This window comes from Saccopteryx leptura, chromosome 5, assembly GCF_036850995.1.
Source record: "Saccopteryx leptura isolate mSacLep1 chromosome 5, mSacLep1_pri_phased_curated, whole genome shotgun sequence".
NCBI lineage: Eukaryota > Metazoa > Chordata > Mammalia > Chiroptera > Emballonuridae > Saccopteryx > Saccopteryx leptura.
In genome coordinates, this window is record NC_089507.1 from 29,994,557 (window position 1) to 30,506,464 (window position 511,908).

General features: G+C 42.7%; 2 protein-coding genes, 1 long non-coding RNA gene and 1 other non-coding gene across 41 annotated transcripts in view; 2 read left to right on the forward strand and 2 right to left on the reverse strand.

The window, feature by feature from the left end:
• The first annotated feature begins 13,458 nt into the window (after window positions 1-13,458).
• Window positions 13,459-347,267, forward strand: LIMCH1 (LIM and calponin homology domains 1). 38 transcript variants are annotated; one of them, XM_066385047.1, is made up of 35 exons: window positions 13,459-13,874; window positions 142,205-142,275; window positions 168,826-168,895; window positions 241,635-241,741; window positions 246,536-246,566; window positions 248,548-248,658; window positions 255,712-255,907; window positions 261,411-261,663; window positions 262,657-262,923; window positions 271,804-272,106; window positions 274,449-274,691; window positions 275,230-275,559; window positions 276,883-277,010; window positions 277,119-277,212; window positions 277,649-277,909; window positions 282,508-282,543; window positions 287,322-287,448; window positions 289,900-290,057; window positions 290,272-290,680; window positions 293,835-294,053; window positions 309,732-309,819; window positions 311,166-311,344; window positions 315,210-315,315; window positions 319,442-319,516; window positions 320,218-320,258; window positions 324,869-324,952; window positions 328,294-328,386; window positions 329,262-329,366; window positions 331,027-331,154; window positions 332,739-332,860; window positions 333,131-333,254; window positions 335,675-335,761; window positions 337,702-337,810; window positions 339,310-339,412; window positions 344,485-347,267. In XM_066385047.1, the coding sequence occupies exons 1-35, from the start codon at window positions 13,779-13,781 to the stop codon at window positions 344,508-344,510; spliced, it is 4,980 nt and encodes a 1,659-aa protein (XP_066241144.1). In that variant the 5' UTR covers window positions 13,459-13,778; the 3' UTR covers window positions 344,511-347,267. The 38 variants fall into 38 exon arrangements, with proteins under 38 accessions (XP_066241144.1, XP_066241128.1, XP_066241127.1 ...); XM_066385031.1 differs by having other exon boundaries at window positions 13,690-13,874; window positions 335,675-335,752; XM_066385030.1 differs by having other exon boundaries at window positions 13,690-13,874; window positions 324,872-324,952.
• A 37,138-nt stretch (window positions 347,268-384,405) lies between these two features.
• On the reverse strand, window positions 384,406-387,259 carry PHOX2B (paired like homeobox 2B). Its single transcript, XM_066385200.1, has 3 exons — window positions 386,937-387,259; window positions 385,939-386,126; window positions 384,406-384,976 (listed from the first exon to the last, which is right to left on the reverse strand). The coding sequence occupies exons 1-3, from the start codon at window positions 387,175-387,177 to the stop codon at window positions 384,461-384,463; spliced, it is 945 nt and encodes a 314-aa protein (XP_066241297.1). The 5' UTR covers window positions 387,178-387,259; the 3' UTR covers window positions 384,406-384,460.
• A 43,227-nt stretch (window positions 387,260-430,486) lies between these two features.
• Window positions 430,487-430,562, forward strand: TRNAA-CGC (transfer RNA alanine (anticodon CGC)). The gene has a single exon. It is a non-coding gene; the product is annotated as a tRNA-Ala (tRNA).
• Window positions 430,563-503,192: 72,630 nt separating this feature from the next.
• LOC136406036 (uncharacterized) overlaps window positions 503,193-511,908 on the reverse strand; it is a 10,852-nt gene continuing 2,136 nt past the window's right edge. Inside the window, exons 2-3 of the long non-coding RNA XR_010751612.1 lie at window positions 507,644-507,788; window positions 503,193-504,721 (exon numbers count right to left, since the gene is read on the reverse strand). This is a non-coding gene — a long non-coding RNA (uncharacterized lncRNA). The remainder of the gene's footprint in view (window positions 504,722-507,643; window positions 507,789-511,908) is intronic.

Sequence of the window (511,908 nt, forward strand, 5' to 3'; positions counted from 1 at the left end):
GTTCACTTCTGCTTCAGTTCTATATATTATCACAGTTCTACTTCCCTCTCAGATAACACATACTGTGCTGTCATCACATATTTATTTGTTTGTGGGCATTGCAGGCAATAAAGCCTGCTGAAACAATTATCCTTCTCATTGAAATTCTATATCTCTTGAAGGTAAGGGCTGTGTCATGGACCCCCCCATTCTGAACATATTTTATTATCAATTTAGAAATATAAAAATAGACAGTTTAAACCCTTGGTGAATATACTTAACTAGAATGAGGATAAATAAGCAGTCGTTGTTTAATGTTCAGGCTCTAGAATGAGACATAATTGAGTGAAGCGGAAGTTTGTTATTTACTAGCTCAATAACTTTGGGTGAGTAACTAATTCTGTTAAGACTCAGTTTTTGGCCCTGGCTGGTTGGCTCAGTGGTAGAGCGTCGGCCTGGTGTGCAGGAGTCCCGGGTTCGATTCCTGGCCAAGGCACACAGGAGAAGCGCCCATCTGCTTCTCCACCCCTCCCCTTCTCCTTCCTCTCTGTCTCTCTCTTCCCCTCCCGCAGCCAAGGCTCCATTGGAGCAAAGTTGGCCCAGGGCACTGAGGATGGCTCTGTGGCCTCTGCCTCAGGCGCTAGAATGGCTCTGGTTGCAACAGAGCAATGCCCCAGATGGGCAGAGCATCGCCCCCTGGTGAGCATGCCGGGTAGATCCTGGTCGGGCGCATGAGGGAGTCTGTCTGACTGCCTCCCCGTTTCCAACTTCAGAAAAATACAAAAAAAAAAAGACTCAGTTTTCTCATCTATAAAATTGGGAGCATGGTTGTGACTGGACATAGAGTTGCTGTAATGGACAGTGCCTGCTACTTGAAAGCAAACAACAAATTCTGGTGGTTATTAAATCTTCTTTGGTGCAGAACAGAAAGGCTGACATGCTTACAGTCTTCTACTTTGATGATACTTGATGGGCAGCTTTGCAGATTTAAATCAAGTAATTTATGCCACAGAATGAGCGCTAAAGAAGCAAACAAAAGTGATTATTTATTTTGCTACTCTATATGTTAGGCAGGTAAAAATTCTGTATTCCGTCAGCTAGTACATGACTGAGTTTTCGAGTTTATGTTTTATCCTTTAGGAAGTTGGCAGACCGTGAATTGAAGGTAGAAATTGTGAATGTAAATGTCCTCCTAGAGGCCGAGCAGCTACTGCTAATGAATGAAGCAGGCAAATGGGAGGGGTCAGGAGTGGCAGGGACCAGGCAAATGGGAGAGCCACACCCCTCCTGGGGTGGGGGTGGGGGGCTCTGCTACTGAGCTCCGGATTTGACAATGCGGGATGTAGAGCCAGCCACATCTTCCAAGGTTTCAAGAGAAGTTGGAAATCTAAAAGGTTTTTCTTTTTTTTCCCATGGAGTTATCTAATTTGTAGAAGTTGGCAACTAATTGGAGCATTGTTTTAAAACACTGTACAGGCCAAGAACCATGTCTACAGGTCAGAGCTGATTCACGGGTCACCAGCTTGTGACTTTTGATTCATGATATCATTAACATTTTCAAGAAGCACATAGAAACGTGGTCAATTTCAGAGTTTAAAGGGATGATAGAAACATAACACACACTTTGTCTAGTGCAACGTGAACTTTTAATATCCCATATAGCCAATTTGCATTAAACATCGGTTACTTTTTAAAAAAAGCTCACAGAGTGTATCTGAACCCCTTTCATCCTTCGGCAAGTTTGGCGCTGAGGTTCGGTTAGATCTGTTTTCAATCCTGACCTCCTGTGGACACAGTCCAGGGAGTTCCTAAGTAAACCTCATTCTCCTAACAGGCCTCGGCCTGGTATCATCTGGAGGAAGCCCTGTAGCTCAACAGGCAGATGGCAGTAAGAAATTAACTTGAACTTCAGCAAGGCTGAGGTTTCCATGGGAACAAAGGAAGCAGCCATACTGCCTGGCATTTGAACTGAATGGGAAACAGGCTTCCCATCAGCATAGTTTTAGAAATGACCGCACTACTCCACTACTCTCCTGTATGTATTTAATTTTCTCTCCGAAAGTTCTTTGACATTAGTTAATAACAGGATAATAAGTAATACTGAGGTACAGCTTACATAGGCAAAAGTGTATCTTTCGGAAATTAGAAAGAGTTAGCATCTAATAGTTGAAACTTGAAGATCATTAATAAGCTTTAGCGGTCTCCATCACAAAAACTATGTTCGTTACTAAGTCAACCCACAAAATGCAGAATTTATTGTTTTAATCTTCTTTTGCTATAAAGAACGGTCATTCAAATAAATTTGATTTTTCTGTCAATGTGTTCCTTTTTAAGGAATAAAATATATCATTATTATGAATTTTGTCTGAATTTCCAGGCACTCAACATGTGAGGGGTAAGCAACTCTGGAGAGTATGACACTTTTCCGAATTAATGATCAAAGAGACTTCATCTCACTGTGTCTGTCTCTTATCCAGAGGCCTATTAACGGGGCAGCTAAGCTTCATGCCCCTTCACTTGCACTGGCCTCTTACAAGGCCCCAGGGCAAGGCTTCAGAATGTTCACATAGCATATGTTTTTGTAACGTTTTAACTGCGGTGGTTAAGACTGTTGTGTCTTTCTGCTCAGAGTTCCCCCCATCACAATTCCCTCTGGTTGAGAAATGATGAAATAGCTACAGTTATCTTTGGGGTCTGGGTAAGGGGAAGAAGAGTTGAAGATTTGTTAAGTATGGATTTAATGGCATATATTTATATATTTATGTGGGTCACAGTTTTGTGAATGAATACATTACATTACTGCCAGTTGTTCTGTCATAGGAATAACTTCTAGTAATATCCCTACTGCCCACTCTGCTGATTTACTCAGTATCATGACATAGAGGTGCTGGATCAGAGGCTGCATTGAGATATGGCCATGGCTTCTGGTGTCTGGCATCCTGGGATGTGGGTGTGGGGGAGAAACAAGATTGAAGTAGAGCCAGGTGCTATTTTCATGGAAAATTCTTACCATCATCAGATATGTAAAATTATAAATGGAGAATAAGGTTCTCAATGAGTTCTAGTCAACTTAGAAGTTCTAGCCTACCAGAAATAGTCTGTATAATGTAGTGAATATAATTATAAACATATTGTGTAATTTATGGGTATGGTGTGATATAGAATTTATCAAAATTCCTATGATGAATCTTCCAGCTGAGTTAACATGAAATACTGATGATAAATGTAACATAAAACTCAACATATAACTACCACAGGAATGTTGATGACAAAATGGTTAATGAGAACTGTCAATTCAGAGTATTTAAAATAGGTTATTATTACAGTAACTGTGAAACTTGAAAGGCCTGAAATCTTATAACTCATATAAAAAACATGATAGAGGATTTCCGATATTTGATAACAATCTTAAAAAATTCTATCACGTTATTAACAATGAACTGTGCAGCTGAAAGAGACTTTTGAACTATCAATAACAAAAATCAAGTTTTTAATACTATCATATGCTAGTAACTCTTACCATTGCTAGTGATAAAACAGTCCTCTCCCAAAAAAGCTTTTGTTGGTCCAAGTTACTAATGTTACTTGGAGTTTTTATTAACACAATATATATATATAAGGTTTGAATTAATCCTTTTTTTTATTTTTTATTTTTCCGAAGTGAGAAGCGTGGGTGTATTTTTCCAAAGTGAGAAGGTAGGGTGCGTGGGGTAGCAGACAGACTCCTGCATGCACCCGACTGGGATTCACCCGGTATGCCCACCAGGGGGCGATGCTCTGCCCATCTAGGGTGTTGCCCTGTTTCAACGGAGCCATTCCAGCACTTGAGGCAGAGGCCATGGAGCCATCCTCAGCACCGGGACCAACTTTTGCTCGAATGGAGCCTTGACTGAGAAAAGGGAAGAGAGAGATAAAGAGAAAGGAGAGGAGAAAGGTGGAGAAGCCGATAGGCGCTTCTCCTGTGTGCCCTGGCTGGGAATCGAACTCGAGACTTGCACATGCCAGACCAATGCACTACCATGAGCCAACTGGCCAGAGCCTAGTCCATTTTTATTACTTATCATTTAATAAGTTGAATTTTACATGCAAGTTATGTTTGATGCACTTGTTTTTTTTTGAGAGTAAATTCATAATGGTTCAGAATCACATTTTAAAAAATAATTTTTATTTATTCATTTTAGATATGGGGGAGAGAGAGAGAGGTAGAGAGAGAAGGGGGAGGAGCAGGAAGCATTAACTCCCATATGTGCTTTCACAAGGCAAGCCCACGGTTTTGAACCAGCAACCTCAGTGTTCCAGGTTGACGTTTCATTCACTGCGCAACCACAGTTCACGCTAACAGTAGCTTCTAAATAAGCAATGATAGTGCAGTGATGGTAAAAATGAAGCAACAGAATTTGAGTTACTTCAATGCCATTACTCTTAATGCAAATCAACCTCTAACTTTGCAGAGTTTACTTTTTGGAAGCAGTTTTGCATATCCTTTCCTCTCATTTTAAAGAATAAAGTAATGTAACTAAAAATATTAATCCATTATTTTTGTCCTTTTGTGTCATCATTGATATTGTGATTTTTATTATTTTATTTTTCCTGAGTCTATACAGTTTAACAACAACAAAAAAATTTTAGTGAGAAAACAAGAACCAAACCAAACCAGATGTCAATTTACCATGGTAAAGGTAATCTCTCTCTCTCTCTTTCTCACATTTTTATTTATTTATTTATTTATTTATTTATTTATTTATTTATTTATTTATTTATTTTTAGAGAGGAGAGAGAGAGACAGAGAGAGAGAAGGGGGGAGGAGCTGGAAGCATCAACTCCCATATGTGCCCCGACCAGGCAAGCCCAGGGTTTCGAACCGGCAACCTCAGTATTTCCAGGTCGATGCTTTATCCACTGCGCCACCACAGGTCAGGCTCTCTCTCTCATTTTTTCTCACTAGAATGATACGAAATGTTGTCGTAGAAAGAGGTCATCAAAGAGGATGCAGCCCCTCAAAGATAGGAAAAAGTATTATAGAGATCTGTCAGGCAGTTAATTCACAAAAATAATTTTGTTATTTTTCTGAGTTTTGTAAAGGTTATGGTGTTTGATCACTTGTTAAAGTTTGTACTTTCTTTTATTTCTTTTATCATTCTAAATAAATAACTCATTTTCAAACCCAACTTTGTATTTGTAATTTGTAAAAAGCTTCGGGCCCAGGAAAACCCAGGTCTGCCCTTGTTCTCATTCCTCTGATAATGGCAAAGTCAGTTTGTTTGTTTTTTGCAAATTCAGACTTTTTAAAGGTAGAATTTACAGAGGGTAAAATGCAGGAATCTGAAATGGACAGCTCATTGAATATTTATATATATATTGTATAACTATATAACGGTATAACCACCAGCCATGAATATGCAAAACCTTTCCATCACCCCATACAAAAAATTTAAATTTTCTATTATACTCAGTTTTAAGAAGTTAATGCATCTACAAAACAAGAATATTTTGCTAATAAAAAGTAATACACAAGGAACATAAACTCTTAGAGCTAAAACTATATTCACTCAAATTTAAAATGTAATAGAATGACTAGAAAATAAGGATAAGGAAGTTGCTTAGGAGCATTGAGCAGTAAGACAAAAAGATGGAAAATATGAGAGAAAAAGGAGACAGTGACGACTGCCAACAGGAATAACTCCAACAAACAATGGTCCTAGAAGAAAGAAAATGGAAGGGAGGAAACTTTGAAAGAAAAGAGAACTTTTAGACTTAAAGAATGACATACTCTTCAGATTTTAGGGAGTTACTCAGTACCCAAAATATCAATAGTTCAGCAGTGTTATCTCAGTATAATTTTTACATGCATTTCTCTTAGGAAATATTCTTAAATTTTTGTAAAATAAATACAATTTAAAAATTAAAAGGATTAAAAATAAATATGTTAGGAGTGACTTGTGCTGTAGATTGGCTCAAACTATTTGTTCTAGATCAGGGGTCCCCAAACTTTTTTCACAGGGAGCCAGTTCACTGTCCCTCAGACCGTTGGAGAGCCGGACTATAAAAAAAAAAAACTATGAACAAATCCCTATGCACACTGCACATATCTTATTTTAAAGTAAAAAAACAAAACAGGAACAAATACAATATTTAAAATAAAGAACAAGTAAATTTAAATCAACAAACTGACCAGTATTTCAATGGGAACTATGCTCCTCTCACTGACCACCAATGAAAGAGGTGCCCCTTCTGGAAGTGCAGCGGGGGCCGGATAAATGACCTCAGGGGGCCGCATGTGGCCCACGGGCCGTAGTTTGGGGACCCCTGTTCTAGATTATATTTGGCCATTGTTATTCATTTATTATCCATTCTGTACTTACTTGGTGACAGGCTATAGTAGTGCCAGTCTCTAAGGAAAGGACTAGTTTCTACATCAAATCACAGTAGAGTACTATAGAGTTATAAAGAGACACCTTTCTCTGTTTTTCATTGTCATTAAATAATGTCTCTTAAAAATAAAAATAATACTTTATCTTGGGCTCATTATATTTTCTGAATCTAATAATTTATATATTTCATTAATTATTAGCAATTCTAGCCAGTATCTTTTGAAATAATACCTTTCTTCATTTTCTCCAATAATTTCTAAGAATTGTTTTGAGTTACATACATAGTCTCTTAACCCCTTTAATATTTTTTTCCTTATTTTTCCTATTACTTCATTTCATAGCATTTCCAAATATCTATCTTCCAGTTCACAAATTCTCTCTTCATATGTGTCTAACCTGTTCTTTAAACCATCTTTAAAATTTTGAATTTATAACTACACATTTCTAATTGTTTGTTGCACATTCTTTCATATCTCTGTCATTTTTATTGTATCTTATTTTCTTGTTTTGATTCATTATCTGATAATGTATTTGACTTTTTAAAATTTATTTTATAACTCTTATCTGGTAGCTTTGTTAAATGAATTTCTAGGGAGCCTAATATGGTTCTTTATTGTGTCCTTTGAATTTTGTTTAGATTGTATGGGTTTTGCATGCATTTTGTGCTTTTGGATTGTAAGCTCATCTTTAGCAGGGTTTGTTTATAGGAGTCCTATCCTTTGAGGTTTAGATGGAGGGCACATCTTCCAAAGGGATTTTATATTTGCTTCTTCTAGGTGCCCAAGAGGTTCTAGACCAATTTTTAAGTTAATTTTTAAGCTTGGGGGACCCCTGAATTATGTGTATGTTGTCTATAAAGAGGATTAAGCTTTTGTCTATATTCTCAAAGAATGTTCACCTATACCCTCCAACCTAGAGCTGAGGTCAGTACAATGAAACTTCCTTATTGTACTTATCTCCTTCTGTAGTGGTGGTAGGATATTTTTTGGTTCATACTTTATGGGAGTAGTGTGTGTGTATGTGTGTGAGCATGTGCATTGCTGCTGAGTTTCAGTTCTCCATATGGCATAGGCCCAGGGCTTTGACTTCTAGTACTAAAACCCTATCTCTAAGTTTCTGAGTCTAGCAGCCACTGTTCATTATGTCTCTCTCCATAGGGAAGTCAAGAGTCAATTCATGAGCTTACTGATCTAGTTTTATGTTTCCTTTCCAATTTCCTTCTGAGGAATTTATGTTAATTTCTTTTGAACTTAGATATGCATATGAAAAATATTTTTCATACTTTTCGTGGCATTTATAGGAGTTTTAGAGCAGGAAAGTTGTTCAATTTGTCATAGTTTGGGGAATTATAATTGTTATTCACATTATTTTTAAATGGCTTTTAGAATCAAAGTAATGCTGAATTCAAAGAATTTTTCAAAATCCTTCCTAAAGATTCTTCTACCTACTTGTTTTATTGAGAATCATGATGTTAATGAAACATAGAAGAGGTGACTAACTTTGACTTGGTTGCTAAGGAAGTCACCAGAAAGGTGACATTTCAGTAAGACTTTGGAGAACGAGAAATTTAGTATATTCATCTACCACCAAGTATTACATACACACAATGAAATTTAAAGTTATTCTCTGTCCCATTGATTTACCTAAATTTGTATATTAATAGATAGAAGTATTTTAATGCACAATGTTATCAAAGTTATCTATAACCCCTTATTTCTAAGTGATAGGCACTTAGATAAAACAGGTGCTTAATCAATAAAACTGAGATGCAGAGAGATTAAATAATATTTTCACTCATGTAACATAATGAGGGACAGAGCTGGATTCGAACTTAAGTGTGGCAATCATGAAACGAGCCCATCAGGGAGCTTAACTGACCAAGGGCCCCAAAGTTTATTGCATGTTTGCATTGAGCTGCACTTTCCTGGTGGCTCCCAGCCAGTTACTAAATACAGCAGGGATACTAAGACAAGCTCCTTCTTGTGAGACCTGGGACTCCTCTGAAGGCCTCTGGCTCACGCGCCTCCCCATGGCCTTGCTGAACCTTCCTGGGACTGAAGGGCAGTGACAATGCTTCTACCTGACCTTCCTTCCCTCTCTTCGCTACAGGACAGACTTGCACTGAGTTCTGACTGCTTTCCCAGCGTACTCTGTCTCGGTCTGCATTTTCTCTCTTACATAATCATTTCCCTAATGAAATCCTTGCATATTTAAAATCCCATCTTTCTCAGAAGACCCAGACTATTACACTAAGTTTGATCTCAAAACCCATGCTTTTACAAAAAAAAAAAAAGTGAATTAAGTATCTAAATATAAGAATGACCAACTATAGAACTATTAGAAGAAAACACAGGCATAAATCTTCATGACCTTGGAGTAGGCAATGCTTTCTGAGATGTGACACCAAAAGCATAAGCAACAAAAGAAAAAATATATACATTTGACTTCATCAAAATTAAAAGTTTGTGTTTCCAAGGACAGCATCAAGAAAGTGAAAAGTTCTCTGGCCTGTGGTGGCGCAGTAAAGCATTGACCTGGAATGCTGAGGTCGCCAGTTTGAAACCACAGGCTTGCCTGGTCAAGGCACATATGAGAAGTAACTACTGTGAGTTGATGCTTCACGCTCCTCCCTCCCTTTCTCCTTTCCTCTCTAAAATCAATAAATAAAATCTTAAATAAATACATAAATAAAATAAAAGAGAAAAATAAAGAAAGTGAAAAGTCAATACACAGAACGGGAGAAAATACTTGCAAATCATATATCTGATAAGAGATTCCTAGTTAGACTATAAAAAGAACTTTCATAATTCAATGATAAGAAGAGAAATGACTCAATTAAAAATGGACAAAGGATCTGAATAGACCTTCCTCCCAAGAAGATGTACAAATAACCAATGTGTACACACACACAAAAAATGCTCAACACCACTAGTCATCAGGGAAATGAAAATTAAAGCCACAATGAGATGCCACTCGGATAGCTATAATAAAAAAGTCAGACAATTACAAGGGTTAGCAAGAATGTGAAGAAATGAGAACCCTTATATACTGCTGGTGGGAATGTAAAAATGGTGCAGACACTTTGAAAAGCATTCTGGTAGTTTACTAAAAGGTTAAATGTAGAGTTATCATATGACCCAGCAATTGTACTTCTTGGCATACTTCCAAGAGTAATAAAAGTATATGTCCACACAAAAACATATACGTGAGTGTTTATGGAAGCATTGTTCACAATAACCAAAACATTGAAACAACACAAATGTCTATCAACTGATGAATAAATAGTAGTATATTCATATAATGGTATATATATATATTTGTCCATAAAAAGGAATGAAGTACTAATACATGCTATATTACGGATGGGAACATTATGCTCCATAAAAGAAGCCACACGCAAAGGACAACATATTGTATGATTTCATCTAAATGCAATGCCCAGAATAGGAAATTTATGGAGCTAGAAAGTAGATTAGTGGTTGCCAGGGCTCAGGGCCGTGGGAGGCTTAGGGGATGACTGCTAACATATACGGGATTTCTTTTGGGAGAGGTGAAAATGTTCCAAATTTATTGTGGTGATGGCTATACAACTCTAGAAATATACTAAAAAGCACTGAATTATACCTTTAAATGAGTAAATTGTATGGTATGTGAATATCTCAATAAATCTATTACAAAAAAATTCATGTTCTTTGAATATATTCAATCTCCCATTTGGAATATATCACACAGTACCTTGTTTTATGGTTCTTTTTTTCCAAAATTGTGCTTTATCCTCCCCAAATAGTGACATGCCCTGACAGGGGGGAATGAATTGAAGCCACAACATTTATCCATTGAGCCACCTCACCAGGGCCAGATTTGTTTTCTTTTCTTTTCTTTTTTTTTTTTTGCATTTTTCTGAAGCTGGAAACAGGGAGAGACAGTCAGACAGACTCCCGCATGCGCCCGACCGGGATCCACCCGGCATGCCCACCAGGGGGCGAGGCTCTGCCCACCAGGGGGCGATGCTCTGCCCATCCTGGGCGTCGCCATGTTGCGACCAGAGCCACTCTAGCGCCTGAGGCAGAGGCCACAGAGCCATCCCCAGCGCCGGGGCCATCTCTGCTCCAATGGAGCCTTGGCTGTGGGAGGGGAAGAGAGAGACAGAGAGGAAGGCGCGGCGGAGGGGTGGAGAAGCAAATGGGCGCTTCTCCTGTGTGCCCTGGCCAGGAATCGAACCGGGGTCCTCCGCACGCTAGGCTGACGCTCTACCGCTAAGCCAACCGGCCAGCGCCAGATTTGTTTTCTTTATTATAGCTTTCAAAGTTTCTCCAATGAACATATAATACATTTATATTTGAAGACTACATTATACAGAAGTGAAAATATCATTCCACAAACAGATTATTACCTCCTAAAGGGAAAGGTCTGTGTCCCTTCATGAATTTTTCTGATTCTAGTAAAACTCTCTTACACATAGTAGGTTCTTAACAAAAATGTGTAAATATATATTGATAATGGCTTAGGGTTGAATTTGCTTATGGTTCTAAGTCTTTGGTAACCTACATGGATTTGTTATTGGTAACAGAGTTCAGAAAAAGCAGATGTTTCTTTGTGATTATAAACCTTAAAAGACATAACCATTTTCACTGAAAGAAAAAAAATTTAGTTTGAATGCCAATTTCGATAGCAGATATTTTAGAGATATCATAGATTTAGCCTTCATACTCATTTTCAAATGGATTCCGATATGTCTTTTAGGTCACCTGGCTTCTCTTCCTAGTTATTCACGAAGTGGAACCTGTGTTGGTGTGGCATCTTTGTTTTTTATTACTTTTTAAGACCTTATTCATTTTAGAGAGAAGAGAGAGAGAGAGAGAGAGAGAGAGAGAAGTTGGAGGAGGAGCAGGAAGTATCAACTCTTAAATGGGCCTTGACCAGGCAAGCCCAGGGTTTCGAACCGGCGACCTCAGCATTTCAGATCAATGCTTTATCCACTGCGCCATCACAGGTCAGGCTGGTGTGGCATCTAGTGCTAGTATGCTGGAATCATTTTGTGAATTCTTTACTTTGCCATGTTTCTTCTTGCAGACAAGGTCATCTGACTATAGTTTATTAGCCCCTTTTCACCACTAGCCTTCTTTACTCTTCTTTGTAACTTCTCCCCTGTCCCCTCTTTCCTGGAAGGCAGGGCAGAAGAGATGGTCATCCGGCCTGCAGTGAGCACTAAGTATTGGCCAGGCCCAGCTCTTGTCCTTTCACATTCAGAAATACTGGTTCCTCCTCACAATGATAATGCTGAAATGTTGCCATGTCAACCTCATCTGAGAGGAGGAAACTGAGGCACAAGACATAAGTGGCAGAGTCTGGACCCTGACTGTCCAGGCAGCTGGATGTGAGGATAACAGCAAACCCGGCGCCGGGCTGTCTGGGCTCGGATCGGGCTTCACTCCTCCCCAGCTGCATGACACCCCTCTCTGTCTCCTGGTTTCCTCACGGGGATGGTAATAGTCTATCTTACAGGATTGGAATACGGAATGAGTTAGTCAATTATTTGTAATGCACTTAGAATAGTGCCTGGCACTATGCAAGTGCCATATAAGTGTTTTAAAAGTAAATAAACTGAAGGCTGTCTGACTCCAAAGCCGGTAATGGTGGAATTTCAGGTCTGCTTTTTGTTCCATACCCCCTAGTAAAGCAGCAGAATTAGACAAAGGCTAAACTCGGATTCTGAACAGGGAACAAAGACTTAGCTGCAGAGGCACCCATGGACTTCCTGTCCTGTCCTACCCATCTTGCCAGCAGTCATTCTAAGACGTGAATCCATTTGCTTTAAGTTAGCTAAGAGAATTGAGCTATTACATGCCCAGCGCTGGGCTCATCAGTGGATGCTGTGCAACAAATCCTCCCTGCTGTCTGGCCTAACTCTCCCCACCCCCACCTTACTGGGGGCCTTGCCTGCTTCTCCCTTGCTATCATTCCCACCAAGTTCTTTCCTTTCCAAGCTCCAGTCTGTGGGGTCCTTGATTTCCACCAAGCTCATTCCTACCTGAAGGCCTTTGCACCCATCTGGAAATGTTTTCCCAGATTGTTGCATGATTAACATCGCTCCCATTCGCGTCACCTTATCTCATCATCTTGTCAGAAAAACCTTCCTAGATCTTCAGTTGGGCTCTCATGCAAAACAGAAGGCATGCTCAAATAGGGGCAGCCGAGAGGGGTTTATTAAGAGACACTTAGGAGAAGTGGGCAGGGTGGGGGAGCCTTTACCACTAGCAGGCCTGAGGAAGTGGGGTGTGACAAGAGGAGACAGGCAACCCAAAGAGGCCCTGAACAGAGTTGAATGCAGCTTTCAGCTGAATGTGGCGGCCAACCCCATGACTTGTGAAGTAAAGGGCAACGAGGTAAATACCCTACTTGCCTCTCCTTTACCTCCCTCCCAATGGAACCTGGACACACAGGTCAGTTTCCCAGGTGGAGCGTGGAGAGAGAATGAAAGTTAGCCAACACTCTCTCTTTCAAGTTCATAGTTTATCTTCTCTTTCATCTTCTTAATATATATCACTTTCCACAATTACCTTTTCTTTTACATGTTGATTGTCTGTCGTCCCCTCCCCCCACTTCCCTCTAGAATTATCTTGAAGGCTAGGACTTCGAGTTGTTTTTTCCTTTCTTTCTTCATCTCTGGGTCCTCTGCAACTACCTCGGGGCACAATACACATGGGCTGAATGGATGAACAAACTGGGACATAGGTAGCTTGCCTAGAGAAAAAAAGGCTTATAAGGGTCCTCTGACAAAAAGATCAGGTGCCTGCACACTCCCTGGTGCCGGGTCACGGAGCTGCCCCTCTTGTCCCCACTTCTGCAGCAGGAGGGCTAGCAGGTGCCTCAGGGCCACTACCCGCGCGACCTCCTGCCTCGCTGCTGCAGCGCCAGCTCCCCGGGGACGTGTGCGCCCCGCTCGGCGCGCGTTTCTCAGGTGCGGCCCGTCCCGCTCGCCCCTCGGCAGGCGGCCCAGCGCGGGGATGTAAGGGGCGGCTCGCCGAGTCCCTCTCTTGGTCGTGTTGTGGGTACAGGGAGCCACCCAGCGCTCCCCGTTGGGTATTTGTAGTCAGTAGCTGACACCCCCCGCCGGGTCCCCGGGGGCGGAGCGGCCGGAGAAGGTGGGAGCAGAGGGAGCCCCGGCGCCTGTGCGCTCGCTCCCGCCGGGACTCGCGGTGTGGAGCCCGGGCGGCGCTGGGAGCAGCTGCCGCCGCGTCCTCCGGCAGCCAGCGCGGCTCTCCGCGGGGACCTGCGCCGGCGGGGGCGGGGCGCGCAGGGGCGGGGAGCGCGGGCGGGCGGGCGGGAAGGGGCGGGGAGCGCGCTCCTGCGGCGGCGGCGGCGGCGGCGGCGGCGGCCGTTCTCATCCCGGCGGCCCAGCGCGCGAGTGGACGCGGGGCTTCGCAAATGGCTTGTCCCGCTCTCGGTCTGGAAGCTCTTCAGCCCCTGCAGCCTGAGCCGCCCTCCGAGCCCGCCTTCTCTGAAGCGCAGAAGTGGATCGAGGTAGGTGCCCGCGGCTGGTGGGAGGCCTGGCAGGGGCTCTCGGAGCCACAGACCCCCCCCCCCATTCACATATACATTCCGACCCCCCCCACATACACATATACATTCCGACCCCCCCCACATACACATATACATTCCGACCCCCCCATACACATATACATTCCGCCCCCCCATACACATATACATTCCGACCCCCCCCACATACACATATACATTCCGACCCCCCCATACACATATACATTCCGCCCCCCCCACATACACATATACATCCCGCCCCCCCCCGCCCCCCCCGCCGGACGACAGGTCCAGTCTCGCCTCCGCCCCGCGCTTCCTTTTGCCGGCTGCTCGGGTCGCCCGCTAGGGCCTCGGGCGAGCTGCGATCCCCTGGCGCGTTGGCACCAGAGGCTTGGGCGAGAATGGGCGCGAATGGGGGACACTGCAGTCTAGCTGTGCGTGTGGGGGGCAGGAAGCGGTTCCCTGCGCCTCCATCCCTTCTGCCCGCCAGTCAGCCTTCTCGCCTCGCAAATCTCGGCTCCCGCCGCTTCCAGGCGCTGCCAAGGGAAGCGCAATGCGAGCAGAAGCGCCGCAAAGGCGCAGGAAGCGCGAGACTCCAGAGTCCTTGGGGACGTCGCATTTCGGGGGTCCTGCCCTAGGTCCTACTTTCTGCCTTTTGACCCCTCTCTGCGCCCTACTGGGGCGAAATTGGCGGTGTCTCCACGGAAGCGCATACCCCGGAGCCTCTGGCTGTGTTCCTGGCACCGGGTCAGGTGGGAGGCTGGCATAGCACACTGGGCCCGAGAACCTGCAAGACCCACCTGAGAGCGCGCCATCCGCATAGACGTTGCCCTGCTATTGGCAGCCCCCGCTCCGGCGCAGAGGGGGCGGGCTCCCAGGTGCCGAGTACCGGGTCCCGTTGGCATATTTCGCATCTTAAATGACTCGGTGGCAGGCCAGGGAAATCACTGGAGCTCTCGGCTCAGTTCAGGAAGCGCTCGCTGGGTGATCCTGATTCTTGATGTTTATCTGTAGATGCAGCTTGGTGGCCCTGCGCTCCCGAAATGACGTGTCTGGGGGGTGGGGATCGGGACACTTGGAGGGCGCGAGGGGGTAAAGGTGACCCCCAGTGATCCGTACAATGAGCCTGTTTCTCTGGGCAGCCTTTCTTGAAGCTTAGCAGAAGGCGAATTTGACCTTTTGCCCAGTGACAGGCAACCCTCCTTGAATGGTAGTCCAAAGGAAGAAATGTACCACTAAGTCATGACCCAGCAATGGCGAAGCCTGTTAGTGCTCAGACTGTCACTTAGTGACAGCCCCCTGTGGCACCGCGGACCTCTAGATGCTGCTGAGGTAACAGAGCTACCATGGTACGGATTTAAATCTGCTGATCTGCCTGCGTAAACCACGTTCACTTAATGCTGCTTTAGTGCTCCACCAAAGGCCCGCACTTCACAGGGTTAACCCGCTCCATGCAAGCAAGAATGTTAGGCAGAGTTTAGAAGCATCTATTTAAAAATAGGGTTAAATAAACAGAAGAATAAATCCCAGGCTTTATTACTAAAAGCCCAGTCATGTCCCTCATAATCTGAGATCTCATGACCAAATGAGAAAAAGACCTTGGTTTTTTATTTTTGATATGTGGCTGGAATGGCTTGGGGTGTGACAGGTGTTCTCTCTGTGCTGCATGCTTGGGCTCACAACACACAGGACACGTTTGTAGTCACTGGCTTAGTGAAGAGTTGGAACACTGTATTTTTCATGTTCTTGAACTTGAACATTTTCAGGAGAGATTTGGATGTGGATGGTGGTGAGGAGAGAATATAAGAGCAGAGCCACCTTACAGTTCTTGAAGGCCAGTGGTTCAGTCCCAATGTCCTTAATTATGAGTGACATTGACGCACTCTGCTTTAAAAAAATGTACAATGGTATAAGTAACATACAGGAGGGTGCCCAAATCTTAAAGCCCCTCTCCATGAATTTTGACATGTCTGTACTGCTCTAGCCCAAACTTAGATCAAGATCTAAAACACCCCCTTCAGCCCAGAAGGTCACAGTCTGTTTTGAAGCGCTGGTATATTTCAAGTTAAATGTTATGCAGTACTGAATTTCAGCTTTTGTCTCGGTTCTGAGGATTAAAAAGGGAAAAAAAAGAAGGGCTTCCTTAAGAAAGTAGAGTCCCCTCAGGCCCTAGAGACAGTCTGGCATCATTCTTGATACTTTACAATTGGAGAATGTGAAGGCCAGAATGGGGCGTGTGTGGCTTTAGGAAAGGGGCCGTAACGCTCTGCTCTGCGTGTGCATTATTGAAGCGGCCTATCTCCTTTCAATTGAGGAGTTTTGTTTCACGGAAAGGAGAGCTTCCCCTCCCAGGCTGTATGAAAAGGTATTTGCTCCAGAGAGATAGAGACCTCCCCCCTTCCTTCCCGGAGGTTCCTCTTGAAATGTAAATGCTGTGTCTGCAAACCCGGGGGAACCCAGGAGCAGTAACAGATGGTTCTGCGGCCAGTTGCTGGGTGAACAAAGATTCCTGGGCTAACATAGCAATAATGTAGTACTTAGTGCGAGCTGCATTCCCGGGGGAATTGTTATCGCGAGACAATTGCATCTCTTTTAGGGGCCCCATTGTCTTCGGCAACATCCTCATTGGCAGGGCTTTGTTTTTCACTTTTGTTCAGTTGGTGATTAAATTTCCCACAGGCTTTTTTTTTTCTTCTCTCTTTTGAGTAGTCGAGAATTTCACCATTTCAGAAAAATGTTCCCTTGGGTGCAGCAGGTTAATAAACAAACTTTGCCACTTGTCTTTCTTCCTCGGTCCTTAGTCTTCCTTGAGTCACGGGTTGGCGAGAGAACTCAAGGAGTAGGCTGGGGAGATAACTTGTTAGTGAGGAATTTCTCGGCCTGCAGCCCTGGCTATTTGAGGGCTGTTACTGGGCAGGAAACAGTGGCCTGGGAACCTTGCTTGCACCTCACCCCCAACCCCCTCCCAGCTTCTGCCTTAGCTGGCAAAGGTGAAAGCCCTAACGAGGTCACAGACCATGTGGGAACAGTTCACTAACGCTTCCAGTGACTTTTTATAGCCGTAAGAGCAGGCTGCATGTCTTAGTGTGAGTTTGGGGAGACTCCGAAAGGAAACAGCAAACTTCAAGTATTAACCCTGACTACCAGCAGGCAGGTAGGGGCCTGATTCCCTCATTCCTCTTCTGGAAGGCCTTCCTGGGCGGATGGGCAGTGAGCACAGCACAGTGGTTGGGAGGTCAGACTCGGCTGGACAGCCTGGGTTTGAATGCTGGGTCTGTTGCCTTCTAGCTGTGTGACCTTGGGCAGCCTGTTTCCTCTTCTCTTAGTTCTAAATATTTTCTTTGAAAGCTAGCTCTAGTTGTTAACGACAACAGAAACAACAAAGAAATATTGTTAAAAGCATCTGTTAAAACAGCAGTACTAATAATAGCTTACCTACCTCATAGGAATGACATGAGGGTTAAATATATTAATACTGTATTTAAAATGCTTGGATAATACCTAGTACTTAGGAAGTGCTGTATAAGTAATGGCATTACTTAATACCATTAATATTACTAATATTTCTCTCTCTACTGTCATTATTATTGCTAGTACTACCACCATCACCACTACTGCAATTGTTAATACTGCTATTACTGCTGTTGTTGTTAATAATGACCAGAGCTAGTTTTGAAAGAAAACTTTGAGAACCATAAGTTTCTAGTGTAAAGAATATATTTAATTACTTACTGGTCTCGTACTATTATCTTTACCTTATTAACTCTGGATACCTGGACTAGAAGTTAAGTAGATGCTATGTGTTACGTTAACTTGCATGAAAAGAGAATTAGAGATCAAGGGAAAACCTGTAATATTTACTCTTAAAAAGATCCTGATAGTCTATTAAGGCTTAGAAAATGGTGCCTTGCTATTATGTTGAATATTTAAGTTTAATGCATAGCCTTTGTTATCAGACTTCAAGCAGAATGCTCACGGCTTCTCCTCTTCCAGACAATCCAATATTAAGTCATTACACATGGAGTGACTGAGTATTTATCTCAAATGTAACAGTGTTTTGTTTACTGAAGTCTCAACTTCTGCAGGAAAAAGAATATTTCCCCTATTTTTATTCCTTTCTCTTTCCTCCCTTCGTGTTTTTCTTCCCTTTTCCCCTGATGGTATTTATTGAGTTACAGGAATTTGTGAGCAGGTAGGTGATTCTAATTGTCTTGGTCCCCCACCCAACCCACAATAATATTTCTCTCTAATCTGTAGTTCTCTGCGATGCCAAACACTTAGAAACAGATGTCTCTTTAGCTTGGTTTCAGTTGTGATTTGGACCAGGTTGCCAAGTCTTTAGGGAGGGTTTGCAAATTTCAACCCAAGTCAGTCTTAGTTCTCAACTTGAGAAGTTTCTGGACTCCTTTAACTTTAATCATAGCATTCTTGTGGAGCTTGGTGATGAAGATAATCTTATTTGTGACCTAATCCATATTTCACATGAGTGGGAACTAGTTGCAGTTCATCATTTTGGGTCATTTCCTCTGCCCAGATAGAATTGTTTTCTTACTCAACTGGGACCTGATTTTGAAGATTAAAAGCATCAGAATACCTTAGCTCTCTAAGATGAAAAAATTTTGTATGTATTGTTTGGCAGTAAGGGAGAATTTATGAGAAGCCTTTGAGAGGATCTAGCATTTAGTGGCCAGCAACATATGACATGTGCACTGTAATGATGAGTGAACATATGCTGTAAGTTATGTAGTCATTCTAATTCTCCATCTCTGTAGGAACTTGATGACTCATGTCTTTATACTACAACAGAAATATAACTTTGCATATGGTTCTCCAGCTCTGCGTGGAGAGCCAAGGAAGAGGAGGAAAAACGTTTTCTGTCTAGATCAAGAAAGGAGTAGAGGTTTGAATAGACATGTAAATTAGAACAGACAGCATCTTTCTCACAATGACATTTAAATAGTCTGGCTTTTTTGTATACAAGGGCTGCTATGACACAATGCTGTCACGTGGTAGGAGAACAGTGAGGTCCCACAGATTTGGGGAAAAGGGGAAGTGGAATGGGAGGTGGAGCTGGCACTTCTTGCTCCACCATCTCCCTGGAAATCGAGTGTGCATCAAGTGAGCTCCAAATGGCTTTACTGAGCTCTGGCCACCAGGAAGGGTGGTGTAAGCAACTGCTTCTCTTGGCCCCTTGCTCTTGTGGATAGATGACAATGGAGCCTTGATGCGGACATCTGACTGAGTCCGTGGGTGGCAGTCAGTGAGGGGTGGGGCCAGGCAGCTCCTGGAAATTGTCCTGGTAGCTTCTCTTTTTGCTTTGGACCATTCTTAAACTTATAAGTGTCATAGTTAGGGGTAACAAGATAATGACAATGATGGTAATGAAGTTAAGGATCATGGGTAAAATCTGATATATTTTTTTAAAAATTAAATTTATTGGGGTGACATTGGTTATTAAGATTATATAGGCTGCAAGTGAAAAGTTGATATGTATTGAGTGCTTACTATGTGTCAGGCACTGGGCTAAAAAGTCTATGTATGCATTGATCCCTTATAAGTAAGTACTATTATTTATTCCCATATACAGGTGAGAGAATTGAGGCTCTCAGCAATTGAGTGTCTTGCCCAAGGTCATATATAAGTGACAGAACTAGGACTTTAATTCAAAGCATCCTTTCTTAAATTCTACAAATAGATGTATCCAGATATCCAAAATTTATAGTTAAGGAAACGGTTTTTAGGAGTTAGGAGACTGTCCAGGATCATCTCATCAGGAAGTACTTTTTTTTTTTTTCACAGAGACAGAGAAAGAGTCAGAGAGAGGGACAGATAGGGACAGACAGACAGGAAGGGAGAGAGATGAGAAGCATCAGCTCTTCGATATAGCACCTCAGTTGTTCATTGATTGCTTTTTCATATGTGCCTTGACCAGGAGGGCTACAGCAGAGTGAATGACCCCTTGCTCCAGACAGCGACCTTGGGCTCAAGCCAGTGACTTTGAGCTTTAAACCAGCGACCTTTGGGCTCAGCCAGCGGCCATGGGGTCATGTCTATGATCCCATGCTCAAGCCAGTGACCCTGCGCTCAAGCTGGAGAGCCTGAGCTAAAGCCATATGAGCTCGCTCTCAAGCCAGCGACCTTGGGGTTTTGAACTTGGGTCCTCTGCTTCCCAGTCTGACACTCTATCCACTGCGCCACCTCCTAGTCAGGCAAGAAGTACTTGTTAAGAGTTAGAATTTGAACCCAAGCCAACTTTGCAGTCCTTGTTAAATGATCCCTCACATTGCTTCCCATATTTAGGACCATTGCAAACATTTCTGTAAGGGCTGAGCTCGATCCTGTCACTGCGCAGAAGTGCCCCCCTGGCCCCATATATGGAGGAAGGGTATGGATTTCAGAAGCTATAGTTCCCTAGACTATTTCCCATAGTTCATCTCTTTCAGCTGCAAGACAGAGGGCTCTCCTCACTTGGACAGACCAACTCAGGTTACATGGAGTGGGGAGCAGGAAACCAAGTAGGTAGTGCTCCCCAGCCCCTCAGGCACGAGGAATCAGGTTCCTCCGCTTTGCCTGCTGCCTTCAGACTGCACATTGTTCAGGTGGAACTGGGCATTGGGGTTGTCTGTAGAATCTGGTTTCTGGTCCCTGTTGTTATTGCCACCGCCCTCAATCACTCCATTGAAAAAAAATATTTTTTCTGAGAGAGAGCTAGAGAGAGACAGGAAGGGAAAGCAATGAGAAGCATCAACTTGTAGTTGCATCACTTTAGTTGTTCATTGATTACTTTTTATCCATCCCTTGATGGAGGTTGGGAGGAGGCTAAAGTCAAACCAGTGACCCCTTGCTTAAGCCAGTGACCTTTGGGCTCAAGCCAGCAACTCTGCACTCAAGCTGGCAACCTCGAGGTTTGGAACCTGGGCCCTCAGTGTCCCAGGTTGATGCTCTGTCCACTGTGCCACCAGTCAAGATCCATTAAAGTTTTATGAGGGAAAATGGCCAGTAGGTAAGTAATTAGTTTATTTTTTTTTTTAAGTTTGCTGATTCCTTATCATATGATTTCATTAGAGAAAAGATATTCTAGAATATTTTGTTTATGGTATTAGGGACCATGGCTCTCTTGTTATATATAGTTTTATCTCCAAAGCCTGTTCAATACGGGGATGAAAAAAATGCATGGTCTCTGTGATTTTAACATGTTCTAAAGGAGAAGGTGCACTAGTCTATATTTTACATTCCCCAGAGAGTTTGAGTAAAGACCTAATCCTAGTGTGGTCTGTTTTGTTCTGCAAATACGGGTGTGAAGGGATATCTCTTCTCCGTGCTGATGTATTTAAGCATTGTTGGCACATCTGTCTGAGGCCTTTAGCACAGCTCCTTCACCTCTACCTGAGAGTTCTCCCATCTGGACAAGATCTCACCTGGGAACAGTTCTGCTGTTGAGTTCAGCCAAGAGGCAGGTTCTTTCAAGAGAGGAGATGGGCAGGCTCTCCTGCGGGTCTCCAAGGCCCGTCCCGAAGAGCTGAAGGGTCTGAACAAAGCAGCTCTGTGACTTCTGGGAATCTTGGCATGTGGTCGGCAGCCCTATCACCTACATTCCAGTCTAAGCCTAATCGTTTTGGCCTTCATTTCCATGACTGAGGACTGACTCACTTAACACTGGTTGGTTGGCTTTTGGCTAAACTGTTCTCATTGGAACTAGATTTTCTTTTTAAGCCCAGTTCACTGTTCTGTGATTTAGAAAAATGTACAATATAATTTTATAATATTTCCCCTCATTTGTTCCTCAGGATGTGTGTGTGTGTTTACATTTAAAGCGAAAGAAAGGTATCAGATACGATCGTTTTTTTGGCGGGAGGTTAGGGTAGGAAAAAGGATGACTTCAGTGCGATTACACGAGAGAGGAAAAGATAGTAGAATGTTGTTTTTAAGTGACTGAGAAATATAAAAATAGTCTAAACTAGAGGGTTACTAAATGATACGGGGGAAAAAAGTAGTCCTTTAAAAATAAAAGGAATGACAGAATAACGGAAAGACTTCTGCCGCGACCTGAGGAGATGTTATATCTCTCCCTGCAAGGAAGGATGATGTCATGGAGTTCAGTTCTGCTGTGGTAAAATTCCATGTTTCCAGTAGTGAAAACAACACTCCCAAAGAGATGTCCTCATGCAGCTAACTCTGAAGGGATGGCCAGTGGATCTCAGGAAATTATCTTTGGCATAAGGGTGAAAAAATGAGGTGATGTAGTCATGTAATATGTACCTAAGGAATGTCTTGGTTGATACCTTTTCCACTAAATTTATTCTGTCAGCAAAACTGTATCCTTATATTGTCACTGGGATCATAAGAATTAAATATTGGTTAGGTTGAAAAAGCTCCCAACTTCCACAACTCTGCATTTTGGGGCAGCTATTGTAGAATGCAGCTTGGCCTACTGGTCAACTTTAGAAATTAGTAAGTACCCCACCCATCTATCTTTAAATAGCCCATTAGGGAAGGCATGTAAGAATAGTCCTTCACTTTTTTCTCTAATAAAGGTCAAAGGCAGAAGGGCTTGTGACTTTTTAATTTCCATGACCCAATACTATTATTAAAAAAAATCCTCAGCCTTATAGTTTACCAAGTGGATGCACCAAGTGAGGAATTAAAATTCCATTTGTTGTGGTGAGTACACAGCTTTCTTCTCCTCCCCAAGAAACATTAAAAAGAAATGACATTCAAACAATTATTTTATTCTAATGGGTAACTGAATGAAGGCCAGGAGGCTTAGTCAAATGGTTTGAAATATGAAAGTGAGTATGTGGGACGCTTGGCTAGCGCTCGTTTGTTAGTTCACTTCAGTGGAATCACTAAAAATAAGCATTCATGGTATATATAAGCCTTAATATGTGAAAGTCTCTTAAACAAAATTTTAAAATTCATTTCCTGAAAAGGGTTTACTAAGGTCCAGCAGAAAGGGGCGGGGGAGGTGTAAGAGAAAAGTATTTCTGGGAGGCAAGGACTTAGAGTGAAAATAATATACAGAACTGCTCACAAAAATTCGGGGATATTTTACTGCTTCATATTCATTTTTTGAAATATCCCCTCATTTTTGTGAGCAATATATTTAAGCTAGGACCCTACAAGGGTGCTGAGCAGGGGAATAAGGTTGATGTTAGTTTCCTGAGGTAGGGCTTTCCTGTGCGTGCAACGCATACTTTTATGTGTGGTTATGCTTTGAAAAAAAAAAGTGGAAATGCTCTTGAAAGTTCTCTGAATGTGTGGAAGGTGGGTGTGTGGGAAAGTAGGGAGCGGGGAAGGGAGCTGAGTCAGAAGTTCGTGAATGTTCTTTCTGGCCACTCAGAATAGGATTGGCAGCATGATGATCCACTGCATCTCTTAGGACCAAGGCTCAGATATATCAAAAATTCTTCTAAGAGAAATGGCAGAGAGGATGTGGTATTCGTATCTGAGCCTGGACCCTGGAGTTAAAATTCTTATACAAAATAGGGCTATAGAGGCTGTACACCATTCTGAGGTAAGAAGGAGCTATAAAAAACCTTCCTTCCTGCCTTTCAGTGAGTGAGAAGAACAATTTCGTGTGAGACTTTGGGTGGACCCACAGATGTCCTCTGATTGGGGAATTTGTAAAATAAGGGGCTTTATAAAGTAATAGCCACTTGGGAACCCCATCAGCTGTAACTTCTAGAGGTCTGTGATTTAGATTTCTTTCAACTCTCAACCCCATCATCTCTAGACCCCACTTCCTCATGGTCCAATGTGGCTGCTAGAGAGTCATCGTCACATCACCTTTCCAGGACGCAGAGTGGAGGAATGGAAAATGAAGTGTGCATCCTTCCTTTATAAGATGCCTTCTACAAAATTCTAGCAGACCCTTCTGCTTTCATTTTATTGCCCAGAATTTCGGTAACACGGGCACTCCTGAATGCAGGAGAGGCTACAATGCTCCCAGTAATCGTCTGGCTTCTGCTTCTCAGGAGTCAGGAGTCAAGGTACAGACACCCTGGGGTGCCCCTTCTCTACTCCAGGACAGACCCTTTCAAGACAGAGCGTCAGGATGACTGCCTCTGAGGCGGACTCCCTGATTCCTAGCTAGTCCCATTAATTCTTTCTCTGCGCATACCTGCCATTGAGTACTAACCTCGGTTAGAAAAGTCCTATTTCACTGTGATGAATGTACAGGTGTGTGAGATCCTCCTCCTTCGATAAACCCCAGAGCTCTGTGGCCAAGGACTGGGTCTTAGTCAGGGTTCCATTTCTGCTTAGATTATTCCCTCTGCTCCCTGGGAGGGCCCCATAGCCACACTACCCACTGTCCAAGAGATTTCTCAGGGAGCCTGTGCCCAGCTATAATTGCTTGATTGGCACTTGGACTCTGCTGTGGCAGAGAAAATAGACTCTGTTGCTGCTCTGACAGGAAGCAAAGTGTTTCTTTTTTTTTTTTTTTTTTTTTTTTTAAAAGACTGATTAAAAAAAGCAGTTTATCCAATAGTTGCCTGGAGACAGTCAGTGATTGGACACTTGGAAAGTGATTCCACTGTTGGCTCTTAGGTTGGTGGTATCAGTTGAAGGAATTATTTAGGAGGCTAGCCTTCCCCTCAGGCTGGCTTGCTGTGGGGCTCCCTGCACTTGGAGTTCCTGTCTGCAGGGTCAGAGAGCCAACACCTGTGCTTTTTATTTATTTATTTATTTTTTGTATTTTTCTGAAGCTGGAAACGGGGAAAGACAGTCAGACAGACTCCCGCATGCGCCCGACGGGGATCCACCCAGCACGCCCACCAGGGGGCAATGCTCTGCCCCTCCAGGGCGTCGCTCTGCCTCGACCAGAGCCACTCTAGCGCCTGGGGCAGAGGCCAAGGAGCCATCCCCAGCGCCCAGGACATCTTTTGCTCCAATGGAGCCTTGGCTGCGGGAGGGGAAGAGAGAGACAAAGAGGAAGGAGGGGGGGGGTGGAGAAGCAAATGGGCGCTTCTCCTATGTGCCCTGGCCGGGAATCGAACCCTGGTCCCCCACACGCCAGGCCGACGCTCTACCGCTGAGCCAACCGGCCAGGGCCACCTGTGCTTTTTAAATAGAGTCCCCCGCCTTCTGCCCTAGGTGATTCACCTTCTCTCTCTCTCCTCACCTCAAAGCAGGCAGTCAGCCTTCTCTTTCTTACCTGTTCTAGGAGTTCAGCTAATGCCCATTTCTTTTTTTTCTTTTTTTCTTTTTTGTATTTTTCTGAAGCTGGAAACGGGGAGAGACAGTCAGACAGACTCCCGCATGCGCCCAACCGGGATCCACCCGGCACGCCCACCAGGGGCGACGCTCTGCCCACCAGGGGGCGATGCTCTGCCCCTCCCGGGGGTCGCTCTGCCATGACCAGAGCCACTCTAGCGCCTGGGGCAGAGGCCAAGGAGCCATCCCCAGCGCCCGATGCCCATTTCTTAATATGAATGAAAGCACAGAACTTCCGATTACAGGGTATCTTAAAACAGAAAGCACTGAGGAAAGTTTTATTACAGTGGTTACTTAGATGAGTTCTTACTAGTTTTTTTAAAAAAGAAAATACCCCACCCAGACTAATGACTAGTAGCTGGTATTAACAAATGATCATGGCTATGACCATTGTCATGACCCCATGGAAACACTGAGAAATAGCATACTCCCTATCTTTCTCAGAGGAAATAAAAAAAGGAGCTCATGGAGCTGAATGTTGTCATCAACCAACAGATGGGGGTGCCGCCTGTTTCCTCAGGAACTTTGCAAGATGTCATAAAGGAGAGGTGGTGACAAGTGGAAGCCTGATTCATCATGTTGCAAAAGTTGACGGAGTGTGATAATGTAAAGCAATAAAGTAGCTAGTTCAGTGCCAAATAAAAATAATATTAGTTAACATAACACACTTTTAGAGCACTTTTCGTGTATCAGTGCTAGTCTAGGTGCTTGAGTTAATGACATAATATATATATGTGTGTATATATATATTACAATATATATGCACACATATGGAAATATATTTATAAACATATAATGAGATGACATATATCATGCAGTGATCTATATCTAGATCTGTATCTGTATCTACATCTATATCTATCTATCTATATCATCTACATCTATATCTATCTATATCATCTATTATCTATATCTTTATCTGTCACCTAGCATAGTGCTGGGCACATAAGGAACTTCTCAGATAAGCCCCATTTTATGCCCATTTTACAGATGGAAACACTAGAGCACAGAAATGTTAACTAACTTGTCTGAAGTTACGTAGCCGATAAGTGGCAGAGCTGGGATTTGAACCTGGGCAGTCTTGATCCAGAGTTTGAACTTGGGCTGGTGACTGCTATGCTCTAGAAGTAAAAACAAAACTTCTAAAAATATCACGATCCCAACCTAACTATCTAACCCAGTGGATGAGCTGCCCCCTTTCTCTCCCTCCTCTTTTCCTTAACAGCTGTTTACTGAGCACCCTTTTTGTGCATGGTGCTGTTGGCTGCCAGGAAATAGTTCACCTCTATGGTTCCTGACCACATACTCTGAAACTGGAGCCCTTTCAATGTTTTTTAAAAGATAAGTTTTGGCAGGAGAGTGGTTAGGACTATGATGAAAAGCCATTATAGGATAATGACCATAGCCAAGGTGTAGAACTACTTTTATTCCCTTTCTTTTTTTTTTTTTAATAATTTTATTTTTTTTAATGAGGCAACATCAATAAATCAGGATACATATATTCAAAGATCAACAAGTCCAGGTTATCTTGTCGTTCAATTATGTTGCATACCCATCACCCAAAGTCAGATTGTCCTCTGTCACCTTCTATCAAGTTTTCTTTGTGCCCCTCCCCCTCCCCTTTTCCCACTCCCTTTACCCCCTCCCCCCGTAACCACCACACTCTTATCAATGTCTCTTAGTTTCACTTTTATGTCCCACCTACGTATGGAATAATGCAGTTCCTGTTTTTTTCTGAATTCCTGTATTCCCTTTCTTTTCACCATCTCTTTCTCCTTAATTGAGACCTCGTTCCTTCTCTGTGTTCAAACAGTCCTGGATACTGAGATCAAGAACTGAAATTATTATTAACAAGGGGAAGAAAAGCGAGTGTGATTAGTGTGTCTCCCTGCCAGGCATTGTGACAGGTGCTCTATATTTGTCATCCATTTAGTCCTTGTGTCACAGACATCTGTTGCCCACTGTTCCAGTTCAAGCCTCTCTACTTTGCTTATTCCAATAAGTTTCACTCCTGTTAAGACTGGTGGGCAGGCAGGTCAGGCTTCTCACCTGACATGGCTTCCAGGACCTCGAGTGGTGCCCCTCACAGTGGTCCCTGTCTTGGATTTCCCATGTGGCACCTTCGCAGCTCCACTCTTACTTGGCACAGGTACCTGTGGTTCTGAGCAAATACAGCTGGCTCTGCTATAACTGATTTTTCTATGGTGTGAATGATCACATATGCAACTGGGAAATAGGGAATGATGCTAGGTAAGGCACAAGTTGCACTGGTTGAGGTGAGATTTTTCTTTGCACCTTAATGTTTTGCATCACCTCACTTCAAAGGGTCTATAATGTCTAATCACTCTGTTGTACACCTCAAACTAATATACTATTGTATGTCAACTATAATTGAAAAAAAAAATACATTTTTCATCACCAAATAGCCAAGGTTGAGAGCAAAGTAGGCTGGTATTAGTGAACCAGGGAGGCATCCTCCTTGCTCTTGCTCTGGGTTCCGTTTGACTTCGTGCTTATTACAAGTTCTCATTATCCCAGCTCTCCCCGCATTTCTTTCTCCCCAGAATGCAGCAGCTTCCGTCTTTCCTTGCATGCTTTCCACCTTGCCCCCTTTTCGCCGTCACCTTTTTCGTAAAATTATCCTATTTATTCTGTAATAAGAAAGAGAGAAGGTCTTTTTATTTTGTGCTAGCGATTTTCAGGGCTTTTACTGTTTTTGTTGGTGTTCTGGTTACAAACTCGAATGGGAGTTGAGCTCTCTGCCCCAACTCTATATTTCCCTTCAGCCCTGTTATTTTTTTAGTGTGTGACTTTGAAAAATATGAGATTTTTGCTTATTTGTCCTACTTTGAATAATTATTCATTCCTTTTCAGGAATGTGCATTTTTTAAAAAACTTATTTATTGATCTTAGAGAGAGAGGAAGGGAGAGAAAAAGAGAAAGAGAGAGAAACTATTCTGATCTATTTCTGTATGTGCCTTGACCGGGGATCGAACTGGCAACCTTTGAACATCAGAATGATACTCTAACTAACTTCACTATCCAGTTAGGGCTGCATATTGTTTTATAGTAAATATATTTGGATATTCATATTTTGTGTAGACTTACTACCTCTCATTCATACACTCATACACAGATACATAAAACAATAGCTTAAAGCAGGGGTCCCCAAACTACGGCCCGCGGGCTGCATGCGGCCCCCTGAGGCCATTTATCCGGCCCCCGCTGCACTTCCAGAAGGAGCACTTCTTTCATTGGTGGTCAGTGAGAGGAGCATAGTTCTTATTGAAATACTGGTCAGTTTGTTGATTTAAATTTACTTGTTCTTTATTTTAAATATTGTATTTGTTCCCGTTTTGTTTTTTTACTTTAAAATAAGATATGTGCAGTGTGCATAGGGATTTGTTCATAGTTTTTTTTATAGTTCGGCCCTCCAACAGTCTGAGGGACAGTGAACTGGCCCCCTGTGTAAAAAGTTTGGGGACCCCTGACTTAAAGATTCCCGACACCGGAGTCTGGGATCTTGGGTCGTAAGGGAAGTTTTTGAGGATCTTTGCATTTCTTTTCTACTGCCAGAAGACCTTGGACTGCAGCTCTGGAAGAAGCCCCTAGTGCCTTTGGAAAGGTGGTAGAATGTTGTGGTTTTTTCCCTGAGACATTTTTCTTTGGAATTTTCTGTCTTGGTCGTACTTAAAGGAGCAGTCTTCTCCCAAAGGAAACTACAGGAGTTATTTGTTGTGGGTGAGAACCCCTTAGGAGGTGAGTTGGACAAGATGAAGCTGAGACAGAGGCTAAGTGGTTTGCCTGAGGGTCACTGTCTTCTAGGCCGTTGGTCTTCGTGTGGCCTTCCTGCACCAGTGTATGTGCATCGGCAGTTTGTCTCAGTTTGAGACATTCTTCATTCATTCGTCATGTTTACATTGAGCACATGCTTGGAACTCAGCAGCATATGAGACAAATGTGGCTCCCGCCCTGGTGAGGTTGCATTTCACCAAAAAGCACAGACCCCGGACACGTAATTCTGCAAGTGATGCCTGTTCAGAAAGACAGGAGCAGGTTGTGTGAAATATGGAGGGGCCAGAACCTCGCTTGGTCTAGGGGCCTTGGGCAGGCCTCTCTGAGAAAGCGTTGTTTAAGCTGAGATCCAAAGGATGAGCTGGAACTGGCCAGACCAAAAGGAACAGGAAATTGAGTTTTAGGTGGAGGCTACTGGCTGTGTAAAAACTCTGCAGAGAGTCGGAGGAGCCCTGTAAGGTGGGAGCTTTGGGAGTCGGGCGAGGCAGGTGCAGAAGGAAGCTGGACTGCGTAGTGGAGGGCTGCTCAGGCCTGATGCAGAAGGTAGCGGTCTGGCACTGCCTGGCCCCACCTTGGGCCATGGTGGACCCTCTCTCTCGGAGAGTGACCAGATTTTTCTCTAAGCTCCCTTAAATCACCATAGTTTAGGACAAAAATTTACGAGGGTTTATAGCTTCTCTGGCTCTGTTCTAAACATTTAACTTCTCAAGCATCCTGTGAGCTAGGTACAAACTCTTATTACCGGTATTCCTATTCTGCTGAGAGATAAGTAAATGGCCAGAGTTACATAGTCATTAGATGTTGTGGCTAATCTTTAAATACAGGCAGTCTGGCTGCCTTTACCTGTGTGGTAAGCACCAAGCTATGGGGTGTCCGTGAAGGGTAGTGGTGACGGGAACCAACAGTGAGGAGCTGGGGGGTGGGGCGTAGTGTAAGGGTGCTGAAGATCACTGTTAGCTTTTAGCACGTTTTCCGTGTTGTAAAGAAACACCCCCCTCAGTGAACCTCTTCGCCCAGTATACAGCTTGATAGTTGCTACCACCTAGAAGGGAAAGAGATCTTCTCCAAAGGAGGCTCCAGGATCTCTCCAACCCCGTATTCTAAGTGCTGGGAACTTGGGTTCTCAAGGGGCCTGACTGACCTTTGGGTTGCTCTGATGTGATAAGCCACTGACTTAACTTCCATGAAAAGTTGTAAGTTGTATGATGTATTAAAAAAATTCTTTTTTTATTCATTTGGCTTTAGGTGAGTGTGTGTGTGTAATAATGTTTTCATTCAGAATTTTTTTTGTGTGTGTGTTTTAGTATTTGATGATTTTTACCCACAGGGGAAGAAAAGACAGCTTATTGGCTCGTTGACAGTCGGAGGTAGATCCCCGCTTCAGACAAGGCTGAGTCAGCAGCTCAATGATACCAGTGAGGATCACTGGGTATTCCCAGCCTTTCACTTGTGGCTTTGTGCCAGATCTTAGGCAATGTGTCCACACCTGTCCTGCTCCACCCCAGAAAGTCCTGGCTTTCCCCCTTGATGGCTATCTGGGCAAGAGCAATTTTGGTCTTCTCATTCTCTTTACATTCTCTGGGCAGAGAAAGGGAACTCGTCTGTCATTCGTGATCCACGGGAGAAGAGACAGGTTGATTAGCTTAAGCCAGTGAGGTCCACCTGGTCCACCTGTAACAGAGGTCCTGGCTGCTACCCAGTCGAGATTGGGAATTCCCTAAAGGGGAAATGGATGCTGAGGAGGCCACCAACATATGTTACCAATTTTTAATTAAAATGTGATAATACATAGGAACACATACAGGGGTGGTAAGACTACAGAGAAAGGCAAGGAAATAAAATAAAAACTCAAAACATTAGTTACTTCTTAGAGTTGAACAGGGAATTGTATCTGAGATTGGTTTAAAAAGGCATTAATAGATTGTTGTATTCCTGTTATTGTAAGGCTAGAAAAGGGTCAGTTTTAGTGGTATCAATGAATGTTAAGTGTCCAACCCTGTACCTAATTGGTTCTACTGGTTTTGGAAGTTCTCTTGGTTTCTAGGTATAAAAATTGTAATTGAATGAATTAAATTGACTTTGAAGTGTTAATTTAAAAGTAATGTAACTTGTACATCTCAATAGCAAAATATCAAACAATCCAATTAAAGAATGGGCAGAAGAACTGAATAGATATTTTTCCAAAGAAGACACAGAAGCCTTGGCCAGTGGTCAGTTGGTCAGCGTATCATCCCGACATGCCAAGATCGTGACTTTGACCCCTGGTCAGGGCTCATGGAAGAATTAACCAATTACAGCACGAATGAGTGAAACAACAAATTGATGTTTCTCTCTCTCTCATCCTGGTCTCTCGTCCTTCCTCCCTTTCAAAATAAATAAATAAATGACATAAAAATGGCTAACAGGTACATGAAAATGTGTTCAACACCACTAATAAACAGGGAAAAACAAATCAAAACCACAACAATATATCACCTAACACTGTTAGAATGGCTATCACCAAAAAGACAAGAGACAAGTGCTGGTGAGGATGTGGAGAAAAGGGAACCCTTGTGCACTGTCAGTGGGAATGTAAATTGGTGTAGCCGCTATGGAAATAGCATGGTAGTTCCTTAAAAAATTAAAAATAGAACTATCATATGATCCAGGATCCCCACTTCTTCTTGGTATAAAACCAAAGAAAAAGGGATACAGGATCTCTCAAAGAGGTATCTGCACTCCCAGGTTCATTGCAGGACTATTCACAATAGTCAAGACGTAAAAACAACTTAAGCATCTGTCAACGAATGAATGGATAAAGAAAATGTGATGTATGTATGTATACATACACACACACACACACCAATATACACATACATGCATACAATGGAATATTATTCAGTCATGGGAAGGAAAGGAAGTCTGCTCTTTGCAACAACATGGGTGGATCTTGAGGGTAGTATGCAAAGTGGAGTAAGCCAGACAAAGTAAGACAAGTGTTGTATGGTATCACTTATATGAGGAATCTTAAAAAAAAAAGTCAAACTTATAGAAACAGAGAATAGAAAAATGGTTGCTTGGGAGTGAGGTGGGGGAAAATAGGGAGAAGTTGGTAAGAGCGTACAAACCTTTAGTTATAAGATGAATAAAGTCTGAGGAGCTAATGTAAAGCAGGGTGACTGTAATTGATAACACTGTAGTGTGTAGTTGAAATCTGCTGAGAGAGCAGAACTTAAACTGAAATGTCTCTGCTCCACCAAAACAAACAAATAAACAAACAAGAAACAAAAAAGAAGTGAGGTGATGGGTGGATGTGTTAGTTAACAAGATGGAAGGAATCCTTCCACAATATATACATATATCAAAACACCACAGTGTACACTTCTACATATCCTATAGTTTTGTCAGTTATACCTCAATAAAGCTGGAGAAATGACAAAAAGTTCCACCTGAGCATTTCAACTCTCCTCTCTTCCCAATATATGGACCTCTTTTTACTGGATTATTAAATAGCAGCTCTTAAAAAATGTTAGAGATGAAAGTGTTCAGTACCAGAATCTGACTTGGTTGCCCGTTGCATTTCATATTCCTCAGGTAGGGAGGTGTTGTTTTGGAGCCCGAAGCCTAGAAATAGCACAGCCATGCAGTTGTTGTTCGCTGGCTGCTCTGGGGCCAGAGAATGCTCGGCTCTGTGCCTGCATGCTCCCCAGGCATGCAGGGCCCTTCTAAAAGTGGATACCGCGGCTGTCGCCCACTGATCCTCCGGCTGAGTGACCCAGATTGGCACAGCGCAGCTGGTCCTGCACGGAGCCTGTACGGGAAAGAGGAGGGTAAAAATAAAAAGTGGTGGATAGCTTAGGTGGAGTCAGGGTACTTGAAAGCTCCCTGGTTCTTTGCTAGTCCTTGGTCAGATCGCCCCCCCCCCTTTTTTTGAAGAAAACAGTGGTGGTTAGAACAATGGTTTTCTAGGTTTCTTAGACTTGGTAAAATAGTTTCACACAGCACAGCAAAACAAAGTTGTGGGGTGCTTTTTTATATGGGGAAATTATGATTTTTTTGGAATGTTTAGACCTTTTTGCCCTTAATATGAGTTTCTTAAAACATCTCTTTTATGCACCACTCTCTGAAATAAGACAATTTCTTTCTCTTTTTCTTCAACCAGTAATAGAATGAAATGAGCTTGTCGTTATAGTTCTTTTGTAAAATATACTTTTCTTTGTTATCTCAAAAAAAAAAAAAAAAGTACCAGTGTTCAAGTATGATGTTAATTATCCAATGAGAGTACATTTTCAGTCTCGCTGTTTTGGGAGATTTTAACACTTGTATTTTAAGAGATTTGCAGATTTTTGAAGCTCTGGTCCATATTAATGGAAACTTTGAGATTTTGTTGTTGGCACTTGACCAAGACATTTTTTGTGTGTGCAAATGCAGATTCTATGTCACATTTTCCTCAGTTACTGATAGCTTTGAACTCTGTGAAAATTTTTTCCCCCTGAATGCTTTGTGGCTTCTAATGTAAGCATTTCTCTGTGATCTGTAGACCGAAAATTAAATCCCCAAATGGACTTTGTCTTGCAATAGTAATTTGAAAAATCAATAAATATTAACATTTCAAATATATGGGAATGTGAGTATAACATATTTTTAAAAAATAAAATGATCTCAAAATACCTAGTAGAGACATATTTATGAAAAAAATTTTCTGCAATGTTTATATCATCATGCTGTTCTGATAAAAGTTCTAAGAATTTTCTTACATTTTCATTTATTGAGTTATAAATACCTACTAAAAGATTGTTAATGACTGTGGGTTTCTTTTGAAGGTACCTATTGAAACTCTGAATTATGTATTTTAAGAGGATGAATTGTGTGAATTATATCTTTTTTTTTTTTTTTAAATGAGAGGAGGGGAGATAGACTACTGCATTCACCTGACCGGGATCCATCTGGTAACCCCCATCTGGGGCCAATGCTCAAAACAACTGAGTTATTTTTAGTGCCTAAGGCTGACGTGCTCTGACCAACTGAGCTATACTCAGTGCCTGGGCAGATGCTGGAACCAATCCATCCACTGACTATGGGAAGGAAAAAGAGAGAGAAAGAGGAGAAGGAGGGGGAGAGAAGCAGATGGTTGCTTCTCTTGTGTGCCCTGACTGGGAATTGAACCTGGGACATCCCTAGTCTGGGCTGATGCTCTATCCATTGAGCCAACTGGCCAGGGCCATGAATTATATCTTAACAACAAAAAAAAGTAAAAAAGTATGTTAATAGCTCTTAATGTTCTAAGCACTGTTCTCAGCCCTACAGACATCTAAACAAACACATGTGGTTAAGACTTCTAGGTATGTATTAGTCAGCTCTTGGTACAATAGTGCAGTGTAACAAACCATTCCAAAAATGCAGTGGCAGGTAGCTGCTATAGTATTTTTTTCCCCCTTGCTCATGGACTCAAGGATCAGTGGTTCTGCTTCAAGCTCTGGGTTGGCTGCAGTTAGCTCAAGGCTGTGGGTTGGGATCAGGTCTGCTTCATATGTCTTTTGTTCTCCATGGACCAGAGGCTACCTGGGATGTTGTATTCATAGCAAATGGAAGACAGGAGAACCAGCCCAGCCAGATCATGCAACAGATTTTAGATATCTAAATTGCATCACATCTGTCACATTCCAAAGCAAGTAATGTGGCCACGTCTCAAGTCGGGGGGACAAGAAGGACATTCTGCCTATGGTGGGATGGGCAGGGAATGAACAGTTTTCGAACAATATTTCAGTCTGTCACAAAGTGTTAGGAAACAAGTCTGCGCAGAGTTCCTGGGAGCCACAAAGGAAGAAATGAACATACCTTTTTGGGTAGGGATCGGCATCTTTGAGGAGATGGATATTGGGTTGAGTCTTGAAAAATGAGTAAGTATTGACATTTGGATGGGGAAGGGAAGGGTGAGGAGAGGTGAGAACAAGGACGTGAGAAGGGCCTTCTAGATCGCGAGGGCAGCTTGAGCAGAGGTAGGGAGGTTTGCAGGGGAGGGTACGTTCAGGGAGCAGCAGGGCTGGAGCACAGCCTTTGGAGAGAGCTGCTGGGAGACAAGGCTGGGTTGTATCAGTGAAGGTCTGGCGCCTTAGGGAGTTTGGTGCCGGAACTAAAAGGGCTGGGCTCCAGAGTCAGACAGCTTGATTCAAACTTGACTCTGCCATTTACTAGCTCTGTGACCGTGGGGAACTTAGTCTCTCTGTGCTTTAAGTATCTGTAAAATGGTAAGGGTATTTTCAGTATCTACCTCAGGAATTGTGTTTAGGATTAAAAAGTTAATACTCATCACTAAGTATAGCCCACACTCAAGAGGAGGGGAATTAGGCTTCATTTTTCAAAAAGAGGATCATCAAAGAATTGGCTAGAATTTAAAACCACCATAAGTGGCTGCAGAATCGACATGTACTTTTAACTGTATCTGCTCATGCATCATGCTTTATATGTAAAGGATTCAATAGAAGATATTCTGATATATAATCACTTGTCCTAAATGAGTCTATTTGCATAAATGGTGAGTTTAAGATGTTCTTTCTAGGTATGTTTTTCAAAAGGGATCTACTCTTTTAACTTAACGATTGTAAAAAACAACAACAACAACAACAACAAACAATATAGGATTAAAGAGCCACCAGATCTCAGTTGACACAGTCATCCCTGGTAATATGCACCATTTATCCTTGAACCCATCTTATTCAGAATTTTGCTCAATTCTGGAGCCTTTTGTTTGGGCTTTTCTCAAATTTCATTTTATATTTTTTGGTGACGTCTTCCATTGTAAAGCTTTTATGGCTCTTACCACTGTTTTTTCCCCATAGAATCCTGTTACTCTTTCACCACCGAATTTTCTATCTTCTATTTTAATTACCGTACTTGGTTGTAAGTCTGTCTCTTCCTTATTATGAACTGCTAGTTTACTTATTAACCTCCTGCTTTGTGTTTGGCTTTGTGGTAGATGCTTGAGATATAACCATGAATTAGAGGGATATGTTTTCTTAAGCTTCTGGTCCAGTGGAGTAGCACATAGATAAACAGGCAATCACAGTACACACTGTGAGGAGGGAGGTCAAGAAGGGTATAGGAACATACAAGAGGGACACAATCTGGAATGGAGGGTGCCTTTTGCTTGGAGGAAGAAAATGGCAAAGAGGTAAGATATGGTGTGGGTGGAGCGAAAGCCAGGGAACTGTGGGGTTTATGGTGCTGGGTTGAGAGGAAACATCACCTTGGAGAGAAAGAAAAAGTTCAGCAGAGCTTGACTATGAAGGGCCTTGTAAATTATGATCAATGCTGTTTTGGGAAAAATCACTCTGATTGATTCTTAATCATGGCTAGACATCCTGTGTCCCATTCTAAACCTACCAGATCACTGTGGCCAGAGTGAGTGTGGCCCATAAATGAATATGTGTATCTGTATATGTGTATATGTATGTGAATGTGTATATGTGTATATGTATGTGTATGTGTATGTGTATATGTATATGTATATGTATACATTTGAAGCTTCATGGCTAACTCTGGTGTCTGGCCAGGGTTGAGAGCTGTGTGTAGGCTTTCATTGGAGAGGAAGGGCTAGAGGGAAAAGGCAAGATTAGAGTCAGAGAAACCAGGGGGGCACAGAGAAATCTAGATGGGCAATAATGGTGGCTTAAATTAGAGCAGTTCAAATGGAATCAGGGAAAATGTGTAGACTAAGAGAATCAATAGCATTAGGATCAGTAGAATTTAAGGTTGATTGGCTGTAGGGGGGGATGGATGAATGTGATTCAGGGATGACCCCAGGTTTCTGGCATGACCACTGTGTGGTATAGGTAGTGCTCTTCACTGATCAATGAAATGTCAGAAGAGGAGAAGGTTTCATGAGGAAAGCAAGGCTTCTAGTTTTAGTTTGAGATACTCCATGGAACTTTCACATAGAATTGTCCATTAGGTAACTGGTTATAAGAGTCTGGAGTTCAGGAGAAATACCAGCCAGGAGAGAAAGAATGTGGATCATCACTGTGTGCCAGACCCTTGAGCCTATGCTTGTGGCTGATACTGACCAGGGAGTATGCAAGAAGTAAAAGAGAACTGGGAAGAGCTACAGCCTTCCCAGTTCTCTTTTAAGGGATAAGAAGAAGAGGAATCCACTGAGCAACTGAGGTAGACAAGTCAGAAGTATTGGTGGGTAACTGAGAGGGTGGAGTCTCCGAAGCTAATGGAAGACAAGTTTTCAAGAAGGAAAGGGGGAACACATAATAAATTGAAAAGTTATTGCTGAGCTCACTGCTAAAGCCTGCTGTAGATCTTGGCTGGAGCCTGTTCAGTGGAGTGGTGAGGTGAGAGCCATACTGCAGGGGTGTGAGCAGTGAGTTGGGGGTGAGAAAGTGTAGGCAGTGAAAGGTCTTTCGCTTTCTCGGTCATCGTGGAGTTCTCAACACTCAAATTTGAAAACAGTAAATGTGTGGGTAATGAATGGGAGAGCAATGGGGTAAGGTTAATATAAAGTTTTTAGCCTGGCTGACATAGTAATGGCCTTTGCCTCAGGAAGAACAGTCTACATTTGGTGTTGGGTTTTAGGTGTAGAACAGAGAAGACGCAGGTGGGGTTTCAATATGTTGGGTTTGATGCTCTTTTTCTGATCGTTTCATAAGTAGAAGCATTATTTTCAAAATCCATTCTAAATACAACTAGGGATTACTTGCAGTTGATCAAAACTGGGTTTCTCCTCAACTTAATAAGCTTAGGAAAGTGATAGAACTTAAATAATAATAATAAAAATATCAGAAATCTAGGAATTAAAAAAAGGAATAAAAATTCTTTCTGGGTATAAATAAACTAGAACTGATGGCAGGGAAAAACACGTCCTCTTTGGATGAACAAGTTGAATGACTTTTGTTATGGTATTTTCAAATGGCACAGTTGATTTTTCAGTGTATCAAACTTCTCTTTGCTCTTGAAATGGGGAGAATTCAGTTGTCCTCTGAAGCGGTGGGTAATTGTGATCTGGCTCTGTTCCACTTGGGCGAGCTTTGCTTCCTTAATGAATGCACTTCCTTCATCTGTTAGTGATAAGCCGGCAAGTGAAGAATTCTTATCTGCATAGATGGGTTGAACATCTGTTTCTGTTCCACTGTGTTTCAGTTTAGACTTTGCTAAGAAAGTAATGCAAATAAGTAAGCCCCCTTTACATTAAGGCCTTTTTGGATTAGGAATATTTGTTATCTGAACACCCCTATGGAGGGAAGATCAATCATTCAAAATTCTTTTACTGATATTTTTAGTGTTGCAGAAATTATTGTCATGCAACCAAGTATTTAAAACTGTAATTTTTGTGGATGATGACTGCCAGGTTTATCCAATGGGTGTTAGGATAAATGTGTTAGAGTGCTAGAATACATTTTTGTTCTGCATATAAGAAATACTCCAGAAAAGAGAGCAAAAAAATTACCATGGAAACTGAGTGGAACGCCCTTATTTGTTTTTTGGAAAGGAAAGTTCTAAAACTGGGTAACGAGGTATAAAAGAGCAATGCAGACTGTGTAGTTGGCTTCCAGGAAGTGAGCTCAAAAAAGAACAGATTTGGTGCCCTGTGTGGATCAGTGTTAGTTAGGATCTCAGTTGCCTTTTCTTGTGAGGAAGAGCTATAAAAAGGTCCAGCAACTAGCCTGATGAATTTTTCTTTGTAATGCAACTCTTTTTTGGAGTCACCAGCAAGCATCAGGGGCAAGGATGAATGGAGCACTGCAAAGGTCGACGGGGGAAGGTCCTTAAGATATCATTAAACAATTTTTGGGATCTTGAACACTGAAATAGTGCTACCAGGGTGAGTTTGATTAGAGTGATTTTGAGAGGGGGAGATAAATGTTAAAGAAGTAATTGTAATCGAAGAATTGACATATTGCTTGTAAGAACTGAAATGCAGAATTATACCCAGCACCTACCAGACTGGTAGGCAAAAAACAATTATCAATATAACATCAATTGTAACACCAAGTTGGTCATCGAGAACTCAGGATCTGACTTCCAGAAAAAGATGTTACACTAAGACGGCTGACCCCTCTTGGAGAAGCACCATTAGTCCTCCAGGGGCTTCAGAATACATGTTCAGCAGAAGAGGGATGAGACGCTCAGGCAGAGAGCTCAACTCACGAGGTTGGAATTCTAGATTCATCATTCATAGGAAAGTTTGAGAAAGTGACTTTACTTCTCCAAACTTCAGTGTGTTTCTTAATTAAATGGTTCTGATAATAGCAATTTTCTCATAGAGTTGTTCTGAAGAATTAATGAGTAGCATATAAAGAGCATTAAAAGAAATGTCTGACACATAGTAAGCACCCATTGTTAGCTCTGATTATTCAAGAATCTATGAGTAGTGCTTTTTTGGCTGTGACATTTTCTGAATTGGATACGTTTATAAAATGGCCAGCCAAGCAATTACTTTTTGTTGTTTGGCAATTGCTTTTTGATGAGTTAAAATGGGATGAATATAAATGGGGAGGGAAGATATGGAAATCTAATTTTTAATCATGTGGAACACTGGGAGAGAACTGACACGAAACTTTCTGATTGTAAGCATTCAGGAAAAGTGTGGCTGTTTCGCTAAGACGTGTCAGAGGGACAGCCATCCGTTCAGGGATGGGATTTCTGATGTGCCTCAGACTTAGGCCTGGGTTTTCTGATGGGCACTGTAGGAACATGAATTGCATACCCTTTAAAGAAAGCTAAATGGCTATTGTAGCTCTGTGCTGTTGTGGGTGCTGCAGCGTTTGGTCCAGCTCTTCTTTCCCCCAGATTCTGGCGAGTGAGGAAGAATGGACTCTCAGAAGGTACAAAAAGAAGAAAACAGTATTTTACTTCTGAGACAAATTGTTATACAGCAGTGGTAGTCAACCTGGTCCCTACCGCCCACTAGTGGGCATTCCAGCTTTCATGGTGGGCGGTAGCGGAGCAACCAAAGTATAAATAAAAAGATAGATTTAACTATAGTAAGTTGTTTTATAAAGATTTGTTCTGCCAAACTTAGCGAACATCCGACATAAAGTACTTGGTAAGTAATTATTATTATATGCTTTAACTTGCTGTAACTCTGCTTTATAAATTTTATAAAGTAAAGTTACTTCCCTACTTTATAAATCACCATTACTGTGGAACCAGTGGGCGGTTACAAAATTTTACTACTAACAGAGATACAGAAGTGGGCGGTCGGTATAAAAAGGTTGACTACCCCTGTTATACAGGATCACAATTAAATAAATAGTCATGCATGTTGAATTTGTCCAAAAAGTTAAACAAAACTCATCTTTATTTGTCTTATTACAAATAGATAAAAATACAGAAAATCAAAGACTACATATAAGTACAAGGAAGAAAAAATGTTCATAATTCCTTTCACATGGAAATCTGTTTACCTAACCATTTTCTAGGTACATGTACATATTTTTATTTAAAAAGGGCTCATATAATTTCTATTTTAAAGTATATTATAAACACATTTTCTTTACAATAAATATACATCTATATCATTGAGCAATCCATTAAAAACATTAAAAAATAGATTAATAAAAATTATTTAATCATTGCTTTATTATCAACACATGGACTGTTTTCAATTTTTTACTTACATATTGTTAAATAACCAGGACTGGTCACTTGTCAGTCATGAATAACAATGAAGCTTCTTCATTGTAAAGGGTCATTTATTTATTTACTTATTTTTTTTTAGTGAAAGGAAGGGAGGCAGAGACAGACTCCTGCATATGCCCCGACTGGGATCCACCCGGCAAGCCCACTTGGGAACAATGCTCTACCCATCTGGGGCCCTTGCTCCATTGCAACCAGAGTCATATTTTAGCACCTGAGGCAGAAGCCATAGAGCCATCCTCAGCACCTGGGGCCAACTTGCTCTAATAGAACATGGCTGCAGGAGGGAAGGAGGAGAGAGAGAGAAAGAGGGAGAGGGAGAGAGAGAGAGAGAGAGAGAGAGAGAGAGAGAAAGAGGGAAAGGGAGAGAGAGAGAGAAAGAAGCGAGGGGGAGGGGTGGAGAAGCAGATGGTCACTTCTCCTGTGTGCCCTGGCTGGGAATCAAACCTGGGACATCCACATGCTGGGCTGACGCTCTACTGCTGAGCCAACCAACCAGGGCCAAGGGTCCTTTATTTTAACAAAGCAAAAGAAGTAGCTGCCCTCTGCAGGCCATTTCTTGATGAAGGCGTGCTTCCTTCTGCTTTTGAGAGGAAATCCACATTGGTTTTGAGAAGGATGTATATATATATATTTTTATTTTTTTTATTTTTATTTTTTGTATTTTTCCGAAGCTGGAAATGGGGAGAGACAGTCAGACAGACTCCCGCATGCGCCCGGCCGGGATCCACCCGGCACGCCCATCAGGGGCGATGCTCTGCCCACCAGGGGGCGATGCTCTGCCCCTCTGGGGCGTCGCTCTGCCACGACCAGAGCCACTCTAGCGCCTGGGGCAGAGGCCAAGGAGCCATCCCCAGCGCCTGGGCCATCTCCGCTCCAATGGAGCCCTGGCTGCGGGAGGGGAAGAGAGAGACAGAGAGGAAGGGGGGGGGGGTGGAGAAGCAAATGGGCGCTTCTCCTATGTGCCCTGGCCGGGAATCGAACCCAGGTCCCCCGCACGCCAGGCCGACGCTCTACCACTGAGCCAACTGGCCAGGGCCGAGAAGAATGTATATTAATGTTCATTGAGGACCTAAGTGATGGACAAAATCAGAGAAGATAATTACCTCGGAAATCTACTCTAGGAACCTATTTCACAACTTTCGCCAACAAAAACTTATATGCTCAGTTTCTTAGCTATAAAAAACTTAGCTATAGACCTAGAAATTCTACTCCTATGTATCTATAGAATAGAATTGAGAACAAATATTCACACAGAAACTTGGGCATGAAGGTTCACAGCAGCATGATTCATGATAGCCCCAAAGTGGAAACAGCCCTAGTGTCTGTGAATTGGGAAGTGGATAGACAAAGGTGGTATATCCACAGAATGGAATACTATACTGTTGAGAAATAAGAAGTGAACTGCTGATACATGTGACCACATGGATGAACCTCAAAAACATGCTAAGCAGAAAAAAAAAAACCACGCAGAAGACTATATTCTGTATTATGTCATTTATGTGACATGCCTGGCAAAGGCAGATCTATAGAGACAGAAAACACGTCAATGGTTGTCTGGGGCTGGAGTGGGGAGTGGGGATTAACTGCAGGTGAGCACATGGAAGCTTTCTGGGGTGATGGAAATGTTCTAAAACTTGTTTGTAGTGATGGTTGCACACCTCTATAAATGTTCTAAAATATACCGAAGTAGGTATTTACAATGGGTACATTTTATAGTATGTAAATTATGCATCCATAAAGCTGTTAAAAAAAACCCTTGATGCTTAATACTTGATAATCATTACTTTAAAAAGGAAACTGAGTTTATCAGGATCTTTGGGGGGGAGAAGCTCAGTCTAGCCCCAGCCCCGCTCTAAATGATCTTCCTAGGTTGTTGTCACGGCCAGCCGGGTGGAAACCACCACTCTGTGGCTTTAGATCCTGAACTATTAAAACAATACAGAGACATGCAGTCCGTAGGGCCTGAGTTCACCTTCCCCTCTGAGCTACGCTCCCTAGATGTCTGGTCCCATGTTTAGACCCCCGTGGTTTTTCCTGCAGCCTTACTTCTCAAACCTAAATAGGTTTGGTGCATCTTTGCATTCATCGTAAGGAATTGACTCACATCGAAGCAGCCACATCATTGATTGTTTTTTTAACTTGAAAGAAAGAAAAGAAAGGTTAGCCACAGAGCAAACAACATTCCTGTTGCCCCTACCTTCTGGGTGTCCTCTTTCTGTGACCCTTCCACCAACTAGTGACCATATGTCTCTCCCTCCACCGTTCTCCTGCCCCCTGACCTCTCTCAGAGGGGGCAGGTCCTCAGGCTGGGCAGCCTCTGCCTCCCTGGAATTCTGAGGAATACAGTTTTTCTGCATTTTGTTGACTAGTTGTTTCTTGTTCCTTATGTTTATGTGTGTCCTGCTCAGTTCGGCTGAGGCCATCACATAGCTCCACAAGGTGTGTGATGTGTGGGAGGGTCTGCCATGTTCCAAGCGGACGTCACTGTGCCACGGGTACACGATGGTATTAAGGTGCTTACACTTGGGAGTCTGACCGGGGTTGCCAGATTTAGCAAACAAAAATACAAGGTGCCCAGTTAAAGTTGAGTTTTGAATGAATAAGAAAATTTGTCACATCCACATGTCCCTTTATCTGAAATTCAACTCTAACTTTATATTCTGTATTTTATTGGGCAATGCTCAAGTTTCCGTCAGACCTGGCTTCACTCAGTTTCTCTGCTTGACTAGTTTGGAATTCTGCAGCTCACTTCACGTTTCTGAACCTTGGTTTTTCTTTCTGAAAATGAGGGTAAATATTAGTGTGAGCTCCCCTCCTCAATGGACACTAAGCTCATGGGGGATAGTGGTTAGCCTTAGGTGCTGAGTTTAGAACTTCTATTTCTATCTTATTGTCTGGAATACAATCAAGTAGCCACCATTAGCTCCAAGGGTGGCTGGGATATGGTCTTTATTCTGGGCAACCATGTGTCTCAGCTACAAATTGAGGATTCTGTTATGAGAAGAACTTGGGAAGAATCAGCAGTCTTGGCCACATACTTTGTTTTCTCTTTGTAATCTATTAAACAAATGCTGTCAATTATACACAATTAATAGAACAAAAAGGCATTACCAAGCTACAACAATCAAGAAATTGTTTGGATCGTTGCCAAGTTACAGAACAGGGGACTATTTGGGGATTCAGCTCATTTGCTGGTTCATCCTGACATCCTGGGAAACATTTTAATGCTCAGATGCTCTACTTTTTCCCATTTGTGTGGTCATATTATATCAAAAAGAAAAAAAATTGACAGAAATAATTGTATCATCTGGCTGAATATTGATCTTGTTTTTGGCATTTCACCTACATGTTTTAGAGACCTCATCTTCTCTGGTGACTGAGTACATGCAAATGGAGGTGCATTTTGCAGCCATTAGGTTCGAAAGTCAGCATGTAAAGCAAACATCATATGTAGTTAAAAGTACTCCTGACCTGTGGTGATGCGGTGGGTAAAGCGTCAACCTGTATTGCTGAGGTCACTGGTTTGAACCCTTAGGCTTGCCTGGTCAAGGCACATACAAGAAGCAACTACTATGAGTTGATGCTTCCCGCTCCCCCTTCCTTTCTCTCCTCTCTCTAAAATCAGTAAAGAAAAAATAAAAGTACTCCCAAGTGTGTGCTGACATACTGACTCACTTCCTATGAATATGATATCAAAAGGGAACAACAGTAGCTTTTCAGTGGAGGAATCTGACAGCACCAACTTTACCAAGTATTCAAGGTTAGTGCCACCAATAGCAATAATAACAAACAAATAATTAATAGTAATAATCATTAGTAATGATAATAGTTGACCTCATTTGCCCTCTTATACAATGCAATGAGAAGGATGCTTTATCTCCATGTGATTCGTCTCCGAAGTCCATACCCCACATTAGTCATGATAATACATCAGAAAAACCCAAATTGAGGGACAGTATCAGACCAAGGACTTTTCAAAAGTTTCAAGATCATGAAAATCAAGGGAAGATGTCCCTGATTGGAATAGACTAAGGGGTCCTGATGAATAAACACACTAAGGACATGAAAAACTGGCAACTATTAATAAACTCTGTAGTTTAGTTAAAAATATTGTACCAATGTTAATTTCTTAATTTTGATAAATTCACCTTAGATAAGCTATTAACATTAGGAAAAGCATATGGAACTCTTTTTTTTTTTAATTCTCCTTGAACCGAATTTTTTTTTTTAAAAAGGACTTCTGAAATTCTTTTGAGAATATCCCCTGTTGTGAATGAGAACCATGTGGTACCTTGAAAGATTTGCATGTCTGTTTTTCTTCCAGTATTGGAGCAGATTATTGTTTTAACAATAGGTAGTTAACATGTTTTTCCCCCTTGTACTGAAGACAAGACAGTGAACAAAACAGTAAAAAAAAAGTCTGCCCTCATACAGCTTACATTGTAGTAGAGGGAGATAAATAAGAGGAATAACTAAAATGTATAGTACCCTATGCTCAGTAGTTTTAAGTGCTATGGGGGGGGGGAGATGAAGCAGAGAAAGAAGAAATAAAGTATTGGAGGACTGGTAAAAGTTTAGATTGAAGGCTCAAAGGATACCTCATTGAGAGGGTGACTTTAATGTCAAGACATAAAGTGAGGAAGTGAGCCAGGTAGACCATATAGACATTTTGGGGAAAAGCCTCCCAGACAGAGCAAATAACATGTGCAAAGGTCCTGAGGTATCATATGCTTGGTATATTTGAAGAACAGCAAATTATTGCTTGTTTTGGCCTTAGAGTAACTAGTTTTCATTTGGGGGTCATACCATAGAAAACTTTAGCTCCTGAAATTCCACTGAGCTTGGTGAGCTGCGCTAGTATGGAAGGCATATGGAAACCCAGCCTGACTGAGGAGGCAGTCTACCTCAGATCTTATCCAGTGCCATATACTTATCCAGTAAAATGTCGGTACTGTTCAGAGTGTTATTTTTCGCTTTCATTTTTGGTCAGGCACATATGGTTTATATTGAATTTGTTCAAGGCAAGTTGGATGTGACGCCATAGTACATTCATAATCAAGATGTTGAGTATTGCCAGAAGAGTATGACTTTCTCTTTGATGGCTGCCAGTCTTCTCTGGCTTTCCTCACTTAGTGCCTGCTCCCCTACCGGCTTGAGAGAGAAGTGGCCAGGAGTGTGCTCCGTCTTGATCCACTTTGGTAGAGGACGGACACGCGGCAGCCACTGCGGGCAGTAAATGGTGCTGATTCTGCGGTGCTCTCCATGAAGGTCACTCTCATTGGCAATCAAGTACACATCCATAGATCCTGTGGGATTGTTGAAACTGGTTTTGATGTGCACTTTGACAAAGGACTTCTTTATTATAGGGTCCTAAAAAGTAGCCTCTTTAGATACGCCTGGTGAGAAAAGCTGGACCAGTTACACAAATGTGTGTTCTGGTCACTCTCCATTGTGAGCTAGTTAGTCCTCTGAGGGAGGCTGAATGGCTGAACACTCTGCTGAAAATAAAAGAAAATGAGAGTTTTTCCCTATAGAAGAGAAACCCATTGTTTCATTTGGAGCTTTACTGCCTTATAACAAATACCATGGCTGTAAAGCCGTAAAACAAAAAGAAAAACCACTTTTATCTTGACCTTGTCAACCTGTAAAAAAAAAAAAAAAAAGGATACTTTTCTTAGTTAGCTAGAATTATATGTGTGAATATAAACTGTAAAATTGGAAAGACTGGAAGATGCTTGTCCAGAAAGAAATAACTTTTCTTTTGTTCAAAATGTATTTTTATAATCTGGCTCAGACTTTTTCATTTTTAGGAGATGCATTAAATGGTACCCTTTCAATTGGATTATCTCAGCAACCATTTTTACTATGTCATTAGGAAGAATAACAACGGCTTTGGAATAGCATAAAATGTCCTTGAGTCTGAAATATATGGGCTTAAATAGAAACTTGATATCTGAGGGCAGCTTTTTATCCTTGCTTTTGGGGCTGAATTCTTTGTCTGTGTAAACTTAGTTCATGTCATTTTAACGTAACTACATAAAGAATTTTCCTCCTATTTCCGAAGTGTACTATGCCAAAATGGGTTCTGTTTTTTGTATTATTGACAGTTTGCGACGGAGTCCTCTGGGCACTGAGAGGATGGTGGAGCCCCTTGTTGTGGCGGGTTAAAGGAATGAACACTTTCAATAGGACCCTGATTGTGGCAGGCTGATAGAATCAGAAGTGGGATTCTTAGGTTACACTTAAACCCTCCCAGTGAAAAAGGACTTTTTATTATACTACGAAATGAGAATGAAATATTCATTGGCTTGGAACCTGTTAAATTCTTAAGTTTCATATAGGAGGTACAGAATAAAGACCTATTGTAGACTAACCCTAATCTGAAAATCTCTGTCATACTCCCTGCAAGCTGGGAAAGCCGTGCAGCTGTACTCTGGATCTTGGTATTTAAAGTCTTTGGATTTCCTGTGATTGGAAGTGAACATGCCAAGGAAATTACTGGTCTTCTTGATCTGTGATTGTAGGGGCTTCTGTGACCTCTAATTCAAGATTTTCTGTTATGAGTCACCTTTAGGTTGCCCTGGAAATCACATGTGTCTGAGAGCACCTAAATAGCGTTCTCTTGGTTTTGTAATTGGGAGGTATGTGGGGTAGGGCAGAAGATTTTGTGGCTGCAGGAATCAGAGTGCTTGAAGACCACGCAGTAGGTCGTGTCATCGATAGGTAGTCCTCAGAGTGAGGGCACTGCCTGGATTCATGTCAGAAAGGAGACTAAGGACCCAGCATGAGTTCTCCTTAAAATCTGTGCAGACTAAACTCTTAAACCTGAGTTAACCGCCTTGTTTCCTTTTCCGGACAAAAGGACAATACATACTGCTGAATGAAACTAAATTGCAGATGCATTTAAAGATTGTATTACAGGGCTGTCAGCATAAGACAAGTAGTACGACGAAGGCATTCTCTAGTACCTTTGCCATTTTAAACTACACTGTGTCCGTGAAGTCATGGTGCACTTTTGACCGGTCACAGGAAAGCAACAAAAGACGATAGAAATGTGAAATCTGCACCAAATAAAAGGAAAACCCTCCCAGTTTCTGTAGGATGAGTATACAGTGGAGCAGCCCATGGTCATGCCAGTTGAGATGTGGACAGTACAGAGGAAAGTTCAGTGTGTTCTGTGGCTTGCTAAATTCGAATCCGTGACCAAAGTGCAACGTGAATATCAGCATGTTTATAATGAAGCGCCACCACATAGGAATAACATTCCTTGGTGGGATAAGCAGTTGAAGGAAACCAGCAGTTTGGTGGAGAAACCCCGTTCTGGTAGGCCAGTAGTCAGTGACGAGTTTGTAGACGCTATACGGGATAGCTACCTAAGGAGCCCTAAAAAAAATCTGTGCATGAACCCACATCAAACTGCTCTGAATAGGTATGAAACTGGGAGAGTTTTCCTTTTATTTGGTGCAGATTTCACATTTCTATCGTCTTTTGTTGCTTTCCTGTGACCGGTCAAAAGTGCACCATGACTTTATAGACACACTGTAGTTAAAAAAAAAAAAAGAGAGAGAGAGAGAAAGGGAAGAGAAAAGTTTTGCCTATGTTATATGTTTTTTGGGCATCAAACTAGCAAGATAATTTGATTTGACTCCTTATAACTTACCTTGAAGAAAAATAATTGGGTATACTATTTTATACATTAAAAAAATGAATTTTCTGCATCAGCTGGATTAATAGAAGTGCATATACACAGTAGTGGTATAATTTCTTTTACTTCTGACTTTAAGAAAGAAAGGAAGCCTGACCAGGCAGTGGCACAGTGGATAGAGTGTCGGACTGGGATGTGAAGGACCCAGGTTCGAGACCCCAAGGTTGCCAGCTTGAGCACATCTGGTTTGAGCAAAGCTCACCAGCTTGGACCCAAGGTCGCTGGCTTGAGCAAGGGGTTACTTGGTCTGCTGTAGCCCCACGGTCAAGGCACATATGAGAAAACAATCAGTGAACAACTAAAGTGCCACAGTGAAAAATTGATGCTTCTCATCTCTCTCCCTTCCTGTCTGTCTGTCCCTATCTATCCCTCTCTCTGACTCTCTCTCTGTCTGTGTCAAAAAAAAAAAAAAAGAAAGAAAGAAAGGAAGGAAAATATACTTATTTTATTAAAATACTTCTTGGTGGCTAGGTCTCAGTTTCCCTGCTCTTAAACCTGGGTATACTTGTATTAAAGTCTTGAGTATATTTCTTTTCTTGTTATGGTTCCACCTTATTCCCATTTACCCATTCAGCAAATATTTGTTGAGCACCTATTATGTGTCAGGAACTTTTCCAGCTCCTGGGATCCGATGAAGACAGAGAGAGAGAGAGAGAGAGAGAGAGAGAGAAGGTAAATAGATATGTCAGAGATAAGTGCTATGGAGAAAAAGAAAGAAAGCAAGGCAGTCAAGATAGGGAATATTTAGAATGAAAAAATGCTGTGTATATAAAGTGGTCTCACTGGGAAGGTGGCATCTGAGCAGAGACCTGCTAGGAACCAGGGAGAAAGCCACAGCAACACCTGGGCAAAGAGCCCCTGGTGACGGGGATGAGACGGAAGCCAGAGTGGCGGGAGGGGCGTGTGGAGGGAGAGCAGGGAGAGCAGGGAGAGGAGGAAGTGGAGGAAGAGGAGGGGGTGGAGGGGCTGGAGGAAGCAGTAATAGGAGACCACCTCAGAGGGCTCATGGACCCAGATCTGTGGGATCTTACAGGCCAAGGTATGATTTTGCGGGGTTTTTTTGTGAGTTGTATTTTAATATGATCATTGGTACATCTGCCCATCTCTTTTGTCTTCTTTGTATACCATTCCCAGTTGTTCCACCATCTAGACTTGTCAAGGTTTAAAAAAAAACAAAACAAAAGCAACCTGAAGAATAATGTGTTCAGTGCAATCAATTGAGCTGGGGTAGTGAACACACAATTCAATATACAGATGATGTGCTGTAGAATTGTGCAATGGAAACCTGTATAATTTTATTAACCAATATCACCCCAATAAATTCGATAAAAATAAAAAAAAAAGAAATACAGGTATCTATGTCTGTTGAAACATTCTTCTTTATATGTCATTGGCTTGGAAAGCAACATTTGCTACTGACCTATTTAAATATGCTGAGCTTGTGCCCTGCCAGTCCAACAACATGTATTTAACTCTGTGGGGACAGAAGGTTGATATATTGTTTGTTTCATGATTGAATTGTGTGGGGTTTTGTTTTGTTTTGTTTTATTTCTGGTTTTGATGTTCACCTGCATCAGGACATTTTTAGAAAGTAAGCTCTGGGAAGACAGGTATGATTTTGGTAAAATGGTTGTTGTGGTCGACTCTCTGACATGTAGTTCTCTCCATGATGGTCACAACGGTTGACTGTCTTATGTCTAGTCCCTCCTGTACTTCTTACCAGTCATGGCTTTTCTGGGCTCCTTGACAGGTATTGGTTAAGGAATGGGCTGGGGGCTCAGTCATGGTCCTGGCCAAAGTTGGAGGGACTTCTATGAAGGGTTTCCTTGCCTCTGAGAAGAACAGGAAAGGTGCCCTTCTTCACCAATCTTTGCTGTGTCTGTACGTGATGCCTGGAACCACTGCAGCGAATGCTCCCGGCCAGAGAGAAAAGTCAGCACTTTCTCAGCTATGGAGTCATCCGGCTCCAGAGCTTCCCCTGTTGAGCTTTTTATGGTGTGAGATAGAATATATTCTTATTTCAGGCAGGTTTTTTATTTGTTTGTTTCATTTATAGCTGAAAGCATCATAAGGGATAAAGATTCGTTAATTTCCTCCATGAAGACCTTCTCAGAATATGTTATATGGATTTACGGTACATTTAGTGTTTTCCAGTAATATTCAGCTTCCTGGACCTTTAAGTTACTGAAATAATTTAGCATATTAAAATGGGAACATGGTTACTCTAAATTGCCTTTGTGTAATAATATCTGGGGTCTTATATACATGAAAGGACTGTGACAAGTGTGTCTCAAGAGCTGAAAGGACCCTTCAGACAATATTAATATATTCTAATGATCAGTACCCTGCTCTTGAACAATATCAGAAATGACAATAGTAACAAAGAAAGATAAATTTTAGGATAAAACCCATGTCTATGTGCCAGATTCACTGGGAGCTGTTCTTGCATAAACCCAGATACTTTAAGAACTTAAAAGAAATCACCCAAGAACTTTGGATTCATTTCTTTTGTCCCATTTATTATATTTACGAAGAATAGTCATAAGCACAGGTGATACTGGCAAATTAAGACATCAATATGCAAGGGTTTTAAGGTGGCAGCAACTGAAGTCTCATCAATGTCTGTACTTTTCCATCATCCAACTGAATTTAGTGGATTGACAACATTACCACTTATTTGGAACTAATATCGTTGGTGTTTTGTCCTAACTCGCATACCTCCTTTAGTAGTTATAAAGGCTTGGAGTGGAACCTGACTTCTCAAAAGGGGAGTGAGCAGGTAAAATGAAAAACTTTGGCCGAGACCCTGGGAAAATGCTAACAGTGAGTGTCTTTTCTGCATCAGAACTGAAATCTGAGAGGTTCAGAGGTTCTGCACAAGGGAGCTTTGTGCACATTTCTCGGATTGCTGAGTCTGGAGGGAGCTACCTGACGGGCCTCTGATAATCAATCCCAAAGGACACACTGTTCTCTTTCAAAACGTTCTAGGGAAGGGTGGACAACGGAGTGTGAAGTAAGGATTCTCTTCCCAAGTGCCCCATCCTGAGCGTGGCACCGCTGCGGGGTACCGACAGGCGTGAAGTTACCTGTCTCTCGTGCCTTCCCCTCACCTGAGGGTAACAACAGCAAACAACTCCAGATGCCTCGCAGGAAGATGGTTCCTTTTTTATTGTGGCAAAGTCTAGGAACTGCTTGTGTTATGGTGTCCAGAATATAAGAGGGAAATTCTATGAAAAGATTTCAGCTAATGCACATTTACAGGGTGTTCATGGCCCTCCTACTGTGTAATATTAACTTAAGCTTTGCGGAGAGAAGTTAAAATTTGCCTTTGGTCTCCCGACCTGCTTAAAGGGGAAAGAAGAAACATGAGGCATTATTCTAAAGCAGGGGTCCCCAAACTACGGCCCAGCGGGCCGCATGCGGCCCCCTGAGGCCATTTATCCGGCCCCCACCGCACTTCCTGAAGGGGCACCTCTTTCATTGGTGGTCAGTGAGAGGAGCATAGTTCCCATTGAAATACTGGTCAGTTTGTTGATTTAAATTTACTTGTTCTTTATTTTAAATATTGCATTTGTTCCCGTTTTGTTTTTTTACTTTAAAATAAGATATGTGCAGTGTGCATAGGGATTTGTTCATAGTTTTTTTTATAGCCCGGCCCTCCAAAGGTCTGAGGACCCCTGTTCTAAAGTAAGGAGGTTGATTTTCATGGGAGGCTTAGTACAAAGTTTGGGGACCCCTGTTCTAATGTAAGGAGGTTGATTTTCATGGGAGGCTTAGTACAAACCAATCTCATTACTTTGTCTCATTGTTTATTCTGCAAATTATGCTGTTTTACCCGTTACAGACTTCTTTCTTCATTTGCTTGTTTCTTATAGTAAGATTGCTCAGGGGGACAAATAACAGGGGAAAAAAAACCCATTAAAAGAAAGAATGAAGAGGGTAGAGAAAAAGGGATGGGATTTAGACAGAGAAGAAATAACATGATCTGCCTGAAGGATGCTGGAGAGTGAGGAGATGTAAGAAGTGGAGATGGGCTCAATTAACATAAATAAATGTGTTCAATTAAAATAAGTAAATAGTTGATAGAAGCAAGGCTCTCTGATACAATATCTTCATGTAGTTGGTCAAGTATGGTAGAACCTAGACATACCTCTCAAGAAGAGAGGTAATTATAAAAGAATACTGGCCAGTGGTTAATCAGTGCTTACCATGTGTGTGCCCGTACTACTGGGAAGCAAGACTTCGTGCATGTTGTTCAGCTAATTTTACTCTTAATTATCCAAAGAGGGAAGTATGATTTTCATTTCCATTTTTTTTGAGAGGAGAATTGAAGATCAGAAAGATTAACTTTCTTAAAGTCTCAGTTAATAAATAATAAAACCAAGATTTAGACCAGGGCTGTGCCACTAATGGCTACCCTATATTGCCTTTGAATATTTGAGAAAATAAAACGATATACAACTGAAATAATTTTGTATTTTTTTTGAAACAGTCGCAATAGAAACTATAATAGCATTTTCATGTTTCAAAGTCTTTAGAGGTCAGTTTCTAGGAAAGAAAGCTGAAGTCCAAGGAGAGCATCTGAAACTCCTAAGCTGGTCATGTGAAACCTTGGAAGAATCTCCATCCTTGTATCCCAGCTTTCCAGAGAAGATAAAATGCATATTCTACGCTGTCAATCCCCTCCACCCACTCTCAGCTTATTGTTCATGATGAATGTCGGGGTAGATAGCTATTTTAAATTGGACCCTGTCATGAGTAATACTTGAAGAATTATATGTACTTGGCAGTTTATACGGAATGCAAAGCTGGGCTTTAGGAAATTATTCTATCTTGCACTAGCTTTCTTGTTAAGTGTAGGGTGAGAAGAACCGAGTGCTAATGTAGTTTATTTAGGAAGCATAGTATACTGACAGTAACAAAAATTATTACACTATAATGCCAAAGGCTCTAGAACAGGGGTTGGGGAACTTTTTGGCTGAGAGAGCCGTGAATGCCACATATTTTAAAATGTAATTCTGTGAGAGCCATACAACAACCCGTGTACGTTACACATTATCCAATAAAAATTTGGTGTTGTCCCGGAGGACAGCTGTGATTGGCTCCAGCCACCTGCAACCATGAACATGAGCGGTAGGAAATGAATGGATTGTAACACATGAGAATGTTTTATATATATATATATATATATTCATTTTTCTGAAGCTGGAAACAGGGAGAGACAGTCAGACAGACTCCCGCATGCGCCCGACCGGGATCCACCCGGCACGCCCACCAGGGGCGAAGCTCTGCCCACCAGGGGCGAAGCTCTGCCCACCAGGGGGCGATGCTCTGCCCATCCTGGGCATCGCCATGTTGCGACCAGAGCCACTCTAGCGCCTGAGGCAGAGGCCACAGAGCCATCCCCAGCGCCCGGGCCATCTTTGCTCCAATGGAGCCTTGGCTGCGGGAGGGGAAGAGAGAGACAGAGAGGAAGGCGTGGCAGAGGGGTGGAGAAGCAGATGGGCGCTTCTCCTGTGTGCCCTGGCCGGGAATCGAACCCGGGTCCTCCGCACGCTAGGCCGACGCTCTACCGCTGAGCCAACCGGCCAGGGCCTGAATGTTTTATATTTTTAACGTTATTATTTTTTTTTTATTAAAGATTTGTCTGCGAGCCAGATGCAGCCATCAAAAGAGCCACATTTGGCTTGCGAGCCATAGATTCCCGACCCCTGCTCTAGAATATAGTTTAAACATTATTTGGTGTTGTGTAGCTAGATTGTAAAATAGATAGCAGTATAAAACAAATTGGGGTACTGAAAATTGATCCTAGAATGCCACTTCTGAGACATTATTTTGGTGAGAAGGTGAGAGGTTAGACACAAATCACACTTTACACTGTGACATTTGCAATAGAAATTTCAGAGCAAAATATTAATATGTTTAGGTGTTCTTTGAGCCCACATTTTGTTTTATTGAAAAAAAGACCTATCCCACTGTTGAAGTGAAATGAGTAGGAATTAGATAAGGATGAAATACTTTACACTGATGATTTTACATAATTATCATGACCTATATATATATTTCAAGTCCAAAAAATAAATAAGCCTAGTGAATCAGGCCTAGAAAAGTAAGACTGAATGCTGTAAAAATGCCTCAACTCCTTATTAGATGTTTTATTACTGAGTTTTCTCCTGGGGTGAGGGTGGGAGATGGAATTTCCTACTTGATTTATAACATGAAATTTAAGATGTAAAGAACTGTGTGGTTTTTCTATTTTAAAGGACCCACCAGAGTTTTTTGATTGGTTCCTCTCCAGTGGTAACCCTGTAATATCCACCTAGCTCCTGCCTTGATTGTAGGTAGTTTTCAATACAATAACATTTCAGTTGATCTACTTGTATGTTGAATTCCCATGATATGCTTCATTAATGTCATTCATTCCATGTCCTTGTCAACTGCTGAGAACAAATTTAGACTGGTGATGAATTCTGTTAGATGAAAAGATGGAATGGTTTGGTACCGAAAATTGATCCTAGAATGCCAATTCTGAGACGTATTTTGGTGAGAATAAGTCTTTTTTCTCTCTCCCTTTTCCTCGCCTCCCCTCCCTAAATACTTTAAAGGAATATTATAAAAATGAGTTGACTTGCCCTGGCCAGTGGATGGAGTGTAGTCCTAGACCTCTGAGGTCCCTGGTTCGAGTCCTGGGTCTCCAGCTAGATCCTCAGGTTGCTGCTTTTAGCCCCCATCAGGGCATGTATGAAAAGCAATCAATGGGTGCACAACTATGTGGAACAAGTTGATGCTTCTCCCCCATCAGGGCATGTATGAAAAGCAATCAATGGGTGCACAACTGTGTGGAACGAGTTGATGCTTCTCCCCCATCAGGGCATGTATGAAAAGCAATCAATGGGTGCACAACTATGTGGAATGAGTTGATGCTTCTCTCTCTCTTTCTGTCTCTCCCCCCTTTCCTCTTGCTCAAAAAAAAAAAAATTAACTTTAAATATTTGAGATTTAATGCATTGGGCAACTAAGGAATGTTTGATATGAGATACAGGTTCAGGGAAATGGGAATAGCTTTTAGGTGTTAATAGTGTGTACCTGAGCCAGGATAGGCTAGATTATGCTTCAGAAACAAATAACCCCAGGATCTCAGTGGTTGGCACAATGGAAGTTTCTTCTCATTCATTCTATATATCCAATATGGGTTGGTATCCAGACTGAAAGAGGCTTGCTCTATGCTATCTCCTACCTCGATCACCCTTATAATGGGAAGGGAAAGTAACTTTCTGCTAGTAAGTGAGTCACTGGCCAAAGCAAGTCCTACAGGATGCCTAATTGCAGAGCGGCCATATAACAGCTGTCAGACCACGTGTCTGAACAGGAAAGCCAGAAACCAAAGACAGGTAGTACTGCTCCCTACCTTTCCCTGGGAAAGAGCGATATCAGTAAAGGTTAAGGCGGTGACATGCGAACCACTTAGTGTGGTGCTGCCCGTCTCAGAGAATCTTCTTTTCAAGAAGCTGTGAACAGAATTTAATAAACCAATATTGCATATGGAGGCCATGGTCAAATAAGTGATCCCAGGGTGTGTTTGTCTATTCATTCTTTTCTTCATTCCTTTGTTCTTTTGAGCCCTTCAATAAATATTTATTGAACTATCATGTATCAGGTACATAATGTAAGCCTTGACTTATTTATTTTTTTGATTTTCATTTCACTTGTATAATCTTTGGTGTTTGTTTCTTTAACACATTTTTTTACCATCTTGTCAATCTCTTGTTTGTGTGTCTATTTTGAGTTGATTATTTTTTAACTTTCTTGGGGTATGAATCTGATCTGTTTTCTTTATCAGACTCTCCAGATGTATTCTTACTAAATATTTGAAAACCAGGGAATAAACCATAGTATACTGGTTGTATTTTTTCTCAATATTTCTATGAAGCAGTTTCAATAAAAAAAACAACAAACAGTTCATTTATTAACATTTTAATTAGCAAATTTAAAATTTTACCTATCATACATTAGTATAATTTCCCCCTTGCTATTCTAGTTGTAAAGTCAAATGACTCTATTACACGTCGTGCAGGTGACTACGAACGTCTGAATTATGAGTTTAAAATTATTCTAGGAGAAGGATATCATTTAGACAGCAAAACACGGTGAGTTCCTTGAATACAGCTAGGAGAAATTTTTTCAGTAATCCCTGCCCCCTTGGCTCATCATTGCTTTGTCTTTTACGCGTCCATTGTGCAGCTTGGCTTGTAGTGTGGTCCTCTAAGTTTGTCTTCCTCAGAACTAGCTGAGCACAGGAAGTAGCTTGCTTACCTTTGTAGCCTAGCACGCCTCAAGCCTCACATGATACCTTGTACATAACAGCTGTTCAAGAAAGCTTGCTACAGTGATTCGGTTTTTATTGTCTGTCGTGATTGAACTCTTGAAGCAGTACAATGCTAAAAATGAAACCATAATCATTTAATACAGAAAGCGCCTGTGGAACGAAGTCTGAGGAGAGAGGGAACAGGAGAGACTGCATTGGCGGTTCTCTGTATGGAATGTTCTAGCCTGTTCCAGTTGTCTTGACGTGTATCAAGGCAGCAATTTGTTTCACTTTGCCTGCATAAAATGAATGTTTCTGAAATTAAAAAAAAAAAAAAAAAGAAGAACTTTCTGACATAATCAGCCTCCATCAATCACTTGTACTTTTCTTCTTAGTAACTTGAGTGTCTTCCTTTCAGGAGTGTGGCTGAAGCAGATTCTCCTGGGACCAAATCCAGTGTTTCTGCCTTGAAGAAACATAATTAACTGACATGCTAAGAGCTACTGTATCGTCCTGTTCTCCGTCTGGGCAAAGAATATGACTTGATTTATAGTTTCAGGTCTACTTTGAGACATTGGGTGTGTGTTATGGTAGCTTTTTTACTTGATTACTTTCATTTTGATCCAGTAAGCTATCTGGAACTGCTGGTGATGCTATCAGGAGCCTGACTTCTACACCTCTGTACTTGGAAGGCCGACGCACAGGAATATTTCATAATGAGTGGGAAGCGTAGGCTCGTGCGCACAAGGAGGAGGTAACTGGGGATGATAGCTATCAATAATTGGTTTCCCTCCTACTCAGGGGTTTAGATATTATTGAGAAAAAATTATTGAAATGTCAAGGATTTTGTTTTGTGACTTAGGTTCTCTGAAGCCTTGCTCTAAAAGAGTCCCACAATGGATTACCGTGTAACAAGCTAAAGACACTGACAAGATTTTTGTCATAAAATATATTTCAACAAAGTACTGTATAATTATGCTTTCTTTTGGTATATATGGTAATTATTCAACTGAACTGAGGCAGCATATATATTTATTATAAATAATCAACAACAAGAATATGATTTCATGTTTCAATGAAAAGATTTTCCCGAAGTTACCATGCTTCAGAAAATAGGATTAAGAGCTGGTGACATTTGTTCACAACTCTTGGGCATTTTTTTTTTTAAAAGAGAGAGAGATAGAGAGAGGCAGATAGAGGGGAAGGGAGAGAGAGAGGGAGAGAGAGAGAGGAGAGAGGGAGGAATAGCCTTGGGTCTTCCAACCTGGGTCCTCAGCATCGCTGGTTGGCACTCCATCCACTGCGCCATCACCAGTCAGGCAGCGTCACTTTCATTTTAGTCAAAGCCGCCATTTATCCCTCCACTCCCCTTTAAAAAATACTTAGATTAATTTTGGGGCTTAAGTTGTTAGTAGTTACTATATTATATCACTGCATAAGTCACTTAGCCTGTTAGCCTCAATTTCTTCAACAATAAAATATGTAGAAACATGTCTCAGCAAATAGCCAGAACAGGTAAGTGAGAGACTCCTTACGTGAGGTGAGGGAGTGAGAAGCATCAACTGGTAGTTGCTTCACCTTAGTTGTTTATTGATTTCTTTTTGAACATGCCTTGACCAGGTGGCTTAAGTAGAGCCAGAGACCTTTGGGCTCAAGCCAAAGACCCCTGTGCTCAAGCCAGTGACCTTGGGATTTAGAACCGGGGACCTCAGTGTTCCAGGTTGACGCTGCATCTGCTGTGCCACCACTACTGATCAGGGTCTGTCTCTCATCGGCTGTGATCTTGAGCTGGCCACATGGTGTCTTTGGGCCTTTGCAACAAGTTTAGTAATTGAAGGAAGATTATATTTTGCTCATCATTATATTGAGAATTAATAATGCATGTGAAAGAGGCTAACACCAATATGTGTATATATATATGCATGTGTGTGTGTGTGTATATATATATAAAATTTCATTTTGTAATTTATCAAGTGCTGCTCAGGGCTAGGCAGTTTTCTCACACTTTCCATGTACTGTATTAACTGATTTCATCCTCACAGCAGCATATTGGGTTGGTGTTATTTTTCTGGCTTTTCAGATGAGGAAACTCGGGCATTGGCCAGAAATAAAACATGCCCATAGTCAGCCAGCCGGTGAGCAGTGCAGTGGGTTGTGAACCCAGGTGGTGCAAGAGGAGCCAGCATGCTAGGTGCTTTCAGCACAAGATCTTTCATTTGAGTTGCTACTGTGGATATCAATGTTGGTTAGGTGCTATAGTGAAGATACCAGAGTTACTGAGTCATTTTCATTTCATTTTATTTTAATTATTTAATTTAATTTATTTCTTTTTTAGCAAGAGAGAGAGAGAGACAGACAGACAGATAGACAGACAGAGACAGAAAGGGAGAGAGATGAGACGAATCAGCTCGTAGTTTTGTCACTTGATTTGTTCATTGATTGTCTTCTCATATGTGGCTTGACAGGGAGCCCAAGCCAAGCCTGTGACCCCTTGCTCATGCCAGTGACCTTGGGCTCAGGCCAGAGACCATAGGGTCAGGTCTATTTTCTCACGTTCAAGGCGAGGACCCCGTGCTCAAGCTGACGAGCCTGCACTTAAGCTGGCAACCTTGGGTCTTCCAACCTGGGTCCTCAGCATCGCTGGTTGGCACTCTGTCCACTGCGCCATCACCAGTCAGGCAGCGTCACTTTCATTTTAGTCAAAGCCGCCATTTACCCCTCCACCCCCCTTTAAAAAAATATTTAGATTAATTTTGGGGCTTAAATTGTTAGTATTTACTATATTATATCACTGCATAAGTCACTTAGCCTGTTAGCCTCAATTTCTTCAACAATAAAATATGTAGAAACGTGTCTCAGCAGATAGCCAGAACAGGTAAGTGAGTCTCCGTACGAAACAGTAAACTGTAAGACATCATAAAAACGAAGGGTGCTACTGTAATATTTGATGTACTGGCTGTGAGCAAAGTCACCTTTACTTCTCTCATGACAGCAAACAAGGAATACTTACATTGGTTAACACTTGTTAAACATCCATGATGTCCTGACACACCTGTGATGCTTTTAATTTTCTTTTGAGTCTCATCTTACATGGGGATTAAGTTTTAAACTTAAAGTCAGTATAGAAGGTGAAAAATATACGTAGTAAAAATTATCTTTAAAAGACTTGAATATCCACCCTTCCTCAGGTGGGCTTCAGAATGTGAACTCCAGAGTCTTTCCTGCTTTTGTTCCCTGCTGAGCCTTGGGCCCTAAAAGAGTGGCCAGTACATATAGTTGAGTGAATTAATAGCCGTTTTGCACGGAAGGCTAATTGTGTAAAAAGGCGACTCCTTTTATTGCTGGCATGCCACTCAGTGCAGTAACAGGCTCATCCCCAGAAATCCTCCTGGGAACCCCCTTTGTGGAATCTGTATATTTGCATTTTTCTAATTTAACACAAATGTAACACAACTCCACTGTATGTATTTTTGTGCTTACAACAAGCTTCACAACACCTCTTACTATCCCATTTCTGAAATGAGGAAACTGAGATTCAAAAGAGTCAAGAAATTCGTTCAGATTCTCACAGCCAGAGCCTCCTTGCTGGCACTCAAAATATGCATGTTCTCATGTTCAAAATGTTGGCTTTTCCTGTCTTCCTCCTTCTGCTAACGGTATGGTGTCTACTTGTCCTGAGCAAAAGTAACGAGGGAAGGAGCGATAAGAACTGCGTAGGGTTGTATCCTGTGTGATTCTGTGGAATCAGAAAGGGTAGTCAAATCTACAGGTATTTATTGTTTCTGTCTGAAATCACATCTTCATTTTGTTTAGCCCTTTCTTAAACTTCTGTGATGGTTTGAACTTTAGGGAGTTCAACTGAACTGTTACTGAGGGTAAGCTTCCCAGATGGGACAATTACTGGTCCCAACAACGATTGCCATGGAATTCTCTAGTACTTAAATTGGTCCTGATGTTTCTGGTAAATTCCAAAGATGATCAACAAATTTGGTCTTGGAATTAAGGCACTTTAGCTGCAGGAACCAATGACCCAGAATAATTTGTTGGCATCTCTATTCTGATTAAAAGTATTTTATGACATGTACTAGCCCTGACTTGGCCAGCACATGGGTTTTGTGTAGCTCACTGTGGGAGAGTGTGCTTGCTTCATTTTGAGGACATTTTATTACATAAGCTTGGAAAACTGCCTTGAAATTCTACGATACAACTTCTCACTCCTGAAGTGAGGCCAGGACGTGGCTTGTATTTTCATGCCAAATTAAAAAATTTTTGTTTGTAAGCAATTGTAGTTGACTCATTATTACTCATAAACACCTGATTTTGAGTCAGCTCATTAGGAAATATTCAGCAAACAACATTCCTTGGGGCTCCTCTGGGCATAGAGTGTCAGAGGCTTAAGATAGTAGGCTGTTTTCATTATGACATTTAACATTTAAATGATTATACCATTTAGGCAAAGGAGGATTTAACTGCAGGCACACCGGGCGCGCGTTTTGGGCCCCGACTTCTGACGGGCCCCACAAAGCCCCAACTTTACACTTTTTTCTAATATAAAGGGCCCAATATTTTCCTCTGTGCCCAGGGCCTCAACCGACCTTAATCCACCTCTGCATTTAGGTAAGTCAAAAAAGGTATCTAGGCCTGATCTGTGGTGGTGTACTGGATAAAACATCAACCTGGAATGCTGAGGTCACCGGTTCAAAACCCTGGGCTTGCCTGGCCAAGGTACAGATGGGAGTTGATGCTTCCTGCTCCTCCCCTGCTTCTCTCTCTCTCTCATCTCTCCTCTCTCTCTAAAAATGAATAATTAAAATCTAAAAAAAAAGGTATCTAGTGATAACTAGTGATAGCTTGATATTGGGTAACTATTTACTAATTTGATTAATTTTTAAAAAATCTGGACATCTTTACTATCATTAAAAAGCTATTATTTATATCTAAATGGGGAAGGGTGATGATTTGATTGCTGTAAGCTGGACGGATCTTTATTCTGAAATTGTGTTGAAATTAACTTATGGGCGGTTCTTATAAATGATGTCACAATACAGTAACACTGTATTAATTTTTTAGAAGTCCATTCTTGGCTCTTTTACTCCCATAATATTGCCAGATTTTACAGCTGCAATGTAATTTGAAACAATGTGAAAATGAATGGTCCTGTTTATCAAGCAAAAGGGCTAATGATAAGTTAGTTTTTGGGTTACAAGTTGATTGAGTTGAGTAATAGCTGACTTTATTCACTCTTCTCTGATCCTTTTAATTAAAGCCTTTCCCTCAATGCAATCATTCTGATTTAAATTCTTTAAAAACAAAAGAGAAAAAAATCCTATTAGTTACTTTTTTATCCTTTATGTGCCTCAGAATAGCTAGGAAAGAGTATTGTGTTAGGAATTCCTGAAAATGGGGTGGTGAAAGAGCTTTATATCTTATGCTACCAAACCCTTTTATGTAAACAGGGAGTAAGAGGGTGGGGGGGGTGATCCGATTCTGAATGAAATCACAGGAAAAAAAATGTTAAGACTGGTTTTAGTGGATTAGCTAAGAAACATTTTCATTGTATTGCCTTCCAGAAACAAGGGAGGAGGTGATTCAAGGCCCAGGTGATACCTGCATAAGTTCCCAGGAGGCTGTGTGTATGATTCCTGGGGCCCTCCCTAGAATGCAGCTTCCATATTTGATTCTGCCTTCTTGTCTTGGTTATTCTGTCCTCACATTCTTCAGTATGGCTTCTTTTGGCTCAGTGAAGATTCGCAGTCACCTCTGTTTACTTCTGCTCTTCCACTGGGGCCTGTGTTACTGGTGCTGGAGGAAAGAAAGGATGATCTCTTCCTGTTCCCATTGCTGTTGTTTTTGTCATTGGTCTTTCTTTGCCTGCCCCTGAAGAATCTGCCCTCAAACCGCTTTACCTCCCGGCCTGGATGTGATAGCTCTGCTTGGGTGTGCTTAAATACAATGTGGTGGAAACAGGAGTCCTTGAAGCCCCTCCAAAACAGCACCTTCCCCCATGTTGTCCCCGCAGTAGTCCCTTCCCTCATCCTTGGGACTAGGTGAGAAGAATTTGGGCCCCAGACATTTTGGGATTAAGTCATGTGCTTCTGTTTCTGCCACCACGGGTTTATTAGCCCATCTGTTAGTCAGCTCATCCCTGGGCTGGTGATTAGTTCTTCTGATTTTTTTTTTATATTTGCTGCAAAACTCAAAGGAATTATTGTTACCTTTCTGTTGGATCACAGATACTTAAAACAACAACAAGAAGAAAAAACCCACCCACCATTGATTTTTCTTTGCTCCGTAGGAACTTTCTTATAGCCAAGGTACCTTAACCTGACTTGTGCCCTGCACAACTGTGACTGTCTGGTGAAATCTATGGACCCTCTTTCAGAATAATGTTTTAAATGTATCAAATAGTGTTACAAGGAAAGCCAATTATATTGATTAAGCTATGAAAATATTAAATTTATGATGTAGTAATATATGTTTTTCTTTTTAAAAAAAGCTAATTAAATGAGAAGTTTCAGTGGTGGGTCCAAGAGCTACCATAGTTTTAAAGTACTGGTGACAGTAAAAGATGTTTTTGATTTCTACAGTTGTAATGGGACAGAAAATCTCTGACTTCTTTTGGTGACGAAGTCACAGATTCTGCTAATACTACTATGGTTTATCAGTTGGAAGAAATGTTGAATTTCAGTTAGGTTTAATGAAATAAAACGTAATTTTTTTTTGTTTTCAAGTTCACGGATACCCTCAATGTGATTGGTAGAATCTCTCCTGTCTGTGTGTGATGCCCACTTGACCTTTTGCTTTAACTTACTCCCTGTACCACAGCCGCTGTCTTGTCGGGACAATGATATCACCTTCTCTTTCCATCTGTTTTCCTGGTCCTTTCTCCTCCCTGTCCCGACCCTGTCCTGATCCTGGAGCCAGACAAATTAACCCCATTCTTTAGTCTTATCTATTATGTTTGTAGATGGCTATATAGCCCAAGAAATTCTCTGCCACCTTTGGGTTCTTTCTTTTCCTTTCTGTTCGACTCCATTTAAGACTCAGTCTTCTCAAACTCAAGCACTGAGAAATAACCTACATTGGTAAAGTATTTTTAAGTCTGTATTTTCTCCTAGATGTCTTACTTGGTCTTAAAAGGGAAAAAAAGATGTACGTTGTTATCCCTTCCATCCATCCATCCATCCATCCATCCATCCATCCATCCATCCATCTATCCATCCATCCATTCATCCATCTATCCATCCATCCATCATCCATCCACCCATCATCCATCCACCCATCATCCAACCAGTATTAATTGATCATAGTCAACTGTGTGCCATGTTCAGATAGAGGCACTTGGACATGGTGGAGAATGCTGTGTGACAGTGCAGCATGGACACCCAGTTTAATCTTAGGGATCAAGGAGGGCCAGCGGCTGAGAGATTGAAAATAAGATCTGAGTAATCTGGTACAAGAGGGTTGGGCGAGGAAATGGAGGGAATGTTCCAGGTAGAAAAATAGTGGGTATTTTTCTACACAGGAGAAAGGAAACTGTTCTTCAAAGTTAAATGACTTGTCAAAGCCACAAAGCCTGGAACCTGGGCATCCTGATCTCTCTATTCTGTGCCATCCCAGGGTTACAATGACCTCATCTTCTCTATTGTTCTGCTTCTATGGACTATTTTAGTTCATAGCTGCATGGAATTAGCTAATATGATGTATCTGTTTTTTATCTTTTCCTTTCAAAATGGATATTTATTGAGGAAACTTTTAGGTATGTGCATTTTTAAAAAAACTCAAAGTTAAAGTTTTCTGAACTCAGTTGGCACCCAGGGACGTGTTAACAATACATAATAATTATAATGATAATATTAAGTCATAATAGTTAACATTTATTGTGCCTTTCCTATGTACCAGGCACTCTTCGATGGACTTTATACAGACTCATTCACTTAATCCTCAGAGTACCCCTCTGAGCACTAAAGTACACAGGGGTTGAGTGGCTTGAGTTTACAGTTGTATCTAGGGCATTGTCAGGCTGGGATCTGAACCCAGGTAGTCTGGTTCCAGAGTCTTTTTAAAAAAATTACCAAGTTTTATACTTGGGATGATAGGGAGATAAGAACTTGCACAACACCATTTGTTTGCATGGCATTCTTAACTCATTAGGGTCAAAATTATCACAACTTATCAGCCCAGAATTACTTTGTAGCTATTTTGCATTTGCTCAGTGAATTGCCTTGAAAGTTTGTGAGACCCTCAAACCTCAATTTTTCCTCTCTCCCTGGTTTGGCTACAGTGCAATTCATAGGCTGGCTGACACGGTCACCACCCACTCCTGTGGTCCAGCACCTGCCAGCGACCTCAGCTCCCGGAGAAAGGGAGGGTGGCCTTGATACAGGGTAAAATGCTTGAAAAATCAAACAAGCACACACACAAACAAATACATTAAAAACTAAATTGCAGGGAATATCCCTGTTAAAAAATGAACCCCATTAGCTGAGGTTATTAGCTATGTCCAGTTTAAATTATTTTTTAAACAGTAGTTTTCCTCTACTTTGAGGCTGTGAGCCACAGCTCTCCCCCCTCACCAGCGATTCATTAGGTACAAAGTGAAGGTTTCATATGGAGCTTAGTTTTCCTCCTGCTCCGTGTAGCCAAATACTTTTAATTGTGTCCAAGAAAGAGTCCAGTTGAAAATTAGAGGCTATTAATAAGTGAAATATAATCACGTACTGAAGATATCCAACAGCTGTTGTTCTAGGTGCTGAATTGCCTATCTCAACCCATATTTTTCCTTCACTTTTCGGATTTGAGGACTTTTAGATAATCCCAGGATTATAGAGGTTGTTTAAGGACACTAAGTGATTTGAGGTTTATAGTCATAGGGGGAAATAGAGGTAAAATGAGAAATGCTAAAATATTAAAATGTAGGTCAGCATTTAAAAAAAGAATATGGTAAGTGGGTCAGTTCTATATGGATGTATGTATATGAGAAAGACACATGTATTGGAAAAAGGGAAACTTTTCTGAATTATAGTCTGACAGTGTCATATATTAGAAGAGTGCTCTATAGGTGGAAAAAGAAGCCTTGGAGAGGGTGGGTGAGTTGACCAAGAGACTAGACAGGAGTGAGGAAAAAGCCAGGATTGAAACACATCCTTCTGAGGTAAAGTACACTTGGCCTTTGCCTTCTTGCAAAGAGATGGCAAGAAGGTTCTGCAATGTCAAGAGAAAAAAATTGTAAGAGAAGGTGCCATTGCAGGGGCCATTGCGGGTTGATTCTCGGTTAAAAAAAAAGTTCCATATAAAACTGAGATGACCAGCTTTGTAACCCTAATAAGTTACTAGATCTGGGGCCTCAAGTTTGGAGCTCCTCATTCCTACCCTGAAAGGTGTGTTTAGGATGAACTTACCTAACACCTCTGAGATGAATTAAAATCATGTACATGATAGCCTGACCAGGTGGTGGCGCAGTGGATAGAGTGTTGGACTGGGATGCAGAGGACCCAGGTTTGAAACGCCAAGGTCACCGACTTGAGTGCGGGCTCATCTGGTTTGAGCACAGCTCACTAGCTTGAACCCAAGGTCGCTGACTTGAGCAAGGGGTCACTCAGTCTGCTGAAGGCCCCCAGTCAAGGTACATATGAGAAAGCAATCCATGAACAACTAAGGTGCCGCAATGAAGAATTTATGCTTCTCACCTCTCTCCCTTCTTGCCTATCTGTTCCTATCTGTCCCTCTCTCTGTCTCTCTCTCTCTCTCTCTCTCACACACACACACACACACACGCAAAATCATGTACGTGATAGTATCTGGTACTTGATAAATGTGAAACTCCCTTCTTCCTTTACATACTAATTTGTAAGGTGTCTAAATTTTTCTGATTACATTTGTTTTCTGATGAATTCTTTTTATGAGTTCTCTGTGTCTTATGAACCTTATGAAGAACCATTTTATTTTATGTAGCATCAGCACGTAGACTTAATAAGTAAAAACCAATCAAAAACCAAAACAGAACTTTTGCATGTTGGAAGATGACTTTCAAGAGGTTATTATTTGGCCAAATGGTTTGAAGTCCTGTGGAGTTATAAACATGCTCTCTACAATTTAACTTTTAATAAGACAGCAAAAATGATGAGATAAATATCAATAAACTCATTTCAGGGACCATCTGAAAAATACCTGACCAGTTCTTATAACTGCCAAGGTCATTAAAATCAAGGAAAGTCAGAAACTGTCACAGCCAAGAAGAGCCTACTGAGACTTGACAACTAAATGTAATGTTCTTTGCTGGTTGGGATGCTGGGACAGAAAACAAAACAAAACAAAACAAAGATCCAGGAGATGAAAAATCAGGGCATTTGAATACAGTATTGATTTTAGTTAATAACATATCAATATTAATCCTTTAATTGTGACAAATGTAGTAAAACAAATGTGGTAATTGTAACAAATGTATAATGGGGAACTGGTTATGGAGAATATATAAAGTCTACTATCTCCTCAGTTGTTCTGTAAATCTAAAACTGTTCTAAAATAAAAAGGTTAGTTTTTAAAAGTATACACACACACACACACACACACACACACACACACACACACACACTCAGACAAAGAAAACAGCAAAGATATAATGTAAACACCAAGAGAAATGAGACGTTAATGTCTTAGACCATTTATACTTGTGGCTGTGAATATTTATGTAGCATGGCCGTAATTTGTGTTGTGGAGTGGTTAATATCCAGATCAGTTCCACATAATGGAAAGCTGACCTCACATAGGATGAGGATAAATGGGTTAAAAAAAAAAAAGACTAGCAGAGGTTGCTGTGGTTTATAAAAAGGAAGTGGTTGGGGGAAGAGATTGATGACTGAGGATTAATAGATCAGCGAGAGCTGGTGCAGGGTTTTGAGGCAGCCCTTGAGGGCAAGGGCTGGTGGGGCCATGCCTCCCTCCTTCTTGGTAGAATGGGAAATATCATTAGAGGGTAATAAATATATTTAGTTTAAACTTTAGGTCTTTATGTATATATGAAGAAAGATTAGATTACAGATTTATTATAACTCCTTCCCCAAAATATCTGGGAATAAATAAAAAGAAACTGAATAATCCTCTATAATTCATATTAACAGGAGAGGGGAGGCAGGAAGAGGGTGTGTGTGTGGATAATATGGAACAATGAATAATATAAAAACCACCGATGGCTGACAGACTCCCACAGTACCTTCTCCTCTACCTCCAGCCTGACCTTGGCTGACCACCCTGGGTGCAGCTGAGTGCTGGGCCTGAGGAGAGGAGCTGGGAGGAAGAGACGGCTCACACACTACTGACTGTGGATGATCTTACATTTTAAGAAAACATTACTCCAGCTTTCCCCCCCCCCCTTGAAAACTCTTTTCCTCTCAGCTTCCCACACTCAGTGAAATATACTTACACCCTCTAATGCCTGACTTGATCCTCACTGTAATGATTAGAGTCAGATGTTTAGACACACTAGGCTAATGTGCTTTGACTTGGCCACAGCCGAGACTATAAATCCATATGACAGATACTGGTCGATTGCCATTTTTGTTATGAACATAAATTATGTGGGACCTAGAGCCCGATGTAAAAGTATTCATTATGTCGCTGTGTCAACTAGTCATCACGGAAGCCTTTGTCTGATGTTGGTCCTGATTGTCTAATTTCAGGCGTATGAAGCACAATAAAGGGTGCCAATTCCAAATTCAGATGTCAGCCAACCATGATGATAAGGTTTAATAAATGTGATCTTTAAAGGAACTTTAATTTTACAAGTGGTTCTCAATATATAAAGAATAACCTTGCTCAGTGCTTTTAAAGCGTGTTGTTTACCGACTGCATTCACAGTAGTCAAAAAAAGGCAAATGTCATTGATGAAATGAAAGTGAACTTAATAGAGTGATCAGGAACAGGGGATTTGGGATGAAAGCTTAGTTTGAGTCTTGGTCCTGCCACGTATTAGTTGTTTAATCTCTTTGAGTCTCACTTTCTCCCCCTACATAGTGGGGAAAGCATCATACCTGACTCAGAGAGATGTTGTGATCATTAATCGAGATGATGCATCTAAAGGCTTTAGTCTAGCACAAGGGTAGTCAACCTTTTTATACCTACCGTCCACTTCTGTATCTCTGTTAGTAGTAAAATTTTCTAACTGCCCACCGGTTCCACAGTAATGGTGATTTATAAAGTAGGGAAGTAACTTTACTTTATAAAATTTATAAAGCAGAGTTACAGCAAGTTAAAGCATATAATAATAATTACTTACCAAGTACTTTATGTTGGATTTTCGCTAAGTTTAGCAGAATAAATCTTCATAAAACAACTTACTATAGTTAAATCTATCTTTTTATTTATACTTTGGTTGCTCCGCTACCGCCCACCATGAAAGCTGGAACACCCACTAGTGGGCGGTAGGGACCAGGTTGACTACCACTGGTCTAGCATATAGTGAGTGCTCAAGAAACTCTAGCTGCAATTAATAATAATAATAAACATAAATAATTAAGTTACCACCATTAACGTCTTGAATGTATAGTACCTTCATGAAAATACAGAAGGATTAATGTCTATTACTGTCAGTGATGTTGTAGAACATCCGGATTTTGTCTCTGAGTGCTCTTTAAAGCCATGAGGAGAATGTCCATTGTGTGGCTTAAAGGATTTTTATTGGATGGTAAGCCAATATATATTTTTTAAACATCCAGTTGATGCGAAATATTTTTAAAGTCTTTCATCCCCTCCTTTGCCCCCTTCCCTCCTTGAAGAGAAATTTGGTGGCAGTAATGTGTACATGTTTTTTTATTTTTGCTGGCATAAGTGATCTAAATTCTTTGAGTTTATGAGATAGCATGCTGCAGGAGAGAAAGAGCAGGCCTGGGAGCTGGAAGTCTGGAAGCCGCCTTGCCCAGGCGCCCATCTGCAGCTCTGGAGGACAGAGTTGGGAAACAGCAGCAGCGCTTTGAGGCTTCCATGGGTCCGTTTGGTCCTTGTTCCATGTCTGGGATTGCAGCTTGTGTATGTGCCTGCTGCTATGCTTGAAACACCATATAGTTATTAAAAAAAATTAGTAACTGCCTACCCACCAGACTGTGAGTTTTTTTGAGGGTATTATAAATTTTTACATTCCCATTGCTCAGCCATGGAGCTTGGCACTAAATACGGACTCAGAGAAGATTTGTCAAATGATCGCTTAGCCAAATCAAGGCATGACTTCTGGCTTACTTGGTGGGTGGTCTTGAGCAATTGACTCACTTTTTTTAAACCCACGGTATCCTTGTCTCTTGAGCATTACACCTGATTTGTCTCTTTCAAATCACTGACGTGAGCTCAAACGAACAAATGCTCTATGTGACTTTCATAATGTTGGAAAAGAGAAGATAATAAAAAATTCTAGTCATTGTATTGAAACCTAAGCTATAGTCTACGTTGTGGTCTGGTTTATAATAGTGAGACCGGGACCAACCTGAAGCTGCTATCACTGGGGCATTTTACTAAGTAGGATGCTGCATATACACTCAGCATGCCGCGGGGCAGCTGACAGTGCTGTTCATTGGATTCTTTAGTTTGTGCTGGGTCCTGCTCTAAGGATTTAATGAATACTGTCTCATTTAATCCCTATAGTGTTCCTAGCAAAGCTGGATGCTGTTATTCTCAATTTACAGACGAAGTAGAACTATATGACTAATATACAAAGAGGTACTACAGAACATTCTGGACATGGTTAAGAAGCAAGTTGAAGCAAGTTGAAAAGCAGTATGTGGAGTGTGTATACATTTATTAAGCAGAGCAGAAACAGCCCTCATAGGTCAGCCACCAAAGAATCAATAGTGTTTGCCACTGGGGACAAAATTTATGGAGACGCTTTTGCGGTCTCTGGGTACTTTTCTATATAGTTAAAAAAATATTTTTTACAAGCATGTACATTTTATAGTTAATAAAACAAAGCAACAAAGGATAGTTCTAAACAAAAAGAACTTTTGTTTTCTTATTCAACACAAAAGACACTCAAGATTTCTTCTCTTTTTCTCCCCTGCCTCCCACCATTACCCTGTTTCCCAGGTCTCAGCAAGCCCCTTGCTGTTGATTCTCATCGGCCATATTTGTGAGGGAGAGCGGAGTGTGAGCTCGTAAATACTACAGGATGAAATCTCAGCGGCTGGGGAGAAGACTGTAGCTTTCTAGCCAGCACATACCTCTTTCTATTAGGGAACAAACTCTCGAACTTTCAAAAATTTAGTCTACCAAACGATGCTATCCTAGACTGTATGGAAGTTGTAGAACTTAACTGAATGTGTCTTCTCTATTCACCAGTTCTGAGAAGGTGCTCAGCGTGGGTGAGCCTCTGTTTGGGCTGCTGGTGTGGGGGATCCTCTGGTCACTCACGTACTGATGTATACTGTAATAAAGTCCAGACTTGCTTTGGGAGTTGGCCACTATTTGTTCACGTGCTGGTGATGTCACGGGGCTTCCAAGAGCCACACTGAGGCCACACGGCTGTGGCCTCCTGCCATCTGGTTAGTGAGCCTTCGAGGCATGGCACCTGTACCTTGTTGCCTGTGGTAATTCCATTTTTTATTGTGGCCTCTGTTACCATAGAACTTTCTCACACTTACTGACCCAGATGTTTGCTGAATTCCAGGGCTGGTGTGTGTGGTCAGGCAACCAAATTCCAATTTTAGAATGCTGCTTATGACCATGAAACACTGTTAACTTAGACTTTTAAAGGGCTGACAGGGTGAGTGTGTGTGTATGTGTATTGGAGAAGAGACAGTAGTGAAGACCAATCAACAAGCAATTTCCAACCGGAGAACAAATGTACATTTTGATTTACAGAGGTTTTGAGCGTCAGCAGTGACAGAACAAAAGTATTTGAAAGGTTGACTCACCCTGGAATTTGAAGTTATCCACATTTTACAAAGGACTGCACCAACAGGTTTTTTTTTTTTTCCAGAGAGATAAGTAATGCTTATTTACCTCTGAATTTCCAGTTACTTCACAACTTTCCTCAGTAATGTCTCAGAATTTGACATCATTAGTAAGTCATCAACTTTTCTCTAATGCCTAATATTCTGACATTTATAGAGGGATCGCGCTCTCCCCTTCTCTTCCTGCCTCTTTCCTATACTTAAGTGCCCATTCTTTGATAGGTGTTGTAATTGGCATTGAGGTGATAATCTTGGACCAGGATGGACAAGTTCTCTTGCTCTTAGAAGTGGCCATTCTACTAGGGACAGACAATAAATAAATGTTTCAGATGATATTAAGCACTATGAATAAAAATAAAGAAGATAATATGGTAGAGAGGGAGGCTGGGAAGTAGAGTCGGGATAGGCTTGTTGTTTCAGATTGGATGACATGGGGAAACTTCTCTGTGGGGCTGACCTTTCAAGGGAGACCTGAAGGATGAGGATTTATGGGAGAGCCCACTGGGCAGACCTGGGGACCTCGGCTTTCCCATGTGTAACAGGTGGCAGGTGGGGCAGGGTGATGGCCCCTGCCTCACAGGGTGGTTGGGATTAACTGTGGTAACATGCAAGAATATTCAGAATGTGCTGCCCCACACCACTTTGCATGCTTCTTGGTTGAAGTAGTTAGTCGTCATACCATTTATATCAAAATCTGTTGTCAGCAGAACCAGAATAAAGTCTACTAAAGCCATGCTTTGAATTTAGGGTGTAGGACCAAACAAGATGATGCACAATCTGGTCTGGCCTCTTGAGATTACCAGAGGGGTTCATTGTGTTCCATTATTTGCCAACTTTATTTCAAGAGTTGGCTAGCACTTAGTTTTTTGATAGATGAGTTGGACATAGGAGTTCACAATATGAACCACGCCTTAGGTTTACTTACTCAGTTTCTCCTCCCCAAGGAAGTGAGTTGCAGGAAGCCCCAAAGGCAGGGCCAGCACGCTAGCCTCTGGAGGCTCCTGAGATATGCTCAAATCTTGGCAGGCCCTCTACTGAAATCCCCACGTTCTGCTGTGCAGAGCGTGGAAGAGATGGCTTTGGCTTGGGAAGATTTGACGGCAGGTGTTACCGTGCGGCTGCCAAGTGCTAGCTGATAGAGAGTCCTCATTGCAAGAATGCCAGAGAAAGCACATTTTATTGTACATGGGCCAATTTGAATTTATTCTTACTAGTTCATAATTTTTGTAGACTTTATTTCAAAAGCTACATTCAAATTTACTGAAACAACATACTAATAACTAGTGTTCACAACATACTAAGAACTAGCATATGTACCCTCGCCTGGATCTTTGGGCTTTATCACTGCCATGGTGGCAGTTAGGGTTAGCCCAAGGACTGTATACCCAGATGGTGTGGCAGCTGTCAGTAAGGGCTGTTGATGCTGTGAGGCTCGACTTCCAGGGGCTGAATCTGGGTTCTACCGCTAGCCGTGAGGACCTGGTTGACTTATTTAACTGCTCTATGACTTGGTTCCTCACTGTAAAGGGAGGACCAGAGTACCCACCTCAGTGGAGTGTTGCGATGATTATGTAAGCCCCTTAGAGTTGTGCCTGGGTGTGAACCAAGGCTTCACATGGGGGGAGACGGAGACACTTGACTGGCTCGAGTGAGCAGATTTGCAGAGCTGGGACCCAACGTGAGTCTCTTGATTCTCAGTCTAGTCTGCTTCCTACTTTTTCTTGTGTTGAATAGTTATTGCTTATGATTTTAAAACATAAACTCAGAACGCAATACATTAAGGCATTTAAGATTAAAGCAGTAAAATAGCACACTATTAGTAGTAGTGGTGCCGGTCACTCCGCTGTACACACAGGGAAATGGAGGCACCCACTCGTTCTTTTGAAATGACTGTTGGTGTTGCTTCTGTTGACATTTTCACTATGCCACCGGTCTTTTCATGTCTTGTTCTTAATTTTATATTGAGTGGGAAAAACATCAGGTTGAAAAGAATATTTCTCATATTACAGTCAAACGAACTTCCTCGTGAGGTGAAATTATGAAAGAATGCGATGAAAAAGATGAACCATCAATAGAAACGTACATATCAGAATGAACATTTTCCCTTCTAAAAGGAAGGCGTAGACTTTTCTCAGATATGCTGTCTTCCTCAACTATATCTAAGATTTCTCTCTGAAAAGTGCTTGAGCAATCAGCATTACCTAATTTTAAATATATATTTAAGTTTAATATTACTTGTTTTTAAATAAAAAATGATCTGAGGACACATTTAATTAAAGAAAAAGTGAAAATCGATTGGGGGTTAAAAAGCTGAAGGTGTGGTAAGATTGTGAGTCTCCTGTGTGGTCCCAGGGGATAGAAGGATTTTCGAGAACACATGCTGTTCTGTCACCATGGCAGCCTCTGCAAGGAGTGACTTCCCTCCTAGAGGACTATTCTGAAAGCTAGTGTTCATGGGTGTGCTTAACAAACATCATCAGAAACTCTCCCTTTGATATGAAGAAGTAACAAAGGATCAGCAAATGTATCAACAGCAAATATATCAAGAAAAGTAACCACTTTTCGCTTAAAGGGAATTTGTTTGGGTTTGGCTCCAGCCATTAACAAATGGAAATATTGGAATTCCATGAAGTATGGGAGAGAGTTTGGATGTGTGCACCAATGTGATTTAGATAAATGGTAAAATGAATTTTGCAAAGGAGAAAAAAAAGAAAAAGAAAAAAGAAAAAGAAAGAAAGAAAAAGAAAGGAAGAGAAAAGAAAAAAACCCAAACAAACAAACAAAAAAGAAATCAAACCAAACCAAAACTGATTTGCATTACATACAAGTCTGTCTAGGGATAAGAATGCATCCTGCAGAGCTCTGATGGCGTATTGGCTTGGGAGTGGGCTGGGAGGCCAGGTGGTCTGTTGGGAGAGCAGAGGAATGGGTAAGTTGTGGGCTTCTAGAGAATTTCCTGAAAGAGGGAGGAAGTAGAGTTAGCCAAAAGGGAGCTGTTCTGAGAATGCCCCAGACCAACTTGATGTGCTTACCCAGTTGGCTTGAGGTGGACACATAGAGACAGGAAGACAGGCGGCATCTGCTTGGACTTCCAGATGGGAATAGAGGTCAGGCACTTCCCTGCTTCAGTAAAAACCTATACATAGCCACCCATCTTCATTAGCCGTTCAGGACGGAAGCTGTCACTTAATTCACCTGAGCCAGGACACTGTGGACCTACCAAGTGTCTTGGAATGTAATGATTGTACTTTCTCCTAAAACTTTTATACAGTATTAGACAAAAGTCAGATGTTTGTTTTATAGCTGACTTAATCCAGGATTTCCATTTGTAGCTGTGACACTGGTTAACTTTCATGACAGCTTATTTTGCTTATATTTAAAAAATTGAATCCAAGGCAGTAATTTTTGCGAACGTCAAATATGTGAATGCATGGTCGTGTTCAGGAAATTTCAGCATCAGGAGATGATTTTAACTTGGTTTGTGATGAGAATAACTTGCTGTTTCAAGGTTGACATCATCATAAAGAATACAAGCCAGGAAAATGTTGCACAAACATCTAAACTGAAAAGGCCCTTCCAGGTACCTGTTCTACTGGGGGAAGAGAGTTCTTCCATCCAGGAAAATAAATGAGGAGCATCATCCTTTCTCATTTGGACTGCAGCCTGTGCTGGGAAGTGGGAAGGAGAAAGAACTCCGTGACCTGGAGTTAGCGCTCCATCTCTCTAAGCTTTAATTTCCTCATATCTAAAATGAGGTTAATAATAATATCTATTTTATTGGATTTTTTTATGAGAATAAAATAAAACATGTTTAGTACCTGGCATATGTGTATAGTAAATATCTTTTTTTAAAAAAAGGAATGTGGCCTGACCAGGTGGTGGCGCAGCAGATGGAGCATTGGCCTGGGACACTGAGGACCCAAGTTCGAAACCCTGAGATCACCAGCTTGAGCGTGGGATCATAGACATGATGCCATGGTCGCTGGCTTGAATCCCAAGGTTGCTGGCTTGAGCCCAAGGTCACTGGCTTGAGCAAGGGGTCACTTGCTCTGCTGTAGCCCCTGAGTCAAGGCATATATGAGAAAGCAATCAATGAACAACTAAGGTGCTGCAACGAAGGAGTGATGCTTCTCATCTCTCTCCCTTCCTGTCTTTCTGTCTCTGTCTGCTCCCCACCCCCACTATAAAAAAAGTATTGTCAACTGCTGTTCTCATTTCTCATAGTCCAGTGAGGTAGGGACAGTCACCCTCTTTTCCTCTGGGGTGGTGACAAATTAGAGTTCAACTCCTGTTCTCATGGCCACATGTTTATGGAATGGTGGGGCTGAGATTCAAACCAAATGCCTTTTGACTGCAGAAGTTCATAGTCTTCCTGCTGCACTTACTTTTTCTGATGAGTAACCTGTGTGCAGCATCACTTGGCAAGTAGTAGTGTCAATTCCATTAGCTTTTACCGAATGAGTATCATGCTCTGTGTCCACTGTTAGCTTGTGTTAGCTGAGCAGGCTTACACAGGGTATTTCACCTTTCTCTCCTTCAGTTTCCTCATCTGTAAAATGGGAGTAAGACTGGTATCTATATATGAGATTGTGTGAGCTGAGCCTTAAATAGTAAGAAAATGTAAGTGCTTAACACCATGCCTGGCACATAGTATATACTCAGGGAATGCTGGTTATTATCAATTTTCTTCTTGACATTGTTGTCATTATTGGTTTAGTGTGGGCTTATGGTGGTGTTTTCAGTTTCAGCTTCCAGTACTAAATTTGATTTCTGCTTTGGTGGAGGGAGCAAACCCCCCCTTTTCTGCTACCAGCCACCGGAGTTGCAAAGTGAGTGCTTGTGAAGAGCAGGCCACCACGTTCACTTATATCATATAGGTTGTGTGCACTGTATTAACTGTTTAAAGTCCAGGAAATCCTGAAATATGGAATATGTCTGGCCCCAAGAGTTTCAAACAAGGCTCAATGGTCTGATGTCTGGTAAGATTACTTTAAGCAGCCAATAAGAATATTTGAAGCAGGACTCAGGATATGGTTTTGGACACAATTGTTAAATTCAGGACAAAATGAAAACAGTTGTTGAGCAGTGAGTGATAAGGTTTACTAAGACTCTGCATCTCACTCACTTTCACTCAAGTTCTGACACATTTTTAAAAGGCCCCACTATATGCCGGACACGGTGTTAGACACATAGGTCCAAAGTTCTTGCCTTCTCGAAGCTTAGAGCCTGGGAATGAGTGTGTGTGTGTGTGTGAGAGTCTTATAAACAGGTACATTTCAGTATGTCCTGGTGATTGTTGTGATCATCCCAAGCTGGACATTGTGGTTGAAGGCTGAGAATTTAGTTTTAAGCTGATGTTAAGGTGTCGGGTTTGGTGGAGAGAAGGTGCCGGTGGGCTGGGGAAAACGGGGAAGTCGCACAGGGATGTTTCAGTTTGGCAGGAGCAGTCAGCCGTGACTCCCCGTGAGCGATGCTCTGAGCCTCAGAATACTTAAGGCAGCTTCTGCCAATAGCACTGTTCTCTCTTTCGCTTCCTCTCTCCTTCCCTCCCTCCTGTGCTGCTCCCTTTCCTTCATGCCTTTCCCTTCCTGTGAACACAGAACTCTGTTAACAATGTAAGCAACGATGCTGGTATTGATTTCTGATCTTGTTTTACATAGAAGGTAAAAATAAAATTGAGGCCTTGGCCGGTTGGCTCAGTGGTAGAGCGTCGGCCTGGCGTGCGGGGGACCCGGGTTCGATTCCCGGCCAGGGCACATAGGAGAAGCGCCCATTTGCTTCTCCACCCCCCCTCCCTTCTCTGTCTCTCTCTTCCCCTCCCGCAGCCGAGGCTCCATTGGAGCAAAGATGGCCCGGGCGCTGGGGATGGCTCCTTGGCCTCTGCCCCAGGGGCTAGAGTGGCTCTGGTTGCGGCAGAGCGACGCCCCGGAGGGGCAGAGCATCGCCCCCTGGTGGGCAGAGCGTCGCCCCTGGTGGGCGTGCCGGGTGGATCCCGGTCCGGCGCATGCGGGAGTCTGTCTGACTGTCTCTCCCCGTTTCCAGCTTCAGAAAAATAAAAAAAAAAAAAAAAAAAAAAAAAAAAAAATTGAGGCCTTTTTGAAATAAACACACCAATACCTAGCCCAGTTTCAGGCATATAGCGAGCGCTTTAAAAATGTTGATTACATAGAAAGAACCTAGGCAAAAATAGAAACTGTTTCATACAATCTGATTGGCATCTTAAAATTGTCTTAATACATATAGATCCACCAACACTTATCTGAAGCTCTGGAAGCCAAATATGTTTCATATTTCAGAATTTTCCAGATTTTAAGAAATTAATATGGTGCATATAACACATATAATATCTCCACAGCTGCACCCTATATTCAAATACATTAATTTTTTTTAATGAAACTTATGAATGTCTACAAAGACTAAATAAAAACAATACATGGCTTCAGAGAAGTATAGGTCTGGTGTCACTAATTTGAATTTTTTACCAAACTTACATACTTTGGGTTTTCAGAACTTTGAGGATTCTGAAATTGTGCATCAGGAATTATGGACCACAGTAGCTCTTTGCAGCCACTTCCTGCTTATGATGCTGCTAGCTGCTGTCCGGTCTGCCTTTAAAAAATTGGATTCCTTTGCCTGACCAAGCGGTGGCGCAGTGGATAGAGCATTGGACTGGGATGCGGAAGACCCAGGTTCAAGACTCCGAGGTTGCCAGCTTGAGCGCGGGCTCATCTGGTTTGAGCAAAGCTCACCAGCTTGGACCCAAGGTTGCTGGCTTGAGCAAGGGGTTACTTGGTCTGCTGAAGGCCCATGGTCAAGGCACATATAAGAAAGCAAAGAGTCTTAATGAAAAACTGATGATTGATGCTTCTCATCTCTCTCCATTCCTGTCTGTCTGTCCCTATCTATCCCTCTCTCTGACTCTCTCTCTGTCTCTGTAAAAAAAAAAAAAAAAAAAAAAGAAAGAAAAGCAATCAATGAATAACTGAAGTGCTGCAACAAAGAATTGATGCTTCTCATCTCTCTCCCTTCCTGTCTGTCTGTCCCTCTCTGTCTTAAAAAAAAATTGGATTCCTTTAAGTCACACAGAGTGGCTATCGATATCATTTGTTTTCGGTTTCCTGCAGGAAGTCTGTATTTCTTTTATGCTGCACCGTCAAACAGAAAATCAGAGAAAAATTTGTCTTTGGTCATCTTTCTGGGTGTCTGTTAGATCTTGATTAGGTCTGTCTTTCAATTATAAAAATATGCTTTTCAGCCACCAAGTTTCTCAGTCACTCTCCTGGTCCTTCTGTTATCAGTGCTCAAAGAAGTTGACATTGTTCATTGCTTTTAACAACCTGGATTTGGCTTGGTATAAATGGTTTCTTAAATAGAGAAGAGCTTGACTGTTTTTCTTCTGAAGATTTAAAAAGATTTTGAACATGAAACAGATTGGAAAGAGTAATTAACTTGTTTTAGTACAGAGTGATAAGGACTTTTAATGGCTTTGTGTCTGTACAGGGTTGTGATCCCACGAATGGTTCCAGCCTCACCTGCTTCTGCCTTATTCCTCTTTCCACGGGCGCAGTTTCACCCTCCCTTTGCAGTGCTCTCAGGGGATCTCGTTCCTGCCACCCCATCTCTGTTTCTGTTACCTGCTACTTTTTAACCAATTATATCGACATTTACATATTCCCTTCCACAGACCTGGTGTCTGTGGGCCTCGGCTTGAACAATTAGTTATCAATCTCTAAAAACAGTTGCCTAACAAACCTGTTGCCTCTTACTTGCTGCTCTTCATGTCAGAGGCTTTTCTGGGATCCTGCTCTCATCCGCAGACACTTCAACTTCTAATTTCACGGCTGTTTCGGAGAAGTGCATCTAGAAAGAGGCATCCTGTTCGCCTTGGGTGAGTCAATGAATGAATGAATGATCCTTGGTCTCTCCTGACTCCATCTGATAATCAGAGAAAGTGGCCAGACCTACGTTATTTACATGTGAGCATTTCCTGAAAAGTTTGGAGCGGGACATGTTTTGAAACTGACATCTTGAGATGATTTGAATTTTTGGAGAATTTCCATTGCTTGTTCTTCCTGCTCTTTTCCTTTTTCCACCATGAACTGTCCAGGGTTTTCCTGGACACTATTCATTTCTTCCCACTCAAAAGAAGGCCGTATCATTTGTGTTTTAAGTACCATATGAAGTTTGTCTTCAAAGTAAAGCTTCCTTTGCCAAGCTCACATATGATGGATTTTGTTTTCCTTCTGCCTGGGGGTCAAGAGAGTGGGCAGTTTTGTATTTATCAGTTCCCATGGCCACTTCCTCCCTCCTACCCCAGTGCCCTCTCCTGGTCTTGTGCAAGCAATCAGTTGGTCCGGCGCAGTGACCTCCACTGGGTCAGACACAATTCTCGAAGCCTTTTGTGCACTCGCTTCCTTAAATAAGTGGAAGGTAAGATGTTTGAAAGTAGGGCAGCTGTGGGCTGCTCCAAAAAACATCAGTGTTGGTTTGTTTGTTTTTTCTGGATTTTAACAAAGGAGCTTTTGCCAGAAGACCTTTGCACTCCTGCTCATACGCCTCCCCCAAATTACAAAAATACGTTAACAAAAATAAAACAGAAGCCAGACTTAGGGTTATCTTACCCAAACAGGACTCCTTCCTTTTGACTGAACAAACAAACGAGTATCGCAGTTACGTGTCAATCCACCGTTCCTGATGAATTCGGGGCACGGGTGGCTTTATCTTGAACTCCCACCACATTGTCTAGTCCTTGAGGCTTAGGACTGCATTCTCACCTTGTTTACCCACCCAATGGTGATCCATTTGGGAATAGGAAAAAGAATAGTTGACTGGTTTTAAATTTTTTCTCTCTCTCTCTCTCTTCATGTGTTCAGCAATTAGGAAAAATAAAGTTCTCCAGGATTTGTACTAGGGAATAATATAAGCAGTTTTCCTTGGGTGGTCTTACATGTATTCTTTCTTTCCCTTCTCAAGCATTTGGTTCCATTTCCGTTTTTGACCTTTTCCCAAGAAGGTGGGCTCCACCGCCCCATGCTTCCGGTCTGCTTTCGAAGCTGCGTGTGAGAGAGAGGGCCTTGTTGTTTGGAATGTCTCTCCTTGGGAAGGGAGAACGAGGCGTGCCTAGACAATAGCAGCAATGTAAGTAGCAGGTGCAAATACTCCAGATGAGTTCCAGCAATGGGAGAGAGAGGGAACTTCAGTGGCTGCGCTGAATTCTTTCTGCTTAACTTGATAGCATATTTTTGAGACTATACTCTGTCTGTGCTCTAAATATTCCTAGTCTCCAACGCTGCATTTTTTTCTTCCTTCCAGTGCTTTGACCCCTGGGTTACTTGGATAGAAATTTACTGTGTTTAATCATTGGGTACTTGTGTCTGAGGAACAAACCTGTTGTTCTGACCTAAGATACATGAACAGACTGTTCTCTACAGATTTTAGTATCTTTGAGAGGTGTTGATGACAACGGACCATTTGGCAGCATGATGCTTTATTCAAACAAACATTCAACTTGGTTCCTATTAATGTTTGTATCAGGCTGTGGGAAGCACAGTTTTCTCAGATTTGAACCTGTAAAGAACTAAGAAAAAAGAACAATGAATTCAGGGGGAATGGTCACTCCACCTATAATCTTTAAATTTTCCTTTCTTCATTTCTCTTCATTTAAGTTTCATTCAGAATTTTTTTTTTAATCAGTTAGGCTGTGCTAAGCTATGCTGCAGTAACAAACAACACTCAAACCTCAGTTGCATAAAAGAACAAGTTTTCATGATTGTTTATGTTACCTATCCATGTATATACCTCACTTGGGGATGCAGGTTGGTGGAATCTTCCCCATCCGGAATATTGCCAGTTACCATAGTGAAGGGAAGGATACATAATGAATTATGTATGGCATTTTGTGGGATTTGGCTTAAAAGTAGTGTTACTTCCATTCATATATGGTTGGCCAGTAAGCAAAGGCATACGAAGGCAAGTCAAATGGCCATGCCTACCTTCAGGTGGACAGAAAGTGTAACCTTATAATTGTTCATGAATGGAGGAGAATCAGAAATTTTTGGTGAGCAGCACTAAATGCCTACCATAGACCTTACATAAGCCACACACTGTAATAAGTGCTAGGGATGCAAAAATGAGTGGAGGGTGTCCTAGCCCTAGAGAAACTACATTCTGGGAAACAATTTTATAGAAGAATTTCAAAAATATAATGATGAAGCTAAAATGATTTAAAAATAATCTCTGTATTAAAAGCGATTCAGAATGTCTTCTTTTATCTTCCCGTTTTACCAGTTTTTATATTTTCTAAAAGTTAAACAAAATAGCCATGAAATAATCTTCAAAACTTTAAATCTGGTTAAGAAAAATTGGTTTCCTTAATTTTATATAATTTGGGATCCTCCTTTGAGTTATTATGAAACACACAGTTTTTGTGGTTTTGCCATGCGTTAATAGTCTAAAAATTAAATGTGCCTAAGGAGAATAACTTCTTTATTATATGCTGGCTGAAAATTCAGACAAAATTCCATTGAAAGCCAATTGGTTTTTAATTTTTTTTTCTATGTGTCCTTCAGTGCTGAAATTGGAAATAAACCAGCATTATGGCTTCATAACTCAAAAGTGTAGCAATTCTGCACAATAGACAAGCAAATTTGTCATTTAAAATATCAGACATCTGTCTCAAGTTGGTGCTGACCTTCTAAACTGCAACTGAATGTCCAGATTGTTATTTCTCCATCCTCGTCAGAGACATTTTCAATGCTGGGTTCATAGCCCCGTGCTTCTTGTCTGCTTCCTAGTGGGTTATGGGTTGTTTCCTAGAGTCTAGACATGAAATGAAAAGTGATTATGTATTCCATTTCCTGTTCGTCTCTGCAAAATTCAGAGGAAGGTCTCAAAGTTTTTTGAGACATACCTCCTCCTCCTGCTTGGTAGGAAGAGCAGCCATTTGGGTTCTATAGACCCGAGTTGAAATCTTGTCTGCCCTCTTGCTACCTGTAGAACTTTGGGCAAGCTGCTTAATCTCTTTAAGTCTCAGTTTCCTTCTCAGTAAAATGAGGAAATAAGAACTATTTCAAAGGGTTGAGAGTGAAGAATATGGTTTATATGAAATGCTGACAACGTCTGACATGTAATAAGTACCCAATAAATATTCCCTATTGACACAGTGCTTACTGGTTTTCAAAGGATTTCATTGCATTTTATCTCATGGGAATAAATCAAGGAGGTGAAAGGCATCTACCTGAATTGGTTTTCCATTAACTTGCCAAAAAAAAAAAAAGACTGAATTCGCTTGAATTCACAGTCACAGTTGACCTAACAAATGTCTTATTTAATTATGATGTGTGTCTGTTTTCTCCTCTGTTCCCATTCCTCTTCACTCAGCAAGTTAGATTCCATATAGACCGAGTCCATTTAATGACCTTGCTTTACTTACAAATCTTTCCCTCTTGCTCTTTGAGTTTTAGGTGATTACTTTAGTGAGCAATGATTAAGGGCTGCAGGGATTGATGCCAATACTATAGGAAAAGAAAACAAAAACTTTCGAGTTTTTTTTTTTTTTTGTATGTAACAGAGACAGAGAGATAGAGAGAGGGACAGATAGGGACAGACAGACAGGAAGGGAGAGAGATGAGAAACATTAATTCTTCGTTGCAGCACCTTAGTTGTTCATGGATTATTTTCTCATATGTGCCTTGACTAGGGGGCTACAGCAGAGCGAGTGACCCCTTGCTCAAGCAAGCGACCTTGGGCACAAGCTGGTGAGCCTTGCTCAAACCAGATGAGCCCAGGCTCAAGCTGGTGACCTCGGGGTTCGAACCTGGGTCCTCTGTGTCCCAGGTCGACGCTCTATCTACTGCACCACCGCCTGGTCAGGCTTACGTGGTTTTAATAACAATAGCTAACATTAATTGCATCTGTGCCTGGCTTGTAATTAAAATTTCTTTTTTTCATCTGAAATCATATTTAATGCTTCTTCAACTCTGTAAGGTAGTTATGAGTACTCTTTGTATATTACAGATGAGGAAATTCAGTGTAGAAAGTTAAGTCATTTGTCTGAGGCAACATAGTTAGTAAATACTAGCAAGTGCTCCTTCTGGAATTTGAATCCAGCATGGTTTAACTTCTAAATAGCTTGTTTTTCCTTACTGAGCTCTGTTGTACAGAGAAGTTTGGGTTCCAAACAGGGAGGTTATATTCCTGGCTGACGAATGCTGTGTGAACACTGCTTGCGTAGATGGACTGTGGCAACTAAAAATAACAGGGTGTACTGTTACCCTTTCGTACAGTCAAAACTTGCTCCTCTGAGGGGCTTTCAGGTATAAGCCCGGAGTTGCCCTTGATCCCTGACGGGGAGTTTGCAGCCCCTGGGAGCCTGTCCTTTGTGAACCTCTCCCTGTGTAACTGGGTTTGGCATATGGGCCCCTCCTCAGCATCCATAATGGAAGGGTTGGTAATGAGAAGAAGACAGGGTAAAAATGGAAACTGGAAAAACAAAGGGGCTGCACCTTCCTGTCTCAATGGCTCCCTCATTTTTCTCGCCCCTGACAGCTTTCTAATAAACAAGTTGGCCCAGTAAGTAAAAGCCTGGGGTCCTGTGTCGTTCGGAATGGTATCGCTGGTGCCTGGCTTTACTGTTAATGTTCCATTTGAAAACATTTCCTAAGGTAAACGTTAAGAACTAGGTGACAGCTATCAGTTGAACTTTTTACTTTGAATGATGTGGCTGACTTTGGTAATGGTCCTTCATGACTTAAAACCTGGTTGCTAAAATACAGGACATTTGGCAGATCTGAAAAAGATCAAAGTCATATTTTAATTTTTTTTTTTTTTTTAAGTAGACAGTGGAGGCTGGTACATAATTTTCTAATCTAGTTTCATGGTCCTTTTGATTAGCCCCAAATAAAATGGAACCAGACAGTGTCTCTCAAAGGGTTAATACCCTGGAATCTCACACTTAACAATTGACATTATGTCCTCTGCATTCCTGAGGAATTTTCTCACTGATGTCAAAGGACTTTGGTTTGTTATGCAAGACAGTGGTCCAGTGACTTTGCATATCACGTTCTCTTAATCAGGAGGGAAATCCCTGCATGCTAATTGGGGAAGAAAAAAAAGCAGTGTAAGTGGTTCTTTGGCTACAGATGAATTAAATGAGTGCATTTAATTATAAAAAATAAAGCACAACAAAACTCTTGCAAATGGGCATTCTGTTGAAATGGCTGCTTACCATTTTTTTTTTTTCATTTTGTGTAAGTCTTATTATGGTATCACTGTTGATCACATTTTTTAGGAAATGCTTTTATATATTTATGTAGTTTATTTTTCTATTTTCTGACTGCTTTAGTTATCAATTATTGGGTAAGAAATCACTCCAGACTTCATGGCTTCATGGCTTAAAATAACAATAATTTATTACTTATTAAGGTTCTCTGAGTTGATTCTCAGCTGGATATTTCTGTTCCACGTGGTGTTAGCACATCATTGTATTCAACTGGTGTCAAGGCTGGCCTGGCTCGTCCAAGAAGGCGTCTCCCCTATGTCTGTACCTCAGTGCCTCTTGTCGCGGTCTCTCTACCTGACTAGCTTAGGTCTCCCTTATAGTGTAGTGGTCTCCCTGTCCTTGAATTTCATCAGGTAGCCGGCTTCCAGGAGAGAGAAAGTGGATGCTGCCTGTCCCCTTAAGGCTAAGTATGCAAATCCAGAAGATTATTCCCACCATGTCCTATTGGTCAAAGGAAGTTACAACACCAAGTCCAGATTCAATGGGAGGGGAAATAGTTCCCATCTTTTGATGGATGGAGAGGCATGTGCCTAAAGGGAAGGAAGGAATTAATGGCCATAGATAGGCAGAGAGGAGGACTGGGGGCAGAGTGCCGTGTCCGTGTCCGGGTGATAGAAATGTCAAAGGCAGAGGCCCGTTTTGCCCCATTTCCTGTTTAGGGTTCTGAGTAGAGTGCTACATGGAATGGCTTCATGCAGATCTGGAAAGAGTGCACAGGAACAGAAGACCAGGTGGAGAGAGGCCTCAGGCGCATTCCCAGTGCTCTCAGCGCCCGTGTGGTTGCAGAAGGAGCCAGAGGTTCCTGAATCCCTTCAAAGAAGGACTCGAAAGGTTACCCGGTTAAGAGGCAGTGGGGTTAGGCCAGGAACTGGGTGAGACCCAGAGCTGGTGGTGGCTCTAACAGATGCCCGCCAGGGGCAACCGAAGGCCCTGACCACCCGCTCTGGAGGTCAGCAGCGGACGCCCACAGAGGTATCCATGGCTGGAGGTCTAGCCAGTCTCATTTCCATAATCCCCAGGCCAGGCAACAGCCCAGACCAGTCACTTTGCTGCAGAAGACAGCCAGGATCCGGAGGGCGCCATTTGATCTGCATTCTTCATCGTCCATGTCACCGTAATAATGGAGACATAACCCCTCTCTCTGGCACCTCATTATTACCTTGCAGCTAAGCAGAAGAGGATGAAAAATCTGAGCAACTGATCATGATGCCTAAAAAAATCTTTACCTAAAGGAACTATTTCATTAATTATGTTGGACTAACTATTTGCCAGATGGGCCCCCCAATGTGTTCATGTCCTAATCCTCAGAACCTCTGAATATGTTATCTTCTATGGCCAGAGAGACTTTGCAGATGTGATTAAATTAATAATCTTGAGTTGGGGGAGAGTAACCTGAATTATCCAAGTGGGCCCAGTGTCATCACAGGGTCCTTATAAGAGGAAGATAGGATACCAGAAATTAAAAAAGGAGATGAGATGACAGAACCAGATGTTGGAGTGATGGAGTAATACACTTCGAAGATGGAGGGAGGGTCGTCAGCTGAGGCCTGCAGGTGGGCTCTATAAGCTGGAAAAAGCAAGGATATTCCTAGGATGCTCGGAGAAAGAATGCAGCCCTGACAACCCCTTGATATTAGACTTCTAACCTTCAGAACTGGAAAAAAATCACTTAGTATTGTTGTAAACCACTAAAATTAAGGTGGAGGTGTTTTTCTAGCAGCAATAGGAAACTAACTCACCTCTCCCACCCTCAGACAAAGTCACAAAGGAACATTGAAACTGTAATTTCTTTGTTCATGTGCCTGCAAAATAAAGCTTTATTCTTTTCCCCCAATTAATATTCTAGTAACATATCATTTCTGCCTATTTGATAAGTAAGAACATTGAGGGGTAGGGAGTGAAGTTCAGTAAATTTGTCCAGAATGAGCAGTTAATGATTAAATCAGGATTAAAACTCGTTTCTTTCGGAGCCACAGAAAAGCTCTCTGATCATGCAAGAACATGATCTTGTACGAAGATATGTCAAGTAGAATGTATCAAATAGAAATGTAGTGCAGCATAAGCTTTCAGGGTCTCCAGATCCAAATCCTATCTTAAAGGTCCTATATTGTAGCAATTTACTGTCACGATGCTTCCAAGAAATAATATGAAAACAGTTGCCACTACAAATAATCTATCCACTCATACTTGCTTTTGAAGACTAACCAACTGCTTAAGAAAGATCCGGTTTACTGTATTTACTCTACTCTTAATGGTATGGGCAGTCTTCAGTTTACTTACAAGGTCAGTTATTCTAATTTCCCTTGATGGAAGGGACAAGAAAATCTCTTCAAACTTTTCTTTTCTACTGAAGATATACAGTCTGATTTCTAAATTAGGCTGCCAAGAACCCTCGATTCATCTTTAGAGGTGACGTTGGTGGGGGTGGCTTGAGCCTCTTGTTTCCGCCCCTCGATCTGGCTACCTGGACACCAGGCTTGCTCGCTGTTCGCATCTGCACCTGTGTGGTACCACCAAACAGCTCACTTCTCTTTGAGCTTTTCTGACTTAGGAAGGCGGTCAGTGGCCCCCATAGGCGGATTGGGTTGTAGGCTTACTCAGGGCCTGCCCATCAGTCTGGGTCATTCAGAAATACTACCCATATGTTGGGGATAGCTTGTGTTAAGAATAATCTTTGAGAGCCAGTTAAGACGGGGAGAGATTTTTTCCTAACATTGTCATTGTGCTATTTGCAGCACGAGTCCCAACAAAACAGCTTTTCCATTTTATCTTCGGGATGATGGAGGCAGCATGGAAAGTAATTAAAACAATGGCGCCAGGGCGAACTGTGTGCGAGATGCTGTCAGAACTGGAAATGGAATTCAGACGTTTCTGAATTTCTGGGCATGAGCTTCGGTCCTTTTCAAGGAACTTTCATATGTGTTTTAGCACTTTGTTTGAGGAGGAGGGGAAATTTAGATTTGGTCAGTATCCAGGTAGATATTGGAAGTGTGGAGCTGGTAGGAAAAAACCCATGGAGGAGATATAAAGTGGAAAATTAGGGTAAAACTTCATGGTGTCTGTCTGTCTTCGACACTTCCAATTTGAAAAGTGAGCTCTTTAGTCTTAAAGATGAAATCCGTGTCTAGAGTCCCGCAGGTAACATGTCAAACACTGTCATGGGGCTTAGAGACTTTTCTTTAGGCTCTTTGTTATTTCTGAATATGAACCTAACTCAAAAATTTGTTCTTACGAAGGATTTTCAGAAGGGCTATAGTAGTGGTGAGCATGCTTTAGGGTAAAAGTAAATCCATTTCTCACTTAAAAACAAAACAAAAACAAAACCCTAGTTTGTGCCCATGAAAAATATCTTTGCATGTCTAGACAGTCGTGCTGATCAGTTGCTTTTCTTAAGGAAGCGATACAGAAAAAGTATTATTCTCCCCAGAAACCTGGTAAGGTCCTATGTGACCCGAGTGACCTCTCACTCAAATAGTGTAACAGGAGCCAGAAGTGTGTAAGGGGCCTGGGCTTGATGACTGATGGTAGAAATCAATCCTGGCATTGTGGAACTTTCCTGTTTTTCACCAGCAGCCTCTCAAGGACTTTTGCTGATTGTCCTACTGATTGAGGGTGAAAAAATCGCAGAACCCATGTGAGTAGTGTCACAGATATATCGTAAAGTTTCCATGCAGATGACATTTATAACAAATAGATAGGAAACTCTGTAATGTCTTTAACTTAAATAGAGGAAGGAAGAATTAAAGCGTATTTTTACAGGCAAAAATTGCATAAAAGGGTCAAAAGGGAACATTTACTTGCTATCTGCTTTCACCAGATATTGTTTTGGGGTATTGGGCTTCACCATAACAAGAAAAAGTTTTTCTTTTTCATGTACAAAGTAGCTAGAATGGCCTTATACACACTAGTTAGAAGTTATCTGTGTGTTTCCCTTTATTTTCCAAGTAAGTGATATTTTTTCCTCTTCTCTCCTGGACATTTTCTTCAGTGTTGATGACTATAAGTCATTAAAGCCATCCCGGAAAGCTGTTTTTAGGTCTCCAGCTGTTGTTGGATGGAGTCGAGAAATTTTTGCTTTCGCAATGGCTCAGAGTGAATTGTCACATGCGGTTAAGTCTGAACCCTGCAGTGACCACAGGATTATCATACCCACAGCAGTTCATTGTGCATGGAGTTTGTTGCCAAAGTATTTTCTACCTGGGGTATGAGAAAATGCTAGGACACTCACTATATTATTGTAAGATAGCCCATGCCAAAACAGCTATTGGTTTGTTCACACAGCTGTGGGACAAACCACATCTGAAATATTCAAGCGTGTGAGTGACTCCTGTATTAGACATTTTGAAATTGTTGCTGTTTCACGACCTGGGGAGAAAGTGGCTCATTTCACAGAGACACAGCCTCCTATATCCAGATCCGCTCCGATAAAATGATTGAGATTCAGAGTGGTTGAGTGGCTCGCTCAGGTCCCATAAATCAGGGGAGTGGCGGAGGGAGAGGACTCATTTTGGGATCTGTCTGACTCCACTGCCTGCACTCTTTACTGCAGGGCTTCTCATACTGTTGTGGTGAATGACAGATTTTTTGTTTTAAGTTTTCAATCTACTGTAACACTCCACATGTTGTATTACTCATTGTAACACTGGGTGTACACAGTTAGTACACAACTTGCATTACCCGCAACCCACCCTGGCCAGTCGGCCAACACCTGAACAGAGGAGTCCCCTGGTCATGTGCTGGATGTGGTGGCAATGTCAAACTGCTATGTACATTTCTTTTCTTTTCTTCTCTTTTTTTTCCTCGTTTTGTTTGAAGCTGGCAACGGGGAGAGACAGCCAGACAGACTCCTGCATGCGCCCGACCGGGATCCACCCGGCACGCCCACCAGGGGCGACGCTCTGCCCACCAGGGGGCGACGCTCTGCCCACCAGGGGGCGATGCTCTGCCCCTCCGGGGCGTCGCTCTGCCGTGACCAGAGCCACTCTAGCGCCTGGGGCAGAGGCCAAGGAGTCATCCCCAGCGCCCGGGCCATCTTTGCTCCAATGGAGCCTTGGCTGCGGGAGGGGAAGAGAGAGACAGAGAGGAAGGAAGGGGGGGGTGGAGAAGCAAATGGGCGCTTCTCCTATGTGCCCTGGCCGGGAATCGAACCCGGGTCCCCTGTATGCCAGGCCGACGCTCTACCGCTGAGCCAACCGGCCAGGGCCTGTTATGTACATTTCTAAATGCTTATGTTCAATCCCTGTAATTGATGATGTCACAGACTGGAAATGATCAAGTCACAGATCACTCTGTGAGCAGTGTTGCTTTGGCATAAGGGTGAGCGGGCACGGCAGCAGGGACAGGCCAGACTGACAGACGAGAAGCATCGGGAGTGAAGCTGAAAGTGTGGGAGGGAAGTCAGCCCTTCAGCAGGCAGCTGGTCTGGCTACCCTCCTTTTCCTGCAGGTCCAGCTCTCAAGCCAGATGGGAAAACACTGCAACCTCCTCTGCAGGAGAAACACCAAGTGACTTTATCTAGGACAAAATTTATATGTGGGGGCAAGGTGGGGCAGTTCAAAAGAGGAGGGCACCCGGACACTGTTTCCTTGGTTGTTGTTCCCAGAGTCCTGTGCGACTTGTTTAGCTCCTGTATTGAGCATCCCCTGTGTACCAGGCACCTTGGTAGATGTTTCATAATTAAGGTAGTATTTTTTTAAGGTAGTATTTTTTAAAAAATTACTATTATTGAGAGGTAAGGAGGCAGAGAGACAGACTTTTGCATGTACCCTAACAGGGATCCAGCTGGCAAGCCCCCTACTGGGCAATGCTCTGCCCATCTGGGGTCACTGTTCCGTTGCTTGGCAGCTAAGCTATTTTAGCACCTGAGGTGAGGCCCTGGAGCCATCCTTAGTTCCCCGGGGTCAACTCACTCAATCAAGCCATGGCTGTGGGAGGGGGAGAGAGAGAGAGAGGAGAGGTAGAGAGAGGTAGAGAGAGAGAGAGAGAATGGGAGGTGAAGGGGTGGAGAAGCAGATGGTCACTTCTCCTGTGCGCCCTGACTGAAAATTGAACCCGGGACTTCTACATGCCAGGCCGATGCTCTACCACTGAGCAAACTAAGGTAGTATTTCTACACTTTGTACTTTACTGCTGCTGGAGGAAGGGAAAAAGTAAGAAGTTGCTTTAAAAAATATAATTAAATAAACTGTAGTATTAATTTTATTATTATTATTATTTTTTAAATTTTATTATTAATTGGTCCTCTATAAATAAGTTTTAAGAAAATGTTTGATACTTAATAAGGTGACCAATCGTCCTCCTTTTGGGAGGACAGTCCTTCTTTTGTAAGTTCCTTTTTTGACATTGATAAATCAGGGTACATATGTTCCGAGAAAACATCTCCAGATTATTTTGACCTTTGATTATGCTGCATACCCCTCACTCAAAGTCAAATCGTCCTCTGTCACCTTCTATCTGGTTTTCTTTGTGCCCCTACCCTCCCCCCACAAAAAGTGTCCTCCTACATGTCCTCCTTTTTGATATTGGAAGACTAATCTGTAAATATCCGTATTCGATCGATGCAGAGTCGATCCATTGCGTGTGATGTGATGTGTTTGTATTTGACATGACGATTCATCAAGGATCAGTACAGTGCAGTGAGACACGATTATGAGATGCATGTGCTCCTCACGGGAGACCTTGAGAGAGCGCATGATACACCGGGTGCGCAAAGGGCTTTGTGTACTTCTTACTGAAACATGACACTGCACATACAACATTGTAGACACCCGATTATTTCTTTCTCAGTGAATATTCAATCATTGGTAAGCACAATTCACGTTTTATTAATCATTATCTATTTAATAATTTCCAAATTTGTATAATTTTATTTACAAGTATTTTCCTGAAATTCGAGTTTTAAAATGGAAATCTAACCTCACGCCATATCTATTAATAACTCATTTTGATTAAGTAGTTGCATAAACAGACGTTTTTTAATTAGAAAATGCTAAATACACCTGAATATCACTCCAAATTAGTGGTTTTGTTTGATATTTAGTTTTACTAAATGAGTACTTTTTTCTTACAATTTTTATTAAAAATTAATAGGCATGTAAGATAATTACAATATAAAATATTACAAATGTTTTTATTATGCATTTATCATATTATAGTGTATTATTGTTGCAATGAATAAAATGTTTCTTTTATTTACGATATTGTTTTCTTCAATTTATTTTTGTCCTTTTCATTGTAAAAAAATTGGTCACCTTATATCCTTTATAGGTGGTTAAAATGGTCTTTGTAGTAGTAACTATATTTTTAAGGGTATTACTCAGAAAACTAACATCTAATTAGGACAATGTTTATATGGGAAACATCACATCTTGCTGAAATATATTTTACTTCAACACTTTCCTCGAGAATAAAACCTGTCAGACAGAAGTGTGAAAGCTGCCTGTACTTAGCAGAATAATATATGTAAGCCAGTACTGGTGAAATGATGATGCATTAAGGTGCCATTTGATTTTTTTTGGCCCAAGACATTATAAACAGTCTTCTAAAATTTTAATGTCTACAAAATAAAAAAAAAAAAAATATATATATATATGTATATATATATATATATATATATATATATATATATATTACCATTTATCTTTGGCAATATGGGCAGATCTAATTCTATGGTGACTAAGTAAAAAAAATTAATGAAGTTCTTAAAAGCCTTTATAATGATACTGAATATGAAGTGGTAGACCAGTACATTTAGTCTTGAGTCTTTGACTTTCATTGTTAACAGATGCTTTGCCTGAATATGAGCTTTCACTTCTATCTCAAGGTTAGAAGGTCTGTTTCACTTGGTGCTGCATGTGTTGGTATCAATGACTTCAATCCCTCTTCCCACCATCCTTTGCCTTGGAAAGTCAAAGATGACCTAGATTGCTAGGAATTCTTGATTCAGCGATGTCTTGAATTGAAATTAATTTACTAGGAGAAACTATGGAAATACATATTTGAATTATAGAAATCAATGAAAATGAGCTTTGCTTCTGTTTTAATGAAAAATAAAAATTGAACAGCTTCTTTATGAATAAAATCCAGTAGTAATATCTTAAGTAAAGATCTAATTAATATATATATATATATATTAAAATATTGGTATTTGTTTTGAGTCCTTGACTCATTTCTCTCTCTTGCTCTCTCTGTTTTTGAGCTTCTATAGAGAAAGACTTAAAAACTTAGGGTGTGTTGTCTCTCAAATTCATTACTTTTTTTCATTTAGATAAAGGCATTATTGTGCCTTGGTTTTAATGAGGGAAAATGAAGGTGGGGGTGGAATGTGTATTAAATATTTGGAAATTTTCTTCCTTCCTACCCCCAACATCTAAAATGTGCATGGGATTTGGAAAATAAATTAGAAATAGAATCTTTCATAGATATTTTAAAAATGCATTTCTAAATGTTCAATAATTCTTATTTTTGAATAGTGCTATTTTATTTAGGAGCTTTGGTTGCTAAGTTGTACATGATAATCTCTAGTCTTCTTTTCTTTGGGTTTTATTTTGACTTCCTAAAGAATGAACCGTTTTTTATAAAAAAAAATTAACATAACATCCAGTTTGCTAATGTAAACTCATTTGTTAGTATAAACTAATAATACTATAACCTAGAAAGATATTAATTTTACATTTTTTTGAGAGAACCTCTGCTAAAGAAATAGAAAGAAATTGGAATCAGAAGTAGTTTTGCTTCATTGTCTCTCTGCCCCTAAACTCTTGGGTTAGTGGAAACCTGGAGACCATACCTGAAACAAGAGATGTGATTCCTTCTCAAAGACAGTCATTTCAAAGTAAAAGAGGACAGGTGGGTCAGAAACAGAACAGCATTTTACAAAAGACATGAGCTTGACCACTTAAGGTCAGAGTCTATGCTCACTATTATACATGTGCTTAGCCTATTCCCCGGCACATATGTGGCTCTCAGTGTTATTTTTGAAGTGAATGAGTGAAGGAAGAGACTGGGTAGATAGATAACTGACCACTGAACAAACGGACTTCAGTGAGAGTTGGGAACCTCACTTGTGTGGGTTGAAATCACCTGTATTTTCCGAACAAACTTCGTAACTTTGTCCTCATTATGATTGACTATGTTGATGAGGGAAGAGACTCGAACACCCAGAAGTCCAAATATAGCTTCTCACAAAAGCACTCAGGTTAAAATGATGCAATATGGAAATAACAGCAGATTGAGTTTTAATCATATAAGCAGCACATGTCTCTCCTTTTCCTCCTTCCTCTTTTTACATCACATGCAATGACGTTATTAGACATCAGTAGTTTAACCAGGGTAAACAGTAATTGCTGGAAAAGTACGGTTTTGAATGTGAAGAAAGGAATAGTTCAATAAATGAGAGGGGGAAACATGAACGTATTGTGTTTGGTGATTCTTTTTGAGGAACTGTTTGCTTAGCAATTCAGGAAGTGACTTAAATTTTGCCTGCCAATGTTTGATGCTAGATTTGTATCAAAGGAAGGGTCATATCGTTTTTCATGTGTGTTTAGTTAGAGATTTGTTTAAATGGAAACATAAGCTAGCAAGCCACAGTCTCACTTTAGAGGGATGAGTTTCCTCATGAAAGCTCTGTGTCTTGTGCTCCAACGTGAGAGAGGAAAAAAATCATATTGGATGTCTTTTTCTTTATGCTCTGGAGAGGATATCAAATGTGACCAACATAGTGAGTTCAGACCACCTGTGAGACTCCAAATTGCTTTTCCTGAGTCTATGTTGAATTAAATAACAGCATTTGATTATAGTATTTAAAGCAAATCAAGGAGAATGCAGACGAATCAGTGGATAAACACATTTAATAGTAGTATGGACCTTGCTCATATTGCAAATGGATTATTATCCAATGAAACCACGCTGCTTTCATGTTGTAAAACTTTCCAGATTTCAGGAAGCCCAGGGCAGCTGTGTTTTTCAAAACCTCATCTGTGATCCAAAAGCACCATTTCCTAGGAGAAATAAAGATCTGTTAATGTACGGAAAGTAATGCGCTTAAAGTATTTGTAAGCAGTGGCTAACCTCTTTTCTGAAAACGTCAGAAATACACCTGGTGGAGGAAAGCTCTCCTGCCAGATAAAATGGAATGTTTTTTATTAACCAGGGGAGCAGTTTGGATGAGAGAGATGTGCAGAGCAGGTGCTGCTGGGCCTCTAATTCCAGTGTGCAAAGGATGTGAGGAGATTTGTCTGGCCTCAAGGGTCGAGAACTATTAATATAAGCAATTCAGCAATTTCCTTCTATATCGCTTGCTTTGTCTTGAAGGATGTGCTTACAAAAAACTCATTGGCTCAAGGCAATGCAAGCTGACTAGACTAACTAAAACTGTGATTAATAGAAAAGGCTCCATCTGCCCAAGAAAACCCTAGGATCATAGATAGTGCAGGTATTTCCATCTGGAAAGCAATTGTCCGTGGACAGAAGGGAGTTGAAATGTATAAGAGATGGCTCAAAGACTGAAGAGCTCTTGCAGTTTGTGTGAGTCTGAGTCTGAACTTAGAGATGACACTCATTTAGTTTAAGTTCTGGCAGATTTTCTTTGTACAAAATTCTATGTGATACTCCTAAGGAGCCACAGTGTGACTTTTTAGAAACACACACACACACACACACACACACACACACACACACACACACACACTTTCCTCTCTGTTGTTCAGGGCACAGCATGAGTTTACCTTTGGAATTTCACTGAGAAGTGGTAAGGATGACATGCAGTTATAGTTTTGGGGGAAATCTATGTTAATGCATGTGCTTGACCTTCAAGCTGTCACTGGTCGGGAGACTATTTGGTTGGTGTCATTCCAGTTCATAGCTTGTGCTTGTGGTGCTCTCTTCATTGCCCAACACAATGGTGTCTTTGCTTGGCAATCTCTATCTCTCATTAGGGCAGCCAGCATATCACAACAGCCCTTCCCTCCTCAAATAGCCCTGGGAACAGAGGAGCTAGCACAACTGGAAACCTTGCCAAGCACAACAGCACAAGACTCCATCTGCGCCGAGGAGGGGCGACTCTAGAAACCTCAGTGCCCTCAAGCTGGCCATCAGAGCAATGGGATTTTCAATCTTGCTCAACACTGGGGACCTGAGTATCTCTTAGGATAATCTTCCCTTTCTTTGGTGGTTAAGGATCTCGTCCTCATAAAAGAAATCTTCTGTGGACTATATTTTGCCTAAATCTGCCCATTCTCAGTCTCTGATGTGATGACCAGACCACTAGACTGAGGTTAAAGTGCTGGGTGACTTATTGGTGATGTTGCCAACTTCTTCTGGCTCCGAGGCTCTTGCTCAATAACCGCTGTGTGCTTTTGTAGGTACAGATTAAGAGACTCTTCACTGTCTTTCCAGTCTATTAACTTGTAAGGACCTCAGGCCTCTGATTAATGATCAGTGGATTGCCTATGAGAGGTGGACTCATGCCATCCCGTGCTCTCCGGGACAGTTTAGCTAGAAACCGACAGCAGTCATGTGACAGAGAACCCTGGGTAACCATAACGCAGCAAGGATTGGAGGCACCTGTGGAATTTTTGTCCTTAAGTTTTTTTGGCAATAAAAATTGTTGTTGAGGCACTCTTAAGGTTTTCAAGAAAAACAGAAGTGGATTGCTACAATTAGTTCCTTCAATTAGGTATTCAAGGAGCGCCTAAAAGTATGTCGGGGGTGGGGGGTGGGGAGGTGGGGTGGGGTGGAGGTTTCCTTATCTGTTTGCCTGCTGGCCTGTATCTTTCCAGCCTACTTTTTCAAATGGAGTTTAATTAGCTTAAAACAGGGAATTAGTTTTGCACCAAGGGCTTGAGATAAGAGTTTCTGTGCATTCTGGAGATGGGTAGCTATGACCCTTTTTGATATCTTGCTTTGTCGTCTGTGGGTCTTGGCAGTACCTTTCTCTTCCGGGACATGTTCCCAGAACGGTTTGGTGAAACAAATGCCATCTTTGGAGGACTTTGGCTCCTTGCGGCTGAGATAAATATATATCAACTGAGAGTGGGTTTTATTCCCCTCTCTGAGTGAATTCACAGGGAATTGCAATTGTGGAAAGAAAAGTTCAAAAATAATAGAATGAAGTTTCCCTAAAGTATTATGGTTTGAAGCCTCGGTATGTTGAGTAATTGTTCTAAAATAGGTCTTTGTTTTCCAAGGTTTTGAGGGTTGCCGCCAGTCCGCTTTCCAAACCGAAGATGAAGGGAACAATTCTAAACTGCAGGTTCAATGGGAACATTTCAGGCAAAAAGTCTCCGTTCTGTTTGTCAGGACTTGTTTGAAGCGCAGATGGGACCTATGAAATTTGGATGGGAAGGAGTCGGTGCTGCTGCTGGGGCATAGAGGATTTAGACTAGCATTCCTATTCCTGTTGCATTTTTGAAACCTCTGAGTCTATTAATGCCCATAAAAGTCTATATTAAAGTAGACGAAAGACCAGATTCTTAATCAATAGAGAAGGGAAGTCTACCCGAGAAGACTCACAAATACAGCTAGTTAATGGAACCGTAAGTTTTAGAAGGCAGTATTTAGAGGACAGCATGGGAATAGCTGGAAAGAAGTGAGTTTTGAATGCTGATTGCTTTATTTTTACACTAGCGAGTGAGTTAATGTGCACACATCCTCTTTCTGGAATGGTGAACAAATGGAGAGATGTGCTGAGTAAGTATTGGAAGACAACACGAGCCCTGGGGCAATTAGCTGGAATTTAAAGGAATAAACCATGCGTTTGTGATTAAACTAGTAAAAGCCTATATATAAATTTGATTGGTTACACTTTATATAAAGACAAGTGATAAAATCCCTAATGTTTTCCTTGATCTTGCAAAGTTTCTTTTAAGAATGGAAAGTGACTTTAGAAATTGAATTAGCCTGAGAGGAAAAGGAAGAATGACTTCAGGGGCTGTGTGTTTCTGAGTTCAAGATTCTGGTGTGGATCAGTGCCATGGATGCATCCGAGACAGATTTGAAGGTTAAGTTAGTTCACTGTATTTCTAGAGTAGCAAGTATTGTGAGAGAAGGTTACATGGCCTTTGCAATTTGGGCCAATGTCCTGATTTCTGCATCTTGAACAGGATCACCATTTGTGTCTATGTCTGGAAGAAAAGTGAGATGATTCTTAGGCAGCAAAATACTGTTTTTTATTATTATTGCAGTGATGTCAATCCAAACTGGATGACTATGATCCATGGAATCTTCAAGGAAAACCAAATATTCTTTTTTAATAAAGTAATGGAGTTGGGATTTGCACATCTGTTCTTAAAAATCTGTTTTTTATAATATGGAACATATGTTCATCGCTACATCTCTTATTAAACTGAGGGAAAATTCTTGTCGAGTGGATTAATTCTAGATCCTGGGAATGTGGCAAATGGAGAAGAGCATATTGAAACAAATGCCTTTTTGTCTCACCTCTGACCCTCACACTGATTTTCAAACTGCTGGCTGTGACCCTTCTGTGGATAATGAAATGAAGTAGGTTGTGACTAGTATTTAAAACAAATGAAATGCAATAGGAAATATCAGAGTACACTGAGGAGTATAGTAAAAAGTAAGTACTGTTCCGTGAACTCTTATCTGTGTGGTGTGCGTATGTACACACAGGTATATGCAGTCATGACATAAGATAGCCTTTTTCCTGTGTTCTTAGGGCTTCAGTTTTGGGGGCTGCTTTAAGATTGGCTAGACCAGAAAATCTCACACTGATTGGAGAGGTCAGGCTGACTGGTGCAGGCGTAGGTGATGTCTGATTCAAAGGGTGGAAGATTACACCACAACTTTTTTTTTTTCTTTTAAGATTTTATTTCTTGATTTTACAGAGAGAGGAATGGGAGGAGCTGTAAGTATCAACTCATGGAAGCTTCACTTTAGCTGTTCATTGATTGCTTGTTGTACATGCCTTGACCAGGCAAGCCCGGGGTTTCGAACCGGTGACCTCAGCATTCCAGGTTGACTGTTCATTCACTGTGCCACCACAGGCCAGGTAACACCACAGCTTCCTAAGCTACATTCTTATTCTGAAGCTGCATTATACCTGCAAGCTCAGCGGCCTGTGCTGTCGCTCCCACACAGACAAAGAAGTTCTGCCATTTATCATAGTGTTCCTTGCTGATCCCTGCGTCTGTGGCCACTGACCCAGGAACTAGATGCAATGTTTGAAATATATAGAGAAGCAAACTTCATTAATTTTTAAAAGATGTTTTTGGTAACAGTTTTATTGGGAAATAATTTATATACCATACCATATCATTCCATACAATTCACCTATTTGAACTATGCAAACTATGCTGTGTTAGCACATTCAGAGTGTGCAGCCATCACCACCATCAAGTTGAGAACGTTCGCATCACTCCAAAAAGGAAATCCCATGCCTTGTAGCCACTGTCCTCATCCTTTATTTCTTGGGTTGATGGAGCTGCTCCACAGGAACCGGGAGGGAAGAGATTGATTTCTATATTTAGGCTAATACAGTGGTCTCCAAACTTTTTTTTTTTTTTACAGGGACAGAGAGAGAGTCAGAGAGAGGGATAGCTAGGGACAGACAGACAGAAACAGAGAGAGATGAGAAGCATCAATCATCAGTTTTTCATTGCGACACCTTAGTTGTTCATTGATTGCTTTCTCATATGTGCCTTGACCGTGAGCCTTCAACAGACTGAGTAACCCCTTGCTCAAGCCAGCAACCTTGGGTCCAAGCTGGTGAGCTTTGCTCAAACCGGATGAGCCCATGCTCAAGCTGGCGACCTCAGGGTCTCGAACCTGGGTCCTCTGCATCCCAGTTTGACGCTCTGTTCACTGTGCCACTGCCTGGTTAGGCCACCAAACTTTTAAAAATCACCTATTCAGTGAAAAAGTTTTTGAGTATGTACTTCCAACTTATGTATATAAAAATACATTTGTGTGTTTGTCACTATGATAATATGTTATTATATTACCAAGCACTAACGAGTTGTGCATGAAGCAGAGAAGCTGCTATCCGCACCCCCAGCAGCCCAGGGGATCATTGGAGTGTCCCCGCCACCGTCCGTGCCCTTGGTTTGGCATGCCCGCCCAGTGTGGTAGTCAGCGGACCCGAGCCTCTCGTTCTGCCTTCCAGCACCCTCCAACCTGGTTGTCACAAACTCCAGGCAGCTTTTCTAGATGCTGAGTTTCTTTTCATGATGTTGTTCCCTCTGCCTTGAATGCTCTTCCTCCCTTTGCCCTTCCAGAGAACTCTTTCCAGTTCATAAAGAATCTGCCCCGTTTACCTCCTCTACTGGCCTGCCTTAATCTCCTAAGCAGGTACGGGTTCCTCCCTCTACCTTCCCTTAGCAGCCTGGACCTATTTATTACTAGATGAATTTATGTGTCTGGGTCCCATGCCAGACTACAAGGATTAGAATTGTAGATTGCTTACTTTTTTCCCTACTATTTCTGAAGAATATCTGTTCTTGTACATCAGGGGTAGTCAACCTTTTTATACCTACCGCCCACTTTTGTATCTCTGTTAGTAGTAAAATTTTCTAACCGCCCACTGGTTCCACAGTAATGGTGATTTATAAAGTAGGGAAGTAACTTTACTTTATAAAATTTATAAAGCAGAGGTACAGCAAGTTAAAGCATATAATAATAATTACTTACCAAGTACTTTATGTCGGATTTTTGCTAAGTTTGGCAGAATAAATCTTTATAAAACAACTTACTATAGTTAAATCTGTCTTTCTATTTATACTTTGGTTGCTCAGCTACTGCCCACCAGGAAAGCTGGAGCGCCCACTAGTGGGCGGGAGGGACCAGGTTGACTACCACTGGTATACACGAATCTTCGCACCTTTCCACTTGTCTTAGATTTCTAGAATGTTGATGTTATTTATTTATTTTTTGGTCATACTTAAAATCCAGAATAATAGGTTGGGATTGAATTGTGGACTGATTTGAATATCAGCTTGATGATGTCACTTTGCTGGGGCTGCTACCCCAAAGTATTGCCAACTGAGTGGCTTTAACACCAGGAGTTTATTGTCATACAGGTCTAGAGGCAAGAAGTCTGAAATCAGGGTGTTGTCCTGGTTGGTTCCATTGGAGGATGTTGAAGTCCTCAAATCTCTGATCTGTTCTGGGATTCTCTCTTGGGCTGTTTTCATGGCATTCTTCTCTGTGTGCCCAAATTTCTCCCTTTCGTAAGGACACCCGTTGTATTGGGTAAGGATCCCACCCTACAGTTTGACCTCATCTTAACTAATGATATCTGTAATGAACTTATTTCTGAAAAGGGTCCCACCCTGTGGTTCTACGGGTTGGGACTTCAACACAGGAATTTTGGGAGTCACAATTCAACTCATAACATTGACTGATACAAAATTGAATTGGTTTTTTTTTTAAGAGAAATAGATATATTTATAATGTTGAATTTTTCTAATCAGAAATAAGATATATTTTTTAATTTAAAAACCATTTATACCTATTTTTATTAAATTCTATAGATTTATTACATCTGAGACACTTGGAAATTATAATATTTGGAAAATATCATCAGAATAGGAATATTGGGTAAACTGTGTTAGGGAAATTTAGAAGGCATGAGAATGGAGTGGGGTACCTAGCATATAGTTAGCACTCCTTAAATGTTTGTGTAGTAAATTTCTTTACTAACTAGAAGCAGAAAATTTAATTTTGCCATGTAAAATTTGTGACAGATATTACTGTATAATTTGAGAATACTTATATATTTGAATTAGTCTAAAACTGTCTTTTTATCGGGATAGACTGAATTTTAGACATGGTAAGTTCATTTTGTGTGTATAACTTACCAGAGAGGAAATCTAGAAACTGAAATACTATTATGAGAAGAATGTTTGCATAAAATCAACTCATTACTACGAAGTTCTCCTTGTCCTCCTATTATAGGCCTCAGAAATATAGATGATTGGAAATTATTTACATTATATGAGAAAAAAGAAGAAACACTCTGAAAGGGATAATTACTTTAAAGCCCACCTCCTGTTGAACTTATTATATTTCCAATTCCCGGGTGATTTTCCTTCTCCTGGGTCCTCCCCTCCCCACCTGAGTGCTGGTTCTGGCATAGCTGAGGATCAACCTGTTGTGTCAACACTCAACATTTCGTCTGAACTCCTATAGATGAAAGCAGAAATATTTTAAGTTTTGAAAGCATAGGAAGACTTTGCAATTCAAAGATCTGCAGTTCTTGGTTTCAAAGAGCTGCCTTGAAGTTCTTCCCTCTGTCATCTGACCGAGCTCAGTTAAAACTTCTGCCTTCGGGGTAGCGCTCTGTATTCAGTTGTTGCATCAGCCTCAGCTGGGTTAAGGCCTGTTTCTGAAGGCGCTGTCACTTGCCACTCTGCTTCCTCATCAGCCCTAGGACAAGCTTTCTGGATGAACTCCTTTCTTCTCAGGATCAAACAGCCAAGTGGGGCTTTGAGATTCCTCTAGGCTCAAGCTCTAGTCCACAGAAGTCTCCCCCTCTCCGCCTTTCAAAGAACCGAAGAAAAGGCAAAAGCACGCTTTTGCTACTATGGCAACTATTGCCTGCCATGTCATAGCTCCCCTTTGAAGTGGTTTCCCTAGTTGTGCGGGTTAATTTGTATAGTTATGAAATAGCTGGGCTAAATGCTTGTCACTGTTCTGATCCTCATTGGAGGGCTCGCCTTTGCTGCTTTTATTGCAGCTGGGTGGTGCGTGGATTTCTCCACTGCAGATGCCTAGACTGTTTCCCTGGCCAGTGCCTCCTAGAGCATGTCATTGTCCCTAGACCTGCATGTCCCTCTCTGTGAGGTGGTGTGCCAGCTTGTCACGCACTGTCAGTTGAAAGTATCTTTTGCAGATTTGTGGGTGCTGAATTGGCTGTGGGTTTAAAATAGGGTGGTCTCTTCAGGAGTGCGGACTTCACGGTGCATCATAGCTCACTTTGGGCCATTGTGAGAGTGAAAATATTTTACTCCTCCTGACAATGGTTGACCAACAAACAGCTCTCAAGACTGCTTAATTTCTACCATTTATTTTTTTTTTTAGCAAAGATGAAGATGTCCAGAAGATCATGGGAAAACACAGAATTGTGTGCAGGCAATGAAGGGGAGTGTACAAATGACTTCCAATGACATGATTAGGAATGTGAGGTCACTTCTTTTGGGCGGCTGTTGAAGAAACAATCCTAAAGTCTTTGTGGTCACATGATTCCTGCATCCCTTTTATAACTTGCATACCAAGTAGATATCTCACTCCGCTATCATTGCCCGCAGGGTCTGGAAAGTCCCTCATTTTTAGGGGTCCCGTTCCATCTTTGGCAGCCTTTTACTTAGACATCTCTTTCTTATTGAGACTGCTTTTCTGAGGTCTGTCATTGTGTCAGCTTACTACTGGGTTTTCCAACCATTTAAATTCCCAGGGCGGTATGCAAACAATTGTATTTGTTGTGCATCTGGAAGAGATAATAGAAAAGAATTATGTGCAAACAGTGCCACGAGGCAAGCATCTAAGTCAGGGGTCCCCAAACTTTTTACACAGGGGGCCAGCCAGTTCACTGTCCCTCAGACCGTTGGAGGGCCGGACTATAAAAATAAAACTATGAACAAATACCTATGCACACTGCACATATCTTATTTCAAAGTAAAAAACAAAACGGGAACAAATACAATGTTTAAAATAAAGAACATGTAAATTTAAATCAACAAACTGACCAGTATTTCAATGGGAACTATGCTCCTCTCACTGACCACCAATGAAAGAGGTGCCCCTTCCGGAAGTGCTGCGAGGGCTGGATAAATGGCCTCAGGGGACCGCATGTGACCCACGGGCCATAGTTTGGGGACCCCTGATCTAAGTGATGCTCAGATAGAATGTTGACTTGTGAACTCACTCAACAGACTTTTGAGGACTTGATACCTTGTGGGACATAGTGCTGGATACTGAGGCCTGGAGGTAATTGGTATAATTGGTATTGCCCGGGCTTCAAGAATTTTTAGTATGTCCAGGGAAGGAATATATATAATACAGGATGGGGCAAAATAAGTTTGCAGTTGTTCGTATGGAAAAGAATACAATAATCAATAAATAATTATATAAGAATAAACTGTGCTTTGCATACAACTGTAAACCTACTTTTGCCCCACCCTGTGTATATGTGAAGCCTCCTCTATAACCCTCCCTAAGTCCGTCCTCTTTCCATAGTTAGAAGCAACAACTAGCTTGAGTTTGGTTTTTATCATTCCCAATGCTTGTATATTTTTACCACGTATGTATGTATCTATTGTAAAAGCTATATGTAATATTATTTTGCCTGTTTTTTGAACTTTATGGAAGTAGTAATAATACACTGATCATATGACTCTGTAGCTTTCTCTGTCTTTGAGATATATCCACATAATTCTAATTTATAATTTTGGCTACTGAATTTTATTGTATGAAAATTCCATTCCTTAGGCATGCCATCTGCCAATGAATACTTGGGGTGTTTCTGTTTTTTGTTGTAGCAAACCTTGATGGATTGAACAGTTTTGCATGTGTCCCTGTGCAAGAGTTTCTCTAAGTCTAGTACTTGTGGAGTCATATGACTTGTGTGACCTTCAGCCTTTTTCAAGTTTGACCAGTTAGTTGCTCTTCAGAGTGATTGTGCCACACTCTCCCACCAGTGTTGTGTCTGAGTTGCATTTCCCTACATGCTCACTACCACTGGGTTATGTTGTCTTTGATACTTGCCTTTATGATATTCTCATAGCTCCTTAAAACTTTTTTTTCTTCTAATTACACTTCTTTAATGTTTTTGTCAAATTATGGTCTTAAAGAGGCAGGGACAGTGCCTGCTTATTCACCGTTCCACCCATCAGGAATACTTAAATCCAACTTGTTCATCCTTCTTCTGTTCCACAGGCTAATTTAAGATGTTTTCCACAAAGCCTTCCTTCGTCCTTCAGAATGAGATGGCTCTTCCTTCTTTAGGGATGAGCCTGAAGCACAGTATTTGTACCTGTAACACTTGTTTGTTCCTCTTTCACGTTTACTGTTGTCTGCCATGTCTCATACCTACATGTGAACTTTTCTGTTGCCCCTAATAAACTAACTACTTCTTAAGGACAGAAGGTCTTACTCATCTTTGTAGGATCCACAGCAGCTGTACCTTATGTGTTTTCAGTGCTTTGTAAATATTTGTGCAAATACTTGAACACCTGATATGTTCTGGGAAATCACTCACACCCTTCTTACCTAGTGATATTCAATGGGGTTGCTGATGAAAGATATGCACTTATTGTAGGCTGTTGATCGGTGGCCAGAAGGTGCTCTAGAAGGACTGTGGATACTAGAGGGCTTTTCACCCCACACCTGCCCCATGACTGGAATGACCAGTTCTTCATCTCTGTCTGTAGGACAGGGAGAAATGTTATCTCTTTAATTTACTTTGAACATTAGTTAAATTGGAAGTCTTATGAATATTAATATATATATATATATATACATATATATTTCCTTCTGTAAGATCTCTGTTTACATCCTTTGTTCTTTTCCCTTCTGGAATATTTCTCTTATTGTTTGTATAACCCTCTGCCACATGAATGATTTTAACGCTCATTCATGTTGCCAATTTTTTTCGTATATAAAGCTTGTTTCTTAGAATGAATTTCCTGTCTGAGCGCCTCCACTCATGCTGTTTTTCTGGGGGGGGGGACCCTTCTTCTCTTTTTCTCTTTCTCTTCCACTCCCTCCCTCTTGCCCCACCCCCCTAACACTCTTAACCTGGCCAACTTCTACTCATCCTTCATAGCTAAGTTTAAATATCACTCACTACTTTGGAGGGGTCTATCTAATCCTGCCCCCCACTTTGTGTAAGTCGTTCCCCCTCGTTACTGTCCTCCATAACTGCCTTCATGCTCCCTTACGGCCCTCCCCACCATTCACAATTACGTGCGAGCTTCATGCCTTTATCCACCACTGCTCTGTAGACCTTGCTTCAAGGGCTGGGTTAGAGTCTGTATGGTAAATAAGGCAGTGGGTGAATTAAACAGCCAAGTACTTCTCTTTGATCACTATTTTATTAAATCACACTAAAATTTAATTTCTCTTTCATTCATTGGGAAGGAGGATGTTTAAAGTCTTTCATTCTGAAAATAATTTGTTTTCTAAATGGAAATTAATAAAAAAAATGGAGCCTTTTCAAATGGGTGGGTGATTGAAAGAGAGAGAGAGAGAGAGAGAGAGAGAGAGAGAGAGCGCATCTGGGAGGAAAACAGCTGCACATTTGGGAGTAGGCGCAGCCAGCTGTTCGCCCTGTGCCGAGGGATACCACAGCCCTCCAGGTTGGTTTTCCCACATGGTGCCTGAGAAATCTATAGCATCCAAACAGCCCTCGGAGCATGCGTCTCAAGGTGGTGTCTCTCGGGCAGCGCACACTTTACAGCTGTTTCTAGAAGACAAGGCAGAGAAGTCAGCTATGCAGGGCACATCCACATTCCCAGCAGGCTGTTTTCTAGAGAGCCCTTGTGAATCTGCTCTGATTATTAGGCTGTTTTCACACACGGTAGGTGAGTTTTAAGGGCCATTTCATGCTCATGGTGTGAAAATGAGAGATGGAAATCCTGACCCTCTCTGAGTCTGCGTCAAATGTTGTGATAGCACAGATACGTGTTTCCTAGGGTTTTACAGCTGCGTGTGTGCACGTGCATGAGTGTGTACATGTGTGTGTGTATGCACACACATGTCTGTGGTCAAATTTATTGCAAACCTGCTTCTGGGACTGGTTAGTTGGATTATTGACATGAATGCTATAGATATAGCCCTAAAATATACTGTATTTCTCTGCGGGTTTGACTGTTGTAAATATTTATGTGTAGTTTCCTTTCTAGAATACAATTTTTCCAGATTAGCAGGAAAACAATAGCTGACTATTTTGAAAGATGAAGAAAGGGGAGGCTGCTATCAATTATACTGTTTAAAAGTATGGCTTTAGATAAAAGGATGACATTGTTATTTACTGTATCATACAATATCATGAGCAAATTCTGGTTGAGCACATCTGGGTGTGTTCCCCTTGACCCTAAGAAAAGAGGGGTGAGCCAGGAGTGGTGAGGTTGGAACCCGTCCGCGGGCAGAGTGGGTGGGGCTGCGCTGCAGGAGCAGAGAGGCCCTGCTGGCATTGGTCCTTACAACCGAGCACGGGTACTTGGGGAGGACACTGCTTCAGTCCAGCTGTGTGCAAGGTCACAGCACATGACCTTGAGTTGTTTCTTCCAATCAGCTTCTCAGAATGTGTCTCAAACTCTCAGCTATTTCCGGGCGGTTGGCAACATCTATTTAGGGTTTTTGTTTGTTTGGGTGTTTGTTTTAAGATTTATTTCAGGCCCTGGCAAGTTAGCTCTGTTGGTTAAGAACATTGTCCCAAAACAACCAGGGTGCAGGTTCGATCCCCGGTCAGGGCATACATGGGAAGCATTGAAAAAATGCATGGCTGAGTGGAAGAACAGATGCTTCCCTTTCCCCTCTCTCTCCCTTTCTATCTCTTTCTAAAAATCAATAAAAATTAAGCTCTGGCCAGATAATTTGATTGATTGGAGTGTTGTTCCGGAGTGCAAAGGTTGCCAGTTCAATTCCCCGGTCAGGGCACCTACAGGAGCAGCTTGATGTTCCTGTCTCACTCTCTCCCTGCCTCTCTCTCAAAAAATAATTATTTCGTACAATGCCCCAAATGATTTTTTTTTTCTTAAACAGCCATACTGCCTGACCAGGTAGTGGTTCAGTGGATAGACTGCAACCTGGGACCCAGGTTCAAAACCCCGAGATTGCTGGCTTGAGTGCAGGCTCATCCAGCTTGAGTGTGGGCTCACCAGCTTGAGCGCAGGGTCGCTGGCTTGAGCATGGGCTCCTAGACATGACCCCATGGTTACTAGCTTGAGTGCAAAGGTCGCTGGCTTGAAACTCAAGGTTGCTGGTTTGAGCTGGTCACTGGCTTGAGCAAGGGGTCACTGGCTCAGCGGGAGCCCCCGGGCCAGGGCACATATGAGAAAGCAATCAGTGAACAACTGAAGTGCCACACCTATGAGCTGATGCTTCTCATCTCTCTCCCTTCCTGTATGTCTGTCTCAGTCTACCCCCCCCCCCCAAATCAAACAAACAAAACCAACAAACAAAACCAGCCATACTGTAAACCTGCTGATGAGGACATTGTGTTTGGGTGCTTTGACTCAGCACACAGATACATTTAATGCTCTGAGTTTGGCTTCAGACAAGCTATGCAATAGCAGTGCCATCTGACTTGACCCTAAAACATAGAAATTTCTTGTTCCTTTAGATTTACTAGTACAATTATTTTTCCAGTTAGTGAGTTTGTATTTTAATATCCCTTTATTTCTAAATGTTTTTTTAGCTACTAGATAACAGACACCTGCTTTTTTTTTTTTTTTTTGCTTGTATGTGTTCTTATAACATCAATGGAACAGCTAGATCAATATCTTTTATTATGATAGTGATTTTGTCCATGAGAATATTTGGTCTATGGGAATTTATAAAATTTATGACTTAATAGCAATATAACCTTCATCAGCCATTATTTTGAAACATGGCTAGGTTTATATTTCTCACACAGGTTATTATTAACCTTTGTTTTAGGTTCCACATCATATCGTTAACAAAATTCTTTTCAATTACAGTTTACATTTGATTTAAGTTTGTATTAGTTTCAGGTGTGCAGCATAGTGGTTAGACAATCATATACTTTACAAAGTGTCCCCCTGATATTTCCAGTACCCACCTGACACCAGCGATAGTTATTACAATATTATCGACTTATTCCCTATGCTGTATTTTACAACCCCATGGCTGGTTTGTAATGACCCATCTGTACTTCTCACCACTTCACCTCTTTCCCCCAGCCCCCTAACCTTCTCGCCTCTAGCAACCATCAGTCTGTTCACTGTATCTATGAGTCTGTTTCTGTTTTGTTTGTTCATATATATTGTTCTTTAGATTCTGCATATCAGTGAAATCATATGTGTTTTGGAAACAGTAGGCAATTAATAAATATTTATTGTGCTGAAATGAAATCAGATCTTGAGTAGGTCTTGAGAAGCATCTGAATGACAGGACAGGAGTGGGAAAACCCAGACCCTGTATGTGAGGGGACAGCATGTAGTCAGTCGGGGGCTGGGTTGGGAGGTCATAGGGCCACGACTGAAGCCGGACTGCTGAGAGTCTTTTTGAAGATCATCAGGCTGAGGAAGTTGAACTTTCCATGAGACAATGGGCAGTCATCAACAGTTTGCGACTAGTGTACTGGGGTGGAAGGAGTTGGCATGAACTTGCGTGAACTTCTGAGGCCTGCTGAGTCACGTCGTTGCTGTTTAACCTGCATAAGTTACTCTCTAAGCTCCATTCTCAGTTATACAATGGGGAGAAAAATACTGGCCCTGTATGGTGTGTAAGCAGCGATGAGCTATGATATGTGAAACTTCCAGTATAATGCTTAGCATGTGCAAGCACTTTGTAAATGATGCTTTTGATGTACTTTTATATCGTATGCTTGTTTTGATGGTCAAGATGATGACTATGGCTTGCATCATGGCAGCAATTTTCAGGATGAGTTAGAGTTACAGAGGAAACCCCAGTCAGGATGGAGTATCAGTTAGTTTTCAGTAAGGGAAACAAAAGCTGTGTTAGGTATTTCAGTAGAGGGAATTGGTTATGTGGATGCTTGAAGGGCGAGGAGGCCAAATGGGACAGTGAGGCAACCCAGAGATGAGCAGTGGCAAGCAGCTACCGCCACTCCTAGAGCCGGAGGGATACAGGGAGAAGAGAGTGTTGCCTGAGCCCAGCCACGAGGGCTGCTCAGGGGGGACTGTCAGTGTGAAGGGGAAGTGTTCACTCCTGGAGATGCTGCCTCAGACGCCCTGTCTTTTCCGCTCTGCCTGCCCCTGTCTTCACTCCAGCTCTCACTGATGGAACTTGCCTGGAAGGCAGTAGTCAAGAGAGCCTGGATGTGGGAAGTCACCTGTGGGCTCCTGGGATATAAGGCTGATAGGGGCTGTGGGCAGGAGGGGCGGGGTCAGAGCAAACAGAAGACAGGCACCAATGGAATTATACTTGGTTTTCTCTCCACCATCCGATATGGTAGCCACTGGCTCTTCTACGCTGAAATTTAAAATCAGTTTTTCAGTGACACTGGCTGGATTTCAACTGCTTAGTGGTCACATGAACATTTCTATCATTGCAGAAAGTTCTGGGGGACGGCCCTGGTCTATATACTGTCATGAAGGATGTATTAAGGTTGTGTAAATGGAAAGATACATTCAGATAAGAGAGGCAGCAAAGAAGATGAACAAATCTTATAACATTATGGGGATGGGGGAATAAAAAGAAGAGAGGTACTGACGTGTGTTTCTGTGGCAGATTCACTGGAGGGCAGTTTTAGAAATAATAGGGAAACCAGGAGAAGAATCTGCTTTGGGAGGGGAGATATGAAGCTTGTTTTGGGCCACAGTGGATTTGAAGATCCCGCAAAGCTGTGTGTGTGTGTGAAGTGATCTAGGTGGTTGCATCTTTGGATCTGCTAGAGATTGGGATAAAACGTAAATTTGAAAGTTGCTCCCATGGAAGTGATAGTTGAACTTTCGGAAGAGAGCCCGCATTGAGCATCTGTGACTTTGTGGAAGGGTACAGAGGCAGACAATGTAGGCCCTGTGACCCATGCCTTGGCAGATTAGGAGATGGTGATTCCACCTGAAATTGTCAATCCTGCAGCCCAGATCCAGAGGAAGGCCATCAAAGCCAAAACAGAAATGACGTTAGGGAAATAGGGCGATTGGAGACCTTGGTGGAAATGAAAAGTCCATCCAGTAGGTGTGAGGTCGTGTCGAGAGTGATAGTGGAAAGGCAGATGCCACCATTAGGAAATCCGAGTTCAAGGTCATCCACGGATGCTGCAGGGCAGGGGGCAGTGAAGCTTGAGGTGAAGGAGACAAGGAATGGAGGAGCCTGTCACTTGCACAAAGGAGATGTGAAGAACTAGGTCCCTTTAGAAGTTGAAATTGCTGTGGATTCATCCATTAAATACACCTTTTTGAGCATTTACTGTGTCTCTAGCACTGTGAGAGGCACTGGGCATAGCATAGTAAAGATACAGCACCTCCGTTTCAAGGGATGCATAGTCTAAACTAGACCAGAAGTCCTGGCTGGTTAGCTCAGTGGTAGAGCGTCAGCCTGGCATGTGGAAGTCCTAGGTTCGATTCCCGGCCAGAGCACACAGGAGAAGTGCCCATCTGCTTCTCCACCCTTTCCTCTCTTCTTTTTCTCTATCTCTCTCTTCCCCTCCCACAGCCAAGGCTTCATTGGAGCAAAGTTGGCCCAGGCGCTGAGGATGGCTCCATGGCCTCTGCCTCAGGTGCTAGAATGGCTCCAGTTGCAACAGAGCATCACCCTCTAGTGGGCTTGCTGGGTGGATCCCGGTCGGGCTCATGTGGGAGTCTATCTCTTTGCTTCTCCATTTCTCATTTCAGAAAAATACAAAAATAAAATAAAATAAAATAAAATAAAATAAACTAGACCAGGAATCTTCTGGGGATGGGGAGGTCTTGTTTGTGGGTGCTGGTCTCATCCTTAGAGAGTCTGTGCAATGTGGGGAAAGTGGGGTGTGGGCCGGGACAGTAGAACAGAGAGATGAGGTTGGTCCTGAGGGGAGGACTGTCACCAGCCTGGGCCTGAGCCACAGAGGCAGTTAAGAAGGAGGTAAAAGAGAGACAGGAGGCAGCTTCTTGACCCTGTGAGGGCAGGAGGAATGCCCAAGAGGCAGGGTTTGCTTCTGGAGGAGTTCATAGAAAACTAGCCAGACCTAAAATCCTGTGCATCATTTTCCTACCCTTACCTTTGAGCTAATATTTAATCAAGTTAAATACTTCAAGCTACAGGGTGGGTGTAAGGTGACTTGATCGTGGCATTCAAAAAATGAGACGGTTGTCACCGTCGATGGGCCATGAAGCGGTAGCTGTGACTAGCGAGCTTGGTGCTCCTCTCGAAGTCGCTGCCGCAGCTGGTGCCCCATGAGCCCAGCTTGGCTGCCCCCCCCGACCCCGCCGTGTAGTCCAGCTCAGCTCCGTCTTCGGAACGAGCAGCCTGCTTTGCTCACAGGTGCCCTGCCCACCAGCCCTCTCCTGGTGCATTGGTGTGCTGTTCTAAGTGGCTGAGAAGGTGTGTCCTTCTGGCTTTTCCTTCTGTAGATAAGTTTTTTTTATTTCAGTTTGTGTATTTACTGGTGTCTAGAGCCAGAGTGACCTGCGTGGTGATGAGGAAATGCCGGCTCAGACAAACTTCCTGCTGTCCTCAGTTCCCCTAGGGCCTGTGTGCGGCGGGCGTTGCACGTCGGCTGTTTGAAAACTGCTTTTTCTTTTTTGTCTTTTTGGGGTTTTTTTTTTCAAAGAAACAAGTCATTTCTTGTCCCCAATTTATCTCTTTTTGTTTAATGACCAGGATGCAATAATCTGGTCTGACTTTAGTTTTGTGCAGATAGTAATAGCAAATATTCATGATATCATGGTGACCCTATGCCAGGCTGTCTTCTAAACACGAGTACTGTTGAATCCTCACGAATTCATTGAATCTTCACAAAAAAGACATTCTGAGGTAGACACTATTGTTATCTCCAACAAATCAGGAAACTGAGGCAAAGAATGTGTTTAAGTACAACAGCTGGAAAGGGGAGAGCAGGGCTTCAGCACCTGGCGGTCTGGCTCCAGAACCCACGCTCTTGGCCTCAGGGCCTCGGTCTCTCTCCCCCAGGCCTAGCAATGCTCAGTGCAGTTTATTTGGGCTTATTTCTTTGGCTGCTTAAAACGACAAGAGAGATTTTTGCCTCACTTTTTGCACAGTTTTTTTTATTGCCTTTTGCTTAAAAAAAAAAAAAAGACAAATAAAAGGCATAAAAGAAACTTACGGATGATTTTGGAAAAGCTGAGGGTCTGTGTTCCCATTTCATTGTCTCAGTACCTGATCTTTGCTGCAGATCACAAGAGTGAGAAAGTTCAGTGTGAGTTGATAGGTAGACTCCTTTAGGCTGTGGCAGACTGAGCACAAACATAGCGGAAAGAGGAGGCAGACCTTACTGGGGTTGCTCTCAGGGTCAGTGCCTGACTACTGTCAGGTTCTTGAAAGCCTGGCTAAGAGATGTCTTATGGGCTGGGAGGCCCTGAACATAATGTAGAATTTTATTTTTCTTTTGAGGACTTAGAATTTTGAAAGCCATCAGCAAAACATTAACTCAAGTGGCATTTCCCTCTCACATTGTCCCTTTGTTTTTCATGGAAATGATTACCTTAGTTTAAAAGCATAAAGGGGAAGAGTCCTCAGACGTAAAGAAGATCCTAATGAAATGAACATGTGCAGACCACGGCTCTTTGACGGGGCCTGGGCCGTGATGGATTGTTCTGCAGGACTGTCTAAATCAGTAGCATGTTTTTGGACAGTTTGCAGAAGACCAGCCTATTTAGCATTTTGGCCAGCATGCTAAGGGGGCTGCTGCTTCAGGTCTATGCAATTCTCTTTGTATGATAAATAATTATAAAGGGAACTGTTGACTGGAGCATCTGGCTGGTGGAAAGACTGACTTGAAAGCATGCTGAACTTTGGGTGTATGCAGCCCCAACATCTGGTATGGGGACTCGAAGGATTTGGGAGGGGGTGGTATGTTTGGCATCTGTGTAGTAAGTTCTAGAATGTTCTTTTCAAGTTGTTTGTGCTGGTCTCAGTTGACTTATATCCTGTAGGAACTAAAAAGGCGGCTGCAAAAAGGATTAATTAGGTTCCATTTCTCTGGGGAGAAAAAAAACCCCATCTTTATTGGCAACTTACAGTTTGAGGTGAGAGTTTTCATTGGTTATATAACTTCTCATGGCTTTGACTTCCTTCATGAGTGGATTATAATCCAGGAGAGGGTTTCAAGCAGAAAGAAAAAGAATGTTCTAACATCATAAAGGTAAAAAAAGATAGCAGAAGAGAGAAAAAGGATCCCATAGGAATCATGAAAACATTTGGCATAGAAAAGCAGAAATAATTCAAACATAAACTGAAAAAAAAAAAAATTCTTTGAATCACATAGAAAAACATAAGTAAGTCATCAGTTGTTGCTGGATGCGTCTTGAAGTTCTGAACTTTTGTACATAACATAAACTAAAAAGAATACAAGTTTTATACCAGTGACCCAAAACCACAATGTAATTTACTTTTATTAACATTAGAGTAAATACCAGTGTTTGCTGGCTTGTGGCTTGGATATGAAACATAAAAGAGAAAAAGTGTGTTTGGCTTTTTTTCCCCCCAAAAAACTAATACAGCTGGCAAAGGCAACATTTTACCTCACTAGTAATTGCCCGGAAATTTAAAATAGACCTCTTACTTTTTCAGAGTTTATATTGAAATTCCATCTTTACATGAAGTCAGTGAACATAGGTTTAATAGTACATTCTGATCTCTGCTGCGTAGTTTGTATTATGTGAAAGGCCGGAGGGATTTCGAGCACCAACGTGGCATAACTTAATCCTCCAGGGGTGAGGCTGCTTGGAGAGGATCCAGGATCTTGAACCTCCCACATATTGAGCCAACACTGAACCAACTGAATGCTGTCTGTGCTGCTACAATCACCTACCCACTGGATGGTCTCAAAGGGGCTTACACATACAGAATACAAGTGGAGCAAAATCCAGACTATTTTCTTCTTCTTCTTTCTTTTTTACACAGAAGTTCTTTTCCAAAATCCCAAAGGCACCTTGAAGAGCTTAGGCAGCTTGACCCAAGTGTCAACTGTTTAAGATCAAGAACACAGTTGACTTCCTAGAGGTTACTAACTTTTTCTTTTGACGATAAGCCTACCTTTATGTTATCAGCCACAGCCTAGAGTAGAGACTATATTACAGGTATCCCCACTTTCTAAAAGTTCGTGTTAGGCTGTTTTTATAAGAAAGACCTACATTAGTGCCTATTTTTGCTAACCGGAACAAATCCAAAGAGGATGTTTTCTTTTACAAAAAAAAAAAAAAGGCAAAAAGGGGAAAATAGCATTCGGCGTGTTTTGCACGAGCTGTCACAGAGGCAGCAGCACCCCGCCAAGCTCCTGCCTCTGGAACTGTTCCGCTCAGCATCTCAGCAGCCAGCAGCCAGAGCTGTGAACTGTGTCTGTGAGCATCTGGGCTTGGTTATCTTGTGCATCCTTTGGCAAGACGTGTCCTAAGGTAATTGATTCTTCGCTTTATACCATTTCAGTACGAAAGGTTTCATAGGAACTATATCTGTTTTTAGGGCTCAGACAGAGCAAGAGAAAACAAGAGAGGCTTCATTTTTTTCTTTGCCAGTAAATCTTTGACAAATGTCTACGGCCTAGGTCCTGGGCATTTGGAATTGGTAGAAATCTACCATTATTGGTTAATTGTGGCATCGTTTCCAGCTAGGGGTCTACAACAAAAGCACTCCAATGCTGTTCAGCATCCACTCCCTACTCTCCCTTCTCCCAGCCCTTTCTCTTCTTAATGGGAATCTTTCTGAACACTAATTTGATCTGTTAACCTTTCCCCCAACTCTGTAATAGGGGTCCATGCTTCTCATTGTTCCTGGGCTCAGTTGACATTTCTTCAAGTGCCCTGCAAGATTTTTGTGCTGGTTCCTTGTTCAACACGCATCTCAGCCCAGGTGTTGGCTCTGCTCACCTTGCTCTCTGAACTCCTTCTAGAGTATTCTTCCCCACCCTCACTCTTGCCTGGTACCCTCCCCTCAGGCAGTGCCCATTCTATTTCCTCTTCCTGGAAGGCTCATCCCTCTCTCTCTCCTTCCTTAGCTCCTCCTCATTCTCCCAATCTCAGAAGCCATTTTCTTGAGGAAGTCAAGTCTCCTCCTCTTAAGCTCTCCTAACACCACGTGTTTCTCCTTTCTGGAACTTGTAGCCGTTGTAATTTTGCATGTGTGTGATTTACCAGACTGTCTCCTCCCCTCCGTGTGCCCCGTCAGCGCATTCTCATACCGATCCCAGTGGCCCTTGCGCAGGAGCTACACACAGACCCCCGCCGAACCAGGGAACACGCTGCAGGGCAGCGCCGCTCCCGGGTCACAGCGGGCAGCGGCATATCCATCCATGTGCAGACTTTAGGAATTTACAATGGTGGCACCCCTCAACTCCTTGTGTTTCCTGGGATCCTGACCTACAGTTTGGTGCACGTTTTGTATATTCAGAACCTCAAACTTCCAAACTTTTCTCCTGGACTACTACATTCGTGGCACCTAGAACTAAGCCGAGCAGGCTACTCCCGACTTAGAGGAGGGAATTCTCCAGGAGGGATTTCCGCTATCTTCCCCCTGCTCATTTCCGTGTTTTCTTTCTCAGCAGGCTCCCCAGGCTTTCTTACCCCAGAGCCACCCTTGGTGTCTTCCCCTTTGGAACTCTGAAATCTGTGAGTCAGTCCCTTGGGGTGCTTCCCACCTGCCCCCACATTTGTTCCCATCTGAGAAATTGGCCTGATGGATTTCTGAACTGATGGTGTTCTTGGTAGTGATTTCCAAGTGGCCTGCACACCACTGAGGTCCAAAATGTCCTTGGCCAAAGGGCCCTTCTCAAAGGCTTGCCTTTCCTCAACCTTTGGAATCAAGGCCTTGAGTTAGAACCAGCTTCCTACTGATGTGCCCTCCTATGATCTCTTCTCCAGCCCGGGCCATAATTCCTTTTCTTCCAGTGCTTGGCGTGTTTTCCTCCATCAGCTTTCTCCTTTCTAAAGGACACAAAGTTACTACCCAATTCTCAGGGTGCTCTGTTCCCATCTACATGTAACATGTGGAACTGGCCCAACATCCTTTCCTCCCTTTTAATTTTCTTCCTCCCAGTTTCTGTTATTAACTCCAAAACGAGTGTTTTACATTGACCTTTTTCCTCTCTGTATTTGAGACTTTCCTTCTAAAGCCCATGTGGTAGTTTTCTCTCCACTTCAAATATCTGAAGTTTATTGTTCCTTGTAGAGAAGAGATCAGCAAATTATGGGCCACTTCTTGATTTTATAAATAAAGTTTTATTGGAACACAACCACACCTATTCTCTTATGTTTGTTTAAGGCAGAGTTGAGTAGTTGTGACAGAGTTACTATGGCTTACAAAGTCTAAAAGATGAACTTTCCTGCACCTTGCAGAAAACCTTTGCTTTAGATCAGTGGTTTTCCACCCCTCTGCTCATCAGATATACCTGAGAAGCTTTAAAAAATCCCCCAAAATGTCAATGGCTAGGTCCTGTCCTGGAACAATTAAATTAGAGTCTCTGGCTGGGGCAGTATTTCCAGTGATTGTGGAGTACAATCAGATTGAAAAGCACTGCTAATAGGTTTCCCTTTCTTCTTTCTTGATTACTTGATGAACTCGGCTTCCAGGGCCTCCCAAATTTATGATCCTTATCAGGCTTAGAAACAGTTGGGTTGCTTAGCCTTAGCTCAGACCAGAATGGGTCCGGTGAACCCCACGCTGAACTTCATATTGAAAGGCACCAGGCTGCACACTGAAGGTCACCGCAAATCCCCAAGGAGCTAATTTCTTCAGAGGCAAACAATTCAGTCCTCTTTTCTTTTTAGTCTTCTGCATAGCTTTCTGGTTTGTCACTGTACTCTTTTCCTTGTCATTTTGGACTCTTTGGCTGCTTATTATATAGTTTGTATGTCATTTTTTTAGGTTGTTTGGTATATTTTTTCGGACTATGCCTTCTTTTACTATTATATTCATCATCATCATCTTCATTTATTGTTTTTAATTGCAGTAAAATACACAGAACACAAAATGTACCAATTTGACCCTTTGAAGTATACTGTTCTGTGGCATTAAGTACATTTATATTGTTGGGCAACCATCTCAGCCATTTGTCTCCGGGACTCTTTTCATCTTGCAAGACTGAAACTCTGTCCCCACAAAACAGTTAAGTCCCCATTGGCCTTTCCTTCAACCCCTGGCAATCACCATTCCATGCCTGTCTCTGAATCTGACTACTCTAGGCTTCTCATATAAGTGGAATTGTACAGTATTTGTCCTTGTGTGGTTGGTTTATTTTACTTAGCATTATGTTCTCAGTGTTCATCCATGTTGTATCATGAGACAGGATTTCCTTCTTTATTAAGGTTAAATAATATTTCATGGTATAGATATAATAACTTCTTACTTTTGTGACAGAGACAGAGAAAGAGACAGAGAGAGGGACAGATAGGGACAGACAGGAAGGGAGAGAGATGAGAAGCATCAGTTTTTCGTTGTGGCCTTTAGTTGTTCAATGATTGCTGTCTTATATGTGTCTTGATGGGGGAGGGGAGCTACAGCAGAATGAGTGACCCCTTGCTCAAGCCAGCAACCTTGGGCTTCAGGCCAGTGACCTTTGGGCTCAAGCCAGCAACCATGGGATCATGTCTATGATCCCACACTCAAGCTAGTGAACCTGCGCTCAAGCTGGTGAGCCCACATTCAAGCCGGTGATCTCAGGGTTTTGAACCTGGGTCCTCTGTGTCCCAGTTCGACACTCTATCCACTGTGCCACCACCTGGTCAGGCTATAATAACTTTTGTTTATTTATTTCTCTTTTGATGGACACTGGGTTGCTTCCATCTTTTGACTATTGTGAATAATACTGTTATGATCATAAGTATATAAATATCTCTTGGAGTCTATTAAATTCTTTTTTAACTTGATATACCTGATCCTATCTATAGGGAATTTGGATCTGGCACATGGTCCTTATTATTTTTGTAAGAGATGATGTTCTTCAAAGGTCAATTGTCAATAAGCATTTTACATTTTACAGCTCTACATACAAATAGAATATCAACAGCATGTTCATAGGTACCACTGAACTCAGGGGCCAGATAACGTTTAGCTGTGTCCATCATGGGATAGTCAGAAGCCTTGACGCATGCTGGGCACCATTCATACAGTGTCACAAATCCTACTCCAAAGGTGGTGCTTACCTGGTGTTATCCAGCATTTTGATAATCTCCATTTTTTTCATTTCCTTTTCATGTGGTAAAAGGGACAGCTTATTAGGAGCCTGGTAGTTCAACAGCAAACCTCTAGGCCAAAGCTTGCGTGTTTGCTTTAAGTTTTACAGGTCAACAATCATTTGGGCACAATTATAAAACCTAAAACACTTTGAGAAGTGGAAGCTCATTTTTAATTCTAGGCTTAAATTTGGAAGGGAGGTTCTCCCTCCCTCCCTCCCTTCCTTCCTCCCTCCCTCCCTCCCTCCCTCTATTCCTTCTTTTTGTAATTCATTTATAAGCAAAACTCTGACCTGATTTGAAATGACTTCAGGCTATTCATTATTTTTATTTTTTTTTCTTTCAATGTGACCTTTCAGATATTTTATTACAAAAATATTGTGTTTGATTACAGGAAATATTACATATTAAATAATACAAACACTTTATTACCATTCTAAAGTCTTAAGAAATTATAAATTGAAGAATTTTGGGTAAGGCATTATAAGTTGTCTCTTTTTCTCTCAATCAGATAAGATCAAAGTTGGCAGTGGCACTCCAGCTAACTTTTTGAGTTCTGTTTACTTTTGTACACTGTTATTTGGCCAGTGGAGCACGGAGGCAGCAGCTCAGATTTCTAACTCTGGGTTTTTGTCTGTTGGGAATGTGCTTGAAGCTAGCTTGTAGAGAGACTCTTCATTTTAAGAAGCTGTGAAGCTGTCTTTGCCTGGAAAACCCAGGTAAGCTATTTATCTTAGTGATTTTCAAACCCTTCTTCCCAAAAGACTCAGCAAAGGATTTGTCATCATGGCTCCATTTAAATACAGTCCAATGGGCAGCTTTCACCATAACATTGGTAAGAATGTCATGGGTCATCTAATGAATCCATTGGGCTGAAGACCATGAAACCTCTTAGGAGGTTAAAATTAGTAAGCTGTACCTCTTGGTTGCTGGATATTGATAATTTTAAATCCCCTTCCTCCCAAGAACAACGACTGACCTGAAGCCAACCACATTTCACTGACTTCACTCATGCCCCTCTGTTAATCTTGCTTCTTCATCAGGGGGACCTAGGGTCCTTTATATGACTCTAGAATGTACAAGTGTGGTCACAACTCAAAACTCATACCATGCTGGTCTATCTTCTGCCTCCTCGAAGTCAGTATAGATTTCCCAAGTCTTTGAAGTGTTTCTCTGGAATGTTCCACTCATCAATGACTCCCATGTACTTGTCAAAATGAGAGATGGTGACTGTAAATGTGGGCTGTGGGCCATGCTCACTATACTAGGCATTTTTTATAGTGTCCAAGGCATAGCTGGCTGTACATATTTCAGAAAAACATCCCTTTTAGTCTTAACACCCTTTTTCAGAATAACATCATCGCTAGTTTTGCAAAACTTGCAAAAACTCTTCTGGCTTTGAGTTTCTATTGCCTTCCAGATTTTGAGTTTCTCAGAGAAACTGTGATCATCTTTAAGTACAAGCCCCAGGATTTTGTGCTCATGGGTAACAATTGCAAAGCTGTAGATGTTCTTGAAGGAGAGCCAAAGAAGAAGATGAAGGAGGAACGGACCATCAAATAGCAGCTCCCACTTATTCACCATCCATTTATCGGTTCACTTCCTCCCTTCATGTTTTTCTTTCTTAAACCTCCAACATCATTCTCCTTTTCTCATTCTCAACTGATGGCTTCTAAAATACAATCTACTAACCTCCCACCATCAAGCCTAGCATCTACCATACATCTATATCCGTTTACTCTTTCTTCCTTCCTTTACAATAAATGATCTCTCTCTAAGGCCAGATCTCACCCTTGTGATCTGTATCCCCTTACATATTTAAAGATTTATTCAAAAAAATAAAAACTGCTCCCTCAGTTGTCACCCTCTCTTTTCTGCAACACTGATGTTGCTTTTCCTAGTGGGTCATTCCTTAGGCATGTGCTCCTTTAAACTACACACCTTCGTATCTACTCATTCAAAGAGTTTCCTTCCCTTAGCCATGTCAGTGTACTTGTATCCTCACCATTTTATAGAAGTTACTCATGTCAAGGTCACCTGTGTCCTTCATTGCTCAATTCCAACAGATAATTCATAGTTCTCATCATATATAACCTCTCAACATTACTGGGTCAGTAACCACTCCATCCCTCTTCAAATATTTTTTTCTTCCTTGGCTTCCATAACATCCTCATCTTATAACTGGCCTGCTAACTCATTAACTTTTCCTTCTTGTTCTTTTTTGCTGTAGTCACCTCTTTTCCCTGACTTTTAATTGTTGGCTGGCTACGGGTTCAGTCTTTATCTTGCACACTCCATGAGTGATTATATCTTGTGGTCCACATCCAAATATAGATCTTTAGCTCTGTCCTTTCCTTTGAGCTCTAGTATATCTGTTTCCCTGGGATATCCTCTCAACCTTAGTAGGAACAAAATTTGGCTCTTGATTTTTTCCCCCAAGTTGCTTCTCTTCAAGTCTTTCCTATCTTAATAGCTATATTACCACGTACGCTGTTGTTCAAGGTCAAAACATACCAACATTCCTGACTCTTCTTCTCTACTAATATCTCACAATTTGTTAGTCTATCAGCAAACCATTTAGCTTCTTTTTAAATTTGTATAACAATTTAAAAACACTTTTAATGAATTTATTGGGGTGACATTAGTTAATAAAATTATACAGGTTTCAGGTGCACAGTTCTACAGTACATCACTTGTGTGTTTGGCACCACGAGTCAAGTCTTCCTCCATTTAGCTTCTGCCTTCAAAATAAACCTAGGACCTGACCACTTCTAATCATCCCCTCACCTACCACCCTAGTTCAAGTTATCCTCTTTCTCACTTAGACTATGCGGTTGTGTCCTTAATGGTCTTCTTGTCCCCAGTCTTTCCCACCTGCTCCCCCTACCCCAGGTCAATTCTTCACAATAGCCAGAATAATATTTTAAAATGTTAATTAAATCACATCATTTCTTGGCTCAAAACTCTCTTTTCAGTGGCTTTCAACAGGACTGAGAATAAGTTCTAAGGTCCTGATTTTTGCCTCTAAAGCTATTCGCTGGGTCTCTGCCCTCATCTCGTCATCCTGCCACTCTTATTGGCTCCATTTCAGCTAGACTTGCCATTTCCTTTAATAGACATTCTATCCTCACACCCACCTGTGGACCTTGAACTTGGCGATTCTCTACCTGGAAGGCTTTTCCCAAAGAAATAAGCATCGCTCTCTGCCTTCTTCATTGAGATCTGATTATGTGTCACCTCCGTGGACAAGCGTTTTCAATCGAACGTATCTCAAGTAGCAATCTATTCTTTGCCACTTTTAATCCCTTTGCTTTGCTCTATTTTTCTTCATAGCTCTCATCACTACATTATATTATACAGGGTGGGACAAAGGTAGGTTTGCAGTTATTCATGGAAAATAATTAATAAATAATACAAGAATAAATTATGTTTTGTGTACTCACAACTGTAAACCTACTTTTGCCCTACCCTGTATTATGTGTTATATTGTTTATTATCTGTCTTGACTACTAAATGGTGTCACAAATTCAGGGACCACATCCTTGGTGTTTAGGACATTATCAGGCACAAAATATGTGCTCTGTAAATAATAGTTGAATGAATGAATCTACTCAGGGACACAGGGACAAAACATACAAATATTAACGACAATTCAAGGTAAATTACATGAACAATTTTCATGTGCTTCCATATACATAATCTCATTTAATTCCTACCTGTGATCGGTGCTATCATTCTCCCTGTTTTACAGGTAAGGAAAGAATGACATAGCTGGTTAGTGGTGGAGTGAGGATTTAAGTCCAGATCTGTCTGTTTCATATATAAAGGACAGTAAGTGCTTTGGGAATTGGAGAGAAATTTGGCTTACTAAGGGATATAAGGGCTAGAGGGTGCTTTGCGAAACTCTTAAGGGTATTTGTATCTTGAGATTTGAACATGGGATTAGGCATTCCAGACACGGTAAGTGGCATGAGCAAATACACAGAGGGATGGGTATATGTGGACAGTTCACATACGGAGACGACTCATGTAGCGGATTTCCTTGATCAGCGGTCTGAGGAGTTAGGGCTCAAGCTCAGTGCAGTAGGAAACATTGTAAGATGTTGGAAATCGCGTCTACCGTAGGCAAAGGGGTATTCTGAAGATCACCTAGCTTGGTCAGCAGCGTGAAGAGGGGAGAAGGGAGGTCAGAAGAAGAGGAGACAGGAACAAGGGCCTGAGTTGGAAGAATTTTCCCAGAAGGAAAGAGAGGCATTCCTTGCTTAGGAAAAAAAGAATGCTCAGATTAGGGAATATGATGGTAACTCCCAAGATTTTGGAGAGTGATCCTTTTTAAGTGTCTGAGGATGTCAAACTTTTCAAAGCGAGGCATTCTTTTGAGAATATACATAAAAGACTAACCAAGCCTGAGGGTTGGGGATTTGAGTTGTTACCACATATTTTGGAAGAGTCATTATGTGAAAATAACAGAAATGATAGAACAGCCACAGTTTGATTTTAACTCAGATTAAGAAACACGTGACGCACACTGTGAGCTCCTATCATACATCTAACCTCTTAATGAAAAAGTATTTTTCATTTTTAATTAATTTGTGTTTTAGAATGTGCTGGTCACATTGTGGTAAAGTCAAACAGCTATTCATTGTGACTTGAGGCAAGGTGAAACTTTATTTTAGAAGCTGACTCACTTTGGACTAGTTTTCAATAAATGTTCTAGGATGGTGGAAATATCTTGGTGGAACAATGCTTAATATTTCAAAGCGAGCTCTTGAAAATCTATTTCTGTTTCTTAGTAATAGGATCTCTGAGTTTCCAGAATTATTTCCAAACTGGTTCACTGGTTCCTGGAGGCCCTGCTATATTACAGGTCTGGGGGACTGGCGAGGATTTTGATGTAATTGCTTTTGCACCTGGCATTTGATGAAAATTGTTTTGGGAATTACTTAGTCATATAGGTAAGAAATATCTAGTGTTTATCCTCACAGAGATTGTATAGAACAGCCAAATGGCTTGATTTGACTCTATCTATGGCTCAGAGAAACTTCATTGTTAAAATTCCTGACTGTTGTGTTCCTCAGTTAAATTGCAAATTTAAAGCAAAGATGTGCGCTTTGTGTCTGTATCTCGAAGCAGCCCGGTGTGATCTATTTCTAGGACATTGATTCTGGCCTGTGCCTGTGGTCTTGGAGCTCCCTTTAGCTTTACACACCTCCCCCCTCTCTCCCCACCAGTCAGGGCTCGCCCCACCTGTCCAGAAGGCCTCTTTAGTATCCCGCTCTCCCTTGACTTGTTTCACGTCTCCGAACACTCATAGACAAGTAAGTGCGCTTGTCATTTGTAGTTCTTTAGCTCCACCACAAACAGGATGCCTTATGTGGTTTGTTTTTTCAAATTTCTTTATGGTTTAAAACATTCTGCACAGGGAATGCAGACCTGTGGGCACAATGTGTTCCATAACTCCCCCCCCCCCTTTTTTTGATTTGTTGTTGTTTAAATATTAGCTCTTCTGACTTTAAAATTGTGGCAGCTTATTAACATTATTGAAATTACCAGGTGATCCAATATGGTGAAGGCCAAACAACGGTGTGTGAGGGCCTGGTTAGTTCCCCCAGGCTGTCAGTTAACCAGCTCTGCAGAGACCAGGGTTTTCAATCGCATGTTCCACTGGTCCCACCCACCAGAGACTTGTCTGAAGAAGAGGTCTTGGTTAGATACATTTGGAAACACTATTTTATTCCGTACTGTAGGATCTCAGTGCACACTGGCATATTATTGGCTCTGAGTAGCTCAGAGTTGAAAAAGAAAACAAAACAAAACACATGCACCATATATTTAAAAAAGAAAACACAAAAACCACAGAATTCCCCAAACTAACTTTACCATGGATCCTTTTTTTCCATGGAATGAGGTTTCAATGGGACACTTTGGGAATTGCTTCTGAATTTCTGCCCTTGGGCAGGGCAAAGAGTAAATGTGAAGGGTAATTCCTATGAAATACTAATATAGTCCCCTAAAGACATAATGGGAAGAAGTTTGTGTTTGTATTTTCATTCCTCCCAATGCCATAAAATGGCGACTGAATAAATTTGAGCATGAGTGACTCTTTGAAGGACCTGTCAATGCCAAGAGTGGGAAGAGGACACGGGTGGGGTATTTACTGCATGTTCTTTGAGGTCTTGGATCTGCTCCTTTGTCTTTCCTTGGGCTTGTCATTGTGTGCAATGGCATATCCCGGTCCCATCACCACCATGTTACATAATGGATGAGGCTGAAGAGACTGAGGCAGCAGGTGTCCTAGCAATTAAAAAAAAAAAAAAAAAAGAACAGAGCTGTTGATTGTTGCAAACGGGATTAGCCCTCCCACCCTTCCTTTTGCAAACAACAGCTCTCTGTGTCAATCAGTGGTAAAATAGCAACTGGTCCGCTTTGCTAGTTCTGTGTACTTATTACCTCCTGAGCTGTGCAGTCAACACGCTTGTTTGGATAGTTTGTGTCCTTATGTTGGAAATGGGCTATGTTCTTCTCTTGTCATCTAAAAGGTTGTTAAAGCCTGGTTAATTGCCTACAAACTTACTTATTTGAAAATTATATGGCAGCACACTAGAATGAATTGGGGACAATTATTAGCTTCACTATATATTATTATTTGCTTTCCTCTAAGGGGAGGAGGAAGAAATATGTTTTCAAATCCAGGACTAGAAAGGGTACAAGCTTTCAAGAACCTGAGCGTACTCCTCAGCTAGGAAATATTTACTTTAAGAGGACAAAAGTAAAACTTTTAGATTTGATTTTAAAAGCTTGAGAAAAGCTTTAGGCCAGTGTTTTTAACAGCCAGTCCACGGACCAGTCTGCCAGAAATTTAGTGCCGGTCCACGAAAGAGTTAACTACCTTGGTGCAATATGAAGAGTATTAACCCACTGATCTTCGTTTTATTTACTTATGCTCAGGGTGATTTCTGGCTTAGTGGCCCCCAAGTGTTGAAAACCACTTATTATTATTTCTCCACACCTGGAAAATGGGAAAAGCTACCTGAAAGCATAAAGCATAACAGGTTTATATCATCATAGTAGCTGTGTGTCTTTCTGTAAGAGGTTAACTGTTTATGAGCAAGAGCACATGAAAGTTTAGAAGCACTTAAATGTTTAGTTATGTGCTTTGTCTTCAATGATTATTTGATGAGTTCTCAATGTCATGGATATTTGGAAATTGTAAAACACTTGAAACACTGCCTTTAAACTGTTAGCCTCATACTGTCCAGTGAGTTCGCACTTAACATTGTTGGTAGATTCTGTGGCTATAAGCAAACCAACATGTGGTGAAACCAATTTTACTATAGGCTAATTGATATAAACAAGAGTTAAGTACCTATGCATCTCATCCGTGTTATAACGAAAGGACGTTGACCGACACCATATTATTCGCAGACTTGATATATATGTAATACAGATCGCCAGTCAGCAGTGGCATTGTGCAGCCAGCTCATGCGGCTCATTTTGTGTTTAGTGACATCGCCTGTGGTGGGAGTTTTTACAACGGAAGACTGGCAAATGATACATGTCATGGCTCCCCTCCCCCCTTCAGTGAGAACCAGCTGTTAAGCGTTTAGCAGAACCTTTGGTTCTAGGCCCTCTCTCAAAATGACTTGATTATAAGGGGTTCCCAAAATATAACCAGGGACCTGTTAGATACAGGGGTCCCCACACTTTTTACACAGGGGGCCAGTTCACTGTTCCTCAGACTGTTGGAGGGCCACCACATACAGTGCTCCTCTCACTGACCACCAATGGGGGGGAGGCGGATAAATGGCCTCAGGGGGCCGCATGCGGCCCACGGGCTGTAGTTTGGGGACGCCTGTTAGAACATAGCACCTGTTCTAACAATACCACAGTTACCTTTGAAAACTCTTTTTGTTTCTTCCTCCCCTCTATCTTTTTGCTAATAAAGTTTTTCAAGAAGATATATGGGTAGAAGGTCCCATTGTTGTTTTTTAGTTTTTTGGTTTAACATATCTCTCACCTATTAGGTGTATAAAGACTAGCTTTCCTGTTTTTATTTTTTTTTAAATTTCTCTGTTGTCCGTGGTTACACTGCTCTTTGTAGCACCCCAGGCCAGGACTCCTCCCTCGCTGAGTGCACACTGTGCAGGAAGAGGTAAGGGAGCCGAGTACAAGCCTGAGCGGCATTCCCGCCAGTCCAAGCCAAGATGGCGGCTGCTTCCTCTGTGGGGAGGGGCGGCCACCGCCCTGCGGCCTCAGGGAGGCCCAGAGATGAATGGTATTTCGGGTGCGCTGGGATTACCACCCATTGTCTTCATCACAAACTAGCCAAAAGAAGAGATTTCCTGCCAGAACACATTATTTGTGAGTTTAAAGAACCAGAGAAGATAGGTAGGGAAATATTTATTTTGTTGCAGAAATGCCCAGTGGCCTTAATGAGGCTCCTTGTCCCCTTCACTCCCATTCAAGGGTGCTGTTTCTCATTCCACACAGGGTCCAGTGGTACACAGGGTCATTTTAATTTGGATTCTTTGGCTATTCAAGATGATATTTTTAAAAGAGATAACAATCCAGCGACATCACCGAGATTGTTATTATATCACTCTGTGGTATTGAGGGAATTGCTAGTAAGTGTACAGACACTTTGACATATTTCTGGATTTGGGGGTTTATCTTCTATTCCACAGTTGAAGGAAAAAGCGCGCTGAGGAAAGAAGGTGGCACGGGCCGTGGCAGTCAGATCTTTGTTTACAGTTCAGCTGATCGTAGGGGGAGATCAGCAGGGACACAGATCTAGTTGGGCCACCTGGCACCCTGGCCGAAAACACGGGTCAGGAGCCAGACTGTCCAGCTTTGAGTCCTGGCTCTGCCACCTGCTAGCTATCTGAAATTGGGCAGATTACTTAACGGTCTGTATTTCAGTTTATCAGGATAACAGGGATAATAATAGCACTTATATCGGGGCCTCTGATAACCCACTGAGCACCTTTGCATGGACTCAGAAAGAGACCCCCGGATGGGTGTGATGGGCGTGGGTACCGAGAGTGGCTTCATGTAAATGAGGAAACGGGGACTGTCCCTTTAGAAGAGTTTGTGCTTAGGCTGGCTTTTAGCCACAACTCAGCTCCTCAGCTGGGGGCCCTGGTCTAGGGCACAATCTGTGTAACCAGCTGCGGTGGCTCAGCCACCACACTGGGGAGCTGAGGCGTGAACGAGTCCATGAAGGTTCAGTGAAAAATGCTGTCCTCCTCTCCTCAAAATGTCAAGGTGGGAGGCTAGAAGGAAGAGGATGCAGAGCCTGTCGAGCTGTCTGGAGCTGGCTTAGACTTGGAGAAGTGAAGGGATTCGCTGGAAGCCCTTGCTTATTAGCAGACCCGTGACTAGAAACCTAGTTATCTTGACTTCTGGCCTGTTACCAATCCTGACAAGGTGTCGCTGGATAGCTGTGTGATTCAAACAAAAGAACCGTTGATAAAAGACTGTGGCCATTCCCAATCCCAAGTGCCTGCCTAGAGCCACGCACATGGCAAACTCTCCGAAGATGGTATGTCTTTTATGTTCCAAAGCCAAATAATACACTGTGCCCAATAGTCAAATGTTTGTTTTAAAATATACTAGGCAGTAGGCATGTGTGGATCCCAGCCACCATTTTAATACTGGGCCTTTGGAATTTTATTAGATAGGAGGTATTTCTATTACCTGTGAATGTAAAACCTTTTAGAAGTGGTGTTTTCTCATTACAAAGTCTTTTCTGAGTGAAACAAATGGAAATGGCTCTAGTTACTAATGACAGGAAGAAAGTGAAGCTGAGCCACTGTGGAGGTTGGCCCTCCCTTTAAAATCTGTTTAACTGTAAAATGTAACTCCATTACAGAACACCAAACCAAACAAATACGTAGCTTAGTTTATTATTTAAGGTGAACAGTCTGGGAATCATTGGATCAAGAAGTAGATCCAGTTCAAGCTGTGGAACTTTGCTGCCCCAGAAGCCCGTCCTGGGCCCAAACGTCATTCCTTCCTTCCTTCTCCAAGTCACCTTCCTCAGTTGATGTGGGTCACTTCCTTGCTTTCCTTTCGTAGTGTGTTGCCCAAGTTGTATCAACTTTTTAGAGAATAAGCTGTTTAAAATGTGGTCGTCCTATCTTTTTAATGAGCATTTCACCATGGTTTATTTTCATGTGGTAACCTAATAACTTGTTTGGGTGAACTGTAGTAGTTTTCTGACTTGACTTGGATGCCTTTTGGAATGCCAAGTGCTGGCAAAGTATGACAGTTTTGTGGTTATTTTGGATTCTTAGCTAAAAATTATTCAGTTATTAGAATATCAAATGGTGAAATTGATCAGTTCTTCAGACAGTTCTACAGCTGTCACTGGACTGTGTGTATTTGGCAGAACCTCTGGTTCCAGTTCTTTGCCCAAAATTAGGAAGCCAAGGGCCTTGACCTCTCCTTCCTTCCCATCCTCCGTGCTAACGTCATGCTGACCTGATGGCGGGCAAGTGCCACTTGCCTCTGAGCGTTGAGAGAATGGGTTGAATATAAATGAAATGACCGATAGTGAACTGGTAAGTGACTGTCATCAGTGAAAACAGATATGACCAGATGCTCCTAGAAATAAATGAGAAATTGGACAGGTTCACTGGACTGCTGAATGGCTTCTAGCCCTAGCAGCCCAGACAACATTTTATGATGAATATTTTGAAACATTAAAAGAAAAGAAGGAAGGAAGGAAGGAAGGGAGGGAGGGAGGGAGGAAGGAAGGAAGGAAGGAAAGAAAGAATTGAATCAAGGTAACCCATATACCTACCACCTAGTTTCAATAATTCTTAACATTTTCTACATTTACTTCTTATACACACACATTCACACATGCCTGTAGTATTTTTGCAGCTATTTTAGAATAAATTACAGCCACCAGATCTCTTTCCCTCTAAATACTTTTGTGTGTATCTCCAAAGTATAAGAACATTGTCCTGCATAACCGCCATGTCCTTGTCACTGTTAATAATGTGAAGGTCTAATAGTAACCAGTGTGTATTCAGAATCTGTAATTGTGCCCAAAATGTCATCTGGAAGGGTTCTTTTAAACTAAGATGTTATGAAGGAGCACCCAGTGCAATTGATTGTTGTGTCTCTTAAGTCTCTTATTTTAGAATAGCAACCCTCCCCTTTTGTCATGACATTGGCATTTTGAAGGCCAATTTTCTTATAAAATGTGTTGTATTCCGAATATGCACAATTGTCTTCTCACGGTCTCTTTTAACCTAGACAGTGTGTAGGAGGTTGTCACATTAGCCTCCCTGCGTGACTTCTTACTGAGCACTCCCAGACCCAGATCCGTCAGGTCAGCGGCAAACCTGCCTCGACCATACCACACCCCCTTTCTCTTGAACGAAAATCGCAACCATGAGTCTTGGGAATAAAGTAGTAGGCCTTCCAGTCAGTAGTAAATGTCCTACTAGGTGTTACCACTCATTGGTAGAGATGTTCCAACCTCTACCAATCTCAGAAAACAGGCTCCTACAGCCATCCTTTAAAGGCCAGGGAGCAGGCTCAGAGAAATGAAGCCATTTGTCACATGACTTCTTAGTGTCACCCCTGAAATTTGGATCCAGATGTCCCTAATATCAAGGTTTTCTACCTCGCTGAGCTGAGGACTAGATGACAGTTCCGTCCCCCAATTTGCCAAAATGAGCCCAGAACCGAAGCGTTCATGGAGCTATGTGATACTGAGGCGGAACTAACACCACAGCTGATACATGTCTCTGCTCCTTGGAATGGAGAAAACACACACGGGGCCCAGAGCTGGGCTGCCGGAGCATCTTCTTTCTGGGGTCCTCTTTCTCTGTGCTCTCGAGTCAGTCGCTAATACTTTAGGATGTGTGGAAGCTCACCTTGAGTGCTGCCCCACGGCTTTTGCCGCCTGTGTTGTCTTGTCATAAGGCAAGAACAGCGTGAGGACGTGCAACTGCAGTGACGGCCACACCCACTCCCCCATTCCTGGACTGACCCACTTTCTGCATCTGGAGTCTACAATGACTGGATCAGAGATTTCATGCTCCCAGGGTGCTTTGAGCATTGCCTGTATTCTTAATTAGATTTTTTTTTTTTTTTTTAGTGGAGTCTATCAATCTGTGGCTATAAACAGAGCCTTCTGGTTTTCTGATGACTCGATGAAAATATAAATGGATTCTGCAGATTGCATTCTATTATCCTCACAATTCAGCACTCAGAGCGAGTGCTGGAGAGGATCATGGTCTGATAACATTGATTAAGTAACCCAGGCCGGGACTTCTGTGCTGTTTCTTTGCCAAGCTGCACTCAATAGCTATCAGGAGGCACTGTTGTTAAAGAGAGGGTAGCAGTGCCACAGAGGGAGTGCCCTGAGGAGGCCTGGCATGGGCAGACCGAGACCCGGTTCCATTGTTTCTTGCTGTGTGACCTTGAGCGAGTCACTCAATTCACAGGCCGTTATTTTTCTCATCTGTAAAATGAAGAGGTTGTAAATGTGCTTAGCGTTATTCTGGTGCAGTGAGAAGGGACGCGAGATTGAGCCAGAGGAAATTGCAGGGAAAAGGACAGATCTCGGGTACAGTTTGGAGGGAGGAGCATTGCTTTTTGGTGGTTTGAACGTATCTCTGTGTCACTGAGGATGGAGATGGTGGTGCCATTCATTGATAATGGGGAAGACCAGCGAGGCGGAAGGACAGGTTGGATCAAGAACTGACATCATGAATTTTGTTTTGATCCTTAAGTGTGAAATATGCGTTAGGTAGCCAAGTGGCCATGTTGAGTAAGACAGTCGATATTTGATAACCGCACTTCAGGGAAAAGGGTCAGAGCCAGAGAGAAAAATGTGTGAGTTATCGTGTGCAAGATATTTACGAGCAAGAGATCTAAGTTCATAAAAATGTCTGAGTTATCACATATGAGATATTTCAGGGCATGGAATTTCCTAGGGAAGGAAAGTGTGTGGTTGGAGAGAGAACCAAAGGAAAGGAAAGAAAGGAGAAAAAGAACCAGGTTTTCTGTGGGGAAATGAATGAGGTGTAAGTACCTGAGGCAGCAGAGAGAGGAGTCTGTAGTGAATGAGGCAGGAGGAAAGCCAGGGGCATCTGGTGGTGGGAGGACCGGGAGAGGCAAGGCATTGAAAAGGGGGAGTGGTCGGCTACCCTGCTGCTGGGACCTTGGTTCAGGTCCGAGGAGAAAATGTCTTTGAGGCCAGACAGGATGGCGGTCCTGGAATGTGAGAGGAGAGCCAGTAAAGCATGACATGATTAAACCAGGAGGAAAGGCCTGCGGAGAATGTTTGAGAAAGAGGAATCAAGAATGAAATCTATGACAATTCTAGCACCATTGCCAATACTGACAGTGACATTTACTGGGCTGTGACTGCGGGTCAGGGGCTGTGGGAAGGGCTGGACCTGCACTGGTTCATTTACGGTTCCTGTCGACCTTTGGCGTAGACACAGTTAGCATTTTGTCAGTAGGGAAGCTGAGGGTCGGCAGAAGTGTATTAATCTGTTTAGGGTTTAGCTTATGCTGGCGGAGCTCAGGGTAAAAATCACGGGTCTCAACTCTTTTTTTTTTTTTTTTCTTTTTTTTCATTTTTCTGAAGCTAGAAACAGGGAGAGACAGTCAGACAGACTCCCGCATGCGCCCGACCGGGATCCACCCGGCACGCCCACCAGGGGGCGATGCTCTGCCCACCAGGGGGCGATGCTCTGCCCATCCTGGGCGTCGCCATATTGCGACCAGAGCCACTCTAGCGCCTGAGGCGGAGGCCACAGAGCCATGCCCAGCGCCCGGGCCATCTTTGCTCCAATGGAGCCTTGGCTGCGGGAGGGGAAGAGAGAGACAGAGAGGAAAGCGCGGCGGAGGGGTGGAGAAGCAAATGGGCGCTTCTCCTGTGTGCCCTGGCCGGGAATCGAACCCGGGTCCTCCGCACGCTAGGCCGACGCTCTACCGCTGAGCCAACCGGCCAGGGCTCAACTCTTAACCCTGTAAGAGTTTTCAGTGAGTGAAGAGGGCAGTCTGCCGGGGGCGAGGCTGTGAGGAGAAGGGTGGAGGGGACAGGGGACTCGGGGCGGCTGGACTGTGAACGAAAGGAGAGAACCGAGATGGTGGTGAAAGAGGCTGGACTGAATTAGAGTGTTTAGGGGAAAAGGGACCTCATCATGCTACCGGCAAAGATGCTGTGAACTGAGGGTTAAGTTGACATAAAGGCGACACCCAGGGATGGGAAGGAACGGGACTGGAGCCTTGATAGAGGAAAGAGAAAGTGCACTCTCCCCCTTGGCGCTGGCAGGAAAAGATGAAAAGATGGGTGTAGGTGCTGTGTATAGAGCGATGTGGGCAGGGCTGGGGGAGGGGTGTCCTCACGGAGCGTCTGGCCAGATGGCCTCCATCTCATTGCGATCCCAACAGTCAAGTCATTGGCTGTGGGAAAGTCCAGGAGGGAATAATTGTGAGCACCAAGCAGAAGTCATTCTGGGACTGTCTCTTTAGGAATAGGGAGTTAGTGGGAAATGGGGAGAATGATTAGAATACTCACTCTCTTACCCCACCTTTGGGGGTTACCTCTTGTTTCAGGATCAAGTCCAAGCCGTGCTGCTGACACAGGTTCTCACGGTCTGGGCCATGCCTGTCCTGGCACCTCGTTTCCTGCCATCCGCCTTCCCCCTCTGCCTGCTCCCCCCTGTGCTCAGCCCTAAGAGCTCTTCCTCTTTCCTCAAAGAAACCTTTGTACAGGCCTTTGGGTCTGTCTGGAGAACCCTACTTTCTCTCCTTCCTTCGGGGAATCCCTTCTCATTCTTCAGAACCAACTCAAATGTCAGCGCCTCAAGGCTTCCCTTGACTATCTTGGACAGAGGGCGTTCATTTTTGTACTGAGATGTTTCACAAAATCACGCTTAGGAACACAAGCTCTGTAGTCACACTGCCCGGGGTTAAGTCCAGGCTCTGCTATTTCCTGGTTTTATGTTCTTGCACTAGTTACTTAACCTCTTTGTGTCTGGGTTGCCTTGATGCCAAAATGGAGGTAGTATTCCTGGCCAGATAGCTCAGTTGGTTAGAGTGTCGTCCCTATATGCCAAGGTGGCAGGTTCGATTCCTGGTCAGGGCACATGCAAAATCAACCCATGGGCCCTGGCCGGTTGGCTCAGCGGTAGAGCGTCGGCCTGGCGTGCGGGGGACCCGGCTTCGATTCCCGGCCAGGGCGTGGGAGAGGTGCCCATTTGCTTCTCCACCCCCCCTCCTTCCTCTCTGTCTCTCTCTTCCCCTCCCGCAGCCGAGGCTCCATTGGAGCAAAGATGGCCCGGGCGCTGGGGATGGCTCCTTGGCCTCTGCCCCAGGCGCTGGAGTGGCTCTGGTTGCGGCAGAGTGACACCCTGGAGGGGCAGAGCATCGCCCCCTGGTGGGCAGAGCGTCGCCCCTGGTGGGCGTGCCAGGTGGATCCGGGTCGGGCGCATGCGGGAGTCTGTCTGACTGTCTCTCCCCGTTTCCAGCTTCAGAAAAATACAAAAAAAAAAAATAAATAAATAAATAAAGAATCAACCCATGAGTGCGTAATTAAGTAGAATAACAAATCAGTGTTACTCTCCTCACTCTCCCCCACCTCCTCTCTCTTAAAAAAAAATTAATCAATAGAAAATAATTCAATAATATTTTTTTAGAATGGAGATAATAATCAGACCCATCTTATTGGGTTGTTATGAGGATTAAATAAATAAATTAATAAGTGGCAAGCATTTAGAAGAGAGAGAGGGCAGATGGTAATTGGTATATGAGTGTAAACTGTTATGATTCAACTCTCTCTTCATTCATGCGGTTTGTGTTCATTGCTTCCTCCACGATCCTTAGACCTCTGTCCATATTGCTCTATGTCACCTACTGTATTGTAATGTTTTATCCTTCCGCTTGGATTATGGATTCTTCCTGGGTAGGCTCCAGATCTTGTTATTTTAGTCTTACACCAATGACACTCCCTGACATGAAATAGGTATTTAGTCGATGATGGATTGTTTGATTGCTAATTTTGGTTCAGATGAGTATGATTTATAATTGTTTACAAATAGTTTCAATAGAATCTTGATTTGATTTTTCTAGCAGCCCCATCAAGGAGACAGAAACAGCAGTAAATTTATTCTCAATAAGTGTGAAAAATAAGAGCAATTCTATTCTGCTTTATTTTACAATTTAGGTATAAAATATGCGTAAACGTTCTTCTTGTTAAGTAAGGCACGTGATCAGAAAATAAATGAGCATAACGAGCCACAAATAACTGAGGTGTGATGTTCATTTACTGTTTAGAGGAGGAATTCACAACCTTCTGAAAAAGGTTTTGTACAGTAATTGAGGGAAAATATTTATGTATTCAAGTAACAAATCTACCAAGTTTTATACTTTTTCAATTGCTTGAACCCAGAAACAAGTATTTTGTCAGCCAATAGAATGTTCTCTTAAGATCATTTTAATAAGGTTTCTAAAAAATTTAGTTAAAATCTTCAGTCTGTAGTTTATCCATCAAATTGCTTTAAAAAATGAAACTGATGCTTAATGAACATATTTCTGAAATACAGTTTGTTTAAATGGTAATAATGAGGCCGGGAGACTGATTCTTGGCAGTCTTTGCCTATTCATGGCAATTATGTGACACCAATGGTAATAAAGTAATTAGTGAAGTATAGCATTATGATATACAATGTGTTACGTTATAAACACATCATAAAAATGTTACCATAAGTCGTGTGGTTTTCTTTATTAGATCTTTTTTGTTACTCCTTCATATTTCAGTTATTGGAATAGTTTAGAGCAGTGCTATTAACATCAACAAACTCAAGAAGGTAATTACCTTTTAGTTCTATGGGAAGAAAATAAAAATACAGATGATTTCACTTATTAATGTCTTGCATAAAATAGTGCGATAACACATCACGATGTCTTATTTCTGCTTTTGGTTTAATTGCTAAAGTATATGAAACCTTTTCTTTTCCTTTAAACCCATCAGGGTTTTGGTAAATCATCCAATCAGTGAATGTTTTAATCTGACACATGTCTCTCCAACAAATATTTTGGCTACTAATGAAAGTAAGTTAACCTTAAACCATAAAGCAGGGGGAAAAATCCAATATTGGGCTTTCCTGAAAGGCACATAGGACATAGTTGGTGACATAACTGCCACTGTAAGTACTTCTTAGGATCCATTTTCTTGAATGGGGAGATGTGTGCAAGTTCATTATGTCTACCCTTAAATTGTTTTTTGTTTCTTTCTTTTTCAGATCTTTATTTATTCATTTTTAGAGATAGAGAGGGAGAGAGAGAGAGGAAAGAGATAGAGAGAACAGAGGGAGGAGCAGGAAGCATCAACTCCCATTTGTTCCTCAACCAGGCAAGCCCAGGGTTTCGAACCAGAGACCTCAGCATTCCAGGTCGATGCTTTATCCACTGCACCACCACAGGTCAGGCTATGTCTACCCTTAAAATCATGGTGTTAATAGTTTCGTCCATGCACTCCAATTGGTTTTTTGGTGCATTGCTGTTATTGGGGGTTTTTCTTGTTTGTTTTTATGTTGAATACCTTTAGGGAACCGTAGGGGCTTTGGCTTTTCCTATGAGTGAGATAGGAAGGCACTGGGGGTTTTGAGTGGGGTAGTGGCGAGATCTCACTTTACCAGATTACCCCCGCTGCAGCTGAGAATAGACAGAAGGGAGGCAAGGTGGCAGCAGTGAGGCCAGTTAAGAGACCCTTCTATAGGTGTAAGATGATGAACTGATGTGCTAGAGTGGAGGCAATGAAAAGTGGTTGGCTTCTGGCTAAATTCGGGAGGGAGAATAACAGGGTTTGTTGGTGAGTCCACTTGGGTGTGAAAGATCAGGGTCACGTGTGACTAAACTGAACATTTGCAAGGATGGGTTGTAAGGGTTAATTGATCAGATGGGGAAGGATCAGCAAAGTATGGAGAGCAAAATTTGGGGAAATGACAAAGTGCGCCTGACATTTCATGCTGCTCCCCTCTGCTAGCCCCCACATGCTCCTGACCTGGGCTCTCTCCCCTCCCCACTCCTGGTCCCGGCACCCATCTCAGGCTATCTTTAAGAGCTCTGCTAACCTTCCCACCCTGCTCTGTGTCCTTGGAGAGCGATTCCAAGGTGACGGCTTGGCCAGTGTCTTGTCTGAAAGGTTCCTGAGAATCCGTGGTTATTTGGGATCCAGGTGGGAAGGTCAGTGAAGAGTGTGGGCAGTCACTCTTCACTTCTCCTGCTCATGAACTTGGATAATGGTGGTTGATCCTTGGTAGCTATTTTTTCTTTTTTTCATAGCAATGGATTATTATACTGTCACAAAGAGAACAGTAATTGGCAGTCTTTATAGTTAGATAGATAATGTGTGATATTGTAAACACATCATAAAGGTGTTGCTGAGACGGGTTGTTGAGACAGAGCATCTGAAATCCCAATTCCAATGGAAGGTCCTCCCTTTCCGCTGCATCACCGCTGGCTTAGTTTAATGTGCTAGGTCTGGCCTTTGTGAAACTTACTCCACATAGGAGTTACATGGTAATCTTTTACAAATGCTGGTTCTGGTTCAGTAGGTCTTAGAGAGGGTGGGACAAATGAGAGTATGATTTTTAACATTAATTTTAGATGAAGGTGCTGCTGCTGGTGGTCTATAAGGACCAAACTTTTTAGTGGCATGGTCCTTGTTGACTTTCTGGATTCAGACTACATCTTGGAGGATTTTGATTAGCATGATTACACTGGATTATTAAATCTGCTCTACTTGAAATTTTTTAAGTAGACACCTTAGTTCAGAGTGGCTATGTATCACATGCAAGATAATTTTAAGTAGCACATGGGCCTTTTAAGGTGTCTATGGACCGCCAATATTTTCTTATAATCTTAGTAGCTATGTTACCTTCTATTTATGGTAAGAGTTTAGATGTCTGCTTTCCCCAGCCTGTGAGTTTTCTGCATGCAGTAGCCATGTCTCAGTTGAATTTCTATCTCTAGGCCATGTTCATCATCATTGACCAGTAAATGGAGAAGTTAGCTAGTGATTCTTTAACAAATGTAGCTAAACTATCTTGGGTTCTCAATGTCAGCACCATTTGCACTAGAAAGAACATAATACTTATAACAAAAATGTAAGAACCTGGGGGAAAATGTTTTCAGACCCTTCTAATTACTTCCTGGTGAATGGAGGTTAGTTTTATAGAAAATATTAGTGATGTTTTGAGACTGTACATAGGACTGATAGAATCAGGAAATAAAAGACTAAGGTGTTTATATAGTCTGTATTTAAAATATTATCTTTTTAAAGGGCATCTTTCTTAATTTCTTTATTTTGGGGGAAAAGCTAGGTATTTGAAAACAGTAAAGAACTACTTTTTATCCATTTTCTCACCTTCCCTAAAATAAGAATAGCAGGATTTAAAAATTTTTTTTAATTAATTAATTTATTTATTTTTTACAGAGAGAGAGAGAGAGAGAGAGTCAGAGAGAGGGATAGATAGGGACAGAGTCAGGAATGGAGAGAGATGAGAAGCATCAATCATTAGTTTTTTATTGTGACACCTTAGTTCAGAGGTCCCCAAACTTTTTACACAGGGGGCCAGTTCACTGTCCCTCAGACTGTTGGAGGGCCGTACTATAAAAAAAACTATGAACAAATCCCTATGCACACTGCACATATCTTATTTTAAAGTAAAAAAACAAAACAGGAACAAATACAATATTTAAAATAAAGAACAAGTAAATTTAAATTAACAAACTGACCAGTATTTCAATGGGAACTATGCTCCTCTCACTGACCACCAATGAAAGAGGTGCCCCTTCCAGAAGTGCGGCGGGGGCCGGATAAATGGCCTCAGGGGGCCGCATGCGGCCCGCGGGCCGTAGTTTGGGGACCCCTGCCTTAGTTGTTCATTGATTGCTTTCTCATATGTGCCTTGACCGTGGGGCTACAGCAGACCGAGTAACCCCTTGCTCAAGCCAGTGACCTTGGGTCCAAGCTGGTGAGCCTTGCTCAAACTATATGAGCCCGCGCTCAAGCTGGCAACCTCGGGGTCTCGAACCTGGGTCCTTCACATCCCGGTTCAACACTCTATCCACTGCGCCACTGCCTGGTCAGGCATAACAGAATATTAACAAAAGAATTTTCTCCCTCCCTCCCTCCCTCCCTCTGCCCCTTCTTTTTTCAGGTAGTACCTTATATTGGCTCGTGAATTGTGGGAGTGGTAATGAGGATGTTTTATAATAACTGGAGCTGTGGTTTGCAATGAAGAGTTGGGACCACTTAGTTTCCTTAGACTGCTCTTTAAAAAACAAATACATACACAAACAAAAAAACTCTGTTTCATTTTCCTGATGATTAAAGTAATACGTATTAATTATAGAAATTTTAGGAGAATAGGGAAAATTTAAGTAAATAAAAATCACATCTGATTTCCATTATGAAGATGTAACATGTTGACCTATTTCCTCCATGTGTGCATGCGTCTGTGTGTGCATGTGTGTCTGGTAATATCTTTGCCTGGCTTTTGAAGAAGGGTAATCTTGGCTTAATAGAATGAATTGATGAGTATTCTTTCCTCTTCAATTGTCTGTAAGACTTTGTGTATAATTGCATTGTTTCTTCCTTAATATTGGTTTAATTTACCTTCTGGGCCTGGCATTTTTGGGGGGGGAGGGGAGGGAAGGTTATCCATTTCTTTATGGAGTGAACTTTGATTGTTTATATCAAGGAATTTATTCCATTCATCTAAGTTGGTGAATTTTATTGCCACAAATTTATTTATACTATTTCTTTGATATTCTTTTAATGCCTGCAGAGTATGAAATGATGTTATCTCTGTCATTCCTGATGTTGATAATTGTCTTTCTTTTCTTTGCCTTAAAACCAAAGATGATCAATTCTATTAGCTAAAGGTTTATCAACCAGGCTGAAAGTTTATCATTTTTTTTTTTTTTTTTTGCTCTCAAAGAAATAGCTTTGGATATCATTGATTTTTCTCTATTGCTTTTTGGTTTCCTTTTTTAAAATAAAGACTTTATTTACTCATTTTAGAGAGAGGAGAGAGAGAAAGGGGGAAGGAATGGGAAGCGTCAATTCGTAGTTGCTTCCCATATGTGCCTTGAGTAGGCAAGCCCTGGGTTTCAAGCCAGTGCTCTCAGCACCCCAGGTCAATGCTTTATGCACTGTGCCACCACAGATCAGGCACTTCTGGTTTTCTATTTGATTGATTTCAACTCTGATATAAAGTAATTTATTTCTTTTTTTAATGCTTAATTTGGGCTTATTTTGCTTAAGGTGGAAGCAGAATTCATGTATTTGAGCTCTTCTTTTCTGATATTGATGTTTTAAGTTACATATTTTCCCCAAATACTATTTTAACATCCTTCCTTACATTTATATAGTGCCCTATTCTTTCACTGCAAAATACATTCTAATTTATTTTGCTTCCTTCTTTAGTCAATGAGTTGTTTAGAATTGTGTTACTTAGTTTTAAATTATTTGTGGATTACTTCAGAGATATTTCTGTTGTTAATTTCTGATTTAATTCTATTGCAGTCAGTTTGATAGCATACTTTTCTTATGAATTGAATTTTTTTAAGTTTGTGAAGACTTGTTTTCTAACCCAGAATTTGATCTGTTTTAATAAATGTTTATTGTGAACTTAAGAAGAAAAGTATATATTGTGTTTTAGGTTGGAGTATTCCAGACATGTCAATTAAGTCAACTTGGTTGATAGTGTTTTGTGTTAGTCAACTCTTCTTTATCCTTATTGATTTCCTGTCTACTTATTCTATCAGTTTTCAAAGAGAGATATTAAGTCTCTGATTCTAGTTGTGAAATTTCTATTTCTTTTTGCAGGTTCATCTATTTTGGCTAATGTATTTTGAAGCTCTTTTTTTATTATTATTAGGTGCAAAAATGTTTAGGATCATCGAGTCTTTTTTTTTAATTTTTTTTTATTTTTCTGAAGTTGGAAATGTGGAGGCAGTCAGACAGACTCCCACATGTGCCTGACGGGGATCCACCTGGCATGTCCACCAGGGGCAATGCTCTGCCCATCTGGGGCGTTGCTCTGCTGCAATCAGAGCCACTCTAGCACCTGAGGCAGAGGCCATAGAGCCATCCTCAGTGCCTGGGCCAACTTTGCTCCAATGGAGCCTTGGCTGCAGGAGGGGAAGAGAGAGACAGAGAGGAAGGAGAGGGGGAGGGGTGGAGAAGCAGATGGGCGCTTCTCCTGTGTGCCCTGGCCAGGAATCGAACCCAGGACTCCTGCACACCAGGCCGACACTGTAGCACTGAGCCAACCGGCCAGGGCACATCGAGTCTTTTTGATGAGCTAAACCTCTTCTTATTATGAAATTACTTTCTCTGGCCCTGGATTATTCTTTGTTCTAAAAGTTACTTTGTCTGAAATTAATGTAACTATTTTAGTTTTCTTTTCTTTAGTGTTAGCACCATGTGTCTTATTCTATTCTTCTATTTTTAACCTATTTTTATGTTTATATTTAAAATGCATTTTTCATAGGCATCAAATAGTTGGATCTTGCTTCTTTATCCAACCTGACAGTCTGTGTCCTTTAATTGGGGATGTTTGGGCCATTTATATTTAATGCACTTATTGATATGGTTAGATTTAAGTCCTACAGTATTGCTGTTTGCTTTCTATTTATTCTATCCTGTATTTCATTTGCCTTATTTTCCTCTTTATTGTTAAAGTATTTCTATGATTTCTTTTGATCTCTTTTCTTGACTTATTAACTATAACTTGTTATTTTGCCACTTTAGAGGTTGCTTTAGAATTTATAGTATGTGTATTTCCATGGTATGTCATAGATGATAAAGAAAATATATTGAGTGAACAAATGAATGCCCTAGTGCCTAGGCCACAGGGCTGCTCAGAGCCAGGGGTGTCAGGGGTGGCCCACAAACCGGTGCTGTCACGGCTCATTCTGTCCCAGCTTTATTTCCCTCTTTACACCGTGTGATTATGGGTATTAGCTTTAATCTTTCTGTCTTAATGCTAATCTCTCAAGGATAGGACTCTGTGTCTTCCCTTACAGCCCCCTTAACATTTTAACAAATAGATACTGTATCTGTAGGTGGTACTTTCTGCAGACTTTTTTGAAAGGGTATGTATTGGATCCTCAGGCTGAGAGAGGCATGGCCTTGACGTCACGGCCAAACCCAAAAGTCACATCTTTGCAGGAAGAACAGATAACTTAAAGGTAGTTGATAGGGAAAACACCTTCAAAGAAATGCTCTAAATTTAAGACTAGCTGATCTAAGCAAAAGTACCCATGGAAAGGAAACTCAGACCTAACAGATTTTCCCATTCTTAGAATGCTGCCCGTTATTTCAAGGCTCTTAAATGTATACGTGATCACTGTGCTTCCTGATTAAAGAAGAAATATTTATGCTCTTTTTTTTTCTCTCTCTCTCTTTTTACTTCTTTTCTAGCAAGTAACCGGCAGGAGCTTTGGTGATAAAGATTTTCGGACGGGGTTAGAAAATGGAATCGTCCTCTGCGAGTAAGTATATATACCCTGTGGCCAGTTGGTTTCCATTCAAGATTTATCAGTGCCGTTCAGTTTGTAGTTCAAACCTCCTGTGTTTTATTTTGAATTTAATCAGTTTGAATCTGAAATTTAAGGAAAATCACTGGGCTGAACGGTAGAAATGTATAGGTGAGGGGGTCGGTGTTCAGTGGGGAGCGATGGGCACCAGGGCAGTTTCAGACGAGTAGGAGAAGGAGGTCTGGTAGCTGCGACTCAGCTCCAACCCACTTCCACGGTGTGAGGATTCGGGCCCAGGGAATGGGAAGGCGGTGGGCCAAACTGCAGTAAAAGTAGCAGCTTTTCTCCCTTCATCCCCCCACCCCCCACCCCCTGCCCCAAAGCAGCCTGTGCCAAGCGCAGACAGTGCCTCTGTTTACTCACAGTGGCTTAAAGCGGGCCAGGTAATGCTCCTCACTGGACCTGCTTCTCCGAACTAGTTTGAATATATTTAATTTGAGCTGTCGGCAAAATTCAAATATGAACAACAATGGCAGTGTGCACCGTGTATGTTTTGAACCAGGGAGAGTGGTGCTGGGTCTTGGCTTCAAGAGCTTTGCTGTGAAGTAGTTCTGGACCCAAAATCAGCTAGAACCTTCCTCCTTACAGGTGGAGAGACACAGGCTTCAGATCAAGATTTCACAGTTTGAAGTTATTTAATAGGTTCTGTCATTTTGTACTGATTTTTTTTGTTGTTTTGTTTTATTGAGGTGAAATGTGTCTACCGGAACTGCGCAGCTCTGAAACTTAGAATCTAACGAGTGTTAAAAGCGGTGTACGTACATGTCACCAACATCCCGGTCACGATAGGGAACAGAAAGTGTCCTCGTGTCCTTGCCCGGTCAGACTCAGCCACCTACAGAAAGCATTGTCCTGATTTCTATCACCAGAGGTGTTTTTTAATTTATCTTGAACTTGAATGTACACGGAATCCCATAGAACACACTCTGATTTTAGTGATTGATGTTCAGAATATTGTTTGGGACCCCGCCTCCCATGTAGCTGAAAGAGTGTGGGTTTTGGAGCCTGCGAACTAGAGACTCAGGTCTTCACCCTGGGAGTAAGTTAACCTCCTCCAGATCTCTTTTTGGCCCCCTTCTCTAAAACGGTCATAAAACCGTTATCACTATGGCTTATTCCGTAGGTGATTTTTATTAATTCCAGCAGGGCCACGTGGACAAGGTGTCCTAAACACCGCATTGGTGTACGGATGCTGATCATCATGCAACGCTTTCAGCACGTCTCATGTCGGCATCTTCTTTCCTGCTCTCGTTGCCTTCTTCCTTCGAAGCTAGCCGTCTCGATGCCTTCCTTCCTATGAAGTCCTCCTATACTTAACGTCCCTCGCCAGATCTTTTCCCTTTATTAGATCTGAGTCAGAGCTCATCTCGTAGGTGAACCGTGACTGGTTCAGTGTCCTCCCAGAGACAAGCCCAGACAGACTCTTAACACTTCCCTTGTATTCCAGCACCTGCTTCTCCAGCGCTTCTGGGCTTCGCCCTCTCCTGGTGGTAACAGACTCACCGGAATTTTATCTACCTTATGTCTGCAATGCTCTCTTAATCTGTTCAGGTCGGTTTTTTGTTTACCTAACATTTGCTCCAGAGATTCCTGTAAGCATCCACCTCTCCACTGCATCCCCGTGAATAAAGCTCTCCAGGGGCAGCCTCACCTGCCTGACTCGGGTTGAGAGGCTCTCCTGAAGGCAAGGCCCTGCACCTGGAGACGTGGCACACGCAGGACTGGTTCCCTGCCTGGCTGAAGATGTTGAGTTAGGTGCTCGGCTCTCCCATGTGTGCAATGCCACTCTCCTCTGGCCTTTTACACACACATCAGTGAATGTTAGGGTTGTCTAAGGGTGGAGAGGTAGAATCTGAGTCCAGGCTAGGGTTAGGAAACAGTGTGGTTAGACAACACAGAGGTGCAAATTATAGCTGGGGCCTCTTTAAATAAATAAAGGGCTTGGAATGCTGGCAGCCTGGAGATGAAACCGACGGAACTGGCCAGCGCAGGACACAGACAGATGTTCCTGCCTGTGTAGGCAGGATGAAACCCAAGATAACTGCGTTATTGTCTAAATCCTCTAAATATGGAGGGTTTGAAGGCGTCTGAGGGCCAGCGTCAGGCCCAGTGGTCAGCCCGGGCCCAGAGTTTGCTGAGGAGGAATGAGCTGCGTGGGTAGCCTGAGGCAAACAAAGCGGGCAGCGGGATCCCAGCCAGAACCTGGGGAGAGAGCGGGCGCAGCAGCCGGAGACACCAGATGAAAACACATGTTTCAGTGCAGGACCCACAGAACGATGAGGAACAGAAACATGGCTCCAGAGCTGTATGCATGAAGTTTGGGAATAACAGAGAAAGAAGAGTCCCCCCTCCTTTTTTTTTTTTTTTTTGGTCAGGAACAGAGGCATGGCTAGGTTTGAGCTAAATACATTGCAGACTGAGATTAGCAGGTGCATTTTTTGAGACTTGTACCCAGAGACCAATCTGGTCAGGAGGGGGACACGCACTGTTCCAGGTGTGGGGTTGGTTGATGGCAGGAAACTCAGCTTGTGGGGGGTCTCGGGAACGTGGGGCTCCAACAATGGATCCATGCTGGTTTTAAACACCTGTCTTTGGAGAGTCAAGTACACTTGAAACCTATATAATTTTGTTAACCAATGTCACCCTGATAAATTCAGTAATAACAAGAAAAGAATGCTTCAGGCCATGCCATTCTGTAGAACCAGAGAAAGTTTTGTGGATACTGGTAACGACCACTCACGTAGCAGCATTTAAACTATAGGACCCCAGCTGAAAAATACGTGACTGGCCTCAGTGAATTCTCGCTTTTGTGCCACAAACTCTCATCCCTTTGTCTGAGCTGGATTGGATCAGCTCTAAATGCTGGTTGCTACTTTAGAGGGACACCGTGCTCTTTGTCTGCTCAAAAATGTCCCGAGTTTTGATGAGCCTGGAAAAAATTCAGTCCTTGTCAAACTAAAAGGCGTCTTCTGGGGCCTGGTTTGCTTCTTACCAGCCAGGTTGTAACTTACCTGTGGTCTGTAAGGATCCTCACGCTCATTTGACAGTGGAAGTAGCTGAGGGGCAGAGGGGTGCGTAACTCGGCTGAAGCTACACACAGATCAGAAGGATTTTCTTAGCTTCTGCTCTTCCCCACGGACCCTTAATGGGGGAGGAAAACAAGAGGTTGGGAGCCGCAGTGGAATGGAACTGGTGCCAGAAACCGTAGCGCGTGGGGCAAAGGGCAGGGCCGAGGATGACCGCCGGGTCTCACTGGGTTGGTGGTATTGGAAGAACGTCCGCATCAAGGGCCTGGTCGTCCTGCCTAAGATTAGAAGGCGCGTCCAGTAAGCGTGAGGGCACAAGAGGACAGGAGGCCGTGGTCAGCGGAGGACGTGGGTGCCAGTTGTCTCAGATGGGGCCGTCAAAACCAGAAGGAGACACATGAGAGCAGTGGACCCGTACTAAAAACTACGGTGACAGGACGGGGACGAGACCAGCGCCTACGGGCAGCGCAGACCACGGAAAGCCACAAGCCTCCAATCACCCGGGCGCTCTTTTCCTTCGCCTGCGGCGCGTGATGCCCGTGGCTTTGCGGATGCACCCCCATGTCTACACAAGAATACTTATGCATAAATGTATAACTTACAGTAACAGCAAGTGGAAAAGAGAGTGCATATGCCAAATAGAATTTTAATGGATGTGTTTTTGCTACCACCATCTGTCTCTTCCTCTGTCGCCTTTCCCAAGAGCCTGTCGCTGATGCTCACATTAAGTGAGCCCTCTGCTGAGCGATCAAGGTCTGGGGTCAAAGTGTGACAAAGCTGCAAGCCTGGGACTATTGTCATGCTGTTGGGGATGTTAATTGAATACCGTATTGTGTCCTTGAGGACTTCAGGGTCCACAGGAAGGCTGCTGGGAGCCCTTCCCTAAGAAGCCCTTGCCCAGACAGGGCCGCGAGTCACGGATAACGGTTAGGCTGTTTTGAAATAATTCCAGAAAGGAAGGTTTCTGACTTGTTTTCCTGACTGTGACTTTATTATTTTTATGGAATTTATGGAATTTCATCTGTATCAGGGGTTGGCAAATCATGACCCTTGCTCTGTTTTTGTACCGGCCTTCCTTCTTGTGAAGAATGGCATTTAAAAAAAAAATTTTAATGGGTTATAAATAAAGCAAGAGTTTGTATGTGGCTCACACAGGCTGTTTCCTCTTTAGTCCTTTATAGAAAAAGTGTCCCAGCCCATAAATTCATTTTTAATGTAAATTGTTTATCCTCATAAAGTTAAGTAATTGAGTCTGGGCAGTGCAAAAACACTATCTGGGTAAATCAAATAACATTTTACAAAAGGGTTTTCTCAGGAGTTTCTTTATAATTCCCTCTTACCTGTCTCGAGATTTTATTTTGAAAATTATGTTGAAACTTATATTGAAACTTATAAGAAAGTTGCAAGAATAATGTAAGGATTACCCACATACCCTGTCACTAAATACAGTTATTTTCATTTTGTCATACTTGCCTTATGTTTGTTATATATAACAAAAGCCAGTGCACATCCTCTAAGGAGAGAACGGAGTGGAAAGTGGATGAGTTTGGGAACCCTTAGGCCGAATCCTGTGTAAATGTCTTAGTAGGCCAAATCAGAAAATACAACTTCATATGGTTCAACCTAGTGGACAGTGCAGGCTCTGGATTCGCCTCTTCTGTGTTCTGAGGCAGGTTAGCTAACCTCCTTGAATACCAGTTTTTTCATCTATAAAAATAGATATAAATGTACCGAATTCATAGAGGCGTTCTGAGGCTTAAATGAATTAGCAACATGTATAAAACCCTCTGTTTAGTGCTTGGAACCTAACAGACACTTAGATGTTAACTTTTCCCCTTTGTCTATGAAATGGGGAAATTACTGCCTCATTAGGTTCCCGAAAGGCTCCAGAGAGAGAGAAACACGATAGAGTGCTCAGCAGTGTCTGGCTCTTGGTTGGCACTCTGGGTCACTAGCTATTCTCGTTATTATTGTTGGAAATAGGCCCAAAGTCAATTATGAACACGACGTAGTCAACGGAGCCCTGTGTCACTGTGCACCCCCCAGCTCTCTCCGAGGGCTGCCCGCGAGCCGCAGGATGCACGCATCGGGGTCTTACTTTCTAGCTTCTCTTGCCTAGACTGTGATCAGAAACTGGGCAAGAAGAAAGTTTGAGTCCCATGCAGACTTGATCATCTGTATGTAATGAGCTTTGGCTGGCAGAGCTGGAGGCCTAGAGTGATTGTTTTGAAAACAGTAACCTTGACCTCTGTGGTGATGTCATTTCCCCCTGTTCCCTCCAGGCTGTTGTGGTTTCTTTCTTTGAGTGGCTGTTCCAGAACCCTCTGGGCAGAATCAATGGGTCCCTGTCTGGCTTCTGAGTACCTCTCCTGCTAGCACTTAACTTCATCTCTTCGTCCCCTGTCCCTTCTTGTACTGGACCAGAAATGTCCTAAAGACCCCTTCTATTTCTCTTTGACTTTCCCTCGCTGGACACTGGCTTAGCACATACTACGTCTGTTACAAATACTTACTAAATAAGTTGAGACCAGTAGTAAGATTTCTGCCTAGGCTACCTAATCATCAGTGACCTTAACTTGCTTCCAGTCTTAGCTGTCATCCTCAATATTATCCTCTATCTCTGTCCCCTCTCCTCTTCTCTTTTGCCTCCCTCTCCCCTGTCTCTCTTCTTGTCTCTCTCTCTCTCTCTCACACACACACAATTTAATATAACGAATGGACCCATCTCTGAAGATGGAAGTATCTGCTTTATTTATGTGTAAGATTCCCCATGACAGCGCCATCTTCTTTGGAGTCATAGAGGTGAATTTATGGGCTTGTTCTGCAGACACATTTTCATGGAATACAAAGTCTGAGTATGTTAGTCTGAAAATAAGTGACCAATAAAGCATGCCTTAGTGGATTTTTGTCTCAGTTCTTATGTTGCTGAAATGATTTCCTGAAGATAAGAAATCTGCTGGCAAACACTTGTTTATATCATCGCTGATGAATGAGCTGCTTATTCTAAGAAGGAGGGTTTGTCTTGGATTCTTGTCCTGATTTCAGCATGAGATGTAGTGTGCCACAGATATGTATAAGTTTCTAGGATAGGTTGGGAGTTGATGGTGTAGCTTTGCACGGAGACATTTTGTCATACGGAAGATTTGTTAGATACCGACCGTGTTCTGCATAGCCCCAGATTAGGCACCGAGGGCATGAAAAGGAAACACGGGCTTGATCCCTGATCTTCCGGAGTTTTAGAATGTGTTCAGGAATTGAACACACACACAGAACAGTTCAGCCTGTGGATGAGTCAATGCAAAAGTGACCGAGATTTAATTGCTAAGGTTTACTAAGTTAAACAAAGGGAGATTTTTATAGTTTGGGAGACAGTTATTGGGGAGATGTGACATGAAATGTATTTTACATTAGATGAGAATAGGTTGAGGGAGAGAGAAGGGCATCCTGTAGGAAGAAAGGTGGGAGGTGGTATGCTGTGTTTAGAAAATTTAAGCAAGATCTGCTGGACTGGGGGGAGGGCTTCTCATCCTTCCACAAACCTTTTGAAAAACCCCCTTAGAAGTGTAGTAAGTTACTAGACTGATGAGTACACCGCAACAACATCATGTACCAGTGGTGCCCCGATCAGATCTGGGACTGGAAGCCTTACTCCATGTGGGTTGTAAACCTCAGGTTCCCTTGTAGAAATGAGATTGAGGCGGAGACATGCATGAAGAGTAGAGATTAGCAGAGAAAGAGGGAAGGAGGATGGAAGTAGGGAGGAGGCGTGTTCTAGACTGAAAAAAATAACATGTTTGAAATCTCCAAGACAGAAAAAGTGCTATGTAATGAAGGAATTGCAAGATTTGTTTGGTGAAAATATAGAAGTGGGGAAGACAATGATATGGGATGAGGGTGGGTGGAAAGGAAAAGTAAACAAGGACAAGATTGCTCAGGGCCTTGTAAGCCATAGGGTGATCTTCAAGGTGATGGAAATGAGAAGAATTTTGAAGAACTCAATAGGACTTGGTAGGATATAGGGTATAGATGAAAAGAAAGACTAAAAACTAACATCATAGTTTCAATAGTTGATGACAAGCTTGGCTGGGTCCTTGATGCAAGCTGAAAAGGGTCCTCTGTTGGGAGAGGCCATGATTTCCTTTTGGGCAGGTTGAGTTTGGGATACAGACAGGCATGAGGGCCTGGAACCTACGGGGGAGGGGGAATGGAGAATGGATTTAACGTATTCAAGTTGGATTTGCCAGCCATTGCTGGCAAATGTGAGATAAGGTCAAGCTTTGAGATATGAAAGATGGCAGCATGAAAGAACAGCGATATAATCCAATACAAAATGGACAAAGGACCTAAATGGACACTCCTCCAAAGAAGAATACAGGTGGCCAATGGACATGTGAAAAGATACTTAACGTCACTAATTATCAGAGGGCTACAAATTAAAACCACATTGAGATATCAATTTACATCTGTCAGAATGGCTGTCAATAAATCCACAGACAAGTGCTGGCAATGATATGGAGAAAAGGGAACCCTCCTGCACTGCTGGTGGGAATGCAGACTGGTGCAGCCACTGTGGAAAACAGTATGGAGATTCCTCAAAAAATTGAAAATGGAACTGCCTTGTGATCTAGAGATTCTACTTCTGGGAATATGTCCAAAGAAGCCTGAAACACTAATTCGAAAGAATATATGCACCCCTTATCTTCATTGCAGTTTTATTTAAAACAGGCAAGATTTGGAAACAGCCCCAGTGCCCATCAGTAGATGAGTTGATAAAAAGCTTTGGTACATTTACACAAAGTAATACTCCTCAACCATAAACAAAGAAAGAAATCTTACCTTTTGAAACAGCATGGATGGACATGGAGAATATTATGCTAAGTAAAATAAGCCAAGTACCGTATGATTTCACTCATAAGTGGAACCTTTTTTTATTATTATTATTCAGTGAGAGGAGGAGGGGCAGAAACAGACTCCCACATGCACCCTGACAGGGATCTACCCACCAAGCCCACTAGGAGGCGATGCTTTACCTATGGGGCATTTCTCCATTGCTCAGCAACCGACTTCTTAGTGCCTGAGGCAGAGGCCATGGAGCCATCCTCAGCGTCTGGGGCCAACTTGCTCCAGTCGAGCCATGGCTGCGGCGAGGTGGGGAGGGGGCACAGAGAGAAACGAGAGGGGTGGAGAAGTAGTTGAGCGCTTCTCCTATGTGCCCTGACTGGGAATTTAACCCAGGACTTCCACACGTTGGGCTGATGTTCTACCACTGAGCCATCCAGCCAGGGCCAAATGTGAAATCTAACAAATAAAAGAAACTTAACACACAAAATAGAAACAGACTCATAGATACAGAGAACAGACTGACAGCTGTCAGAAGAGAGGGTGTTAGGGGACTAGGTGAAAAAGTGAAGGGAGTAAGGACAAAAACCCCTCATAGACAGACCCTGGCCGGTTGGCTCAGTGGTAGAGCGTCGGCCTGGCGTGCAAGGGGTCCCGGGTTCAATTCCCGGCCAGGGCACACAGGAGAGGCGCCCATCTGCTTCTCCGCCCCTCCCCCTCTCCTTCCTCTCTGTCTCTCTCTTCCCCTCCCGCAGCCAAGGCTCCATTGGAGCAAAGATGGCCCGGGCGCTGGGGATGGCTCCTTGGCCTCTGCCCCAGGCGCTAGAGTGGCTCTGGTCGCGGCAGAGCGACCCCCCGGAGGGGCAGAGCGTCGCCCCCTGGTGGGCAGAGCGTCGCCCCCTGGTGGGTGTGCCGGGTGGATCCCAGTCGGGCGCATGCGGGAGTCTGTCTGACTGTCTCTCCCCGTTTCCAGCTTCGGAAAAATACAAAAAAACAAAACAAAAACCCCTCATAGACAGACAACAGTATGGTGATTACAGGAGGGAAACAGGTGGGGAGAGATGGAGTTGGGTACAGGGAGGATAAATGGTGATGGAAGGAGACTTGACTTGGGGTAGTGAACACACAATACAATATACAGATGATGCATGATAGAATTGTATACCCGAAACCATTTTTTTTTTATTAACCAATGTCATTCCAATAAATTCAATTAAAAATAAAAGTAAATAAAATAAAAATAATAAAAAAGAACAGCAGAACAATGTCTTAGTTTGAGGAAGTCTCAACCACAGGTCGGAGGTCAAAGGAAAGCTCAGGAAGGCTAATCAGGGAGAGAGGGAAGACACCAGGAAGGGTGGTGTCATGGAAACCGAGCAAGCTACGTCGAGTTCTGAGCAGCTTGAGGTCACCCGTGTTTCATAGCCCCGGCAGATGGCGATTGAGCAAGGCCTCAGAAAAGGCCCATCTCGCTGGTGGAGGAAGGCACTGGGGACCTTAATAGCTATCTCTGGTAACTGCCACTCAACCATCATGATTCCACCTACTTCTTTTAGGTCTGGCTCATGCTTTTGCCTCATTTCAACTGGCTGTTGTGCGGAGGCCTTATCTAACATAAACTACACATGCAATATTTTCCTTCACTATTGAAAAAGAAATGAGCCGATGGCTCATAGCTTGTCACTCAAGTGAGACTCTTTTGAGAGTGAAAGGGGGTATTAACCAGCTGAGCTGCTGGGACGCTGCTGGCTAGCTGGGATGTATGGTCACCACAGTTGTTTGTGACTGCGACTCCAGACTGATGCCTTTGAATCACCATTGCTTTGTTCGGTCTCCACAAACCCAGCCCTTGTTTAGTTCTCTCTGCAGCCCTGTGGCGTGAGAAACCTGGATCAGATCTTTCCACCCCACCTTTGCAGATGACTAGGTGGAGACCCAGGGCGGTCGATCCCAGTGTGCCCAGAGCTCCTTGTTAAGAACTCTTTCTCTAACCCAGATGCTCACTCAAACCTCAGCAACCTTGGGTCCTTTAGCCCTTACTGATTTTGGCCTTAGCCAGCTGCTAAGAATTTTTTTTTTAAATAATTTAATTTTTTTAATGGGGCGACATCAATAAATCAGGATACATATATTCAAAGATAACATGTCCAGGTTATTTTGTCGTTCAATTATGTTGCATACCCATCACCCAAAGTCAGATTGTCCTCTGTCACCTTCTATCTAGTTTTCTTTGTGCCCCTCCCCCTCCCCCTTTCCCTCTCCCTCTCCCACCTCCCCCCATAACCACCACACTCTTATCAATGTCTCTTAGTCTCACTTTTATGTCCCACCTATGTATGGAATAATGCAGTTCCCGGTTTTTTCTGATTTACTTATTTCACTTCGTATAATGTCAGCTGCTAAGAATTTGATAGGCCTTCTATGTAGGATTCTCCCTTGTCTTTCTGCCAAATCACAATTGGCCTCTCTGACTTGGCCTGTCTCCAGCTGTTTGGCACCAAGACTCATTAAGCTTTGAAGTTCAAGTGAGGACATTTCAACCCACTCTTTTTTTTTTTTTTAAAGCGATCTCCAGTGAAAAGCTGCTTTTTGTTTGAAGATGGGTCTGGCTTAGGTGGGAACTTAGGCAAGAACTGAGGGTCCCCGGCAGCCTTCTGTTAGGAAAGATGAACACAGATGAGGAACATGCAGGTGAATTGATGGGACTCACGATGAGCAGAATGGACCCCCGGAGATACCTTTTCCCCCCAGATTCTCACCAAATAAACAGCCCTTGGTTTCTTCAAAAGAAGGACTCTTCGTACAGGGTGTGTGGGTTACTGTTCCCATTCAAACTGTGCTTGAGCATCAATTACAAGAGACGACACAAGACTCTTGTGTGCATTTAACACTGTACATTTGAAATGTTCTCCACTTCATCTATCTTTGCAGGTATTTTATCTATCTAAAAGTATACACTTTTTGTTACAACTTTTTTTTCTCTTATCACATAGTTTTCCATGACCTAGACCAAGCAGAACAATTATAGAGTGTGTTTTGATGCTTCCAAAAAAATGTGTTTGAAATTTATTTTAGCATAATTTTCATTCAGAAATCACTTCCCTCTAAATGTACAATAAAACCACATCCTTCAAAATAGGTGATTTCCTTCTCTCTATCGATCTGTGCCTTAATAAAACAGTAAATTTCTACTCATTTAAATTACAGGGCTAGTCTCTTTCCTCCTGAATAAATTTATCACACATTTATTAGAATAACTGATTGACTTTAAATATGTATAGCAACAGCTTTAAATATGGGCTGCTTGGGTGGTAGAGGAAAAACTGGCCTATCCTATTGCCTTCCTGCGGAGTTCATGAGGGATTAGGGTTTGCTTGCAAAGAGAGGATTTGGTAGCTCCTTAATTGTAGTCCCCTTAATAATCCATTTTTTTTTTATTGTGTCTCCTGGGCTGTGAGGCTGGGTGGGCTGACTTCCCACAATTAAGTGCACAAAATTCCTGCCTCGTGTGTTCCGTTCTAAGTGTTTCCTTTGGTTACCCACAGGAGAAGACCTTTTCTTAAATATCCCATCGAGGGCCAGGTCTATAAATGATTTCTTTTTCAAGTTAACTATGCAGAAATAGACTACTCTGGATATATTAGGGGGAAGAAGAATGAGTGAATGTAAAGACCAGGGGTCCCCAAACTTTTTACACAGGGGGCCCGTTCACTGTCCCTCAGACCGTTGGAAGGCTGGACTATAAAAAAACTATAGGCCCTGGCCGGTTGGCTCAGCGGTAGAGCGTCGGCCTAGCGTGCGGAGGACCCGGGTTCGATTCCCGGCCAGGGCACACAGGAGAAGCGCCCATTTGCTTCTCCACCCCTCCGCCGCGCTTTCCTCTCTGTCTCTCTCTTCCCCTCCCGCAGCCAAGGCTCCATTGGAGCAAAGATGGCCCGGGCGCTGGGGATGGCTCCTTGGCCTCTGCCTCAGGCGCTAGAGTGGCTCTGGTCGCAATATGGCGACGCCCAGGATGGGCAGAGCATCGCCCCCTGGTGGGCAGAGCATCGCCCCTGGTGGGCGTGCCGGGTGGATCCCGGTCGGGCGCATGCGGGAGTCTGTCTGACTGTCTCTCCCCGTTTCCAGCTTCAGAAATGAAAAAAAAAAAAAAAAAAAAAAAAAAAAAAAAAAAAACTATAAAAAAATCCCTATGCACACTGCACATATCTTACTTTAAAGTAAAAAACCAAAACGGTAACAAATACAATATTTAAAATAAAGAACAAGTAAATTTAAATCAACAAACTGACCAGTATTTCAATGGGAACTATGGGCCTGCTTTTGGCTAATGAGATGGTCAATATGCTCCTCTCACTGACCACCAATGAAAGAGGTGCCCCTTCTGGAAGTGCAGCGGGGCCGGATGAATGGCCTCAGGGGGCCGCATGCGGCCCTGGGCTGTAGTTTGGGGACCCCTGGTAAAGACAAATAGACAGTTGGGACTTTGTGGCTGAGTGCTTAGCTCCCTGCCTGCCTGCCCTGAGGCCACTGTAGACTCTGCCATGAGGCTAACAACTCCCAACTGTGGCTTTCTTGTTCCAGTACCCTTCTTCCTAGACAGGACATGATTGAAGTTTTTTTGCCTAGAACCTGGTGTCCCTCACTGTCTGGGAGCAGTGTTTCTATTTCTCTGGTCACAGAGGGTGATTATTGCTCCTCATATTGTCTTTCTGTTGCCCCACTTTCGAGCCTGATACTGCATTTCCTTCCAGCCATTTGGGTGCTCACTTCCCTGTCCATTTCCATCTTTCTGAATTCTCAGCCCATGCACTGGGCATCTTTTTCTTCCACTAAGGTGCCCTGTGCCTGCAGCCTGAATTCGGTGCTTCTTTCCTCCTCCCAGTGCCCATGGCAGTGACAACCATGCATCGTGTGGTGGTGGCGACAACTTTCATTTCAAACACTCACTCTTGTTTCTTATTTGAAAGTATTTTGGCTTTGTCTAGAGCAAGTAATTTGTCTCACACATGGCACTACTCATGAAGTTGTCTGTTTTAACTTTCTATGAGATTATAAATTCCTTGACATAGTGACAGTGACTCATACATTTTTCCATGCCCAATAGTGCTTGTACATGGCAGGAATGTAGTAAATTGGTGGAGAATGGGAGAAGAAAGATTGTTCCAAATTTTAAAATTTTGAAATAATTAACATGTTTATAATGTGTTTATAATCAGCAAATGTGTATTTAGATAATGCTATATTAACTCAAAATGGATTTTAGACCTAAAAGTAAGAGCTAAAACTATACAATTCTTAAAATAAAATACAGGAGTATATTTTTGTGACCTTGGAATAGACAATGGGTTCCTGCATGTAACATCCAAAGTACAAACAACAATAGAAAAAAAATAGATAACTAAGACTATATCAAAATTAAACATTTGTGTCCTGCAGGTGATACCATCTCCCAGCCCACAGAATGGGAGAAAATATGCTATTTGCAAATCATATATCTGAGAAGGAACTTATATCTAGAATACATAAAGAACCCTTATAACTCAGTAATAACAAAAGCAGAAACAATACAATTAAATGGGAAAAGATATCTGAATAGATATTTCTCCAAAGAAGATATAAAAATGGCCAATAAACACATGAAAAGATGTTCAACCTCATTAGTCTTTAGGGAAATGCGAATCAAAACCACGATGAGCTACCGCCTCCCACCCACTGGAATGGCTGTAGGTAGAAAGGAAGACAGTAAGTGTGGCATGGCTCTGGGGAAAGTGGAGCCTTCACTCATCACCGGTGGGAAGGTGAAGTGGTCTAACCACAGAGGCGGGCCTAACGGCAGGCGCACCGGGCGCGTGCCCAGGGCCCCGGCTTCTGAAGGGCCCCACAAAACCCCCACTTTACACTTCTTTCTAATGACAAAGGGCCCAATATTTTCTTCTGTGCCCAGGGCCTTAATCCGCCTCTGTGTAACCACGTTGGTAAACAATTTGGCAGTTCCTCAGAAGGATAAACATTAAATTACTGTATGACCCAGCAATTATATTTCTAGGTACATAGCCAAGAGAAATGAAAACATATGTCCAAACAAAAACTTGTATATAAATGTTCATGAAGCATTATTCCTCATAGTTAAGTGATGGCAATAACCAAATACCCATCAGTTGACGAACTGAAAGATGAAATGTGGTATATTCATATCATGCAATATTATCTGGCCACAAAAAGGAATCAACTACCAATACATGCTACAGTATGGATGAACCAAAACCATTTATGCTGTGGAAGAAACCAGTCACAACACATTGCATAGCCTATGATCCCGTTTATATGATACATTCAGAGTAGGCAAATCTATAGAGACAGAAAGTAGATTTGAGTTGTTTATGGCTCTGTGTGCCAATGGGTGGGGCGGGGAGTTAAAGCTAATGGGTACGGGGTTTCTTTCAGGGAGAAAGAAAATGAAAATCAGTTTGCCATAAGTGAACTCTATGTAAATTATATCTCAAGCGCGCGCACACACATGCTCGCACACTATGATTTTTTAAAAGTTTTACTTCAAGATGTTTAACATACCCTTTAGACAGCTCATTCCAAGTGTCATTTAATGCGTTTCTAGATGTGCTGGTATCACATTGTAATGTGCTGCCAGATGTAAAGGAAATAACAAAACTAGAACTCAAAATCAAAGGCATACTCATTAAAACCAGGAAGTGCAACGTTAGATAAAGAAATGGAGAAAGGAGGCTTTACTGCTTAAATACTGCAGTTTACCTTCACTGACAGCAGTCCTTTTCTGCAACAGACGGAAGGGCTTTGCTTATAGTCTCGTTGCTTCCCTGTGGGAGCTTCGGGCCTCCACAACCCGTTCTCCGGTCCTCTGAATAAGACTGCATTCTGGATTTCTGCTGCACACCAGGAGGTGGAATGATGTGTGCTGCCGACGGGGACGTAGCCACAGTGCCCCCCACCCCTTCTCGTTTGCGTGCCCCGTGCTACAGTGAAGGGAAGAACCCACAGACTTCACTGCCTCCTTTCGGGTCAGCCTGCTCACAGGTGTCCTTTAGAGAGGAATATATGACTCCATCAATTCTCTCCCTGCACTCCACAGACCTCCAGGAACTTAATGAAGGAAGAAACTGGAAGCCAGATCCGTATATGGTGTGGTTGCCTGAACCCACCTTTTTTAGCCTTGGTGCTGAGAAAATAGTTCAGATGTGATTCACAATGACAGCAGTTGCAAAATTGTCAATGAGCATGAAGTCCATTGCGATTTTAAACCTGATGTTTTTGGCTTCCCAATACTTTGCAATTATTGTATGTTTCGTTATCAGTTTACCTACCAAACACAAGTTTAGGCCCTACCAAGGACTGGCCTTTATAGTAGAGCTGGGCTTACGGAGAGGACGAACCCTTTGCCTGGTGGGGAGTTTGGGTAGTTTCAGTGATGTACGATAAACAGGGAAACCAAGTAATGTTGGGACCTAGAGGTGGGAGATACACTCCCACCTAGGAAATGGTTCAGAGAGAAGGTAATATTCAAGCTGGGATTTGAAGGATGAGTAGGAGTTTGCTAGACCACAAAGGGATGTGGAGAGGCTCGTGGGAAAGTCAAGGCAGGCAGAGGGAGCAGCATGTATGTGAAAGTGCTCAGCAGTACGAAGGGGCTTTACACTCTCAAGGCAGGACTGCGGCCAGAGCCTGGGATGAAATGGGGCGACAGGAGATGAGAGATAGGTCAAAGTTTGAGAAAGATCTTGAATAATAGCATGTTTAAAGGTTTCCACAGCATCCAGCAAACAATAGGCAGCTGGCACGGTCTCTATACAGAGCAGCAGTGGGATTAGGTTTATTTTTGAGGAAGTGACATCTGCTGGCAGTGGAGACTTTTGATTACTTTCTGCTGTGCACCAAACGCAAATATTTGAATAAAATTCCATGCCAAGGAGAAGCAGAAATGCTTCCTACGCTTGTCTTGCTATGTCCATCCTTAATTTACTGGGTATATCCTATGTTTCCAAAGTTCTTTTCCAAGTTACTCATTTAGAATTTGGAATTTATTTCCCCATAGAACTAGTGCCCTTCAGAGAGTTTTAGGAAATCCATATCACATCTGAGATAGTGTCAGTCCCACTGTGGAACCCAGTCCCCTGAGGGGGTATGGGCTTAGCTCTGCACCCGCTGTGGGGGTTTGACACCGACATGTGAAATCAACCCAGAATTCTAAGTAGCCACATGAGGAGCTAACCTCCCATTTCTAAGATAGTAAAGGGGCTCTTAGCTCTTAGCCTTTCCCTGTCCTCCCTTTAGGATGGCCGGTTAGGTAGGGAGACAGGAGCCCTGGCAGGAGGTAAAGGAAAGCTGAGCTTTGGCAGGGAATCAGGACCAGAGGCAGAGTGAGCACCGCTGCAATGTGGCTGAGATTTTCCGTGCAGCTTCTACTGCCTCTGCTGCACTGGCACCCTCCCTCCTTCCTCCCCATCCCCAGTTTAGAGACTGCGGCCATGTGGGCCTGCCCTCTAATGGGACTGAAGTATCTATCTCACTCCCTCACTTCTGTCCTGTCAGCTCTCCCAGCCCCCAGCCCAGAGGGAGCCACAGACAGGATGCATGGGAGGAGATGTGAGCCAATAGCTGACACATGGTTTCTACCTGTAGCCAGGGCTGGGGTTGAAACCTTCTTGGAGGGGAAGAGATGATAATAATGGCTGCCATTTAGGAAGTATATACTTTACACAGGCCTCTGCCAAGTGTGTTGCATGCATATCTCACTCTCGTGCCATGACTTGTCGGTTCCCACTTTACAGAGGAGGAAACCGAGGCTCATAGATGTTGAATACAACTTGCCTAGTGAATGGCATTTGGACCCAAGTCTTTCTGTGTCAGGAGGCTCTTGTTACCCTTGGGTTGTTTTTTGTTTGTTTGTTTGTTTGTTTTTATAGAGACAGAGAGAGAGTCAGAGAGAGGGATAGATAGGGACAGACAGACAGGAACGGAGAGAGATGAGAAGCATCAATCATCAGTTTTTCGTTGCGACACCGTAGTTGTTCATTGATTGCTCTCTCATATGTGCCTTGACTGCGGGCCTTCAGCAGACCGAGTAACCCCTTGCTCAAGCCAGCGACCTTGGGTCCAAGCTGGTGGAGCCCACGCTCAAGCTGGCGACTTTGGGTCTCGAATCTGGGTCTTTCCTCATCCCAGTCCGACGCTCTATCCACTGCGCCACCGCCTGGTCAGGCTACTCTTGGGATTTTATGGATCCCAATTCTGGAACTCTTGGCTCTGAGCACTTCTTGCTCATGGGGTATAGAGAGCAAGGGGCTGGTGGCTCACCCCACTCAAGTCTGGGTACAGACACTTCCAGGGCCACATTTCAACAATGTCACTTTCCAAGTTATCTGTCCACCCTTCTGGCAGTAAACTCAGCAATACCGTGTTTTAGCTGTGCCAAAGAAATACTAATTACATTTTTTTTTTCTTTTTTGTATATTTCCAAAGTTAGAAGCTGGGAGGCAGTCAGACAGACTCCTGCATGCATCTGACCGGGATCCACCTGGCATGTCCATCAGGGGGCGATGCTCTGTCTATCTGGGCCATCGCTCTGTTGCAGCCTGAGCCATTCCAGCTCCTGAGGTGTGGAGGTTGTGGGGGGTGGCTACAGCAGATCAAGTGACCCCTTGCTGAAGCCAGCGACCCCATGCTCAAGCTGGTGAGCCCGCGCTCAAGCCTATGACCTCAGGGTCTCGAACATGGGTCCTCTGCATCCCAGTCCGACACTGTATCCACTGCACCACTGCCTGGTCAGGCTAGGCTCCTTCTGATCCAAAAATTCCATAATTTCCAGACAGCAAAAATGGTCATGCAAAGATTGGCCTGTGAAACAGATGAATCAAAAAGGACTCCAAGATATCAGATAACTGCCATAGGCTCCCTTCCATGGTTGTAGATGGTTTCATTAGTGTTAGTTGTTTTGTTTTTTTGTTTGTTTGTTTTTTAGTATAAAAAACGGAGGTGATATGTAAGAAGATTTTTTTTTTTAATTATAAAGAACAGAAGTTAAATGGGTCCATTTGTTCCAACTTTTCGCTCTTCTCTCTCCTGCTGCCTTCCCACCCAGACCAGGCTGTGCCCGGGTGTTGAATTTTGCATTTGGGGACAAGGGTTTTCTGGACAAAGGCCTCCTGGATGGCGGCAGTAGTTAGGGTAGTGCTGGCGTATGTCTCCCTTCCTCTCGGTGGTTTTATACAGTGAGAATGCACTTCTCATTCTCATGTAGCCCGGCTTGGGCAGCAGGGAAGGGTGGAGATTGTCCAAGCAGATGTTCAAGGGGCCCCAGCTACTCGCGACCCCATCCTCAACACATGACTTCTAAAGTCTTTCTTGGTGCTAGGGGGAGAGGAGCAAGAGAATGGGGAATTGCCTGGGAGAGATTTAGGAGCCGTCTGGGTGTGATATATACGACTCTGCCCACACTCCATTGGCCAAAACTGAGTTACCGTATTTTTTGCTCCATAAGAAGCACACTCCCCCCCAAAAAAAAGTGGAGGGAAAAATGCCCGTGCATCTCATGGAGCAAAAAATATGATATTTTATTAAATATTTTAACACACCATTTGGTTCAGAATATTTTTTTTTCTTATTTTCCTGCTTAAAACCCTAGTTGTGTCTTATGGTCAGGTGCATCTTATGGAGCGAAAAATACGGTATCTTGCCAGAGAAAATTGCAAAGGCGGCTGGGAAATATCGCCTAGCTGTGTGTCCCCGAGGGAAAGGAGCCGGGTCTGGTGAGCAGTGTCGGCCACAGGAGCTGTATAAAATAGTAACGGCACTGCTGAGCCCTCGCCTTCCCAGTTAGGCCAAGTTGTTGGAATTTCAAGTCTGCGTCAGGCCTTCTGAAGCTCTTATCCCTTCTCCAGGTACGTTCAAGGCGTGTGGCTTGAACAGACCTTCACTTCACACATTCTGGACCACGCAGAGCACCCCTCAGATACTTGGTGGACATTAATGATGGCAATTTGCGTTCCATCACTGTTTTCGTTCACATGAAATTCCCCTTTTGGTTTAAGTTTCACCTTCCCCCTTATTTTAGTCAATTTTCCTTGACCTCTAAAGGTTTCTTCACTTTCCTGCTTTTGCCAAGGCAACTCTAAAAAGAAAACTTTAACAATGACATCTGTAACAGGTTTATGGTCAAGGTTAAATTGATCTCATACTCAGGTTAAAAAATAGTTGCCATGTTAGATTAAAGGAAAGGGTCTATACCTTCGTCTAGGATACCTAGTCAAACTCAGAAAGTGATCAAGGGAACCACATGGAAAACACTATTGAGGCAAATTAAAAGGGACACAAAGTAGGTAATTTTGTGATCATAGTTTGCCTGTTGCAGCTGTATAAACCAAGCTAAATGAGATGATGATGTAATCTTTTGTTGCAAAAAATAAAATGATTTCCCATGAGACTCAGCATGAATTTCCCAACCCTGTGTTCAAGGTCCAGGTAGGGTCTCTGCTGTCCCACAAACTCGAGAATAATAATTAGACTCGAATTTCTGAATTGAATGACTTGTAGAGTAAGCTGAATTTTGCGATCCTTTAAAATTTTTACCTTTAATGTTTATATTACAGTCCAATAACAAATAAGCTGCTTAATGGTCTAATGCCTATGTCTGGATAGTCTCATACCATATCCTTTGCTGCAGTATACTCGGGGTGGTAACCCTCGGAAAGCTATTATATTGGCTGCTGGAAGAGTCACTGTGAAACAGAACCGCTCTGACCTGGAATAGGCATTTGAGAGTTTTTTTAAAAAATTATAAATAGAAACAAATTTCTTCAGTTTGTATTTTATAGCCAGAGTGACTGGAAGCCTACCACAGTGTTACAGAGTTAGCAAATGCAGCCTGTGGTCTAATTAGAACGTCAGCATCATTCCTGGATGTCTCAGCAGTTGTTTCTTAAAGGAATCTAATTTTAATCTTTTAAGAGTTGTATTCCATAGAATATGTTCAGAACGTGCCTTTAATTCACCTTCTCAAAAAGTCATGATGGCTGTACATTCGGTGGTATGACAATGAACCACACGTGTGCACAGCTCTGGTGTTCCTTTGGGTTTTAAATCTATTTAGTGAGCCTGCCCCATGGGGGAGAGCCCTGGGCTCCGCCTTGTCTCCCCTCATAGCGCCATGCCCAACGTTGGGCCAGAACATTATGCAAGCTCAATAAATATTTGTTGAGCACATGTAGGAACATATGGGACAGGCTTTCTTGAAATAGGTCACAGTGTGTTTTAGATTTAGCATATGAGTTTAGTAGACACCATTTAATTTGTATCATATAAGAAACACATGTATTTTTGCTTACATTCAATGCCATTAACTTTTTTCATAATGAAAGATTATCAAAGATCATATATATATATATATATATATATATATTTTAAACCTATTTCTAGATGTTTCTTACCAGACCTATATTAGGCAAGCTGTACATACAGTTTGTTGACTTGATTCATTTACACAAGATTTTTATCCTAAGGTGCCAGAAAAAGAAAATAAGTAAAACTTATTTTAGTGTTTGGCAGCTGGCCAATGGAAAAATTGAAGCTAAAATAATGTGCGCTTACCTAGCAAAAAGGGGACATGCTCAGTATATTAAATGAGTGTGAATATGCAAGTTTCCATTTACCAAATGCCAGCCACACGTTGTCCCGTTCACTTCTCACCACCATCCTGGACGGAAGATGTGCTTTTTAAACCCTGTTGTATTAGGGATAGCTGTGGCTCTGATCAAGCCAGTTCCCCGTACGGTAGCTCGTAGCTAGTGCATGCTGGGTTTACCTGTCAGAACCTTGACCACTTACTCTGAGGTCACTGCACCTTCCTCTCCACTAAACTGAACAGTAGGAGTTATTTATGATATTTTATTTATCTATGCTTTGTGATATCCATGATTTTTAATAAGCAAAACATTTCTGCATGAGTATAGTTGTATATTTGTATTACTTATTTGCATGCGGTGGTGCTTTAAAATGATAAAATCACAGTGTCTCGATATCTGTCTTTAAAATCTTCATATGTACTTCAGATGTATCAGAGCCTGACCAGGTGGTGGTACAGTATATAGAGCATCTGACTGGGACACAGAGGACCCAGGTTCGAAACCCCAAGGTCACTGGCTTGAGCACGGGCTCATCCGGCTTGAGCGTGGGGTCGCTAGCTTGAGTACATTGTATTTAGGAAATCATCTGAGTACATTATATTTAGGCAATAATCAGCCACCTGACCTGGGTCTGTATGTTGCTTACATGGCAGCTCTCCTGTCATACGTCTCCTCCTTCCACTCACTCTGCTCGGCTACATTGGCCCTGGAACACGCCAAGCCCACCCCTGCCTTCACGCCTTTCTACTAACTGTTCAGTGTGCCTGGGACTCTTGTCCTCAGTCTTTCCTTTGTATCATTTTTTTTTTCCCTCAAATGTTACTTCTCAGAGTAGTCTGCTGACCACCCAGGTAAAGTACCACCTGCATGACCTGTTACTATGCTCGTCTTCCCGTGTTTATGCTATCTGAAAATTCTTCCCATTTATCTACGTGTTTATTTTCTGTTCCTCCCTGTTCTCCCTGTTCACCAAGATGATAAGTTCCAAAGAGCAGGACCTTCCAAAGAGCTTGTCTTGTTCACTGCTGTTTTCCCTGGGCCTAGAATGTGTGCAATACACAGCAGGCACTTGATAAATACCTCCCAGATAAAGAAAATATCAGAGCCTGACCAGGTGGTGGTGGTACAGTATATAGAGCATCAGACTGGGACACAGAGGACCCAGGTTCAAAACCCCAAGGTCACTGGCTTGAGCACGGGCTCATCCGGCTTGAGTGTGAGGTTGCTGGCTTGAGCGTGGGATCATAGACATGACCCCATGGTTGCTGGCTTAAGCCCAAAGGTCACTGGCTTGAAGCTCAAGGTTACTGGCTTAAGCCCAAGGTCGCTGGCTTGAGCAGGGGGTACTCACTCTGCTGTAACCCCCTGCCCCCATCAAGGCACATATGAGAAAGCAATCAATGAACAACTAAGGTGCTGTAACAGACTTGATGCTTCTCATCTCTCTCTCCCTTCCTGTCTGTCTGTCCCTATCTGTCCCTCTCTCTTTCTCTCTGTCTCTGTCACACACAAAAAAATAGAAAATATTAGAAAATAATTCATCCTAACTACCTATCACATTGACATTTTTTATTGTATTTATTTTTGTTTCTAGTTGTGGATATATTTAGTGCAAATGATATGCATTAGTAGAAATGTTTAATTTTTTGGTTGTGTAAGATTATGCCAATCTCCCAGAAATGTCTTTAGACGAGTACAAAGATAATCTTTTCATAGATGGAAAGAGCAAGTTCCCTGTTAATGCCTTCTAGCTGTAGGTTTTGGGGAGCACAGTCTACAGGCGGGAAATTGGTGTGGGGTTCTGCTCAGCGGGCACTGAATGTCCGTCTCGTGTTCTCTGAAACCTCTCATGATGATGTTGTCTATCATCTCTCGGCAAAACTTGGATCCGATGTGTCATCACTTACCCATCTCCCAGCAGACCCCCTCTTCCATGTTCTTTTCATTCCCACCTGGTGTTGATGTTGCCCCATTGTATTTAGAGAGTTGTTTGGGGTTTTTGTTTTTGTTTGAAGTATATATGTGTGTGTGAGGGGGTGGGGGTGTTGATTTGTGTTTTGATTGCATACTAAAGCTGGACTTTCTAAAGCACCAAGTTATGAATTAAACGGCTGTCTTAGCATGCTGCACACCAGCTGTGCACATCTCTGGGCAAGTCCTCACATCTGTGGGGCTTAGTCTTTTCTTCTACAAAAATGGTGGAGCAAATACATGACCTGTCTCTACAGGACAGGGTAGTACATCTCAGAAGATTCATAAATATAAAATACCATCATTCTCATTGCTTTAAAGAGTGTCATCAATAGATATTCATTGAAAATGTTTATATTTGAATTTGCACAGGAAGGCAATAGTGGTTTTTAATAAAATTGCAAGTGAATACCTTTGACTCTTACTTATAGCTGTATTGTTAAACTTCTCACCTGACTCCAAATATTTACAAAAATGCCCTCAGTTTAATGCAAAATACAAGATAAGCAGGTGTTGGGCATTTCTGCAATGTGAATTCAATGTTATCTTTTATCATTGTGTATTGTAAACTGTTCATGAAACTGAGGCAATGTTTATATGAAAAAATACACCTGTCTTGATCTTGAAAATATTCTAAATATTCACAAGTACTTTGGCTTTTTATTTTTTTAATTTATGATTAATTTTTTGACAAATATCATAGATTTTTGTTGCTCTTTTATTTAAGATCTGTTAGTGTAGTTGGATTTTTTTTGTTTGGTTTTACAACTTAATTGACAGGAAAGATTTCTGCCATGTAAGTATAATGCTACAAAAAAATGAGTATAATGAAGTATTTAAGATTGCTTAAAATGAAACCATGTATAAAAGAGATGTGATGGATCCATCATACTAAAATTTTAATACAAGTGTTAGATAAAGATGAGAAAAAGAGCTCCTCTTTAAATGGCAATTTTTCTACCTTGGTTAATTAGCAAAAAGGTTGGGGATAGCTGGTGGCAATGATATTTTATTTCATTAGAAAAATCTAAAATATTAGAGAAAGTGATTGGTCTAAAATCTGTGAATTAAATTAGTATAAATACGCACCAATGTGGAGAAGCATTTATAGAGACCTTAGTCTGCACCAGGCTCTCTGCCAGTTTCTTACATATTTTGTTACATTTAAGCCTCAGCGACACTCATACAGTTGGTGCCATTATACTTCTATGTTACAGTTGAGGAAACTGAAGTTAGTGGTCACTGAAGTAAGAACCTAGTGAGGGATCAGCAGGGTTCTGGATTCAGTCGGTTGGACTCCAGCTGGTCCTCCTCCTCCTGCCGGCTCTGTGAGTCTGTGGTCCACAGCTGTTAAAAGGACATGGGTCCACGTGTACCGGTAAGGAACACCTTCCACGGCAAGTTGTTCCACCTCCAAGACATACCGTATTGTTAAGGAGGAAGACAGGGTGTAGGACAGTGCGTATTACATGCTACGTCTGTCTTTGAAAAATATATAATATGGATCTTTTTACATTTTCTTCTGAAAGTCTTTAAGGTTACTTTCTGGGGCCCTGTAGACCTGGGGTGACTGTAAGACTTATGTTTTACTGAGTGTCTTTTTGCTTCCTTTTAAATTGCCAGTTCTGTACAGTCCAAAATACAATTTTAAAATCCAGGTTTAAAATGACATCATTAGGAACGAGTGAGGTAAGTCGTGTATCTTTACAGCTCTGTACATTTAAAAACTGCTTTGGAGACATCCTATCTGTCTGTTTATTTTAAACCACGAGCCGTGGGACACTAACCCTGTGTAGGACAGCGTGCTGATCGGGAAACTGGGATGCCGGCCGGTGGCACCTCTCCTCAGCTCTGGGAGGTTACTCATTCGTCATCACTTTTCTCAGGCCTCAGTTTCCTAAACTGTAAAATGAGAAGAGTGAACAAGCTGCCTTCCAACTGAAGTTATTATGAATGAGTTAACATAATTCCAAAATAAGTTACAAAGAGCACTTTTTAAAAAAGATTGAATTCTTGGTTAAAACTAAGTGAGCTCATGAAAGAGCTGCATCTTGGCTCTTGGTGGGCAGAGAGGCAGGTGTCCACTCCGGGTGTGACCTGTTGGTGGCAGCCTGTTGGAGCTGCGGTGAAAGTTCCCAAGAACGGGCAGACTCCTTGGTACAGAAACGGAATGCTCTCTATCTGTCCTGACCACATAGGCTGCATTCAAGACTAACTATTACACTATAGCAAAGAATTTTTTGTTATTGATTTGTAGAAATCTTTGCAGATAGCTTCTTCACAATCAACTACAATCTCGGATTGCATGATATATAGACATACCTCTTTTTAGTGTAGTTCATTTCATTGTGCTTCTCGGATGTTGATTTTTTTTTTAAACAAATTGAAGGGAAGACACTCTGCCAGCAAAAAGGAGAAAGATTTTGACTCACTTTATTGCAATACTCACTTTATTATGGTGGTCTGGAACCAAATCCACAATATCTCCAAGGTGTGCTTGTATAATAGAGGTTGGCAAACTTTGTCTATAAAGGGCCAAATAGTAAAATGTGTATGTTTTGTAGACCATATGTTCTCTGTCTTAACTACTCACTGTGCACAAAGCCTCAGTTAGACAACATGTAAAGAACAGCATGGTTGTTTCCCAGTGAAACTTTTATTTTTATTTTTATTTTTTTTTAACAAAAACAGGCATTGGGCCAAATTTGGCCCATGGGTTAGAACAGGGATCGGGAAACTTTTTGGCTGAGAGAGCCATGAACGCCACATATTTTAAAATGTAATTCTATGAGAGTCATACAACAACCCGTGTACTTTACTCATTATCCAATAAAAATTTGATGTTGTCCCGGAGGACAGCTGTGATTGGCTCTAGCCACCCACAACCATGAGCCTGAGTGGTAGGAAATGAATGGATTGTAATACATAAGAATGTTTTATATTTTTAATGTTATTATTTTTTTTATTAAAGATTTGTCTGTGAGCCAGATGCAGCCATCAAAAGAGCCACATCTGGCTCACGAGCCATAGGTTCCGACCCCTGGGTTAGAGCTTGCTTGCTGACTCCTGAATTATAATAATTCCTGCCCTAAGTCTCTCTGTGCATTGTATCCTGAAATAAGTTACCTGATTGCATCTCCTCCGATTCCTGAATGTGAGAATAAGTGCTTTCATTCCACAACCCCTGACCCTCAGTCACCCCTTTATGAGTAACCTAGTTTGCCAATGCGACGTTCCACCACGTCACCCTGATGCCAACCCCGTTTTAGTTTTACAAGTTGCCCTTCCTTTCTTTTCACTCTGAATTGTTATTTTCTGAAGACCAGTAGTTACAGTTTCTTTCTCTCGCATTCCCCTTGTTGTATTACCATTTTTTATGTGATTTCAACCTTCACCCCGAAAATGGTATGCTCACATATCTTTTATACCTAGGGAATTGTGGTCAGCCTTGTTTAAAAATCTACAGGACATGATTGGTTAACACCTCTTGCCAAACATATTCTTCCCTTTTTTAAGGCAAGCTCAGCCACATTTTAACAAGCTGTGTTCCTCAAAGAGCAAGGCTGTCCAGAGGTGGAATTCGTCTTGGCAAATAATTTGGGAAGATAGATGTTGGTGTCTGAACTTAGCACCTCCGTGGAGAGAACCCTGCCTTAGCCAGGAGAATTGGGAACAAACCTTGCCTGTGCAGTAATACCTGGCTCCAATCCTAGACAATTCTCCCCCAGTCTCTATCCAGCCCCCATGTTTGTCCTTTCCCTTGAAGCTTCTCCAGCTTCCATTCTTGCTTTTCTCCCAACATTTCCAAATTCCATACTGTCATCTGCCACGGGCACACTCGATGTTTGAGAAAGCTCTTCACTTGTATGCACCGAGGCACGTAGATTATTGAGATTTACCACATGCTTTAGATTCGCTGCTTTTCCTATGCAGCAATTTAGCTATAGCCCCAGATAAAGGTGATTTGTGTGATCCATCTTGCTTTATGTCTCATTTGACATTCTGCCTTTTCATGACAGGTTGCTGAATGCTATAAAGCCAGGACTTGTTAAAAAGATCAATAGATTGCCTACCCCCATTGCAGGATTGGTGAGTATCCAGAATTGAGATTTATTTTCCAATATTCCTTTGCTGTAACCTAAGGGTCATGACAGTGCCATTTATTACAGTTCTCTCCTGCAATATATATTCCACTCGAATGAGAATGCATTGAAGCCATTAAACTAAGAGGTCACTTAAAAATGAAAGATTGCAGTTATGCCTAAATGTCATCTTAATCTTTGTTTGTATTTTTCCCATGAGCGATAAGGACCTCTATTTTTAAAGAGGTAAATTTGTTTTGGGTTGAGAGGTGGATAATTAGGTTGACCCCAGGGCAGGAATGCGATTGTAATTATAGTTTCTCATTCAGTTTTTCACTGCCTTCCCCTGGAATGCAGGGGAGAAGAGGGAGAGGGAGGGAATTGTATGATTAACAAGGAGCACTTTCATGATAAATTGCCGTTTTCAATCTTGAGAACCTACTTGTGTTTAAGCATCACATTTGTGGACCAACTTTTCTAAAGCCATAGCGGACACTAAGATGATCCTAATGTCATCTGGAGATTTGTTTAAGCAAAGCCCTTGTCCTTCTGAATCAGATAAACTCCTGTGTTCACATCTGGTCGGAAGAAGGATTTTTTTTATCCATGCATTGATGCGTTTCATAATTCTTGGCAGTTAATTTTAATTATTTAATTGACGTTACCATTCTTGGGAAAAAGGGAAAAAAAGCAGAACATTAAGAAGACAAACTCATCTTAGTTCTGGAAGGAACTTGGCACATACATGCACATGTGCATGCACGCACATGCACACACGCGTGTGCACGAAAAGCTGAGGGTGTATGTGCGCTGGTAACAACTCGCTGACTGTTTCCATTTTGACCATCTCCTGTGCATGTGGTTTTGCAGAAAACAATTAGAAAAATGTCAAGAATTTAGGCAGGCTCCTACATAGACCTTGCTGGCTGTTGTTAAAAAGTTTTACATTCATAGCATGATGACTAGTTGAAAATAAATGTTAAAAAAAAAAAACCCAACTGTGTTTGAGAACTGTGAGGATCATGGTAATAAGTATATGGGTTTAATAAGTTGAAGGAAATGGATTTTATGGATTTTTTTTATTGTATGAATTGCTATTTCTGTGAATGTATTTTATTTCCTATACTGGTTAGTAGTGAGTTAATGATTAGTCATTAAAAGTCCTTCCAATTTTGTTTGTCAGAATTATATATCCAAGTAAGTTAATAGATAGATTTGGAAGGAATAAATTTGAGAATTTTGTAAATAATCAATCTGTATATGTAATATATAATTTTAAAACTATTAAATTCTCTTCCAAATCTTAAAGCCATAGTCTTAATGATACTGAAGAAAATTGTGTTTGGTTCCAAAACTGGCATCGCCCTACCCTGGGGCTCTGGGATTTAATGTTACAGGAGCGAGACTTGCAGGATGAAGTCAGGAAGGGGCCCTGGTCAAATCCATGGGAACAGTGCAAGCTGCTCTGAGACCGGAAGCTTAGCAAGAAAAAGTATTGAACCCTTCGTTTAAAATGTGAATCATAAATAATTTTAGTAAAGCTAAGAGTTTGAGCCATGTTCACTGACCTTTATATTATTTCTTATTGTAGATCAAATGTTGGTTTTACATATTGTCACTACTTTGGAGCAAACAAGCGATTTGGTTCAAGATAACCGAGGGGCCTGGGTTGCTTTCCTCCATCTATGTCCTTGACTTTTGTTCTTCCTCCTTCCTTCTTCCTTTGAATTTCCTTTCCACTTCATCCTTTTCACCATTTTTTTCTTTTCCTTGCCCTTTTCCATCGAACTTTTCCCCATTTACCTCCATCCTCCATCACTTATATTTTCCTTACCAATTTGTTATTGTGATGTCATGATTTATAATAAAAATATATATTTGGTCTTTGTTCACTTCTGGCACAGAGCTCTTCAAACCCTTGGCTTTTCTAAGCAGTAAGAGCAATAGGAGCATCTTGTAATGATATTTGGATTTTTTTTATCATTGTTCCTAAAATAGCTTCAGTTCCATAAAGGTTGAAGGTATGTCTTTTTATTCATAGCTAACCGCATTCAACCACACCTGAGTTTATGTTAATGAGGTGACTAATGGAAAACCCACCTTCTCCTAACTGCTGGGGCTGGTTGCCAGGGAAACCAGCCAGGAATTGGAGGGTTGGAACTTTCAACCCTACTCCACCCACAAGCTCCAGAAAGGGGTAGAGATTGAATTCAGTTGCTGCTGGCCAATGACTTAATCAACATGCTTATGTAAGAAAGTCTCCATAATGACCCAAAAGGAAGGGTCAGAGAGCTTCCAGGTTGTAGAGCCTGGGGAGATTGGAGAGAGTGGCACACCCAGAGAGCATGGAAGCTCCATGTCCTTTCCCACATATGTTGCTCTATATACTTTTTTATCTGGCTGTTCATCTGTATTCTTTATAATAAACTACTAAACATAAGTAAATGTTTTCACTGTGAGCCACTCTAGCAAATTAACCAAACCCAACATGGGGGTCACAGGAACCTCTGCTTTATAGTCAGCTGATCAGAGGCACAGGTGTCAACCTGGACTTGTAATTGGCATTTAAAGTGGGACCGAGCCCTTAACCCATGAGACCTGATACTGTCTTCAGGTAAAATAGTGTAAGAATTGAGTTATTTGCTTGATGTTGTTGAAAACATACTCACATAAACACATGCAGTGCTGTACACAATGAAGTTATCTTTAGTCTAAAAAAATCTTTACCTAAGTATAGCTAATCACTGCTCATTACATTGCTCTGTTCTGCCTCTACAAATCTGGTCAAATTCTTTTTCTGTTTTCCAATTACCTTTAGGTCAACATTCCCTCAAAACAGTGCACTAGTTAGGGTCCTGGCAAGAACAAACTTACCACCCGTCTCCTCCCTGGATCCCATTCTGTTCATGTTCTTCCACAGTTCTCTCTTCAAACCTATTGTCTGTTCCTGGTTCTGCACGCATGTTCTTGTCCATCTTCGCAACTTCAACTCTTTCATAGCATTGACTCAAATCATTATTTCTTACCAAGTTTTTTTCTTCTCAACTCCAGACCTCTTGTTCTGTTTATTGGACAGCTTCATCTGAATGTCCTGCCTGCATCTCAAACATAACATATTCAAATTAAACTTAAATGACCACGCCCACCCTACTATTTTCCTATATCAGTAAAGGCATCATAGACATGTAGTTGGCCCAGTTCAGCTATCAGAAATCTGGGCAAACTTTCTCCAATCTGTCTACTTGTCCACATTTTGTTGGCCACTAGAGTAGGCCTTCCTCATCTCTTGGTTTATCATAGTTAACTCACAGTTCCTCAAACATTGTTCCCTCTCATGTGCGATGCCTTTTCTCATGGTACTTCATATGAATATAATACTCTCCCCCTGCTCTTCTTGGCAAGATCTTCTTTATTTATCAAGACCCAATACAAAACCACTTTCTCGATGAAGCCTTTAGTGTTTAAGGTCCGCACGATCTTTTATTATAGAATGGAGTTAGCATTTCCAGGTTGAGGAGAAAATGAGTTAATATATTAGAGAGATAAAAGATAGTCATGTTGAACATGCTATCAGGGAGTAAGATTTTGAATAACTGTTGTTAACAGTTTGAAATAAAAGCGTGTACATGGTTTAGTATTTCTGTTAAGACATTGTAGCTTTGAGCAGTAAACTTGCCATGATCAAACTTGTCAACACGTTTAACGGTTATAAATGGTGTAAGGTGTCCTGGTGATGCACTGACAGGTCACAGCATCACCTGAATAAAATGTTTGCCAAAATATGTAGCCTAAATTCCAGGTCTGAGGAAATAATCAAACATATCTAAATTAAGGAACATACCAGAAAACAGCTGGCCCTCTCTCTTCAATGCCAGTGTCGTTAAAGATTCCTCCCCATCCCCAAAAGTCTAGGAAACTGTTACAGAGATGACTAAGGAGATGAAGAGATACGACATCCGAGTGCCATGTGTGACCCTTGATTGAGAAAGAACAACTGTAATAGACATTATTGGAACAATCAGAGAAACTTGAGTGTGGACTGAACATTAGATGATAATGCTCTCCCAGTGTTGAATTTCCTCCATGTGATAACAATCTTGTCAAAAATAGTTGCTACATTGGGGAATACTCTTGGTGTTGGGAGGTGTACAAGCTGGAGAATTTAGAGATAAAGTGTCATAATATGTCCAATTAATCTTCAGATCATTCAGCAAAAAGAAGTCAGTTCATATAGTGTGTAATTTTATATAAACATACACGTGGACCGAGGGAGAGAGAGAGAAAGGGAGGGAGGGAGGGAAAGGAGAGGGAAATGCAGTAAAACGTTGGATCTAGATAAAGGGTATATAGTTGCCATGATGCTAATCTTGCAGCTTTTTGGTGGGCTTGAGAATTTATAATATGAAAAGTTAGGGATTCAAAAACATTAATTCTCTCATCTTTTTTTTGGGGGGGGGGACCTCGAATAAGCAGTACATTTTAGATAGCAGGGTCTATTCTGGGTTTGTTCATAGCCATGCAGCCTTTTGCGTGAGTGCACTCTTCAGGCGACATTTTCTTCCTCCTGTGTTTGTGTTTTCTCCTGTATTGTGTCAGCAAAGTGAAGACGGAGTTTCCTCAGGAGCATCTACAGGCTCCTAGGTTGGTTTCTGCTATGTCGGGGGGTTGAGAGGCCATGGACCATCTATTAATCAAGAGTCCTCAGTAGCAGGGGCACGGAGATCTCAGAAGCATCGCCAGAGGGTTTTCCATGCCTGGAACCCATGCCTGTGCTTTTTAATGGCCTGGTGTTGAGAAGAATCCATTAAGATGGCCCAGCTGCTTGACTTGAAGATAAATAGAAAAGTGTGTTTTCACATAGAAATCCCAAATTATAAACACATGTAGATTTTACAAAGGCATGAATAGGTGTATTTTAGCCCCTGAGTTGAGCTGTGGTTACAAAGAATTCAGGGGTGAAGGTGTTAAAACAAAGTAGTTGAAAATCATTTCCTGGCCAGAATGCAGAGACCGTGGATCCAGGTCTGCGTTTCTTCTGTAACGATTGCTGACATATGAAGCTGCGTGGTGACTGCCTGCAGATGCTTGCATTCTTTTTTAGGTGTTAGTGATACTGTTAGCTGTTGCCAGAGACAAAGACCTCAAATTTAGGTTTTGGCATACCAAAGACTTTAAAAAATGCTGCCCTTTCTGCATGTTCGTTAGTATTGCACAATCAAGCCACATCCTGAAACTCAATTTAATGGCCATCAGAGAGCATGCTAAATTCTGTTTCATTCCAGAAATGTTTGACTTTGTGCAAGAAACACAAACGTCTGAAATCCTTGCTTCCAATAGAAACTTTAAAATTAAGCTTTTTTTTTTTTGCCCAGATTTTAATTGTGATAGCCACTGTGTGTGTGTGTGTGCGTGCATGTGCGTGTGTGTGCGTGTGTGCGCACACTGTAGTAGAGTATAATTAGAAATAGATGATGTTTGGGGATTCTGCCCTTGGGGACTGAACCTTCCTCGAGCTATCATTAAATGTTGGCTTGATCTTGCAGGGTAATGCATGGGCCTGAAAGTGATCTGAGAAAAGGAGGGTTTACAGCTGGAAGGGCACCTTAGATAAATGCATTTTATGGATGAGAACACGTGGGTCCATAAATGGGAATTATTCGCCCAAGATCACAGAGACCATAAAAGCCGAGATGGCTCCAAAGCCCCAGCCACCCTTCTCCATGCTTGTGTTACATGCAGGTGTTCCCAGTTGACAATGGAACACGTGTCAATGACAGAATCTTTTACCTCTTGTGAGAAAGAGGGGGACAGAGACTCCCTCTGTTGGTTCATCACTTTTTTTTTTTCTTTTGGCCAATACCTTCAGAACATCTTTCCTAGCTCTGTGAAAGGCCTCCCTCCCGGGAACGACTCTTCTCCCGGTGAATGCTGAGAAGGCGACTGTAGCTGAAGATCAGCAGGAGATGCAGGAATGGCTCTGGTAGAATTATCCTACTACTTAATGACTCTAACCCACTCAAAACTTCTTCTTTAGAAAAAGGATGTATTTTCCTTTCATCAAAAGATAAGAGCCCAGATAGTTTTAGAGATGAGCTTCCTGAGATGGATAAAAAAACGTTAAGTTACTATAAACTCTGCAGATGGTTGGAAGCTTTCGAAAAGCTGTCCACTTTATTTTATGAAACAGATACCAGAACAGTTGATGTGTCCTTGTTTGAGGGAGGTTCGAGGAGGGGAAACGATGAAAAGGCAGTAAAGATTTCCACATTATGAAAAGATAAAATACATTGTTTGGATAAAAGGTAAACATACGAAGCTGTTGAAAACCAAGTAGCAGGAATGAAAAGCCTGTACCCAAACTTAATAACTTTAGGAAGGTGACATCACAGTACATCCGAGTCCCAGGTGTTGTGGGTGTCTACCTGCCAAGGAGTGTTTTCTTGCAAGTCCTCACTGGCGATTAGCCCTTTGTGTCTGACCTCGTCCTTATCAATGTCTTCCTTTACCATTTCTGGAGCATGTACCTTTCCTTCAACAGTTTATCTTATAGTTTCTCTCAGAAAAAGCTAGTCCAGAGTTCTGTTCTCTGCCTCTGTTTCTCTTCTAAAAGTGATTGTTTGAGGCCAGGTGGAAGGCACGGAAGGGAAGCAGGGAGACTAGAGGTGTCCCGTCCTTGGTACCACGATGATGCCCATGGTATATTAAATACCTGCCACATACCAGGGACAGTACTAGATTATCCTTCAGACTCTTTAGAGTTGCCTTGCAATGTTGTTATTACTGTGCCTTTATTATATCTCAGGAAACAAAGGTGCAAAAAAGTAAGTTACCAGCTTCCCAAAAATAAGATACAGAATTGAGATTTGGATCCTGGCTTGGTCAATTCCAGAGTCTGTGCCTTTTCTACTGTTACACTGTCTCCATTAGGCCTTATTATTATTATTATTTTTTTTGTATTTTTCTGAAGCTGGAAACGGGGAGAGACAGTCAGACAGACTCCTGCATGCACCCGACCAGGATCCACCCGGCATGCCCGCCAGGGGCGACGCTCTGCCCACCAGGGGGCGATGCTCTGCCCATCCTGGGTGTCGCTATGCTGCAACCAGAGCCACTCTAGCTCCTGAGGCAGAGGCCACAGAGCCATCCCCAGCGCCCGGGCCATCTTTGCTCCAATGGAGCCTTAGCTGTGGGAGGGGAAGAGAAAGACAGAGAGGAAGGAGAGGGGGAGGGGTGGAGAAGCAGATGGGCGCCTCTCCTGTGTGCCTTGTCCGGGAATCAAACCCGGGACTTCTGCACGCCAGGCCGATGCTCTACCACTGAGCCAACCGGCCAGGGCCACTAGGCCTTATTATATGTCATTGAACCTTAACCTCCTGAATATCTGTTTGAAGGCATCAACCTCTAAGGAGATCTCATATGTCTTTTAGAAGACAACTTCGTTCCCCTCTCCTTTAAGATCTATTAATTTCACCAAATCGAGGGAGTGATTTATTTTAAAAGGCACTATAACGCTAATATTTCTCCTGTCACCTTGATAAAGTTAATTTCCATGTGGCCGCATCTCAGCATCACAGTCAGTGATGCACCAGCTGAGGAAAGATAGTAATAGGAGAACATTAGAAATCTTTACTGAGGTCTTTCCAATGGCATGGAGTGGTTCCATTCATAACATGCAGCAAAACTTCCTAAAAGGCACACCTCTCTCTTCTCCCTCTCTCTTTCTCTCTTTAATCTCTCTCTACTTTCTCTCTATTTTTCTCTTACACACATACATTCACATGTACAACAGTCTCACACTTGTCAGCTTGCCTCAAATATCTCCCCTCCTTCAACTGCCTAAAATCTTCCAGACTCACACTGCCCTAGCTCTTGTCTTTCTTGCTTCTTACCCCTTTCTCTGCCACTACCGACCGTCAGCCTTCTCTGGTGCAAATCATTCCAGCTAGAGTTATCTCCTTTCAGTCCCCCCTTTGCCCACAATTCTGATTCTGAACAACACAGACTTAGGAAGAGGCAGGCACGGAACTGACTCAGAACACTCCCACCAGCATGTTTTTCCTGCCACACTGCTCTGTGTAATAATAGTTCCATGGTCCGATCAGGGGCCTTGCTCTCTTTGGGGGCCAGTGAAAACTGCTAGCCGTGCGATGTTCTGTGTGAAGGAGGTCCGTTTCACTGAGGGGAAGAAATAGACCTGGTGAAGAATCTCAGCAGAAACTGAATTTAATGACACACTTCCCTTTATCCTCCTCCCTGGCACAGTGAGGAAAACCCTGGTTGTGTTCCCACACCACACACAGAAGGAACGCTCAACTTGCTGCTCTTGAGTTTGGTGCCAAAGCTGAGCCAAAGCAGGGATGGTGGTTAGCCTTTTAGTCGGCTGAGACATAGAAGCGCACAGACTGTAGGGACAACAACAAAGCCCGTGAGGTCTTGGGGACACTCACTCCCGCGTTCCGTTGAGTGGTGGAATAGGAACCTAGGGGCTGCTGAATTTATTTGATGCCTCTCGCGCTTTTATGATTTGTGTGCTGGCAGTTGTAACAGTGTTAGTGAGTAGTTTCTAAAGCGCTGATTGTCTCATGTCCATTATCTTCTCAACTAGCTGTACAAGGCTGCCCAGTGCATGTGGGAAACAAGCCAGACACCTCCGAAATGCACGTAAGGCTTCCCTGAGCTAAGGTTACGTTCTCGGTTTATCTCCCACTATGTAGATCACTCTTAGGAATGAGAACTATAGTTAATTTATTACCTAAACCAAAGATTTGGCTACATGATGAATACAAAGATAAAAGCGTGTCAGTCGGTGAGAGCCACTTCCCGCAGTGAGCTGGACGGGCAGAGGGAGTTCTGATGCCCACTGTCACAGGTTGGCTTTCGGGCGTCAGTTGAGGTGCTTGTGTCAGACCAGTAAGTGATTTGCCTTGTACACCATTTTGAATACTTGGGAAGATTCAATAAGAGTTTTTTGTCCTTCTCATATAACCTGTGTTTATTATCTGCCTTCTGATTTCCTTATTTGGTGAGTATATTAGTTATTGAACATTGTGTAACGAATGACCTCAAATCGTAATGTCTTAGAACAACATGTATTATCTTCTAGTTCCTGTGGGTTGAGAATCTGGACATGACTTAGCAGGGTCCCTGCTTCAGGGTCTCTGACCAGACTGCAAGGTATTGGCCAGTGCCATTTCAAGACCTGATTAAGGAAGTATCTGACACGAAGTTTATTCATGTAGATATTGGCAGGATTCAGTTCCTTGCAGGATGTTGGCCAAAGCCACCCTCAGGTCCTGGTCTTGTGGCCTGTTCACACAGAACAGCTCACAGAGTGATGGCTTGCTTCCTCAGACTGAGCAAGCAAGAACCAAGAGAGAGCAAACAAGATGGAAGTCACAGTCTTTTCAAAGCTAATCTCAGTAGTGACACTTCATCTCTTCTGCCATATTCTGTTAATGAAAAGCAAGTCACTAGGTCCAGCCCACACTTTTGGGGCAGAGATTACACAAGGACCCTGAACAGGAGGAAGGGGTCACTGAGGGCTATTTGGAAACTGCCTACCACAGTGAATGGATTAGTTATGCGAATCTATTGAGAAATCAGGGCATAGAATTCTTATTTTTCTGAAAATAGGTCCCTTCTAGTTATAGGATTTTAAAGATAGGACGGGTTTTCTTGGACCACCTCTCTTGCCTAACACTAAGGTCTATTTCCTAGTTTTCTTCTGCACGTCTGCACTAAAAAGAGATGGCATGTTCTCTCTTGCTTTCTGAGTGAAAAATCTACTTATGACTTAAGATACAATTCCTGCCTTTCAGGGATCACCTTCTAGGAGACAAATCTGTAAATACGATCTAATAATGGTAGGCTGTGAAATGTTAATGAAATATATCATAGTATGCAAGAAGGATATTTCTATTTGTGATTAAAACTTTGGAAGATGTGGAATCTGAACCAGGCATAATAAATAGTGAAGACCATTGGAGTTGGGGAAAGAACATTCTAGTATCAAGGTGTGGAAGGAGAAAGGCCACAAGAATCTGGGTCTTGTCTGGAAGTGGCTAGTATTTGCATGTGGCTGCTGCTGGAGCCCAAGAGTCCCTAAGAGACAGCGATGCTGTGGAAAGTGGACCAGGAATACTAAGTGGAGACCAGAAATGCCATCTGGGGGGTGTTTGGACTCATTTTGTATGCAGTAAGAGCCACTAAAAACAAAGGGATCTTGTGTTCCGGATAACCCTGGTGGCCATATGGAAAGCAGATTGTAGGGAGAGCCCAGCAAAAGTCAACTAGCAGACAAGTAGTCCAAATAAGAGATGATGAACACCTAAACCTTGGTTTAAGTGGTGGGACTAGAAATGCAGAGACAGGATTTATGTTTCTGTGTTTTTCATGGAATATAATATGCCATCAATTATATGACACCATTATTTAAAGTATAACTAATGAAAAAAAGCTGCCAGTTAAGTTATGACATCAGCAATGGAAAGATCCATTTTTATTTCAGAAGTAAAAAAAAAAAGTGTATATTTTAATTAAATATGATAAATAATCTTAGGAAGGTGGCACTTACATTTTGGACTTGAGCAACTTGGAGGCTGGTGATGCCGTTAATAAGAATCACGGGAACAGAGGATGAGAAGTGGGCTCCAAGAGCAAAGATGGATTCTCTTTGGACATATTAAGAGATATTCACATACAGATGTCTGGCAGACAATTCGAAATGTTGGTTTGGAACTCAGGGAAAATGTTATAAAAAATTGGAGTAGGTTAATGGATGGATTATTTTGAAGTTAAATCCTAATGTTTATATATATATAAAGACAAATTATTTCTTTTATTTATTTTTTTAATAACCACAAGCTTTGAAGCTCCCGCCCTCACCCCCCAAAAGTTATAGTCTTATCTTTGGAGTGTTTGATCTGCGTTGGCAGAGGTGGGGTGTTGGGCGATGGGAATGGAAGGGTGATGAGAGAAGTTTGAGACCATAGGAGGAGTCATTGACATGTGCACCTAAATATGAAAACCATGACAGATAATGACCTAGAAAGATCTCCATATAATTGACAAATTCATTGAGATATAATATTCAACTCATCCCATACCTCTAGCCTCTCTTACACTCCTTGATACTTCACTGTTAATACTAGGTAAGTGTATTCGTTTGCTAGGGCTGCCATGACAAAGTCTCAAGGATAGCAATGGAGATTTATTTTTTGTCATTCAGGAGGCTAAAAGTCTGAGATCAAGATGTGGACAAGTTTTGTTTCTTCTGAGGCCTTTCTCCTTGGCTTGCAGATGGCCGTCTTCTCCCTGTGTCTTCTCTAGTTCTTTCCTCTTTGTGTATGTGTCTGTTTTGTAATCTCTTCTTTTTAAGGACACTGATTTAACTAAGGACCTCATTGAACAGACTTACCTCTTGAAGACCCTATCTCCAATACAGTCACATTTGTGAGTTACTGGGGGTTCCGACTTCAACACATTAGTTCTGGGGAATGGGGGAGGGGGCACAGTTCAGTGGGTAAGCGGCCAAGCACTTAAATTCTTATTCACATGTGTTATGAATGCCTAGACTTGCTAGCTGAAGTCTAATATCCTCTTCATGTCCCACAAATTATTTTTCCAAGCTTGTTTCCATAATTATTTTGCGTCTCCGCAGAGGTGGAAGGTTATATATAGCAGTGCTGTAAAACTTTTTTTTTCTAGTTTTTTTTTTCCCCTTCCTGTCCGGGAGGGTGGAGGTGAAGGGAAAACATTCTTTGAAGAAAGAAATGACTTGTTCTCCCTTATCTTTCATTGAACAGCATTCAGCAGAGTTTGTGACATTACATCAGTTCCTCACTTTTTTTCCCCCTTAGGAACAGACTTTCAATTAGGAACTGTGAGGAAAAAAATATATAATAGAAGGAAATACATATTTCAGTCTAAGTCTTACTTTTTTATATTTCGTAGTCATAGCTCACCTAAAAAAGAAATTTCTGTGGAACTAATTTTTAGCGTGTGCTCCAAACCCAGGGTTGTAAGGTTTCTGTTGTTTGGCAACAGGAAAAAATTTCACAAAATACCTGAAAGAATTTTATGGAAGAATAAGACTATGCTAAGAGGAACCAGGACTTCTCTTAATATGTGTCATAATCTGAGACTGTTTTTGTGGCAAATTTGTCTTGGCAAGCATTCCAAAAGCACTTGTTAGACACCTATCTTTTAATTAGCTTGCTTCCTGATAGAACAGGGGTCACCAAACTACGGCCTATGGGCCGCATGCGGCCCCCTGAGGCCATTTATCCGACCCCGCCACACTTCCGGAAGGAGCACCTCTTTCATTGGTGGTCAGTGAGAGGAGCATAGTTCCCACTGAAATACTGGTCAGTTTGTTGATTTAAATTTACTTGTTCTTTATTTTAAATATTGTATTTGTTCCCGTTTTGTTTTTTTACTTTAAAATAAGATATGTGCAGTGTGCATAGGGATTTGTTCATAGTTTTTTTAATAGTCCAGCCCTCCAACGGTCTGAGGGACAGTGAACTGGCCCCCTGGGTAAAAAGTTTGGGGACCCCTGTGCTAGAATCTCAAGTTTCTCCTCATCTCAATGGGTGCAGAAAATTAGTTTCCCTCTCTGTCATTCTCTCCACAATATAAAATACTGTACTACTTCTGAGTATTTTGCTTGGTATTTAATTTATCTTTTGTAAAAAAAATAATAATAATTAACTCTGCAATGGATAGCATGTCAGACTGGGATGCGGAGGACCCAGGTTCGAGACCCCCAAGGTCGCCAGCTTGAGTGCGGGCTCATCTGGTTTGAGCAAAGCTCACCAGCTTGGACCCAAGGTTGCTGGCTTGAGCAAGGGGTTACTCAGTCTGCTGTAGCCCCCCAGTCAAGACACATATGAGAAAGCAATCAATGAACAACTAAGGTGTCGCAATGAAAAACTGATGATGCTTCTCATCTCTCTCCGTTCCTGACTGTCTGTCCCTATCTATCCCTCTCTCACTCTCTCTCTGTCTCTGTAAAAAAAAAAAAAAAAAAATTAACTCTAAGGTTTTGATTTGACGTATTTTCTTTCTTTCTCTTTCTTTTTCTTTTTTTTAAAAACAATGATTGATATGATATTATGAGACTAGTATTCACCTCACTGGTCTTCCACCCCAAAACCCATAATGCTAGTGTAACCATGAGGAAAATATCAGACAACCCAAATTGTGGTATAAAATACCTGACCAGTACTCCTCAAAACTGTCAAGGTCATCAGAAACAAGGAAAGTCTGAGAAACAAGGGAAGTCTATATAAATGCCATATCCTGGATGGGATCTTGAAACAGAAGAAGTTCATTAAGGAAAAACTAATGAAATCCAAATAAAACATGGAGTTTAGTTAATGGTAGTATTCAGTATTTGTTCAGCAGTTGTGGTAAATGTACCATAGAGATGTAGAGTGCAAGTTATACCAGAACTCCTGTACTATCTTTGCAATTTTTGGCAAATCTAAACTATTCTGAAATTTAAAATTTACTTATAAAATAGAATGATTGAAGATAAAGACAAAATAGAGCCATAATGTAAGGAAACTCTGACATAGGTGAAGAAACAGAAGTTATTAGTAAATATTAAATGTCAGCCTACCAGTTGATGTATTGGTATCAATAAATGGTAGGATACCAGTGAGTCAGTTGGCATATCAACCTAATAAACTTTTATAAATGATGAATTGGTTGTAAACACTGTGTTTTATGGCATTTGGAAATTCCAACCGGTAAATCCAGCCACAAGGTTTTAGCGTACATATTTCAAGATCCCCATTTTTAGAATCTGCACAAAGAATTATTTCATGTCCTTTAGGGAGGTTTAATAAAAAAAAGCAACAGGTGGGAAATGGGTTTTGCAGTAGCATGAACGGTCATAACCATAAATACTGGTACCTCAAAATTATGCCGGCAGAGAATTGTAAACACATTAATCTCCCAACAGTGCAGAAATTCCATTCTCAGATGTCATCTCAATTTCAGGCACAAAGATTAAATGCCTCCACTTAAATTCAAAACACTGAACAGATATGATGGTTCTTTATTCTCATGAGGAGTCATAGAGGGAATTGACCAGTTTCCTCATCTGTAAAATGGGGTAGATAAACCTCATCTCAGTATTGTGGATTAAATGAGATAATACATGTAAAATGCCTAACATATTATGTTTTCAACCACTTATAGCTGTGCTTTTGGTTTATTTTTTTCATGACTGTTCTGATGGCTTTACAGTTTCAGAACTAGAAGCTATTTAGAGATCAGTTTCTGAGACACCATCTTTTTATCAGAGCCTCAGAAGGCAGGAACTTCCCTAGTGTCATGCTGCTACTTTGTTCGCGTTGGGACTGGAACTCTTGTCCCTCAGGTCCTGCTGGGTGCCCATTCCACATCCAGACTTACCGACAGCACTGAGAGCCCGCCACGCACCGGCAGCTGCCCCAGAGCTCTCCCACAGGATTGCTTTGGGCCATCTCCCCCTCGGGGTTTCCGGTCCCCTTCCTTAGAGGGAGCAGACTTCTCCGCCTCCCTCCCCAATAGGTGTGGCAATCACACTCTCTTCCAGTCTGTTTCCTTTCACTGCATCAGCATTTCTGGCGGCTGCAGCCTGCTCGTGGGCAGAGCAGGGCTTGCTGTGCTCAGGACCGTTTGGGCAAAGGGAATGTAAGGGAATGTTCCCGCTGCTGGGCTGGGGCTGCCCATTGGAGCAAAGAGAGATGTCCCACCCATCTGCCAGCGTGGGTGTGCTGGAGTTTACCGTGGAATACGAGGACAGGTGGGGTAAGTAAAATCCCATTATGAAAATACATGTGTATAGGTGTCCGTCTGGGAAGGAAGGAAGCTATTTAGATTTTAATGGGCGGTTAAAAACAAAAAGTTACTTTTTTTATACACTCATAGTATGGCTAACATAATCTTGAAATTCCTTTCCGATGGAATTCATCTTGTCCCCTGATGTTTCTACCACCTGTTGCTTTTAGTATTCGCTTTCCTATTCTCTAAGAAAAAGCATTGTTTTCTTGGTTTTTGTTTTGCTTTTTTTGGGGTGGGGGGGGGGGAGGGATGATGTCATGGAAGACCCATAGATGCCTTAGTCAAATGAAAGAAGATTTTCAAGAATTTTGCGAATTGTCCCAACAGGGCTCTGCTCCTCAGCGGCAGCTGGACTGTGGGGAAATGCGACTGCGTGTGTCCGAGGGGTGTTCTTCCTGAGTCCTCTCACTCTGCTCTTGTCCCCACGGCCTCCTTTGCTTTCTAAAAACAAACAAACAAAACAAACAAACAAGAAACACCCTCCATTTCTTAAGACTAGGAAGGAAACAATTGAGGAGAATATTGGAGAAGGAATGAGGAGTCGGCGAGGCCGGGTCCAAGAGCTCCCAGCCTCGCCCGCTTAACCTTGTCCTTCCAAGTCAGTATTTACTGCAGGCTGGGGAAGGAAAGGAGGTCACCTCTGGGCAGTTCTCTAATAAAATCCTGTCAGACCTGTCCAAATGCGAAAGGCTTCATGGCACTGGTTATCTAGGGGAAGGAAATTTTCCTTAGTCAAATTTATGAGGCTGGCTTACAAACCAAGCTGCAACAGAGCTCAGCGAATCCCCATGGCAAAGTGATTCATCTTCGCAGAGTCGGAAAATCTATTTTTATCACCTTTATTCAGCCAACCCCTCATTTTCATTCCCTCGCCGAATGACTGCTATTTCCTTCATGGTGCTGAATAAACCAAGTGTCCCGGGAGTCTGCAACTTCCCTTCAGGTGTTCCCAGCGTGCTGACTCAGCAGCCCCCGGAGAAGGGGCTTGCTCTGCACTGCACGGGTGGGTACCGCAGAGAGTGAAGGTCAAGAGCGAGCAGGGGCTGCGCCCTTCAGCAGCCTGCCTTTTATTCAGGAATTCTGCCTGTGGGGACATGCCACGCTGCTCTCCTGACTTCTGTGTAAGGTGTGTCGACCGTGACTGGGTGACCGTGACTCTTGCAGGGTGGGAAGGACATACCCCTGTCCATATGGCTGGCCTTTTTGACTGCTAAGCAGGGCACGGAGAAGTCACCAGTGCACCTCTGCAATCTAATAAGAGGGCAGAGAGGGACTTCCAGACACCATTTTCTGCAGTTCCCTAGTTCCACTGGAGTCTCTGTCTGTGCCATTCCGGCTGCTGCTTGTTCCCCCTGCCTCTGGCTAGTCCAGAAAGAATAAAATATAAAGACAAGAAAGAGAGGCCCTGGCCGGTTGGCTCAGTGGTAGAACGTCGGCCTGGCGTGCGGGGGACCCGGGTTCGATTCCCGGCCAGGGCACATAGGAGAAGCACCCATTTGCTTCTCCACCCCCACCCCCCTCCTTCCTCTCTGTCTCTCTCTTCCCCTCCCGCAGCCAAGGCTCCATTGGAGCAAAGATGGCCCGGGCGCTGGGGATGGCTCCTTGGCCTCTGCCCCAGGCGCTAGAGTGGCTCTGGTCGCGGCAGAGCGATGCCCCGGAGGGGCAGAGCGTTGCCCCTGGTGGGCGTGCCGGGTGGATCCCGGTCGGGTGCATGCGGGAGTCTGTCTGACTGTCTCTCCCCGTTTCCAGCTAAAAAAAAAAAAAAAAAAGACAAGAAAGAGAGCCTATTTCTACTGAATTTCCTCATCTAATAGATGCAGCATGCTTATTGTTTGCTAGATGTGTCAATGGCAACTAAGAAAGCAATAGGACTGTTAAATATATAGGAATCATGTGCATAGCGTCTGATATATAATAAGCACTCAATAAATATTTTATTAAGTGGACAGCCAGGATACGAAACCATTCCTCACAGCCCCCAGTTAATCTTCTAACAGCTGTCCTTCAGGGGGAGAGGTTAGGAGCTGGCGTTGTGGAGTCAGATGGCCTCAGTTCAGATCCTCGATTGGCAGCTTCTTAGCTGTGTGCTCTTTGGAAAGTTACTCAATCATTTGAGGCCTTTATTTCCTCACCTGTAAAATGGGAAAAATACAGTAACTACCGTATGCAGTTTTCATGAAGAGTAATTAGTTAATATAGGTAAAGAGCATAGAATTTTTCCTGTAATGTGCTTCAAAATATAAAAAGGAGAGAAAGGAGGAGTAGGGTTGGTTATTGGGATGAATTTAGGAACCTCTGTGATTTTAAGCTTGTCTTTCAGATTTAATGATTCCCTTGAAACCATGATTCCACTGATTTACAAACCTTCCCTTGTTCAGTAGAGAGAATAATTTGAGAATGAAAGAATAAGATGGAATTTAGGGAGGAAAAGATTACTTTCACTCTCTCAACAAATAGTTATTGAGTTCCTACTCCATTCCAGGTACTAAACTGCACATTGGGTATTTAGTGTTGAAACAAACAGTCATCGTCATAGCCTTCATGGACGCTCCTGTCTAGACTCTGTTGAGCACTGTGAATTCACTGGCTCAGTGAACTGCTCTGCTACTTTTTGTCAGCTAAAAAGGTATGTTGAGTAGACCTAGAAGGATTATGCTTTCAAACTCAGTGCAGAGCAATGAATGAGGGACAAGCAAGTAGGGAAAGAGTTGTGTTTGTGTGGGTGGCGTTCAAAGCCCAATTCATGGTGATATCAAGGTTGTGAAAGTTATGTAGACTTGGGCATTGGATTGACCCATGAGACTGGAGGGAAATCCAAAGCAGGAAACTGTATAATCCACCTCGGAAACATAAAGGAGCATGGGTAAGTAGTAATAAAATGAGAGAACCAAAGCAGTTCTAATGATCTGCTGTAAGAGCCATGAGACCCCAAGACTCCCCAAGCCCAGTGTTGATTGTAGATTGAAGAAGGCTAGGTTTTTTGAGGTCCTCCTCTCTTTTCAGCTCCTGGTACTGCCATGGCAGGTGGGCTTCTGTTTGGTCCTTTTCAGAGCCCAAAGCCTCACATCTCTCGGCAATACAAGGATGTATGTGAGCTACGGATCATCATCAGTTTTGCCTGTCTGCAGAACATCCTTATATTGTGATTTGTCGGCCCTTTTTGGTCTTTGGAGATCTTCAACAGTGATCTGCACCTGCCCTCTCCATTATTTGCTCACCTCTGCCGGATCTGTGTAAGAGTGGCAGTTTTGTCCTTAGATGTTTTCTAGCCCAGGCCCTGTAAAGTCACCAGTGTGAATTGTGGAATGGAATAATTAATAATGTTCTATTCGACTTTCATCCCAGTGGTTGGATGAATTCCTGGGGGCTCTGTTTTCTGTAAGCAGTCATTTCTTCCGCAGCAGCCATCTGTGAAGCAATGGAGTTTACGAAATGACTGGGGCATGTTTTACATGGCTGCATTCAGCTCCTTCTGTTTAATTCCCATGTACGCTTTGGCAGTGACTTCCACTAGCGTTTCTGTGGGTGGTGCTAGAGAATGACTTTGGTAAACAGCCCCCTGGCTGTTGTTGGCCAGGTCCCTGCAAATTCCATAAAGGATACAACTGAAACAGTCCCTGAGGTTCCCTTGCCCTCCCGAGAGCTGACCCCAGGACCACCTTCTGAAAGCCTGAGCTCAGTCGGACTGCGGTCTGAGACTGGCCAGGGGTCTGTTTGCTGGCTTCTGCTCGGCGGCTCTGTGCCGGAGTGGACTTCTGTCTGCATCGAGTTTCCTCTCCTGGGACTTCTACCCGAGCCCGGAATCTGCTGGAGCCTTTTCTGATAGACTCTCATTTCAGCTGCCTCATTTCTGTTTCAATTTTTTCTCCTCCTAGAATAACTAACTAACCAGACTTAGAAGTTCCCAATTTATTGATTTTTAAAAATTTTTATCTAGGCTGCTGCTGCTACATTTTGCTTTTAGGATTATGAACAAGCTTAGGAAATTCTTGGATATAAGTATGTACAAAACTGACCTATTTTCCCTGCTTCTCTCTTCTTCCATTTCTGTAAAACAAGCATTTGTATTGCATGTCGATTGTCACCATTGTCTCTCGAGACCCATCCCATCACGGTGGCTGCATCCTATTACACTGTGAGCAGACCCAGACTAGGCATCGGCTTAGGTCAGAGGGCAGTCTTACTCAGTGCCGGTGTTAACAGTAAGAGAGAACAACTTACTACTGTGTGTTTATATGCATGAACTCTAATTTATTAAAAATAAGGACTAGAAGATTCTAAAATACTACTCACATTATTGCTATAGAATTGAAATTTTCAAAAATGCTTTTTCACTTGATGCTTTTTGATACTGGCCAAATTGAGCACCAAATAGAATGATTAAGGGATCAATTGATTTTCAAGAAATAATGAACTGACCCATCTTTGGTACCATCAGCATATTTTTTTGATAAATAATATGTTGGTTTGATAAAAGATAAAATACATGATTTGTAAAGGAGAAATCTGTGATTTGTGAGGGAGAAAGTAGCGCAGGACTGTGGTAAGAAATGCATTTGTTCATTTTATTGATGGATTCATCATTGTCCCTGAGGTAATATTGTTCTCAAGGCATGGAATGTTTAACGAGGCTGAAGTCTTTATTATAAATATACATACTCTGTACTTTTATGTATTTTAGTGGAAATATATTCACCTGTGTTTATAGATTTAAATATATCATATAAACAAAATATGTAGGCTAGGTTTGAGGTTGGCATTAAGGACATCTTCAAGTTACTGCATAGACTGTGTTTTGTCTCGAAAAGAACTTGTATTTAAGAAAGTTGGATTTTTCATGAAATTTACTCAAGCAGAATAGCAGGCTAGGTTTACTAAATATGAAAATTATACTTTTGGTTTCTTCTGTCCCAAATGAAGTTTTCTTTTTTAGGGGGCAGGAGGCATGATGGGTAGCATACTCTCCAGTAGACTGAAATGTATCCTTATGGTCATTCTGCCTGCATTGTGAGCACGATTAACTGGATGGCATATGAAGGAACATTGTCACCATCTTAACTTTTCTGTCCAGGTCTCAGTTCCCTGGCAGACCTCTGAGCCCCAGAGCAGTGCTCCACTCTGGTGTCCTGACATCTTGGCCAGGTTTCTGATGGGAAAACAAAGGCATTTCTGTGTCATGTGTTTATAAAAAGCATGTGGTATGTGTTTATTTTGCGATAGGTTATTATCACTTGGTAGAAAGATGTTGCTGTGTCTTAAGTGAATGACCACTCATCCCATGGTTTCACAGATACTGGTTGTTTCTTTTTTTTTTTTTGCATGGGTAACAGATTTAGGGGACACATCGTGGAAATATTTAGGACTGTTGTGGAAATATTCCCTCTCTACATGTTTACTTCTGTATTTTTATCTGAAATTCAAGCTTCTCACCTATGGACATTCTTTCCTGCAGCAAATAATGTGGTGAGCTCGGTCTTGTATCTTTGCCTCCCCGTCTATGCCCCTCCAGCCTCCCCAGCTCAAGCCCATGATTATGCCGGCTGCTTTCTGTGTTATGCTTTGGCTTGAAATGGGCCAGCTAAAAGATAAACTGCTATGAAATAAATCTATGACCCCTTTGAGAACAAACAGAGTTGTTGAAAGCATTTAAAAACATAGTGACTCCTGGAAAGACTGTCAACATTCTTGAACCCTTTGACTAAAAGTGAATTTTCTTCCCTGTGTGTGTGTATACTAAAATCTACAAAAAGGAACCTCATAGCAAGGTATCTGAAGCCTTTTATGTTCTTTTTTTTTTTTTCTGAAGCTGGAAACGGGGAGAGACCGACTCCTGCATGCGCCCAACCGGGATCCACCCGGCACGCCCACCAGGGGGCGACGCTCTGCCCCTCCGGGGCGTCGCTCTGCCGAGACCAGAGCCACTCCAGCGCCTGGGGCAGAGGCCAAGGAGCCATCCCCAGCGCCCGGGCCATCTTTGCTCCAGTGGAGCCTCGGCTGCGGGAGGGGAAGAGAGAGACAGAGAGGAAGGAGAGGGGGAGGGGTGGAGAAGCAGATGGGCGCTTCTCCTGTGTGCCCTGACCGGGAATCGAACCTGGGACCTCTGAACGCCAGGCCGACGCTCTACCACTGAGCCAACCGGCCAGGGCACCTTTTATGTTCTTAACCTTGCAAAGTTTTTCTTGGAAGAACTTGAATAAAAGCTGCTCCTGTTGAGGGGAGCCATTGGGCCTGGGAGACTGGGGTGGCGGGGAGAAGCCCGTAGAGGGGACGGGGCGGCGGGGAGAAGCCCGTGGAGGGGACGGGGCGGCGGGGAGAAGCCCGTAGAGGGGACGGGGCGGCGGGGAGAAGCCCGTGGAGGGGACGGGGCGGCGGGGAGAAGCCCGTAGAGTAAGGAGCCCCGGCACTGCTGGGTGCCGAGCACTTACCTGGTTATTCCATTGAGTTCACCCTGTTCCCCAAGGCCAAGCCTTTCTTTTCTCTTTATCTTTCCTCATGTGTCTCCACTGCTTTGGGCCTGGAATGTTGGAGCCTACCCTGGACCACACACATCTCTGCTATGGCCACCAGGTTCATCTCTGGACGTTAGATCAACCCTACTGCCATTAGGATGGTGATGGTTCCTAGGGAGCCTCACTTGTGTGTGCTGGGAGCCGATTAGGACCCTGCGAGCGTTGCTGTCATGGGTTTAGTTAGCCTTCTGGGACTCCCCGACATGCCTAAGTTGCCTCTTGAGTCCTTGAGCTAAACTCTGGTTGCCGTGTAACGAATATGCAGTGGTTGAGTTGGTCCCTTTACCTCTTCTTTCTTTCTTGTTTGCATCTTGAAAACAACTGCTCTGAACTGACAGATGCCTATGGGGACTTTTATTATTATCATAGGACAGATGATTTTACTCCTTCATATAACTGCAGCGTTTCTGCCAGTAGAAGGCGGAACAGATTTTGCTCATTATCCTGGACTGCAGTGTCATGCGAGTTGGAATGCTAAGACCAACTTAGAGATATTTTTAGCAAAATGAAATATTTTGATGCATATCTCTCACCTGAAATTTTTCCCAGATTTGCTATTTCTAGCTTCTTAGCAACTTCACAAAGGGGTATTGTGTTTGAGTCGGAAGAGAAAAATATTTTTATTTCCTGCCCGTGATGTTGAGTGGAATTGATAAAAAGCATCAAGGTTCTTTGAATTCTAGATCCCCCCCCCCCCACACACACAAAATAATACAAACACATTATGTAAGAAAGAACTTGAGTGGTTTTTTTCCTGTTTGTCAGTATGAGGGGAGAGTTACTGTGGAAAGTGAGGAGCAATCATCAGAACAAATGGAAAACAAAGAGCTTTGCTAAGAAAATCATAGCAAAGCGATTGGGCAACGACCATGTTATCTGGCTCTAAACTTACCGTTGACCTTGACTAATGGCTTTGACTTACCATCTCTAGACTAATTCAAAGGCTCCTTTACTCCTGTATATTCTTGAAAAGAAACTGTTGCTCCTTGAGTTGTAGGGTGATGGGGCTACATTGTGTTTTGTTAAATAGCAATAGGTCTCTTATGGTTAATCAGTAAATGGTGATAGTTTCTTATGGTTGACCAGAAAAAATTCATTTAAAAAGTCACGGGTTTGACTTCACGAAAAGTTAAGTAAACACAGGCCTTAGGTACGTAAGCAGTTGGAAGACAAAATAATGTATTCAGCAGAGAATATTTATTTCATTTCATAGTTATTTGACATTTTAATTTTTCTGGCCATAGTTTAAATGGCACAACTGTTATGTTGGTTAAATTTGCCAACATGAAGTATTAACCATGAACTGAGTGTTTTACAAAAAATAAGAAATGATTCTTGCTTGGCTACCTATTTTTTTCATTTACCAAGATTAGACTTTGTCAATATATTCCTTCACTTTTATTAAGCGGGGGAGAGGGGAGGCAGAGAGACAGACTCTCACATGCAACCTGACCAGGATCCACCCAGCAAGTGCTCTGTGGGCAATGCTCTGCCCATCTGGAGCATTGCTCCGTCGTTTGGCAACCAAGCTATTTTAGCTCCTGAGGCGAGGCTGTGGAGCCATCCCTAGTGCCTGGGTCCAATTTGCTTGAACCATCTGAGCCATGGCTGCAGGAGGGGAAGAGACAGAAAGAAAGAAGGGGGGAGGGGTGGAGAAGCAGATGGTTGCTTCTCCTGTGTGTCCTGACTGAGAATTGAACCCAGGACTTCCAATGCCCTACTGCTGAGCCAAGTGGCCAGGGCTGTCAATAGATTTCTAAGCAGACATTTGGTGATATATTGTTTTTAGTGCATAGAAGACTGCCTTCTCTGTACAGTAGAAAGAAGCCCTAGGTCATCATTTTTCTTTTTTTTAAAACCCTGGGAGACATTGTTTATGTTGTTCTAGTACATTTTCTGTTCATAAAATGAAGTCAATGTGTTGATTGTTTTTATTTCCCAACTTTCTTCATTCCTGCTCCTCTCTAACCCCTAATTCAGTTTTTTTTTTTAGCTCCTATGTCTTCTATGCACTTGTAGCACACACTTTTCTTGCCTGATTTACTGTTTCACTCAAGATGGCATTCCAGACACAGAAGGTATTGCTTTTCCTGTGACTTTATGGCACTGAAATAGTAGTGAACTTCAGAGCAATCAGAGCAAAATTGCTCTCCCGGGTCCGCCTCATTCTTCCTCTGGTTCCACTCCATTTTCTGTTAGCCACAGAAATGCCAAGGCTTTCCCCTCCACTCATCTTTAGGAATTTCCTTAGATCTTCACTATATTCATATCTTCCTATCAGCTTGGGTCTTTACTACTGGAAGAGTTGAAAGATTTGTAAATGGAATTTTTCTGTGCACTTTCTCCTTCCTGTTATTCTTGAAGATGTTAAAGACAGAGCTCCAGGTTCATCACCTGGCTTAGCCATTTCCCAGTGAGGCGACCTTGGGCCAGTTATTTAACCTTATGCTTTAGCTTGCTTTCTTATCTTTAAAATGAGGGATAACTATAGTACTGATCTTGTAAGACTGTCGTTGTAAGGATTAGATAAGCTGATGCAGATAAATCAACTAGTATAAATATGTATGCTTGGTGCATGGTATGTGCTTACAAAAAGGGGGCGATGGTAATAGTGCTGATGCAGGTGTTAATGCCACTCACATCCTTCCTGACACCTCTATTTCCTCATTGGTAGAACTGCACCATAATAGAACCTAATTAATTTGTGAGGAATAGAGATATATGGGTCAACTTAGTGTGTTGTCTGGCATCTTATAAGCTCTCAGGAAATGGTAGTGGAGACTTCTGCAATGATGTTGATTCATTGTACTCTTTGATGAAGGCTTCAGCTTTAAGCCATAAACCTATCCATGAGGCCTTGAACTAGTCAAGTCACTTTGAGCAAGCCACTGCTCTTTCTGTTTCTCTTCCTCGTTGTAAGAGAGCGGTATTGAGTTAATGCTCTGAATAGTCTCTTCCTATTTATAGCAATGATCACTCAACTCAATTTTGGAAATAGATGTTAATGAGAAACTCACCCAAAAGAACTTTGCCCTCTACCACTAGAAGACCTACTAGATGAGTCTCTTAGTAAATTTCATCTTATTTAAACAATCACGTTGTCTTATTTATAGAATTAATGATTTCATCAACTGGTCCTATCCAAAAGTGTAACTGATCAATCTATAATTCCCCAAAGCCATTGTTATTTCTCAGTTTTATTTTTAATCTATAAACCCTTGACTGGTTTCACCAAAAATTAGATCCTGATGCCTTCCAGATTTGTACCATATCAAGGAAGAGCATTCAGTCTTGTCTGTCTGCCAATGGCTGCTCTCATATTGTTCCACCCCCCAGATCCGCACCCAGTTTTTTCCCTTCGGAAGACAGAGATGAAAAACTGGTTTCCGTTACAATCTCATCACCCTGAGGCAGGAAGACTCAGTATACAGTGTGGTTTCAGGTCAAGAATAGAAGACTAGAACTCCAAAGAGTTACAGTTCAGGCTCTGTCCCCAGAGCTGAGGGACTTTGAACAGAATACTCACTGTTGCTTTAGTCCTTAGTTTTCCCATCTGTCAAATGAAAGATAGGACAGAATGAATCCTAAGAACTTTCTACCTGTGAAGCCTACGGTCTCTATTTCTTCCCATTTCTCTCATACTGTTAACATTAAGGACCACTTATTTAGTACCTACAATATGGCAGACATTGCTCTGATAAGTTAACATTAGTGCTCATTGTCTGCTAAGCACTTTATATCTATTATTTACTCCCCGCAGTAACACAGCAAGGTAGAAGCAACGTGTGTCCTCCTTTTATAGATGAGGAAACTGAGACACAGCGATGTTAGGTGTATGCTTAAGGTGAATAATGAATTTAGCTGGAATTTGAATCTAGGAGCCTAATGCCATACCCTAGCCCTCTGTAATTTTATTATTTAGTATTCCTAAGCACTTTATTTTTTTCTCTTTTTCTTCCTGTAACAACACTAGGGGATGGAATAGTACCCCCATTTTATAAACGAAGGAACTGAGCACAGGGAGATTAAGCATCTGGCCAGGGTAGCCCAGCTAGTGTGTGATAGTACATAGGTTCCAGTCCACACCTGGCTCTTAACCACCACATTTCATAGCAGGACCTCCCACCGCTCTGACAGGTACCTTTGTGGTTTGTGAAAAGCTAAGTTATGCTACATTTTAAAAGAAGGATGCTTTTGTTTTTCTGGGTTTTTATTTTTTTAAGCATGTGATATAAAGACTTTTAAGTATGTAAAGTTTTTTTAAAGCATGTAATCTAGAGGTCAGATCTACTTGAAGAGTCAGGTACAAATAACTTTGTAATCAACACATTATTTATTTACAAACAATTTTTTTTTTTTTACTTAGTAAGATATTATACTTTGATCTAGCTCCTGGCTAATTTATCTTAGATTCCAGATAATGCTGGCTGGATTAATAAAATCTCACCACGTACCCAGATCGCAAGAGATGACAGGCTTCCCCCTAACCTCCTCGGTACAGCTTTAATTACTTATGTCCTTTATTCTTCACTATGCTGTTTAAAATCTATTTCTTATTTACAGGAAGGTGAGAACAAAAATATAATATAAAATTTAAATGCTTAATTTTTATTGTATTTCTGACGTATGGTAGGTAGGTGCTCAACTAATGCCTGTTGACGGAACCAATAAGGAAAAATAATTTGATATTTTTATCTAATTTTACTCTCCCAGGCAGTAAAAAAAAAAGTGAGTCTTCTACTCTGTAAGTGACCTAGAGTGAACAGCCCAAGGCCATCCCATCTCACCACCTCCGGGGCATCAAGTTGGAATCAATCACATACCACTGGCTAGAAATTCTAAGAGTTGACAGGAAGTGGGCAGAAATTATTACTTTGTTTTTTACTGTTTGCATAAATATTAAGTGCCATGGCAACAACATAAAAAAAACTAATAGCCAGATGAAGAATAGAAACATATGGGCAAGTGGAAGACAGTCTCAAAAATGAGGATATTTGAGAGAAATGCTTCATTTGGCTTTTCTTGATATGAATGTAGTGCCAACATAGTTTATTACGTTCCTGAGAAAAGATAAACATATCAGTGGGGATGGGGGACAATGTGTTGAGCATGGAAAATATATAGCAAAAGGATAAATATACTGCTCACAAAAATTAGGGGATATTTCAAAATGAATATGAAGGCCCTGGCCGGTTGGCTCAGTGGTAGAGCGCTGGCCTGGCGTGCAGAAGTCCCGGGTTCGATTCCCAGCCAGGGCACACAGGAGAAGCACCCATCTGCTTCTCCACCCCTCCCCCTCTCCTTCCTCTCTGTCTCTCTCTTCCCCTCCCGCAGCCAAGGCTCCATTGGAGCAAAGATGGCCCGGGCGCTGGGGATGGTTCCTTGGCCTCTGCCCCAGGCGCTAGAGAGGCTCTGGTTGCAACAGAGCGACGCCCAGGAGGGGCAGAGCATCGCCCCCTGGTGGGCGTGCCGGGTGGATCCCGGTTGGGCACATGCGGGAGTCTGTCTGACTGTCTCTCCCCATTTCCAGCTTCAGAAAAATACAAAAAAAAAAAAAAAAAGAATATGAAGTGGAAAAAAAAGAAGCATTTGTGTTTTTTTTTTAATTAAACAAGAACATCAGAAAAGCAAACAAGTCAAAAGAAAGTGGTTTGATTATGAAAATGAGATGCAAAGCCCAATTTTATTTCATTGGTGAAAATGTATATACAAAAGGCTGAAAGAACTGGAGTATCTGCACGTTCCCCGATCCCCTAATTTTTGTGAGCAGTGTATCTTATTTAATTTTTTTAATTGGAGCACAAACTCGACTCTGAGTTTCCTGGCAGCCACAGCAAAAAGGAAAACATGACTAATTATAAAGTTTTTCACTTTCAAGGGACATGGTTATATTAATTTCTTTTGAGGAACAAGGCTATCTTTAACATTTACATTTAAAAGAAATTTCTTTTATAAGTGTCCATATAGGAGGCTAATACTCTGATTCCAAAAACTCAGAATGCCCTATCATTCTACCTCCATGATAGGAAGATGAAAAGTAAAGTTCTAAAGTCATTGTCAGGTCAGTGTATAATTACATAAGAATATAGATGGCCTGTTGGGGGCGTGGGGGGAGGAAAAGGGAGGAATATGGGAACGTATGTCTTTCATTCCTATAGCACTGTCTATGAAGTTCATTACTTCAACTAAATTTTTATAAACATGGATATTTATAACAACTTTACCTTAATTGTCAAGCTCATTAGAAATCATGCAAAACAGTGCTTGATCCTTGAAATTTCCTGAAGGAGTTGCTTCGGACAAAGTAATTCTCATAAGATCTGCTTTTCTCTTTTTTTCTTTCTTTTTTTTTTTTTTTTTTTTTTTTTTTGTATTTTTCTGAAGCTGGAAACGGGGAGAGACAGTCAGACAGACTCCCGCATGCGCTCGACCGGTATCCACCCCGCAGGCCCACCAGGGGCGACGCTCTGCCCACAAGGGGGCGATGCTCTGCCCCTCCGGGGTGTCACTCTGCCACGACCAGAGCCACTCTAGCGCCTGGGGCAGAGGCCAAGGAGCCATCCCCAGTGCCCGGGCCATCTTTGCTCCAATGGAGCCTCGGCTGCGGGAGGGGAAGAGAGAGACAGAGAGGAAGGAGGGGGGGTGGAGAAGCAAATGGGCGCTTCTCCTGTGTGCCCTGGCCGGGAGTCGAACCCGGGTTCCCCGCACACCAGGCCGACGCTCTACCGCTGAGCCAACCGGCCAGGGCCAGATCTGCTTTTCTTTATGCAGCTGTATCATGAAATTAAAAGTCACTACTAGGAGTCTTCTGAGGCTGTCTGTTTTGCTAGCGTTGAACAGTAAGAGCACTCATTCATTAACAGAAGGGGTCAGCAAACTATGGCCTGTAGGCCAAAACCAACTCATTGTTTTATTTTTTTTCTCATGGCCTGCAAGCTAAGAATGGTTCCCAACTCTTTAAGTTGTTTTAAAAACTTAAAGAAAGAATATTTCAAAACACATGAAATTAAGTGAAAAATCAATCTCAAGATCTATAGATAAAGTTACAGTGGAGGACAGCCGTTCTCACTCATTTATATCACACTTATGGCTACATATGGCCCACTAAGCCTAAACTAAGTACCTTTAAGGAAAAGCTTGCCGACTCCTGTTATGGTGGAGAGAGTACTTTCTGCTTGTTCATGAATTACATGAAGAGTCTGTAAAAACAAGAGCTGTTCTCTCTAAAGGAACTGATCTTTAAAACATGGCATCTCCTAAGCCGGCAACAGGATCCACCCAAGAGAAAGAATGTTCCAGAAGCTAGAATCATGAGCCCAAAGCCAAATATGGTTTTTTTTTTTTTTTTTTTTTTTTGTTTTTTTTTTGTATTTTTCTGAAGCTGGAAACGGGGAGAGACAGTCAGACAGACTCCCGCATGCGCCCGACCGGGATCCACCCAGCACGCCCACCAGGGGCGACGCTCTGCCCACCAGGGGGCGATGCTCTGCCCCTCCGGGACGTCGCTCTGCCGCGACCAGAGCCCCTCTAGCGCCTGGGGCAGAGGCCAAGGAGCCATCCCCAGCGCCCGGGCCATCTTTGCTCCAATGGAGCCTCGGCTGCGGGAGGGGAAGAGAGAGACAGAAAGGAAGGAGAGGGGGAGGGGTGGAGAAGCAGATGGGCGCTTCTCCTGTGTGCCCTGGCCGGGAATTGAACCCGGGACTTCTGCACGCCAGGCCGACGCTCTACCACTGAGCCAACCGGCCAGGGCCAAAGCCAAATATGTTTAAAAATACCATCACCATGCTTTTGAAGCCTTTCTTTTTTTTTTTTTTTTCATTTCTGAAGCTGGAAACGGGGAGAGACAGTCAGACAGACTCCCGCATGCGCCCGACCGGGATCCACCCGGCACGCCCACCAGGGGCGATGCTCTGCCCACCAGGGGGCGATGCTCTGCCCATCCTGGGCGTCGCCATATTGCGACCAGAGCCACTCTAGCGCCTGGGGCAGAGGCCAAGGAGCCATCCCCAGCGCCCGGGCCATCTTTGCTCCAATGGAGCCTTGGCTGCGGGAGGGGAAGAGAGAGACAGAGAGGAAAGCGCGGCGGAGGGGTGGAGAAGCAAATGGGCGCTTCTCCTGTGTGCCCTGGCCGGGAATCGAACCCGGGTCCTCCGCACGCTAGGCCGATGCTCTACCGCTGAGCCAACCGGCCAGGGCTTGAAGCCTTTCTTCACCAGCTCTTGTTACCTGAAAATCAGTGCCTTTTCCTTATTCCTGCTTCTTGTTCTCCTAGGTTGCTTCTCACTAATCTGAAATAATTATAAACATGATTATTTCAGAGTTTTGTGCCACAAAATATTCAATTTATTCTATTCTTCCTCTCCTAGACACTCAGCCTGTTCTTTATTACTTCTATTCCTTCTCTCAGGTGCTTGGAAAAATAGCTTTTCTAAATATTTCCTAAATATCTGGTTAGATTTATATGGCTATCAGACCCAGTTTCAACTATGTATTTACCTTCTTGGATTCAGGGACTGCAGTCCAGCCTTGCCATCTTCCATTCATTTTTTAGTTTAAAAAAATACTTATTGAATGCCTACTATGTGCTAGAGCCTGTGCTATTACCTGCATATGTAAACATGAAAAAACGGAACAGGTAAGGTCCCTGACCCAGGTGGGTTCTTGGGCTCTCTAATATTAAGCCAGGGCAGGCTAGAGTTGGCAGGCAGCCTGGGCCTGGTAAAACTGATGGAGTGGTTGGCTTTGCTGTTTCCAAGCTCAAATTCAGTAAAGCCTATTCATTAAATGGATGGCTCCATTAAAAAAAAATGGATGGCTCCAATCTTTATTATTTTTTTATTTAGTGAGAAGAGAGGAAGCAGAGAAACAGACTGCATGTGCCCTGATGGGGATCCACTGGCAAGCCCACTAGGGGGCAATACTTTGCCCATCTTGGGCCATTGCTTAGTAACCAAGCCATCTTTTTAGTGCCTGAGATGGAGACCATGGGAGCCATCCTTAGAGCCCAAGGCCAGCTTGCTCCAATCAAGCCATGGCTCCAGCAGGGGAAGAGAGAGAGACGAGAGGCGGAGGGGGTGGAGAAGCAGATGGGTGCTTCTCCTGTGTGCCCTGACTAGGAATCGAACCTGAGACATCCACACGCTGGCCAATGCTCTACCACTGATCCAGTTTCCTAAGAGCCAAAACTTTTCTCTTGAAAGCCACTAAGGATTTAAATAAACTACTATTCTCATCTTTAAAAGAATAGAACTTTTTTGCTTCTTCATATATATGATAGAGTTTTCACAATTTCTTTCTGTGTTAGTTACCTGTTATTGCAATTAAATTGTGTAATAAACCGTCACAAAACTGCAGGTGGGTAAATTGTTTATTTCTCATGCATCTGTGAATGTCAGCTTGATGGTTCTGCTGAGGTTGGTGAGGCCCTCTTGAAAATCAAGAGGGTTGCCTGACCTGTGGTGGCGCAGTGGATCACGCGTCGACCTGGAATGCTGAGGTTGCTGGTTCGAAACCCTGGGCTTGCCTGGTCAAGGCACATATGGGAGTTGATGCTTCCTGCTCCTCCCCCCTTTTCTCTCTCTCTCTCTTCTCTCTCTCTCACTCTCTCTCTCTGTCTTCTCTAAAATGAATAAATAAAAATATTAAAAAAAAACAAAGAAAATCAAGAGGGTGACCTAGCTGTCAGCCAAGGTGACAGGGAGGCGATTGAGTGCTGTCACTTGCCTTTCTTGTGCAAATTGACTATCCCAGGCATGTTGTCATGTCATTGATTCCTCCCATTATTCCCTCTGAGATTTAGTTCCTGGAGTGCTGACCATTAGTCAGGATTTCCCTTAAAATGTGTTCATAGACCTGGATAACTCTCTTCCCGGTGTGGTTTGACCAGTTAAAGATGCAAGGGAACTGTTACTTCTTATCCTCTGGACACATGGCTTCTGTTAATTGTTAATTTGGGCTCAGATGGCGTTAGCTTATTTAGCAAATTCATTGCACAGTGGCCCTCCTCTCCTGCTTGGGGAAAACAACACCCCTCAGGTCTTTTTTTCATATATATTGCTGCCACATCTCATCCATCCTGTTAAACAAAATTTTTGTCTTTAATTTCTAGTCCTTGAACTGTGTCAGTTGGGTTTCCTAAAGAATCTTTAAAACATGTATTAAATTAACAAAGTTCATTTATTCATTCAGGATGTATTTATTGTTTGCCTATTTAGGTGCCAGGCACCGGTGAAGGGAACAAGATATTGACATAGTCCTTGGTCGTGTGGAATTTATGATGTAATTGCAGCAGGGTAGGGCAGATGCGAAAGACATATAGCAGTGAGGATTAAAAGGCATCATCAACTTTGTAGCATCTTCTTGCTATGGAAGACTCTCCATTCTATATGAGAACTGCTGTAGTTGATTAAAATTCCAGTCATTGCTCTTTGATTGATATTTTGGTGAGATGTTGACACATCTACTTGAACAAGGCATGAATAGTTAGCGGATGTGGAAACTGTTCACAAATTTCAAAAAAGCAGGTTTCTGTTGAATGTTGTGAACTCGGTTGACATCACGCTGATGGTAATGTTGATTTAGCAAGAGTTTCCTACTGTTTCCATGGGAAGCTCAGACATCTTTCCCTTGTGCAGCTTGAGGGGCATAATGTGTGAGGAATTCCAGGCGAGGGAGCATGTTGTGAATACTTAAGCCTACCTCCGGGAAGTTTTCTGTCGCTTGCCTGCCCCTCGTGTCTGTGCGAGCCAGTGAGAGGCCTCCCTTCGGGTCCGGGTGCCCAGTGAGCAGTACCCTCAGACTCACCCTCGCTCTAACCTTAAGTGAGTACTGTGAGGAACCACTGCTCCCCTTGGACTGACCCAACACTCAAATGCAAAACAAAACTAAGCAAAATTCTTTCAACAAATATCAAGAATCCACTAAATGCTAGAAATGCATCAAGAGGCAAAACAGACAAAACTCCTGCCTTTGATGGGTTTAAATTCTAATAGAAAAACAGATGATGATAATAATACCAACCACTAACAATAATAATAATAAATGGGAAAGCTATAGAGTATGTTAGGTGACCCTAAAGTGTTGAGAGGGATGCTGTAGGTTGTCCTGTAAAATACAATGAGTGAATGGTCAGTGCAGGCCTCTTTGAGAAGGTAATATTTGAGCAAAGATATGAAAATAGTCAGTAGTTAATTATGTGGCTATTGGGATAATATCATAAGGTGCAGAGATAACAGCCAGTATCAAAATTCCTGGTTCCACTTTTATTTTGTAGGTAACTCCGCTGTTGGTCGCCAGTAATATTAGCAACTACCTCATCAGTGCCCATGCTCTGCCAGGCATTGGGCACTTTATATGTATTGTTTGGAATCTGGCTAGGGGTAGGTTATAGTCTCAATCCTCATTTATGGCGAAGGAAACTGAAACTTAGATAAATTAAGTAGAGCCCCATATCTTAAGTATCAGCTCAGATGGGATTAGAATCCATTTGACTTTGAACTTCCTAAGCCTGAGCATTTCCCCTCTGCCCTGTGGTTTCCCTCATGTAGATAACCTTGGTGGGAACAGACTGGGGAACTACCCATTGACTCAAACAATTTCGGGAATTTCCTTGAAAATAAGAGATGAGGAGATAAAATTATATCATCCGCACATTCTGCAAAATGTGCCTTGGGGGCCACTTTTTCCGGGAACCCCCCTTGAATAAGGCAAAGTGCTGTATTGTATTTGCTTTGATCATCTAGCAGGGTTGATAGAGCTCTTTGTATAACCTGTCTACTCTAAAGGCAGCCATCCTCTATGTCAGTGGTCCCCAACCTTTTTTGGGCCATGGACTGGTTTAATGTCAGCAAATATTTTCACGGACCAGCCTTTAGGGTGGGATGGATAAATGTATCACGTGACCGAGACAAGCATCAAGAGTGAGTCTTAGACGGATGTAACAGAGGGAATCTGGTCATTTTTAAAAAATAAAACATCGTTCAGACTTAAATATAAATAAAACGGAAATAATGTAAGTTATTTATTCTTTCTCTGCAGACCGGTACCAAATGGCTCATGGACCGGTACTGGTCCGCGGCCCGGGAGTTGGGGACCACTGCCGTAGGGGATTCTGTTTCACTGTCCTTAATTACCACTGTTGGTAATTTCTGATTAGGGATTGCTTGACAGTCTGGACACATAATAAACACAGAACTTCCTTGTGTTCTAACTGTGCAGACTGTCTCATCGTGGGGGCTGCTGTAAAGTGCTGCTCATTTTTTCCTTAGCAACAAGAGGAGGGCGGAAGAGCCGCCTACATTTACAAGGACTAGGCATCAAGTTGTCATCAGGACCACCAATGTCATGAAGGCAAAAGATAAATATAAAGTTATATTCCAAGCCCTATAAAAAGGGCTTACTAGTATGTATAAAATATAATAATAGTACATGTGAGTTCTATGTACTATTCAGTTTACTTTTAACACATTGCAGAAATACAGCTCCACTCTCTCATCCGTTTAGCATTTATAAGAGCCTGGGAGGGATGATCTGGAAAACACCAGGTCTCTTTTTAAAAGATATCCCAGGAAATTTAAACTGATGCTTTTGGTTTCAGTAAGTAGCCCTAAATCAAGCCAAGATGTTAAATATGTAAAAATCTAAAAATTTATAGCTGCTCTGTGTGTATACACATGCATGCAAAATGGTGGTCAGAATCCTTAATAAGGTGTGATCTGCTGGGCGGAACCAATGCAGTGTTAGTCACCAAGGTGCTAAAAGACTACGGGCAATTTCAAATAATGAGGAAGCCTTGATTTAGTGGAATTTTCTCCAGGCACTGCATGCTTGGAAGTAATCCATAGATAAGCCCATTGGGAGAAGATGGAGTGGCAGATTGAAACCCCCAAGAGAGAATGGAAACTACACTCCCGTGAAAGTGAGACAATCAGTGTGAGGCTTTGTGGGGGCCACCACTGTGAGCTCAGGAGTTGCATAGGAATACTGGAAAGCCGAACTTGGCACCAACACACGCCCCTTTCAGACTCTGTCCATACTGAAATCAACCTTCCCTAAAAATTGATGTTCATCAGATAGGTTTAAGGGTTGCAGATTCTTGGCCTGATTGTGGGGCCCGCAGGTGCCAGCCTGCAGGTGTGAGTTCCGCAAGGACTCCTCCCAAGTTTATTTAGGGTTGCTACATACACAGTGACTAAATAAAAGCCCACCCCACCCCCCACCGCCATGCAGATGTGCTTTTAGGGCACTCACTGACACTTGGGTGATAATCTCAGACCTTTCCACTTTTCTCTCAAGAGTCATAGGCTCCATTGGAGCAGAGTTGGCCCGGGTGCTGAGGATGGCTCTATGGCCTCTGCCTCATGCGCTAGAGTGGCTCTGGTCACAACAGAGTGATGCCCTAGATGGGCAGAGCATCGCTCCCTGGTGGGCGTGCCGGGTGGATCCCAGTCGGGCACATGCAGGAGTCTGTCTGACTGCCTCCCCGTTTCCAACTTCAGAAAAAAAATACAAAAAAAAAAAAAAATAGCATCATAAAAAAAAATAAAAGAACTCTGAAAACCATCTTTCAGAATCATAAAGGCAGGAATGGGACAGATAGTCTTGTCTTAAATCTTGTGGGAAGTCTCTACAGACAGGAGGGGAAGGTGCTGAGCAGAGTATCAGTTAAACCAAACTGGGCAGTGATTTCAGCCGATGCTCCTTCCCAGTTCAAATTCTTCTGTTGGTTCCATTCCCAAGCTGGATACAATGTATATTTTTTTCTACATTCTTTTCCTGAGTCCATTTCCTATCTCTTCTCTCCTGCTTGCCCCACCATCCAGTACCGTTAACCCAATGTGTCCCACCCACCTTCAGAGAGCAGGCTAACCTAAGTCAACCTACGACCCTGCTCAGATCACTTCCAAGTGGGCTCCCAGCACCCGTTCACAGTTCCCTGTGATTGTGTCAACTACCTTCTATATATAAATATTTAGGGAAGGTGTTTGTGTTTCTTCTCCTTGAGACATTACATTCTCTGGAATTTAAGGACCATTTTCTATCGGCCCCTTCAGTGTGGCAAAATCCTAGCTCATGAATAACTGAATTCATGTTATACACGCTGTAAAGAGGAGGCTTCCTGTATATAGTCTCAATGCAAGTGGCGTTTCTTTATTAAAATTACTGGGTTTGTTCGAATTTTGACACCCATTTCAACAAAACATGTCTTTACCATCTAAAATGATGATAAACTTTGATTTGCTAAGTCAGAAATTGAAAGTTGTGAAACACACAGATTCTGTTGGCAGGGTTTTTTTGTATCACCCAAAAAAACCACATCATCTTTCTCGAGGAAGAAGAGTCAGTCTTCTGTTGAGTTTGACTAATTTTGCAGGGGGTTGTGTGGAGGGTGTGAGGGATTATGACAGCGTATGCTGGATTATAGGGTTTTTCATTTATCTTTTGAATATAGTCCTCTAAGAATAGTAGACTTTTTAAATAAAAATAAAAAAACTTGCCGTCATTGCCACTAAAACAAACATAAATTGTAAGTCCAGCTTGAAGTCTTCTTACAGAAGCACCTGCAATTTCCTTCCTCCTTCAGCTGTTCCTTGGAGCCTGTGTCTGTTCTTCCTCCAACCCTATCTCGATGCTACTTTCTTCCAGAATCTTCCTGAGCTCAGCTGCGCTATTGTAGCCCATCCCTCTCGCATTTCCCTGACGTCGCCACCAGCTCCTTCCCTTCAGTTAGAAACTGACTCAGGCCTCTTACTCTTAACTCCCCTCTTCCTGAACCTGGCTGTACCTTCAGCTTCTACCTTCTCCTTCCTCTTCTTCAGGGACAGACTTGTTGCAAAAGTTTTCTACAGTTACAGTGTCCGTTTCGCACTGTATCCTAACGGCTGAATCCTTTCCCGATGCCCACCTGCACCTCTGCCTTCTCTTTGAGTCACTAGGGGTCACCGGCTAGCTACCTTCCACATGACTGAAACCGTTGATCCACCCCTGCTTGACATTACCTTTCCTCTTGAGGTTGCCACTCTACTGCTTCTAGGATGTCTCCTGCCCTCATCCAAGGCAGGCGTTGCCTCGCCTCTGTTCTTTTTGCACCTCTCTCTGCCTACTTTCCCTTAGCAACCCTGTTTCCTCTCTTGATTTCTGAGAACCCCCGGTCCATATGCCGAGGACTCCCAACTACGTACAGTCTATATATTTGCAGTCCAAACCTCCCTCTAGGGCTCTCTGTCCTCATTTCCTATGTTCCTGACAGTGCCTCCATTTCATGTTGTTGAAAATATAACTGGTCTCACAACCTGTTCCTACATCAGCGTATCTATTTCCTTTAATAACTTATTTCCCTAATGGCAACACCATCATTTCAGCCATTGTGCCAACGGCCTTTCCAACATTCACCCTGACATCCAGTCATTCGACGTCTTAGCAATTCTACCTAAATCCTCTCTCTCGCCTCCGACTCTTCCTTTCTGTTTCTTCTGGCCTTTGACAAGGCTCCTGTCACTCAGTGGGGGTTGTGTTACTCCCTGCCCCATCAGTACAACATGAAAGACTTTGAGCGCCTAAACAAGGCTTTCAAGATCACACAGGTCTGACTAGAATTTACCTTTTATATTTAGGAGGACACGATGGAAGGCAACACCCTGTTAATGATGAAAGGCCAGGCTTCTGAGGCATATGGACAAGAACAAAAACTCTGGCCTCCCCTCCCTCAGATCTAGTAGCTTCATCCTCATGTCCTCCCCTCTCTGCTGTCTGTCCTGGGTTTGAGCCCCAAAACATCCCGACTCTTTCCTACCCTGGGATATTTCAGATTCCTGAGAAGACCGACCCAGGTGGCGAGTTGGCTCTGTAGAAGTGGCCAGACCCTTCCTGACCCAGCCGACCTGCATGTGAAGGGAAAAGAATCAGTGCAGCCAGACACACTGAAACCCTTTGTGAATGGCTCTCCCTTCCCGTCTCCCTCGCAGCTTTAGAGCTGCCACGCTTAAATTTAGTCCTGCTTCCTTGCTGTGTTTTTCTTTCTCAGAACTGTGTGGATTTTTCTGTAGGTGTCAGAAAATCTAGATTCCAATTAACTTCACCACTGATTATTTTGTAAATCTTGGTGAGTCGGGGCTTGTTTGTGGATGAGGATGAAAAACTTAAAGTCCTCCGAGCATGGCAAGGCATGAGCAGAATACAGATAAAGTCATTAGAATGTGCAGTCGGTGCGCTTGTGCGTGCGGTTTGGAGAAGAAGGCTGTAAATGAGTGTGGGCCTTTCAAGTCTTGTTTATGGGTGTCAAGGGAAAGTGTGTGTGCTTTATCCTGTGTGACACACTGGACCATAAAGTTCTCTAAATCTCTCTCACACTTACATTCGTATTCTTGGGCATTAAAATATGGAACAAGTATCATTAAAAGAGAGAGAAAAAGGAATATTCTTCAAATTTTACTGACTTGACTAACTGAACCCCACCAGGAATTTGTTCAACCAGAGCCCAGAGGCCCAGCACGACGGGAAAGGTACCCAACAATCCCGTCCTTTCTGCCTCCTAATTACACAGTGAAGAAACAGAAGGATGTCATAAGAACACACACATCAATACACATTGGCTTGAAATGGTATTTATGAATCCTCAGAAATTTCCCCAAAGGCCTCTAAAAAGCCTTCTGTCTGGAGAGAATTTTGATTATAAAACATTTTATTTTTTTTGCTTGTCTCATGCTCTTTTATGGGTAGAATCGTTATTGCTTCTGGGTTTGGGGTTGTGCTTTGCTCCTGTTGGGAGCCGCGGGGCAGCACTGAGAAGTAGCGGTGTGTCCTTTCCCAGGAGCCCTTGCAGCAGGGCGGGGCCGGGCCCCAGAAAGGCAGAATGTGGTCTCTCACTCCTTTTGAAGAAGAGGCTCTGAAACCTCCCCTCCACTTTGCGTGGTGGGTAATAAAACACTTCCTTACTCTTTGGTCAGAACTTACCAAAAACTCTTGGCTTCCCTTTAAACTTTTTCCTACCTTACCACAGGGTGAACGACGGGACGCCTGGGAAGCTTTCCCCCTCCGCCTGTGGGGAGAGTGAGTCAGGCCTCGGAGCTGTTATCTCAGCGCTTGACTCGGCCCCCAGTCACGTTCACAGAGGTCCGAGAGAATGTCCATTAGCAAAGTTTCTATTCAGAAGTGAAAAAAACCCAACAAACAGAAAACCCTATTAAAAACACAAAATAAAAACAAAACTGAAAGGAAAGGGGAAAATGTCAAATCAGCATGGGTCCAATCATCCAGTCCTAAAATAAAGTAATTTAGACTTTAAATAATTTTTGCAATCAGAAATCAAAATCTGTAGCAGAGTTTAAGATGATGACCCTGAGTATCTAGATTGCTCCATATTCTACTATAACCATGATTATTGGTGCGGAAACCTTTAAAATGGGAATATTCAGGCTAGAATCTGGAAGCAAGTATTTTTCTCTGTGGTAGCACTAAGAAGGGTTCGACAAGGATTCCCTTCTAATTAGATAGAAAATGAATACCTGTACCAGGGAGAAAGGATCACTCTCTCTGAGCCACTGGGGGGTTTTCTTGTTTTCCCGCTTACCAGAACTGACAGACATTTGATGGAAAAAATCTTCAAAATGACATGGGCAGTGATATTACTCTACTAGAGTGTTATGAAAGAGTATAATTTCTTAATTCCTGCATTCCTAACCAGATTAAATTGAACAGCACCAATTCTCATGAGGATGGATTCTTTTCCCCCTCTATAAGTGGAACACTGGGAAGGATTGTCTTATAAACTTCAAACAGTATGTTTAAGTTTGGAAGGTTCATCTTCTACCTTTAGTAATTGAAAGTTTGTAGCATAAACTATGGACCTTATAGACATTGAATCAAATCTCAGTGCCGTCACCTGTGACACACTAGTATATACAAGTCAGGTAGCTTGCCAACACTCAGTGTCCTTGATCTGTGAAATGTAGTGGTAGTACATTCAAGAGATTTTTTTTTCTTTTTTCCCAAGTGAGAGGAGGGGAGATAGAGAGATAGACTCCTGCATGTGCCCCAATCAGGATCCACCTGGTAACCTTTGTCTGGAGCCAATGCTCTGCCCAGCTGGGGCCATGCTCACAACTGAGCTATTTTTAGTGCCAGAGACAGAGTCTGTCCCATTCTCAGTGCCCAGGGCCGATGCACTCAAACCAATTGGATTATGGCTGTGGGCAAGGAAGAGAAAAAGGGGGGGGGGGAGAGAGAGAGAGAGAGAGAGAGAGAGAGAGAAGGGGGAGGGGAAGGGTAGAGAAGCAGATGGTTGCTTCTCCTGTGTGCCCTGACTGGGCATTGAACCTGGGACATCCACATGCCAAGCTGATTCTCTACCACTGAGCCAACCAGCCAGATCCTTCAAGGGACTATTGTATAGATAAAAGATGGTGTACACAGAGTAGCCAGCACTGTGTGGGCATATATAGTAAGTACTCACTATCCTGATATCCGTACTCCATGTATGTTCTTCCTTTCCAAAGATATGTCTGGAGCTTAGAGAATCATAGCCCACAAACAGCTTGTAAAGTAAAGGGAGTATCTCCCAAATTCAAGTCACCAGCCCAGATGTCTGCAGATGGGTTCTATTGTTTTTCCTATATACAAGAGGGCAGGGCAGCTTTGGTGGTAGAGTGGTGAGCATAGCCGCCTTCCTGTACAAAAGGGCAGAATTAAATTACTCATTGTGGTTGATACCAAAAAGAGAGATAATTTCTTTTCTCCGCTGTCCTGAATCAGTATAGTTTACTGAGAAATTCTGGGAAACTCAACAGGCCAGTGGCTTGAGAAGCTGCACTGCTTCGGAGAATTGCGCCTCCCTCTCGCCCATCCAGCAAGCATGCGCACACGGAGCAGGGCAGTGCCTTGCTCAGCAGCCTCCGCATTCCTGCCGTGTGCACCGCCCACCGCCAAGTAGGCTTACCAGCTTTCCTCCTACCAGCCAGGTATCATCAGATTTTATCACGTAAGTCCTAGGATATCTGTTTTAGAGATGAAAACAGAAGACCATTACATCCTGCCAATTTCCTCATTCTTGTACCAACAATTGGAAACATTTCTACCAGGGCCCTCTGGCCGAGGCCCTCTGAATCGGCAGGGAACAGTGGGATTCGCCCCAGGCCCTGCGACCCGCGCTAATAAAGCAATAGCTACCAGGCCCAAAGCTCTCCTTATACTTCTTACGTGATCTCAATTACTTCTCAGGACAAGTCCAAGAGGTATAGGCCATGTTATTAGCCCCATTTTGCAGACGAGGAAAGGCGCACGGGGAGTGGAGGTGACCAGCCCAGATGAAGGCGCTGGAATTAGACTGCAGACACTCCCCTCCCCTTTTCTCTCTGCCGCTGGCACTGGGAATAGAACTCAGATCGAGGCTGCTTCCAACTTTCTGCGGAGAGGACTCCTGGTTCCTACATGAGCCTTAGTGCTTGCTCCATCCAAGTCGTGATAATGAGAAAAAAAAAAAAAGGCCTGCGTTTCTGCAATTCAGGAACATTTCTTCAGGAAATAGTACATAACGCGGTTAAGGGTCTGTTAGGTTCTGTGTATGTGGGGGTGAGGGGGGAATCCAAAGATAGAGATGATCTTCACTTTGTCCTCAAAGAAATGAAAGTGCTGTCTTCCTGAAGCGTCACAGTGACTTGGGGATTCATTAGAGTCAGCTCAGCTTGTATCCGTTTTCACTCTAAGCGTCGAGTCTTAGGGATGCTGAAGTACATAAAGGGTAAGTTGTTCCTATTAACAAATAAGAGAATCATATATGAATAGTGAATGTCCCCAACTTAGATCCCCAGTCAGTGACGAAGTGACTGGACAGTGAGCGCTGTGCCGCCTGGAGCCTGTTGGCAATGACTTTGCTTCGGCGCTGTCACCGTTTGGTGCAAAGTGGACACCCACCACCTGAGCCAAGGTTTCCCTGGTTTCTGCATTGTGGTTTGATTACTCTCCATCGTGGGTTGCCATCTTAGGAAAGAAGGTTAGAAGTGATTAACCCCCAGGAGAAATGTAGTTATTTTGTCATCCCCCCCCCCCCCCAAGCTGGTATTTGTCTGGTGTCTGTTTCAGTTGTTCCAAACGGAGTCATGGTTTTCAGAACTTCACTTGTCTCATGGTAAAATATATTACTTAGTTTTTACATCTTTCACTAAAAAAGATTTTCACGGTGCTTTACCAGGTCCACATATCTGTTACCACTAGTGTGCTTGGAGTGGTAAACAGTGAGCTCCCCAGATAAGTAACGTTGAGAGAGGGAGAAGCAGGCACTTTGGTCCTCACTTCTGGGACTGGAGTTACGAGCTGCGTAGTGGGAGCTTGAGACTCAGAGCCTTTCCACCTCTGCGTACGCTGTGCAGACTCTGGGCTAGAGTGCACGTCACATTGCCACTCGTGTCCCCACCTCTCACAGCATCCAAGATAAGGGTGACAAGAACCACATGCAACCAACATTTGAAGAACGTAGATAGCAGGCACACTAAATGCTTGGGAATTTCTTGTTTAATCCTCACAGCTTATCGTATAGATCCTCTCACTCCTGTTTCACAGATAAGGAAACTTGTCTAAGGCCACAAAATTGGTAAGACAGAGCCAGCATTCAATGGGAAGTGTCCTTTCCCATGCCATGCCTAACTTCTGACTACTCCAGTAGGGCTCCATGGTGGAGAGGACACTGAGAGCCTGTCATGTGGAGGGAAGTGATGGCAAGGCCTTGGGTGTGGGGAAGAAAGGACCGAGGGGAGACACGAGGAGCTAGCACAACACTGAAAGACATGGTGTGGCAGACCGCCTGAGCAGGAAGTAGGCAGTTTCATGGAGGCAGGATGAGAGCCAACGAGGAGAAATCATTAGGGACACCCATGTTGAGACGATGTAAGAGAAGAGTTTCCTATCACATGCAGAGTTATCCAGAAACGGGCTGCATGCAGTGCGTCAGAAATCCCTCTCTCCCTCATCACCGAAGCCCTTCAGGCTCGCGCTGGACAGCTCCCTGGTGGGGACTCAACTGTTGTCAATCTTACAGCTCTGGTTCCAACCAGTACAGCTCCCTGGTGGGGACTCAACCGTTGTCAATCTTACAGCTCTGGTTCCAACCAGTACAGCTCCCTGGTGGGGACTCAACCATTGTCAATCTTACAGCTCTTTGGTTCCAACCAGTAATGCTCTTATCAGTGCCCATCAGAATAGTTGCACAAACTTTTCTACCTACTCAGACTTCTCTGTTCTTAAACCTGTTCTTTCTTTCACCAAGTTCAGGCAATTACCAAACTGTCTGCCAAGTGGTTTGTCATGGCACAGTGCAAGAGTATGGTTATGCAGGGAGGCCAAGGAGAGAACGCCAAAAGTGAGAGTGAGACCTGCCTGGGTGTGGACCATGGCTTAGCCACATGCTGTGTGTGCATGGTTACCAAACCTCTCTGTGCTTTGCTTTCCTCATATATTGTGCTATAAATAGGATAATATTAAAATGGAGGCATTTTCAAAATCGAGTGACTACATTTAAAGCCCTACAGCGCCTGGCATGTGTTGGGTGCTGTTAGCTTTATAGACGTGCTATGCTTTTGACTTGCTCTCAGCCAGATAAGTGAAGCATTGGTTCAGTAATAATTATGACAAGCTCAACAGTAGTGGCAACACTGTTGCCACTTATAAAACACTGTATTTATAAGTTACAGGTATGAGCCAGAATTAAATTCCAGAGCCCATACTTTTAACTCTCTATTTGGTGTTGGGTACTAAATTAAGTGCCGTACCTGCATTATTTCATTTATTCCTCAGGAAAACCTGGTAGGTACATTTTATTGTATTTTACAGGAACCCGGGACTTAGAGAAATTATTGCCCAGTGTTACCAGTGAGCAAGAAAGGAATCATTAGAACCCAGGTCTTTTTATGTCTGTCTTTGGACATAGTTCTACTTCTGTGAAGTAGTGAGACATAGCCCTTTTTTAAAACTGCATAATTAAGTGGCATCAGAAATGTTTCACTCCATAGGTAACATTCTTAAAATGTTCAGGTCTGCCATCTACTTAAAGTAGGGCGGTAGAACGACATTGAGAATGATAGTCAATAAGATCCAGTATTATAACAAAATGATAGTGAAATTATAGTCAGCACAAAGCAAGCTTTCCTACCACTTTAAAATAAATCATGAAATCTGAAAATAATTTTTAAAAAAGATTATTAAGACCCAGCCAGGGGCCTGCTAAGGTTATACACTACTTGAGACACCAGAATGACAGGACAAGAAAAATGTCACAGTCCCTTGAAATGGGGTGACATGGAATTTGACCCATACGAACACTGAGTTTGTGGATTCAAAACTGTGGTAACATAATGTTCTACTTTATTTTTGGATCTAAATTTCTTCAAACACCAATGCTAGAAAAAGACTCTAAAATGGATTATTTCTCCTGGCTTTCCTTCAGAAAGACTGAGTAAGGAAAATATGCCGCGAAAATGGGCCAAAACGTTGATGAAATGTCTATGGATGTTGTAAGACATAACCAAATGTAAATTATCTTCTTTGTCAGAAAATAGAGCCAGGCTACAAGTCTAGGTGTTGGCATTTCCTATGAATAGTAATGAATTGTTGAAAGAAGATGCTTGACTTTGAAATTGATTGCAAGGATAAACATTTTAAAAGCATTTCCCCACATTCTGGGTCTTTGAGACATGTTATTTACTTCCCTACTCAGGTTACCTTGCCTGTCTTTGCTCATTGGCAACCTCACTAAATTTTTCTTCTCTTTTTGTCTATTTGTGTTTTATAGTTCCAGTTTTCCATCCTGCTGCCCTTCCAGATATGGTGTAATGAAAATACACACCGAATGTAATAGAGAAATGTTCTGAGTAATTAAAAAAACAATTTTGTGCTTCTTAACATGGGATGCAATAAGGAATTATACATCAGGGAAACTAGAGAAGAATAGACTACGTAAATGTCTGAACCCAAACCCGCATCGGTATAGTTTGATCACTGGTGTTATTTCTCATGATTCACAATGCCCTGTCGCTTATTAGCCCATTTGATACAAGGATTAGACGGATACATATCAAAATGCTTACTTCTTACCGATAAAAACGAGGTTAAAGACCGTGACTGTGGTCTGGCAGTGCGCTGGCTACTGTTTTAGCCCCGATTGAGCAAGACCTACCCAGCCAGCCCGAGGGAGAACTCTCAATGCCGGCCTCCCTGTAGGAGCTGTGCCTGTGAGACGTACAGTGTGGGGTTGGAGAGAAAGCACTTTTCAGGCCAGCAGCTGCAGGAAGAGGATTGGCTGGAAAATGCTAAATCTCTTCTGTACTCAGCACTCAGATAGCTTATGAGCAGGGTGGCAGGAAAAATGCCCGGGAGCATTGCTCTAATGCAGCAGTTCTCAACCTGTGGGTCGCGACCCCGGCGGGGGTCAAACAACCAAAACACAGCGGTCGCCTAAAGCCATCAGAAAATACATTTTTTTTTCTTCATTTTTCTGAAGCTGGAAACGAGGAGAGACAGTCAGACAGACTCCCGCATGCGCCCGACTGGGATCCACCCGGCACACCCACCATGGGGCGACGCTCTGCCCACCAGGGGGCAATGCTCTGCCCATCCTGGGCGTCGCCATGTTGCGACCAGAGCCACTCTAGCGCCTGGGGCAGAGGCCAAGGAGCCATCCCCAGCGCCCGGGCCATCTTTGCTCCAATGGAGCCTTGGCTGCGGGAGGGGAAGAGAGAGACAGAGAGGAAAGCGCGGCGGAGGGGTGGAGAAGCAAATGGGCGCTTCTCCTGTGTGCCCTGGCCGGGAATCGAACCCGGGTCCTCCGCACGCTAGGCCGACGCTCTACCACTGAGCCAACCGGCCAGGGCGGAAAATACATATTTTAACGACCAAAACACAGGGGTCGCCTAAAGCCATCGGAAATACATATTTTATTTAAAAATGTATTGTATAATAAATATGTATTTTCCAATGGCTTTAGGCGACCCCTATGTTTTGGTCGTTGGACCCCCGCCGGGGTCGCGACCCACAGGTTGAGAACCGCTGCTCTAATGAAAACTCCCTCTACCTTTACCTGGAAATATGAAGCAAAGGAATAAGAGGTTCTGCCCTCAGAGATAAATTATGAAATAAGATGCAGCTGAAATCTAAGATGTTTTTTAAAACTCTGGCCGAACACACTAACTGCAGTACATTGTGCGTACTGAGTACTATAATTAATAGATCATACACACCCAGGTTACTGGGGATAGGTTGTCAAGGTAGCAAAGTCCAGAGCCATAGTCAATGCCGGGAACAGTTTCAGAGATAATGGTCCACAATAAGGACTCCAGTTCTGACTGCGCCCCTCTGAAAAAGAACCAGTTAGAGCAAAGTCGTGTTCTTTCTCATCATCAGGAAAGGGTTTATACACAAAAGTCCCTGCACTTTTTCAACTGTTTAGCATTTCTCTCACTGTTGTGACAGAATTTCTCTTTGATGAGGAAAGAAGACTAAAACCAGTCACCCCAGCCTGGCATCGTGGGTGAGAGCACAGTCGGAGGTCACGCAGCATTGATGACATGTTTGCAGAGTGGTAGAACGGCATCGTGTCCCAGAGTGGGACGTTAGGTACAGCTGTCATGGTGTGTCTCAGGAACACACAGCAATACCCCTGACAACATACTCTGTGACCCCCAAAAAACATGAGATGTGCTGCCCCGGCTGGAATACTGAAAGACGGCCACTTGCCCGGCACTCACAATCTGCACCGTTCTGTGCTATCAGCAGTAGTCCTACAGCAAAACTCTTACCTGAGGCATTCTGGTTATAACTCGAACAAAACTTTGTCTCCCAAGAGGTTTAGTAAATGATCTCAACACACATGGCCTCACCTCTGCTTAGTGCTGCAGAGAGTCTATGCTTTCAGCAGGAGCTGTTGAAGCTGAAGTTTGAGGCTACTTTTGTTCCATTCAGACTTCTTTTTCTTAAGTGCTGTGGTTTGCGTCACTGTGGCAGTGGAGTAGATATAAAACCCGAGTTTATTGTAGTGTGTGACTTTACAGTTAGAGGTGTTCATTTTGGAGATAGACTGAATCACAGTTTTGGAACTGAGCACCAAGGCAAGGAAGACATTGCCTTTCAGTACCATTGATCACAGTGGCCATGCTCTGGTTATTTTATGGCATAAAAGTGTCCCGCAGGTGGTTCTGGACAGTCCAGAAGAATTCAAGAGGCATCAATGTTTAGGCAAAAGATAAAACCACAGGATGAGTGTCATTACCCATTAGAACAGGCATCCCCAAACTATGGCCCGCGGGCCGCATGCGGCCCCCCTGAGGCTATTTATCCGGCCCCCACCGCACTTCCGGAAGGGGCACCTCTTTCATTGGTGGTCAGTGAGAGGAGCACTGTATGTGGCGGCCCTCCAACCATCTGAGGGACAGTGAACTGGCCCCCTGTGTAAAAAAGTTTGGGGACCCCTGCATTAGAAGAATGGACTGGGAAGAGTAATCAGCCCTGGGGTGTGTCTTGGGGAAACTGGAACTCAAGAAATAGGGGAGAGTGAGGAACTCAGTAAGAACATTGAGAAAAGCAGGCAAAGGAATATCAGGAGGGGGAACATTATAGCATCACCAGGAAGCAGAATGTCTCACGGAAGACAAGTAGTGGCTGTGTCAAATTAAGGTAAAAAGCAAGCCCATTGTAAGAACGGAAAAGTCAGAACGTTTGTACCTGATGGTGAGAATTGGAGGCAAATTGTGAAGGGGAGTGAACAGGAGGAGAGAAATAAAGACAGTGATTGGGGACAACTCAGGTAGCAAATGGGTATTAACCTGAAGGTGACACATGATCTTTGGAGGACTTTTCTGTAGGGTGAGAATTTTTTTTGTTGTTGTATTTTTGTATTTTTTCTAAAGTGAGAAGCAGGGAGGCAGAGAGACAGATTCCCGCATGTACCCGACCAGGATCCACATGGCATGCCCACCAAGGGGCAATGCTCTGCCCATCTGGGGTGTTGCTCTGCTGCAACCGGAGCCATTCTTGCGCCTGAGGCAGAGGCCATGAAGCCATCCTCAGCACCCAGGACAACTCTGCTCCAATGGAGCCTTGGCTGCGGGAGGGGAAGAGAGAGATGGAGAGGAAGGAGAGGGGGAGGGGTGGAGAAGCAGATGGGCGCTTCTCCTGTGTGCCTTGACCAGGAATTGAACCCGGGACTTCCGCACGCTGGGCTGATGCTCAACCACTGAGCCAGCCAGCCAGGGCTGGGTGGGAACGTTTTTTATTTTGTTTATGGGACAAGAAGAAGACTGGTGAGAAAAAGAAAATGAAGAGATAAGAGAGATGATAAAATAGGAAGAGTGATGTCTTGGGAGAGAGGAATGGATGGCCTTGACAAAGGAGGAGTCTTGTGGCCCAGGGGAAAGGAGGGGAACAGGGATGTATAGATGAGGACTAGAGTGCAGGCCGTGTCATTCATGAAGGCCCCACCTTTCTCAGCGTGGCAGCAGGCAAAGGCGTCTGAAAGCATGTGAGAGCAGTGTGCAGAGAAAGTCTGGGGACAGCAGTGGGAGGTTGGATTAGTTGCTGTAGGGCACAGAAAACGGCTCTGGTCTCAATGGGAGCTCAGCTGTTGGGAGCCAACACGTTCTAATTATCAGGGGGTTAGAAGTTTGTTATGAGGTCCAAGATCTAGTGCAGGGGTCCCCAAACTACGGCCCGCGGGCCACATGCAGCCCCCTGAGGCCATTTATCCGGCCCCCACCGCACTTCCAGAAGGGGCACCTCTTTCATTGGTGGTCAGTGAGAGGAGCACATTGACCATCTCATTAGCCAAAAGCAGGCCCGTAGTTCCCATTGAAATACTGGTCAGTTTGTTGATTTAAATTTACTTGTTCTTTATTTTAAATATTGTATTTGTTCCCGTTTTGTTTTTTTTACTTTAAAATAAGATATGTGCAGTGTGCATAGGGATTTGTTCATAGTTTTTTTTATAGTCCGGCCTTCCAATGGTCTGAGGGACAGTGAACTGGCCCCCTGTGTAAAAAGTTTGGGGACCCCTGATCTAGTGTATTTTGAGGACAAGAGCTAGCTGGATGGACAATGTGTCTGACCATGAAATATGGTGCCGGGTTTTCTAAGATACTAGTACAGATAATGACAAGGTTTACAGTGAGTGGGTCTCTGAAGTGGAGCAAGCTTTATAGGTAGGTGAGTTAGATGGCTGTTGTGTGGCTTGATGTCAAGGATGTTGAAAGCTGTATCACTTCAAAAATTTACCTCTATCCCAAGTAGGTATTTACAGAAGCCTGAGGAGATATAGGGGTGCTTTATATAAGGTCTACCGGAAAGTTCTGTGCGTTTCTATCACAAGTTTCGACATGTAAGCACATGTTTATTTGGTGCATGTGTGCCTCTCTATTTTTATCACTTAATGTATACATACTGACATAGCAAATTAACTAAAACAAAGTTGATTCACGTTAGTCTTATGTGTGAAGCATTAGTGTACCCATGGCTACTGATAAAGTTCATTTATGCCACTGTAATTTTTACGAATTTCAACAAGGAAGAAATGCTACAGAAGCATGTCTGTCACATCCACCATATTCCCTGGACTTAGCACCCTCCGACTATCACTTGTTTTTGCCCTTACAAAATTTTTTGAAGGGCAAAAAATTCAAAAATGAAGAAGATATCAAACAAGCACTGGTTCAATTTTTCGCATCAAAAGATAAAACATTTTTCAAAAATGGGATATACAAATTGCCCGCACACTGGCAAGAAATCATTAATAATAATGGCAATTATATTATTTAACAAAGTTTATTGATGGTAAGAAAAAATTTTATTTTGTTTTATTCCAAAAACGGACAGAACTTTCCAGTAGACCTTATACCTACCTTCATAGTGCATTAGAATAGAACCGAGACTGATAATATTTTACTCTATAATGATTTCTACCTAAGCATGAATGAAAGATGAAAGGGACAGTTCTTAGATAGAGTGATTGGCTGATGGGGAAGAGCAAATAGGCAGCATGACTGGGAGCTTTGACCAGGGAAAAACTTCAGCTGCTGAACTGAAGCCAACTTTGTTAAACTTTTCCAATTGCAGCTCCACTTGCAAATGTAACATAATTAACAACCCCTTCACAGGTGCAAGAAAATGATCTTGCAAATGCTCCACTCAAATTATTATAAATTGTATAGAGAGATACATCACAGTTTTGAGTTTCAGAATCAATGAGAAACAAATATTTGAGAATTAACAATACATTGGATTTAAGTAGATTATCATTGGAGCTGGTTTTGTAGTACTTCTCTCTCAATGCCCCTGATTGCATATTCCATAACGTTTTACAATTCTAGTTTTTTACTTAAGGAAACAAAACATGAGACATTGTAACTCCTGGAAGAAATGTAAGAGTAGAGGTGAATGATATGGAGGTCTGGCAAAAGAAAACAAGGCTTTTAAAATGATCATGGTTAAGAAAAATGACATGAAACAGATTCTTTTAGAAGCAAGAAAAAGAAAACAGAGAAAGGAATAATGCAAGATCAAACTGGAATTAGAGTTTGTGAAGGTATAATCAGAATATGGCCACACGAATTTTATGCTTTGATCTCAGAATTTTGACAGTTAGGACTTTGGCTGAGAGGTGGAGATGGATCTAATTAGTGAATCTGAGGTTGGTTAAGGACTTTCTAGTTAGAAGGCATCAAGAGTGAGAAAACTGAAGAAAGAGACAGAGAAAAACATTTACACTGCAGAAGGCAGGCATTTCCCAGGGCTGTTGTCATTCAGTGACATCATGGAAAGTTTTAGTTTAAAGGTTCTTATTCCCTCAGACCAAGATATGGTCGTCTACCATAATGGAACAAATTCTACATCGGAGGTTATTTAGATAAAAGGAAATCTCTAAGTAACTGGAGCCAGTGTGGGATTTCCAAATCTCCAAACAGATATGTGATCATCAGTCTCTCCTACCGAAAGGATGGCTTTGACTTTCACTATCACATTCCCTGTTTCTACAGCAGTGGTGATACCAAGAAGCAGTGAATGGGTCAGAATGCAGAAGGCAGGAAAGAAATAGATCATGTCTAATTGGCTTGGCTGTAACTAGAGAAGGCCCAAAGCTGAGAAAATCAACAGTATCAACAATCAATTTAAAGAAAAAAAAATTTTTTTAAATATACTGTTTGTTATCTTTTTCTGAGTTTAACTATAATATACCATCACTGCATGAATATTGGCATAAAAATATATGAAGGAGAAAATAAAATCATGCAAACAGTCCACCTAGAGACTCAGTGTTCTGGGGTACAGTCTCCTAGTGTTTTCTTTGGATGTGCACCTGTATACAGATGACATGGTTGGGGTGACACTCCACATCAGTTTTCTACCTTTCATTTCCCTTGTCCTTGATCATGAGCATGTCCCTGTGTTGTAAGTATTCTTTGGAAACACCATTATGGTAGCTGTGTAATCTTTTCCCCATGTGGATATACAATAAATTTTTTAAGTATACTACTGTTGTGGGCATTTGGGCTATCACCATTTTTTAAGCTATTAAAAATAAACTGTGATAAACAGTAGCATACACAAAGCTTTTTTTCTGACCATGTTTGTATTTTAATTTTTTATTGCTTCTTAGAGAGAGAGGGAGAGAAAGAGAGAAATGTCAAATTGTTCCACTTATTCATGCTGTTATCAGTTGATTGTTGTATGTGCTCTGACTGGATATCAAACTTGCAGCTTCAGCATGTTGGAAGAAGGCAGTAACCAACTGAGCTACCAAGCCAGGGCCTCTTCTGACCGTTTTAAAAGAACAATTCCCGTGGTAAAATTACTGGGTCGAAGAAACTCCACATTTTTAAAGTTTTTGAGACCCATTGTCAAGTCTCCCTCAAAAGTGTCATACATATTTTTCATGTATAAAATAGTATGAACACCTGAGGTGGGATATTTGATTACAATGGCTAATAGCTAGTAAGTCATTAGCTCTAAGAACTATTTAAAAATTTTTGAGTCCTGGACCTTTGCTTATAAGCATCCATCTATAATATTTATACTATTAAAAAGATAAATCTTGCATATGCCATCTGTGAGAGGATTTGTACCAAATTATCCAAACAGACCTCTTTTCATAAAGAAGCCCAGGAGCCGGGAACTCCCAAGGATTTGACTGAACTAGCTTTATTCCTTAAGTACACTGATTTTAAGTACTGCATCAGGTAGGATCTATCAAGGATCATTGAGTTAAAATTTAAAACAGCAAAATGTGTTTAGGGTGTATGGGAGGATCCTCCTGGGTTTCACTATTGTTTGTGAGGGTCTACCTTTATATTTCAGGATCCAGACCCGCCGCTGGGAGACTAGTCCGGGCCAGAAGACTACCTGCTTACCCATTGCTACTCTCATTTTCATTGGCTGAATTTAAGCTAGCAAGACTTCCACCGAGGCTGGAGTTTCCTATTATGCTATTTGTTTGGGGCTTTTCTGGGAAGACATCTGTGAGGCTGTGTCAAGATAGCATAGCGGGCAGGGCACTGGGGATTAGCCTTGAACCCCCGCTCTGCCACTTGCTGGCTGAATGACCGTGGGGAAATCATTTCATCGCTCGGAGCCTTAGGTTTAATTTTCTTGTCGGGGCCCACCTGGTAGGGGCTGTTGTGAGAATGAAAAGAATGTCTTTGAAATAGCACAATTTAACTTCTAAATTCTTTTTATCCTACAGATGGACTCCCACTTGTGTGTAGTCTCTCTCTCTCTCTCTCTCTCACACACACACACACACACACACACACACACACACACACGATTGGAGCATATTGGAAACAGCCTAAATTTCCATCAGTAGAAGACTAATGTAATTATGTCAGAGCTAGTAGCCATTGTTAGTACTTTAGGTGTGAAGACACTGATTTTTAAAGGCATTGCAACTGAGAAAGTGCGGTCTTGCCTCTTAGCTGCAGATAACGTCATCAGGTATGGTTTTAATAGGTGTCTGTCTCACCCCAAATTTAATCCTTCAGGAAGTCTTTATTATGTGCTAGCATTATGCTATAGTTTCACATACTCATTACAAGCTCAAAACGTAAAGATTATATCCATTTTGGCATGCAGTCTTTTGGAAATAATTTTCAAATGCCTTTTCATCACGTGGATACGAAATTCTTACAGAAGAACTCAAAGGCACCCTCCCGCATACGTTTGAGAATACTCTGTACTTGGTCTCATAACTTCTTGGCATACGAATTTATATGATAAATATAAAGCTCATATTAGGAATGTCTTGTGAGCAGTAGGAAGATGTTTAAGGTTAAGGCCTGAATATATGAGATCATTAAAACATATTTTGGCAAGTGTGGATTTCATTTTATAGGTGAAGGAGCCTGTGGCTTTCCCTCAGAGCTCGTATACACGAAGCTTGAGGAAGTCTGTCTCGGAGGCAGTGAGCTTCTTGCGGGGTTGAGACGGCCCAGTTTTAGCAGCCGCTGCCAGCTGCTGGCCCTCCCAAGAGATTTCCCTACCACGTGGGGCTTCAGGTCCAGCAGCTGTAAGGGATACGGTAGGTACTACAATAGCTGCCCTTCAGTAGTAAAACCGCCTTTTTGGAACTGTTCCTTCTCTGAGAAGAAAAAAGGCAGGCTTCTGTCTGCCATTTGTTGTCACTTACTGACTTCAAATGAAAAGGAACTTGCCTAGTTGGACAAAAAGAAGAATGTGTAAGCTCCCAACATCAAAGGAGGGCGAGAGATGCACAGTGACACTAATAAGCACTATATTTGCTGAGAGCTTTTTAGTTCACCCTCTGACTGCATAACCTATTCATTTGCAACATTTCTTGTGAGGTTTATGTTTGTTTTTGAAACTTCTATATAGTCTAAATACACTCAACTCTAATTACTCCCAGTCTTGTGTTGCTATATGTGTTTATGATTAAGAATGCTTTAAACTTTCTGAATCTACATTTTTCACATTTTTAATTTTAAAAGTAACATTGTTTCATCTTATTGTGAAAGCAATACTACTTGCTGATTCCAGAAAACAAGGGAAGGGCAACCTTTTTGGATGGCAATCTGGAAATATCTATCAAGTAAAAACCATGCAGATATCCTTCCAAGTATTATGTCCTACAGATGCACTTCTACTTTAGTGAAACAACACAGACATAAAGATTTTGATTGCATCATTCTTTATTCTAGCACATGATTAGAAATAACCTAAGTCCCATCAAAGGGGGACTGGTAAACAGTTGTGGTGATTTATTGTTAGGACGATCATAAGTCCAGGTTTGTCTGGGACAGTCCTGGTTTATGCCTACCGCCCCACTATAACTAGCAATAACACCCCCTTCCCTCTTTCACTGTCTTTATTTGGACACTAAATTGTATGTTTACCCTAATTTTGGCTCACTCATCTCAGGGGAGATAATATAGTCATAAAAAAGAATGATGACACTCTTTATCTATCAATTAATAATAATTTTTTAAAAGCAAGGTGGGTTAGAAAAGGTGCACAAGGATGTAGAATATATGTACATAGATTTGTGTACACACAGTGCTTCTGGAAAAATACACAGGAGCCTGACCAGGCCGTGGCACAGTGGATAGAGCGTCGGACTGGACTGGGATGCGGAGGACCCAGGTTCGAGACCCCGTGGTCGCCAGCTTGAGCGCTGGCTCATGGGCTTTGAGTAAAGCTCACCAGCTTGGATCTGAGGTCGCTGGCTTGAGCCAGGGGTTACTCAGTTGGCTGTAAACCCCCCGCCCCCCCCCACACGCACATATGAGAAAGCAATCAATGAACAACTAAGGTGTCGCAACGAAAAACTGATGATTGATGCTTCTCATCTCTCTCCATTCCTGTCTGTCTGTCCCTATCTATCCCTCTCTCTGACTCTCTCTCTGTCTCTGTAAAAAAAAATTAAGAAAAATACACAGGACACTGGCACTATTAGTTGCCTTGGGAACCTGGGTGACTAGAGGACAGAAGTAGGAGGAAAACATCAGAGAGTAACCTTTTGCATATTTTGTAACCACGTGAATTAAGTGAGCTATCTAAAACACCCAAAAGAATTTTAGAAAGGGAGAAAAAATTATATATCTACACAGAAAAATCACTTAAAAATTATACATCCTAATTCTAACAGTGCTTATTCTGAGTAGTCAGTAGCAAGTCATTTTTTATAGTTATCTTTTAAAATATCTGTATAATTTGGACTTCAGGATTAAACTGTATATGTCCTTAAAATCATTTTAATGCCCAACATAAGTAAATACCAACAGGCATACATACCATGTTAGTTTTCAGCGTAAGTATATGCAACAATTTTATTTAAGCAATCCCCTGTTGTTCAACATTTGTGTTGTTGCCAGTGTTTCGTGTTAAACAATACTGCAGTGGATATTCTTTTACAAAAATCTTTGTAATGATCCATGTTTATGTGTTTAGAACATATTCACAAGGCCCTGGCCGGGTCAGAATGTCGTCCTCATATGCCAAGTTTGTGAGTTCAATCCCCAGTCAGGGAACATACAAAAATCAACCAAATAATGCTTTAAAAAGTGGAACAACAAATCAGTGTTTCTCTCCCTCCCTCTCTCTCTAAAATCAATAAGTTGTGTTTTTTTTTTTAAAAGGTGAATTGCTGAATCTAAGAAATGCAAAATCCTAAGGCTTTTGTCTCTTATTTCTAAACCCTCTCCTGAAAGGTAATGTAGAATCAGATCATGATCTCATAGCTGAATATGAGATCGGCGACTTCTTCACGCCTTCCCAGCACTGCATGTTGTTATCCGTCCTGGCCAATCTGATGCTAAAACTGTTTGTATGCTCTTGTTTTGATTTGAATTTAAGAACTTTTTTTATAGGTTAAAATGTCCCCCACTTGTATTCCTTGTGAATAAAAGTTAACAAAAGACAAATAATTTTTGTTTAGTGGCACAAAAGCCATAAAAGAATGTTCTGGGAAGATGACCCTGTGCTTATTTATTTGTTTACTTATTTTCTGCTTGTCAAGATAGTCAGATTAAAAGCTACTTTTAGGGATATCATATCTAAAATGATTGCTGTGTGCCGTCTCGGTGTTAGGTCATTCACCCCATCCTAGTGCGGTCCTAGAAGAGTCTTCCCGCCACAGAAAGTGACTCGACATGATTATATCACCATTCTGACACTTCCACAGGGGTATTACACAGGCGGGAGAGGTCTTAGAAACGAATTGTAATCTGCCGAATCATTTTAACTAACAATGGAATGCTCTACCGTAAACATGGGGTGGGGTGCTTGCTCGTGTGAAGACGGTTTTCCCTTAATCTGCTTTTCTAATGGCTCTAAGTCAGATGTCTCGACAGAGTCACTGGGTCCATCTGGTGTACAGACGGTCGTTCTTTATCCAGCCGTTATCAGCATCATGTATATAGGTCCAAACATCAAACAAATCAAACCCTTTTGATGTTCTTCTCAATCAGTCTGTAGTTTCAAAAATATTCTCCCTAGTGCTGAGTATAACAGCAAAATTGCTTTAAGTCCTCCTTCTCCTCCCCCCACTGCACACTCACACCAGCGGTGTAAAGGAATTACAACACTTGACTGCTTCAGAGGACACTTGGTCTGGGATGACCATCTTCCTCTAGGATGCTCTCGGGCGTGTGTGACATACAAGAGCATGCATGCAGCAGTGGGTCCGTTTCTCCACCCTGTGTGGTCCAAGGTGCCCTACAAGCCACTGTCTGCACTTGAAGACATTTCTGTTGCCTCCCAGGCTGCAGAAAGCTGCTTCCTAAGGACCGTGCAGTTATTTCAGCAGCTACCTGGAACTTTTGGGGCAGCGGTGCGTGGAAAGGGAGGGCACTCTAGACTCAGTTTTCTCACTAATAACATTGTGAGGCAGGTGAGTGGGACTTGCATGCTACAGATCAGGTAACTGAGATGAGACCCATGCCTCTGAAGGGAGGAGACAAGATTTTTAAATTCCAATTCCCATGCTTCTTTTCACTGTATCATATGAGGTGTCCTGTAGAGCAGTTGTTAAGTGAACACATTTCATGTCAATTTTCAAAGATCATAGTGGATAAAAATAGACAGGTAGATGTTCATGGAACATTTAATGCCATTCGCCTTCCCCCACGTCATGTACTTGACCACATACAAACCTTCAAAAGCTCAGAGGGAGGGAGGACATTTAGCATGGCACACTCTAACTAGGATGCAATGAGAACAGAAAGAGATAGCAAGAAGGGAATTTAAGAAAACCTTATCTACTTCCCAATTATGCAACACACCCATTGATAACCTGAAAAGAAATTAACATTTTTGGGAAAGAAATAGAAAAAAGAACATTTCCTTATTAAAACGTCCAAGCACAGTAAAAGTTGTGCTCATAAGGAATGTTTTATTCTTTATTTAAAAATAAAGAAAAATAGGGCAACTTATTACTCAATTTAAGTAATAAAGAGGAACAAAATAAACCTGAACAATTAGTAAGAGGGAATTCATAAAGATAAAAGCTGAAATTAAAAGGATTAAGAGCATGGATAAATAAATCTAAGGCTCATTCTTTGGAAAGACCAATAAAATAAATAATCCCCTGCAAGCCCAATTAAGTAAAAAAAAAACAACAACACAAGATTGCAAAAAAAATATAAAACAAAGAAAAAGAAGAAAGCTGGCAAAACAGAAACTACAAAATATATTAAAATCATTTTGAGATTTGTGTAAATAAACCTGTAGAAGAGGCTTGAAAACCAATAGGAAAAGATGATTTCTTAGCAAAACATAAATGATCAAGACTGACCCCAGAAGCAGTGGGAACTCTGAAGATACCAATTACTTATTACAGATAGGCTAACAAGGCAATTAAAGAGTCACCTCTGAAAAGGACTCCAGGACCCGACGTTTTAAGAGCAAACCTTAAAAGAACCGATATAACGGTATTGTTTGCACTATTCCATGGGAGTTAAGAGAAACGTACTGAAGACAGGTTGTGTACTAGCTATAACCCTACAGTAGGGGCACACGCAGGATTACGAATTCCTGCATGAGAACTCATGGGATAATAGGCAAGTTAAGTTATGGACTCTACCCATTGAAGAGCACTGAGTATGGGTGTCTGCCACCATGGTTCAGGCAGCGCTGAGGAGCGTGACCCAAAGATGCATGGGAGACTTTATGGGAGGAAATATTAAGCTGTGTTTAGTATATTCTCAGAGGCTAAGTAGGAACTAACATTCATTAACTCACCTAAACATTACTTATAACCTATGAGGATGTTTGGTCAGCGTGTCACGCTGAACTAATGAGGTTTATGCCTTTATATGCTGTGTACATAAACTTGTAGACCAGGAGGCAAAGCCAGGAGGCAGTAAAGAACGGGGTCCCTGGGATCAACCCGCCCAGTTTGATTCCTAGTTCGACTGTTTATTGGCTGTGTGCCCTTGAGGAAGCTGCATGGCCCCTCTGTGCTTCACTTTCTCCTCTGGAAAGTGGGGACAATAAAAGTACCTCCCTAATAGGGTTATTGTGAGGAGTAAGTACGTAAATACACGTAAGCCTCTGAAAATAGAGTCTGGCACAAATAAATACTGATGATGAGGCTATTTACAATTTTCACCATCATCGATTTTTTTAATTGAATTTATTGGGGTGACACTGGTTAATGAAATTATACAGGTTTTAGGTGCCCAATTCTACAACACATCTCTGTTCTTCGTATTGTGTGTTCGCTGCCCCAAGTCAGGTTTTCATCCATCACCATTTATTCCTCTATACCCTCCTCCAACCCCCCCCCCCCCCCCCCGCAATCACCACACTGTTGCACTGTTGTCTGTCATCTTTATCATTATTTTTGAGAGAGTCAAGAAGGACTATGGACTTTGAGTCAGACTGCCATGCCTCCTAGCTTCGTCATGGACACACTGTGCAACCTTGGGGACTTACTGCACTTATTTTCTATTGTGGTAAAATACACATAACATAACATTTACCATTTTAACCGTATTTAAGTATACAAGTCAGTAGCATTAAGTAGTTCTCTTCAGATATTGTGCAACCACATCCCCACCATCCGGCTCCAGAATTTTGTCATCCCAAACTGAAACTCTGTACCCATTAAACAATAATTTGATTTAACTGAGTCCAAACATAATTTTTTCTCCACATCTGTTAAGGTAGGCATCCTTAGAGATAGGTCACTTGAATTAAATGCGTCCAGGGTCTCAGTACTTTTCATCCATTGGTTCCACCCCCATGGATACACCTTCAAAACCCTGAGTGCACAGGAGAGGGTCCTTTGCAGCCACATTGGTGGCCTTGTCCATTCCTATGCTCACCCCCTTCTCTGGTGACTTATTTTTTCAGATACCTGGTTTTGTGAATGTGAACAGCATATGCAACGTGTTAACTCTTTTCAGATGCCAAGAATGTGCTAGGTGTTATTTGTGAGAGATACCTTGCCCATTAGATTTATCATATAAATTATGCCAAACACTAACTTGGAAAGAGGAAGCCAATATCCATGGAAAATTTATTATTTTGAATATACTTTTTAAAAAAATGTCCCTTGAAGATGAAATGTGGTTTTCACTTACGCGTGATGACGAAGGAGAGGTTTCTAGAGTTATTTGAAAGCAGTCTTTTCCCCCACACCTTTTTTGAGTTACATAGAAAAAAATGAGAACTAGTAAAGGCAGCCCCAACTTGGGGTAAGAACCTGATAAGCTTGAAAGAGTGATAGAAGCAGCCGTGATGTTTTTACCAGACATCTTTTATTTTTGCGCTTTGAATTCCTCCTCTGCGTACCACTTCTTCCTTTTCACATACGTTTTAATATCAGCAGAACCTTTTCAGTAAACCTTTCTCCAGCCCCAAATTTCAAATACTGAAATTACTCTAGGCCATGGTACATGTTGGTGAGGGCAAAGGTTGCTCTGGGTTTTCTCCTTTGTGGTATTTCCTTTCTTTCTGGCTTTTCCCCCCTCTCAGTAGGGAGGTTGTGACCTCTCAATATGATAAGGGTAATGGTATTTAGATCTATCGATATGGCTCCTGCTTTGCACACTCGTTTGCCCTTTAAAAGCCTGTTGCTTTTTCTAATGTCATCCACATGTCTGACCTAGACTATGAAGTGCTTTGTTCCTGGGGTCAACCCTAACTAGTAAATCGTTGTCTTAACTTGCAGCCCTGTAAAGCCAAGTGTGAAATGTATTCTTACTGCGAAGCTTGAGAGTTACAGAGATGAACCAAACCCTGGCTGTTTGATTCCTAATAGCCTCGCTTGCCTTGGGGGTTGGCATTGCCAACGTAGGAACTGATCCAAGGATCTCACCAGAGGATGACTTTGTTAGATAATAGGCCACAACTTATGTGTGACAACTCTTTCACTTATTTGTGTATGGCATGAAATGATAAACCATAGTTTAGTTGTTCATCTGACTCAGCCTTTTTTAAACGAAGTTTTGTGAGATATTAGATTGTATGTGATGCAAAAAGTGTCCTGAAGTCCAATAAATTTAGAAAATGCTGAATTAAAATGAAAAGAGTTTCTTAGTAAGGAATTTCTCAGAATTGTTAGTCTAAGCATTATGAACTCCAAGTGGGGGATATTTCAGCAGCATTTTCCAAATTTCATTCTATCCGGGATGCCCAGGGACTTATACTCCAGGACAACGATTCCCAAATCATTGTCACAAAGAACAACTTTTCTTGTTGTGGTAAAATACATATAACATAAAATTTACCATTTTAACCTTTAGATCTACAATTCAGTGGCATTAGTATAGTAACAATGTTGTTGCAATCATCACTGCTGTCCATTTTCAGAACTTTATCATCCCAATCTAAATTGCCATTCTCATTGTGGTTTGAGTTTTCATTTTGTTGTTGTTGTCGTCTGTTTAATTTCTAATCCAATTTGGACTGGTATGTGATCTCATTGCCATTAACTACACAGTTCAAATGATATGCAGTTTGGTCAACATCCAAGACTGTATACTCTATTCAATGAGATGTATCCATTGATCACACATTTGAATGTGGTTAGAATGCAAATTGTTATAAAAGTTTCTAAGTACTCATTTTCAATTCTATATTTATTTCATCATGGACCAATAGCAAACCCACAGCAGTCCACGGAACACAGTTTGACTATCACTGCTGTGAGCAAAGCTGAAATCATACTTTACATGTCAAATATGTATTGTGTAATGAGGTATGATAGATGATTTAAGCAGTTTTATTCTAACACGACTGAAAGTTATTCTTCATTCAATTCCCAAAATGCAATTAGTGAATTATGCTTGAAAACAATCTGGCAATATAGCATAACAAAGCTTATGATGAGTTTGGGGGTTAGCCTGAGTCACTGGGGGAATGGTTCAGTAATTTTTTGGAAGAATAAAGGCTTTGGAATCTAGACAGTTTTCTGATAGGCTCAGATCCCAGTTCTTCTGCGACAGCATTGTGCTAGTGGCCCTCAACTGGGCTTCAATGTCAAGTCTCTGAGAGGAGAAGCAGCTGCTGTGTGTGTGGTCACGAGTCTGGAATCCAGAAAGAGATGAAAACCAAGGTGCTGGAGCCTTTAGGATTGGACGCTCCGTTTCCCTGAATGTCCTGAGGGAAGAAGAACTCCAACTGCTTACTGACGAGGGTTGTGCTTGAGAAAGCTCTTCCAATAGAGTTAATTAAGGCACTTGTGTCTCCTTCATTGGTTGGTCCTTTGGCACCAGGCCTGTTAACTTCAGGGAATTGAGGCAGCACTGCAGCTTAGTGCATCGACTCAGAAGAAAGTCTTTAAAGGAGAACTAGCCTGACCTGTGGTGGCGCAGTGGATAAAGCGTCGACCTGGAAATGCTGAGGTTGCCGGTTCGAAACCCTGGGCTTGCCTGGTCAAGGCACATATGGGAGTTGATGCTTCCAGCTCCTCCCCCTTCTCTCTCTCTGTCTCTCCTCTCTGTCTCTCCCTCTCCTCTCTAAAATGAATAATAATAAAAAAAAACTGAATCTGACCAGTTGTGTTTAGAAAGCTAACAACGGTGGGAGCCATTCCTGTATTCTCCTGGGTAAAAACTTTAAGATTGCACATCTGGCAGATGCACATCTGGTCCACTTCAGTGAAGGTAGCTGGTCAGGGTTGCTGGTTTTGTCCACCCTGGGCCGCCTTCCTAGGGATCTGCATTCTTATTCTTCCGGAAACTCGTCCACGCCCCTGCTCCTCCCGCACCATTGACTAAAGTGATTCATGGTCTCTTACCCCATCCTGTTACTCAGTGTGGGAGGGAACCAGACCCTCGGCAGGCCAATAAGCATCTTGCATTTTCCTGGGATTTTTTTTCAAACTGCTAGTAAAATGAGACCGAGTCAGAGGCGGATTAAGGTCGTTTGAAGTCCTGGGCGCAGAAGAAAATATTGGGCCCCTTAAAAAAAAAAAGAGAGAGACACGGAAAATAAAAATACATGTTAACCATATCTGTAGATAAATAAAAAATATTATGTATTGTTAATGTTAAAAGTGCACATGTGAAACCAAACTTGGCATCATTAGAAAAAAGTGTCAAGTTGGGGTGTTTGCGGTGCCCTTCAGAAGTCGGGGCCCCGGGCGCACGCCCAGTGCGCCCGCCCTTAAGTCCGCCTCTGGACTTAGTCCTCGGAGAACAGCCAGCCTGTGGGTGTGAACTGTGGGATGGGGGGATCCGTGTGCAAGGAACCTGTGTGCAAGGAGAGCAAGTAAGCCAAACGCAGAGCGAGCAGACACGAGGTGCGGCAATGGCAGGTTCCACACACATGAGGCCACGGTCCCAGCCGTTCCAAAGGGTCGGTTGGGTCCCTACCCTCCCTATGGCTGGGACCTACTGAGCTCGATAATCCAAGTCAGGCCTCTTTCCATCTGGGCTTCTCTCACTTGCAAATAAGAGTCCCGGCTCTTACCATGACCCCTCCCTGTCCAAAGCACATGGCAGATTGCCTTTCCTACAGTAACTATGCGAGAAATAGCTTTGAAAAAATTTGAAAAAGTTAAAACCAAAGTTAATATAGCATAACTGCTGGCTGTTTGATCTTTAACAGAGTCACATTTTGCTCCCATGAAAAAAAATGTTAACAGATTGTTTTCAAAGGTCCTAAAATATCTGACTTTAAAATCTTTTTTTTTTTTTTAAGTAATTAGACAGAGAACTTGGGGTGGATGAAGTGAGAGGAGTTCAGTCTTGGGGGCTCGTGGCCTCTGTCTGTTGATGGAGAGAAGGTGAGAGCGTGGCAGAGGGGTAGAGAGCGCGGACGGGCGGGGCTTGTGTGGACCTGGGCGAGGACTGGGAGGCGGCTGCCCGGGACGCCCAGGAGGATGACCCGGTGGATCCCCGGGGCCCGCTGAGGTGGCAGCTCATGAATCTGTAGCAGCTCCAGACCGCACCGCAGCACCATTATTTCCAGTAGCACCAGGGGCAGAAAACCAGGGATTTAGGGTGATCAGTAACGAATACTCCTCTCTTCCTCTCTCTCAGTTGAGACATAAACACACGACTCAGATAGAGATCAACATGTCGGCTTTATGTCTCATGAAAGAAAAAGGACATCATGGGTTTAAAGCTGCAGCCAAGTGGGTTTGCTAATCCTCACTCCTATATTAAACTAATTTATCCACCCATTCCTAGCACAGCTGGTCAACCACAGGCCTCCCCCACAGAGAGAGGCCCCTTACCACATGGCAAAGACGGGACACGTGTCCTACAGATGGTGTCTCCACAGAGAGGAAACCAAAATCGCTGAGCTGAGCATGTCCCCTTCCTTGTCCCACAGCCACCTTGTGGGGGAACAGTCAGGGGCCAGCACTGTTCCCCTCCATGGAGAAACATGAGGAATGAGCATAACTGGTTGGCTGAGTAAGCCACCAGGCTCATTTCCAAGGCTGACCATCCCATCTGTGCTATTTCCTTGTCCTAGTCCTTGTTCCCTCATAGAAAGACAGAGAGGTGAGGACATTGAAGGTGTAGGCAGTGAGCAGTTGAACGGTCACACTGACCTGCTCTGGGTCATGGGGGGAAAGTAGGCAACGAGGGGAGAGGGAATGGTCTGAGGGAAAAGGGCCAAGTCTGGAATACAAGAGCAGGTGTCATGGAGGAGGAGTACTGGGAACCCTGGACGGAGAGGGGCTGAGTCCAACGAGTAGGATGTCAGAGTTCAAGGTCTCCAGGGCAGGTCTGGGTGAAGATTACGGTCCTGAAGCAGAGTAAGGAAAACCATTGGAAGTGAGGAAGGCAAAGAACTGCAAAGCCAGGTGGTTGAATAGGTGGGCCATGGAGAATTTAAAGCCACCTAGAATGCTGACTACATTAAGTGGTGACCCTGGTGCCAGAACCCTTTGTGGATTGTGACAGAAATAATGAGTAGGACAGAAGGTTATTATGTGAGGAACTGATGGCTCAAACTTCAAATGCAAGGGAGCCCTTTGACATGCAGGGCCTCACCCACAGCTTTCCTGAAAGGGACAATCAGCCAACCCTCCTTGGACCTGCTATTCCTTGTCTCGACTTTCTTTTCTGCTAAATCCTCCAGAGTGTCTCTATGTGTTTTCTCCATCATCTTTATTCTACACTGACTTCTTAGTTTCCTGCAATCTGGTATTTACCCTGTCATTCCACTAAAATTCTTCCAAAAGCCAGTAATATCTTTCTAATCAGAAAGCCCATTTATTGATGACTTAACAGTTTTCATCCTAATAGACTCAAGCATCACAGTGGAGAACACTGTTCTACTCTAAACACTTTACATATGTGTGTGTGTGTTTGTGTCTCTGTATGTTTTAAATAAAAGTAGGGGAGATAAAGAGACAGATTCCTGCATGCACCCTGACTGGGATCCACCTGGCAACCCCCATCTAGGGCCAATGCTCTGCCCATCTGGGGCTGCTGGCAACCGAGCTGTTTTTAGTGCCTGAGGCAGAGGCTCCATAGAGCTATCCTCAGCACCCAGGGCCAATGCAGCTCCAATCAGTTGAGACATGGCTGCAGGAGGGGAGGGGAGGGGAGAGGAGGGGAGGGGAGGGGAGGGGAGGGGAGGAGAGGAGAGGAGAGGAGAGGAGAGGAGAGGAGAGGAGAGGAGAGGAGAGGAGAGGAGAGAGAAGAGGAGAGGAGAGGGAAGAAGCAGATGGTCACCTTTCCTGTGTGCCTTGAACCCGGGACTTTTACACGCCAATTCAATGCTCTACTGCGAGCCAGCTAGCCAGCAGTTAAGTAAGTTTTTATACTGAACTCTACAACAGCCCTATGGTATTATAAATATTTCCATTTTTAAACTCATTCATTTATTTATTCCATGCATATTGATTGTTTTCTTATTATATGAGAGATTGTTCTAAGTACATATATGTAAAGAAAAAAAAAGAGCAGTGCACAGGCCCTGTCACGTTCCTGCCTGGCTGTGAGAGGGTCACGAGGAGCTGTGTGTGGCTGCGTGGAGAGAGGGAGTCACGGAGATGCGGTTGGAGAGGCAGTGGGCAGCACATCTCATAGGGCCTCGTAGGCATTGTAAGGACTTGGGCTCTTAGAAGAGAAAACTGAGGCAGAAGCCAGGTAGGCAACTTGTCCACGGTTGTTCAGCCAGCCAGCGGAAGAACTGGGGCCCCAGATGTGATGCTGTGGCATCTGGCACTGCCCACGTGGTGCTCCCTCCACGGGGCTCTCCCCTGGCTTGCCTGGCGGGCTTGCATGGTTTTTCTCTTGCACTCATTCGCTTCAGGCACAAGGGGCTCCCCCTCCACTAACCGTCCTTAAATGTCAGTGTTCTCCTGGGTTAGTCTCTCCCGTTCTGTTCGAACTCTCCTGGCAACATCGTGCTCTCCCCTAGATCTGCTGTGTGCACGTCCTGGTGAAGTTGGAACTTTTATATTCCGTTGGGGCCTAATTTCCGAGCTCCAGACCCCAATATAGGCACCCAATAAGCTATGGCTCTTTAAATATGGATTGTTTCAAACTTATTATCTCCATTTCTCAAAAAATCTCTACTTCCTCCATTCCTTTAAATAGGTCTCAATGGCTAAAAAACCCTCAGCATCACCCCAAACCCCCTCCTTCCCCTCGTCCTCGACTCCCAAACCCACTCCACTGCCAAGACAAGAGGGACCCACACTCCCTCTCCCTTCTCTCTGCTTTGCTGCTCCGGGGGAAATTCAGGCTTTCCACGGCTCTCCCTGGGCTCTTGTAATCATCTCTTGAACAGATCCTCTCTGCCTTTTTGGGTCTCTTTCAAACACCTGACACATTCCCCTAAAATAACAGTCAGATTCCGGGACTCTTTTCATCCTCATCAACTGGTTCTGATTCTCCGCTGCCTAGAGAACGGCCCAAATCCTCGGCAGGGCCCTCACAACCCTCCGCAAGCCAGCCTCTCGTGGTTTTCTTCACCTCCCCAGCCTTCCGTCCCCTCTCTGCAACGGCTATGCTTCTGTTCCGTTCCCATCCATAAAAATTCTTCTTCTGCAAGCAGCCACCCAGCTGCCACCCTCTGGGTGCAACCCCCCCCCCCCCCCCGGAATTCCTCCAGCCAGGACCGGCCGCCCTCGCCTCTCTGCCTCTCGGTGGAAGGCCTGGTATCCTCATTAAGGGCTCCCAGCGAAGACAAATGCGCTGAAGGTCTGGCAAGTGCTGACTTGCTGGGCGTCAGCCAAGCTTTGCTGGAACCCGCGCGGACTGGGCGTGCAACCGTGAGCACACGGCAGGCACAGGAAATCCCCAAATTCTATTAATTGTGGGGGGAGTTTCTGGAGATATTTTGGTAATATATTTCTTCAGTTCTGAATTTCATAATTGCATTTCTGTTAAAGGGAGTTTGTTTGCTTCAAATGTAGAGAACCTAAAAAACCATGTTGTTGTTGTTTTTTTTTTTTTAAAAAAAAAACCTTATGGTTCAAGCAGAAAAGTAACATTAGGATTAGTTATTGATTTTCTAAAAAGAGCTGGTCTTCTCTGATATACTTGCAAATCTTTCTGAGAGATCCTAATTCTTATTCAAGTTTCTAAAGCAAATGTTTATTATAGAAAAATGTATTAAATGAATAAATTCATCCGATGTCATTATAACCCGTTACATTTTAATATTTTTCCTAGTCTTTTCATTTATAGAAATTATATAGATTGTATTTTATTTTATTTTTTAGCAAGAGAGATAGAGACAGAGAGAGGAACATTTGGGACAGACAGGGAGGGAGAGATGAGAAGCATCAATTCTTCACTGCTGCACCTTAGTTGTTCATTCATTGCTTTCTCATATGTGCCTTGACTGGGGTGCTCCAGCTGAGCCAATGACCCCTTGCTTAAGCCAGTGACCTTAGACTCAAGCCAGCAACTTTGGGATTCAAGCCTGCGAAACTCTGGGCTCAAGCCAGCGACCATGGGGTCATGTCTGTGATCCCACGCTCAAGTTGGATAAGCCTGTGCTCAAGCCAGTGACCTCGTGGTTTCAAATCTGGGTCCTCAGCATCCCAGGCCGACACTCTATGCACTGTGCCACCACCTGGTCAGACTATATAGATTGTATTTTCAATACCTGATAGTATAGTAATCTGGAGTCATTTGAAACGCAAATGAGCATTACCTTTTATTTTTCTGTGAATTCCACATCCACCATCATGTTGACCTGCCCCTACTGGTCATAAAGGTAATAAAACTAAAGAGATGAGGCAGAGAAGGGGGCTTCTGACCAACCTGTCTGGTTTCCCTAGAGAACCACTAAGGGTGGTACCTTCCTCAGAGCCAGAAAGCGGCTCGCTGCTCCGCAGTGGATCGGGGAAAGAGAACCCCCTTTCCAGGTGGAAATGGTCAGCGAGAGAAAAGGAAAGGTAGCGTGCAGGCCCTCGCTTGCCTGCCGACGACAAGAGGGAGACAGGCTTGGATGAGGCAGGGATGTGTCTCCGGATGGGGGGTGCTGGAATGAATTGTGCCCCTCCACTCACCTCTCACTCTTGCCCCTTCCTCCCATGGTCCTGTCTTGGGCCAAGGAAGCCTTTTCGCTGGTCTCTCCAATCCTCCATCCAACTACAGCCACAGCCAAGAGGGATGTGTGGTTGGCATTTCTGAATACAATTTCCCAGTGAAATGTTGTTCTGCTCAGCGGTTAGGTTCTATAATGTAATTATTACTCCCCTCCAGGGACATTTTGGATTAAGTAGGCTTTTCTGGCCTAAACTGGGAACCACTATGTGAAGATTATTTCTCTGGGGTAATTACAAATGATGACTTACAAGCAGCTATGTTACAGATGGACTTTTGGTTCATAGCCTGCGCCTAAGTTTGAAGCTGCTTGTAGAAAGGAGCCAGGTTGGCAGTTAGTAACAGTAACTAAACAACAATCTCCCATGTAACTGGCCAGGGCTATAAATATACACTGTGTCTGTTTTTCATGAGTGGATAAACTGTTCATCTCGCCTCCCCTGGTTCCTTCTTGACCAAAGTTGACAAGAATGTTATAACCTCTATATAATGAGTGTCCCAGAAGGTACCAGACCCTAGGCTGTGTTCTTAATATACATTTTCAGTAATTCTGATGTCCCTCTGCAGTTGATGGGATCCCCCGCCCTTCAGATTAGAAGTCTGAGGATCAGAAAGGTTAGGGACTATGCCCAAGATCACAGAGCTAATAAATAGATGAGGCTGGGATTCTAACTAGAGTCTTTCTGACTCCAGAGATGTTATGCTGTGTTCCTCGGCATATTTGTTGTTCTCTCATTTACTCTGTCTAATTTGAAGTCACACACCTCTATTTATGTGTATCTTGAACAATTACAGCTATTTGATGTATCATGAAAATTAATTTTGAAGATCCTTTTTAAAAAATAAACTTATTATTTTATCTACTAGAATGTCAGCTCCACAAGGATAAGGAATTTTGTTTTTTATTCTTATGAGTACCGAAACCTTTGTACTTTCTTTATTTTCAATATTTAGTAAGTTCCTACTCTATGCTAAGGATACTGCTATACAGAGAGTTTCCCATTAATGGAATGGGAAGCCATGGGGCTGAGAACAAGAAGGAACTAATGCATGGTAGTTACATAAACAGCAGTATAAAGCCAGATATTACTATCAGTCTAGCACAAAACGGACCCTGTTGGGAACTTTGTTGCGTGTCTGCGTTGGATGGAGACTCATGTTACAGTACTTTCCACTCAGCCAGAAATGTGAACTCCCCATCAGTAGTACTTGCACATCTGCCTTAGTGACCTAGCAGTCCTTGTCTCTGAGGTGACCGAGTATTTTCCTTGAATTTTATAAAATTGGTTTTGCCAGTGAAGTCGTAACTCTATGTAGTAGAATACATTTCTACAAATTTAAAAACCATTTTTTTTCCAAAAAAAATTTAAAAAATTAATTTTAAATATGCAGAAAAGTCAGAAGAATGACATGGTATGCATAAGCACTTACCTATAACAGGGCCTGCGGACTGTGGCCCCTGGAGCTGACGAGCCCATGCCCACTTCTGTAGGTAAAGCACATAGGAATACAGACAGTCCCATCTACTTATGTGTTGTCTGTCTACACAACGGAGCGCAGTCATTTTGATCAGAAATCACCATAAGCTCACAAAGCCGTACTTACTGTCTGACCCTTTCCAGAAAACGTTTGTCAATCCCTGGCACCAATTGTTGATATTTTGCCAGGCTGACACATTCTCAATCTCTCTTTCTCAAATGCATGCACACACATTTTTTGCCCCCCGAACCATTTGAAATTATGTTATAGATATTATGATGACTCATCCTTAATAATTCATATATTTGCTTAAAAATAAAAGCATTTTCTCATATAACCACCATCTCCTCATCATGTCTGAGTAAATTAACATTCATTCAATAATATCATCCAACACATAGTCCATATTTAAATTGGACTTTTGTCGCCTTATTCAACTTTCCTTTTTGGATCAAGGATCCAATCAAAAGGTCATAAATCATGTTTGGTCAGCATGTCTCTTTAATCTCAGTTTTGTTTTTTCTTAACATTGACTTTTTTTTTTTTTTTTTTTGAAGAGTCCTCAAGACCTTTTGTTGAAGGCTTGCAGAAATCCTAATAGGTCTGTGATACTTCATTACTAAGAGCTGAATGTGGTGGTGATCGTTGCCGTAAATCGGTGTCTTCCGCTTCTCCTTTGGAAGTGAGATGCTGTTGTACTGCTTAGCTTCAGGAGCTAAAACACTAATGTGAGTTTTGCTTGGAGTTATAAATGTGGAAAAATCTCGGCGTGAAGAGCACAGCAGATGGGAATTTGCAAGTTGCATTTTATATAATTAAAGGCACAGACTTCCCTGTCTGCTCCGGTGGCTGCCCCTGTTAGCTCTTGGCTGGAGGGTTCCTCCTTCTGGCTTTTCTCCTGACTGGGGTCTGGCACCCCTCCAGCATCATTAGATTGCAGCAAGGAGCTGGAAAGAGACCTGCAGTTATTTAAATCTCCCAGCTCACATCGTTCAGCCTGGATGGTAACACAGCGCCTTTGTGCTTGCAGTCCGTGTGCGGAGGCAGCGCAGCGCGCAGACGCGCCTCTGGACATCTGGGCGTGCGCGAGAAAGCCTGCCTCCTCGCCCTCCTGCAGCCCCCGAGGTGCTCTCATCATGTGCGTCATACCGGACTACCTCGTAGTTACAGGTCTGGGCCTCTTATTGTGGTTCCAAATGATTCCTAGAGAGTACCAGGGCACGTTCTTTGCTTTCCTCCGGGCGGGGTGCCCTCAGAGCTCACAGGCCAACTAGAAATACAGTTGCATGCCCTAGAATAAATTTACCTGCACATCTGTAAATCTCTGGAAATGGGAGGGAACGTAGGAAAACTTCAAGGAGAAATCTGATCATTTTAAAACGTGCCACGTAATCGAAGGAGAGACTGGCCAGGATATGGATAACTTCAGACGATGACCAGCTCATTGTCAGTTCACAAGAGGCCTTGTGAATGACACCAGGTCTTGTGAATGATGGCACATCTTGCCTGCTGAAAAAATCCAGGGACACTGGAAAGAACACATTTCGGGAAGGGCCGTGGGGGGAAAATGAGATTGTAGTAACAGCCTCACTGTTTCCTGTCTTGTTCCTCGGAAGTCCATGTTTCACCCTGCCTGCCTTCCCTTAGGCCCACCCCCAACCATCTTCTGCTGCAGATCTGGGCATTCATTTTTCCGATTGCAGCCCCTGTGACGTTAGCCTGCCTCCCATGGCCAGCAGGGGCTCTCTGCAATCCGCCCCTGACTCCATAGCATCACCTTCCTTTGGCGCCAACCTCAGATGTGGTGCTTGAGTTCCTCCTAGATACCCTGTTGTTTGCATCTCCATCCTTTGCTGGCTGTGTGACCTTGGACAAGGTGCTTAATTGTTCTGTGCCTCAGACCGCTTGTCTGTAAAGCAGGATGAAAGTAGTACCTACCTCCCGTGGTTATGCAGGGGTTAAATGAGTTAAAAGATGTAGAGTTCTTGGAAGAATGCTTAGCATATAAAGAGGGCTAAGTAAATGTTAAATGTTAGCAATTTATCGCTATTGCTCTTGTTTTGAGCCTAGGTGTATTAATATTTTTTATTGCTGCATAAAAAAATTATGATAAACTTAGCACCCATTTAAATCGACACCATTTATTATCTTAGTTTCCAAAGTCAGAAATATGAACATGGCATGACTGGATTCTTTGCTCAGGATCTCACAGGGCTGAAATCATGGTATCAGCAGGGACTGAGATCTTATTTGAGGTTCATTGAAGCCTCTTCCAGGCTCATGTGATGTTGACAGAATGCGGCTCCTTACAGCTTTAGAACTCATGGCCACCAGGAGCTCTGGCTCTACCTTCTTTTAAAAGCTCCCCTGATTATGTCAGACCCAATCAGATAATCTTTCTTTTGATTAACTCAAAGCCAACTGGTCGGTAACATAATCACACGGTGATACTATGTCACATTCACGGTTCTACTGGCACTCAAGGGGAGGGGATTATACAGTGTGTACACTAGGTGGTGGTATTCTTGGGGGTCCTCTTAGAATCCTGCCTACGTACTGGATAATTAGGTAAACTCTGCTTTCTGATTGCTTTCTTGAATTGGACTTGGGTGAATACATGATTCAGTAACCACCACCACCATTTCAGATTTTTGTAGCGTCTGGAAGTATTCAGATGGATTCGTACTGATCTGGCTTCTGGAACCAACCTATATCATTCCTGTCCTGTAATTTTTACTAACTGATGGGGCCAGCTAGCTTGTCAGAGCCTTTTAGGAAGAGGACCAGGACTTGTAACTGTTGAACCTGCTGCTAGAACCTGGAGTTCCAAAAGGATGGCCCATGGCTGCAACCCCTTCCAGAGCCATTTGTTTATTTCTAATGACTCCCTACTAACAAAGACCAGGTCCCCCTTCAGCTGTCACTGGTGCCTGCTGCTGTGCCGGTTCAAAGTATCTCTGTGCCTGCTAGAGAATATGTCCACTTTAAGGAGAGTCTTTTGCATTATTTTCCAAAGCTTTCCTTGCCCCTCTTTTTTCCCTTCCCAATTAAGTCTGGGTTTGTTTCCATTTAATTCAGTTTATTGTCCACGAAAAGGTATTATCAGTGAAATCAAAATGATAAAGAATGGGTCCTGGCCGGTTGGCTCAGCGGTAGAGCGTCGGCCTGGCGTGCGGGGGACCCGGGTTTGATTCCCGGCCAGGGCACACAGGAGAAGCGCGCATTTGCTTCTCCACCCCCACCCCCTCCTTCCTCTCTGTCTCTCTCTTCCCCTCCCGCAGCCAAGGCTCCATAGGAGCAAAGATGGCCCGGGCGCTGGGGATGGCTCCTTGGCCTCTGCCCCAGGTGCTAGAGTGGCTCTGGTCGCCGCAGAGCGACACCTCCTGGTGGGCAGAGCATCGCCCCTGGTGGGCGTGCCGGGTGAATCCCGGTCGGGCACATGCGGGAGTCTGTCTGACTGTCTCTCCCCGTTTCCAGCTTCAAGAAAGATAAAAAAAAAAAATGATAAAGAATGTATTTTAGAAGATTTTTAAAACTTGTTGACAATAACACCCAGGGAGTAAACCCAATTATTTTTAAATAAAAATTGTAACCAGATTCCTAAGCAATAAGACATGGACAAAACTTTACAATAGGAAATATCTGGTTTTGGAGCATAGATTCCCCCCGAAGATGCTAAGTTCTGCTTCTCAATGTTATTTTCTTTACTGTTTTACAAAAATACATTAAGGTAAACGGAAAAAATGAATTCAGCAATGCTGTGGGTTTAGAATTTTGAAGTGTCTGGTTACTCCAGCATAGCCTAACAAAGGATGATCTTTTTAATCCAACAAGCCATGGTTTGCACCTGACTCTCAGTGCCTTAATAACTGGCATCCCTCCAGTAATTTGGACAATTAAAGAGAAAGGGCTCGTTCATAAAGATAATATGAGATAATTCAGACTTTGATTTCTGCTTTTTTTTTCTTCCTCCCAGGACAATATCATCTTATTCTTGAGAGGTTGTAAAGAGCTCGGCCTTAAAGAATCTCAACTTTTTGACCCTAGTGACCTACAGGATACATCCAACAGAGTAACAGTCAAGTAAGTAACACACAATTTACGTTTAAGAGAAACCCATTGATGGTTTGAATCGCAGTTTTGTGATGATGTTTTACGATCTCAGAGGGAAAGAATTGAGCGCGCCTAATAAAATGAAAATGTGAAGGTGAAAATCAAGCTTTCAAAACAAGACACATTGATCTTCCCTCTGTGTGCAGCTCCCATTCTGATCAAGTAGGATTTTTTTTGAAATGCAAATGATCACTCCTATAGAGTTAGAATGTTAAAAGAAAAGAAAAAAAATGGTAGGTGAAACATAAAGGAGTGGGAGGCAAGAAAGCAATATGCACAGAATCTGTGTGTGTTAGACAAAAAGCTTTTATTGGCTCTATTTGGGCATTTGAATAGGCTCTTGGAAGACTGCAAACTTGGTAAACAGATCTGAACTCTGTTTATTATGCAAGGAGAGCAATAGATTACAGAGAACTCTCTTCTTCATTTACATTTGTAACTGTTTTCTCATATGTGTCAATGATCAAGTTCTTTAAAGATGGATCATTGGCCATTTGGCTATTGTTGACTGTATCTACTCAGTAAGCTATGTTTGGGACCAAAGAATTTTTGGGAAAGAGTGTCAAAGTAAAGGAAAAGGCAATGTGATTCTCTGTAAAGAAATACATCATGACCAGAATAATAAGAAAAAGAGTTCTTGTGAGAGAGGGTAGAGAGAACTTTCCTGTTGTGGTTTAGAAGTTCTTTAGACTCTACAAATGTCACATAAAACATTTTTCACTCTAGTCAAACACTATTTGGCATGAGTATATCTTAGTAATAAGCTTCATTACATGGAAAGGATCTGTGGATTGGCTACACTTCCCCTTTTGATTACTTTGGGGTTGTTTTATCATAGAAGAACAGAAAAGGGGAGAGAAGCCAAATTCAGAGCTATTAATTTTATAGCACTTGACAATATTGATTATTTTAAAATGATGGGGGAAAATGGAAACTACTGAATGAAATCAAGTTAGGAGTTTATATTGGATTTTATGATTTGTGACTGGAAATAAGGGGGAGGCAGCCATGACTGGTTACATGAAATTGCTTTTCTGTTGTTAATGTGCCATTCTTTAATATTTCTCATGGAAAAATGTTGATTAAGGGCACAAACAACAGAATAAAAATTATGACATTTAAATATGGAAACCACCATAAACCTCATGTTAGTCATCACATGCTCCATTTATCACTGTACCCAGTCTCTATAAATCATTGCTTATTTTAGGAAATAGTTTCAAGTTCTGCCTCATCTCACATTTGTAGTTTCACCTGATAGCCAGTGACCAGAAACAATTGTAACTGTGCAACATCATAATCATCAGTCACACACACACATTGCTTGGAAGGGGAGGGAGAGTTCACTTTGATATATTTATTGATTTACATTACTAAACCAGGAGTATTCTGAGATTGCTTTTAGAAATTCAGAATTCTTAGCACCTTTCTCGCTTATCTAAGAAAAGCTGGGCATCAGGAAGTTGGGGTCTAAACCTCCACCTGTGTCTTTCTAGGGCTGTAATCCTTGGCAGGTCCCCTTGTTTTAGTAGGCTTTTGTGTCTTCATCTGGAAAATGGACCCGCACAGAAGGTTCTCTCTGGTATGATTCTCGCTAAAATTTGCCCAGTGCAAATCTGAGAAGATGGTTCAACCAGCTTCTGAAAAAAAGGAGACTTTGATTCAAAGGCACAGAAAGCAATCTAAAGGAGCAAATGTCCCCCCAACCAGTGGCCACATCATCACTTCTCAGTTCCTGCACCATCTTCCGCTCCTCCTGTTCTTTTCTCTTCTTTCTTTACCTTTCTCGCTGCTTCTTTTTCCCATCTCCTCTTCCCTGTGCTTCCCTTCCCTTCTTTATCTTGTCTTTCTGTCTATCTTCCCCTTTTCATTTCTTCTCCTTATTTTCTCCCCCTTATTATTTTTTCCTGCACTTGAGCATTAATGTTTTCTTTAGGCAATACTTTTCCATCATGTTCCTAGATGACACTATCATTTTTCATTCATTCATTCATTCATTCATTCAGCTTATATTTACCGAACAGCTACTCTATGTCAGATACTTTCTAATCACCACAGAACTGGAATGGTCAGTGCTTCCTGTTCACATGGCATTTGTTGTCAGAGTCAAGAAATGAGAAATAGCTAAATAAATAAAAAAGATAATTGCAAGAAGCGATGAGTGCTGAGAAGAAAAAATAGGTGATATAAATGACAGTGACTATCACACTAGTACATATAACAAATCATTATGTTGTAAACTTGAAACTTATACAATGTTATATGTCAATTATATCTCAATAAAACTGAAAAAAAAAGAACAACAAAAAAGATAGTGATCAGTCCAGAGATAGTTAAGAGTAGGCTTTCTGTAGAGCTGGTATTTTAGCTGAGGGCTGAGATATGAATGGGAAGTGAGAACCGCCATGCAAAGATCTGTAAGGCGTAGAGTGTGGAGGAAGAGCATACAGAAAGTCTGGGGAAGAGAAACCAACTTGATTATAAAGAAAACTAGCCAGTGTCATAGAATGGTAATGAACAAGGATGCGTGTGGAAGGAGGTATAGTCCACAACCATGGTAGGAGGTTGAAGTTGAAATGATTATGGAGAAAACTTTTTATTTCACCATCTGAATATTTAGAACACAAATAATTCTATATTAAAAGTATGCCATAAATTCATTGACAGTACTTAGAAAATCGTTTCCAGTTTTAGCAAAGAGTAGGCCACAGATGAGCTTTCTGCTGATAACATTTCTGTCGATGGTGCTGGTTTAATTTGGCACTGTATACATGAGACATTTGTTCTATAGCTCTCGTAGACCAAAGTAGAACTGCTGTATTTTTCTGCTTTTTCCCTGAGAGTCGAGCAGAACATTAGCAGAGGTGGAGAACACCCCACTGACAGCAATTAATTCCGTAGCAGTAAATTATAGGGGTAGATCCCACAGAAGAAATGTTGATGCTTTTCTGAGATTGTTTTTTTAAAAACACACTTTAGGTTAGCTTTCATTGTAGGTAACTTCTCTTACATTTTTTTTTTTTTTGAGAAGTAACTTGAGTGGACTAAAAAGAAAAAAAAAAAAGGAAAAACCTGCAAATGATTACTGCATGTGTAATTTAGTGAACTCTACCTGTAATGGATGCCAGACGACCTTGACGGGTGTGAGAGCCCAGTCCGGGGGCGGGCAGCAAGCCTCGTTCCAGGGGCGAGGAGCAATCAGATGGACACAGGGCGGGGCTTTGCTTTACTCCTGAACATTTCTCTAAGAATTTTGGAAGCATTTTCACATCATTGCTTAGTGGAAGTCATTCAATGGATATTTTGTGAGCTCTTACTATGTGCCAATCATGATTTTATTTTTTTTAGAATTGGTCACAGTCTTAATGAACTTTTATGATCAATGTAGAAAAAGTTTTGTATTCCCTGTTCTTAATTTGTTTTTCATAAAAAATTTAAAATCTTTTATAGTTTCTGGGTTTCTTTTTGTTGTTGTTGTTAAATTAAAAAAATAAAATCCTAGCAAGTATCTAATGATATACCATTTTTCTGTTATAAGGAGGAAACATGAAAACATTTTCTTAATCCAATCCAAATTGGACCATTGCTAAGAAACCCAGGTCCCTGTTAATGGGTTTATCTTAGTATATAATATATTGTTTTCTATTACCTCATACTTTAGTTGACTTAAAATTGTGTGCCTGCGGGTTCATCAGCTTGAGCCCAAGGTCACTGGCTCGAGCAAAGGGTCACTCGGTCTGCTATAGCCCCCTGGTCAAAGCACATATGAGAAAGCAATCAATGAACAACTAAGGTGCTGCAATAATGAATTGATGCTTCTCATTTCTCCCCCTTCTTGTCTGTCTGTCCATCCCTGTCTGTCCCTCTCAACCCCCTCTTACCTCTCACAAAATAAATAAATAATAAATAAATAAGTAAAATTGTGCACCTGGTCATTAATATGTACTTTGGGTCAAAATACACAGCAATAAAGTAGTTGGGGAGTCTAAAAACTTGAAGTTCTTGACTGGCTTAGATAATAGCATTACATTCTCCCTCCTCTGCCCCCACCTGAAGTTACCATGGGAAAGAAACAGTATTCATTTTTCCTGGTATTTATTTGTTGACAAGTTAAAGGAATTTTGGAATAATTTTGGAGAAGTTTTTATATTTCACTGTATGAATGTTTAGAAAACTACCAGCAACTAACTTATCTGTTTATAGCTTGAAACTAAATATTTATGCATATTTAAGAATGCACGTGTGTATATTTTCTTGCTTGTGGCTAATTCCCAACACTAATTTATGTCGATAGCAGAAAAGGACATATATTTGGAGAGTATTGCCTCTTGTACATACCTTTTCAGGTCTATTTAATCAAGGTTATAGACCTTTGATAAAAGTATTGTGTGAAAAAGATTTGAAAATGCAGTCAGATTTCCATTTGACAGTGGTTTATAATTAAGGCACAATTTCGCTTTAACAGTTAAACTTTGAGAATAGAAATATAAGCAGTCTTGGCTTTAAATGGAATTCTTTATTTTTTCAGATACTACAAAGCATTCATCTTTTCATGGTGCACTGTGAGACTTTTAGCCCACCTTGTGTTTTCTAAATAATTTTACTTAATACCTGAAATAATAGTTATAGTTCTTAAAAAACACTCTATTTTCCTGGTTCCATTATATTACTTAACTTCAAGTACATCTTAGAAGTGCTTAAGTAAAGATCACAGCGAAGAAACTGTGGTTCTCATCATATTTTCTTTTCTTCTTCCTTAATTAGGAGCCTTGATTATAGCAGGAAGCTGAAAAATGTAAGTGTTTTAACTTTACTCTCCAAACTTACTCCTTCTGACTTTGATGGTGCAAGTGTAAAATTTAGTTCCTACGTTTACCGCTCATATGCCTTGCTAGAAAGAGTCCCAGAAAACTAGTATAGGTGTTTCTGATGGAAGAATGAATGACTATAACAGAAAAATAAAAGGTAGATTGGGGGGGGGGGTTCTCTTTGATTAAATAGTGCTCAATCCAGGAGTAAACTAGTGAAGCCTGGGCCCTGTGACTCCGGTTCTTAAATACAGAATGACGCCTCGGCACTGACGTCAGTTCCTTTCTGTTGGTAGCCCATGTGGGATTAGAAATTAAACAGTTGGGCACATTGTTTTAGGGAAAGAGAAACACAATATGAATAGTGTTGAATGTCATAGGCCTGTATTTTTTTTTTCTATTAATATCTTATGTTTGTATTAGTATTTCCCCAAATCACCTGTTTTGTAGTTAGATCTTATTTTCAAAAGGCAGGTATGTTACTGCTCTTTTAAGGTTAAAGCAAGAAATGTAAGAAATGACCTTTTGCATATAAAATAGGACAATGAGTGGTGACCCTCTCTTTTTAAAATGTCTACGGTGCCATTCTATTTGATTGACAGTCTCATTCTTATGTTCTTTTTCTTTCATTGTAAAACTAGGGCTGTATGCTGTCGGCATCATACAGTTTTAGGCAGACCAGAGGGCCTGTCATCGAAAACACCCACAGTTCTGCTTCCCACTTCCCCAGCCCGCCTTCCAGGACAGCCTCATGCTCTCGGCACACATTAGTTATTTTATGGTCCTAGTTAATGTCCTGACATTTGGAATTGTCTGTTCTCTGGAAATTTATTTGTAAGCAATCAGTTAAAAAAATAAATAAAAGATTTTCTAGAAGTTTAAAAAGATGACTGAAGTAAAATTTTTCCACAGAGGTAGAAAACCAAATCACATCAAAGCGTTGATGGCACATAATGGTATTTTGGACCTGTTGTCATCTGAACCATGTACACAAAACACTGTCCAGAGCATTTTCTGGCCTAGCCAAGTGGAGAGAGGTACAACAAGTACTTCCCAGCCTGGCTGAAGCAGTAAGACCGAATGTGAAAATAAAGTAATCGTCTTAACTTTTCCATAAGCGTCACATCCCACTGATTCAGTGTGAAGGACTCGCCTTCAGCCAACCGGTGCTGGGTTTGATGAGAACGTTGGGTGAAGCGTGTTTGCTCTTGTGGACAGTGTCTCTGAAAGACAGAACAAAATAACGTAAGGCTATAGCTTCAGACCATTGACTACCCACAGACATTTTAAAACGTGTTCACTGTCTGTGACTATTAAGATTGTTTGATTGACTGTAACCTTGCCCAGGTTAAATATTCCTCTTAGATGATTAGATTAACGGGAGTCCACCTGTCCCCCAACGCTAGGTATCTGTGTGTCGTATTCTTCGTTACACTGTTTTCTTCTGACTTTAGTTAGATATGCTGTGTTGATCTGGTGCTGGAAACCACTGATTAATCTTTATCACTTCTTTGGGATTTTTGCCATTGGTCTTAGCAGAACCTCTGGGTCCACAGGTAGAAGGTATAAGCACTTCTCTCAAAATGAATTGACGATCGGTTCATTACTTGTCTAGGTAAAGATTCCAGAGCTTCTGAAAAATGTTGCTTCCTAATTTTGAATATTTCATTATGCAAAAATAATTTTAGAGGATTTCTTTTTCCTTCTTGCTGTCTTATAGATGAACTGTTTATAAAACTGGTGTCTTATTCTAACTACTGAATCATGTTTGCGTTGACTGATACAGCACTGGGTTCTTATTAAACTGATTTTGCATTTAATGATTCCTCCCGGGAGGTGAGTTCCATAAATCTGTTGCACATTCTCACCTTCCGGCTTTCCTATGAGTGGAGCATTATTGTGTCTATAGTTTAAAAGTAATTCTTAAGGAAAAATTCTCCCGCTCTTGTGCACGATTTTGTTTCACAGGTATTAGTTACCATCTACTGGCTGGGAAAAGCAGCAAATAGCTGTGCATCCTATAGTGGCACGACGCTGAACTTGAAGGAGTTCGAAGGCTTGCTGGCTCAGATGAGAAAGGTAACTTGGCTTTTCTTCTTTATTACGTGGGGTTTAGACAAGGTGGGAAGGCAATCCATTCGCTTGTTTTTAAGATCATGACAGTTCTGAGTGGTGGGATTGAACCGGCCCACGATGTCATGCACTCCAGGAAATGACTGCTGGCTCACCAGTGATGTCCTTACCGATGACGTCTTCTCCTCAAGCATTCCGTGCTTACCTGAACTTTCATACCCTTTGGAGAATGGGGGATCTGAGCTCATCCAACTTTAATTCCAAAAGAGCAAATTCGATCTGTCAGTGTATGGCTTTGTGTGCCAAAGAGCTCAGTGCTTGTTTTCTTGGGGGAATAATGCCTGTTTTAAACAATACAGCATTATGCAAAAATGAAGACTTGTCCTGCACTTTCGTCCTAAAGGTCATTTTGCTAACCCGTCAAGGGCCTTGGTGTGGGTGAGGTACCGGCAGCCAAGTTCCCGCCTGCCTGGGCACCCACCCTGGGCAGGCTCTGATAATTAGACACATTCTCTTCCAAGAGGTGCCTTTCTTGGCCATTGTCGTTGACTGAGCTGGGAATTTGGAAAACATTTTTTAGAATATTAAAAGCTTTGTTTATTTGATTATGGGAAAGACCTATGGTAGGAATTTGTCGAGAAAACATTGAGACCTTTTATGTGCGCTGCCTGGAGGTTCCCTTTCAAGGTTCAGCGGTATAGATTAGCTCATTCAAAGTCACCGGGATCGGGTATTACCCAGGAGAAGCCCCACCCAGCCAGGCTCAGTGAATAGGTAAGGCTCATTTGTAATCAGGAGCATTCAGAGGTTGGGATAAGGCCCACATTGTGGCTCAAATCGGCGAAGGCCCTGCCCTCCTTTCTTCTCCAACGTGCAGACTAAATGCACTAATGAGACCTCATTGAGAGACATTCCATCCTTTAAAATTTTTCTTTTAATACTCAAAGCAAGAATTCATTCCAACTTTCTAATAATTTAGTCTTTTTTCCTTAAATTAAAGCTCTTAGCCCTTACAGTTCTTTCATTTGCCTCGAGCCAGTCTGGCTGACATATTTATAAATGGACAAAGCTTTTATATGGGTTATAATAAATACAAACAAAGGTTTAAAGCTAGATACTTTTAAAAAATAAGACAGGCACACCCACCCCATTAAGCACAACAAATTGTTTCTCAGTGTCTCTTAACTCTTGTGTGTCCTTTAATTTTTCATCTAACTCTGTAGTTAGAGAAAGTACAAATCCGGGACAGATCTAGTCTGGAGTTTTGAAGTCTAAACTTTTTTTTATATAGACATATTAAATTTGGACTTTGACGATAGATGGGTTATCACCTTTAAACCACTTATTTAAAAGCTCGGCCTCACACTTCCCCTGCCGGATTCCCCTGGAAACTGATTTATCTTGTTATTGGCCTTTCTTACCCCTAGTCCACCTTCTCTACAATCTGAGCAGCTATTGGTTTCTTCAACTTCCTCCAGCTTGCTTCCTATTGAGACAGTTGGTTATTTCAGCTGCCTTGAAATGGGCTGTTTTTGTGAACAGCTGTTGCTTTCAACAACATTAAAATGACCATTGAGGACATCACAGGATGTAGGAGAGTAGCAGTATCAATGGACAAAATGTGACTTGACTAAAATGGCCGGCTGTGGTAGTCCCATATTTCTGTACAGAGCCTAATCTACTTGGACTTTACAGGTCTGGAAATATTAGCTTATCTGGAATATATGTTATTTCTTTTTTTTTTTTGCCCCGCCCCCATTATAATTAGGTTCAGCTGCGAAGTGCAGAAAAGTCTAACAGTGACTTTAAGAAGATAGTTTTATTTTTTTTATTTTTATTTTTTTATTTTTTTGTATTTTTCTGAAGCTGGAAACGGGGAGAGACAGTCAGACAGACTCCCGCATGCGCCCCACCGGGATCCACCCAGCACGCCCACCAGGGGGCGATGCTCTGCCCCTTCCGGGGGTCGCTCTGCCCCGACCAGAGCCACTCTAGCGCCTGGGGCAGAGGCCAAGGAGCCATCCCCAGCACCCGGGCCATCTTTGCTCCAGTGGAGCCTTGGCTGCGGGAGGGGAAGAGAGAGACAGAGAGGAAGGGGGGGGGTGGAGAAGCAAATGGGCGCTTCTCCTATGTGCCCTGGCTGGGAATTGAACCCGGGTCCCCCGCACGCCAGGCCGACGCTCTACCGCTGAGCCAACCGGCCAGGGCGATAGAGTTTTATTTTAAAGTCACATAAATGCGATTGGATGTGAGCGGTCCAGGGCTGGTGTGGGCTGGTGATCACCAGGGGCCCAGGCTCCTGCCGTCTTTTTGCTCCATTATCCTCAGCCCACGGCTCTTCGCTTGCTGGTTCAAGGAGGCTGTGTGAGCTCAGCTGCCATGTCCCCGTGTGAGTCAGGAGAAAGGAGGGATGAGGGGGAGAAGGGCCTACATCCTCCCTTTAGACACACTTCTGGGAAGTCATACGCTACCCCTCTGCTCACATTCTGTTGACCTGATAAACTTGCTCACACATCCATACCTAGCTATAAGAAAAGACTTGGGAACGGTACATTTTATTTCAGCTAAAAACTGTGGGTGTTTTTTACTAGAAAAGGAATGGAGAACAGATATTGAGGGACCACAGTCATCTCTTCAACACATAGATAGGCTGAAATAAATATGAAATTTAATTTTTTTTTCTTTCACAAGAGAGTGGCCAGACATTTTTTATATTTACTTTTCTGTTGGGAGAAATGTGCACAAGGAATATTAGCTGTGGTGCAACCTGTTCGGTTCTGTAATACAAGTGGCCCGTGCAGAGCCCTGAGCATAAGTGTCTGGTAGGTTCTCAGAGTAGGTTGCGGTTGCTATATACATAAAGGTCTCTGAAAGCATGGCGACAGCAGCCTTTCGCTGAGCCTGGGTATGCCAGGGGAAGTCTCCCAAGGAGGGGACGCCTAAATGAACAAAGGGCAATTGCTGTGAGAGTATTGAGACTCAAGGGAGAGCCAGGGGACCAGGTGGCTTTCGGGATCTCAGAGACGGAACTAGAAAGTCTTTCTCTCATCTCTTCCTATCTCTCTTTGCGCTCATTCTCTCCTCCAATAGGCAGACATTCCCTCACACCAAGAACATGGCTGGCGGCATCCCCAGGATTACCTGCTGCTAGCTCTTTGCCCAGAAAGGCAGGGAAATCTTGCCCCTCGGCCCTGCTGTAAAATTCCTAGGGGTGTACTCTGAGCCAATGAGGGTTCTTTCTCTGAACTAGCCACTGTGACCAGGGCAAGGGGCACCATGATCGGCCTAAGCCACTGCTGTTTCAGGTGAGGAGTGTAACCAGAACCGGGGAATAAAGGGAGGGGAGTGCAATGGAGGAGCCCAGAGCTCTTCCCGACATAGCAGCCACTGTCAACTTGTCTTTCCTTAACCTGCCTTATTTTTCAAAGACACTTCCCACCCAACTTTGTGTTCGTGTCTCTTTTTCTGTTTATATTAACTTCTCAACTAGAACATAAGGCCCATGAGGATGGAGTATTTATCAGTTTTGCAGAATGTCGTGTCCCCAGCACTCGGACAGTGCCGGGCATGTGGAAGACGCTCAGTATATATCTGTGGAATGAATAGCTTTCCCAAACAGTGTGTGTTGGGGAGGGGAGGGGTCATCGGGCTGGAAACGTAGAACCTGAAGACCCTCCAGAATGGGATTTAGTTGCCGAAAAAATCACAAAGGAAGCAGAAAATGTTGGGTGGTAAAACAGGCATCTGGAGTTTCTCAGATACCCTAAGTCATCCACCAGTACTTACTGGTTCTCATTATCATATTCTCAAAAGAGATTAAGAAGAGGACAGATGAGTGAAGTAATTCAAAAGTGTCATGGAAGCTGGTCGTTCTCAACCCTTTCATTGACACGTTTTTACTGGAACAACTAGCAGTTAGCACAGGGGACTGACTGGGGTCTTCCCTCCCTCCCCTCAGTGCCCTCTGTGGAAGACAGAATACTGCTGCACTTGTAGGTGAAAAACAGTGATGACATAGCCAGACCCCAAGAAAAAAGAACTTAAACTCTGCTAGCTTTAGTGTTGGTTTCTACCTTGTACTCTCTCCCCAAAGTTAACTCCAGGCGACTTAATGGAATCCAGTATAACTGTCCATCTAGCTGCTATCTACATCTTTATTTCTGGCTGAAGAATCAGCTTCTTGCTTCACCGACAGACCAGCGTGGCCAGGGAATGGCCATGGGTGGCCTGGTTTTAGCTTCTCAAATTGGTCATCGCCATTCAGCTTCCAGCTCTCACTTGATCCAAGGTTCTGTTCTTGGCTTTCTACACGGTCATGAGCAGAACGCCGGTCTGTTTGTCTTTCCCACAGCTAGCTGTGAGACAGCAGCAGACGTTCCAGGAACCATGCTGACTTTTCCTTCCTTCTTCTTTTCCTATGGTTTATAGAGTTGGGTGGGAGAAATATTTGGACCTGTGGGAGAGTCTTTCTGATACTATGTTCTTGAAAATCCAGTTTTGTGCTGCTGCCCCAAGCAGTTTCTAAAATGTTGTCATTTCTACATGTGACAAGCGCCCTGTGTGTCTGGGCTCCCTGTTGGGAGATTGGGCCAAAGCATCTAGATATGGGATGTACATGAAGAAGGAGATAGAAGAGTTTCAGAATATACAGACGGTTGTATTCTTAACTACATTTGTAAAGCTTGTGTGATTTATACGTTGCTATTTTCATATACAGGGGAATCCATGGTAGTCATTATAACCATCGCTGACACTTCGTGGGCACTTATCATAGGTCAGGCGTTTTTCTGAATGCTCTCCGTACAGTAACACTTAATGCTCACAGCAATCCTGTGAAATAGATGTTATTATTAGCTCCGTTTTACAGATGAGAAAACAGAGTGAGCCATGTAGAATCACTTAGCTAAGGTTAGACAGCTGACAACGGGTAGAGCCTGGATTTAAACCCAGTCGGTCAAGCTTCCAAGACATGCTGTTAACCTACTCTAAACTGCCCCAAATTGCCCCTCGTTTGCAGTATTTATAGTTTGGTGATCTAGGCAACAACACCCTTTAGCTAGCACCACCCACAGAGTAGGGACATTATCTAGTCATTGGGAGAGGTAATGATGGCGACCGCTGTAACTATACTGGAGTTGATCAAATGTTGTTAGGTTTTACCTTGGGATTTAAAGACAGGGGTTGTGTTGGGATCACAGCTTTGCTGCTTACTCTGTGAGCTCCGGTTACTTATTCTCTCTGATTCTTACTTTTCTCTTCTGTAAAAGTGGGACAATACTAACCACATCACTAGGCTGGGAGGGTGTGGGGATTAAATAAAGTAACATATAAGAAGTATCAGGCATAGCCACAGGTGTATAGTAAGTGTTCAGTAAAAATGATGTTCATTTGTAAGCATTCGGTTTATTCCCAGTGAATAAATAACCCGAGATAATTCTTGGCCTTTCTGAAGAAATTAAATACAAAACCATATCTAATTTAGATCTACAATGAAAAAGTTAGTCATGAGTTCCTCTTCCAGCTCTGGCTTTTGTTCAAGTCCTGGTTAACTTTTGACCTACAGGTACACTACCTTAATGTACGGAACTGAAAGTTCTGCCCTCCTCTTGGGGGCTTGTGCGGGTCATATTCACCTGGACCGTCTGACAGCCTGTGCTTCAGGGGCCTCGTTCAGGCCCTGGCTGTGAGGACTGCAGGGCGCTCCTGTCCACCCTGACCTTCTCCCCTCTCCCATTCCCTTCTCCGAACGGAAAACCTGTATGTGCCTTGTGAATTACAGCCACTCCGTCCCCTCAAAGTGCCTCCCACCGGGGATTGTGTCAGGGAATCTGGATATAATTGATAGAACCAGCCGACAGAGGCACTTCCTATGAAGGCATTGACCCCAGTGAGCGTATTAGCCAGGATAGACAGTTTCCAAAATCTCAAATATGGAGACTTTTTTTTTCCCCCATTGAGAATGTGGAGGGGACTTTCCTGAGCATCCCAGGAAATCCAGTGTGACATTCCAGTCTTGGCCGATGAGAACAGTGTCCTCTGCAGCCCCGATTTTAAGCAACTGTGGGGGTGGGGGGGGGGGGAGATTACATTGAGATTTATCTTTGAGTGACCAGAGTTATTTTTGTTTTCGTCAGCCGGGACTATTGTAATTAATGCTACGACACTGGCGGGAACAAGGCTTTTATTATAATACGAGGGTGAGGATGGCTTTGACTGACCTTTCTCCTGCTGGAGTTTCAGTGTTTTAGTATGTGCTGCTTGCGCTGAAAAGAATTTATAATCACAGGCTGTCAAAGACAGCCATTGTTCTCACGGCGCTGAACATGTGGGTCAGCCCCAAGTGCTTCCAGCTCCCCCAGCGCCAGGAGCCGGCCGAGAGCGGGAGCATGCCTGGATTCTTCTGAGGCATCAGGAAAAGCATTTTGCATATTTTTCATTGCTTTTTTTTTTTTTTTTTTCTAACTTTTTGCCTCGGAAAGACAGCTCCCTTTCAGAGCAGGAATTTCCCTTCAAGGTAGCAGGAGATGGAAGCCCGCTGCTCCAGGATTTTACGGATCTGATTCTGTTGCAACACCAAATGCGTGCATTTGCCAGACCGCATAAACAGGAGCAGGGGCGCTGCTGAACTTGGGGCGCCGTCCCTGCACAGACATGCAGTTATGGATTCCGAAAGGCTGGTCAAGGTTAAGGTTTTCATCTGTCATTGTATTCTTGTGAATCCAAACTTGTTGATCTTTTATTCTTTCTTCCTTTGACTTTTTTTTTTTTTTTTTTTTTAAGAAAACATTGTGGAGTAGGAGTGTCTGGGGACTTTTTTTTTTTTTTTTTTTAATTTCTTAAGGTGGGTGATTTCTGATTGGGAAAGTTGTAGCAGGGGAGGGATGAAGAATGAAATTTTGGCTTGAACCCATTCGAGAACTGGTTGCCATAACCTGTCCATACCAATGCTAGCTAGATGCAGGATTTTTTGGAGACTACTGGAGACTGATTTTCCTGAAATTGATGGCTCAACGTCTTTTGCTGTAATGTCTGTAATTTTTTAATTTTACTTTTGGACAGGAGACTGATGACATTGAGAGTCCTAAGCGTAGTATCCGAGACAGCGGTTACATCGACTGTTGGGACTCGGAGCGCAGCGACTCCCTGTCTCCCCCTCGGCACGGCAGAGATGACTCCTTCGACAGCCTGGATTCCTTCGGCTCCCGTTCCCGGCAGACGCCTTCGCCAGATGTAGTCCTCAGGGGAAGCAGCGATGGTAGGTGGGAGCCTTCATAAACCGCACATCTTAGAATTAAACACAAACAAGGGCTGCCTTGTGACCGGTGGAGGGGTTGGCGCTGGGTAGGCGGAACCTGGTAACTCTAAACTGGGAGAAGGAAAGTCTTTTAATGTTGTTTTTCGCAGTCCGTAGAATTTTGGTTGGCTTTGCCAGCAGTTCGTTTGAACATTGCCTCAGTGAGCATATCTTCTTTTGGAAAATGTGTGACATCATTCCTCCCTGGGTCTCAGTGAATCAAGACGCTGTGCAGACCATTAGCTCATAAAGTGTGCAAAAGGTTTATATCCTCCGGGTATGAGGAAGGGAAATGTTTGAGTGAGTACCACACTGTGTAAGTGAAAATGGATCGGCTTCCAGCAAGCTGGAAACGCACTACACACATGGAGGAAAGCTCTGAAGCCTGGAGTCGTGAAACTTTAATTGGCAATCTGTTTGATGGGTACGATGCCCGGCCGTTGACGAGAGTGATGCAGGTGGCCATTGTTGTGCAGTACACAACCCAGACTGCCTGTTCTGAGGCTGGGTTTGATTTAAACCCTGTGGATTTTATATCACCAGTAAGGAATGATCATTTTTCTTTACAGAAATGTATGGTCGTGCCACCTGATATCAATTTAATGCGTATTTTCCAGAAGCTGGTTACTTAGTATCTTGTACCTTTGTACTTTTCAGAAGGGCTGATGGCTTGCTTCTGCATGTATAAACTTGCGGAAAGACATCAAGGCTGGTGGGGGACTTTTTTGTTTGTATTTTTCTAATGGATCTCTTAATGCTAATATTTCTAGAGACTTCATTTAAGCCTACTCTCCAGATAAAAATGATCTTTTATAGCTTTCAGCTATAAAATTATATGGTATTAAAACATGTGGGTATTTAATATGTCCGGGTTCTGAGTTAATTGCCTGACTGCTAGTGTCTCATTTAGTCTTCAGTGCAGATTATGAGATACTCACATAGTATCTCACCTAGTCCTCCCATGGGGCTGTGAGCTACTCCTTCCTATTCATATTTTACAGATGAACCTTAGAGAGGTTAAGTAATCCTCCTGACATTAGCAAGTGACCAAAATTACTATCAGCAAGTAGGTAATGTTAGCCTCAAGAACTGTGGATCCAAATATTATGCTCTTAAGCTTACTTGACCCACACTTCTTTGTTTGCCTAATAGATTTTTTAAATTCTAGATGTCTGAACTAATGCTTTTGTTTAGTACTTACACTTCCCAACACATAGTTTAGCCTCAGGGCCACATAGTCTGTGACTCCTAAAGAATTCCATGGTACATTGTGAGGTGCTTGAAAAACATTTTTAAAATTTTATATGACCTCTTAAGTGCCACCCACAGTTTCATAGTTACACTGCTAAGTGCATGATCTAATTGAGCTCTGACATAACTAAAAGGTAGATTTATTTTACGAAATCTGTCTTAACCAACTATTTTATTCATTGTATTGTGATTGTTTTTAAAATTCTTTTCCTCATCTTGGTCCCTGATGACTGGTAATGTTGGTCCTTTGCTTATTCTGTCGGCTTCCAGGGGTTCAGAGTTTATAACGAGCCACATCTTGAAGGGATTTGAGATGGTGATTGCTGATAGGGTAGTTGTGCAGAGAGGCACAATTTCATTTGCAACAGTTAAGCTTGATAAACTAGAGTTTCTCTTATAAATGTTTTCCCCGTATGAAGACTAACATAAAATTGAGCTTCACAAAACACCATCCATGAAAGAGCATCTTACACAAGATTTCACCAATCAGCCCAATACCTTCAGGCTTATGTTCTTGTAAACTAATGAAGACCTAATGAGGTTCTTTAAAGAAAAGCAACACATTTTTATGTGCCTTAAAAAGAATTAGTGTAATTTTATCCAAATAGAAGTTATATTTCCTTAGAGTTTATGGTATTTTTTTTTAAATGATGCTAATCAAGAAGATTGCTAGTCCTAATAAACACTTTCAAATTTGCAAGGGAAAAAAATTCGTAAATCTTGAAAATTTATTTCCTAGAACTCATAATTAATTAGGGAAAGTCTAAGTATAAAATTCTCCAACTCCATAGTGGGTCAATATGGAGAGCTTTTCTTTCCTTATTATTGAGGCCCACAGACCCATCCAGTAGGGACAGTCAAGAGCCACACTCATTAAAGGTGTCATGGTTCTGTGGGTCAGACACAAGAGCTACCAGGTGGGGATCCCGTGGGTCCCCAGGGTGGACTCAGCCAATCTGTCTCGCTGCATGGGTATCAATTTACCAATTCCTCCCTCCCCTTCACCAGCATGCCCTTCTGAGGCCATTTAATGAGTGTCATTGAGGAGGAAGCACAGAAACTTACACTCAGGTACTTTTTAAATTAAGAACATATTTTGTAAATATGCATTTTGTTAAATGGATACTTTCATCTTTTATATAAAAGATGAGTTATGGTCCTAGCCCAGTGGTAGAGTGTCTGCCCCGCATGTGGAAGTCTTGGGTTCAATTCCCGGTCAAGGCACACAGGAGAAGCACTCATCTGCTTCTCCACCCTTCCCCTTCTCATTTCTCTCTGTCTCTCTCTTCCCCTCCTGCACAGTGCTCCATTGGAGCAAAGTTGGCCCAGGCACTGAGGATGGCTCCATGGCTTCCACCTCAGGTGCTAGAATGGCTCCAGTTGCAATGGAGCAATGCCCCAGGTGGTCAGAGCATTGCCCCCTAGTGGGCTTGCTGGGTGGATCCTGGTTGGGCGCATGCGGGAGTCTGTCTCTCTGCCTCCCAGCTTCTCACTTCAGAAAAATTAAAAAAAAAAAAAAAAGGAATTATGGCAGAGAATTAAGGAATGAAAGAATTTAAAATGCTAGAAGATTAAAAAACAGAGGGTTAGGGGTGTGTATGGCAAAGATATGCAGAAGAATGAAAGACGCCTTTTTACTGTAAAAGAGAACAATGTAGCCCTGTGGAAAGGAAGGATTAGACTTTCATAAAAATTTTTAAAAATTAATAAATTAAAAGGATGATCTGTTTATGTGTTAAACAACCTATTTTGAGAGTTTCAGTATATTATAGATAATATGTATTTTTTTAGGTATTGTACACAAATAAGTTTCCTAGTTTATAGGATTCTAGAATTGAGACAGTTCTAATCCATTATTAAGGCTTCATAGTTGATTGAAGAATCATTTTCTTTCATTCACTTATTCAACACAGTGCTTCCCCTAGTCAGATGCTTTAAGCAGAGGACATTTTCCCAAGAGAAATATGTCCCAAAGGAAGAAACCTTGGGTTGAGAGTTTGAAAATCAGAAATTAGAGTCCCTACCTGTTACTAACCAGCCATAGAGAGGGGGGCTTTCTTGGTCTCTCTAAGCCTCTGTTCCAACTTTATAAAAGGGGAATAATATTAAATAGGCAAACAAATTTCAGAGCTTGCAAAGTGTTTGTTTATAAGGCAATCCGCTGGGCTGTAAACGTTTTATTATGACACTGAGACAAATATATATGCAGTATTTGACAAAGGAATAAGGGTGGGGAGGGAGCTAAGTTTAAATTAAAAACTAACAAGTAACGAAATGGTCAAAACTTCAGAAGGAAGCCTGAAAGCAAGTGGCATGAATAATTCATAAACTGAATATTTTATCTGCAACAATGGACAACTTGTTTATGGTCAATGCTTTTAACTTTTATAGTCTTTTAAAAGCCATTAAATCATTTCATCTCCAAGGCAAATCATTCCATGCCTGTTTTACAGAAAAGGACAGTCAAGAGTGTTAGAGACAAGCGTAGGAGCCCACAGCTCATTATTGACAGATCCAGATCGATTAGGACATCATGAGTAGTCAGCATGTATTAAGCCTTTGCTGTGGGCCAAATGCTGTATCAAGAATTTTGCAGGTACCTGATCCTCCCAGCAGCCTGGTCAAGTAGATGGTATTATTATCTTCGCTTTACACATTAGGAAACTGAGGCTTAAAATGGTGAAGTAACAGAAGTAGAGTCTCAGAGCTACTGGGGGCAGAGGTCAATGTGAAGTGGATCTGACTCCACACCCTGTACCCTGCCCACTCCACTGGCCGCCACACCTCTCGGCTCTTAGTTTAAATCTCTTTTCACAAGTGTAAATGGGTAGTTTTCTATTTGGAGTTGAACGGCCTCATAATGCTCTCATTGATTAACAGTTTTCAGCCACCATTAAAATGGTGCCTATCTATAAATAGTAGTGTTTGTTTTAATGACAGCTCCACTCTCTGGATCTTAGAAATCTAGTGATGATAGGAGACTCAGGAAACTAGGACATAGTGACATTAATTATTGGGGTTGTTTCCCAATGAAAGACTGATGTCGGCAACATTGACTTCCTTTGCGTTGTCTAAAACACTTTTTAAGCCAAACCACTTCATTCATTCGTCAGACAATTGGAGGATGCCCACCGTGTGCAGAGACACGGGAGTTAGTACTGTGGATGATATAAAGCCCTGTTCGCGAAATAGCAGAAAGCAAACTGTGCAGAAGGAAAGAGCATCAGACCATAAAGTTCCCAGAAAAAAAAAAAAGGATTGTCTCCAGCAATGAGTACCAGGAAGGACTCTGGGATAGAGGAACACGCATTTATTACAACTCAAACCATTCTTTGGAAGGCAAACCCTTAGTTATAATCCAAACTGGCCACTTTCTGAATTCCTATTGTTCCTATCTGTCTGTGCTCCTGGATTATAACTAATATTCTCCAGGTGTTTCAGGGGTTGGGTAAAGTTACCTCAAACACAAATGCTTTATAATTATTATGTGTCAGAATATCTAGCACAGTGTACCACGTGGAACAACAGGTGGTCAGTAAAAACTCTCTTGGTTAATTTATTACTTTTTTCTTTTGAGAGTGGCAAGAACCTGAGCAGGTGTGGCGTGCTATTGCAAATGTGTTGCTAATTGTAATTCTCAGATGCTGTTAGGCTTACCTCTGCTTTTTTTTTTTTTTTAATTTTTATTGAATGCATTGGGGTGACACTGGTTAATAAAATTATATAGGCTTCAGGTGTACAGTTCTATAATACATCATCTGTATATTGTATTGTGTGTTCACCACCCCAAGTCAAGTCTCCTTCCATCACCATTTATTCCTTCTTTACCTTCTTCCGCCCCCCACACCTTTCTTTCCCTCTGGTCATCAGCACACTGTCATGTCTATGAGGTTTTTTTGGGTTTTTTTTTTGCTTAATCTCTTCACCTTTGTCACCCAACTCCCCTCCCCCCGACAGCTGTCAGTCTGTTCCCTATCAGTCTGTTTCTTTACCTCTGTTTTTTTAATGTGAAGGGGTTTTCCCCTCCGTTAAAGTTGAGAGCCTTTCCCACAGTAGACTAAATTGGACTGATACTTTAGGTTTGTTAAGTGAATAACTGAAGGAAGGAATCCCCAGAACCCACTGTAACCACGTCCCTGGTACTGCACCCGTGCCTCCGGGACCTGTCCTGCGTGCCCAGCACACCCCTCAGCACCCGTCCTCTCTTCCCCAGGGAGAGGAAGTGACTCGGAGTCTGACTTGCCACATCGGAAGCTGCCTGATGTGAAGAAGGATGACATGTCTGCCAGGCGGACTTCTCATGGTGAGCCGAAATCAGCAGTGCCTTTTAACCAGTACCTCCCGAACAAGAGCAATCAGACAGCCTATGTCCCCGCCCCTCTGAGAAAGAAGAAAGCCGAGCGCGAGGAGTATCGCAAGAGCTGGAGCACCGCCACCTCTCCCCTAAGCGGGGAGAGGCCCTTCAGGTAAGGCCTGCGCTGCGCTCCCGTCCTGCCTTGAACATGAGTGGTGTAGGAGCCGCAGCTGCTGGATGCGAATCAGTTCAGATAACTGCTCCAGACCTTGGATATGCGATTACAAGAGGAGGTGGGCAGGCCAGACCTCTGGTGATAGAACATAGGCTTCATGAAGGTACCTAGAACAGTGCCTGGCACACAGTAGGTGTTCAACAGCGACTTGTCTAACAAGCAGATTTTTTAAAAAAAAACTGCTCCTATTGACAGAATGTTGAGAACAGATCTGTCATCCATGTCCTCCTGTGGAGACCGCCTGACTCCCACTCCTGTTAGAGTAGGTGCAGAAAGACTTACCTTTATGCAAAAAGACAGTATTACTGAGATGCATGCTTCTATAGATCAAACTCACACATGTGAGGGGTGCATGGAACATGCTTCAGAATCACCTGTAGAACGTCTTCAGTGGAAGAGACATTGGACTGCTCACCTCTTTAAAGAAACAGTGTTTTTCCTAATCTCTGATTATGTTTTTATTCTTTCATTGATTCAGTGAGTATTTATTGAGCATCTACTATTGTCTTTTAGGCACTGGGGATCCAACAGTAAATAAGATATAGTCTCTGCCTTCAAGAACCTTATAGTCCAATAAAAGAAATTTACAGTGCAGTCTAATACTTTCAGCAAAGCCATCCTGATTATTTCATGGTTATTTCTAATATTCTACCTTTATTATCTATGAATTTTCATTGAACAAGCATTTTATTAAATGTTTTAACTATTAAACAAGGCATTGATTTTTACCATTCCAGCAGAAAAGGTGTTGACTGCTCAATATCAATTCAAATGGCTACATTTAATTTTTGTCACACTGCCAGGATCATTGCATGCTATGACTTTTTTTTTTTAAGTGGAAAGTAATATCCGAATGACCAGGAGATGACCTGTGGTATGCTCCCCAGGCCAGTCTGTTAGTTCGGTAAACCATATTGTCCAACTCACTAGCTATCCTGAAACAATAGAGGAAGAGGGGAGTGAAGTGGGGGCTCCTTGTGAAGAGGACCCGGCTGGCCAGATGGATCCTGACGGGAAACCTTCTGACGGAGGCGTGGGCGTGCCCACTGGCAGTGGTGAGGAGCAGCCTCCTGCAGAGGGGGCTGCCGCGGCACCCGCCCCTGAGTCTGAAGAAAAAGACGCCGCTGAAATCCGAAAGCGCAGAAGGTTAGAGCAAGCTGGAATCACGGTCATGCCAGCGGCTCAGCGCTTCGCCAGGTTAGCTCTGCAGGCCGAGGGCCGGCCTGGCTGGCTCGTGCATGCCTGGGGGTGTGGAGCCTGTCTGGCCTGTTGGAGTTTCCATCTTGTTTCCCCACTCCTTGCTTTACGTACAGTGCGTCGCTGTTCCCTACTTGGAGCAACTAGAAATGGCTAATAGTCTCTGTCCTGGGGCATGTCTCTGCTTAAGTAATTGGTTATTTTAAACGGAGGTGAAGAGTTGTTTTTTTGCTGAAGAGTAAGCTTCTTGCTGCTTGATTAGACCTTGTCCTAGTAAAGTGTTGTGGTCAGTCATTTGTGGGCTGCAGGATTTACCTAGCAATAACATTTTATTTTTCTATGGTTTACGGCCTGTTCATTTTCACACTACTCCTAAATGGCTCTTATCTTACTTTACACATCACGAGAAAATAGTTCCTTTGAAATGGGAAGCACTCTCTTTAGCAAGAGTGGCTGGCTTACAAAAATCCACTTACTTCCTTTGTCCCCAAGGGAGTAGTGAGAAAGACTGGGTGTATTTGACTCCTTTTCTAAAGCATGTTGATTCAAAAACAAAGAATGGAGTAATTACTTCTCTTAATTGTAACAAAGGCAGCAGTATACAGCCCTGATGGCTTCATATTACACGTGAGATGGAGACTGTCGGCGGTCAGAATGCAGTCAGAGGACCAGAATACAACCGTTCTACAGTTGTATGTAGTCTTTTGAGAAGCCGGTTAATTTTTCTCATATAATAACCACAAAGATCCTAACAAATAATAGTGAAGCCAAAAATTGTCTGACACATTGAACTTTGTAACAGTGAGGCCAGTGACTGTCGCCGTGGCCATGCAGGTTCTCGTGGGATTCCGTCAGACGGTAACGGAACAGTGGAGCCTAAAGAAGATGGTGGGCCATGCCGTTTATTAGAGTCTCATAAGGGTGGACCAGCAAACAGGCAGGGAAAACTGCTTCCCTCTCTCTCTCCGGACTCTCCCAGACTCACAGCACAAAACAGGCCTCCACCAGCCTCAACAGCCCCAAGCCAACCAGGTCAGGCCAACATCTCAGGGCTCCCATGCTCCTCAGCACTCCCTCGCTCCCTCTGCACTCTCCAGAAAAACAGTCTGGGGGAAAAAACCCTCCTCCAGCAAATAACAGCCCCTCCCAAGCAGGAGGTCAGTCCACAATTTGCAATCTGCCCCTCCACCCCCAGGACAAGGACCCGCAGCCTTCCATAGACTGTATGCTCATGGCGCTGCCCCAATACAAGCCAGCAAACTTAAAACACATTTGTTTACCCAACAGTAACAGTTTGACAACTGAAAGTCCTTTGCCACTTGCCATCCCGTTTAATCCTAGGAGTTTGGTGACATACACATTTTTAAGAAGAGTAAACTGGGGAGTGGTGTTAGTAAGTTACTTCCCTGGGTCAGAGCTGGTGACCGCTGACCGGCTGGCCAGGTACAGAGGTTCTGACCCCTGCGCCACCTCTGCCTCCCAAACATCTGTTGGAACGTTCTCCAGGTCTCTCTGCAAGTCCCTGTGTGGTTACTGCTGTAGTCTTGGTCTTAACGGGAAGTTCCTGCACTGATTTCTGTGGATTTCATTCCAGAGTAACTTGCTATTGATAAAACAGCCAAGGACATGTTTCTTCAGAGCTTCCCCAGAAACTATGACTATCCTAAACATGTTTGTGCTAGAAGATAGTAACGTAAAATCATGCTTATGTTAAAAGCAGCTCTCTGGGTTTCTGAAACAATGAAGAGTAGTGTCGTAAAAATCTTAAAAACAAAACAAATTGGGCTCAGAGACCTTATCAGACACAGATTATTTTCAACATAATTTGAGCATCTGCTTGTATCAGAAAGCAGGCTAGAGGCTGAGAATGCAGAAGTGAATGATGTCCCTTTATTGTGCACCGTTCTTCAGATTGCTCCTGTTTCTGTCTTCAAATCGAGCTCTTTGAGTAGTGAGTTTTTTGTTAACCCTTTGAGTGAGGACATACGTGCACGTTCATACTACTCAAAGGGCCCAGTGAGAGTAGGTAATAAGAGATACCTACAGGTAAGAGTATGAATTTTTAAAAAAAATCAGTTTATATTCTTGACACATACCATCATTTTTGTCACATCTGTTAAGCCTTTAAGCTCAAATTTACCAAAGACACCGTCTTTATATTTTTTCTATCTTATCATTTTTAAAAATTGCCACTCCCTTAGTTTAAAAAAAAAAAATCTCACCTTTAAAAATTGATCATTCCATGATTACTAAGATGCTTGACTATCATGGTCTGTGTATTGGCTACTCAGGTTCCTTCTTCCATAAATTGTCTCATGTCCCCTCTCTCCCTCCCTTTTTAAACAATTTTATTTGATAGAAAGTTAAGAAGGGGTTTGAGTCCTGTGTTTAGGGCCACAGCTTGCCATCATTTTGAAGATGTTAGGGGGCACAGTGAGCGTTGAAAGCAAGCCTGGTGACTTCCTGGAGGAGGGAGCCGCGTTCATGCCCCCGGGGGCCGCCTCTGCAGGACGCTTTCTCTTCAAGGCAACATGCCTGTAGTTCTGCCCCTTTAATGTGTTTATAAAGTTGCACATGCTCACCGACCAGTGTTTATGGATCCTGTTTTGGGGATGCTTTCTTTTTTTAAAAATAATGAAATCTGATCATTTGAAAAATAAATAAGTTCATGTCATTGTGATAAGAACCCTTAGCATGAGATCTCTCCCCTCTGAACCAATTTGTAACTGTACAATGCAGTATTGTTAACCTTAGGTACAATACTATGCACCAGATCTCTAGAATTTATTCTTCTTGCTTAACTAAAACGTTATGGCCATTGATCAGCAACTACGCATTTCCCTGTTCCCGAGCCCCTGGCAACCACCATTCCACCCTTTGATTTCATGCATTTGACTGTTAGGTACTTCTTATAAATGGAACTATGCACTATTTATTCTTCTGTGACTAGCTTATTTCACTTAGTGTAATGTCATCAAGGTTCATCCATGGTGTCATGTATTACAGAATTTCCTTTCCTTTTAAAGGCTGGATAATATTCCGTTATAAGCACATACCACATTTTCTTTATTCATGCACCTGTCATCGACGGCCTGTCAGGTTGTCTGCACATCCTGGCTATTGTGAATAGTGCTGCAGTGGACATGCGGCGCTAATATCTCTTTGGGATCATGATTTCAATTCTTTTGGATAAATACTCAGAATTGGGATTGCTGGATCCCGTGGTAATTCTATTTTAATTTTCTGGCGAAACTTCCATATTATCTTTAAAATATTCAATAGAACAAGGGAGAGATGACTAGGGAGCTACATTAAGCTGACTCAGCATGCCCAGGAATCATGGTGATGTAGGGTAAAAGGGTTTGGGCAAAAGCTGGAAAAGCCATGGGCGCACTGTGCCACTTCAGTAACTGGGAGATTTATTTTCTAATAAAACATTGAAATATTTTATGACAACATGCATGTGTGTACAAACCTAGAATCATGGTTAATGTACAATTGTAATTCTGATTGATGAGTATTATATATACTTCTGTGGTCATTTTTACTGTCCACAGTTCCTGTTGTCTGGCTTAATTTTTACATATTTTGTCCACCTTAGCTCTAATAAGCAGAAATTTGCAGGTCAGTTAACATTATCACACCCTAGATCTTCTGCTTTAATATTTACATTTGGGTTCAAGGACAATTATGCATATTCCCAGAGAATGTCCCCAATTGTAGTGTGACACAGCTGCTCCAAACAGCCAGCATTCTTTTTTTTAATTTTTAGCTGTTAACTCTCTCATAAAGGTCATATACATCCTGTGCCGCTAGCCTGACATGTTTGTGTCTTTGTTACTTACTTTTTGCAGCCCACGACAGAGCTGAGAGCCATTCTAAGATAATCCACATTTGGGATCTTGCTTTAAATATGGCAGAAAGTAGCTTAATTGGAATTAAAAGAATATCACGGAGAAGAATAGGATCTTGGTGTCTAGAAACTAAGAATATAGAATACTTCAATATGCTGATTTCTCTTAAAAACATTTTAACCTTGGTCTCCTGTCTTTGCCATCCAGATGAATTCTGGCCACCACGTCTTTGAACCCAACAGGAGAGCCAGGACATTTCCCTGTCCCAGTTCTTAGCTGCGAAGGTCTGTGCCTGTAGAAATAGGGAGAGCACTTGGTAGAGCGTCGGCCTGGCATGAGGGAGTCCCGGGTTTGATTCCCGGCCAGGGCACACAGGAGAGGCGCCCATCTGCTTCTCCACCCCTCCCCCTCTCCTTCCTCTCTGTCTTTCTCTTCCCCTCCCGCAGCCAAAGCTCCACTGGAGCAAAGATGGCCCCGGGCGCTGGGGATGGCTCTGTGGCCTCTGCCTCAGGCGCTAGAATGGCTCTGGATGCAACAGAGCTACGCCCCAGATGGGCAGAACATCGCCCCCTGGTGGACGTGCCGGGTGGATCCCGGTCGGGCACATGCGGGAGTCTGTCTGACTGCCTCCCCGTTTCCAGCTTCGGAAAAATGAAAAAAAAAAAAAAAAATAGGGAGAGCACAGTGGCACCAGTGAGGGGAGGGGGCAGAAGACAGAGAGCAAGCCTTTCCTTGTTAGACTCTTTTCCCTGTTGATGTCGTTCTTTTCCAAGTATTCTCAGACACCTCCTTGTATTATTTTTAACAGAATTTATAAAAAGGGGAAAAGACGCATGGTATTCCATTTTCACATAAGTTTAGAAGCCTCCGAGTCCCAAGCTTCCTGTCAAACACTATATTAGGAGGTATCTTAGCATCAAGGGACAGAAAGTAGGACTTCTCAATAAATGTGTGAAGTTTAATATTTATTAGCCTTGCCCTTGAAGTAAAAAATATATATAAGCCACTTCTTCCTTCTATTTTAATTTATGATTAAGTTAGCTTAATTAACCCTTCAAAATATGAGACTCTGCCAAAGAAGCCAAGTTTTCTGTTTTTAAGAGGATCAAGTAAGAAACAAGATTCACTGCCCCCGAAATTAAAATACTACGGAGATGGGAGTTCTCTGACTTGGTGTTTCCCGTTGGAGACGTAAACTTTTTTTTTTTTTTTTTTTTGAACCGAATTATAGGTTTCACGTGATTGGACTTCTTTTCTAATTGTTTTCATATGTTTCAGCGCTCAGTATTTTCTGCTAGTCTGTGGATCCTCTCCACCACATAGTAATTAATGACAGAGGGAATCAAACCTCTGAGGAACAATAGACGTTTCAGAAGTCTTGAGAGGAGGAGCAGACGCAGCTCGGTGCCAGACACGTATTCCCCTCCGTCCCTCCGTGCCAGCTGCCTGTGTCGCTGACTTGCTGAGCAGGTCCCTGGGGATCCGGGACCAGGAACCAGGCCGACATGGAACTCGCATGAACTTTTGTGATTCTGGATGTCGCTGGCCTGTTTGGACGCTGGGATGTTTTTGGTGTTGCCCGTGGCATTCCCAGGAGGCCGAACAGGCTTTTCTGGAGGGCCCAGTTCCATTGAATAGAACAGACTGACCGCTCATCTGAGTTGGTTGCTTGTGTGTTGCCAAGTGAAAAGGGGGTGAAAGAAAATGCCAGCTCTTCCTTGGTTTGAAGCATTATCTCATTCGCTTTGAAATATATAAGCCTTAGAAACATTGAGACAAGAGCTTTTTCTTCCCGCTCACCTGCTTCGAGGCCGTAATCTCTGCTCCAGAGATAGTCTTACTTGTTTTAGATGAAGCTGGATGGGCCTGCCGGGTTGGAGGCAGGGCCTGACATTTCCCATTTCAGCTGGACTGTGTTCTTTGTAAGGGAAGCAGTGAGCTATGCCCACAGGGCAACCCCTCCCAAAGCAGCTCATCTGTGAATGACTGGGGAAAAATAAAAGTGCCAAACCTCCCCAGGAATATCAAGCCCCTTAAATTGACTTAATTTACCCAAGTTCAGATGCCTGAAACCAGAAATCTCAATATTCTCCTCTGCACAGCGGGCCTTAGAATTCCCATCTTGCATTTTGTTGTCATGAAAATTAGTGTTTCTGGAAGGTACTGGCTGTTAGAGAGTTGTAATTGTTGAAAAATGAAATCAATTGTGCTGAAGCTTCACAATAGACTGCGCTTAAGGTCCTTCAAGGGAAAAAAAAAAGCACCTTATAAAAAGTCATTGAAATATTTTGGTAACTAGACACATGTGAACACATATCTACCTGATACTTATGATTTAATGCCTTATGTCCTGCAAATGCCAGCGCAGAATTTATGTTACATGTTTTCTTTCTCTGAGATGGCCTTGCAGCTCTAAATTTACAGGATCCAAGCCATTAGCAGAAAATCAGTCATTATGACAAGTTTTTCAAGTGGGCAGGGAGTGGCTTTAAGTGGCCAGTGATACGGAAAACTTTCTTCACCGCCTTTCTGTAAGTCCACATATCTGAACTGAGATCACTTGAAGGGAGTCCTGCCACGCCGGGCAGTTAGCCTGAAAAGAAACACCCCAGGGAATCTGTAGTCTGGCTGGGCTCACAGGATGCACACAGCGCCAGATTCTCTCTGCTTCAATTGGCATCACAAATTGGCATGGCTATTTGCATAAATGCATACATTTTATTTCAAAGAATTCTGCTGTGTTGGGGGAGATTGAAACCCAGGACCTCTGGTCATAAAATAGAAAGAATGCTACTCTTGGACTGAAGAGGTTCAAGCTAGGGGTCTGCTCCCATACCGGAGTTGGAGTTGGATCAGCGGAGATGAGATAATGGGGGTGAAGGGCTTTGTACACTGTAAAGTGCTGCGCAAGCATTGTAAGGTATGATTAGTTAGCATTCTGCTTTCATTAATCCTGTCTGAACGTGGCTCTTTGTAACCAGCAATGCCAATCACAACTCCCTTCTAAGCATAGCTCACAGGACCCTTTTATTTAATATCTATAATACTTCTCTTTCTTCTATTCCCATAGTAATGATAATGCCTTAATTTTTGTATAATACTCTGCTTTCAATACTGTCTCTGCCCTGGTCATTTGTTTAATGAATGACACAGTGGTTAGGAACAGGACCCCTGGAGCTAGACTGTTCCTGGGTTTAAATTTTAACTTAATTACTGATGCTTTGACCAACAGCGTATTTCATAACCTAATCTGAGGTTTTACTGTATAAGGTGGGGATGCTACTCACACTAACATTGTGGGTTAGTATTAGGGTTTAATGAATTAATACTTAGAAAAAATCCTAGCACATAATGTGCCCCACTAATTGTTAGCCACCTTCTTTGTCTTCATCAGTGTGCTTTTTAAGTAATGCCTTTTTGAAGAGATTAATTCACTAGCCTATCATTTCCTACTGACCATTGGTTATGGCCATGGCCAGCCATCACCTGGTATACCTGACAGACATGTTGGGAGCACAGTCCAGGAATGGCAGGCAAGACACCAAGAGTCAGGTGTGCAACAGAGGGCAGGGTTTTGTATTTTATGCAATAAACTTATTCAGGAAGCAAAGGACCACCAATCACCTCCATATAATGTGTTTTAAATTTTTATTGAGAATGACAGTCAGCAGTGAGAAATAGTTCTCTGGGCAGAACTAATGATGATTTGATTTTCCAAAAGTCAGAGGGAGCTGGGGCCTGCGGGAGTCTTAAGATAAGGACCTTTTCTAGAGCAGCAGACGGTGGGCCACCTGGTCGACCAGGGAACATAGCGTTTCACTCCTCATTTTAGTCTTAGCCAGGCTAATTCCACCTGTCTTCATTTTTGAGATGACTTGTCTTTAGAAGATGATGAATTTGCCCTTATTCCTCTCTTAGAAATTGTAAACAAAGTAGGTGAACTTTCTTTAGAAGTCAACATATTTTATTTGCTTATCACCTTTATGAATTGAGATGATAATAAATGATTTTTGAAAGTTTTAACAAGCAGCACTACTTAGGAATAAGGGTGACCTTATGACTATCAGGGAGGCACAATCAACTGTACTTGCAGTCTACCCACTTCCAACAATGACAACAAAAACAACAAAGGGAAAAGTCCTGATGTTCTACCGTTAAGTTACATTTCTATAGGAATTTAAAGTTGGGGGTCTTAAAGATCTTTCTGAAAATGGAAATAGGCTGAAGTAATAATGTTGAAGCCATTGTGTCAAAATGTCTTACTGGACACCTAGCATGTGACAAAGAGCTGGGTGGTGGAGAGTCATGGGGGTAGAACTTGAAAGAAAGAGTTGCTGATGGGAGGGTGCAATGCAGGACAGGGTAGCCCTTTACACCTTGGGACCATCTGTGAATGGTTATCAAAACGTCTGGATGTTTCAGGTTAGCTCAGCTGTGCAGAAAGACATTGCTTACACTTTGCAATCTGGTCCACATTCTAGGTGTGCTGCCACAGAGCATTCACCAACTTTCCCCCAGATCGGTGTCTAGGTGGCTCAAGTTTGTGCCCTGTCAATCCAAAAACAAGTTGAGTACCTACCGGGTACTCAGAACTTTCCCCCAGATCGGTGTCTAGGTGGCTCAAGTTTGTGCCCTGTCAATCCAAAAACAAGTTGAGTACCTACCGGGTCCATTATTCAGGTGCTAAAGAAAAAAATGAACAACAAAAGGCTTCCTACTCTTCCAAATTTAATGAAAAGAGTTGGGATTGTCACTTTCAGAGCCATTTAGGATCCTGCCTTTCTGATGAGAATGGGTTCTATAAATTAAATGAAATTTTAGTATTGCTAGTAGCTGGCTGAATTCAAGTTTCTAAAACTCACACTAACTGTGATGCAGCTCTGGACTGAAATATCATCTGAACTAACGATAGGGAGAAGACCTTTTCACTAACAATACAGTTGCCTGTCTGGAGATGGGGGCTTCAAAAAAAATTTTTTTTTGGTCTGATGACATGTGGAGTTCCAATTTAATTTTGCTCTACCAGCCCAAAGCAATTAAGTGACGAGAAAGAAGCTGTTCGCGATATTATCCTTCGGAAAGAAAACCCTTTCCTGACCCACCAACATGGCAAAGACTCAGAGTCTGAAGATAACATTGCATGTCGGCTGCCGGACCTTGAGAAAGACGACTTTGCGGCGAGGAGAGCCAGGATGAACCAGACCAAGCCAGTGGTGCCTCTGAACCAGCTCCTCTATGGGCCTTACCGAAAAAAAGAGGCAGAGAAGTCAGATAGCAGCAAACAGCTCTCGAAAGGAATCTCAGGAAAAAAAAGTCTAGAATATAAAAGGTGTGCACTTGTGTGTGTGTCTATGTGTATGAGAGAGAGAGAGAATATAAGTAAAAGTGACTTGTATCATAGCCCCCACCAATTCCATTTTCCTGCCCCAATTATGTATAAGTGGTAAGGGTGGTTAATGTCGAAGCAGAACTCCAGCTATTCAATGGTAGACAGTGAAAAGACCATGTCCAAGATAGGGCTGAACTCACCAAATAAACTTAGACATAGCACATCGCCACATATGGGTGCTGGTGTCATAGCAGCATTATCGGCACTAACAGACACCCGCCATTGGTCTCAGGGGACAGCCACCTCTCAAGGCTGCTCTACTCCATTCACAGGAGACAGAAAACATAGATACCTGTATTCCTTAGATAAACTCTTCTCTCCTGTTAGCTCCTTTTAGATATTCGAAGAGAAAATAAACGAAGATTTCTCTTTTCCCTCCCAATAGCAGGGTCACCTACACATTTGATGATAGATAGATCTCATTTAAAAAAATAAAACCTCTTAATATAGAACACACTTCTTTTGTTCATGAAAATTGTTTTTAATTGTTTCCTTCTCCCAACTTTTCTCCTCGCCTCTTAATTTGGGAAAGGAAACCTATAGTAAAATTGGATTTGCCGTGATTTTATCCTAAGAGTATTACAGTTTCATTTAAGGGGTCGGGTTGCTGAATTTCATAGTGCAGAGCTGATCGAGCTGTATTTTTTCCTTATGTCAAAATCAGCGAGAGTTTGCATCTTCAGTATTAACTGCCATCTTTTTTGCCTATCACTTAAGAAGCTTGTAAGTCTATTGAACTAAGAATATAAATATCTCAACTCTATATTATGCAATGAAAATGATTCTTTGGGCAGAGTCATCGAGCTCAGTGGAGTAGTGTATTTTTGGACTATCTTTGTTGTTTTGTTTTAGGAAGTACCAGCCACAAAACACCTGAAAGATCCTGGCAGGATTTTTTTATAGGACACGTGATAGCTTCAGGAGGCCCCATCTGTGCGGTTCTTGGCCTTGTGGGAGGGATCAGTGGTTGCAGGTGAAACAAAGACTTCTGGATGGGGTTCAGCAGCTTGAGTTAGGAAAATGAGTAGCTTTTGTATCTCCCTTTTTCCCTTTCTGCGGCATGCAATTTTAATTCCTGATATTTCCAGCTTCATTTGCCTGTTGTCACCTGATTCTATGCATAGGGACACAGTTCTAGGCCTGGGATAACCCATGACCTCTTTAGAGCACATCAAAAAACTGATGGGGGGAGGGGAGGGAGAAGAAGATTCCCTGGCAGCTCTTTGCTATGCTCTTCCTTAATTTCTTTCCCCAAACTAAATGTACTGTAAATAGAAAATTCTGCAGCCTTCCTGTTGGCATAGTCTATGCAAATACACAAAGTCATCCAGGTTACAATAGAATAACTTTTTGTTTTCTGGCTTGGATGATATACTTGGGAAAAAACGGATAGCCCTATTTTATGTATACAGTAATTTCTTGATTTTTCTGTCTCGAGAAGCATATTCAATTAGAAACTGACTTTTAATGTAATCGAATGTTTATGCAGCTAGATAGATGCCACAGCTGTGGTTTCAATTACAACATCATTAACATTAGACATATAATGTTCACTTCTTAAGAGAAAAATAGAAAATATCAGTTTTAGCATCAATAAAAGTAAACAGTTATTAACACAAGAAAGAAGTAAGTACTGACTTTGTAGAGCAAGGAAAAGAGGATACCCTCTGTTCAAGTTCACAAAAGCCAAACCTAGCTAATGCTGTCAGGAAGTAGAGTCTGAGTTTGAACATCAAAACTTTCTGGTTGGAATTGACTTAAATGTACTTTCCGGCAGTTGTGAGTTTATGGTTGAGATGTTTTAGTATGCGAACAACATTCCAGCTATCTCCAAACTAATCCTAGAATCTGGATCACGCAGAGCTCATTACTAGCATTTTACTGGGGTAGTAAAAGACATTCCAAGAGGGCTCAGGGATTCAGTCAGAAAACCTGAATTCCTTATAGTAACTTGAATAGTGTGGGAATTGGGCATCATTACTGGCAAACCAAAATCTCATTACCGATCTTAATAGTCTTCCTGCGAGCCCTGGCTTCTCTTCCTAAACTAAACTAGAGACTGTCATCTGGTGGAAAAGTTTCCTTCTCGTTACAGTGTCAAAAGGGTAACACAGGCGAAGGTAATCAAGGCTCCAATTGACTCCATATTTTTCGAGAAAGGGAACGGTACTTCCACCCTTTGGTGCAGCCCCTGAATTTCCATGCTTGACAATCTGTTTGTCTGCTCCCCTTCCTTGAACTTGATTTCTCTGATGACGTGGGGGCCTGAATCATACTGACAGAAACCAGTGTCCAATGGAAGAGGGGAAGTCAGCAGCGACCCGGATTGTGCGGGCTCAGGCGAGGGAACCTGCGACAGAGGGACTCAGGACGGTGCCAGATATCGACCGGGACGACCTGGCGCAGCGGAGACTTCAAGGCAGCCTCGGCCCTCACCGCGAGGCTCCCAGCTTTGTCAGGGTGTCCAGTATCACAGAAGCCGACCTGGAGACGTGGGAGAGACTGAAGGTGTCAGAAAAGACGAGGTGTGTCAAGTTTTCCCTTGGCTTTCCCCTGGCTCTGCTGCTATTTAACTTTGAAGGAATTGAATGCTTATTCGTCTGTCATTTTTTTATTTTTATGACTGGAAATAATGCCTCTCAAAACATACCGTATTTTGCAGTATTTTGTGCATGCGTTGAAACTTATTAATACAAAATGTTACAAGCCACATGGATGAAAAAACCCTCCACTTTAATTCAACCAACTTATTGTGAATGGCTATTTTGACAGGCTTGTTCGCTGTAAGGCATTTCACCTTGATTTTTAAATAATTTTCATATTTCATCATACCTAAGATGTTCTTATGCCATCGTTTATGATGCGGGAAGTGGTATTTTTGAAAACGATAGATGCTTAAAGCCCTGCGTCATTTCGTCTTCTGATTGATGAATAGAAAAACAATTCTGCTCTCGCCGTAGTTTTCATATTATCTAATATTTTTTAAAAAGCAAAACAAAAACACTTCTTAATGACTTGTCCTTGCCTTAGAAAGCTTTGGAACTTACTTCTGGTTCTGACTAGGGATGGGGATGTTGAGCACATCTGTGCCCCTGAGCCTCCACCAGAAATTAAAGCAGAAACTGCCATCTGGGATGACTTGGCCGTCCGCAAAGCGAGGGCCTATAAGAAAGCTTCCGGCCCCAGGCAAAAGTTTGTGCACTTTGGACCAGTGACAGAGATAGATCAGCAGAAATGGAAGCGGCTCAGCATTGGCAAGGCCGGGCCGAGGGAGGACGTGGAAGAAGTCATCCGTCACAGCAGCCAGATTCAAACTTCCTCCGTGTCCTCTGCCTTCGCGGCCACGTCCAGCTCGGAGGAGGACCAAATGCTGAATCCACAAAGCGACGGCAGGTATTTTTTTTGCCAAACATGTGCAAGGAGAGCTGCATGGGAGTCGCTGCTGCTTCTAAAGAGTTTGCTGAAGCATGTTAAAGAACTCTCCAGAGATGACACGGTTTCCACAGGCTCTTTTGCTGGTTAGCAGAAAAGGGATGTTAGCGTGCCGTGCTGGGGGGAAGCATGCATGTGAAGTTAAATGGCGAGCGTCCATGTTGATGCTGCTGTCACCAGACTCACTGCCTGGGAATGCCAATAATCTTGGCAAATGACCCTTTTCCCTTCAGCTGCGTTAAGCACTATTTTATTAGTTGGACATACTGACTGAACAAGATGGAATGTTTTAATGATCTCCCTAGTGTTTCTCCTAAGGACGTATCAATAAAAATCAGGCTGACCTATCACTTCCCTCTTTGTCATGCCACAGAGGGAGGAAAACATAGTTCTCAGTGTGATAAGTTCAAAATGTGGACATCTTAAGTAGATAAAAAAAAAACCCGTAAAGGTCTCCTCCCTCCCATCCTTTAAAAAAATTATGTAATAAATCTTGACTGAAAAGAAAAGATTCCTTTCTTGGGGGTTCCTGTGGGGCAAACATTTCCTTGGATAAATCACTATCCAAATCGGTGAGGGGTCCCCCGGGGAAACCCCGTATAGGGCTATTGCAGCTCTCATCTTCACCGGAGGCCTTCCAGCGCTAGACCCCCACGCCCTCTCTGGGGATGGGCTCTGTGGGCTGGCCTCTCTTCCCTGATGCAGCTTCAGGGCATTGATGAGACTCCGGATCTCCTGGGAAGCCTCGTCCCACCTGCAGGGTAGGAGCAAACTGAAGCCCCCAGGGCAGGAGGAAACTCCTGACGCTGACTTTGCTCCTTGAAATCCAGAGGAAATAGTAGACGATCCGTGGCACACAGAGGGGTTTCTTGGGTTCCATACTGAGGGTGACACCCTAGAGGAGAGCAGACTAGGTGGAAATAACCCCGGTACACCAGAAACACACAGTGAGGGTTTCAGAAACTGCTGGGGACCTGGGGCGCGCGGGGGGCAGGGAGGGAAGAGCGGGAAGAAGTAATTGATGAGAAATGGACCTGTGAGTCCTGGATTACTGAGGAGGCATCACTCAGCCCCAGCCTGGAGTCCTGCCGGCCTCCTGCGACCTTTCTCAGGCCCTTGCCAGGGTCCGCAGTGCATTGTCGCAATTTGCATACGCCATTTTACTAACTGGCTTCTGGCACGAGAGCCACCGAACTCTCTTAATCTTTCAGTCTCCACAATGTTCATTGTCTCCTAACTGTTTCCTCTTCTTTCTTAATACCAACGCTACTTGATTACCAACAGAATAGTGAGCTCTGGCGTAGATGACTATGGCAGAAGGGTCCCGCAGCTGGCTACTGTGCTGGAGTCCCCGGAGGAGCACGCCGGTGGTGTGGGCGGTGTGGGCGCGTGCCCCACGGGGACAGAGGAAGGTGAGGAGCCACGCCTCCTCCCTCCCTGGGAGGTAAAGGCTGACAGTGGGGGCGAGGCGTCTGGTGTGAATTCTCCCCTGGTAGTAAAGCTGTCCTCTCTGGCTTTAGTTATATCCAAACCGCTGCCACAGGATGTTAAAGAAGAGAAAGAAGGAGGCGCGCAGAGGGGTTCTGCGAGGTCCGAGGGGAGCGGCCAGCCACTGTGAGCTTCCTTCCAGGGTGTGCTGTCTCTGCTGTGTGTGGCTTCTGAGTTCCCCAGAAGCAGCTTCGAGCCACAGTGTGCACTTGGTGACTGATGTGATGTGGAGTTAAGTCACTTAAAGGAATGCGCCCATCCCGGGGTCAGAGTTCCGCTTTCAATGCCCCCTCTTGGCTGGAGATTGTAGCCTTTGCATGTGGTTGGGCCCTGGCCAGTTTTCTTCTTAGGAATCGTGAAAACCAGAAACGGCACCCCCTTCCCACGTGAGTACCAGTTGCATGACGGCGGTCCACGGTATTAACGCGCAGTTGCTGTGAGTGCTGCCGCGGCTATGGTCATTGGCTCCTTCTGTCTCGCGTTAACGCCAGGCGGGTGACGCTGCTGAAAATATCTTGAGCAATAAGTGGACTTTGACTGGCTGGACTGAATGTTGTCCTAGTTCATGTCCTCTGGCCTCTGAATGGGAGGCTTTGGGGAGAGAAGAGAGCGCAGAGAAGATGACGACTCCTGCTTGGAGTGGTGGTGGACTGAGAAAGCAAAGAAAGTGGTCTGAGTCACAAAAAGATGACATGATGGCCAGGAGAACTGGGATGTCTCTCAGACACGTTGGATCCAACCCAAACCAGTTCCTTCCGATTCCGTTTGCAAAGCAACAGGACACAGAGGACTCTGCCAAGGGCCCACCAACGAAAGATAAGAGGTCAGGAGATTATCCTGTGCCCAGCTTCTTGTGACATTGCTTCTCCATTCTGAGCCTTGACCCGTGCTTTGGATGGGTTATTAGTGCCTTACGGTCAGTCCGCGCCGCTCACCTGCCATTGCTTACAGAACCAGCGTGATAAAAACGGGCCCGGTCGGCCAACAATTTGTTTTCCTCTCTTTTTTGCATGGAAGTAGGTGTAGAAAGAATAGTTCAGTTGTGAATTTTTCTGTTAAACATTCTTTTTGACTCACATCTGTGGGGGACCCTGAGAAGCTCTTTTGTTCCTTCCCAGCTCACATAGGAGCCTCTGGATAACATAGTGGAGCTTTTTCTCATCTAATGGATTGCACGCTGATTCCAGGAAGGTCTTCCAGGCCAGCGAAGATGTACGCCACTTATAAAATTAATCATTTAATTTGATGTCAACATTAGGAAAGGGTGTTTTTTAAGCATAGGGGTCCTGGTCTGTGCTGTGACAGGTTTAAAATGAAGAGCAGGGAAATAATAAACCAGGGGCTCGTGGTCTGGTGGAAGGTCCTAGATGCTGAAGCTTCTGTTCCCTTTCATCAGAGTGATGGATTTGTGGGCCGCCTGACCAATGCAGGGCAAAGAAGGGGGGCGTGTCTAGCATTGTGACAAGTTCCATAAACCAGGACGTGATAGCGTTCCCGAAGGCCCTTGATGGTGGTGGGGAACAGGGTGGAGTGGGGGGCAGGAGAACCTTAGGTAATCCAAAAAATTGTAAATTAATATCCTAGCCATCTGTCTCACCTGGATTTGATCTGTTTCACCTTCTTCTGACTTAGGATAATACTGTATACTAAAATTCAGCCTAATTACAGCTCTGGTTTCGAGGAGCAGGGCTAATATTCGTGCTCTGTTTTATCACTGTAGAGAGTCTTGTAGCCGTTTTCAGGTGTGTCTTCCCCTCCAGCGCACCTCCTGAGGATGCACGGGTGGGTTGAGTGGGTGGTAGCTCCCTGTCGCAGATGGGCTGCTGGAAGTAGAAAGAAGTGAAGTGAGGGGATCCCACCTGGAGTGCCAGTGATTAGGGCTGGCTAGGACCAATCTGCCACAGGCGCTCACTTTGCAGATGCCCTGGCATAGCTTGTCCCTGCGCCCGGGGGTTACTTTAAAACAAGTTAGAATGAAAGGAAGAAAGGGAGGACTACAGCTGTCTACCTTCCAGCTGCTTTCTCATTTACTTGGTACTTGCACAACCTTGGAAGGTAAGAATTTTCACCTGCATTCTGCAGTGAGGAACCTGAGACCCATGTCTGCACAGCTGGTAGTTACAGACCCGAGACTCAAACCCAGCTCTGTCTGAGCCAAAGCCCCTGTCCCACTCCAGCGTGGTGCTGATGCAGATTACTAGGGAAGACTGTCGAAGTCTGATGACTTCCCTGTCACTTCTCTCTGTCCCTCTATTTGTGATTTAGAAGGGAGTCCTCTTTATATTCAAATGAGAATGGATGACTAGTTTGAGCGTAGGAGATATGGTCAGCTTCGCTGTATGACACCATTGTATGATTGTGCAAGCACATACCTTCGGGATTCATTTCCTTTCAATAAGTCTTTATTGAGTAATTACAGCCTGTAAAATACATGGTGCTGGGTGCTGGGGGATAATCTTAAGTGAGCAGTAAATCCATTTTTTCCTTCTCACTTCAAATGAAGCTGGTATTAGTTCACAATATGGAAATATATAACCAGCTAATTATTAACTTTGAAGTGCTTTATTAATTCTGAAATTTACAAAAATACAATCAACAGGTGCATACATATTTCATTTATTTTTCTAAGTACCTTTACCCTGACAATGAAACTTTATTAATTGCATTTTTTTAGGATGCTTATACCAACTGTGCTTTATCTGGCCAATTTTGTCCTTATAGCCTATTGACGCACCTACTTTGCATTGAAAAAAAACAAACCTCTTCATCATTTTTTAACTTACCTTTACATTTCAGTTTCCCATAGGACAACTGGGAAAGCCATCTGAAGCCCAAGCTCTAGTTACCTTCTGCCTAATAGTGAAGGCAGTTCTGTTCAAATTGATGCCCACCTAATGCTGACACATTAGTCTGAGAGGAAATTCCTTAAATCCACAAGTGTAAAAGAATACATTAAGTTTATCTTCAGAGACTGTGCTACTGTTTTTTTTCCCCCAATTTCCAGACCACCCCATAATACTCAATAAGCACTTACCAAGGACTTAGTTTGGTTGCTCTTCAGGGAACCCTAAAAGAAAAATTCCTACTCTCATGGAGCTTACAGTTTAGTGTAAATCTGCATTTGTTCACAGAGATGTTTGTGAAATGCTATATTTCGTATAGAAGCAATTTAAATTCAAATATATCCTACAGCAATAACATAGCTGAACCTCAAACAAAATATGCTAATGAAAGCCAAACTCAGAAGAGTATATACTATGTGGGTCCATTCACACAGCACAAAAAACACTCAACACTAATCTATGGGTGTATTCGGTTCATGACAAATCATTGAGGTATATGTGTGTGATCCATGCACTGTCTGTGTGTATGGTGACAAACTTTAACAGAAATCAATCAGACATTAACAGAAATGTTCAAGTAGAGATACAAAACTACATAACTGACTATTTTTTTGTTTGTTTTGTTTTGTTTTGTTTTTGTATTTTTCTGTAGTTGGAAACGGGAAGACAGTCAGACAGACTCCCGCATGGGCCCGACCGGGATCCACCCGGCATGCCCACCAGGGGGCGATGCTCTGCCCATCTGGGGCGTTGCTTCGTTGCAACCAGAGCCATTCTAGTGCCTGAGGCAGAGGTCATGGAGCCATCCTCAGCGCCTGGGCCAACTTTGCTCCAATGGAGCCTTGGCTGCGGGAGGGGAAGAGAGAGACAGAGAGGAAGGAAAGGGGGAGGGGTGGAGAAGCAGATGGGCACCTCTCCTGTGTGCCCTGGCTGGGAATCGAACCTGGGACTCCTGCACGCCAGGCCGACGCTCTACCACTGAGCCAACCGGCCAGGGCCCATAACCGACTATTAGTTGATTATTTCTACATTAACCATCCATTAGGAATAAATTCTCAGCTCTCTTCTATAGATAAGTTAGAGTACACTATATTTAAATGTCTAGTCCAAAAGGCCTATTAATTAACTGGGAAACATCCAGTCTTCAAAATTAATGCTGTTTATTCGTTCTCTCAATGTGCAGGAATCCACTGGTCCTCTGCTTCAATGTCGTGGTGTTTTTGGAAAATTGAGTGTATCAGATTAAATGTTAGCACCCTTTGAAACTGCCCCCTGGAGAAATGGAGAAAGAGTCTTACCACCAGAAGAGAAACATCCACAAACCCTTTCTTGTCTAGTTTTTGGCCTTTTCAACAGATAACTTTGGGTTCTGCACTGGTGTGATTGCCTTCACTATGAATGAAAATAATTTTCAATGAATGCACACTGGTCCAGAATGATAAAAAGCATAAGAGACAAGGATGTGTATGTGTGTGTGCACCATGTATTCTGGGGTGTTTTTCCCAAGATTATAGGAAGTGAGCTTTAGAAATTACTCTTTTCCCTATAGTAAATTAATGTTATGAAACTAAACATGGGATCGGGTAATTTTTGCTGAAAGCCCCACAATTTAACTTATTGAAACTGAAAGCAGGGCAATTTTTCTTTACTCAAATAATTCTTTACCCACCATCAGAATGCAGAACTGAACCATCTTCTAGGGCATAAGAAAGAACCTTCTCTTAAAATTCCCCTTTGCGGAGGAGACAGGCATTTGTGGGAGCTGCACTTTTCAAATGTGCTTAAAATATACCCTTCTGTAGTTCTTATTTTGTTTTCTAACTTGACTTTTTCCTTTGCTTTATCAAACACATTAAAACTTAAAGTGCCTCTGTCGCAGAGGGCACAGCTTTGTAGATCAAAATAATCAGAAGACTATAAAAGATGGTAAGACAAATCTTTGGTGTCTCAAGTGATGGAATATCACTCAAGCTTGGCTTGGAGTAAGGCTGCCAGTTTTCTAGGAATTGTGGTTTTTGTCAAATGCATGCAGAAAAGGCATTGATTGGGGTTCTGGTAGGAGTTCTGGTTTGCTTTCAGAAAACTGCAGAAACGCTCTTTGATGTCATTTGTGCAAGTGCATTAACACATCAGGGAAGGTGCCAGTAAGCACATGCTTCTACTGTGGGTGTCCATTACAGCCCATTATGGCCCAATGCAAGGCATGAACAGTTTAACTGTTCACGAGCAACTGTAATGTAGATTTAGGTTTTTTTAAGCTGCCTTCTCTAAACATTGTGGGTTGCACCTAAGCCTTTTTTTTTTTTTATATTGAGCGGGTTATTCTTTTGAGGGCACTGTAGGGATTAGTTTCATTTCATTTAATACACATTTTGCATTCTTTAGAACTGTCAAGATGTCCTTTTCATTTTCAGCAGTTAATGAATATTGTTAATTGTGTAATGACACTTCTCTTCCAGGTATGATCAGCAAAAACAGGTTTGGTACATATGCATTTCACCAGCCGTTTTTCTTTTCAGGTTGGTTACAGTGTTACCCTTGTCTTACCAATACTCTAATTTTGTATTTGGTCTTATAGATACGGTCCAAGAACTGCTGTGTCTGATGACGCAGAGTAAGTTGACCTGTATTCATAGGAATACATTAATTACTAGCCTAAACTGCATGCCTTCAATACTTACCACTAATGGAAATGCAATTGGTACAACAATGAACTGAATAGCTAACCAACTTGTACAGCCTCAAAAAGCGCTTGAAGTTGGAATGCAGAACATATGTTCTGTGCAGGAGAGATGAATGAAAAAGCAACTGAAGCATGATTCTAATATGCAGCTGCTGCTTAAGACTTAACATTTGCTTTTCATAGACAGGGCATGTTAAAGTTGTTCTTGTTACCGTGTGGATGTTGGTAACCCTTCTGAACCATGGAATTATTAAAGCAGGATTCTGCATTTGCCTTTAATTCTTGAGATGTTAGGGCTTGGAGTTAACAAAAAAGCAGCCATTCTCGTGGCCACAATTTTTTTAAACTAAGAAAATAAATCCCAAACCACTAATTAGGGATTCAGAAGCCCAAGTTCCTCCCAGGTTGGAGTAATATATAAACTGTGGGATGCCTGACACCAAAATGTTAGGGTTTCAGTCAGGTTCTGTGGCACAGCCAGGGGTCAGGCTTTAAAAAGGGGTTTGGGCTTCCTCTCCCTGCTGCTTGGCTTCCACTCCGCTCAGAGGTTCACTACCAGTCCCGCCTCACCTCCGAGTTTGAGAAGAATCCATCCTTTCCCATTTGTGACCGCATTAATTCCAGTTCAGAAATGGATTTCCCATACACAGAGAATTCTGAACCGCGTATCTAAGGCCAGAGTGTTCTTAGCAGGGTACTAGCTTCCTCAGATGGGAGTGATTTGTGTTTAAAAAGCATGATTAATTCCGAATTCTGCCATCAGTCACCCGCTGAGCCTGGTGTCTTTCCTCTGTGAGAGGCGTGTTGCGGTCTTGTGGGAGTCCAGCTTCTCAGGAGAGAGAGCACCACCTCCCCTGTCCTGTCGTCCTGCCCTGAGCCACAGTTTCCATGTCACAGAGTGAGGAATCCAGATCACGGCAGAGAACACACAACTGTCCTCTCCACCAACGGCAATGACAGCCAGATTTTATTGTCTTCAAATTGTGCTTCCCCCCCCCCCCCCCACGTTTGTGCTCAAGATGTCAGTTCAGTTTGTACTCGAAGTTCTAAGTGGTCTGACGCTGGCACCAAGGATGTCAAAGTCCGACGTGCGATCTCTGAGTGCTCCGTGGGTCTCAAAACCAACCTGAGCTTGGCTGACTGCATGGAGTTAAGGAGTCTATAAAACTCAGCCCTGGTTATTACTTCTAAAATCGGCAGTGGCAGTATTTAACATTCACTGAAAGGAGGATTACATAAGATTGATAGGCAAAGCATGACTTTGATTTGCTTAAAAAAATATTTTGATAGAATGGATTTATTCGTCATCCGTGCAAAGACACCGTGCAATTTGCCGGAGCTAGATCTCTGGGAAATCCTAACGAGTGAAAGGAAAGAGCTCTATTAAAGAGCTTTGGGGTTTTGCCTGTGCCTCAATATGGAAGCTCACCCACGGGAGGAGTCAGTGCTTTTTTTTTTTTTTTTAAAGGGAGTGAGATTGGGAACTCCCTTCACTCCTTCCCTAAGTTTACAAAAAGCTGCCTTATGAAATAAAAGGAGTAGAAGGAGCTTCTTCTCTAGATGTCTTATCTAGGAAGATCAAACGTACCAAATTTCCTCCTTGGAGTAGACACAATTTATATGAAATCACAGGAGGAACAAAACGAGGAGTTTATATCGGGAGTTTACGTTATAAATAGAACTTCATACTATGTTTAGTTTATGACCTCACTATCTCCCTTTTTCATTGGCATGGACTCTATTTATTCATAATCGACACATTGTTAAAATACAGCCCAATCAAAAATATATGTGCCCTTAGAAAAATGCAGGTCAGGAGCAGACCTACCACACAGGCAAACAGAGATTTCCACCTCCTGGCAAGCCAAGAATGTGCTCGTAGACTGAATTCCACCTCCCTGCCCTGTTCCTCATGTCCCTCCTCCTCCTCCCCCCCCCCCCCCCACCTCCCCGCGATCAGAGCCTGTACACTGTGAGAGCCATAGGCCATCTTATTCTTAATTCCCTTATCTTGGACTTGGCCCAGAAATGATTTCCAGCCTCCCCTTGAGGTAATTTAATCCTGGCCCTCAAAAATGCTAACCCACCACCAGGAGGGACTCCCAGGCTCTGCAGCCAGGGTCCCTGGCCCGGCAGCCCAAGGGCACAGCTTATTGTGTTGAGACGGATGGTTTAGTGCAAGCCCCGTTAATGTTCTAGAACCTGAGTTTCTTCCGGATTCCCCCACCCCATCGCTGGACACACACTTCTTCATTTTGGAGGCTAGGTCCAATCTCTGAACTAGGGAACATTTTCTGAATGGTGACTTAACCTATTTTCTGTCTAGTATTTTCAATTCTTAGCTTGCTGAGTTCCTCTTTGTAAAAATGGCCTAAAGATATTGCTCGTAGTTTCATTGTTTCTTTCTTTTGATTTTGACCAGTTTGCTGGTATTTCTTTAAAAAAAAAAAACAACTCTAGAAAAAAAACCCCAGGACTTCCTGTTATATGAGAATGCAAACAGAAGTTTCTCTTTTTATTTCACTAACCAGCTTTTTGCCACATTTGGACTGAGGCAGTTAGAACTTCATGATGGGATGGAGATAGGAACTCAGGGCAGAAGAAGTCAGATTTCAAGGCCTTGCTTTTGTCTTGTCTGTCGAGTGAGATAAGCAATTCTCAATCTTGGAGAAGGCTGCCATTTTCTTTCTGAGCTCCCAGAAGCACATCTGGCTGTTTGGCCACCCACTGTGGCCCAAACCGAAATTCTGCCCTCTAGAAATTACATAGATGGCAAAGGTGAATGAAAGAACCTTTTCCTTTTCTGCTTCCACAATCTGCCAACTACTGAATAGATTACAAAAAAGGCCCAGGTGGGAGAGATTTTTATCTGCTAAGATCTCTACACACACAATGAGGTGCCTTAAAAGATGAACTGACTGAATTGAATATATTTCAAGGTAAGATTTTCTTTCTTTAACTCTGAGAGGAGGAATGGGATGAATTTCGCTCTGTTTCTGGAAAGCCTACTTAAGTGACTTTTGATCCATGAAGTTCAGAAAACATGGATTAGAGTTTTCTACCTAACAGCAAATTCCTAAATCTTGCCTAAACATTAATAAACAGTATAAATGAAAAAAAAAAAACTGCAGTCCCTTCTACCTCATGAGGACTACAGTTTATCTGGAAGGCACGGCTCCCACAATCAGCACGATCCGCTGATGTTTGGAGGCGGCTTCACACGGCGGTGTGTGGTATCTGATCTAAGGGCAGCCTCAGATGAAAGTTCCTCTATGCAGTCAGATGATTATGATACTCTCGGGGAAGAGAGATTACAAATCTAGTCTTCAGTTTTAGCTCTCTTAAGTCAGACTTAAATTGTCCAACATCTAGAGAGGGGAGAGGCACCCACACACCCTTGCAGATTCATTTCAAGTGGATTGAAATAAAGGTTGGCAGCCGCTGCCGTGGGGGTCCTTTTCCCTCCCAGAGAGCTGTCTGCTGAGGAGCCCACCCCCATCCAGTGATGCCGCCATTGTTCCTTGTCTGGCCACGCAGTAACTGTTCTGGACATTGCTGACGAGGTCTGGGATTAGTTGGGGTCCTAAGTGCACGGCTTTTCTTTTTCTTTGTGTAAAAGCTGGTTTCAAAACTGGACTGTCGTAGTCTTCTGTCCTTAGAAGGAGCTTTAAAAGACCCCCCCATTTCTTGATTTTGGGACTCCATAACCCACTTGGTCCCAGAGGTCATCATTTCTTTGGGATTTAAAAAAAGGGGGGGAGGGATTTGCATTTCTCTCTTTTTTTTTTCTATTGTCATCTTGCTGCTTAAGCTTTTGCTGGAAAAAAGGTCTATGTAAGCATTATAGGAAAGACCTATGGTCTTGTCTACCATTTAAGAAGCTCCTAAAATGGTTTTCTCTATTTTTTTGAAAGAGTAAATTTAGAGGTATCCTGGCAAAAATAAAGTAAAATGATTGTGAAAATATTAGAATACAAAGTATATACTGATTTATGTATTTTATTCCTTAATCTTAATATAAAATACCTTATTTTCTTGATTGCAAGATACCATCATGAACTGCACTATCAATTTACAGTTTTATAGAAAATAGAAATAAGCATATCAAGCATGCATCACTAACGCGTGGTTGTTGCATGTATCCAAAATTCGGAAAATAGTACAATATGAAAAGGTGGGTGTCTTAAACTTAAGGCCATGTGATATATATATATTTTTTAATGGAGAGATTGCCTCAGTAAATGTAGATGGTTTTTAAGCTAGGCCTTTATACAAAGAAGCATTTCTTTTAATACAGTTTCGCTATATGGAACACTACCCCCCTTCTCCACAAATTCTCCCTAAGTTAAACCTTCTAATTCCCTGTTTTATTTTCTAATACATTTCCAAATGAGAGGAGCCTTTCTAGCTCTTCTTTAAACATACTTTGGCGCCTCCATGTAAAATTCTATTGACCCCATGCTCGCTGAAGACACAGATGGTCACATATTGACTTTTGCTGCAAAAGAAGAATAGGTGGGGGTGCTGGCGTGCACGCTACTGGTTGAGGGAGGGGACCGACTGTGATGCTTGGCTGCCCTAGGCGGTGGAGGAAGAGGGACAATTTTCCAAACGCGGTAGCGCCCCCACGCGGCAGAACGGCCCAGAACGCGCAGGGCCGGCGGGCGCTGATCCCCGTGCCTTTTTGTCTCTGCTCTCTCCACACTCAGGAGCACGAGTATGTTTGACATGCGGTGCGACGAGGAGGCTGCAGTGCAGCCGCACAGCAGGGCCCGCCAGGAGCAGCTGCAAATGATCAATAACCAGCTGCGGGAAGAGGACGACAAATGGCAAGACGTGAGTGCCGGCCAAGGCCGCTGGCCGCGGGGAGGCTATCCGGCACCGTGGGTTAGACGCCCTTTGTAGCAGAAAATCAGGTGGGGTGGGGAGACCCGGATTTGAAAGCCATCCATGCAGGGGAAGAGAAGCCCTAGAGACTTTTAAGCAGCGACACAGTAAACGTGGGAATTAAAGGAAGGTTAATAGCAACATGAAGGGCGAGGAGTGCATCCTAGCTTGAAGGTGGGCCACCCAGGAGGGGTGAGCCGGCAGGAAACAACTGGCAGGAGATGGAGAAGTGAAGAGGGCACTGTCTTTTTAGGTGATATACAGTATTTGAAATGAATAATAATGATGACGATGGCAGCGATAATTGCCAGCATTTAAAGCATACCAGCAACCGGTTCTAAGTGCCGTGCGTGTAATAATTCCTTAATCCTCTTAGTAACTCAGTGAGCTAGCAACAGTTATCCTCAGCTCCACAGATGAGTCCCAGAACAGCTAAGCAACTTGCCCAGAGTCACACAGCTTGTGGATGGGGGTGGGGGGATGAGGGGAGGGGCCTCCGGAGTCCGATGAGCGCTGAGAGCAGAGAACCTGGGCAGGGGAAGAGCTTGCAGACAGGGATGAGCGGAGGAAGAGCGGATTATTTCACTCAGTCCTCTAGAGCAGTGATTTTCAACCTTTTTTGAGCCGCGGCACATTTTTTACATTTACAAAATCCTGGGGCACACCACCTACCAAAATGACACAAAATGACACTCTAACACAGTACATATTATACATATAGTTAATAATATAGTTTCTAAATGTATTTATACTCACTTAGTGTGAAACCTGGGCCTGTTTCGATGAACACAAAAGGGATATCCTGGCAGGAATGGTAGAAAGACACACACGAAGCTCTTCCTCAACAGTTCTCAGTCTCTCTCTGTTTTTAGTTTTTATCGCAGTCAAGCTTGAGAAGCTCAGCTCACATAGATATGTGGTTGAAAATGGGAGCAATGTCAAAATAGCTTTGTTGGCCAGAATGGGGAACTCCTTGGCAACAGATAACCAAAAACTGTCCAAAGGAAGATCAGCAAACTTTAGCTTTAAAGTTAGATAACATTGTGATGCATTGTATATCACCCTCTGCGGGGGCCTCTTTTAAAAAGAAAAAGGTCAAATATCTATATACACCATCAGGATAGACATAACCAGCTGAGGCTGAGGCTTCATCTAGTGGTGGCAACATTTACCTCCAATCCTGACCAGGATTAGAAATCGGGACCATGGGGAGGAGTAGCAGCTTCAACTACTCGCTGTGGCCACACAATGACAAGTGCATGGCAGCCCCAGTGGGGACCTTCCTGGGTGTGGATGAGAGGCAGCCTACTATTGGTTCACCGCTAGTAGTCGGGATGAATCCTAGAAGGTGATTGGTCAGTGAGCGTTCCCTGTGCCTCCACTCTTCCTGTCGCTGATAGCTGGAGGGATTGTGAGGGGAATGTTTATGTTCAGATGGAGGCGGCTGGAGGCGGGCGGAAAAATAGCCTCTGCGGGCCGTAGTTTGGGGACCCATGTTTAATTTCCCCACAGCACACCTGACCATGTCTCACGGCACACTAGTGTGCTGCGGCACACTGGTTGAAAAACAATGCTCTAGAGTGCTCCAAGGTAGCAACTGCAAACATACCATTAGTCAAAAGGGTCAACTTCTCCAAAGTCAATAAAATGTAATAATAATAAAATATATGTTTACAGTATATTGAGCACCCAATATACACTACCTCATTTAACCCTCACCATAGGCTTGTAAGAGTCGGTGTTGTTATTATCCGTATTTCAGAGATGAGGAAACTGAGGTACAGAGAGGCTGAGAAACGTGCCTGTGATCCCAGAGCATGCAAGAGCTAGAGCTAGCTTCGTTTCCCAAGCCGCCGCCCCACCCATCCGACTCCGGAGCCCTAACCCTTCGTTTTATGCCATAACTGCCTGTAGGACTTGTGGTGCGTTTGTTGTAAGGATCAGAAGAATTCATACATAGAGAATCATCAGTTCTGTGAGACTCCCAAAGCCAATTTTTTTTCTGCCTTTTCTTCCTTCCCTAAGGACATTGTGTAGGTCTGCGATTAATTCCTACCATTGTGTTGTCAACAAGTCCACTCTCAATGCAGAAGTCATAAATAGCAAGAAATGAAGTTTCCTCTAATCCTCTGTGAGGCAATACTTTAAAATTTGGCAACTGACATGGAATATGATCGCAAATTTCCCATGGCCATGTTTGAGTACATGTGCTGCCCTGCTCTGGAGGGCTTCCCGCCTTTGAGGCGTTCGTTCCGGCCAGACTTACACTGGATTGGGCAGGAATGCCCTATCCTGGTGCCTGGCCCGTCGTCGGTGCTCACTGAACCCCAAAGAGTAGAAATGGAATTATGTGCAAGACTGAAACAGTATATTCTCTTTCCCCCAAACCCACCCCCACAGGACCTGGCTCGTTGGAAGAGCCGTAGAAGAAGTGCTTCTCAGGACTTAATTAAGAAAGAGGAAGAAAGGAAAAAAATGGAGAAGTTACTGGCTGGAGAGGATGGGACAAGTGAACGAAGGAAAAGCATCAAAACCTACCGAGAAATTGTCCAAGAAAAGTGGGTTCTTTCTGTTGTTGTTTAATGCATGGTTATCTAGATGTGCTTTTCCTAAAAATCGTTGGTTATCTCAGAGGCTCTGACACCAGTACTGTACACTCCTTCCACTGTCCCTTCTGCTCTGCCTTGGTTCCTACCGAGGCCTTCTTTGCAATAGCTGTGGCTGTTGTTGACTTCGGTATTGTTGCTTCTCTCTCCCTTTTCCCTGCTGCAGAGAGCGGAGGGAGAGGGAGCTACACGAGGCGTATAAGAACGCACGGTCCCAGGAGGAGGCGGAGGGGATCCTCCAGCAGTACATCGAGAGGTTCACCATCAGCGAGGCTGTTCTCGAACGCTTGGAGATGCCAAAAATCCTGGAAAGAAGCCATTCAACAGAGCCAAACTTATCCACCTTCCCGATCGACCCCAACCCCATGAAATACCTACGACAACAGTCACTGCCTCCGCCCAAATTCACTGCCACCGTGGAAACCACCATCGCGCGTACCAGCATTCTGGATACCAGCACGTCAGCAGGCAGTGGGTCTCCAAGCAAAACTGTCTCCCCCAAAGCAGTGCCTATGCTGACACCCAAGCCTTACTCCCAGCCCAAAAACTCTCAAGAGGTTCTGAAGACCTTTAAGGTAGGAGGCGTTCCTTAAGAGCAGAACCAAACCTGAGCTCCAGATAGTTGGAATAAAGATGCGTCTTGCCTCAGGAAAATGCAATTTGATTTTTTTTTGCTTTTGACTGCAAAAGAAAATGCAGGAAAAAGCAAAATGTGTTAACGTTTACAATTGCGAAGCTTATGTATCTCTGAGGTTTGGTTTGCAAATGGTTAGCAAGAGATGGTTCCCCTCAGTTGCTGCTGTTCATACGGATGGGCTCCGATGAGACTGATGTCTAAGTCATTTCCATGAGCAAAGTCAGTGTTTAAATTTGATATAACGGCAGTCTCTCTATCTCAGTGGTCACAAACATGAATTGAGTAGCAGCCGAGGTATCTCCAGTCATCTGAAGGTATCGCAAACTCTTCAAAACAAAATTTTAATGGCCTTTGTTTAAATAGAAGTGTATATAGCTGCCTCTTTTTAAGGAAGAATTGACATTATATCCAAAAAGATGGCAACAGTTGAGGAAAAAAAAAATACAGGGAACATGTGGAAATATGGGGATGTTCTTAGTCCTGGAATGAAACAGATTTTTGAAATATTTTTAAGTAGAAAGAAACTAGGTTGTTTTTTTTCCCCCAACAAATGTGTAAAATAATGTTCCAGTACCAAAGAACATATGAAAACCAAATATCTCTTCACTTTCTCAAATTCCAGTATTTTCCCTCACATTATGAGGGGCCACTCATCCTTTGTCATAAGCTCTGTTGACTACAAAGAAAAATCAGCTCTCGCTGCCCCTGCACACCACATGGGTCTGTAATAGAAGACAGAGGTGGAATTCATTACGAGCAGGCATGGACATGTGACTATAAAGAAAGTTTGCTGAACCAAACTAATTGAGCAATGTGATGCCTGGTATCTTCCTATTGAATTTCAGAGGGAACCAAACCACACTTCCTGGCTTTTGCTGAAGTGACTCTGAATGTATCTGAAATCCGTGCCTTGGGCTTTCATAAAACAAAAGAAAAATGTCGAGCCTGTCTCATCTGGTTTGAGTTGAGATGTTTGCCCTTGAAGGGCTGGGGCTGTGTCTTTGTTGGTCACAGCTTTGTCCTGAGAGATGGGCATAGGTACCCAGGACACAGTAGGCACTCAGCCTGTGCTTATTGAATAAACAGGGGAGCTGTTCTTGAGAAGATGAGCCATTCGCCGTGCAGACTCATACATGCACAGATACGCACGCGCCGTACATGCTGGGCGCTCACCTGAGTCCTGCCCAACTCCCCTGCACCGGGACCCAGACAGGGAACTGTCTGTAATATTTCATCATGAACGGTTTGATGTTCAGGTGACTCAGAGCAGAAGTAGGGAATACATTTCTTTAACTTGGTGTCCAAGGCATCCGATCAGATAATCTAGATGTCCAGTTCCCCTCATTTATAAAAACAGTGCCCTATTATCATTTAAACAGAAGTATTAGGGCAGATGACTTCATGGCAAGACTGTAGCCCTGAGAAAAGCCAGGTCCTTACTGTGTGGCAAGACAGTGCAGAGGCCCCAGAGGAAGAGTGTTCGTGGAGAAATGGGTTGAACAACTTGAGTAGAGTTCCTTTGAAAGCTGGGCGTCGCTCTTGACCACCAGTGAACCTTGAACTCCTCAAAAGCCTTGGTGGCTGTCAGCCTTATTCACACACAGCCCCACCACTGAGTGCGTGGGGCCACTTGTGATCAAGGGCAATATGTAAATAAACAGTTGTTACCAGATAATGCCAGGATGGGAGCTAAGGGGTGTGTGTGTGTGTGTGTGTGTGTGTGTGTGTGTGTGTGTGTGTGTTCATTCTGGGGAGGGTGGCTGGGCAGGAGGCAGGGAATACAGGCTCAGTTTTCCAGTACCACAGGGTTAGAGTAAAGGAAGATCAAGTGAAATAATTTAATGTGGTGTTTTCAAACTAAGAGTTGCCACCTGCTCCTACGTTATGAGTCAGTTTAGTGGTTTGAGATCAACATTTTATTAAAAATGACATAGAATAGAATACAGTAAAAAAAAATGCCAACTACATCACACACAATAAAGCTAAATTTGTTTTACAAAACTGGTTAGAGTTATATTTGTGTGCACTTAGTTGTGATTTCAATTTCTTCCTTATGGATTATAGACAATAGAGTGTGCAAACCACTGGCGTGGGTGAATATCTTGCCTTCCATTACTCCTTTTGAAAAATTTTAGAAGTCCTAGCAATGATAATAACTAATGTTAACATACTTAACACGGGCCAGGTGCTGCTCTAAACTCCGCACATATATTAATCCATAAAAATCACCATACTAGCCCTGACAAGGAGATACTATTTTTATAAATTTTGCAGATGAGGAAATGAGGTTAAAGAGAACATGGCTTCCAGGGTGTAGAGCCAGAACTCAATCTGAAGCCATTGAGCTACAGAGCTTCCTCATAATTATGTCTTATATGGCTTCAAACTTCAAGACAGACATTTATAGATGCCTTTCAATAAGCCAGCCTAACCTCTCTCTCTCTACTTCTTCTTTTTTTGCTCTCACCACTTTTCCTAGACATGGGTGCAAAACAAAACTATTTCTATGTGCTCGGCCATTGAAAGAGTTGGGATTATAAAATTAACCAGAAGTAGGGATTTTCTGTAACATAGCAAGCATTAGCTTCCCTGCCATCCACAGTGGTGTCAGGAAAGTGCCCGTTTTACCCACCCCTACGGGATAGAGAACCTGTCAAATAACCCTGATCTGCGAGGGGTTCTACCTAATTTATATGCTAACAAGTAAAAAAAAAACCCTCAAAAGTATGGAATAACAGTCAGAACTTAAATGAAGAATTACTGGAAGCCAATTGATGTGACATGTATTTACACATACGTTTGCTTGATTTTTCTATGCTTTAAAATAAAAACACACCCCAAGAAAGGTGAACATGAAAGATAATTTCATGTGAAGTGGCCTGAGAAGATGGAATCCCTTTTAAAATAGACCTCAAAGATAACATTTATATGAGTCTCCGTCTCTAGAACTAGTCAAAGCATGTAAGAGATGTTATTCTTTGTTGGATCTGATTATCGAATGATAATGTTTTAAGGTGATTCTGAATGTGTTGTTTTGTTACAGTCTTTCTTTGGGGAATAGCGTGTGTTTTTGTTCATTCTGGTTTTTATAGGTAGATGGGAAAGTCAGCATGAATGGAGAAACAGTTCACGGTGATGAGGATGAGAAGGAAAGAGAGTGTCCCACGGTGGCACTGGCTCCCTCATTAACCAAATCCCAGATCTTCGAAGGTGTGGCCAGAGTGCATGAGTCCCCAGTGGAGCTGAAACAAGATAACAATAGCATTGAGATCAACATAAAGAAGCCAAATTCTGTGCCCCAAGAACTGACGGTAAGACCCAAACCTTTTTTTCCCTCTCTGGAGTACTTCCATTGTGAAAGAACCTGCTTTAAAAAAGAAGTAGGTCTGGATGATGACCGTATCTTTCTCTGTGAGTCTATTGTTAGGGCTGCCCTAACAAAGTACCACCAGTGGGGTGGCTGAAACAACAAAGATTAGCTGTCTGAGCCCTGGCCAGTGGCGCAGTGGATAGAGCCTCGTCCTGGAGTGCCAGAGCCACCAGTTTGATCCTGGAGTTGCCGGCTCGAGCCCTGGTCAGGGCACATATGTGAAGTGATCAGTAGCACAACTAAGTAGAATAATGAATTGATTCTCCCCCCTCCCCTTCTTCTTCTCTCTCTCTCTCTCTCTCTCTCTCAAAAAACTCGAGAGTCTTGCTGGCTAGAAGCTGTTGGCAGGGTCACTTCCTTCTGCTGGCTGTGAGGGAGAGGCTGGCTCCTGGTGGCGACCAGCAATCTTTGTTGCTCTTTGACTTGTAGACAAGTCACCCTGCTCTGCCTTCATCTTCACCTGCTGCTCTCCCTGTGTGCATGATGTGTCCATCTCCCCCCTTTTATAAGTACCCTGCTCATACAGGATTAGGGCTCCACCCTCTTGACCTCATCTTATCTAATTACATCGGCAACAACCCTAATTTCAAATATCACATTCTGAGGGACTAGGTAACAGTTATGACTTTAACATATGAGTTTGGAGTGGAGGCCGAACAGTTCAACTGACAGGAGGTATAATAGAAGGTATCCTATAAATTATGAATAAGGAAAATTTTTTCTTGTCTTCACATGAGTGGTGTCTAGTGTTGTAGAAAAACAAATAAATCTCTTATAGCCTTTTTTTTCTGTTTGTTTAGGACCCCGTCAGATGTGTTAATACAATTTGAAAATAACTGCTTCTGTCAGACCCTGGCTTTCTGTCCTTGATAATATGCTAAAAGGGAAGCTTTTTTATTAATTAAAAAAAATTCTATATCAAACTAATTTTTATTAGCTTAACTGCTTAAATTCAGAGTAATTAGAAGCACCATTGAACAGCCGAGCCAGAAAGTGTAAGATAATTCAAGAACAGCCAAAAAGAAAACTCAAAAGAACATTATACTTGCTGCTTTAGACTATAAAATACCAACGTAGGATTACACATTCTTAGATTTCACACCAGAAGGCTCGTGCTGATCAAACCCAAATTTCCTACCACAGATGCAGTCCAGCTTTTGGGGTGCAAGTTGGGCTTTGTTCAGCCCTGCTCATTCTCACCAGAGGCTGATGCTGCGGTTTTAATTTACAGTGTCTGGGTTGGAACTCTGAAGGATGGGGGAAATTGTCATGATTCCCCCACCCCGCCCATGCCTGGGAAGGTTTGGTCCTAAGGAAACACATCTCCCAGCTACAGGGCAGAGCTAGATGACCCAGCTAGCTACCCCCACCCTCCCGCCCCAGCAGGTAGAATAGCCTTTTTCCTTATCTCTACGATTTGTCTTCTGAAGAATAAAGTATGTTTTCTTAGAGAAGCTCAGAGGATGTCATTCTTCCCCACAGAGCTCAAGCCCTGTGAGATTCAAGCTGGAATAGACCAAAATAATTTTCTCACCTTGGTAACATGGTCACGGGTCTTCTGGAGCAAGGTTTTATGATCCAGGCAAATGCCGGATCTCTCCGCCTGGAATTTCACTTGACTTTTCATATGCATGTTACCCTCTCTGAAGAGTTCTTTCAGATTATCATGAGGTGAAATACTGAGTTCTGCTAGTAAGCATGGGAACTTTACTGGTAGAGCCAACATTAACTTAGGCTCTTAAGTTAGATGTTCCCAAAACTAATTAGACATGACAATATTGGAACAGTTAGTAATTCTGTTTTTATTTCTCTTTTGCAACACTTATGATGAGCATTTTTGAAGCCCCTTTCACAAACCTTTTTCTGTTACTCCAATTGGTTGCTCTGTCCATCAGTCGCAGGCCCTTTGCACATACTGCAATCATGGCTCTTTCTCACTGTGCTTTGGAAAAGCCACACTATAGCTGCCACACTTGTCACACAACACTTGCCATGTTGCAGAAGTGTACAGGACTTACTCAGGCCCAGCAGGTTACTTAGAACAAATCCCAAGGGCTCTGCTGTTGGGCAGTTACTCTCTGCTTCTTACTAGTTCTGCCTTCGGACCATTTTGTTGTTTGCATTTGGAGGAAACCCTGCCCCTGGCTAAACAGACTTTATTCCTGACAGAAGTAAGAGGAATAGTGAAGAGAACAGATGGTATAGGGAAGGTGTGGCCAACAGTTTTTGCCCCCGGGTCAGATTAGAAAGAAAACTTTTTTCATGGGCCAGACAAAATATTAAAATTAAAAAAATGTTAAATACAAAAACGATTCGTTTAAGTAAACAAAATTTTATTATGTAATTTGTTTATGAATAAATGTGAGTGAAAAAAATTTTAATAAAAATATATTTTAATAAAAATACAATTACATACCATATAAATATCCAAACTGTATCTCAATCAAAACAGTATTTAATGAATAGAATAGAATGAGCTTGAAGGGATTATATCGCAAATAAAACAATTATTTCATTTTACAAACAGCCTGGACACATTTTCAGTTATCAACTGCAGTTTATTGTCTATGCTACAATGCCACTTGATTCAGCACACTTGACCACAAAAATAATGAATTGTTTGACCTTGGGTGCGCACTGGCAAACTCCGCCTAAAAGAATGTGAGTTTCACATTGTCGCTAAACGTCAAACAGTTCATATCGAGTACAGACGAGTACAAAAGTTGTAAATCTTTATAATGGAATTTTTTTAAAAATAAAGAAGTATTGTGAATCTATTCAATCAATTATTGGAAGTTAACCCTAGATCAGTCACATGCAGAATTCTTTTCCGCGTATCACTATCTTCTTAAATATCTCGATTTCCAATAATCAAAGACGCTTCCGCTTCTGAGTAGCTGAGATTTTAAAGTAGCGGAGAATATTAAAAATTTAATTGTGGGCTGCATAAACTCATCACATGGGCCAGATCCTGCCCGTGGGCCATATGTTGGCCATGCCTGGTATAGGACCTATACTCCCTAAAGCAACCATTTAATCTCTTTTGTTCTTACCTATCCTGCACACAGACCTATGCTATTAGGTATGGGACTCCTAAAACAGAAGAAAAGGGGGTTTGTTTGCTTATTTTTAGAGTAGTAAAAGCTCCCTTAAAATATGCTCATTCTCAATAATTACTAATGTCGTTATTCTTACAGTGATCAAAATGAAAAGAAAATAGCCTATTCTCTGTTAATGCAAGGCGTTTTCTACTTTAATAGTAGTTGTGCTGCTAAACTCCCTAATGGTGAAGAGAAGATGGATTGAGAGATCTCACATTGCCTACATATCCCCCAAAACATCATATTTTACGAGAAACAAAATTAGGTGATCTGAAAATAAATCAAGTTATTTCAGAGGTCTATATAGTAAAACAAGGAAAACCCAAACAAAAAGTGGCCCTGTGAACTTTCCTCTTGGAAACCAGCCTGACCCTGGACAGACTTGCGGTACAAATCCAAACTAATGCAAAAACCCGAGAGTCTCTCGGGCTTTTGAAGATCTCCCCAGTTTGGAGTTGTTCCTAGTTTAATAAACCCTAGTGGTTCTGAATAGGTCATTTATTTCCCTTGTCTCTAGTATTTTAGGCTCTTGAATTAACTAATAAGTCGGGGACTCCTACCTTATTTTCTGGGTAGGTAACTACCTGTATATATCTATTAGACTCTAAGCCAAGTTGTTAGCTGTACTACATGGAATTTTGGCTCGTTATTAAAACACTCTTCATACTTGCTTACAACTCGACACCAAAAGTTTTCCATTCAGAATATGTTGTCCCAAAAGTTATTCGAAAAGAAACTCTTCTCCAGTAAACTTGCTCCCCATTATACCTCCTTCTCCATATTCCAAGAAAAGCATTTCTTGACTATGTTACAACCAATGTATTCCTACTAAAATGGTCTAGTTAGTTGCTGATCGCAAAATAGGGCGAACAGCTTAAAACTATGGGGCTGCACTTCAGAGCCTCCCAGGGCTTGATAGCAGCTTGGACCTGATTTGCTGTTTCTAATTCATTTGCCCCGGTCTGTGGGGCTGTCAAAGGAATAGTGTTCTTCTTTTTAAATAGTGTCTTTCTTCCAAAAACTGCATTCCCAACAGATACACTTTTTACAGAGGAGTAGCCTCACCCACCACTAAAATGTCACAGTTCCTTCAGGGCGAGCTGGAACTGTTCAAAGGGCAAGCGGCAGTAGGCAGGAGCATGAATGCAGACCACGCCGTGGACAGCAGAGAAAGGGGCCCGGAGACTTCAGCGTGGACAGGAGGAGGTTGGAGTGTCAGCCTCTTGTGCCGACACAACCACCTTTATGCACACAGTATGTCCTCTTTTCAATTTCCTTCTACCTCATCTTTCTCATTGGGAGTTCTTGTCTCCATGGCTCTCTTACTTTAGAAATAGTTCCTAAATCAAGTCAGGCTTGCTATTATTCTTTTTGTGGCACCTGCTCTATCTACTGATAACAGAAATTCCAGATCATCCTCCATTGAATCATCTCTAAATAATGAGCTTGTGATGGCAATGACCTTGTTCACTGATAAGTGTGAATTAAGGACCAATTCTGCCCCCCATTTTTGAAATAGAAAAGGAAACTCATAAAGTTGCTGGGAAAGCAATTTTCATAAAGCAATCAGAAAAGTATATAAAACTGTATTTAATTAAGTGCTAGGAATAAGATCGAAAGACCAGAGGGACGTAAGATTTCAAAGAGCAGGTAAATTGGGATTAGTTAGGAAGGTTTTGTGCGGGAGGTAGATTTTGAAACCTGACCTTAAGTGTCGGATTTGCATTGAAATGGAGGAGACAGGTAGTGCTGTTCTACCTGTTGGGAATATTCCTGTATTTCCATAGTCCACATGTTAGGCAGAGCAGAAACCAAGTGGGGAGGAGCCCACAAGAGGACCCCGTGAGGAGGGCACAGGGCTGAGAGGCCGCAAGGGCGACCAGGTGTTGTTCACTCCAAGCAGGTGGACAGGTGGGTTTCCCTGTCTCCTCCTGCTTGTCTCTGAGATATTTTCCAGTGGAAACCTAACACTTTTTTTTTTCATTTAAAAATATTAGCTTCTATAAGAAAATCATGTCCCAGCACAAATACAGACTCCTAGAATCTGGGATTGGAAGAGAATTTGGAATGTCTTCTAATCTGAAAACTAATCCACCTGTTTGGTGTCCCACAGGAAGATGTTTTGCGTCTCCCTCAGAGCTCTCCCATGCCTTCTTGATCCACTGTACGTTATATGTATTCGTATTTGAATCTCTTCTTTCCTCGATGGTGTACCAAAAATGACCCTTTCCTGGAATACCTAAAACACACCATGCACTAGGTCAAAGATCAAACTCCACCTGAGCAAATTAAAATGAGCCTCAGTTTATATTTTAAAGAAAGATACAGTAACAATAGTATATGCATCCAGTGGTGATTGTGAGACTTCATGTGTGTAGAGCACTTGGCATGATGTGAAGGCGACTCCTAGATGGAGGTACCCTTCTGTTATTTTTTAATATTGCCATACAAAAAATGAAAGTTACAATGTATTTTTCAGAAGCCCAAAAAAGTGATACGTGTAAAGTTTTTGTGGCTTTTTTCTTTTTCTTTTTTTTTTTTTTTTGCGTTAAAGTAAGATCGTCAAAATTACCATCTTTAGCGGATGTGGACTTCACAAAGATGAGGTGACTTCCTTGCGTCCTCCAGCTCCGCCTCGTCCGTTGTTCCCGTTGTAATTCTCTGGCGCATGTGCTCATGGGAACAGGTTTCTCCCGAAGGTGATCGGCCTTGCAGATGCTCCCATGCGTCTTCCTGCAGCTCCTTTTGCTCCTCATACTGCTCACTTTTCCCCAGTCTTGGCTTCCCTCTGCTGCCTAGACCCCTAGGCCCCTCACCCATCCATCTCTCGGTCACTCCATTCCATGACCGTTGATCAGCTCCCTCCGGCCAGCCGGTCCTCAGTGGTGTCGCACGCCCTCCCTGCCGGCCAGGCCTCCCCACCGGGTATTGGGTTTTGGCAATTCTCCCTCACTGACCAAAGGCCAGACTCAGCGATTAGCTGCCTAACCTGCTTCATCTGCCTTTCTCAAACTAAGTAACTGGATCTGGTTTATTCCACCTTGATAAAGACCCAGGGCGGCTTCCTCTTGGAAATTCAGTACTTTCCTAATGTCTTCTGATCCCGGAAAAGAGACAAGAAGGTCTTCTTTTTTTTTTTTTTGAACATTTCTTTTTGCAGTGAGAGCAGCACGAAGGCATTTGAGTAGGTGCTGTTTTCCTTACAGCCGAGACCAACTGCAAATTCCTTCTGGATGTCAAATGTCAGCAGACATTTCTTTAGAAACTGTTTTTCTCCATCTAAAAGTAGGCGCAAGAGTATTAGATTTTATACTCTTCGAAAGTCGTTAAAAGTCTTCAGGCACAGAAGTGTTTACAGACTTCCAGAAAGCATACATCGGGGACAGTAAAAAAAAATCCCACTCGAGCCATCTTACCTGGATCAGAGCCTCACATTCCTGGTTTGGAAAGTTTAAGGCAGAAAGAAAACGTTTAAGGACCGGAGAGGCTGGTTGTTCCTGTGGCTCCTCTTCGGCCCTGTGAAAGCAGACCTGTGCTGGGAGGGAGAAAGGGGACCTGAGCGCGGCGTATGGGCACTGGGGACACAGTGCCAAGACGTCAGGACTGATTCCAGGCTCCGGTCCAGGTACGTTATTCACGACGGGAGCCAGGACACCACTCGGAGTCGCCGCCTGGTGGCCCAGCAGAGGGCTCTGGACCTCCAGCCTGTGGAGGTCACGTAGTCAGTCCAGGTCTCCGAGTTCCTCTGTCCCAGAACAGGGCCACCACGCCCTGCGTCTCAGGGCGGTTCTTCGCCTCCCACTTATTTGCACTGCATTCTTCAGTGTCACTCTCCGGCCAGTCCACCAAGAAGAGTCTTGTTAAAATAAGCAGTGAGATGCCTGGTCAATTTTGTGGCTAGACCTTGCCCCTCTCGAGCCAGGAAACTGCCACCTCCCACCCGTGGCCTCCGGGCTGAGTCTGGCAGCAGAGCGAGTCTGGATCATGTTCTCAGTCAAGGGGAAGCCAACGCCTGGCCCAGGCCCCTGTCACTTCTCTGTGCTTTCATTCATTGGTGTCCAGGGATCTGTTTTATTTACTTGTTTTCTTTCTCGAGAAGGGAAGGCCTCTTCTCTGTTTAACTGTAACCAAAGGAAAGTATGGGTCAGAAAGTGAATTTTCCAGCAAGGCGGGTTTGTTTCAGGCAAATCTCCGAACCCATCAGGACTGGTTAAAACTGCCAATTTTGAACTCATTGCCTTTGTAATAATGATGTGAGTACAAAAGTAACAAGCCTTCAAGATTGAGTATCCAGACACAAGTTCATTAAACTGGCTTTGAGGATTTCCCTTGATTGCGTGTGGTCTACAGGTATTGCAGAATACAGGCAAGTATAAAGAAAATATAAACGACCTATTACTCCAGCCACTCAGAAATTAATACTAAGATTTTTAAAACACTGTGTGTCTGCTTTTTCTCTGTGCATATAAAGTATTTTTAAATGGGCTCATGTTATTCAAATTGTATAATAGCTTCCTTTTTCTCATTAATCCTGAATATTTTGCTAGTAAAACCTGGTCTAGTATGCATTTTAACCAAGCTTGAGAGTACACATTGCAGAAGTGATGCATACAGCATTCGCTTACCCAGCATAGATTACATATCTGCCCTGTGCCAGATACTGTGCTGGGCCGTGGCCCCCAGAGCCTGGACTGATTCGAAAGCCCTACGACGGAGTGCTGGCTGGGGGCGGTCTGGCCTCAAGCTGCCATGGGAGGAGGCTGAACTGCCTCTTGAAAGAGTCCAGAGAGTTCTCATCTTTTGCAGAATACATGGATGAGATGTAGAATGGGAAGAATGAGGTAGAATGGATGACAAGGAAAGGGAATGGAAAAGGCAGTTTGAATCATTTCAGCAATAAACTTGGAACTCTCGGGTTCCAGATTGCTTCTTACCAATCAACACCTTGAAATCCCCGAGGACAACTTGAAAGTGGGTGTGATCCCAGCCCAGATGATGGGGCACTGAGGTTACCTGTATAGGACAGGGTTCCCACCTCCCCTTCCTACAAACAGTGTGACCCTGGGTAAGTCACTCAGCCTCCTGGGCCTCCGCGTCCTCACCTGCACAGAGAGAATCACACTGGTACATACTTTATAAGCTTGTTCTGACAATTACGTGAGATAATCCACGTCAAGTAACGCAACCACACTGACATATGGAAAAGACAGGAAATGTTGATCGTGGCTACAGTAAACACAGTATGCAACCTGGACAGCATCATTTTACAGGAAGATAAGTTGGGTCGTCTGGGAGCTTCGTATTTGAGTATTAAGCCGTATAGAAATGCATTCAGGAATGTGAGAATTCTTGAAAATGTAAGTTCCCCGTTAGTCTTGCATAAGTAAAATATATTCCTGGAATGTGCGAGTAAAATAATTCCCAGGGAAGTGGTGCTTGACAATTTTGACTCCTTTGCGTTTAAATGACGCCTAAAGGACCGGAAGTGTCTTGCTTCATTGATTCCAGACAGCACACGTTCCACATTTGAACATCTCTAAATTAGGATGTTCCATAATCAATAGTAGGCCATATTTAACAGTGTAATTTCTTTCTTAGTAGTACCTAAAATAATACAACTTAAAATTGATGGCAACTGAGATTTAATAAAATATGTCCCTTTTTGGTTGGTTTGTTCATTTTGGGGCTGGGAAGGCTTTGGCCTGGCTTTTGTAGTTACTTATTTTATTTCTAATAATTGGAAACACCAGTGAAGATCATTCATCAATATTTAACTGCAAATTTGTTTCCAACTTTAGATAGTTTTCTGTGATTTAACCCATTTGGAGGTGGGACCTAAAATCAGTATTTCTGACAGTTTTTTTTTATATATATTGACGTCATAGAACTAAAAATACTATCATATATTAGTATTTCTCTGTGTGAAGGAGTGCTTTAACTTATAAAATCCAGCTTACTCTTTTGTAAGGCTCAACTGATTGATCATCAAATGCTATTGTCGTATCAGTCATTAATATCAATGTAAAAACACACACCATGCCACATATATAAGTTAAATATATATAATGTAATAGTCTGCAGTTTATTTAACTATTTTCATGCATTAAATCTCTTAAAAGAATTCAATTTAGATTTGTTGTTATATTAAAAACTTACAAAATCCACTAATTATAATATAAATACAATGCTTTTTTCCATCCTAGGGTTTTAAAAGTGTATTTTAATTTAATATTATGTTCTTCCAGAATTGATATATGGTTGTCCAACATTAGGAAATACTCATCTAATTATGAAGGTTTCAAAATGACCCCATCCTCCAAAAGAAGAGGCATTTTTTTTGCCACTAAATACTGTGGTAGAGTCTTTTAGAAGTGTGAAAAGCATGCTACTTAAAGTTATTTGTGTATTTTTTTAAACTTAAAAAATTTGCAATTAATTTTTATTTTTAAGTGTTTTTTTCCCCATGTTTTTTTTTATTGTGGTAAAATATGTGTAACAAAATTTACTATCTTAACCATGTTAAGTGTACATTACTTATGTAGCATTAAGTGCATTCACACTGTTGTGCAACCATCACCGCCATCCATATCCAGAACTCTTTTCATCTTGCAAACTGAAGTTCTCTACAGTTTAAACCAAGGGTCCCCAAACTACGGCCCGCGGGCCACATGCGGCCCCCTGAGGCCATTTATCCAGCCCCCACCGCATTTCCGGAAGGGGCACCTCTTTCATTGGTGGTCAGTGAGAGATGACCGCATCTTGTGCTCCTGGAGTACTGTATGTGGCAGCGCCGCAAAGCATGGCATCGCTCACGTACAGTACTACTTCCAGTGACGCAGGACGCACCTGTCACGGCTCCGGAAGCGCGTCATATCACTTGTTACAGCTAGCAGTGACAAATATGAAACCAAACATTGACCGTTTCATTAGCCAAAAGCAGGCCCATAGTTCCCATTGAAATACTGGTCAGTTTGTTGATTTAAATTTACTTGTTCTTTGTTTTAAATATTGTATTTGTTCCCGTTTTGGTTTTTTACTTTAAAATAAGATTTGTGCAATGTGCATAGGGATTTGTTCATAGTTTTTTTTTTATAGTCCAGCCCTCCAACGGTCTGAGGGACAGTGAACTGGCCCCCTGTGTAAAAAGTTTGGGGACCCCTGGTTTAAATAATACCTCCCATGACCCCTTTTTTCCAGACCCTGACAATGACAATTCTACTTTTTTCTCCTTTCTTCCCATGCCTCAGTCTCTGGTAACTACTGTTCTACACTGTTACTATGAGTTTGGCTTTTTAAATTTCTTATTTTATAGATTCTACATATAACTGAGATCATGCAGTATTTGTCCTTTTGTGTCTGGCTTATGGACTTCAGCTTCATCCATGTTGTCATGAATGGCAGAATTTTCTTTTCTTTTTTTAAGGCTCAATAATATCCCATTGTGTGTGTGTACATGTGTATGTGCGTATGTGTGTGTGTATACATAGAATATAATAGATTAATATTTGTATATATAGACAAATTATACATGATATGTAAATATGCATGTATAAAATATATAAATTCTATGTGTGTATATGTATAATATAAATAATATATTTATAGATACATAATATAAATAATATATGCATATTTATATCTGTATATCTCCCATTTTCTTTATCCATCGACATTTAGTTTTTTTCCTTATCTTGGCTATTGTGAATAGCGCTTCAACGAACATGAGGAATGCAAATATCTCTTTGAGATACTGATTTTGTTTCATATATATATACATATGTATATATATTTAGAAGTGAGATTGCTGTGTTATATGGTTAGTTCTATTTTTAATTTTTTGAGGAACCTCCATACCTCTTTCCATAGTGACTATACCAATATATATTTCCATCCTGAATGCACAAAGCTCTCTTTTCTCCACATCCTCACCAACACTTGTTATTCGTTGACTTTTTGATAATAGCCATTCCCAAGAGATATGAGGTGGTATCTCATTGTAGTTTTCATTCTCTGATGATTAGTGATGCTGAGCATCTTTTCATATACTTTTACCACTTGTGTATCTTCTTTGAAAAATGTCTATTCCGGTCCTTTCTCATTTTTTTTCTTTTTTTGCTATTAAGTTGTGAGAGTTCCTTATATATTTTGGATATCAGCCCCTTATAAAATACATGATTTGCAAATACTTTATCCTGTCCTGTAGACTGACCCTTCATTTTGTTAACTGTTTCCTTTGCTGTGCAGAAACTTCTTAGTTTGATGTAGTCCCATTTGTTTATTTTTGCCTTTGGTGTCAAATCCAAAAATCATTGCCAAGACCAGTGCTGAGGAGATTTCCTCCCGTTTTCTTCTAGAGTTTTACAGTTTCAGATCTTACATTTACATCTTTCCTCCATTCAGACATTGATTTTTGTGTATAGTGTAAGATAGGAATCCAATTTCATTCTTTTGACTATAGATGTCCAGTTTTCCCAGCACCATTTATTGAAGAAACTATCCTTTACCATTTTGTATTCTTGCCACCTTTGTCAAAAATAGTTAACCATAAAAGTGTAGGTTGATTTCTGGCCTCTCTCTTCCATTGATCTAAGTGTCTGTTTTTATACTAGTACCATACTATTTTGATTACTATAGCATGGTAATATAGTTTGAAGCCAGGAAATGTCTCCAGCTTTGTTTTATTTTTCTTTCTCAAGATTGCTTTATCCATCTGGGATCTTTGATCATTTTAGGGTTCTTTTTTCTAAGTCTGTGAAAAATACCATTGGAATTTTGATAAGGATTGCACTGAATCTATAGATTGTCTTGAATAGTTTGAATATTTTAACAATATTAATTTGTCCAATCCATGAACACAATATATTTTTCCATTTATTGGTGCTTTCTTCAATTTTTTTCATCAACGTTTTATAGTTTCAGTGTATAGATTTTCCACCTCCGTTGCTAAATTTATTACTAAATATTTTATTCCTTTTGATGCTATTGTAAATGGGGTTGTGTTCTTAATTTCTTTTTCAGATATTTGTATATTTATTTTATGTTCTGAAAATTTACTTAATTCATTTACTTATTTTAACAGTCTTGTGTGTATGTGTGCACAGAGTATTTAGAGTTTTCCCTATATAAGATCATATCATTTACAAACAAACAATTTTACTTCTTCCTTTCTAATTTGGATGCCATTTATTTCTTTTTCTTGCCTAATAGCTCTTGCCAGGACTTCCAGTACTATGTTAAATAGCAATGTAAGAGTGGGCACCCTAGTCTTGTTCCTGATTTTAGAGAAAAAGCTTCCAGCTTTTCAACATTGAGTATGATGTTCATTTTGAGCTTGTAATGTTTAGGTACATTCTTCTATACCTAATTTGTTGAGAGTTTTTACATGAAAGGATATTGAATTTTGTCAGATGTCTTTTCTGCATCTTTTGAGATGATCATATGACTTTTATCTTTCATTTTATTAATATAATATCACACATTTATTGATTTGCATTTGTTGTATCATTCTTTGATTCTTGCATAGAGTTTTATTTTTTTAAAAAAATGTAATTACCATTTCCATCAATGCATTAAATTTGAAGGGCTTTTATTTTGGTTATTTGAAAGACAAATTTTGATTTGTGGGTAAAATGCATGTACTTATGAGAGATCAATAAACCCATAGCTTTCTGAGATCCCATGGAAATGGTTTATAAAATATTTAATATTGCCTTTCTGAAACTAATTTTGGTGTTTATCTTAAAATCTTTTTAAGTTTATAAAATATTTTGTACACATTTTTAAAAATTCAACTTTGGCTCTTTACAATAAAACACTATTACTAGCAAACATGATAGTCATTAACTTGTCCTCTTTGGTGGTTGAGATGCATTTTAAAAAGTGTTTAATTCAATTTTCATTTAGTTTTATAAAGCAAATGCTATAATATCAATGGGAGAATTTTGGAATTCACTTTGGAGTCAGTTGGCTCCCAACTAAAGATAAAGTTAAATTGATTCTATGTATTTTGTGTGTGTGTGTGTGTGTGTGTGTGTGTCTGTAACAGGGGCAGAGAGAGAAAGAGAGAGAGAGACAGATAGGGACAGACAGACAGGAAGGGAGAGAGTAAGAAGCATCAATTCTTTGTTGCAGCACCTTAGTTTTCATTGATTGCTTTCTCATATGTGCCTTGACCGGTGGGCTACAGCAGACAAAGACCTCTGTCTCAAGCCAGCGACTTTGGGCTCAAGCTGGTGAGCCTTGCTCAAACAAAGACCTCTGTCTCAAGCCAGCGACTTTGGGCTCAAGCTGGTGAGCCTTGCTCAAACCAGATGAGCCCATGCTCAAGCCAGCAACCTCAGAGTTTCAAACCTGTATCCTTCACATCCCAGTCTGATGCTCTATCTATTGCGCCACCGCCTGGTCAGACTGATTCTATGTATTTTTGATTGCAGAAGCAGTATGCGATCATTGTAGAACATTTTGAAATACATAAAATATATTTGAAAAGAAAATTCATCTAAAATTTAAGCACATTAAAAATAATCATTATTAGCATTTTAATATGTCTTTTTATATACATTTTTACATAAGTATTAACAGGAATACTTGTGTATTGATATAGTGTACCAATACATAAAATCTTATATATGCAGGCATCATGTTGTATATACAGTTTACATTTTTAAATTAACATTAGATAAAATATATTTTCACATATCATTGACTATTGTTCAACACCTTTTTATGACTGCATGATATGTCCTTTTTTGGATATCCAGTAGTAATTCACTCGACCATTCCTTAATTGTTGGACATTTAGGTTGTTCCAAATTCTTTTAATGTTATAAATTCCATCAAACATAAAGCTGATACAATTGAGGTAATACTGAAGGAGAGGAACACAAGCATGAAACTGGTAAACTGAGGTACTGCTGAGAGAGATGAACATGATGGCAATGTGCCATAGGAATTAGAAAGCAAGATCCAAACCAGAGAGACCCCTTAGTGGAAGAACAGGGAGTAAAGGGAAAATTCAATCCTAGCTTTAAAAACATCAAGGAAGAGATGAATATGAAAACTATTGTGTTAGTTGATATGAGTGTTGGCTCGAGCACAAAGGTTGCCAGTTTGAATCCCGGTCAGGGCATATACAGAAACAGATCAATGTTCCTCTCTCTCTCTCTCTCTCTCTCTCTCTCTCTCTCTTTCTCTTTCTCTCTCTCTTTCTCTCTCTCATTCTCTTCCTCTCTCCCTCCCTCTCCCCCTCCCTGTCCTCTTTCTCTAAAATCAATAAATATTTTTTTTAAATAAAAACTATTGTGTTAGAACCTTGGCAAGTCTTGGAAAATGATAGACATTCATGAGGTTTGAATCGAGCAATATTTCAAAGTATAATTTGTGTGATAGGGAAAATTAATGCCATAAACAGAAATCATCAAATTTGGAAGAGAGGCTTATTTAAGGGTAACATTTAGCAGTTGAACGTGAGCCATTTACCATGACAATGATGATAGGTCAGCTGAACTGAAGCTTTGATGGACTCTAGGGGTTAGAGATGAAAGTACAAGTCATAAATGGATAAGGAGCATAATGGTGAACCCATGGAAATAACTGGTACATTTGAGCATGATTCAGCACAGAGGGAGGAAAATAGTTGAAGATTTTAGGAGTGATCCATATGTTTATGAAGAGAAAAGGAGGCCGTGGTCAGATGGCTCAGTGGATAAAGCATTGTCCCAGTGTGCTGAGGTCACAGGTTTGATCCCCAATCAGGACACGAATGAGAAGCAATCAGTATGTACACAACTAAATGGAACAAAATCTTTCTCTCTTTCTCTCCCTCTCTCAAATCAATAGAAAAATATTTTTAAAAAACAAAATGAATAAGAACGAGTAAGAGAAAAGTTGAGAGAGAGAAGGAATGAATGAGAAAATGCAAACCCAGGTCATAGAGTTGTTGAGAACCCAGGAAGGAAGAGACTATCAAGGATAAATTCCAGACACACAAAGGCTGCGGGTTTGATCCCCGGTCAGGGCACATACAAGAATCAAGTAATGAATATATCTATCCATTATTCCCTCTCTGAAATCAATAAAATTTTTTTAAAAAACCAGAAGAATAAATTCCACAATACTAACAGCCACAAGCATCTATGTTGAAGACAAACTACTGAGAGGCTACTTGTAATCTTAACAAAAAATGTTCCCCACTGGTAATATGACCCTAAGCCAACTTTAAAGGCCTTTGGGAGTAAGTGGGTGGTAACTATAATTTTGAAAATTCGGTAGTGAAAGGATGTGCATCAGCAGCAGTCAGAGGAGGGGAGGGTGCTGCCACGCCAGCACCTCTGTCCTCCTGCATAGCTACCTCCTGCCCGCAAAGCGGCGGGGGAAATAGAAGGGAATGGGGTCGTACAGGCAACTCACCTTGTTGGCTTAAATATTACTATCTGAAAGGAAGAAGAAAAAGATCCTTAACCTTTTAGAACCTTCAAAGGGATTATTTATTCAAGTGAGGATAAAAATCTTTTTTTCAGGCAACCACTGAGGAAATTGAAATAAACAGTCAAGATGAGAACGATGGTGGAAGACCAGAAAAAGGGAATACAGAACTTGCCTCGTCAGGTGTGTTTCCTAACAGACTAGTTTTATGGTAAATCAGGATAACTGAAGGTATAATGGAAACAGAGTCAAGAGCTTTTCCTATCTGAGCGACAGAAAGGGAATCAGCCTCTAAAATTGGTGGGGGTGTGCTGCCACCTCGAGGCTACTTGGGGAAATTTCTGACTACGATTTATCTGGCTCTAGAAATTTGCTTTGTTTTGTGTTTTGGAAAGTGTATCTCTATCATCATAAATATTCCCCAAATATTTTAACACATAGTAACAGAAATGGATAGGCATAGATTTATATATATATATATTTATATATATATATAAATATATATATATTCCCCAAAATAGACACTTAAGTAATAAAGCTGGTGAATAGATAGATAGTTTGGAAGAAGAAATGCCATGAATGTGGACAGTGAGCATGACTAGGGACCTAATGTTTCCTGAATTAATGTTTGTCAATATTTATCACACATTTCTTCTTTTGATAAAAATAGAAACCTCTTAACCTTTTCTAATTACAAATTATTTTTAAATGGCATGTTAAAATAAGTTAAATGTCATTACTGGAAAGTTCAAGCTAGACCAGTGGTCCCCAACTCCCAGGCCGCGGACCGATCCCTGTCCGTGGGCCATTTGGTACCGGTCCGCAGAGAAAGAATAAATAATTTACATTATTATCGTTTTATTTATATTTAAGTCTGAACGATGTTTTATTTTTTAAAAATGATCAGATTGCCTCTGTTACATCCGTCTAAGACTCACTCTTGACGCTTGTCTCGGTCACGTGATACATTTATCCGTCCCACCCTAAAGGCCGGTCCGTGAAAATATTTTCTGACATTAAACCGGTCCATGGCCCAAACAAGGTTGGGGACCACTGAGCTAGACTGCACCTCCTCATCTTGATACGACCCCTCAGGTGGTGACTTTTATACCCAACTCTGGTGTGCACCTGATTCTCCTCTATATATCAGAGACCACTCTGTTTTCAATGCATTGTGCATACCATGCCGTCCTTACCACATTGAAACGCGAGAGGAACACTGAAATACATACAGCAGGAAGAGTCAGGCTGCCACTCAGTCATTTGGATGGAAATTATCTGGCGATGTTCGTCCATCCAGCTCACCTATTGTACTGTTTCGCTTCAGCATTTGTTTCATGGAGTGTTATTCATACGTACACTCTGGCTCTTATTCAGAACCTAAGTTTTTCATGGTGCGATTCTTTGATGTGTCTTAGGTTGTTTGATCATTTTCTAATGTCATGGAAGAGCCTAGAGAATTCTGGCATCTTTGGGTTTTTTTTATACGTCTCATCACACGGTAATCGGTTTCTTCCGTGTGTCTGAAGGAAACTCCATTACAGAGCCACAGCACTTTACCAGCACTGTGACTCGATCCAGCCCGACCGTGGCCTTGGTGGAGCTCTCCGCCAGCCCCCAGCTGAAGAACGACGTGCCAGAGGACAAAGAGCAGAGGAAGCCGGAGAATGAAATGAGTGGGAAGGTGGAGTTGGTGTTGTCCCAAAAGGTGAGCTACCGAGTGGATTAAAGCAGCCCAGTTTACGTCCGTGTGGCTCCGTGTGGCCCCGGGTACTGCTGTGGCGCTTGTTGAGAACGAAGAGTTATTTTCTCGTCTCATCCTTTTTCTTTCGTTCATCTTTAGTTCTTCTAAATACAAATATACTATATGTTTATTGTAAATAATTGACATACATATAGAAAGATAAATGTATTAGTCCACTTGGGCTGCTATGACAGACTACCATGAACTACGTGGCATATAAACAGCAAATTTATTTCTCATAGTTCTGGAGGCTGGGAAGTCCAAGATCAAGACAGATTTGGTGTCTGGCGAAAAGCCACCTTCTAGTTCACAGAGGGCCACCTCCTCACTGTGTCATCACTTGACAGAAGGGACAAGTGAGCCCTCTGGGGTCTCTTTCATAAAGGCACTAATCCCATTCATAAGGGTTCTGCCGTCATGACCTAATCACCTACCTTTTTAATAGCATCACCTTGGGGCTTAGGATTTCAATATATGAATTTAGGGGGCACAAACATTCAGTCTATAGCTATATATTTTTCAAATTTATAGTGATGTATACATAAACATGTTAATAAATTTATCAAGTAATGTATACATTTATTTTAAATGACTTAAATAAACAGACATAGAACAAGAATGGGAAAAATAACTGAAACCTACCTCTGTACTGTATTAGTAATAATTGGTGTGTATATATATATTGTATATTCTTTCCACTTTTTTTTTTTTACATTTTTCCAAATATATATTTCTTTATTTTAAATTTTTGGAATAGATAATATATATATCTTATAAAAAATATTTTAAAGTATAAAAGTTACTCATTGAGAATTGTCTTTCACTCCTGAGCACTCCTCAGATACAATCTCTAGTTTCTGCTGCCTCCTTCTAGTGATATTTTATGTATTTACAAACATAAATATGTAGGACTATCCTGCACACCTTGTTTTATACAACTGGAATTGTATTTTGGAGGGTTTTTTTTGTACTTAATGTATTTTGGAGATTGCTTCAGGTCAGTAATAATGATAGTTTGCACATACATGGTACTAACCATGTGTCAGGCAATGGGTTTTTTTGTTTTTTGGTTTTTTTTATAAATAAATTTTTATTTTAATGGGGTGACATCAATAAATCAGGGTACATACATTCAAAGAAAACATTTCCAGGTTATCTTGTCATTTAGTTCTGTTGCATACCCATCTTTTATATTTTATTTTAAACAGTTTTTCATTATGAATAATATTATGTATTTTTTCAATGTGATATGCATGTAAGGTGTAAAGCTTTGCAGTCAGGTGTGGGCTGTTGTGTGTGAGTGTGCTTATTTTCAGCTTACTAACGGCTCTCTCTCCCACAGTTAGCTATTTGGTGGCCGCGTACCTCTGACGCCTCTGGATTTGAATAACAAGGGAACTAGAAACTTATTATGATATGATGGGTCTTAACATCTTGTTTTTATTCAGTTCCTTTCTCGTTTGGAGTCTCGTCCTCTTCACAGTACTTTGGTTTGTTTTCAGGCACAGAAAGTCTTCATCTTTTATACCTATTGTTCTCAACCTTGGTTACCCTTTAGCATTTAAAAATATACCAAGCACACTCAGATCAAATAAGTCAGAATGTCTGAGGGCAGGGCCCAGGCATCAGTATTTTTATAAAGCTTCCCAGGTGATGCTCATAGGCCACCACAATAAAGAACCCCTGACTGCAGGTGCACTTACTACATATAGTGATACTTCTACTTTAAAAATGAACCCTAAATTTGGATTTGACTTGAGAGTGGAAAACGTAAGCGCTTCTACATCGGGTTCACCCCTGAGTCAGTCAGCCAGCGTGGACCGTGCGCTTGCTCTGTGCTGGGCACTGTGTTGGACACCAGAGAGGCAGCAGTGAGCAGGGCCCACCCCTGGCCTTGGAGCTGAGAGTGCCGTGTGCTGTGGAGTGCTCACAAAGGCCACTGCCCTGATTGATGCCTTTTGGAAATTTCAAACTCTACCTATTCCTTTCTTTTTACTTCTTTTTTCTTATTTTATTTTGTGACAGAGACAGAGAGAGGGACAGATAGGGACAGACAGGGAGGGAGAGAGGTAAGAAGCATCAATTCTTGAGTTGTGGCACCTTAGTTGTTCATCGATTGCTTTATCCTATGCGCCTTGACGGGGGAGCTACAGCAGACCGAGAGACCCATTGCTCAAGCCAGTGACCTTGAGTCCAAGCTGGTGAGCCTTGCTGAAACCAGATGAGCCCTGCGCTCAAGCTGGCGATCTTGGGGTTTCAAACCTGGGTCCTCCGCATCCCGGTCCATGCTCTCCCCACTGCACCACCGCCTGCTCAGGCTAGCGATTCCCTATTTTTATACCTAGAGCAGGGGTCAAGAACCTATGGCTCGCGATCCAGATGTGGCTCTTTTGATGGCTGCATCTGGCTCGCAGACAAATCTTTAGTAAAAAAATATATTGTTAAAAATATAAAACATTCTCATGTATTACAATCCATTCAGTTCCTACTGCTCATGTTCATAGTTGCAGGTGGCTGGAGCCAATCACAGCTGTCCTCCGGGACAACACCAAATTTTTATTGGTATAATGCGTAACGTACACGGGTCGTTGTATGGCTCTCACGGAATTACATTTTAAAATATGTGGCGTTCATGGCTCTCTCAGCCAAGAAGGTTCCCGACCCCTGACCTAGAGAATTAGAGAGTGGTCTGGAGGTCTGAAAAGAGGAACTAAACTAGGAAAAACCTTGGGGATAGGCAGGATTTCCTATCCCCAATGATACAGCCCTGTTCCTCATTCAGATCTTTGCTCAGAGTCTGCTGATTTTTATTGTAGACATTGGTTTGGGAATCTGGTCTTTCAGCAATCAATTGATTAGAAACAACAAATCAGAAAGAGGCTGAGAAACAAAATTCAGATTGGGAAGGAACAAAATAAAATTAGCAATAACAAGAAAATTCTATTTTTACAAAGCAAACATAAGAATTTGTAAAGACTGTAATTCCAGGACTATTTACCATAGGACAGGTAATCTAACATACCTCAAAAATCTAAGGGCATCATTGCTATGGCGCTGTTTGATCATGGCTGTCTATAATAATGCTTCTGTGTCAATAGGTGAAGTATATTATCTTTAATGTACTTTGCACAAGTTTTTTGGGGAGGCCTATGTCATGTCTAGAAGGTAATATTACTTACATTATACTATTTAGCACTGACATAGTAAGATATCTTTTTTATCTTAATGGAACATCTCACATACACATATTATAAATTCAATGTTCTATAGTACTAGGAAGAGAATATGTGATTGATCTTCAAGAAAGTGAAACAGAGTGATGTATAATCACAAAGATGGAATACTATTTTCTGGGTTTGGAGAAAAGTGATCATCAAATTTCTATGCTTGCATTTGTTTTCTCCACATTAAAGTAAAAAAGCATGAAGGGGGGTAAGAAAATGGTGAAATTCTTTATTTAAAAGTCAAATGGTTGGGCCGTGGCCTCTGCCTCAGACACTAGAATGGCTCCAGGTGCAACAGAGCGACGGCCCAGAGGGGCAGAGCATCGCCCCCTGGTGGGCAGAGCATCGCCCCCTGGTGGGCAGAGCATCGCCCCCTGGTGGGCAGAGCATCGCCCCCTGGTGGGCATGCCGGGTGGATCCTGGTTGGGCGCGTGCGGGAGTGTGACTGCCTCTCGGCTTCTAACTTGGGAAAAATACCAAAAAAAAAAAAAAAAAGGTGAAATGTTTGGGCATCTTGACTTATGTAATAGCTATGGATTCTTTCCTTTTATTTCTCCTGAATGTTTATTAATAGGCCATGTTTATGTCTGTTGCTTTTGATCCAGGTGGTAAAGCCAAAATCTCCAGAGCCAGAAGCAAAGCTGACATTTCCACTTCTGGACAAAATGCCTGAAAGCAACCAGTTACATTTGCCAAATCTCAATTCTCAAGGTAAAGAGAAGGAAATGTTTTATTTTTGTTCTGCATGCTCTACTGGGCCCATCTGTAGTGAAATGTTCTTTAATTTGAAGGAAGATTACTTCCTTTATGGTGATGTGATGTTCCTTTAGCCATGGTGTTTGCCAGAGTCCATGGCGGCTGAATTAATAATTTCACAATAGAATTCTGGGGCTGCATTCTTTATGGGGCCCGGATGCCAGGACCATTTTGTCGGCCAGGCACTATAAGCATGATAAGGCTTACACAAGTGTTTAATACCTTACAATAATCTTATGGGCTCTAAAATGTAAAAATAAAAATTAAATTAAAGAACAATAACTAATAAAAAGTTTATCATCTTAATATTGTATCAACTTCATTAATTATAAGTTATCTAGTCTTTACAAAATATCCACTTGTCAAGGATTTTTATTTACTTATTTTAATTTTTTTTCCATTGATTTGAGAGTGAGGGAGAGAGAGATTGGGAGGGAGGGAACAGAGAAAGAGAGAGAGAGAAGCATCAACCCATTGTTTCACTTAGTGGTGTACTCATTGATTGCTTCTCATATATGCACTGACCAGGGGTCAAACCTGTGACCTTTGGCATACCGGGTGGATGCTTTATCCACTAATTATTACACCCAGCTAGGGCCCACTTGACTGTGATTTTAGGACAAAGTTAGACTTTCTTACTTCATAATAATTACTGGGTGTGCACTGAGAAATCATTCACAATCATAGATTACTTATAATTCACAATCATGAATTACTTATAACCAAAACTTTAATCTTCCCAAAAGTTTGTATAACAAGAATAGACATGTATATACATATAATACACATAGATATATACAGATATAGGCTGAGTATATATTTTAATATGTTTCATATGTTTGCCATAATGTGTGGAGGGTTGACCTCTAAAAATATAGCAGTTTAGGGCCTATGGAGGTTTTAAAATGGCACTGGCCACTGCGCGCTCCCCAAGTACCCTTTAGGACATGTGTAAGTTGTGAATTCGCCCCTGTACTCTTCAAGAGCCCAACTTGAATCCCTTTATCCAGATGAGAAACCGAGGTGCCCACAGCCACCCCAGAAAGAGCCCTAGGGGTGTGAACAGTGGGGGATGGGTCACGAGGGGTCTATGATCCATAGGGTCTGTTCTTCACAACAGAGCACTGGGCTATACTGGTGTGAGTCGTCTCCCTACATAAGAAAACAGCTCGAGATCGGGAAGCAAGAACTGTAAAGTTTCTTGATATACTTTTCCCACTATATTTTATAGATTTATCAGTCCAGGCAGAGAGAGGATGGTACAAGTGCACTGTGGCTGGGGATTTACATATTTTTACTTTCCTTTATAAGAATGGTCAGCTCTTGCCTGACCAGGCAGTGGCGCAGTGGGTGGAGCATTGGACTGGGATGCGGAGGACCCAGGTGTGAGACCCCGAGGTCGCCAGTTTGAGCGCAGTCTCATCTGGTTTGAGCAGAGCTCACCAGTTTCGACCCAGGGTCACTGGCTCGAGCAAGGGGTTACTCGATCTGCTGAAGGCCCCCAGTCAGGGCACATATGAGAAAGCAATCAATGAACAACTAAGGTGTTGCAGGGAAAAACTGATGATTGATGCTTCTCATCTCTCTCTGTTCCTGTCTGTCTGTCCCTGTCTATCCCTCTCTCTGACTCTCTCTGTCTCTGTAAAAAAAAAGAAGAAGAAGAAAAAAAAAAGAATGGTCAGCTCTTTGGGGCAGAATCTGAGTTGGTTTCATTAATCTTTTGGCTGGAGATAAGTTGGCCTCTCTCTGCATAACAGGAAGTACTTGGGAAGGAATTAAATTGATACAGATCCTGATGATTGTTAATTTCTTAATGTAGAAAAAAGTTTAATGCTGTCTTCAAAACATTTGTTTTAAATTTATAATTCCTACTGTCCTGAGGGGAATTGTCAAAAATAGTCCTATAACTGGGCCAGCAATTGGTCATATTAAACAAATTTAAATTCTGCCCTATTTCTTGCACTTTGTAATTGTGTAGATAAGTAATAGAGAGAGGAAATAAATATTTTAAGCCATATTAATTAGTTTCGTTGTTTCATATATTTTTATGTTCCATTATCTGTTGTAAGGCATTATGATTGTAAAATGTGCTGTTGAATAAGGGGCTTTTCTTTTTGCTATATTTCAATTGAGTGATTAAAAAATAAAATTTAGTAGCACTAGAGCATTCCTAAACTTATTCTTCAGAATAGAATTATGTTCGGCATATACCTGCTCCATACTCTCTCTGGTTGATGGAGGCTGTAATTACAGCTGCAGGCTCTGGAGACAGGGCACCCAGGTTCAAAGTCTTACTCATCTAGTTCTCACCTGTGCGACCTTACTCACCAAGTTTTCCATAATCTAAATCACCACTTGTAAACTGGAGAGAATAATAGTACCAACCTCATAGGGTTATAGGAAGAATGAAATGAGATAAACAACAACAAAAAAAAGTGTTTAACACAACACCTGGCTCAGAATAAGCACTAATAACATAATTGTAGTTACAAAATAGTAGCAATAGAAGTATAAAACTATTCTTAAAGGCTTTCCTGAAAATAAACGTGTTTATATTGCAGAGATAGGGCGTTAAGCAGTCGTTTGCAAACGCAGGTCTATCCCAGGGACTATGCGGGGTGGGTCAAAGCACCCCGCGGCCCCGCCCCGCCCCCCGCAGTGTCGCACGGAGTAGGTCTGGGCTGGGATGGGTCAAAGCACCCCGCGGCCCCTCCCCGCCCCCCGCAGTGTCGCACGGAGTAGGTCTGGGCTGGGATGGGTCAAAGCACCCCGCGGCCCCTCCTCGCCCCCCGCAGTGTCGCACGGAGTAGGTCTGGGCTAGGATGGGTCAAAGCACCTGTGGCCCCTCCCCGCCCCCCGCAGTGTCGCACGGAGTAGGTCTGGGCTGGCGCCACAGTACTTGCATTGCTAACAAGTTCCCAGAGGGATACTGATGCTGCAGACCCAGGACCATACACTGAAAACCAGTGACTAAAATATGGGTTTAAATTTCACTCCAAAGACATGGCTGGATAGATAGAAAAAAACAGTGAGACCTGTTTGATGTGTAGAAATTTTTATATTTCAAGAAGCAAAGGGCCTCTAGTAAATATAACATTAAAATATATGGTTTTTCTTTAACTGGAAGGACAGGGAAAGTATAGCACTTTGCCCAGATATAAGAAGTCAGTGGACCTTTCAGTGACTAGTCCGAGGTCGCCCATCAAGTCCAAAGGAGCTATAGCGTTAGGACTGGGAATCCTGGAGCCATACCTGACACCCCCTCCCCCAGACAGTGCCATCTCCCCCATTTCCATGAAGTCATCTGTTCGGAGACTGACCTCCCAGGCCACTGAAGATCTGGTGGGCCCTAATGGCGTTTCGCAGTCTTGTCTGACACACACACACACACATGCATAGTCTTTAAGTACTCTGAAAACCTTCATGAGATACACTTAAAGATGACGAATTTCCTTTTCTCAGCTGCCTCCCAACAGTAGAAAGACATCTCAGATTGGTGTGTCAGGAAAATATGTGCACATTTTAAAAACGGATGTCTTTATTTGCATTGAGAAATGATGACAGACAGGGGCAGCGCCCGTCCAAGGGCGCAGACGAGCTGCTGTGTCCGCCGGGAGCCCTCGCGTGGTGGACAGACGTACACATCCTTCAGTTACACACACGTGCAGCTTCTGCCCCAGACTTCCATGCATGACCTTTGTAAAGTGTATAAAGTAATCAAATGCATCTTGGCTGTCTTTTATATTTTGCTAGCGTTCTCCAAAAGCACTGTTTACAGTGCATTTTGCCCTTCCGTAGCGTATCATCTTACTTTGAGATTCAACATTTTAACAATATCACCATTAAGTATGAGCCTAGGAGATTCCACCTAACACCAGAGAAGACGGACAAGAGCATGAACGGTCTTGTTTGTGTCTGCAGGTTTTTGTATGAGTTTCGTTGGGATACTTTATGCCTTAGATTTCGTTCCCTCTCAGTTCTTGTGTAGACACACCTGGACTTGGGAGCATATGGTCCTGTGCAACTGTCACCCCGTTTTCATGATTTTTCTCTCTTTGTTCTGTTCTGCCATCTGATCTAGAGTCGCCTGGCACTGCCAGCGTTCCGCTGAGAGTTCAGAACTCTTGGCGACGTGCCCAGTTTTTCTCCCAGTCAGGTAAAGCGCGTACTGGCTAGCTGCATTTCTTTCATGCAAAAATCCATGTGGCGGGCAACCAATAATATCTGGTATTTTTCTTTATTCCTGACTTCAGAAAAAAAAAATGCTTGCTTCTGGCACACAGTTAGCAAAGAGCTAGTTCTTTGATATCAGTACCAGTGATACTAAAATTGGGGAGAAATTTACAGACTTTTACTTTGATTTTGAAAATCCAAAGAAATAATAATATTCACCTCTTTATTGTCTTCTTTTTTTTTTTTTTTAAACAAAGATTAGAAGCGTTTACCAGGAACGTGGTTCTCTTGTTAACTGTGTCACTCTCTTGACTCCCTGGGAGACATCGGGCCTCTCTCTGTGTGATACTTCTCCATGTCAGACAGTGAGGGAACTGTCAATCAAGCCAGAATGCGAGGCGCATTGAAAACCAGCACTAGTAGGAATAGAGTTTGCTTCCTATAGTCTAGTGCTTGGTGCTAACTGATGTGATCAATCATATTACACTGGTCGTGACTACTTTTGGTGATGGGTACCGACTGCTTCAGAGGTCTGCTTTATTAAGGTCTTCTAATGCTCTTGGCTTACAAAAAAAAAAAAATTGGTTGAATCTGACATAGGAACCACCCACCACTGAGAGGATCAAAGAGAAGTTCAGTAAGAAGCTACTCACAGTGATCTCTCTTTCTTTTTTTTCTGTACAGTGGATTCTCCAAGCAGTGAAAAGTCACCTATAACTACACCTGTAAGTAACTCATTTTAAGGAATAAAATCATGCACTTAGCGTCATTTTAATTGATAGGGTATTTGATTTGCTTAAAGAGGATTTAATTTTAAAAATGAGCTTCAAACACTTGATTGTAAAAGAATAATTGAAAGTCATATGTAATGCTGCCGTGTGAATTATGCAGATATGGGTTGTGATTATGCAGAGTCATGATCGGGAAACAAATCAATAAGTGAGTCCGAAAAGTGAAACCTAAAAGAAGCAATTAAAATGCAAGTGACAATAAGAATTAGTATTGAAATATGTAATTTCTGTAAGCGTGCAAAATCTTTTTTTTTTTAAATGAGGACAATATTTCAACATAGTGCATGTTGTCCACAGGGCCCAGCCCGGACTCTTTCTAGGACACCCCAGCTGTCTTTGCTGTAACCCATGTCACAGTCAGAATCTTGAGACACAATCACCATACATTCAGCCTTGAATTTTTTTATTTCAATGAAATAAAAAAAAAGCATTTGCTAATTAAAATGTCAAATGACAGGTGACACTGTCAAATTCTATGCCGCTCAGTCTCATCCGAACCCTCCCTGCAGACCTGATCTTCCCTAAGCTGGCCGTCTCCATGCTGAGGCTGCCCCTTAGTTCACCCTCTGCAGTTCCCACCAGGTGTGTCGAATCCTCTGTGCTCAACCAACAGTGGCACAGAACCCCTGGGGTGAGGCTGCATAGTCACTCTTATGCTTTTGATTCCACATTTACCATAGTTAAATCCCCATGGATAAGAATCAGGGGTCCCCAAAATTTTTACACAGGGGATCAGTTCACTGTCCCTCAGACCGTTTTGAGGGCCGCCACATACAGTGCTCCTCTCACTGACCACCAATGAGAGAGTTGACCCTTCTGGAAGTGCGGCGGGAGCTGGATAAATGGCCTCAGGGGGCCGCAGTTTGGGGACGCCTGGATAAGATGCACCCTTTTTCAAAAAATTTGGGGTATAAAACTGGGTGCATCTTATACAGTGGTCATAGATTTCTTTTTACTTGTGTTTCCGCTATTTTGTGCCTGTTTTTGCGCTCATTGTTGAAGACAGTGATCTGTCATCAGACACAGATGAGGACAAGCTAATGGATGGGAGTTTTGACAGTGGTGAGGAGTTATATGAATTTTATGATGAATAAAACTTGAGTTCAATAACTATGTAATACATTTTTTTTTCAAATTTTGGACCCCAAAATTAAGGTGTGTCTTATACTTGAGAGCGTCTTATACATGGGGAAATATGGTACTAACAATATGTATGACCCTGAAGGTGTTACATACTGTAACTTCATAACTTCTTTGAATCTTGTCTTCCCTGACTGTACAATGACATAATAACACCTTCCTTTCAGGGAGTTGGGAACCTTAATTGAAATAACTTTTCGGAAGCCCCTAGCACAGTACCCAATACGTGAACAAATCTTCCCCAATGCCTAATTCAAGAGACCCACCATTGCCAATGCCAATTCTTATCTGTCAGTAAATTGCTTCACTTTGGGAATCCCTAAGTACCTGTGCAGAACGGAGAAGGGACCCATCTATCACATAACCTGCAATATCTCCAGGCACATTCCAGAACTAGCAACTATCTGTGGAGGCTCATCTCAGCCAGTAGTGGGAACCTTGAGCTTCCTGGGAAGCCAAGGACAGCCATGGGGGATGGGAACCCCCAGAAGGACCCCATAGCTGGTATTCAGGGCACAGATCTGAAGAGTACACCCTAACCCATTGATTTCCATTTTAAATTACATGGGAACCTCAATGTCACATTGTTCTTGTACCCCCTGGGCAGGCTTAGAGAGGAAGAGCACCCCACAAAGATACATTCTTATATCTGTTTATGGAAAATAGAACAAGAAGGAGAAAAATTACTGACCTATATAAATGAATTCTCTGAAAATACCCACCCAAATTTAAAAGTCTTTCAACGATAAATAGGTCTTCATATAATAGAAAAGTAAAAGAAATTTTAAAAATAAACAAGAAGCTTAAAGAGGAAGTAAGCATTTGATTCTGCTGATCTCAATAGATTCAGGCCATTTTTGGTCAGAGTTGGAGTGGCCTTAAGTTAGAGCGTCAGGGTCTGTGAAGGAGGAAGAGAAGGGAGATGCATTACCCAGCATGAAGTCCACTCATTTATTCAGCAGCATTTGTCAAAGGCCTAAAAATGCAAGGTCATGGCATACTTAGGGGGATGAAGGGCCCCCCTGCCCTTGAGGAACCCCTAAGCCAAAGGAAGGCACAGAACTGAAAAAAGGTAAATTATAGAACAGGCTGGGCTGAACGCTCTCTATCCTGACTTTCGCTAGCACCATTTGTATCTCTTTTATGTTCCTTTCCCGCTGTCTTCTGGCCATCATTTATATATTTGGTCACCCCCTTCCCTGCCCCCCACCTATGCTCCGTTGGTGGTCAGCTCCCTGGTTCTGACCTCTTGCTCCTCTGGTATCCCCACCTGGCCCGGAGTAAGTGCTCAGCAAAGACTGCCAAGGAACATGATCGCTGTTCCTTCCCTCTTGTTTACCATGCTAGTGTCTTCCTCTGAAAATGTTCATTTTTTCCCTCTCTTGCATTTTAGCAAAAATACTGTATTTTCTTCCAAACTCAACCCTCCTACCCCACACCTCCCCCTCCTATCTGCTGACTCCTTATTTGACTTGTTCTTGTGATTGCTACCTGGAGACATCTGAAAATCAAATAATTCCTAATTATTTCTTTTATTTTCCTACCAGTAGATTTCCCCCCATTGGGCTCCTTATGACTTTATTCACATAACACACCCTTTTCCCTCCCAACACAAAGAAGGGCCATGCGCCTGAGGTTTTGAACATTTCAACTGCTTGAAAGTCTTTGGAAAATGCCGGATGGAGCCAACATCCAACATTATTCATCCAGTAGAATTTCCCTTCTGGGATTCACATTTGGATGATATTTTCTGGTCACCCAAGGAAATTTAGAAAACTTTGGATTATATCCTATTAATAGTTTACACACACACACACACACACACACACACACACACACCCGATGTAACTGGTCAGAGCCTTAGTATGCTGATGTGCCGTGTGGCCCCCGAGTGGCATTCAGGAAGCACATTTCCCCACCTCACCGCCCTCCTGTCTTTGGCTCTTTGTGGCCATCCCAACCATTTGCAGATCCACAGCCACAGTCCCAACTGAGGCCCACGTTGCATATGTCCAAATATATTAAAAGTTATAAATAGTTATAAAGATATAAATCCAGCAACACCCATGGGCTCACCTGCATTCTCAGCCTGGCAACGCTTCCCCGGGCCAGCCAGCCGAGGAGACATGCTCCCCTGTAGTCATGAAGATCTGTGAGGGGCAGGGCAGGGCAGGGCAGAATGTGAGATCGCCCAGGGCAGAATGTTAGGCAATAACCAGACCCATTTACATGTTGGACAGGGCAGACTGTGTCCAGCTACCCAGGCAGCAAGGATGGGGAGGTTCTGCTTTCTACCCACCTCGCCCCAGACTCTCTGCTTTCTCATTACCTCCCCCACCCTCACCTCACTCACTGTTCCCTTCCAGATCCCTAAGCAGTTGTAAATGTGTCCTAAAATTACCCCATCGGAGGGAAAGGAGGAAGGACAGTTATCCGGCAACCTGGTTTGCCTCAGCACCTACTCTGGGTGATGGGGGAGGCCAAGTTTAAACACAGCAGCCCCCCTTTCGCTGGTCTCCCAGGAGCCAGCTGTGATTTCTCTCCTCCTCCTGGACCTTCTCATCCCCCCTGCCCCCCGCAGTGGCCTGGGTGCCCGCTTTGTCTCGTGCATGATTCTCCCATTATTTCCGTTCACTGACTTGGTTCCCAAACTCACCAAAACCTTCCTTAAGGTTAGCGTTGTCCTGATACGCCAAGGTTGTGGGTTTGATCCCTAGTCAGGGCACATACAAGAATCAGCCAATAAATACACAACCAAGTGGAACAAAAATATGATCTTTCTCTCTCTCTCTCATATCAATCAATAGATAAAAAAAAAAGTTCTTAAAAGACAAAAAATGTCTCTGGATTTAAATGTTTGTTATGTGGGTCCCAGGGCAGAGCCTTCCCGTTGCCTAGATCTCAAATAGTGCTGGTGGGCAGTGGTGAGTTAATAACCCACTTTGGAAAGGCTGGTGTGGAAAAGCAGGGTCAAGATTACGTATTTCTGCTACGCAGCAAACATCACATCTTCCAAAGTGCAGTTCTGCTGAAATAAGCATTCCCATTTGGTTGAACCCAGGATCAATATGCAGAATGAGCATGTTACGTTCCGGAGCGTGAATACATTTAAGAAATCACTTCGTACAGAAAGGAAGCAAAAGGCTGCCCGTGCCAGGGGCTAATTACTTCATGTTTTCATTAGCTCCAGAAAGGTTCACAGAACCCCATCAGCCTCTTGGAAGTAAACCAAAGAGGGACTGGGATTTAAAAGTGGTGGCTGCCAACCAGGGGGACCTCTAGCTATACGAAGGCTCTGCTTCTGCGGGTCCATCTGAGTGCCAGCCCGTAGGCTGACTGTGGCCCTTGCCCCGGCCGGGCCTTGAGGACTCGGCTCAGTTCTGATCACGTTTTTATTTCCTAAGCAGTTTAAGTGCTGGGCATGGGACCCGGAAGAGGAGCGCAGGCGGCAGGAAAAATGGCAACAGGAGCAGGAACGTTTGCTCCAGGTAGGACGACTGGGTTTGCTGCCCTTGTTCTAGATGGCGCTCTCTTATTTTCTGCTGTAGTAAATAGATTTTTAGGACAGGAAGTACTTGGAGTCTAATTCTTCTCAGAAGTCAAGGGGTCTGTTAGTTCACCTTGTGTCCATGTACCATAATGTCCTGTATCCGATTCCTCCTACCAGAGGTAACACTGACGAACACAAGGAAAAAGCATTTCACTTAAAAAAAATTTTAAGAGCCTGCAAATATTGAGAAAGGGCCAACTCAGGCATTCATCACCTCCTTAGTTGCCAATCAAATCCCAGTCCCAGTAGCAGTACGGATGAATTGTCGAAAGCCCTTTGAAAGCATACATGTGAAATAAAACCTGGCCTGGCTCTTGTTTCTTAAGGAGAATTTTTTTTGCTCCATCTTTGAGTAAAAGCTGCTATTTTCAATTCTAGAAAAATTCTGGGAGTGAAGGTATCGTGTCCCTACTTGTTTCATGCCACTTTTGTGCAGTAACAGGGCTTCAAAAAGTAACCTAATAACCGTTAGAAACTAACCTATGCTGAGCACTTGGGATATACCAGGCACTGTGGTTGCTGTTTGAACATATTTTATCTAATTTATTCTCATCAAACTCTTCAAAGTATGTCCTAATAGCCCCAGTTTGCGATTGAATAAACTAAAGCTCAATGAAGTTAAATTAATTACCCAAGATCACACAGCTAACAAGGGTTGAGCCTGGTTTCAAATCCAAGTCTGGCTGACCTTAAAAGTCATATTCTTTTCACTATACCCCAATAGTACTGATTTTACCCCAAAGAATCATAACAAAAGGGATATTTAATCTCATTAATTTTGATTAACTTCTGCAGCTGTGTAGAAAGCCATGCTTAATGCAAGTTTATTTTACTTTTTAAAAATACTGTATCTTTAAAAAAAAATACTGTATCTTTTTTGTGCCCTGGCCAGATAGCTCAGTTGGTTAGAGCAGTGGTCCCCAACCCCCGGGCCGCGGACCAGTACCGGTCCATGGGCCATTTGGTACTGGTCCGCAGAGGAAGAATAAATAACTTATATTTTTTTCTGTTTTATTTATAAAGTCTGAACGATGTTTTATTTTTTAAAAATGACCAGATTCCCTCTGTTAAATCCGTCTAAGACTCACTCTTGACATTTGTCTCAGTCACGTGATACATTTATCTGTCCCACCCTGAAGGCTGGTCCGTGAAAATATTTTCTGACCTTAAACTGGTCCGTGGCCCAAAAAAGGTTGGGGACCACTGGGTTAGAGCACAATTCCAAAGCTCAGAGGTTGCTGGTTCAATCCTGGGTCAGGGCACCTATAGGAATAGCTCCATGTTCCTATCTCTCTCTCTCTCTCTCTCTCTCTCTCTGCTCTCGCTCTCTCTCTCCCTTCCTCTCTCGCTAAAATCAATCACTAAAAATACAATATATTTTGTTCTAATTCTTTTGGCTTAATTCCCAGGGGCAGGGGAGCAAGAATCAGTTTAGGTAGCTAACCAATTATAGTATATCTTTAGGTCTGCCAGTTCAATTTCACACTTTCCAGAATTGCATAGACATAAATCTTTAATATCAAAATGCTAGTGAGAAGTGGATTCAGCAAAGCCCCAGAGCTATTGGGACTTGGAGGTCCTCTGGGAGACCCCAGACCAGCCCTGGCATCTGCTGTTCTCTTGGAACTCAGGCACCCACTTTCCAGCTAAGTGGCGAGCAGTCAAGAGTCAGTGATTCTAGAGCAAAGACAACAGCCTGGCATTCTGTCTGTTGCACTCTGAGAGGTGACCGTGGTTACAGCTGCTAGTGTGTGGCTTATTCCTGTCCCACCAAACTGTTACCCAGTGTGGCGACGTGGTGGGCTGGGGGCTTTGGGGAACAGCATTTGTGGGGAAGAAGGGAGGGATGCAGACGTACATTTTCTCTCCCTGCCTTACCTATATCCTCTTGGTGAGGGGAGCCGGTTATGTGAGCTTCTAGAACCGATAAACCTAAAATGATTTGCTTGTTTTTCAGCTTTTGTGACTATTTTGAGGCCCTTTTTCCTCTATTCTAAAAAGCCTCTGAAGTCCCTCTCCAAAACTTTACAATATTAGGTTTCAATAACAACATTTTTACCTGGAATGAACAGCCTGCCGTGGGTTGACCAGCCATGGTTTTGCCCGAGCATGCTTAACAACACCGGCTCTAGACAATCCCCCGGAGCCCTCTGTCCTGAGATAATGTGTTACCAGGCAAGATGTGGAGGAGGACATCGGAGCCTTCCCCAGGAAGATAACAGCGCAGACTTGTGTTAGCCCCAGAGATGGCGTTGACAATTATCAGTCTTAAGTATTTGACTGTGTTGTGCACCTGGTGATTCCTTTGTCTCTGTCACATCAGGGATGCCACTCCCAAGGCACCCAGGTGTCAGCTCCCATTTCAGGCGTAGACTTGAGTGTCCATTTATCCACTTGTTCCAGTCAGCAGGAAGGAGCTCCAGTCACATATCTAAAGCTGTTCTTATTTAGACTACTTTATATATATATTTTTGCCCCAGAAGTAGTGACTAGTGTTATGTTATTTTTGGAAACAATAATGGCAGTTCGACTATTGAAGGCTTTTAATGGGCTATTTAGAAGCTACTCTTAATTCAGAAGTTACTTAAGCCAGGGAGATTCCAGTTTGGTAAAATGACTATAAGCAAAGAGTAATTCCTCTACTCAGTTAATTATCATCTTGTCCACTTTGGACCTTAATGCACGTTTTGTTTATTTATTGGTTTGTTTGTTTTTTACCTTTATTAAACTCTCCCAGCAGCAAGAAATATTTCTAACAGTGGAATGACAAAACCCATCTCTGAAAGGCCCCGTAAAAAGCAAACTATTGGTTTAGCCTGCCTCCTAGGACAAAACCCAAGTGAAGGAAGATTGTAGAATCCTTTCATCCTTCCATTTTGTCTCTGTCAATAAGCAGATGTCTACTCATATATCTGAAAGACAATTCTATAAAACAACAGTAGAAAATACAGGGTGGGGCAAAAGTAGGTTTACAGTTGTGAGTATACAAAATAGTTTATTTTTGTATTATTACTTGTTAATTATTGTATTATTTCCCATATGGACAACTGTAAACCTACTATTGCCCACCCTGCACTGTTCTCCCTTGGATTTTAGGTTCCTGACATGTTTGAGTACCACAAAATAGTATTCCCCTTGTGCTGCATGAATGGATTAGAATCAGGATGTCACAGCAAGAAAGTAGTCTCTCAACACATGGTACAGGGTGGTTTAGCGTGGGGAGTCCCGATGGCGCGTGCCGTGGGCAGTTCAGAACAGTCTCTGGCAATTCTGTCGCAGGAGAGATACCAGAAGGAGCAGGACAAGCTGAAGGAAGAGTGGGAAAAGGCCCAAAAGGAGGTGGAAGAGGAAGAACGCAGATACTATGAAGAGGTAGGAAATTCCCAAGAAGAAATTTGACCTTGCGGTCCTATTTCCTCGAAGTCTATCAGTACTTCTTGTGTCTGTGGTCTGTGAGTGCCTGTGGCTGTGTCTGGCTGTCTTTGCTCACAACAGAGCTCATCACCCTCCTTGAGAAAGCCGTACCCTCTAGAGGCTAAAAGACCACAGTTCCCCCATAGTTGAGTCACAGTCAAGGGAGACAAAATAATTTTATCTGATCTCTAGTCAAAGAGTCAGATTGTTGATTTATCTTAGACAGATGATACCAAAGTATCAATTTATTTATTAGTATGTTTGTTTGAGAAAGCATGTTTAGTAGTTGGTTTTATGAGTATAATTTTGGTATCAAGGCCAGGTGAATCCTTACCACTACACTCACTACAGGTTAGGATGCTAGTACCCTGTAGGGAACGCAGGGCTAAGGGATGGTAGGGAGAAATATTTGGTTTCGTGTGTTTCATTTTTTTTAGATGAGCAACCCAGACCACAGTAGAGCATTTGAAGGGAGCTGCATTTTATGTATATTATCCAAAACGAGTTTATGATTAATATTATCATGACTTTTATCTCCAGTAATATTTTTTTATATAATCCAATCCCTATAGCATTTCTAATAAGGCTTTTTGAATCTCAGGAACTAATTAATTTGTAAAGACTTCTTCTGTTAAATGCTGATTTCTGAAGCATCGCCCATAAAGAGTGTTATCTGATTTGCATGCTTTTAGAAAATAAGACCTTTTTTAACGCCCTGTTTATTCGCACATAATCCTCATGTCTTTTTTTCTAAAATTCCTTAATGAAATTTTTCTCGACAAATACGATATTTGATTTTTCCCCCTTTCATTAATTCCCGCCCTTCCTCTTAGGAACGCAAAATAATCGAAGACACTGTGGTCCCGTTTACTATTTCCTCCACGTCAGCAGACCAGCTGTCCACATCCTCCTCTGTGACTGACGGCAGTGGAACAGTGGTGAGATCATGGAGTAAAAGCAATTTGTGCAAGAAATAAACCTAAATATATAGATATACAAAACCACATGGCCAAGTTTCCCACAAGTTGACACTCAGTACTGGCTATTTCCCTAGAATCATGTCAGCTACTACATGGCCATTGTACTCCATGGTAGTGTCTACACGGCCACTGTACTCCATGGTAGTGTCTACACGGCCATTGTATTCTATGGTAGTGTCTACACGGCCACTGTACTCCATGGTAGTGTCTACACGGCCACTGTACTCCGTGGTAGTGTCTACACGGCCACTGTACTCCGTGGTAGTGTCTACACGGCCATTGTACTCCATGGTAGTGTCTACACGGCCACTGTACTCCATGGTAGTGTCTACACGGCCACTGTACTCCATGGTAGTGTCTACACGGCCACTGTACTCCATGGTAGTGTCTACACGGCCACTGTACTCCATGGTAGTGTCTACACGGCCATTGTACTCCATGGTAGTGTCTACACGGCCATTGTACTCCGTGGTAGTGTCTACACGGCCATTGTACTCCGTGGTAGTGTCTACACGGCCATTGTATTCTATGGTAGTGTCTACACGGCCACTGTACTCCATGGTAGTGTCTACACGGCCATTGTACTCCATGGTAGTGTCTACACGGCCATTGTACTCCATGGTAGTGTCTACACGGCCACTGTACTCCGTGGTAGTGTCTACACGGCCATTGTACTCCATGGTAGTGTCTACACGGCCATTGTACTCCATGGTAGTGTCTACACGGCCACTGTACTCCATGGTAGTGTCTACACGGCCATTGTACTCCATGGTAGTGTCTACACGGCAACCAAAGTCTCTATGCACTGGCTGGCACAGTCCTGACTCGTGAGCCATGTGCAGCAGTATACTTCTGACTGCCCATCATTTATTCATTCAACAGGCATAGATTTGCACCGGGTGGTAGCAGCATGATGCCAACAGCAGGCTCTCCACCAGTATACATTAAAGTTGCTTCTAACCCATTCTTAAAATTTCCCACGAAATTTACATGTCTTCAAGAGCTGGAGGGAGCCCAGAAAGGTTGGTTTACCTCCATATTCCCCAAATAAGGCCATGGAGGTAGTGGACAGAAGTCATACCAAGCACCAGATAGTCCATAATCTGCATTTAAAAAAACATAACCAATGGGCACTAAAAATCCACTTATCCTTAAATGAGCAGTTCTATGACTATTTAATTTTGAAAGGTGGGTCTTTTAACCAATTCCCTTTTACGATAACTTTTGAGAGAGATCCAGATTACACATTTATTTTAAATTGTTAGAACTTGGTTACTATTGAGTTAATTTGAACAACTGTTCTTTAAATTGTAGGCAATGTGATTGAAAAATAAAAGCTTCAACTATCCCACAGCCAGAGATTCGTGTTTTCCAGTGGGTTTAAAGGTTATATTTAAGATTATCCTTGTTAGCCCTGGCTGGGTAGCTCAGTTGGTTAGAGCATTGTCCTAATAAGCCAGTTCGACCTCCAGTCAGGGCACATACAAGAATCACCCAATGAATGCATAATGAAGTGGAATAACAAGTCAGTATTTCTCTCTCCCTGCACCCCTGTTCCTTCCTCACTCTCTAAAATAATTTTTTTTAAATAAATGATTATCCCTGTTTTTCCCATTAGAATAAAACGGACCTGGAAAACTGTCATGAAGAAGAACAAGAGAAAAGACAGAAGAAACCATTCCAGGGGGACAGCAAGGACTTGTTGCTTAGGACTCGGGAAAGTGCTCCCCTGGAGGAGATGAGCAGGTATAACATGCCAGGGTCCCTCTAAGTGCGCAAACCTCCTCGGCCTGTTCTCTCCCAGGAAGAATACTCATTGCTAATGCAAATCATATTCGGCTTTGAAATGATCATTCCAGTAATACATTACATATTGCTTGAACACATTCTGATAACTCTGATGTCAGTATCCTTCTGCTATTGAATATAAATAGCCCTCATTTTAAATAGGCAAAACCTTTTTTAAGTAAGGGGAGACAGTATAGATCAGTAAAGGAACATGTGGTCAATTCAAAGCCCCACACCTAAACTTCGCTCACTTGAAATGGTTGGTGTGTTGGAGAGATAGAGGTTAAAATGATGCTCTGGGGGTCCCACCCACTGGGGCTTTACTAGGGACCTGCACTTTGCCGTTGGTATCCTCTGAGCTGTGAGAAGCCATGTTTACTCTGTGTGATAATATAAGAAATGACCAACAAATCAATTGGTTGTGGGTCATCACCCCACACATGGGTTCCAGTCTCTTCCATGGGATATCAGAACAGGGCACCCAGAAATCCCTGCCACATTCAGAGCTAGCTCAGACAGGAGCAGAATCTGGTTGTAGCCACGGGCTATAGAGATTTTCCTGCTGCCGCCCCTCACCTAACATAGATGGGACCCACAGAAACCTACAAGGCTCTGCCACCTGCAGGTTCTTTATGAAACAGGTGTTTGTCTCTGGGGCTCTGACATACCACATAGATATTGAATAGTGTGCATGCTGTACCAGGCTGCACAAACACACACACACACACACACACACACATACACACACACACACACCATCATCAGAGGGACATGAAGACATGGAAGGGTATCTAAGTGTTATTTTCAAAGACTGGTCAGTTTGAAGAGTTGGCTGAGAGCTGACTTCTTCTGGTGGGATATTTGCTCTCAGAACCCTCCTATGCTCATCAGCCTAGAGAACTAGGTGAGTTATACGGTATAGGGACTCAGGTCTCATCCACCATCTGCAGAGCCCTTAGAATAGCACATCTGTTCCCAGCAATGTTTAAAGGGACTTTCCAGCTTTATGAAATAAGAGCCACTTGTCAGGACTTTTTGAGTGTACCACTGATGAGCTTTGTATGTGAATTTTTGCCAGCTCGCCAGACGGTCCCTACTGTTGCCAGAGACTTTGTAAAGTCTCTTCCATCTCTCCTTTCTTTGCACACAGAAGCAACCTAAAGGCTAGTAGATTAGTATAGGCTGCCCAAGTACCATGTGGCCCAAGTGATTTCTATAATAAGTCCTCTCGTGAAAATCTGGGCTAGTCCAGCAGTTAGCCCTTGAAATTATTAGAATGAATTGCTTTGTGGACAGAGAGATGGGAAGGACATCAGATATGGTGGTTTCTTATGCTTGTTAAATTGATGGGTAATAAAAATGAGTAGCTGTTCAGAGTATTTAAACCTAGTTTAAAATAAAAAGAATGAAGAAGCGTTTGGTTAGCCCCATTTATTCTTTTCATATTGAAATTGGTACTTACATACCCGAAGGGATAAGATCAGTCATTTTAATTCGGTTGCTTGTATCTCTGTTCTGAAATGTATCGACTTACTTTAACAGCCTTACTCAAGGGGCCGTGACAGATGCTGAGAACCTGGTATCCAAAGGGGCCCATCAGGACGATCAGTTGGACACAGAAGCCGGGGCCCCACCCTGTGGGATGAACCCACAGCTAGCTCAGGGTAAGGATGGAAAAGCCCATCTCCAATGTGTAAGTTACTGGGAGACAGCCCCCGTCGTCATCCAGACAGATACGATTTCTGCTGGCTTCAAGCTTCTCTTCTAGCTGATGCTAGTTAACACGGTGAATAAACTTCTGCCACCAAGTACCCAGACTCTCCCTGGAATCACCCTGAAACCCCACCAGGCACTAGCACTTGAAAGAAAGGTGACTTACTGAGCAAAGGCGATGTTACTGAGCACTAAGTTTATGTTCTTCATTTTGGCCTCAGATCCATCCCGGAACCAGCAGGTATCAAACCCGCCAATGAACACTTTAGAAGATGCGAAGCCAAAAACCCTCCCATTGGAGAAAAGCATTAACCATCAGATTGAGTCACCGAGTGAAAGGCGGAAGTAAGTAACCAAAGAAGATGGGTGTGGAATTCCTTTAGAAAAAAAAATAATAATAAAACGTATTGACTAAGAAGGGGGAAAATGGAAAAGTGTGTGATGGCAAGATGTTAGCAGCATTTTTGTGTTTTCTCTCCATTGAATCTCATTGACAAGGTAACAGATATTGATGGAAATTTAGGATAATCTTCCAGGCAAGAAATTATACAATCTGAATTTTTCAATTGGAGAGAGGCAAAGTAATGTTTTTAACCCAAAAATCTAAACATTGGAAAAAAATCTTCAGGCATGTATTACTAATTTATTTAAATGAGTTAAATGGTCTCAGAGCCTATTGATCAATATTCTTTCAAGGAAAGTATGTTTCTCTCTCCTTATCATTCTCTCCCTTAAGCAGCTACCCAAGGCAATATTCTAATTTTATAAGATTTGTATGTTATTTTTTACAATAATAATCCTTCCTAACATTTTGAAACATTTCAATATAATGGGCACCATGTTGAAGGGTTTGCATATCTCCTCTTTTTTTTTTATAAATTAACTCATTGAACTCTCTCAGTTGGGTTATTATTCTCATTTTTCAGATGAGGAAATTGAGGCTCAGGGACATTAAGTAACTTATCCAAAGTACTTGACTGGATAAGTGGTAGAGGAATTCAAAATGAACCCACAGTTCCATAGTGAGATCATATTTGGACCAGATGTTCCTTGTAATCAGTTTTAAAAATGGAACATTCATTTTAACTAGTCATTCTACCTGGACTCAGACCACGTGAATTCAAATTTTGACTCTGCCACTTGCCTGCATAGGGCTTTGAGCAAGTTGGTTGAATTTTCTCTGCTTCAGTTTCCTCATGGAAATAATGTAAATAATTATAATGGAAATAATGATGATCTCTACCTGTGAGGTTTTTGCACCAGGCAAAGAAGGAGAACTATACAGCATTAGGTGGTGGTTGTGACAATGACAATGATAGTAATGATGATGATGATGATAACTTTGTCTTATAAGTTTATCTTTTTACCTTATTATTCTGTTACATTTTTCTGACACACAATGTTTGAACCCCTTCCCCCTTTTTTCTTACGTCTACTTGATTTTCTTTGTAAGTGCCTCGATGACACCCTGAACCCATAGAAGCTAAAATCACAGAGAAGTAATCATTATTGTTATTGGTTAGTGCAGTGGTTTTCCGCCGTTTCCTTTCGGCAACGGTGCTCACACTTTGGGGTATTCAATGGCAATGCAACATTTTGGAGGAAACAAGCTCTGCCCGAGGTGGGCAGTCAGGTGGGCAGGGGCTCAGGGGCCTGAAAGCAGTTAGAAGTCAGACCGACTAGGGCCCTCTCACTTCTGTGCTGGCATTTCTCTTTCCTCCTTTTCCTTTTTTCTGTGTTCTATCCCTTTCTTTACATATAAAAGTAACTTTTGTCAGCAAGGGCCCAGAACTGATGACAGCCTATTCACAGGCTAGGCTTATGTCACGAACAGCCCCTGTAAAGCCACTCTTGTAGCTTCTGTCTGGAGACCATGGTGCTTTGTCAATGCGTATGACTTAGCGCTTATTAAATATTTTGGAAACTGCCCCTAATCACATGTTCTCAAAATGAATTTATTAATGGGGTGGAAGCCACCTCACTGAAGAATACCTCCTTTAAGTTCTACCTTTTATTTCTGGGCTCTCTGTAAGAGCTTTGCCTATATCTTTACTCACCTCTCCCCTCCCACCCAGAGTATAATTTCTATAGCTAACTCAGCGTGCTATCTTAACTAAGCTAAGAACCTGGCAAAAAATAAAGATTAAAAAAATATTCTGTATTGTTTTATTTCTTAAGTGAGAAGCAGGGAGGCAGAGAGACAGACTCCCACATATGCCCTGACTGGGATCTACCCAGCAAGCCCCCTATGGGGCAGTGCTCTGCCCATCTGGAGCCGCTGCTCCATTGCTCGACAACCAAGATATTTTAGTGCCTGAGGTGAGGTCATGGAGCCATTCTCAGTGCCCGGGGCCAATTTATTCCAATGAGCCATGGCTGCAGGAGAGAAAGAGAAAGAGAGAAGGGAGAGGGGGAGGGGTAGAGAAGCAGATGGGCACTTCTCCTATGTGCCCCGCCTGGGAATCGAACCGGGACATCCACACACAGGGCTAATGCTGGCTAAGCCTACTGGCCAGGGCCTATTCTGTCTTTTTGTTCAACAGTGCCAGCCTGGTTTTGACATTAAGCAGCCAGTGCATGTATAATCTTTGCTAGATGGAATTACTATTTTTTGTCCTTTGTAAAACATTACCTCTAGGACACTCTGTGGTCTTTTATTTGGTTATCAAGGAAGAGCTTTTTTTTTTTCCCCCTTATCTAAAATGTCTTTTCTTGTAGGCTTCTCTTTACTTGTCATAATTTTTGGCTCCTCTACCATGTTACAGGAAAAGCCCTCGAGAGAACTTCCAGGCGGGACACTTGTCCCCCTGTCCTCCCACTCCTCCTGGCCAGTCACCAAACAGGTACAAGAGGTCAGCAAGCCTTTCTGAGGCAGCTTTGTCTTGACGAGAGCCTGGAAAGCATAATTTTACCTGAATTAGTGCTTGCCAAAGGGTTTTGGGGGGTCTTCCCATCAGGACTCTTTTCCACACACAGCTGGGAGGAAAAGAACACATTCCCCATTCATCCGCCACCCTGAGAAGCAGCCAAGTGTCTGACGCGGGCGCGGCTGTGGCCATAGGCCTTTAATTATATTGTGTGGAAGCTGCAATCTAATAATGAAATCCACCAGACGGTCGCTGGGCTCCTCAGTCGGCGCCTTCTCCTCCAGGACGGCTCGGTGCTTCGAGGCGATGGCACTCACAGAGAACCGGGCGGGGGGCCGAGCCGCAGAACAGCGTCCTTCCCTCCCTCCTGCTCAGGCTCTCTAAGGATGGCTTCTGGACACTAACTGGGCCCCATGATATTCTTAAAAGCTGCCTGAGTTCCCATTCACTGGAGAAACCAACTCTTTAGTACTCCAAGATTGTCTCTGAGTGAGAGATTTCATTTAACGACTGAGTGAGAGGGCAGTCCTAGCAAACAGGGTCTGTCGAGGCCACCTGCTCTCTCCTTTGGCCTTCCTTTCTGCGTCCGCTGTCCCTCTGTACCCTGCTGGCTTCTGAATGATAGGGCAGCATATTTCCAGATATCTTGTGTCATTCCCAGAGCTTTCCGGACAGTAGACACCTGCAGTCTGATCTCTGTGGTGGGAAAGCCGCCTCAGAAGACAGCCGTGCAGGGTCCTCACCGGGTGTCGGGGTGCTGGGTCTGGTTCCAGGGTGTGGGCAGGCGTGTGCTAGGGGCTGCCGGGGTACACAGATGGGCTACATGCAGCCCGTGCCCTCCAGGGGCTCACAACGCAGAGAGGGTGTCAGGTGCCCAGACGATAGGCTCACGGAGTGTGGACACCAGGAGAGCTAGTAGAGATGACCTAGTGCAGTCCTCTCATTTTGAGGCAAAAGGGAAACCCAGAGTGAGTTCTTTGCACCAGATCCCAGAACTTGGTGACCAAGCAGAGATTAGATTCCCTATCTACCGAAGACCTGTTAGGCTGTATCATAAATGCTTCTCTGTTTTTAAACAAAAAAGATATTTTTTCTCTAATAGGTAAAAGAAATTCCCTAGTGGACCAATGACTCAATTATAGAAAAATTTAAAGCAACATTGACACCTTAATAAAGCTAAACGTGATTATCTTTGAGGACCTAAATGAACACGTGATAAATATATAAAGCATTTGATCACTGTGATTAAATAAACCACAACACAAACTTCTTGTAACAATTACCTAGAACACACACATGCACACATCCGCAGGCATGCCACAGCGGGGGCCTGTTGTCTTCAGTCTAGCACTTACCTTGCAAGTTATATCTAATGCTTAATTTCTGCTCAGAATCAGTTCAGTGATTGTCATTGCACTCGTGACGTAAACAGCGTTAAAATCCACGTTTCCCTCTTTCTTTTCTTTTTTTTTTTGTATTTTTCTGAAGCTGGAAACGGGGAGAGACAGTCAGACAGACTCCCGCATGCGCCCGACCGGGATCCACCCGGCACGCCCACCAGGGGCGAAGCTCTGCCTACCAGGGGGCGATGCTCTGCCCCTCCGGGGCGTCGCTCTGCCGCGACCAGAGCCACTCCAGCGCCTGGGGCAGAGGCCAAGGAGCCATCCCCAGCGCCTGGGCCATCTTTGCTCCAATGGAGCCTCGGCTGCGGGAGGGGAAGAGAGAGACAGAGAGGAAGGAGGGGGGGGTGGAGAAGTAAATGGGCGCTTCTCCTATGTGCCCTGGCCAGGAATCGAACCCGGGTCCTCCGCACGCCAGGCCCACGCTCTACCGCTGAGCCAACCGGCCAGGGCCTCCCTCTTTCTTGTGCACGAGGCTCCCTGTGTGTGTCTCTCACTCATTGCTGCGTCTGCTCTTGCGCCCAGGTCAATAAGCGGCAAGAAGCTGTGCTCCTCCTGCGGGCTGCCTCTGGGAAAAGGCGCCGCGATGATCATCGAGACCCTCAATCTCTATTTCCACATCCAGTGCTTCAGGGTATGTATCCATCGCTCTGCTCTCCAAGCTCGGCGTCAGAGTGTCTTTTGGCATCACTCGTGCTGGGCAGCCCGTCCTGGAAATCCCGATGGCCTTTGCTCGTGAGGCCAGCCCCTTGTAAGTTGGACAGACATGGGTATGTGGAGTCCACCCTTCAGGATGAACCTCTCTGCTCCCTGCATCCCCCTGGGATGTTGGTGAGAAGCAGCACAACAGGTTTGGGCAATGCGTCGTCTTCTTCGTAAAACGGGTTTTGTTGCGAACGAGTGTCTGTTCTAGCAGGAGGCTGAGAAGGCTACCCTGGGAGGACAGTGATGCTTGCGAGTCCTTTAGGGCATGGGGTTCATTGGGAATGTGATCTCTTTGCTGCTTTTCAAACTCTTGTGACTAAATGGTGAAGATTTTCTGTCAGTTTGGTGTGGTTATAGCTAGTTGGAAAGCTGTAGGTCTCTGAATGAGTATGTCTGTGATCCCAAATTGATTATCATTTGCTCTGAGAAGCTGCCCTGCTCACCCAGACTAAGTCACTCACCTTTATGACAGGTCCTGATAGAACCTTTCACGGTCCTTATCACTCATGATATGCTAGTGTATATAGTAACGGAATATATGGTATATATGGTAATGGACGGAGATCTGACTTTGGATGGTAAACACACAATGCAGATTGTGTATATAATATATACAGATGATATATTATAAAATTGCATACTTGAAACCTATATAATTTTATCAACCAATGTAATCCCAATAATTTTTTTTTCTTTTCCAACTGAGAGAAGGGTAGATAGAAAGACAGACTCCTATATGCTCCCCAACCAGGTTCCACCCAGCAACCCCTATCTGGGGCCAATGCTCTATCCATCTGGGGCCATGCTTGCAACTGAGCTATTTTTAGGACCTGAGGCAGATTCTCCACGGAGCCATCCTCAGCGCCCGGGGCCAGTGCTTTCAAACCAGTTGAGCCCTGGCTGCAAGAAGGGGAGAGAGAAAGGTGGGGGGGGGGGATAAAGAAGCAGATGGTCACCTTTCCTGTGTGCCCTGTCCGGGGATTGAACCTGGGACATCCACACGCCAGGCCAATGCTCTACCACTGAACCAAACAGCCAGGGCCTGTAATCCCAATAAATTTAATTAAGAAAATAAAAATAAAGTGGTTCTTCCATCTTGACTGAGAAACAGTATGTGATAGAGGTTAACAGTATAGGCTTTGGAATTGACCCAACACCACCTACCAGTTTTACAACCTTGAACAAGGCAGCTAACCCCTCCGAATTAGTGTCCTTCTCTGTAAAATGCAAGGAGTTGCCATAAAATGCTAAAAGTGTGTTGTGGCTCTAAGTCAATTCTTAGTGCAGTATCTAACGCATAGTAAGTAGTTGCTCAACAAATATGGAGTTTGTATAAGTGATTATGGTGCTAATTCATGTAAATAGTAACTAAATATTATAAAGAAATTCCTTATGCACCTCATTAACTCTGTTCTTTCTGCCCCAAAGTGTGGAATTTGTAAAGGACAGCTTGGAGATGCCGTGAGTGGGACGGATGTTAGGATTCGAAATGGTCTTCTGAACTGTAATGACTGCTACCTGCGATCCAGAAGTAAGTACTGTGGTGAGATGGGTGAGTGCAATCATATGACTTTCCTAGGACCCATCTGAGGAGTTCAAGTGTCTCCGCCCATCAGTGGCGCTCCTGTCCTGAGGGAAAGGTTTCGGGCATTTAGGTAAAGGAAGCAATCGGGAAGTGACCCCGTATGTACCGCGTATTTCTTATTGGAAGTTACCGCTTGTGTGTGGCCAAATTCTTTTCATCCAGCAGTTCATTAATACACCAGCAGATAAAAACTGTGGGCCAAGTCTTCTGATTCTGAGATGTTGCCTGAGCTCCTGTAGAGATTTTGATGAAATACACTGCTCACAAACATTCGGGGATATTTCAAAATGAATATAAAGCGATAAAATCTCCCCGAATGTTTGTGAGCAGTGTAGAAAGCAGATGTAAGGTCAGGAAAGCATGATTCGCTTGCTGAGGTGTATCTTTTGAAAATCAGCACCATTGGGGCGGGGGGCTGGATGTTAAGTGTAAAGAATGGCTCTCCGCTATTCATCAAACTAAGCACCAGCTCCTCAGGAGCTTTGTGCCCTATATTCAGGAGTTTTCATAACATAATATTTTGTTGTTCCCAACTAAAGAGAAAGTTTCTTGAGAGGCCTAATGATGTGTTCTGGTTCTCTGTGAATCCCTGTCCCTGTCCAGAATACCTTAGTAGGTAATCAGAGCATGGCAGGTATGTGCTGCCTGGGAGCTCCGTGAGCAGCCTGCCCTCTGGTCTAGTGTCTGGTTCTGTGCCGTAGAAGGTTCATGTTGGTTTTGGGGGCAGCAGGGGGTGCTGTTGCCCAGCTGCTGTTTAGAAAATCTGAAACCAGTCAGTGGCTAAAGCCTCTGAATCCTACCTCCCTTCCACCATAAATACAGCCCTTCTGGTGGATAGACTAGACAATCAGAGACTTTCTATGCAAATTCATCAGTCAGAAAAATTCTTTCTTAAAAAAAAAAAAGGAATAAAGTAATGGTGTGTGAAACTCAAGAATGTTTTATTATCTCTTCAAGTAAATGAAATGACATTTTTTATAGCTTTTTTAACATGCAACTCTAAATCTTTGAGGCTAAAGATTTCAAGAATAAAAATTGAAATTATATTGCTTTATAGCTATAGATTATATTATGAAAAATATATACATTTTTAATAAAAATGTAATCAAGCCCAGGTGATTTTGATCTATGATAAACATTTAACTTGGAGTCAGAAGTGTCCCAGCTTAGAGTTGGTACCATCAAACTGAACTATTTATATTATGTATTCTGTTTTTATATTATATATTTATACCAGGTATCATAATATACTCATGTAACATATAATATATATTATATATTAAACCATGTACATATAATATATAAACACATGCTATAAACATATATTTATATTATGTGTATATATATTATATTATCCATTATATACACATGGTATGTATTTATATACACATAGTATAAACATAATATTTTAATTTTTACATTGTGTATTAAATATATAAAATATGGTATAAATAGTATATACCATATATATATATCATGCATACACAAATACATATATAGTATAATATATAATAATTATATTTTTATTGAATTTTTGTTTTATCTTTATACATTAGAAGTGAAAACTGAATTATTTTTTCCTCAGTTTTCAAAGTTATCTTGTAGTATACATATTATATAAATACTTTTTTCTCAGCCCAGCTGAGTATGAATCACGGTACCAGAAGAGGGTGCTGTTAGGTTGCAGGCCTGCTGGGCCAGATTTGGCAGGTGCTGTAAATCTGAACTTCTTTCACAATTAAAGTGCTTGAAGGTGCTGGCAGAGAACATGAACCCACCTCTGGGTGACAGGGACCTGTTCTCCTTGAGATCTGTATTTTAATTGAGAAGTTGGATGATTCGTTGTCATTTCTTTTGGAAATTAGCTTTTGGGATCTAGGCCAGGAATTTTTTTTTTTTTTTACCTGTGGATACGAACATAAGGGACATTAACTGCTTTTAATTCTAAATCTGAAGACAAAGCTGTGGAGTTTCAGTAACAGTCTCATAATATGAAAAATAAGAAAATGATTTGGAGATAGACAGTTTACTTTATATTTTAATGCGATATTTTACTAGGATTTTATTTAGAATACTAAGAAACTAAGAAGAAGGCAAAAAGTCTTATCACTCTGCCAAGATAACCTCTATAAACATTCAAAATAATAAATAAGAAAAAGTTTTAAATGTTATAAAGGTAGACAAATGGGATGTTCAGAAAGATACCAAATTTAAAAAAAAAAATTTAATTTCCCAAGTAAACCACTTTCTAATAATTGCTTGGGGGGGGGGCAGAATGTATGTGTGTATAGGTGTGCACACGCACAGTTACATGTGTTGGTTTTTATTTCACAAAGGTAATCACTTAGTGTTCTGTCTGTAGTTTTTATTCCTGCTGATTTTAGCTTACTAATTTATCTTGGCAGTTTTTCCGTATACCGTGTTCTTTCTCCTCATTCTTTTCAATGTTTTTTAAATAGCTGCATACAATCCCATTATATAGACTCACTATAATCGAATACTAAAATCTCCATGAATGGGCACTTCAGGTCTTTCCGATTTTCTAATATTTTTTAAACGGTCCGATGAAGATCCTGTACGTATGTCCTGTTGCACAGTTGAAGCATTTCCACAGGGTAGATTGTGAGCAGTGGGACTGCTGCGCTAAAAGGCAGGTGCTTTCTACATTTTCAGCCAACTTGCCGGCCTGTCTTCCAGAAAAGTGCACTCGCCCTGCAAAGTGCAGGAGAGCCTTTCTCTCTGTGCCCGTGTCGGCTCTGCCGATCATCACACTTCTTACATCTCCACTCTGCCAGGGGTGGGGAGCTCATTGCTTTGATCTGTGTGTGCCTGTAATTATAAGTGAGTCTGAACATCTTTTCATCTGTTTATTCACCATTTATATCTCTTTTTCTATTAATAAAAACGAAATGTACTTCTTTATCCTTTGCCCATTGTTCTTTTGATTTATATGAACTTTTTGTAATTGAAGAAATGTTTCTTTTCTTTTATATTTGCTGCTTGTTGTGATTATCATTAGTCTTTCTACTTTGTGGGGTTTTTTTTCATGTAGAAAAGATTTTCATTTAGGTAATTAAGCATATCTTTATTTTTTTCTTTTTGGACCCTGTGTTTTGCATCCCACATAGAAAAACTCTCACTACTCCGAGGTTGTAAATTGAACTGAGAGTTCTCCTAACATTGTTTTTGTTCTCTTTCCCACGTGTAAATTTGTGACCAGGAATGTATTTCGGAATAAGAAATGAGATAGCTCTCCAGCTTTTTTTTTTTACCCCCATTAGCCACTTGTGTGAATGTAACTTAAAAAATAATCAATCCCTTTTTTCCTCACTAATTTGAAATACCAGCGTTCTCATAAACTAAGTTCACATGGATATTTAGGTTTATTTCTGAATATTTTATGTTTTATTAACCCATTTACTCTTATTGAAGTTTTAATTACTATAGCTTCATAATATGTTTTAAAATTGAGTGATAACAGCCACCTTAACGTCAATTATTTTTTCTATATTTTCCTAACTCTTCTCTCATGTTTCGTTTTCCAGATAAATGTTAATATCACTTTAGTTAGGCTAAACGTTGAGTTGACACATTACAGGGAGAATGACCAGCGCATCTGAGAATACTGCTCACTTTTTTCTTGGTGTCGTAAGGAAGAAATATACATAAGGAGTGACTAGGTGGAGGGGATAATAATGAGCTAGAGAGGTATCAATACACTTGAATTGGCTGAATATACCCCAGATGCAATAAAAGAGTCAGAATGGAAAGAAATAGCTAAAAATCATTTTTCTTTTTTTTTATTTGATTTTGATCTGAGTTGAGAAGAGGGGAGATGGATAGATATGAGGGGTGGTTTACATCATAGGCATTCTAAGCGAAACAAAATAATTTCATTGTGTGGAATAATAAAACCTGAATATATAATCCTATTTTCTTCAAGTAACTAGTCACATTTAAATGAAATTTTTCTCTTGGACAGGAAAAATAGCATAACAGCATATTAAAATGCAATTCCTAAAAGCAATGTAAACAGTTTTTAAGTTCATATGTAAATGGCAATGGAAGTGCAAAACAAATTACCTGTCACGAATGGAGCCGTGACATGTTTAACTTGTGCCATTTGTGCCTGGGTGCTGGGTGCCTGCGTCTTTGTGTCTGTTCCATCATTCACTCGCATGAAATGCATTTAACGCAAAATCCCCGGGGTCTTTTCCAATGTTGCGATTGCCTCATCACAACTCTAGTGCCTACAGCGAAGGAGGAACTTTGTGAAGGTTTCAGCAGGAAATACAGAACCTGAACCATTCTTCCTAGATACAGTTGCCAGATGAAAAACAATATGCCCAGGTTAATGTTTGGTTTTGGTGGTGGGGGGGGGGGGGTTTGCCCTGTTAAGTTTGAATATCAGCTGAACAAAGAGTTCCTTTTGTGCGTGTGTGTTTTAAGTAGGGCATGTTTAGGACGGAGCACTACTGTCTCCCAAATATCATCAGGAATGTAGACTTCTGCTCAAAATTGTATTTGTTGTTTCTCGGAGGACAATTTTTACTGGGTGTTCTGTATTTTTAATTGCTAAATCCAGCAATTTTGTTTCTAGATCATATGTCAAAGCCCTCCTATTGCAGTGTATTTATTCTTAGAAAAACCAAACATAAAGAGACTGAGAGAATATTTTCTTGCTTATTTGCCAAAAAGACAAGGTGGAAAAGTTGATGGGATCATTTGGTAAAGGATGAAATCCAGAGGATTCAGCCAGATGTTACAGGGCACATGAATTGCTTGGGCTCCTTGGTAAATTCTGGGACAGGGCTCACAAGTCTGCATATCTGACAAGTTCCAGTTAATACCAACACTGCTCCTCCTGGGATCACACCTTGAATAGTAGGGTGAGCCAAGTTTTCCTCCCTAGAGGGAACCGACTTTGGCAGAGGTCATAGCTACTTTGGGAAGTTTTTAAACATCTGAAGCAAAAAGCACTGACTACTTCACATGTTGCTCTGATTTCTTTATCACAGGTGCTGGCCAACCCACAACATTGTGACGTGGTTTTCAAGCATCCAGATCACTCACCATTTCTTTCTTGAGAGTGTCCCCTGGCAATTGTTTAACAAAATCCCAAGTTCAGGGGCTTCTCAGCATTTATCTAATTTCTGAAAGGCTATTCTAAAAGATGGTATCTGTTCTTTTATAGCACAGTGTTTGTGTTTCTCCTGGGTTTTTTTGTTTTGTTTTGTTTTGTTTTGTTTTGGCATTTGCACAGTATATACAAAAGAATATTGAATTGTAATGATTCTGACTAGTTCAAAAGAAGACTTAGCATGGTTAAACAGCCTTACGGTTTAAACTATGTTATTCTCTTCTTTTGGGAGTTAATGAGATAAGCGATTCAATAAACCTGTTTTGTTTTAGTATTTCTAGAAATTAAATACTTTGTGTTTACAAAATTGAGCTGCAGAAAGTGCAAGACATGCCAATTTGAGACATGTGGTCTTTTAAGACAGGAGCATACAATTAATGCATCTCAGAAACTAAAAACCACCACATCATATAGCTCGGAGCTATAACTTGTTTTTAATGCAAAGACACTAGTCTGATAATAAAAACTGTAATCCTGAAACATTTGTGTTACTTACCTTTGAGATAGAAGTTATACCAATAAATTATTGCACCATTAGTATTAGGTCTTGTATACTTTGAAGGTTATGTTATTGATAGAGTCTGGTCCATCCAATAAAGAGAACTCATGCAATATCAGCTTGACTTACACTCTGGACATTGCCCAAGAGGAAAATATTTTAGTCATCATTTCCAAAGTGATTACCAAAACATGTGAGAAAGTTTGATCTTCAGAGGAGTGGTGGGTCAGTGCTAGCCGGGAGGGCTTTGTTGCTTGTTTCTCTTCAGACTCTATAGTCAATAAAAGACTTGGTATAAGACATATGGAAGCTCTCGTTGAGCTCAGTCTTCCATTAAGTGAGACCACTGCTCACCCTTGCCTGCAAGTTCTTCTTGAAGGCCTGAAGCCCCGGTGTCTAAAGGAAAGGATTAAGTTCATTCTAATAGAATCCAAATGACATACGATGTGATAAGCCACTGGTGTGTGATCGGCAAGAATCTACCGGTCCCATATGCGCTGCCCGCTGTAATGGACATCTGCTGTTCCTCCTTCTCCTACATCACCAACTCTCAAGAATTCTGGACCTTGCTCATGGAGACCTTCAGAGAGGAGGAACATTTGTGGAGAGCTGATTATTTTTTGCCCTGTGTGGTGATTTTCAGCTGGCCAAGAAAGGAATCCAGTTACTAAAAAGAATCATGTTTTAAATCTCCAGGCTGTTTTCTTTAAGACTGGGGAAAGGGGGACTATTTATTCTGCCTTAAAACGCTGGCAAATAAGTGAGGATGACATGTTGTGAATGTAGACTATGGATATCCTCCTAATAGGTTAATGTAGTCAGAAAAGGAGATCAAGTAGATGGTTTTCTGTTATGTAAGCAATAATTTCTTTCTGTGTCTTATTGAGTATGACTAGCAATTATTTATTTACATGCTAGACAGTTCTCTGCATGCGGGTTCCATGTGAGTGCAGAAATTTTCCTCAGCCACTGGAGGTATTTTGACCATTTTGTCATTTGGATGAGCTGTTGTTAGATTGAAATTTATACATCATTTCATTAAAAATTGTGCCTTAGAAAATGCGGAGCTGTTGCACACAGTGGTGAATTATGGATGCAGTACATTGAACAGAGATGAAGTCACTTCCAAGTTACCAAGACTTCTCACGGCGGTGATTGCTATTTTACAGAGGGAAAAAAATATTTAAAAAAGGAAAATGAAAAAAAAATAGAAAAAAATTAAAAAAGAAAAAGTTTTGAAAATGTACAGATTAAGTTCAATATTTTGATTAACCACCTGCATGTTTTATTAAATATTTTGATAATGTGATGTTTACACTTTGCATGATATTAGCAGAGTACTTTACCAGAAATAATGCACAAAACATGTACAATATGATCATTCATAACAGATTTTTATAGAGTACTTTTTACATGTGGAGCTCCATCCGTTATGTAGGGACTATGTGAATGTTGCACATTCTCTCCTGGTTTCACAAACCCATTTATACACATTTCTTAGTGAGACTCATTGTACATGTATTGAAGCTAGAATCGAGTCAAGAAAAATAAAGCCCATTCTCCAACTGCAAAATGTGCTTTCCCATAATGAACAATAGTCACCAGCACAGAATAATCTCCAACATTTTCTAAATTCTAATTGCCAACTGTTTCTATTTCTATTTGATTTATATTTCATTTGGAGTCTGTTACATGGCAGCTCGGGCAGACTAGATCTTGTTTTTTCCAATGTAGCATAATGAGTATGATCTATTTCTTTTCAAATAATCTTTGAGATCCCAGGAAAAAAAATGCTCTGCTCTGTAGAGCTACAATATAAATGTGTTTGCTTAAAAAACAGATGAGGCAAGTGAATGATTTATTGTTCCTGAGGAAGTATATCTGATTTTTTTTTCTTATACTCCAAAAGCTAGTCCCTTCTCTCTCTGAAGAAAAAAATGGGTAATTCTGTTTTTCACTAGCAAACTTTCATGACATGTCCTCATTCTTTCTATGTAGTGTTATTAATGCAATACATGTTATAGTTATCTACACACGGTATAAGACTGAACGAACTGAAATGATCCACCTCGTGGGAGTCCGTCCAAAGGATGTTACTGTTCTGGGTGGGCCGGTGTTTATATCAGTTACACTAACCTTCATTTAAACTATTTATTCTAAAATGCCTCTGAGAAATAGTAAAAAAAAAAAAAAAAATTAAAAATTGTCTAAAATGCAACAGCTTTTATAGTAAATGTACATTTATAAATAAAATATTCAAATCAACTTTGTATTCTATTGATTTTTTTTTTTTTTTTTTTTTTTTTGGGGAGGTGGGCAGGTCATTTTTCTGATAGGAAAGAGAGAAGCCAATTTTCTTGTGTAGCTTTTGGTCCAGGGTTATGTAGAGCAGTTGGTCCCCAACCCCCAGGCCACGAACTGATACCGGTCCGCAGAGAAAGAATAAATAACTTACATTATTTCCGTTTTATTTATATTTAAGTCTGAACAATGTTTTATTTTTAAAAAATGACCAGATTCCCTCTGTTACATCCGTCTAAGACTCACCCTTGACGCTTGCCTCGGTCACGTGATACATTTATCCATCCCACCCTAAAGGCTGGTCCGTGAAAGTATTTTCTGACATTAAACCAGTCCGTGGCCCAAAAAAGGTTGAGGACCACTGACATAGAGGATGACAAGGAGCCACTAAGGAATTGCCTTCCATGGAAGGATTCAAGCACCTTGAGATGAGACACACAAAAACCAGAAGAAACCAGACAGACGCCAGTGGAAATGATATGAAACAACCAAACTGGGCAGCTGCCAGTGCTGGCTACAGAACACCAAGCCAAGCCCTCCGCAGGGCTGCGTTCTGCCACTGTCCCCAGCGCTGTCCCAAGGTTCCCTCCCACGTAAACATACAGTTCATTTCATTGAGGGTCCTTTTCTCTATTGTTGAACCTCTGAGTAAGTGTTGTGAAATGGTGGCATCATGTGACACCATTAGCTTTCCAAAATACACTTGTATCTTTCCTGGCACTCTGTCCCAGGTTTCTAGGTGGTGATAATAGCAAGCAAATTCCTTGGGAGTTTTCATCGCTTTGCAACGCAATATTCTCGTTGCCACCACAAGTTATATTCTTCATTTTGCAAATTTGGTAGGTAGCTAGTTGTCTATAGATAGAAACAGCAGGAATTCTTTATCTTTCATAAAAGGGTTTTAGTAAACTACCAGAGTCACTTAATACATCCCTTGTTATTTAAATATTAAAAGTCCATTTAACTACAGTGCATTTCAAAACAAAGTATAGGATTATTATTCCAACATGTGTTCTACACAGAATTTCTTCATTAGAAGAAAAAACATGTTACCTCAGATTTGTTGAACTAGCTGTTGGTCAAAGCCTGAGGGTACTAATCTAGACCACAGAAGACCTCCTCTTTTGGCATTATCTAAGTCAGGAGTTCCAAAGCCAAGTGTCTGGAGGGACCCGCTAGGCTTTGTAAATGGGAGCCAGAGGAGCTAATAAAGAGCTGTATGGACGCCAGCAAACAAAAATCACAGTTCTCCCTGAAGCAGGAAGCAGCAACCTAGCTCCAACCAATGGTCTTCATATGAAATCTCCAGCTTTTTAAATGTTGACAACAAAACATTTTCCAACACAATGCCAGTCAGAATTGTGAAACTCCACAAACTCTATCTGCAAGTCTAATTTCATCCGCAGGCCACCAGTTTACAGCCCATAGCTACATCTTCCCTTTCCTAGCAGCTACTACTCACTTGCTTTGCTGGGAGTCTTTTCACGTGACAAATACATCAGGAAATGGCCATACAAAGTATCTGCTTTTCGAGTGTCTTGGGTCATTAAGAGAAAGAAGCTAAAAGAGCCATTAATCAGGTATTGCTACAATTCATTAACACTGTTAGGTAGCGTTATTTGCCTGTTGTCATAAAGATTGCTGGTTTACAAGCCCCGTGGGCGGGGTTTTGCGCTTCTCCTTAATAGTTGCCTTCTTTCTTCTGAGTGACTCAGAAAGGACAAAAATCCTCGTGGGCATTTTTTTTGAACTTTTACTCTTCGAGATGACTTTTAGAATAAGCTGTAAAGTTTCTCTAAAATGCCTTTGGGATTTTTGATCAAAAATTGAATGTATAGGCCATAATTTTCTAATTGGTTTTGTTAGTATATAAGAATACTATTGATTTTTATGTTAATCTTGGGTCCAGAAACTTTGCTGGACTCTCTTATTAGTTCTGATACATCGCTTATTGCTTTTCTCAGAGTTTCTATGTAGTTGATCATCATCTACAAAACAAAACAAAGAAAGGATTATTTCATTTCTTTCAATCATGTCAATATTTTCATGTCTTATTGCATTAAGATGTCTAGTAAGTGGTAGTAATGGGCATCCTTGTCTCACATTGTTATCTGATAGCCAAAAAGAAATGGAAAGCATCCTAGATGCCTAATGTCATATGCTTCACCATTTACTACTTATGACCTTGGACAAGTTGTTTGTCCTCCCTCTGCCTTGTTTTTCTCACCTGCATAATAGGCATAACAATAGAACATAACATAATGTTGTTGTGAGAATTAACTGTGGTCATGTGTTGTATTATGTATGTATTTCAAGTGTCCCCAGTTTATAAGACTTACAGGACTGAGCTTTTTCCATAATCTCCAAATACTTCCTATTCCATTGCTCTGCCCCATCCTACAGGACTATGGGAGTCAGTCCTTCGACAGTCATTTCTGATGACCTTCAGCATCTTCTGGGTTTTGTTCTCCACCTTCCACGCTTGACTGCCGACCCAGACTTCTTCAGTCAAGTTTACCTCTTTCTAAGTCCCAAATGTAGGTACAACTCAACCCTCCTTTATTCTTCAAAGATCAGCTCATAGATGACTGTAGTTTAATAAACTTAAATATGGCTTGAGACTAGCATAAACCAAATCACATACAAGGCAAGAAAGAAAAACATCAAAGAGGAATGCATGTCTCGTTGCTCTTAATACCCATTGGCCTGGCCCTGGCTGGTTGGCTCAGCGGTAGAGCGTCGGCCTGGCGTGCGGGGGACCCGGGTTCGATTCCTGGCCAGGGCACATAGGAGAAGCGCCCATTTGCTTCTCCACCCCCCCCCTTCCTCTCTGTCTCTCTCTTCCCCTCCCGCAGCCAAGGCTCCATTGGAGCAAAGATGGCCCGGGCGCTGGGGATGGCTCCTTGGCCTCTGCCCCAGGCGCTAGAGTGGCTCTGGTCGCGGCAGAGCGACGTCCCGGAGGGGCAGAGCATCGCCCCCTGGTGGGCAGAGCGTCGCCCCTGGTGGGCGTGCCGGGTGGATCCCGGTCGGGCGCATGCAGGAGTCTGTCTGACTGTCTCTCCCCGTTTCCAGCTTCAGAAAAATACAAAAAAAAAAATCCATTGGCCACGTCTGCTCCCGGGGAGCCATGTCCTTCCTTCCTCCTGAGCTCCCGGCCACAGGCCTGCCTCTGCATTGAGGGACACACTCCCCTCAACTAGATCATCTCCTTTGTTCTCTCTCTCCCAGCCCCTCATCCCTTACCCTGCCCCTTGGAGTGCAACCTTTGTGTTTGAACATGCTAGAGGACTCTGAATCAAGCCAGCTAATATCCCACTGAGCTCTTGGGGCTACACTCAGCCCACGGAGGAGGCAAACCTTACCTTACCAAGCATCCAGTTAGCATCTCAGTCCAAAGAAGGTGCATAGGTTCGGGACTTGGAACGTCCAGATTCAAATCCCAGCCTCATCACTTACTATCGATACTTATGATGACCTTGGACAAGTCCTTTCTCCTCTCTCTGCCTTGTTTTTCTCACCTGCATAATGAAGATAATAAGAGACCGTAACATAGTGTTATTGTGAGGATTAGCTAGAATAATGCACTTAAAAACAGGATATCTGCTGGCCTGTGGAAAAGGTTAGCTGTTCTCTCAGCCTGGTGGTCACTAGGTGTTAGTAATGCTGTACAAGTTGGAGTGGTGGAATTACTGGACTAGGAATCAGGGCTGCAGTCTGAACAGGCCCCTGCTGAACTTGCGATTCTACGACTGGACAGGCTCACCACTGCAGCTCCCCTGGGGGGGAGAGGGTCTGCCCCCAGAGTAAACTCTAGCCTGCAGCACGAGGGCCATGGAGGATCCTCAGAGCATCCTGCAAAATCAGCATGCTCCATCTCGAAAAGAAAGAAAATGTTTAAAGAGATAAACCAAAATATCCGTGGCGTTCAACGTCTAATTAGTGGGATGGTGGATGATTTTTGTTCTGTCGGCGTGCTTTTGTTTGTTTTGCCCACACTTACCAGTTACTACTTTTGCCATATAAAAAAATAAGAACATTATAAAATATGAAAAGCCTTCTTTTATATCTACACCAGCTAAGACAGTTTATTAGAATTTATTCAATTACCCAAATTCTACAATGAAATGTAGCCCAGGCTTGAATAAAGAAAGAATTCATCTGGGTATTGGGTTCTGGCAGAGCCTTGCCTCAGAGCCTTGTCACGTGGCCATGTCACAGCTCTGGGAGTGGCCTGTGAGCTGCTCAGTGTAGCTCCTAACGCAGATAATTAGAGTTCCGTTCCCAGGGGGCAGACACAGATCTTCACATGAACTTATAGCTGACACCAGGTCCTCGTCTCTGTTTGCAGTTTACGTGTGCAGCATTCATCCTTGTCTTAAAAGTGGGTTGCACAAAATGCTTCCATAAAACTTAACGTCAGTAGTCTGAAACCACAGTGTTACCACTTTCCAAGCTTTTTATGACCTCATGTTGATATCACAGAAGACTTTAGGATGGAAAGAGGGACCCAGTGAGAGGTTATGGCAAACACTGTCTGTTCTCAGAAATACACAATTAAGGTAAATCAGAGGCTTCTGGTTTTCAATCAGATCTGCTCTCTTTGAAAGAATAGCTTGGGGGTCTTCCGTTCTGTCACTCCTTGGAAAAAATGATAGAGCTCTCCTTACTGGAGTTTGTCATGGAAGAGAATCTTAAGGACATCCAATAACAAAGGTTGGCAAAGGATTGATACATGCAGATAATGAACTCCCAGAAAACATGTCATGTGATATGGATGGGTATTTCTCAAAGTGTGTTCCTCAGATACGTTATGTGAAATGCTCATCAAGAAAAAGATTCCACGGTCAACTACGTGTAGAAAGCACTGTGTGTTTTTTTCTTGGAGATATAGAATGCATACGTCCTGAGCTATTCTGTAGTAGTCCATTTATATTTGTTAAACCCACATTTTCCTAAACCTATTTCATCAAGAATTCTATTACAGACTCTTCTCAACATCCTCTACCCCTTGGGTTCCACAGAACACCCTTTGAGAAACATTGATTGAACAATTACAATCTTTGGGAAATCACACAAGTACCCTGACAACATGCAAGTATGTTTTTCTTAAACCGTTTTTTCATTCTTGATGCCGAACCACAAGGAAATAAAGCCAAGTAGGGTTCTTATGTCTAGAGCTACAAAAGTAGAAAGTGGACGCTCATGTGAGGTCAGGGCCAGGGCAGCTGTGGGAATGGCTGGAATTCATCAGCACTTGTGTGCAAGGGCCTCATTCTGGGAAATTTCCCATGCAAAGCAGTGCTTTCATTAGATACAGCCCTGACTCCCACCCGAGAGTATGGCTGAAGTACTCACTTCTCCATGCAGGAATAATACTGCCAAAAAAATTGCTTATTGTGTGGCATGTCAGGAGACTTACTGTTAAAGGAAAGGGTAATTTGCATACCTAACACATCTTTCTCTCTCCAACCTTCGCCCAGCACTCAGGAGGGAAAGATCTAAATCTGGCATCCAAACGTCTCAAGCACTGCACCGTGGCACAGATTTCCAGAGGGCGGGGGGCCGCAGCCCATCTTAGACCATGTGTGACCACCTTAAGCTGAATTTAGAATAGGCAACTGGCATGAATTAGTATTGAAAAAATGTTATCAGACTATCTATTCTGATAGCCAAAGTGAAGAATATACCGCCTTCCAGAAAGCTGATGAAACGACCCTTGTAGATTCTGATGTCGGTTGCCGATTTGACCAGCTAAACCCAGTTCTGTTCTGGACCCAAGAAGTATCTTGTTTAGTATTTCAAGAGTATTTAATATATGGCATTGTTTCTTCTACTTGGGGAATCTTTTGAATGGGATAACTTGCCCTTGTCTAACTTCTTAGTCTACCTTTGTAAAAAAGGTAAAAAAAAAAAGAAAGAAAAGGAAAGAAACATAAGGTAACACCTTTTGCTTTTAATAAGCCACTTAACACAACATTTTGGTGATTTTGGTGAAACATTTGTGGCAGTTCCCATCTTCAGTGTCATTAATACCATCCTCTCGGATACAGAATTTGAGAATTATTATTTTTGACTCTGACATGAAACAGTATATGTGGATCAGTATACGTTTATGTGATTCGTAGAAGAAAAGTCTAAGCAACATGAATGAGGAGATGTGTTGAATAACCTCACGATCTCACTTTCTCTAATTTCTCTCAGAAAGGAGCCTCAATAAAAACACTGGGGTTTTTAACAACTTTAAAGGTACTGTTGTATTCTTCACTGCCAATCATAAAAAACAACCCTAGGATGGGGACACTTGAATTCACTGTCTCCCAGAGTGTCTAGAGTGGAAGGTCTGTTGCCTCCCCAACATTGATTCTATAGTGGTCACATTGTTTAGATGGGATTAACCCCTCCCTCAGCTCCAGGGTTGTGGTTTGATTGCTATAAACCATCAGGATAATCTCACCCCCTTGCCATAGATATTATTATATTTCAGGTGGCCAGTTCATGGTCCAATCAGCAGGGATCTCAGAACTCTAGCTAGATATTTTAGGACAGCACCCTATCTTTTTCTGGATGAGAGAGAAGAAGCATGTGGGCCTAATTGTACTGACAGGTATCCTGTAACCCAGGGGTCCCCAAACTACGACCCGCGGGCCGCATGCGGCCCCCCGAAGCCATTTATCTGGCCCCCGCTGCACTTCTGGAAGGGGCACCTCTTTCATTGGTGGTCAGTGAGAGGCACATAGTTCCCATGGAAATACTGGTCAGTTTGTTGATTTAAATTTACTTGTTCTTTATTTTAAATATTGTATTTGTTCCCGTTTTGTTTTTTTACTTTAAAATAAGATATGTGCAGTGTACATAGGGATTTGTTCATAGTCTTTTTTATAGTCCGGCCCTCCAACGGTCTGAGGGACAGTGAACTGGCCCCCTGTGTAAAAAGTTTGGGGACCCCTGCTGTAACCTCTAGGGGCCCAGCCTTCGGGTCGAGACCAGTTTGTAGGTGCAGAGGGAGATGGAAAGATGGAAGCAACAGTCCACAGTGACACCAGTGAGCCACAGACTCACCAGTTCCGGAACTCACACCGCTGCAGTTTCACGAAACCTGTAAACTAAATTAGTATTTAATCCAACGTGAGTTGGTTTTTCTGTTACTCGGAATGGAAAGTCTCCTAATTGCAGCAGAAATACTAGGCTATGGCACAGCCATCAGATCACATTACAATGAGCGTAGGAACTTACAGTTCTATCCCCGGTGGTTCTTGGGATTCTTTAAAATATTAGTATTATGCATATGTTAAGGTCACAATTTAATAGGCTCTAGAGCTGTTCCTGAGTCAGGCCTCCCCTGATTTTGATCTCATCCGTCTACCGTTGATCTTGTTCATTCTTGCTCAGCACCAGCCTCCTCCTGGTGGTTCAGGGGAAACAAAAACAAGAGGAAGAAGTTCGCCATCTCTTCTGAAGTCAGCACAGCTACTTCTCCTTCACAGAAATCCTGGAGAGTTGGTTTTCTCCAAGGGTGCGGCAACTCTCCTGTTGGCGAGGGTCCTGCATACTCAGCGAGGCCTAGTTACCCTTCAGGAGAATGAAGCAATGGGAAACGTGTCCTAGCAGAATTTTGTTTAAAAAAACCAACAAAAGGATGGTCAGGTGTGGTCAAGCCCAAACCCATGGTCATCCCCCGACTGCCACACACACACAAATCTAACATTGTGTTTCTTTGCTTTTTCTAAAAACCATATCACTTCCTCAGTTGGCCTTTCCTGGAGATGGAAGCCTGACTGATATGTAAAAAGATTATAATATCGAATAATCAAATACCGAAGCCTGTGGGTGAAGGGCCTCTATGGACAGGCTTCCTGCGGTCCTGTGGAAAGCACGCTATAGTTTTCCTTCTTTAAGCCACAAGGCAAACCTCCGATTGACAATATTTGGGTCAAAGCACCAGAAAAATGAATTGTGTGTAGAAAAGGACACAGAAATACTTAAGTCAGAGAGATTCATATTATTTATTTCCAAGCCAAGGTGACTGCCTTTAGCAACCTGTGTAGGATTCAGTGGGTTAAAGGGCAGAGTTAGCGAAAGGGTAAAAGAGTTATTTCTACTTGGTGACTATCCCCATTTGATTGTCTTAAGTGTATCTGGCTTCCAGAATGTGCTTTTATTTCGGATGATTATGAATGTTCTAAGTGGACTCATTGCAGCCACCTGGCTTAAGGACTATAAGGCACTTCGGAAATCAAATTTCAGGAGAGAAGATTGGTTTGAGAAACAATGAACAAGGAGAAATCTCCTCTTTGCAGAGCTGCTGTGTGTCAAAGTTTATCCTCATTATATTAGGGTAGGAAGAAAAGAACAAATTAAGACACTTAACTGCTTAAAATTTGAGACTCAATTGCGTTTAACACAGCAAATCTCGTTACTGGACCTGTGGGCTTACCTTGTGCCTGTGTGAAGTCTGGTATGTGTTAGCAAATAACATTTTTTTTTTTTTAAATCATGGAATGGATCTAGGCTGAGTGGATAATCACTGCTGTTGCTATACAATCTCTGTCACATAGGAGAAAATTCTGCAGGATTCAAAAAGTTTCAGAATGAGATCAAAAGTCTTTTAAAAGAGGAAGACATTAAAATAACCTAATCTGCCCACCATTGCTAGTGCCAGCATGCTTTAAATGAATAGCAATTATATAACTACCCAAGTTCTAATTTTTAATATAAAAAGGTCATTCAGACATTTAAGCTACCCTTTTAAATTGGCTCCCATAATTAAAGAACCATTAAGAGTTTAGTGATGTTCCAATAACTCTTCCCAAAGAAGAGAGGGAGGGAGGGAGAGGTGCAGACAGAGAGAAAGAGAGCGAGAGAGAACGGCTCCTTTTCTTTGGCCAGTACCCCCTGTTTTAATTGAATTTTGATGAGATGATAGTTGTTGTACTGTATTCCAAATCTATATGCTAAATTAACAAGGTTGTCTGCTTAGTTTCCTCTTTTGAAGGCACACTGACATGACTTTCTGCTAATTGTCTTGCATAAAGCATGATGTGATGTCTCAGATTCTCGTTTGGTGCCTGGAATCTCCATTTCCTCCAGGCTGGTGCTGCGCTGGGGCACCAGCCCTCTGGTTGGAGGAAGAACTCCTAGCTGCATAACGTTCAGTCAGCCAGGAAGACTATATCTCCGTGTTCCGGAGGCATACACCGAAGCGTTTAAAATCCCCTCACAATATTTTTAAAGACTTATTTGTGCACCTCTTTACAGAAAGAATATGTCTCCCATGCTGAACGCAGGTACTTCATATTTGTCTATAAAATTAAAGTGATACATCGAGCAGTCAAGAAAAATAGGGTCATTTCAGCAAATTCTGGTGCACAGTTATTCATTCACTTTCAAGCTTTGTGCTTGTAGAAAATTTGGGGGGTGGTAAACTCTGAAACTCATTTTTCTCTTTATTCTGAATGTTTTCAAAGCTACAGTCTTGAAGGTTAACTCATTCTTTAAAAATATGAGGGCTTAGGAAGGGAGAAGATTATAGAATTTTACTATTTGGAATTTTGAGGGCTTTCTTTTTTTACCTTTGGCCATAATGGTCAATTTACTTTTTAAATTTCTAGATACAAAAGAACTGCCCAATTAGTAAAAAAAAAAAAAAAAAAAGTGCATTAGCTATTATGGTGGCAAAAAACAGCATACCTAATGGTAATTATCCACCTCCTACAGGTTAAAGGGGTCAGAGTCACAAATCTCCACTAGAGAAGCCCTAACCATGTAGTCTAGACTTGAGGCGTGGCAGCCACAAGCTTCCCAGGTGGCCAGGAACAGACATGGGCCCGGGGCTTGGGTGTGCTCTAGAAGAAACTTATCCTAAGCATCCTGAGAACCAGTCCAGATTTCAGAGAAATTCCTCATATCCAGAGGTCCAGACTTCATCCCTCAAAATGGACCCATGATATTCCCTTTTCTGTGATACTAGCTCTTATGGGTTGCATTGTGTCCCCCCAAACTTCGTATGTTGAATTCCTAAAGCCCAGTACCTAAGGATGTGACTGTGTTTGGAAATAGAGTGATTGCAGATGTAGTTAGTTAGGATGGGGTCATAATGTAGTAGGCTGGAGCCCTAACCCTATCATATGACTGATATTTTTATAAAAAGGGAAAATTTGGACACGGATATATGCACACAGATAGAAGGCCTTGTGAACATGAAGACAGAGATTGGGTGATGCTTCTATAAGCCACACATGCCAAAGATGGCCGGCAAACCACCAGAAGCTAGGGGAAAAGCAGAAAATAAATTTTCTCTCACAGTCAAGAGAAGTAAGTAATCAATCCTGCCAACATCTTGATCTCAGACTTCTAGCCCCCAAACTGTGAGACAATAAATTTATGTTTTTTGAGCCACCCAGTTTGTGGTACTTTGCCGTAGCAGCCTTAGCAAGCTAATATTTGTAACACAAGATCTTTTATTCAGTGCCCCAGTAGAACCATAAATACTCTTGAGTTTAAATACAGATGTCAGACACGTTTATCTTCAGCAATGAGCCAATTTTTCATGTTTAGGATGGAGGGAAAGTAGAAGACAGCATGGTCAAAAAGTCAAAGTCTTTCCCTATTCTTGAGGATATGTGCTATCACTGACATTTAATTGAAAATATTATAAAAAACAAACAAAACCCCACTTGTGGTTAATGTTTGCATTTCTCCTCAGAGATCAAGTAAATCACATCTTGTCTGAATCTTTTCTTCTTCAAGTATAGGGTGATAGTCTTAGATGGCATAGTTATGAAGATCCCTTCTACCTCTGTATTCTATCCATCATTATTTTGTTACTTCTTTTATAAAATAATATTCTCAATGCAAAGTATTTTTCAGTAACTGTAAAAAAAAAAAAAAGAAAGAAAGAAAGAAAGAAAGAAATTCACACATATTCCCTGCACCCAGAAAAACCACTCTTTGGAATATAGCCTACATCTTAATCTAATAAACAACTGTTACATGAAATGTTTATTTGCATCCAACGTATTTTCAAAAAGGACTTGAGGTGGCTTCCCATAAATGCCTAATATTCAAAAGGACTACTGAAATTAGGCTAAAATTAGAAGGGCTTTGTAATGAAGACAAGGACCTCTTTGACCGGATGGTGATGCTAACAAGAATGGATGCAGACGACCACTAATATATGTTCCATGATGGTGGGGGCTTTGCTTGTTTGTCTGCTTCTGTGACCTTCAGATGCAAGGTTTCTTACAGAAATTTCCCTGAAACAGGGCTAAAAACCAGAGGCAGTTGTCTGAAGATATTTGAAGATGGTAGGCTACGCAAGGAAACTGGGCTACCTAGCATTTTCTAGGCTACCTAATGACAGTCAACCAGGGGCAGAGTCATTGCTGAGGTGGCCACAACAATCAGTTCTAGGCACCCTGGAAACCATTCATCTTTGAGGCGTATTTGGTCTTCCAGAACAGATGAAGATATTCCAGCACCATGTTTCTTTCTAGCAAATAATATCAAGGTATTTTCAGAATGCTCGGACCCTACTAGAGTTCTTTGTGAAATAAATGATGTAGTGACTTTGGTGGTTAGTTTTCTATCTAGACTGATGTTTGCAGTGGTCCAGAATCAAAGCTGCTGGCTTGATGCTGCTCAACCACTACACAGCCCTCCAATTTATAGATAACCATGATTTCAGAAAACCAAATTAGACTTTAGTTTTTAATTGTAATTTGTTACTGAAAATTGTACTTTGTCTCCAATAAACCATAAACTTTTTTCTCTTGTCAAATAGTTGCTAAAATGTTACATGGTATCTTTATCAGTACCCACTGAGTAGTAATTTTCTTCCACTAGTTATACATCCATTAAGACTTATGTATTGTGTATTTGTTACTTACGTATTGAGTATCTTTTGGATGAAGCAACAAAACTGTCTTTGCATCCTGATCATTTTACCATGATGGGTCCTCAAAAACTATGTTTACTGAGATGCTTAAATACCTACTGCATGTTTCTGTGTGCCTACATCTCAATCTGAAATCTCTAATAACTCTTCTAGTCCTAAGGGACTTGGTGTTTAATAACCAGCTCTCCAAGTCTATATAATGACACCCATCAAAAATGAAACATCTGTAAGGTGTCTTCTATCATGATAAAAGCCAATTTGGATGAGCGTATGCTCAATCTGGCTGACTTTGCCTTTTTAGACAGTCAAAAATATGAATCAACAGAGACAGTGGCTGCGTGGAGGCTCTAGTCTAAGCCAGAAACTTTAATTGCATTGCCTTCTCTTATAACAAGTAATTAGAAATGACTGTTTCCTACCAGTCTGAATTACAAGATGATTATTTCCCTTTTACATTCACTGGCTCCTTGGCATTTCAAGCCTGGGGTATTATTAAAAATATACAAATCATTGGAGAAAGTGGCCAATGAGGAGCAATTTTCTAACTTTCAGGGTCAACTTCGGTCCCAAGGAATAGGCTAATTTAGAAGGACTAAAGTTTCTATGAAACCTTGAGTTTTCAGAGGGTAGTCCTGGGCATGTTGGAATGTTCACTATCAGAAGAAAGTTCCTTTTCAAGCAAATTCTCCTCTTTATGTCTTTAAGTATATATATATATATGTATATATATGTATATATATATGTATATATATATATGTATACACACACACACACACACACACACACACACATATATAACAAAAGATGAAGTAGTAGTGGACAGGAAAGAATTCTGCTTCCAATAGAAGAAATCACCCATCAGTACCAATTCGAGGGTGAGACCACTCCCTTCACCAGGGAGGAAGACTTTCTATCTTCAGTGAATAAGAAGGAAAGAGGCCTGGAGAAAATCAGCTCAAGGAAGTCCTTTAGGGTAGTGGGTAAACGGCATGTTGTCTTGTAGGCACCATTTCTCCTAATGATGGGAAAGAATCAGTTATTATAAAAACATTAATGTGGAGAGTAAAAGATGCATCTGAATTACAGTTCTGCTGTCCCTCTGGCAAGAATCCATCTAAGTTAGAGAAATCATAATGCCCAAGAAATAGGAGGACACAAGACAAGGAAACTTTTCACAGGACCAATGCTTCATAGTTGCAACTAAGAATGGCTGCCACTAATAATGCAGGGCCTTCAGCTTCCTTCGTTACACATCTCAAAGGAAGAAAGTTAACAGCCTACCTTTCCAACATAGTCAGGCTTCAAAAGACAGGGTGGGTCCACAAACAGGGCAATTTCTTTGACTTAGGCATCTGAGCAGGTGAGGACCAAGAGAGGTGAGTTCTCACCAAGTGGTTGATCTCACTGGGTCCACAGAAGGACAAACAAAGCATCCAGCTGGCCCCTTTATGCAAGGAACAGCAACCAGAGAGAGGCAGACACATCCAGACTTTTCGTTAGCATATAATAGAGGCTTGCAGACTGCTGTGTAGTGGTCATAAACCATCACTGGGTGCATATTATAATCTGTGATTACCAGAACAATAAAAAAGTGGAGTTGTAAAAAACATCCAAGGAAGGAAATGGTTTCTCTCTTGAGTAAGAAATGAACCGGCATCTGGGAAATGACATGGGTGGCATAACAGAGATGGACAAAGGTGAGGTGATGGAGGAAGAAGTCCATTTCAGTCTTAAGTCACTCTGATTAACAAAATAATGCTTACAATGCCGATTTCATTGATGATTTAGATTGCCAGCAATACGACAGAAAAGACCGGCTACAACTCAGCCCCATCTGCCAGTCAAGGGGAATAAACTCAGACACGGCTGTGCAGTTTTAACGTTGCGTTTGCTTGACCTTCCAATGAAGTCAAAAGGGAAAAAGAGAAAAATGCATTCTTCTTTTGTCACCTATGCATTCAAAAAAGACATGTGGCTACTTTTAGTTGGGCGTAGTCACACTTGTTTGTAGACCCAATGAATGAGATAACATTTATATAGAGAGGTGTTAAAATAAAATTCAGAGAACTTTACTTGATAGGAATGTCTTATTGAGTGAGGAATAAACTGTGAACAGGGGGACTTCGAAACCCAACGATTCCGAAGGAAACTTCTAGGTATGAGTGCATCATAGGGCTGGGCAACACCGAGTCTTTGTTATGTCGTCGGCAGCTCCAGTGTTTGACTCCTGTTTTTCTTATTCCTACCAGCACTGTTCTTACATATATTAGACAGGGGAGAGTTTTTGTTGTTCTTGTGTTTTCTGACACATGTTGAGAAAAAGATAAGGAAGGTGAAGGAAGTTAGTTATGTAAGAGGGAGGCATCGCTTAGGAAAGAGAAAGAGATTTCTGAGGTAAGTGGCAGCAATTTAAAAGAGAGACACTAAAAAGGAATGTGCTTAAAGCATATCTGTGTATAAATATAAGGAGCAGAATTAGCTCCATAGAAATAACTGAGCGATAGCTGTTTAAAAAGAAGGGTGAGGGAGCAGGGTAGTCTCAGCACGTGCCCTCTCCAAAGGAAGAAATGGAGCTAGGGATGCACGTGTGCAAACAATCCCACTGTTTGGCCAGCAGGGGGGGCAACTGTCTTGGTGTCGCTTGGTTAGTTACTGTCCCTACTGACGTTTGAGTGGGTAAAGAAATTTAAAAAACAAACAAACATAAAACTGAGTGCAGCCTCTGTTTGCATCATACATTTCTGTAAGTAAGGATTTTATAACTTGAGGAGTCCTTGTAACTGATTCTTTAATCCCTTGAGTAGTGAGTTTTTCATGCTTGCTGACCTCAGGGAGTATTTTTTTTTTTTTTTTCAAAAAAATGAAATTAGTTTCAGTTCTAGTTTTATTAACTTAAAATCATGTTTGTTTGATAACCAATTCATAGACACAAGAAGAACATACATTTGCCTTTTTTAAATGTTGCTTTACATTCTAAAAATAAGTCAATCGTACCCTGGATGGTCAGGAGGCACGAGGACATGAACGTTTGGACTACTCAGACGGTTAATAGCATCAACCATCCTGGATATGATTATGAAAAATTTCTATTAATCATCTCAAATTAAAAAGATGACCAAGAAGTTGACACCCTAGAAAAGACTCTCAACCCACCCAAAAGCTATCACAGGGAAAAACATTTTGATTAATAATGAAAACCACTTTGGACAATGCTTCTTGCATCGAGAATCTTCAAATACTGAGGTTGGTTATTTATCGGGTCTTAGAAATCTAGTACATAGAGCTTCTACAACCGTGCTCTTTAAAATTCATTCCTATTGATTGATACTCAACACTATTGATTCTACTGTATTAGACTGAGTGGCTTGTTTTAAACTACAGTGCAGAGAGCAGTAGTTTGCTTGAAAACAATAAAATCATAATGATAATCATTTTTCCTCGCCCCCTCTTTTCGGCTCTGACCAGGAGAGAATAACTACAAGAAACTACTAATTTACAAAATGTGCGGCTGACCCAGTTTATTCATAACCATAGGAGTTTTAATTTATTAAACAACAATTTAATATAAGCAGTGCCCAGTAATTCTAGCTCGTTGTGTGTTTTGGAGGAGAATAATGTATTACTTAATGGGGAAGATAAATGTATTATTGAAAAATTTTAATAATGAACAGAATTATATTTGGGCCTTTTCATGGGAAGTAATTAGTTGCAAACTGCCCTTCCCTGAAGTGTGGTGGTATTGGCGGCAATTGCTATTTAGTGGAGGATCCTCTACTAACCCACCCACCCACGTCCCGCTGCTGTGGAGTGGAGAGAGGACCAGCAGTGGAGGACCAGTGTGGGAAGTCCACGGTCTGAAAGAGGGCTCATTCAAACAGATTCCTGACATCCATTAGCTTCAACCTTGTTCCCACCTACCATACAGGGGCTCTAGAGATGGAGAAGTTACCGGTGGTGAAGGAATTGGCTTCAGGGCCCCAAACGACTTGAGAGGCTGCAGAAAGTCCAGGTGCCTCAGCAAAGCTCTCTCCCTTCCGCTTGCTAAACCGTCTAAAACGTGTTCCCTCTACAGAAAGACCCCTTTGCGTCAAAGCTTTAGTTCTAGACTTTTGCCTACTTTTCTCTTGTGTCCTTTAGGCCACCATTATTGTTAACCCACCTTACTATTCCAGCCTCGAACCTAGTGTTCTAGGCTCTCATTTTGCCCTCCCTCCACACTCCAGGGCAATCTTTCTAATATAGGAATTGGATCCTGTTACTCTCTTCCTCAAAAGTCTCTAGTGAGAATTCCTGCACTCAGAATAAAGTCACTGAACATTGCTGCCAGGACTGAATCCTGCAGCCTCTTCTCTCAGCAGTTCCCCTATACAGTCCACCCTTTGTCCACATAGTGTCTCTTTCAGTTCTGTTAAGGCCCTTGGTTTTTGCCTTACAGCCTTTGTATATGCTGTGCCTTTTGAACAGATCCATTATCTCTCTCCTGTTTTCAAAAGTAGGAAATATGGAAACACAATCAATGATACCATCAAGGAGCAGTATTGGTCAGGATAGAGTCTAAGCTGCTGTAACAAAGATCACCCAATATTGTGTGGCTCAAACAAGAAAGGCTTAAACTTTCTCTTCTTTATAATGGTTCAGAGCTAAGGAATCCAAATAGCAGAGCAGATCTGCCATCCTCAGCATGCAGCAACCTCTGGTCCAAGGTGGCTACTTCATCTCCTGCATGCACCCCAGCCATCAGAAAAGAATGAAGAGGCAAGAGAACCCACTCGTTTCTTTTAAAGGTACAGTTTGGAGGTAGTGTAATCGCATTGGCAGCCATGCGCCCAGCTGAGACTCCAGAGTTGGGCTATTATAGGGAGAAAAAGTGGATATTGAATGGCAGCAGTCACTACTATAGAGCAATATTCCCCAAAGCTTGCAGATGAGCTAAGAGGCCAAAGGAAGACTAGACAATTCTGTAAATTTACCTGTAATTTCTTCTCCCCAGTCTACCCCCCTCTTCAGAAGCGGCACCAGCTCATAGGGAAGTCACCTGCTGGAAGAAATGGAGTCAGGGACTCTAAGGTAGGGAAGAGAGCCAGAAGCAGGGCAAATATTTAATCAATAAGCACCAATATGGCTGGATGATTGTTTAAATATTAAAATATAACTGTTCCATGTGGTAAAGAATGACTCCTCTAAGTTCTCCTAAATATCTGTCTGAGACCCTGGCCGTCCCAGCTCCTCTCCTGAGACCCCAGGCTTCTTCCACCATCCAGCAGCTAGTGGATCAGTGTCTGGCACAGAAAGGGGCCCTAGAGATCAGAACCCTCTCCCCGCTGACCATTTGATTGGTCAGTGCTGATTGGTGATAGTTTGAATATCACCTCTGTCCAAAAGTCTAACATCCAGTGACCTTCTTCAGCTTCTGAATCCACTCCAAAACAAAGACAGAAGTACAATAGACAGAGGTTGCTGAACCTCATCCTTTTATTCCATTTCAAATCTTGCTTTAGATACCGAAAACATGAAATTGCGTCAGATTTCCATGACCCATAACATCAGCAAGAATGACCTCTGTGGGCGATGTTTCTTTTGCTAGAGAAAAAGGAGGTTCAGCTCATGAGTAAGAGACTCAAGATATGTGTCCAAACAACGCAAACCAAACTTGAAGAATTTAAAATGTGGGAAAGACAGAATTAATTTTGATAGCCTGCCCAAGAACGCCCTCAGACCACTGAATCCTTCTTCCATCTGGGTCATAGAGGTGTGATGCAATAGAAATATCACTGGATTTGGGGCCACCAGGCCTGGGTGCCAGCCTGGAATAGTGGAAAGAACAGGTTTGTAGCTGGTTCCCTAATCACAATCCATACACTAGTCTCTGCATCTGTAAAATAGAAGATTATTTTACAGATGAGGCATGAATGAACTAGATAGAGGACGCTGGGTGCCCGGCATGCAGTAGGCACTCAGTAAAAGTAAGTGGGCCCATGCTTTTTTGCTTTTACTGTCCTTCCTTTTCCTTTCTCTACCCCACCTGCTACTCCCTTGCACAAGAGTTTGTAGTGGGACCACAGTCAGGCCATTGAATATAGATGTCTCAGTTTTGCAACAAGAAAGGGAAGGATCATGAGGGATGTCTTGTACGGTGAGATTATTCATGTGAATCCGAGTGCAGATGTGCAGGACTGTTAGTTTCAAGAGGAGCAAAATGAGGTGACAGACTGACATAATTTCCATGTATATCTCCATAGTTTCTATAACATGCAAATCTCTACACAGTTTGCCTCTGGATGAAAGCCAGCTCTGTAGTGTTGGATATGCCAATCATTGCCTCAAAGGACCCCCATCTTTCAGAACTGTCTGGCCCAGACTAGTTCCTCCGTACCTATCTGCTGAGTAGAAGAGAGGGGTTGTGGTGAATCTACTGACTTTGGGAGGCAGAGGTTGCCTAAAGTAGGATGCACTTAGGTATGTGCGGGCTGACTTCATACCGAACTCAGGCTGATATGTGAAGAAAGAAAAATGAACCAGTTCCTGATTATGCTGAAGTTTATACTTCTCCTCCAACTGGTAATTGCTTTAAGAAGAGGCTTCTGCCTCAGTCATTGTCAGTTAATAGATGAAAATGTATGCTTTTCTAAGCATATATTTGAATTTCTAAAATCTTGCATTTCACACCAAGAACCAAATTTCACTCAACATTTCTACTTCCTAAAAGAAGGTAATGGATGAATAAACTTTGTTTTTAAAGAGTTACCTTTGAGAAGTAGAAATCTATGCATAATTCATGAATTAGTAAATGATTTTTCTGTATCTTAAGCATTGCTCACATAACACACCTGGCCCAGGGGCGTGAAAGTCCCCTCCTCCCAGCAGATCCATCAACAAGTACTGAGTGTCTTCTCTCAACAGACTCTGTTAGAAAAGTTCAAGGTGATGGAAAGAAACCATTAGAGAAAGGGGTGGGACGTTGTCGAGAGTTAAGTTCTAATGTTGTAAATAGAACACATCCCGTTAAGTTAGATGCTTTGAGGGGTAAAATTTTGAATGTTGGAGAAAAGAAGGGTATGTGACTATTGCCTCATGAAGGGCCTTTGAGCCTAAATTAAAAAATTTAGGCCCTGGCCGGTTGGCTCAGTGGTAGAGCGTCAGCCTGGCGTGCAGGATCCCGGGTTCAATTCCCAGCCAGGGCACACAGGAGAAGCGCCCATCTGCTTCTCCACCTCTCCCCCTCTCCTTCCTCTCTGTCTCTCTCTTCCCCTCCCGCAAGCTGAGGCTCCATTGGAGCAAAGTTGGCCCGGGCGCTGAGGATGGCTCTATGGCCTCTGCCTCAGGCACTAGAATGGCTCTGGTCACAACAGAGCGACGCCCCAGATGGGCAGAGCATCACCCCCTGGTGGGCATGCCGGGTGGATCCCGGTCAGGCGCATGCGGGAGTCTGTCTGACTGCCTCCCCGTTTCCAACTTCAGAAAAATACAAAAAAAAAAAAAAAAAAGCCTTTGTCTTATAGCAACAAGGCATCAATAAATGCATTCCGTGGCATGGGTAGGGTGACGGACATATGTGCTTTGGACAGATGGTGCTGGCACCTCGTGGAAAATGAACAGGAAGGGTCAGCCTGGAAGGAAGGAACTGAAGAGGAGAGGCCATGATGGCGGCCAGGTAATCGATGCAGGGAGCTGAGCTCAGACCGTTTCCCTGAGGATGCCGATTAAAGGAGGTCCAGGAAATGTGAATGGAGGGAATCAATACATATCTCAGCAGGCAGGGGAGAGCACTTATGAGTCAGGACTGACAATATGACTTAACTGGGTCTTAAACAAATTTAAATGGTAGGTTAGCCTCAGGGGTGAAGTTCGACACTTTTCCGTTTACTCTTTGCTTCTCATGGCATTTTAACTAGAAAGTTAATTTCTGTTTTGTGTGCATGGAACCCTGGTCTGACTTTTATTTCTTTAAATGACAGTATGATTTGGAATGTTTTCTCTCTATTCTTCGGGGCTCAGGAAATCTGTTTATCCTTCTGAGTCACCTCCACTTGCCTGGGGAAATGGAGTGACCAGGGAAGGAAGGGAACTCTGGCAGCAAGAAAACAGGAAAAAACTTCTTTCTGCCCTAAAACCTTAAATCCTTTATCATTGTAGAGTTCAAATGCACCTTGTTCTATCTATTTTGATCAAAATAACACAGGTTACTTAAATAGAGTTCATGTTTTAGGATCTCACAACTTAAACTGACTGCATTCTTATTCCCTCATAAAGGCCCACAGTAGACCGTGGTGTTTACCAAGTGTGGGCTGTGTCCCACTGGCTAAAGTAACACAAGTAACACATAGACGTGGGTTTTCTTTTTATCCTTCTTAAAGATTATACAATTCTTTATGATTTTTTTTCTATTTATTATAAGTCAGATTGTGTTTATTTATAATAGTGATAGGATATTTATTTTTATTTAATTTTGGGGGGGAATCAGAAAGAAACAAAGCAGAGTCATTATGGTTTTTATTTTTGATTTTGCAGGGAGAATCAAAGAAATGTCACATTCTCTTATTTAAATAAAATTAAACCAGGTTGTGATCTTTATTTCCCCAATCTCAGTTAGGTCTGGGGGCACTCCTTCCCCTCCTGAGTGTCAGGGGGCGGAAGGGACTGATCCTACCGTTAAGGACAGGACTGAAAGGGCCTTTTTTGACAGCAGTTAAAATCCTCAGTCCAAGTGTTTGCCGGTGGGCGGCGATGGCTCCTCCAGGCTGAGTGGAGACACACAAGGCCTTTAGAGCCGGCCCATCCTAGAGCCTGGGGTGCAGCTCTCATCACATCCTTGTCGGTGCCCCCATTAGAGTCCAGCGTGTCTACACAGCAGGATACTGGGCCTGGACCACTCTCGACAACCAGCCCCTTCTCAACCTACCAGCTCCTCCCGCTCAACTTAAAGGTTTGCTTGGGCGTCTTCTAAGTAAGGCTGTCAAAACCAAAGTTCTGTTATTTCTCCACTCTGAGCCATAGTAGCCCTAGGATGGAACTACTTGGATAAAAAGTATAAGGGAAAGAGAGAAAAAACCTCACTCTATCCTAAATCTAACACAATAGGAAGAATATGCCAAAATTTACGGTCTCTATAATTTATTCTGCTGTCTATTTTATTAAAGTCACTAGTCTCACTATAGCATCCCTTTAAAGCTAGGACTTCCGGTACTATGTTGAATAAGAGTGGTGACAGTCGGCATCCTTGGCTCGTCCTTGGTTGTTTCAGGACACACTCCACGGAAGAGGCACATACTTCCCCATGGAGACTCTAGATTCAGCCACAGTCTAGTCCCTGGAGGTCTCCACCCTCTCAGACCAGCAAGGCTCTGTCAGCTCCTCGCAGCTGCGCACGGGGCACAAGTCCAGCTGACGCCCATGCTGCACAGCTGTCTCCTCTACAATCAGGAACAAGACCAGGATGCCGACTCTCACCACTCTCATTCAACGTAGTTCTGGAAGTCCTAGCCAGAGCAATCAGGCCAGAGAAAGAAATAAAGGCATCCAAGCTGGGAATGAAAAATAAAAGTGTCACTTTTTGCAGATGCCATGATTCTGTATATAAACAACCCTAGTGACTCCACCAAAAAATTATTAGACACAACAAACAAATGCAGTAAAGTTACAGGATACAAAATCAATGTACAAAAATCTACTGCTTTCCTATATACTAACAATGAAACCAGAAGAATTTTTTTAAATTCATTTTGCAATTACAACAAAAAAAATAAAATACTTAAGAATAAACTTAACAAAGGATATGAAAAACCTATATACTGAAAGCTATAAAGCATTATGAAGAGATTGTCTATTCTTTATAAGGAGTAACAAAGTAGATCTTGAACAGACTGCTTTCTTTTTAAATAAAAAAGAAAACAGTTTTATTTAATGGATTCATTTCGTTGATAATATATTTAGAGCAAAAAGTTTTAAGTCCTAGAGTTAAACTTGACTGATTCAGCTAACACTCAGGAATAACTTCTTTTTTTTTTATAGTAAACTAGAGATTATCTAAAGATAAATCACAACTGTATTAGTTTCCATTTCAAGCATGAACAGATTGAATAAAGTAGTGCCAAATTCGGGTTCTTAAATATTTTTCTTTAAAAAATTCCAGCGTATCTCTAAATAGAGCCTGAGATTTTGCAAAGGTATTAATTCTGCGAATGAAGACCTAACTTGAATGTCACTGAAAACTGGGGTCCATTGAGCTATGCTTAAGTGTGTCCATTTTTTACTCTTTGGGGGGAGGGGTCACTGACTCTTTAAATATAATTTCTTTACACTAAAAAAAAAATCAGCGGTGAGGCATTTCTTTTTAATATCAATTTACTTAGTAAAAAACACTAGGGTAATGAGAAGGAAAATAGCACGTTTCGTAGGAGGGTCTCTGATGTGGCCAAAGTCGTGCAGGTGGTGAGAGGACGAACGTAGTTTCAGGGAAACCAGACAAACAGAATGTGGGATTCCAAGTCAGAAGATTTAGCTCCCCGCTTGGCTAAAAATAATCATGATCTCAATCACACTGGGAAGGTTAGTTTTGCTGAAACTCGTCTGTAAAATTGGGACAGGAACATCCACCTTGTAGGGTCTTTTTTTTTATTATTGAATTTATTGGGGTGACATTGGTTAATAACATTACATAGGTTTCAGGCGTACCATCCCATAATACATCATCTGTACATTGCACCAGCCATTCGCCAATCCAAGTCAAGTCTCCTTCTGTCACCATGCGACAGAAGGTGTGACAGAACCTCAGAAAACCACCAAGCGCATCAGGAACGTCAGCTTGTATCGTGACGGGTGCCGCAAGCCCTGATGTTGAGCCGCCAATTCACAGTTGCTTTTCCAGAGAGAACTGTCGCCCAGGGAGCTCACCTCCCCTGCAGGGTGTACTGTGCCCTAAAATGCATCTGTTGCTTCCTGATGATGTTATCCGTCTTTAGGGGAAGGGAAGTATTGATTTGCTTCCCTTTGAAGTGCTTCTGCGAATTGATCTGGCCGTTCTGCTGTCGCAGGCTTGCTAATGCCTCTGCCTCCCTGGCTGCGGTTGGAAATGACTCTGCTCCAGGGAAAGGGCCGGATCCCTCTGACACTCTCGGTCTGGCCCGGCTCCTCCAGGTCTGAACAGCCTCAGAGCTGACGCTCAGCTACTCCAGCAGGGTTCTCGTTATTCAGTGACCACCAGTGCTCTCAGAATGTGGTTCTGTTCCAGCAGCAGCTGGGGCTGGAGCCCACAGGTGTTTTCATGTGTGCGTTCCTTGTCTGAAATAGCGAAAGGGGGAGGGGCAAATGCCACATGCTCCCAGGATAATGAAATCATGTCTATAATTTTTTTATTTCAAACATATGTTCAATGGAGGCAGTAGAACCACTGAGTTTTGAATCCAAGTTTCCACCACTTACTCCCCAACCAATCTTATTCAAGTTACCCTCCCCAAGCCTGAGTTTTATACATCCAGAAAATGGGAATAATCGTACCTACCCATGAGGCTGATGTCAGGACTAAATGGAATAACACATACTCTGATCCCTTGGGAAGCACGGCAGATTCTGGGCCTAGAAATTAGTTTCCTGGGACATTACTGGGCTTCGATTTGTCACCTGCAGCAGATGTGCCCAGGCTTAGACCGGAAAGTGTTAGCCTGCCTGAATCAGCCTCCTGCAATACTTAACCTAAACGGGATGGCGGCTTGGGCCCTGTGCTGGGGCAGAGGCACAGACCCTTGCTCCGAGGAGAAAATCTTAGTTCCCCAAGACGGAGGACCTAATGAGGTCATCCCTGTCCTTCGGGGCCAGCCGTCTAAACCCAACCCCACATGGCTGCTTCTGGCTCTCCTGCTGTGAAATAGGCTCTGAAGAAATCTGCTGAAAATGATGAGCAAGAAGGGAAGTGTGCAAAGAGGCCCCCACAGGGATCTCACCCTGTCCCAGAGCCAGAGTGCTGTGCAGTCCTTCCTGCTCCATCTGCCTGGGCCTGGGAGGCACCTGGCGCAGGTAAACAAAACACTCAGTAGGCATTAGCTGCTGGGAGGATGTGATTTCGGATCTGTAGACTTGTGGATGCAACAACAAAAGGGTCTCGAATATTTAATCACATACTAGATTGTGCACAAACATTGCCTTGTGCACAACCAAAACCCTTATAGTTTACCACCTGTGGAAACTTGCACAAGCTATTTAATTGCTTTAAGTCCTGGTTTCTTTATCTCAAAAATGTGAATAATCATAGTACCCATCTCATAAGGCCATTGCCAAGATTAAATGAGATAATGCATGTAAAGTGCTTGGCCCGGTTTCTAGCACATGATAAACCCTGAATAGAAGTTTATTATTATTATATCATTGGCTATTAATAGTGGGTTACCTTTTTCCTGTGGGCAAAGCATAACTGTAGACCTGTTACAAGGAGGTTATTCACGGGGCACCTAATCTCCTTTAATCTAGTCCCTGGGAAGATTGCTTCAGGTTTCATGTAAGGTATTTTGAAGATTGTTTCATGTTTCATGTAAGGTATAGATGATGCTGGCATACGAGTTTTTGCAAGAAGACACAGTTGCATTTTGAGGAATTGATTTTTTTTTTTTTTTTTTTTTTGGCCTTAAGACAATTATGTCCTTTTGTTAATCCAGGATTCTTCTGCTCAGAAGGTTTCTATGTAGAAGGAGAAATGATAGGCCCATAATTACTTTCTTTCTAGTGGGACTGTCCTTCAGCACTGTTACCACTAGGATTGGTTAGGACTGGCTTTCACATCATTCCAGTGGAAATATCAGTTCTGGGATTTCCCAGTGGATCACAAATGAATACATTTTCCAGGAGAGTAAAAACCTTAAATGAACATCATATTAATGGCTCTGTGAAATGATTATGGACTTTGATGACTAAATAGACCTGAATTACCTAATATATCTGCCACTTACTGGCTCTTTTGAAAAATCATTTAAATTTCTCCAACCTAGTATCGGCAGTAGCCTGGAATGCCATTCTCACACCCCAATCCACCTAGTGAGTCCTACTCAACATTCAGCATAAATGTCAACTCTTCAAAGACACCTTCTATTTTCATTAAGAGAATGGTTCAGTTGTTTAACACAGACCAAACAAATACCAGAGGAATAAGTTATGTATTTCTCTGTAAAAAATTGGTCGAGTAATAGGGTGGTTCTACACCAAAGAATGGTCCATGGGCCCAGGCATCTTCTATTTCACCACCATGTCTTCATTCTATCCCACAGCAAAAGGAAAAGAAGTGGAGGACGGCCCTGCCATTGGCTCAGTGGTAGAGCATTGGCCTAGTGTGTGGATTTCCTGGCTTCAATTCTGGGTCAGAGCACACAGGATAAGCACCCATCTGCTTCTCCACCCTTCCCCCTCCCACTTCTTTCTTTCTCTCTCTCTCTCTCTCCCTCCTCCCCTCCTGCAGCCATGGCTCAATTGGAGCAAGTTGACCCTGGGCACTGAGGATGGCTCCATGGCCTCTGCCTCAGGCACTAAGAAGAGCTCTGTTGCTGAGCAATGGAGCAATGCCCCAGATAGACAGAGCATTGCCCCTACTGGGCTTGCCAGGTGGATTCCGGTCAGGGCACATGTGGGAATCTGTCTCTGCCTCCTCTCCTCTCACTGAATAATAATAAAAAGAAAAAAGTGGAGGACAAGCAGCTTTCTTTAAAAGTCATGACCTAGAAATGGCACAGATCACTTCTGTTCATAGCACATTAGCTAGAACTTAGCCATATAACCATGTCTATGTTCAAGGGCAGCTGGGAAATGTAGTCTCTATCTGGATGGCCATGTCTCAGACAGACAAAAAGCCAAGGGGTTCTTTTACTAACCAGAAGAAGAGGATAATGTTTATTAGGGAGGAGTTACAGTCTCTCTTTCTCTCCCTTTGAGGCACTGTTAAGAATGGAGGGACCATGTTGCATTCCTTCCAAAAACTATGCAGCCATTAAAAAGAAGGGAGATCTACAGGTTTTGACAGGAAATGACCTTTAGGATATATGTTAAGTAAAAAAGTCAAAGAAACTACATTCTTTTCTAACCATTTTTCTGTACATCTGAAGCTAATACAGAATAATGTTGAGTGTAAAGTGTAATAGAGATTTTTTAAATTAAAAAAATACAAAGTATTGAAATTGAGTATAATATAATGACTTTTTGTACTTCTATATATATTGATTATCTTTTTTTTTTTTAATTTTTCTGAAGCTAGAAACGAGGAGGCAGTCAGACAGACTCCCGCATGCGCCCAACCAGGATCCACCCGGCACGCCCACCAGGGGGCAATGCTCTGCCCATCCGGGGCGTCGCTCTATTGCCACCAGAGCCAGTCTAGTGCCTGAGGCAGAGGCCATGGAGCCATCCCCAGCGCCCGGGCCATCTTTGCTCCAATGGAGCCTTGATGGGGAAGAGAGAGACAGAGAGGAAGGAGAGGGGGAGGTGGAGAAGCAGATGGGCGCTTCTCCTGTGTGCCCTGGCCGGGAATCGAACCAGGGACTTCCTCACGCCAGGCCGACGCTCTACCACTGAGCCAACCGGCCAGGGCCTATATTGATTATCTTAAAGATACAAAAGGAGCTACTAACACTGGTTACCTTAAAGAGGACAGAGGTAGGTTTACTGAATAACCTTTTAAATCATTTGAATTTTTACCCTGAGCATGTACTACCTATGCAATTTTTTAAAAACTGTAAAATCATTGAATTATTCAGACATGTTTCTATTACTTATTACAAACTTCTTTTCCTACAAGTAGGTGTGAATGACACAGATACTAGTCCTAATCAATCCTCAGACTAACAGTGCTGAAGGGTGTCCCACCAAAGAGAAAGTAACTACCAGCCTATCAGCTAGATATGGTTCTTTTCTCCTAAGTGCAGTAGTCCCCTCTTATTCATGGGGGATACACTGCAATACTGTGTATAGTACTGAACCTTACATATACTATGTTTTCCCTATACATACTCACCTTTTCATGTAGAGAAAACACTTTACGGCTTCTCTTTGGCATATCTGAATTGCCAACATCGCTACTTGGGCTTTGGGACCATTATTAAGTAAAATAAGGTTACTTGAACACAAGCGCTGCAACACCATAACGCTGGATCTGATAACCGACATGACTACTCAATGACTAATGGATAAGGAACCTATGCAGCGTGGATACCCCGAACAAAGGGATGAGTCACTTCCTGGTCTGGATGGAGGGGGATGATGCAAGATTTCATCACTCTACTCAAAGTGGCACAATTTAAAACTTATGAACTGTGTATTTCAGAAATTTTCCATTTATTATTTTCAGACTGTGGTTGACGATGGGTAACTGAAACTGTGAAAAGTGAAACAACAGATAAGGGGGCAATACTGTGGAAACATTTTGAGCAGCAGCATCCTTGGTTAACAAAAAGACACGATTGTCTTAGGGCCAGAGAAAATCAGCTCCTCAAAATGCAACTTGTATTGTCTTGCAAACTCATACACCAGCATCACCTATCTTCTCAAAGGACCTTACAACGAAACACGAAAGAACTTTTGATGTGGGCTACTCTACTGTCTGCTAATAAATGTATACTAAAAATTTAGTTATTTAAGAATTTTTAAAGAAATGATTTATGTTTCAATGGACTTGAAGAAAATCTCAGCATAAGTGGATGAATGCCCTCAGACATTTTTAAATACTGTACCTTTAAATTTGACTTCTTTTCCTTCAATAGAAGGCAAACATGGCCCTAGTGAGGAGTTACCATGACTGATATATGGTCAGTTATAGAACAGTTAAAATGTCTGCCTATTTTAACAGCTCTCTCTACTTTCAATGATTAGGTTGGAAAAAAATATTGTATATGAAGCAAAGGCTTTGCTGAAATAATTTTTTGCCCGCTTTGTTGTTTTCTTTTGTTTTGTTTAAAGAGACAGAGAGAGAGTGTGTGAGAGAGAGAGAAACATCAATTTGTTGTTCCATTTACTTATGCACTCACTGGTTGATTCTTTTATGTGCCCTGACCAGGGATTGAACCGGCAACCTTGATATATTAAGGCAATGCTCTAACCAACTGAGCTATCCAGCTGGGGTTGCTCACTTTGTTTTAAAATCAATATTGGAGAACACATATGCACTAGCCTAAAAATATAGGCAATTGGTTAAGAACACAGTAATATTTTCCATTCTCTACCCTCTTCGTTCATTTATGTTGCTCTGACTTAAGACTAAGATGAAGGTATGTATGAATCGTACCTGCAAAAGTCAAGGGCATCACAGAGGAAGACTTTAAAAGGGTGCCAGGTTTCCCATGTTAGTCTCTGCTTTAAAAAATACAATAACTGAAATATGATCCACATACCATAAAATTCACCCTTTTATGTGTACAGCTCAGCCTCTGTGTGTGTGTGTGTGTGTCTGTCTGTCTGTCTGTCTGCCTCTGCCCATGTGCACAAAGAAGCCACATAAGAACACAACAAGAAGGTTCCTTCTACAACCCAAGCAGATGAATTTCACCGGAAATCAACCCTGAATCACCCTAATCTTGGATGTCTAGCCCCCAGAGCGATGAGAAATAAATTTCTCTGGTTAAGCCTGAAGAATAGAGTGAGGAAGTGAAATAAGGTAACTGTAGTCAAGCTGCTAAATTACTAAAATCAGGGCTAAGGAAAGAATGTTCCAGTATCCAGACTGCCTGACATCCAGGATCCAGGCCACTGGTCATGTAGCGAATGACATTCTCAGAGCAATCCAGAGACTAATTATACAGAAATGATTTGTCTCAGGAACATACTTTTGGCCCTGGCTAGTTGGCTCGGTGGTAGATCATTGGTTGAGCCTGTGGATGTCCGGAGTTCAATTCTCAGTCAGGGCACACAGGAGAAGCAACCATTTGTTTCTTCACCTATTCCCTCCCCCTTCTCTCTCCTTCTCTCTCTCTCTCTCTCTCTCTCTCTCTCTCTCTCTCTCTCTCTGCCTATTCTCTTCCTGCAGCCATGGCTCAATTTGTTCCAGTGCATTGGCCCTGGGTGCTGAGGATAGCTCTGTGGAGCCTCTGCCTCAGGCACTAAAAGTAGCTGGGTTACGAGCATGGCCCCAGATGGGCAGAGCATCAGCCCCAGACAGGGGTTGCTGGGTGGATCCTGGTCGAGGTGCATGTGGGAATCTGTCTCTCTATCTCCCCTCCTCTCACTTGGAAAAGAAGAAAATAAAAAGAAGAAGAAGAAGAAAAAGAAGAACATACTTTTTACTATAAAAACCCTTAGCTTTTCTTTCTTCTTCAGAACACTCTGGGAATTGCCTAGTGGGTCTGCATTTTGAAATCTCTAAGACCCTTGAATAAATCTTTATCAATTTCCTTCTAAAAATAAATAAAAATAATAAAGTGTGCAATTTAGTGAGGTTTAGTATATTCCCAAAGGTATGTACATTCCCAGAGTGGTACATTTTCACTATGTAACTCCAGAACATTTCCATCACCTTGTTACCTTTTGAACATTGGCTCAGAACGAGCAGGCAGGCTAAGGGCAGTGCTGTGTTCTAGACTGTGATCTCAGTGATTCTTCTAGACTAGGACTTCCCAGAGATTGGGGCTTTGGGATCAAAGAAACATGAGTTCGGAACTCAACCCTGGCACTTACTTACCAGCTCTGGAGGCTTAAGCATGTAGCTCAGTCTTTCTGTTACTTGGGATTTTTTTCTTCTGTAAAAATGAGAACAGTACTATCTACCTCAGGAGCCTTGAAAGGCTATACATAATTCATAACACATGCAAAACAGCTAACAATGTGTCTACATATACTAAGCACTCCAAAAACACAATATCCCACACCACAGACAAAACCAGGTTTACATTCCACTCTTCCCTGAGGTGGCCATGACATTGAGCTTAAAGAAATTAAGTTTTACACCCAAGCTCTTCCTGTTCTAGAAATCACCGCTTACATCATTGGATAGCAAGTAGCAGTCATCCACTTGGTTCCCTAATGAAATCATGACCAGGTAAGAAGCCTTTATTTCCCCCTTGATGTCTGATTTTCCCCGGAGGAAGGTCTTTGACATCAAACACATGGCTAAAGTAACATCATTGCTCAATCACCGGCCTTGGGGTATTGGAACAAACCAAATAGCTGCAGGTTCAGACAAAATATAAATAAATGAAGAATCCTTATTTTCTGTTTTGTTTTGTTTTCAACTTGTTAAGCATATTGATTTAGAGGCAGGGCTTTGGTTCAGTCCTGGCTTTGCCATTGCTAGTGGTGTGACTTGGACAAGGGGCCCAATAGCTTCGGGTTTCAGAATGTACAAGAAGGAAAGCGCCCCCTCTGTCTCAGAGCGCTGCTCTGCGGGTGCTTCGCACAAGGCCCAGCTCCTGGGGAGACTCAGAAAATGGTAGGAGGATACTCAAGTCCGGTGGAAACTTTGAACCACCTCCCCTTCTCCTGTGCTGCCTCTCTGTCTTTAAAATCCTAGAACTTTCTTTGTTCAGCTTTGGGGCCCTGTTTTATTCTCTTTTGTCCTTTGAAGGAACATGTGACAGCTTTAAAACTTCTCTAAGACCTCCGCTGCCTGTAGACTAAAATGATTACATGAGAAGAAAGTCAGAGCTTCACAGAGACGCAGAACACCCTCCTGTCATCAGTTAGCCAGGAGCCCCTCATTGTGCCGTAGACCCCTTGGCAGCTGGTGATGCCCACGAAGCCTCTCAAGATAACATTTTTAAATGCAAAAAAACCCACAAAAAAAACAACAATAAGAATGAATAGTATTATTTTTTAAAAGTCAGTTAAAATAGGATTACCAAAAAAGTTGTAAAACAAATTTGTGATATCATTATGTATGTGCTTCTTTATGAATGTGTTAAATAACAGGATCTAGTGGCTGGTCTAATAATTACCATAATTTCAAATTAATGGTGAATGTAAATAATATATTGAGAGAGCTCAAACACTCTAATGTGAAATGAAAATATCTGTGATCTGTACACCTGAAACGAATATAATATTAAATGCCAATATAATTGAAAAAGAAAATATCTGTGCTTTCCATTGGTGACAAACTCACAGGTACTAATAATAATACCATGACTTTCATCATCGTCTACATTTATCATTGATGAAAATGCTAAATTTCACATAGGGATTAGTAAAAATATATGTGTATATTTTCCTGTGTTCCTTGAATTATATCTATGAACTCAAGGTTAAGAACTTTGAGTTAAGCCAAGACTAACACAATCCAAAGATCTACTGTGATGATGAGGACCCGGTCATGATTGTTTTTGATTAATCCTATTGGCCGAAGGAGGCCTCAGGTCTCTGCTGTATATTCTGCTTTCCAACATGGAAATCGTGTTAAGTGAAGGCATTCAGTAACTGTTTATCTGTAGATTTATGGTGCATTCCCTCTGAAGTCGAGGCTGGAAAATCAAGGATTTGGGTGGGTTTTTGCCATCTGTCATGGTGCCGATTGATGAGCTTAGAGGCTAACATCTTTTCCTGACATCCATGCCTGTCTACCAACTGACATCCCGCACTTCATAAATATAATCGCTCTTCTTCCTTTCCTGTTCATGCCCCTGGCTACTTCTTGTCTTGTTCATTTACCTGAAAGAGACTGTGAGCTGTAACAAGGTTGCCTTGCAGAAAGCATTCCCCCACCTCCTAGGGATCCCAAAGCAACTCCCTTTCAGCCCTTGGACCTCACTGGTTCTGGCTGGGACTCTCAACCCGGTACTGCTCCTCCCGGTACCACTCTTCCCATTGCCCTTCCTAACCTTCACCAACCTGTCTGCATCTTTTTGCAAGATGAGATCTCCTCCCAGGTCGGTAGTGTATAACCTCATGAGCTAGAACAAATTCTTCTCCTTGTGGACATTCTAAGGAATCATGATTACAGAGCACAGACTCTGGAGACAAACCGGAGTGGGATTTGCCCTGAAGCAATACTAGCTGTGTGGCCCTGGCGTGTTACCGGGCCCCTCTAGGCCTCCATTTCCTCCTAGAAAATAAAATGAGAACAGTACTTTTCTCATAGGGTAGTTGTAAGGACTAAATGCTTTAAAGCTTGTAAGCTTAAAAGTTCCTGGCTTAGAATGAGCACTCAAGAAAGATTAGTAGTTACTACTTGTCAGCCTTTGGCTGATTCTAGGCTGTCACCCTCAGCAAAGTCCTCCAGTTTCAGTCTTTGCATACTCTTTCACGTTCTATGTTCCTGGACCATTGACTTAAGGGACAGCTGATGGCTCTTTTAACCTTCTAAGACCTTAGCTAGGGAGATAAAGAATCTAGAAGTTATATAATAATAACATTAACAATAATAGCTGCCATTTGCTGAAAACTTCCTGCTATGCTAGATATTTATTGTGTATCTTATTTAATGCCCCCAACAACCCTACAAGTTTGTATTATTATTTATATTTATGGGTTTTGAATCAAGCTTAATCAAGAGGGAGTAAGCTATCCACCATCCAAGGTCACACATATCCTTTCCTCGAATTGAAGGGCATCTCTGTGTAGCTGTCTTCCTAAGTGAAGCATGCGGGCTGAGTTACAGACAGCTACTATTTGCTGGGTGATCAGTTCCCCTCTAAAACCACTCAGGCTTCTGTACTTGGCCATCTCAAAGGAGACTTGGCTTAGAGGTGGCCATCTGGCATCAGCTCACGCAGTTTTTGTGAAGTCACATGTGGTCCCGGGGTTGCCAGGAAAAAGGATGCCTTGATGAGCCAAAATGCAAATTCCTTAGGAGAGGAAAAGTGAAAGTGAGCTTGTTCACACGGTGCGTGACTCCAAGGAAATGACACAACGCGCGAGACACAGTGTCCTGCCACTAGGTTCCATCACATAACAGGAGCATTATTTTGCATTTGATCATAAATTTGCCTTCCAACAAAGAGTTTTGCTTCTTTGACCAGTCAGAGAGGCATAGGTGACCCAAATTAAAAAGTTGATATTTGAAATACTAAAGTAGGAGGCCTCTAGACATTTTAAATGCCATCCTCTGGAAAGCTGGGACAGGTGGCGGGTGAGGTGTTTTCCTCACCAATCCCCAGAGTTTCACTTGCCCTGGAGATAAACTGTTCAAAGCAGGCCAAGCCCAGGAGAAGGGAATTCAGGGGTCCTCACCTGCTTTGTTCACATCTGAAAGGATTTCTAGGGCTTTCTCTGAGTTTTGAAAACTTTTTGGCTACTTGTTTTCTCTTGGTCTCTGTCTTTCTTCTCTTCCCTCTCTCTTCTTGTTTTCTATCTCTTTCCTGGTCTTGCTTGTCCCACTGGCCTGCCCATCAACTCTCAGAGGTTACCTGGTGGCCCCCAATGACAAAGGGAAGACCCATTTTCCTCTAGCCAAGTCAAGGACTGAGTTACCTGTGCTTTGAATGCTCTTTTGACAATAAACTTTTTTTTTTTTTTGGCCTCTCCTGGACTATTCTAAATTACCATACTTCCCCATGTATAAGATGTGCCCTTTTTTGAAAAATTTGGGGTCTAAAAACTGGGTATGTCTTATACAGTGGTTGAAGCATTTCAAATGCCATAGATGGAACTGAGGATGAGCCAATATATATATGAAGACAGTGATTCATCATCAGACACAGATGAGGACAAGCCAATGGATGGGAGTTTTGACAGTGATGAGGAGTTGTATGAATTTTATGATGACTAAAACTTGAGTTCAATAACTTTATGTAATACTTTTTTTTTTCAAATTGTGGGTCCCAAAATTAAGGTGTGTCTTATACATGGGAATATGGTATATTTACAATGAAATACTGGGGTCTAAGGGAGTCTGTGATTACTGACTTTTTAAACCAGCACAATTGATGCCACTGCTTATAAGATGTTGTCTTGCAGGGTTTGCTGAGAAGCAGTTAGAGACAGGTTTTTGAAAAGACTTTTTGAAAGCTCTTTAGAAAAACTATGAAAAGTTAGATGTAAAGATTTGAAATTTCTGAATGAAACCCGCATGACCTACTACAAGCCATATTTGGATGCTTAAGGTGAAAAGCCCTGATGAATTCAAGCCAGATCAGCTGCTTATCCTCAGACCAGAGTAGGTGGCACGTGGCTTCCCCTCAGAGGTCTGATGAGGGAACTGACTCATCTACTTCTAAGGCCCAACCACAGAGGTACTAAGTTAAGCACCAGAAGTCCACATAGGCATCTACGGAAGAAGACAGGCCAGCCAAACAGTCCGAGCTAGAGGTAGAATTTCATCTTGGAGCTGTGCTGATAACTCCTTCCTTCCAAAAGGGGATCATTGAAACTGCCAGAGGCCCCTCACCACCCTGTTCCCCATACACACACCTGTTTCCAAGATAGTCCCAACACTGGAATCTTCCCATTTGGGTGTCTTGTGTAGTTCAGTGGTTCTCATTCCTCTACAGGGCCTGTTAAAATGCAGACGTTGAGCCACATTCCCAGAGTTTCTGATTCCATAGGTCTAGCATAAGGTCTAAGAATTCCTGCATCTAACAAGCTCCCAGGTGAGCTAATGCTGCTGGTCCTGGGACCACACTTTGGGAACCACTGGTGCAGTTAATGTGCAGCCTCTGGAATCAGACCTCCTGGGTTCAAAGGCTTGCCTCATCACTCAAGCCTCTTGAACAAGTTAACTTCTCTGTTGCCTCAGCTTCCTCAACTGCATAAAAGAACACATGATAGAAATTGTAGCTGCTTCACAATGTTGGAGGGGCAGGTGGGATAATAAATGGAAAACACAATTTGGTACATGCAAGTGCTTACTAACTCCAGTTGTTGATGTTATTTCTCCAAACACACAATGTTGCAATGCTGCTCTCCATTCAGTGCCTTCCTGATCCACCTGCCCACCCACAGGCCCTCCAGTGTTCAAGGGTACTAGGGGTCTTCAGGCTTAAGGAGGTTGGCCCACGAGGACACTTATGCTCAGAACCCACAGTTGAGTCCTTCTCAGAGTCAGATGTTCAAATCCTGTCTCTGCTGCCAGGAATCCATGGGGTCTCAGCCTTGGCACTAAACATTTTTATCAATGCCCTGGTGTTTTGTGTTTTTTTTTGCTCAGTGACTGCAAAACAAGCCTGACCAGAAGAATCTTGCCTTCTGTCCCAAGCACTAAATTTTATACTGGTGAAATTTGGCTGCATGAATTTCAACTCCTCAACCAGCCTAGGTTTCCAGAGCTGCTGTGGCTTCCGGAGATTTTATACAATTTCCTCTGTTCTCCCTTATCATTTTTAAAAAAGTAAATTAAAAACAAGGCCTGGCTGGGTGGCTCAATGGATAAAGCGTCATCCTGGCACACCAAGGTTGTGGGTTTCATTCCTGGTCAGGGCACAGACAAGAAGCAACCAATGAGTGCACAACTAAATAAAACAACTATGTGGAACGAGTTGATGCTTCTCTCTCTCTCTCTCTCTCTCTCTCTCTCTCTCTCCCTTTTCCCCTTTCCCTCTTCCCTTCTCAAACAATGGAAAATTTTAAAACAAACAAAACAAAACAAATCAAGGAAAATTCAGAGGAGTTCAATCGCCAGACTTGCTTTTTGATTTTATTATCAACAATCAAGTTAATGGTACACTCTTGGAAAACTATATGCACATGTAGAAATATTTCCCTTTTAAATAGAAGCATTCATTATAACACATATAAATAAATTTGAAAATCTGAAACATAACTTATGACGTTTATGTTCACAAACAAGGTCCAATAAGAAGGAAAATGAAATCAGACAAACATGCACCTGATAACAAAAATATATATCATTGTTTGAACTGTGGTCTCTCTAAACACAAAGGAATTGAACCCGTGAGAACCTTAGTACTCCATAAAGACACGCCATAAAGACTACAAGAAGAGGAAAAACATTATACGGTCACGTAGAGGAGACGGTCTGTACTGATATTAACACGATACAATTGAGTCACAGAACACAGTTGTAGAAAGACACCCAAAAAGTTAAAGCCTCACATTCAACTAATATCTATAGTTTGTGCCTTTTAAAATAAAATTAAAAAAATCTCAACAGAGATGTCTAAACTGCGGGAAGAATGGAATCATCAATATACAGTCCATCCACCATACAGGATGTAAGTCCGTTCGAATCAAACAGAAGCGCAAAACCGAGGCACTTCTGCAAACTTGTGTGCGCGCCTTTCCCTTGCTCCGTGGATTTCTCTGCAGCCAGTAGCAGGGACTGCAATTGACTCCAATCCAAAGCAGTGCCAACAAGTTCAGTAAAAGCTGGTGGAAGAATAAAATGCCGGTGGGGATGGCGGGAGAGAAAAAAAAAAAAGGAGGAAGAGTTTCGAAATGAGACACAGTTTTTTAGTTTGCAGATGAAAGGCATCTCATGGATAGGGCATCTTTCAAGGCCGAGCGGCTGCAAAGATTCGGGGTTTAGGAGCGGCGACTGTGTGGGGTTCCGAAGCGCTAGAGGCGGGATGGTGTTCGGCGAGGTGGGACAGGCAAGCGAGCGCAGGAGTCACCGTGGCCGCGGCGACGCTCTGGAGGAGCGCGCGGCGCAACGGCCCGACCCCCAGGACGGGGACGGGAGCGGGCCCGGGGGCTCCCTGGTCTCCCCGGCGGAGGAGCCCCAAGGGCGTCTGTGCTGTCAGGGGGGCGCCAGCCTCGGGGTTCACAAGACGGAGCCCTCAGACAGGGCCGGCTGCACCCGCCCCCCTGCCCCTCCTTTACTCTTTCCCCTTGGATTTCAAACCCTTATTTATTTATTATTTTTTAGAAAAATGATTGTTGCCTTCCTTTTTTTTTTTTTTTAATTTGGGGAAAATTTTTTGTTTATTTTTCTCTTTTATTAAGCAAACCACTGAGTCCTTTCCTGTCACCGGCTCGGGCCCCAGACACACATTCCCAGAGACAGACACACACGACACGCAGACACAGCCCCCTGAGAGTGCCCCGGAGTCCGGGCCGCCCTGCGCGCACCGCGCGGCCCTGGGGCAGGCGCGCAGCCGGGGAAGTTTGTTTAGTTTGGGGGTTCAGGATGGGGGTAAGAGTGGGGTTCAAATGGGGGCGACGCCGTTTTCTCTTTATTCTGATCGCGATTACTTTCAGCTCTCAAAGAAAAAGCCACGGCGGCGGCGACGACAGTAGCCTCGGGCCTCCCCGCTCGCCCCCTCGCCCCCCGGCCCGGGACGCCCGCCGCCGCCGCCGCCGCCGCCGAACCCCAGATCAGAACATGCTGCTCTTCACCAAGGCGGCTTTGGCACCGTTGGGTCTTTGGAGCGAGGACAGGACGCTGGCGAAGGGACCCCCGAGTGAATCCGGGATGGAGGTGATGGGGCCGGGGCCGGGAGCCCAGCCTTGTCCGGGGCCCCCGGCCGCAGCCAAGCCCCCGGCCGCCGCCGCCGCCGCTGCTGCCGCCGCTGCCGCTGCCGCCGCCGCCGCCGCCGCCGCGCCGCCCTTGCCGGGCTCGCCGCCCGCGCCCCCGGGCCCCGCCGCCCCGGGCGCTCCTGCCGGGCTGGGCCCGCCGCCGCCGCCGCCGCCGGCCCCGCAGCTGGGAGCGGGGTTGGGGTTGGGGCCCGGGCCCCCGGTGCTGTCCGGGTCGGTGCTCTTGGCCTCTTTGCTCTCGTCGTCCCGGGAGGAGTCGGACTTCTTTCCCGAGGAGCCGTTCTTGGCCGCCGCCGCTGCGGCCGCCGCCGCGCGCTCCTGCTTGCGGAACTTGGCGCGGCGGTTCTGGAACCACACCTGACCCAGAAAGAGAGGAGAAGCGGTAGAGCGGGGAGAAAGAAAAAAAATGGGAAGGAAAAGCAAGCGTTAGGAAATTGCACGTTCCACTTCAGCTTGTTTTAAAATCCATGCGCCACGGGCTCCCCCGTGCACACCCAACCCACCAGGTCTGCCCCCATCCCTTTGTCGCCGGTGCATCTTCGGAGAAATTTTCTTAGAGTAACTTGGGCATACCAAGGAAATAGCTTCTCGCAGAAGTAAAAAGGCCGCAGGTCCCAGAAAGGTCCTAAAATGGAAACCCTTATTTTGGGGGAACTTGGCTTAGTCTACTTCTTGAACAACTTCAAACGCTTCACGGCGCCTAGGCCTCAGGTCTCCAGTTAAACAAGCCGTAATTGATAGAAGGAGGAGGGGTCTCTGGATTCGGTGCTGGCGGCGCACCCTGACCTTTGGCCCCGGAGAAGCCTGCGTTGACGCGCGCTGCGCCTCCACTGGGGGGCTCACCAGCAGAGATGCCATGACCCTAAAGGTCAGAGTAATAAGGCTTGGTTCTTGACCTTCATGGAGTCACAGCAACTTTACGAACCTGATGCAAGTGCAAGTCATAGTTCCCTGGAAAATGCACCTATCTGCTATGGCTCCAAGTTAAAAGCGCTAGAATTAGGCGGCCGTTTAGCAAAAAATATTTATAATACGCGAGCACTCTCCCCCATGGGCACTTCCCCAATGCTTCTGCAGCCCTGGCTCGGTTGGAAAACACTTTGCAACTGTGACTATTTATAATCAAGAGCACGCACCGTAACCCTTCCTCCCGCACACAGCCACTTCAAAGTTGACCTCTCTGTTCAGCCACGAGCCACGGGCCCTTCTCAAGAGAGGCCCTGGGGTTCCGAGCCTTCGGGAGTACCTCCCGCTCCCTCGCCCACCGCTCCGCTCCGGGGCCGAGGCTGTCAGGCCGGGTGGTTTTCGGGAGCGCGTACCTGGACTCGCGCCTCGGTGAGGTCGATCTTCAGGGCCAGCTCCTCCCGGGTGTAGATGTCCGGGTAGTGCGTCTCCGCGAAGACCCTCTCCAGCTCTTTGAGCTGCGCGCTCGTGAACGTGGTGCGGATACGCCTCTGCTTGCGCTTTTCGTTGAGGCCGCCGTGGTCGGTGAAGAGTTTGTACGGAACTGGAAACAACGGAGAGGACAGTGTGAGCAAAACGGTCTGGAGCGAGCGGGCCGTGGAGCCAGAATGTACGGACAACAGAGAGGGAGCGTGGCCAAGAAAAACTGCCGAGAAAAACCGAGTAAATTAGTTATGCACAGAAACTGGCGCAAACTCCGGGGTTTGGCGAGGTCCCTCCTGGCACAAGCGCCTCTGGGTGGGTGGAAACGGAGCACTGAGACCTCTGAGAGCCAGGACGCGGGATAATGCTTTGATGAGGGGGGGAAAAAAACAAGAGAGGAAAAAAGTCCGAAAACATCGGTCGAAATATCAGAGAGCCAGGGAAGAAGTTACCAAACACTCTCACTGTTAGAACTTTCAATTCTCAGAACTTGACCCAACCCCAAAGTTGGGGGAAAGTGCTGCAAAATAATAATAATAAATTAAAGAAATAATCATAAAAATGACCAGCCAGAGAGGTGTGAGCTGCTGTGGTTCTTTAAAAAAGAGACACTGCCAGTAATGAGCTTTACTCTTTGTTATTTAATTATTTTCTAAGCTTTACGTCTCATCGCAAAGTAAATAAATTATGCCTATCATTTTGGCAGCTTAAGATAATTTTGTTGGCGGTTCGGGTGTGACTAGGATAGTGTAACCCTGTAAGTGAATTACCCCTCCCTGCAATCGCTTCTAACGTGATAAATTCTTTCATTTGTGTAAGCAAATTTCGTTTGGTAAATACTAAACACATTTCCATTTTCAAATGCAATCAAGGCTTCCTATATACGAGCGGAAAGGCAGCTTCCTCCACTGAGAAAGCTGGCGGTCCTTACCTGCGGCGTACGGACTGCTCTGGTGGTCCCTGAGGGTGCCGAGGCTGCAGGATCCCGGCGTGAGGGACGGGCAGCCGGACGTGGCCCCAAAAGTGGTCCTGATCGGGTTATACTGGAAGCCACTGGCCTGGCTGCAGGAACTGAAGTCAGCATAGGCTGAAGCCAGGCTGGAGGTGTCCATCCCAGCCATACAGGACTCGTAGGCAGAGGAATTGAGGTAAGAATATTCCATTTTATACATTGAAAAGGCTCTGGATGGCTCAGCCAAGTGGAAAAATGAAATAAAAAGATGGGTATGGAGAAGGTGGCTGGAGTTGGGGAGATGTGCACAGCTCAACGCCTGCCTCCAAACTGGCCTCCTTACTACCAGCAGAGCCTAGTTTTATGAAAAAGCCTCCTATGAGATGCCTTGTCTGAGGTCTCTAGAGCATATAGTCCTCATAATAAACTTGGCTCTTTCCACTTGGACAATAGCAAAGCGGTTGGTCTTATTGCTGGCGCTTTTTACATGACAATAACTCATCCGTCTATTGGGCTGGCACTGGGGAACTGAGCTGTCCAACCTCCCTATCATTGATTCCTGCATCTCTAATTAGAATTTAATACCACACCATTACGCACCGAGCCCCTGATCCTCCCTTCTAACCAGCTCCCTGCCCTTTAATTCAATCACACTACTTGGAAATAATGAAAGTTGGGTGACGATTCTCCCTGATCCAATTTCCCCGAGCTTTTAAGCTTTTTTAACTGATCATATACCTTAGGCATAAATTGAGATAGTGTGTGTGTTTTCCCCCTTCTTCGTCCTCTTTTTTCCCCCCCTCGGTTAGGAAGAAGAAACCTTGATGTCATAGAAAACCTGTTTTGTAAGAGCGTTACACGCTCAATTTAACAACAAGCCTACCCCCTGAAGTGCATGAAATGTTATAAAGGACTGGGACATTGGCAAGACTCAGGCGCCCTGTAACCTAGAGTAAGTGGGCCAAGGGGGTTTATGTGAACGATGAGCGATTTCTTTAGAATACACCTGGTAGAGGGGGTTAAAAAAGAGAGAGCATCTTATAAATTGCGTTTCTTGTCGCGGTTTAATGTGCTTTTCTAGAGACTCAGCTTACACAGTCGCTTAAAAAATAAAACAACGCTCTTGAATATAAAACATCTGGATTTTCAACCGCTGGCTTCTTTGGGCTCAGTTCTGCCTTTCTGCCTTAGCGCGAGGCTTGCATTTTGTTGGTTTGGAGGTTCTGGGCGGTTCATTTAAATTATGCCATAACTAGCAAGTGGGCTTGAAATACCCCCAAATGTGTCTCTTCCGCTCCTCTCCGGCGCTGTCCCTCTCTTTTGTCGCCTCCACTTTCAGGTGCCCACGATCCCCCACAGACCCGAGGCTTCGAACGAAGCGTTGCTGTTTGCCTGTTAGGTTCGCTGACTGCGGCGAGCGAAATCAGCACCCTTGAATGCCCAGGTTCCAGGTCGGGCACTTTTCTTGCTCAACTCCTCCGGCTCTTGGGTGCTAGCAGCGAGGCACAGACAAAGAAGCAAGCGGTGATTTGTGGACCTCAGTGGCCCCATGATTTAAGCGGAGGGTAATTTTCATTTGGTTCGTTAGGCGCTAGCAGAATAAGGGAAACTATTTCATTAAATCCTTCCTCTCGGTGGACAAGAGGGGGAATGCTTAGTTGAATTGCCGTGTGGTGTAAACAAACCCTGGATATTTTATATGAATTAAATGTGTAGATAATTAGTTTTATTGCATTCATTACCCCCTTTATGTGCTCTGTAACAAGTCAGTAATTAAAGTAACAAACTCATAAAGTCTTTATAGGGGCATTTAGGCGTTCAGTGTTTGCCAAACTAAGTGGTTTAATTCGATGCTAGTGCCGGGGAGTGGATGGGCGCCCGCTCTCCGCTGCCACCGTGTTTTATTGCGCACTAAACTGCAGCGGACGCCGTAATGGATTAAACGGAGGCCGCGGCCCCCCAGCCCTGCGCTCCTCGGCTGGGTGAGTTTCAGGCTGGTTTCAGGTGAGGGCGCGTCTTTCCGACGTGAGGAAGCGCTGCTGGCGCGAGTGCAGCCAGCGGATCCGCCGTGGAGCCTGCTGATAGTTTTATGGGGAGGGCTGATAGTTTTATTGCAGTTGTATGTTGTACAATGCGTATTTGATAAAGAAGGGCCCTTGGTGACCAGTGTGCACTTTTTTGTGCACGGGGGTGAAATGAAAATAAATGTATACAAGGTTTTACTGCGGCGGGAAACAAATTGCAACGCTCTAAATGGTTTTTCTTTATGGTCACCAGACAAGAGGAGAAAAGAGATGCAAACATCTGTCTTCAGTCCCCTAAACCTAAAGGCCAGCGAAGACGGATGCGAATCCAAGTGTTATTACAGTGGGGATTTGTCTTTATTTATCCCGCTCTCATGAATACGAATCTGCATTCGGCCCGGGAGGCGGCTGTGCGTCTCCGGACGCGCCACGAGGAATGTCCCCACCCTCACTTAGCCTCCCCCACCTTCAGGGCGGAGGGGGACAGGTCGTCAGGTAACAGCAGAGACTGTCCAAGTTTCTGGAATGCCTGGGACTTTGGGTGGAAGTGTGCTTCCCAGGTCTCGGAGGCGCCCCGCCGCCCCAGGCCTGCACTGGGGAAATGTGGGTGTGGGAACCAGCCAGGTGGAGCCCCCTGGCCCTCACTCCCCAACCCCCGCCTCTGTGGAGTTTAGGCGCGTTTCTTTGCAGAATAGAAGAATACGGGGTGTCCGGGAGGACGTGCGTTATGGCTTCAAGGCCCGTGTTTACAATAACCAGGCCCTCCACCCTCGGGGCGCCCACTCCTCGGTTCACCCAGGGCTGCGTCTCCGCGACGTGCAAGCGCTCGCGCTCCGCCCGGGAAGCTCCATCCCGGGCCGGCGCCCCGGGGGCCTCACACCCGAGCCGGGCGGGGGCGCTGCCGCCTGGGGTCGCGACCCGCCCGGTCCCAGGCCCTAAGCCCTGGAGGCGGAGGGGGCCGTGGAGCTGGAGTGCGAGGCGCTGGGAAAGCGAGGTTGATGTGGGCAGCTTGGAGGGTGCTCTGGGTGTGGATGCTGAACTTTGGGGTTTTAGTCGTTGCAGGAGACGGTGTCTGTCCGCAGGGGGTTTGGGCGGGGGGCGCAGTGTGCAGCTCGGGGGAGCTGATGAGGACGAGGCGTTCGACGCTGACGCTGGGAGAAGTCGTTCATGCGGAGCAAGGACTCCGCCATCGGGCCGGGCGAGGCCTGTGCGCGGCTGAGGGGGCCGCGCCGGCAGCGGGGGAGGGCGGCGCCCGGGAGAGCCCGCGAGGGGCCGGCCCGTGCCCGGCACCGCCTCGCGCCCCCTCGGCCCGCCCTGCGCTCCGGGGCCTCGCGGGCCTGGGCTCCCCGCTCCCTCGGCTCCCCCGCGCCAGCCCTCTCCCAGGTGCGGGGCCGCCCCCGCTCTCTCCCCGCGCGCCCTCTGGTGCCCGGCCGCGCCGGGTCGGGGCCTTCTTCTATTTGTACCGGGAAACCTCAGCACCGGGACCCCACGGTCCGATGAGCAAACGCGCTTGACTTCATTCTCGCCTTTGTAGGCCTTGTAGGTTTATTCTGCTCGGTGTCACCGTCCCTCTCCCCGTCCCACCCCACCCCCACCAGCCCGGCCCCGTCGTCCCCTTTGCCCGTCTTTTGTGGCCCGGGGTCCTGCTTCTGCTCCGAAGATGAAAGGCGTGCGGGGCCAGGCCGGAGCCCCAGCCCCAGCGCCCTGTTTTGTTCCGGTTGTGCTTTCTACACGCGAGCTCTCCCCTAAAAGTTGTACCAAATGGTTAATTTAATTATTCCAACTATAGACCAACTGCTTCAGCAGCCTCCACCACGCGTCTGGGAGAAAAAAAGAAACCATCTATAAGAAATAATCTAATAAAAGTGAAGTGTAGAAAAACCCCTCCTGATTTTCAACCGGCACAAATAGAATTAGAGCTTCAGCATCCTTTTCCCAAACAGACCTTTTGTCCAGATCGCAACTTCAGCCAACCAGCACTGTGTACCGTGCCTGCTATTTATTTTAATAGAGGCGGGTGGGTAACGAGATGGATTGATAGATAAATGGCCGCATGGATAGATGGATGGTTGATCCATCTTCCTCTGACTTTCTTTTCTTAATATGTGTACACGGTTGATTTTTGTTTCCCCTGCTGATTTTTTGAATCAATAATGGAAAGGCAATGTTATGTGGTAAAAGAAAAAAAAGAAAGAAAGAAAGAAAGGTCAGTTAAAGCACAAAAAAAGGAAAGAGCCTACCAGCATATATACCATGAGAAAAAAAAATGTTTACATGTTACCCAGTACCAAATGAAAAAGGTTGAAAGTTTAAAAGAAACTTTTCTTTCCTTTTCTTTGCCATTCATAGGAGGGTTTCTTTTTCTTCTTTTTTTTTTTTCCTTGAAAGTCAGAAAGAATGTTAGAAGACAAGGAAACAAAACAGCAAACAAAATGCCATTGTATTGTAGTAGCGATTCATGGGAGAACGCTTGTCAGCCCCCTAATGCCTCACTCCTAGGAGGCTGTTTCTGAGGCTGTTCTACCGCAGGCGAAGCACAATAACATGGGAATGAATAAAATATTAAATACCAGTGAGAGTTTCAGAGGAATTTTCTTTTTGATTGCTTTATTTGAGGCTGCATCTAAATTATTCCAGCACAGCAAGGCCACTGCCTGGGCAAAGACGCAGCTCAGAACCAACAGTTCTCTCAACCACAGATTTAAAAGGCAAGATTTGTCGTGAGGGGTATCTCCAAAAAGAAAGTATCTGCAGGCACAGCTTTTCCCACTCACCTGAATTTCAAAAACAGCCTCTATGGGGTTTATCAGAACACTTTCCCCCCCAGGACATAAAGTAAACCAACTACAGCGTCCACAAGCAGGAAGACCCACTGAGATAGACATCCTTCCAGCATTTTAAAACTTTCACCACATTTTTCATTTGCCTAGCAACCATAATGCACATGTTTCATAATAGAGACTCTTTGTATTTCTGTAACTAACCTTCTGGCACTGTGAGACGAGCAATTATTAACTGATTGACAATAGTGTATGCAAAGCAATTAACACAGTGCTTGGCACTTGAGAAGAACCCAGTGAATGTTAGACCCCAGTGTTATGATCGTAGTGGGGATGATGATGTTGGTAGAGTCTCTTTGAGTTGCATATTAAATACTTGACTTTGGAATTTAGACAGTGCATGAACACTCTCTTTCCTATTAAATGTTTATAAGGGCAGGCAGGCAAGTCAAAGAACAGGCTCTAAGATATGAAATGGGAGAAATAAAGCAACCAGGCAGAAAACTTTTCACTTTTAGGAACTTACTGGAAGGCACGTGTGTATATAAATTAGTTATATACTTGGTTTTACATTATACAAAGTATTTATGCATGACTAATGTGGTATCTTACTCCTGTATGTAACTATGGTATGCTCAGAGCCATGTCGTTTTGAAGGGCATTTTACCCTGGGTTAGCTGTGTAGATTTGGGGTGGAGCTTCATGGCTAACTCATAGATGGTGTTTCTGTTTTGGGGTTAACTTCAGAGGCACCCTAGTACCCATCTCTTTAAGGACACCATCATGGAAAAGCCCTACTTCTCTCATTCTCCCTGCCCCCTCCCTACCAGTGCTATGATTAACAGAAGGAGCTGCCTGTTACCTTTTTTGCAGGAGTTTGGCTAATAGTAGTAACATCTGCTGGGCTGGTGGTGGGGGAGACATGGGGCATTTGATCAGAGGCACAGATGTAAAAGTGACATCTGCTTGCAACAAAGAAAGGAGAAACAAAATTAAATTAGGCAGGGAGGCCTCTCTGTCTGAACCAAAGCAGGAGGGGGGGGGGACTATTTGAAAAAGTAAGAGGAAAAAACCCATGAGCCCTGCCCAAGCTTGCAGGGTGCAGAAGAGTCCTTGGGGAGAGGACAGGGATTTTCTGGGCCAGAGCTGCCAGAAAAACTGGAGTAGCAACATCCTAAAGTAGCAGTGTCCTGAGACCCTGAAGTCGTATGTTTATGCTCCAAAGAAAGGGGTCAAGTGAGATTACCCTGCTCAACTGAGCCATGTCCCAATCTATGTGAGTGTGATGTGGGTTGAGAAATCTCTTCCAGGTTGAAGACAAGAGGAAGGTGAGTCTCTGGGGTTCCTAGATCTAGTATATTTTGGGATAAATTTGGGTAAAAACAAATTTTTCTCTCATAGCTATGTTAAAACTCCTACTGCTGGCCCTGGCCGGTTGGCTCAGCGGTAGAGCGTCGGCCTGGCGTGCAGGGGACCCGGCCAGGGCACATAGGAGAGGTGCCCATTTGCTTCTCCACCCCCCCTCCTTCCTCTCTGTCTCTCTCTTCCCCTCCCGCAGCCAAGGCTCCATTGGAGCAAAGATGGCCCGGGCGCTGGGGATGGCTCCTTGGCCTCTGCCTCAGGCGCTAGAGTGGCTCTGGTCGCGGCAGAGTGACGCCCTGGAGGGGCAGAGCATCGCCCCCTGGTGGGCAGAGCGTTGCCCCTGGTGGGCGTGCCGGGTGGATCCCAGTCGGGCGCATGCGGGAGTCTGTCTGACTGTCTCTCCCCGTTTCCAGCTTCAGAAGAATACAAAAACAAAAAACAAAAAAACAAACAAAAAAACACATAAACAAACAAAAAAACCTCCTACTGCTAACTACTAATAATGAGCTATCCCATTTTCCCCCTGTGCTCTTATGTGTCCTTAGAAGACGGTATTTGGCACTTAAAACCTACATGGTGCATGAAATAGAGCTCAATGGGAGGAGGGGGCACAGAGTGGCAATGTGCTCAGCATCCTCCCAACCATTGTGCTAGGAAACCACACATGTAACAAAGGGGCATTCCTGTTCCCCCTCTATGATGAGCTCCTAAATTTCTCCAAGTGGAAAAGATTATGATAGCCTTATATAAGTTAATTTCACAATGATAAAGGAAAGCAATGGCCCAGGTTCCCTCAGCTTCCCACTTCCCAGTCGATAAGCCAGTCAACACCTGTGCCCACTTGCTCCTCTGGTTTTCTGCTGCGTGCAGGAGGGAAGCCTATTCTAACCGAACGCCCATCCCTGCACCATGCTTTGCACTCTGACTTCAGCCACTGGCTCAGGGGCCTCACCCAGTTCTTCCTCTCATGGGTTTTCAAGCTCTCATGCTCATCTGGACATATTCTCTTGGCATTAAAACATGATCCAACTACACTAATACTAAACACCAACCAATGACCACTATTTTGTTTCTTGGCTAAACTCCCTTCTACCTTCTCCTCTTTATAGTCGCATATCTTGAAGGAATTGTCCTTTCCTCACTGTCTTTATTTCTTTACTGCTCAAATACTTCACAGCTCCCTCCAGTGTGGCTTTCCACCCACATACAAATTTAATAGTTCTCATGAAGACCACCAAATCCTTTGAGGATTTCCCAGGCCTCAACTTACTTTAATAGATAAGCCACTAGAGCTGTATAGCAAATGTATCTATCTCTTCCCATTTCTAGGCACATAGTAGGGTTTCATTTGCTTACTTCCAAGAAGTTAGATGTGGTCATGTGCCTTGCTTTGGCCAATGAAAACCGAATGGCAGTGTGACTTCCAGGTGGAAGCCTTAAGAGTTAATGTTCAAGATTCTACCTTCTCTCTTTTGACCCGTTTTATGGCAACAGACAGAGTTCAAGCAGTGACTGTTTTGTCAGCTGGGGTTTCGGAGTAAGGATGCCATGGAGAAGAGGTCCCAGTGAACCCATAATGGGCATGTAGTTTCTTATAGAGTGTCAGAGAAGGATTTTGAAAGAGGCGACATCCTTTATCAGGGTACTAAAGATTGATTAGGAGTGAACAAATAATTGATGGTGAAGTGGAAAAGGAGGAAGTCGCAGGCACAGGAATCAATGATAGAATCCCAAGCCAGAGAAAGCATGGTATGGTTAGAAATCTGTAAGTAATTCAGTTTAGTATTTTGTTAGAGTGAGAGAGATGAGGAGGGCAAACAAGGAAAGGTTTGGTGAGCTCGAAGATAGGAGAGCAAGGCTGGAATCAGGTCCTGTGGGTCTGTGGACGTAGTAGAGTGTGACCAGGGTGGGGGGAAGGAATGAGGGACCATGGAAGTCAAAAGTTAAATAAGAAGGCTATGGCCCTAATCTAAACAAGAAGTGATGGTACCTAAGCCAAGAGAATAGCAATGTAGGATAAAGAAAAGTAAAGGGATTCAAGAGATGTGAAAGTTGTCTTTGGGCAAGCAGAATACACAGTTCTGCCTGGTGCTAGGATTTCCAGGGGCCCAAGAGATACCTCAGAACAAAAACTTGCTCCCATATCTGCTGGCAAGATCTTCACTTCTGTAACTTGGATCTAGAGATCCTCATTAACATGCTACTTCCCTGGGTTTGGTAGAACTTGATAGTCTCAACCATTCATTCATTCACTGATTCAACCCATAATTATTAAATGCTTGCTATTTGTTAGAAGTCTGCCCTTTAGAGTACAGTGGTTCCGATGTTGTCTTGAACGTTGACTTTGGGGATGGAACAAAGCCAAGCACTGCAGGCTTCTGAGTGGAGGGGGAGCCACTGGACTGAGAGTAGAGTCCCCCACAGTGCAGCATGGGGAAGTCTGGACACTGAATGTGCAGGGACTAGAACTCCACACTGGACTGGCCATCTGTCATTGCTCAATCTGGGGAAGACCTTAGTTGGCTTAGGTATTAGGATAAGAAGACATTTTGTTAATTGATTTTTGTTTTTTGCCTGAGAACCCTTCCACATATATTTCTATATGAAAGAAAACATAAGGAGGTGTGTATTTGGTGGAAAAATCAGAGGAGACATTTAGAGGTTAGGGAGGAGAGTGCAACATGGAGAACAGAGAGAGAAGAGTGACAGTGCTCTGGCCCTCCATCTTTCATATTAAGGTTTTAGGATCTTCTGTGTTATTCCTTCTGGAAGTATTCTTAAATGAAGATGCCAAAAGCCAGATGTCACAGAGGAAAAAAGTGTTGATGGTGAAATAACAGGCATTCTAGATGGGGGCAGGAGGCTATTTGAAGTCATTCCTTTTATACCTACTAGGTATCCAGTTCCTCTAATCACCAGGGAAGCGTACAAAGTTCCTGGTAGTCAAGGGTTTTAACTATGTTGTCTCCATCATACACAGAATTAATTCCAATAACACAATCTTGCATATGAGTCAGCCCCAGGAGCCAAATGAGAGAAGTGTTTGAAGCTCTGAAGCCATTCACTCTCTGAAACAGCCTAGAACCACATATAAAAATGCACAAGAATGCTAAGACTTCTAGAAATATTTTCCTTTCTGGGTTTCGGAAAGATCCTGTTGTGGTTGTTGTTTTTTCATATCCTTTTGTTTTACTTAGAAAGTTTGTGGGTTCCACCAATAATATGCTGCAGCATCATGCATTATAATGTGAATTTCAGCTGATTCAGAATCTAGAAGCAAATGCAATTCAGTACTCAGGGACAGGCACCACGTGTTTTAGATTTCAGGAGCCAAAAGACAATAAAATGGTAATAATGATGCGTGCTTGTACTATTTCCCCAGTAAGATATAATGGAGATATCAATTTTTAAAAAACACACAGCATTCTCTCTCTCATTTGTTTACTCTTCTAAGTCACAGCAGCCTGGGAAATTGTGACACTGAGAGTTCTAATATCAAACTCACTCCTCACTCTCCTGCTTACTCATAAGCCTTTACCATTTGAGAGTGGGCTTGGGAAACAGGAGGAGGAAGAGAAATTTTTAAGACACAAGGAGGCTCCTAGGAGGGAAGCAGGACATAATAATGGACAAAACAGCACAGTGAGTCACACAAGAGACTACAGAGCAGAGGCCAACAGCGTTAACCCGAACCCCAGGGAAACCTCTTGAATGAACAGTGCTAACCGCTGAGAGGTGAGCCACACAGCGCCAAATCAGCCCAGTGTGGGGCCAAACATGTCCTTCCAGAGACTGAGTTAGGGCCAGATTGGGCTTTATGAGCTTGCCTTGGCCAGGCTGAATTCCTGGGGTAAATTCCTTACTTAGCAGTTATTGGGCAATAATCATCTCACCGACTGCTGAGACACTCTTCCATCTGAGGGAGTCGCTGGGTCTGCCCTCTCATCTCTGTGCACAGCCAAGGGGAGGCAAAATCTTCCAAGGGAGGTTAATGATGATGCTCTCGGGAGATGATCAGGCCAGAGCAGACTGCACCCAGCAGGGAGGAAGAACTGGAGAGTGGCCAGAGATGGCCCTGGGTGCACTCTTCCTATTTTTATTGTTAATTACTTCTTCTTCTTTCAGAGTAGTAAATATCCATTACTGAAATTGTTATGACATGTATTCCTTAAAAAGAGATAAATACTTTAACTTTCTTATGTAACTTTTCAGTCTTATTTTCCATGAGTAAATATAATTGTTTTTAATTGGAAACATTCTCTATGGACTGCTTTGCAACCTCCTTTTTCCCCTCAATGATGTATAATAAACACTGTCCCATATCATAAGGTATTCTTCTAAAAAAAATTTTTTCTGTTATATGGTATTACAATGCATAATAGGTCATAGTTTATTTAGTCAACTCTGTTCCCTTAGACATTTAGTTTGCTTCTGATTATTAAAGTATGTAAAAACTCTGCTCTACACACTCTGTTAGCTAAATCTCTGTGCATATCCACATGACTTATTTAGAATTAACTCCTAAAAGTGGAATTCTTTGATCAAAAAGTACACACACACACACATATATATATATATATTTTGTATTTTTCTGAAGCTAGAAACGGGGAGAGACAGACAGACTCCCACATGCGCCCGACTGGGATCCACACGGCACGCCCACCAGGGGGCGACGCTCTGCCCACTAGGGGGCGTCACTCTGCTGCGACCAGAGCCACTCTAGCGCCTGGGGCAGAGGCCAAGGAGCCATCCCCAGCGCCCGGGCCACCTTTGCTCCAATGGAGCCTCGGCTGCGGGAGGGGAAGAGAGAGACAGAGAGGAAGGAGAGGGGGAGGGGTGGAGAAGCAGATGGGCGCTTCTCCTGTGTGCCCTGGCCGGGAATCGAACCCGGGACTTCTATACGCCAGGCCGACGCTCTACCACTGAGCCAACCGGCCAGGGCCAAAAAGTACACATATTTTAAAAAGCTTTGGACACATGTTGCAAAGTTGCCTTCCAGGAAGGTGGTGCCAGTTTACATTTGCAGAGCAGAATATGATAGCATCTGCTTCCCAATACTCACCAACGTTGGACAGTACCAGCAAAAAAGTTTTTCCCATCCTCTTCCTACTGTGCTATTATAAATTAGCCAGACTTCTTAAGAAAAAGAAGAGGTTACCTAAAGAAAGTAGTGAGGCCCTGGCTAGATATCTCAGTTGGTTGGGGCATCGTCTTGACACACTGGGTTCGATCCCTAGTCAGGGCACAGACAAGAAGCAACCAATGGATGCATGAATGAGTGGAACAATAAACTGATGTTTCTCTTTCTCTCTCCCTTCCTCTCTCTCTAAGACTAGTTTAAAATTTTTTAAAAGAAAAAGAAGCTAGTGATCTTATGCAGAGAAAGAAATCAGGGATGGATAATTTTTAAGGATAACAGAGACCTGTAAGAATAGAGTCAATAAATTGAGTAAGAATATGTGGTATGTGGAATATTTTGTAGCAATAAAAAAAAAAAAAAGGCCTAACCAGTGGCAGTGCAGTGGATACTGCATCGATCTGGGATGCTGTGGTCCCAGGTTTAAAATGCCTAGGTCGCTAGCTTGAGCATGGGATCATCGACATGATCTCGTGGTCACTGGCTTGAGCAAAGGTCTCTGCCTTGAGCAGGGTCATTGGCTTGGCTGGAGCCTCCCAGTCAAGGCATGTATGAGAAGCAATCAATGAACAGTTGAAGTGCCACGACTACAGGTTGATGCTTCTCATCTTTCTCCTTCTCATCCCTCTCAAAAAAAAAGGGGGGGGATAAAATTTTGCCATTTGTGACAACATGGATAGATCTAGAGAGTATCACACTAAGTGAAATAAGTCAGGCAGAGAAAGACAAATAACACATGACTTCACTTATGTGGAATCTAAAAACAAACAAAAGCAGAGACCAAAGGGATAGTTACCAGAGGGAGGGGCAAAGTGGAGGAGAAGATAGTCAACAATATTGTGACGTTTACCTAGTGACAGATAATTACTAGAATTAGTGTGACTATCACCACCTTGTAAGGAATACAAATGTTGAATCAGCCTGACCAGGGAGTGGCACAGTGGATAGAGCATCAGACTGGGGTGCGGAGGATCCAGATTCGAAGCCAGCTTGAGCGCAAGCTTATCTGGTTTGAGCAAAGCTCACCAGCTTGAAGCCCAAGGTCACTGGCTTGAGCAGAAGGTCACTCGGTCTGCTGTAGCCCCCGGTCAAGGCACATATGAGAAAGCAATCAATGAACAACTAAGGTGTAATGAAAAATTGACGCTTCTCATCTCCCTTCCTGGCTGTCTGTCCCTCTCTCCATCTCTCTCTGTCTCTGTTCCCCCCCCCCCAAAAAAAAGAAAGAAAAAGTTGAATCACTACATTGTATACCTGAAATTAATATAACCAATTTAAGATTGTATACCAAGTATACTTAAAAACACACACAATAGTGTAAAAATGCCCAAGACTAGCTTTATTTAAAAAATAATATCTAATGATGACAAGGAGGCCTTTTCCTTATATATAAAACTGGATGATGAAAGGAATGTTCACTTCTTGGGACTGATCTTTTTGGTTGAGAAATGATATATGTTTGCTCTTCTGGAAAACACTTAAATTTTCAGAAAGGGAAGGAGAATGGGTTTTGAAAACAATAGATTAGTGAACCCAACAACAATTTTATGTAAAATTCTAGGTTGAATTAAAAAATAATTACAGAAAATGTCCCACAAAAACAATAGAAAGAGAATAATATTAAGAAAGCACTGGCCCTGGCCGGTTGGCTCAGCGGTAGAGCGTCAGCCTGGCGTGCGGGGGACCCGGGTTCGATTCCCGGCCAGGGCACATAGGAGAAGCGCCCATTTGCTTCTCCACCCCCACCCCCTTCCTATCTCTCTCTTCCCCTCCCGCAGCCAAGGCTCCATTGGAGCAAAGATGGCCCAGGCGCTGGGGATGGCTCCTTGGCCTCTGCCCCAGGCGCTAGAGTGGCTCTGGTCACAGCAGAGCGACGCCCCGGAGGGGCAGAGCATCGCCCCCTGGTGGGCAGAGCGTCGCCCCTGGTGGGCGTGCCGGGTGGATCCCGGTTGGGCGCATGTGGGAGTCTGTCTGACTGTCTCTCCCCGTTTCCAGCTTAGAAAAAAAAAAAGAAAGCACCATGAGCCTCTCATTCAGATACATTCAACGAGCCATGGTCAGCCTGGTTTCACCACCCTCCCCTCACCCTCACCATTCTGACCCCCGCTGCTTCCACAACTATTTGGTTTGTTTGAATCAGACTTGAAACAAGGTTCACACTTTGCATTTGGCTTTTCTGTCTCTTAAGTCACTTTTGATCTATAGTGCCCACCCCCTTTCTTCTCTTTGCAAATTATTTTAGAAGATAATAGGTCAGGTGCTATAGAATTACCCAGATTCTAGATTTAGCTGATTGCCTCCCATGATATTGCTTAATTCTCACCCTATTGTTTTCTGTAAACTGGTAGTTGGATTTAGAGTCTTCATCAGGTTCAAGTTCAATTTTTCAACAAGCATACTTCATATAGATGGTGCTGTGTACTCCCTATTGCACCATATCTCTTTCCATGATGTCAGATTTGATCTGGGGGGTCGGGATGTTGTCAGCTGGAATTATCCTTCATAAAGTTTTCCATCAGTTATTTATCCAGTGGTTTTAGGAGCCATTGATTATCATTGTCTACATTACATTATTTCATTGATGGTACCAAATGATAATATTCTAATTTTATCATTTTTGTTCATTTATTAGCTAGAATAGTTCTATAAAGAAAAAAAAAATCTTTTATCAATTATTTGGTACCTAAGGTTGGTATGATGAGATATGGAAAATTAGGATAAATGCTGAATCCTTTCTCTTTATTTACCAATTTGCAGAATAATACATTTGTTCCTCGATGTGTCCTTCAAAAACAAGCAATGGGTTTTTTGGGGGGCGGGGGCAGGGGCAAGGGGTATAGTTCAACATCATGAGCTCATGGGCCTCATAAATTTTATGTATTTTCTTTCATTGCAGTAATTATTTCAATTTGTGCTCGTATTATCCAAACATTGACCAGTGGAAGCCTCTTCAGGTGGCTCCTCAGTTCTTCTGACAAGGATCCTAATGCTCTTCAATAGCTTTCTTGCTGGCGGGTTTGACAAGATGTCCCAGGCTCATCTTTTACACTTTTTGCCTAGACCTGGTATCAGCCATCTTGCAAAAGATCCCTGGTTATTTTTAGTGGGAATTGGTATTAGAGACCACATTGTGGGCCTTAGATTGAATTTTGGGATGAGTGATTTATGAGTATTTGGAAAGAAAGTGATGGTCACTAGGCACCAGGGTCTAGTTGAATTAAAGTCATCATACATTTATTAAATAAGACATGGTTCATTCTAGATGAAGGAAAGGAAAATAGGCATAAACAAACAACTGGACATGATATTATGTATAAAGAGCTTTGGGGAAATAAACCAGGCATGAAACAGTTATGCCTGGAGTCACAGAATTAAGTTCAGTGAGGAGGTGACCAATAGGCAGGCAGGCGAGAAAGAATGGAAGAAGATCCTGGGCAGAAAAGGGAACACGAGCAAAGCCTCAGAATCATCAAAGTGCATGGCGTGTTTGAAGGAGAGTCAGATTGGCTTCATTTCCTCTGACAGGGATAGTGGATTTAGAGAGCAGCCAACCGCGGTAGACATAATGCATCTGGACTCCAGCAGGGCATTTGTCCAGGCCTATCACCATATCGTTGTGGACAAGATGGAGAAATATGCACTGAACAAGAGGACTATTAGATGAATTAACAACAGTTAGGTGAATGAATGAACCCAAAGGATACTGATTAGTAAATTGACGTCACCAGAGAGGATGGTCTCTAGTGGAGTGGCACAGGGTTCTGTCTAGACATTTATAGCTATGATTTAGATAAAAGTAGAGGGCAAATACTTAAGAAATCTTCAGAGTATATGGAACTAAGTGGGATAATGAGTCGTCTTAGTGATGAGTCTGGATTCAATAAGATATTGGCAAGTGGAACCTGTTGAGATAGAAATGTAAATGTCAATTTCCACAGCTGAGTAAAAAATGAGCAAGCAAACAAGCACACTCACTCACATGGGAGAAACATGATGGGTAGGGCCTCCATGGAAGAGATTAGGAGCTAGGTCGGCACAGTGTATTATTAGTGTGCATGGGTAACAAGACAATACAGAACGTGGGATGCCAGTCTAATACCTCTTGAAGAATACTTTGAAAGAGAAATGGGGGAACAGATTTCCATTCAGTGGAGGAAAGTTGTAATAGACAGTTTCCCAGAGGTGCTGTGGTCTGCCCCACAGATCAAACCTAACATCATAAAACAGAGACAACTAGTGGGGAGGTTCTACTTTTTTTGTGTGTGTGTATTTTTCTGAAGCTAGAAATGGGGAGAGACAGTCAGTCAGACTCCCGCATGCGCCCAACCGGGATCCACCCGGCACTCCCACCAGGGGGCGACGCTCTGCCCACCAGGGGGCGACGCTCTGCCCACCAGGGGGCGATGCTATGCCCCTCCAGGGCGTCGCTCTGCGGCGACCAGAGCCACTCTAGCGCCTGGGGCAGAGGCCAAGGAGCCATCCCCAGCGCCCGGGCCATCTTTGCTCCAATGGAGCCTTGGCTGCGGGAGGGGAAGAGAGAGACAGAGAGGAAGGAGAGGGGGAGGGGTGGAGAAGCAGATGGGCGCCTCTCCTGTGTGCCCTGGCCGGGAATTGAACCCTGGGACTTCTGCAAGCCAGGCCGATGCTCTACCACTGAGCCAACCGGCCAGGGCCTCTACTTTTTTTTTTTTTTAATTAAAAAACATTGTATTTTTTTAGAAGCATTCAGAATGTCAACAAAACAGCTACAAGTGGTTTTTGGGTTTTTTTTGGTTCTTTTTGTTTGTTTTTGTTTTTTGTTTTTGCAATTATAGAGTGGTATTCAGTTAACAGAATAACAATCATTTCATATAAACTGTACCAGAGACAACTAAAGATGAAAAAACTACCATCCTCATATATAACTAATTTGTGTAGTACACCAAGAACCTGCTTTAAATTTCCATGCCAACCTACAACCCCCAAATGTACCAGGCAAGGTTAGTGGCTATTGACAATACCACCATGACAGGACTATCTAAAGATACATTTGGTAGTGTGTTACCTGTACCAAAAAAAAAAAAAGACGCTGTACTGTTTAAAAACAAATCTTACACAGCCTTACATTTCAATATTTTTCTTTAAAAGGAGTGAGTTGTATAGAGGAGGGTTAAATGCTTCCTAGATAAGGAAAAACCTGTGCTAGAATTCATCATCATCATCTTCCTCCTCCTCTTCATCTTCCTCCTCTTCCGTCTTTCTCTTGCTCTTTCCAGCCTTGATGACTCCTTTCTTGCAGCATCAGGCTTTCTGTTAGCCGAGTAGGCAGCAATGTCCCTTTCGTGGTTCTCCTTCTCATCAGGCTGCTGTCCCCTGCAGCAGTGTGACCCCACATCTCGCCCAGCCTCTTGGCAGCGTCACCAATAGACAGGCTGGAATGCTCTCCTTCGATTTTGGGGCGATACTCCAAACAAAACAAGAAAAAGGTCCAAAGGAGGCCTCTTGTGTGCACTGGGATGCTTGAATTTCTCTTTTGTTTTTGTTTAGGAGGGACATTAGTTTTCATTTCTCTTTCATAATGTCCTTGTCGGCCTTTGCCATGTCTTCAAATTTTCCCTTCTCTGCAGCAGACATGGCCGTCCACCTCTCCGAGCACGTGTTAGAAGACTAAGAAGTGGACTGAAGCAGCTGGGTGCTCCTTGTGCTCTTCCCGCAGGTCTGCACAAAGGAAGCACGTGATGACATTTTGCCCCTGGCTTCTTAGGATCTCCTTAGGCCGTGTTTAATCCCTTTTCTTCAGCGAGCACAGAGTCACCCAGCGACGGCCTGCTCGCACTTGTTAGGGCTGTCTCCATGGAGCTCAGGGTCCTGCAATGACTGTCAGAGAGGAGGTTCTTGAGGAGAGTTGAGCATCTTAAGAAAGAATTAAGTTCTCTTCTCTATCAACGAGTCCATGACCCCTGTCCTCTGTAGCAGCCTTCCTTTCAGGATCCCCAAAACTCACATTATCCACATGGGTGCTTAGGATGCGCCCTGAAGGGTTCTTCCTTCACAGGGTGCCCCACACTTGGGTCTTTTCATCCTCCTCCTCTGCACCACTGTCAGAGTTGTCAAACTGCACCAGGGGTCAGGGAACCGAAACCAGGAGTCTGGTTTCAGTTCTTCTAATGCAAATTCTAGGACCTCAGCTGTGGTAAATTAAAGATGGCTGCAAACTTGTTGATGTCCCCCCCACTGAGAGATAGAGTCTAACTTCCCTCCCCTTGCATTTGGGCTGGTCTCCGTAACTTGCTTGACCAATAGAATGTGGTAGAAGCTGTGGGGCTTTCTAGGCTAGGCCATAGGAAGCCTTGCTGTTTTCACCCAGCTTCTTGGGATGCTCGCTCTGTGAGGAAGCCCCAGTATCCACAGGTGACTAACAGAGAGGTGCCGAGAAAACCCCAGCTGTTCCAGCCCTCAGACATTTGCGTCACCCCAGCAGAAGCCCCGGACCTCATGTGAGGCAGAGATGTCATTCCCTCCAAGCCCAGCCCAAATTTTACTATATTTGAGAGCAAAATGAAAGATTGTTGTGTTTTCAGCCACTAAGTTTTGGAGTGGTTTTATAGCACAGCAATAGGTAATCAGAATAGCAAGTATGGCCCGATCTTTGGGGATCACTTTTCAACCTGGCCATGGGGAGAAAGGGCTTGGTGCTTCCAAAGGCCTCTTTCCATTCTGACATGCTCTACAGCAAACATTGTCTCCTTTCCCCTCTGAAAAATTATTCAGGTCCTCAAAGAGCTTTCTCTTTATGTGGATTGTATTTATTGATATTTTCCATATTAGAAATTAAAACTAAGAAAAGTGTAAAATATTTATATCCATAAACTGTTAACACAAAATATTTTGAGAAATATATTTTCCAAAATAAAAAAACTATTAAAAGAGTAGCATTGTTTTACATTTTTTTACAGATTTCTTTAATATTTGGCTTACTAGAACACAGCCAGATTCTCATACCTGCGCCTTCATTCAAACTGTTGCCATGTCACCTGTCATGTCACCTCTAGAAAATTTCACTGTACACGGGAAAGAATGAGAGTAAATGTCATAAACAATGTATAGATATTAGTAATGTTATAAGAATAGTTTTGACTCACAGGTCCCCCCCAGATGAGTGTTAGGGATTTCTGGGGTTCCCAGACTATATTTTGAGAACCATTGCTCTAAAGAAATTCTGTGGGAAAATTAATCTATACTTACTGAATCTATACTCATTCATTTATAGCTGAGAACACTTAACAGGGGAAACTTTTGGAGTAATTTGCATTTGAACAAGGAATAAAGTCTATCTCAGAAAGATCTATTTCTTTCTTTTCTTTTCTTTTTTAAGAGAGAGAGAAAGAGAGAGAGAAGGACAGATAGGGACAGACAGACAGGAAGGGAGAGAGATGAACAGCATCAATTCTTTGTTGCAGCACTTTAGTTATTCATTGATAGCTTTCTCATATGTGCCTTGTCTGGGGGGTTCCAGCTGGGCAAGTGACCTCTTGCTCAAGCCAGCAACTTTGAGCTGCAAGCCAGTGACGATGGGGTCCTGTCTATGACCCCACACTCAAGCCAGCAACCCCGTACTCAAGCTGGTGAATCTGCTCAAGCTGGTGAGCCTTGCTCAAGCTGGATGAACCTGCGCTCCAGCTGGTGACCTCAGAGTTTCAAACCTGGGTCCTCTGCATCCCAGGCCAATGCTCTACCCACTGAGCCACTGCTTGGTCAGGCTCAGATAGATCTTTTTTATTTTTTTTTTGATACTTTTCCAAAGTTAGAAGCAGGGATGGGGGGAGGTGGCAGACAGACAGACTCCCTCATGTGCCTGACCAGGATCCACCTGGCATGCCCACCACGGGGTGATGCTCAGCCAATGTGGGGCGTTGTTCCGCTGCAACCGGAGCCATTCTAGTGCCTGAGGTGGAGGCCATGGAGCCATTCTCAACACCCGGGCAACTTTGCTCCAATGGAGCCTTGGCTGCGGGAGGGGAAGAGAGAGAGAGAGAGGAAAGAAAAGGGAAAGGGTGGAGAAGCAGATGGGTGCTTCTACTGTGTGCCCTGATCAGGAATTGAACCCGGGACTTCCACACGCCAGGCCGACGCTCTATCACTGAGCCAACCGGCCAGCGTTAGATAAATTTCTAATGGAAGAATGTCAGAAACACAGATAGTGTTTAGTCTGGTTGAGGGTCCCCTCTTCTGGCCCACTTCACAGGCCACTGCCCACTCAGCTTCCACTGAGTCTGGCCTTGGCCAGAGCGAGGTTGGGACCCTAATACTAGAACCATCAGAGACTAGAGGAGGGCAAACAGGCAATTAAGTTCAGGTCATCCATGGCTCCTTCACTTTAAGAGAACATATCTTTCTTGTTTTATGGACAGAGAAGGGTTTTATGAGTATTAACAAAGAACTTGAGATTGCAAACTCTCATTGTGCCCACATTAAGCAATCAGACTGAATTCTTTATCATGTTGGAAACTATGAGAAGAGACTGTTGTAACATGGAGGTAATATGCTTATTTATTTTAATTCAATTATTGAAAATCAGAAATGATATCATATCTATCCTTTCCTAGCAGTGTAGACATTTCCCAGAACTTTTAGCTGCAGATTTTTAGTAATTGCATTGTGCTAATCAACTAAAATGGCCCCGTGTAAATGTTAATAAATAAACATAATCATAGGCATAATCCTAGACATACCCAATTGCCAAGGGGTTCAAGAAGTCATGGAACCTGTCCCCCTGCCTCAGCAGTGCTTTATCTTCCCATCAGTTCTCCGCAGAAACAATGTCAGAAAGTAGGTTCTCTGTTGGATCACTTCTTCCCACGTTCTTGACATGTTTTCAGATACCTTAAACCAGGAAGAAATAACAACTACTTTAGAAAACATTCAGAAAGATGGAGACACTGAGAAATTTGTTAGACAGATTTACATTATTAAATGAATCTTTTTTCCCCCTAAGAATAGAGCAATAAATATACTTTACCAAATATATGCAAACTTACTAAGTCTTCATATGTTAAATATGAGTTAAGTTTTTACAGGATTAGTTTAAAGGACTTTAGTTTTTTTTTATTTTGATAACCACCATATTTAATAAATGATTAATTGAGCATTTTCCACCTGGCTCCACTAGGAGTTCAATGTGTTTTGAGGTACTTAAAAGTTTTGGAATTTGAAAAGCTATATAGGCTGTATAAGATAGCTAATACTTACCTGGAGAATTACTAGAATTATCTAAGATTTATGTGACTATCTATTTTGCAGGATCTATTTTGTTACCTTTAACACTAAAGGATTTATGAAGGAAAGTCAAATGACAACATGGCAGATCAAGTCCTTTAATTGTGGCCCAATGGAATTATTTCTAAAAACGTAGTTCCTGAGTAATCAGAAACTCTAACAAAAGAGTATCTTGCTGAGCTCTCCACATAGGCTCTGAGACCTGCAGAACAATTTCTTCCTTGCTAGTGTGGAAATTAAACTCTCACCCCAAACCCACAAACATAAGCAAAATGCTTATGTTTTCAAAGCTTTGCCACCATCAAAGAGGCAAGTGCATATTTCCCTCTCTTTTAGCATGACACAGACTTTTCTCTGGTTCCTAGACACTTAGGGACTCTCTCCTTCCCGGCTCCCAGACCAGCCCACTATGGTCAATTTTGAATAATGCAGCTAAAATCTCCCAGCTCCGTCATCTGGAAGTTAGTCTTCAAACATGCACATGCTGTGTCATGCTTACTATCAACAGTTCTCTTTAGATACCTTACTCATCAGTCTTGAGTACTGAGAGAGAAGTCTATCATAGTGCCCAAATAGAATAACATTGCGGTGAGAAGCACCAACTTTTAAGTCTGATTTTACGCCTACCTTTTCAGTAACTAGTTATGTAACTGTGGACAAATTATTTACCTTCTGTAGTTTAAGAATTTTCATATATAAACTGGGGTTCTTTTAGTCTTTTGGTTATAAGACACAAAACCAAAACCTGAATGGCTTCTTAAACACACAAGACACACAGCCTGACCTGTGGTGGCGCAGTGGATAAAGCATCAACCTGGAAATGCTGAGGTTGCCAGTTCGAACCTCTGGGCTTGCCCAGTCAAGACACATACAGGAAACAACACAGACAGACACACACTCACTTATGCATTGGGACTTACATGCTACCCTAACTGCAGAACACTGCAGAGCTCACTTTATATGTGGCTAGTTCAAGGTTCTTGAACTCAGGCCTGAAAACAGTTCATCCTTGTCTGAGTTCTGCTTTCCTCCATGTTGGTCACATTCTTAGCCAGGTTCTTCTCAGGACTGCCCAGGAAGGGACAAGATGGCCACCATAGCTAGCTCCCAGTTTCTATCAAAACAGTTTTAACAAACTTAATGGAAGTAGTGCCTCTTTGCCAAGAATCCCAGTAAAAGACCCAGGGTGGCTCTCATTGCCTTTGACTCATCCAGCTTGGGTCCCAACCCAACTTGAAACCAATTGCTCTGGCCAGGAGGAGGCAGGTTTTCATTGGCAAGGCTTGGGTATGTGCCTACTGCAGGCGTCCGGGATGACATCATTCTCACCTGACTATATAGATTGAGATAGTTCTTAGAAGAAAAATGGAGTTTCTGCTTGCAGATGAAAAGACAAAGAGATAAAGGCCAAAAAGACAACAAAGCTAATCTGCAACTATTGATTACAGTGGATAGTAACATACACCTTTATCTCTCAGGATTCTTATGAGAATTCAGTAATCATACAAGAAGAGCACTTGACACTGTGCCTGGCCCATGGCAAGCACTCCATGACATTAGCTATTCTATTAGCGACTACAGTATATCCCTCAATAAATCTGTGCGGGATGAAGGGGGAATGTTAGTAAAGCTTTATTGGCAGCCATTTTACGTGGATGGCATTTCACATATTTAATGAAAAACCTTAGAAGAGGGGTGGCAACCCCCAAGCCAAGTCCCGTAAGGACTGCCTGGAGCGCTGTGTGGAGAGGGATGGTGAGGCTAAGTCTCAGCCCATCAAGAATTAGTGCCATGCTCAATTAGAAATGCCTACAGGCCTTAAAGTTCTCTCTTCCATAATAATACTTCTATTATATGTAATTATAATATAATAGGTAACTAATAATAATATATAAGTACATATTATAATTCATGTAATATATAATAATGGTAGGTAACTAATAATAACTGGGCATAAGGCAATTTAAAGCACCCTTTTACTTAGGGTCTGTGAATTATTAAAATATAGAATTACATATAGATTTTTCAACCCATGTTTTAAAAGTTCCTAAGGGCCATGTTACGTGCAGTAAGAGAAAAAAGAGGGTAGGCATATATCTTATTTATTCATGTTGATTCAGTGCCTAACATATACATAGTAGAAGCTAAGCTCATTCTATATATATAGAATATTTGCACTGAACTGAAAATAATTATGTTATGCTGAAATTCTTCCCATGGAACCCAGGGGGTATTGGTAAAATTAAACCGTGAAGAACTTGAGTACTGTTATAATTTTGTTCACAGGTTTCATGTATTTTTGCATATATTTTGTGGCATTTATATTAAATTCATAAATAAAATATTCCTCTGTGTGAACTCAATAAAAACATTTTAAAGTAACAATAAAAAATGTCCTCCTGCCCTATTATATATATTTACCGATAATTTTACTGGTTTCTCAGCTCTTTAAAACTTAATGAAAGAACTCTGCAGGTGGCAAGGTAGTGACAGCAAATGTGGCCTGGCGAGTGAGACCCAGAAACGGTTGTAGGTGATATGTGTGCAAGGCTCACACTGGCTTCAAACAATTCTTCTGGCCTGCGTCATCAATGTGCGACCTGCTTCACATACGAAATGATGACCATTCATTCACATTGTTGAGTGCATGTTGCATTTCCACTATGTGCTTTGGAGATTGTACATTAGGAACGACTTCATTACTCAATGTTACATGGTTCAAGTATTGTTAACCAAGGGAGTCGAGTACTCTGCATAAAGGAGCACAGGAGAATAATGCCCTGAGTAGTGTCAAGTTCACAGATTTTGAAGACAGACTTGGATTCAAATCCCAGTGCCACCAGGACTTTTGGTAAGTTACTTCATCTCTGGAAGCCTTGGCTTATTCACCTCTAAAATAGAGCTCAATATAGTAAAAATAAAGAAACATCAGCCTCCAAGATTATCATGAGGGTAAACAAAATCATTATAAAGGTAAGTGCTTAATAAGTGGTAGCTATTATTATTGTTTTGATGTTAAGCTTCAACTCATAGGATGTTAGCTGGTAAAACCACACATTGGGCCTGGACTGTGCTGGTGCAGTGGGTAAAGCGTCAACCTGGAACACTGAGGTCACCGGTGTGAAACCCCGGGCTTGCCTGGTCAAGACATATATGGGAGTTGATGCTTTCTGCTCCTCCCTCTTCCCTTCTCTCTCTCTCTCTCTCATTCTCTCTCTCTCTCTCTCTCTCTCTCTCTCTCTCTTCCTCTCCCCCTCTGCCTCTCTAAAAATAAATAAATGAAATTTAAAAACAAAAACATACATTGGATTAACTCTTGTAGATTAATTAAATGTATGCATAACCATGTGTGTACACATATCTCATAGCACAATATTGTGAATTGCCTCTTGCTACATTTCATTGACGTAATATTCCTCAAAATCTCATGCCAAGACATTCTGATGTTTTACTCCCATTAATACATGATACAAAAAAAGTCCACTTTGTTCTCTTTGGAATGCTTTTTGAAGAGTTATTCCTTCTTGGATGTCCTTAGGACACTTTATGTGGCCAGGACTGAGCAAAAATTCAACCACATAACTGTATTTTGTAAAAGAAGATAAAATATATCTAATCATACTACACGGAATGCTCTGTACAAACAACGTTACGAAGCCCAAGAGATGTCAGTGTGATTAAACCTCCTAAACTCACTTTGTTCTCAGTTTTACTCTTTTATAGATTAGATACAGTGCGATACCGTGTAAGGAGAACTAATGCTCCCATCACCTGACTGCCGAGGTCATAAGCGCATCTCACCTATGGGCAGGAGCTAACAAAGAAAGGTGACATATAAAAAAAAAGAAAAAAAAAAAGTATTAGAAGACTAAAATATTCCTAATCCTGGCAGTGGGGAAAAGACAAATAGGGTATTGATCTTCTCCCCAGCAAGCTGCATGCCTATATACAAGTCATTTCTAATAACTCCCCTTTGTGGCCTGACCTATGGTTGCGCAGTGGATAAAGTGTTGACCTAGAATTCTGAGGCCGCCGATTTGAAACCCTGGTCAAGGCATATATGGGAGTTGATGCTTCTTGCTCCTCCTCCCTTCTTTCTCTCTCTCTTTCCTCTCTAAAATAAATAACTAAAATCTTAAAAAATTTTTAAAAATAATAACTCATCTTTGTAAGACATAAATTGGTTTAGGAAGCCTTCTTACAATGGGTAACTTAAAACGTATACATACAAATGAATCCCCAAGACTTTGTATAGTAATATTTAGCAATCTGCCATTCAATTGGCTAATTATTTCATTATCAGTTGTATGCAGAAGTCAATTACAGAACCCAGCATTCAACTGATGTCCACTTTGTTATAAGACTTGAGACCACACTCATGCCCCCTAAGGGCGTGAGGCTGAAGCAGTTCAAATAGAGAGGAGGCTGGGTTATGACTGCACGTAGGAGCCGTGTGTGGGTCGGCACTGAGACTGCGATCCTGAAAGCACCTTCGTCACCTGTGTGGATTCTGGGATTCTCCGAGTTTGGCGTGACAGTGACAAGGAGACGCCACACCCTCCAACATGGGTCATGTCTATGATCCAGCCTTCCCCCAGCACTGGCTGGTCCTAGCCACCAATGGGGAGCGCCCTCTGGCAGCATGACTCACTCCTGAGGGCAAGTTTATCGCAAGTTTCACCTGAACTTGCCTGCTGCTGACAGGCGGGGATACCAGGGAGGATGAGCTCCCAGGGCCAAGAGCCCAGTGAGTCGTCCCCAGCAGACATAAAGGTAGATGGAGTTTGGGTCTCTTTGGTGGCAACTGCCGAGCAGAAGCCACCTGGTCTGGAGCAGACCCCAGTGGTGATCCTCCCGCTCCAAGGAAAAGAGGAAGCTTCACTTGACTCCTGAAACCTCAGCAACCATCCAGCAAATTAAAATAGTATCTGAGATTGAAACTCTGGAAGAAATTTGGTCCAACTGAGATAAAAAATGAGGTCAATATAGATAGCAACTAAAATTATTCCTCAGGCAACTGACATTTATGTCCTCTAATACATCTTCATTATGACACCAGGAAAAAATGTGAGAAAAATTGGGCCAGATTTTTGCTGGTTCATTTATTTTTGAAGCTGATAAGAACTCCCGTTGGAAGAGCATTTCCTTTGTATGAGGAATTTTGTCACATATTACTTAACCTTTATGACAGCCCCATGACTGTGGTTGTTACCAGTTGACAGAAAAAGAAACTGAGGCCTAAATGGATTACATAATATGTCCAAAGTCACAGTAGGGTGTGTGGGGAGTGATACCTATTAATCACTTTTGAGATACACTTAAAAGAGAAACTCTAAATATATTTTGAACTATATTTTTAATAGTGTGCCACTAATATCTATTTTTACCAGATCCCTAATTCTGATTTTTAGAAATTCATGATTCACTATTAATTATTATAATAATGAGCTAGGTTAAAATAATGTCTTCCAAATACAGTGTGTCCGTAAAGTCATGGTGCACTTTTGACCAGTCACAGGAAAGCAACAAAAGATGATAGAAATGTGAAATCTGCACCAAATAAAAGGAAAACCCTCCCAGTTTCTATAGGATGATGTGGCAGCATGTGCGCATGCTCAGATGATGACGTAACACTGTGTAAACAGCAGAACAGCGCACGGCCATGCCAGTCGAGATGTGGATGGTACAGAGGAAAGTTCAGTGTGTTCTGTGGCTTGCTAAATTCAAATCCATGACCAAAGTGCAACATGAATATTGGCGTGTTTATAACAAAGCGCCACCATATAGGAATAACATTACTCAGTGGGATAAGCAGTTGAAGGAAACCGGCAGTTTGGTGGAGAAACACCGTTCTGGTAGGCCATCAGTCAGTGACGAGTCTGTAGAGGCTATACAGGATAGCTACCTAAGGAGCCCTAAAAAATCTGTGCGTGAGCCCACATCGAACTGCACTGAATAGGTATGAAACTGGGAGAGTTTTCCTTTTATTTGGTGCAGATTTCACATTTCTATCGTCTTTTGTTGCTTTCCTGTGACCGGTCAAAAGTGCACCATGACTTTACGGACACACTGTATATCAGATCTTAATCCCTGCAACCTGTAAATGTTAATTTATATGGAAAATGTGTCTTTGCAAATATGATTAACATAAGGATCCTGACATGGGAAAATTACAGTGCGTTGTCAAGATGAGCTCTATATGCAATCACTAGATCCTTGTAAGAGCGAGTCAGGGGAGACGGAGGAAGAGAGGGCAACGTGTTCATGGAGGCAGACATTAGAGTGATGTGGCCACAAGTTAGCAAGAATGCTGGCAGCCACAAGAAACTGGAAGAGGCCAAGAGCTGACTCTTCTACAGCCTCTAGATGGAGTTCAACACTGAGGGCATCTTGAGATGGACTCAGTGATAATGGTTTCACATTTCTGGCCTCCATAACTGTGAGGGAATGAATTTCTATTGTTTTAAGCCTCCAAGTTTGTGGTAATTTGGTAAAGCAGCCCTAAGAAACTAACTCATGTATCATGTCCTGGGCAAAGTGTGTGTGTGTGTGTGTGTGTGTGTGTGTGTGTTCATCACACTAATTCTATGAAGTATTATATTTCCACAGATGGAGAAAGTGAGGCTGAGAGAGGTTACAGAGGTAGACTAAAATTACACAGCAGTCCTAAAGCAGAGCTGGGATTCGAATCCTGGTCTGTCTCTGCCCTCCACCTGACACCTCTGTCATTAGTCACTTTGAGTTTGGGTAAGCAACTGGGAAGGAATATGACAGCATTGTTGGAGATTTATATAGTAGGAATTTCAAAGCACTTGGAAGTACATCCTTTCAGATTCCCAAAGTGTCTGCAAACTTGACCAAGACTACTTATTCTATAGTGTAGGATACACATGTCTGCTCCTAGGTCAGCGATTTCCAACCAGTGCGCCACAGCACACCAGTGTGCCACAGAATTTTAAAAACATGCAATATTGACTACTTAGTCAGGGGAACTGACCTCTTTTTCCTTAGATTGTGAAATTTTAAAAATGACAACAGCCAACACAACAGTAGTTATCTGGTGTGAATGAATCAAAATTATACCTTTTTTTTTTTTTTTTTTGGTCAGATCAGCAAAAATGTATTTTTTGGTGTGCTGTAGAATGTTAGTAATTAGTTTATGTGTGCCATGAGATGAAAAAAGATTGAAAATCACTGTCCTAGATCAAAGGCACGGTAAGAAGTGTTCCATAACAATTAGCCTTCCTGGGCAAGAAATACCATCTCTGACGGTGGAAAACGTCTTCAGCCTCCTAAGGGAAATGAATACGGAAGCTCGGCTAGATCCATCGGCAATGTTATCGAACATGGAATTTTTTTCAAATTGTTACTTGACATGGCCTAAATTCTGAAAGAGTCCCAAATGAAGAAAGGATAATGTTAACATTGGGTAGTGCTGGTTTCAGTTGCATATACACTAGTGGCCCTTGTTAAATGCTAATTCAGCCTGACCCTTCTTTGCAGATAATTTCTTTCACTTGGTAAAAAAAATGAAAGCACAGAAAAGAAGGTACCAAATAAGGAATCGATGGCTCTATAAAAATCATCTCATCATTGGTATTTATTTTTAAAAAGTATCAATCTTCCGTTTCATCTATGACTAGATGCAATACACATTTTGAGGCGCTATAGTTTGTAAAGCAGTACGCAAGTTTCTGCAGAAATGCAGAAACAAGCAGTTCTAAAAGAACTTCCCAACTAGCTATGGTCATCACAATAACTAACAGTCATATAGCAGTGGCTATGTGCCAGTATTGTTCTAAATACTATACTTTACATGTATTCATCGTTCAGTCCTCACGTTTCGTTATCATCACTCCCATTTTACAACTCAAGAAAACAATGTTTAGAGTAGTTTAAACTTGTCCATTGTCTCCCAGCTAATAAGTGATTGAGCCAAGATTTAAACGGACAGTCTGGTTAAGAAACCCATGCTCTCAACTTTCTCCAACACTAGATCCAGACTAGAGTACAGTTGACCAGACCAGACACTAGAGAGAGATAATGGTCATAAGACAGATACATGCAAGTTACCTCGATGTGCAAAGAAAGCTACATCCTGCCATTCTCCCTAAAGCCTTTTTTCAGTTCTTCAAACACGTTAAACACCCAGCACTTGTGCCTCAGGGCCTTTGAATTACTGTCTCCTCTGCCTGAAATTGAAAATTTTATATTAGAATTAATTTAATTATACTTAATTTTATAAAATATGATTGTATTAATTTTGTTCTAATGAATTAAAATGATCTCACGTGCTTGTTTAATAGTTTGTTTATTTTTCACACCATCAGAGTCCCCCTCCCTGAGGGTGGGACTCACCTCTGTCATGTTCACCACTGAATCCCAAATGACTTGCTGCATAGTAAGCCCTCAATTTGTATCTCCTTTTGTTGGTCAGTTGTGGGGAATTTGGGAAAGCCTTCACCCAGGTGGTGGTTTGGAGGCTGGCTTTGAGAACTGGCTAAGATGTGACCTTGTGGGGTTGAGAGGGGAGGGGACTCGGGCCAGAGGAAAGCAGCGCGGTGCCTCGCTGGCATGGTGGCCACTGGGCTTAAGTGAGAACACGTTCGTGAAACACTTTATAAAGAGTTGTGCATTTCTGATGCAGTGGGCTGGTGAGACCGAAAAAAACAGGATGATGTGTCCTGTAGATGATATATATATATATATATTTTGTATTTTTCTGAAGCTGGAAACGGGGAGGCAGTCAGACAGACTCCTGCATGCGCCCGACCGGGATCCACCCAGCACGCCCACCAGGGGGCGATGCTCTGCCCATCTTGGGGCGTCGCTCTGTCACGACCAGAGCCATTCTAGCACCTGGGGCAGAGGCCAGAGCCATCCTCAGCGCCCGGGCAAACTGCTCCAATGGAGCCTCGGCTGCGGGAGGGGAAGAGAGAGACAGAGAGGGGGAGGGGTGGAAAAGCAAATGGGCGCTTCTCCTGTGTGCCCTGGCCGGGAATCGAACCCGGGTCCCCCACACGCCAGGTCGACGCTCTACTGCTGAGCCAACCGGCCAGGGCCCTGTAGATCAGGGGTCCCCAAACTATGGCCCGTGGGCCACATGCGACCCCCTGAGGCCGTTTATCCGGCCCCCGCCGCACTTCTGGAAGGGGCACCTCTTTCATTGGTGGTCAGTGAGAGGAGCATAGTTCCCATTGATATACTGGTCAGTTTGTTGATTTAAATTTACTTGTTCTTTATTTTAAATATTGTATTTGTTCCCATTTTGGTTTTTTTACTTTAAAATAAGATATGTGCAGTGTGCATAGGGATTTGTTCATGTTTTTTTTTATAGTCCGGCCCTCCAACGGTCTGAAGGGCAGTGAACTGGCCCCCTGTGTAAAAAGTTTGGGAACCCCTGCTGTAGATGGTATTTAATCTTCATTTACAGATGAGGACACTGAGAGGCCAAAAGGTGAAGCCACTGTCCTAGCCTGCCACAGCTGATGAGCAACAGACCCGGGATTTCTACTGAAGAGTAGCTAGCTCAAGGCCCGCGGAGTTCATCATTAAACCATGCTACCGCCCATGTCAAAAACCCTGAAATGCCAGGATGAGGAATTAATTTGTACTTGATCTGATGAGCCGCTAGGAAGGCAGAGACAAGTAAGTGTTCCCCTTGCCTCGGATGCAAAATTTAGGGGGACACCAAAAAAACTCAGTAATCAAGATAAGTTATGTAATGCAATATTAAAAAAAAGAAAAGAAAATCAGCAAACTACAGCTCCTAGTCCCTATTTTGCTATTTTTGTAAATAAAGTTTGATTGAAACCAGGAATAGGAGTAAGAGAAAGTGAATAAGGCAGGGCTGTGCAAGGTCAGGGTTGAATCTTGTCCTTCATTTAAAGTTTTTACATTTTGTTCATCAAGAATTTCTTTGGCATTAATACTGATTTTTTAAAAATATGATATTGAGCCGACCAGGCGGTGGTGCAGTGGATAGTGCAGCCTGGGAGGCTGAGGACCCAGGTTCGACACCCTCAGGTTGCCAGCTTGAGCACTGAGTCGCTGGCCTGAGTATAGGATCATAGACATGATCCCATGGTCACTGGCTTGAGCCCAAAGGTCGCTGGCTTGAGCACAGGGTCACTGCCTTGAGCAAGGGGTCACTGGCTTGACTGGTCCCCCAGTCAAGGCACATATGAGAAAGCAATCAATGAACAACTAAGGTCTTGCAACTATGAGTTGATGCTTCTCACCTCTCTCCCTTCCAATCTGTCTGTCCCTGTTTGTCCATCTACCTACAGCCAGAAGTAACCATGATGAGTAAGTTTTCTTTATCCTTTAGAATAAAAAATTAAGATCCAAATGAGGGCATTAGGAGTGAAGACAGAAAATGTGGATGTTGGGGGGAATACGGGGGAGGGGGGATGCTTTTGGGGAGATACTAGAATTTATGTAAACACAATAAATAAAAAATAAAAAGGAAGAAATATCAAAAAAAAAAAAAAGAAAATGTGGAAGAGACTTTTCAGAATTAGAGTCTGTATGACTTGGCAACTGACTCATAGTGAAAAGGACAAGGACAGTTATCCCAAGACAACCCTACGATTTGAGGAGTTTAAGATAACTCAAAGTTTCAGACCCATGTCTTTTTAGTCTGAATTGGGAAGTCAGAAAGGAGGGAGAAATGATGACAGAGGAGACTTGATGTGGGGCGGTGAACACAGTGCAATGTACAGATGATGTACCATAGGGTTGTACACCTGAAACCTATGTAATTTTATTAACCAATGCCACCCCAATTGATGCAATGTACAGATGATGTACTATAGAGTTGTACACCTGAAACCTATACAATTTTATTAACCAATGCTACCCCAAGTGATCCAGTTAAAAAAAAAAGAGCTAGGAAGTCAGGAGAAAGTCATGCTCTAAGAGGGGTCTGTTAGTCTCGGTTTAGGGATGTGGGACAGTGAGGAAGCTTTCAGTTTTTTTCCTCTTGCTGGCTATTGACATTGTTATACAGCAGCTTTAGTATGAAAATTTGAAATTATTGGGCCAATGATTAGAAGTTGGAAATAGTATTATTTTAGAATTTCATGATATATTTTTGCTATTTTGGTAATAAGGATTTAGCTTTTTGAAGATAAAATGATCATAATGTCAGCTTTTTCTCCCTTCCATTGAGGAGAATATAGAGGATTTATTTATTTGCGTAATATCTGGATTTTCCTCTTTCGATCTCACATCAGGCATCTTAAATGCTAACTACCTTTTATCTTTCTGGGTTTGTTTGTTTGTTTGTTTTGCCTTTATAAACACTCACCCAGCTACTAGATTAGCTCATTTTTCTTTCTCGAAATTTTCTCTTACCTGAATTATTTAAACTGATCTTTTCTGAACACCCTCTAAATATTTTACTACTTCATAAAACAAAGCACTTTAGAATGTATCCATTTACTATAATAGCAATGTCTTCGGAGTCCTTTCAGCCCATTGTGGAACACAATACCCTATTGTGCACACACAACCCAAACTAGTTTCAGGCTATTTTTACCACACGCGCTGATTTGAGCATTTTAATTAAATCAGATGAACAACCAATCGCTAACTTAGCCAGTAACCAGTCATTCACTGAAAACTGTTGGACAGCTTGTGTCTGTAGATATAGCCTCAATCTTTTTGTTAACACAGCCATTTTGGTTTTCTCCACTTAATCTCATTAAGGGTGCTCCCCTCCCTCCACCTGATTTAGGACTTTCTGGGTTTCCCCGGTCCAGTGAGTGTTTAGGTTTCCAATTACACGTCCCCAGATGCATTTGCTCTGCCTTAATTCTTTTTGTTCTTTCCCTTAAATGCATTTAATATCTTCTGGTTCATTGTATTTTTTATTTGTCATCATAGCTAGTTTTTATACCAGTTTCCAGTTTAGGGTCTCACCGTTTATAGTATTAGGCATGCATAACATCTGTGTGTGTTAGGGCATTATAATATCCTTATTTTGGCTTCCTTTCATCTTCCTCTGGTCCTAAGGATGGACGAAGGCCTTGTGTCTAATAAGTCATTTGCATCAGCATGTCCCAAGTGACCCAAGAGATGAGGATAGGAGAGATTAGCATGGTAATCTCATTCTGATGGATAAAATTAGCAAAGATATTCCCCACAAATGGAGAGCTGCCATTGGCGAACTGCTGTGCTTAGAATCAATTACTAAATTACTTTGAGCTCTAAGTTGACATTAACAGAAAAAAATTGCCATCGACCGAAGGGAAATAAGATAAAAAATATGCGATCATTAAATCTCTCGCTACTATTCACGAATGTGACTCACAAGAATGGTACACAAAATAGGGCAGAATTTAATTTCTAACAGTGCCCCCTGTCAACATTTCATCCTAAGCTCCTCCATGGCCTGTGAGCCAGCAGTGGCCTTTTCTATTCCGTCTCGGCAAAGGCATGAGGAGCAGGAGGGGAGGAGAAAACAGGTGAGAAGAGGGCTGATTCAGTTCCTTCGCTTTCCTCTCAGGCTCAGCAGCGGGCTGAGGAGACCCAGGGTGACTTCTTATCCCTCAGCTATCCGGTCCTGTCAAGCAGGGCTTGGCAGGCTGCCCCTTTGTGTCCAAAGAAGAATCACATCGGAGAAGGCCTGTTGACATTCTGAATGCTTTCTGATCCACGTCAACAATAACAATGTGAAGCTAGCTCTCTCCCCGGTTTTGACGAGGCCAGTCTACCAGGGAGATAGTGACCATAAGCATTTCTTCTAATCATTGCCAGTACTATCAGCTTTTCCAGAAGATGTTTAACTCATACAGCATTGCTTGTTAGTTCCAAACCCCTACATTAAGAAAAGCCTTTCCCTATTAAGAAACTCATCTCTGTCTTAATAGGGAGACGGTGTTGATGACAGGTATAAGCAAGGAAATCGGTTCATAAAAAGGAAGAAGCTTTAAAATCACATTTTTTTTTAGCCAGTGCCTGGGGAATCCCAGTGGCATAGTAATTGTTAATATTATTAGCACAGTATACATATCAGCTGTCGAGATATTATGAGGACTTGAATTCAATCTCTGTTGGGGGAGTCAGGGTCAACGTCATTAACTATACATCTTGTCTAGGTTTCCAGATAGATGCCTCAGGGCAAGTGTCTGCCAGATACATCTCTATAGATGGGCATAACCATTGGACATACAAGGGGCCCATCCCACACGTCAGTAATAGACAACAAGCTTTTGTTTATCTGAAGGTTTACTGGAATTAACTGATTAGTGTCAACTCGACACAATAACTTTTGTCTACAATGCAGTAGATCATTTTGATGGTTTTATTGATGGAGTGTGCTGTCTAATGTAAATTGTAGGGGAAGTTGAATGTAGATAAAGTCTGGCACATTTTTCTTAAGAGGAAACTGAGAAAGCTGTTTAAAGGCGCCCTTGACAGGACACCTTCCACAGTCTTATGGATATTACAATAGTAATTGTGATATTAATAACAATAATTATGAGGGAGAGTTGTAATTGAAATGTGTGCAGTGCAGAGGTTAGCAAATGCATCTTTAAGGGGACACATTTTGTGCTCTTACAGATATTACAACAACATTGTGATATTAATAACAATGATTAGAAGGGAGATTTGTAAGTGAAATATAAGCAATCTATTCTTAAATTAAACTTGGGACACAAAACCATTAAAGGGAAATTAGAAAATTAGGCTGAGTTGTTAAGGGTGAAACAATTTTCATGTAAAAATCTCCTGTGAAAGTAGCAAAAAATTAAACGAGAGCAAGTTGGAGTTTATATGTTTATGTAGAAGTTTAAATGGTAACTGTAAACAAATTTTATTCAAAAGCTAAATTCCAATTTGAGGAGAAAATTAAAAATGGATCTTGTACTTTAAAGGATTATTTGTGGTAATATCACCAACAAATCACTCCACACAAACTGTGTGCACAGTTAATTTGGAGGTTTGGGGAAACCTAATTGCTTCTAGAATAATTAACTGTGAATATTAGTGGTGATTTAAAATTCCCTAAATCAAATAGTCCCTAGACAGAATCTAGCTCTTTATTTATTTTTTAGTTTTTGTCTGAGAATTCTGTACTAAAATATTAACAACTACAGCTTTCTGAATCAGCATTCTAGAAAGAGAAATGATGACTTGCTATAGTCACAGGAGAAATGACAGAATTTACCCTTGAAAGTAAAAACGGGGTCAGCCTCTAGGAACTGAGGAACTTAAAGAAGTAAACAGATAAAGCAACACTCAGCAAACGGGCACCATTTAACCCTAAAATCACTTCCAACTGTTGGGACATGACTTTTCTTCTCTTTAATAACATGCTTTATCGAAATCAAGTCAATACAGACACAAAATGCAGTCTCATCAATGGTGTTTCCCAAAGGCTGCAATTAGCCATCTCAAGCAGGTTTTAGGAGAATTATTTTCTGGTCTTCATGAGAGAATATGCTATCATCATGCCCCTGAGTTATGCTTCTTTTTTTTCCCCTTTCTTCTTTTTCTTTCCTTCCTTCTATCTTTTTCTTTCTACCCTCCTTCCTTTTTTCCTTTCTTCCTTTCCTTCTTTCATTCTATTGTTTTAATCCCTCTACAAACACATTGCCATTACTGTATTGCAAATAACAACCGAAGGAATCACAGAGTAGTATTACTCTCCATCCTGAATTACTGGTCACACTTTTCTCCCAGGGCTCTCAACACTAGAAGAAAATGAGAATGCCCACAGAATTTCTTGTCCTGAGAGAGGATTTCACTCACCTGCAAATGCTGGGCTAGCTTCTGTAATCCTACAAACACTAGCACATGCCTTTAAATACTCATGGAGAAAAAAAATCACAAATGATTACTGTGACTCCTGCATACTTCTCTCCAGCTAGATTCTCTGGCTAGAACAGAAGGTCACCTGAGGGTCACCTCATGCCCTGGTATCCTTCAAACAAAAACACCTACATCTCCTTTCTCCAAACCATGAACCTAGTAGAACAGAAACTGTTGGAGAGAGGAAGGAGGAGGGAGAGTTAGTAAATTAATCCATCTAGACATAAACAAACCGATTCGAGTAGAAGATTACACCAAAATAGGAGTGTTTTCAAAATAGAAGGGAGAAAGTGCCTCCTCTTGATATTAAGACAATATCAGTATCAGTGAACATGTATGAAGTGGCAAGCACAATCGTTTAGTTTTATTTAATCTTTTTAGGGACTCTGTAAATTCGAGATTATTATCATCATTCTATACATGGGAAAACTGAGGCTCTGCGGATGGTGTAATGCCAACCACAGCTACACATATAAATGGTAGGACTAGAATTTGAACCCAGAATTCAAAAATATTCTAATTTTAACAGTGCCCTTCGGCCTCCCTCTTTATGCTCCCCCATGCGCTAAGGTTCACTTGACTGCCCGCCCCACCCCGCCAGGGGTGGCCCGAGACAGCTGGGGGGAGAAGCTGAAGGATCTTCATTGTTTGTGAGGCAGCACTGAGCTGGGGGCCCAGCGATCTGCCCCTGGGCGGTGTCTGCAGCAGCAGCCCACACAGCCTCTCCAAGAATCACAACAGAGCCAAGGCTTCTGAAGGCAGAAAGCCCCAGTCCCGGCATGGGGAGGAGGGGGACAGGAAGAGGAGCCTCCTTTACCCCTTGGCCGTCACCCTCTAGATTCCTCAGATGAGAGAGAGAGAGGTCACAGCAGCAGATCAGAATTTGACAATATTTCCCACCTACACCCCTAAAGCCTCTGATGGTCAAACGCTTACAATGTACCGTGTAATTTAAATGATAAGAACAGTTCAGCCCAGCGAAGTGTGCAGAGTGGCAAACCCAGATAGACAAAGCTGTACAAGTCTAAGAACCTTCGCCTTGCCCTTCTGCAGCCCCTTGTTCAGTGTTCCTGTTATTTCCAAGCTGGAAGTCTCCTAGCACCCAGCCTCCACCTGGTCCCTTTACACAAACAGGCTTTCATTTTGCCCCCCATCTCACCACAAGGGCTCCATAACTGAGTGCTCTTTCTGACTCTGAATTTCAAATATTGGGAGTCTCAGTGCTGACATTCTCTACAACTCAGGTGTTCAACAAGAAATGGAAAAAAAGATTGAGTAAATTATGGTACATTCACTCAGAGTATTATTTAGACATGTCAAACTATGATGCTAAAGGCAATGTAATAAGTTGGGTGAATGCTTATAATATGAAGTTAAATATAGAGAATAATATGCAAATACACACAAATTCTGATGACAGCATATCCAGGTGGGTGAAGCATGGAATTAGAAAGCAGGTAAACCTGGACTGGGATCTGCTACTTCTAAGCTGTGTGACTTTGGACAAGTCACTTCACCTTCCTAAGTCTTCATTTTATTTTCAGCTATAGAAGAAGAATAGTGATAGCATAAAGAGTTGCTAGGAGCATTAAATGAGACAATACCTGATTGGGGCTTAGCATAGAACCAGGTGTATTGTTAAGTACTTATTAAATGATACCTATTAAAATTAGAAGGCGATTGTTTGCAAAATTCTCCAAATAATTGAAAGCAGAGTGAAAATATCCTTAGAAAGAGAGATTTCTGGGTGGCACCAGGCTGAGGGACTTACTGGCCCTGGGAGCCTAAGAGAGGAGAGGCCAGCTCGGGGCCCCTGAGCTTGACATCAGCCCGGGCGGCTTCAGGATCTGTTCACGTGAGCACTTCTTGGGTGGTGGGCCACCAGAGAGGCAAAACAGGAGCCTGTGAATATTAATAGGTACATATTCACTGCTGGCTTTATTTGTTTGTTTGTTTGTTTTAAGTGAAAGGAGGGGAGATAGTGACACAGACTCCCACATGTGCTCCAATAAGGAACCACCCTGCAACCCCCATCTAGGGCCATGCTTGCAACCGAGCTATTTTTAGTGCCTGAGGGGGAGGCCCCATGGAGCCATCTTCAGTGCCCTGGCTAGCACATTCAAGTCAATGGAACCATGGCTGTAGAAGGGAAAGAGAGAGAGAGAAAAGGGGGAGGTGGGAGAAGCAGATGGTCGCTTCTCCTATGTGCCCTGACCAGGAATCAAACACAAGACTTCCACAGGGCAGGTAAATGTTCTCCCACTGAGCCAACCAGCCAGGGCCCGCTGCTGGCTTTAAATTCAATATTTTAAGAGGGCCCAATTGAATGAAACAATCATGAAAAGAAATCTAGCTGGTAATTATAATCCACAGTGGGGACAGAAATACATTAATACACAAGATTATATATCATTCATCCAACCACTCTTCACTGAGCACTTTTCCCTGCCAGGCAGTGTCCCCTGTGAGGGTCTTGGAAGTGGGCCAGCCACAGCCCGGCCTCACCCTGCTCACCCACCTACTGGGCTACGCAGAAAATCTTGTCAGGGGCAACCTCTGGGCAGTGGAAATAAATGTAATTTGCTTCCTCATGTTATTCTATGCTTTTCTATGTTTCTATAATAAAAATATATTATTTTTATTTTCCGGTAGGAAAATGTTATTTAAAGATCTACCAGCTACCAAATAAGCAGTTCAAGCAAATTTTTAATTTTCAGTTGATGGGTGGGTCTCAGGTAAAGGGATTCAGCAGGATTTCCTGAATTTCTGGTGCTTGTGAGATCAGCTTCCCATGATTCCAGCAGTGAGACTCCTCGAGGGCCTGGGAGCCACCGCGTGGCAAGGGGCAGGAGCCCCGAGCCCGGCCTTGCCTTTCTTCTGCTCAGCCTGGAATGCACTAGGCTGCTCTCAGAGCGTCTGCTTACTTTCGAACACCGTCATTTTTAAGAACTGACTTCATTTTGGAGATTCATTTCCGTAACTTAAAATTATTGTTAGCATTTCTTGCTACGTTGCACTAAGCACTTGGTATACACTGTCTCACTTCAACTTCACAACGAACCTAAAAAATACATAACATTATCATTAGCATTAAATAAGTGTCCATGACAACAGAATAATAAAAGCCAGATTCAAATGCTGGAAATCAGACTCCAGAAGCTAAGCTTTCCCCCACACGACTTCACTGCAACCTGCAACATTGCATACCAGGGGAAAGGGCGCAGGAGTCAATATTGGAGATGAAGTCAGGCCCTTAATGCCAGAGAACCAACATCAGGCTTCCTGCTGCTCAAGCCAGAAACCAGTAATGGATAATTCCCCTTTCCTTGACGCCCCCGAGGTGAATACTAGGCCCTCTGATTTTGTAAGATTTAATGAGCTTCAAAACTTAATGAGAGGCCCTGACCGGTTGGCTCAGCGGTAGAGTGTCAGCCTGGCGTGCGGGGGACCTGGGTTCGATTCCCGGCCAGGGCACATAGGAGAAGCGCCCATTTGCTTCTCCACCACCACCACCCCTCTCCTTCCTCTCTGTCTCTCTCTTCCCCTCCCGCAGCCAAGGCTCCATTGGAGCAAAGATGGCCCGGGCGCTGGGGATGGCTCCTTGGCCTCTGCCCCAGGCGCTAGAGTGGCTCTGGTCGTGGCAGAGCGACGCCCCAGAGGGGCAGAGCTTCGCCCCTGGTGGGCGTGCCGGGTGGATCCCAGTCGGGCGCATGCAGGAGTCTGTCTGACTGTCTCTCCCCGTTTCCAGCTTCAGAAAAATACAAAAAAAAAACAAAAACAAACCTTAATGAGAATTGGCAAATAACGTGAAAAGCACAACTTCATGAGACTGCAAATATGGACAGGTTCTCACATTCATACCAATATGCAAGATGAATCACCATGGTTACCATTTTTTTGAGCACTAACTCTGCATAATCTCCTCTTCTAAGTTCTTCAGACACCCTACCTTGTTTATGAGGAAACTGAGGCACAGAAGGATTAAGGGGCTTGCTGAAGGTCATAAAGAAACTAAATTCTGATCTAGACCAGCCAGAGCCCATGCCCTTAGTTAATATGTCTGTATAGCTCTCCTGGCCAGCATAGCTCCAGGGTTTAGAAGGGTAGAAGAAAAAAGGATTTCAGCCCTGCACAAGAAAAGCCTTTCCAGAAGCTTCGACCTGTCCAACAACATGGCAGATCACCTTAATATAATGAGCACCCTGCCCCTGAAAAACGTAGTCACGTCTAGGTGCTCACACCCCAGGGTGCAGGGAGAGGATCCCCACATGTGCAAGAGGTTGGAACACACGGCCTCAAAAGAGAATTCAGTGAGACTGGAAGCTTTCAGATTTTCTTTTTTCTTTTATGTATTTATTTGGTGTGTGTGGGGGGAGAGCTTTCATATTTTGTCCAGTCTCCTCCTTCAGATCCCTAGTGTGGGAACACTCTGCAGCCAGTGGACCAGCATTGATTACGAGGCATCAAACTCATCCTCTTTATCCTTGTCACAATTCAAGACCTCACAAGCTTGAAGACCAAGCCAAATACCTCTCCTCACTCCTCCTCCACTACATGTACTGCCTCTAGGAGCTCTTCCAACTCTGAGGTTCCCCCGTCCTTCTGTAGGATATTAACCAGTGAACAGAGCTGTTCTGCAAAAGAGGGGCTCGTAGGACATTGCCCAAGAAGCCAGCAGATCCCAGGAATCATATAAAAGGCTTCTCTCAAATGATATCCAGAATTAATATAATAGTCCTTACCTTCCACCGTTACTACCTTCAACCAAGCCGCCATCTTCTTTCACTTGGAGAATTGCACTTGTCTCATCATTGCCTTCTTGCACTCTTGCCCCCTACATCAAATATCTACATTTCCATCAGAGTGATCCTTAAAATATAAATCAAACTCTTCAGTGCAAAACTCTCCACCTACTTTCTGTTTCCATTAAAATGAAAGACAAAACCTTTACAATTGTCCCCACGACCTCTGTGGCCTGCCCTCCTCCACGCCTGACCTCCCCTCCCACCACCAGCCCTCACTCATTCTGCGACAGTCACTGGCGTCGTTCCTTTAACACACCGAGAGCTGTGCCTGCTTCACGACCTCACATTTGCTGTTCCTTCTGCCTGAGGTACTCCCTCCATCTGAGTGCGGTGTGACTCACCGCCTCGCTTCCCCCAGGTCTCTGCTAAAATGTCACCCTTAGCAAGCCTCCCTGCACACACACTAGTCACACACCCAAATACTTTGATTCCATCTGCCAGGAAATGTTCACAACTACATGGATGTATAACAACCCTACGGGAAAGGCAACCCTGGAGTTGTGCGCAGTCAAACCCTAAGTAGTAGCCCCAGAAAAGAGGTTCTCTGCCTGCTTGGTATAGAAGAGCACCACCCACACTCCTTTGCAGGACCTTGTACCATCTTCCTTTGTATCTTCTCCTCTCTTATACTTACTACCATCAAATTAGTATTTATCTATCTATTTGTATGTTCATTTGGTGATTATCTTTTGGCCCACCACGAGAATGGAAGAAAAAAAAAACAAGGACTTTGCTTTGTTTAATGTTGTACCCGAGCACCTACAACCGTGCCCGCCACATAGAAGGCACTCAAAAAGTATTTGTCTGATGACTTAGTGACTGGAAGATTCCGTGCCCTCAGGAAGGAAGAGAGGGCCGAGTCAGATGTAACTAGCAGTCATGAGAAAAATGTGATCAGCAGTGGGGAACAGGAAAAAGTGGGGGGAAATTATAAAATTAATGCATGAACTTTATAGAAGTGGAATAATTGCATGAATCTAAGCAAGTGACTGAGCAAATTAAAGAAGCAAGGAGGGACACTAAATGATCTCGTGGCCTGTGAGCTACTCTCCCCAATGGCGAGAGTCCAGTCTGTGGAGACTTAAAATGTGATAATGTTCCGGAGGTGTGTGCACAGTTCTAAGCTGAGGTTGTGACTGTGAACATGAAGGTGGCAGAGGCAGAAGAATAAAAGTGACCTTCCTTCATTGTCCCTCTTTTTTTTTTTTTTTGTATTTTTCCAAAGCCAGAAACGGGGAGGAAGTCAGACAGACTCCCGCATGCGCCCGGCCGGGATCCACCCAGCATGCCCACCAGGGGGCGATGCTCTGCCCATCCGCGCGTCGCTCTGTTGCGACCAGAGCCACTCTAGCGCCTGAGGCAGAGGCCACAGAGCCATCCTCAGTGCCTGGGCAAACTTTGCTCCAGTGGAGCCTCGGCTGCGGGAGGGGAAGAGAGAGACAGAGAGGAAGGAGAGGGGGAGGGGTGGAGAAGCAGATGGGCGCTTCTCCTGTGTGCCCCGGCCGGGAATCGAACCCGGGACACCTGCACGCCAGGCCAACGCTCTACCACTGAGCCAACCGGCCAGAGCCTCATTGTCCCTCTCTTGTTCTTCCCTCCACCAGCCCACACGCACCCACATCAAGAAAAACCCACAGAGGAAATCAAGTCTCAGATATAACATATTTTTATCCATTTGGAGGCAGCACCAGGTTTCCCAGGGAAGAGGAGTGATGTATGCTGGGTTGAGAGGCCACCTGTGTTAATGAATGAGCGTCAGACAGCTCCACTGACTAGGATTTCACAATCTGGAAGGGTGTCTGAGGACATCGTGTCAAAGAGAACATTTATGGCCAGCTGGCAGTGCAAAACAAAAATAAGGGAGACAACTGGACCCGGGCAGCATAATTTGGGCCACTTCTGTTTGATGACCTGTAAGAGAAAAGGGTTTTCTATTTCAGCCTGAAACCCCTAGGGGAGCAGTAAGTACAAGACATACTGGACAGAACCCTGGCTACACGTTTTCCGTGGAACATGTACATTGGGGGATCTGGTGCTCAGTGCCGATTTAATCATCCACACTTGCCGCTGCTCCTCTTCAGGGAAAAAGTTGTAAACTCTCTCAAGGTCACAACAGATGCAATTTGTAGAAAACATCTCATCTGCTTCTGAGGCACATACATTTTGTTCTGAAATAATTAAGACATTGAGTCCCAGAATTCCTCTTCTGCCCCTAAATGTGTCACCTCATTAACCAGGCCTGTGTGAGCAATAGGAACTCATTGAATTGCATTAACAATTTTTATTGTAAAACAATATCAGAACTGTATGTGATTTAGTAGAATCCATTTTCTGTCAAGCATTTGACTTAATGATATTTTCTCTTCTACTTATGCATTTCATTATCTGTTTTTGTGTCTTCGGAAACACAATCAAGTATAACCAACATGAAAAGATTGGTACGTTTTTCAGAGCATGTTTCATTTTTCATCGTTAATGGGTCTTTTTTGCAGGGTTCTTGCAAAGAAATTGAAAGAGAATGAAACATTTGCTTGCCTTGTAACAAAAGTACTGCTAACACTCTGGGCAACCTTTGGAAGAGAAGTTCCTGGCTACTAATGTCCAGGAAAGAGTAGTGGAAGAAAAGACGAGTGCCAGAACTCTGAGGAGGGCCCCCCTCCAGCCAGAGATGCTGTGATTGCCCCACCCTTCCTGCCTCCTTTCCTCTTCCTCCCATCTGCCTTTTTTCCTAGGTACGCGGCTGTTTCCGTTCAATTCTAATTGCATTTGCGTTGCGCACCAAAGCACACAGTATTCTCTGTTTCAACAGGCCTTATTTTTGAGGTTATAAGCACAATTTTCTCCCTTCGCTTCTTTTAAAATATTTTTTCTTCTCTCTTTTTAGAAATTTCCTAAGGGTAACAAAAACTTGGGTACAGTCACCTGGGACCTGGCTACTCAACGCGTGGCCCTCGGCCATTAACTAGGGGCTTGTGGGAAATGCGCCATTAACATCACCTGGGGGCTTGTGGGAAATGCGGAACTTGAGTCCTCATCCCAGACCTACCGAATCAGAACCTGCATTTTCACAAGATCCCCATGGTGGTTCCTCAGCACATTCAGGTTTAAAAAGCACCGACTTAGGTCAAATTGGGTGGAATTAATAAAGCGAGGTGTAAAAGTATAAATAAGGATAGATAGTAACACACAAAATGACTTTGCTTCCCTAAGAATGAAGTGTAAGAAAAGAGAGACTGACACAATTGAAATATTTGTTCTTATCTTATCTCTTTTCACACATTTCTTAAGTGCCTAATGGAAATATAAAAGCCTCAAGGAAACAATTATTTAAAAAAAATCTGTCCTGGCCCTGGCAGGTTGGCTCAGCGGTAGAGCGTCGGCCTCGCGTGCGGAGGACCCGGGTTCGATTCCTGGCCAGGGCACACAGGAGAGGCGCCCATTTGCTTCTCCACCCCCCCTCCTTCCTCTCTGTCTCTCTCTTCCCCTCCCGCAGCCGAGGCTCCATTGGAGCAAAGATGGCCCGGGCGCTGAGGATGGCTCCTTGGCCTCTGCCCCAGGCGCTAGAGTGGCTCTGGTCGCGGCAGAGCATCGCCCCCTGGTGGGCAGAGCGTCGCCCCTGGTGGGCGGGTCGGGTGGATCCCGGTTGGGTGCATGCGGGAGTCTGTCTGACTGTCTCTCCCTGTTTCCAGCTTCAGAAAGGTGAAAAGAAAAAAAAAAAAAAATCTGTCCTGTATTTTTTTTTTGTCTTATCAGAAATGGAAGAAAGATTAAAACCCTAGAGAGTAAATGCCCACATGTGGCAATTGGTACCATGGGTAGCATACTAGATGCTGAGCGCCCCCAGCCGCCACACCTCACGAAGATTCTCTTTACTCTCAGATAAACAGACTTCCTTCACCCCTTTCAGAAGGACCCCTTTTCAATGTACACCCCACCAAGATTTTAAACACACGAAATTCAGAGTTTATTTCAATTGCTACTTTTCAACCTCAGTAGGACATTTTGACTTGTTGGAAGGCAATGGATTTGGTATAGTGACAGAGTCGGGGAAAGAAGGGCTTCCCAGGAGGCAGTATTTTCAGTTTTACAACTAGGACAGTCTCTGGATTACTGGGATGGTTGCTCATGCTATTCTAGCATCACGTGTGAAACCCAGTTAGTCTAACGAAGCTGGCGCACAAAACACTAACTTGTTTGCAGCAAACAACTTTCATAGGAATCATTTACTGCAACGACAAGCTAATCCTCTGAGCCCGCACACTTTGGAAGGCCCGGAATCAAGCAGATCATCCGAGGAGATTTCTTTAAATTGGCTAGAAGTGCACAGCTCTTGTTTTGGCATCAATAGATGCGTTCAGTTTCAACTAAGCTGTTCACTAACTGCATTGATTTTTCAGGCGGGGCTGCAGCTATTGAGAAAATATCCAGCGACAGAGAAACTGGGGTGTTTGGGGGCCTAAGTCCAAAGGAGAACTTCTGCTCCTGCAGCTCATTCCTGGGATCACTTTCAGCTGGCTGCAGTTGTCCCAGGCCCATTAAGAGTTTTAACTTTTGGCCACTTGATGATTGAACGTTTCTAGTCCATCCCTGTGCCTAGGGGCTCTCAACAGACTCCACGGGTACAAGTTCTGGCTCAAGGTCCAACAGCTGTCAGAGCAGATGGCCGGGGATTTGTTTATCGTGGTCCTAAGTATCACCCTTTAGCTCTAAGGCACTGGGAACAATTTGACAAATTTGATTAACTGAGAACAATATGATGCTTGCCGGGGAAGCTCATTCTACACTTTCATAGAGTTCCTTATGTTCTTTTCATGGTCTAAGGATACAGGATAATATTAGCTACCACCTCAGTCCAATGAGACTATTAGAGAAAACAAAGAGAGTCACCCTTGGCTACCCCTTTTGTTTCCGGCTGAAGGTTTAGGCCAGGGAGGTCTGAGATTCACACGTGCAGCCAGCTGTGCCATCAAGGAGGTGTGGGAGCACCCCTTGGCCTGCCTCCAATGACTGGAAATGTGGCTTCATGTTCCAAACCACTCTCTGGCTGATGTGAAGGAAGCGTATCTGCTTTGTGAAATTAAAAATTAGCAGCCAGTCTGCTGGAAAACCTTATTCTCCCATCCAACGTGCCCCTGCGTGTCCTCCTCGCAACTTCTCAGTAGTTTCCTCGGTGAACTCCCGATGGAAGGTCTGCAATGCATCTTGTGCTCTGAGATGGCGTGTGTCCTTGGGTCTGTGAAAGACCGCTGCGGCTGGTGGGGAGACAATGGTCGGCTCTGGCGAGCCGGGCTGTGGGAATTCCTGAGAGAGCTGCAAGTTGCTATGAATAGCCTGGCCTTCGGGGGAGAAGATTTGCAGAGGAGTTTCCCGCTGTGCCCTCTAGCTCTTGACTTGATGAAGGAGACAAGCCCAGGGCCTGGGAGGTTGGGAAGGGCTCAGGGAAGAGGCCCATTAGGGGGACAGGCTTTCTTGTGTCCAGATTCCACTTGGGTGACCCTGGGGAGAGAGACTTCTGGCTCTTTTCTGGGGCCACAATGCTTCATTTACAAGCTGCAATTAGTTGCAAACAAAATTTGTGCATCCACCACTAACTGTCAACTCAAGAGGTTGAAAGTTCAGTCCTGGGGAGGTCAGGATGCCTTCTTAAGGGGCTGATGACTTTGCTCACAGCCTCCCCTCCCCCACTGTGGTGCTTGGGGACTATTGGTGGGGCGGGGGAGAACCACATTCCAGATTAGGATGCCTGCAAAGCTGAATGTCCAATGTCAGAGGGGCTCTGGTTCTGGAACTTCTGGGAGAGCAGGCAGATGTACCCGTTAAACGGTGACCTTTCTGCGACAGAATGTGGACTTGGTTTATAATAAATGTAGCCATTTGAAAAGAGCACAGCAAGACACACTCTAGTGATTATTAGGATTTAGCTGATGTTTGAAAGTTCAGCCAGTTTTGCTTGCATATTCCAGGAGGAATAAAAAAAAGCCAAAAGGGCCCAGAAAAATGAGCTGTTCTTTGCCAAATCAAAATGTGTAAATTGTTCTTCTGAGAGCATAACAAAGAGTCTATTTTGCCTTTAGGCACCAGAGCCAGAAACAGGAAAAGGCTACAATTAACTAACTGAGGCACAATGCAAAGTTAATCAATACTAGAATGATTATTACAAAGATGTCATGCATTAATGATAACTATTGCATGAGTGCTCTTTTCAGAGTATGAACATTCTTTCAAATTCCATATGCATTTTTTTCTTAGTGATGATACATTTGCCTTTTCTGTTGTCTCCTTACTGCTCATCTGCAGTTCTCTGAATCTCAGTTCAAACTGTGACTAACTCCTGTGCCCAACCCGCCCACCAGCATGGGGTGTGATGTTGGAATCCCAGAATTACACTGCAGAGAAAGGAAACACACTTTAGTTGGAGGCTGGCCTGCAAAGATCTCACCCTCTGTTTCCTTAGTAAGCACGCTGCAGCCACTCACCACACGGTGGTGACTCCCTTAGGTGAAAATAAAATGAATGATTACATCTTCATTGAATAAATCACTTTAAGTCTTCCCAAGTTTCCACTGGGGACACCCGACCACCAACATCAGGTGAGCCCAGAGAAAGGCCGGTGCTTTGACAACCACTGGGGCAGGACCAAAGCAGATGCATCCACCAAGCCCGCCCATCTAGCCCATCAGCAGAAGGGACAGCCTGGGCCTGCGTGGGAGGGAGGCTGCCCGGCCACCCCACCCGGGCCGGAGCACACAGCATGGCGGCAGGCAGCGGGCCTGCGTGGGAGGGAGGCCGACCGGCCACCCCACCCAGGCCGGAGCACACAGCATGGCGGCAGGCAGCGGGCCTGCGTGGGAGGGAGGCTGACCGGCCACCCCACCCAGGCCGGAGCACACAGCATGGCGGCAGGCAGCGGGCCTGCGTGGGAGGGAGGCTGCCCGGCCACCCCACCCTGTCCGGAGCACATAGCATGGCGGCAGGCAGCGGGCCTGCGTGGGAGGGAGGCTGACCGGCCACCCCACCCAGGCCGGAGCACATAGCATGGCGGCAGGCAGCCCATGTTTGGACTTCTCTTCCAGGCTCCCATTTGGACCAAACCCAGATTTCCAACTGTAAGACCGTGGGCGACAATGGACATAGTGTGGCAAAACCAGACACTCAGAGGACCTCCCCTGGCCCCCGATAGAACCGTTGCTTCCTCCCCTCCTCTCTCTCTTTGACATCTCCAAAGCCACCTGCTGAATGGGTTCCACTCAGAGGGGGTTGCAGTAGGTCCTTCTTCCAAGAACAATACTCTGGGGAATAGTCTCTCTTCACTCTTTATAACCCTCCCCTCCCCTCCCACACCCCCTGCACACAGGGCCGGCCCGTCAGCCACTCAGAGCACAGAAAGCACTGTTTCTCTGTGGGCAGAGATTCTGAAACCAGACTAGGAAGTCTGATGATAAATTAACGAGAAACCCCCCATCACCTGGTAGGTAATTTTTTCCTAATTAAGTTAATTGGATTTTTTTTTTCTTATAAAAGAAATTCGTGCTCATTATTAAACATTTGTAAAATATAGAAAAGTAGAAAGTTGGAGGAAAAAAAATAAAGCCTACAGGTGTGTAATTACAGCCCCAGAATTATTAGTCATTTTGACTGGGCACTGGTTAATTCATAAGTTAGGTTCTTAGAGTCAGCTACAGTTTCACCTGCCAGTTTAGCTATTCGTGTCTCCCCGACACCAACACCACAGTTATTTATCACCATTTCCTTGGAGAAGGCAAAATCCTTTCTGTCTGGACCTTAGGCCTCCCAAAAATTTCAAGTGAAAACAATCCCCCCCCCCCCCAGAGTCACCTGAGCCTCCCCTCCTGGGCCCTTGCCATCGGGCCCACAGTCCCCGACAGACTGCCTTCCCTGGGCCAGCTCCCTGGACATCCGCTACCATGGAACGCTAGAATTCTCCCCCCCCCACACAGTAAAACTTTTTAAATTTCTCTAAAATATGCTGTTTTTATAAAGGATTTCATGTTTAACAGAGTTTACAGCAATTAATCTCTTTATTTTCCTCTCTGCAAAGCAAGGACAATTCTACCAAAGAATTGAATAATGAAACAAACATCAGGCAAGATTTGGGCTCAGGTGCAAAAATCAAATATCCATCAACCACAGCTGCCTACAACTCAGCAAGGAAGTGAAAAATGACCAGGAAATTTCCTACACGGCCAAAGCAGCATCACAAAACCAAGGTTCCGACAGCCATGAGCCCTCTCACTTCATCATTCAATGAGAATCTCAGTCAAGAAAACGAGAGCTCTCAGTTCTCTTAGCTATGAGGAGCAAACTGCAAGGTGACAATGCATTCTGGAGGGAGAGTAATAACCCTTTCTATTTCAAAGGGATGAATGAAATAGAAAGACTCTCAAAGGTAGACACAAGAATTCAAAATGTGTAGCAACCTGAGGCCATTTTGTATCGGGCAAATAGTACTCTGCACTTCATTGGCCCTTGGTATATCATTACATTACTATATACAGTGTGTGTATAAAGTCATGGTGCACTTTTGACCGGTCACAGGAAAGCAACAAAAGACGATAGAAATGTGAAATCTGCACCAAATAAAAGGAAAACCCTCCCAGTTTCTGTAGGATGATGTGGCAGCATGTGCGCATGTGCAGGTGGTGATGTAACACCGTGTATACAGCGAAGCAGCCCACAGCCATGCCAGTCAAGATGTGGACGGTACAGAGGAAAGTTCAGTGTGTTCTTTGGCTTGCTAAATTCGAATCCGTGACCAAAGTGCAACATGAATATTGGCGCGTTTATAACGAAGTGCTATCACATGGGAATAACATTACTCGGTGAGATAAGCAGTTGAAGGAAACCGGCAGTTTGGTGGAGAAATCAGTCAGTGACGAGTCTGTAGAGGCTATACGGGATAGCTACCTAAGGAGCCCTAAAAAATCTGTGCGTGAGCCCACATCGAACTGCACTGAATAGATATGAAACTGGGAGAGTTTTCCTTTTATTTGGTGCAGATTTCACACTTCTATCGTCTTTTGTTGCTTTCCCATGACCGGTCAAAAGTGCACCATGACTTTACAGACACACTGTAATGCAATTATAATAATACAAAGTTAAATTGTGTTCTGTACACTGAGTCTAGGGAAAAAGGAAAATTTATGATCCATTTTAGAAATGATTTAAAAAACTTTCAATGGGATATCTTGATTAGATGGTAATTCAACAGTTAGAACAAGTTTATTTTCCATGGACTGAGGTGGAGGTGTCTAGACCGCACCAGTAGTCACCGTGGCTAACTAAGAGGCCTCCTGAGGCCACCAGCTCCTCTACAGTATGAGGGCAGGGGTTGATCTATGTCAGTGGTAGTCAACCTGGTCCCTACCGCCCACTAGTGGGCGTTCCAGCGTTTATGGTGGGCAGTAGCAGAGCAACCAAAGTATAAATAAAAAGATAAATTAACTATAGTAACTTGTTTTATAAAGATTTATTCTGCTAAACTTAGCAAAAATTCAACATAAAGTACCTGGTAAGTAATTATTATTATATGCTTTAACTTGCTGTTAAGTCTGCTTTATAAATTTTATAAAGTAAAGTTACTTCCCTACTTTATAAATCACCATTACTGTGGAACCGGTGGGTGATTAGAAAATGTTACTACTAACAGAGATACAAAAGTGGGCAGTAGGTATAAAAAGGTTGACTACCCCTGATCTATGTTGTTCATTGCTCTTCAGCAATGCCTGTAACACTGGTGGCACTTAGTTGATGCTCAAAGTGCTATTTGTCAAATAAATGACCAAATGCTGATGAAAAATGTAGGGGCAGAGATGAGGATGGGTATGACAATCTAGGCATACTCTGAGGATAGACTTGGCCTCAGGACATACATAGGATACTATGGGTATCAACTTCATCTTGAAGATCTCCCTGCAGAGAGAAAAGCCCTTGGTTCTTTATTGTAGTTTATAACGTAGCATTAAACTGCTTTGAAGCATCTTGAAAAACATAGTAAGGCCCTGGCCGGTTGGCTCAGCGGTAGAGCGTTGGCCTGGCGTGCGGGGGACCCAGGTTTGATTCCCGGCCAGGGCACATAGGAGAAGTGCCCATTTGCTTCTCCACCCCCCCCCCTCCTTCCTCTCTGTCTCTCTCTTTCCCTCCCGCAGCCAAGGCTCCATTGGAGCAAAGATGGCCCGGGCGCTGGGGATGGCTCCTTGGCCTCTGCCCCAGGCGCTAGTGGCTCTGGTGGCGGCAGAGCGACGCCCCGGAGGAGCAGAGCATCGCCCCCTGGTGGGCGTGCCGGGTGGATCCCGGTCGGGCACATGCGGGAGTCTGTCTGACTGTCTCTCCCCGTTTCCAGCTTCAGAAAAATACAAAAAAAAAAAAAAAAAAAAAAAAAGAAAAGAAAAGAAAAGAAAAACATAGTGAAACCTATGTATTAGAGACCCCACACAATGTACACTGAAGCATGACAAAGTTTGTTATGGTAATGGGTGAGTGAACAGGTCAGCCCTCACCCACCGGCTACCCATGGACACACGCTGATGGAGGTTCTGCCATCCTCAAGAAGGGGTTTTCAAGGTCACTCTAGAGGTTGTCTCTATTCCAGCCTAATGAAAAGAGGAAAGAATGTATAGTGCTTCTCTCATTTCATTGGTTAAAGTCAACCTCATGGCCACACCTAAGAGCAAGAGTCTGAAAAATGCAGCTCAGCTGAGTGTCCAGAAAGAGGAGAAAACGGACTTTGGAGAATACCTAGCTGCCATGCCTTAGCTTGTTTAGCTGAATTTAATAATTACCCTCCCTCAACCATCTAACAAATATTTTATACTTCCATTCTAAGAGAAATAACATAATAACAAGCAAATGCAAGTTCATCCAAGAAATTTATGTGTAGAGGGCACGTCTTGAATTCATTACAGATAGTCTAATGTCCTGTAGTTTACATGAAACTATAAAATCATAGTGTCTTAGGGCTGAAAATAAAAATAGAAATCATGCACCCCCATCCCTTCATTTTGTGGATGAGAAAAATAAATGCCAGAATCCTCTGTGATTTTTCCCAGGATAATAAAACTAACTAGCTTGTGACAGCTGGGGCTAGAACCCAAACTTGATAACAATGGAAATGAAGAACAGTGACTCTGAATTTTTGAAAGACCTTTAATCATTGAGAAGATTATGCCCATTATAATCTACTTGCAGAACTAATAATTATTTTTAGAAACATTTTCATCAACAAAGGTTGAAATCCAAATGATTGCCTTTCTGAAATGATTAAAGGTGATGTGTTAAAGATGACCACTAATTCATTCCCAATCTTCTAGTAGGAGGCGGAGCCTATATTCCCTCCCTTTGATTCTGATGTGGCCCCGTGACTGACTTTGCCAATAAAATGCAGCAGAAGTGACCATGTATAACTTCCAAGACTGAGTCTCAAGCAATCTTCAGCTTCTGAGTTCACAGACCTGCAAGACTCCCTCTCAGAGCCCAGCCACCACACTACAGAAAACCTAAACCACATGAAGAGGCAATGGAGGTGAACCAAACACCCCCAGCGTATCACCTCAGCTGGCCACGTTGGTGAGCCTTCCTAGACGTTCCTGCCCAGATTGTAGAATTGTGAGAAAATAAGTTGTTTTTTTAAGCCACTATGTTTTGGGGTGGCTTGTTATAGAACAGTAAATGATTGAAGCAACTCGCTCAAGCATTAAATTAAAAGAAGCTTCACAAGTAATTAACAATTTCACCAACTTCATGGAATAAACCATTTAGTAACAAAAATTGCAATATTTTGAGCAAAGAAAAAAATGGAGCTGAACTATTTCCCCCAAATTCCTGGAAATAAATGATGGGAGTGTCTATTTGATCAAGAGTGGTCAGGGTAGATCTCTCTAATTAGGTGACAATTGGACACACACCTGAGGGAAAGAGAGGGTCAAGTATATGAAGGCAAAATGCAAAGGCCGTAGACAGGAGAAGGCTTGGTAAAACTGAGAAGGCTTCCCTTCCCCTGTGCCAGTCTGAGTGAAGATAGAGATGGAAAAGTAGATCAGACCTTTGCTTCTCTGTCTGACCATTGATTTATATTCATGCATACATTCAACAGTTATTTATCAAAGACCTGCAATGTGTCAGGTTTCGTGATAGCAGCTGAGGATATACATAGTAGTGTACCAGGGAGAGAAGAGTTAGGATCAAGTTTAGGGTCAAGTTGTCTAGAGAAGAGAAGACTGAAAATGAGGAAGTCAACTAATACATGGACAGGAGAGGTAAGTGGAGGTTGAACTTGCAGAACAATAAGTACTATGAAGAAAACAAAGGATAAAAATGATAAGTGACTAAAAGGGGCAACTCAGATTTAGAACTCAGGAAAGGCTCTCTGAAAAATGACATACTTGTATGAGACGAAAATGACAAGGAGGTCATAGCCATGCAGATGTCTGAAAAAGACTATTCCAGGCAGAGGGAACAACAAATGCAAATGTCCTAATCCTGGAATGAATTTAGCATCATCAAGAAACAGAGAGTAGGTCGGAGTGACTGGAGAAAAAATAAAGGAGGAGAGTGGTATCGGATGAAGTCAGAGATAGACAGGGGCCAACTACATGTAGGCACTTGTTAGCCATGACAAGTCTGGATTTGATTTTGAGTGCAATTGAAAGTCACTGAAGGGTTTCAAGAGCAAGAGCTTCTCAATCTGATTTGCGTTCTTGGAGTATCACACTAGTTGCTACAGGAGAGTGGTAGGGCGTGTCTTAGTGAAAGTGGATGGTAGCTTCGAATAGGGTGAGATCTTGCAGCAATAACAGAAAGTAGAAATACGTTTTGGACAGAGAACCATTCAGACTTGCCAATGGGTTAAAGGTGGGGGGGGGGGGTGAAGGAAAGAGAGAAATCAAACATAACCCCTATACTTTTGGCTTGAGCAACTGGGATGATGGTGGTTCCACTTATTAAGATGGGGACCATTGTAATAAAAACAGGACTGGTGGCAGGAAATCAAGAGTTCTGTTCTGGTCATGGTAAAATTGAGAACCCATAAGATATGGACATAGAGATGTCAAGCAAACAATGGAGTTTTTGAGTCTGGAACTCAATGAAAAGGAAGCAACTAGAGGAATAAGAATCATTAGTCATATTCATAGTATTTAAAATCTTTACAGAGATGAGTATTCCTAGTGAGAGCCTGTAAACTAAAAAGAATAAAGCCCAGAGCTTAAGCAGAGCCCTGGCCTGATACCCTGGTTGGTTAGAGCATCATGCTAGTACAGAAAGGTGGTGGGTTCGATCCTCAGTCAGGACACATACTGGAACAGCTCAATCTCTCTCTCTCTCTCTCTCTCTCTCTCTCTCTCTCTCCCTCTCTCCTTCCTTTCCTCTCTTTAAAATCAATAAACAAAAAAATTATTTTAAAAAAGAGCTTGAGCAGAGGATGTGCCCACGAAGAAGAATGAAAAGGGTCAGCCAGTGATAGAGACAGAAAACCAGGCTCGGAGTGCAGTGTCATGGAAGCCAGGAGAAAATATTCTGCTGAGGAGGAAATGATTGAATGTGTTGAATAATTTTGAGTGCTCAAGTAAGAGTTAATTTTACTATAAATCTGCCTATTTTTCACCGCTTCCGAGTCACCCGCTCATGTGGCTTACTGAAATCACGTCACTTCTTGGCTTCTGCTTCCGCTCACTGATTGGTGATCTATCACTGCATAGCAAATTATCCCAAACGTTAGCAGCTTAAAATAAGCATTTATTATCTTGCAGTTTCTGTGAGTCAGGACTCCAAGGGTGGCTTAGCTGGGCAGTTCTGGCTCAAGGTCTCTCAGGAGACAGGCACCAAAATTCATCTGAAGGCTTGACCAGAGGATCTCCTTCCAAGACGCCTCATTAACATGGCTGTTTCCTCAGGGCCCAGAACTGGGCCTGCCACAGAGTCCCTGCTCAGGAAACATTTACCAAATAAATGACAACAACAACAAAAAAAGTTTCTAAGCCAGATTACACCCATCTGTCAAGTAATATTCAATGCAATTATTTCCTCAATTGTACAAAATGTATTGAAGTCTCTTGATGTTCTTAATAATAGGATGTGACCTTTGTCGGAGAGTAGCCTGGGGAGACAGAAACAGACAGAGAGGGAATGGACCCAAGTCTGAGACTTTCCAGCCCCAGATCTGGCCATGTCTCTAGATTTGCCCCACAAGTATGTGTGCATGAATGCATGTAAGAGCAGGAGGGGGTTTAGAGAAATCCAGATATTAGGCTTGCTTAACTATTAACAATGACAACTACAATAATAGTTGTATTACAATACCATTCGTTGAACATTACTAGCTTACTGACACTATGCTTTGAGTTTTAGCATACTCGGCTATTTAATCCAATTCCCTTTACAGCTTCTTAAGGTACCATCACCCCATTTTACAAAAGTAAAGCAACTTACTCCATGACACACAGCTAACAAGGTGTGGGATGGGAGTCAGGACGAAGGCCTGTGACTCTCAAACCCTTCTTGTGTCACCGCGATGCAAACACCAGCCCCAACGTGCACCGGAATTGGGAGGAGATTTGCAAATGATGAAGAACCATTTCTAAAATGTGTTTTTCTTCCTTTTGTTCTCTCTCTCTCTCTCTCTTTCTGTTTTGAAGTACAAAATGTTCTCTCATAATTAATTCTGCTAACCATCCCAATTTTACAGAACTGTACAAAGAAGTTTGGACAATTTTATCAAAATTGGTTTTTAAATAGTACAATGTACTTTTTAAACTAATCATTTCACAGACTTCTTCCAATGTGAGTGAAATCCTGCCAAAAAAATGAAATCTTCTCCCAGCTGGGAACTGCTCCCTGGATGGAGAGACCTTGTTACTCCCTTTGGGCTCCTGCGGGAGCCCAGAGCCCGGCACAGGGCAGGAAGGGGCCCAGCTAGTGCCAGGACCTGCCCCTCCTGCGGCTCCTTCCCCTTCGCCTCGCCTCGGAGAGGCCTGGTCTTCAAGGTTTCCTTCCAGAGCCCGGGGTCCCTGAGGCGAGCATTTGCTAAGCACGCGGTAAAGCTTGGTGCTGGCCTCCACTTTCTACATCCTTCTATCCACTCAGACTAGGGCCGTTGGCCGCCTGCCCCTTAGCTCCTTGGCCATCCTGAGGGCTTGGTTCAAAGTGAGCTGCCCTTCAGGACATAGCTGCCTCTACCATGAGGTCGCTGCTCTGGCATTTCCAACTGGTTAGGAGAAACTTAACTTTCCCCAAAAAAGCCTATTTGACTATTTCTTCTGCCCTACCCATTCCTGCCATGATCTCCAACAGCACTGGTGGAGAAAGAGTTGACTAAAATCCCACCTCTCCTTTGTTGACCAAGGCAAAGTTCAGTCAATAGGCAAAACAGTCTCCACAAAGTGCCCTTGGTTATGGATAATTCAGGGATTCCCAAATTGAACTTATTTTGCCAATGATTGCAATGTGTATAGACCTCATAGTTCTTTTCACCCTCTGATATAACCTCAATGCTATTCCCAGGTCACTGAATTGGCCATAATTCTGGTCAGAGTGCATAGTTTTCTATCCACACAGAGATTCCTAATGTCTCTAATTCTCATTTGGAAATCAAAGCAGATTTCTTCTTTCTACCTGGAAATTACATTTATGTTATTTTTGTATTGTTAAGATGCTTTCTTTGTGCCTTTCAAAACTCTTTCTTACACTGATCTCAAAAATAAGAAAGGAAAAGACCGTAAACTTCCCAAAAGCAGGGACCATCTCTATCTTATTATCACAGAGTAAGTAGTTCAAATGTATTTGCTGAATGAAAGGTTTGTCCTGGATTGGCATCCAGGGGTCCTGGTTTCTTGTGCTGGCTTGTTTATAGTTTAAGCCAGCACTGACCCATAGAAAGAGAATGCAAACCACATACTACTTAAAATTTTCTAGTGAAAAAATATTTAAAAGCAATACACTTTAATTATGTTTTAATTAATATTTCTAAATGTTTTCTATTTTTTAAAAATTATTAAGTGAGAGGCAGAGAGCCAGAGATAGACTTCTGCATGCATCCCAACCAGTATCCACCTGGTAAGCCCCTATGTGGCGATGCTCTGCCCATCTGGGGCTGCTGCTCTGTTGTTCAGCAACCAAGCTATTTTAGCACCTGAGACGAGGCCGTGGAGCCATCCTTAGCACCTGGGGCCAACTTGCTTAAATCATTTAAGCCATGGCTGCAGGAGGGAAAGAGAGAGAGAGAAGGGAGATGGGTAGAGAAGCAGATGGTCTCTTCTCTGCCTGTCCTGACCGGGAATCAAACCCAGGACTTCCACATATCGGGCCAATACTCTACCGCTGAGCCAACTGGCCAGGGCAATGTCTTCCTATCATAGAATCAACATAAAAAGTATTCATAAGGTATGTATATCCTTTCTTTATTCAAATTTTTGAAATGCAGTGTCTATTTTATAATTACAGCACATCTCAATGGTGCCGTGGACTAGCTACATTTTTTAAACATAGACTTTAATTTTTAGAGCCATTTTAGGTTTACAGCACATTCAAGCAGAAAGTACAGATTTCCCATGCTCCCCCTCCCCCCACACATGCACACCTCCCCTACTATCAACATCCCTCAGCACAGTGGTACATTTGTGACAATTGATGACCTGATAATGATCATAAATTATTACCCAAGTCTATAGTTTACATTAGGGTTTACTCTTGGTATCGTACCTTCTATGGATTCTGACAAATGTATAAAGACCTATATCCATCATTATAGTGGTTTGACTGCCTTAAAAATCCTGTGCTCTGCCCTTTCGTCCTTCTCTCACTGCCAATCCCTGGCGACCACTTAGCCTTTTACTATCAGCACAGTTCTGTCTTTTCCAGAATGTCATACAATGGAAATCATACAGTATGTAGCCTTTTCACATTGGCTTCTTTTGCTTAGTAATATGCATTTAAGCTTCCTCTACATTTTTTCATAAGTTGATAGCTCATTTTTTTATAGTGCTGAATAATATTCCAGTGTTTGAATGCAGCATAATTGATTTACCTACTGAAGGACATCTTAGTTGCTTCCAAGTTTTGGCAATTAAAGCTGCTGTAAACATCTGTGTACAGATTTTGTTTTGTATGAACTTAAGTTTTCAACTTATGTGGGTAAATACCAAGGAATACAATTGCTTGATCATATAGTTTTATTTTTTAGAAACTACCAAGCTCTTCCCAAGTGGCTTTACCATTTTTCATTCCCACCAGCAATGAATGAAAACTCCTGTTTCTCTACATCCTCATCAACATTGGGTGTTCTCAGTGTTTTGAATTTTAGCCATTTTAATAAGTGTGTAGTGATAACTCATTGTTGTTTTAATTTGCAATTCCCTAATGACATATGATGTTGAACAACATTGCATGTGCTTATTTGTCATCTGCATATCTCCTTCGGTGTGATGTCTGCTTGTGTCTTTTGCTCCCTTTTTAATTGGGTTGCTACTCTTCTTATTGTTGAGTTTTAATATGTTTGTACATCTTAGTTAATACTACTTTATCCACATATGTCTTTTGCAAATATTTTCTCCAGATCTGTGACTTGTGTTCTTATTTCTTAATGGACTACCCAGGTTTCAAGTACTCTGTAATAACCAGTAGCAATAGTACTCAATAGTACTCGCAGCAAGTGTACTGGAAAGCTTAAGATAGATTCTCCTGGTAATAAGAGGCAGTCACTTAATGTCTAAGATGAGATATACGAGAGGAAACACCCAGTTGGTGATTAGATCCAGGAAGTTGGAGTTCAGAAGAGAGTTCAGGTAGAGTTTAAATACTTGAGAACCATCAGCAATTGGGTGGTAGCTGATGCCTGTGAACAATGATCCTATTCAAAGAGAGAATTGATGGAAAAGAAAAGAGGGACCTAGAGTGAATTTCCCAATAACCTGTCTACCAAACCTCTCCACTTGGGATGATGGAGAATACTTTCAAATTCAGAGTATCCTGAATGCAGTTTATTATTTCCTCTCTCCCTCACACCTGCTCACTCATTTGCAAATTGTACAAGCTGGAAATCTAGAAGTCATCCTCAAGCATTCCCTTAGCTTCCAGCGCTTGTCTGTGGCCAACTCCTCCCGCTAATTCTATATCCTAAATTGCTCTTGTATCTGTCCCCTATTGTCATCCCCATTTCATCATCTCTCACCTGGATCATTGCCATCGTTCCCTAACTGGCCTCTCTGTCTCCAGTCAGGCCTCGCTCCAATACACTCTGTACGCTGATGCTATAGTGATCATTTAAAAGGTAAATCTGATCATGTCACTGCTGACTTCAAATCCTTCAATGACTCCCCGTTACATTCATAACAAAGTCTAACTTCAACATGGCATGCAAGGCTCTCCTGCTCACCTCTCCAGCTGCGTGCACAGGTGCCCTGAGCTGCAGCAACACCATGGGCATCCAGGTCCCCAGCTGTTCTCTCTCGCTCTCTCCCACTTTCTCATTCTCACTCTCCCATCTTTGCCTCTGTACACGTGCTGGTACTGTTTGTCCTCAGATTCATACGTTGCAGCCCTAATCCCGGTGTGTTGGTATTTGGAGGTGGGGCCTTTGGGAGGTAATTAGACTTAGATAGGTCACGTGGCTAGAGGCCTCACCATAGAATTAATGTTCTTATAAGAAGAGGAAAAGACCAGAGACTTCTCTCTCTCTCTCCATCATGTGCAGATACAACAAGGAATTGTCCATGTACAAACCAGGAAAAAATGCTTGTTCTCTAACCCCCAATCTATGGTGTTTCATCATAATAGCTCAACTGAATAAAGCATGCTCCCCTGTACCTCCCCTGCACACCCCTCTCTCTACTTTCCTTTCCCACCTGGGCAACCCCAGCCTTTTCCTTTAAGACTCAGCAGCGTCTCCTGTTCCAAGTGCCTTTCTCCAGTTTTTCATGCTAAGTGGGACATGCCTCCTCTCTTCTCCCACACCACTGTGCACACACCTTTTGTATTATTTTATGTTGAGTATTCATCTGCCTTTCTACCTAGATTGTGAACACCCTGAGGTCGAGCATTGTATCTGTCATATCCCCAGAACTTTGCCCAGTGTGTGGGCAGAAAGTATCTGATGACTTTTATAGAATAAAAGAGCAGAACTGTCAAACCAGTTCCCTGAGTAGAATCAGACAGGGTGATCTGGTAACACTGCCTGAGAAATTTCTCCAGGGTTAAACTATCATGTAATTGGAGGCGTTAACCCCAGAGGTATTGTGGAAGTGAAATATTTCATGCTAAGTGGTAATGGTTAAGATTTTTTTATGGCTTTATTATGACTTAATGACTAAATTAGAGAGGTCATATTTAAGAAGTTAACACCCACTATTAAATGAACCCAGCAAATTTCCGTTCTTGTTCCTGTGTATGTTCCCAGTTTCTATTGTCCCTTCATTTGCATTCTGGAGTGGAGCCCCACACACTTCTAGTGGGGCCTCTGCTCCATTCGGTGGACTCTGCCTTTTGATATAAGGCAATGCCTTCAGGATCCCGTAAATCTGTAACAAATTCTTTCTCTGAGGCTTCAGAGATAGAGTGTCTTATGTTAGATTCAGGGAGTACTGGAGCTGCCAAAGAGTGTAACTATTGCAGGAACAGTAAGTGCTGATATGGCTCCTGTGAGGCTGGGAACAAAGAAGGTCAGAGACCCTTATCAGAAGTTTAGGTTTGAAATTCGCCCCTGTTGCTATGCCGGCCCCTGTTGCTATGCTGCGTGTGACCTCCCTAGCCAATAGCTAAACTGCCACATCTGCTTCTGTCTATGCTTGCTCACTTAGGATATATAAGGGCTTGGCTATAAGCTCCAGGCGCGGCTCCCATTTGCAGCTCCTTGTGGGCAAGGTGTCTCTGGACATCTCGGGAGTTCGCCCCTGCGCAGGTTAAACTGGCCAATAAAGTAACATCTTAACTCCTGAAAGTCTCCAACATTTGTTCTCGTACCCGGTGGATGCTACATTTTGGGGGCTCGTCCGGGATTCTCCCTTGGCGGAGTTTTGGGTTGGAGACCGGAAGGACAGCTCGAGCTGAGTAAGTATTCACGGAGGATCCTCATTTGGTTTGGTTTTGGGCTCCAGAGCATATAAACCTGAAGTAGTAGGTGGGACGCCGCTGGTAACCTACCCAGGGCTTTCAGAAGCGGGACGTCGCTCTCTGAAATTTGGATATTTGGATTTGTTAACTTTGGAGTGACCGGTCACATTAGAATCCGTTTTGCGCTGCGCTGCGCTGCGTTTTGTCTGAGCTCAAATGACTGAGTTGAGTGTGAGAGAGACAAGTGTGTTCCTTGTGTTAATAGTGTGTGTTGCCTGTATCCTACCCTTTCTCATTATTCCTGATTCATCTAGGATGGGACAACAGGAGTCTGTGCCAGGATCCCTGCTTGAGTGCCTGTTGAAGAATTTTTCTGATTTCCAGAAGAGGGCTCAGGGGTACGGAGGTCCGCAGCCAAGTCCAGGTTTCCTCCCGACCTTGAGCCAGCTGGAATAGCCTGCATTTAATGTAGGACAGCCCACAGAGGGCACTTTTGACCTTCCAATTTTGTTTGCTGTCAGAGCCATGGTCTATAGGGCTCCCCACCCAGACCAATACCTGTATATGGATGTGTGGGTAGATACAGCCATTTTGTCTCCTCCTCCGGGAGGGCAGCCATTTTGCCTCCTCCTCCAGGAGGCGCAGCTATTTTGCCTCTCTGGGAGGCACCGCTGGCACCAGATGCTGGCCCACGGGCACCTCCTCGCCTCATCTATGTGCCTTTTTCCACTAGTGATTTATACAATTAGAAACATCAGAATCCCCCATTTTCCGAGAAACCTCAGGGACTAATATCTCTCCTTGAGACCATTTTTAGGACCCATCAGCCCACATGGGATGATTGTCAGCAGATTTTACAAACCCTCTTCACTTCTGAAGAAAGGGACAGAATAATGAGAGAAGCTGCTAAGGCGGTATTAGGAGAAGAAAGGGAAACTTAGGAGAAGAAAGGGAAACTTAGGAGGGACGAAGGGAAATAGAAGACGTTCTCCCGTCTCAACCTCCTACCTGGGACCCTAATACCACTGGGGGAAGGGACGTGCTCCTCCAGTATCACTGGGCTCTGTTGGGGGGGCTCAAGGCAGCAGCTAGAAAGTCAATCAACTTTAGCAAGGTAAGTGAAGTCATCCAGGGAAGAGAGGAATTCCCAGCAGCCTTTCTAGAGAGACTCATAGGGGCTTATAGAGTTTATACCCCTCTAGATCCTGAGGCAGAAGAGAACAGGAGACTAGTAAATATAGCCTTTGTGACTCAGGCCGCTTCAGATATTAGGAAAAAGCTTCAGAAGATTGAGGGGTTCGAGGGAGAGAATAGAAGCAAGCTATTAGAGATAGCCCAGAAGATGTATGTCAATAGGGATGATCCGGAGGTTGGCAGGGCGAAGGAAGTTGCCAAAATTCTGATTGCTGCTTCCTGTCCAGAAACCGGGGAGCCAAGACTATCGTCCGGTCCAGGACTTGTGGGAGGTGAATGCACAGGTAGAGACTATTCATCCCACGGTGCCCAACCCGTATACCTTACTGAGATCATTGCCTCCAACTCATACCTATTATTCTGCCCTGGATTTAAAGGATGCCTTCTTTTGTATTCCCCTGGCACCTCAGAGCCAAGGGATCTTTGCCTTTGAATAGAATGACCCAAATAATAGACTGGTGGGGCAGTTCACTTGGACCAGACTACCACAAGGGTTTAAGAATTCCCCCACCATTTTTAATGAAGCCCTCAGCAAAGATCTGCAGGCTTTCCGCTTCTCCCATCCGTCAATCGTACTGCTCCAGTATGTGGATGACATCCTCATAGCTGCCAAGGATAAAGGAGAGTGTGAGGAAGCTACCTTGGACCTGCTACAAGATCTCGGGCGAATGGAGTATCGAGGCTCCGCCAAGAAGGCCGAGATTGTGACGCAAACTGTAAGTTATTTAGGTTATAACTTACAGGGAGGGCAAAGGACATTATCCAGCCAGTGAATTCAGATGGTCTTGCAGATCCCCGAGGCTACTAACAAGAGACAGGTACGAGAATTCCTGGGTGCAGTAGGATACTGTCGATTGTGGATATTAGGCTTTGCAGAACTAGCTGAACCCCTGCACGAACTGACCAGGGGTAAGGAAGAGCAGTTCACATGGACAGATAAGAAGAAGCAAGCGTTCCAAGCACTGAAAGAGGCCCTGGCGGCTGCCCCGGCTTTGGCCCTGCCAGATCTGGCCAAACCCTTTCAGCTATTTATAGCAGAAAAAGGAGGGGTAGCCTTAGGAGTACTGAGCCAGGAACTTGGGCTGTAGAAGAGGCCTGTTGCCTATCTGTCCAAGAGACTTGATCCTGTAGCCTCGGGATGGCCAACATGTCTGAGGGCACTTGCTGCCACCTCCATACTAGTCAAGGAGGCTGGTAAATTAACTTTAGGGCAGGACATCAAAGTCATTGAGGAGCACTACGTAGAGCAAGTACTGCGAGCACCTCCTGACTGGTGGCTATCTAATGTGCGGCTAATGCAGTATCAGGCTCAGCTGCTGAACCCTCCATCTGTTCAGTTCCTCAAAACTACTGCCCTGAACCCAGCGACTCCACTTTGGTCCACAGTTGCAAACAAATCCTTGACACAGTGACTGGCTCCCGCCCGGAATTTGGGATCAAGCATATGGGAAGGCAGACCTGACCCTCTTTACAGACGGGAGCAGTTTTATTAAGGATAGACAGCGACATGCAAGGGCAGCAGTGGCCATGGAAAATACGGTCCTGTGGCAGAAAGCACTGCCCGCAGGAACATCTGCACAAAGGGCAGAGCTAATAGGACTAACCTGAGCCTTACAGACAGCAGGGGGAAAGACATTAAAAATCGCAATGAAATTCTTGCCCTCCTAAACGCCATTTGGCTACCTACCAAAGTTGCAATCATCCACTGCAAAGGACACCAGAGAGGGGCAGCCACTAGGCCACAAGAAAGCCTTCTGCCATTGCTGCCTAAGCCAACGCTACCTCCGGATCCTAGATATTCCCCAGAAGAAGAGCAGGAAGGGATGCAGTTGAAAGGGAAGAAAAATCAACAGGGAGAGATAGAGCTTCCAGACTCCCAGCTCTATTTACCCCAGGGAATAGTAAGAGAAATAGTAGGAAGTATTCATACTAGTACCCATCTAGGACAAAACAAGCTAGAACAACTTATCAGGAAGTATTATGTAGGGCCCAACATCAGAGATATTGTCCACTCCATTGTCTCGAGGTGCAGCATCTGTGCCAGAGTAAATGCACAGAATAAGAAGCTACCCCCCTTTATGAGGTATTAGGGGAAAGCTCCGGGAGAACTGTAGGAAATAGATTTCACAGATATAACCCCTAGGAAGTCAGGTTATAAGTATCTACTAGTATTATTAGACACATCAGGATAGGTGGAAGCATTCCCCACGTGAGGAGAGGCTGCTTCCACAGTCTGCAAAGTCTTATTAAGGGAAATCATACCTAGACATGGCATTCCCCTAGCCCTAGGATCAGACAATGGACCTGCATTCATATCCAGGATATCTCAAGAATTAGCCACTAAGTTAGGTATTAATTGGAAATTGCATTGCATTTATAGGCCCCAAAGTTCAGCACAGGTAGAAAGAATGAACAGGATTCTGAAGGAAACTATAATTAAGCTGAGAGGGGAGACCGGCGAAAACTAGGTTGAGCTCCTCCCTTTCGCCCTTTTTAGAACCAGATGTACCCCCTATCTCAATAAATAGACCCCTTATGAAATCTTATTTGGGCAACCTGTGCCCCTTGTACCTTGATTGACCAGAGGGGAACTAGAGATTTCTAATCATAATTTCCTCAAGTCCTTGCAGGCCCTGCTCCAGAGTAGAAAGAAAGGTCATTGAACTGAAAGCCTGCCAGGCTTCCCGGCCCCATCAAGAGATACGTCTGTGCTGTAGAAAGTAGGACATAAGAAGGTTTTACAGGTTACTCAGCAAACTGTTCAAAGACTGTCCAAGAGGCACTTCTAGCAGTACACCACCCAAGGACTGACTCCCACGTAGACGGGTCCACACACCATGATCCTGAGCACCCCCACTACTGCCAAGGTAGAAGGCATACCCGCCTGGGTCCACCGCAACTGGCTGAAGCTTGCAGTCCCAGCAGAGACACCTTTGTGGACAGCGAAGACTGACCCCGCCAACCCTTGTAAGCTGACCCTGAGAAGGACAGCATGCCCTGCTTCAGCCACAAACCAGAAGTTAACTGGTCCACGCATGGCTAATGCCTAGAGGAACTAACTAAGGACTCTTAATCAGGCTTTAGGAAAAGAGAAACTAGGATAAAAAGAAAGTCAACTTAATTGTTACTAAAGGTTAAAGATTTTTAAATCAAGAGTTTTGACTAGAAAAGAATTGTATAGTTTTGATAATAGAAAGTATAAAGTATAGAGGTACTTTTAAAAAGAAAAGGGAAAAGCAAGTTGTTATGAAGGCCAGTTATTTCTAGACAAGAAAGTGCATAAAAGTTAAAGGTTTATGAAAGTTGCAGAAGGTTTGTGTAAGTTATAAGAAGTTAGTACAAAGAAGAAAAATACAAGGCAGGACACGTTCCTTGTGTATCAGCCCTGCAGATATTGCAGGAAAGCAGTTTATTATCTTAAAACAGTGTGTGCTTGTGTACTTTTGCAAAGATATTGTACAAATGTGCTGAAAACATTGTAACCTTGTAGGTTTCGCCTATAAATACCCCTCTCCCCCTGAGCTCATCGCTGACCATTGTGAGAGGCGTAGTAGGCTAATCACTAGCCAGTGTATAAGACCCAATTAGCTTATAGCTACAGCTAAAGTAGAAAATTCTCATAAGCCCCAGCCTTATACCATTCTCCCCAATGATGAAGAATCAAGGGTTTGATTTATGCCCAAAAGAGATGGGGGAATGTTAGATTCAGGGAGTACTGGAGCTGCCAAAGAGTGTAACTATTGCAGGAACAGTAAGTGCTGATAAGGCTCCTGTGAGGCTGGGAACAAAGAAGGTCAGAGACCCTTATCAGAAGTTTAGGTTTGAAATTCGCCCCTGTTGCTATGCCGGCCCCTGTTGCTATGCTGCGTGTGACCTCCCTAGCCAATAGCTAAACTGCCACATCTGCTTCTGTCTATGCTTGCTCACTTAGGATATATAAGGGCTTGGCTGTAAGCTCCAGGCGCGGCTCCCATTTGCAGCTCCTTGTGGGCAAGGTGTCTCTGGACATCTCGGGAGTTCGCCCCTGCGCAGGTTAAACTGGCCAATAAAGTAACATCTTAACTCCTGAAAGTCTCCAACATTTGTTCTCGTACCCGGTGGATGCTACATCTTACTTTAGTGGCAACTTAGAGAATTCTCCAGAACTGAGGGAGGCCTTCCTGCAGAGAATTTATCTCAGTTCACCCTAAGCAACAGGGTAGGAGACTCAGAACAAATAGTTTGGACTGATCTGGTAGGGATCTGGCCTTCAGCCAGCACCAGAGGTTAGAGAAGGATACTAGTGGTTAAAATCGATGGAGCGGAATCTGTTTGGTGTACTCCTCAGTGTAGTGGCCCATTGCACACAATACTTTCCTGGTACCACTAAGTAATAACCTCTCCCCAAGGAAGCCTTCCTCCCCCCCCCCCCCCCCGAGTTCCAGACACCCACCTCCTTCCATTATAGCCTTCACCAATATCAGCTGATTCCTTATTTAGTAGTCTGCCTACTCTCCGGGGCGGGGATCTAGCCCACTCGACTTAGAGAGGAAGCAAGGTACGTATTAAAAAAATTGGGCATTGGAGTCAGAACTGAGTTTGAATCCTGGCTCTGACAGTTACTAATTATTGGGCCTTAGACAAATTATTTGAGTCTCTATTAGTTTCCTGTGACTGTTGCAACAAATTAACCTCAAACTTGGTGGCTGAAAACAACAATCGTTTATTCTTTAACAGTTCTAGAAGCCAGAAACTGGAAACCATGTCAGGAGGCAGAAAGCAGGGATGCTTTCCCTCTGGAGGCTTCAGGGGAGAATGCTCTCCATCCCTCTGCCCGCATCTGTGGCTGCAGGCAGGCATTCCTCCACTTGTGATCACATCACTCCAGTCTCTGCCACGGTGGTCACATTGCCTCGTCCTATTCGGTGTGTATCCGATTTTCCTCTGCCTCGTCACATGAATCATATCTGAGGATAAGTATAGTGACATTTGGGGCCCAACTGAATAATCCAGAATAATCTATCTAAATAGGTTTAACACATTGCAAAGACCCTTTTTCCAAATAAGGTACCATCTATAGGTTCCAGGGATTAGGATTGATCATCTCTGAGTTAAAATATAAATACTAACTATTTATGCTTGAGTTCCTTCCTGGAGAGCGGGCCTGAGACCAAGGACTGCTGTAATTGGTGTTTTGGGAGAAGTGATCCCAGGGAACAGGAGGGGGAGCTAGGAAGAGTGAAACCGGGAAGAAGGAAGCATCACTGTAAACACACACATTGAGCCGGTCACTGTGGGCAACCGGGGCTCCATCTTGCTGGGACCCTCTGAGGAGCTGTGTTGAGTGACCTCAGAACTGTCCTTTTGAGAGATAGAAGAGGGAACACTTCCCTACCATCACCTATCTCCCATTGGCTCTGTGGGCAACTTCCTCACACTTTTGAGGCCGAGTTCACATTAGAATGGCTGAGCAGTTAGCTCCACAGGTGAACTTCTTGGCATAAAATGCCAGGGCAGAAGGCGGGAGCCAAGCAGTGTAACTGAAACAAGGTACTGCAGGGTCATACTTGTAGAAAACTGGTTGTCATGGCAATAGCTGGAATAAAAAGATGAGCCAAGAGATGTAAGTTGAGACACACAATGGTCCTGTACATTAAGTGTTGTTGGAAGGATTAAATGCAGCAATGTGTGTATCACATGTTAAGCACTCAGTAAAGCATTAGCCATTATTTTGGTTGCTGCCATTACTAATATCTGTTCTTACGTCACATGCCTAGTGCATGGTTAACTTAACTGTCAATATACCTTTGCTTGTTGGCTGAATGAATCGAAAGAAGGAAGGAAGGAAGGAAGGAAGGAAGGAAGGAAGGAAGGAAGGAAGGAAGGAAGGAAGGAAGAAAAAAGGCAGAGAGGAAGGAAGAAAGGATGGGAAGGAGAAAGGAGAGATAGAAGCAAACAAATACAGCAATCCATGTTTTGAAAAAACACTTCAGTATCTGCTCAGAAAAGAAACTGTAAGTTCCTCTCTGATTAATCAGGTAATCAGCTGTGGATGTCTTTGAGGTACCAAGTGAATACAAAGAAATAGGGTTAGCACCCAAGATTAATGTTAATTTTTTTCCCTCCCATTACAACCAAAGTTAAAAGAGACTTCTTCAATGCACTCCGAATTTTCATTACCCTGGGAACTTCGAGATTTGGATCTCAGCTATTTTACTCCGGCTGTGAGTAAATTAGAGTCATCACGGTACATTGTGCTGGAAGGAACTTAACTTTCGTTCCTGGAGTGAAATCTTTCCTTCGGACCCATGTGCATTTTGTTCTTATCCTAATTCTGGCATACTGGATTACAGGTTAGCACACACTTCCTTATATCATCATCTTCGTCACCATCATCACCATCCTAAACAAACACTCAGCATCACTAGATGCTTGAGGCAGCACGCCCTGTGTTAAGTGCTAAGGATAAAAGATTCATATTCCTGCCCACAATTAATTTATATTCTATAAATATAAATAATATAGTTACATTAAAATATAATATATAAATATATAGGTAATATATATTTATGCTACTATGGTTACATAAAAATAATGTTGCTAGGCAATTTATCATGAGCGCCTATGAAGTGTTCCTTACAAAACTCCTGAAGTTTGGGGAGAGGGGGAGATTTCTCACAAGTTAGTGTAGCTCATCAAATCTTCTTAAAGGAGCTAGAGCAAGCTCAGGCCTTAAAGAAAGTGTAGGACTTGGATATTTTTGATGGAAGGCAGGGGGAGGTGATTCCAGGCAAGAAGAACCATGTTGGATAAGAGCTTATGACCCTTTAGGAGAGCTCAGACCAAGGGCATTTAGGCAGAAGGGCCTGCAAACAAGAGAGAAAGGAGTAAGTACAAATGCTCTCCTACGCATCAGAGCTCAAGGAAGAAATGCTATTACCTGGAGCTGAGCCAGCCCACCTTTGTGAGACCTGGTAGCTAGAGTGCCAAGAGCAACTAAACTTGGGATGCAGGCTAGTGAGATCACACTTGGCTACCTTTCCTCTAGCCACATCACAGTTGGCCGATGCTCACTGGCAAGAGTGTTCAGAAATAGATTCCTTTTTCTCTTAATATTTTAACCATATGTTTCCCACCTTCTCTGCCTCTGTCCGGTTCCTCAGTGGAAGGGAAAGATTATTCTCTTGGGTTTACTTATATATTCATCTGTTCATTTAACAAATATTTATTGAGCACCTACTATATGGTCAATTCTACTCTACGCTAGGCACTGGGGAATCAATGGTGAGTAAAAACAACCACAAACTTTGCTCTTATGTAGCTAATGATATAGTAATATAGACAATTGCTAATTAGATAATTATCCAACTGTATGCAAAATCACAACTATGATGAGAGCAGAGAGTTTCAAGATGTACAATATGAAGGTTACTTTGTCAGAAAGGTCAGAGGAGACCTGAAGAAGCGACAACCAAGCTGAGATCTGAAGGATGACAGAATGAGTTAGAGTGAACCAGGGGAAAGCATGGGCAAGAGTATTCAGGCGAGAAGAAACAGCTCCTACCATGGCCCTGTAGGAGAAGAGAGCAGCTTATTCGATGAAGCAGGGCCAATGAGACTGAGGCAGAGACCAAGGGGAACAGAGCGCAGGATGAGTTTGGAGAGGCAGATGGTTCACGTCAGGGAACCTCTAGCCTAAGAGTGATGGGAAGACACCAGAGATTCAAGTTAATGTTGCCCCTTTGATTCGGCTGCCAGACTCGAGTGGAGTTAGTACAAGTTTTGCTGGAGCTATCAAGCTCAAGGATCAAGCTTCATGATAGCAAAATAGAATTTTTTTTTCCAAATTAGTTAGGCACTAACAGTTGAGTGCTGACGACAGTATCACAAATGACCGTGACTACAGTTTATGTCTTTCTCTAGGGCCAACATGATAGCCCCACATCAGGGCTCAGGCCCCTTCTGTTCTGCAGCTTTCACCCACATGGTCCGTGATGGTGCACCATCACCAGGGCAGCGTTCCAGCCAGCAGGGAAGAAGAAAAGTGGGCAGAGAAGGGCACGACTATTCTTTTAAAGGCATACTTAGAAACTGCAATCACTATTTCTGCTCACCTCCCATTGACCAGAATTACTTTCTTGGCCTCTTCTAGTTCCCAGGAAAGCTGAGAAATCTGGCCTTTTTCCTAGGCAGCCCTAGGGGTTCAGCCGTGCACCTGCAGCTAAACATCTTACCACTTCTCCCATAGAGGGAGAAGTAAATGCTGGAGAAAAGTTGGCAGCCTCTGCCACAGGGCCCTTCATGATCACCTAGGATCAGGCCAGCTAATGTAGACATACATTCACTCAATGACCACCTACTGTTTGCCATGCAATGTGCCAGGGACATAGGTCATAAAGATGAATGAGACACAATAGCTACCCTCAAGTAGCTCCCCAAGATTGCAGCGAAACTCAATCTTGGTGCCATGTTTGTCCCTAAGGAGGTATTAAAGCTCTCAGTGCTCAGGTCTCACTTCTTCCCAATGAAGCCGGAATCTCTGAGGGCAAAACCCAATTATCGGCGTGTCTTAAAACTCCTGGGGTGCTTCCAATGTGCGGCCAAGGTTGAGAAACACTGGCTTAGTGGAAGAGAGAGATAGGGTAACAAGCAGCTCCGGCACGAAGCAGAGAAAAGGACAACCTCTGTGGGAACACAGGGAAGTGTGTGGCTCCTTCAACAGACAAGGCTCATCCAAGATGGCACCGAACAGGTGACACTTGAGCAGAGTCTGAGAAGATCAGTGGCCGTTTGCCAGGTGAGCACCGTTGAGATGGGCATTCCAGGCAGAGAGTATGTGCAAAGGCATGAATCTGCAAAACATTTTTTGAAATTTAAAAATAAGTAGAAATCTTTTCCCCAACTGATATTAGGCTCTAAACCCCTGTGATCATTGATGAGTCAGAGTTCTGCTCATAGCACCTGAAAGCAACTTCTTCTGATCTGCAAATGACTACCCATTTAACTTTTTATACCTATTCCTCTACTACTGCCTACAGATGCATAGCCCTGTTGGGTCCTGAGAGTACCTTGAGTGCCTCTGATCTACGGGCTGAGGAGACAGTGTCTCTCTGATGCATGTGGCAAGTGCACCAACCAAATAGAATGGAAGCTAAGCTTTAGTCCTTTAGTTGTTGAAACAAGGAGAGGTTGGTGGGGGTTGGAAGGGGGAGAAATCCTAAGAGTTGCGCTGAGACAGCCAGGCTAGCAGAGATGCACTCTAGAGGCTCAGACATTTTAGAAAAAAATATGACCATACAAGACAGAGAAAGACAAATACCATGTGATTTCATTTATACGTGGTTGTTGGATAGGAGGAGGTTCGAAGAGGGAGAAAAGGGGGAAGGGATTAAGAAGTACAAACTGGTACTTACAAATTAGTCATGAGGATGTAAAGTACAGCCTAGGGGATACAGTCAATCATATTGTCATTACTCTGTATAGTGTCAGAGGGTACTGGCTTTAAGGGGTGATGACTTTATAAATTATATAAATGTCTAATTACTATGCTGTAGACCTGAAACTAATATAATATTGTGTGCCAACTGTAATTGAAAAATAAAAAGTTATTTTTTAAAAAAATGATATGAACATACAGTTGCATATCAGCTTTATGTCAGCCCCGGACAGGGTGCTCCACGGAGCATCAGAAAGCCAGCTCTGACCCCAGTCACGTGCAGGAGGTGTGATGCTGAGGCAAACGAGGCCACCAACAAAGCAGAGATAAGGCACAAGGTGGGGCGGGGCAAGGGGGAGCATCGGGACAGGGGACCCGGGTGAAGGAACGCAGGGCAGGAGTGGCAGAAGAAAGGAAGGCATCGTGGACATCTGGGGACAACACAGAGACCCAGAAAAGCTGCAGCCTAAAGCCCCCTGGCATCAAACCATCTGAAGATGTCCTGTAGCCTCTTCGGTCCTTTCCAGTCTTGGACCCAGGCTGAGGTTTTGCAAATGACAAGAACCAGACTTCCGGTATGGCCAGAGTTTTGTAGCTCCAGCCCTGATTACTCAGGAGGGGAGAGGAGTGAGGGAGGAATGTGCCAAACGTGGCTGTCACCCATGAATGCTCACAGCTGGCCCAGGAGAGGAGGTCCAGGAAAGAGCTACTTATGTCAGGCTTGGCTTTGGCCCCTCATCCAAAATGAGAAGTGGACAATGGCAGGCCATTGTGTAGCCAATCAACTCTCAATTATCCAAGGGCAGCTTCTCCACTCTGTGGGTCCCCCCTGCTCCCTTTGAGTTCCCTCCAGCTGTCTGCCCTTTGACCGTTTCCTGCCCATCAGAGCCAGTGGGGGGAGGGGGGGGCAGGTGGAGGGAGGGTGAGGATGTAATATTCAGATCATTCATTTTATAGCTGTTCCTTAGAAGCTTGCGAAAGGGGAAGAAGGGAAGAGTCATTGGTTAAACCAACATTCGGTTTATTTGGGGTTTTAATTTATCAGGGCTCTGCCTCATCCTTCATTAGCATGAATAATTGGTAATTGGTTAAGTGATATTTATTCAATCCGTGGCGCCTCTGCTATTGTATCTGCCTTGTTTCATTTAAAAAATCGTCTGCATTAGTAAAAGCTATATTGAAATGATGTTCTTAATGCACTTAGAGCTCTGCTATTTTAGCATAATATCTACATCTGCATTCCCTATTTGGGGGCGGGGTGGGGGAGAGTAACCACCATTATGGGGGGGGGTTCATATCCACTGAAATGTTTAAATGTTCTGAAGTTATATTTATCTAGCTTTTAAATATAAGCATTCTAAATCTGAAACAGATTTGCTGGGTGTTTTAAGCATCTACCTCGAGGTTTGCATGGTCATGGTGAAGGTAAATCTCTGGTTCCTCTCCGATCCCTGCTCCTTTCCTTTGGACATTTTACTCACCTGCACAAAACAAAGATAATTCTTTTCCTTACTGGAATTCTTAAAAGTTGAACTAACTTATGTCTGTACAGAGAAGAAATGTATTAAGTTTGCGGGCACATTTAGGATTACGGTAGCATTTAAAATAAAATCTTATGACTAGGCAGTGTAGGTTTTATTACCCAGCTACACTATGAAAGGAGCAGAATCTACGTCTAGAATTAAAAATCAAATTCCCATTGTAGGTTTTTGTCCTTTTTATTATGGTTGTTCCACAGTGTTTTGAATTGCTTAGCTATATGTATCTGAACTCTTTTAACTATATAGAAAAGAGTAGGACCCGCACAACTAACCATCAGAGTGAGGCTGAGATGAGGACAGGTTAAGCGCTAACCCTTGCAGTTCGGAACAGAGAGCCTTGGTGTAAACGTGGCTGAGCACTTGCCTCTGAGCACGATCTGCTCTCTGGGGTGCAGACAACTTTTGACAGGGGCCCCGATCAGCTCCAAGAAGCTCTGGGTTTGACCCTAAACTTGATCACTTGGTTACCAGCTGTTAGTAACCATCTCTAACCTTCGGTTTCATCATCCAAAAGCGGGGCGAGCAGGGAGAGTGACAATGGCTCCCACCTCCTAATGCAGGGGTCCCCAAACTTTTTACACAGGGGGCCAGTTCACTGTCCCTCAGACCGTTGGAGGGCCGGACTATATAAAAAAACTAAAAACAAATCCCTATGCACACTGCACATATCTTATTTTAAAGTAAAAAAACAAAACGGGAACAAATACAATATTTAAAATAAAGAACTAGTAAATTTAAATCAACAAACTGACCAGTATTTCAATGGGAACTATGCTCCTCTCACTGACCACCAATGAAAGAGGTGCCCCTTCCGGAAGTGCGGCGGGGGCCAGATAAATGGCCTCAAGGGGCCACATTCGGCCCGCGGGCTGTAGTTTGGGGACCCCTGTGGGAAGGATTACATGTATGAGGGTGCTTGGTGTTTTGCCTGGCACATAATAAGTGCTCACTAAATGTTCTAGGCTATATGCAAGACTTGCCTTAATAGCAGAGTCTTGGTGCCCCGAAAAGTACCAGTAGTTGTGTAAAGAATGTATATGAGTCGAGAAGAAAGAATTTCAATTTCATAACGCCATCTCCTTCAAGACAATGTACTCATGCATCCATCCATTATTTAATAAACGTAGTTACAGAATGAGCTGTCAGGTGAAGCAGATAGCTTTATTTTCCCTTCAATCAGAGACACGTCCTAGGTTAAGTTGACTTGGAAAAGTATTTGTACTTTCCAGATAAATGTTGATGAAGGTCCTGAAATAATTTGTTGAAACCATAAGATATCCCAGATTTCAGCCAGAGCAGCCTAGTGGTGCCCAAAATGCAAACCGTCCCGGTAAGCAGGCTGGGCGGACACGTGCCTGGTCTCTCACAATGTATGGAGCTGCCTCCTCCTGTTCGGGCATTTCAGAAAACATTCGGATTGCTGTAGATGTCTTACCATGCTAATTAAATAAAATATGACTAATTAAATGTCATAAAGCATGATGTAAACTTGTTAATGTCAGAGGAGATCTTTAAAAACAACTATCAAGATGGGTAAATTTGTCACATGTCAACATTTTTAGTTAATTTTCGGTGGTAAATAAGCAAATTTTATTTAAGAAATGGCAAAACTGTCTGGCGATGTGATTAGGGCATCCTATATTTTGTGCCTGATTAGACTGTGGCTTCTATGGGGGGGTGGGGGCTGAAGAGTCTCTCCTGAATAGTTAACCACCCATTTTTTCAATTAAACATAATGTTATGTTAACAACCTTAAAGAGGTAAATGATGGCACAGTAAATCCAATTAGAATACATACTTACAACTGGATTCTCCTGCAATTTTCAAAAAGCTGATTGCATTTTACATCTTCCCTGCTATTGTCAGAGCGGCTTCAGTACAAGTTGCCGCACCCCCGCCTGGTGTCTGTGTCTTTTCTTGGTGACCTTTGCTGGGAGAGCTGCTGCAGACATCACAAACTCTCACATCAATTTGCCACAATTGGATGTGGCATCTTGCAGCTAATTTGATTTGGGAAGAAATGCACCTGGCTCTGTTTTTTCCCTATAGAATGTGGAGGGAGTTCTGGGCCCTCGCAGACGCCATCTACCCGAGGAGCCCATGTGTTTTTCAAGGTCTAAGCAGTTTGTCTTCATCTCCCCAAATACAACCCCGTTACAAAGGGAAGGGAGCTGAATTATTTAATGCAAAAATAAATTAGATTGCAGTCAGAGAGAGCGAAAAGAGAAACAAAGTGAACCGAAAAATACAACTGTTGATACAACTTCCCGGCTTCTTACTCAAAAAAGAAGCGAATCCTTTTTATTTGACTATTCAACTCCACATTGCGCCCCTTTTGTTTTATTACCATCCATTAAACACAATTTCCCTCGTCTCAGAATTCAGAAGAAGTGCCAACCTGTCAAATCCACGCAGTTTGAAAGACATGCAAACATACAAATACAGCGATCTGTTTCTGAAGTTTCAAACTGACTTGAGGTTGTGGAAAATAGATAAAATGGTAATGTGCTTAATCTATTATTGATGAATTTAAGTAGATCAAAGGGCTGCTTGTGGGAGGTACAAACACAAGTCTCAGGCCTTTTATTCAGTGACCCACATTTTATCTCAATTATACTCCAGATACTGAAAAACAAAATAATCAACAACAACAACAAGATCTTCCTTGTAAATAGGATTTACATTGAATAGGTGAGGATGTCCTGAAGGTAAGGGGGAGAAAAAGGATTCCCTAGGACTGCTGGCCCGTGAACAAGCTGGGTTTGAACGGGGCAGGTCCCCTTACACGCAGACCGTTTTTCAATAAATACATGCAGAACTTTCAATATATTTTTTTCTTCCTTATGACTTTATTTTTTTAATTTATTAGGGTGACATTGGATGATACCATTATATGAATTCAAGTGTACAAGTCTATAGAATGTCATTTGTATATTTCATCCAGCGCTCAGCACCCAAAGTCTAGTCTCCTTCCATCCCCAAATACTTGACCCCTGTACCCTCTTCACCCCCCCACTTCCTTTCCCTTCTGGTAACCACATTGCTGTTATTTGTGTCTATGAGTTTATTTGTTTTGTTTGCTCGTTTGCTGCTTTATATCCCACATATGAGTGAAATCACATGGTTTTCCTGTCCTTTCCGTCTACTTATTTCGTAGAGCATATTCCCAAGGTCCGTCCATGTTGTTGCAAATGGCTGTATTTCGTCCTTTCTTACAGCTGAATAGTATTCCGTTGTATATGTGTACCACATCTTTTTTATTTAGTCACCCATCAGATGATATTCAGGTTGTTTCCATGTCTTGGCCACCGTGAATAATGCTGCAATGAACATAAGGGCATATATATATGTATATATATACACACACACACACACACACACACACACACACACATATATATATTTTTATAAATAAATGCTTTCAAATATTTTGAGTAGATACCCAGAAGAGGGATTGCTGGATCATATGGTAGCTCTGTTTCTAATTTTTTGAGGACACTTCATACTGTTTTCCATAGTGGTTGTACCAGTTTACATTACCACCAGAAGTATATAAAGGTTTTTCTCCACATCCTCTCCAATACTTGTTATTTCTTGTCTTATTGATAATAACCATTCTAACAGGTATGCAGTGGTATCTCATTATAGTTTTTATTTGCATTTCCCTTATAGCTATCCTCATGCTTTTCTTAAGAACATTTTCTTTTCTCTAGCTTACTTTCTTGTAAGATACAGTATATAATACATATAACATGCAAAACATGTGTTAATCGATGGTGTGTGTTATTGGTAAAGCTTCTGTCGACAGTAGGCTGTTAGTAGTTAAGTTTTGGGGAAGTCAAAAGTTACGTGCAAATTTTTGACAGTGTAGGGGTCAGTGTCCCTACACCCTACATGGTTCAAGGGTCAACTGTATTTGCCCCAGTGACATTGTACATTAGGTTTAATTTGCAGGGGGATGGTGGCTTCCTGGAGAAGTAAATAAATGTTCATTGTAAAAGACTCTCCAAGGGCAGCTTACATCTTATCTGTGTCATATTGCCACAAGAGTACATAGTACATAAAGTAAAGTGGGGGCATTCTTTGGAAAGAGAAACATATTATTTTTAAGAATGAGTCAAGACTAAGTCAAAGGTGGAAATGAGGCAGTTTTACAGATAATTCCAGTTTTAAATGTCAAATTCCACATGATATACATGCATGTTTGAAGTAAAGATGAGTGGAAATGTGAATGATTATTGTCAAGGAAAGGAAGGGGGCTGTGGCTAATTCTAACCAACATGAGGTCAAGGACCATTCTGATTTTCCTGTCTCCCCCATCCCTGGTGCCAAGTCTGTAACTGATGTTCAATATTTACTGAATGAGTGCCTGAAGCTTTATAACTACAGCACACAGGTTCCTTGTGCATAGATGAAGCTAACCGAAATATGTCTGTTAATAGCAGCCTGACCTCTAGAGATAACTGGAGGGTGTATGTGCCTATTGAATTGTCCAGATATTTTTACTTTAAAGATGGAGAGTATAATTACTATCGTCACAATTCAAAAGTATAATTCTGCACCTGCTTCCCCTGAATCTTAAAGGTAGAAGGCTTTATAGGGACATTCAGAGTCGTAGTGATAAAGGGCAGCTTATTTTGGGCTGGTGAAAGTGAGAGGTGATGTCATTTCCAACAAAAGATGGAAGACAGGGAAGAATTCAGAGCCAAGGGCAGGAAGGAAAATTAAGTTTCCAGAACTCTCCACATCCCACAATTACCATCCGCAGTGGTCCTTCCTATGCAGCTTCCTTCTTGTCTCTGAGCTTGTGTGAATTTGTAGATCATTAGACGGCTCTATTTTCAAAAGCAGGAAGACACTGTAATGCAAACATAATCATTTTGTATAATTTTCCATTTGGGTTTATTGGAACCACAGCTCATCTCCATGAGACCAAGTGACCTGGAGAAGAAAATATTCCAAGAGGTTGCTTTAACTCTTCAAGGCCTACCACAGAATAAGGACTCAATAAACATTTACATGAATAAGGAATCAACTAATTAACTAAGGAGTGGAAACCAGCAGATATAAACCGGGAGAGACTGGCTGCGTATGGCAGAGATCAAACAAGTGAAAGCACAGTGACCTAACCAAGAAAAAGTTGATTTCACTCTCATAAAAAAAATCTGGAGCCTGAATAAAAAAGCTAAAAAAGCTGTAGTATATTTGTACAATGGGATACTACTTGGCCATAAAAAGGAAGGAAATCTTACCTCGTGTAACAGCATAGATGGGCCTGGAGGGTATTTGCTAAGTAAAATAACTCTGTCAGAGAAAAACAAATAACATATGATTCCACTTGTATGTAGAATATAAAAAACAATATAAATGAACAAACAAAACAGAAACAGATTCATAAATACAGAGAACAGACGGATGGTCACCGAGGGGAGGAAGGTAGGGAGACTGGGTGAAAAAGATAAAGGGGTTAATAATTACAAATCGGTAGTCACAGAGCAGCCATGGGGATGTAAAGCACAGCATAGGTAGGACATAGAACCTATAATATTGTCATAGCTATGCATGGTATGGGGTTGGTACTGGATATTTGGGGGGCAACACTTCATAAAGTATAGGATTGTCTAACTGCTGTGCTGTACACCGGAAACTAATACAAAATGATATTGAATGGAAATGGAAATTGCAAAATAAAATAAATTAGCAAATAAATACTGAACAGTTTAACATAAAGTTAAAGTCCAAATTCTTGGATTTTGACAAAAAGCAACATCTTATGAAAATATGAGATGACTATAGATTCCCATCATCTCCTCTTACCTTCCATTGTGTGGTTAACATTTTCTTAACTAAAGTATATATATATATATATATATATATATATATATATATATATATATATACCAATTATATATATATATATATATATATATATATATATATATATATATATCAATTTAAAAAATATATAGGGCCTGACCTGTGGTGGTGCAGTGGATAAAGTGTCTACCTGGAACTCTGAGGTCGCCAGTTCAAAACCCTACACTTGTCTGGTCAAGACACATATGGGAGTTGATGCTTCCTGCTCCTCCTCCCCTTCTCTCTCTCTCTCTCTCTCTCTCTCTTTCTCTCACTCACTCCCTCTCCTCTCTAAAATGAATAAATAAAAAATATTAAAATATATATGTATATATATATATTCCTTTTAGGTAATAAAAAGGGGAGATAGTGAGGCAGACTCCCACATGCATCCCAACCAGGATCTACTCAGCAGCCCCATCTTGGACCAATGCTCAAGTACTGAGCTATTTTTAGTGCCTGAGGCTGTTGCACTCTGATGGAGCTATCCTCAGCACCAGGGCCATGCTCGAACCAATCAAGCCACTGGCTGCAGGAGGGGAAGGGGTGAGGGAGAAGCAGATGATTGCTTCTCCTGTGTGCCCTGAACTGGAATTGAACCTGGAGCGTCCGTATGCTGGGTCTGACACTCTATCCACTAAGCCACTGGCCAAGGCCCCTAAAATGCTACATTTTTGTATTGTGTTTTTATTTGTGTTAGATGATTCAAAAGACTATTAGAAAACTGAAAAAAAAATAAACATTTTGGATGAAATTACTGAAAATATAATTTTATTCCCTTCATGGTTGTAGCCATACACTTATAAAACTCAAAGCTAAATATTTAGAACCTTGGTAGACCACAGTGCAAGACAGGATTCTGAAGTATGCCCAGACTCTGGTGCAAGAAGTTCTTTCATTTGGACCATATAACCCAACAGGTTGTATGCTAATGTTGTCTTGTGTTGAGAGACAATTCACGGGTCTTACTAGTGAGGCACTGTCTGCTCTTTGTTCTAGACCATCTTTTCAAGGATGTATAGCAAACAGCCTTAGAAAGTAGAGATAGCATCTTTATCCAGAACATTGGGCAGGTTTGCTTACATCCATGAAAGGTAGAGATAGCACCTCCTTCTAGAGCAAAGGGCAGTCACACATATTGACCATTTTAAAAGATTTGGGTTTCCTAAGCTCAGGGTCCCTCTACTGTGATGCAACACACTATGAATACGGGTGTGATGGGACCCACTTTTATGGTGATTAAGGAACCAATACCAAAATGCTGATCCTCTGGCTATGGCTAGAGCTGTGAGTCATAAACTGTTCTTCATCTCTGACCCAGGGGCTTCATGTCTTCTACCAGCATCCGTGAAACTGTGGCAGACTAACTAGTTAGCTTGCAAGTAAGATAAAACCTCAGACCCTTCACAGTTCTTGACGCTGGAAACAGATGCTCTTCTTCAAGAAACCTCAGTCTTTGCTGTTAAGGCCTTCAGCTGATTGTATGAGGTTCACTCAGGTTATGGAGGGGTGACCTGTTTCAGTGAAAGACTACTGACTCAAATGTTAATCACATCTAAATAAATACCTTCACAGAAACATCTAGCCTGGTGTTTGGCCAAGCAACTGGGCACCACAACCCGGCCAAGTTGGCAGATAAAATTAATCATCACACCATCCAAGCTCTAACGCTTCACATAGGGACGGCTGAGTCCTCTGCTGTCGCTGCCTCAGTCTGACTTCTCCATCTGCCCAATCTTGCTTCTTCAGTCTCTCACTCAGGTTGTTCCTGAGTGCTTCCTGCAAAAATCCCCTCTACACATACCTCCTTCTGGGAGTCTATTGTCTCTGAACCCTGATGTAAGACAAACATACTGTAACAACAACAACAAAACAACACACAACTCAGAATTATTCCCAAGTCTAGGTTAGCAACTAACTCCCATAGGTTTTGTTGTTACTTCTTAAAATACTTAAAACTATATAGTCCATTGTCTTTGAGAAAAATGAGCCTGTTTCATTATTATGTTTTAGAAAAGCCATTTGACTTCTAGAACAATTCAACAGAGAGCAAATAATGGTTTGAAAAAGAATTCTCAAAAAGAAACATCTCTCTTCTTTGTCTGCTTTTGTGCCTAAGCAGGAACTGCTCAGAGTTGCCACGCTCCAAGCCGTCGGTCTGTTACTCTAGTCCGTGCACAGGTTTTGGGAATGCGTGCCCGCAGACATTCAGCAGATGGTCTCGGGCTGGACATCTGGAAGTCTCATCAGATTATGGAGCACAAATTTGTGATAATAGATTTAATTTAGTTTTTGCTTAACATTTTTTTGGCTGGTTTAAAGACCCTGGGGTCAGTATGTAACTTGGCAAGAGTTTTACAAAAATTGTTCTGAATTTACCATCAATGGGCCAATCTTATACAATATTTTGTTTGTGCAACTCAGACCAGCTGGATAAAAGCTAATGAAAGGAATGCAATTATGGGGGAGGGGGTACATGTAAGCCTTATTAATGCATTAGTCATTCTCTGTGTCCCCCTGACCATCCCACATGTGCCGCTGCATAATGAGTACAAGATAATCTTGGGGGAGCATGGCTTTCCTCCTTTATTTTCTGATTCTAGACTCTAGAATGTACGCTTTATTTGAACAAATAAACAGCAATACAGTAACAATTGTAACAATATAATTTTGTATTTTTATTAGGAATAGTCTGATAAAACCTTAAAAGCAAAAATATAAATGAAGTGAAGATTTATCCTAATTTCAACAGTTATATAATGTTGAAAAAGTTTTCTCTCCCTGCCATCAAAAATAGTATAAACTGAATATTTCTATACAAGAGACTATGCTTTTTTCATACTCGTTTTCTAGCATCTAACACCCAATTTTCACTCAAAAAATACATGGAATAAATGGCTGGATTTCTTTCTCTTACTTTTTTTTTTTTAAGATAAGATGAAGATAAACCAAGAAGAAAAAGACTAACAACCCACTAAGAAAGTGACCAAAGGGTACAAAAAGTCATGAATAGGAAGGGAAACATGAATGGCCAATTACCATGTGGAAAGATGGTCAACTTCAGTATTAATTAGGGAACTACATTAAACAACAGTGAGAAACCATTATACACCCTTCAGATTGGCAAAAAATTATAGAACAACAATTCCAAAGATTGTCAAGAACCCTCATACCTTCAGGGTGGAGCTGTAAGCTGATTCAACCACCTGTAAGAGCCATCGGCTATACCTAGATAGCAGATGATGCACTTAGCCTATGACCCAGCAAACCCATTTCTAGGTATACACCCTAGACTAGGATACAAGTTCACAAATCTTCATTGCAACATTGTTGGAAATAGCAAAAACAAAAACAAAATTGCAAACAGCCTAAGTGTCCTTCAATGGAAGAGGAAATAAATGCCTTGTGCCATATTTATACAATAGAATACTATACAACAGTCAAAATGAATAAATTACAGTGGCATCTATCAACACAGATGAATCTTAGAAATAGGAATAACCCAAAAAAGCACACTGCAAAAGTCTAAAAAAAATACCAAATACGTTAACAAAAGTTTAGATGTGTGTTGATGCAAAACATGTAGAGAAATAACTGAAACGTGCATGGGAATGATAAACACTGAAATAATTAGCATGGTTACTTCTAAAGGAGAAGGCAGGGAAATGGGATTGGGAGGGGATTCACAAATAGCTTCAACTGGATTTATAATATATCGGGGGAAGGAAAAATCTGAAGAGAATAAGGCAATTTATAAAACTGGTGTTTATAGATTCCTATTTTTAAAGTATGTTTAAAATATATAACGACTTTTTTAAGTACAGGATATAAAATAAAAGAACCAACTTTTATTTAGAAATCTGGAATGAGAAATCAGCTCTCTTGACCTCCATAAATCCAACCTCAGTGGCGGGAGACACGGACTAAGGCCAACACCAGGCCTGACTCTGGGTAGTGCTCCCGCAAGCAGTTCTCCCCGCGACCTGCCTTCCTTCCTTTCGATGAAACGTCACCAAAGACAGCAAAATCTGTTTAGGAGCTGAGCTCATCTCCCTGCAAGGGTGCTGAATTTACATTAATGTTCATTGTGTACACAAATTAAAAAGTGAAGCTGCCTCTTCAATGCGCCTAGATGGAAAATTCTACATCACTTAGAAATTCCACTAGCTCCCCTATCTCATGGCTTTATTTCTGTTACATAATGTAAGTGTTTGAAATCATTTTTCCCCTGTAGGTTTGAGATGATCTGATAGAGACTTTTTCTGTTTCTTTTTTTTCCTTTTTTTTTTTTTTGTATTTTTCTGAAGTTGGAAACAGGGAGGCAGTCAGACAGACTCCCGCATGCGTCTGACCGGGATCCACCTGGCACGCCCACCAGGGGGCGATGCTCTGCCCATCTGGGGCGTCGCTCTGTTGCAACCAGAGCCATTCTAGCACCTGAGGCAGAGGCCACAGAGCCATCCTCAGCGCCCGGGCCAACTTTGCTCCAATGGAGCCTCGGCTGCGGGAGGGGAAGAGAGAGGTAGAGAGGAAGGAGAGGGGGAGGGGTGGAGAAGCAAATGGGCGCTTCTCCTGTGTGCCCTGGCCGGGAATTGAACCCAGGACTCCTGCACGCCAAACCGATGCTCTATCACTGAGCAAACCAGCCAGGGCCTTTTTCTGTTTCTTAAAAAAGTAAAATGAAGCAAAGTAACAAACCTTCCCCATCATCTCTGATTATGATGGTAATACATGTTCTTTGTAGAAATTTCCAAAAAGCTGAAAATACTCCCCAAATTACACACACACATACACACACACACACACACACACACACACAATTGGGATCATATTGTATCTACTGTTTTGTATTTTTCTCACTCAACAGCATATTCCAGTTTATTATTTATCTAGAGCATTATTGTTATGACTCACATAGTATTCCCTTGTTTGGCTGTTCCATAATTTATTTAAAGACTCTCCCGTTGTATGGCACTTATATAGGGCCAGATTGCCACTCCTGAAAGCCTGAACCAGTTTAGGTCCCTATCAGCACTATCAGCAGTGCAGGAGAATGTCCGTTTTCCTGTCCCCTTAACAACACTGCTGACCAAGTATTTTTCTTCTTCCACAGCAAGATTACAGGAGACGCTCACTCTGACTCATGAGTTTGGAGAGCAGGATTTACTTAGTTAACACCGCTTTTTAAATGTTTATCCAAGTAACTGTATAATTACAGAGAATTTTGACACAGTTGTTTTTTTTTTCTGTTCAGTGTAAGGTATCAGAGAAGTAGTGATTAACATTGTGAAACTTCAGAATAATGTTCACTTTAGTTAAAACTCTTTTTCCACTCTGTGAGGTCCTGGAGACCAGAGAATATGCCTTATTTATTGCTGTGTCTCCAGCATCTCACACACAAAGACTTTCTTTTGATTAGTGTCTGTTAAAGTAACAAATTAGAGAAGGTTTCTCAAGCAAACCAATGGGTTATGCTTTGAAAATCGCTTTATGTGTTAAAGCTGAGTTTCAGAATTAACATAAAAATTGGATCCAACTTTTCTAGTTCAAAAACTTCAGTACTTGATGGATGTTAAACTTCTCAACTGCTATAGTTGTTTTAGGACACCAGACCCTGACTACACCTATGCAGGGAGTGGGGACACATAAGAGTAAAGTAACAGAAAAATATCTCTCTGAACAATGCAGACGTGCTTTGCCTAACAGTGTAACTAGCCCAAAGACTAGCACCATTTTCAAATGACTTGAGCCGTTGCCCCGGCTTTTGGTCTATACTGAGAATACTCATCTCCACAGTAAGAGGAGACCATTTCAGCAGCCAGGACAGATTCCGACTGAGAGGGACTCCGAGTGTTAGCTTCGCACTGTCAGCCCACACACAGGCAGTGAGAAGCCCCAGCTGCAGACCCCAGCCAGCCAGCCTTGGTCACACACCAGTCTAAGAATGGTGCTGTGTCTTCCCAGCACTCACGGACAAGCACAATTTCAGGAATTTGGGGGGGGGGGGAGGTAGATTTGTAACAAGCTCCGGAATGACTATAGAAACAGCCACAATTGGAGTTCTATAGAAAGACATATTTTTAGATTCAACTTTCAACTCTGGGCACACAGAGCCTGGGTTCTGGACACTGTCTTTCACATCCCCTTTCCTCAGATTTCTCAAATTGCTGGGTGGGGGCGGGGGAGAGGTCATGACTCCTGTAGGGTCACAGAGAGGAAAAGCCAGCAGAGCATCTGAAGAGTTTTCTTGAAGCTGCTGTGAGGAATATTCGCCCTTGTCAGTGAGCCCAATGCCTTCGTTTCCACCCAAACTGCTTCCCCAGCCCCTTCTCCTACCAGTAATGACAGCTGCTCGGGTTCCAGCACTTACCGAGGGCCAGGTACCGTCCAGGCGCTTTACCTCTCAGCGCCCCCTAGCATTTTTCATATTATGGCGCACAGAGAATGGCATGGCCTGTGCAACCAGCGCACACCGGCGAGGCTGCTGTGGCCGGGGACCACTCTGAGTACCTGGAAGCCCCAAGCCTCGCCCCACTGGTCTGTGGGCTTAAAACCACAACATCCTGACACACATGTATTCCGTGGATGGCCTGCGATTGGACAGCTCTGCTTGATAGGGTTTATCTCATTTAATATACCGGTATACAGTAATTGGAACACATAATATAGTCTATAATGCCTGAATTTGAATTCTAAACTAGCTCTGTGATCAAAGGCAAGGCACTTAGCCCTCCTGAGCCTAGTTTTTTAAATAGGGATAAGAAACATTGTCCATAAGATTGTACAGTACTCACAATTATTCCTTTACCACTCTTGCAATGCTTACATGTAAGATGGAAACTACCTCTTCATGCCGTTGACTTTGGGCTGGGCCCTATGACTTGGTCAGTAGAATGTGAGTGACTATGTCACCTAGGCTCCGATCTCAGAGAGCTAGCTGCACTCCCAGGGTCACTGCCACGGTACTCACAATAGCCAAGACATGGCAGTAATCAGAGTGTTTGTAAGTGGGTCAGTGAATAAAGAAGACATGTATGAATATTATTCAGCCATGAGAAGGAAGGGAATCCTGTCATTTGTGACAATTGGATGAACCTTGAGGACATGATGTTAAGTGAAATACATCAGACAGAGAAAGACAAGTACTATATGATATCACGCACATGTGGAATCTAAAAGAACGAGCAAACTCAGAAAAACCAATAGAATGGCAGTTACCGGGAGCTGGGAGTGGGGGGTGAGAGAGGTCAGAAATAGAGAGATATTGGTCAAAGGATACAAACTTCCAGTTATAAGATTAAAACCTTTGGGGGTCTAATATACAGTATAGTGATTATAGCTAATAAGATTGCACCATGTACTTGAATGTTACTAAGAGAGTGGGTGTTAAATGTCTTCACCACAAAAACAAAATGGTGACTATATGATAGGTTAGAGGTGGTAACTACATGTGTCATTTACGTCTCAGTAGAGCTGGGAGGGGGACCAAATAGAGTATTCAGATGCACTTGCATGACGTAGCTTGACTTCATGAGCTGCTGCCGTGTGCCACAAGGCCATGGTCTAGGTACCAGAATAAAAGTTCTGCGGAGCAAGCCTGAGAAGAACCTGGTAGAACCAAGCACAGCTATTGCTAACCTACATATTGGAGAGTAAGAAATACTGGTGGAAAACACTGGCTTGGGGAGTGACCGTAGCATGAGTGACAACTGCACTAGGTCCCGTCTGGGCCACAGGGCAGGCCTTTTCCAGTTTTCTCTATTGCTTCTCGTCCCCAGTCCCTCAGAGGCTCTCCCTGTCAGCCTGTTGTTCCTGGTATTTATAGTTTTCATATTCTCAGTAACAGAAGAATTTATTCCTTTTGTCAATTTTTTTTAAAATTATGATACAAGGCCTTCAGAAGATACATTTTAGGAAAGTAAACAGACAAATCCCTTGCTAGTAAGTAATAATTAAATATGTATTTCAAAGTCCATCCATGTATCTATGTTGCTATTGTTTCTATACCTCCTACCTGATAAGCTAGGAAGGACGCTTGCCACAGAGTCAGTACTCAATGCCTGTTTATAGAATGGAACAATCAATCAGTATTCATTTTGCTTAAGAGAAAACAAAAGACTCAGACATTAATAATAATAATGATAATAGTGGTCTTGGGTTTGTTGTTGAGCCGTGGGCCCAGTCCTGTGCTAAATGATGTCATCTAATCCCTGCAAACTAATCGAAGAGGCTGGTGCTCCAGAGACGGCTAGTTGTGCCCCATAGCCATTTTTTCTGTCTTCCTCTAAGACTGGAAACCCGGTGCCAGCCATGGCCACCAGCAAATGCTACATTCTCCACGCTCCTTTGCAGTTGGTTGTGGCCATGCGGCTGAAGTTTAGCTAATGGAATTTAAACAACTGCCAAGTCATGACCATCAAAGAAAGGCAAGCCAGGAAAAATGTGCTCCTCAAGAACTGAATTGGTTGATCTAGGACTTCCATCTTCCAGAGTTGTGAAAAAATAAATTTCTGTTGTTTGAGAAAAAAAAAAAAAAAGTAGAGTGCCTTCGCTCTACCTTTCCCTCCTTCCTTCTGGCTGGACTGAGACATAATGAAATAGAAGCCCAGTGCACATGAACTTTAACATGAAAAAGAAAGACAATTGTGGGGTTTTTTTTTAAGCCACTGTATTTTTAGCTCTCTCTCTCTTTCTCTCCTCATCTTCCACTTTCCTTTTTTTTAAAACAGCCATCTAACATAGATTCTAATTAATGTATTAGGTATCATCACTTTTTTTCATATGACAGAACTGAGATTCCAATTGATTGACTTTCCTCAAGTTCACACAGTTCATAAGCAGCAGAGCAGGGCTGGGCCCAAGCCTGATGCCCGAGGCCGGCTCTTTGCCACCACAGTCCCCAGCCTCCCAGGGTCAGGCTCTGAACCTGCTGCTCGTTTTCTCTTATTCCATTGCTAACATCGCCATTAAAAATAACATTACAGAATGTAAATTTGCATGACCTGTGGTGGTGCAGTGGATAGAGCATTGACCTGGAATGCTGAGGTCGATGGTTCAAAACCCTGGGCTTGTCCAATCTAGGCATCTACAAGAAGCCACTACTATGAGTTGATGCTTCCTGCTCCTCCCCCCCTTCCTCCTCTATATAAAATCAATAAATAAAAATGTTTTTTTTTAAAGGAATATAAAATTCTCCTTCCCACTAGGAGAGAAACCTTCTTCAGACCTTCCAGAGATGGGGGAATGCTATTCTCTGGCATGAAAGAAAAATATTCAACTATTTCCCCAGCCACAAAGTTGCAGGAGAGTGAAGCAGGCCACCTGTACCACGTGCCACGAAAGGGAGGTGAGGGCCCCACGGGATCCTTCGTGTGTACAGGAAGAAAATATTAGAACTTCCCCTTATACTTACATTTTCAATTTTAAAAGTCAGAAACTTAACGTAGGTAACATGCAAAACGTGGGCTGACACTGCTGCCTGCAGTCAGTCCCTCCATCACAGGGCTGTGTGTCCAACAGGCCTCTCCCGAGAAAGGACAGGAGTGTCCGTCCAGTTCGGCACATGGTTGTTGGCTGGTGGCATACTGCAGCACATTGCAATGTAACGTGTGCCCCGTTTGATAAAAATTATATTTTCTCGTACTAACTAAACTAGAAAAGTAGAAATGTAGCTGAAAAGGAAAAATCACAAACCAAGTATGGTAATGACGGAGCAAGCACAAATAATTTGAAAACGGCAGAATTTATATTCCACTCCTACAAAGATTCTTCATCGGCCTCAGTATGAGTTCAAAAAAAAGAAAGATGATCTAATCAGATCTGACATAAGTCAGCTAAACCATTTTGAAATCATCAAGGAATTATCCTATTTAAAATATGGTTAACTTGCGCATTACCTATGAATCTCACCCCAAGTATATATTGAGCCTTGAGATATTGAGGAATGATATAAGATTAAAGTCATCAGAATTAGGAATATATTTTAAACTGTAAGTAAATTATTTTATCAAGCTAAAATGTTTACTTTGGGTATGTATTATAATTTAATACTATATAGGAATAGTAGTGTATAATACATAAGTATGTAGACTTATATACTATATGAGTACTAACTGTAGACCATTTAGAAGTAAATATATATGTGCTTATTTTGAGAATGCATGTTTAAAAATGTTTTACTAATAAAAGACACAACTGAAAAGGATAATCTATTTTATCTGAAAGATGATTCTATCAATACTCCCAGGACAGGGGGCAAGCGTGTTTGACCTTAATTGTAAGAGTTTGGTACACAGGATTAGGTGTACAACTAAATACAGATAAGGAACACGACAGATAAGCCCTCAAATCTTTTTTTTTTAGCCTTCAGATCTTGGTCTTTGATCAGACGGATTGCTTTCTATATGCCATATTTTTTCTCAATGTAATATGTTAAATCACAGAATCAAATTATTTCACATTGGACCAGCACATATTGGATAAACTGAAATGGGTTAACATTTCATTCTCACATTAACTCCCCAAGGTATGTACCATTACACCCAGCTTCCAGAAGAAGACACTGCGCAGAGAATCTAAGCATCTCATCTAAGCCAGTACATGGCAGAGCATGTACTCTAGGCAGCCTGACCTCAACTTCATGCTTTTAGCCATGATGTTTTACTCCTAACAACCTAATTGGGTGCACATTATTACCTCCGTGTGTGTGTGTGTGTGTGTGTGTGTGTGTGTGTGTGTGTGTGTGGCAGAGACAGAGAGAGGGACAGATAAGCATTAATTCTTCATTGTGGCACCTTAGTTGTTCACTGATTGCTTTCTCATATGTGCCTTGACTGGGGGCCACAGTAGACCGAGTGACCCCTTGCTCAAGCCAGCGACCTTGGGTCTAAGCTGGTGAGCTTTTGCTCAAGCCGGATGAGCCCGCGCTCAAGCTGGTGACCTCAGGGTTTCGAACCTGGGTCCTCCACGTCCCAGTCCGATGCTCTATCCACTGTGCCACAGCCTGGTCAGGCTTATTAGCTCCATTTTACAGATGAGAAAATTGAGGCATGAAGTAGTAAAATCAGGACTTGTACTCAGCCTAATTGATCCCAAAGTCCCTGTCATCTTCACCATCCCTACTGCTGTCCTTATGGCAGTATTGTAATGCCTGGGCCAGCTCCTAAAGAATGTCGGGAAGGCAATGCTTGATCTTTTTAGCAAACCTGTTCTTAATAGAAATATTAGAAGATATGTCAGCTCTGCTATTTTATTATTTGCCTTGCTTGTAAAAGTCATAAATTTAACTTAAAGTATTTATCCTTTTTAGAAAAAGTATAACACACATTCAGAGAAATACAGATAGCTTAAGTGTATATAGCTCAATGAAGTTTCACAAACAGGAATAGTATTCTCTTCAATCTGCAGTTTCTCTTTGTCAGACACATGTTGTGCGGGTTTATTTAGTTAAATGTATAGTAATAGTTGCAAATTCAAACAGTACAATCGATCAGATTCGACAGATATTTATTTCCTGCTCCTGGAAAGACCAACGCAGGTATTTCTGATTGATCAGCAGGATCGCTGATCAATAAGTGATCTCTCAGGGCCAGAATCCCTTCACCTGGTGGCTTTGCTATCCTCCACCTGCAGCTTCTCAGGTTATAATGCTGCAGGCAAAGAGGAAGCCTGGATGATCCTGGGGAGAGGTGTTCATGGGCTAGAGCAGGGGTCCCCAAACTTTTTACAAAGGGGGCCAGTTCACTGTCCCTCAGACAGTTGGAGGGCCGGACTATAAAAAAAACTGAACAAATCCCTACGCATACTGCACATATCTTATTTTAAAGTAAAAAAAAAAGGGGGGAACAAATACAATATTTAAAATAAAGAACAAGTAAATTTAAATCAACAAACTGACCAGTATTTCAATGGGAACTATGGGCCTGCTTTTGGTTAATGAGATGGTCAATGTCGGTTCCATATTTGTCACTGCTAGCCGTAACAGGTGATATGACGCGCTTCCGGAGCCGTGATACGTGCATCCCACGTCACCGGAAGTAGTACTGTACGTGAGCCATGCTGCGCTTTGTGGCGCTGCTGCATACAGTACTCCCGGAGCACAGGATGAGGATGGATCCTGTGCTCCTCTCACTGACCACCAATGAAAGAGGTGCCCCTATCGGAGGTGCAGCGGGGGCCAGATAAATGGCCTCAGGGGGCCGCATGTGGCCCGCGGGCTGTAGTTTGGGGACCCCTGGGCTAGAGGATACCAAGGAAGTGGTATCACTTCTGGTAACGCTCCATCAGCCAGAGACATCTGGCCTCTCTGTAGAGGAGAGGGGGTAGAGTCTATGTGCCCAGGAAGAAAACAGGCTGTCTGCTAATTGGTCTCTGCCACAATGGCACGTCCCAAAATGCAGAGGAAAATTTAAGCAATGAATATTCTAATGTTAAATCTTCTTTAATCCTTAATCAAGCCCCTTTAAAAGACCTCTAATGAGCAACATGAAATTTATTGTAAGTCATATTGTATTTTGTTAAAGTAAACAAAACTAAATTTTCTTTTTAAGGATTTATAACTCATATATTTAAAGTAACTCGAGCCAATTTTTCCTACAATTGGATAAAATTTAACACAAATATAGTTTTGAAAGAAACCCAGTATTTGTTTCTTGTTTTGCAAATGAGAAAACTGTAAACAGAGAGGATGGGAGGCTTGGCCAGGGCCACCCAGCCACATACGGAGGCTTCCCTGCAGAGCTGTAAAGTTTTTCTGGGATAAGCTTTACCTTCTTCAAGTAAAATGTCCTTCATGTCTAAATATAATTTGAACTTTTCTAAAGATTCTTCTCCCCCCCCCCCCCCCCCACCGTTTCTTCCCATTAGGGAAATTACTTTTACTCTTTGTTCAAGAAATTGACATCTCAAAGGGCAAAACATCAAAAAAAAAAAAAAAAAAAGAAAGAAAAACTTTAGAATTTCTTTCACCCATATCCAAATTACATTCTGTTCTCTTTTAAATTGAGAAATAATTTGAGTCTCCCTCATTTATCTCGTAACTCTCTGAGAGTAAATAAAGTAGTATAATCTGTTCTTTACATTTTTTTTAGAGTAAAGCAACTGTATTTCTAAAATACAGTGTGTCCGTAAAGTCATGGTGCACTTTTGACCAGTCACAGGAAAGCAACAAAAAATGATAGAAATGTGAAATCTGCACCAAATAAAAGGAAAACTCTCCCAGTTTCATACCTATTCAGTGCAGTTCGATGTGGGCTCAGGCACAGGTTTTTTAGGGCTCCTTAGGTAGCTATCCCGTATAGCCTCTACAGACTCATCACTGACTGATGGCCTACCAGAACGGGGTTTCTCCACCAAACTGCCGGTTTCCTTCAACTGCTTATCCCACTGATTAATGTTATTCCTATGTGGTGGCGCTTTGTTATAAATGCGCGATAGCCCTGGCCGGTTGGCTCAGCGGTAGAGCGTCGGCCTAGCGTGCGGAGGACCCGGGTTCGATTCCCGGCCAGGGCACACAGGAGAAGCGCCCATTTGCTTCTCCACCCCTCCGCCGCGCTTTCCTCTCTGTCTCTCTCTTCCCCTCCCGCAGCCAAGGCTCCATTGGAGCAAAGATGGCCCAGGCGCTGGGGATGGCTCTGTGGCCTCTGCCTCAGGCGCTAGAGTGGCTCTGGTCGCAATATGGCGACGCCCAGGATGGGCAGAGCATCGCCCCCTGGTGGGCAGAGCGTCGCCCCATGGTGGGCGTGCCGGGTGGATCCCGGTCGGGCGCATGCGGGAGTCTGTCTGACTGTCTCTCCCTGTTTCCAGCTTCAGAAAAATGAAAAAAATAAAATAAAAAATAAAATAAATAAAATAAAATAAATGCGCGATATTCACGTTGCACTTTGGTCACGGATTCACATTTAGCGAGCCACAGAACACACTGAACTTTCCTCTGTACCGTCCACATCTCCACTGGCATGGCTGTTGGCTGCTCCGCTGTATACACGGTATTACGTCATCATCTGCGCATGCGCACATGCTGCCACATCATCCTACAGAAACTGGTAGGGTTTTCCTTTTATTTGGTGCAGATTTCACATTTCTATCATTTTTTGTTGCTTTCCTGTGACTGGTCAAAAGTGCACCATGACTTTATGGACACACTCACTGTATATAACGTTATTTTCTAGGGGTTTTTTGTTGTTTTTTTTTTAGAAAACCTGGTCAAATAGTGACAGTGTTTTTAAAAATTAAAATTTTTAAATATTTTCTTTTTCATCTCTCAGAGAGAAAGAGAGAGAGAGAAGGGGGAGGAGCAGGAAGCATCAACTCCCCTATGTGCCCTGACCAGGCAAGCCCAAGGTTTTGAACCAGTAACCTCAGCATTCCAGGTCAATGCTTTATCCACTGCACCACCCCAGGTCAGGCTAAAAATTAAATTTTAATGTATGGTTTCTACAAATATTTACCAAGCACTTACTATATACCAGGTACTGTACTAGATGCTGAAAATAGAATGACAAGCTAAACAAACAATGAGTTCTTTTATTACCTGCAATATGGAAAATCACTTACTCTGACCACTGTTTTCACTGGACAAAATTCAAAATGATGTGTAAAGTATTACTCCTTCTTAAAAAAGTATACATGTCAGCCCTACATATTTATAGGCTTTACATCCAAAGAGTCAAATAACTGTAGATTGAAAACAGTATTTTCAGTCTACAGTTGGGAACCCGTGGATGTGGGGGGCCGACTATATGCATTGTTCTATTCCATTTTATATAAGGGACTTGAGTAACCTCAGATTTTGGTATCCTCAGTGAGTCCTGGAACCAATCGTCCACAGATACCGAGCAAGGACTGTATCTCCTTCCTTCTTCTTGCTTTGGCGTCAAATTGCTCTTATTTTTCTAATTTTTTAGCATGGAAGTTTAGGTTATTGATTTGAGTTCTTTCTTTTTTAAAAAAATAGGCTTTTTACAGCTATGCATTTGCTCACCCTCCCAGAATTTGTTATTGTTGTTTGTTTGTTTAGTGACTTTCTGAGCTTATTATGTAAAGTCTGTATTATTTGTCATGTATTGTCACTGAAGTTTCTGTTCAGTTAGCTTGGTGACCAGCTAATGATTAGACAGAACTTTCTTTAAATGCCTAAAACCGGTAAGTCTCACAGTCTTTGCCAAGGAGCTCTGGGTATATGTTGGGGCACACCTTCAACTCTCGTCCAGGCCTGAGCCTTTGCTTTGTGCTTGCAAAAAAAGCCTCAGGTAGCCTGACCTGTGGTGGCGCAGTGGATAAAGCGTCAACCTGGAAATGCTGAGGTTGCCGGTTCAAAACCCTGGGCTTGCCTGGTCAAGGCACATATGGGAGTTGATGCTTCCTGCTCCCCCCCCCCCCCTTCTCTATAATAAATAAATAAAATCTTAAAAAAAAAAACTTTAAAAAAGCCTCAGGTAAACCTGAGGTGAGAGCTTAAGTTTGTCTCAGGGCTTTTCCTCAGCGTGCTCACAGTCCTAATATGTGACTGGTCGTCTAGATTTCCAGGAATATGTTGGAGCTTTTGAAAGCACCCTATGGACATCTCATTCACTAGCTTTTCCTTTTAAGATTTTTTAGTTGGCCTATTGCTTCCTCAACTGTTATCCAGTGCTTTAGTAATCTTCAATGTTAAAAATTTGCCTCTGATTATTATCAACAAATTCCCCTGGGAAGAAGGCAGTTGACAGTGTATTTGCTGCCAGTCAGGTCAAATAAAGGTGGTCTGGTGGGTGCTGTCTTCCAGAGAACCACTAGACAGCTCAAATAATGACAGTTCTTCGGGAATGGGACTTTGAAGGAGTTCCATCTCTCCTCTACTCCATTCGATGTGTGTTAAGCTGGTGCTTTACAAGCTGTGATTACAGGCTATTGGTTTTGAAGGTTACTGCAAATTTGAGGAGGGGGGAATAGAAATAAGACAAGTTAAAAACACCATAAACTCTCCCCAGATAGCTTCAAGCCTCAGGTTAATTTCCAGAGTTCTAAAAATTATTCTAAAGATGTTTCCTAGTGTTGTTACTTCTTTTATTGAACAGAGAATTTTGAGACATCCTTATTCCACAGTTTCTCTAACATCCCTGTCCATTTGTTTTTATCTTCAAAATTGTTTCTCTTATTTCTGGGAATAGAAAAGACAGTATATTTGAAGAGGAGGAAAACCTGGATTCTGTTTCAACTGTGTGTATGACATTTTCTCTCTTTTCCATCAACTCTGTAGGACCCTGTGAACTAAATGCTATTATGTGTGTGGAGATACTTTGGTCCCTTTGGAAGAAAAGCTTCATAACTATTACTTCCAGTTCTGCTTCCTACTGGGTTTCCTTGATTAAGCCACTGAGCCAGTTGCTAGTGTTTCTCTCCCTTGCATTTTTAAGGAAGAGAAAATGCTCTTCTCCCCATAGACATGTCAGTAAATTTAAATTGCTTTAAATATTTTAAAAATTACTTCAAGAAGTTCAGGAAAAACTGTTATTATTTGCCCTTTGACTGGAAATTATGATTATTTTATACCTATGCAATATAGTTCAATGCAATTCTGAATGTGATTATTAGATTTTTTTTATACTGTACATAATACTAGAAATAGAGTGTTTTGGGGTTTTTTTAAGTGAGAGGAGGGAAGATAGACAGACTGCTGCTTGCGCCGTGACTAGAATCCACCAGGCAACCTCATCTGGGGCTGATGCTCAAATCATCCAAGCTATCCTCAGTGCCTGGGGCTGATGCTTGGACCAATCAGGCCACTGGCTATGAGAAGAGAAGAGAAGGAGGAGGCGGAGGGGTAGAGAAGCAGATGGTCACTTCTCTTCTGTGCCCTGACTGGGAATAGAGCCTGGGGTGTCCACACACTGGGCTGACTCTCTATGCACTGAGCCAACTGGCCAGGGCCAGAAATAGAGTTTTGAAACATAGTTCTTTATATTCTTCTCTCTCTCTTTCTCTCTCTCTCTCTCTTTTAGGTTAAGTACTTCCCTAGCTCTATCAATTTCAAAAAAAAGAAAATAAAAGTATACATATTCACAAAAATGTCAATAGCTTAGGGGTATGGCTTAATGAATTTTTTCACAAACTAAACAAACCTGTGTCAGCAGTACCCAGAATAAGAAATAAATTATCAGGATCATAGACGCCTCTCTTGTGATTCCTTCCTGTCACTGCTTCTCCAAAAGCAATCTCCACCCTGACTTCCAACAGCATAGATTAGTTTGCTGGGTTTGAATTTTGTATAAATGAAACCACATGGGGTGTTCTCTTTCGTGTCTCGATTCTTTACCTATGCTTGTGAGATATATTCATATTATCGCATGCAATTGTAGTTTGCTCACTCTCAACCTCTGGATAGTAGTGTAAATGTGCCATAATTTATTTTGTCATTCTCCTGGTGATGCGGGTTAGTGTAGTTCCAACTTTTAAGGCCACTGTGAGTGAGCAGGTGGCTGTGAACATTCCTTATAGGAGTGTCTTTGGGAGAATTGGTCTATGTACTTCTGTTGGTTATACAGCTGAGAATACAGTTATTAGTTCACACGTGAGATGTGCATAGGTCTGGCCTCACTACATACTGCCAGTTTTCTAAAGTGGCTGCAACAATTTATATTACCCCAACCATCCATGAGAGTCCTTTTATAAAGTATTTTTAACATTTTTAAATGCATCAGTAAGTCAAATAAGCGTAAGACATTCAGAGGCCAAAAATTAATTAAGAAAGCAGGAATCCAGAAAAGTACTTCAGGCCCCGAAGTCAGCCTCCACCATGAACCCACATACCTCAGGGCTTGGAAATTTCATGGCCTTAAGGGACATGGGGTATGAGAGACAAAAGGCAGTGGACCACACAGACTTACTTTCTAAAAGGATAGCAAGAAAACTGCCTTTCTTGGAGCTTGACCCTGGGTGGAAGAGGAGAAAAAGAAATTCCTCCTGATAATTCATGATCAGAAGCTGGCCCTCACAAAGTTTGTAGCCAAAATTCATAATAACTTAATGGTCTGAAAAAATCTCAAGCCTAGAATTTAGTTTAAAGTAGTTCTTAATGTACCAAGTAGATGTTTGGATTATTTGAGAGATCACTTTGTAAGTTATATAAATGTGTAACACTATGCATGCTGTGTACCTGAAACTAATATAAAATAATATAGAATGTCAATTGTAATTACAGATTTTTAAAAAATTTTATTCTTTTAAACATCTTTGCAATTCCTTAAATCTTGTTTTAATATATATATATATATAGCTATATATATATAGCTTTTACACCCAAAGAACCTAGTAAAAGAATAAAAAGAGGAAAAAAAATTATCCTTCAAACCAGACCTCAAAGAAATTCTCATAGAATTATGTAAGGAGTAAGAGCTCATGGTTAAAAAAAAAAAAAAATCACAAAACACACAAGAAGCCAAGACACCATGAGCAAGAGCTTACAAATGCTCTAGACAATAGTGTTGGAATTATCACACAAAAATAAACCAACTACCCATAATATCATTGGAGCTCCCAAAGCAAATAGTTTCCATTTCTATCACTTTAGGCCACTGCTATTTCATGATATTTTGTTACCTGGAGTGGGAATAAAGCTCACTAATTGATTTTCTTTATTTCTTTGGTGAAAATTAATTTATCCAAATTTTCCCAATTTTAGTCCTTGATGTACCACCTTCACAATTTCTTCCATATTGTTGTATTGTTAAACTATTATATTTTATTTTTAAAATTGATTTATTTTGAGAAAATACCCATGCCTACCTGAGTCTAGCCCTAAGCAATGATATCCCAGAATCACAATTGTGTTGTACAACTGATGCTTCCAATAAAATCTAAAATAAATAGTTAACTATTACATTTCCAATATTCATGCAGGTACCACCCAAAATAATCTTGAGCACTACCAGGAGTACATGAACTGCATCTTATAAAGCTGAGCTGGAGTAAACTACGTGGAATAGGTCAATTGTACTTTGCGGAAAGACAGTGGCAAGGGCAAGGTGAGGGCTGAGGGTAGAAACAGAAGAGATACCATACATATATGTTCAAAGGGCAAATGAAAAGCTAAAAAGGTAAAGAGCAGGGAAATAGCAAAGATCAACTTACCTAATTAACAGGTATATCTGGGAACTGACCCACACCCACTGATTGCCAGGTGGAAGCTGTCTTGTAGTTCCACTGGTTGAGCAATTAACTTTGTAGGCATTGCCACATTTTTTTTTTAATTTTAGAGAGAGAGGAAAGGGAGGGTGGAGAGAGAGGAACATCAATCTGTTCCTGTATGTGCCCTGACTAAGGATCGAACCAGCAACCTATGCGCTTCAGGACGATGCTTTAACCAACCAAGCTATCTGGCCAGGGCCGCACTGCTGCATTCTTAGTGGATAATACTCTCATGGCTGACACAATTCCATTCCCAGGGCATTGACTCACTGCTATCTCTCCCACTCAAGAAGCATAATTGGAAATACATAAATGCAAAATTGCCCTAATTTATTTTTCAGATACAATTAAAATTCACAAACTTCTATATTTTGACTATTATTAATTTCCAACTACTTTCATCACATCTCATAACTCAAGACGTAATCAAATTCAGTCACTCCAGTTACAGAGGAGGAGCGTGAAAACCAAGAAGGTTGATTCTTCTGTTCTGCCTCCTATATGCTCTCTGCACTGTGTCCCCTTTTCTCAACCAAAAGTTTAAACATAATGGGCCTGGGTTTTCAGCAAATTGTCACATTTCCTTAGGTAACAATCTTTTCAAATAATAAGTTAATTCATTAATCCGAATCTCCATGATAAGAATTAGATTTTTCTGGACTGAATATGTCTCTCTGGGAATAAGAAAGCCTCTGTTTGGCTCAAAAAGAGTCACCCTGAGAGGATACATTTGGGTCCGTTTGGCATCTGGGTCTCATCGCTAATGCAGCACTGCCACTCCGACGCAGGAGGAGATGCCCATCTGACTGGGTAACCGCAGGTCCTCTGACTACATGAAAGAGGTCAAAATGACAGTGAACCTCAAAATGCAGCCAGGCTAGGCTCCCGTCCTCCCACTCCCTCATTTAGGCAGATCCAGACTGTAATAAGTCCTAGTACTTCTCCATAGTCATTTGGGAAAGTCCACATGGAAGGGAAAGAAAGTTGGAGGCTTCACTTGAAGGAGAAAATAATGGAACCTAATGGTTCTTTTCTCTCTTCCCATTTCTGTCTTCTTTTCTTGGCAGAAAGATACAACAGAGACTATTCAACAACGGCTTCCATGGTGCCCACAACACTAGGGGGCACTATTCCCACTGTATTTTATGAAAAGGACCCCCAAGAGCATAACTCCATTGCATATATAAATAATATGCAATGTTGTTATGCAATGCAGGCAGTGTAGAAAACTCTAAATTATAAGGGCAGGAGAGTCAAGTTTTTAACCAACAGCTAGAATGCTCCCACCTTAGAAAACTGGCCCATCTTAGCAGCAGCAAAATTCTTGCTCTATTAAAAATATGTTAGCCCTTCTACAGTGTAGACATATAATGAATTGCATTTCTTCCTCAGCTCAGCTTACAAAGTTTGAAGTGATTAGGCTACTCCTCAGCATCAGAAGCCAAAACTCTACTGCCAAAGGCACCCGGCCATGAGAATACTCCCACAAGTCTCCATCCTTGTTTAAAACTACCTTTATGATAGCCCACAGGAGCCTCTTGCTTCAGTCATAAATTATGCATTTCTAGGAATGCTGCTTTTCACTTCATTGACTGTCATTTCCAGGAAAGAAAGGGTTTTTTTTTTTTCTTTTACTGCACTCAATGGAAGTCTTTCTGCTGATGTTGTCCATAATTAAAAATCAAAGTAATAAAGTGACATTCTCAAATTTGAATACTGGGTACAAAAAGCTTAATTGCCAGTCCTCCTTGCCAAATGGCACAGTGGCTCCAGCATGAAGTCACAGGGTTTTTCAAGAGAGTGATTAGCTAAGACTTTAAGAGTATACACATTTAATTTTATTAGAACAAGTTTTAGAACCTTAAGACAAGCTGCAAATACTGAATTACAATTTTTTTCTTTCTGCATTTTACTTATTAGAAAGTTATTTAACAACTGTCACTAATATCCAAGTGGATATACAATTGTTCAAAGGTCTAAACAATTAATATGGAATGCCATTAAAGTTTTCTGGGCTTAAGGTGTTTGTTTTTCATGATGACATAAAAATGAAGACACCCCGGAAGTCACTAGCACCCCAAGTGTCCAATGTCTGGTATCTGACTTCATATAAGAGAGCAAAGAGTGGCAAGGCAAATTATGGCTTCACCGAAAGAAGTTGCCTTTGAGTCAGTTCAGTTTACAATGTCACTCCTTTTCCACAGTATTAATTCAATTAAACAAGTGGGAGAAAAAATTACACTCAACATGTGTAATTTTCTCCTCTTGACCCTTAGCATTTCCAAAACTGGAGAGGAGAAACCCTATTTGTTACATTAAAAGGTATAACCATAACATGTTAGATTTTGTTAAGTCTGTGTGCCTAGGATATTACTAATAGAATATAATGGAGTTCTGAACATAGATTATTTAGCTGCATATGCTATTGAAATTGATTTTAAGAAAGAATTGATGACAGAAAATGATTTGACCTTAGGTGATGGGTACATAACATAATCAACAGTTCAAATGCTATAAAAGACATTTACCTGAAACCTATGTATTCTTATTGATTGTCACCCCTTTAATTGTAAGTTTCTAAATAAAATTTTTTTTAAAGAATTGAGACTGTTATATATCCTCTATTAGAATATGGACAACAAAAAATTCAGAATTTTCATAACCCGGGAAGTCAAATTATTTTCAACTGTAGTGTCTTGTAGGAAAAAAAAAATCTAGGTTTGCTCCTAATGTATTTTTTAACTGCAATACTGAAAATTAATTTACTGAATCATGTGACATAGTGGTTAGAATTGTTTTTATTTCAAGCATGGAATCTGTATTAAAAATAGGATAGTTTCATGTCCTTCTTTCTGTATTTCCTACTAGCACCAGGGAAAAAACACATTCCCTAACATGTTTTCTGAGTGCACTGCCTTTGTAATAGTTCCTTTGCAAAGGTCCTGTTCATATTTGTATCTTATTACTTTTCTTATACTGGATTTATTGATAGTTTCTAACAAAAATATGATTTCAGTATATTTACTGAACAAAATTCAATATAACAAACCCCAATTCAATTTTTTTCATCAAAATGGAGAACAATAAAGAACCTAAAGTCCTCGGTTCAGACACATAGCACCAGAAAAACTTATATTGTTTAAAGAAATAACTCAATAAGGAGGAAGTGATAGATATTACTTAAAGAACAACATTAGCTTTGTTTACTTATCTATGTTTCTAATAATCGCGCCTCTAACTTAGTAAGCGACAAACATCGTCGCTGTTCCTTGGGTCCTATATCTCATAAATACAGCCGTGTTCTAAAAATAGGGGAGGAAACCGTGATTATGCATTTCAAGGTACCCAGGACTTGTGTTTACTGTTAACCATTATTTCATGTATTCAATTTTAATTTGAGAATTTTTAAAAACCTTGCTGACACTGTTTTCCAGATTATTTTGCTATTGTGCCAGTATTTTTTTTTTTTATAAGTTAGTCTTGTTTATGCTTTTGCATGTTTCCAAGAGTCTGTATTCTGAATGCCTAATGCCCTGCCTTTGAAGACCGATTACAGAGGGTTTCCTTCATTGACCATTAGGTAAAGGGTTGAAAAATAACTTTGGCTTCCGGTAGATTTTTAGTTTAATGGATAGGTGTATTCATTATTCACCTGTTCTCAGTCTCTTGTGTATCACCTAGTGATGATTATAGTTGTTTTAAGGATGATCCTCATTTAGGGTCTATTGCATCATCCTGAGATTTAGTAATGATTTTAGATTTTCCACCTAAATTACAGGGCACTTTCCACTGAAAATGGTAAACAATATTACAAACTAAAAAAAAAAAAAAAAGAAGTAATCCGATTTCTGGGAAGAGGGAGCCCAGTGAAAGATGTGTGCTTTTATAAGGATGGACAATGGAAAGCAAAATAATAACTCCTAACTTTGATTGTTCAAATATATTCTGCAATCCAGAGAGCTGCATGCAGGCTGGAGCAGGCATGGGGCAGGAAGGTTAAGTAGAAGAGAAGGCACAATACTTCAGATTGGCAGTAGACTGCAGCAAGAATAATCTAATCAAAACGAAATTAAATTACCCAGTCCCAGGGCAGACTCCTGGGACTGCTGCACTGAATGCTAGCAGAGCTCCTCCTAGAGATTTTTCCCCAGTCAAACTCACATGATGAATGCAGATGAAATTTGAAATATGAAAATCTGAAATAATTTATGGAAGTTGTCAGAAATTTGGCCTGCTTGTGGTGTAATTTCCTCTGAGACGAGGCAGGCCGGCTCACTGCGGCAAGACCGGGAGCGGCTCCTGGCCTTCCCGTGGATGGCTCAGCCCCTTTAAAATGCTCTTCCAGACAAATTACAGCTCATTACACACAGCCTTGCACCATGCCATTATGTCAGAGGAAATCTTTTTTCATTTGCACAAATTTGCTTGGAATTCTCATATTTATTTGAGCATCCATTATCGAATCTGAACATTGAATTATCCACAATTATTTTCTGGGTGCGCGGATGTTTGTGTATATGGAATAGATGGTGACTGCGGGGCTATAAAAATATTACAGTGTGGCTGAAAACCCCATGTACTTTGCAGCTATGTTACAAAGAGCATTGTTTGGCTGTTGAAAGAGAACTGACTTTTGCGAGGATATTTACAAGATTCATTTTCTTTTTTGGACGTCCTCCGAAGGAGACTGACTCTGCTTTTAGTGACTCTTTCTCTGCTCTGTGATGTATAAGAATTACAGATTATTTGTTACACCTGGGATAAGACCATCTCCTCCCTCCCCGAGCAATTTGATGTTTGGTGGCCACTTCTGTATTAATTATATACCGGCATATATTCTTGAACAAAGCGTTTCTTCTGATCGCTGAAAGGAGCGCTGCTCTCCTGAAACTCATGCCTTTCTTTGTCATTTTCCTCATAATGTCGCCATGGCAAAAGTGGGCTCTAGTGCTCAGAAACCCTGCGATATAATTGCAAAATTAAATAACTGACTAAAAAAAAAAAAAATTAGCGTCATACAAATCCTAATCAGGAGAGTATTTGTGTCACAGCTTTTAAATTGTTGCTATTGTGTAGCTAGCTACTAAATCTCTGCTTTATGCAGTATTTCTAGTTTGAGTTCAGTACTTCTCAATATTATTTTATCCAGCCATTCAGGCTTGCATGCAAATGCCTTTCCAGTGACTAAATAATTAAATATTTTCTATTGACTTGACATTTTACTCCTTACGGCAGGTGTCAATTCAAAAGAAAAATGCAATCATCCTCCAAAGCCAACTTTTATCTCTTAAAGCCTTTTTATAGATTGATAAAATACAAAAAAATAAAATAAAATACGATGTACTTTTGCGTATAGAATTCATTTTGGTTAAAAGAATCAGTCCTTCTTAAAAATCAAGGTGAGTAAATGGCTGTTCGTATAACCTATTATTTTTCTAGCCTTAATACATAAATAGTATAGCATAACATATTTTTAAGTAAAAAAAGAAAATAGGTTCTACATAATATCAGTAGTTTTATATTTAGAAAATAAGTAAAAATTTAGAAAAACAAAGCAGGTGATCGGAGTAATGGAAAAGCTGGTTCCTTGTGTAACAGCAGAGCAGTCCCGCGCTCTACTTCCGCCTCCAGAGCTTCGCCTTCTCTAAGATCCACTGAGGGGCTGGAACGTGTCACAGCCTCCCCGGCTTCTCCTTACTGCAGGAAACTTTGTAATAGCACTCAAATAAATAAAGAGACTGGGTTGGAGATTATTGCTTTCATTGTGCTCTTGTATATGTGTATTATATAGTCACTCCATAGTTTGACACAATCAGTTGAATGTGGGACAAGACAAATGTTGTATATGACAGTGGGGTAGTATTGAAAGATGACCCCATATCTAGAGGGCTAAGAGTTATGGATGCATTGATAGCTGCTACTAACATTTTGAAGCGTGGCTGTTAAATTTTGCCTGCTGGCTTCTGGCTGGAGGCCGGCCGGTCTGCCTGGGCAACCGAGCGATTGAAAGGAACTGCAGGCAGCTTTTTTTTTTTTTTTTTTTTTTTTTTCAGTTCACATCAAGGAACTTTGTTCTTCCTTTATTATAACTGACCACTGACAGGAGTGGCTTCTGAAGAAAGCAAGGCAAACAAGGCACATTGAACACTTCCCAGCTAATCTTTGTTACGTATTTTATTCACTTCCAGTGAGCACTTTTTTTTTCCCGTCAGTAACTGTTTAAGTTTTTTAAGGATGCATTCCTAAACTAGACTAGAGAATGAAAATCACAGGAAAAACTGAGAATATATAAAGAAAGTGTTTTCCATTATAGGATAAGATGTACTGAGAACATAGTTTATGGGGGAAAACATGAGGTAAGTAATGTTTGCTATAAAGACCTGTGGGGAAATTATATAATAAAATAAAGTCTCACAAAATTGTATCTGGACAGTTTGAAAGCTTGTGAGTGACATTTATTTTCAAAAGCCACAAACGGATGAATGGTCTTTGAAAATAAGGGTCATGTTTGATATATGCAAAGAAAAATGAATCATAGAAACATTAAGCTTCTAAGTTTGAATGAAACAATTGCAGAGCTAAGTCTTTGTGCAACATTCCTAATGACCAACCTATTTTCTAAACGAATTTGAGAGGACATTTTTAAAGCTGGGAAGAAATCTTGTTATTTACAATATGAGTGAACATTTGACTCTAAGAGCTAAACTTTTATATCTTGCTGCTGTGTTTAACTCAGTGACCTTAAAGCTTTACCAAGAGGCCCATGAAATTTGGGTTTGTGTTAAGGCCATGAGGCTTCTTTGTTTTGATTTGCTTTTACCATAGAAAATGAAAGAAATAAAAAATAAAAACAATATGAATGCAGCTATCTATAGCCTCATTTAAATATAAAAACAAAATCCACTTTCATCGCTAGCAGACAAATGCACTAAAACTAGAGCTGTGTAAATATCAAACATCAACACTTCCTGCTTATGAACCTCTATAGTCATATAAATAGTTATGTAAATCCCAATGTTTATTATCCATTCCATCCTACACTGGAACAAATGCAATTTTTCAGACACTGTAGCTAGTTACTTTGTCATTTCTTCCCAGATTTCCCCAGCGATCCAGTGAGGACTAAACACATGAGGAGTTTCATCATCTTTATTCCACAGCCCTCCAGTTTGCAGAGGAAGGGCAAAAATTTTCACTGTGCAGTTTTAAGCAAATAAAATATTTCTGGGAAATTCTAATCATAAAGAAATAACTATGCAAATAGGTGTGTACCCTTAGTAAGGATGCTTGGGCGAGCTAATAAAATAATATTTATCATGAAAAGAAAATTAAGTAAAAATTTAGCCTCTGCAAAATTTAAATGCAATTTTAGGCTCATTCCCTTGACCTTCTTTAAAAACAAAGTAAATTAAGAGGTAATAATCAACTATTTTTTTAATGAAAAAACATAACTTGAATTAAAGTGGGAGAAGAAAGGGAATAGAGACATATTCTACAATTCTAGTTAAAATTATCTTTTTAAACTCACTTTCATGAAATTCTTCTGATCTTTAACATCTTTATTATGATTATAATAAAACATTCTCTAATACAAATAATCCTATATACTTAAGTTAATGCTGAGACTTTTTTTATATTGTCTCCCTATTTTAAATTTATTTCACTTTTTAATGTTTGAGGTACAAAAGTGCTGATTCACTCATCTACACAAAACTACTTTGTAATTTTTCTGAAATTCAGTTAAACAGTAGGAACTTGAAAGTATAAAAAAGACAGTAAGAGCTTTTCCGCAATAGCAGCTAATTAAAGTCCACCTTGTAGGTGCATCTATTTCCAACATAAATTAGAAAATAATTGCATAAAAAGTTAACTGTGTTTTGTCTTGAGTAATTTCTGTAAACACATTGCTCTCAAGGGTTCCATTACAGCTGTGGAAGTTCCCAGGACTCTCAATCAGAAATTTAAGCCAACTTTCAGCAACGTGATTTGTTCTAGCCTTAGAGTAACAGTGCTGGACATTTCTACTTGGTATTAGGGACCCTGAGACACATAATAGACTTTTTATTCCAAAAAGCTCAGAAATTATTTTCTTTATAGACAAAGAAATGGTGAGAGCTAAGCAACTATTTTGTCAGAAAAATCAATTTAGTTGAGTTAGAGAGTTGGGGCTCTAAATCTTTTTCTTTTTTCTCTTAACATGCACAGAGATGTGTACTTTACTATATTTTGTTATTATAGAAATATTTTTAGGAAAAATTATTACAATCACCACATATTTATTCAGCTGAGTTATATCTCTGTTCTACAACCCAGTTTGACAGATGATATGACCAAAACTATTTTATGTAGATGACATTGACTGCAGTTAAACTTGTGGTTCTTTTAGTTTTGTTATTGATTTTAGAAAGAGAGAGGAAGGAAGAGAAGAGACAGACAGACAGAAATATTGATCTGTAAAAGATTTAGGTTCCCAGCCCTGGCCAGATAGTTCAGTCGGTTAGAGCATCATCCCCATACACCAAGGTTGTGGGTTCAATCCCCCTCAGGACACATGGGAGGATTAACCTATGAGTGTATAAATAAGTGGAACAACAAGTCGGTGCCACCACCTTCCCTCCCTCTCCTCTTTCTTCTCTCTCTCTCTCAAATCAATTTTTAAAGTTTAGGGTTTCCCTCTAAACTCAAACAAGCCCTAATTGTGTTCAAGATTAAATTTTTTACCAAGTTCAGTCTCATCTTCTTTCTCAAAAGATTTCTATGAGCATGTATTTAGGAGCTCAAGTAAGAAAGAAAAGGATTCATTTTAATACAGTAAATTCAATAAGGTTTTCAACAGAATATTTTAAAAATGATCATAGAATTTTTTTCTAAAGAATTCTAAAACAATATATTCAAAACCTTTTAAAAATAATATCCATTGCTTTACAATCATAGAAAAGATTTTAAAATATCTTTCTTATTCTAAAAGAGGTAAACCATCATTTTCCATATTTTCTCTTATTTTTTTTATTATTTACTTATTTATTTTGTATTTTTCTGAAGCTGGAAACAGGGAGAGACAGTCAGACAGACTCCCGCATGCGCCCGACCGGGATCCACCCGGTACACCCACCAGGGGGCGACGCTCTGCCCACCAGGGGGCGATGCTCTGCCCCTCCGGAGCGTTGCTCTGTCTCCACCAGAGCCACTCCAGCGCCTGGGGCAGAGGCCAAGGAGCCATCCCCAGCGCCCGGGCCATCTTTGCTCCAATGGAGCCTCGCTGCGGGAGGGGAAGAGAGAGACAGAGAGGAAGGAGAGGGGGAGGGGTGGAGAAGCAGATGGGCGCTTCTCCTGTGTGCCCTGGCCGGGAATCGAACCCGGGACCTCTGCACGCCAGGCCGATGCTCTACCACTGAGCCAACCGGCCAAGGCCTCCATATTTTCTCTTTTAAATGGTAAACGAATATGATTTATTTATGAAGTTCTGCTTGCTTGGAATAACAGCACACAATCATTCAATAGCTTGCCTTCGAAGTTTAAACAAAAGAAGTAGAAATGACCTGCAGCTAATAGAAATGAATAGTAAAAATGGACAAAATAAATTATTTTACTATATAAAAGCTATTTGATATTGTAGAAAGCTAATGTCCAGGAAGGTTTCTTATAAAAGCAGAAGTGGGGGGTGGAGGCTGTCTTTACCACCTCATCTTCAGAGCTCTGAAATCATCATGGGTACCAGCACCATCATACAAGGCTTTGAAACATAGAATATAATAAAATATAGCTATATCCACAAAAGAGAACTTAAAGTCAAGTTCTAGTGAGTGACTAGAGTTAAAGGGTAGAAGTTATTATACCAAAATTATACTCCTACTAAAACCCCAAACTTCTGTTCCAAAGATAAAAAATGTTGCTTAAATTAACCTTTTCATACCTACAAGTAAGTGCTTATGAATTGACATTGGGTGGGGGGGGGGGGGGAGATCATGTTTTCCTACCAGCTCCCAAGAGCCAGGAGGGAAAAAAGGTCTCATTACTTCCCACTCTCAATCTATTTCTTTGTTAGCTTAAGCAGTTTAACTGGAGAGTGTCACCTGCTATCAAAATATTTATGTCAATTTTGCACCTTACTGCTTCTCCAAGTCATTGTGCACTCTAATTCCAAACTTATTCCTGACCAAATAACTATTATCTTCTTAATTTATTTATTTGCTATAGAACTATAGCACATCATCCTTTCAAAAGTAAAAAGTATAGAATAAGTTAATTTATTGGTTTTGTTTTTACCCTAAGCCAATGAATCTTGTTTTATTTTAGTTGTTTATAACAGAATAATAGAAGAGCTTTTTCCCCATTGAGATCCCTGAGTGGCTTTGGGAGTATCTACCCCCATCCCTTTCACTTACTTTCCATGACTAGCACCTGTTGTTTCAATAATTACATTCTAATAGTTAAGAAGGGAGCTAGCAGGTACTCTAACACTAAGGCCTGCCAAGCGATGGAGCAGTTACTTTTGCCTTTCCTGGGGTCTTTGCTCTCTCTCTATGCCCCATGGAAGGGAATGTCCTGGTCCCGGCCCCGTGCTGACTACCCAGACATCTGTGCTGGCTGAGGCTGGTTTAGCCTTTGCTAAGCCAGACAAGAGTGGAAAGCAGCAGTGTGACTGTGTGTGTGTGTGTGTGTGTGTGTGTGTGTGTGTGTGTGTGTCCTCGCGCGAGCGCGTGGAGATTCGCCTTTCACCCTCCCCACTTCCTCTGCAGCCCTCCTCTGCTCTCTGTGGCTGGTGGCTTAGTGCATGAACTGATTAGGTAACAACAGAGCACCTTCCTTCCCTGTTTCCTCTCAATGCATTTGGACCACAGCTTTTGAAGGAGCCCAGCCCTGCCACTATCCTGCCTTTATCACGGGCTGTATGGGGCTTTATCTGCAAACGCCTGGGCTTTGCCCCTGGCATCATCAATCATTTGGACCAGTTCACATCCCCTTCATGGTGTTCCGCCTCATTAAACCCATCAAGGGCGCTTCGGAGAGGCAGAGGGGCCAGGGAATGCCTCAGCACTCCTTCCCACTGCCCCGCATCTCAGGGAGGAAAAAGGCCCCACCAGCTTGGGAACAGGGTGCACAGGAAGACTTCCATGGCCTCCAAATGCTCAGGCTTCACCTCTTTGGCTGTTCCGGGAGATTTCTTAGAGCTGCACTTGGGAAATTAAATGATCAGCCCAAGCTGACAAGCATGCACTTCTCAGTCTTTCTTCTTAAGGAACTCCATTTACTTGCTGGTGGAATTGGAGCCCACAACTTTACAGAAAGGGAAGTGTTTTAAGACTGACAGATGCAAATGCTGATTATAAGAAAACTATGGAGGACCCAAAGTCAGGAAAGAAGCCTGACACTGAATTTAGGACCCTCACAGGCAAAATGAATCATGAAGCTCCATCCAGCTAACCTAGACAAAACCCAGCTCTATATTTGGGGAAAGGAGGCTTCTACCATTTTTGAAAGTTCTAATGACTCATTTCTATTTTTAGATTTTCAGACCGATAGTTTTCTCTTTATATATAAACACATTACCAGGGGGGTTGCACATATTACTTCAAAACAACCTTTGGAGGAAGCTACAGCAGAAAATTTCTTTTCAATGTCATTTTATAAGTGAAAAAGCCACAGCTCAGAGATGGAATTTAACCAAAATCTTATAACTGGTCAATAGTGGACTTAAGCCCCATCATTTCTCTCACACAACTTTGTTGACATTAAGAGAAGTTCGGGGGGGGGGGGTGCTATTTGCGGGTGTTTTTTGAAACATTTCGTATGATATGACATCAGATAAAGATGTATCTTCATGAAGGTTTTTCCCAGCCTAATATTAGAAGAAAGAAGAGGAGAAAATAAACAAGAACATTTAGACATGTTATTTCCCTAGTAAAAGCAGTCTCTTAGAACCGACCAGGAGTAAAGAAGGTTATGCATTTAACTTATGGGAAAGAAGTATGTGTGGGGGCAGGGGACAGAGACAGAGTGGAAGGGAGGAAGGGAGCCATTAACGCTGGAATTACCTCTTTATATCCAGCTTGTATTACAAAGAAGAACCAAGTTGCCAAGTTTCATCTTCTTACAGCAACACCGGACGGAGCCCAATGGTAATAGCCTCTGGACCAATTTATGTAACCAAACAACGATTTTAAGGGCCTGGCACTTACATGGCCTGTGCTATTCTTTTTAAACCTGGTTGGAGAATCTAAGGTGGGAGAGTGACAACATCTGGTCAGCACTCTCCCCTCCCGCCAGCACGCCACTACCAGGCACCAGACCGCTCCAGCTCCTAGCCTGGCTGTCCCCAGGTGGCCTCTGCGAGAATACTAGGTTAGGGATGGGATTAGAAACCTTACACCACTCTGGCCGGAAGCAGATCCCCGCGGGGCAGCAGCTCCAGCCCGCCCCCCGCCCCCCGTGCAACCCCGTAGCTTTGGGCTTTGCATCCGCCACAAACGCGCAGTGGGCTTATCCTGGAACACTGCAAGTATTAATAATCATTAAAAAAACAACAACAACAAAAAACAGGCGCTTACAAAAAAAAGTGCTAAATGTCAGGAACTGGGGCAAGATATTTTAAAAGCAATGCGCCGAATTCAAGCCTGTACTTTAACTTTTTTAATAACGATTTTTTTTTTCTGGGTTGGAAGCTCGCACCGAATCCTGGAGGAATTGATAAATCAAATTAAGGTTATATTTTGCAACAGACTGGATGAAGCAATAAAGGAGAGCGCGCGGAAATGGGACTTCACCCATCAATTAGATCTCTATTAGCAACCAATGCAGGCTTCACCACAGGAAATGGCGAGTCCGGGCCCACGCGGACCCTTCAGGCCCCCACCCCCTTCTCTCACCTCCTCTCTCCCCTAGAGTTAAACTCTTCGGGCGCACACATTGGAGCCAGATCCCTTTGTTTGGACGAGGGTGTTTGTTTTGTTTTGCTTTTTCTTTTCTTCCCGGCCTGGTTCTGAAACCTGGCGCCACCTGCCTCCCCCCACTGCAGCAGAGCGCCAGCCCCGGACACTCCGGCCTGGCTGGCCGAACAGGTTGCAGCGACACCTGCGCGGTCTGCGGAGCCGCACTAGACCGTGGTGCAGGGGCTGGGGCGCTGGCCCTGATTAATATTAAAAGCTTTATGACGGTCCTGAGCAGTCCGTAATGAAAAGTGATTAACAAGACAATGGACAGGGATCTGAATGGTGGGACCACTCATCTGCTCTAACAGAGCAGACCCGCCCCGGGGCCCCAGCGCGCGAATTCCGCCCCAGTGTCCCGAGGAGTCCGAGGGGCTCATGGGAAAGCCTGGCTGGGAGTCCGCCCGCCGAGGTGGCGCCCTTGCGGGCGGGAAGAGACCCTCAGGCAGGGTCCACTCTGACCTCGGCTTTGTCCCAGAGGAGAGCGCACGTGTTCGCCACCTCACTGGAATCCAAGATGTGCCTGCACCCGGATTCTTGAGGCGACTACGGGTGCGCACCCTAACTCGCCCCGTAACTCCAGATTCTGGGATCCGAGCTCCGATGGGAAAATACCCTAATAACGGCTACTGGGGCTTGGCACACAGGCAAAAAAGTCAGGGCATGATCCCCGAATCCATTCCTTTCCACCCTCTGGCAAATGCACCTAGCCCTTGACCCCCAATCCTCCGGTCCCCAGCAGAACAGAAATTTCCCCGGGCTCAGAAAGCCTCATTTATCATTCTCGTGGGGACCTGAATGACAGCGCTTCTCGCCCTAACCCGGCTGTGAATCGGAGCCCCCCACTTCTGCTTTCTTGTCCTCCCAGTACCCCTCCCGCTCCACACCCTTGCCCGTTAGGAGACAAGGTGCAACCGCCCGGGAATGAGCAAACAGGAGAAGTGGCCGATTGGATAAAGGAGGCACTGTTGCAGTTGCCGCTGCCTCTGCTCCCATTCAGGAGGCGAATTCAAATGGATATTTCCCCCCTCGACCCAGCTGAACGAGGCTCAATGCCTCAAAGGTGCAGAGCTGACTTCGTGGACATGCTCTGTGGCTGATATTATAATTTTCATAATGCGCTTTTATGTCGCTCCAGACTCCTCCGGTGAGTAGCCCGCAGAGCTGCTGAAAAGGGCTTTGAGAGGCCCGGGAGCGCGGCTGCTGCGAGCTGCGCGCCCCCCGCGGGCCTGAGTGGCACCGCGTGCCCCGGCCGGGGCGCGGCCCCTGCGGGGCGAGCGCGCGGGCGGCGGCGGGCGTGCCCGCGCTGCTCATTAGCATGCACCCGGAGTGCGTCCGCCAGCGCCCGCCCGCCTCCAGCGCTCCCTGCGCCCCTCCGGGGCTCTGCCAGACGTCCCTACCTCGCCTCTACTCAGACTCCAACTCCAACTCCAACTCCAACTCAGCGGGTCTTGGGCCAGCCAGGCCTAAGGAAGGTCCTAGCGTTAAGATGTGACCGTATCCCGGGAGCAGTCAGGGGCGGGATAGTGTTCAGGCCTGGTGCAGGCTGCTTTTTGCAAGGGCCCAAAGGCAGGGGATACTCGGTTCGTGGTGAAGGCAGGGATTAAGCGGAAGCCTTATCACTGTAATGGGTGAGATGGACTATTTTATTTAAGCAGTTAGCAAATATTAATCATTTAACCCTTGTTCACAACCCGATGAGGAAACTGAGAGTTTAATTTGTTCAAGGTCGTACTGCTGGTAAGTGGGAGGGCCTCATTCAAACTAGTTGGTCTCAAAGTCCTTGCTTTTAACTAGTTAATGGCTACTTTCCTAATGTTTGCTGTGTGTTGGGCTCCAGTAATCAGTTCACATGTAAACCCATTTGCCGGATCCATAACAGGCAATACAGATCAAAATAGATGAATCAAAACTCCTGGTCCTCACCTGTACTTAGTCATTAGAAACCACTGCTATTGGATAACAGCTCAAGTTACCTACTTTTCATCTTCTTTTCAGACTCACACTAGGAATTTGCATTAAATATTTAGGTTCTCTGAGAATCAAACAAACGCTTTAACTTAGTCACCAATAGACACATTGAAAGTTAAGAAATATATACCATGGCAAAACTGTAAGAAATAGAAGAAGAAAAAAATGAAAGTTAAAAGCCTACATTCATTCTAAAAGAATTTCCCAAATAAACTCACTGTTGGTATTGGCCCTTGGTGGAGAGTTTTAATATATAACTTTAGCTTAAACTTAATATATATTACAATAGGCCCCATTATAGCAGACTCAGTTCTATCATCTGCACCAAATTTGGGGACTGTTCACAGAAATATCAGGTAAAAGTTGTAATGCTGTAGTTAATTCAGCATTCATTCCCAAGGACAGTTATAAAAATGTCCTCAGTTGCTCTCTAAAGCAGGGAGTCTACTAGTAAGGTCACCAAATACCAACTTTATAGGTCCAGCTTATATGTTGATAATGAGAGAGAGCAACCAGTACATGTCTCTCTCCACTCACATTTGGTTAAAAAGCAGATATGACTTTTAAAAAAATACATTGACAAGCTTCCCTAGGAGAACTTGCTTTACATAGGAGCAGAATGAAGTTTGTGTCCCCAGGTAGATAGATCTGCTCTGAGAATGTTTGTCCTAAAATCAATCGCCCCATGTAAGGCCAGGGGCCGCCATCAGGGCCATGAAGGTTTTTATTGAATTTAGGCAGACAGCAAAGAAACAGTGGAGCCAAAAAGTGGTGGGCCATTCCTTTATTAAAGTCTCTCACCGGCCGCAGAGCAAACACACAGGGCTCCCAAAGCCACTGACACATTCTCTCGTTCCACAACCAGGAGAATCTTCTCTGGTTTCTCCCAGAATCAAAGACCCCACCAGTCTCAGTAGGGCTCCCAAAGCCCCTCAGCCCTGGTTCCCCATCTGCACACCTTCTCTCTCCCTGCCACCATGGCTTCTCCCCCAGCACCCTGCATTCTCTCTGCTCTCTCCCTGCCACCATGGCTTCTCCCCCAGCACCCTGCATTCTCTCTGCTCTCACTCTGCAAACATGGCTTCTTCCTCAGCACCCTGCATTCTCTCTGCTCTCACTCTGCAAACATGGCTTCTTTCGGCCTCTTCCTTCTTCTCTCTCTTTTCAAAACTTTCTGGCTTGAAAACCTTTCCTCCAGCAAACATTAGCAAAACAATGGCCCTTCCCAAGCAGGAAGGTAATTTACAACTTCACAGACCACTTATACCTGACCCTGCCCAGCTCCCAATGCAAACTATAAGCGAGCAAACATAAAAATCATATTTTACAAACTTATTTGACCAACACCTCATAACCACTCTGTGCCCTATCATAGTTCAATTGCCCACCTCTTTTTTTTCTTGGCCTAGTCAGAGGAATATGATGGTATTGTCAATGCCCACCATGCACTGTGCAGCAATTAGCCCCATACGTCCATCTGCAATAATACCACAAGGTCAGTTAAGAATCAGTGTCAGGTTGGATTTTCATTTATCTACACAAAGGCCTTTAGGGCTCGATCGAAACTTGACAAGAAATTATGACCTAGAAACTAAGCAGTAGATCTGGAGGCACAATCCCCAGATTCCATGCCCGGAATTATACTATTTTATTTTCTTCCTTAAACTAGCCTCATTGTGCTTGTCTATAAATCTACTGCTATGGCCCTGCCTATCTAATGGCATGATCCCAAATTACAGCTAAAAATCTGTTCTTCTTCCTGATTTGTCGCAGTGCAATGAAAGATAACTACATCTGAAACTGGGAGACAGCAGCTGCTCATACATTTCTTCATTAAATAAACATCGGGATACCTGCTGATTGAAACCATTTTGGGGTTTTGATATGGATGGCTCTTTATAACCCTTCCCATATGTTAGCTTCCATTAAATTCAACAACTTTGTTCTAGCTGCCTCTAAATCTGGCTATGAAATCCTTATTAAAACTTGAAAATGTTCTAAAGTAAAACTGTATCGCATGCTTACAAAAAAAGTGATCAAGTGCCATTTTCACAAATCATTTTTCTAAGTGATATATATGATAGATAGGGTCAGAAGGTCAAATCACTCAGAAAATTCGTGACTCTCACCTAGATGGCTTTTGTTTGAATTGCCCAACCAAATGAGAAGAGGAGATAGATTTTGTTTAAATTGTTTACTTTGTATTGCCTTTTTAAACCCCTCGCCTCCCCCCCCCAAATTCTTATTATACCACATCATTTTTGGAAATTGTAATATTTGACAATAACTACCAAAACAATCACTCTCATAGAAGAGGTAATGATAGCAAGTTAATGAATGTCATTTTTGAAAATAAAAAGAATGTTGTCCCTCCTTAGTGTGCAAGTTAATATAAGCTTTAAAATAATTTTGAAAGGCATAATTGATAATTGTCAAATTATAGATTTCTGTCAAATGGTGAATTTAAGATATTATGTAGTGGGAAAAGGAAATAAATTTAATATGGATTTCTGAGAATGTGGTGGTAGTTATCTATAGAAGTGAAGGGTGGAATGAATTTAGGACTTATCTGCATGCAAAGTGGTCAGTTGTGGTTCCAAATACCTTCTTTTCCACTTGCCTGGCAGTATTTTTCTTCTTTGTATGTACAGGCACAGCCCTTTTTTTTTCTTTTTCTTTATTTCCCCTGTTTGAAGAATTTTCATTTTCTTCATTTTATTGCAAGTAGGGAAACAGAAATGGGAATACTGAGGGAATTTACAAGGTAATTCTCAAGAACAAAAATCAAAATCTTCAATGAAAGAAGAGCTCTTGTAGGCCAGTTCTGCAAATGGGCTGTGGCATTGATTTAACTGACCTTGTGTTTCCTTTGGCCTGTGCACACATTAGCTTATTAAAGGTGCAAGTGAAAGGTGGGGCTTGCAAAACTGGATAGAAATGCCTTCTGGGCTCCTTCCTCCCTCCCCCTCCTTCCCTTCCTTCCTTCCTTCCTTCCTTTCTTTTTCTTTCTTTTTTCCTTTCTTTCTCTCTCTCTCTTCCTTTCATTTATTCTTTCTTTTTCTTCCTTTCTCTCTCTCTCTCTCTCTCTCTCTCTCTCTCTCTCTCTTTCTCTCAGACGTAGGAAAGAACATTGGAGAAATGTGTCCCAGATTTAGTAAGGGACAAGATAACAGGTGTGGAGAAAGTTCAGTTGCACCCGTAGTCCCTACCACAAGTAAACATTGTAACCACCATTTTTTTTCTGCACAGGCCTAGTTTTCTAAAAAATAGGAAGTCAAGTTGATCCATACATTCTCTCTCTGGCCTACAGTTCTGATGTGTAGGAAAACTAGTACCTGACAGAGCTCAAATTACTTTATACCTGGTAACAAACTGAAATACATATTTCCAGATGTAACTTCTGAAGCTTTAAGTCTATGCTTCATCATTTGTCCTTTGCTCTATACCTTACTTACAGACCACAGTGTACTACATATAACTGCTTGACATTTTTCTGTTAATCAATAGGGCCTCTGCCCTTATCAAGGATGACTATATTCAAATGGCTTTCACTGTATATACAGAACATTTTAAAATTACAAAGTAAAAATTTTATAGACCACTCTTCAATGTGGTAGATGGATTCCTGAAAGAAGTTGTGTAAAACAGACTCCGATGGTGAACAAAATTCTACTATTTAGTTATATGACAATTTTAGATATGGTTTTATGATATTTTGACTGGAGGTGACTAACAAAATTGCAACTTTTCATTCTCTTTACTGTATTTCTCCCCTTGTCCTTCCTCATTAAAGAGACTTCATGAATACCACAGATATTCTAAAATATATATTAAGAGCAAAAAAGAATAACAGGTCATTAAGAAAAATATTAAACAAGATAAATAATTACAGCTTTCTTCCTTCACAAAGTTGCTGTTTTTAATGTTGCTTATGAATATGGTCATTCAGGTAGCCACACATTAAATTAAAATGTTTTACTATTTGACAGCAAGATTTATTAAAGACAAATGAAAGGCAGGAATTTTTTCTGAATTGCCAATTGCTGTTTTAAATTTTACATGGTGAGAGTGTATCCAAAAATTGCAAATTATTTTAGCTAATAAAGAATGCTTAAATAACTGTAGCCACAGCTATGTGGCTTCATTCAAAACTAATAAAGCCAGTAAGTTAATAACAGTAATTAACTCCCACTCTACCATACTCCCTTCCACAGATGCTTTGTAACATACATTTGAGATTTAGTTAGCAAGTATAGAAAAGCAAAGCACAGCAGGGAGATAGAGGATGCTCATGTGAGGGACATAGGAAAAGAATTCTTATATCAGGAAATAGAAATGTCCCTGCTGCATGATTGTGTAAGCCCCCACAGGACCTATGAGCTCATGAGAGCACACCAGATAATTAATTCATAAATAGCCAAGAATGGTGAACATGGTTTCTCTATGAAGAACCAGTACTATTCTTCAAGAACCTTTTTATGTAGCTAGTTAACTAAAAAACATTAAGTGAAGAGATTATCAAAATGAAAACATTTTGAGGGGAAGGGTCAGGACTTAAAAGAAGTGGGAATTAAACTGAAATGATAACTAAATAAGAAGTGACATGCAATTATGCTGAATAAACAGATTATTTTTTTAGTAATGAAGAGGGAAAATGTAAAATGTTCACTTAGAAATTATATCGACTATCATCTTGAAAGGTCTCTGGAGGTAAATGAATTAAATACCCTTGGGGGGGGGTTCTTTTTGCTGTTTCTTTTAAGGTTTCTTTTCATTCACTTTCTACAAAGGGCCATTTGTCAAATTCAAGAATAAGAAGGACACAGTGCCAGTGGATGTTGTTTTTGTTGTTGTTAGGAAAATGAGTTTACATCCCAGCAAGGTGTCTAAAACAGTGTCTAAAGTGCCTCATGAGCAACCATTGAACAAATGGAATTTTCACAGCAACTTATAAACTTCCGCAACCAGTCTATTTGCAAAGCATTCTCTAGGTCAGACCCATAGTCTATTGATTTGACCAATAGAGGAAAAAAGCTTTTCTTGCTTGTTTTGGGGAAGCACACACACAACAACAAGCGGGGGGGGGGGGGGACCCCAAGGCAACACACTCAGCAGCTCAGTAGGGAAAAGGTCAGGCTGCTGCTGACGAGTATGTCAAGACACCCCCTAACCCATGGGAAAACATGGATAAATCGGTTCGACGCACTGCATTCAGAACCCATGGAAGGGAATCACAAAACTGCACTTTGGCATTGTTGGCCTGAAAGGATATCTATTTATCATCTCATAAGACAGCTCGAATGATCTTTATCTACTTCGGCCACTTTCTGACCCAAATTCAGGGTTTTTATGGAAAATTGCAGTCAGTTTGATTGATGAAATCCAAAGATGTCTAAAATGGCACCAAAGATCTCCAACTGTGCAGACTCCAACCGAGGGCTTCAATGTTGGCATTGTTCCTGAAGGAATAAAAAAAGAAAAGGAAAAAGTTGAGAAAAACAGGCAAAAGTTCGGGGATTTCTGCATTAAAACTTCAAATTTCAATGAAGATCCCCAAAGCCATTATCCCTGTTCACACGTGCGAACTGGGCGGACATCAAAGTATTTCCCACACATCGCCACAAAACCGGCTTCCTCGCGAACCAATAAACCGTCTTTGTAACCGGCTGAATGGCCGTATCTACGCTCTGAGAGAGCAGGTTTCAGAAAGGCGCTCCGAAAGGCGTCGAGGCGCTGGGAGCTGCGGGCCCGGGGAGCCTGGCGCGCCTGCCCGGGCGCAGGGCGCAGAAACTGGCCTACGCTGTCGACCCTGCCACCGGCCGTTGCGGGCTTTAAAATGCCCCAACGAGGAGTCCGAGCCGCCACGGAAAGAAAGCATTTGCGTTCGGGAGAGGGCAGCCAGAGCGCACCCTCCTCTCCCTCCTGGGCCCGCCGGTGGCGGTGGCGCCGCTGTTACCCCAGAGTCAGACCCAGGCGCAGGCCCCCGGCGCCGAGGCCCACGGAAACCGGAGACAGCGTGCTAGTCTGCGAAACCTCGGTCCGCTTTTGGGGGGCGATGCATTATAATGGAATATTGTCACCTGCCTAATTGTTCTAAGCGGGCCTCCTCCCCTCCCCCATTAGTAATAATAGCTGGAGCACGCCTCCTCCCCGGTTACCAGGCCCGGGAGCTGATGAATGAACGCCCTCGTAGGGGAAAATCTTGGGAGCTGTCTTCTGTCGTATTACCCAAGGGGGCCGGCTATAAATCTTCCTTCATTTTAACCACATTTACCCTCATCCTCCTCGGGGCTAGGGATGCTGCGTTAAGATTGCACTGATGTGCCAACGCTCTGCACCAGCTGCTCCTAAATACAGACAGGTCCTTGTCAATTAAGGCTTTGAGAAGCAGGTCCTCCGGGCCCTGGGGGCACTGGAGCAGCCAGCAGCGTGCAGCCCCCACAATTAGTATCCATTTGGAAGGGACCTTCAGGGCACAAATGCACAGGCAAAGGAAGAATCAAAACACCAGGCAACTTCAATTCTGGAAATTGGTCGTGTAAGTGTTGTGAAACTGAACAGACGGCCCCCAAGAAGGGAGCTAAGATTTCTGGGGCAAGATGGGCCTCTCCCGCCCTCCTCCCCAATATTTTCCCTTTGTCTCCGTTCAAACCGGGCAGTGGATTGAGTTTGTGGATAGGCTTGGGGGGGAAAGAAAGATAAATGAATACATTCATTTTGCCTGCTCCAAGCTGAAGTTGTCTTTGGATGTCTTTTGTGGTCACCTCAAAGCAGCTGGTCAATCCTGCCCGGACCCTGGCCTTTGGCCCAGAGAGCGCTGGACAAGGCAGGCGCTCCAAGGAGAAGAGCTGCGATGTATCAGGTCAGGGAGGCCAAGCCGCCGGTGGGCCAGGCAGAACATTAGCAGCTCAGCTAAACAAAACCCAAAAGGCTCAGGGGCCCTGGGGCACCGTGAGGGAAGGTGTTTGTTTAACCGATTAGGAGCAGTTGGTAGTTAGGGGCGGAGAAAAGGGCAGAGCTTGTGACACAGGGCAACTTAGCTGGACAGCAAGGGTGGACATTCAGAGGACATCACTGTTTAAGACTGTGTGACCCCACCAAGTTCAAGAACAGAGCAAACAGCACAGGCCATTAGGGACAGCCGTCAAATGGATGGCAACAAAGCCAAGAGGGACATTGAGAAAAATGTTTCAATATTAAATATGGAAAAGTATTGGGGACGAGGGCAAGGGGTCAATGAAAGTCAACAAGAGTTTAGGCTTAATGATAGAAAGGATTTAATATCAAAAATGCATAAATCTGCAAATGAGCCAGCCTCATAATAGAGATAAAAGAACCAGTTCAGTCAACATTCTGTGATAATGGCACCATAATAGATAGCATCAAGTTGTTAACATTTAACACAAAAGTTAAGAGAATGAAAAGAAAGACAGCTCCCTTAATTGAGAACCTGCTGGAAGATTTCCACATGCCACAAGGGATGACTAGGTTGCTAACTAGCTGTTTTATCAACATTCTGACCCTCAGGGAAAGGTGGGCCTGCTCCTTGGGGGGGGGGGGGGAGGGGGCTGCAGCCCACATGGCCCCTTCCTAATCTTTTCGGCTCAGAGAACCACTCTTTCTCCAAAGATCCTTTTTCTCAGAACCCTAGCGATTTCCTACTTCCCATTTCATCAAAGAGATGAAATTTCTTTTAAAGTTCACTTCACTTGTCTGAGTGAGCTAACAAAAGTTCTTAACAGGGAGCATATTATGAAAAAACATTTTTTTCTTTTATTTTTATCCTGCTAAGGATAAAAACATATGTTCCTTCAGAAGGGAAAGTCAGTCAAAAAGCTTCAAAAGAATTTCTCCCCCCCCCCTTTCTTTCTTTCTTTCTTTTTTTTTTTTTAGAGAGGAGAGGGAGAGGGAGACAGACTGAGAGGGAGAGAGAGGAGAGAGAGACAGAGAGAAAGAAGGGGGGAGGAGCTGGAAGCATCAACTCCCATATGTGCCTTGACCAGGCAAGCCCAGGGTTTCGAACCGGCAACCTCAGCATTTCCAGGTCAACGCTTTATCCACTGCGCCACCACAGGTCAGGCCTCCCCCCCCTTTTTTTCAATCAACAATAAACCTTGTTTTCAAGGACACTTTCAGCAGCAGATCCTCCAAGTTCACTGAAGCTTACTGAAGGATTTCTGCACTGTGCACTAGCTCTCTAAAACTTCACCTCTGTATGAAAAAGACCTTCTCTTTAACATCCACAGGTTGGTGCTGAAAGTCAAGAATAGATTGTCCTATCCTAACAGCAACACAAAAAGTGGGATCCTTCCCAGTGTAGACAGCTGCTGCCCAAGACGCAGCCTCCTCCCATTCCTGAGGGGCCCAGAGACAGAGCCCACCTTCCAGGCTGTCTGCATGGGTGGAGTGCCTTCCACAGAGTACAGCCACCGCTTCCTGGTCTGTATCTTTCAGTTCCATGATGCTTCATAGTTTTCAAAACACATGTACATCCATTATCAGAATTGATCCTTCCAACTACTTCATCTAGTGAATAGAGCAGGCATTATTAATCCCACTGTATAGGAAAGGAAACAGATTTAGACAGATTAAATTAAGTTGTCTCACTTTACAGTCAATGACAACCAGATTCCTAATCTCTAGTGTGTTCCACTACTTCCCTGTACTTTGTCCTCCACAGTTTGGAATGCCAGGTTCAGAGGTAGAGTTAGAAACTAATGTCTTCCTCCAACCTGTACAGGCACATTGGCGCTTATTCCAATCTAGGCTGTGAATGTCAGTCACATGTTTTAGAGCACCTATTCATTTCACACACGAAAAACCTGAGGCTCAGAGAGATCTTCAGCACCCAACTTAGGTCCCAGAGTCAGAAAGGGGCGACTCTAGTATCAACCTGAGTTCTGTGGTTCCACAGCCAGGGTACATCGGAAACCCTTCAGTATCCACCACACCTGATTTTTCCTGCAAGGAAACTGCGAGTTCCTTGCGTGCAGCGCTTTTGTTCCTCTTGCGTCTCATACGGAATTATCTTCAGAAAGCATTTGTAGAAGTAATTCAAGAATGACTGATGGCTAATAAGTGAATGGATAGGATAGAAACCCTAATCAAAGTGATACCAGTTTGGGCCTACCTCCAGTGATACTGACGGTGACCATGTAAAAACCATACTCCAGTTAGCTGAACATTTAAACGGTCCTTTTTAATGGAAAGCAAACAAGAAAAACCGGCTCCAAAGTCCTGGGTTCCAGAAATGACTGTGTGTGTTGTTTTGTTTTAATAACTGCTGCTAAGTGAATGTCCTGTTCCTGCAGTTGCCACTCCCCATCACTCTTGACTAAGGACCTAAGCTCAACAGAGCCTACTCTCTGGCAAGGTCCAGTCTCAGCTCCTCAGGTGGGGAAGTCAGAAAAGGTCAGGAGGCCACACACACCAGGATGGGGCTGGGCGAGACCTGCTCCACCTTCACACTTGGAGGTCACTCTGATCCCTTGACCTCTAAGAGTCCTTCCGTCTGTAAAGTTCTAAGATGCTGTCCTGATCCTCTGACCTCAGCTGGAGATGACTGGCAGGAAGCCGCTGGCACCCCCCTCACCCCCCCCCCCATTGGGAGTCTGGAAAACCAAGGCTGGCCCTGGCCTCTGGGGGCCAGCTCCTGCTGGGGATCCACGCTGGACACAAGTCTGGACAGGCGATTCCCTGGAATCTTCGGACTCATTCTCTTCCCCTCCCCACACCGGCTCCCTGAAGTCTTGGCGCCTCGGGCACAGCCGGTGGCGCCAGCACGGGCACTTCCGGGGCCTGCCCCCACCCTTACTATAGAACAGGTCAATGGCCAGCACTTGCCAGGCGCCTGGCTGCTCTGGCCTGGCGGCCTGGCCTCCCAGCCGCGTCCTCGGACAGCTCCGGACCTAGCAGGGGGTCAACATCCCCGAGGGCTGCTCTTCCCTCTGCCTTCTCCAGAGACCCAGCAGAGGAGGAGATTTCAGGGATGGACCAGTCGCTGCCTGGAGCTCCAGGTGCGCTTAAGTCACCTTGGAAAGCTAGGGAAACCTGCAGCTACGCGCCACCCATGTCCCAGCACACGCAGGGAGAACACAGCCTTCGCAGAAGGCAACTGTTTTGTCTTGCAAGAATGTTAATTTCAGGATACACCAGAATCCGAGCTAGCGGTACACGAGGAAGGAGACTAGAAGTTGCAGTGTTTTTAACGCATTTTTCTAAAGAAAAATATAATTTGGCTAAATGCAGCAAAGGTTTTCCGCGGGTTCAGGAGGTCAAGCAGATGTAGACAAGCGCAGGGAGTTATTTATGTCAGGTAGGGTTATTGTGAAGGCGAGAGAGCGAATCGCGGAGGCGGCGCGGGCCACCACTGGGCCCGCGCGCCGGGGTCAGGCTGGCGGGCAGTGTGTCCATCCTGGCGGGACAGTAATTGCCCGGGGTCTGACACGATGCCGGGGGATCGGGGCGCCTCCATCCATCTCCATCCAGTTAGCGAAGCGCCCCCCCCCCCCCCCACCGGACGGAAGGCCGGGCTTGGTTGAACCTTAGCTCTGAATAATGGGAACAATTGTCTGCGCGCCTGGCAGTGCCCGTAAAGCCGCTCTGGGTTCGCGCTCCCTCTCCTTTCTCTGGTCCTAGCTGTCCCCCCAGCCTGGGCGATGGGGTTGGGTGGGAGGTCAGCTCGAGGCAGGTGCAGCCTGAGCGCAGAGTCGGGGGCGACCAGGGCGCCTGGGAGGAGACTCCCACTACCTCCACTCCGCCTCCTCCGGCCACGAACCTGCTTCCTCCGCCAACCTTGCCAGCTCACACGGCCGCCCGCCCCCTCTCTTCCCACCCGGGACCCTCCAGATCTCGCCTCTAGAACTTTCCATCCACGCTGGGGGGCTGGTAAAGAGTCTTCCCCCTCTGACAGTTTAATAGTCCCGAGTCATCATCCGCGTGACACTGGCCATCCATCTTCTCCCAGGGGAGGACAAAGCCGGGCCTCCCGGGCTGCGGCCGCTCCCTCCCCAAGCCCTTTCTATTTCGGGCCGGCCTCCCCACAATGGCGTCCTTATGAACCATAATGGAGATGTTTATGAAGGCCGCGATACCAGTGTATGAAGACAATTTTATGCCTAATTAGAAAATGATGTAACCCCGGGAGAAGACAAAGAGGAGCTGTCCCCCCTCCCGTCTCTCTCTCTCTCTTCAATCACACCCCAAATTTCCTCGGGCCAGTCCGCTTGCGAGTGCGCTGGGCTCCTGGCCTCTGTTTTGACAGCAGCTCAGCTCCCTCCGCTCCTCCGGCCCCGGCCGCACTGCGGGCAGCGGCTGGCAAGCCCCCGGGCGAGGGGCAAGGGCTGGCGGCTTGCAAGCCCCCCGGGCGAGGGGCAAGGGCTGGCGGCGGGGCGCCGAGGGGAGGGGCGGAGGCGGGCGCAGCGGCTTAAAGAGATTTGGGACGCGCGCTCCTGCACTTTCTCTTTTCCCCCCGTGCGCCCCCATCTGAGGGGACGTCACCCCTGGGAAGACTCCAATAAATGCAACCCGGCGCCACTCGATTCCGGGATAATTTTTAATATATATGCAATAAATGTTCACTTTGTTAGATTGAATGACAGACAATAATATCGGCAAATCTTCATATCCATCCATTACCAGCAAATGAGCCGCACAAAGAACAGATTTGCTTTTGATTAATTTATTTGCAGACTCGGGTTGATAAAGCAATAACTATTTGGTTAAACTTGACATTTGGTCTTCGGGGGGTTATCAGACAAATCCCTGTCGTTCGGGAGAGATAATAAAGCTGTTTAAAGGGGATTAATTATTAATTGGCTGCAATTAATTTCCCCCCTTTGCTTGGCTGCTGCCACAATGGGCATACCCACAAACAAAAGGCCGGGGGTTGCTCCAGCCGCCGACTTGGGAGCGAGGAGGGGGCCCCCAAAGCACCGAGGGGACAAGTGGCCTTCTGCACCCCGGTCACTCTTGTGCAGACCAGTGTAATGACCACCAAGCCTAGCGCAATCTGTTCGTTTGGGGGCCATGAACTCCGTCTCGAGCAGCTTTCCTGGAATCGAGGGTCCGATTGAGCAGCCACTTCAGGATCGAGGCTTCTGAACAGATTCTTCCGTCTAGATATTTTCGGGGACAGGAACATCAGCTCCTAACTGTCGTTCTATCTAAGTCCACGTCCCCGGATTTGTGTCCCAGGGGCTGTGGCTTGAGGGTTGGGAATGACCTGCGCACCTCGGGGCGTGGGGGGATTCCGTCTCCCCGGCGCCCCTCGTGCCAAAACCCCTCCGGTTGCCTCCCGACCCCGTGACGTGGCCCAGGCGGCTGCCGAGCGCAGGCGGGCCGAGGCCAGAGCGCACTTCGCGCCGACGCCGGAGGCCGCGCTCAGGCCCCCGCGCTGGGCCGGCCGAGTTCCAGGCTGGCTGCAGTGCGCTCGGCCCGGAGCGCGTGCGGCACCTTCATGACCTTCTTGCCCCTTCCTTTCTGAGAACCCGTCAATTTTACAGAACATGTACTGAGACAAAAGCCTCGCAGGCCACGCGGGCCAAGCCCGGGCCGCCGGGACCTCCCTGACATCTAAGTTCCCCCGGGTCCGGGACCCTGCTCCAGAGCGCGGCCTCGGAGCGGAGCGGAGCGGGCTCCCTGGGTC

Excerpts from the sequence above, each read along its gene's own strand:
- LIMCH1 (XM_066385047.1), top strand. The coding sequence starts at position 13,779 with ATGGCTTGTCCCGCTCTCGGTCTGGAAGCTCTTCAGCCCCTGCAGCCT. Across the intron at positions 272,107-274,448 it reads AAAAGTCTAGAATATAAAAG|AAACCAGTGTCCAATGGAAG; the intron begins GTGTGCACTTGT and ends TCATACTGACAG. Across the intron at positions 337,811-339,309 it reads TCCACATCCAGTGCTTCAGG|TGTGGAATTTGTAAAGGACA; the intron begins GTATGTATCCAT and ends TCTGCCCCAAAG.
- PHOX2B (XM_066385200.1), bottom strand. The coding sequence starts at position 387,177 with ATGTATAAAATGGAATATTCTTACCTCAATTCCTCTGCCTACGAGTCC. Across the intron at positions 386,127-386,936 it reads GAGCAGTCCGTACGCCGCAG|TTCCGTACAAACTCTTCACC; the intron begins GTAAGGACCGCC and ends CGTTGTTTCCAG. Across the intron at positions 384,977-385,938 it reads TCACCGAGGCGCGAGTCCAG|GTGTGGTTCCAGAACCGCCG; the intron begins GTACGCGCTCCC and ends TTTCTGGGTCAG.